The sequence below is a fragment of the Melanerpes formicivorus genome, unplaced genomic scaffold, assembly GCF_026170545.1.
Source record: "Melanerpes formicivorus ecotype bairdi unplaced genomic scaffold, bMelFor1.0.p_v2 SCAF_22, whole genome shotgun sequence".
Classification (NCBI taxonomy): domain Eukaryota; kingdom Metazoa; phylum Chordata; class Aves; order Piciformes; family Picidae; genus Melanerpes; species Melanerpes formicivorus.
This window is the reverse complement of record NW_027142374.1, coordinates 1,449,300-1,928,592: the sequence shown is the minus strand read 5'-3', so window position 1 is coordinate 1,928,592 and position 479,293 is coordinate 1,449,300. Positions and strand designations below refer to the sequence as shown.

The following is a 479,293-nucleotide window of genomic DNA, read 5'->3' as shown; positions in this document are numbered from 1 at the left end:
CCAGGTCTGAGGGGTTGAGCATGGCACAAGAAGAAATTTGTTCCGCTTCAGTGAACTTCTTTAAAGCCCCAGATTTCCCTTTGCTATCCAAGTGGTGGTGTTGGCCATTTAAAAAGCCAGAGTAGCATTTTCAAAGACTCCAGTATGGTTGGTGTTTCATCCTAAAGAGATGGCATGATTCCCTTGAAGATTCCCTTAATGGCATCCTGGCCTGCAACAAGAATAGTGAGGTCAGCAGGAGCAGGGAAGTCATTGTGCCCTTGTACTCAGCACTGGTTAGGTCACACCTTGAGTACTGTGTCCAGTTCTGGGCCTCTCAATTTAAGAAGGACATTGAGACACTTTGTGTCCAGAGAAGGGCAATGAGACTGAGGAGAGGCCTTGAGCACAGCCCTGTGAGGAGAGGCTGAGGGAGCTGGGGTTGTTTAGCCTGGAGAAGAGGAGGCTCAGGGGAGACCTTCTTGCTCTCTACAACTACCTGAAGGGAGGTTGTAGCCAGGAGGGGGTTGGTCTCTTCTCCCAGGCAAGCAGCACCAGAACAAGAGGACACAGTCTCAAGCTGCACCAGGGGAAGTTTAGGCTGGAGGTGAGGAGAAAGTTCTTCCCAGAGAGAGTTGTTAGCCATTGGGATGTGCTGCCCAGGGAGGTGGTGGAGTCCCTGTCCCTGGAAGTGTTCAAGAGGGGATTGGATGTGGCACTTGGTGCCATGGTTTAGTAGTCATGAAGTGTTGGGTGACAGGTTGGACTTGATGATCTTTGAGGTCTTTTTCAACCTTATTGATTCTATGATACTACAGATGATGTTTCTTCTTGAGGACCTGATGCCCTTGGAGCAAGGCTATGTCATACAGCACACTCTCATGCAGGTTATCTAATTAAAAACCTGGATGAAATGAGGTGAGACCATTGGCCCATCATCCAGATCTGCTGGGGCAAACCCTGGAAGCACATGGAGTTTCCTAGGCTCTGTACTGGAAGCCAGAAAAAGAAACTTTCTACTTGGTGGCTGGGACAGGAGGTTGGTGTATTAATGTGTTCATGAGCGTGCAGGCTCCTGGCCGCAGGGTAGCCTTTGTCAAGGGCACATTCAGAGGCTGCTCCTGGTGCACCCTGACCAAAGAGCAGACAGAAAGGAAGGGGTGATGAAGGAGATGGAAAAGGAAATAGAGCAGGTTTTCACAGAGAAAAGAAAGACTGGGGTTTTATATAATCTCATTCATATTTAATGGTGGGTTACTTACAACATTTAAACCCCAGTTCTTCCCTACTAACTTGCCCTTAATATGAAGAGCCATCTCTAAATGAGTAACTGCTCTTGGAAAAATACTGAATGTTGTAAAAAAACCTAAATGAAACATTCACTTCTGAAAAGGTCAAAACTCTTCTTCTCCCCCACTCCCTTCCTTGAGGAGCTGTAGGGAAAGTAGGCCAAAGTCATTCATCCCACTCTAAGGAGGGATGAATGGGCTTTCTGCCAACCACGTGCTCCTCAAAACCAGCTTCCCAGTTTCACAGAATCACACGATGATAGGGGTTGAAAGGGACCTCTGGAGACCATCTAGCTCAGCTTCCTTGCCAGAACAGGGTCACCCAGAGCAGGTTGCCCAGGAGCGTGGCCAGGTAGGTTTCAAATGATGCCAGAGAGGGAGAGTCCACTACTTCTTTAGGCAGCCCATTCCAGTACTCTACCACCTTCAATATAAAGGAATTCTTCCTCATGTTGAGATGGAACTTCCTATGTTCAAGTTTGTGTCCATTACCCCTTGTTGTCTGGTCACTGGGCACCGCTGATAAAAGACTCATCCCATCCTCCCTTTAAGCATTTATGAGATCACCTCTCAAGTGTTCTGCTCTCCAGGATAAAAAGCTCCAAGGCCCTCAGCCTTCCTTCACAAGAGAGAGTTCTAGTCCCCTAATCATCTTTGTAGCCCTTTGCTGTAGCCTCTTAAACTACCATCCTACTTCAAACGGGTTGCCCAGAACTGGGCAAGGTTTCTGCTTCTTCCCCTGCTCCCCCTGTGTGCTGGAATCCATTACTGCACCTATGCACATCTAGGGTTTGCAGTCCTCTGCCCAACTACAGAAAGGTTTGGGCCAGAGGTGTTTTAAAGCAGAACTCCATTTCTGGCTGTTTTCGGTGCTCTTGCTTTTTAGTATTGGTTTAGTTCTAATACTATGCTTTAGAAGAGCAGCAACTGGCTATCAGGCTCTGATGGCTTGTGGAAGCAGAAGAGCAAGAAGAGTGGAGCTGGCAGGTTTCACTAGTTCCCAGCAAAGCAAGATGGATATTTTGCTATTGTCAGTGCACAGGAACCCCACAAGGTGTTTCAGGGGGGTGCAAGTGCTCACAAGTAGGTCATAACCACCATCTGAGAGTCAGGGATGATTAGAGGACTGGAGCACCTCTCCTCTGAGGATAGACTGAGGGAGTTGGGGCTGTTCAGTCTGGAGAAGAGAAGGCTCCAAGAAGACCTTATTGTGGCCTTCCAGTATCTGAAGGGGGCTACAAGAAAGCTGAGGAGGGACTTTTTAGGGTGTCAGGGAGTGACAGGACTGGGGGGAATGTAGCAAAACTAGAAATGGATAGATTGAGATTGGATGTTAGGAAGAAGTTGTTCCCCATGAGGATGGTGAGACACTGGAAGAGGTTGACCAGGGAGGTGATGGAAGCCTCATCCCTGGAGGATTTTAAGGCCAGGCTGGATGTGGCTCTGGACAACCTGCTGTAGTGTGAGGTGTCCCTGCCTATGGAAGGGGGTTGGAACTGGCTGATCCTTGAAGTCCCTTCCAACCCTGACATTTCTCTAATTCTATGTGCTGGAGAGCTATTAGTTACTATGAGGATACAATAGCCTTTGGGTAGTTGCTAAAGCATTTGCTTGAGTGTATGAGCCATAAATTCTGTGCCCTCAGCCCAAGGAGATGAAAAATGCTCTTGTGTGCAGCAAATGGGAGATGATGTTTATGGTTGCATGGGTATTTGGAGTTACTTTTGTATGCAGAAAGGACCCATCAGCTGCAGGTAAACATGAGAGGCTGAGTGTGAATTACAGCCTTGTGAGACCTGTGTTGCCTAGGTGGAGGAAAAAAAAAAATAGAAAGAAATCCTTTTTTTCCCCCCTTTGTTGAGCAAACACAAGGTCCTAAACCCTATAATTCATCTTGCTGCTGCTTGCTCCATTTGAAATGATCTTTTATTCGTCACTGACAGTAGCTTTTGTTATCAAATTTCTGTGGTAGATAAATGAGTTAGGATGAGGTAATGTGCTGCTGATGTAAATTGAATGCAGAGTGAAAGAGGTAATGATCATCTCTCATTTTTCTGTGCATGAGGAAATGCAAATATGAGGAAATAAATTGAGCTGAAGTGCCGAAACAATACGTCTCCTATCAATAAAGAGGAGTGTAGAGAATGGCCTGCCATAACAAAGGATAATTAGAATCTCATTACTGTAAATATTTTACTTGAGAACGTAGGTCAGTCAAATTAGTTTTGGTTTATGGGGCAGATTTCACTTGTAATGGTGTTTGCAGCATCATTGCTAATTAATCTTTGCAGTAAGTGCCAACGTCATTAGAATAAACAAGGCTATTAATACAACTAATTTCTATTATTTGCCACTGTTGCTGTCAACTTGGGGGGAAGCAAAGTGTTTCTTTTTATTTAATTTGCAAACAAAGCTTCCCCAAATTGCAATCCCCACCACAGGTGCTTTGGAGCTGAAAGCTTTGCTGCTTAGGTGGATGACAGCAATGGGATCTGGGTACGTTTTGACTTGGTGTTCTACCTTCTCAAAGGGAGGCTGTTTGAAATCACAGAATCACTCAGGTTGGAAAAGACCCCTGGGGTCATGAGGTCCAACCATTAACCCCACCCTACAAAGTTCACCCCTAAGCCACATCCCCAAGCACCACATGTAAACAACCTTTAAACACGTCCAGCATTGGTGACTCAACCACCTCCCTGGGCATCCTGTTCCAATGACTGACCACCCTTTATGTGAAAAGATTTTTCCTAATGTCCAGTCTAAACCTACTCTGCTGCAGTTTCAGGGCATTCCTTCTTGTTCTGTCTCTAAAAGAGAATAGACTTAACCAGGTTGGAAAAGACCTTCAAGATCATCCAGTCCAACCTGTCACCCAACACCATCTAATCAGCTAAACCATGGCACCAAGTGCCTTATCCAGGCTCTTTATAAACACTTCCAGTGATGGTGACTCCACCACCTCCCTGGGCAGCACATTTCCATAGCCAATCTCTCTTTCTGGGAAGAACTTCTTCCTAACATCCAGCCCAAACCTCCCCTGGCACAGCTTGAGACTATGTCTTCTTGTTCTGGTGCTGGCTGCCTGGGAGAAGAGACCAACCCCCACCTGACTACAACCTCCCTTCAGGTAGTTGTAGAGAGCAATAAGGTCTCCCCTGAGCCTCCTCTTCTCCAGGCTAAGCAATCCCAGCTCCCTCAGCCTTTCCTCATAGGGCTTGTGCTCCAACCCCCTCACCAGCTTTGTTGCTATACACCCAGATGATGCTCCTTCCTATTTTAAAGGCTTTCTGGAGCAATTTGCTGATAGGAGACATAAATTCTGGTTTGAAGTATTGGCTTTGGAGACTTTTTTGGTTGAAATATCCCCACCCCCACCCTTTTCACCCCCCCTCTCTGTTGGAATATCAGGTTTTTTCCTCTTTCTTTTGGTTGGAACATCCCTTTTTTAGGTTGGGACAGAAATGATGCACACATGAGGCTGCTGGGTGGGTGTTTGCATCCCAAGCAGACGGAGCTGGCAGAGATGAAGGACCTTGCTTTCCTGGCAGAGCCACCACCTCAGACTTGGGGCCTGCCTGCTTGTCTGTCAGAGAAGCTTTCTGCTGCAAAACGAAACCAAGTTTCTGAGAAGTCAGAACATGAAAAGCCATTTCCATTTTAATCTGATGGATTGTTATTTTTTTCTTTAAATGTGCCCTAGCTGAACTGATCAATAACATTAAACAGCCTGATGGCACAGGGACCTTGTTAAAGGATTGTTCATAATCTCCCTTGTCTCAGATGCACTTTTTTAAGTGAAAAATCCTCACTCAAAACATTAAGCACGTTGCAATTTGCCCTCCCCCTCTAGACAGCTATGGAAAGTAATCTTCCCTTAACCAGCATCAAACAAGCTATTTCTGGGAAAAGATGGGGGGAAAAAAAGCAGACCACAGGGAGAGTAATTCTTGATATGTATGTATGTGTGTGTGTGTGTGTATATATATATATATTCCCCCCCTTCTTTATTTGATTACTTTGAAGTCCCTGTTTATTTTTTTCTGGAGCAGTGATGGTGGGAATTTGGCCAAATACAGAGGCAGCACAGCCATAGGGTGCTTTGCAGTGCCTATCATTCTGTTGTAGTCATTAGCATACTAGAATAGAATAGAGTAAACCAGGTTGGAAGAGACCTTCAAGATCATCATGTCCAACCTATCATCCAACACCATCTAATCAACTAACCCATGGCACCAAGCACCCCATCCAGTCTCCTCCTGAACACCTCCAGTGATGGTGACTCCACCACCTCCCTGGGCAGCCCACTCCAATGGGCAATCACTCTCTCTGTGTAGAATTTCTTCCTAACCTCCTGCCTAAACCTCAACTGGTGCAGCTTGAGACTGTGTTCTCTTGTTCTGGTGCTGGTTGTCTGAGAGAAGAGACCAACCTCCACCTGTCCACAACCTGCCTTCAGGTAGTTGTAGAGAGTGATAAGGTCTTCCCTGAGCCACCTCTTCTCCAGGCTAAGCAACCCCAGCTCCCTCAGCCTCTCCTCATAGGGCTTGTGTTCCAAACTCCTCCCCAACTTTGTTGTCCTTCTCTGGACATGTTCCAACAAGTCAACATCCTTCCTAAACTGAGGGGCCCAGAACTGGACACAGGACTCAAGGTGTGACCTAACCAGTGCAGTGTACAGGGCAGAATGACCTCCCTGCTCCTGCTGGCCACACTGTTCCTGAGACAGGTCAGGATGCCATTGGCCCTCCTGGCTGCCTGGGCACAGTGTAGGCTCATGTTCAACCTACCATTGACCAGTACCCCCAGGTCCCTTTCTGTTTGGCAGCTCTCAGCCACTCTGACCCCAGCCTGTAGCACTGCCTGGGGTTGCTGTGGCCAATGTGCAGAACCCGGCACTTGGATGTGTTAAATCTCATGCTGTTGGATTCTGCCCACCTGTCCAGCCTGTTGAAGTACTGCTTGTGGTAAAACTCCCAAAGCCCCTAGTGATGCTGAGGTGTATTTGGACATCAGTGGCATTACTGGCATAACCCAGGTGAGGAGATGCCCTCAGCTTTCACAGGTGGGAAGCAGAAGCCTCTGGGATGGTGGGATTGTGCTGTGGGATGGATGTTCAGCCAGACGGAGGTGCCTGGCTTGGATGATGTGAAATAGCAACCAGTACCAGTGACAGCAGCATGCAGTTTGTGCAGGAACAGTGTTGGCTCATAGAATCATAGAATGCACGAGGTTGGAAGACACTTCTAGAGATCATCTAGTCCAAACCCCCTGCAGTCAGCAGGGACATCCCCGACTAGATCAGGCTGCTCAGAGGCTCATCATGCCTGACCTTGAACATCCCCAGGGTAGAGTCCTCCACCCTGTTCCTAGGCAACTCGTTCCAGTGTTCCACCAGCCTTAGAGTAAAATTCTTTCTAATGTCCAACCTAAATGTACCCTACTCTAGTTTAAAACCACTGTGCTACATGCCTTTGTGAGTAGGGACTTTTTAGGGTGTTGGGTAATGACAGGACTAGGGGGAATGCAGGAAAAGTAGGAATGGGTAGATTCAGATTGGATGTTAGGAAGAAATTGTTCCCCATGAGGGTGGTGAGACACTGGGACAGGTTGCCCAGGGAGGCGGTAGAAGCCTCATCCCTGGAGGCTTTTAAGGCCAGGCTGGATGTGGCTGTGAGCAACCTGCTGTAGTGTGAGGTGTCCCTGGCCAAGGCGGGGGGGGTTGGAACTGGCTGATCCTTGAGATCCTTTCCAACCCTAACAATTCTATGATTCTATAATCCTTGACTGTAGCTCTCCTGTCCCTGAAAGCCTCTCCTCTACTCCCCTTGTCCATCTCTGGGCTGTCAGTTCTTGTGCTGGGCATTTTTCTTTTAGCTTCCAAGCAGAGGCTTCAGTGCTTGTGCCAAGGAGCAGGCTCCTCTGGCTGAATTCCCTCCAGACGCATCCACCGCAGTTAGCACTTAAGCTCCGTCCCTCCCATTTTATTCAGTTTTTAATTAGACTCCTGAAGAGGAGCACAGAGCAAACTCTGCTTTCATCTGGGAGATCCTGTGGCTGTGAAATATTTACAGGAAGTAAATAACTGTCAGAAAGTAAATAAGCCCCTGACTCCATGTGAGCGTGGCAGTCCTTTGAAAGAGCCCCATTCGAATAAAAGCTCCTCACGTTAAGTAGCAGGCAAGAACCAGCAACACAGGCCAAAAAGTAGAAGAAAAATTCCCAGTGCAGAAGGCAAACACAATTACTAATTCATGGAGCAGCGTGTTTCGCTGTGGCAGCTTTAATATCTCTCTTTGCAGTTTGACTTTAAAATAGGCCACATTAAAAGGGAAATCTGGATTTGGTTTGGTCATCATCTTTGGAGCAAGCAGGATACGAGCATGCAGGATGCCAGCACCAGCAGACACTCTGCTACCAAAGTGACTCTAAATTTAGATTTTAGTTTTTCTTTCTTTTCTTTTTTCTTTTTTTTTCTTGCCATCTCCACCTCAAAGGCTGGGTAAAACAATGAAACAAAGCTCAGAGAGGAGGCAGCAGCTCTTGCAGGTTCGGATGGGTCAGGTAGATCACCCGGCTCAAATATTGTCGTACAGGGCAAGGAGGAAATTAAATATAAACTCAGAAGCTGGCTTGCCACTGTGTCTTGGCACGAGATGACACAGCCTCTGGAACAGGCCAGGCGCTGTGTGCAACAGAGGCTTGTTCTGCCCCAGGCTTGCTGACGTGAATGAGGCTTCTGGAGATTGCTTTGAAACACATCTCTGAAAGATGTTCCTCTCTCCTCCAGCAAACTCGTTGCTCCCATCTGCTGACAACGTTATGGAATCATAGAACTGCTGCCTTTCACAATGACCTTTAAGATCATCAAGTCCAACCATCAAGCTAACACCCACCTGGACGCTAAACTATGTTTCAGGGTGCCATGTCTACATGGTTTTTGAATGCTCCAGGGGTGGTGAATTCACCACTTCTCTGGGCAGCTTATTCCAATGCCTGACCACTTTTTCAGTAAAGAAATTTTTCATGTTCAGTCTAAACGATCCCTGATGTAACTTGAGGATGTCTCCTCTCATCGTATCACTTGTTAATGGGGAGAAGAGACCAACCCCTATCTTGCTCCAACCTCCCTTCAGGGACTTGTAGAGAGTAATGAGCTTTCACCTCAGCCTTCTCTTCCCAGGCTGAACAACCCCAGCTCCCTTAGCTGCTCATCATAAGTCTTGTTCTCCAGACCTTAATAATAGTAGTAGTGTTCTTGATAAGTACTCCAGGACCAGGACTCTCTTAATAAACATCTTCAGTCCAACCAGTAGTGTCCAGCTAAGCAGAGAGATCTTGTTTTCTTCTTTTACATGTGGGAAGGGATTCATCTTACCTTGCTTGGATGCCTGCATGAGGGATATGGCTCTCTTGTTCTCTCAGATTCTGTTGATTAGAAAAGGGTTCTCAACTGGCAGCTCATGCTCTGTGTCAAACTTTCTTTGCATAGTTAAAACCAGGATGAACGAACACTTCCAAACTCACCATAGTCAAAGCCCTAGCACTGAACTCCATACTGAGATTAAAGTAAAAACATTCTGTGTTCTCCCTTGGACCATTTTCTATCTCAGCATCTGGGGCTATGCCCTTGTTAATTTTCTTTGCCTTAACTGTATTGCATCTGAAATTTCTGTCTTCTCTTTGTAGCATGGCATCCTTGTGCCCTGCTTGCCTTCTCCACTTCCCTTTCCTTCTACTGTCTGTATAAGGTGCCTTCTTGCCCTTTAGGGACAAAACTGTCTGTGGTGTTGACATTAAAATTTAAGGGGAGGATATGCAGAGAAGAGATAAGGGCATTTCTAATCTGTGTCTCCCTAATTGGTACCACCAGTCAGCTCCCTGAGTCATAGGTATTTGAAGCAGTTGCACTCAAAGCTTGTCCTCTGCTTAATGAATGTGGACTTAGAACACCTCTTCCACCTGACTGATTGGGAAGAGATCTGGAAAAGCTGAGAGCCCTCCCCATTGCTGTTGGACCTACTGCAAGAGGCAGTTGATTAGGTGGCACGCTTAGACATAGGGACCTCACAGTCAGCATTGTAGAATCATAGAATGCATTGGGTTGGAAGGAACCACTAAAGGTCATGTAGTCCAACCCCCCTATAGTAAGCAGGGATATTCCCAACTAGAGCAGGCTGTTCAGAGCCCCATTAAGCCTGATCTTGAATGTCTCCAGGGATGGAGCCTGCACAGCCTGCCTGGGCAGCGTGTTCTGGTGCTTGTATCTGCTTCTATCCATACGCAATAAAAGAAACTACCACATTGGTTCCAGGGGGAGACATTGCATTTTTCTCCTGAAATGTCAGGGCCATCAGAGGTGTATGATGTGATGAGTAGTTAAGACTGAATTGGTCTTCCTAGTGAGTTTGACCTACTTGGGTTTTCTCTTCTGTTCCCCTAACCTAGTGCCCTGGCATTCTTTTCCTTCTAAGAGCCTTCACTAATGGATGGTTGGATGCTCTGACTTGCCCGTTCTAGCAGAGCCAAGAGTGCACTGTTATGAAGGTTAATTTGCAGGCAAATTCACCAAGAGAGCTAGCCAAATTGTGCTACACTTCTTGGGCACTACTTTGAAAATGCAAGGAAGATGGTAGTTGTTTACCAGAGATTGCTTCAGAGGAGTGGTTTAGAATTACAGAATCATAGAATGGTTTTGATTGGAAAAGCCTTTGAGGATCATTGAGTCCAACCATTCTCTAACTCTACCAAGACTGGTGCTAAGCCATGGCCCTCAGCACCACATCTTCTAATGTCCAATCTAAAGCTCCCTTGGTGCAACCTGAGGCCGTTTCCTCTTGTCCTGTTGTTTATTACTAGGGAGAAGAAACCAACACCTCTGAGTGATGTCTAATATATGACACACTCTTTCTAAATTACACTCCTCTCTTTGAAAAAAATGCATGAGCTCTGCAGCTCAGGCTTAGATCATGATTTGAAACTGCAGAGAATCATCTTAGAAATCACAAAAAAACCTGCCTCCCAAGGGTTTTTGGTGGGTGCCTCTCCACATCGTCTTTTTATCTTGAAAGCTGTGCCAAACTCATGGAAACATGAAGAGTTTGTGCTGTGTGCTTCTTCAAAAAAGCATCACAGCTCCCAGCTATGAATCCTGATTTGACAGGTAAATGATTTATATGGTCTTCCTATAAGTGAATCTGGGCACTGTCCCTGGAGATGTTCCAAAAGCATGTGGCCATGGCACTTTGGATGTGGTTTAATGGTCACGGGGGTGTTGGACTTGACGATCTTAGAAGTCTTTTCCAACTGAAACAATTCTGTGATTCCATGATTCTCTTCAATTGTGGTGCAAACCAGCATCTGAACTAGCTTTTGTTCTCCCCCATAGCCACTACTCTGCCTCTCTTATGGAGGAGATCTGCTGGCTCTCTTTGTCTTCTCTTTGGGAGAGCGATGATGTCTCTTTCCCTTCCTTTCCCTTTCTCCCTTCTCTCCTCCTATATAATTCTGCTCTCCTGCATTTCTCTAAGGCTATTGTAGTACTTTTCAAGTCAGCTTAATCATAAGCAGTCCTTAATCACAAGCAATCCTTTTGGTATTAATGTAATAGAAAATTCAGATGATGCTTCTGGTTGTTATGGACATCTGTGCTAGTGCAAGGCCAGGGGACAAGACTGCTGCGTCAGCACAGGAAGAATTAACCACCCAGGGCTGAGGGCAAGCAGAGCTGAACCTCAGACCTCCCTATGGTCTGCTCTGGGTTTAAAATACTCCTGTGAGGTGACTCTGAGGAATGAAGCTCAATACTAGTAAATAATTTTGACCTGTAGTCTGGCTGTGGGTAATTTACAACGTGATTGAAAATCTGATCTGGGTTATGTCCAACCCACAGAAGTTTATTTCCAAGGCAGTTATTTATAGACTGCCTTCCTGGCTCTTGGCTTTCTTAAGGAAATGTCTGAACACCAGTGCTGAGCAATCACCATAAAATTAGGATTTTCAGTTTTAACAGTGAACAAACAGTTTAGGGAAAGTGAAATATTATCCCACAAATCCTTCTCCTCACTTAAAGCTTTTGAGTCTTTAAATATTTATTAGCAATGTCTCTGCTCTGCAGCCATGTGAAAAGGCTCAGCCCCATTCTGAGGAGGGAACCCAACCATCTGATTAAAAATGAAGAGCAAATGCCATTTCTAAAGAAGGCCTTCAAGTCAGATTACAGTGTTTGGCAAAATGATCAGCACTTTTGTCTTCTCTGTGCTGCAGCTACAAATGGGGTGGGATTTGATTTGGTTTTCTTCCTTAGGCCTCCTTTGCCATACAAATTTCTTGCTGCTTTGTCATGACTGACTTGACTCTGTAGAAGCAATGGTGATATTTCTCCAGGTAGATCCACCAAGTTGCCCTCCAGATTGAGTTCTTCTTGTGCTTTGTGCTTGTCTTTTGCAGACATGGGGCCCTCGAGTGCTTATTGCTCTATTTTAACTTCTGTTTTCCTCTTGCATTAACTATGTAGGAAACAACCTGCTGCAGTCTTGGAGGAAAACAATCATAGAATCATAGAACCAATAAGGTTGGAAAAGACCTCTAAGACCATCAAGTCCAACCTGTCACCCAACACCTCATGACCACTAAACCATGGCACCAAGTGCCACGTCCAATCCCCTCTTGAACACCTCCAGGGATGGTGACTCCACCACCTCCCTGGGCAGCACATTCCAATGGCTAACAACTCTGTCTTTGAAGAATTTTCTCCTCACCTCCTGCCTAAACCTCCCTTGGCACAGGTTGAGACTGTGTTCTCTTGTTCTGGTGCTGGTTGCCTGGGAGAAGAGACCAACCCCCTCCTGGCTACAACCTCCCTTCAGGTAGTTGTAGAAATAAGCTGAGATATGGGATATCTGAGGAAACTCTATCTCCCCATGCACTGACTGAACTATTAAAAAAGGATTCATAGAGTGGTGTGGGTTGAAAAAGACCTTAAAGATCATCCAGTTCCAACCCCTCTGCCAGTGTCAGGGACACCTCTCACTAGACCAGGATGCTCACGGCCTCATCCAACCTGCCCTTGAGCAACTCCAGGAAGAAGGCATCCACAACCTCTCTGGTCAGCTGCAATGGCTTTAAAAATCACAGAATTCCAGAATGCCAAGTTGGAAGGCACTCCAAGGATCATGTGGTCCAACCTCTCTAGGTGTTAATATAGTTGGAATGAACTGGCCCAGCACCCTGTCAAGCTGAGACTTAAAACTGCCCACTGTGGAAGACTCCACTGCTTCCCTTGAGAGATGATTCCAATGTCTGACTGTTCTCATGGGGAATTATTTTCTTCTGGAGTTCAATGTGAACCTCAACTGGGGTACTTTGTCCCCATCACCCCTTTTGAGCACTGCCTGTATCCCTCATGATATTACAAAAGATACATGTGGCTTAAATTAACTCCAAGTATAACAGGGGAGCATAGACCCAGCCATTCCCAGGATCTGAGGGAAATTCCCTCCGTTCTGTGTGCTGGGAAGCTGGAGTGCATGGACAGTGGCAGGGGATGTGGCTGTTGGACCCAAGCGTACCTAGTTAAGGACCTGTGAGAATCTAGTTCTGATGATGCAGATGAGGCAGGTACAGATGAGGCAGTGCAGAAAATCCACTCAGACTAGTGGCACTTATAGTTTCATAGTTTCATTCAGGGTTGGAAGGGACCACAAGGATCATCTAGTTCCAACCCCCCTGCCATGGGCAGGGACACCCTACACTAGATCAGGCTGGCCACAGCCTCATCCAGCCTGCTCTTAAACACCTTCAGGGACGGGGCCTCGACCACCTCCCTGGACAACACATTCCAGGGTTTCACCACTCTCATGGTGAAGAACTTGGCCATTTGGAGTCCATCTCATTTGCAACCTTTAAGATCATTCCCTACACAGTAGTGAATGTGATGAGGAAAGATGTGATTATTGTATAGGATTTCAAATTTAATCTGCATCAAGTTACCAACTGGAAAAGACCCCCCTGAGTCATGAGTGCATATGGAGCTGCTTTGCCTGGGGAGGTGCCTGGTACCTCTGGGGAAGAGGAGACTGCTGGAAAATCTTCATTTAAAATGTGAGTTCCCAAAGAAAAGTATCTCAAGGTAGAGAATGGCCTAATTTGATAATCTCTGCAGTTATCTGTACAGGTTGTTGGATTAACCATGGCTAGAAGGACCATGCTTGGTAATTTTAATCACTTAGTAGTGAATGTTTAAGTTATTCTTATGGGAAAGTCCTGACTCTGTGTGTGTGTGTGCACACAACCCATTAATGCACTCACGATTCTGTGGAAGTAAGGACTTCATGGTGGTCATTGGTACCAATGCACAAGGAAAGAAAACCTCTTCACCAAGAACCCACAGAGATGAAGCAAGGGAGATGGAACAGGAGAAGAGCCTACCCATTACAGTGCAATGAAAGAGTGCCAGAACTAGGACAGAGAGCTCTGGTTTTCTGGAGAGCTTCCTGACCCTTCCTTCAGGCTAAGCCTATTATGGTAAGACCAGCAGTGTCTCCGGAGGGTCTATAGGAGGCATGGTGTGTTCCTGCCTTTCATTAAAGCTGCCCTGTACACCTGTATTGTCAGTGAAATCCTCTGGCAGATGGAGCAGATAAAATCTTGATTAAAGGAAATATTATCCATTAAGTGAGGTAGGACTTTCTCACAAGTGTGTGATTTCACATAGAAGCAAATATAAAGCTAGGTAACACACCTGGAGGTGTTTAAGACCAGGCTGATCTAGTGTGGGGTGTCCCTGCCCATGGCAGGGGGGTTGGAACTAGATGATCCTTGTGGTCCCTTCCAAACCCTGACTGATACTATGATACTATGATAACTGAGCCCCTTGGCTTGGTTTGCAAAATGTATGTTCAGCCCTCCCTCTTAAGTCTTCTAGTTCAGCCTGAGAAGCCATCCCCTCTGTCTTGTCTTCTAAATGGCCCAGCTTCTCTCTCTGGTGCAGAAGGGAGTAGATTCTTGGTAGCTACAAGGGCTGCTGCAGTTAGGCTTCACTGCAAAAGATAAGGTGCCACCAAAACTCTTGCTGGCAGAATGAAGGAAAACAAATTATCATGCCTAAAATGAAATGAGTTTTAATTAATGCCTCTAATCTGTCTAGCTGAAGGTTCTCAAAGCCATTTGTGTCTTCATTGTTGCTCTAAACAGTGACAAACTCATCAGAGGCAAACAAATTGCAATGTGTGCCACTAAAGCTAAAACACAGCAGAGTGAAAGAAGCAGTCTGGGGAAGAAGTGCATTGGAGGGAAATCTGCTCAACCCTGAAGCTCATGCATGGTACCCCACCTCCAGGAGCTTTAAACATCAATTACCCATGTAGAATCAGGATGTCTACTGGTTTCCAATTAGAACTGCAGATACAATCCCCTTACTCTCAGTCCTTCCTCTCGGAAGATCTCTCCTTGTGTGCCCCAGCATGAAAAGATCCAGAGATAGACTCCTTCTGCAGGTGGCCTCCTGCAAAGCAAACACCACTGAGCAATGGTCCTGCCTGGAGAAAGGGGAAGCTTTCATTGTAGCCAGGGAAGAAATTTATTCATAACTAAATCTGAGTAACACTTCTTTTCCCCCAGCCCAGGTTCTGCAGAACCCTAAGCAAGCTGAGTTTGGTGCAGACATTTATTTTTCTTGTCTATACCAGTTTTCTCCTCTGTTTTCCTATCAAAAGGAAATGTACATCTCGCCAGTGTGCACATGGCTTGAGGGCTGTGGATGCTCTACAAGGCTGGGACAAGATCTCATTGAGGTTTTCTGTTGTTGTCTGCCTTTTTTTAATCTAAATTTTGTGAGGAAAGGAAGAGTGGTGTAAAAACAGAAGGGTAGAAAGCAGTCATAAAGAAACCTGACCTGGAATTTGGGGACAAGTCCTTGCCTCTGAGTAAGGAAAGAGTTTGGGAACCACTCAGCAGCAGTGGGGAAGGAGGGCAGGTGAGGACTAAGTGGTCAAAAACAGCTTTAAAACAAAATGTGTTAAAAGCAACTGGGTGGGACAGTAGGCAGCCTGGAACTGGGGTAGGAGGGGATACAACTTACGCTCATGATCACAAAATGTGAGGTTTATCTAGGCTTCTGCCCTCTGCTGATTAAAGGAAGAGTTTCTTGGGTAGAAAGACCCAAAGCCAGTTGCAGAAGTGGTCCAAGTCCCTCAAGATGGTGATCTGCAAAGAGAAATGGGGGCAGGGTGGGAACATATTTCTTTCATTTTCAGCTAGCCCCAGAGCCCCTCAGTCTTTTACTTCTGATCTTGCAGAGAAGCTGGCTGCATATCTTTGAGGCTTTTGGTCCTTAGCTGTAGAAATAAAACCACAGTGAGCTGTGCTGGTTGCTGATTCACCTCTATGAGTAGAAGCAGCATTCCAGCATGATCAAAGACTTATTCCAGAGGGGGTCTTCCTGCAGCATTTTTGCACACACCCAAAGAGATGTAAATGCTCTGCAGAGTATGACACATATGACTAACATTAAGCATAGCTCCTTGGTGAGGCATTCTTCCTAATAAAAGGAAGCCAAAACCTGAAACAAGCCCTTCTCAACTCTAAGCCTATGCTGAGCCACAAGTGAGCATCATTCCTCTTCACTGTTTTTACCTTCCTGTTTTCACCTTCCTCATTCTGCTGATGCTTGAATGTGGGAATAATCTGTCACGAGCCTCAGTTGTTTCTTCCTTTGCCATTCCACAGTCTGGTGTTGTGGCAGATCCCTGTAGTCTTCTATCCTATAGCCTCTGTGGTGCTCAGCGCTGGTTAGGTCACACCTCGAGTATTGTGTCCAGTTCTGGGCCTCTCAGTTTAAGAAGGACATCGAGACACTTGAACATGTCCAGAGAAGGGCAATGAGGCTGGGGAGAGGCCTCAAGCACAAGCCCTATAATGAAACTATGAAACTATGAGAGGCTGAGGGAGCTGGGATTGTTTAGCCTGGAGAAGAGGAAGCTCAGGGGAGGCATTATTGCTGTCTACAACTACCTGAAGGGTGGCCGTAGCCAGGAGGAGGTTGATCTCTTCTCCCAGGCAATCAGCATCAGAACAAGGGAACACAGTCTCAAGCTGCACCAGGGGAAGTTTAGGCTGGAGGTGAGGAGAAAGTTTATTCCAGAGAGAGTTGTTAGCCTTTGGAATGTGCTGCCCAAGGAGGTGGTGGAGTCACCATCCCTGGAGGTGTTCAAGAGCAGATTGGACATGGCACTTGGTGCCATGGTCTAGTAGTCATGAGGTGTTGGGTGACAGGATGGACTTGATGACCGTTGAGGTCTCTGTCAACCTGCTTGATTCTATGATTCTGTGATTTAATAGCAGAAAACAGCCAGTGCTTTGAAATACAAAATAATTTAAGCTTGCATGTTAGATGCAGAAGGAAAGAGTAATATTTCTCTGTTGTTGTTTTCATTTTATGCCTTTTTTTTTTTTACCTGCTCTGAATAGGGATGCTTTTAAGTCTGTGGTGTTTATGCTTCAAGCAAATGCAAATAAAAGGGTGAAGAAACTAGACGGATTCTGAATGTATGTAGAGAATCACAAATTTTATGGACTGTTGATGCCGTCTGAAAGGAATCTCAAAGAATTTGACTGAATAGTGAATTATAGGAGGAAAATTTTCCTCTGTTCCTACCCCTGTGTGCTAAGGGAAACATAATCTTTTTGAAGGAGCTTGATGTAGTGGGTTTTTTTTTAGGTGAGATTACAAGTTTGGTTGATGAAAAAATGTCTACATAAACCTCTCCAAGACAAGTGGTTTGGTACCACAGAGCTCTTTATGTTAAGGAATTAAAGAGTGGAAAAATGAATGTTGTGTATATTAAGTCGTTTCAGAACTGCCTAACTAATGATCCTCAAAATGATCACTGTCAGCTGCTGGCACTGTGGGTGAGCTCCAGCACTCATTTTTTGTTATTCCACTGCCATGGTGCTTACCAGCTGACTGGAAATGGCAATGAGATGTCAGCTCACAAGTTGGGACAGGGCCACAAGGAGAGGTGGTAAAGGATAGTCAGTGGACAAAAAAAAAAGATATGTTGACTATGAGTTCACCTATAGCTAAAATGTTAGTGCAGCTTTTTGAGCACATCTAGTCTGGGAAGGGGATTTTGCCTCTGTGTTAATGCAACTGCAAAATGAAGAGACTGTCTAGGTCAGCAGTTGAAAAAGGGTTGGGGTTAATCAGGGTCCCCTCTAAAACTTGCCAGAATCATGGATGAACATTTCTTATGGTGAGAAACCTGAGCAATTTGCTTAGCTGGTAGAGTAACCATGGATGAACATTTCTTATGGTGAGAAACCTGAGCAATTTGCTTAGCTGGTAGAGTAACCATGGATGAACGTTTCTTATGGTGAGAAACCCGAGCAATTTGCTTAGCTGGTAGAGTAACCATGGATGAACATTTCTTATGGTGAGAAACCCGAGCAATTTGCTTAGCTGGTAGAGTAACCATGGATGAACATTTCTCATGGTGAGAAACCTGAGCAATTTGCTTAGCTGGTAGAGTAACCATGGATGAACATTTCTTATGGTGAGAAACCCGAGCAATTTGCTTAGCTGGTAGAGTAACCATGGATGAACATTTCTTATGGTGAGAAACCCGAGCAATTTGCTTAGCTGTCAGAGTAACAGTTGCAGGCTAACCAAGGCAAGCCTTAACTTTCCACACCTGGAACAAAAGGTTGTAAGAGGAAACCTTTCAATGCAGCAAATAAAGCTCTACTGAGATCCTGGTGAGGCATCTTCACAGAAGAAACTGTAACAGGAACAATAACAGAGGTCATGGTCAAGCACCGTTGCTGGAGAATTCTAGGTGCGTTTGCACTGATGTGGACTTAAAAAAATTATGTATTGGGAAGAGCTGTGGCCTCAGATACAGAGTTTAGGCTGGAGAGTCAAAGCAATTTTTTCACCCTGTACCTGAAGAGGAGTCCCAAGAGCCCTAAGAATTCAGTCCCAGAGTTTAACTCGCTTCTTTATGAACACCTGAAATCTAGCAGCATGGGGGAAATTCTGTGGCTTCAGCAGCATCACGGAGACAGAACCCCATTCTACCCCATGGATCTCTGCAAAAGGCAGTGAGCATCTCCAGGAATCTGCAGGATCAAAGCTTAAGATTTACTTCATTTACTTATTTCTTTTCTATTTCCCATTGACTTTGCACAGATTGAAGAACCAAGTGTGGTTTTAAAATAGGAACTCCATTTCTTATTCAATATTCAGGCCTAAAAACTGATGGAAACAGGAGCAATTAGAGCAGGTGAAAGTAAGGAAGGTGCCTATTCCACTTCATTTAGTAAAGAAACCGAGTTGTCTCCCCTAGGCACTTGTCTTGCAGCTTATGTGACTGCAGATGGCTGCCACTTTGAAGGAAACCTGTAATTTAAAAGCAACTCTGAATCATCCTGCCTGCCTTTCTTGGCATAACACCACTTCACTTTGCTGCTCTGCAGAGGCTGGTGTTCGCAGGTTTATCTTCTTGACTGGCAACACAAGGCAAGCTGTGCATCCAGGACTAATGGCAGGTGCTTTGGGGAAGATAAGGTCAAGTATTTTGGTCTACTGCCTCTACAGCAGGCAGCCCAGTTAGCAGCTAGCACTACCTGGTGCCCAGTGCACCCACCTAAGCCTTCATTATTAACCATCAGGGAAAGCATCTGTCTTGTACTCATTCCCCTTGAGATCAAAGCTGTGATGTATTTAACTTGTAGGGGAAGGAAGCTGGATGTTTCTTGGGATTAAGGCAAATGGGAAGGCTCAATTCTGGCTTGATAGTTTGGAGTGATTCAAAGTAGGTTTCTTCATGCAATATGAAAAGCTGTTGTATTATTACACCTCCATAAAGAGCCACCAAAATCAGCCCTGAGGCCTCCAAAGAGGGTCCCAGGTGGACACATTACTATTTCAGTGATTTAGATCTCTTTTCCATGGCAAAAGCCATTGCCAGCATACCTAGCTGGCTTCCCCCAGTGCTGATGGAGATTCTGATGGGCATCTGTGCTGTTTTAAGCCTTAAATGGGATTTAAGAGCTCAGATGGGAGGCGGGGAAAGACTGAGAATCCCTTCCCCACTTCCCCCCCTGCCTTTCCCAGTCAAGAGAAAAAGGGAAAGAACAGGGAGAGATAAGGGAAGAAAAAAAAGGAAAGAAAGGGGGATAAGGAAAAAAAGAGGGAGGTAAATCTACTGAGAAATAATTTGGAGTGGATTTGGAAGTAGAGAGGTAAAATTTTCTTTAAACAGTATATATATATATACACACACACATATATAACAGGAAGGGTTCACAAGGGCAAGGAACAAGGATGGATAGGGAGAGTATGCAAAACCAACAGTCCTTTGAAGATGCAGCAGGGAGAAAGACCAGGCCCAACCACGTGGCAGAGAGTCAGGGAGCCAGCAGTGGCCCTTTTAGTCCTTTCGTCCCAGCAAGGTAGAAGCAAAAAAAGAGAGCAAATGGCTGCAGTGTCTTCCTTTTTATAGGCTTACTGGACAGGGAGGAGGAGTGGAGCAAACTCAGTTTCCCAGGGGGATAAACCCACCTCTAGGGAGAGCAGGGCTCTCACAACCCCTACCCCCCCTGCTTTCAGGATAGGCATAACCCATCACAGCATCAAGATGGGCTGCATCTGGCTTCTCAGGAGAAACAATTTGACCCAAAGTCATCCTGGATTGGAAGGGGGAGACGCCAAAGGCTTGGGCAGGTATGGCATGTCACAGGATCACAGGATGTCAGGGGCTGGAAGGGACCCAAAGAGATCATTGAGTCCAACCCTCCTGCCAGAGCAGGACTGTAAAATCTAGCTTGGGTCACACAGGAACACATTCAGATAGATCTTGGAAGTCTCCAGAGAAGGAGATTCCACAACCTCTCTGGGCAGCCTGTTCCAGTGCTCTGGGACCCTTACAGTACAGAAGTTCCCCTTGTGTTGAGGTAGAACCTCCAGTGCTGCAGCTGACGTCCATTGCTCCTTGTCCTATCACAGGGAGCAAGTGAGCAGAGCCTGTCCCCTCCCTCCTGACCCCCAGCCCTCAGCTATTTATAAACATTTATTAAATCCCCTCTCAATCTTCTCTTTTCCAGAATAAAAAGCCCCAGGTCCCTCAGCTTCTGCTCACCAGGCAGTACTCCAGTCCCCTAATCATCCTCAGAGCCCTCTGCTGGACCCTCTCCAGCAGATCCCTGTCCCTCTTGAACTGGGGAGCCCAGTGTCAATGCCCTGCAGTTTGGAAAGCTTTTTGAGTTGTCTTTTTTTCAGTCTAGCTACAAGGGGAAAAGGCTGTTCCATTGTAGGGTAGGTATTAGGTAGTTTGGAAGAGGTTAAACCACTGGAATAGGAAAATGGAAGCCCAAACTGCCCTGAAGGGTGCTGTATAAATTCGTCTCTTGGCTGCTGCTAAGCACAGAGGGAAATTGCCCCGACGTGTTTTGACCTCTTGTTTAATTATCTTCCCCCAAATTGTCCATTCCTGAGAGATAGCTGAGGTTTTGCCAAGCAAGCTGCTGCCAAGGTGCTCGAAAGAGATTATTTTACAGGAAAAGCATTTTCATGAACAGATTTAATGTTCACTTTTCTTTCTTCCCCCAAGGGCTCTCTACCTATTTTTATTCCTTGTGTTTCCTTATCACGCAGTAGAACCCAAGGCCCTGTTTGCTGAGAAATGGTTTGGAAAGCCTAAAAGTTTCTATTTCTATAAATATGTATCTGTACTGCTGGAGCCAGGAGCTTGGGTTTTGAGAGACCTTGCTTTGCTTGCAGCTGGATTGCTGGTTGACCTCCATTCTGTCTTAACGTGGGTGAATATTGGAATTAGGCTTGGCTTTCTTTTTTCTCTCCACATTGCAAATTCTGGTAGGCAATGAGATTTGCTTCCCTTTCTGCATCTCTCCACACATCTTGGTTGGTCATGAGAAGAGGAGCCTCAGGGGAGAGCTTATTACTGTCTACGACTACCTGAAAGGTGGTTGTGGCCAGGAGAGGGTTGGTCTCTTCTCCCAGTCAAGCAGTGCCAGAATGAGAGGACACAGTCTCAAGCTGCACCAGGGGAAGTTTAGGCTGGAGGTGAGGAGAAAGTTCTTCACTGAGAGAGTTGTTAGCCATTGGAATGTGCTACCCAGGGAGGTGGTGGAATCACCATCCCTGGAGGTGTTCAAGAGAGGATTGGACATGGCACTTGATGCCATGGTCTAGCAGTCATGAGGGGTGGGGTAACAGGTTGGACTTGATGATCTTCAAGGTCTTTTCCAACCTGCTTGATTCTATGGGGGAAGCAGATTATCTTCTCCAGGAAGATGCCTCTGATTCTGAATTACAAGGTTGACCATCAGACTGGACAGTGCCTCCATTGCTCTTAACATGAATCATAGAATGGTAGAGTTTGGAAGGCACCTCTGAAGATCATCTGTTACAAGGAGATCTTGGAGTACAAGGTTTCCATGGGTTCCTTGCACCTCCTACCATTCTGTGTGATTCTGTGGGAAGACAGCTGGACTGGACTGCAACAGGATTAGCCTTGCCTTGGTTTCTCAATAATTAAATACACTCCTTCTCAGCCAGCATCAGTCTATCTTGAAATTTACACTGAATCCCAGATGCTTCTTCATTTGCTGAGTATTATTTTCCATTTCCTTTTTTTTTGTTTTTTCTCTCTTGTGTCTGTAATGGAAGAGAAAGTTTTAGACTCCATTCTGTTTGGTGTCTTATGCAGAGTCTCATTGCCACATACTGAGGAGGTGTGTTGTTCCCTCTTGTCCTGGGATAGAATTGAATAGACCATGTTGGAAGAGACCTTCGAGATCATCAAGTCCAACCCATCATCCAACACCACCTAATCAACTAAACCATGCAACCAAGCACCACATCCAGTCTCCTCCTAAACACCTCCAGTGATGGTGACTCCACCACCTCCCTGGGCAGCACATCGCAATGGGCAATCACTCCCTCTATGAAGGATTTCTTCCTAACATCCAGCCTAAACCTCCCCTGGCACAGCTTGAGACTGTGTCCTCTTGTTCTGGTGCTGGTTACCTGGGAGGTCCATCCATCTCACCCTGGGAAAGCCCCTTCAGCTCCAAAGGGTACGGCTTGAGGCCTTCAGCCCTGTCACATCTAACAAAATGGCAACTGCTGTATGTATGGCTGTTAAGGAATGGTCTCTGCCATGCCTTGGGTAGAGAAGAGCATGATCTTGTGCCTGTTGGATCGATAAAAATACCCAGGGATGGTTGACATGGTATTAACTAGAGACCAGTTTTGCTGAGTGAGACTCAGGTCTACTGGGATGTTCAGAACAATCTCTTTTTCTCTACCTTCAAGTGGCTCAGTTGGTAGTGCATCAGACCCTTCATGGGAAGGATTGTGAGTTCAAAGCCTGCAGTGGGCAGTAGTGTCCTCCCTACTCTAGTCATGAGGTCTGGGGTGACAGGTTGGACTTGATGATCTTTAAGGTCCCTTCCAATCTTAAGAATACTGAATACTGAATATTTGTTGTATCAGAGAGAGATGAGGTTTCTTGGGGAGCTCAGTTGCTGCTTTTCTATGTCTTTATTCTCAACATTGTCCTTTCAAAACCCCAAGGAGACTCAGGCAGATGGCCTGAGCAGGATTCCTCTCTGCCCTTCCCTCCCAGCCTACCCAGAAGAGTAGCAGGTAAATCTGAGACCCCATCCTGGGGTTTTGTTCACAGCTTACCTGCTGGGAATGACTCATGTGAACATGGCAGCTCTTGGTCTTGCTCTTGGACCTTCAAGAGCAGTTGTGTAACTGTCCTCCTGTGTATCAGGCTCCTTGTTTTCCTGGCTCCTGATGTTAATTTAGGGTCTGCTGAGGGCAAAGTTTTGAGATTTGCAGGTTTGCCCAAGTTCATACCTAGACTGAGGAAAAACTACCTAGGGCTGGTGGGACAGCTACTCCTACACAAATAGGGTTTAGCTCAGAGCTATTAACACCACTGCAGTGTTTTGCTCTGGAGAAGAGAAGGCTGAAAGGAGATCTTAATCAGGCTTATGAATATTTAAAGGGTGGAGGTCAAGAGGATGGGGCTGGGCTCTTTTCAGTGGTGTCCAGCAACACAACAAGGGGCAATGGGCACAGACTGGAGCACAGAAGGCTCCATCTGACCATGAGGAAAAACTTCTTTCCTGTGCAAGTCCTGGAGCCCTCAACAGGCTGACAACAGAAGCTGTGGAACCTCTATTGCTGGAGAGATTCCAAACCCACCTGGACATGCAATCCTGGGAAGCAGCTCTAGATGAACCTTCTTTAGCAGGGGTGTTGGAGAAAATGATCTCCAGAGGTCCCTTCCAACCCCTACCATTCTGTGACTCTGTTCAAGGCTGTTATGGGAAGACTTTCAGGTGCTGGTATCAGCTCTTTTCCACCTGCCACTGCAGATTAAATAGATGTTTGTCCTCTATAACAGTGTTAGGTACTGTTGGGGAGAGCCACTCCTGCCTCAATCTACCCTCTGGGAGAAAAAAAAAAAAAACAAGAAAGAAAAAAAGAAGTCATTTGTGCATTCAGCAGCAGCATTTGAGGTGGAGAACACAGGCTTCTCAGAGACCTAGTCAGTACATAATGTGTGGCACACAAAATGAGCTAATGGTGTTTTTATGTAGGAGAGAGACAGGCAAATCATTCATCCACACTCAGTTTTACTGCCTGTTTTATTGTCTCTGATTCAAACCAGCCAGGTTCCAGCACCTTTTCCTCCAGCAGAGGAGCAGGCTTCCAAACTCATCTGCTTTTCTCATATTTGAAAGGGACTAATGTCTTGTCCCAGCAAATTCTCCAGGCAAATGTCTCCCTGCATCTCATTTCAACATCTCTGAATCTAGTTGCTCACCTCAATACTTCTAGAAGTAAAAAATCATGTAGTGAGAGGCACAAAGTAAGCCCTCACCTCCTCCAGCCACTGTGAATAGAAGGAAATGCAAGGCTCATTTAGTGTCTCCCAGAAAAAAAGCATGGAAAGTCCTCTAAGACAGCAGATGTGGTGGGGCTTCCAAAACCAAGGCTGAGGAGGAGGCTAATAAACTTAGGGGTCAGCTACTACAGAAGGGCTGATGTTGGGGGGAAAAAATCATCAAGGCAAAAATCTCCAATTTTTCCTACACTTCTCCCTGGAGTGGTAAAAATATTAAGCTGCAAGGAGAAGACTTCCCAAAGGGCTGTGATTGCAGGTAGTGTAAATAGCTGGAGCCTTCTGCTGGGTGGCTCTGGTCTCTCCACAGCTCTTCAGGTGCCCTAAACTGAGGACTCCTTTACTGGTTTCACTTGTGTGTGTGTGTGTATGTGAAATGGGAGTGCTGTTAATTAGGCTCCTAAACCACTTTTAGGATCTTCTGCCAAGCTCAGACTGGTCCCTGTGTGTATCTTGGATTCCTTCAGCTTTCCCCCACCCTTCTCCTTTCCCTATTTACAGAGATAGTGAAGCATCATCTTGTCCAACACCCCTGCTGAAGCAAGTTCACCTAGAGCTGGTTCCCAGGATTGTAATGTCCAGGTGGGGGTATCCAGTGACAGGACAAGGGGTGAATAGCATCAACTTGAACATAAGAAGTTCCATCTAAACTTAAGGAGGAATTGTTTTGCGTTGAGGGTGGTGGAGGGCTGGACCAAACTGCCCAGAGAGGTTATGAAGTCTCCATCTCTAGACTCATTCAAACCCTACCTGGACATGTTTCTGTGTGACCTTCTACAGGCAAACCTGACTTGGCATGGGGATTAGACTAGATCACAGGATCACACATGATCACAGGATGTTAGGGCTTGGAAGAGACCTTTGAAGACCATCAAGTCCAACCCCCCTGCCAGAGCAGGACCACAGAATCCAGCACAGATTGCACAGGGACACATCCAGATGGGTCTTGAATGTTTCCAGAGGAGACTCCCCAACCTCTCTGGGCAGCCTATTCCAGATGATCTCCAGAGATCCCCTCCATCCCCTACCATTCTGTGACTGGTTTAAAAATCAGGATCATACTTCAACAGGAAAATATTTATTAGACCACTGTAAAGTGCTTTCCTCACTCATTCTCTTGCGTCATACCTGGTGTCATTCCCTGCTTGGCATATGCAGACCACTGCTTTCAAAACTGCAGTGGAAGTTCTCCACACACAGATTATTAGCACCTACTTTTGCATTCTCCCTAATGTAACCTTCATGTCTTCAGCCCTTCAATTGTCACAGCTTTAAGGATGGGGAATCTGTAGCGTAGGGGAGACTCTTGATTTGATGGGAGCTGATGAATAGGCTAAGATAAGTGCCATAGAAATGTTTCTTTGAAATAATGCACTCTCTGGCAGAGGGAATCTGATGTCTGTGTGGCATGATGGAAGCTGTCACCTTATTAGTCTTCTTAATTCAGCATTGAAGCCATGCTTTACGGCCAGCTAGTCCTTCCCTACTTTGTAATTTGTCATCTGCAGCGTATCGATTGTGCACCTAAAATATTTGCACATCTTCTTGAACACAATTGGGAGTGGAAAGAAAAAAAGTCAGTTGGCAGAACAGCACTAGCAAAATGAAATCCCTCGGGTTCAGAGTGGGGCCAGTTTTGGTGGGTGGCAGTCAGGCAGCTTTTGGGTGGATCATATGATATTTATTTGGAGATCTGAGAGAAGAACCAGAGTGAAAATGTTGAGTTGCAGATGTTAAGTAGTTTTCAGCTCCTATGTGCTTTCAGAGCTTGAAGTGGCCTACAGAGGCTGCAGCTGGAGTATTGTGTCCAGTTCTGGGCTCCCCAGTTCAAGAGAGACAGGGAACTACTGGAGAGTCCAATGGAGTGCCACAAAGATGCACTCCCTTATGGGAAGAGGCTGAGGGACCTGGGGCTGTTTAGCCTGGAGAGGAGAAAGCTGAGAGGGGTTCTTCTCAGTGCTGATTAATAGCTAAAGGGTAAAGGTCAAGAGGATGGGGCTGGGCTCTTTTCAGTGGTGCCCAGTGACAGGACAAGGGGCAGTGGATGCAAGCTAGAACACAGGAGGTTTCATTTGAACTCAAGGAGAAAGTTCTTCACTGTGATGGTGCCAGAGCGCTGGAGCAGGCACCCAGAGAGGTGGAGTCTCCTTCCCTGGAGACTTTCCAAACCCACCCAGACTTGTTCCTGTGCAACTTGCTCTAGGTGACCCTGCTTAACCAATGGGGTCCCTTCCAGCCCCCACCATTCTGTGATTCTGTGAACATCATGAAGATAAGACTTAGTTATAGCCCCTAAAGGCGGTGAGAGTTCCTGTTTCATGGTGTTTTCAGGAGTTGGGTGTGGGTTTTAATGAGCAGAGGGTTAAGTTCTGGCATTTTCCAATGGGAAAAAAAATGAATCTGTGCACCCAGCCAAAGTTGGAGATTCAAAGTTATCAGACAAACTTAAATGAATGATAGCCTGACTCACCAGGATGAGTCAGGGCTTGTTCAAGAAGAACTGCTTTCTGCCTTTTTGTGAGTGTGTGGAGGACTAGGTATCACCAAAGTGTTGCTGGTACTTCTCAATGACAACAGAAGAGTAAAGCAGGAAGAAGTAATGAACTTGCTCCCACTTGAACAGGTGGGAAGAGTCACCCAGACGGGCTCCCCAGTTCAAGAGGGACAGGGATCTATTTGATGGACAAAGATGTATTTGAAAGAGTACAGCGGAGGGCTACAAGGCTGCTGAAGGGACTGGACCACTGCCTGATGAGGAAAGGCTGAGAGACCTGGGGCTGTTTAGTCTGAAAAGGAGAAGACTGAGAGGGGATCTAATCAATGTATACAAATATCTGAGGGTGTCAGGAAGGAAGGGACAGCCTCTTCTCACTTGTGCCCTGGGATAGGATGAGGGGCAATGGATGTAAAATACAGCACAGGAGGTTCCACCTCAACATGAGGAAGAACTTCTTTACTGTGAGCATCACAGAGCACCGGAAACAGGCTCCCCAGTCTCCTCTGGAGATTTTCAAGGCCCATCTGGATGTGCTCTTGTGCATTAGATTCCATGGTCCTGCTCTGGCACAGGGGTTGAACTCAAGGATCTCCAGAAGTCCCTTCCAACCCCAAACATCCTGAGATCTTGTGATCTACTTCATACTCTGCAAATTGCTCTAGGAATCTAGGAAGATGCAACTGCCTGTCTCTCCTCTGGAGCCTCTTTGTAGTAGTTCACTGCAGCAAAATCTCTTGAGAGACATCTTCTTGCACTCTCACTTGAACTGTGAAATGCTGGGATGTGTATTTGCAAAGAGTGAGTTTCCTAGGGCAATGTTCTCTCTGAGACAATACCAGCTTTTCCAAACACTCTTTTCTTTTGGTTTGCCCATTTTACTAGTTACTCTAGGCAACATTTCCTGGGCATTGTTTTAAAACTCTCTTTCAACCTGAGAAGCAAAATGAAATGGGAACTCTGCCTCCCCTTTAACATGGTCCCACGCAGCTCTTTATCATTCAGTTTCCATGTTGTACTACGATTGGCAGCTACCAGTGAGAGCTGCAGCAGTGCTATGGTCAGCCTCCTTCTGCTGGCCAAAGAGAGACATTTGTCTGGAACAGCCTTGAAAACCCTAAAAAATGCACTAAATAGATGCCACTTTAATTATTGAATTGAGTCCAAAATTTGGGGTTTGGGTTGCAGCTGCCAGCCCCTCACACTCCCCTGCCTGCCCCTTTGCTGATGGCTTTATTTATTGCCTGAGGAAGAGGGTGGCTGGGATGGCAAACAGATGGAGAAATGCAGCAGAGAGCTGCAAATCCTGAGCCCCTGAAACCTGGAACTCAAGAGTAATAATATCACAGTATTCAAAAAGATTAGTCTTTTGATCCTGTTGGCAAAAGCTGCTGTTTCCCAGCTGGTCAGCCAGTTCTGGCATCCTCTGGTCACAACTGCAATTGAGAAATGACTGGAGAGCTGCTCCTGTGCTCAAATCCTTGCTGCCAGATGTACAATTATTGCTCCTGAAGCAGCAAAAGAGCCTGGCTTGGGAACACGGCAGGCTCCAAGTAGCTTGACTTGCTTTTGACAGCTGTTGCATTGCATTTTATATCTTTACCTCTAATGCTTGACCATGGCTGACATACTTCACCTTCTGACCTGCACTGTCTTTGATCTGTCCTGTGGCTGTGATTTCCTCAAATGGCTAAAATATAACAGAGTGTTTGTAAGGTCATGTAGGACCTTGGCGGCGGGGAAAGGTGAAAGGGGCAAGTCTCCATTTCAGTGAGGAGATCTGTTTTTCCCTCTCGCAGATCTATGTCTTCCCTTCTTGCCTGCTCCCTAATTAGCATGAAAATGGACTAAATATTTTAAGCAAATCAGAATTTCAAGAAGCAGTTCCAGCAGGGCCTCGTGCTTAAGTGTGCACAGCGCCGAGCACGTCATCATTGAACAATGAATTAATAACTATCCGTGAAGGAATTTTTAGCCCAGAAAGCATGCACCAGTTTAGCTTCCAGTCAATTGCCCTATTTACTGTGGTCCTTTTTTAGCAATGCTATCAGCCCTGAAAGTAGCCTTGTCAATATTTTAGTTGCTTTGGTGTACAGAGCCACAGCATTCAGTTGAATTGTAATCCTTAAATTGGCAAGCAAACAGGTTTTCTCAGCTTGCCTGTTCCCTTTTTGGTAACAAAAGCTTGGAAACCCTTCTATACAGGGTAAGGATGAAGCTTTTTCTCCTTTTTTTTTTTCTTCTGACACAGCTGTGAGATTCTGTTGTCCATGCTTAAATCTCTCTCTGATGCTGCTGACTTGAAGGGTACAGAAAAAAATCCTGTCGTAGGTACATCTAACCCCTTCAAAAAACAAGAGGAGTTTAATATTTAAATCACTTCTGCCTGGGAGATAGTTCAGCTCCTCCTCCCCATTTTTAAAGGTGTTTATAGCCCACAGACCCAAACCCTGTTAGAAAGGAAGGGTATAGTATGATTTGGATGACAACCATTTGGATTATGCTGGACTCCCATGCACGGGTTGCATGGTGGGTGTGTCCTTCCTCGTGCTCCTTCTCCACATCCATATAGTTAAAGGAAGGATGCCAGAGGGGTCTACAAGAGGTGCAGGGGGGTGCTGCAGCCTTTCTCCTGTCCCCAACACTTGGCCCTGCCTGACGTTTCCTGGGCCAAGATAGAAGGAGGGACACTAAGCTGGAGGGAGGTTGTGGTGGCTGGGACTCTGCCTGCCATGCAGGTGGCATGATGCCCTGTCTTTAGTCCTCCTCCCCTTAGCACCATCCAGGATGGTGTACAGGCCCCCAGCATGACCAGTGACACTGCTTCCAGTTAGATGAGCAGCATGTCCACCCCAGGAGGTGTAAATGAATTGCAGATGTGACTGCAACTTCTATTCTGAGAGTATCTGCAAGTTTCATGTCCTTACAGCAGCGTGTTTCCAGTTCTTTTCTGTGCCTCCTGCTGCTGTGCAGGGACACACTGGTGACAGAAAAACCTGTCCCAGAGCACTGTCAGGTACAAATACCAGGACTCACCCTATCATGACACTGATGATGTATCAATGATCAACAAGTACATAAAGTAACTGGCCTGGCAAATAGTTTTCTCATTTTATAATAACCAGAGTTAGTGTTCCTTCTAGTAGAGGAGCTAAGAAGTTGGCTGGGGAACACCACTTCTAAAAGATTGAGTCCTATTAAGCTGCAAGTGAGACAGGATTTGGGCTGAGTGTTTGGGCTGTGTACTGTGGAGAGCAGTCAGCAGAGCTGGGCTACGGGCTGGAAGTAGGGTATCAGGTCACACAATTGTGTAAGATGAAACCAACATTTGTTCAGGCTGGGATTCAGCTTGGCTCTGAAGTATGTGTATTAAATCCCATTGACTTCAGTGGGACTATTTGTGTCCCTTTAGAGTCACACAAGGGCTTAAGTACTTCACCATGCTGAAGTCTCTCATTGAGACTTAAATTCATTCTTCCGTGTAACTTAAAAATATCCCAATGGCAATATTTAGTTCTAGCTAGGAAAAGCCAGAGAAAAGATGAATTACACTCCTCAATATTTACATAAATAGTTGCTGTGAGGCATTTTCTAGCCCAAATTACTTGTGCCCAATTTACTTAAACACATTCTGAGGTCTCCAGCTTTTAGCTTTGTTTCTCTTCAATATCTTTGCTGCATGAAACAACTAAACATGGTCTCTGAAGACTAGTCAATCATATAAATGTTATTATTAGCATTGATTAGCCTGACAGCATGGCACCTCCATTTGAATGTCATCAGAAGGTAAGTGGCAGCTGCAAGGGATCATAGGAGGAAAAGAAACACTCGGCATGGAGGACTGGACGTGGTTCTGAAGGCTTCATAAAGCAGGAAAGGACATAAGAAAGAGGAGAACAAAATGTAGTAACTCTAGGCTACTGCGTGAGAACTGGTGTGATAAAACCTCCTTCAAGGGGAAAAAAAAACCCCAAGGAAAACAGAGTGAAAACACAAAGCTTGCTAAGGCTTTGTGTAACCAACGCCCAACAAAGTAGCTCTTGTTAAAGTATGTGCTGAGTAACCCATCTCAGAAGTCCTCCAGTGGGGAGATGCCCAGAAGAACAGGTAGAGTAACATCCTGCAGCCCCATGCCCCTGGTTAGCTGATGTGTGCAAGAAGAGAGCTGTGGAGAACGCTCTCTCCATCTTAGCTTAGCCTCTACGTGTGTCTGCCTGCTTGGTCACAAGTAGGTCACGTTCTAAAAGTCTTGTAACATCAAGGAGGACCAAAATAACCCATTCACAGTGAACTGGCACTGGTGAGAACAGTGCCATTTAGGCTGCTCTAAGTTGTATTTATTACAGGCTACTACTACTACTACACACGACCAGCTTGTAGGATGTGAATTGGTAGTTTAAAACCAACTTACCAAAATAACTCACAGTCCCTGTGAGCATCTCTATGAGTAGAGGCTGCCTTTAGTAGCCAGGCTGGCAACACAAAGCTGTGGCTAATGTGAAGTCTTGGTGTAGCTTCCAGTGTATAATTTGGAGGCTCTCACAATTCACCCAGCTGATGCAGCTCAGTGAGTCTCTGGTCTGACCAGGCACCAGATGGAGAACCTTGACATAAACCTTGATCTAAACCTCCCTCTGCTTCTGCAGGGTGGACGTGATGCGCTCACAACTAGCCTTTCACTCCCTCTCATGATAAAAAGGGCCTCTTCCTAGGGCTAGGTTGGTAATCACACAATAATCTCTTCCTTGCAAAGATCCATCCTGTGTGGCTGTATGATTTGTTACAAACAGTTTGTAAAACCTGGTAGCAGCTTTGTGAATGCTGCCTCACCAGGGAGCTGTCAGGCTGGCTGTCTGCTGCAAGCAGGAGCCAAACACACCCTACCCCCCTCAGAGAGATCTTTAAGGGAAAATACTTTGACTGCAAACCCAACAGTTGGGATTTCAGGTGAAATTCATGCCTTTCTGTGATGGTGGCACCCAGCCTAGTAGGGGAGTCATTTGCCAGACTTCCCACCTCTGTCAGTCATCTGATATCCTGGGGAGTGCAGGTTAACAAGTTTGCCCTGAGGCAGCAATTGAGCCTCAGGGCCAGCAAGACCACTGGTATTCTCTGGTGCATTAAGGTGAGTGTGGCCAGCAGGTCTAGGGAGTCTCTCCTCCCCCTCTTCTCTGCCCTGGTGAGGCCACATCTGGAGAATTGTGTCCACTTCTGGGCTCCCCAGTTCAAGAGGGATAGGGAACTAAAGGAGAAAGTCCAACAGAGGGCTAGAAAGATGCTGAGGAGACTGGAGCATCTCTCTTAGAAGGAGAGGCTGAGAGATATGGGGCTGTTTAGTCTGGAGAAGAGCAGACTGAGAGGGGATCTTCTCAATCAATAGCTAAAGGGTGGAGGTCATGAGGGTGGGGCTGGGCTGATTTTTGGTGGTGCCCAGTGATAGGACAAGGGGCAGTGGATATGAAGTAGAACACAGAAGGTTTCACTTGAACTTAAGGAGAAAGTTCTTTGCTGTGATGGTGCCAGAGCACTGGATCAGGCACCCAGAGCGGTTGTAGAGTCTTTCTCTGGAGACTTTCCAAACCCACATGGATGTTCTCCTGTGCAACCTGCTCTAGGCAACCCTGCTCTAGCAGGGGGGTTGGACTGGACTATCTCCATAGGTTCTTTCCAACCCCTACCATTCTGTGATTCATGTTCAGCAAAGGCAGCATTTTTGCAGGGGTGGATTCACTGATATCTCGCCCCTTTGGCTTTTGGCAATTCAGTGCTGGAGATGCTTGTGGTCGTGCTGTTCAGGGACAGCTGACAGTACTAGGTGGAGAGCAGAGGTGTGATCAGGCCCAAGGAGCCTGTATGGATATTTCAGCCAAGAACTCTGTTTATTATTTTTTCCCCTCCCCATTTTAAATGGCCAAGATATATAAATCCTTGCCAATGGCAGTTGATAATGGAAATGCTGACTCATAGAATCATAGAATAAACCAAGTTGGAAAAGACCTCAGAGATCAAGTCCAACCTATCACCCAACACCTCATGACTAACTAAACCATGGCTTCAAGTGCCACGTCCAAGCCCTTTTGGAACACCTCCAGGGACAGGGACTTCACCACCTCCCTGGGCAACACATTCCAATGGCCAATTACTCTTTCTGTGAAGAACTTTCTCCTCACTTCCAGCCTAAACTTCCCCTGGCACAGCTTGAGATTTTGTCCTCTTGTTCTGGTGCTGGTTGCCTGGGAGAAGAGACCAACCCCCACCTGACTACAACCTCTCCTGAGCCTCCTCTTCTCCAGGCTAAACAACCCCAGCTCCCTCAGCCTCTCTTCACAGGGCTTGTGCTTGACTCAACCGTAGCTGTAGTTAGAGTGGCCCTGCTCTGGCTCTGTGAGGAGACCACAGGTTGTTATCAGCAGATGACTGCATTTTTCAACTTTAAGAGCAATTCTCTTGATGTGTTAACCTTATTTACAGGTGTTTCAGTACACTCATGTCTTTCTGATGAATGTCAAGGGTAGCTCAAGAATTAAACAGAGTTAATAAGTTCTTCCCATGTCTTCCACTGTAATGAAATTGCCTCAGCTCTGAAGCAGTCAGTGGGTGGTAGAAGGTTGTGGTATTGAACAGCAGTGTGTTGTTGTATGTGTGGTAGCCAGATTCTCATCTTGTACATGCTGGTGTGTGTGGAGACATGTCCTTTGGCCTCTAGAGAGTCATGGATTTGTCTGCTTGAATTTAGGATATAATATTATGTGTAATTCCAGGAATCAGTCATAGAATCATAGAATTGCCTGAGTTGGAAGGGACCTTGAAAAACCATCTAGTTACAGCACCCTGCCATGGGCAGGGACACCTTCTACTACACCAGGTTGCTCAAAGCCTGATCCAGCCTGGTCTTAAATAAGCCACCCATGTTCTTCTCTAGGTATCAGTTCAGATGGGTGGGTGGTGGATGAGGTCTCCAGAGAACATGGAAGGAGCTGGGCATATAGTGGTTTAACGATATAATCTCTTCAGGGTCACTGAAACTTTTGGGTATCATTCAAAGTCTTGGCCAAACTTTAAAAGGTGCTGCTGTCCAAGCACCTTCCAAGCCAAGTGTAATTTTCATGTGTCCTTATTAAAAGGCAGAGAAAGACAGTGGGGGAAGAAGCTTAGAGAGGAGGAGGATTAGAAAGAGAAAGGAAAAAAGAAGTGGCACAAACAAGCTGATACTGATAATGACATGAGCTGTAACAACCAACTTCTGTTTGGCCATTTTTTTTCCTTAGGAGTTTCAAGCACAGATTCAGGGGGCTAAATATAGGCAGTCTGATACCTATTATGTGAAATCTCAGTTTGAAATTATTCAACATTTTTCTGTTCTATTTGAATAATCAGCGGTTTATCACACTGTGAAACCGTCTGAACAAAACTCCTTTCAGGAAGGACTTCTTTGCTGTTAGCTGGATAACTCAGGAGAGATTTCCTGTATGAAAAACAGCTGTCAGATGCTCTTCAGGAGATGAACACGTTTGCAGACTCTAATGAGAAAGAGAGGGAGCCAGGATGTGAGATCTCACATGCCCTCTACCCCTCTACAACTTTTTCTTTTTGGGGAAGTTGGACTGGAAACTGTTTTCTCTTTCTGTAACAGCTAAAACCCGCTCCTTAGAAGCTTTGTGCTTTCATCCAGAGCCTGCCCAACAGGATTTCATTTGCCCAGATAACACGAGCAGCGTGGTGTGGAATATTCGCTGTGCAGTCGTATCATGCTCGAGATTAAACCCTAGCTGATGAATGAACCTTTCACTTCTCAATGTAATTTCTAACCATTAAAGCCTTAAACTGGCAACAGTCCTGTAGCACGCAGCCCATTGAAATGGGAAAGAGCTGTAATTGCAACCTGTGCTTTTTCAGAATCATTCCTGTCTTACTGTGCCATATATAGATTGACTGGTCTACCACGGTACTCTAACACGCTGTAGCACTGCTCATCCAGCCCAGCATGGGTCCTTGAAGCTGTAATCCATTGAACAAGGTCTTTGAAGGCTATAAATAGCCCAGTGTTGCTCCCTGTTTGTAAACGAGAGCAAGGGAAGCTAAATATATTGCTGAGCCTATTGTGACAGATCCTGAAAGCGATTCTGATTCATTTTCATTCTTGCCTAGAATATCTTCCTTGAAGTCCTACTTCTGAATCGTTGAAGAAAACAACACTGACATCTCAGCCCTGTGCTGCAGAGCTCAGCTAATTGCAATGTGAGATGGAAGATTGGTGATTTTCCTCCTTTCTGTACAGAACCTGGCCTGTCATTAAATGCCATGGCCAGGATCCTTAGCTGACAGAGGCTGGCACTTGGACATCGATGTCATCAGGTCTGTTTGGTGTTAACTGGCAAGAGGGTTCAGCCTTGTAGCTTCATTAGCCCAGCTGATGCTTTTGGGCTTCTCTGAATAGCACAATGGTGTCTGAAGCTGTGTTATTCTCCCACTCCGCTCTGCCCTGCTTAGGCTTCATCCTGCAGTGCTGTGCCCAGTTCTGGGCTCCCCAGTTCAAGAGGGACAGCGAACTGCTGGCGAGAAGGTACAGCAAAGGGCTACAAAGATGAATAGTGGTCTAGAACATCTCTTTAATGAAGAAAGGCTGAGGGACTTGGGGCTTTTTAGCCTGAAGAAGAGAAGACTGAAGGGGAGCTCGTAAATGCTTATCAGTAGTTAAAGGGTGAGTGCCAGGAGAATGGGGCCAGGCTTTTTTCAGTGGTGTCCAGTGACAGGACAAGAGGAAATGGGCACAAAATTGAACATAGGAAGTTCCATCTAAAAAGGAGGAAGAACCTCTTTACTTTGATTGTGGTTGGTGTACTGGGCCAGGCTGCCCAGAGGAGTTTGTGTAGACTCCATATCTGGAGTCATTCAAAACCTTCCTGGACATGAGCAACCTGCTTTGAGTGACTGTGCTTTGGTAGAAGGATTGGACTTGATGATCTCCTGAAGTCCCTTCCAACCCCTATCATTCTGTGGTCTGGTGATCTCTGCCATCCTCACCATGAATTCCCAGCTCAAAAGACAGCAAAATGGAAAACTGAGGCAGGTGTAGGAGGAGAGGGAAGTTTCTGAGGGGAAGGTGTGAAAGACATGGTAGGTGCCTGAGTGATCTTTCCTTATCAAGAAGTCAAATACTAACACTGCTGGGAGGAACTGGGTGGACAAGGATGAAAGTAAGGCTGATAATGATCTTTTCAGAGCCAGGAGTGCAAGAAGCTTCAAGGGGAAGGAAAGACACATCTAAGATAATTGTTTTTTCTGTGTCATACATGGTGTGCACAGCTCCCCAGGGAATACAACTGCATTTACACTTTAAGCTTAAAATCCAAAACAGTGGAGAAATGGAGGTGTTATTCCTGATGTGAAAACAGTGAAGGTTACAAGGGGGAAGAACACAGCAGAGACATGAAGAAATTCAGTTTGGTCCTTCAGGTGGTAATGACATCCCAAGAGCAACCTCACTCTCCCCTGTTTCCAGGCATGTTGGCAGTGTTGTAAAATCCCCAGGCCCCAGAAACTGCAAAATTATACCTGTGGGTTTTTGCTTCTCCAGTTCAGGAAAGGGAGTCAGGGGTGCAAAAACAGATGGGAGCTGTCAGCCAGCTCAGAAATGAGATGCCTCAGGAGGTGTTTTATTTATGGAGATGTTCAGATCAAACAATCACAGAAGATCCTTAATATCAATAGGAGAAGGGGAATTTGATTCCTGTGTCCCAGTTCTGCCTTCTTTCAAACATTTGCCTTAAGCTTGAGGGAGGATGAGAGGGCAGCAGGGCCACTCAAGCTCCTACTCCTTCCTAAGAAGCATGGGCTGATGGAAACCATCCTTGATGTCTGACCTTAACGTAAGGAAGGGATAAGGCGCTCTTCCCCTCCTTCCAGCATGAAGCCGAACGGGGTTAATGCAGAGATTTCAGGAGTGCATGCAAAAACGTTAATGTCAGATGCCCAAAATATTGTCAAACAGAAGAGATTTGCGCTTTAAAATATTACAAGCCTGCTATTTTTAGCGCGGAGCAACCTTTAGTCATTCCACATTTAGATGGCTTATCAGAATTAAATAAATAACAGCACTGGTTACTACTCAAATTAGGTCTGTCTCGGTTTCCATGGCATCCAATCTGTTATCTCCAATATTCTTGCCAGGATTTGTACTGGGGCTCTGGGACAGCAACATTTCTTATAAGGCTTATAAGGAATTATCCTGTAGCAATTTCAGCTATATGGTTTCTATGAAACCCTGGAATAAATGGATTTATTTAAGATGTGTTGGAGGGGGGTTTGCCTTTTTTTTCCTCCCTTTTTTTTTTTCCTCCTCTTTTTTTCTCTCTCTCCTTTTTTTTTTTCTTTTTTTTTTTTTTGAACTGTTGTCTATTTTTAGCCCTGCTGCCTGCTTTTTTTTTTTCTTTCTGTGGTGCTGCTTTAACTCTTTTGTGGATCTGTTGCTGCGGGGGTAGCTGTGCCTGTTGCGCTGCCCCGCGGGAGCGGAAGAGGAATCTGTTTCTTTGATGCCATCGGCAGAGCGTGTTTGAAAACCAGGGGTCGGGAACGTGACATGAGAGGAGTCTTGGCTGCTGCCTTTTGGGTGTCTTACAGTCTTTTGAAAGCAGTTACACAGGAGTGTTTCCACTTGTTCCGAGACACCAAGTGAAGCCATTCTAGGGAAAAAAAAAGATAGCAACACTTTGTCTGAGCCCAAGAACTCTTTTTCTGAGGCCGAGACAAACAAATGCTGCCTACCTTCGAGTTGCTGGCTTCAATGTAAAGGTAAAAGGGTGATATGCATACACTTGTGTTTAGTGGAAAGCCAGGCTGGGTGATTTCAGTGATTCCCTCTGACCTGAGACATTGTACATTTGAAAGGCAGTTATAATCCCAGCCCAGAAGAAGAACACAGTGAGCACAGCAAGCTGGAGAGCTGCAGAGAGGAGGAAAATATGTTTGTGCTGTAACAGCTGCACATTTCCCTGTAGACCTTCAATTAATACCCTTTACAGGTACATTTTTTGGTTCTTAGGCTGTTAGAATTTTCAAGTGAGGGCTTCATTAATCTTTTGGTTTGCAGCGTTACCTAGGATATAGATCCTGTTCCCTTTTCCCCTCTGGTAAGCACTAATTTGTTTTTGAGTTTATTTGCATCCCATTGTGAAGAAGTTTTGGATCCATGGCATTTTAAAAATCAATGGCTCACTGGGTTTCTAATTTCCAGGTAATATTCCTCAACAGAATGTACCATTACATACTACCAAGATTTATGGCAAGCCATAACTTGGTCTAAACAACACCTTTAATACTTGTACAAGAATGAACGATGGAGGAGAGGATAAGTACCTCTGCAGTGCCTTTCTTTTCAGCAGGTCTCAGGAGGGCAGTGAGGGCCATAGTGAATAATTTGATGTTCAATGTTTACTTACTTGTATCTCAGTCTTAATAGGATGATGCTAACGCTACCCTGCAGATCTTCAGCTGGCATAAATTGGCATCCTTTCCCCAGGCATAAATGGAGCTGTCCTGATTTATATGAGCTTAGGGTGCACCTCTGGTGCACACAACGTTTCTACCATACCTCACACTGAATGTGATTTACTCTGAATCATGATTGAAATATAGCTGTGTGTTTAAAGCAGGCAAGAAATGATAAAGTACTTACTATTTATAAAGCCGTAACTACTTTTCAGAGCCAGCTGAGAATTCCCAAATACAATCCCCACACAAAGACTTTAATATTTTAGTACTCTGTCACCCTGTGGTCACTATATATTTGCTGTGGCTGGGCATGCAGCCCCAGCACAAATCTCTTTGAAAAACACTTACTTAAGCACCTGCATTAATGCAGAGGCTGGCCACTCGTGCTTGCACGCACCTTCTCTTGACCCACTCTGCAAGGAGTGGAAAAGGGCTTAGCTGAACCAGTGAACCACTTCACAGCGCCAGGAGCTGGGTGAAATTGTGCTTACGGAACTCACAGCTGCTGGAGCACTTGTCTTAAGGTTTCCCTGTGTGGGGGAAAAGAGGTAATGGTTAACACATTAATGGTACATACAGTCACAGAATGATGGTGGTTGGAAGGGACCTGCAGAGAGCTTCTAGTCCACCCCCCCAGATAAAGCAGGATCACCTTGAGTTGAGTCATCGTCCCTGGAGTCATCGTCCCTGGAGGCGTTCAAGAAGAGATTGGACGTGGCACTTGGTGCCATGGTCTAGTCATGGGGTCTGTGTTGATAGGTTGGACTCGATGATCCTCGAGGTCCTTTCCAACCTAAGTTATACTGTGATACCTAGAACAGGTTGCAAAGAAACATATCCAGGCAGGCTTTGAAAGTCTCCAGAGAAAGAGCCTTCACAGCCTCTCTGAGCAGCATGGTCCAGTGACCTCAAAGTAAAGAAGTTTCTCCTTAAGTTTAGTTGAAACCTTCTGTCTTCTGGTTTGTGCCTGTTGCCCCTTGTCCTGGGAACCCAGCCCCATCCTCATGACCTCCACCCTTTAGCTATTGATCAGCATTGAGAAGCTCTGGTAGCAGCTGTTTCAAGATCCATGCCCCTGAAGCCATGGTGATTAAAGCACTGCAGGTTCTCCTTGTCTGTGCCCTAGCCACAGCTTCTTTTACTCCAGGGCTCCATATTTTAGTGTAATAGTTTACTTTTCTTTTTCAGTCACTTTTCCTTCTTAAGGTGTATTCTTACAGGAAAATGCCAAGGCTTGAAATGCTTTCTGTCCTACAGCTTCTCTAACTGCAAAGATGGCTTTGGCATGCAGCTGTGGCAGTGGGAACAGCAGGTAGGAAGCTTCTTGCCTCTTAAGGTGCATAGCAGTGGCTGTTCCTGCTCCTGTACTACTGGGGTTCAGATTCATTCAGTAAGTTCCCAAGGAAGGGTAAATAAAGCAGTTAGGGCATCTCTCTGTCCAGTCTCCTACCTCCCTGTGAACAGAGCAGTTTTCAGTTGGCTCTGGGTGCTCCTGTGGTTGCACCCAGGCAGCACCTCCCTAAGACGGTACTCTGAAAACTGAAAGAACATTTTCATGCAGCTGGGAGAACTTGTGCATAGCTACTGCAGAGCAGGACATGGTCCTATCTGTTCCGAGCCTCTCTGTGCTACACATTGGCTACAACAACCCCATACAGTGCTACAGGCTGGGGTCAGAGTGGATGGAGAGTGGCTAGGCAGAGAGGGACCTGGGAGTACTGGTTGATAGTAGGCTGAACATGAGCCAGCAGTGTGCCCAGGTGGCCAAGGCATCCTGGCCTGTATCAAGAAAAGTGTGACCAGAAGGAGCAGGGAATTCATTCTGCCCCTGTACACTGCACTGGTTAGACCACAGCTTGAGTCCTGTGTCCAGTTCTGGGCCCCTCAGTTTAGGAAGGAGGTTGACTTGCTGGAACGAATCCAGAGAAGGGCAACAAAGTTGGGTAGGGGTTTGGAGCACAGCCCTGTGAGGAGAGGCTGAGGGAGCTGGGGTTGCTTAGCCTGGAGAAGAGGAGGCTCAGGGGAGACCTTATTGCTGTCTACGACTACCTGAAGGGAGGTTGTAGCCAGGTGGGGGTTGGTCACTTCTCGCAAGCAACCAGCACCAGAACAAGAGGACACAGTCTCAAGCTGTGCCAGGGGAGGTTTAGGCTGGAGGTTAGGAAGAAATCCTACACAGAGAGAGTGATTGCCCATTGGGATGTGCTGCCCAGGGAGGTGGTGGAGTCGCCATCATTGGAGGAGACTGGATGAGGCACTTGGTGCCATGGTTTAGTTGATTGGATGGTGTTGGGTGATAAGTTGGACTCGATGATCTCAAAGGTCTCTTCTAACTTGGCTAATTCTGTTCTATTCTGTTCTATTCTACTAAATTTTCTTGAAGCTACTCTTGCCATGCCCTCAGGGATGCAACATATTGAGAGAAAGATATTGTGAAAGTTGTATAACACTGAGTGTGGTTTTTGGGTTCCTCTAAGCTGAATGGAAACACTGGGTAAGCCACTTCTGGAAAGGAAGTGCACTTGAAGCAGCTCATCCATTGCACGAAGCCCAAGGAACCAGGCTGTGCACCAAAAAGCTCTTAGGAAAGAGATGCCATACAGACATTTACTGCTGCCAGACCAGGACCAACAAGATGCTCCCAGCTTTGGAGACCCACGCATCATATAGGAGGCAAGTTATGCAGCGAGTTGCACTGTTCATTTTGAGGTTATAGACGCCCTGAGGATCAGAAGGAGTTAAACCTACTAGGTCATGTGTTGATAGCATGCCTCAACAGTCAGTTCTGTCTTAAGCAGAGCCCAAATGTACCACGAGAAGCTGTATGAGAGGAGCTGTATATTTAGATACCAAACCAGAGCATGTGGTGCAACTGGGAATGTTGTGGCTTCTTGCCACACAGAAATATTTGGAAGGGAGCTTTTTTTTTTTTTTTTTCCTGCTGGAAAACAAAAAGATCTTTTCTAGGGAGAGGACAAAACAGGTGGAAGAGTGTGTTTTGGATGATGGCCATCCCAAAGGCCAAGAGATTGAACCAGAGCTAAAAATAAGCAAAAAGCAATCTCAGAAAGGACCAAGGTGCTCTCATGGCTGGTCTTGAGGGGGAGCATGAAGTGATAAAACTCCATTAGCAGCTTTTTGAAGGAAACCCAAATTCTTTGCATATTTCCCCACCCAGACACAAGCCACCTGCTCTGCTCCCCTGGGAGGTTTTTGTTCCATTTAATGAAGAACTATTTGGTTCTGTTGGTATATATGAGGGAAGAAATAAATTACTGGTTTTGGCAAGGCACACACATTTTGTGTCCTCTGGTGCCACAGGTTTGTAAATGTGACTGAAGAACAGGTGTCCCATGTCAGATCAGAGAGTCATCTGCTCTGTGTCCTGTCCCCAACAGAGACCAAAAGCAATTCTGAGGAAGACTATTTGAGTGAGACAGAGGTGTGATGGTATGTACCTAGCTCCTGCCTAGCAGTCGCTCAAGGGTTTCCTGAGGGGAAGGCTTTTGTTTTTAATGGAATTTGCCTCCACAGATTTCTCCAATCACTTCTTAAATCCCTGTAAGCTATGAGCATCCACAAATCTGCAGAGCAAGGTGTTGCACAGCTCCACTGCTTGCTGCTGGCAATGACCTCTCTTCTTCTTGGATCTGAACTTTCTGTCCACTAGTTTCAGTTGATGCTCCGTGATTCTTGCACTGAGAGATAGCGAGGAAGTGTCATACAGCTACCAGATCAAGTGACAGCCCTTGCCCCTATGTGCCTACCATCCATCTTGTAGACCAGCTGTAAGAGGCACATGAAATAAGATGTGGGAAAAAGGATTTGGAAACCATGACCTCAGCATAATGCTGCAGAGGCTACAAGCCAGCTGTGTAGCTGTCAGTGAGGGAAGGAGGCTGCTTCCACATGGTAGGGATTACTCTGCTGTCCCTCTTCCCTCTCCCTTCTGGAATAGGTTGCTTTTTCCCCTCTGCTGGGAGCAGGTTCTTCTTTGTGAGCACTTTTTCTGTGGCAAATATCAGTATTGCTGCAGCACTTGGTGCTTTCCAGCTAATGTGCTGAGCACTGGCAGAGAAAGAATTGATGGGTGGATTATAAAGCCACCATCACATTTGTGTCTCGGAAGTAAAGGTGTTAACTATTTCTGACTTAATTCACTCAGGTTGAGAGGCACCAAGGGATTGAACTTGAAATACAGCAAATCAATAATATAAACTCTTTGAGCTTTGTGAGCTAAGAATAAACAGCAAGCACAGATCGAGTCAAATGAACCTGTGCAAAAGGCACGGGGGAGATGGAGCAGTGTTCTGTTGTTGCAGGTCAATAAAGGCTAGATAATGTTTGGCTTTCATTACTGATTAAAAAGATTTCCTTGCAAATGTTATGAGATTAACACTGAGCTGTCTGTGTGTGCGCTCAAAGGGTAATGTTTACAAATGAGCATCCTGCATTATCCCGGTGGAAACACGAATAACGGTGCTGCAAATATTGCTGCCCTGGCTGGAGTTGGAGTGGGTTCCTCTGCCTGAGTCATGGATGAAGTGGGCACATGCAGTGGGAGGACCTGTTCCTGGTGATGATGTTCAGCTTGTGTGACAGCCTGGTGTGTGGATGTTTGGAGGAGCCCCTGGGCTGATAATGCTCTGTGCCTGCCAACAGCAACAGGAGCCTTTCCCTGACTCAGAGGGCTGCAGGACTCCATCAGCTTTTGGGCAGACGTGTTCCATTATACCAGCAAAACTCCAGTTATGGCTGAGGAGGCAATTTCATTACATATGCCTATTTTTAGGTGCTTATAACTCAAAAACATTACCCTCTTGGAGGGAATTTATCACACTTGTTCTCAGCTCAAAGCTGATATAGAAGACTTGGCCAGCCTCCAGGTAGCTGAGGAACAGCTGCCTGGGATATTTCCCAACTGTGTTTTTCACCAATTAAGAAGTTTGTTTTCACACAATTTGGAGGATTTTTTCCCCTGCCTTTTAAGCTCTTACCTGGGTAGTATGCTATGTACAGAACAGTGCACTTTGCAGCTCCTACCTTTGGTCCTAAAGCATATTTATGCAAAGGTCTCAAAGGCATTTCTTCTCCTTGAGGAGCAATCAGAAGATATATTAGATCTATCAACATTTAGCCTATCTAAATCTAATGTATAGCTCTATAAAATCAGGAGCTGCACACCCTGAAATAAAAATTGCCTGCCTTTATTGCCATGACTGTACAGAGAAAGAAAGGCAGCACAGACTGTGCTGGGCAGTCAAGCTATGGCTGCTCTGATGCCAAAAAAACAACACTTTGTGCCTTGCTTTTTCAGAATCTCAGAATGGTAGGCGTTGGCAGGGACCTCTGGAGACCATCTGATTCAACCCTCCTGTTAAAGCAGGGTCACCCAGAGCAGGCTGCACAGAATGGCATGCAGATGGGTTTGGAATGTCTCCAGAGATGGAAACTCCACCATCTCTCTAGGCAGCCAGTTTGAGTTCTCTGCCACCCTCATATTTAGATGGGACTTCTTATGTTCAAGTTTGTGCCCACTATCTCTTGTCCTGTCACTGGGCACCACTGAAAAAAGCCTGGCCCCATCCTCCTGACACCCACCCTTTAAGAATCGATAAGTTTTGATAAGATCCCCCGCTCAGCCTTCTCTTCTCTCGACTAAAACCACCCCATATCCCTCAGCCTTTCTTTTTAAGAGTGATGTTCTAATCCCCTAATCAGCATCTTGATCCAGTCAAGCTGTCTTGACACAGTCTCAAGCTGCATCAGGGGAATTTTAGGCTCAAGGTGAGGAGAAAGTTGTTAACGGAGTAATTTGCCATTGCAATGTGCTGTCCAGGGAGGTGGTGGAGTCACCATCCCTGGAGGTGTTCAAAAAGGGATTGGATGTGGCACTTGAAGCCATGGTTTAGTAGCCAGGAGGTGTTGGGTGATAGGTTGGACTGGATGATCTCTGAGGTCTTTTCCAACCTTATTGATTCTATAATTCTATCTTTTGTGTCTTTCCCTTTCCCCACCAGCAGCGTGGTGGTTATACCAATACATCTCCAGTGTTGTTCTGCTGGGCTGGAGATTTCTTGCAGTGTTATGGCAAGTGAGGCTCCATCACCTTGAATGCCACAGCTGATTTACATCATTTTGCCCATATTTCTGTGACCAGGGGTATGTCTGCAAATGAGAGCTTCCAGCTGGCTGAAAGGTAGGAGAGCCTGTTTGTCAAATTGAGAGCCAAATATGTTTATTTTGAGATAAAAAGTCCCTCTGCATTGAGTTTACTGTGGCTCAGAGAAAAAGAAACCTTTCTTACCACTCAGCAGAAATCTGGGGCTTTTTGGCAACTGCCTAGACTCAGAATTTACATCCTTCTCTGCAGAGAGGTGGACAACCAAGGTATTCAACAGCAGAATATTTCCTTTGAACATTTTGTTTAAAACTGGTCTGATTTTTCTCTGGATGTTCTGAAGCAAAACCTGCAGGCTAGGAAATCCCTTGGCCAAGGCAGAGCAGCTAAGTCTCTAAGAACAGTGCTGGGTAGTTCTAAAACTGTTTTCCATTCAATGCTCTTGATGTGTTCTACCCTCTGTGCTGGTGAGATACTGACCCACTTCCTAGCTGTGATAAGATAGCTACGTGGCCAATGGCCCTGAGAGGATTTGTGATGGAAAAGGCATCAAGCAAGAGCCCTCTAAACACTTTTCTGTGGCCTTCCTGGAAATAGTGCTGAAGGAAAGGATGCTTAAAGGGATTTGTTCTGGCAGAAATTGGGCTTGTAAAGTGTGTTTCATGTTCCCCAAACACAGAAATATGTGCATGTTAAGGGTGCAGGCAGGTTTATCCAGCAATATAGAATAGAGTTGTTTCAGTTGGGAAAGACCTTGAAGATCATTGAGTCCAACCATCAACCCAGCACCACTATGGCTGTTAAACAATACACCCAAAATTCCATGTCTGCATGTTTGGTTTGTTTTTTCTTGACATCTCCAGGAATGGTGACTAAGGAGAGGATGTGGCTGTATGGAGAGGACTAGGCTAGGATGGGCAGCCACAATAGGGAAACAAGGACAAAGGAGGTGGGTTGGTTAGTGTTTTCTCCCCAGATTGCTTGTATGCTTTGGAGAGCAGAGGGACAAAAAGCTTCCAACAACTGTGGGGTGCATACTCTGGTGGTTTCTGGTCCAAATACAGTGACCTGCAAAAGAGTGACAAATGTCAGTTAATGCCCCCCAACCAGGCCAGGATGGCAGAGCAGGGAGCCTGGGCAGTACCTCCCCAGGTTTACTGCTAGCTTTCTTGTTTTCAGGTTGAGTCCAGCTGCTGGGAGGTCATTGCCACTTCCTGTAGCTGAGCCCCTGAATGGGAGATGAAGCATGTGCAAAGGACAGGGGAGGACAAATGCCTCTGGGAGAAGATCAGGACAGATAGTACAGATAAAACACACAGCTAAAGAAGAAAGTAGAATGCTTTTAGCAGGGAGGTGGTGGAGTCATCATACCTGGAGGTGTTAAAAAACTATGTAGGCATGGCACCTTGGAGCATGTTTTAGTAGGTTTTGGGGTGCTAGGTTAATGGTTAGACTCCCTGATCTTAGAGTTTTTTTCCAACCTTAGTGATTCCATGATTCTATGATCAATGTAACTATGGAAGTGCTCCCACTTGAGAAGAGCATGGGGTCAATGGTCTTCAAGAGGCAGATGCAAGAGTCATCCATGAATTAGAGGTGGGACCATATAGCATTTCAGCAGCAAAGAGCAAGAGAAGGTGAATCACAAAATCATTTCAGCTGGAAAAGACCTTCAAGACCCTTGAATCCAGCACTCAACACCACCATGCTAAATAAGCCATGTGCTGAAGTGCCTCTGAAGATCTCCTTCAGATCACCTCATAGTGCAGGCTGCCAGACACATTAGGGAGATGAAAGGATGGCACACTCCTCATCTTACCACCAGTGAGGAGAGGCACAGCCCTTGCTATCACCAGGTCATGCTATAGGCTTGATTTGCCTATTGTATTTTTAGTCTGGAGAGAGTCTTCTCTCTTATTTCCCTGTTAGTCATAACTTGTGCACGATCTCCAAATGCTACCTGTGGTCTTAAACCCCTTCAAACGATTCAGAAAGTTCTGGTAACTCAATAAAGCCCCTTCAAACGATCCAGAAAATTCTGATAACTCAATAAAGCCCCTTCAAACGATCCAGAAAGTTCTGATAACTCAATAAAGCCCCTTCAAACGATCCAGAAAGTTCTGGTAACTCAATAAAGCCCCTTCAAATGATCCAGAAAGTTCTGGTAAGTCAATAAAGCCCCTTCAAACAATCCAGAAAGTTCTGGTAAGTCAATAAAGCCCCTTCAAACAATCCAGAAAGTTCTGGTAACTCAATAAAGCCCCTTCAAACGATCCAGAAAGTTCTGGTAACTCAATAAAGCCCCTTCAAACGATCCAGAAAGTTCTGGTAACTCAATAAAACCCCTTCAAACGATCCAGAAAGTTCTGACCACCCTCCAGGCAGGTGCAGAACGGAGACCCAGAAAAGCAGGGTATTTTTCCCTTGTAAAGTCCCACTGTGAAACATATCTGAGAGTTTCCTCAGAAATAAGTATCCTGGGTTAGATTAAAAGGTCTTGCCAGTCTGTCAGATGTTTGCAAGTCTGTAAGAGTTTGTTGGGGCAGCCCACACACTGGCTTTCACTGTGAGAAGTTATTCCTTGCCAAGTGTTTTCTCACCGGTTAGGTGAGAAATTTAACCCATGGTGTCAAAATCCCAGCACATGAAAATGCTGGAGGGGAGCAAGAGGCTGAAGCAGTGTGGAATCACAGAGGTGTGGAGCCTCCACCTGAGAGATTTAGAATGCATCTGGCTCTTTTCGTTTGCTTTCAGTTGTGTCAGACTCAGGATTGAGTTGAAGCAGTTATCTCTGGGTATGAGGACCATGTGGTAATTTTCCATGGCATATCCATTTCCCTAGCTTTAAATTTTTTTTTCTTATTATTATTCTCTAATAAGCTGACACTGCTTATAATTTGGTATCAAATGGATGCAAATTTTCAGCTTGCATTTAGCATGAGCCAAGGCAGAACCAAAGATTTCTGATGTGGTAGGTTGTTTTTTTTTTTTTGCTACTGAATTTTCTGGGACCAAACCAACATATTTCTTGCTTTTAATCCTGCCCTGTCTTCCTTTGGCAATTGTGATTTCCCCACCTCCCAGGAATAGAACTTGAAGAAAAGATTTGTGTGGCTGCTTGCAGCAGGAATCAGTGCTTTTGCAGCACCACAGAAAAACCACCACAAATCTGCCTTTCCCTACTGGAAATGTCTCTTTGCAGATGGCTTGACTTTTATTATCTTTCTTCCCCCTTTCTCCCCTAGAAGATACCATTTGGGCCATCAGCCATCTCAGCATTTTCCATGCAGTTCTGCTAGGTATTTTTGTCAGTCTCAAATCAAACCAGTGCCAGATGGAAGCCCCATGCTCTTCAGAGATGATCATTTCCAGCATTCTTCTGCAAGGTTGTATAACATATGTCCACGAGAAATTAAAGTGCTGTTTGCTTGTATGAACTGTGCATGCTCCAAGGGCACAGAGAAGGTTAAGAAAATAACTCTTCTGTGGTTTTAAGAGTAATTAATTTCCCTACAGTGAAGTTATATTAACATTTAGATTGGTTGCTGATTTGTTGAGGATGGTTTTTATGGCTAAAAACACCTGTATCAGCCAAAGCAGTCAGAGAATCAGAGAATTGGTTTGATTGGGAGAGATCTCTAAGATCATTGAGTCCAACTGCCAACCTAACACCACCATGGCCGTTAAACCATGTCCCAAAGTGCCATCTCCACATGTCTCTTGAACACCTCCAGGGATGGTGGCTCTACCACCACACTGGGCAGCCTGTTTCAGTGCCTCCTGACCATTCTTGCAGTGAAGAAATTCTTCCTAATATCCAATCTAAACATCCCCTGGCACAATTTCAGGCCATTTCCTCTTGTTCTGACACCTGTCATGAAACACAGTAGAATAAGGAAAGACTTTGCTGTTCAAAATCATGGTCTTTACTGTCAGGAGGGTGCTGTGTGACTGGTTTGGTGAGTTTCTTGTTGTTGTGGGTTTTTTTGCTTTGTTTTGTTTTGTTTTCCCCCAAACATACTCAATGCTATTTTAATGCTATTCCCATCGAGCCCCATGGGAGCTGACTGCTCACTTCTTCCTGAGCTGGAAGAACTTCTGTGCTTTGGACTGGACTTTTAAAAGCATTTTCTATATGGGTGTAGTGAGCAGGCTGAGATTGCCAGTGCTGGCATTTGGATGCTCAGGTCTCATTAACTGAATAGGAACACAACATCCAAACCCCTGGACTACCTCTGAGAGGTCTGCTGGGGCCAGCTGCCCCAGGAGGCTGCTGTCCTTGCTAACCATGCTCTCTCCCGCTTCAGCACTCAGCCTCTCTGCCCTCTGCAAGCTTGTCTCCTTTCATTTCCATCCACACATTGGGTCATCTGCTATTTAAGTACAAATCTCTTTGCATTTGTTTGTGTGTTTATTGAGCAAAGTATTACATATGGTCATGAGAGCGATAGAAAAAAAACCACCAAGCCTAAAAAAAGCCCTAAACACCTAATATTTAAGCTACTGAAAGAAACAGGAACTGCAACTAGCTGCAATAAACTGCAAATAAAATGGGCAACCATCCCTGGTCTGTGAAAATGTGGGGCTGATCAGTTCAGAAAACCAAGGAGATTAACCATCAAGTGTTCATGCATGCACAGAAAGCATTTAACTTTGTTTATTGGGGGCATAAAGCATCTGATCTTGGTAAGCTTTCTCCACGGTAAGCTACAGACCTGGGGATGTGTGGTTGGAAAGCTGCATTTTGGAGAGGGATTGGTTGACAGTTGACAGAACATGAGTCAGCAGTGCGCCCAGGTGGGCAAGAAGGCCAATGACATTCTGGCTTGGATTAGAGATGTGGCCAGCAGGGACAGGGAGGTGATCATCCCCCTGTGCTCAGCATCAGGGAGGCCACACCTTGAGTGTTGTGTTCAGTTCTGGGCTCCTCACTACAGAAAGGATGTTGAGGTGCTGGAGCATATCCAGAGAAGGGCACAATCCCCAGAAGAAGAGTATGAGGGACCTGGGGTTGTTCAGTCTGGAGAAGAGGAGGCTGAGAGGAGACATCATTGCTCTCTGCAACTATCTGAAGGGAAGTAGGAGCCGAGAGGGGGCAGCTTCTTCTCCTTGATGACAAATGACAGCACCAGAGGAAATGGTTACAAGCTGCACCAGAGGAGGTTCAGGCTGGATGTTAGGAAATATGTCTTCAGTGAAAGGGCTCTCAAACATTGGAATGGTCTACTCAGGATAGAGGTGGAGTCCCTATCCCGGGGCGGGGAGGGGGGTCCAAGCAGCATGTGAACCGGACACTCAATGAAGTGGTTCAGCGTCAAGCCTTCAGTGCTGGGTCAAGGGTTGGACTGGGTGATCATTGAAGTCTCTTCCAATCAGATGTATTCTGTAATTCTGTGAAAACCAACATCTCTGTGCTAATATAAGTAAAATTATGGCTGTCTGCTTTCGGGGCAGGCAAGAGGAGCTCATGGCATCAATTACTTTGGGCTACCCAATGGGTGGTAGCTTGTTTGGGAGAGGTAATTAGGTTGCCTGCAGACATGCTATGCAAAACTTCAGGCTGCTTTCCTAAGGAAAAAAAAGTCTTGTTGTGATCCTGCTATCCTTCTTTGCTGAACTCTTTGGTCAGCTGCAACAAAACTGGAGAAAAGAGCAGAGGTTGCAAAATGTTGGCTTTCTCCTGGTTCACAAAAACAGATAGCTTGGCAGAAGGCAGAGGTTCCTGCAGGAGAGATGGCAATGGGAGCTCAAGTCATCTTAGACAGCTAAGTACAGAGACAACCACACCTGTCATCTTGGATCAGTCACCTCTACAGTGGACAGGTTTCTCACCTTGGGGGTGGGGTGATGCAACTTCAAGTCTCTGAACTAGAAAGGGACATAAATCTGGAAGGTTTCAGCATTGGGTGACCTTCTGATGTCTTAGGCTGGAGGTTAGGAGGAAGTTTTACACAGAGTGATTGCCCGTTGGAATGGGCTGCCCGAGGAGGTGGTGGAGTCACCATCACTGGAGGTGTTCAGGAGGAGACTTGATGGGGTGCTTGGTGCCATGGTTTAGTTGGTTGGGTGGTGTTGGATGATGGGTTGGACTTGATGATCTCGAAAGTCTCTTCCAACCTGGTCTATTCTATTCTATTCTATTCTATTCTATTCCATTCCATTCCGTTCCATTCCATTCCATTCCATTCCATTCCATTCCATTCTTCTTCACGATTGGTACATCCTCCTGGTGAAACCCTCCCAGGAGGACAATGTGAATTGAGAAAGGAGAGCAGCATGGTTTGTCTGCTCTGATTTCCCACTGATTGTTGGAGTTACCCTCATCTATTTTCAGACATTGTGCATGCTACCACTTGGGAAAGCGTCAAGAGTTTGGGGAGGAGGGAATTGCTTGGTTGGGAGGAGGGAATTGCTTGGTTGGGAAGAGGGAATTGCTTGCCTGGGAGGGCTGTTCTGCAAAGGTGGTTTATTTCAATACCCCTGTGCTTTCCAGGACTGTTTGCTGGGTCCTGAGCTGTCAAATGCTAGGTCAGGTGTTTTGAGGCTGTCAAATACCATGTGGAAAGGAATTGTGCGAAGACAACTGACGTTTTGCTGTGCATTTGGAAACTCCTTTGAGAAGCTGGGAGACTGGGGGCCCTCTGTGGATTCTCTGGAAATTAGCTTATTACTTGACTGTTAAGCGTATTGTATATGCCAAGTAATTAATTTTTACAGCAAACTTGTCTAGGACTTGGGCAAAGGAGCAATTAATTCTCTGGAAATAGATCCATTATCATAATTGCTAATGGATGCAAAACTCCCTCAGACACAGATGGACAGAAAAATTCTTTCATCTCTGTGATTAGGGCACCTGAAAGCCAGGTCCAGCCTGCGTGACAGATAGTTAGCCCATTAAAAATCCCCAGCTAACTGTGGCTGCTGAGCTCAAGTGTGTTAGGTGGAGGGTAGGTGAAGGAGGGAGCACCAACGACTCCTTCCTCTTCTCCTACAGCTAGCTCAGGAGCACTCACCCCATTGCCTTTTCCTCTCTGTGGGAATGTTCTTCTCAGGGGTATAACTGGGATTTTCCAGCTGACATCAAGAATCAGTGGATGTAATGCTGTGAGCAACTCAAACTAGAGAAGTCCTCAAATCCTTGCTGTTGTGCAGACCCAGCGTGTCCTGTGCTGAGAGGGAGGAGTGTGGTCTCTCCCACGAATACCAACCCACATCAGACAAAAGAGGGGTTTGTCTCCTTGCAGCCCAACAAATTGTGGTTAACCAAAGGAAGCAGAGCCTTGCACGGGACAGAATAAAACCTTTGCTCCCTTTGTCACTGGCTGACAGCTTTGCTGCATCATTCTGCAACAGATCTTATATCTTCAGCTTGATTTGTGGTTGAAAGGACATTTGGGAACTTGCAGAATCATAATTAATATTTCATACAACCCAACCCTTGAAAAGCAGCTAACAAAGAGCACTCAGTGCTGTGCAGCTGCCAAATGCTGCCCAGGGACTTTTGTGCTCCACAGGCACGAGTCTCTCCCTGTCTCCAGATAGCATCCTCAGGGCCCAGGCTCTGCTGCCCAGCAAACAGGAGTCGGCATCTGCAACTGGCTAATGCACTACTGGTGAAGGATGGGAAGGGGCAAAGGGAATAGAACAAGAGGCTTTTATGCAAGTTGATCTGTTGCTATTTAATCTACAGTGACAATAGCATTGTTAATAGAACATGGGGAGGATGATGAGATGGGCCAGACCTCAGGCCTGAGTGCTTGTGATGTCTGGGAACACAGACAGTGCTCTTCTGATCTGTTCAGCATTTCATGAGCACCAGCACTGTGCTTCTGGAGCATCTTCTTGCACAGCATTGGGTGACATGGCTGAATTTTTTAATTGAAAGCCTAATATGATGTAGACAAAGCACAGGTCCAACCCTGCTTTTCCTAGCACCTAGTTAACAGCATAGGAGAAACGAAACAGAGGGGACTGGAGCACCTCTCTTAGAAGGAGAGGCTGAGAGACTTTGGGCTCTTCAGGCTGGAGAAGAGCAAGCTGAGAGGGGATTTTCTCAATACTGATCAATAGCTAAAGGGTGGAGGTCATGAGGATGGGGATGAACTCTTTTCATTGATGCCCAGTGATAGGACAAGGGGCAATGGGTACAAACTGGAGCACAGGTTTCTCTTGAACATAAGGACAAACTTACTTCCTTTGTGGCTGTTGGAACACTAGCCCAGGCTGCCCAGAGCAGTCGTGGAGTCTTCTGCTCTGGAGACTTTCAAAATCCACCTGGACATGTTTCTATGCAGCCTGATCTAGGTGAACCTCCATTAGCAGGGGCATTGGACTGGATGATCTCCAAAGGTCTCTTCCAACTCCCACCATTCTGTGACTCTGTGAGAAAAGAAATGAATATCTGCAACTTGTAAAATACCAACGTTCTTGGATGGAAGCTTCTTTTCTTTGTGTTTATGTACAACAGCACATAACAGGGCAGTAGTCTGGAATGAAGATATCTAGTTTGGGTGAAGAACCATGAAAGCAGTCCATAAGCAGTGTTAACCACCGTAATGTGGCCCTCCCCTCCATCAGGAGGAATGGACCTGCAATTAGAGTTGGTGGGAGATGAACCAGTGAGGCTGCTTCACGCACAGGTAAGCGAGCAATGGGAACAGCTGTGCAAGTGCTGCAGGGTTTTGGTCCTGCATGACAAATGAGATGCAACCAAAACACCTCTCCAGAAGCTGATGTACAGCATCAGAGGCTGTCGTGTAATTAAAATGAATCCCAGCCCTGATGAAGGCATTTATGGTCTCCACTTGGTTAGAGCAAGCCAGAATATTCCAGTCCCAAGCAGAGAGCCAGCCATTTATATTGTAAATGGAGTTGCACCTCTTTCCAGAAACCACAACACAAGGATGAACTGGCCCAGAAATGCTCCCACAGAGGTTGGGCAGCCAGCAAAATATTGATTGAGCCACGTGATGGAATATGAAGAGTTACTTTCATTAATTTGGCATGGCCATGGAGGCTTAGGGGGCAGGAGAGCTTCATCCCAGCTTTCCTGGTGGAGGAAGCAGTTTCTCTGTGCTGCAGGATTGTAGCCCTTTGGGATATGGCAGCATTTGTCAGGAAGTAATGAAATACTAATTGCAAAATCACAGAATGGCAGTGGTTGGAAGGAACCTCTGGAGATATCCAGTTCACCCCCCTGTTAAAGCAGGGTCACCCACAACGGGTGGCAGAGGAATGCATCCAGGTGGGTGTTGAAAGTCTGCAGAGAAGGTGACTCCACAACCTCTCTGGGCAGCCTGCTCCACGGCTTAAGCACCCTCAAAATCAAGAAGTTTCTCCTTAAGTTCAAGTGAAACCTCCTGTGTTCCAATTTGTACCTGCTGCCCCTTGTCCTGTCACTGGGCACTACTGAAAACAGCCTGGCCCCTTTGGATGGATGGATGGAAGCATGGATGAAAAACAGATGGATGGAGAGGCTCTGATGCTTGGACACCCACCTGGGCACTCACCTGCTCCCCAGTTGATGCTGAAGGCTAAACTGCACCATCCAGCAGAAGTAACAATCCTGTAATTAGCTGTAATTAATATTCTGGAGTGTCATTACCAGATTCCACTTAAATATTAAGCAGTGGTGGAATGGAATGGAATGGAATGGAATGGAATGGAATGGAATGGAATGGAATGGAATGGAATGGAATGGAATGGAATGGAATGGAATGGAATGGAATAGAACCAGGTTGGAAGAGACCTTCAAGATCATCATGTCCAACCCATTATCCAACACCACCTAATCAATTAAACCATGGCACCAAGCACCCCATCAAGTCTCCTCCTGAACACCTCCAGCGATGGTGACTCCACCACCTCCCTGGGCAGCCCACTCCAATGGGCAATCACTCTCTCTGTGGAGAACGTCTTCCTAACCTCCAGCCTAAACCTCCCCTGGTGCAGCTTGAGACTGTGTCCTCTTGTTCTGGTGCTGGTTGCCTGGGAGAAGAGACCAACCCCCAGGTACAATTGCAGGTACTGGAGTCCTGCAATTGTGAATGCTATGAAGTAATTTTCTAGGGCATATTTCACGTGATTTAAAAGGATATCTTCTTTTCCTATAAAGCTGGGAAACCCATTTCTTGAATCCTGCTTAAGGTGAGTCCAAGCTCAGTATCTACACCATGTGAAATAAAGCAGCATGGTCAGGCAGGGAAGGTGGATTCTTTAAAAAGCATCCATTTAAAGCATTGCACATTAATTATGGATGCACCAAGTCTGAGCAAAGGCCACACACTGTAGCAAGCTGGGTTCAGTACATGTAGTGAAGCAAGAGAATTGACATGGTTTTCCTTGACTGTATGACCAAGTAGAGATGTACTGGCAGTATTTGGAAACAAAGATAGTTCAAAGGGGAATAGAATAGAATAGAATAGAGAATAAACCAGGGTGGAAGAGACCTTCAAGATCAAGTTCAACCCATCATCCAACACCATCTAATCAACTAAACCATGGCACCAAGCACCCCGTCCAGTCTCCTAAACACCTCCAGTGATGGCAACTCCACCACCTCCCTGGGCAGCACATTCTAATGGGCAATCACTCTATGAAGAATTTCTTCCTAACATCCAGTCTAAGCCTCCCCTGGCACAGCTTGAGACTGTGTCCTCTCGTTCTGGTGGTTGCCTGGGAGAAGAGACCAACCCCCTCCTGGCTACAACCTCTCTTCAGGTAGTTGTGGACAGCAATAATGTCTCCCCTGAGCCTCCTCTTCTCCAGACTAAGCAACCCCGGCTCCCTCAGCCTCTCCTCAGAGGGCTTGTGTTCCAAACCCCTCCCCAACTTTGTTGCCCATCTCTGGACATGTTCCAGCAAGTCAACATCTTTCCTAAACTAAGGGGCCCAGGACTGGACACAGGACTCAAGGTGTGGGCTTGAGGAACAGGCACTAGCCCCTCCTCTACAGGTAATCATACCACAGCCCCCTAGGGCTCTTAGTTCTTGGAATTTGTGCCACATGATGCTTCACAGTTATCAATGAAATTAGTCTGGGAGCTCTTTCTGGAGTGTGGGAAGCACATTGCCTGTTTAAGTGGGAACTAGCTTTATTAGAATTAGAATTAGAATAAACCAAACCAGGTTGGAAGAGACCTTCAAGATCATCGTGTCCAACCCATCAACCAATCCAACCCACCCAAACAGCTAACCCATGGCACCAAGCACCCTGTCAAGCCTCCTTCTGAACACCTTCAATGACGGTGACTCCACCACCTCCCCGGGCAGCCCATTCCATAGCGCAATCACTCTTTCTGTATAGAACTTCTTCCTAACATCCAACCTGAACCTCCCCTGGTGCAGCCTGAGACTGTGTCCTCTTGTTCTGGTACTGGGTGCCTGGGAGAAGAGACCATCATCCGCCTGTCTACAACCTCCCTTCAGGTAGTTGTAGAGAGTGATAAGGTCACCCCTGAGTCTCCTCCTCTCCAGGCTGAGCAACCCCAGCTCCCTCAGCCTCTCCTCATAGGGCTTGTGTTCCAAACCCCTCACCAACTTTGTTGCTCTTCTCTGGACTCAATCAGCTGAGAGTGTTATTGACCACAGGAAGCTATTTCACTACTTTGGGATAACAAGGAACCGTAGAAAAAGTCATAAAATGCTTTCTTCACACAGTGATGTTTTATGTTGCTTCCTGAATCACTCCGAGGAGAATGATTGAGTTGCACAACCCTTTCTTAGAATCATAGAATTGTTTCGGTTGGAAAAGACCTCTGAGATCATCTTGTATTTGTCCATGTGCATTTTCAGCACTTTCCAACTTTAGTTTCTTGCTGGTGGGTGCTGGCTTGATGTCATTGCTGACCTTCACAAATTCCTAGCAGTGCAGTTAAAGCAGCGAGCTTGGAGAACAAATATTTCTGCTAGAAATAACCTGGTTTTCCTGGGGAATAAAGCTACCCAGATACCATATTGGCATTTCAAAGTTCTGGCTAGGTCAGGAAAAGGAAAAACCCAAAAGTGTGTGCTGGGCATAGCTCAGAAGATGAAGGAGTAGGTGCTTCACCTGTGGAAGTGAACAGATCAGCGCTTCATTACGGTAGGCACTGAGGAACTGAATCGGAAGTCATTAGTGAAGAGCTCTCAGTTCATCCCTTCTTCAGGAAGAAGCAGCTCTTCTAGGTATCCTTAATGGAAATTATTCTTATAACATTGCTTCAGTGTCAGCAATAGAAACTGGGTTGTTTCTCAAGAAGTATTATCTTGCCACACGAGACATTTGTAGGTACAGGTGTACGTAACTCTGCTCAGAGAAGGGAGTTTGTACTTGATTCAATTCCCTTCCTTTCCCCCCTCCCAACTTATTGGCTGCTGCTGTCAGTTTTAATTATCTTTTAATGGAAAACCGAATATGACAATGTGCTGTACTGATTAACACAGTAAAAAGGTCCTTAAAGTCCTAATAGTCAAATGGGTTTAAATTTAGGGGGATGAAATCACTTGTAGTGTTGATCTCAGCCAGTTTTGCAAGTGAAGCAACTTCACTTGCAAGAACAAAGCATCTGTCCCTCCTGTGCACATTACTGATGTGTTTGGCTTCTTGCTGTAACAGTAACTGCTGTGATTAGTAATTGGGCCATTAACCACTCAAGGTTTTCATTTAAAACCCTGTGGCTTCGTGGTGCCTGGGCAGGAGACACAAGGGCAGGTAGCAGAGTGCCCGCTTGCTTTAGGTGAGCAGTGAGCCAGCACCTGTCTGGGTGGTTGCTGGGGTGATTTTATTCTATTGGGAGCAAAACTATTGCCCCAAGCTGGCCGGCTGCTGGGTGTTGGTGCTAGTCACTAGGTGGCAATGCTAGCTGCAGGCACACAGCAGCCTACAGAACTGCTCCCCAACCCGGGCAGGCTGCTCAGAGAATCCACATCCATCAGACCCTTGCTATTAGGGGACAGAGCTATTTCCTGGGGACAGGATGGTGAGGTTGAGCCTGAGAGCTCTCTACAGAAGGAGGTAGGTATGAAGAGGTATTCTGTGCCCCTGGCTCTGCCACTGATCTAGAGTCAGGCAGGGAAAAAAAAAACAGGGCCAAAAATCTGCTGCTGGTTGGGTGAGATGGGAGGTGGCAAATTCTCGTCTCCCTGTCCAAAAGCAAAGGGATCCTCAGGCACAAAACAAGCCTCTGTACCAACTGGTTCAGGACTTGTGGCTCCCTGACCTTTCCCTATAAAGACAACACTGTGACCTGTGGCTGTGGAGGAAATTTTGCTAAGGTTGGCTGATGGCAGGTGCACAGCAGATGCCTGAAAAAACTCCTGGTGCTGGGGAACCAGGCTTGAAAATGCTTCTCAGGAGAAGGAAGTGGTCTGAGGAACTCAAGCAGCACCTTCTCCGTGCTGTAGATAAGGGAGTTAGATGCCTCCAAAGTGTGTATTGCTGCATGTCAGCACCACTTTGGCAGCTCTCTGCCTGCTGGCACTCCTGCCTCGACAGGACGTTGCTGTCATTTGCTAATAGCAGCATTCAGTCTGTGCCTCCAACAACAATCTGGTTAGCTTTTGTCTTGAGAAGACAACAGTTAAGTTGCTTGCCTAGGAACATCTGTTTGCATGAAGGTCAGTGGAGTGTAGTTTTGGAACACAGGTTATTTCAGGACTGTGTGTTTAATTTGCAGCGATGTGGTAGCTGAATACTTCTCAGGAACCCTCTCTTCCCATTCAAAGCAACCTTTTGTTTAGGGCAAATGCAGCAATGACATCCAACTTCCCCTTTGATTTATTTTTTTTGCCCCCCACAGTCACTAACAAATTCTTGATTTTTGTGAGTGTCTTCACTCCAAGAAGGACGTTGAGGTGCTGGAGTGTGTCCACAGAAGGGCAAGGAAGATGGTGAAGGGTCTGGAGAACAGGGCTGGTGAGGAGCAGCTGAGGCAGCTGTGGTTTTTCAGTCTGGAGGAGGCTGAGGGGAGACCTTCTGGCTCTCTACAACTCCCTGAAAGGAAGTTGTAGCCGGGGGGGGACAGTCTCCTCTCCAGTAAAAGTGATAGGAAGAAACTAAATGGCCACAAGTGTCATCAGGGGAGGTTTAGGTTGGATACTAGGAAGAATTTCTGCACTGGAAGGGCTCTCAAATACTGAAACAGACTCCCTAGGGAGGTGGCTGAATCCCTACCCCTGGAGGCCTTGAAATGAGGCAGAGGTGTGGTGCTGAGGGACATGGTTTAGCACCAGCCTTGGCAGAGTTAGAGAATGGTTGGGCTCAATGATCTGAAAGGTCTTTTCCAACCAAAGCAATTCTGTGATTCTTCAGTTATCGCTGTCTGAGTTTTCCCACATCAGCTTTGCAATGACTCTACTCTGATGTTACACTCAGGAAGGAGCAGTCCCCCAGCAGGAATTATCTGTTTCTCTCCCTTTTGCATAGGGTTTAAATGCATGCATCCATGTTGATGTCCTGAGGTCATTAGTCACAGAAACATTGGTCTGGAGGGAGACCTTAGGACCCCAGACGCTGGGTGGATATGCTATGCTCTCCACTGGTTCCCTCCTCTCCCTCCTGACTTCCTTCTGATGGGTTTGAGAAGCTGGAGGAAATGGTAGGTGGGAATATAGCAGCATCATGTATGAGATGGGTGTTCAGGGTGTTCCTCTACCTCTAAAAGCCTTCTTGCTGGGGGAGGGAGGTCTCTGTATCACTACACTCCACAGGGAGGGTGACAGCTCCCACCAGCTGAAACCATTTGGGAGGTGGCATGGAATCTGCTTGGCTAATTATGAAAGCATCTTCTGTTGCACTACCGTGGTGACCTCAGCTCTATGTGCAAGCATACCATGGATGTCCTGGAAGTATCAAGTGCCACCAATAAGTAGAATTTTTTTGAAAGAGGTTTGGAAATCTCCTGGATTCCTCAAGCTACTTTTGGTGGTGGAGCACTTCCTGGCATCCCCAATGAAATCAGTCATTTTGCAGCCCTCTCCAGTTTGATGCACACACAGTCTTGTGGTGGCAGCTTTTAAAAGCTGTTTGTCTCATTAAAGTTCACTTAACTCACTTCTGAAGTTGGAAACTTTTATGATTAATGACTCGTGGTAGTTTGCTTTAAAGAAGATGCTTGCTAATCAGGTTTGGGTCGTTGGTTTGTGGGGTTTCCTCCTCCCCCCACCCCCCAGTCACTGCTGAGGCTTTGTATTACTGCCTTAGTTATGCCACAGCGACAGCGGTACTTGGTACCTCAGGAGAAATAATTGGTAATGATGCAATTGGTGCCTACAAGAGCTGTGTCTGAGGAGCAATTGAAAGCCACATGGCTGTAATAACAAAAGACAGGGAGAATGATGGTTGGTGAGTTTTTCAGCTTTAGCATTGAAACTCTTGTTCATTTTAATGGAGATCTGCCAGGCTAAAAAGCTTAAGATCAAGACTGCAAAGGATAAGTCACATTCATCTTGACTTGCTTGCTTTAACCTTTGTGAGCGCCTCTGAGCTGCACTGACATGTAAATAACACAGGCACTAACCTTGCCATCGTACATGGGCTCACAACTGGAATCATGAGCCAGAAATAGCAGTTTCTCAAACAATTATTTCCAGACACACACAAGTGAGCATGACAGCGCTGGGGATGTTATCACTGTGAAAGGGCATCACAATCGCAGCTCCCTGGGTTTTCACAGCACAGATGCTGGAGTGTGGATGCAGGGGTCAGAGCATGGTGACATCTTTTCTCCTCCCCGAGCCCAAGGAGAATGTGTAAGGAATTAATCCTGGGTCTCACAACATCTCATGCCAATTGTGAAATGCTGTGACCGATTCTGATGATGTCCCTGGATGGTCCATGGTCTATGGTTTCAGCTTCTATTTTCAGCTGAATTCAAGAGCTCTCATCCTGCACCTGGATCCTGCTGTGGTTTGGGGGAAGGTGCAGGAGCAGCTTCCCATGAAGGACAGTTGTTACTGCAGCCCGAGACCATGCCCCATGGACAAGACATGCCCCAAGGATCACCCCAGCTCCCTCCTTAGCCCTGCACCTGCTGAACCCCAAGGGGTTATTCCTCAGGGCCAAAACCTCCCAAATGCATCTCGTGGGTGAGAAGTTCTGTTCATCACTCTCTCAAACCTTAGAAGTGAGCAGCCAGGTCCTGTTTACCAAATCCATTTACATCTGTGTGAGACAGAGATTCCTTTGTTAAAATAATGAAAGACAAAATCCTGTCAGAGCCTGGTTCTCTAAAATCATAGAATCATAGAATTGATTAGGTTGGAAAAAGCCTCTAAGATCATTGTCCAGAGAAGGGCCACAAGGATGATCAGAGGGCTGGAGCACCTCTCCTATGAGGGCAGACTGAAGGAGTTGGGGCTGTTCAGTCTGCAGAAGAGAAGGCTCCGAGGTGACCTAATTGTGGCCTTCCAGTACCTGAAGGGGGCCTACAGGAAGGCTGGGGAAGGACTTCTCAGGATCTCAGGTAGTGATAGGACTAGAGGGAATGGAATGAAGCTGGAGGTGGGGAGACTCAGGCTAGATGTGAGGAGGAGGTTCTTCACCATGAGAGTGGTGAAACCCTGGAATGGGTTGTCCAGGGAGGTGGTTGAGGCCCCGTCCCTGGGGGTGTTTAAGAGCAGGCTGGATGAGGCTCTGTCCAGCCTGATGTAGTGTGGGGTGTCCCTGCCCATGGCAGGGGGGTTGGAACTAGATGATCCTTGTGGTCCCTTCCAACCCTGAATGAAACTATGAAACTATGAATCCAACAGATGACCTAACACTGCCAGGGCCATTAAAACATGGCTGACTGCCATGTCTACGCATTTTTTGTGCACCTCCAGGAATGGTGGTGTTCACCTCCACCACCTGCCTGGGCAGCCTGTTCCAATACCTGTCCACTCTTTCAGTAAAGACATTTTTCCTAATACCCAACCTAAACCTCCCCTGACACAGTTTTCATATGAGCTTGTTCTAAGAGGAAACCACTTTTACTCCCCCCTCCGCTCTTTTCATGCCTTTTCCTCCCCTTTTACAAATCTGCTGGTTTGTTGCTCCCCCCTCCACTCCTTTCATGCCTTTCCCCCCCCACACTTTCACAAATCTCCTGGCTCGTTGTGATTCCCTACTTCGAAGCTAGTTCTAGCAGGCTACTCCTCTTTGTGTATTTGCAGCGACACTTTCACGCAATACTTCACTTGGTTATCTTTCAAATGACAGGCTTGGCCCGTGCAGTCACACTCCACACCTCTCCTCTCCCTTGGAAAAGGAATCCTACGAGTGTACTAAAGTAAGAAGTGTTCAGAGAGTGACTCGGAGGAGTATAAATAGCTCGCCAGCGAAAGCAGCACCTGCCATCTTTGCTGTGTCTTGCACTTCCCACAAATCACTCGGGCGTGCTGGATCTGATCACAGCTATTGTTTGTGCTAAGCTTCCTCCTACTCCTATAATCCTCCTATTTAAATGGCTGGGATATTTTGCATATGGGAAGGATTTTTGGGGGATATAAATGGCAGCCAAGCATTTTGTGGACATGACATTGTACGTGCGCGTGCTCTGCCAAGGGCAGAGAAATGGAAACATCGACAAGCGCCACGCTTTAAATGGAAAGGATGTGGCTCTTTTGAAAGTGCCTCCAGTCACGTCCTTTGATGCTTATTGCTTCTTTTAAGGAGCTGCTGCTGCTTTCCAAATATAGTAGTTTCGGGTCCCTGTGTCGGTCTGACAGGATCTGTGGCTCTGGGTGGGCTGGTGGGTGCTAGGCTGTTGCCACGTTAAGCCTGGGGCAGTCTTGAGCATATCAGCCTCTCCGTGTCCCACTGCCTGACGCGCGCCTGCCCAAGGGACAGCAGTGTGCTTTGTCACCAACTCAGCTGTCCCCATATCCATTACTGAAAAGGCCAGCAGGGTTAGGGCTATGTGTCCCTCAGGGACTATACCACAGGCAGTTCAGTGCCAATTACACAGTGGTGGCCTTGCAAGAGGGATGCCTTCTGCCACTGGCTGCCTTCCCATGCATCTTTTCTTACACCATGGAGATGTTTTTTCCTACCATGCTTCCTGCAGGAGGGAGCTGAAGCACAGCACACCCCAGTCCTTTGTGCTTCAAATCAGGGGAGGGGATGCCCAATGATTACAATTGGTTGACACTGGAATGAGAGGGTACGCCAAAGGGCTACAAAGATGACTAGGAGACTGGAATAACTCTCTTGTGAAGAAAGGCTGAGGAACTTGGGGCTCTTTAGTTTGGAGACGACTGAAGTGGGATCTTATCAATGCTTATCAATACTTAAAGGGTGAGTCTCAGGAGGATGGAGACAGTCTTTTTTTCAATGGTGCCCAGTGACAGGACAAGAAGTTCGAACTCAGTTCGAACTCAGGAAGTTCCATCTAAACATTAGGAGGAGCTTCTTTACTTTGAGGGTTCTGGAGCACTGTAACAGGCTGCCTGGGGAAGTTGTGGAGTCTCTTTCTCTGGAATCAGGCAAAACCTACCTGTACATGCTCCTGTGCAACCTGCTTTGGGTAAGCCTGTTTTAGCAGAGCAGTTGGATTAGATGATCTCCAGAGCTCTCTTCCAGACCCTAGCATTTTGTGATCAGAGAAGAATGAGGGAAAAAACATACCACTTTTAAAATGAGAGCATCCAACAGCATGAGGCTGTGCAGAGCAGCTGTGGATAGTGAGAGCAGCAACCTGGCAGGTATCCCAGGAGGGGTGCCTGCTGCTAATGACGCCTCTTACTGATGGCCTCTCTGGGCTTTGCTGCAGAGAAAGTGCTGTAAAAGAGGGGTGCACAGCAGTCAGAAGTGTTGGAGCCAATGCTTTCTACACAGATCCTTATACACAGGACTGTGTGAGGCTGGCTCCCTTGGAGCAGCTCCCCTGCACTCAGGGATGACTTGAAGAGCAAAGCACAGAGCGGGGGTGGGAAGCCCCTGATGGCCAGAATATCCTAATTGCTCATCGCAAACATCTAGCTTCATATTTCCCTTTTTTTCCTCAAAGAAAGTTTTATAAAGTGGGAAGAAGGCCAAGAAGGCCAATGGTATCCTGGCATGCATCAAGAATATTGTGGCCAGCAGCAGCAGGGAAGTCATTGTGCCCTGTACTCATCACTGGTTAGGCCACACCTTGAGTCCTGTGTCCAGTTCTGGACCCCTCAGTTTAAGGACGTTGAGACTCTTGAACGTGTCCAGAGAAGGGCAACAAGGCTGGGGAGAGGCTTTGAGCACAAGCCCTATGAGGAGAGGCTGAGGGAGCTGGGGTTGTTTAGCCTGGAGAAGAGGAGGCTCAGGGGAGACCTTGCTCTCTCCAACTCCCTGAAGGGAGGTTGTAGCCAGGTGGGGGTTGGTCTCTTCTCCCAGGCAACCAGCACCAGAATGAGAGGACACAGTCTCAAGCTGTGCCAGGGGAGGTTTAGGCTGGAGGTGAGGAGAAAGTTCATCCCAGAGAGAGTTGTTAGCCATTGGAATGTGCTTCCCAGGGAGGTGGTGGAGTCCCTGGAAGTGTTCAAGAGGGGACTGGATGTGGCACTTGGTACTAAGGTTTAGTAGTCATGAAGTGTTGGGTGACAGGTTGGACTTGATGATCTTTGAGGTCTTTTCCAACCTTGTTGATTCTATGAAGTGGTAGAGTCTCCATCCCTGCAGGTGTTCAGAAAACATGTAGTCATGGCACTTCAGGACCTGGTTTAGTGGGCATGGTGGTATCGGGCTGATGGTTGGACTTAATGACCCTAGAGGTCTCTTGCAACAGCAATGATTCTGTGATTCTGTAAGTCAATAGCTGGCCCAAAAGGAAGATGCCTGGGTTTGCTATGCCTTTTGAAAAAGCTTTAGGTGTCTACTTGTAAGTATTTGTGTGCTTTGCAAAACAAAACAAAGGCCAAGTTGCTCCTTTAAGGTCTACAGAGACTTTAATTTAGCTCTTGACATGATGTATTCAGACCATTTGGCATTTGGTTGGCAGCCTGCTCTGAGGAGCATAGATTTTATTGAATGCACTGTTTGAGCAAACCACTGCTTCTCTGTTGCTGTGTTTTCCTTCAGACATGGACAAGGGAGATGTGTAGAGCTTACCTGTGCTAGTTACTGTTGTCTGCTGTATCAAGTATGGTTTAGTTCTACTTCAATCTTGAAACTGCACAGCCCAAGCCTCCTGAAGCACCACCATGAGGGGCTTCCTGGTCTTCCAATGTTTAATCAGACCCTGAAACCTACCCCTTTTGTTGGGACAATATTCCAGCTTACCAAGATTTTTCTTTCTGTTTCTGCAAGGTGCTAAGGAGTATCTGGATAGCTCCTCTAGCTGAAAATGTGCTGGATCATTTGTGGTGGTGTTGTTAGGCCGAGGAGCAGAGCTGTGGCATGCAGAGAAGTCATCTAGGGGGGTAGGCACTGGGGGCACCACTCCCTGCTGGGCACTGGCAGGGAAGGTAATGCTGGTTGCTATTTAAATCAGCAGCAGATGTGTTATTATGCCCATGACGTTCCTCAAGATGGCTTGGGGAGCCTGAAGTTTCTAAATGATTCTTCATCTGACTTCTGGTAATTTTAGCCTTGGAGTGTATACAAACAGAGAAGCATTTGTCTCTGCTCCTGATCCAGAAGGATTTCAGCCCCATCCCTGCTGGCATATTCCTTAGAGAAAAAAACAAACCAAAACAAAACATACCAAGGAGGGCTACAAAACAGCCATAGCTATTAAAAGATGCTTAGGGAGCATCCAGATTGGAGGCACAGAAAGCCAGATCTTGTGGCTATAAATAATGTATCTGTAGATATCATAGTGCCACCAGAAAGTAGGAAGGGTATCCACCTAGGAATAATTTTGGAGGGGAGAAATGGGGAATAGGGAAGTGAGCTTGAAACACTGCTTCTTAGTGCTGCTCCGAGGCAGTACCTAACAACAGCTCAGGAAAGCTGGCATGAGAAGAAAAGATCAAGTTGTAGCTACATTGGATAGCTGTTGCCAGCACCAAGTCTGGGTGCAGTCCTGCCTCAACCCGAATGCCACGGGTTGGTGTGTCCCAGTGCTGCATACAGCATGCCTGATCTGAATGCCCCATTTAGCTGCTGCTTTGAAATGAGGCAAGAGGAAAAAAGTAACAAAACCCTAAAACTCCATTATGTCAACACAGTTCATACGGACCATTAGAAAGAGGTTTTAAATACACACAAACCAGTTTAAACTTCTTGCCCTTTCAGAGCCATGACCTCCCAATGCAGTTCTTTGAACAGAGAACATCTCCTAAAGCATTTGTGGTTTTCTATAAAGGATGAGCAGGCAGAATCCTCTTGGGCTGGCATGGCAAGAACCTGCACTTGATGGCAGTTTGAAGGAGAAAGGCTGTAGTTACATACTCTTCCTTGAACAAATCCAAATCCCCAAACTTACCTGAAGTCTGCTTTGTAGAAATGTCTCCAGGTTGTGCAGTGCCTGACTTTCAGAGCTGAAGCTTTGCTTCTCCTTGAAGATCAAGCTGGCTACTGTCACAATCAGCCACCTCATGGAATGGGAATTTAATGGGTCATGAGGACTCAAGCAAATATAAAAACAAAAGGGAAAAGTCTTTCTCTATTCTTTGCTTCTGCTCACCCAGGGCACTGTGCATGTCATTCAGATCAAAACTTGGCTGACACATGAGAAATACCAGCTGCCATCTGATTAAGACATGTGAGAGGTTCATAAGGTAGCTACAAGTTCATCTCAGTTGGAAATGAAGGGGAAGTCTTAGAGCTGCATGGTGCCGTGACCACAGGAAACAGGAGAAATGGTGCAGAAGTGCTCAGTGCAATATAAGTGAGCTTCATTTTCTGAGCCAGGGCAAGCACTGAATCATGTCTCAGTGAAGGAAATGCTAGAAAAACTCCATCAGATGCAGCTTCAAAATGATGAAGTTAAAGAGAACTGAAGCACTTGGGATGAACTGCGTAGAGCTCTAAGGGGAAGGCAGCTTCACGAAGGAAAGGAACAGAAAGTATAGAGGAGTAATATGTTCATGACAGACAGAAAGCAGAAAGTATTCTGTGGCTGTAGAATTCCAGCACTGCTTGATGCATAGGAGTGTGTTCAAATGATCAGAAAATATCTTGCTTTATGCACTGCAGGCTTCTAGCAACGCTTAGAACTTTCTCTTAAGATGAGTTTCTTGGACTAATTTGCTGTCTCCATTTTCCCTCTAAGGATCCACTCTGAACTTTTAGGCATAACTGTGTTTTTAGATTTCTTTGAGCCCCAAAATAGGTCTGAAAAAACTGTTCATTACATCCCTCTCTGTCTTTCAAGCTTGTAAAAATCAAACACTGATTAATTTTTACCACGCTTAAGGAAAGTCAGACATGAAAAAATGTTATCCTGTGATGCCACTGCATATGTAAGCCTGCAATAATGTTAGAGCTCTACTTGGCAAGTTTCCATTCAAATATTGCTGTATGTTCTTTTTTTCCTGTTGTTGCTCTATTAGCTTGCTGTGTCTGAAACTCTGGTGTAATTCCAGGGAAGGTTCATATCGATCATGTAATGCTCATCACAGTCCTCGCCTGCCTATTAAAGAAGTGGTCCAAGGTTTCTAATGTCAGGTCTCCCTTTGCAGTGGGACTTTGTGTCCACTGGAGTTTACCTCTGCATTTGAAACCCAAGTTTGGTATCATAGTATCATAGTATCATTCAGGGTTGGAAGGGACCACAAGGATCATCTAGTTCCAACCCCCCTGACATGGGCAGGGACACCCCACACTAGATCACGCTGGACAGAGCCTCATCCAGCCTGGGCTTAAACACCTCCAGGCATGGGGCCTCGACCACCTCCCTGGACAACCCATTCCAGGGCTTCACCACTCTCATGGTGAAGAACCTCCTCCTCACATCTAGCCTGAATCTCCCCACCTCCAGCTTCATTCCATTCCCCCTAGTCCTATCACTACCTGAGATCCTGAGAAGTCCTTCCCCAGCCTTCCTGTAGGCCCCCTTCAGATACTGGAAGTACACACTTTGCCTCCCCAACCTCCTCTTCAAATGCTTGTAGCTCCATAAAGGCTGGAGTGAGATCAGCCACCACTGCCAGTCTGCAGCTTGACAGAGTCAAACATCAAAGCTCCTGTTCCAGCTCAACTTCAAAACTTTTCAAGTTTTAAGACTTGACCAAGTAGCAGGAAGAGTTGTAAAGGGAAAGCTGTAATGCACACGATGACAGGCTCTGTGAAGTAGTGCATATTCCTCTTTAAAAAGTAGGGAGTGATCGCTACAGCTTGGTTTGTGCTTCTTGTTAGTATGTTCATGAGGGGTGTGGGATCATATTTGCCCTTTGATTTGTGCCATGAAAAGCAGAAGAATCACTCCCTGGTCTTTCATATTTATGCTCTCTATTACAAACTTTTGGAAATGGGCAAAAATCTGTTTTGACATCAAGGTACATGGTTTCAGTTAGGGTTCCAAATGCTCCCCCTCTTTGTTTTCCATTCCACCTGCAAAAGTTCAGTCTGCAGGTATCTAACAAAAGCTTCTGAGTAAAATATTTGTTTCAGTTGATTATGCTCCCCACTGCCTTCCCTGAAAAGAAAATGAGCTGCCTGTCATTTTTGCAAGACCCTACTTGTGCCTGTGTACACATTTGTGCAAACTCTGGAAGAGGTGGATGAGGTGAAGGTAAAGAGTGCAGCTCCAGCTCTAATAGCTCAGCTGACATCTTTGGCTTGCAGCTTTCCTCACTACCTTCTGGCAGCAGTAATATGAAAAGACTTCACACAGAACCTCCCAGCTTTTGATTTACCTGTGGAAGCGTAAATGAGAACTAAGGAATCAGTTCAGGGGCACCTGCTTTTCAAGGCTATCACAGGTAGTGCTCCTACAATATGGTTTCCACCATGCGGTGCTTCAGGCTCTGCTGCCAGGGCTGGCTTCACATGAAAGTGCTGGAAAGCACTCAGGGGTCCTTTACTGCATCGTGACACTGCCACCTCATATACCTGCAAACCCATGCCCTTCATGTTTGCAGTGTTACTCAGTTTTAGTGTACTGGCCATAAACAGTTATTGGATGTACAGGGGCTGCGGTGTCAGATAGATGCTGGCTGGTGCAAAGGAGATGAGGTTTCTGAGACAGTTGCATCTCACCAAACTTGAGGATACCTCAAGGGTAACCTCAAAAAAAACCACCCCACACCAATATTGAAATGCAGGCTGCCAAGCAATCATCTACTAGAGCTAATCTGGGTAGGGTTTTGAGCAGTAGGGCTGCTTAGGCTCCCCAGGCTTAATAGGAATCATAGAATAATAGATTGATAGGCATTGTAAGGGACCTCTGGAGGTCATTAAAGTCCAATCTCTCTGCCCAAAGAAGGAACACCTAGGGCAAGCCACACAGGAGCACAAAGTCCAGACAGATTTTGAAAGGCTCCAGAGAAGGAGATTCCACAACTCTCTGAGCATCCTGGTCCAGTGCTCCAGCACCTTCACGGCAAATCTGTGTAAACATTTCCGCTAAATGAAGATTTCAAGTGATATTTCATAGATTGTTAAATGCTGCAGTGATTCCCATAAACATATTCCACTCACCATGTGCTGTTCGTGTAACCACCAGCATCCCCCAAAAAACATTTTGCCAAAAGTCACTTATTTCAGAGCCACCTCCCTGGACAACCCATTCCAGGGCTTCACCACTCTCATGGTGAACTTCTTCCTCATGTCCAGCCTGAATCTCCCCACCTCCACCTTCATTCCATTCCCCCTAGTCCTATCACTACCTGATATCCTAAGAAGTCCCTTCCCAGCCTTCTTTTAGGCCCCCCTCAGATACTGGAAGGCCACAATTAGGTCACCTCAGAGCCTTCTCTTCTCCAGACTGAACAGCCCCAACTCTTTCAGTCTGTCCTCATAGGAGAGGTGCTCCAGCCCTCTGATCATCCTTGTGGCCCTTCTCTGGACACCTTCCAACACATCCATATCCCTCTTGTAATAGGGGCTCCAGAACTGGACACAATACTCCAGGTGGGGTCTCACCAGGGCTGAGTAGAGGGGGAGGATCACCTCCCTTGCCCTGCTGGCCACACTTCTCCTGATGCAGCCCAGGCTCTGATTGGCTTTCTGGGCTGCAAGTGCACATTGAGAGCTCCTGTTGAGCTTCTCCTCTACCAGTACCCCCAAGTCTCTCTCCTCAGGGATGCTTTCCAGCCAGTCCCTGCCCAGCCTGTATTTTTGCCTGGGATTGCCTCGACCCAGATGCAGGACCCTGCACTTGCTCTTGTTGAACCTCATGAGGTTGGCTTGTGCCCACCTCTCCAGCCTGTCCACGTCCCTCAGAATTTTTCCAGAATGTTTTTGTTTCAGTACATCTAGGACTTAGAGCCAGCTGTGAGCTTTGCTAGCTGGGAGTGAAGCTCTCAGACTGCATGTGGGGTAGTCTTTGTGCATTAAACCACTACTTTGCAGGCTTTTCTAGAGTTGTAAGAACAGTATTTTTTAATTATTATTTTACCTTAGACACCAAACCCAATGCCAGCCTCTGTTACAGAAATGCATGCCTTCATAAGCTGTGCAAATGTACTGAAATACAGAGAGAAAAGGCCTTCAAGACTGGTCTATTTTAGACTTTCAGTAATCTGGAAGACTTTGATCTCCCAGTGCTAAAAGCCTTGCTCACATCAGTGTGGTGCTCGATCTGGCAGCCTTGATTAGGGTTTGGTTTGCATTTCACAAAGCTTTATCAGCCAGAGGGATCATTACATAGCAATGTGAGATGGATGCTCCACTTCTCAGGTGCTGAGCACATTCTCCAGCCCGAAGAAGCAATCCAGAGTGCCAGGGTCACAGCACAGAATGCTTGATGTCCATTAATTTTAATTGCTGTGATTCATAGTAAATAGGTGAGAGATTCACCATGTCAGTGTGATCATTATCCCTTATCACTAGCATCTGCTTAGGGCTTCTCTGTTGATCAGGTTGAATTATTTAAAGAAATTAAACTGCAATCTCCATGCTATCCATTAGCTGGAACTCTATTTGCATATAGCAGCTGGGTTTTGGCAATCAAAACCAGGAAGATTCTGCACAGTGAGGTGTCTGCCAAAAACAAATAATAAAGAAAAGATCCTCTGTGTAGCACTTAGGACTGTGCAGGAATAGGAAAGGTAAAAATAAGATGGGGACCAAATTAAACATCCATTAGAACAAAGACGAGCCTGCTACATAACAGCTGTGCTTTGGCCTGGTGTTTGGTGTTAATCCCAGCTGTAAGTCGTTGTGGGTTTTGTTAAAACACATGACTGGTAGCAGGGAACTTTGTCCTAGCATTCCATTAAAAACAGTGGCAGTAGGGAGAGGTGTGGTGGATTTGTTTGGACTGATTTTCTAGGCACATGATAAAAATGCAACAACAATACTTCAGACATAGCCACGTAGTTATTTACTTATCTTATCATACTGTACTCTTTTATCATAGTGCCATAGACACCTCTAGATGCCACTATGAATGTAAAAATATATTTTGAGATGAAGAGCAAGTACTTGTATTAGTGAGACTTTATCATGTCTGGAATCATAAATTGAAGGCCTAATGCAGGGAGTTTTCCTTCAGATGTAACTGGGAGCATACCAGGAACCATCACGACAACGCTAATTTAAACTGGCTGGACTGCTTTAAAGGCGTAATGTAAAACTCCTGATATATAAAAGAGCAGAGTTTGGACCTTTTACAAACCACTGCCTGCAGAAAAGAGAAAATTTCAACTTGAGAATCAGCCAAAGAACCTAGCAAAAAGAAAAAAAAGAAATGCACTGAGGAGCAGTGCTGCTACCATATCTGTGCGAGCTCCAGGATTCCTCAGGGGATCTATGTCTCTACAGATATTTTACAAGGGTAGGAAGAAAGATGTTCATGACTTGAGTATGTGCTTTATGGACAAACCATACTTCTATTGGACATTAAGCAGCAGTAGTTGTGCTGTATAAAGGCACTTAGAGTTTACAATTTCAGGTTGTAAATGATACCCGCCTTATCCAAGTCTGTGCCAAGTCAGAACCTTCTGGGAGATGTTTTGAGGGGAATAAATACTCTCAGCAGAGGCACAGCTCTGTGCAGCACGTCAGTCCTGCTGTGTCTGTTTCCAGAGAGCGACCCTGAGCTGCAATTATTCAGAGAGCCCAAGTATGACCTGCTGCCTGTCTCTCTCTATTGCAAAACCCTCGTGTTTCACTTCATGCTTGTAGCTTGTGAGACCTTGCTGTGCTTGGGGCGATTACCTTCGTCCCTCTGAGCAGAGGGGTTCAAGGTTACAGATGATGCTCTAGCTCTTTGTGCTGCCTTGCTGGTTTGTTGCTACTTTGTTTAGATGACTCCAACACAGTATCTTGGGAGGAGGAGCATGAAAGGTCTGTAATTAGAACAATTTAATACATTTGACTCGAAATTGCATTCTCCTCACCAAAGAGCCTTGAATATAAACCTTCCCTAACCACTCGGGTGGACAGGGGACACCTAAACATCATTTGCACAGGACACAGCAGATTTCTTGGTATTAAACATCACTAAACCTTCTCCTTCTGGATATCTTGAATTATTTGGATGTGCAGAAATCGTTTCTAATTCAGAAACTCAGTGAACACTGTCAGCAAGAGGTACAAGCTCTGTATCAGGGCTATGGTATCCTGATGCTTCCCAGCTTCCAATGTTAGAGCTGTAAAGCAACAAGGTGACACTTTGCCCTACTACAATTGGGAAAGTGATGTATAGAGCTACTAGGGCTCAGATTCCTGTTTAAATATTTGTTGAGCTAGTTAAAATTTTGTTGCAAAGCCAGACCTTGTGTGATACACCCCAAATCCAGAGATGCTCACATCAAAACAAGTAACTGATGAGGGCATCTGAAGACCCCAACCCCAGATACCATCTTCACTAGAACACATGAGCCATCAAGGCAGCTTTAAAGGTGAAAGTCATGCAAATCATACACAGGCTGCAAAACCCCTTCATGCAAATCCCCTTGTATCTGCATGTACAAAACTGTATTTCATTACTGTTTTAACTGACACTTCTAAGCCTTGTAAACTAGTAAGGGGAAAAATGAACTCATTTCAAAACAGCAGGGTAAGCTTTCTCTGCTCACCAGTAGGTACAGTTTCTCTCCTACCTGCTGAGCTGCTGCCTCCTTTCCATCTTTAGTTTGAGTGTATGGGCCTCATTTGGTCAATGAAATTACTGCTTCTGTAAAATTTAACAGATCTCCTGGCAAAGGTGAGGATGGCTAACATAAGGCAAGCTCATGGTCAGCACTAAGCACAGCTTTTATCGGTGGCCTCTGGTGCTGGAGAGACCTCAGAGCAGTACTGCAAATTGCTCAGAGCAGAAGTGCAAATTGTAAATGTAACACAAAGGCACTGCAAGTCCCTTTGAAATTCTGGGTCTAGGTTGTACTGGACATGTTGGGGGTCACTGGTTACTTCTAACATCACCAGGTCAGCTGAACCCTAGAATCCCTCCTCCACTCCTTCACTTCCAACTCTGGTTTCAGTGATGCAAGTTCTACTGGAGAGAGCCAAGAGAAAGTCCAGGGTTTTGATCTTCCTGCAGGTCTCTGAAGTATTAAAGGCTCAGGTAAAACAACCTTATAGTCCACTACCATCAAAGGGCTTACTGAATTATGGAATAATTGAGGTTGGAAAAGATCCTCAGGATGATCAGGTCTAACCATTAACCTAACCTTGCCAACTTCACCACTAAACCACACCCCTGAGTACATCTATGTCTCCTTCAAACACTTCCTGAGGTGGTAACTCAACCACTTCCTTGGGCAGCCTGAATCTCCCTGAAACAAATGTGACCCTGTCAGGGCAATTCTTTGGCTCCAGAAACAGAATAGAGGTTGTTCGTGATGCAGATAGATGCGTGGCAGTCTGGAGGAGCTCTGTTCAGAGACTTGGGGTTCAATTTTCTGCTTTGTCCATTACTCAGGGGAAAGTAATTCCAGAAGTGTAAGCATAGAGGTCTTCCAAGCAGCAGCGTTGATCCTGGCTCTTCATTCTTAGCTTAAACACCTGATTTTCCTAATCACACCCGAAATCCACCCACTTGTGTGAGGTGGGATGGGACTTTCCGCCAGGCTGTGGGCCAGCAGAGGTGCTGTCCTGCCTCCTGGCAGCACGACCACCTTTCGCGGGGGCAGGAGCACGGCTGGGAGCCCGCTGGCCACGGTAAGCTGATCTGCCTTCAGCTGTCCCCGGCGCTGGGCTGGAGCAAAGGGAGGGGGAAGGCAGGAGGAATTCGGCTCCGCTAAAAATAGCGGCCGCGCAGCCCTGGCCGCTGCCGCCTCTCTCGGGGACCGACTCTGGGGCTTCACTGAGCCTCCTTTGCCTGCCCGGTCGTGGGGCAGAAGAAGCGGAGAAGTGCCCAGAGACCACAGGGAGGGCTGTGCCCTGAGCATATCGCACTCCCCTGGGGGTACCCAGCCCTGCCTGTTTGTCGATGCTCTAGAAGTTCATGCTTGTTCCCTCTTCAAGCAGGCCACTCGGGGGAGCGGGTTGTGGGAGTCCTGCTGCCGTACCGAAGGGCTCCCCCAGGCACTTCGCGGCTCGCCCTTCCCAACGTTTTATTCCCGGCTCCCGAGCAGGGCCGGTATCCAAGAAGCACCAGCTGCATCGGGTTTCCCCCTCCCGTCCTCTCTCCCTCCGTGGCCCGGGGCGGGTCAGAGGATGGGTGCCCTCCAACCACGCTCCCTCCCCTGACGGCGGCCCCGCTGGTAGGAAGTTTTGCCCCCGCCGAGAAGGACGGGGTATGGGGGGGAGGGGTTTTGTCGTACAGGTGACAGGAGTTTGGGCTGCTCTTGGGGAGTTCCTTCCTCCTCCTCGAGGGGCGGGGAGGGCAGGGAGAGGGGAGTCAGTCCCGTTCCACACCCCGGGGCAGAGCAGCAGGGCTGGGAACAAGACGGCATAGGCTCTGCGTGTCCCCTGGTCAAAGGCAGTCTGATGTGACTCTTGCCCCCAGGTGTCCCCCCCACGCCATTCCCGTGTCGTCGTGCCCCCATCCCGCTCCCCCACCCCTGACACCCCGTGTCCCTCTGCTCTTCGCACTCCCGCGACGCCAGCAACAGGCTGCTGGGCTCGGGACCGGGCAGTGCCGGGCACAGTCCCGGGACCGGAGCCTCCTCTTAGGCAGGATGAGGGAGTGGGAGATGATTCCCAAGGGGAGGGCAGACTGGGGCTATGCCATCCCCAGCCCGGCGCTTGGGCACAGTCCCAGGGCTGGAGGGCCGCAAGGATTCGCGTTGTCCCCCTCGGTATCATTTCATGGAGGCCCGGCTGAGGAATGGGGAAGGGGATGCGCGGATCCGGGGGGTGCTGGTGGGGGCAGCTCTGGCTCTTTGCTACCGGCGAGCGTAAACCTGCCGCCTCTTCTGCAGTGCCGCGGACTCGCGTCCTCCTCCTCCCATCCGCGGCTGCAGCTCTGCTGCTCTATCCCATTATTCGGGGAGGAATCAAAAAGAAATAAACAAAACCCAACACACCCAAGCAAACAACCAAAGCCCACCCCCTCCGCCCCAACTCACGGTACCCCCCCTTTCCTCCCACCCCCGGTCGGTGTGACTTCCAGGACCGGCTGCGCTTCTCTGGCCCTGGGGAGGGGAAGCAGAGCTGGGGAGGCGGGGGGAAGGAGGGGGCCAGGGCCAGGCAGACACAGGGAAAATCGCTTTTGTCTCCGGCACGGCGAGCGGCGCAGGGGCTCGGTGCTGCGGCTGCCGGAGCCCCCCGCTCACCCGCCCGCTCCGCTCCCCTCCTGCAGGCTCCGCGGCTCCGCGCCGGGGAGCGGGTAGCTCTCAGGCTTCTGAATTTTTCTTTCTTTCTTCCTTCCCTCCCCTTCTGTTGGTGTTATTTCTGCCTTTTCGGCGTAGAGGATCCCCCCACACGCACGCACGCTGCCCCCCCTGCCTGAGGGTTCTTTGGGTCCAGCCGGAATCCGCGCCGCTGCCGGGGATTTTCCCACCCAAGCTGGGGTCTATGAGCGGGAAGGTGATCAAGCCCAAAGAAGAGAAAGATGCTTCCAAGGGTAAGGCAGGCGCAATCGCTCCGATAAACAGCATGGTCCCCGGCCCGACCGCGGGCAGCCCGACCTTACCGGGGCGGGGAATGGGGGGGCACCGCTCCGCCGAGAGTCCATAGCTCGGGGGACCCCTACCCCTAGGCATGGGTGGGGGGAAGCGGTGCCCGGCTGTGCCTTGTACACAGGGCACTGCACCGGCATCCCGGCACGGGGAGTGTGGGGGTGCTCAATGCGGCACCGGCAAAACTATTGCCCCCCACACCGTGGGAAGCCTGCTCCCCGCACCGCGGACCGAGCCGGGGCTCGGCGCTGCAGGCGGCCCCTGTGTGCCGGGGCGGTGGAGCGGGGGGAGCCATCGCCATGGAGACGCGGAGCCGGGGCACCGCCAGTGCCGAGGGGCGGGGGGCTACATGTGCCCCCTTCTCCACCCCCCAGCTGGGACTGGACTCGGTGGAGGGGGTGCTGCCCCAACCCGGCTGTCCCTCCGGGGCCGGCAGGACAGCTGGGGGCATGCAGACGAAGAGGCGCATGAATGGGGCGAGGGGATACGCATGTGGGGTATTCTTTCCCGGGGGTGCATGCCCCGGGGGGTGCGGGTGCATGCACTGCTCTGAGGGGGTCCACACCCCCGCGAAGCTCCTCTGCGGAGTTAGGCCCCCGGGGCTGTAGGAGCACATGCGAGAGGTGGCTGGTGGCTCTCCAGCACTAGTTGTGTGTGTAGGTAAAGCTGTGCATCTCCTCATCCTACACCTGTGCGGTAGGGCTGGCGCTGCGGGAGTGATACCCAGAGGAAGGGGATGCTCTGGGCCTCCCTGGAAGAGGCACAACCTGCTCCTTATTCACTAGTTCTATAAATCATAGCGGGCACTTTACTTTTTTGAGCAGCCTACGAGGCCAGACCAAACCAATTCTTCCCTTCTGTATATATATATATATATATATTTAAGAACTTCTTGGTTTCTTGATGTTGAAAGTTTGTGTTTAACACTGGGTTTCAGAGAACTGTTTTGTTTTGTTTTCCTTCCATGTTTCCTTTTTTTCCCCCTTCCCTCTCTTTACAGTTCTCGCTGTGTGTTACAGTCACAGCCTTAGCATTTTCATCAGATTTTTATTTCTCACAGCACCACACTGAAGTTTACCATTCAGAGGCACTGCAAAACCTTACCTTTTCTTAAACAAACAAACAAAAAAGGCTTTTTTTGGTTCTTTTTTTCTTTACATTGTTTTCTTTGATGTTGAATATATATATATATTTATGGTGGCTTTATGGATAAAAATGCTCTTTAAATAATTTATGAAGCAACACAGAACAAAAGATTCCCACCCTTTCTGAGGAATTATTTTGCACAATCTACAACTGTGTTATAATCCTGCACAAAAAGAGTTTGCCCTGTTGGTGCTGTAGTTCCTTGAAAGCTTGTGTTCTTCCTTCCTTTCTTTCTTTCTTTCTTTCTTTCTTCTTTTTCCCCCACATCAAACTCAGTCCATTTTGTGCTATGATTACAAGTTTCAGTGTTACATTAACTCCCGTTTGAAACCGCCTGTGCAGAGGTTTGGGGATATATGTGTATTTCAGAACACAGGGGGCAAAGGCATTTGTATCTTCTGGTAATGAGTCAGTAATGGCTTGAAGTGCAAGGCATGGATTCCTGTGGTGACAATGTACCAGAAGGTGTATGTTCTGAGGATCCCAAGAGAGACAGCTCATGCTGGTACTCTGCTACCAGGAGACGCTGGGACGCTCCTCGAGCTCCTGTACAAAAACTTTCTGCCTTATCACAAAGCAAAGAGGCAGTTTTAGATAAAGCAGGAGGAGCTGGTACGTGTGTGAGGTGGTTTGGCGCTGCTGCAGAAAAGTGAGTGATGGCTGTGGTCTGTGAAAATACACTTTCAAAAAGGGTCCAGGTACAGTGGCAAGGAGGTGGCATTTACCAGACAATGCATAGTGTGGCACTTAGCAGTTAATGTATAGGCTGCATGGCCTTCTTTAGCCTCATGTCAGAGACTAAAAGAGGAAATGTTTGTGGTTTGGTTTTGGTTTTGTTATTTTTCACCTCCCATCTACCTGAATTTTCTTTTGGTGATTGTGAGTATTCACTGCCCTTAAAGGGAATGTTTAATTTTGATCTAGGCATAGGAAAAGCATTCTGAGGTTTGGTTCTTTTTTTTGGTATTGTTTTTTATTTAATATAATGGAACTTCTTTTTATATATATATATACCATTTATTGCCTATTTCTGCAGCCATACTGTGACACTAGGTATACTTCAGTCCTGACAGAAGACTGACTGCATGTTCCAGAGTTAGTTAACCACTCCTTCAAATAAGAATGTAATCAGGTTCCATATGAGACTAGCTTGTTGCAGTGATATACCCATGTGCCCACGCTCTGTAAGCTGTATGATGTCACTTTAATACCTGCTGTAAATGCAGGTGTCCTGGGGCTACATTTGCATAATAGATGTGAAACACACTGTTAGTGAGAATAGTGTCAGCCTTTCTGACTCCTGATGTCTTACAGGGTGGTGCATGAGAAGGGATTTCACTGTATCTTTCTGCAGAACTTGGGGAGGGCTGTGTTCAGCCCTAATGTAAAGAGCTCCTTGGTCTAAGTTGTTGAGTGGCACTTTCCACAACCAGCTTTTAGGTGGGTCTTTGTGGGAAAACCTGATTTATAGAGCACCTTGAAAAGCCATGGATTTTGGCAGGATCAGCACAAGTAGTTACTGTCTTGGAGCAGGTGTTTTCAGTTGAATTACCCTCTCTTGCAAAGCCTGTGGTGGTCTCAGTGGAGCTGAGCAGGTGTAAAACAAGTACCAAACCCTATTTTTAAAGAAATATTGGTTGGTTGGGGTTTTTTTTTCCCCCCATAGCTTTTCTTAAGCTAAAGGTGAGAGTAACTGCTCTCTTCAGAGTTTGTTGTCCTGACTAGAAAAAACAGTGATGACTCTTTCCCTCAAAATTTGGCTGCTTTTAAAACTGGCTGTGGATGTTTGAGAGTTAACTGACACAGCCTAAGTAAATCTTATGAATTAGCCTAATGAAGTCAGAGATGTGCACCTTTGCTTTCTGCAAAATGCTACATTAGCTACATTAAACAATGTAGAAGCATAAGATTATGGCAGTGATTTTTATTTATTTAAATACTTTGCTCTGGGTCCTTTTTGTTTGTTTCTTTTGTTTAACTCTGTGAGTGTCAGAGAGCTGCAGGATGATGCAAGCCCAGGTAGCCTCCAAGCTGCCTTGTGAAGGTAGATTGGGCAGTTTCGTTGCTCCGGAGTAGGAGCTGTTTGTAGTAGCAAGCAGCTTGTTTCAGAGAGCAGCCTTGTCCCAGCTGGTGGTGGTGGCTTCAACCATGGGACAGGTTCTTGTGTCTCTTCTCACTCTGCAGTCTAGTGGTGGCTTCAACCATGGGGCAGGTTCCTGTGTCTCTTCTCAGTCTGCAGTCTCTCTGGGATTAGCAGGAGTATGAGAATCTGGGCAATAAGAGCTTGGCATGGTGCAGTGGTAGTCTGATGGCTGGTAAGAGGTTTTCTTCAGTGAAAGTTGGTTTTGTACTCAAGAAATGGCTATGTTCCCACTGGCAACAGCACTGCTCTGACTAGTCAGGTGGTCTTCTGCCACACAGCTGGTGTGTGGAGAGCTACTTGTGTGGCAGGACAGGTGCCTTTCCCCAACTCTCCCTCAAAAAGCTTTTGCTTTGCATTGTGAGAGCAGTATAGCCAGTGTCCTCGGTGGGCCTTGGGGCTGTATCAGCACAACTTATTTTGAATAAAATATTTGTTAACCTTTTTTTTGAGGGAGAGGCATGGGGCAGCAGAATATAGGGCATTAGGAAGCAAGCGAGACCTGCTGAAGTCCTTATTCTTTGGATGTGGGCCTTAAGGAGCTTGTGCTGTGTGCTGTTACAGGCAGACTCTTCCCAGAGGCTGCTTTGCAGTTTCTGTGGCTTCTCCACGGAAAGTCAAGAGACCAAGTAGAGAATCTGAACCTAAATCCAGGCAGTGGATTCATCAGCATTTATTCTTCTTTTTACCAGTTGGATTATGTACTGCTGCCTTCCCCTTGAAACAGATGCATGAAGGGTCTCTTCCTGTCACTGTGCTCTCACCACAGGAAACTTCGATAGCTTTGCCCAGAAGTCTGTAAGCAGTGAGAAAACGCGGAGTGTATTTCCTTCCACAGAAAGCAAATTAGGAGGAGTATTTTTGAAGCTGATAGCTTCTAATCTGAGAAGAGCATGTTGAAATAGTGACAGTAAGGGTGAAGGCTTCGGAAGTGTAGGTACTGTTCTAATTTAGTTACAGCAGAAAGCAAAGCACTTTTAAGAAAGCACTTGGCAGGAGAAATAGAAGTCAGAATTTTGAGGTATCTATTACTGCTTTCCCTGGCTTTATGGGAATATAATATAATGCAGCTTGTGATTGAAAGGTCTGTAGAAAAGCTGACAAAAATAAAGCAGCTGATCTCAACAGTTATATTTCCATAGTACTGAATCATGAGAAAGCAACTTACTTCAAGGACTGAAGAAGAACTGTGCAGAGGCAACATGTAAGCTGACCATGTCTTGGTCTGAGTCCACGGAATCAAAATTAGCAGCAAGCGCAGACCCATGAGAGAAGGGGGAAGGGAGCATGGTGCAGGTTCCCTTATCTGCTGCTTGGACAGTTCCTGGGGGAGACAAGGCATTTCTTTGTCTTTTTGTCAGGAGTTTGGATGCCAGTTCTTTTGCATCCCAGACAAAAAGTCCCACCACACTTCACCAGCAGCCACGGCTGGACTTATGAACTGTAGTTTCTGTTCAGACAAGTGTTTGCTGGCAGCAGACTGAGTCTTACTGTGGTCATTTGATGCAATTCACTTAGGCATCAGAACCTGTGTTTGTTTCCTAAATGTTTAATGACGCTAAAGGCGTAGTTAAACTCAATGCTTGTCTTTTCTTCACTTTACACTAGAAATCTCTGTGCCTCCTGTCTGAAATTTGAGATTGCAGATCCACTTTGAGTAGATGCCTGCATCGCCCACTGGAAAGTGACAGCCAAAATCTGAGGCACGACCCACCCCATCCTGGATATTAATGTTGCAGGTTACAATAGATACTCAGCTCTTGGCTGAGGTCCTGATCCATTCAAAATTCCCCATTGACACCAGTGGGAGTTCTCTGTGTCTGCCCATGGCATTGCCTCTGATTAGTGGGTGGTTGTTAATGTGCCCATGCTTGGAATATTTACAGTAACTACCTCCTGTTATGACTCATTATCTGTGACTGGTTTTGGTTCCACAAACTACAGTAACGCTTTACAAAAGATACATTTACAAAAGAAACAAACATCCTTCCTTCTAACCCCCCAGCTGGTGGCCTCTGGCATCTGTTGGTAAAACATCAGCAACTAAGTAACCTGAAGTTGTCTTTGAGATCCAGATGCCAGCATGTTTCTGCCCCTGCTCTGAAATGGCTTTCAGTGCTAGCTGGAGAAATCCCAAGATAGTACATCCAGGGACAAGCTCCAAACTCTGGGCTTTGTGATGCTTTTGGTCCTTGTATGACTGCTGTCCATGCCAAAGAACTTGTGCTGTATGGAAGGTAGTAAAAAATAGCATTTATTTCCCCTTTGCTTCTGGAAGAAAACTTACGAATCGTTGCTTTTTGGCAGACACTAAATCTCAACTTCAAAGGAGTAAGCCCCAGACAGACGAAGCCTGGAGGATGGGTAGCCCCACAAAGCATTGCTGGGCTCTGCAAAGAGATGAGTACCAGCATCCACAGCAGAGCATAAGAATCCGTATGGCTCAGGCTTCTGGCATCTCTGGTCTGTGGCCATCCACAGTATGCTAGAGCCTGGTCATTGCGTGGATTTGTCTCATTTACTGGGAGTTCTTGCAAGGCACTGGTCTCTCTACACTTTGGCAATTTTGTGTTGCCATGCAGTCTTGGGTCAAATTAATGTTAATTTTTCTTCCTCCATTGCTCATTGTGTGTGATTGTCGACAGCGTGCTTTGGAAAACAGACAGCTCCAGAGCTAGAGGAATTGCTTCCCCTGGAGCATGGACCTGGCAAATCCTGTTTCTCTTTCACTGCAAGCAGCGAATCCATGCTTTTATAAACCCCTCTGTGAATTCAGGTGTGGCCAGTCCTGCATGAACACAAAATACTTGTAAAGGTAGGAGGACAAGCTTCACATCCCAGAAGTCAGGTGTTTTTGGACCTGGCTGTTTGGGTTTGTCACTTATTGTATACTGGGAAGGAATTGCTTTGATTACTGGATGCTTTTACAGATTGGTGCCTTCAGGTCTCTTTTGTGGGACTGCAGCTTTCTAAGCCACTCTTAGCTGAGTCTGGCTTTAGAGTCTGCATGCCCCAAACATTGTTTTTCTTTCCTCAACTGTATCTCCTAGCCCAACAAAATTCCTTACTTTCCCTAGAGGATATCTTGGCTAAGCTTACATAAAAAGACATGTATTAAAAAAACGAAACAACCAGAGGACTATGCTTTTTAGGGGATACTTTAGTTTTGTTGTGGAGTAACTTGGGTAAAGGGTTTCCTTAAATGGTGTGGTCTAGTTTCCTGCTCAATATTTGTCTTATTTTGCTGAAAGACATGAAGATGAAAATAATTTGTTGCACCCTCAGGCAGGTAACAAATTCAGTCCTTTCCATGAAGGGAGTTCTGATACTGTTCTCCACTTAATTAGTTTTGTGAGAGCAATGTATAAGGCAAGGTCAGAGCTAAGGGAAGAAAGAGCTGGCATGGATTGAACGCTGCTTACGTTATTTGAATAATTAGAGCATCACTCCGAGGTGGGAGGGAGCAGAAGGACTGAAATGAAGTAAGAAGAAGAAATATTCCTGAAATAGCAGTGGGGTTGCCACTGGCCTGGGTTGCATCATGTGTACGCCATCCAGAACTGACTGAACCCACACTAGCAGTGGTTCATTACCTTTGATGCTGTGGCTGTGATTGTAGCTGAAATGAAGATGTATTTATACAGATTACTCTCTTCTGTGGCCCCAGCAATCTCTAGATGCTTTTCGGCTGAGGCTCGACATAATTGATACAAGGCTCTGTTAGTTGCTTTAAGAATAAGTTGTTTAATCAGTGTTTGATATTTTTTGATATGTCTGCTTTCAGTTACCACCCCATTTAGGACAAATTTCTTTTGTCTTAGTGGGATCAGCTCAAACTTGCACATTGTGTAACGCTCATCTGACCTGAGTGACTCTTCTCCCAAGTGACAGCATGAGAGGAAATGGCCTCAAGTTGTGCCAGGGGAAATTTAGCTTGGATAGTAGGAAAATTTTCTTTCCTGAAAGAGCGGTCAGGCATTGGAACTGGCTGGCCAGGGAGGTGGTAAAGTCACCATCCCTGGAGGTGTTAAAAAACTGTGTAGAGATGGCACTTTGGCACACGGTTTAGTGGGCATGGTGGTGTTGGGTTGATGGTTGGACTTAATGTTCTTAGAGATCTTTACCAACCTTAATGATTCTAGGAGCGGTCCTCAGACGTTTTGCTGGCTTTCTTAAAATGATGGCTTCATCTCTCTTCAGGCTCTCTGTTGCCTGATTATTGTTCTTTGGAACAAGCTTGATTTATTATAATTGTTTCAGAGTTGTTGGTTTTTGAAGATGCACGTTCTGGTGGGTTTCTGTCTCCCTGTTCATGTAAGCTTTAAGGACTGGGACTGGCAACACAGATCTGGGATTTCATCAGCAGTCATGTTAGCACCCATGTGATTATTTTTCTAATCTTCCTCCTCCATCCCTGTAAAACATCCTGTGCCAAGAGGGAAAATACTCATGTGGGTGGGTTGACCGTGGCCAGCTGCCAGACGCCCACCAGGCTCCTCTCTCTCTCTCACCCTTCTGAGTAGGACAGGGGGAGAAAATATGATGGAAAAGTTCCTGGTTTGAGCTGACAGAGACAGGCTGATCACTTACTAATCACAGACATGGGCAAAACAACCTTGACTTGGGAAAAGTTACATTATTGCCAATTAAAGTAGAGCTGAATGGTGAGAAGTAAAGGCAAAAATTAAAATACTTTTCCCACCACTCTCCCTTTACTCCAGGCTCAACTTCACTGCTTCATTCCCAGCTCCTGTACCTCCTCTCCATGCCACAGCAGGGATAGGGAATGGAGGTTGTCACTGCTGGGCTTCGTTGTAACCTCCATTTGTGCTGTTTGGGAACTGGCTGGAACTGGCCAGAGCTGGCTGGAACTAGCTGTGTCCAGTTTGGGGCATCTCTGAACTCACCTCGCAAAGCCCCAGCTGATGCAGTCAGGACATTGTGGAACTGGCCGGAACCAGCTGTGCCCAGCTTGGGGCAGCTCTGAACTCACCTGCAAAGCCCCTGCTGATGTGGTAGGGCTGTGGGGCTGTTGTGGAACTGCTTGGAACTGGCTGTGTCCCGCTTTGGGCAGCTCTGAATTCAACTTGCAAAGCCTTTGCTGATGCAATGGGGTCATTGCAGACCTTGTTGGAACTGGTTGTGTCCAGCTCGGGGCAGCTCTGAACTCACCTGCAGAAGCTCCTGCTGATGCAATGGGGCTGTGGGGCTATCGTGGAACTGGTTGGAACTGGCTGTGTCCAGTTCCAGGCAGCCTCAGCATTGCCTCGTAGAGGCTCCTACTGAAGACACCTGGACACAAACACATTGTGGCAGAAGGGGCTTTATGGCTTGGCTTCAGCTTCTGATGATGAAGGTGACCTGCTAATTGTATTTTCATTAGGCTGGGCCAAGTGAAAGAGATTGAACAAGAAATTCTTTCTTCCTTGTGGAAGAAGGTGTTCCTGGTGTGCCAGTGGTTTCACCTCTGACCTTAGCAACTCAAGCAGGAGGAGGAGGAGGTGATGTCCAGAGAGGCTGTGTAGTCTCCTCTGCAGACTTTCAAACCCACCTGGCTGAGATCCTGCACAATCTGCTCTGCTTTTAGCAGAGACATTGGACTAGCTGATCTCTAGAGGTCTATTCTGACCCTCACCATGTTGGGATTCTGTGACAGCCACAGGCTTTCTGCTTCTGGGAGGTTCATGGCAGTTTTATCCCACTCTTGGTTTAATTACAGAAGTTTAGGAGTTGTGAACAGTTTTCCCCTGCCTCCCATAGTCTGTGTTTGCAAATCCAGGGGCAGTTAGCAGTGATCTGGGATTGCTTTGACTTTTATTTACCTTTTTTCCCTGTTCTTTTTTGCGCATCGAATCCTCGGAGTTTTGCCTCTTCTGTTGGAGGTGACGTCTTTTTTTCCCCTCAAATGCTAGGAACATTTCTGATTGTTGCTAAATGAAGGGGGAAAGTGCAGGATGTGCTTTCACAAGAAAGATACCAATGAAAGAAAGTATGAAAGAACTGGAATGAAAAGTGTGACAGAAGAGGGAGTGGGAAGACAGCTGGTAGCAGGAAGGAGAATTGAAGACTGAGCTCCAAGTGACACTCTCTTAGCTGCCCAGCAGACACACAACTCGAGGATGATTAGGGGACTGGAGCACTGCCTTGTGAGGAGAGGCTGAGGGACCTGGAGCTTTTTAGTCTGGAGAAGAGAAGACTTAGAGGGGATTTAATAAATGTTTATAAATACCTGAGGGCTGGGTGTCAGGGGGGAGGGGACAGGCTCTGCTCACTTGCTCCCTGTGATAGGACAAGGAGCAATGGATGTCAGCCACAGCATGGGAGGTTCCACCTCAACACAAGGGGAACTTCTGTACTGTAAGGGTCCCAGAGCACTGGAACAGGCTGCCCAGAGAGGTTGTGGAGTCTCCTTCTCTGGAGACTTTCAAGGCCTGTCTGGATGCATTCCTCTGTGACCTGAGCTAGATTGTATGCTCCTGCTCTGGCAGGGGGTTGGATTCAATGATCTCCTTGGGTCCCTTCCAGCCCCTGACATCCTGTGAACTGGAGACAGAGCTTTCTTCTTTTTGTTTGTTTGTTTGTGGTTTTTTGTTACTGTTTTGCTTGGTTGCTTTGGTTTTTTTCCTGCCACTTTTTCAGGAGTTATCAAAATCTTTGAAGGTGGCAGGCACCTCTTTTTATTATTATTGTTTTTTGGTGTTTGTATTTTTTCTCCCCCCTTTCATCTCTGCATACTTCACTGCTTCATACTTGGCCACAATGTGTGCTCAAGTAGCTTAGGCTAGATTTTCTTCCACACGTTGTCAGCGTGCTCTCAAATTGCTTACGTAGTAACATTATTCCCCCACCCCCCCCGCTTTGGATCTTACATCTGCTGTGGATTTCTGTGCAGCTCACTTTTCTGTTCAACAGACAGATTTCTTGTGTTGCTGTTGTATCTCAGCCTGGCCAAGCTGTGCTACTCTGCTGCCCTGTGAATGTTGAATATTTTAATTGTAATTATACACAGCGTTCCCAACTGCTGTCACTTAGACTTTGTTCCTTTGAGTGCTGCGAGAGAGTAAGGAACTATGATGGAGCCAATTGCCACTGCAAGCCATTGTCACTTCTTATGGGGTGCAGAGCTGCACTACCTGAACCGTGAAAGTCTTTTCTAGTGAGACAAAGATGTGGTGGCATTTTGGGGAGTTGTAGGGTCAGTGGGAATTGCAGGTGTGTCCACTTCCTAGGGCAATCAGGATCTGTGGTTGCTGGAGACCATCATACAGTGCAGGTGCTCCTTCCTGCAGATGCTGAAGTCGAGTTTCTTCTGACTGTAAACAAGAGAAAGGTCTCTGCAGCCATACTGATGTACAATCAGTGCAGGTTTGTCATGTGCTCTGCTTTACGTTTGCTTCTCATCTTGCACACGAGTGGCTGAACATTCAGAGCCTGCCAAAAATAGCCAACTGTTTTCAAGTGATTGGGCAAGGAGAACTGGAACAACTTTCATTTGCTGCTCCCTTTCTTTCCTCCTCTTCCCTCTCCCTCCTTGCTTTCTGAAGAAAGGATGTTTGTTTGTGGTTTGGGTTTTTAATTTATTTAGGAGTTTAATTTATTTAGGAGAAGGTCAATAAGAGGTAGTAAAAGTGAGGTCCAAAGGGATCAATAACAAATCTCTTCTAGGAAGGCTTCAGGGCCAGAAAGACTGTGATGCCAATCCCAGAAGCTGAGAAAAGATTTCTGGGATGAAGTGAGACCTGTTTCTGTTCCTCTCCAGTGTCAAGATACCTCCTGGCCAGGGAGCCAAATAAAGCAGTAAATCTGTTTTAATGTTGGAGTTGTGGTGGTATCTGGCCTGTTGAATTTACAGGCTTCTGTTACTTGGCCATTGGGAAGCTGTGTCTTTAGGCTCTTTGGCTGGAACAGGGATTTGAGGTTCTTTGGGGTTGGGTTTTTTTCAGTTGGTAGGTTTGGGATTGGGGTTTTGTTGTGTGTTTGGTTTGTTGTGTTGGGTTTCTTTCTTGTGATTTTTTTGTTATTTGTCTGGTTGTTGTTATTCCCCCCCCCCCCCCCCCCCCCCCAAATACTATCAGTGCAGAAACCAGTTTTCAAATGTTGTTTGTGTAATTGTGACTTTGGGATTAGTTTCTGTCATGTGATTTCAGGGATGTTGTGAGAAACGAGCTGGAATAAATAACAGCCTTTTCATATAGAGTATCCAAGTAGTAGGTGCTGAAAGAGAGTGAGACTATTCATGTAGTTACTCAAACAGAAGGAGAAAACAGCACCAAAACCAGGAGGAAAGTAACTGCATTTAAGAGCAGCAGATGTTTTTGTTTAGGACACTTAAGTGGTATCAATGAACATAGAGGAGAGCAAAATTATGCAGAATTATGTGAAAATTGTCAGTTGTCTTTCATGGCAACTTTCAGGGTTTAAACATTTGTATTTCCCCCCCCCCCCCCCCCACTGGGACATAAGCAAAACTTCTTTGAAGCTACTCAGGGAAAAAAAAAAAGGCAGGCTAGAATTATTTAAGGAAAGAGACCTGTCAGGTGTTCCATCTGTGTCCTTGTTCCACCCTTGATCTGAGAAGCCCTCCAGTCAAAACTGGGATGTTTTTGCAAGACTGAATATGATCCGAAAAATTGGTTAGGCACTTCTGAGCGACATTAGGAGTAGATTGTGGAGTATAGGAGTTTCTTTTAAGAGTGAAAATAATACAAATTCAAGCCAGTGATGTGGAGGATGGCAGGGAGCTTTACAGTGAGGCAGAGAGGTTTGATATATGTGCCTTTTGGACTGGAAGTGCGGGGTGTGGGGTTTTTTTATTTCACTGCACATTGTATTGTGAAGGATGAAGTTCTGATTGCTTTGTGACTTGTGGAAGGAATAAAAGATTTTGGGATGAGAATGCAAGGGGGAGAGAGTGTGATGGAATGGCAGGAGGAAGTAAAACCCATGAAAATTTGAACAACGAAAATTAGCTTTGAAAAGGCTCTGGAGAGCACAGGGAGGCTGAAATATATAATGGAAGAGGGGACATTACAGGCAAAATTTGTCACTGTTTCGGAGATGGCAGTGATAGCCTGGCTATTCTCGCTGCAGTGTGTGGGTTTGTGAAGACCAGGAAAGAAGCATTTGGGGTAGGTGAGGCAGAAAGTGATCAGGGTAAAGGGTTCCAGTGGAAGCAGGAGTGGCTGGAGAGCTCCCAAACAGAGAGGGACCTGGGGGTGCTGATCAACAGCCACCTAAATATGAGCCAGCAGTGTGCCCAGGTGGCCAGGAGGGCCAATGGGATCCTGGCCTGCATTAGGAATAGTGTGGCCAGCAGGAGCAGGGAGGTCATTGTGCCCCTGTACTCTGCTTTGGTTAGGCCGCACCTTGAGTCCTGTGTCCAGTTCTGGGCCCCTCAGTTTAAGAAGGACATCGAAACACTTGAACGTGTCCAGAGAAGGGCAACAAGACTGGGGAGAGGCCTTGAACACAAGCCCTATGAGGAGAGGCTGAGGGAGCTGGGGTTGTTTAGCCTGGAGAAGAGGAGGCTCAGGGATGACCTTATTGCCCTCTACAACTACCTGAAAGGTGGTTGTAGCCAGGAAGGGGTTGGCCTCTTCTCCCAGGCAACCAGCACCAGAACAAGGGGACACAGTCTCAAGCTGCACCAGGGGAGGTTTAGACTCCAGGTGAGGAGGAAATTCTTCACTGAGCGAGTCATTCGTCATTGGAACGGGTTGCCCAGGGAGGTGGTTGAGTCATCGACCCTGGAGGCGTTCAAGGGGAGATTGGACGTGGCACTTGGTGCCATGGTCTAGTCATGGGGTCTGTGTTGATAGGTTGGACTCGATGATCCTCGAGGTCCTTTCCAACCTAAGTTATACTGTGATACTGTGAAGCAGGGTCAAGGGAGAGATGAAGTTAGCAGTGATACTGAGATTGAGATGAAGAGGCACAAGGAAGAAAAGGAAGGATCTTATGATTTTGCTGCAACTGCAGGACTTTTCATGAAGACCAAAGTTATGGGCTTATCATCACTGTTGGCAGGAGCTGGCAAGACCATTGGAATCTGAACCAGTGAAGCTGTTGCAAATACTGAGCATATAAAGAAAAATACCTTTGCATATCAGGTTAACTTGCTGAGCTGACTGCCTAAGCAGGTTTTCCATCAGTTGGATGTTCTACAGATTGTCAGAAAAGCACCCAGATTATAAAGTGGCAAGGGAGGCTGAAATTCTGATCAAGAGAGACAGAACTGGGCTTACAGGGTTAAAAATAAATAATAATAATAAAATGTTTAATAGCAGCATTGAAAATAGAAGAAGGGAGACACAGTGGTGTCAGTGTAGTGTGTAGTGGTCTGGTCAGTCACAGCTGAAGGATCCAAGAAAACCTCTGACATCTGATTTTTCACCTCTTCAGGCTACTAAACTGGAATTCTCTCTGCTCTTTGTCAAAATGTGCCCTATGTGTATTGGTCCAAATGTCCAGGACTGAAACTCTTGAAATTAACCTTTCAAATTATCTTCCTCTTGATCCCCATTTTTGTTTGTTTTTGTTTAAAGTTGGGAGAATTCTGTCACAGAGAGGATGAATACCTTCACTAGTCTATGGAAAGTAATGTGTGGGTGCATGCAAACTCCCATGGAATCCACAGTGTGCATTTCTATCTGAATAATTAACAGGTACAATGGTTTGGGGTTTGGAGGCCAAACTGATAGGGCACCTGGAAAGAAAATTTTAGGCACTTGTGTTTCCCAGCGGTGTAAAAGGGGTTAACTTCAGCGGTAGTACTGAAAGCAAAGAATCCTCAACAGCCATGGCCTTGAGACTCTGAGCAGTTACAGCAGGCTGTAGTGAAACCTCACAGATTTGACAGCCTAAAACCCTGCAGAAAAACCTTGACAACCTGTCCTGTGAGGAGCTCAGCAGCCCTACTTCTCATTTACCTGAAAACACTCAGTGCTCTGGTTTGGGCTTTCTATCAGTGAATGTCACATCTTCCTGTCATGTCATGTTCCCACTATCACAAATTCTTACATTAAATGTATTTTGGAGGGAGCAATTGAGTGTGTATGGGAAAGACTGAGTGAGTGACAAAAGGCTTATGAAAGAGATCAACAAAACACAGCACAATTTCATCCCTCATTCAGATGTGTTTGTGTGAGCTGTTTGTCAAGGCAGTGCCTTCCATCACTAAGAGGAGAAGATAACACGTCACTGTTTTTCCATAAACTTGTTAAAATTGTTGTTAATTTACCAGCAAATCATTACACTCACTGTGGAACAGAGTCACAACACAGAATCACAGAGTGGTGGGGGTTGGAAGGGACCTCTGGAGATCATCTAGTCCAACCCCTTTGCTGAAGCAGGATCACCTAGAGCAGGTTGCGCAGGAACGTGTCCAGGCGAGTTTTGAAAGTATCCAGAGAGACTCCACCACCTCTCTGGGCAGCCTGCTCCAGGGCTCTGGCACCCTCACAGCAAAGATTTGTCTCCTTAAATTTAAGTGAAACGTGATGTGTTCTAGTTTGTGCCCATTGCCCCTTGTCCTATCTCTGGGCACCACTGAAAAGAGCTCAGCCACATCCTCAAGACCTCCATCCTTTAGCTATTGATCAGCATTGAGAAGATCCTCTCTCAATCTGTTCTTCTCTAGGCTCAACAGCCTCAGGCTTCTCAGCCTCTTCTCATCACAGAGAGAGGCTTCAGTGCCCTCAGCATCTTCACGGCCTCTGTTGGACACATTTGCCCTGTTCTTTTGTGTGTCCTTTCTTAATACATTTTGGCCTCCTCAGTAGGATGGCTACTTAGAGTCTTTATTAATGCTTTAAACACCATCCCACTGTGCAGGGGACATGGGTTTGAATACCTCTACAGGTAAGAGACTTTGATAGCTCATCTGTAGTTGTTCGGGTAACACCTTATAGACAACAGAACTTGACAGTCTTGAGCTGCACCAGGGGAAGTTTATGCTCAAGGTGAGGAGAAAGTTCCTCACTGAGGGAGTCATTAGCCATTGGAATGTGCTGCCCAGGGAGGTGGTGGAATCAGCATCCCTGGAGGTGTTCAAGAGGGGACTGGATGTGGCATTTGGTGCCATGGTTTAGTCGTGAGGTCTGTGGTGACAGGTTGGACTTGATGATCTTTGAGGTCTCTTCCAACCTTGGTTATTCTGTGTGATTCTGTGAATTCAGGACTCTCTTGTCAGCTTAGATTGAAATAGAGTTTGTGCTGCTCAATATCAGTCTCGCTGAGTAATACCCTCCATGGGAGTGTGATGCGCTTTAGTTCTGACCGCTGTTGTGATGAGTATTTTAAATGTTTGGTCTCTTTGTCATCCTTTTCTTTAGGGAAAAAAAAAATAAATGGAATTTTTCTGTTGAATCAATGTAGTGTTTTAAAATAAGCCTGAAGATGCCTAGGGGGGGAAAAAAAATATAATGTAAATTTTGCACTGAGCCTTGGTTCTGCAGTCTGGGATTTGTGTGTGTAGGATGAATTGCCATGATAGTTCCAGCAATTTCAGTAGAGACTGAAGTATATAAGACAAATAGATTTGGCTCCTGAAATCTGATCCTACAAATCAGCAGAAAAACCTGTTGGTGACTAAGTGGTTACAGAATCATGTTGAGTTTTTCATCTTCAAAGATCGCCTAGAAGATGCTGCAAGTGGAACAGTACGGCGTGAAATTCTACCGTGCACTATGCTGGATGGCCTTGGAGGCAGCTGCTGCTTCCCCAGTTCCACTGTGTTATGCTAGTTTGTGCTTCAAAATTTGGCTTTGGGAGTCGTGGTATCAAAAGTGCATAATTCAGTCTCTTCCATCCTCCTCATCTTTAGCTCTTCCTTGTGTTTTACCTTGACTCGCAAGCACGAAGATTACTGAATCTTTTTCTCCTTCACAATAGAAGTCCTGAAAACTGGCCTGAAATTGTGCCAGGGAGGTTTAGATTGGATGTTAGGAAGAATTTCTTTCCTGAAAGAATGGTCAGGAATTGGAACAGGCTGTCCAGGGAAGTGGTAAAGTCACCATCCCTGGAGTGTTCAAGAAATGTGTGGACAAGACAGCTGGGGATGTGGTTTAATAGCCACAGCGGTGTTCGATTGGACTGAATGATCTTAGAGGTTTGTTTCAACTGAAACAATTCTAGGGTTTTTCCTTGAAGGATGATAAATACCTCGATACATGTGGTAGGAATGGAGGGTCTTTAAAAAGTGGTGGCATCATTTTTTGACCCTGCCTGCATGATACCACCACAAAGTGTGGAAATGTTAGTTTCATGTGAATGTGCTGCCCAGGGAGGTGGTGGAGTCACCGTCCCTGGAGGTGTTCAACAAGGGATTGGACGTGACACTTGAAGCCATGGTTTAGCTAATCATGAGGTGTTGGGTGACAGGTTGGACTTGATGATCTCTGAGGTCTTTTCCAACCTTACTGATTCTATGATTCTATGTGCATTTTCTAATCAGTATTCAGGTTTGCAATATGCCACAGGATGTGTCTCTGTTTTCCCATGCAGAGAGAATGGCTGCTGCTTTAGAAATCCATGCTAACGCTGCTTTGATTTGAGTAAGTTTATTGCCAGATAAACAATATCTCTATAGAGTACATGACTGTACTTGTAGGCTTAATGCCCCGGCTGCACTGATAGGAAAAGCCAGTGGGTTGGCTGTTGATCAGGGCCAGCTAACACAGCGCCTCAGAGCACCAGGCAGTTTGAAGCTTACGACTGAACTGTGGGATGAAACCAGATCTGCCTTTGTTTCAAACTTCTAAGTCGCACAGCAATGAAGCAGGATGCCCTAGTCTGCCCAGCTTTATTTTCCAAGATGTAATTATTCCTTGCTCACTGACTTGAGTAAATCAATTAAAACTCTGAGTGCGTGTAACAAGGCTTTGACGTAGGCTAATTGATCCGGATGTGCAGGCGTGTGAGAAAGGCATGGGATGGATTTTTAAAGCAGAAAACTGAAACTTCATGAGCTTGCTTTTGATGCAGGGTGGTGGTGGTGAAGCTCCCCGTTTGTTGTTTGGCTCTTGCCTCGTTGTTGTCTGTCAGTTTGGGATTTCTTTTAGATTTGGACTTCTCCATTCAAGGATGTTCAAAATAGCATCACGCTGTATGCTTATTTTATGTGTGTCCAGATTAATTGGTGGTCCAGGCTAGTTGTCTCAGTGCCCTGTGGCTTGATGTATCAGTGCTGTTGATGTGACTGACACACTACTCTCATTGCAAGGTATCCTGTAAAAGAAGCACACTGCCTTGGGCAAAATTAATTTCTTGATATCGATGTAGCTATTGCAGTCCCTCCTCCAGCCCCTTGTAAATATTGCTGTTGCCACACTAGTTACATTTTATTGTCATGGATGAAGCCAGCTGATGAGACTCTGTAATGTAGAACCATAAGATCATTTTGTTTGGAAAAGACCTTTAAGATCACTGACTCCAACCATTCTCTAGTTATACCGAGTCTGGTACAGAACCATGTCCCACAGCACCACATCTCCATATCTTTTAAACACCTCCAGGGATGGGGATTCAACCACCTCCCTGGTGACCCCTTTTCCAGCATTTGAGAACCCTTTCAGTGAAGGTGTTATCTTTAATGTCCAACATAAACCTCACTTGGTGCAACTTCAGTCTGTTTCCTCTTGCCCTATTGCTTATTACTAGGCAGAGAGAGACCAACACCTACCTGGCTCCAGTCTCCTTTCAGGGAGTTCTAGAGAGCACTAAGGTCTCCATTCAGCCTCCTCTTCTTCAGGCTAAGTAACCCCAGTTTCCTCAGCTGCTCTTCACCAGCCCTGTTCTCCAAACCCTTCCCCAGCTTTGCTGCTCTTCTCTGGACCCACTACAGCCCCCCAGTGCAGATAGCACTTAGATACGTAGGGTGTCTTTGGTACTCCTCCCATAGCTTGGTGTGGCACTTACCAGCCCAGTGGGATATTTCAGTTTGGTGTTGATGTTCCCAGCACACCTGCACTTGCTTTACATGAAACACCTGTAGTCTGCTGTGCAAGGGGCTTTTGTCATGTGCCCACTGAAAAAAAACAACATTTCTTCTGAAAAAGGTTTGGCTTAACCTGCTTTTTGTGACAATTCTTTATTGAGTTTGCATCTGTGCACAGGTGTGGGAAGTTTATGCAGATCCCGTACCTTCAGTGTGGACCAAGTTGTCTTGTCTTTACTCCTGTTGCTATTAATGCCTCCATCCATCCCTTCCAGCCCTTTCTGTTGTCATAATGACAGCTAAATTAGAAACCAACTGCAACTCTGCTCCAGCAGTGTTTTGCCTGAGGTGCTAACAATTGACAAAACCTGACTTGGATCATGATTTTAATTGGTTTGATTTCTGCCATTTGGCTTAGGGAAGAAACGAGCCATTTCAATCCTCCTGCATCCTTGGTCAATGCTATTAATCTGTCTGTGGGTTTACAAACCTCTAAGGCTTTCAGAGTGAAGAGGGAAATGTTTCAGGGGCAGGCTTACCCCAAAGTGCCAGTGCACAGGTGGGTTTTGGTTTCTAGTGGGCAACAATACTCCTGTTTGGTCATGCAGAATGTTGGCAGTTTAAGACACGTGACACAATCACCAAGGTTGGAGGAGACCTCAGAGATCATCAAGTCCAACCTGTCACCCAACACCTCATGACTACTAAACCATGGCACCAACTGCCACGTCTAATCCCCTCTTGAGCACCTCCAGGGATGGTGACTCCACCACCTCCCTGGGCAGCACATTCCAATTGCCAATCTCTCTCTCTATGAAGAATTTCATCCTAACATCCAGTCTTAAGCCTCCCCTGGCACAGCTTGAGACTGTGTCCTCTTGTTCTGGTGCTGCTTGCCTGGGAGAAGAGACCAACCCCCTCCTGGCCACAACCTCCCTCCAGGTATTGTCGACAGCAAGAAGGTCTCCCCTGAGCCTCCTCTTCTCCAGGCTAAACAACCCCAGCTCCCTCAGCCTCTTCTCACAGGGCTGTGCTCGAGGCCTCTCCCCAGCCTCGTTGCCCTTCTCTGGACACCTTCAAGTGTCTCAATGTCCTTCTTAAACTGAGAGGCCCAGAATGACTTCCCTACTCCTGCTGGCCACACTATTCTTGATGCATGCCAGGATGCCATTGGCCTTCTTAGCCACCTGGGCACACTGCTGGCTCATGTTCAGCCAGCTGTCAATCAGCACCCGAGGTCTGTTTTTCATATGAGATTGGAGGCATTTGAATACCATGGGTTTTTTACTTTTGTTTCAGTTATACTCCCTGTGACATTTTTCTCCTTGGACTGCTGGTCCTTGCTTTCAGAACCAATGGAGGGTTATTCAGCACCCCTAGCCACAAAGATCAGTGTTGACACATGTTTGTGCTGTTTTGCTGTGGGACAAGAGCAGTCAGTTTGCTTCAATTTTTATTGCCTTGATTCTTTGGCAGCCACCAGAGGTGTTGAAGCTACTCACTCATGCAGAAAATAAATTATGCATGCATACAGGTTTGGTGCCCGCAGGCATTTTCACAGGGTGTACCTTCAGGCACGCAGATTGCAGAGCCTAAACTCCTCACACACACACATTTATAGAGTGAAAAGACTCCAAGGGTCCATAGAGACTTTCCTCAGTCTGTTACCACCTCCTGCCACCCCAGCTGCAGCTCACTGTTCTTTCAGTTGGGCTGATACCACGAACTGTAGATAACTTGATACTCAACTCTCCCTGCTATTCAGTACAACACCAGTAGAGTAGACTAGAATAGAATAAACCAGGTTGGAAGAGACCTTCAAGATCATCACATCCAACACTACCTAATCAACTAAACCATGGCACCAAGCACCACATCCAGATTCCTCCTAAACACGTCCAGTGATGGTGACTGCACCACCTCCCTGGGTAGCACATTCCAATCACTCTCTCTATGAAGAATTTCTTCCTAACATCCAGCCTAAACCTCTCCTGGTGCAGCTTGAGACTGTGTCCTCTTGTTCTGGTGCTGGTTGCCTGGGAGAAGAGACCAGCCCCCGCCTGGCTACAACCTCCCTTCAGGTAGTTGTAGAAAGCAAGAAGGTCTCCCCTGAGTCGCCTCTTTTCCAGCTCCCTCAGCCTCCCTTCACAGGGCTGTGCTCCACACCCCTCCCCAGCTTTGTTGCCATTCTCTGGACATGTTCCAGTACCTTGATTGGTAGATTTTTGAATTAAAAACATGCAATCAGATGTTATCTTTTCGGCACTGAGGTCCTGTTGGGTGCCAGCTGTGGCTGCCTCATGTTTGATGGCTTAAATGTGTACCTGTAGCTCTCGGTTGAGTTTGTTGAGCTGAGGGGGTGTAAGCTGGTGTGATATGTGATCAACTACAAAGGCAATTCAGGCACTGGTTAATTTGAAGTTTTATGTCCTTCGTTTCCATGAGATCTATTTGTTCAGTTACATTACCTGCTAATTGTATTTCTGAATCATTTCTTGCAGAGCCCTGTAACCATGTGTTCCTGACATGAAAGCTGTGTTATTCTTTAGGGGAGATCATCAGTGGGTGACTTACTGAGCTCCGCTTTTGCTGTCTGCTCTTTGCCTCTGTGGCAAAACTTGAATTTTATTGGGCAGTGCAGAGCATTTGGGTAGTTTCTCTCCTTTGTGAAGGAGGTGCTTTCTAGGAGGCTTTTCCTTTCAAAGAGAAGAATTGGTTGTGATTTCCTCCCTCCCCTCCTCCCCCCAAGTTATTTAAACCCCGTAATTTGTCGAGTAATGTTTTTGTGCTATTTTAAACCCACAAAATGGTCATAGCTGTGATCCATTCAGTCCATTATTAGCAAGCTCTTCTGAGTCAGAAAATAATGCTTCTTTTCAAAATTTGTCACTTCTAAACATGGATCCTCCTGACAGGTGCAGGACTTGGGATTTTAGAGGCGGGGGAGCTTCCACTTTCCTGGCATGTGAAGAGCACCATCTCTCACAGCCTCCTCAGGGGGAGCAGCTTGTGGAGTGACTATGAGTCCCTTCCAGCAGTGGTGATAAAGCCAAAGAAGGCTCACAGAATCACCAAGGTTGGATGAGACTTCAAAGATCATCAAGTCCAACCTGTCACCACAGACCTCATGACTAGACCATGGCACCAAGTGCCATGTCCAGTCCCCTCTTGAACACCTCTAGGGATGGTGACTCCACCACCTCCCTGGGCAGCACATTCCAATGGCAAATGATTCTCTCAGTGAAGAACTTTCTCCTCACCTCCAGCTTAAACTTCCCCTTTTGCAGCTTGTGACTGTGTCCTCTTGTTGTGGTGTTGCTTGCCTGGGAGAAGAGACCAACCCCCACCTGGCTACAACCTCCCTTCAGGTAGTTGTAGAGAGCAATAAGGTCTCCCCTGAGCCTCCTCTTCTGCTGGCTAAACAATCCCAGCTCCCTCAGCCTCTCCTCACAGGGCTGTGTTCAAGGCCTCTCCCAAGCCTCGTTGCCCTTCTCTGGACATGTTCAAGAGTCTCAATGTCCTTCTTAAACTCAGGGGATCAGAACTCGACACAGGACTCAAGGTGTTGAGCACACAGGCACAATGATTTCCCTGCTCTTGCTGGCCACACTATTCTTGATGCATGCCAGGATGCCATTGGCTTTCTTGGCCACCTGGGCACACTGCTGGCTCATGTTCAGCCAGCTGTCAATCAGTACTCCCAGGTCCCTTTCTGTGTGGCAGCTCTGCAGCCACTCCGACCCCAGCCTGTAGCACTGCATGGGGTTGTTGTGGCCAAAGTGCAGCACCTGGCACTTGGATTTGTTAAATGTCATCTTGTTGGACTCTGCCCATCTGTCCAGTTGGTTGAGGTCCCTCTGCAGAGCCCTGCTACCCTCTAACAGATCAGCATCTGCTTCCAATGGACTGAAAGGGAGAATGGGAGTCCCTGAGAGCTGGTATAAAATCCAGCTTTTAAAGTATGATTTGACACCACAAAGTGCTGGCAGCACTGAGGCTTCTGGGACATCACAGGCAGGACCCACTCCTCCACTCAAAGTTTATTTCTTTTGCCTGCATCAATATTTATGAATCTTCCCCTGCCATGCTCCAGGCAGCAGCGACCCAGTTTAAGGGTGCTGGGTATTTATGGGAGGTGTGGGTGAGAATAACATTGGGGTATGAATATGATGTTCAAGGTAGCTCATAACTGCCACTGTCGTACACTGAATGTTTTCCTGGGGTACTGCTGAGGGTATTGGGTATTCTGGGTAATGTTATTCACATCAAATTGCATCGGGGGAGGTTTAGATTAAGAAGAAATTGTTCACCGAAAGGGTCATCAGGCACTGCAACAGGCTGCCCAGGGAAGTGGTGGAATAGAATAGACCAGACCAGGCTGGAAAAGACCTTCGGGATCATCACATCCAACCCATCATCCAACACCATCTAATCAACTAAACCATGGCACCAAGGACCATATCAAGTCTCCTCCTAAACGCCTCCAGTGATGGTGACTCCACCACCTCCCAAGACAGCCCATTCCAATTGCCAATCTCTCTTTCTGGGAAGAATTTCTGCCTAATATCCAGCCTTAAGCCTCCCCTGGCACAGCTTGAGACTGTGTCCTCTTGTTCTGGTGCTGGTTGTCTGGGAGAAGAGACCAGCCCCCGCCTGGCTACAACCTCCCTTCAGGTAGTTGTAGAGAGCAAGAAGGTCTCCCCTGAGATTCCTCTCCAAGCTAAACAACCCCAGCTCCCTCAGCCTCTCGCAGGGCTGTGCTCCAAACCCCTCATCAGCTTTGTTGCCCTTCTCTGGACACCTTCCAGCAAGTCAACATCTTTTCTAAACTGAGGAGCCCAGAACTGGACACAGTACTCAAGGTGTGGCCTAACCCATCCCTGGAGGTGTTTAAAAGGCATTTGGATGAAGATCTTAGGGACATAATCTAACAGTTGTGTACAGGGAGATGTTAAGTTATGGCTGAGCTTAATGATCTTAAGGTCTTGCCCAGCTAGGAGATTCTGTGATTCTTAATCACCAGGGGTTTGGTTACTGTCAGAGGAAGGACAAAGGGTGATAGTGAGTGGCCCTCTGTGGCTACAGCTTGGTCCAGATTTGTGCTGGCTCTGCCATCCCACATCAGAGGTGGTGTGGCCAATGTGTATGACAGAAGTCTTCCCTTCTGGGGAAGGAGTGCCATGCTTGGGTGCTGTTCAGTTGGTTTGGTGTGGCAAGTTTCATCTCCAGTCTTCTCTGGATTGTCCTTAATCCAGGTTAATGGGCTTCTTCAAGGAAGAACTGGGGAAAGAGGCAGTAATATACAGGGGGCGTGGTGAAGTGATTTGTTAGACCTCTCTGATCTGAAGTAGTAAAATAAAAAACCTTATGAAACTCTACATAACCTCTGAGAAATAACATTTTAAAGAGCACTTAACCAAAGCCCAAAAGATTATTGCACATTGTGGCCTCTGCCTCAGAACAACAGTTATGATGTAAAACTACCTGAAAGGAGGTTGTAGCCCGGTGGGGGTTGGTCTCTTCTCCCAGGCAATCAGCACCAGAACAAGAGGACACAGTCTCAAGCTGCACCAGGGGAGGTTTAGGCTGGAGTGAGGAGAAAGTTCTTCCCAGAAAGAGTTGTTGGCCTTTGGAATGTGCTGCCCAGGGAGGTGGTGGAGTCACCGTCCCTGGAGGTGTTCAAAAAGGATTGGATGTGGCACTTGGTGCCCTGGTTTAGTAGTCATGAGGTGTTGTGTGACAGGTTGGACTTGATGATCTCTGAGGTCTGTTCCACCTTGTTGATTCTGTGAAATGAAACCCTTCTGATCAAATTTCTTTTCAACATTTTATCTTCATAAAGGTGAGGAGCTGACCAGAATAGGTTTATTGTAATTTATTGTCATCCTAACTTCTAAGTTCCTAGCTTGTAAATGGCTACCAAAATGTACTTCTGAAGAGTTCTGTGCTTTTGGATTTTTTTGTTTGCTTGGTTTTGTTTTATTTTGGTTTGGTTTTAATCTGGGGATACACACATTTCTCTGGTCAGGATACTCCCTAAGTTGTTACATCCATATCTGGAATGGTCAAATAGTCTGTGCTCTGCCTGGGAGCAAGAGGGATGGTGGAGTGTATACCTGCACTTACAGAGCCACTAGATACTGATAGTTGTTTTCAAAACCATTAAGCCCTTTTTCAGTGACATAAATGTAAAGTGTGAAGCCCTTCCTTAACTGGTTAGGCCACACCTTGAGTACTGTGTTCAGTTCTGGGCCCCTCAGCTTAAGAAGGACATTGAGATACTTGAATGTGCCCAGAGAAGGGCAACGAGGCTGGGGAGAGGCCTTGAGCACAAGCCCTATGAGGAGAGGCTGAGGGAGCTGGAGTTGTTTAGCCTGGAGAAGAGGAGGCTCAGGGGAGACCTTCTTGCTCTCTACAACTCCCTGAAGGGAGGTTGTAGCCAGGTGGGGGTTGGTCTCTTCTCCCAGGCAACCAGCACTAGAACAAGAGGACACAGTCTCAAGCTGTGCCAGGGGAAGTTTAAGCTGGAGGTGAGGAGAAAGTGCTTCACTGAGAGAGTCGTTTGCCATTGGAATGTGTTGGCCAGGGAGGTGGTGGAGTCACCATCCCTAGAGGAGTTCAGGAGGAGATTGGACGTGGCACTTGGTGCCATGGTTTAGTCATGAGGTCTGTGGTGACAGGTTGGACTTGATGATCTTTGAAGTCTCTTCCAACCTTGGTGATTCTGTGAACAGCATCTGTTTAACGTTTCAGGGGTTGCTCCTTTGCTTCAGTGTGCAGGCTCCACTGCAGTGTTTTCACACTGAGAGCAGATCTATGAAAACTAGATTTTTCAGGCTTCTAGATAAGTCAGTTCTTCTCATTCTTAACAAGGTCTCCACAACGTGGTGCTTCTCATTTCAGTGGAAAGAATTCTCAATGGCCATAGGTGTCCTCAAACTGTCTTTATTCCTCATATTGGTGTTATGCAAGGAAATCTCTCTACATAGCACTCCAACTGTTCATTTCTCGTTTGTGTTTCCACGTAACAGTGTTGCTATTTAGATAGTGAGGGATTGATAAAACTTCTAAACAGAGCAGGGGAAGCTGAAACAGAATGTGTAGCTTGAGCACTGAGCAAGCATGGAATCTTGAAAGCAAAACGTCAGAATTATGCTTTTCCCTGCTGACATTGATGGACAATACTGACTCAGGATTGTACCCTTACTGCTCATCATTCACTCTTTTTTCCCCCCTTTTCTTTAATATTTCCCTTCCTTTGTCTTCTGAAAACACTTCTGGGCATCTTTCAACATAACATCTCCTGTCCCTGAATGTATTTAGATAGCTTGGGTGCTGAAGAACCTTGGCGTGGAATCTTAGCGCTACTGATTGGAAGGGAGAGATTAGTTTAGTATGACTTACAAAGGGCATTTAGTTTCTTTTCCAGTGCTCTCACACAGTCATTATATCCTTTTCTGGGAAATCAGTCTCTCTGTGAAGTTTGAAGAATGGTTGTGAGGTTTTCTTTTGTCCTTGGGCTTGAGTGATCTAGTGTGCTTTGCTTGTCTGAGCTTTTCTTTTTCTGTTTCACTGAATATGCTCAGGCTTAATCTACAAGTCCTCACTGAAGCCTCCAGTAAGGCAGTGGAGTTGCTTTGTAAATACACAGTGCTTACCTGGCTATCAGAAGTTTCTTGCACATTTGTAGTGCTTTTGAATGTTAGGTAGCTGCAAGGAAAACAAACAGAGGGGAAGGAGAGTGTCTGGAGATGAACTGCTCCTCAGCTTATGCCCTTGAGTTGTTAAATGACAGTGGTAAGACAGAAAACGAAGAAACACTAAAGACCTAGAGATGTATAAACTGTCATCTTTGACAGGAGAGCCTCCCATCACACACAGCTTGCTTGCTTGCTTTTTTTTTCCCTTAAGTACTTTTGCTGTTTTGCTCTTACTGCAAAATCACTTTTTTTTTTTTTTTTCATTTCCTTTTTCCCTTCCCCTGTCACTCTATACCAGTAAATTTGGATTTTGAAGAATGATCATGCTGGGAAAGGTCTGCAAAAGTACAGGACCTACCCAGCCCATGGGGTGCTGAAGTACCCTCTGTAGAAGAGAGAGGGAGCATCTGCAGTACGCACCAGCATCCTCCGTGTTTCTGACTCCAGCTGTGAATGGCCTGGCACATCTGCATGGCCAAACACAGCTCTGCACAGAGTCACTGCCTCAGGACTTGGAGGCTGTGTGTCTGGCAGCTGGCTGCTGTATGCTTTTACTGAGCCCTTCCTCTAACTGGAATATAGGGCTTCCAGTTTGAGAGGAGGTGGCACTTGCCTGCAGCGTTCTGCAGTGTGATGCATGGTGCAGTGCAGATATTACCCTTAAAGGTGCCGGGAAAACAAAACCACAGAGGTACTGTTGATCTCAACATTTCTACCCAAGCAAACCCTCATCCATGGACATATCAAGCTTTTAGCAGTGCATGAAACCTGCTGCTCAGCAAGGTTTCTGTGTGGCTGTGATATCACTTGATACAGGCACCAATGGGTTTCTTGTCCTGTGTAACGCGCTCTCTCCAGGCATTCAAAAGCCCAAGAAAACAGACCAAAAAGAGGCTTTTGGGCAAGGAGCTTTTACAGACTGGGAGAGGCATCAGGCACAAGAAGGGAAGTGGTGCCTTGGGAAGGAGTGTCTCCAGCTGTTCACTGCTTTATGGGTCCCATAGCAGCAGTGCCTGGAAGTTAATTTGAAGCTGGCTTTGCAGGCAGGCTACTGCATGGTGCATCAACACCAGCTTTCAGGTGGATTTGCACACCCCAACTTATCCCAGGATGTTTCTCTGGAATTTCTCAGGGATTTTCACACCATTTGTCTTCACACCTCCCGTTGAGAGGCTGTCCTGGGTGTGCTTGTCCTCAGTACACAGGAAAGCTCTAGAGCTGCAAGCTGACTGAACCCAGCCTTTCCCCCTGGATTTATTGGAGAGCCTCGACTCCTGGAGCCAGTGTGGCTGGAAACACTCCTGCCCTTGGTGTTTATGTGCTTTTGTGATCTATTATATTCTCATCTCACTCCATGCTGACCCTCTTGTCTTCCTCGGATCCTACCTCCTTCCTCCACAGCTGCCAACCTTTCATCTCACCCACTCAGTGCCCTTCTTTCCTTCACAGGTGATAACACTCCTTTCCCTAAAGTTGCCTAATTGAATAACACAATTAGGTTAATCATCAGCAATTGTCTCTAACCTGTATTTAGCTTGGATTTTGCTTCTGCTTTGTCAGACCTGATGCAGGGACTGTGTGCCAAAGGCTTGTCCAGTCTCTCTTAATATTATTAGTTGAATACATGACATAGTTCTTTTCTTCTGTCCTTACACCACCATGGCTGTAAGAGTGTTGCACTTCTAGGAATTAATTTATTTGTCTGGCTGTGCACAGAACAGATCCATGACTGATGCAATTCAGTGCTTTTTACTTAATTTCTTACAATTATGTTGGTTAATTGGAACTTTCGAGAGCTTTTAGCTGTTACAGAATCGCAGGTGCCTCACTCTTTGTCCGTAGTCCTGCGTTATAATAGCTTCAATCATCAGCCTGTAACGTCTGCATGCTAATTATTCCTTTTGTGAGATGAGGTTGGCAAATGAATCTTCATCAAGCAACAGATAAATACATCTGTGACTTAGTAATTTAAAACTAAGGTTAATAAGGCCAAGTCCTGGTGGGAATCAACTGGTGGTCTTTGCTGTAATGAGCCTGGCTTCCCAGTTTCTAAAGATGGGCTAAATTAGTGAGCAGAAGCAGATATGAAGGATATTATCCACTCTGTAGATGCTAATTGCATCTGTGTAGAATAAAGAAGCCACATTTCTTTAGAAACACAGGTGTGTATCTTCTGAAACAAAGCCTTATGAAGGCTCATTCTCTCTCCACTGATGCTGCCACGTGTGTTCCAAATGGGGTTGGTATTTCAGAGCTCTTTCTTGTCACTGCCTTGCTGTCTTCAGGCTCTCATCATACATTTTCTGTTCTCTGCTGTTGTGTTACCACTCATGGTTCACTTGAGCAGGCTTGTTTGGCATCTGAGCCTTGTGTTAATCTGTGCACAGATGTGACTGTGGCCAGCGGCTGTCAGGCAACTGCACAAGCCAGGGGAAACTGGAGTCACATGTGCTCTTGCTCTGTTTTTGCTTCAGAGAGGATTAAAAGGGTGCCTCTTTCATAATGGATCCTTCAAAATATTAGCCATTTGTATTCCACAGTGACTACAAAGGTAAACATGAAAGCTCAGGTGGGGTTGTGTGACTATCTGACTTCAGGGAGAACAGAAGAGACCTGGCTGATGGAGCAGCAGCCTGCAATGTTGCCCTTTTCTAGCTTTCTCTACTCAAATGTTGAGCTAAACCATGGTGGTGAGACCTGCACCCAGAGTGTGTTTCTCACAGAGAGTGTACTAGCCCTTGTGAAGAAGACAGTATGTTTCATGGTGGGCTTTGCATTTCATGCCTTGATTTAAGAACACCCCCTGCATTTCTTATGCCCTGCTTGTGGATGTTGAAGATCTCAAACCCAGTGGTGTTCAGATGGTGCTTCTTTGCATCAGAGAGATTAAAAGGCTGGCTAGAGCCAGCTCTGTGCCTGAGCTGATGGCTACTGATGCATTGTTACCCATGGCACTAACTTTTAAATCTGAGAGCTGGAACTACTTGATATGCTGGAACAGGTTTTTTAGCGCAGCAAATCACATTTTACTGTAACTTACAGGTTCCCTGTTAATGCAAGCTATAGATCTTCATTAACTTTGGACTAAATACTGAGTTTTACTCTTGCAATTACAAGGCAGAATGAGTATATCATTTTAATCAGTTTTAATGTGAAATGTTAAGAAAAAAATGAGCAGGGTTTTAAATGTAAACAGCACACATTTAAATGGTAATTATTACTCTGCATGTCCTGTGTGTTCTAGATTGCATGTGAATATGCCTAAGGGAGAAGTAATAGGAGGCAGAACATGTCTTAAAGGTAACAAACAAAAACTGATTCATTGCATTATTATATTAATGTTCAAAACCAGGTGAAGACTCTCAGAAATGTTTGCCAGAAAGAAAATGACTTGCAAAGAGATGGAGGGGAGGGGGGAAAGGAAAACCACTTGGGATTGTAGTGCAATAGCTAATAACATAAGGTCAATGTAAGGCACATCAGAAGAAAAATCTTCTATGTATAAAAAAGCTGAGGATATTTGTAAATCTGTTATAGCTCTGTTGCTTGTTATCCTTCCACTGTTCATTGCTCCAGCAGTTTGCTGGAGGTCCCATCTTACCTTTGAATGGGCAGGGGTTTGGGTTTTATCTGAGCAGTCTGCTGTGGTTGGTTTCAGGTCGGTGGCTCCATAGCTGATGTAGATTCCTGTGGTGTGGTACCTGCACAAGCAGGTTCTCTTGGACAGCACAGGATTTATGTAGGGCAGAACAGGTGGGAGTAGCTTTCCTGCCCCTCTCAAGCAGTCTGAAGCCTTTCTGATGAGCATGGCTGCAGTCTGCTGGCGATGTTGGCTCCATACTCATGCCACCATTGCAGCAGAGCAGTTGCAGCAGTCCAATCTCATGGTGATAAGAGACTGAGAGTCTATCTACCAGCATGGCCAGTAAATCTCACACAAGAGTGAAAAACAGCCAGTGTGTGAGAGAGTGCAAAAGGTATCTAAAGAGCTTTCTGAACCCTCCTATGTGGAAGCACAGTTTGGCAAAAGAACTCTCTAAAGCATAAGTAGAAACACCTGAGGTGAACAGTTTAGCCACAAAATGGTTTGTGTACCTCTGGTTCCTTAATGGCTTCAGATTGAAAGAAAGAGAAATCTTTTGGTTAAGTTCACATAGTTAAAATACAGGTTCTGTTTATAATTGAGTGACTAAGTGACTTGGTTGCTATTATCTTGTTATGTACAAGTAATAGAACTTCCAAGGAGTAGTATACAGAGACATCTGCCTTGCACTGAGAAATGTGTAAGGTTAATAGTTCAGATTGGTTTTCATATATGCCCATGGATTATTAGATTCTGGTACTTAGCATAATTATGAAGCTTAGCAGACAGTTCTTCAGAAGCTGTTTTGACAGGGCTGTAGATAGTGGGCTTTAAGACGAGGTGCTGAAAGACATCCATTAAAAGGGGAAATACTTTTGATGTGATCAGTAGCTTGTTACAAAGCAGTGGCAGTGACTTTTAAGTTGGTGGATAGACATGGGGAAAACAAAAATTCCAAGAAGCATATTTGGCACAATAAAAGGACAGGCAGGAACAAACCCACTGGCAGATGCTGACCAGTGGAAAGGGCTGAACAGTAGCTTTTGCGAGGAGAACACTGCCTTTTACAACACTTGGTCCAAAACACACAGTCTGTGGTTGCTGAAGAATATTTGCAATTAGCTTTTCAAGGTGCAAAAAATATCCATGAGGTTTAAGACTTTGGATTTATCTGATCAATAAGAAAGAGAAGAAAATGAAGCAGACAGATCCAAGTAGCGCTCTGCCTTTACAGCAGAGATTGTCTCCCTCGTTGGCTCACGCTGCTAAACATTCACCACAGCAGCAGTGCTTAGCAAATGCAAGGTGAAGTGTAAGTCCTTAGGCTTTTAGTTTTGTAGTTAGAACAAATCAGAGTCAACCTCTACGTTTCTATGACATCCTAGTTTGGTTTCTTAAAGACAGTGTCGTGCGTGGTGACGTGGCCTGTCAAACGTTTTCACCCGTGTAAAGCTTGAACTGGGCAAAGCCGGTGGGGCTCTAAACCACACAGTTTCTGCACATTTTGTGGCAAGGGTCGTTGTGTAAAGGAAAGGGATTCTAAGAAGCGCCTCATTTTTTTCCTTTCAGAGAGCTGATGCAATTGCATCCCTGAGTCAGCACCACGTAGCCAGCCAGCCAGCCCAGGAAACTGGGAGAAACTGGGAAAACACTGTGGGGTAGAAAGTGCACAGACACTGCAGGTGCTTGTAGGAGAGGGGTGTTGGGGGAAGATAGTGACAAAAATACAGTCATCATTCCTGTATAGAGAGGAATTTGTTTAGTAGCTGTGCTATTAGGCTTTGTTAATCTAGATAAACGCTCTAATCCCATTTAAATCCATTGCAAAGCTCCTGTGCTGACTTCAATGAGACTAGAGGCTGCTTCATCACTGGTTCAGAATGTTTATTCTTGGAGCATGTGAGGAGGGAATGGGGAGGTAAAGGAGACTATGTTTTGAATTGGGAGGCAAATGTGTAACAACTTTTCTGTAAGAATCAGAAACATTCTTATCTTTGCTATTGAGCAGCAGGAATATTTACCCATTTCCTTTGCCTGCACCTTTTAGGCTTTATCTGTACCTCAGCTGAGGAAAAAAAATGAGCTTGGCTGTTTTCTGGGTACTACAGGAACTGGGTACTCCATGCAGCTTTGGTTTGACCCCGTGTGGCTGTTACACTGAAAACAATATTTTAGTGTTAGCTGTGCTAGAGATTATTTCTCTCTTATAAGCACTGGCATGGGCACCCAAAATGGGGAGAGTTGGACAGCGGCTTAGGAGTTTCAGGTTTGTGCTAAAATGAGCTTCTAGGAGCTTTTGTTTCTTTTCTTTTTGCTTTTATTTTCTTTTTCTTTCTTTTTTTTTTTTTTTCCTCTCTGTAAAACAAAACAAACCCCTAAGCCTTCTGTAACTGGAGACTGCATAAATCATTGCATTTGATGGAATTAGGTCTATCTCTGTAATGATAAAGAAAGGCATTCCAGTGAAGACTTAGAAAGTGTTTCTCAAGAAGAAAATATTTCCTTGTGCACTTAATGCATCCTTCCCTTTCCTTTCCCTTCACCAGGAGGAGCAGGGAAGTCATTATGCCCCTGTACTCAGCACTGGTTTTGCCACACCTTGACTACTGTGTCCAATTCTGGGCCCCTCAATTTAAGAAGGACATTGAGATTCTTGAACGTGGCCAGAGAAGGGCCTCGAGCACAGGCCCTACGAGGAGAGGCTGAGGGAGCTGGGGTTGTTTAGCCTGGAGAAGAGGAGGCTCAGGGGAGACCTTAATGCTGTCTACAACTACCTGAAGGGAGGTTGTAGCCAGGAGGGGGTTGGTCTCTTCTGCCAGGCAGCCAACACCAGAATGAGAGGACACAGTCTCAAGCTGTGCCAGGGGAAGTTTAGGCTGGAGGTGAGGAAGAATGTTCTTCCCAGAGAGAGTTGTTAGCTGTTGGAATGTGCTGCCCAGGCAGGTGGTGGAGTCACTGTCCCTGGAGGTGTTCAGGAGGGGATTGGACGTGGCACTTGGTGCCATGGTTTAGTTAGTCATGAGGTCTGTGGTGACAGGTTGGACTTGATGATCTTTGAGGTCTTTTGCAACCTTGTGATTCTATGACTCTGTGATTATACCTGCTGAAAACTGTATGATACATCTCTAATCAGTGAGTTACATAGTTCTGTGTCTGCTGAGGATCACAGCAATGTGCATCTCCCTTCTGTTGTGGCAGTGAGTGTGGCCAGTTTGCCAAATAGATGGATGAGTAGACTCCCTGTGTGTCTTCCAAGCTTGGCAAGAGTTCGAGGCAGATTGTACCAGTACATTTGAGGGGCTGGCCTGCTGGAGAGTAAATCTTTGGAGAAGGACCTGGGAGTGCTGGTGGACAAGTTCCCCATGAGACAGCAATGGGCCCTTGTGAACAAGAAGGTCTATGGTGTTATGGGGTACGTTAAGAAGAGTGTGGCCAGCAGTTTGATGGATGGAGGTTCTCCTTCCTCTTTGCTCTGATGAGGCTGAGGCTACACTTGGAGTACTGTGTCTGGTTCTGGGCTCCCCAGTTCAAGAGGGACTGGGAACAACTGGTGTGAGTCCAACAGAGGGCCGTGGAGATGCCGAGGGTACTTGAGCTTCTCCCTTACAAGGAAAAATGGAGAGACCTGGGGCTGCTTAGCCTGGAGAAGAGCAGATTAAAGGAGGATGTCATTAATGTATATAAATATCTACAGGGTCAGGGTCAAGAGGATGGGGCTGGGCTCTTTTTGGTGGTGCCCAGTGATAGGAAAAAGGGCAAAGGCTGCCCAGAAATCTCTCTGGAGATTTTCAAAACCTGCCTGCACATTGCAATCCTGGGCAATCTGCTCTGGGTGACCCTACTTTAGCAGGTGGGTTGGACTAGATGATCTCCAAAGTTTCCTTCCAGCTCCCAGATTTTGTGATTCTGTGAGAAAATATCTTCAGTGTCTTGAAGGAGTAAAGCAGAACAGTGAATTTTAGTGGTTAGTAGTGACTATTCAGTAGTCTCACTGATGAAAATTAATGGTTTTCAGGCTTGACCTTTGACTGGCTGAGGGTACTTTTGTGTAGCAGTGATTTCAAACACTGAGCTTGTAGAAGACATCTTGTCGTGTAGCAGTGGGGCCAGTTCTGCAAGGTCAGTGCTGCTTCCTAGATGCTGAACACTCCCTGCTCCAAATTAAGCTGAGGCTTGGACTTTGAAACATTTTTATGTGTGCAGAGCAAGAAACAGCCACCTTAATTGACTGATTTGCTTTGTTTAATTTCTGATTTAGTGAGAATGCTGAAGTGATGATTCAGTGAGCCATGCTCAGATGTAATCTGGATATATCTTCTATAGGATGAGCAGTCGCTTCTGATATAGTCTGATCTGAGTATTAGATTTGTTTCGTAATTGATTTCCTCTGCAGGAAGAGCTACTCATGTCCAAAGTATTGTAATTAAAAAGACCAAAAAAAGAAAGTAGACTGTATAGCCTGTGGCTGTTGGTGGGCTGATGAGCTAAACAAGTGGTGTGATTTGCCTTTCTGGAGGGCTGTTGCAATTACAGGACAAGTGCAGCTGAGCAAGTGTGGCCTGCTTTAGAGCAGGCTGTGCCTCAGTGTGAAGTGCTGCCATGACTTAAAGATGGCAAGAAACCACAACGTTCATTTACTGGGTCAGTTCCACCTTGAGGAGCACCTGGGGGACTGCAATGCAGCTTTTGCACTTCAGAATAGTTTTTGCTTATTAGACTTCCGAAAATTCTGGGAGGGCTTTTGCGTGCTTGGAACCTGCCATGGAGAGGATTTTATATACATAGATATAGATATAAAAAGATAACAAAACCACCCCCAAACCCAACAACAAGAAAAACAAACCAAAATCAACAACAAACCCCCCACAAAAAAAAACCCTACCACCCAAACCAAAAAAAAAGACCCAAAACCCCCCAAAGAACCAAACCAACCAAGCAAAAAAATTAAAGCCAACAAAAAACCCCAACCACCAAAACTAACCAAAAATACAATCCCCAAACCAAACCCCAAACAACCTCCTGACACCCACCACCTGCAGTCCCCACTGCCTCAAATCTCTCCCTACCCACCAAGCCCCTGAAACCAAAGACTCAAAGTGTTTAAACGCAAGCAGTCACTTCAGCTGCATCTCTGAGACTGTGTAATTCAAATACACAAGGTACAAACCCTGCCATTCCTGCACAGACTGTTAGAACAGCACAGGCATATGTCATCTCTCCTGCTCTGGCTTTACTGGTCAAGCCTGCAGTTCTGTGTGTTGAGTGGATTTATGGTCTCAGATCTGTTTTGCACAAGCAGGATGTGCTGACACTGAACAATAACCATAGAATCATAGAGTGGTAGGGGTTGGAAGGCACCTCTGGAGATCATCTTGTCCAACCCAATACACTAGATTTCCAGGACTCTTCATTTCCAAGACTGTAACCCCTAAAGTTGGTCTAATGTGGGCAATTACAGCACTGTTATATCTAGATCTCTGTGTGTGTGTGCACAATTGGAATAGCAGTGGCAAGGGGGGAGCAGGTCCAGGGATCTGCTAATTATGGAATAACTTATAGAATCAGTCAGGGTTGGAAGGGACCACAAGGATCATCTAGTTCCAACCCCCCTGCCATGGGGTCCACAAGGATCATCTAGTTCCAACCCCTCTGCCCTCACACTAGATCAGACTGGCCAGAGCCTCATCCAGCCTGGTCATAAACACCGCCAGGGATGGGGCCTCAACCGCCTCCCTGGACAACCCATTCCAGGGCTTCACTGCTCTCATGGTGAAGAACTTCTTCCTCACATCCAGTCTGAATCTCCCCACCTCCAGCTTCATTCCATTCCCCTTAGTCCTATCACTACCTGAGATCCTGAGCAGTCCCTTCTTGTAGGCCCCCTTCAGATACTGGAAGGTCACCTGGGAGCCTTCCTTTTCTCCAGACTGAACAGCCCCAATTCTTTCAGTCTGTCCTCACAGGAGAGGTTCTTTCAGTCTGTCCTCATAGGAGAGGTAACTTAGGATGGTAATTGCAAAGAGGGGAACTGGTGGGACAGACTGGGGAGCTGCCGATACGTGGTGTACAGCAGCCAGTGCTGAGCTGCCAGCAAGGCTGGTGATGGAGGAACAGCTTCCCCGTGTGTTGTGGAGAGATTGTAGGCAGTGATGGGGTTGCTTACAAATGCAATGTGAAAATTTGTGTTGGGAGTGCATGGCTGCTGTAGCCCTTGAAGATGGAAGTGATTCACGAGCCAAGGAAAGCCAGTGAATCAGGCACTGTGCAGGCAGCACTGCTGTGGGTGTTGTTAGGGTGTGAAACTCAATGAATGGGACAAAAATGATTCAGAAGAACAAAGTTCTGATGGGGAAAGTATTGTTTTTCATGTATTAATCAGTCTTTGAGGAGCAAAAGAGTTAGTCAGCCTCTGTAGGACAATTTAGGCAGTTCAGGCTCACTTCTTGAGTCAGGAAGGGCAAAACAATTGGCATTTGGAGTAGCCCAAGTGGCAGCAGGACCATCTGTCTTACTCAGTGTGCTTTAAAAAGCACAAGGCCATGATGTGATGGAGTAGTTTATTGGCTTAGGCTGGAACATTATCTGACAAATAGTGCTGCTCCTCTTTGGTACAGCACCAGCACCACGCTTGGATCTGGCCGTCAGCACAAGAAGCTCTGTCATGAAGATCAGGCTATTGCTGGTGGCAAAATCATAGCTGTAGGAGAAGTCCTTTTGGTTGAAGCCAAAATTTTCTTAGCTTTGAACTTTTCCATTTTCTGTTTATTCTGAGAGAGAGAAATTTAAGGGACAGTTGCTGTGAGCGTAGTGAAATCAATGACAGCATACAAGGCAACAAACCATAAAGATGAAGTACAGTTGGTAATAATAATGATGTGCCACCATTTCTGCCTGGATTTCTTGACCAAGCTCTGTAATGACCGGATTATTTCTTTCTCCTATTATCACTGTACTGTAGTTGAAAGTTTCCCTTTCAGGGCTGCAGAAATTGTTCTTTTACTGTAGCCCTGTTTTCCCTTAACATCTGGGGGGTGGGGTGGGGAACCCCAGTCTTTTAAAATAGAATATAACAGAATTAACCAGGTTGGAAGAGACCTCAAAGATCATCAAGTCCAACCTATCATCCAACACCATCTAATCAACTAAACCATGGCATCAAGCACCCCATCCAATCTCTTCCTAAACACCTCCAGTGATGGTGACTCCACCACCTCCCTGGGCAGCGCATTCCAGTGGCTAACAACTCTCTCAGTGAAGAACTTTCTCCTCACCTCCAGACTAAATTTCCCCTGGCACAGCTTGAGACTGTGTCCTCTTGTTCTGGTGCTGGTTGCCTGGGAGAAGAGACCAACCCCCACCCTGCTACAACCTCCCTTCAGATAGTTGTAGACAGCAATGAGGTCTCCCCTGAGCCTCTTCTTCCCCAGCTCCCTCAGCCTCTCCTCATGGGGCTGTGTTCCAAACCCCTCCCCAGCTTTGTTGCCCTTCTCTGGACATGTTCCAGCAAGTCAACATCTTTGCTCCACTGAGGGGCCCAGAACCCAACAGGAATATGTGTTTGCTATGATAAATGAATTAGAAATAGAAAAATAGTCAGACTTACTTGGGTTCTCTGTGCATTCCAAATTAGGCTCAATTTCCTGATGTTTTTGCAGCTTGACAAGAAGTAATTGTTGCTCACAGATTTTCAGTACAAAGGTCTCAATCATTCTATATTTTTGCCAGCCTGCTACTATTTAAAAAAATAATGGAGCCATCTAATATTGGAGGCTCAAGTAGAGATGAAGGGTGATATTTCCTCTTGAGTGTGTTTTTGACTTGCCTAATGAGGTAACACAGGATGCCTTTATTCTGGTGTTTTCTCTTTTCAGTACTGTTCAGGAAATCTCTGTGTGTGGATGTGATGTATAATATATGAAAACCATAATGAGTGGAGATCAGTAATCTCTAGTCTCTGCTCAAGGCATCATTCACCATAGTATCTGAGCATCTAACAAATCAATTTGCTTACCATTCAGTCTGTTTGACTTCTCCACTACATCATAACCCCACTGAAGTTAATAGAGAGCCTCCTATTGATTTTGTCAGTGTTTGGATCTCATCCTTACTTAGTTTTTCTTTCCCCCTTACTCTTTCTGATCCCTCCTCTGAAAGGAATCAGAAAGCTTTATACACCTGGAGCAAGCCCAGCTGCATTTCAAAAGGTGCCTGAGCCAGCAGCACTTGGAGGGATCTTCAGCACAGGAGCCCACAGCATCTCAGATGGATTTGCTTCATGTCTTCATTTTCTGTCTCTCATAGGCTGAGAAAACAGTGGCTGGTGAGGTTTTATCAGAGACTCACAAGTCATGCCTGTAGAGGCTATATTGGAGCCCCCAACACAAGAAGAACATGGATCTGTTGGAATGTGTCTAGAGGAGGGTCATGAAGGTGATGGGAGGACTGGAGCACTTCTCCTTTGGGGACAGTCTGAGGGAATTGGATCTGTTCAGTCTGAAGAGGGGAAGGCTCTGGGGAGACTTTATAACAGCCTTCTAGTACCTGAAGGGGAACCTACAAGAAAGCTGGGGCATGTGGTGATAGGACAAGGGGCAATAGTTTTAAACTAAGGCAAGGCAGATTTAGACTGGATATTAGTAAGAAATTCTTTACAGTGAGGGTGCTGAGACACTGAAACAGGTTGCCCAGAGAAGCTGTGGATGCCTTATCCCTGGAAGTGTTTAAGCCAGCTTGAATGGGACTTTGAGCAACGTGACCTGTTAGGAGGTGTCCCTGTCCTTGGCAGTGGGGGTGAAACTAAAGGGTGATTAAGGTCCTTTCCAATTCAAGCCATTCTGATTCTGTGATTCTATGGAATTGGGGTCAGGGCTTTGGGACATGAAGCTACTTAGAAACAGAACCATGCAGGGTACAGTGGCATTCTCTGGGCACACAGCTGTTTTGTCAAGGGATGGTGCAGGACTGATGTGTTTGCTTGGAGCTGCCTTCAAATGATTGCGCCCAGATCATTTTCTCAGGCAGCTGAAGAAGTCACAGCTTTGTGTTGTGGGAGGTGGGTTGTAATAGCTTAGCAAGTGGTGGTTAAATGCCAGCCCTCTCTTGTGGTAGTCTGAATGAAATCCCCTGGCAAGACCCTCAGGTCTGAGCGCTTCCTTCACAGAGGAAAGGGTTATCCTAGCACATGCTGACTGTCTTGTAGTAAGTTTGAGACAGGAGGAATTCATTCTTTATCCCCCTGGAGAGCTATTGTAGACACACGAGGAGCTCAGTCTGTGATGATTGTAGGGATTTAGCTGGTGCTGAGCTCCTGAGAGTCCTAATCAGGAGGGTGAGTATGGTCTGCATAGCTCTCTGCTGCTACACTAGGGAACTTCATCCTCAGTCCCACAGGACTGATATTTCCTGTGCAGGACTTGCAGAACCAGAATGAAGCTGTCTCCTAGAAGCAGAGAAGCTGCAGTGAAAGGAGCTGCTCCTAAAGGGACAAAAGTTGAGTTATTCAGTTCATCTTTAGGTGGCTTGAAAGTTTGAACTGTGTTTTTTCACTATTACAAAAGTACCTGTACGAGGAAACCTTGCCAAAAAAAAAACAGTAGTGAGACTCTCTGGGGTTCTGAGTGAAGTCTTAGATCCTCAGAGGGGCTGCATGGAAGGCAATTAGAAGCCCCAGGTGAAATACAAGTGAAATCTCATATAGATGCCATTTGACAGCTTGTTGCTAGTTATGTCAATAGTCAGGGTGTACACGTATGAAATTCATGTTCTCAAACAAACACACCTCCCAGTAAAGCTCAATAAATGAAACAGCTTCCTTTTAGCTCAGTGCCTTCAAGGTCACATTTATGTAACAATGTTCAGCCCTTGCTTGCAGTCACACCGACTGCCGCTCTCCACAGAACAGTGAAAATTCACGTGGGGAAAATTGGTAAGAACTGAAAGAAAGTCCTTTGCATGCTAAGGTGTGAAAATTATGATTAGAAATAATTAGAGGAGAATGTCTGATGATGTGATAGCTATAATTATTGTACATGTATTGCTGCTTAATTAGTAAATCCACTGCTGGCATGTCTGCAACTGGATCCCACAGAAGTGCTGCTGCTCTGAGGACAGGTGGTTAATAATCCCCAGGAGGCTCCAGCACTAATTTTTGCCCTCATTTTATCTTCTGGAAAAGTGAAGCCGGTCCATTCCCCTTGTAGCCTCGTCTTCTTCCAACCCTAGAGGTGCCACATTTCACCCTTCTGTTATTAACTTTGGAAGAGTAGGATTCTGTTTGCCTTTTGGTGTTGAGTCTGTGATACGACCTGTGTGGTGTGGTATTGACTCAGTGTAGGATAACAGCTAGTTGCTAATGGCTTTAACAACGAGGTAGGAGAAAGGCCTTCTGGATGCTGAGCAGAGTAGCTTTTTGTCAAAGACACCACTCTGTAGTGCAGCAGGTGCTAAAAATAAGACACTGAGATTTACTTGAGTCCATAATAGCGGGTAGCATAACTGAGTTCAGCCAATTAGGGATGATTTCTTAAAAGCTTTTCCATTTATAAAACCTAGCTGACATTGCTTGCAGTGGGATATTGTCAAGTGAATAATTTTATTCAGTTAGGTGTCAGTTCTTAAAATCTCTACCCAACAAGGCCTCGTGTGTTTGAAGTCAGATTCTGTTGCTCTCACCTTCTTTTGTGAGAATAGTTTCAGGGTAAGTGATGGAACCACTTGCAGACCGAAGAGCTAGCCGACGTGATGGCAATCCAGATATTGAAGTGTACACGGGCAAGCAGTAAGGGAATATTGAAGATATGCTGCCAGATGTCACAGCAAAAGCAAAATGCCAAAACATGCTGTGGGAAACCACAAAGTCATGATATTAGCTGGAAACTGAAATACAGATGGACTTGAAGGAGGGTAATAAAAAAAGAGAGCTTTACTTCCTGGTCTAGGCCAGCCTGGTGACTTAAATAGCAAACCTCAAGTACTTGCTGGTTGCCATAAAATTGCTGCCTTGTGATAGCATATGCATCCAGCCTCTTACTTGAGTCATTTAATGCATACTCTTCACTAGAGACAACTCTTGCAGGCCTTAGTTGATATCAAGGCTGCATTGAACTAGGTATTGTGTGAATGTGATAATCTAAGGGATGGTCCTTGCCTTGAAAAGGTAAGATTAAATAGATGGGACAGAAGAAGGTAGAGGGTGGGAAGGGGAGGAGAAAAAAGGCCAAGCTAGTTGTAGCTGATCACAGCACTTGGTGGTAGGTAGCAGAACTGTTGGTGGCTGTTGAGAGATGATACAGAGCTGCTGAGGGAGATGATTAGCTGCTGATTGCTGGGCACTGGGAGGGTATCAGTTCATGCACACTCAGTACTCGTATTACTTCCCTGACACTTGTGGCTGCTGCTGCAAAATAAAGTGAACCTATGCCCTGACACAGGACATCTCTGTTGTTTGTTTGTGGCACACTGATATCAACATTATTTTTGAAAGGGGTGGATTAAACATGCATACTTATAAGGCAGGTGAAACCACTTTTAACTTGCAAAGCCCCAAGAAACTCATGAGAAAATATTTTGACATAAGAATTTTTTTAGTAACTGTAATTAGTGATTTGCTTCAGTTTGTTCCACTGAGATATCATTAAACTCAGCATGCGTTCAAAACCTACTTATGTAACAGGCAAGCATATATATGTTTTTAATCTCCTTTCATTTTCATAAACCTTTGGAATGTTTGCAGGAGCAAAACATCTCTCTAAGGATTTTTTTTTTTCTCAAAGACAACTTTGGCATCCAACCTCCACAGAAAATCAGCGGTGGTTGGGTACTTGCACTTACTTGTCACTTGGAAATTCTCTATGCAAACCCAAAAGTGAAGAGAGAGCCCAAAGATAGGATGTCTTCTGTACCTCTCATTGGAATGTGCTGCCCAGGGAGGTGGTGGAGTCACCCTCCCTGGAGGTGTTCGCAATGGGATTGGATGTAGCACTTGAAGCCATGCTTTAGTAGTCATGAAGTACTGGGTGACAGGTTGGACTTGATGATCTCTGAGGTCTTTTCCAACCTTATTGATTGTATGATTCTCTATACTGTTAGAGTAGCTTGTGTCTCAGGACATTAGGGAGACCTTTGCTCGCTTTGTTTATCTATTTGGAAAAAAAACCAAGCAGGACAAAAATTAATCAAAGAAATATATATGAGCCCTGCTATTGTCCCAGGGTTTTCATTTGGGAAAGTAGTAGCCTGAAGAAGAGCATGCTCAGAGGAAACCTTATTGGTCTCCACAGCTACCTGAATGGAGGCTGGGATGAGGCTGGTGTTGGCCGCTTCCTCCCAAGTAACTAACAATAGGACAAGGAATAATGGCCTCAAGCTTCACTAGAGGAGGTTTCAGTTGGATATTCGGAAGCTGGTGAGAGGCCTCGAGCACAAGCCCTACAAGGAGAGGCTGAGGGAGCTGGGGTTGTTTAGCCTGGAGAAGAGGAGGCACAGAGGAGACCTTATTGCATTGGAGGTTTCCAGGAGGAGACTTGATGGGGTGCTTGGTGCCATGGGTTAGCTGTTTGGGTGGGTTGGATTGGTTGATGGGTTGGACACGATGATCTTGAAGGTCTCTTCCAACCTGGTTTATTCTATGTAATTCTATGTGTTAACTACCTGCAGGGTGGTTGTAGCCAGGTGGGGATTGGTCTCTACTCCCAGGCAATCAGCACCAGAACAAGAGGACACAGTCTCAAGCTGTGCTAGGGGAAGTTTAGGCTGGAGGTGAGGAGAAAGTTCTTCACTGAGAGAGTCGTTCGTTGTTGGAATGTGCTGCCCAGGGAGGTGGTGGAGTCACCGTCCCTGGAGGTGTTCAAGAGGGGATTGGATGTGGCACTTGGTGCCACGGTTTAGTCGTGAGGCCTGTGGTGACAGGTTGGACTTGATGATCTTTGAGGTCTCTTCCAACCTTGGTGATTCTGTGATGCTGTGAATTTCTTCCCTGAAGGAGTGGTCAGGCATTGGAATAGGCTGCCCAGGAAGGTGGTGGAGTCACTGTCCCTGGATGTGTTAAAAAAATGAGTAAATGTGGCACTCTGGGACATGGTCTGGTGGTCAAGGAAGTGTTAGGTAGAAGGTTGGACTTGATGATCTTAGTGAGGTGTTTAAGAGGCGATTGGATGTGGCACTTGGTATTATGGTCTAGTAGTCATGAGGTCTGTGGTGACAGGTTGGACTTGCTCTTTGAGGTCTTTTCCAACCTTGGTGATTCTATGATTCTATGATCTTTTCCATCCTTACTGATTCTGTGATTCTATCCATGCAGTGAAGTGTAGCCATGCTGTGGGTTTGCTCACTCTAAACACTGAAGCAGCAAAAGACAATTTTAACTCTGGTGCTTAAAAACTTTTATGAGCCACAGTCGGCACTGTGCTGACACACAAATTAATATTAAAGCAACCTACCCTGTTTTCTCAGCTTGATCTGCAAATGGAGTGTGCTTAATAATGAATTGTCCAACTGCCCAGGCAAGCAGTCCTACAAAAACAAAAGTATTTGATTTGTCTGTGGCTCTGAATTTTTAATGCAAATTCAAGTCAGTCTCCTCTGTGGAACACACAGCCCCAGGACTTGTATTGGAATGGTATTTTCTTCACAGAGTTTCATACTTCTGTGGAGGAGAATGCTATGAATACCTCATGATTAAGTCACTTTGTATCTTGCCATACAAGACTGTAAGAGTATAAATTATTCAAGTCTAGTGGGTGTTAAGAGACTTCTGCATCAGTTGTGCTCTGAATATAGAAACTGGGAGGCCTATTCAGCAAAGAAAGGTGTTTGAAACAGCTATTGGCAACTTTGAGAAACCTTGGTTTGAAAAAGAATGAGAGGGTGTGACTAGTCAAAAAAGTCACTGACTGAGCATGTGGTTTATAACAAGTCATTTGCTTTTTGCAGCTCTTTGCCACCAGTGACAAAATCCCGAGGTTCAAGCTGAGTTTTGGGTTTCCCTCCAAGTTCTTTAAAAGACATTTTGGACAAAAGTACTTCTAGTTGTGAACTAGAACCAGACCCTGTCACTTCTTCTTGGTGTCATCATTATTTTTCCATGTCAAGGAGCTGCACTGCAGATAAAGGCAGCTTCTGCTGGTGTAGAAAAGTTCAGTCCATTATTTGTGCAGAAGATGATACATGGCTGGCTCAAATCAAGTGGATGTAATTTTGGCAAGGAAATGCCTAGAGGGTCGCTTATTTCCTTCACATCTGTGGTGAAGAAATAGTTGTGGTGAACATAGAATAATTTCATTTGGAAAAAAAAACACTTTAAGATGGAGTCCAACCATCATCCCAGCTCCACCATGTCCACTAAACCATCTCCTGGAGTGCCATGGCTACACATGTTTTTGAACACTTCCAGGGATGGTGACTCCAGCACCTCCCTGGGCAGCCTGTACCAGCCTCACCACTCTTTTAGGAAAGACATTTTTCCTGATATCCAACTTAAACCTCCTATGGTGCAACCTGAGGCCATTGTTCTAAATGAAACTCAAGAATTCTTGAGTGTGACTGGTTTTGTTTGTAAGCATAAGTCAGTGGAGTATTTCCCTTGAGAAACAGTGCTAATGCTCTCCTTGCTCATTGGAATCTACCTCCCTTGAGTTGCTGTGTGAGATGAATGCACCTTGGCCAGTGGGGTTTGGGTCAGGCCCTATACCCCTTGAGGACTGTGCAGGTATCATATTGGGCACCCACAAAATATTAGTGAAATATTATCCAAGGCTTAACTGGGTGGATGACAGCTGAAAATAGAGACAAGAATCACTGAATGAAAGATCTGCTCATTTGCAGGTTTCATAGTTCATTCTGTTTCAAGCCAGCACCATAGCCTGTGTGTTACACTCAAGGCCATATAATGCCTGTAATCATTCCTGAGAAGTTCTAGATCTCACATTTGACAATTAAAAATATCAAAAATATCCCAAACAACAAAAAACCACTTGTAGAAAAGTCCATGCCAATACAACACAGCTGCTTGCAGTCACCAAGTGAGGCCTGCTGTCTCCTTTCTGCAAGGAACTTCTTATCTGTGCACTTTGCCGAGGTGGTTGTTGCATTTACGTTGAAGACAGCTAAATAAAGTACGCTTCATAACCTGCTGAAGTTTTATATAGGCTGTCCCCATTTCTGTTAACTGTAACATGATTTACCTTTTACCTTCAGGTCCCTAAGGGGGTTTCCCCCTTTCAAAATGTTATTAGCCAGCTCTGTGATTGAATCAGGCACTTCATTCCCATCGGTAGGACCTCATCATTGTCCCTGTTTTCAAGTCAGCTCCTTATTTGTTGGTTGAAGGTGGCTCCTGTGTGTTTGTGTGCATTTTTCCTCTTCATTTAGGAAAGAATATCAAAATACACGAGATCTGATTGCTTCAGGACTAACACTCAGATCATACTTAGATTAGTGAATTTAAAATGCAAATCAAGGATAACTATTGTTCAGTGCAGAAAGCTGCTTTGTCTTCTTTGGTACATGAGGATCTCATTTGGTGCTTCAATAAAAGGGTATTGAATTGGGCTGATTGTTGCAAGACTGAGGTTTCACAGAAGGAGATCAGTAGAAGGATATTAAATTTTCCTGTTTGTTGCAAGATTTAGATTCCTGTGACATGAACAAACTTCTTCAGCTTCCATTTCATGGTTTCCAGTTTTATGAGAGTTTCTGCATGGAGATGGATCAGTGCCTTGCTTGTGCTGTTTCTGGATTTCTCTCCATGCTCTGTCATTTTAGTACTGCATTTACACAGCTGCTGTTGTGTCCAGGAAGACGTTTAGTGACCACAGAGGAGCTGATTTGTTTTTCAGGGTAAGACTAGTTTCTTTTCTAGGCTGGTCTTCATGGCCACCTGTCTGCTTTGGCTTTTCAGTCACGCCCTCAAAGCTATGCAAGTTACATATTTGGTTCACATTTACTCCTTTGTGGCTCATTTTTGTACGCAGTTGATCTCTTTTCCATATCCTGAATACGTGCTCTATGTGGCCATGATAATGCAGCAGTAAACAGATCCTGCTTATGATGAAAATGGATCCTTTTAATTAGTCTTACACTGCAATGTGTGTGGTTAAAAATAAGAAGGTCATACAATTCTAGTTACTTGTGGTCCTTTTGGCACTGCCAGCAGTAACTACAGCTTTTCCTTCTTCATCCACATGGCCTCGCTGACCCCTTTCCTTCCATTTACAGCAAACATCCTCCTCCTGCCATCTTGCTTTGTGGTGTTGAGACTAGATGTGTTCTGACCTGCCCTTCATATGCCCACCCTTGTTCCCATGGCTGTTTGTGACATTTCATAATAGTATTTTTGAAGATTTGGGGTTATTCTCTCTCCTGTGTTGACTAGGAGAAATTCCTTGCACATTTACTTCCTCATAGCTGTTGCCGCTCCAAATCGGCGAAACCTTCCTTTTTGAATGGTCTCCCTTTGAGGGACATAGCACAATCAAGCACTTGTAGGGATTAAATGCTTCCTTGCTTACTTTGTATGGCCCTGCAACCCTTTTGGACAAAAAAACATTACAAATGAGTAGCATGTTATGTACATGTACAGCACTGTGAGGTTGGGGGATCATGAGGGTGTTCCATAGCTATCAGGGTTGTCTATTTGTGGTTGTGGCGAAACTCACACTCTCCCTCCCAGCTCCTTTGTCCCTGGAGGACAAGGCAGAAATCAGTCTTCATTAGAAGACTCTTTCATGACATCCTGCATGGATTTTAATTCTTGGTGTGTGGAGCCCCACAGAGATCTGGATATGCTGTCTACAGGAGCCTAGGTGCTTCCAGCACCACACTCTGTGCTGCCCACTCTGACTTTATCTCTAGAAACTGAAATTATGCCCATGAACACCAGTGCCTTACCCCTGTCCACAACATGTTCCCCACCAGAGGATTAAATTTTCCTGGCTACATTCATTTCCACTTCAGGAATAATAGGATGCCTTCCTTTTATTTGGGAAGCTTGCAGTTTTGATCCATTCCTCAGGTGCTGAGGCATACAGTTGGGTGCATGCACCCACATAGTCTTTACTTTTTTAATATTTAAATCTGTTTGTGCATTTTGTGAGGCACAGCTTTAAAAACATAAAATGAAAACCAGCCCACTGACAGCCACTTCAAACAGTGGCTTCTCAAGTGGAGATTTGAATTACCCTACTAATAAATAAGTTACTGTCCGATTGATTTTTAGCTGGGGGAAGCACTTGAGTTGTCCCCATTTGACATGTTGCAGGGAGGCAGAGCTGCATTCATATTAGGTAAGTGTGATGCAAGGACAGATATGGTGGTGGTCCTGGAGCATCCCCAAATGGGGTCTCTTGGTGTGGCACCTCTTAGTGCCCCAGCTTGGATGAGGTGGCTGAGCTCCTGAGGTCCCTTGAGATAGGTTAGATACATAGCATGAAGGGCCAGTGGGGCATAGGATTTGCACTCTGCCTTCTCTGGAAGGTCAGCTGAGTGTCATGTTCCCTCTGGGGTCAGTTGATAGGCAAGAGCTGATCTGTGCATGCAGCTGAGGCAAGCAACCTGGCAGTGTGGCACCTTTTAAGCTCTACACACCCACAAACTGAATTCCAGTGCAGTTTGTGTTTGCAGCCTCCGTGCATCTGCAAGTGTAGCATCATTATCAACACACTTTGTGTGTGCTGCTGGAGTCTTTTTTGGAGCATTTGGCACCTGCTTATTGATTTGTTTTGGATTACACGTCCCCTCTGAGCTTATCAGACAACTGCTGTCCTCAAGGGCTTGAGATCCTATGCTTGCACACCAGTTCTGTGCTTTACTGCTGAAAGATGAGTTTTTTGGGATAGTCACTTCCCATCAAGTCTTTTGTCGCTGCTTGCTGCATGAGGGGGTTGTATCTTCCCAAGATCTTTCCCAGTGAACATCTCGATGAGTAAAAGTGTCATTTGGCAGACATCTGCCAGTGCACAAAGAGGCACTGTTTACAAGTGAAGAAAAGTTATTTGTTGACGTGGTAATTTTGCAGTATAATGTATACTGCAGCCTGAAAGAGCTCTCACACATTTAAAAATAGAAAGCCACAGAACATATGGATTGCTGTGGGAAATGCACTTGAAATCAGTTATTTGACATTGAAAGCTAAATTAAAATGTGTATTTTTTTAGGAAGGCAAGAGACTGCAGAAGGAGAGGGACGGGTCTTATTCTTGTATCAGCTTTGGCTGGGAAAGTAGGGGGAAGACCTAGGGAAGCTTTCACTTAGTGATTGTGACTGGTGGTATTTAATGTGAAACTTACTTTTCTCTGTCTGTCTGTTTTTTTTTGGCATATTTTGTTTTTCAAGTACCCTTTCAGTAGAAGGGTTCCTTGTCTTGCTTAGTTCCCTCCAGCCCTCTGTATTACTCCTGTCTGTTGGCCAAATGTAGCTGTTTCATTTTCAAAGTCTTTACTACCTGTTTTTCCTGAAGACACCTCAGCACCTGGTCTCATTTGAAGTAGGTTGTCACATTCCACAGTTTGGGTTTTTGGAAAGCCTTGCTACTCTTCAAAGATTTGTGGACAAAGACATGGAGGGGATCTCAGGGGAGATTTGACTGGGAATGCCATACTTGGACAGAAATTTTCTGTACTGGAAAGTATTCAGAAGGCATCACGTCACCTCCTCTCTTTGTCTCTAGCTTGTACAGAGATAAGTCTTTGTTCCTGGGCTCCTTATCCTAAAGCTAATGGCAGCCACAAATCTGTCTATCTCTCTCTTAAACTGGTAGTATATAATGATCTGCTTTTTAAAAATAGTGTATCTTGAAGACCCCTCTGGATTCAGCCCTTTTGTAGATAGGGCTCCCATTAGTCCTGCTTCTGCCGACTGTGACTGAAAAAGTTAAATGAGTACAGAACAGAGACTGTACAGCCTGGCAGGCTGGTTCTGTAACTTGTTCTTTTAACAAGAAGCAGAGACAGTTTATGCTCTTTTACAAGAGGCAGAGACAGTTTAGGAACTGCCATCTCTTTGTCTGTGGATGACAGAAGCAGCACAGAGTGGGTATGGCATGAGCACAGTTGCTCACATGAAATGCATGGCTGCCTTCTCCTCAAGGCACATGTCCAGTGAAGATGTTACAGCTTAGCCCCATGGCTGCAAATCTATGAGTTGGAGACCCATTGGTTGGTAAATAAGGGTGTTGCCTGTGCAAATTAACCAAGTGGGAAAAGTATGCTTTGAAGCACATCTTGAAACGTTATTAGTAGTGCAGCCAAGATTCCTGTAAATGCCTTACATAGAATCATAGAAACAGAACTGTCAAGGCTGGAAAAGACCTTTGAGATCATCACGTCCAACTGCTTGCCTAGGGCTTGCAATCCCATGTCTACTTCTAAGCCACTACAACTAAACCATGTCTCAAAGCACCACGTCCACGTGTCTCTTAAATACACCCAGGGATGGTTACTCCACTAGACATTGCCTAGAAATGACTCCTGCATCTGAGGAGAAGGGAACCCTCATGGTCCAGGCTGTGTCCTTGCTGCTGCCTTGTCTGTGTTTCTGTAAAAGACACCATGGTTGCCTTGCTGTGGTTGGTGGTCTTTTTGTCAGTCTGGGAAAAACTGGGATGCGGCTGTGTCATGCTGCAGTGCTCCCCAAAGTGGCCTTCAGAGATGGTATTACCATCCAGGCAAACCTGCTTTAGCAGAAGGGTTGGACTAGATGGTCTCCGGAGGTCTCTTCCAACCTCCACCATTGTGTGATTTTGAGATCCTGAGACTTTTGTGATTCTGGGATGGTGTAAGCTTTACTCTTGCAATACTTAAGGTTAAATGAGGTGGCACAGTTCAGTTGCTAGCCCTGCAATGTCCCTGTTCCACTCTGCTGTTTGTCAATAGTTGTCACTTTGACCCAAACTTTGGGCATGTTTGTGACAGGTAGTTTGCACAGGACAGAAAAAGGTAAAAAGCTGTTGGAGAAGGAAGAGTAAAACTATATAGACAAATAGGGCTGCCTTTGCCTTTTTTTTTTTCCCCCTTTGCTTTTTTAAGTCATTTAAAATTTCTTCTAAGGTATTTGGCAAGTAACTGGAGCAGTTCAACATGGTGTCAAGTGCTCTTACAGCCAGAGTTCACCGCTAATGAAGCGACCTTTTGTCAAGAGCCTGGAGAATGTGTTTAATAGATTAGTTAATAGAAAGATCCAAATTCACAGCTATTGAGATTAGAATGTAGCTAATTTTGATGACACTATATCTGTAAATGTATGCTAATTACAGAATGCTTCATCACAGACTTGTTTGTGTTTTTATTTGAAGGCTTAATTTAATTACCTGATAATAAACACACACATCCTATTTTTCACTTGTCTGGAAGCAGGTAAACAAAGATGAAGAAATGGTTTCAGAGAGATGCTGGGAGTGATCCAATTAAAATTGATAACCAGCTGTTTGTAGGTGTGATTAAGTGACATATAAAGTGCTTTGAGGTTCTGAAAAGTTGTTCTTGGGTTGGCACCAGTAACAGGTTGGCTTTACAGTGAATCTTCTCTCCCTTCCTTCTGTGCATTTATTCAGAGATGAGCTAAGAACTGGACAAATAATTGCATGTTTGGTAAAAGTAGGTTTCGTTTATCCACAGAGAAAATAAACTGCTGGAGGGGAAAATGTTGTACATCCCAAGTTATTAGCTACATTTGCATGGTGCATTTTTATTCTGTGTATTGCTTGTAACAACACATTTTCATAGAATGATAGAATCACAGTATCAGTCAGGGTCGGAAGGGACCACAAGGATCATCTAGTTCCAACCCCCCTGCCATGGGCAGGGACACCTCACGCTAGATCAGGCTGGCCAGAGCCTCATCCAGCCTGGGCTTAAACACCTCCAGGGACGGGGCCTCAACCACCTCCCTGGACAACCCATTCCAGGGCTTCACCACTCTCACGGTGAAGAACTTGCTCCTCACCTCCAGCCTGAATCTCCCCACCTCCAGCTTCATTCCATTCCCCCTAGTCCTATCACGACCTGATATCCTGAGAAGTCCCTCCCCAGCCTTCTTGTAGGCCCCCTTCAGGTACTGGATTTTCAAACACTGAGTAAATAAAATTTGAAGCAAATTGCCCTTTTTTTTCCCCCCAATAAGGTTTTATTCTAAAACTGAATCAGAGTAGTTGTGTTAGAGAGGTGTCTGTGCATATATTCTGTCAATTATATACAATTATATATATATATTTTTTTTTTTTTTCTCTCTAATATTTGGATGTGGTGGAATTCTGCACGTGTTTCCCCACAGATGATTTGACAAGTCAGGACACTTAAACATTAGAGGACTCTTGGAATTTTTGCTTAGAATAGAATGGAATAGAATAAACCAGGTTGGAAGAGACCTTCAAGATCATCAAGTCCAACCTATCACCCAACACCATCTAATCAACTTAAACCATTACACCAAACACCCCATCCAGTCTCTTCCTAAACGCCTCCAAAGATGGTGACTCCACCACCTCCCTGGGCAGCCAATTCCAATAGGAAATCACTCTCTCTATGAAGAATTTCTTCCTAACATCCAGTCTAAACCTCCCCTGGCACAGCTTGAGACTGTGTCCTCTTGTTCTGTTGCTAGTTGCCTGGGAGAAGAGACCAAACCCCCCCTGTCTACAACCTCCCTTCAGGTAGTTGTAGAGAGTGATAAGGTCTCCCCTGGTCTCCTCTTCTCCAGGCTAAGTAACCCCAGCTCCCTCAGCCTCTCCTCATGGTACTTGTGTTCCAACCCCCTCACCAACTTTGTTGCCCTTCTCTGGACACCTTCCAGCAAGTCAACATCTTCCCTAAACCGAGGGGCCCAGAACTGGACACAGGACTCAAGGTGAAGTTATTCGGTGAATTATCTGCTTTGCATGGCTTTGTTTTCTGGCTATGGAAATAGAGGTTTGTGGGTTTTTTGTTTTCAGAACTGTGGAACTGCTGAGCATAATAATAAGAAAAGTCAGCTGAACATTCTCAGTTTGATGGAAAAAAAAATGTGGCTTTTAAAACTAAAGCTTAAATTACAGCCTTTGTAAAAAATCTGAATGAAAGCTCAGCCAAATCCTGCTTTGACAGACCTTGCTCAAGTGAGATTTCACTCAGATTTCAGTTTTCACATTTCTTCTGTGCACACCTTTGTTTTAACGGATTTCACCAGTAATTAGTCGATTGGAAGTTAAGCAGTAGACTTGTTAACTCCTTGATGAGGGGGTATGTCAAGCAAGGTATGATTTATAGGTCTGCCAGTTTCTCTTAATTTAAATTCTTCCATGCAAAACTAACTTTAGAAGCGATGAAATACTTTGAAGAGAAGTAGATGTCGTGGAAACTGATATTTACTTGGCTGTTGGATTCTGCATATATATATATATATATTAATAAGAGAGAATTACACTGTGCTGTGCAAAATCCTACCTCCTGCCCTACTACCGGAAACTAGGGAGAGTTTATTGAATTTGATATTCCGTTCCTACTACTGAAGTCTCTTACAAGCTCATATGGTGTTCTCCTGATGTGATTAATTGGTTAGAGAAATAATGGCTTGACATTTTTTTTTCCCCATTGGAGACCTACAGCCTACTTTCCCCTTTTTATTTGGTAAATTCTTTAACCTTCATGACTTCATTTTTTTTCCCCCAAATATGAAGCAAAAATATGAGGGAGTATTAGCTTGGGGCTTATAGTTGTTTTAGTTTGATGCACTGAAACAAACTAAGCAATCGATATTGATATGCCAGTATTCACCTCTTATCATACTCTAGATTAAATTCTCGTTGGCTTCTCTTAAATCCTTTCTTTTTGAGGTTCTTGAGACAAACTGTGTCCAGTTGACAAAGCAAAGATGTGTCTCTTTAACTTGCTGCAACACAAGCAAAAGTGCTTTCACGTAGCAACTGGACCACTATTCCCCCTACTCCAGAACTTCGTTTGCTGTGTTTATAAAACAAGGAGATTCCAGACTTCCCTCTTATTTCTTTTCATCCTTTCACAAATTGTTTGTGTTGAGACAGATTACAGGTGCTCAAAAGCCACTTTATTTTTTTGTAGTCAGTCCACAAACACACCAAATCCTTTACTTCACAAGAATGACAAACTGGTGTACATTGTAGCTCCTTGAAGCTTTCCAAAGATCAGCCTGCTGCTGTCTGGCTTTGTTTTCAACACTTGAAGATACTTACAATAAAATGTGTGGGGGTTTTTAATAACAACCAAATCCCCATAACAAAACCAAATAACCCAGAACAACAACAACAAAACAAATACAAAAGCCCAAACTGTATCTGCAGCAGCTTTTCAAGTAGGCATGTGCTCCTCTTGATCAGGAGTGTTTGGACTTTGGGGCACTTCCCCTGAAGACCCACTGGTGCCGTTCCTGCTGCAGAGGTGGCTGTTCCTAGGAGGTGGGCTGCAGGCACTAGTGCTGTCTGAATGTCATGGATGAAATCCTGACACTTCTGCAGACAAGTGCTGTTGACTGTAAAAGTCTAGAATTACAGTCAAGGTCTTTTCTTTGGTCTGGCCTAAAATGACACGGCTGTCCCTTACAGTGTGCAGCTTCCTGGGCTCTGCGGGAAGAGGAGAAGCTGCTGGTGAGACTGCTTGTGATTACAGATGTGCTTGTGATTACAGATGTGCTTGTGTAACCCCCACCAGGAGCAGCTGCTCCTTGTCCCCTCTCATAGCTGGGCATCCAACAAGTGGTCCCAGGGCTGGTGAAGCAGAGTGATGTAAAATGTCACGGTGCTGGCACCAGCAAAGGTGTGAGATACCACTGCGGCACCTTTGGGGCTGCTGGAGGAGCCGTGGCACCAGACAGCACCAGCTGCAATGAGCTTGTGGCAGAACTACCCCCAAGAAAGCTCCCCCCTCTTCCTCGGGGTCCTTGCCAATCTAAACATGACATTTTTAGGGCAATGCTATTTGTCTGCTTTTGCTTTTAGCATTTGCTCATGTTGCTGAGTTCTGATGGTTTTGGTTGTGACAGTATTTTCATCTCCTCACCCTGGCGGCTTTCATGCTCCCCAGCAGTCTTATTCATCTGTGCCCAGGAGGCTGACTCACATTCTCTCTGTCCTTCGTTGCTTCATTTTCACATCCCTTCCACAGCCTTCCACGACAGGTGTCATTGTGCCAAGCTTCCCAAGCCATTGACATATTTGTTTGTTGAATTCTTCTGCTGATTTCATCGGCTACTTTTCCTTCTTTGTTCACGTTGCTATTAAGACAGCACTTTGTTCTGCTTGTGTTAAGCTGGGATGTTTTTCTGATCCTGTATGTTTTTTGCTCCCCAATGCATAGCTCTTCATTCTAAGTGATGAAAGTGTAGACTCTGTTGGGAAGCCTCATTTTTAGGGTTGGAAGGGACCTCAAGGATCATCTAGTTCCAGCCCCCCTGCCATGGGCTGGGATGTCTCACACTACATCAGGTTTTTCAGAGCCACATCCAGCCTGGCCTTAAAAACTTCCAGGGATGGTGCTTCTACCACCTCCCTGGGCAACCTGTTCCAGTGTCTCCCCACCCTCATGGTGAAGAACATCTTCATAACATCCAATCTGTATCTACCCATTTCAAGTTTTATTCCATTCCCCCCAGTCCTATCATTGCCTGGCACCCTAATAGTGGTGCATAGTAGTTCAAAAACATAATGCCCTGAAGTCCACTGACAAGTCACCAGTCCTGATAGAGCCAAGCAAGAGGAAGTTCATGTAACAAATACAACAATGTCCTGCATTGGCTTCCACTGTAATTCATTTATGGTGTAGTTCATGCAAAATGGATCAATTGAGTTTATTAATCTGAGTATTAGAACACAATCATTTTTTTTTCAGGCAGTACTTATTCTGGTTATACTTTTTTTTTTTCCTGCTGGGATTTTCTGGGGAGAAATATGCACACACCCTTGACTTTTACTTGCTTCTAAATATGTGTTGTGATATGCACAATGAATATGTCATGATTTTTTCCACACAGCCTGAAAGTCAATAACTCTTCCTTGGCACTCCAATATTTAGAAGTTCCCCAAAAGTCTATAAAATTTCTTCCCACACAGAACTTCCAAGACAATCTGCCTGGGCAAATGGAGACAGTGCTGCCGTTTCTTGTGTGCACCTTGGACACAAGTTAAGTTAATTGGTATTTCTGTGGCAGAGAGGAATAGTTGCAAGTGTTCCTAGCAGGTTGATTGTCTCGAGGTTGATTTAGGCTCGAGGTGAGGAGAATGTTCTTCACTGAGAGAGTCGTTCGCCATTGGAATGGGCTGCTCAGGGAGGTGGTGGAGTCACCATCCTTGGAGATGTTCAAGAGGGGATTGGATGTGGCACTTGGTGCCATGGTCTAGTCGTGAGGTCTGTGGTGACAGGTTGGACTTGATGATCTTTGAGGTCTCTTCCAACCTTGGTGATACTGTGACACTGTGTCTGTACTTGGCACTGGTGAGGGTGCACCTCAAATAGTAGGTTCAATTTTGGGACCCTCACTACAAGGACATTGAGTTGTCCTGTCTGTAGTATGTCCAGAGAAGGGCAACAGAGCTGGTGAAAGGCCTGATAAACAGGGCTTGTGAAGAGCAGCTGAAGGAACTGGCTTTGTTTAGCCTGGAGAAGGAGGCTGAGGATAGACCACATTGCTCTCTACAAGTCCCTGAAAGGAGGCTGCAGTGAGGTGGGGACTGGTCTTTTCTCCCAGGTAACAAATGATAGGACATGGTCTCAAGTTGCACCAGAGGAGTCCTAGTCAGATAAGGAAAGATTTCTTTACTTGAAGGAGCAGTCAGGCAAATGTCACTGAACAGTCATAACTTCTGCTACCACAGCAGGCACTTGCTTCCTCCTGAGATGAGATTGTGATTTTGACACGCACCAAACTGCTTGGCCTCAGCACTGTAGCAGTCACAGCATTTGGTTTTCAGTCTTCTCCTCAGTACAGTTTGGATGCTCTCAAAAACATCCTTATCCCCAGCTCATCACTTGTCTCAGCAACCTTAGTACTTTTCACTCCTTCAGTTTTTCATTAAGTTGCCAGAACAGCCTGACCGTGCTACCACTGGAGGTCTTGTTTAGCTCTGAATAAAAACCAACCCAACATCAAAAGCCCTCCTTTCAAACATACCTGGTAGTATTTTAGCCAAAAAGGGCACTGAAAGGCATTGAAATATGAGCTCATTTTTGTAAGCTGCATGACTGCATCTCAAAATGAACATATTCAGGGGCTGCAGGCAGGCTGATAGTGTCTAAGAGAGGGCAGCATTGGGGTCTTTTTTCTGTATAGTGGAGATTCAGAAGGGCTTGATTACTTCCTTTAGAGCTGTTCTCATCAAACAGCTCCAAAAAAAATCAAGGTAATATAGCCCTGAAGGAGGATGAATTCTCCTGTGGAGTACATATTAAAACTGACCCATTTGTAGTGCTTGGGGCTGCAAGATGCAAAGCTGTGTCCTGGGCTCAGCCAGGACAGTCAATTTTCACAAGAAGCTGGGAGAAGCTGACCCAGGTACCCAAGGAGCTATTCAATGCCATGTGACATCATGCCAGCAGGTCAAGGGAGATTCTTCTCCCCCTTTACTCTGCCCAGAGGGAGAGGGAACTACTGGGGAGAGTCCAACAGAGGACCAAGAGGATGCAGAGGAGACTGGAGGAGAGATCTCTCTCAAGAGGAGAGGCTGAGAGACTTGGAGGTGTTTAGCCTGGAGAAGAGCAGACTGAGGGGAGATCTTGTCAGTGCTGATCAATATCGAAAGGGTGGATGTCATGAGGATGGGGCTGGGCGCTACGCAGTGGTCGGATATGGAGCAGCAGGTACAAACTAGAACACAGGAGGTTTCACTTGAACTGAAGGAGAAAAGTCTTGAGTTTGAGGGTATTGGAGCACTGGAGCAGGCTGTACAGAGAAGTTGTGGAGTCTCCTTTGCTGGAGATTTTCAAAGCCCACCTGGAAGCATTCCTTTGCAACCTGCTCTGGGTGACCCTGCTTTAGCAGGGGGGTTGGACTAAGTGATCTCCAGAAGTCCCTTCTATTCCTTACCTGTCTGTGATTCTATGTTCAGTATATAACTGGGAGAGCTGATCAAGAGGGATGTGTGAGAGGCCTCGTGGTGCTTAGCTGCTGGCTTACCCTAAACTACATCAGGCTATCATGATAAAAGTGCTCTTATTCCTCCCACTATTAAAGCTTCCCACAGTTAGTTTATTGCTGCAGGTACTTGGATGTTAAAAACTAGAGAAATTTATTCTACCAACATAAGTGAATGTCTCCTTTCCAGGAGGTGCTGTGTGCTCAGCTGTGTCCTGTGCAGGCTATGCTGCAGGTGCATGCTGTGTCCTCTGATTTGCAAACTGGGAAGAACGAGGCTGTTTTAAATGCTTTCTCTGCTTCCCAAGCTCCCAGCGCTGCTTTGCTCGGGATTTGTTTTTTTGCACACTATATTTCAGTCCTGAGAAGCCTGAAACAGATTCTGTTGGCAAGGAAAACATTCTGCTCTGTCAAGTATTGCAGTCTTATTCTGGTATCAGCGAGTCATCTCGAGGAGGAGGCTAAAATTAATCCTAGCACTATTTCGTCCGACGTCTTCATCTGGAAACTCAAAGCCAATGCAAATTGCAGCGAGGAGGTCACATGAAGATATCAGATGATTACAAGCTATTTATCTTGGGTGCCTTCTCAGCTCCTCAGAGTATATAAGGAAAGTGGATAGTGGATCCAAACAAAGGCAGGCAGGCACAGGTTTCTCTGTGCACTTCAGAGGGCAGATAGCTTATGGTTTACTGACTTCTGTAAAAATAAGAAAAACCAAGGGGGGAAAGGGGTGTAGCTTTATCTGCAGCTGGTATAAATGCAGAATCATAGTTATGAATTCTCCCACCATCTCCACGGACCTGATTCTTTCTGTGCTCTTACTCCTGAATTCCTATGGAATGAGACCAGGATCTGTTCCAACATGTTACACAAGTTGATGCTGCTCCGGCCATGTGCGAGCTAACTGAGAGAGTGCTTCTTGAGCTGACACACATGAAATGGATTTTGTAGGTTGGTTTGTGCCAGACTGAAATTCAGGTGTTGGCTTTTAGAGGAGATGATGCTATGGGAAGAAATGCTACGTTTGGCAAACACAAGTAAAGGTTCTGATCTTTGTTTCTAGCATGGAAATGTGAAGAGGTCGTGGCTATAAGATCAGTCTCAGACAAGCTCTGTATGTGTGCACATCTGCACCAGGATCTCACAGTGTTCTTGAGCATAATCTGTGTGGACACTTTTGTCCCTGTGCTGCAGGAGCACCCTGTCAGAGCAGGCTCTGAGCACCTCAGGATGAGATGGAGTGTGGGAGGGCATGGGATGAGAGCAGAGGGTTTGGTGTGGATGAGGTAGTATCTGGCATTAATTCAGGGAACTATTTAAGCATATGTCCAGCTCAGCACTGAGTAGGGCCTCTGAAGTCAGTTGGACTGTGCACTAGCTAAAAATAGCACAGAGGGCAGACTTTCTTTCTTTCTTTTTTTTTTTCTTTTCCTTTTTTTGTGGTGTGGAACAGGGCCTTTGGGACTTCTGTGTGTGTAGTCAGGAGCAGAGCAGTCAGGACTGCAGTTGTGGGACTCAAAGTACTTCAGAGCAATGCGAAGCTTTGCCTGCAACCAGGAACTGCTCCTTTCATTGCCTTCCCAGGGCACCTGGGTGCTTTGTGCTGGTAATTGCCAAAACATATCTGACAGCTCCTGGAGCTGGCCATACCTGGGGCTGATGGTGCAGGAATTTTGAGGAAAGTTTGATGAAAAGTTGAATGTAAGCAGGAGCTACAGGATAGTTGTTCGTGCTTTATCTTGTGTGCAGTGGCTGAGGAGCAGATTACAATGGTTGTGAAGTCCACAGGGAACTTCTGGAATTCACAGCATCCACAGTGATCACTCAGCAGTTAACCTGACATAGTGATGCTCTCAGGATCTCTCCTTCAGGATTTTCAAGCCCTCAGTCTCTGCATTGTTAAATACCAAGATTCCAGTGAAGCAGCTTGCAGGAAAATGCTGAATTTTCATGCTCTCAAAATGCTTAATAAAAGAGAAATGGATGATCTTGAAAGTACTTTTTATACAGGGAAAAAATAATACCTAGAACTGTTATTAAAAAAAGTTATAACAAAATAAGAACAAGCAACCAGGCAGAAAGGGACCTAGGGGGACCTTGGGGTATTGGTTGATAGTAGGCTGAACATGAGCCAGCAGTGTGCCCAGGCAGCCAAGAGGGCCAATGGCATCCTGGCCTGTATCAGGAACAGTGTGGCCAGCAGGAGCAGGGAGGTCATTCTGCCCTGTGCTCAGCACTGGTCAGGCCACACCTTGAGTCCTGTGTCCAGTTCTGGGCCCCTCAGTTTAGGAAAGATGTTGAGTTGCTGGAAGGTGCCCAGAGAAGGGCAACAAAGCTGGGGAGGGGTTTGGAGCACAGCCCTGTGAGGAGAGGCTGAGGGAGCTGGGGTTGCTTAGCCTGGGGAAGAGGAGGCTCAGGGGAAACCTTATTGCTGTCTACAACTACCTGAAGGGAGGTTGTAGGCAGGTGGGGGTTGGTCTCTTCTCCCAGGCAAGCAGCACCAGAACAAGAGGACACAGTCTCAAGCTGTGCCAGGGGAAGTTTAGGCTGGATGTTAGGAAGAAGTTCTTGTGCAGATTATTTTTATGGTTAATGATAGTCAGACAATGGCTGGAGACCAACCAGCTCCTCCAGTATTCCATCCTCTCAAAGACCCCCATTAACTTTGAAGCTAAGAGTAACCTTCCTAGCTGTGATACTCAAATGTTTAGCTGTGTAAATCGTAGAGTGGTAGGGTGAGTGTCCTTAGTCCAGCTTGGGAAATAAAATTCTTTGGGGTTTTGTGTTGTTGGGGTTTTTGTGGGTTTTTTCCACCATATTTTGTTTTTATGGCTGGTTTTGTGGTTTGTTTTGTATAAAAAAGCAGCTGTGACTGAGACGAGCACGTTCATCTTGGGGAATTGCATTGGGTGGAAGCTTGCATGTTTACACCTGATTATCTTCATTTGGGATTAATGGTGAAGCTACAGTCTTGTCAAGTGTACTTAGAGGTAAATATTCACTAAGGGTTCTGCATATAGTGGAGATGTTATGTGATTATTTATGCTAATGCCTGATTTGTGTAAAATGTGACTGAAGTGATATTGCCCTTTCCCTTCTTCATATTAATGTCATCAAATCTAAAGCTACTGAAGTCCAGCCATCTCTGTAAGAACCTATTGCAGGCATGAATCTTTTTTTTTTCCCTTCCATGCCTTATTTGTACAACTCAAAGCTTCAAAATGGGTAATTAGAGGTAGTGATGGTAATGACCTTTGATTAAGACAGTGTATTGTTGAATGAAATCTTTCTAGCAGGCTTAGCTCTGTGCTCTGAAAATGCAGATTTAGCAGCAAAACATTCATGATCATTACAAAGCAGCTGTTAACAGGAGGCACAGGTACTAGCACCTGTATAAAGATGCAACATTTTACTGCCTCATTCTTCCAAATCTCTTTTTAATCATGTTTATTGGACTTGGAAGCGCTCGGATTGACATTCTCAGTGACTAAAGTTTCTTTTGAAACTCCTATGACACTGATGGGACAACACAGGCTTCCACTGCCCACATCCTTATTAGCAGAGTATGGGAGGGAGGATAATCCAGTTTCATTTTTCATTAGAGTCTGTGCCCTCCTTCCTGGGTTTCTGGTAGACATCCTTGTTAGCAGTGTGTTCTGGGCAGCTCGTATTTCTCATTTCTCCAGCCTAGCGATGTTTATCTCTCTTTGGGTCACACACTGAAGACATTGTGGACAAAGGCTTGCAGCACTGCAAGTGTAAGCTGCAGTGGAGCAGGTGACCAGCAGGCAGAGGGTTGGTGTCCCATTATCCAGGAGATGTTTAAACATTTATACACCTGTGATTTCAGTTGCAGATTATCTTCATCAGCCACTGTCCCTGAGACGTTCAAAGAACATGTAGACATGGCATTTTGGGACATGGTTTAGCAGGCATGGTTGATGATTGGACTTGCTAATCTTAGAGGTCTTTTCCAATCTCAATGATTCCATATTTTTTATTATTCCTATCTAATAATTTCATGGTTAGGTGTTTAGGAAGAGACTGGATGAGGCGCTTGGTGCCATGGTTTAGTTGATTAGATAGTGTTGGATGATAGGTTTGACTCCATGATCTCAAAGGTCTTTTCCAACCTGGTCTGGTCTGGTCTGGTCTATTCTATTCTATTCTATTCTATTCTATTGCCATGCCACGCCATGCCATGCCATAATAACCTCTGTGTAGCAGTTTGAAAGTACTGCCATATCAGCCAATCTGAGTGAATGAGTTCTGAGCTAATGTATTCCTCTGTTAAAAATTAGCCTTTATGCTGAACCTCCTTTACCTTCTCATTACTACTAATCCTGTGTTTGCTGGCCCTTCATTTGCCATTGGAATGGGCTGTACAGGGAGGTGATGGAGTCACCATCCCTGGAAGTGTTCAAGAGGGGATTGGACATGGCACTTGGTGCCATGGTTTAGTCATGAGGTCTGTGGTGACAGGTTGGACTTGATGATCTTTGAGGTCTCTTCCAACCTTGGTGATTCTGTATTCTTGCTTTGTAGCTGTATGAAGAAAAATATGGCAAATGAGGTCTGTGTGTCTGCAGATGGTATTACTCAACCAGCTTACTAGCGGTGCTCCATTTTTCTCCCTGTGGTAAACACTGTTACATGTGTAGGGTCTGGAGAACAGGTCTTCTAAGGAGTGGCTGAGGGAACTGTGGGTGTTCAGGGTGGAGATGAAGAGGTGGAGGGGAGACCTTCCCTCCTCCCCAAGTGGGAATAGAATAGAATAAACCAGGTTGGAAGAGACCTTCAAGATCATTGTGTCCAACCCATCATCCAACACCATCTAATCAACTAAACCATGCAACCAAGCACCCTATCAAGTCTCCTCCTAAATATCTCCAGTGATGGAAACTCCACCACCTCCCCTGGTAGCCCATTCCAAGGGGCAATCACTCTCTCTATGAAGAACTTCCTAACCTCCAGTCTAAACCTCCCCTGTTTCTTCTCCCTAGTATTAAGTGATAGAATGAAATAGCTTCAAATTGTACCAGGGGAGGTTTAGGTTGGATATTGGGAGAAACATATGTCCTGAAAGAGTGGTCAGGCGTTGGAACAGCCTGCCCAGGGAGGTGGTGGAGGTGTTAAAAAAAGTGTGGAAATGGCACACTGGGACATGGTTTAGTGGGCATAGTGATATTGGGCTGATGGTCGGACTTGCTCTTAAAGGACTTTTCCAACCAAAGCAATTCTGTGTGACATAGGCATAATTTAATGATGTGTTACTTTTAATTCACCTAGCTCATTTCATAACTTGATTTCTGTAGGCTTACTTAATGAATTTAATAGACTCATATCATGCTTTTCTTGCAGCATCACTGATGCACAGTCACCTTTGCTCTGAGCTGCAATAGCAAGTAAGCAGATTGGTAAGAATTATAGAATCAATAAGGTTGGAAAAGACCTCAAAGATCATCAAGTCCAACCTGTCACCCAACACCTTATGACTACTAAACCATGGCACCAAGTGCCACGTCCAATCCCCTCTTGAACACCTCCAGGGATGGTGGCTCCACCACCTCCCTGGGCAGCACATTCCAACGGCTAACAACTCTCTCTGTGAAGATCTTAATCCTGAACATAAATGGCACTTGTCCCTCCAGAGACCTCAAAGCAGACTGTGAAGGTGGTTATTTATTTGCTTCCTTATCTGTAAACAGAAGTGAGATTCAAAATGGGCAAATTGGCCAGAAATAGTATGTTATGCTAGGAAAACTATCAGAGTCTCTAGTCCCACTCACCTTTTATGGTTTCAGGAAAGACTGTGACTAGATTAACTGGAATCCTGGAAGAAATTTGATGTAGGATGCATTTTACAGCCTGTAGGACAGTGTATTGATAAATGCATTGGTATTAAATTGCTGTGAGACTTGCAAAGATCAGGGCTGTAGCTTTCTTTAATCCAAGGGTAACATTCAAATGAGTAACATTCCTGTTACATGACATTTCTGAGCCTGCTCTTTGATTGCTGATTGTGGCACAGTAATATTTTCTGCTTTTAATAATATGCTGAAGAAACAGATCTATGTTTTCTCAGAAAGGGGAATTCAATAGCTAACCCCAGTTGAATGCTGCAGTACTGCAGTAGTGCAGTGCCAAGCATAAATAGGTTGTAGACTTAGTGACTAAGTGGTGGCAGCTCTTATTATTGAGAGGGTCCTTTATTGTTTGTGGCTCTTCAGGACTGGGTTGGGTTGTGATCTTTGCTTGTTTCATCCTTTGCACCACTTAATCTTCTGAAAATATTTTGCTGTTGTGGATGATTTCCTTTGACAGCAGTGTGCTGAGCAGCAGCAGAGATTCTTTTTTGATTATTTTTTTTTCCCCCATATAGGCTTAGGAAGCAGAAGAGAGAGATGAGGATTTGAAATCTTTCATCTACATCGAGCCACTGTGAATTTAGGATCTAGGGCAGAGTGTTAAAAAGAATTAATCATTAATGAGCCAATAAAGAGTATTAAAAGACAAATTGGCTGAACCTTGTTGGCCTTTTCCATTTCCTTCTATGGAAACAAAGTATAGAGTGCCAGATGATAAATAGCTCCAGTCCAGCTATTCTTCTGGGATTAACATTGTAAAATCTCAAACAATAAAAGCATCCACTTTTTAGTGCATTAACCAAACAAAAGCCTTTTCTGTTGTGCCTGTTTTGTGTACACAGAAGCAATCTTGAATAAGCATCTGCCTTCAGAGCACTCTGCTGTGCTAACTCCTGCCTTTTCTTCCTCTTTGCCTGCTGTGCTTGCCAAGAAATGGGTTAGTGGACAAGTATTTCCAGGAGCAGTTTCTGCCACAGTGGTCAAGCACTTGTACCTTCAGCTCTGCCAGAGTGGACTTAATTCTCTCTTTATCCCCACAGCAGCATCTTTGCTGACATCCCTTGTCCCTCTTGCATGGAAGGCTGCCCTGCAGCTTTGCCAAGGAGCTCTCCAGCTTCTTGTACCTTGCCACTAGCCTGGCACTGCCATGCAAGGTTTACACTATTGGATTTTGATGCAGGTGGCTGCTAAGTACAGTGGTTGTTGGTAAGGGGAAGCAGAAGGCATTGCAGCCGGTATTCACCAGACAGAATTGAATTGAGGAGTGTGGCCTTTCATAGAACCAGGTATAATTTCCTCTGTTGGCTCGTGCTCTCGGCAGCAGTTCAGATCCGGTAGAGAGCAGTACCCACTCCTGTGAGTATTAACAAGCTGTGACTTCAGGTGTTAAAACTAGAAAAGAGACATTAAACTGATTGTGCCATTGAAATCTGAAGTGAATTCAGCACCATGTTCTGGTGAAAATCAAGGGATTGAATGCACTGTGTCTTTGTTTGAAAGTTTCAGGTTTGAAACTGGTAGCATTTTAAATACCCTTCTGGGTGATGCACCAAGCTTGGGTCAAGGTGCTTCAGTGTCTAGTTCTGTGAATTAACTGCTGAGTTTTCTAGATTAAAATGGTAGAGAACCTGCCATAGAGGTGTGTCCAGTGCCTGAACTGAAAGTGAAAAGCCTTTTAACCACAGCAATCAGAATATTTGGGTTGGGTTTCACCCTTGAGTTGCTTACCCAGGTTATGAAAATAGATCTGGTTCCTTTATTCCTTAGCTGAAAGAGAACCTGATGGATATATTCCTGTTGCAGGGCACAATAAGATTTTGCCAACATGGAGGTCAAGGGCAAGTGCAGAGTCCTTCACCTGAGGAGAAATAACTCCATGTACTAGTACAGGTGAGGGGTGAGAACAAGTTCCCCATGACCCAGCAATGTGCCCCTGGGGTCAAGAAGGCCAATGGGGTGCATTAAGAAGAGTGTGGCCAGCAGGTCAAAGGATTCTCTCCTTCCCCTCTGCTCTGCCCTGGTGAGGCCACACCTGGAGTATTGTGTCCTGTTCTGGGCTCCCCAGTTCAAGAGGGACAGGGATCTACTGGAGGGAGTTCGATGGAAAGTCACAAGAATGCTAAGGGGACTGGAGTATCTCTCTTAAGAGAAGAGGCTGAGCGCCTGGGGCTGTTTAGCCTGGAGAAGAGCAGACTGAGGGAGAATCGTATCGATGCATTTAAGTATTTAAAAGGTGGAGGTCAGGAGGACGGTGCTGGGCTCTTTTCAGTGGTGACCAGTGATAGGACAAGGTACAACAGGCACAAACTGGAACACTGGAACTTTCACTTGAACTTAAGGAAGAGCTTCTTTGCTGTGAGGATGCCGGAGCACTGGAGCAGGCTGACCAGAGAAGTTGTGGAGTGCCCTTCTCTGGAGATGTTAAAAAATCTGCTGGGTATGTTCCTGTGCAATCTGCTCTAACAGGGGGTTGGACTAGATGATGATTTCCAGAGGTCCCTTCCAACCTCTACCATCCTATAATTCATATTTTTTTGGCAACTCTATACAAGCTGAAGAGCTGTGTATGACCTATGTGTATCACAAAGCAGCTGCCAGTGATCTCTGCCTGCCTGTGGCATATAGGAGCAGCTTGTGGAGCTCACATGCCCCAGGCTGCAGTCAGAGGCAAAGAGAACTTTAAACTTGACATAAATGAATTCTCTGTGGGTCATTCAAGCATCATGAATTTGGGAGGTTCACGAACACCTATCTCAGAACATCACTTGACTGAGAGAATAAATTGGAATTCACGCTGGTTTACTTGGTAGCTAGCAACACTGGGGAGAAAAAAACCTAACAGTTTGTGGCTGTTGTCTTCCTCCTCCTCCTTTTCCCAGTCCACCTGATCCCCAGCACAATTGTCAGCAGGAGTCTTGTGCATTTCCCCATCTCTCAGGGGAAGAAAAGACAACATAGCTCTTTTCCTCCCTAATACCCCAGGTCCATCATTTTCTCCAAGAATCTAAAAGCTTCCTGCTTAGGAAGAAGACAGTTCTAACACTGTGATAAATCAGTGCCTCTGTGACGTGGGGAGCAGTTGCTGACTTGAAGTCTTGCATTTAGCTGTTTTGCTTTTCCACTTCTTTTTGGCTGGGCAGGTGTCTCCATGATCCTTAAAGCAGTTTGATGGGTCTTTGTAATAGCCATGTTCTAGAGCTCACCTAATTTAGTCAGCAGATGCTTATGATAAATTAGTGTCTCTGTGGCACATCATGTGCCCTTCCAGCAAAGGGCACTTTGTCTCCTTTGCATTTGATTGGGAGCATGGCTCTAGCAGGAGCTCAGTTGATTATGCTTGTAGAAGGCACATGCCTCCAAGGTGAATGGCTGCAGAGGCGGTGTCTGGTGCTCTCTGAGACTCAACCTGCTCAGGTGAAGAGCAATTTGGAAAGCTGAGAAGAGTTCAGTGAAACACTCTCTGGTTTCCAGTGATGCATGTCAGGGTGAATCAGCAAATCCTGATGTTCTTCTGAGTGCTGGGTATTCTTATCCAAGGTTTAGGAAGTGTGTTTCAGTGATCAAGCTTTGATGGCTGGAGTTGATCTTTAGCCATTGGAGGGGGCACGTGACATAAGGGATAGAGATATGGCTGTGGGAATAAGTTGAAACAAAAATTCACTTCTGAACCATCTTCAGCAGTGTTGTTGAATCAAAGAAAGGTGGAAGACATAGGCCTGCTATTGTGTTTGCTATTCCATTTCAGACGTGTGTTAATCCCTCCTTGTGTGACTGTTCACCCATTCAAATGATAAACCGAGCTCAATATTTCCAACATCATAATGATGCTAAGATATTGTCACGATCCAGCAGTGGATAATTGAGCAGAAGTTACAACCCCTTGCTTTCCAGCTTGTCCTGAAATTTTAGAGGGGCTGGCTGCGGCTCAGCTTAACTCCTGAGCAATGCCCACCTGGATCTTTAGTGTGACTAACTAAACATTCTCGGGAGCAGAATTAAGACTCACACAGAACTAAGCGCCAATCCACTTTATTTAACAAGCAACAGGTATGAGCACCGCTCCTGTCCCATTTGTGGGGAGCATGCGTCACGATCACGGGAGCGGGGATGACGCCAGCCGGGGGCGGCGTGCGGGGAGGCAGCTCTCGGTGGCATCGGCAACTCACCGCGGCCACAGATCGCCGCGGCGGCGGCAGCTCTTGTTCTGTGTCTGAGGCGGCGACAGCTCGCAGCAAGCTCTCCTAGCAGTTTTTCGGCTCAACCCCTCCAAGCCGTTGTAGCACCCCGCCGCAGCAGCAGTTCCTGACAGATTCGAACGGCAGGTTCCCCCCAGCAGTTTTTCTAGCAAAGTTCTTCCTGCCGATTCCCCTCCTGTAATCGATTCCCCAGCACCGCCCTACCGTAACGCCTTCTGTAGATTCACACTGCTGCTAAAAATAGCCACCCACCACGATTCGGCACTAGAAACCATGCCCGGTGCAGTCTCCAGGGTCCTCAAGTCCCTCGGTCGACCCTAGGGGGCCAAAGCCACACTCCCCGTATCTCCGAACAATGTGGAGCCACATCTATATAACAATTTTCGGTCCCTTACACATATAAAGGTAAGGATGAACAACAGTGATGCCAGAGACCGGTTTCTAGTGTACTGCTGCTTGTTACTGGTGGGACTGCCTCAAAGCAGGTTGGAGTGAGGTGGGAGTCAGCCTCATCTCATACGCGACAAGTGACAGGACAAAAGGCAAACAGCCTCAAGTTCTGCCAGGGGAGGTTCGAGTTGGGTATTTCTTCACAGAAAGGGTTCTCAAGCATTGGGCCAGGCTGCCCAGGGAGGCAGTGGACTCACCATCCCTGGAGGTGTTTTAAGGATGTGGTACTGAGGGATGCGGTGTAGTGGTAGTATCTTAGCAGCAGAGGTAGGACTGTGAGCTCTGAGTAAGCAGTTGGGCTTGAAGATCTCAAAGGTCTCTTCCAGCTTCAGCAGTTCTATGATTCTGTTGTTTTGTGAAAACTAGCTGCTAGTAGAATACGTGCTTCAAATCTGGGTGTTTCAGTTTTTATGGACTCTCGGGGCGAGGGGATGGATTCTGTGCTTATCTGCATGTGACATGGTTTTGGTGCTGTTTTATCTGCTATTTAAAAAGCAAAACACCAAAAATGCCCCCCCCCCCAAACAAACAAGCAGGCAGACTCGATCTCATGGAACCCATAAGTGTGGAAGGCATTTTAAAGCGATGCTGTGGTGTAAATCAGAGGCTAGGAAACAAAACAGAAAAGATGCAGTGCTCACAGTTGTGACTGCTTCAGGGAAGCGTTGCTTGGGATTTATGCAGCATGTCTGAAAACCCATGGGACTCGAGCGCTTGAGGGAGGCTTCGGTGTGAATAGCAGCTTCATGTCAATAGTCTGGAAAGTTGTGGCATGCACCACATCATCAAGCACAGCATTGCCTCTGTTCTGGTTTGGAAACCACCCATGAAACTGCTGTTTCATGAAGGCTCCTGGGCGAGTTGTCTAAGTGTCATTTTTTTTCTTGGAGATAACACTGTGTTACTACTGTGTGAGGAAGACACAAGCATGTTGTGTTAGGAAGTGGGAAAGATCCTGCTGAAGTGATGGGAACATGCCCAAGCTGGGGAGTTTGCTGTCCCACGTGCCTACTTTACTTAGATATTTTTTTTCTCCTGATTTTCTCTTGATATGAGGAGTTTCCAAGAAGGTACAATGGTATGTTTCCTACTAAGTTTTGTAACAGCTCTACAATTAAAGTTAATCCATGTATGCATACAATAAGCCTTCCAGTAATTCCTGTACAATATCTTTATTGATGATCTGGATGAGGGGATTGAGTCCATCATCAGTAAATTTGCAGATGACACCAAGTTGGGAGCAGGTGTTGATCTGTTAGATGGGCTCTGCAGAGGGACCTTGCCTGGCTGGACAGATGGGCAGAGGCCAACAGGATGGCATTCAACAAGTCCAAGTGCCAGGTGCTGCACTTTGGCCACAACAACCCCATGCAGTGCTACAGGTGGGGGTCGGAGTGGCTGGAGAGCTGCCAAACAGAGAGGGACCTGGGGGTACTGACTGATAGCTGGCTGAACATGAGCCAGCAGTGTGCCCAGGTGGCCAGGAGGGCCAATAGCATACTGGCATGCATCAGAAATAGTGTGGCCAACAGGAGCAGGGAAGTCATTGTGCCCCTGTACCCAGCGCTGGTTAGACCACACCTTGAATCCTGTGTCCAGTTCTGGGCCCCTCAATTTAAGAAGGACATTGAGACTCTTGAATGTGTCCAGAGAAGGGCAACAAGGCTTGGGAGAGGCCATGAGCACAGCCCTATGAGTAGAGGCTGAGGGAGCTGGGGTTGCTTATCCTGGAGAAGAGGAGGCTCAGGGGAGACCTTATTGCTGTCTACAACTACCTGAAGGGAGATTGTAGCCAGGTGGGGGTTGGTCTCTTCTCCCAGGCAAGCAGCACCAGAACAAGAGGACACAGTCTCAAACTGCAGCAGGGGAAGTTTAAGCTGGAGGTGAGAAGAAAGTTCTTCACAGAAAGAGAGTTGTTAGCCATTGGAATGTGCTGCCCAGGGAGGTGGTGGAGGTGTTCAAGAGGGGATTGGACGTGGCACTTGGTGCCGTGGTTTAGTAGTTGTGAGGTCTTGGGTGACAGGTTGGACTTGATCTCTGAGGTCTTTTTCCAGCCTTATTGATTCTATGATTCTATGAAATGTTGCTACAGTCTGGCCACATGCAGCACTCCAGATTAGCTCAGAACAGCATTTTGAACATTTCACCCCCCCCTTCATCTTCACTGGGGAATTTTCTGCAAAGCTATTAGTGACTTAAAGGAACTCGTTTGGCTTAGAAAAGATACGGTTTTCAAACCTTTAATTTCCATGTTCTTTACACTGGGAGACTGCAGAGGCAGACTGATAATACACTGCGGATCCACACTGGTGAATTAGGCCCTTTTGACTAAAGGAGGCAGAGGAAAAGGAAAGCATTTCTAGGTACCATTGTGTATTTCATCTCCTTCACAAATGTATTTGTCTGAGTGTGAGATTTGCTGATTCAACCCCCTTTTCTGGGTTGGAGACTGTGGGTGTGCTTGGAGCCCTGTCAGTGTGATATACCTCTGGGTACAGCGTGGCATGTGGAGTGCTCTGATCAAGGTCTTCTCAGCACCCATGTGGCTATTGTAACATGATTGATTTGTATTTAATTTAAAAGAGAAAATAGCAAGGGATTTAGAGGTTAATGTGTCTGGTTCTTCCCAGGAGATAAAACCTAGCTAAAGCTGACAGGGTGGAGGCTAGAACACCAGGAGCAGCAGTGCTTTGCAGCGTGACTTTTCTTGGCTCAAGCTGTTTGAAGCACAGACTATTTTCACTGAGCCCTTTTCTACAGTTATAGAATCACAGCCTCTAAGATGATCAGGTCCAACTGTTAATCCAGCACTGCCAGGTCACCATTAAACCACAGAGTCATTAAACAAGAGGACACAGTCTCAAGCTGCGCCAGGGGAGGTTTAGGCTCGAGGTGAGGAGGAAGTTCTTCACTGAGTGAGTCATTCGTCATTGGAACGGGTTGCCCAGGGAGGTGGTTGAGTCATCGACCCTGGAGGCGTTCAAGGGGAGATTGGACGTGGCACTTGGTGCCATGGTCTAGTCATGGGGTCTGTGTTGATAGGTTGGACTCGATGATCCTCGAGGTCCTTTCCAACCTAAGTGATACTGTGATACTGTGATTAAGGTTAGAGAAGACCTCTAAAATTGTCAAGTCCAACATCAACGTAGCCACTAAACCCATGTACCCAACTGCCATATCTGCATGTTATTTGAAAACCTCCAGTGGTGATGATTCAACCACCTTCACTGCCCTCCTCTGGACTCACTTCAGCACTTCAATGTCTTTCTTGTAGTGAGTGCCCCAAAACTGAACTTGATATTCAAGGAATGTATACAGGGTTCACTCCTTACTTTTATGCCAATCAAATTTCATTACTTTGCTCTTGCCACATCTGCCACACGGGAAGCACACATCAGGATTTGTGGTCTGCTTGGCACCTTCCTCACACAGAGATCTCAGTACCTGAAAATGTGTCATGAGGGATGACAGAGTGGGTTTAGGAGCTACTTGTCTGATGTATTCATAGAATGGTGGGGGTTGGAAGGGATCTCTGCCTAGCAGGGATCCCTGCCAAAGCAGGGTCACCTAGGGCAGGTCCCACAGGAATATATCCAGGTGGGTCTTGAAAGTCTCTGGAGAAAGAGACACTTTAACCTCTCTTGCCATGGTGTGTTTTGGGTCACATTGTGGAAAGAACAGCAGTTTGTAAGGGGTTAAGGGACTCCTGTGTTTGGTAATTTGGGGAACAGTGCAAGTAGAAAGGAAAGCTGAGTAAAAGCTAAGGAGAAAGGTGAGTCTCTTATGGCTGGCTGATGCTGGAAATGTCTACAGAGATTATAGCTGAATGGTTTTCAAGAGATTTGCTTTTGTTTTGTAACCATTTTGTGAATAATGCAGCAAGCTCTGAGGAAATGAGCTCGCTGCAAACTGATGCTGGGAGCTTTGCTCTCCTCCTTAGCTGGCTGAGCTGCCTGCCCATGTTACCTGCAGGCACCGCTCTGTCACCTCGTCCTGGAGCTGCATGTTGTCTCTTGCAGAAAAAGAACACAGCAAAATATGACACTTCTTCCATGCTGAAATGGCAAGAAGGTTATTTCTATATGGTGAGCCTGGCCAAGGGAGGAAATGACTTTAAATATGGTTGGCTTTTTCACCCCCGCCTCTCCTATTACGTTTGCGTTACTGTGAATGGAGCCTGCATTGTGTAAGCACTCAGCTGAGAAAAGCTTTGGCATCATGCGAGTCAGGTGCCTTTTGTTCAAAGGACTACGGTCTGCATACTCAACAAAAAGAATCTTCCTTCTGTTTGGAGAAGATCAGTGAAAACTTCTTGATTTTCCTCTTTCTCAGCTTTTTAACAATCTTTTCTTTAAAAAAAAAAAGAAAAAGAACATGTCAAACTACCAAGGGTAAAAAAACAACCCTGAACAGCGCAGCAGGTAGAGCATGCAACAAAATACAAAGAAGTGAAAAATAACTTCAAAAGCTGTGTGTGAAATTTTCAGTCTTTGAGCATCTTTTTCATTATTTATGTGATGGGAAGTTGTCTCTCCCCTCCCTCCCCCTCTATTTTTTTTTTTTCTCTCCCTCTCTCTCCTCCTCTCCTCAATGGATCTGTGGGGATAAAAACTTGCTCTGCAGAGTGAATTTTACATTGTGTTCCTTTTTGAACTTTGCATTACAGCAAAAAGAAAACTAAGTAAGAAAATAGAGGGTTCCTCCCCACCCCATTTTGGTTGGAAGAGGTCTGGGTAGAATTTCCCATTTCTGGTGGCACATAAGAAATGCAAACGTGTCCAAGGAATTTCTGTGAAAGTCTTCAAGAAAATAATTGTGCACTGGTAAGGTTTGCTTCCTTCAGGGGGATTGGACTAGATGACCTTGAGGTACCTTCCCACCCAGTACATTCTATGATTCCATGAATTTTGGGGTCCATCATTCAGGAAACCTTCTCAATGTAACTCCTACTAAAGACTCCAGTGACTCTACAAATAAGAGTAACTCTGTGATTAACCTCTTAGCTGGGATCTACTTTCTCATGATTTCCACAACAGCTGATTGTCAGGCACAAGTCCACAGCACCCCGGTGCTAATATTGTGGCTGGTTTGAGGAAGGGGAAGGCAATCATCTGCATGGAGCCAGGAGCACTGAAAAAGTGGGGAGGGTAGCTGAGCTGAATGGGTTTAGGATTTCCATCAGGTGGACAATGTGGGCATTTCAGCTTGCCTTTTTTTTCATCCTAAATGAAGATCTAGGGTTTGGAAGGACAAGACTAGACCTTGAGGTCTTAAGCTGATGCAACTGTCAAGCAATGCCTACTTCAGAAAGGTCAAGTAGCATCATTTTCTCTTGCTCCTTGGGTTGGTAACATACTCAAGCCTTCCCATCACCCAAAGGCAAGCTAGGGACACAACTGTAAGTGGGATGAAGAGGTTATTTTGAAATTCACATTCAATTTAGCCATTTTATAGTTTACAAAAGTTAAGATACCTCATCAATTCTGGAATTAAAGTGTTCTGTTTCAGTGCTTGGGTTGAGAAGAAGTTGTCTTACAATGGGAAACATGATTTGTGATGTAGTTATTTCTTTGCTGTAATTCAGGCTTCACAAAGGAGGGATTGGAGTTATAAGGTCTCAAGCTGCACCAGGGGAGGTTTAGGTTGGATGGTAGGAAGAAATTCTTCTCAGAAAGGGAGACTGGCTATTGGAATGTGCTGCCCAGGTTGGTGGTGGAGTCGCCATCACAGGAGGTGTTTAAGAAGAGCCTGGATGGGGTGCTTGGTGCCATGGTTTAGTTGATTAGGTGGTGTTGGGTGATAGGTTGGACTTGATGATCTCAAAGGTCTTTTCCAACCTGGTCCGGTCCATTCCATTCCATTCCATTCCATTCCATTCCATTCCATTCCATTCCATTCCATTCCATTCCATTCCATTCCATTCCATTCCATTCCATTCCATTCCACCTGATTTTTGTAATGCTCTGAAGTCAGGTAAATCCATATGATTTGGTCAGAGGAAAAGGTATGTACATGGTGACAGCTGAAGTGCCTGGAACGAGGGCAATAATGGTGGCTTAAACTTGATGCCATTCAGTAATATATTGACAGCAGTAAGAAAGCGATGTGACAGGAAGTGAATTGATTCAACCCAAAATGTCTTAGGGCTGTCAAAACGTATTCTGATGTAGAAGGAAATTATCCCAGCTGAAAAATTAGAAACTTGGGAGGGGTTAACAGGAAAATAATGGATCTTAGCCCTTTTTCCTCTCCTTCTCCCCAGTCTTTTATCTGACAAGACCTGCAGAATCTGGTATGGAAATATTTTAAACTGCTCTTCTTTGTCTAGAAATTGTCTTCTGGTCTTGTCTTCTGCTTTGATTCCTAAAGGACATGTTACCTTTGAGTAACTGGCATGTGGTTAAACTTGGAGCAGCCCCGAGAATAGGTGGGGAAGAAACACTTTTGCTTTCCTGTTCTGCTTGTATTGGGGTTAACTGAGCTTGAGGACTCTTTGAAGTTTAGTTTATGTAGCTCTCTGAATGAAATACTGGAGATACACTGGTGCCAGCAATCACGCTATATTATGTATGTGTTGTTACTTGGGATGAACAATTGCTTCTGATCAGGCTACTCAACATTGCCTGATCATTCATTGTCAGTACATCTGCTGGACAGAAATAAAAGCCATCCTGTATGGGTGGTTTTAAAAAGATATTCTCTCAAAATTGACTAACTATTCCTTCTGCTGCTTCCTGGTCTCAATTTCTTGCATCTTCTCTCATGATAGAAAAATCAGTTTCAATGTTGAAGTGCAATGCAAAAACTCCTTGGACAGAGTGAGAGTAGGAGTGTACTTGCAAATACTCTCAGAGAGTGTACTCGTGCATGAGTCACAGATGTGACTTGTCTGATGATGCAAAACAGTGGTAAGCAAAACACTGTTTTTATTTGGTAAGCTAAAAATTCCATCACTCCCTGAGCTGCCTGTGCCTGAAATCAGACAGTTAGTCAACTTTTCCCTAAAACACTCAAAATGGAAGATAAACTCTAAAGAGATGGATTAAAATTCCCTTCTCCTTGTTTTGATTCCAAAGGGTGTCATTGTTCATCCCATCCTTGCCTGTTTTGCCAGGCATCAGGAGGTTCAAAGGTGATTTAAATTCATTTCAGTTTTGCTGTTGGACTTTTGACACTTCCTGAATAATATAGTATTTGACAGGGGTTGAAGTGAAATCTTGTTCTAAAAATAACTTTCCAGTTATTAATGAAATGAAGGACAGAGTTTACAGGCTGCTGTGCCAAAAAGTTTGGCCTTGTCCCCTACCCTTCTGTCAACCCATGAACTGGCCATGCTCTGCAAAACAGATACTGTGGCAGCTTCGTGAGATGAAAAGAACTCACGTGATGAGCTTCACTTCTACCCTGGGCTGTGTATTTCCTTTCCTTCTGAATTATTTATAACCCAGAAATCTGCTGTGGCATGAACAGTTACCTCTAGACTCGGGGATCTTCCACTGAGAGAGTGAATTGTTCATGGGTGTGAAGATCTGCTGAAGTGAATCTTTATTTGCTTTTTGTTTCTCATCCTTGTGACACAAAGCAGCTGTGTTTTCATAAGAGGAAAATGTCAGGGGCCTGTTGTCAGTGATTTTTTTTCAGATAATGCAAGTACAGTCGTGCTCAGCCTGTGGAAATTTGCCATGCTCCCTACCAGGAGTAGGATTTGTTGGGTTGTTTTAAAATTCATTCTTGTTTTTCACTTGCCTTTGTTCTTATGTAGCCCTTGAGGACTTCACCAAGGGTACAGATGTGGCTATTCTAATTTGCTGTTTCCACTCTGGGCTTGCTCGGCAGGCAGGGGAACAGGCTGGCTGCGGCTTTGGTTTTGTCCTTGATAAAGGTTTTTGATCTGGTCAGTCCCAATTGTTCCCTCCTGGTACATCATTTCCTGTCCCCTTCAGTCTTTGCAACTTGGATCTGGTTTCCTTCCAGAATCCAGAGCATTCTTTTCCTCATCCTTCTGCACATCCATCATCAGCTGCTCCCTTACCTTTACGAAGCTGTTGCCACTTTGTGTTATTTATTGCTTGTTTGCTAAACAGCTGGAGTAGTGCTGAACTGTGAAATGATTTCTCCTGTCTCACAATCACAGTCTGCAACGTGTCACTTCTCTGAGACAGTTTCATGCTCCAGATCAGGGAATTTTTAATATTGTGTTCCTATCTGGAGTTTTGCTGGGAATAAATCTCAAATTCTCATGAAGATCATGTGTTAAAAGACCTCTGGTTTGGGGCATGAGGCAGTTGTGTTTGAAACAGTCTTAATGATGCTATACCAAGAAAGGTGTGGGTCACAGCATCTATAGAATCAGAATCATTTTTGTTGGAAGGGACCTCTAAGATCATTTAGACTGTCAGCCCAACACCACCATGCCCACTAAACATGCTTTTTTTGGCACCTCCAGGGATGGTGACTCCCCCACCTCTCTGAGCAGCCTGTTTCAATGCCTGACCACATTTATTTCCGGTATCCAAACTAAACCTCTGCTAGTGCAACTTGAGGCCATCTCTTCTCATCCTAGTGCTAGTTACCTGGGAGAAGAGACTAACCCCCACCTCATTCCAACCTCCTTTTAGGGAGTTGTTATCAATATGTTGTCAATGCTGACCAATATCTAAAGGGTGGGGGTCATGAGAATGGGGCTGGACTCTACTCAGTGATGCCTAGTGATGGGACAAGGGGCAGTGGGTACAAACTAGAACACAGGAGGTTTTGCTTGAACTCAGGGAGAAAATTGTTTACTTTGAGGGTGCTGGAGCAATGGAGCAGGCTGCCCAGAGATGTTGTGGAGCCTCCTTTTCTGGAGCCTTTCAAAACTCACCTAGACATAGTGATCCTGTGTAACCCTTCCAAGCCCCAGCATTCTGTGACTCTGTAAAAATGCAAAAGAATCTGAACAGAAAGGAAAATACTGCGTTTAACATAATACAGTAGAAACCCTGGGGTTATTTAAGACAGCTTTTGGTTATTGCAGCCAAAAGGCAGGGCAAAGGCTCAAAAGAATTCAGAGCGTGCAGCTCTTCCCTGACCTACAGGGCAGTGGAGTTTTTCTGCCTTGCCCTTTCCTGAACCTATGTAAAGAATTATGAGATAAATTAGTAAAGAGGCTGCTGACACCCCTTGGGTGCCTTTTGGTGCTTTTTATCCATGATGGGAGGGCACAAAGTATCACTGAGACATTGAGAAGACTGGTTAATTGGCTCATGTGGAGCCTGGGGAGTCTGCTGGGTCTTGAGGCAGCTTTAGAAAAGCCTTCTGCTGCCTGCTTTGGGGTGTCTGGAGGTCACTGAAATACAACTGAGAGATGAATAAGATGTTATAAGGTGAATGGACAGCCAAAAGGAGCAAGAATGTTTCCTGAAGTCTTCTGTGCTGTTTTGGAAGTTGCAAAGCTGATGTCTTGCTGGCATTCAGGAGCTCCATAAACTGAGGGTTGCTTTCTTCCACATGCCGAAAGGCCGGATGCTATTTCTCCCTGAGCGAAGCTTTGTCTTCTGTGCTTTTGGCTGCTCTGAAGCCATCTGGAGATGTCAGCTTGTACGTACTTGCTTGCCAAGCCCTGCTTCATGCAGAGACCAGGTAACACCTGTGAACCATTCTCTCTATAAACTATCAAATATTTTGCAGGTGGCACTTGAAGTGTTGACGTTCGCCTGCAATGGGCTAAACGGTTTGTGTCGTGCCTGCCCCAGGAGCTTGTCTTTCCAGGTTGCACGACAGCATACGCTGACTTTCACATCCTCTGGTCTTGGCACTTCAGACTCTTTGGGTCTGGCAGCCAGAGCTGCTTAGCAAATTGTCCCAAAGAAATGAATTCCAGATCACAGAGTTTGCTGGAGACCAGAGATGTTGTAATTTTGTGAGAGCAAGAAGCTACTTTTACTTTCTCAGTTCATAATTTAAGCATTTAACTTAACACTGTGGTTTTAAAGAGACAAAAGGACTGTTGAGAGAGCATGTGATAGTGATGGGGTTGTGTGCATGTATGGGTGAGTCTTTTCATAGAATCCTAGAATTGTTTGGGTTGGGAAAGACCTCTAAGGTCTAAGTCTAACCACTGACCTAATACCACCATTCCCAGTAAACAGTGCCTTGAAGTGCCATGTCTACATGTTTTTTCAGACACCTCTAGGGGTGGTGACTCCACCATTTCCCTGTCCAGCCTATTCTGATGCCTGACCACTCTTTCAGGAAAGAAATTTTCTCTAATATCCAATTTAAACCTCCCCTGGGGCAACTTGAGGCCATTTCTTCTTGTTCTGTTACCCAATACTTGAGTGAGTAGACCACTCCCCACCTCACTCCAACCTACTGTAGAGGGCAGTGAGGTCTCTACCCTCAGCCTCCTCTTGAGTAATCACTGTTTCACTTCTTATAGTTTCATGCATAGGTGATGTGCTTTGAGATGGGCCAAAGGAGAAGGCAAATGGAGAGCCATGGGATTTGGAATGTGTATGCCAGTATGGCATAAGAAAGTAACAAAACAGTGCCTGAGTTTTTATAGTAGTAGAAAATTTACTTTGTGTTTTGGTACCATATATGTGGCTTTCTAAGTCTCTTGAGGGAGGACAATCTTCCTACCATGGGTGGAATAAGAATGTTATGCTACCAGCATAATGGTACCAGAATAATGGTTGGGAAGATCATTATGAAAAGGATGTGGGAAAAAAATCTCAGCTCCAGCAATTTGATAGTCGTCTGAATCGGTCAAATGATTTCATGGAGCAATTGTCTCCTGTGGATGTTCATGCCCTCTTAGTGGGAGCTGGACTAACTGATACTGAACTTTCTGAATTTTCATAATACTCTGCTTATCCAAGGGCTTACTGACTAGCCTTGTTGTGCATAAGATAGCCTCTAGGCTTGATCTTGCAAAGGCTGTGGGCTTGAGAGGAAAACTGAGATCAGACAAAGTTACTTTCATTGACAGCTGCTCTGATCACCAGTTGATGTATGATAATTGTGCATGTCTTGCTCTCATCATGAAGAACTGTGTGTTTCACATCTCACATGAGCCACATTTTGTTCTTGTCCTTGGTTTGATGGAGTAGGCACTGCCCTAGAAAGTGGGATGCATTGGGAAAGAGAAACCTGATCACCTGCTCTTTGCTGTCACATAAAACATTGGAAATCTTTGGAATGCCGCTCTCAGCTTCTCGTGTTGTCAAGTCAATGTATCTGTTTGATGTGGCCTGTAGTGCAATCAAAGCTATCCACGCCTCTGAATACATTGGCTGGATTGAGCTCCTCAGAGGACTTCAGGGAAGAGGCTTCAAACCACTTCAGTTTTGAAGGTGCATGCCAATGTGCTCATGTTGCTCGGCAGCATGTCGGGGCTGTAGCACAGCTTAGCTATTTGGAATTTCATGCAAGATACACTTCTAAGTGTCCAAGTGCTTGCTGGAAATCTTGCCTTTAGATTTGCTGGCTGTTTAGAGGGGGGCTGTGAAACCTAGTAATTTATCTTAGGACCAAAAGTATTTTAATTATATTTAATATTAGTCCTGCATAGACACAAATGCCAGCATGATTGATTTCATTGAGCAGTATATTCTTCTCAACTGAATTATGTGTAATTGTGTAGACATGGTCACTTTAAATATTTTATGGGCTTGTGTAGTGTAAGACAGAGGGAAGCCTGTAGGGCCAGCTAGAAATATTGCTGTATAACTTTAATTTTATTTCAGCAGTTTAATAATTCATTTTAACTGGATTTGAACATCAGGACGAGCTCGTGGCTAGTGTGTAACCTGCTGCTGTAGTTCTTGAGTAGGCAAGTCAGAGTGAAGAGGAATCTTGAATAGCCAATAGAGATGGGCTATAAATATGTTTAGGTTGCCATCTGATAAGAAATCTCCAACTGGCCAGCAAATCTAGAGGTGAATCTGCCCCTCTTTACTCCACTCCGGTGAGACTGCACCTGGAATACTATCTCCAGCTCTGAGGCCCTTAACAAGGACATGGACCTGCTGGAATGGGTCCAGAGGAAGGGCCACGAGGATGATCAGAGGACTGGAGCACCTTTCCTACAAAGACAGACTGAGAGATTTGGTAATTTTCAGTCTGGAGAAGAGATGGCTCCAGGGAGCCCTTTATAGTATCCTTCCAATACCTGAAGGGGGTCTGTAAGAAAGCTGGGGAGGTACTGTTTACAAAGGCTTGTAGCACTAGGATGTAGGATAATGGCTCTAAACCAGAGCAGAGTACATTTAGATTGTACATTAGGAAGAAGCTCTTTCCTATGAGGGTGCTGAAACACTTGAACAGGTTGTCCAGGGAGGTGGTGGAGGCCCCATCCCTGGAAGCATTCAAGGTGAGGCTTGATGGGGCTCTGAGCAAGCTGATCTAGTTGGGGATGTTCTTGCTTAGTGCAAGGAGGTTGGACTAGGTGACCTCTAGGGGTCCCTTCAAACCCAAAACATTCTGTGATTCTGTGATGCGATTGCTGCTTCAGAGGCAAAGTGTGTTAAAGGCTTCAGCTGGCTGAAGCTTTCTAACAAGGGAGAGTTATGTCTTGTGGAAGACACAGGCTTGCCAAAATGAAAGGCATTTTGATGATCTATGTAGAGGTTCATTTGAACGCTTGTTTGCTGCTGTTTTGCCTGTAGTCAGGATTTTTGTTGCTGGATGTCCCCTGGGTGTAGGGAGAAAACTGAATGACTGCATTGTTTTCTCGGGCAGCACGGTACCCTAGTCCCAGACATGGCCACCATGAATCTTTTAGAGATGGAATGCAGCAGTTGGGTCTGTGCTGTTGGTACCCTGGGATGTCCTAGGATGGCTTTCTACCACCTGGGACAATTGTGGACCTCGCTGAATCTGGGCAAGATAAGACCTTACATGCTTTCTATGTTGTTTTTGAAAGGAGTCAAGAGGGACCAGCAACATGGTCATGTGTATCTTCTTCCTGCTTATCGTGGCACAGTGTGAAGCTCTCATGGGCAAAGCTGCTGTTTTGCAGTGGACACTGAATGCAGCTGACCCTGGTGGGTGTTAAATGTAAATGGTAAACTGCTCATTGTGAAAGGGGAGGAATTGTGCTGTATGATGGTGGCAGTTGTGCTCTAGACCATCTTCTTGTAACCAGTGATTCTAAGCTGGCTGGGAGGCCTGATTGAGTGAAGTACTGAACACTTTTACAGTGCATCAAGGATGTTCAGCACCTTTGCAGACTGCTGACTTCTAACTAACACAGTATGTGATCCGTAGCTCTCTTGGCTTGCATAGCCATTGGCCTTGTGAAAAAAAGTCTGCCATCTTTATCAGGAGAGAATATTTGCATTTATCTGCAGGATGAGTAACATTTAAGTCAGCTATCATCTTTTTCAGGTTATGCCACTGGTCCTGTCTTAGATTTGATTGTGACTTATTTGAGTAGGACATTTAATAACACAGCCAGCTTTAAACACAGCATCCACAACTGCTCCTCACTTCTGACTCATGGCAGTACAAAGATCTGTCACTAACATGCTTTTCATCTGGAACTGTCTGCCTAAGGATGTCTGATCTCTTCTGATTTTATCTGTTTAAAAATGTTTATTGGATCAGATAAATGGCTAGAAACTGAAGTGTAAAGCACTGTGTAAATAAAAAACTTTGTCCATCTAAGGAACTGTGTAAATAGATCACCAACCTTGGTGATTCTGTGATTCTGAAATCAAGCATTGATTTTTTTGCTTTGTGGGCTTATGAAAAAGGTTGGAAGGAAAGAAGGCAGATAGGGGAACTGGCTAGATAGGAGTGGTTTGGGGGCAGTTTCCAGCTAAGAACCAGTGAATTGAAGTAGTTATGAAAGGTTCAATGAGATGTTTTACATAGCTGAAATTATTTTTCGGGGGGGGGGGGGGGGGGAGGGAGGAAAACTAATTCTAAGCCAAATCTAGATAAACCTCAGAGTTGTTGCCTTTTTAAATCACCAGTCAAAATCTGCAATGCTGATGCTTTTTTTTTCTGGGTTAATTTTAATAGGTATTTCTCACAGAAAAAGTGCCTGAAAAAAGAATATCACCTACAACTTACGATGCCAGACAGCATATTTCATGAGACATTTGTGTTTTGACAAAGCAAGCTCTGTCATACAATTTGGTTTCACATATTTTTATACCAACACTTAAATGTTGGGTTTGAACTACTCAGCTGTAAGAAAATATATTTATAATCTCCTTCCAGTCACATATTCCTGCATGCTGAAAGAGCTGGTTAGAGTAATTTGTAACTCTTCCAGGGAATTTTAAAGCCATACGTGTTTCAGAACCAAAAAGGAACTGCAGACAGGAGCTCGGAAAGCAGCTTTGCGTCTGATCGTGTGAAAGGCAACTGCAGAGCTTCCAGTGAAGCTTGCCAGCGACTGAGTGTTGCTGTTGGAAGGATACCACGCTTGGATTTGAACACATTGGCCAAACATGTTGTATAGGTGGCCAAAAGAGTGAATTCTACTTTTAGAGGAAACACCTGTCCCAGCTGCCTCCGGTCCGCTGCCGCGCATTCCTCTTGGCAGTAGAAAGGGAGAGAACAAGTGTGCTCTATTTTGAACAGTATTTTTGGCACTGCAATAGTCTATTCTTACCTTCCAGAGAGATCTCTTAAATTTTTACCTATTTTTTTTTTGGTCTTACAGTCTCTCCATGAAGTCTGTGTGTGTATCTCCCACATGACCTCCAATATTTACCTCCTTGGACCAAATGCTGGTCAAAGGCAAGAGGGAGTTTTGTTAGAGCAGTGTTTATGTGACAGAGTTACTGAGGGAAGCACTTGGAAGCCATATCTTCCGTAGGTTAGGTATGGTAGAAACATCATCTGGGGGCTGTATTCTTGCATGAGATTGCATTGCTGTGCTTTCACATTCAGCTTTTGACACATGCAAGATGCCACCGCTGCATTGAGATGTGTGGTGCACTGTGAGTGCTGACTAAGACCTGGACAGACAGCTTGACTTCTAAGTTGGGCAGGGGTCTGTGCTGAGACTTTTTCTTGCAACAGGATTTAGGAAGTTGAAAACACTAAATTCTGTAGAGCACTCTTCTGTAGGAGAGCACATTTGACCTGTGCTGCTTGTTTATGATACAGCAAGAGCTGGCAAGTCTTGTGATTGTTTGAGCTGGACTCTTGTAATAACCACATTTCTGATAGAAATAGCCAGTGTTTCAGAAGAAAACCGTCAGCAGGCTTGGTTTAAATCCTTTGTTTGAGCAAATGTTTGTGACAGTCCCGTTGCCTCCAAGATTCACAGAACATAAATAGGAGCACAGCCAAAGCAGATGGAATAATTCATTTGAGCAAATATTCAGAGGAAAATGAACTGATATATCTGCATGGGACTAAAAACTTTCTTCATCACAGAGGCTGGCTGAAGATGTGAAGGTTCTAGCTGGAGCTGTCAAGGAAAGACATAGGGCAAATGAGCTTGCTTGCTTTGTTCCTTCTTTTCCAAGCCTCACATTAAGATCTTAAATTCCTTCCCTTTGCATATGAGTGCCAGGAGCAATGTAATTACCTGAGTGATAAGAATGTTGATGAATGCTGCCTGGGCTGTTGATAGCACCTATTTTAAAAGGTGAAAGCTTTCCTCTGTGTATGCTCCTGTGTATTATAATGGAACCTGGAGTCAAAAACTTCAACATTTTCCTCATGACTCCTGGTGCGTTGAGTCATCACACAAGCCTCAATTTGCTCCTCGTCATTCATTTCATTACCTATTTAAAACGACTTGGAAGAAAGGGTATCAAAAGCCTCTAGATTTTTGTGTGTGTTGTTATTATTCAGTATGTTCTGTTCTCCCCTCCCCCCCACCAAAAAAGAAGGTAAAAAAAAAAGGGAAGAAAAAGATAATGTTCTATTTACTAAGCAGCCAGCATCTGCACAGTGCCAGAGCTGAGCTGGAAATAGAACAGTGACTTCACCAGCTAGTTTTATAATGGGAAAACTGCAGTTAGCATATATTTTGCAATGCATGTCGTTGATAAAGCAGTGTGAACAGCCTTGCATATGACTGAAGCTTCATAATTATATCAACAGAGAGAATGAGCCAGTGTTTAGATGCAGAGGCAGTTCTTTGTTACTTTCTTCCTGGAAGTCTCAAGGCCATAGGAATTTAACAATCTGTGAATAAAATAACTGCTGTTTAGCTCATCAGAGATGGTGTTGCAGTTCTTATTGCCTCTGAGCATGCTTCAAGCTTCTAGATTTAATAGGAAAACTGCAACTGCAACTAGATAATTGTCTGGATGACTATTACTGCTTGTAATAACATTACTCACAGTTTAATACTCATGATATAATAGAGTATACTTGATTTTGGAGCAGAGCAGTCACATATAAAAGTACCCTCTTCAGTTAAATTCTAGGAGACAGCACATTTTTAGAAGGTTGGAGGGAGCTATTACATAAGGACAAATATTTACCTAATGTAATCAAACTCCTCTTTAAATCAGAACAATAGTGGGAGTGCAGTTACTATGGTTCTGTGTAATTTTGTGCTATATTTGGCAAAATTTGGCAGGGCTAAAGCCACAGCTGATCATCTGATTTTGAAAGGGAAGATAATGTGGCAGGTTTGCATTTCAGATCTGTCCTCAAGATGATGGCACAGGCTCCCTTGCTTACCCAGAGCAAGGAAAAATTATCCCAGGAAATATTTATCAAGAAAAACCTTGCAGCTCTGCAGAGCTCTGGTGGTGAGTGTGATTTTGAAAGATGATGTCTTTGGATACCTGTGCTCTCCTCCCTTTCAGTGCCTTGCACAGTGGCTTTCAAAGGACACCTACCTCAGATTCCATCCTCATCTCCCTGATCCTTTGGCCTGAGACCCCATTTCAGCCCAACCAAGAGCAACCAGTGTGCGACCCAGTAATGCTGTAGACATGTGCCTCCTGTTCTGCCACTGATCTGCCCATCTATGGGGCCTCTGTGAACTGGCCTTGATCTGTTTGTGACCTTCCAAAGTACTCCTTACTGTAAGCAGAACAAAGCCAATGGGCAAAGCATTCTCCAGATCATTCCCTTGAAATACTAATTTGCTGACCTCCAGTATGCGTTGGAGAAGGTTCTGTTCCCCTGAGCTTTTTTGGGATGCAGAATTGTGTCAAGTGATAGACACATGGAGACACTGAAATAGGGGTAAACTTGGCTGTGGTTTTGGGGTGATTTGGTTTTCTTTTTGAGTGGATCTCTTGCTTTTGGGCCAAATGTGAGTTCCATGTATTGCTTATGACTCTGAATGTGAGACTGCAGTAATTAGTAAGAGATAATTAGCACAATCACAGTAAATCAGCTGACAGCTTGAGCCATCTGATGTGACAGAGTCTTTGCATAGTTCAGAAGTAACCTTTCAGCATACTTCAAAAGTAACCTTTCAGTGTACTTCAGAAGTAACCTTTCTGAGAGTGTTTCGTGCTTCGGCAATGTGAAAAATAGCAGTGCGTGAGTGAAAACAATATCTTTTCTTGACAACAGATGATACATGTTTTTCCTTGTCTTTCACCTGTTTGTCATACCCTGTTTCCACTTGCACTAGAAAGACACTGAAGTTACTGGCAGCTTGAAGAGTGCGAGGAGTGCCCATATGGGCCAAGTACTGGGTGCTGCACTTGTGTTGCAACAAATCCATGAACACTCCAGGCTTGGGGCAGAGTGGCTGGAAAACTGCCCAGCAGAGAAACACCTGGGAGTGCTGGTTGACTGACAGCAACCTGATCATAAGCCATCATAGAATCAAAAAGGTTGGAAGAGACCTCAAAGATCATCAAGTCCAACCTGTCACCCAAAACCTCATGACTACTAGACCATGGCACCAAGTGCCACGTCCAAGCCCCTTTTGAACACCTCCATGTGCCCAGGTGGCCAAGGCAGCCACCAACATCCTGGTCTGGACCAGTGATAGTGTGGCCAGCAGGACCAAGGGCATTGTCCCCTTGTGCTCAGCACTGGTGAGGTCACACTTTGAGTAATGGGTTCAATTTTGGGCCCTCACTCCAAGAAGGACATTGAGGTGGTGGAGTGTGTCCAGAGAAGGGCAACAAAGCTGGTGAAGGGTCTGGAGAACAGGGCTGGTGAGGAGTGGCTGAGGGACCTGAGGTTGTTTAGTGTGGAAAAAAGGAGGCTGAACCTTCTGGCTCTCATCAACTCCCTGAAAGGAAATTGTAGTGATAGGGATGTTGGTGTCTTCTCCAAAGTAGCTAGAGACAGAATAAGAGGAAATGGCCTCAGGTTGCACCAGGAGAGGTTTAAATTGGCTATTAGAAGAAGCTTCTTCTCTGAAGAGGTTTTCAAGCACTAGAACAGGCTCCCCATCCCTGGAGGTGTTTAAAAAAGGCAGAGATGTGGTGCTGAGGTTAATGGTTTGGCACCAGAATTTATAGACTTGGATAATGGTTGGACTCTGTCGTCTTAAGGGTCTTTTCCAACTGAAATGATTCTGTGATTCTATAAGGTGAAACTGAGAATATGTTTATTTTTCATAGGTGGCATTAAATCTTTGAAATACCTGAAATACCTTGAGTCCTGTGTCCAGTTCTGGGCCCCTCAGTTTAGGAAAGATGTTGAGTTGCTGGAACGTGTCCAGAGAAGGGCAACAAAGCTGGGGAGGGGTCTGGAGCACAAACCCTGTGAGGAGAGACTGAGGGAGCTGGGGTTGCTTAGCCTGGAGAAGAGGAGGCTCAGGGGAGACCTTCTTGCTGTCTACAACTACCTGAAGGGAGGTTGTAGCTAGGTGGGGACTGGTCTCTTCTCCCAGGCACCCAGCACCAGAACAAGAGGACACAGTCTCAAGCTGCACCAGGTGAGGTTTAGGCTGGATGTTAGGAAGTAGTTCTTCCCAGAAAGAGAGATTGGCCATTGGGATGTGCTGCCCAGGGAGGTGGTGGAATCACCATCCCTGGAGGTGTTCAGGAAGAGACTGGATGAGGCACTTGGTGCCATGCTTTAGTTGATTAGATAGTGTTGGGTGATAGGTTGGACTTGATGATCTCAAAGGTCTCTTCCAACCTACTCTACTCTACTCTACTCTACTCTACTCTACATTTTTATGCTGAAAAGCACATTCCTAATTCACCACTGGAATAGAGAAGTTAGGTACTGTTAGTGCAGTGAACACCAGTGACCTTTGGATGGAGATTTGATAAAATCACCACAGATGAAATTGTCCTTTCAGAGTGGTCATGCCTTTAACTGATTTTTTTTTCTTCATTATATGTATATTTTTAACTGCTACATGTTTTTTTCTGTCACAGTGTTGTGGGAGTATTTTAACATAATGTTTAAAGTCTTTAAGCTTTGTCTGCCTAGAAAATAGGACCAGAGGTATTGAGAATATATGCAAAAGAGTTACATTAATACAATTGCAAATCTAATTCTCATTTGGCATAATTGCTTAGGGACTTTTTGTTTGTTTGTTTTGTTTTTATCATGAGCAGTGTTCCTTGTAGTTTCCTTTGCTGGATAGGCTGAGAGAGGTAATCACAGCATTGCTGGTCCAGTTTAATGATTTTTCAAGCTGAGCAGAAGTTTGGCCATAGAGACATGCTGTGAAGAATCATAAAGTACTGTGTTTTGAGGGATGTAAATCATGCTTGTGTTGCTTGTGTAATTCAGAGTAGATAGGATGTTTTATCTCCTGAGAAAGGAATCTCAAAACTGATCATTGATCAAACTAAACATTGAATGCAGAGCCAGGACATTCCAACAGTAAACCTTTCTTGGCAAAGTGCCCTGATAAGTTTGCTAACCCTTCTGTGTTGTAGTTTGTGGGAAGAGGCTGTTTTCAGATAGCTTTGGAAGACTATAGGGAAGCTTTGCCTTTGCTTGAATTAGAGAAAGCTATGTTTTGTCTTTGACTCTGAGGGTAATGCAAACACCTTGAAACTGAAGGCGAGAAACTAGGCAGAATTTGGTTGGATGGGTTAAAATGTTTTGTTACTTTGACCTACTGTGTGCCTTAATTACACGCATGCCAGTAGAAAATGACCAATTGAGATGTGACACATGTGCCTTCTGATAGACTAGATTACTGTATAATGTAAGAAATGTCTTCACCTGCTTACATCTTGTCCTGGAAGCATTGCTCTGGGTGATTGAAACATCTATCTAACAACAGTAGTTCTACCATTTTATTTGGGGGCAATCTCTAGCACTTCAAGGATGTATAATCCATACTCAAGGTGTAGATTTATCTAGCAATATTGAGGAGAAACTGACTCTGACCATCCTGAAAGCAAGCTCTGAAGACTAGAGCTTTGGATGTACATATAGATGCATCAGCCAGTCTTGGCACTTGGCCTCTCTTCCCCAATGCATGCTGTCCCTCCTTGGGGACATGTGGTCTTTCTCTGTCTGCTTTCTGCTTCCCCTCCATCCAGCCTACCTGCTCCTTTTGGTTTTCATTCTGTGAAGTTTAATTCTTCTTTGCTTAAAGGTGAAGTCTTAACAGAACGTTGTAAATCGCATTGCCCCTTTACATTAGGAGCAGAATGATTTGCTTGGTTTGCTACTATTTAGCCAGACTGAAACTAGCTTCTGGCACGTAATTACTTATTCTGGTCATTAAATCCCTGTTAATAATGTACTGAATTAGATGCCATCTGTCTATTCAGAGATACTCCTGTCTGCTGAGTCATAAGTCATTGTGTCAGATGCTGGGGTAGGTTCATGTGCATGTTATGGATGCCTCATTCCTGCCTGTCTTGAATCTGGGAAAAGAGAAGAGAGGCCACATATCATTACTTCTTTTACTCTGGAGAAGTAAATGGATCTTCAGTATGTCACAAGGGAAGCAGAGCATCCTTGAACAGGCAGGGTTGGTAGACAGCGAAATTCATGTCAATAGCAGAGCAATTTATGCAAGAAATAAGCTGAACATCTTTGTTATTATTATTTTTGGAAGACCTTAACTAGGAATGGTAGTGGATTCTTCATTAGCTGTTCTTTAAGATGAGATTCAGCCCTGAAGAAAAGGACTTGGGGGTGCTGCTAGATGAGAAGTTCAATGTGAGCTGCCAGTGTACACTTGCAGCCCAGAAAGCCAACCGTATTCTGGGTTGCATCAAGAGAAGTGTGGCCAGCAGGTCAGGGGAGGTGATTCTCCCCCTCTACACTGCTCTTGTGAGAACCCACCTGGAGCACTGTCCAGTTCTGGAGCCCCGATTGCAAGAAAGAGATGGATGTGCTGGAGCATGTCCAGAGAAGTGCCACAAGGATGATCAGAGGGCTGGAGCTCCTCCCCTATGAAGCCAGGCTGAGGAAGTTAGGGCTTAAAGGAGATGAGAAGGCTCCAAGGAGACTTTATTGTGGCCTTCCAATATCTGAAGGGGGCCTACAAGAAAGCAGGTGAGGGCCTTTTTAGGGTGTTGGGTGGTGATAGGACTAGGGGCAATGGATCCAAGCTAGGAGAGGGCAGATTTAGATTAGACATTAGGAAGAAGTTCTTCACCATGAGGGTGGAGAGACACTGGCACAGGTTGCCCAGGGAGGTGGTGGAAGCCTCATCCCTGGATGTGGCCCTGGGTAACCTGATCTAGTGTGAGGTGCCCATGGCAGGGGGCTTGGAACTAGATGATCCTCGAGGTCCCTTCCAACTCTGACAATTCTGTGATTTCTCTTTCTGAAGAAGATAGTGTAGAAGATCCAGGTGTTAAGCAAGACTCTCCCTGGGGCAATGGCAAAAAGATTGTGCCCATGAGCTGGATCTGCTTCACAGAACACAAAGCAGGAGATTGTCAGGGTCATGCTCAGGAGAAGACCAAGTACACCCAAAATATCGTGTTAAGAATAATTTATTTTTGTTCGTTGATGACCTGTGTTATGCAAAAAATCAACTCAAATTACCAGAACGTCTGGGTCTGGCTCAGCATTTGTGATGTTTCTGAAGAATTGAGGATTTATGAATGCAGCCTCCCACCACACAGGGACTCTTCAGTAACAAACCCCTGAGGCAGGATCATGTTTGTAAACATAAACTTTACCCTGGGCTCCCTCCAGGGCTTTTCTATGTGATTCTTCCTCCCTGTGGAAAGCAGAAGCAGTGCTTTGATATGAATTCTTCTCAACTGAAGATTGGGAACAAGTGTGCTTGAGCTGCTGAAAGAAATCAGTAAAATAAATTCATTTAGGTTCCTTAAAGCCTTTCCACTGATCTTTGATAAATGCCTGTTTTTCCACAGAGCTGTATTAGAGATTTGGGGTGAATTATGTGCTGATTTATGCCACTTGTCTCTAGTTCCTTCTAAAATAACATTTGTCTGGATATCTACAAGATATTATTGGTCCAGTCAGAACCTCTTCCAAAAAAGTTACCTTAAAATAACCAGTGAGATCCAAGAAGAAACCAGACTTATCAAGCAGAAACATTTCATTTTTATCTATCCATAAAGAATCCATTGGGAGATTTTTATTGAAGGACTTGTGCAATAACTTGTGCAGCGAGTGAAGGAGAATGCATCATTTCCTCTGGAAGACAGGCAAATTGAATAAAAGTTGTACCTCAAAGGTTAGGACAGCCTGGATAGCTCATCAGCGGGATAACCATGTGATAGACCCAGAGGCAACTTCTGAACTGTCATCTCAGCTGTTATCAGTGGAACTAGCCAAGGAGTCAGATGTTGAAGTTTGCAGGCTACTTTCTACATGGGCATCTGGTTCTTGCGGCAGGCAGTTGAATGCAGCCCATCTGTGCTGCCCCTCTTCACAGAATCACAGAATCAACCAGGTTGGAAGAGACCTCCAAGATCATCAAGTCCAACTCATCACCCAACCCTAACTAATCAGTTAAGCTATGGCACTAAGAAACTCATCCAGTCTTTTCTTAAACACCTCCAGGGATGTGAAGGTGTTTACAGAATAATAGAATAGAATAAACCAAACCAGGTTGGAAGAGACCTTCAAGATCATCGTGTCCAACCCATCAACCAATCCAACCCATCCAAACAGCTAACCCATGGCACCAAGCACCCCATCAAGTCTCCTTCTGAACACCTTCAATGACGGCAACTCCACCACCTCCCCGGGCAACCCATTCCATAGCGCAATCACTCTTTCTGTATAGAACTTCTTCCTAACATCCAACCTGAACCTCCCCTGGCGCAGCCTGAGACTGTGTCCTCTTGTTCTGGTACTGGGTGCCTGGGAGAAGAGACCATCATCCGCCTGTCTACAACCTCCCTTCAGGTAGTTGTAGAGAGTGATAAGGTCACCCCTGAGTCTCCTCTTCTCCAGGCTGAGCAACCCCAGCTCCCTCAGCCTCTCCTCATAGGGCTTGTGTTCCAAACCCCTCACCAACTTTGTTGCTCTTCTCTGGACTCGTTCCAGCAAGTCAACCTCCTTCCTAAACTGAGGGGCCCAGAACTGGACACAGTACTCGAGGTGTGGCCTAACCAGTGCAGTGTACATGGGCAGAATGACCTCCCTGCTCCTGCTGGCCACGCTGTTCTTGATGCAGGCCAGGATGCCATTGGCCTTCTTGGCTGCCTGGGCACACTGCAGGCTCATGTTTAGCCTACCATCAACCAGCACCCCCAGGTCCCTCTCTGCCTGGCTGCTCTCCAGCCACTCTGACCCCAGCCTGTAGCACTGTATGGGGTTGTTGTGGCCAATGTGCAGAACCCGGCACTTGGATGTGTTAAATCTCATGCTGTTGGACTCTGCCCATCTGTCCAGCCTGTCGAGGTCCCTCTGCAGAGCCTCTCTACCCTCCAGCAGATCAACTCTTGCCCCCAGCTTGGTGTCGTTGGCAAATTTACTGATGATGGACTCAATGCCCTCATCCAGATCATCAATAAAGATGTTAAAAAGCACAGGGCCCAGCACTGATCCTTGGGGCACACCACTAGTGCCTGGCTGCCAGCTGGCTGTGGCACCATTCACCACCACTCTCTGGGCTCGGCCCTCCAGCCAGTTCCTAACCCATCGCAATGTGCTCCCGTCCAAGCCATGGACTTCTTCCATGCGTGCCACCCAGGCAGGTAGTAAAGTAGAGGAGTCTTCTGTTTGGGGTATTACACTTTCAAAGGTGGGTGGATTTGCAAATGTAAGTAGCTGCTAGGCTGATGGTAACTCTGTAAGTGAAAAAACCTTTCCAGCCGAGTCACGGAAAGGGACTTAACTGCTTAAACTTCTTGGGAGCAACTTTCAGCTATTTTGCAGGTTTGTCCACTTAACATTCTCAGCAAGTGTTGGTAGATTCCTTGATAAAGAATGAAGACAAGAATAGCAGTACAAAAAGCAGACCCTTGTTAGCCTAGTGTGACTTCAAGAAGAGATACTGCAGGGCATGGGGTAACTGTGTGTCCCCTGAGTCACTGTAACTGGCTGGATGCCTGTTCTCAGCCATGTGGTGGACACAAGGTTAAATACCCTCTCTGAAGTATTCATGAAGATTTAACCAAGCATATTGGCAAGTCTGTTGCAGCAAGCTCGGTTTGCTTTGCATTTGTGGTGAGGACAGAGAGTGTGCCTAGCCAGGGACTGCTCCAGGGGTGGGTGGTAACTCAGTGGCACATAATGATTCGGCTGTGTGTCTGGCTTCTGAGAGATTTTTTTCTAGGTCTCTTCTCTCGATGGGGATGACCCTTTCCTAACAGTGCAATAATTCTTCTAACCTTTGGAAAGCTGCTTGAGTTAATTATAATTACCAAAAAAAAGCAGAGTTAAAGGAGTGAGATCAATCTCAAGCGTGTGTTCTGTATGCAGGGAGGGAACACAGAAACCTCTAAGCAAGAGGAAACATGATCACAACCTGAAGCTTTGATGATAATTTCTGTCTCCTTAAAAGGACACTTAGTCTGTATCAGATAGAAAAGGGGGGGGAGGGGCAGGTTTGTACCCTCTGCTGATAGACTTTCATACTCAGTTCATTTAGAATTATGGAATTGAATGATAAAATCGTTTCAGTTGAAAAAGGCTTCTGAGTCATCAAGTCCAACCATTGACCTAACACCACCATGTCCTAAAGTGAACTTGTGCTCTCCTTCACCCTTGCATCTCTCCCTTCTTTGTCTGGCAGGAGCCTCAGTCTCTCCTGAATGCAGGCTATCAAGGCAGCACAAATGGTGACTGCTGGGTGTCTGCTCTTGAAATGGTTTATGTGGCTTATGATTGCCTTTCCATCATCAAGATGTTATTTTGGATCACTTTTTGTTGCTGAAGTTTTGGGTTGAACTTTTACAAGCAGTATTTCTGAAGCTCGTGGCTTGGACAGCAGCACTCTGTGCTGGGTTAGGAAGTGGCTGGAGGGCTGTGCCAAGAGAGTGGTGGTGAATGGTGCCACATCCAGCTGGCAGCCAGGCACTAGTGGTGTCCCCCAGGGATCAGTGCTGGGCCCCATCCTGTTTAATATCTTGATTGATGATCTGGAGGAGGGGATTGAGTCCATCATCAGTAAATTTGCAGATGACACCAAGTTGGAAGCAGGTTTTGATCTGTTAGAAGGTAGAAGGGCTCTGCAGAGGGACCTTGATAGGCTGGACAGGTGGGCAGAGTCCAACAGGATGGCATTCAACAAGTCCAAGTGCCAGGTGCTGCATTTTGGTCACAGTAACCCCATGCAGTGCTACAGGATGGGGTCAGAGTGGCTGGAGAGCTGACAAACAGAGAGGGACCTGGGGGTACTGAATGACATCTGGCTGAACATGAGCCAGCAGTGTGCCCAGGTGACCAAGAAGGCCAATGGCATCCTGGCATGCATCAAGAATAGTGTGGCCAGCAGGAGCAGAGAAGTCATTGTGCCCCTGTACTCAGCAGTGGTTAGGCCACACCTTGAGTCCTTTGTCCAGTTCTGGGCCCCTCAGTTTAAGAAGGATATTGAGACACTTGAATGTGCCCAGAGAAGGGTAACAAGGCTGGGGAGAGGCCTTGAGCACAAGCCCTACAGGGAGAGGCTGAGGGAGCTGAGATCGTTTAACCTGGAGAAGAGGAGGCTCAGGGGAGACCTTATTGCTCTCTACAACTACCTGAAGGGTGGTTGTCTCAAGATGTGCCAGGGGAAGTTTAGGCTGGAGGTGAGGAGAAAGTTCTTCACAGAGAAAGTTGTTAGCCATTGGCATGTGCTGCCCAGGGAGGTGGTGGAGTCACCATCCCTGGAGGTGTTCAAGAGGGGATTGGACGTGGCACTTGGTGCCATGGTCTAGTAGTCATGAGGTCTGTGGTGCCAGGTTGGACTTGATGATCTTTGAGGTCTTTTCCAACCTTGTTGATTCTATGATTCTAAGACATGGCTGAAATGCGCAAGCAGCTTCAAAGGAGGGGTAAAGCAATAGAGGGATGGATAGCTGGGCAATGAAAGTGTCTCAAGAAACCAGGTTAAAAAAGAAAGAGCTGGTTCTTCTTCTGGGGGCCTTGCACTGACTGTTTGGACAGATCTCTGTGTTCTTGGATTAGTCAGGATAACCCCCTAGATAATATACAGGAAGAGCAGTGAGTTGTGAAATGCAAATTTTTTTTTCTGCAACAGGCCAATTAGTGTTTTGCTTCTGCATTATTTATAGAAGCTCAGTTGAACTTGATGGGTAAATATTCCTTCTGTAAAACCTTGCTTGTAACTCACTGCTTCCTTTGCAGATTGTGAAGGTCAGTTTAAAATCTGCCCTTCAGCAGGCACTCTGCTGCATATTCTCCATTCTGTTACACATGTATATTCGTTGTGCTGACTCTTTCCTTTGCCAGGCCCAGCCTTTGTCTTTCTGTAGATGAAATTATGTTTAATCAAGTTTAGAGCAATATCCTGCCTGCTGCTAGTTAGGTTTAAAAACAGGCTGACTCACCTGTGTAAAGATGAGATTCTCAATATCATCCATATGGGACAACCAGGCTTGCTTTAAATGATGGGACAGTGCCAGCATAGCCTTAATTGTGAATCAGAGGAGTGTGCTCAGGGGCTTTAAGTGAAGCAAGGTAAAATCAGTCTTAACTTTGTTAGACTTGCCAATTACAGGTTTATCACAGAATCACCAAGGTTGGAAGAGACCTCAGAGATCATCAAGTCCAACCTGTCACCACAGACCTCATGACTAAACCATGGCACCAAGTGCCATGTCCAATCCCCTTTTGAACACCTCCAGGGATGGTGACTCCACCAGCTTGCTGGGCACCCCATTCTGATGCAGTTTGCCCCATCTCACCACTATTACTATTCAAGTACTTTGTGCCCCCTTTCACTGTGTCTTAGGGTCTCCTATACGCAAATCTACCTTTTTGCTATCTCAGTGGTGCTTCAGGCATGATATCATCTCTTCTTGCAGCTTCAAGAGCTATATGGGATGACTTGTCTGAGGTCATCCCAAGGAGTCTTATTGGCACATGAGTATAGGATTATGAGTCACAATCCAGTGCCATTGCCACGTGGCCTCTCCTGGTGTTAGGATGGCTCATCTCTACATAGCTTTTATTTGGCAGTGAGAAGAGACTTCAGAATGGTTTTGATGAATTTATTTCTGCTGCCTGTCTTTTCATTCTGTAGGACTTCTGTGTCTATGCTGAATCTTAAGTTGTTAATGAAGTTAAGAAGCAGTGAGTGATTGGGAAGCAGGATGGGAATGATTAGCATTCTTCTGTAACAAAAGCTTGAGTGAAAATGTCACTTTAAGCTCATTTCCACAGTATTGTTATGCAAAACAATGGAAAGAGACTGTCTGCTTCTGGTTTTGGGATGGGGAACAGTTGTTTCCAGTTTGTCTACCAATAGGATAAATCCAGCCCCAGATGTCTAGATTAAAGTCTAACCTTTAATCCAAAACATGATCACAAAAGCCTTAGATTATAAAGATGTATTTTGAGAGTTTCCTTCCCCTGAAGCTTTTCTGTTGCTGGGGATTTTGTTTGTTCATGGTGTTGTTGGGGTTTTTTTTTGTACATGTGTGGGGGGCTTGGTGGTTTTTTTGGTGGGGTTTTTTTGTATAACAGATGCTCATTTGTGGGGAAAATTTTATATATGTGGCATCAGCTGACAGAGATTTTGGAAATGGCTGCTGTTTGTCAATGGCTTCTTTTTGCCAGTTGTACAAATTCATTGCTATGTGCATCTGAATACCCCTTTCAAGGTATTCTGGCTATTCCAGCTAAACGACAGGCCCTTGTTAGCCTTCCATACCTGAATAATCTGCCAGCTTTCTTCTGACCACTGCTAATGGTGTAATATTATGTATTATAATCTAAAATGCTGAACAGGTTGCCCAGGGAGGTTGTGGATGCTCCTTCCCTGGAGGTGTTCAAGGCCAAATTGGACAGGGCCTTGAGCAACCTGGTCTAGTGGAAGGTATCACAGTATAACTTAGGTTGGAAAGGACCTCGAGGATCATCGAGTCCAACCTATCAACACAGACCCCATGACTAGACCATGGCACCAAGTGCCACGTCCAATCTCCTCTTGAACGCCTCCAGGGACGATGACTCAACCACCTCCCTGGGCAACCCGTTCCAATGACGAATGACTCGCTTGGTGAAGAATTTCCTCCTTACCTCGAGTCTAAACCTCCCCTGGCGCAACTTGAGACTGTGTCCCCTTGTTCTGGTGCTGGTTGCCTGGGAGAAGAGGCCAACCCCTTCCTGGCTACAACCACCTTTCAGGTAGTTGTAGAGGGCAATGAGGTCACCCCTGAGCCATAGGTGTCCCTGCCTATGATGTGGGGGTTGGTACAAAACGGTCTTTGAGGTCCCTTCCAACCCAAACCATTCCATGATTTGGTCAGGATTTCTAAGATGTTTTCCAGAGAATCTTCAGTGTAGATACAGAGGAAGGAAACAGAAAGCATGGGAAGATCACTGAATGATAGGCTGACAGAGGGGACTTCATTTAAGTTGAAGTCTTGTCCTAAGCTCAACATTAGCATCACTTTGTTGCAGATAAGCACCGAGATGATGATATAAACCAAACCCAGGGTGCTTGTTAGGCAGATCTGCATTGATTTTAACACAAATCCAGTTATTTTATGCTACATGTGCTTGAAACTGTGGGAATGATAAGCAAGAAATATGTCTTCAGAACTGTTTTTAAGAAGGGCTGTGATCTGGATTGCAGAAGTGTGCCCGGGTGGCCAAGAAGGCCAATGGCATCCTGGTATGCATCAAGAATAGTGTGGCCAGCAGCAGCAGGGAAGTCATTGTGCCCTGTACTCAGCAGTGGTTAGGCCACACCTTGAGTCCTGTGTCCAGTTCTGGGCCCCTCAGTTTAGGAAAGATGTTGAGTTGCTGGAACGTATCCAGAGAAGAGCAACAAAGCTGGGGAGGGGTTTGGAGCACAGCCCTATGAGGAGAGGCTGAGGGAGCTGGGGTTGCTTAGCCTGGAGAAGAGGAGGCTCAGGGGAGACCTTATTGCCGTCTACAATTACCTGAAGGGTGGTTGTAGCCAGGTGGGGGTTGGTTTCTTCTCCCAGGCAACCAGCACCAGAACAAGAGGACACAGTCTCAAGCTGTACCAGGGGAGGTTTAGGTAGGTTGGATCTTAGGAAGAAAATCTTCCCAGAAAGAGAGATTGTCCACTGGAATGTGCTGCCCAGGGAGGTGGTAGTGTCACCATCACTGGAAGTGATGAGCCTGGATGAGGCACTCAGTGCCATGGTTTAGTTGGTTAGATGGTGTTGGATGGTAGGTTGGACTTGATGATCTCAAAGGTCTTTTCCAAGCTGTTTAATTCTGAATAAGGAAAACCCTTTTTTCCCCCTTATGTGGTGGTGACAGAACACTGGAACAGGCTGCCCAGAGAGGTTGTTCAGTCTCCTTCTCTAGAGGCATTTGAAAGCCACCTAGATGCATTGGTGTGTGACCTGCTCTAGGTGATCCTGCTATGGCAGGGGTTTGGATTAGATGATCTTTCAAGGTCCCTTCCAAAGCCTAACATTCTGTGATACTGTCAGTGTATATTGGCCTTACCCTTAGACTATTTCCTGAGTAGCCACCATTGGCCATGGCAAGAGACTAAACCCTTGGGGTTGGTGAGTTTTTCATGTAGCCAATTTGTTTGCTCTTGTGTTAAATTTGCCTTTGCCAGTGATTACAGATTTTTGACAGGAAGGAAAGTAATAGGATTTATTTTATTTATTTTTTTTTTTTTAACTTCTTGGAAATCTCTAACCTGGACTGAAATATTCCTGGCAGTTGTGCTGTTGAGTTGCTGGATATCCCCCTGTGGGTACTACAGCATTACCATGCTGACGTGCCCGGCAAGCGAAAGGGGAAAACGGGAACGGCATCTGAATACACGTGTATTTGCTGCTACAGCAGTTCTCTCTAATAAATGCTGCTGGCCAGACTGCAATACCCTATAGCAGATTTTAGCCAGCCGTGGAGTGTCTGTCTGCATGCAAGCTCCTCTGGATTGGTGCCCAAAAAGACCAGGAGCCTGCGATCTATGGCGCGCTGAAGGACAACAGCTCCTTTCTGGGATCCAAACCCAGCAGGACTTGAGAGCTATGAGCAGACTAGGCAGCCTCTGGACTCCTAAAGGCAGGAGAACAGCATGGGTTGCCCAAAAATTGAGAACTTGAAGCATCTGCTAAATCCAGTGCAGTAACCTGGCAGGCAGAGCTGCCTTGCAGCATAGCGAAAGCAGGCTGTGCCACTGCAGCTGTAAGTGACTGTTTCCTTTTCCGTTCCACTTGTTTTATTTCTCTGTCATAACCAGAGGTTAACCTAGTGGTTGTATTTAGTGTTTGGTTTACTGGGTTGTTTTTTTTGCAGGCTTTTTGTGGTGCCCAGGAGTATAATCCTTTCCCCATGCTGGGGTCTTGCTCTACAGCTGAGCCAGTCAAGTGGCGTTTGTTGCTGCTGGGAAGGGAGTAGCTGCTGAAGAAGCAGCTGAAAGATTATTTCAGAGTGATTTTTCTCCCTTGTCCGTTTTTCTTCTCCTAATATTGCCCAAAGACAGTAGTGATAGCATGTGGATGTGGATCAGCTCTGGCATACATTTGGCTTTGCTTCCCATGGCAGCTGTTGGGCCTCCCGTTGAGTTCAGCTTGACAAGAGCTTTCTGTGTGAGCAGGCTTTCATTGCACTGGAAGTTGTTTACCTCCCTGGCTTGTTGGAAGACGTCTTTGGAGGTTCTGAGCTGCTATGGGTCTCTGAGAGTCCATAAACACCCTGTTCCTTAGCACTTTTACTGAGCTAAAACCCATTTAATCAGATTTGAGACTGTTATTTGTGGATGACCTAATGGGGTGCTGTAATGAGAGCTGAGGGCTCATGTGTGCCTTTTGTAATGTCACAGCACCAGGATTCCATGGAATGGGAGAGACACCTTGGCACCCACATGAAAAATAATTATACTTGCCAAATTAATTAACACCTTGAAAAATGTCTCTGCCTGGAAGCACTGCCCTCCTTCCTTCCACCACATTTCTGCCAAAGCCTCCTAGCTGAGCAGGCTTAAACCAGGTCAAGGAAGTATGTGGAGACTTCATATTTATTGCCTTTTTTAGTATGACCCCATGAACTTCTTTAATCATTAATGGTCCTGTTAGCTGCTTGGAATTTGAAGCTGATTTGTTGTTTCTAATATTGTTGGTTTAAAAACAAAACAATACTCCCAGAGCTCAAAGTGAAATAAATGTTTATCTGAACCACTTTAGGCTCTTAAATGCCTTGGCAATTGAAGAGGGCTGTGGTGGTCTGGCAGCGTTACCCAATAGACCTTGCATGGTAATGATAATGCAGTAAGCATTGCATGTGTGGAGCACTGTGGGTCTTGGATTGCCAGGAACCAAAAGTTTACAAGCAGAGGCAGCCAGTGTCTTGGGCATGTGCTTAATTTGGTCTTCTCTTAAAATGAGATTTCCCCCCTCCCCTCAAAATCAGCTTAGGAAAGGTAAAGCCTGTTGAAAAAGTCAAACGTAGGACCTGCAAAATCAGAGCACCCTCGTGCTAGTGGGAATAAGGTCCAGGTGAGCTGGATTCCTGGAGGTGTTCTCTTCCTTAAAACTATTCTGAGAATAGTGATGGTGCAGGGTTTGTCTTTGTGGAATTGCATGATGGAGAGGTGCTGTAGCTGTCTACAGCTGCCTGAAGGGAGGTTGTAGCCAGGAGGGGATTGGTCTCCTTTCCCAGGCAACCAGCACCAGAACAAAAGGACACAGTCTCAAGCTGCACCAGGGGAAGTTTAGGCTGGAGGTGAGGAGAAAGTTCTTCACAGAGGGAGTTGTTAGCCATTGGAATGTGCTGCCCAGGGAGGTGGTGGAGTCCCTATCCCTGGAGGTGTTCAAGAGAGGATTGAACGTGGCACTTGGTGCCATGGTTTAGTAGTCATGAGGCCTGTGGTGACAGGTTGGACTTGATGATCTTTGAGGTCTCTTCCAACCTTATTGATGATTCTAGGATTCCATTCTATGATGATGTAAGTGTAAATAGAAAATAAATATTATCCTTGGATTTATTCTAAGTATGAGCTGTTTATTCTGCTGGAAATACTTTCCTCTGGGTTTTGTTTGGTTTATTTTGGACTTTTTTTTCTTATTATTAGATTGTTGGAGAAGTTGCATGAGAGCCTTCACTCAAAAGTCAGAATTCAATACTGAAGCAATAACATGCTCTCCACAGGGCAAATATTTTTTTTACCAACTATACTGTTTTGAAGATAAAGATATCTTAAGTATAAGCACCATGAAAACAGGCAAGGAAAACTGTGCTGGGCAATTTTTATCTAGCGTGTAACTGAAGAGATACAATTTAGATATCCCTGGCATAATAAAGCAAACCCCAAAGCATCTCAAGATGGTATTATTATTGCAGAAGTAAAAGATGTGACAGATACTCCAAAAGCTGCTCTCCATTTTTTCAGTGACAGGCAAAAAGCTTTCTATTTTGTGAGAGCAGGGACAATGCAAACCAGGGCAGTACCTTCTGTTTGTGTGCACTGGGCGTAGAGAAGATCGGAATAAGCATAGAATCAGTCAGGGTTGGAAGGGACCACGAGGATCATCTAGTTCCAACCCCCCTGCCATGGCCAGGGACACCCCACACTAGATCAGGCTGGCCACAGCCTCATCCAGCCTGGTCTTAAACACCTTCAGGGATGGATCCTCAAGCACCTTCCTGGACAACCCATGCCAGGGCTTCACCACTGTCATGGGGAAGAACTTCCTCCTCATGTCCAGCCTGAATCTCCCCACCTCCAGCTTCATTCCATTCCCCCTAGTCCTACCACTACCTGACACCATCAAAAGTCCCTCCCCAGCCTTCTTGTAGCCCCTTTCAGATACTGGAAGGCCACAATTAAGCCACCTCGGTGCCTTGTTTCCTCCATACTGAACAGCCCCAACTCTTTCAGTCTGTCCTCATAGGAGAGGTGTTCCAGCCCTCTGATCATAACAACAAACCCTCAACCTACTCAACTACATTTTGCTTTCATTTAATCATAGAACTGTTGAGTTTGGAAGAGTACTTTGAGGTCATCAAGTCCAACTGCTTGCCTAGAGCTCACAATCCCACCACTGCTGCTAAGCAGAGCTCAGCAAGATGATAAAACTATGAAGGCAACACAGAAATATAATTCTTTTCTGAAGTAACTTTGGTCACTCTGAGGTAATGAGGGAAATGGAAGGTGATGCTTGCCTTGCTGCCCCCACCCTCTTCTGCACCAGAAGACGATATCAAGCTATTTCATCTGTCTTCATTTTGTGGACTTAGGCCATTTACACCAATGAAAGGCCTGGATATCTTTTTTTATCACTGGGTTCTATTTTCAGTCTGATGTTTGTTCTGTGGTGCTGCACAAAGAGTGAGCCTGAAAAAGAAGTCATTGTGTACCAACACTAATTGCATGGCTTTGTGTGTAAAATAGCTTCACTTACACGGGAGGAAATGGAGAATACCATTCCCCCCCCCCCCCCAGCTGATAGATCCTCAGCTGCAAGACATTTTCAGTACTTCAAATCCAAATATTTTGTGACTTTACAGTATTCTCCTCGAGTTCTCATTTTATGTTGAATGTGTGCAATTATCTTTGCTAAGTGTTATCATTCTCCACTGAAAAATTTGCAGGTTTTATCTTCAATTTCATTTATTGGTGGCGGTTCTCCTGCACCCGGAGTACATTGTACCAAAAGTATTTGATTTTGAAGGAGAGTGCAATTTAGATTCCACTCTGTCAAATTAGTTTCAGGGGGGATTTTTTTTCTATTAAAATTGTGAAGGAAATTCCCTGTAGTGAGGCATTAGGAAGAGTATGTGAAATAAAGAACTAGAACCTAGTCTGGCTGCTTCTAAAGCAGCCAGGAACCACTGGCACGTGTGTGACCTTCTGGTGTCACCCATCTTCCTCTGCAGTGGCTTGTACTGACAAGGGATGGAATAAAAGGAGGAGAGGGGGGAGACAAAAATCCATCATCACCATTGTACACACTTAGGTGTTTGAGTAGCTATTGATTTCAGCTTATGAGGAGCTCAGTAAAAGCAGTTATGATACATCAAGTGTACCTTTCATAAGGTAGTTGAGACACCATCCCTGGAGATATTCAAGGTCAGGCTCGACAAGGCTCTGAGCAGCTTGATCTAGTGGAAGATGTCCCTGCTCACTGCAAGGGGGTTGGACCAGATGACCTTTGGAGATCCCTTCCAACCCAAATCATGCTATAATTATTAACTGTGCTAGATTATACAGTCGTGCTCTGTCAGGGGGGTTGCACTCATAGAATCATAGAATCTATAAGGTTGGAAAAGACCTCAAAGATCATCAAGTCCAACCTGTCACCCAAGACATGACTACTAAACCATGGCACCAAGTGCCATGTCCAATCCCCTCTTGAACACCTTCAGGGACGGTGATTCCACCACCTCTCTGGGCAGCCCATTCCAATGGCTAACAACTCTCTCTGTGAAGAACTTTCTCCTCACCTCGAGCCTCAAGGACCTCCAGAGGTCCCTTCAAATCCCTAGCACCCTGTGACCTGTGGGACTATTTTTTTTCTCCAATAGGGAAATGCTCTCCTAGCCTGTGATTTGCTTTCTCAAAAGGTTTTTGGGAAGTGTGAGCAACAGATGTGCCTTGTGAGGTGAACTGGTGTCCATTACAGAAAAAGTGCCTAAGCCCAGCTGGCATCCTCATACAAGCAGGGTTAATTCTTGAAGCAGAGGATTCAGGTGATATTACTGTCCAGTTTGTTGATTAGCAGCTTTAAAAATATTTGTGTAAGAAATTCAAGAAGCCTGAACCATTTTCTAGCTGGAGCCTAATCCCTTAATCAGTATGTGTCTGGGAGTTTCATGGAATGTTTAGAGGGTGATGTTTTAACAGCCGCAGTCAACAGCCACACTGAGCAAAACCTGCATCCTTGATTTCTCTAGTGATAGAGTATTTCTCTTGGGAATAGACATGAAGCTGATTTGTGTGCCCAGGTGGCCAAGAAGGCCAATGGCATCCTGGCATGCATGAAGAATAGTGTGGCCAGCAAGAGCAGGGAAGCCATTGTGCCCCTGTACTCAGCACTTGTTAGGCCACACCTTGAGTCCTGTGTCCAATTCTGGGGCCCTCAGTTTAGAAAAGATGTTGAGTTGCTGGAAGGAGTCCAGAAAAGGGCAGCAAAGCTGGGGAGGGGTTTGGAGCACAAGCCCTATGAAGAGAGGCTGAGGGAGCTAGGGTTGCTTAGCCTGGAGAAGAGGAGGCTCAGGGGAGACCTTACTGCTGTCTACAACTACCTGAAGGGAGATTGTAGGCAGGAGGGGGTTGGTCTCTTCTCCCAGCCAACCAGCACCAGAACAAGAGGACACAGTCTCAAGCTGTGCCAGGGAAGGTTTAGGCTGGAGGTGAGGAGAAAGTTCTTCACTGAGAGAGTTGTTAGCCATTGGAAAGGGCTGCCCAGGGAGGTGGTGGAGTCACCATCCCTGGAGGTGTTCAAGAGGGGATTGGATGTGGCACTTGGTGCCATGGTTTAGTAGTCATGAGGTGTTGGGTGACAGGTTGGACTTGATGATCTTTGAGGTCTCTTCCAACCTTGGTGATTCTGTGATTCTGTGACTAATTTCAGCTCCAGTGTTTTAGCTCTGTGGCAGTAATTACAAGCAATTTAGGTTTTTTTTTCTTTCTTTCTTTCTGGCTTTTTTTTTTGCTGGGCAGATAATTTCCATTTCATACACGTGATACTGTGCTTTAGAGGAGCTAATCTTTGTCTCATTCATTTTTAAATGAGTTTCCAAATGTTGTTCTGTGCTGATTTGGTCTAATTTTTAACTTGGCATTAGAACTGTTAATAATGACTGCTCTTGTAAGGGAATTTTAATTTTTAATATTGCAGTTATTTTGGACACGGAGGCACGGAGCAGGTCTCGCCTTTCATCTATTTATAGGCTCTTTTGGAGGGAGAAACTTTAATTCTTCCCTATTTAAACAGAGCTAAAGGTAACAACACCTGTAAAACCTGCGTAGGCTGAGCATGAGCCAGCAGTGTGCCCAGGTGGCCAAGAAAGCCAATGGCATCCTGGCCTGCATCAGGAACAGTGTGGCCAGCAGGAGCAGGGAGGTCATTGTGCCCTGTACTCAGCACTGGTTAGGTCACACCTTGAGTCCTGTGTCCAGCTCTGGGCCCCTCAGTTTAGGAAAGATGTTGAGTTGCTAGAAGGAGTCCGGAGAAGGGCAACAAAGCTGGGGAGGGGTTTGGAGCACAGCCCTGTGAGGAGAGGCTGAGGGAGCTGGGGTTGCTTAGCCTGGAGAAGAGGAGACTCAGGGGAGACCTTATTGCTGTCTGCAACTACCTGAAGGGAGGTTGTAGCCAGGTGGGGGCTGGTTTCTTCTCCCAGGCAACCAGCACTAGAACAAGAGGACACATTCTCAAGCTGTACCAGGGGAGGTTTAGGCTGGATATTAGGCAGAAATTCTTCCCAGAAAGAGAGATTGTCCATTGGTATGTGCTGCCCAGGGAGGTGGTGGAGTCACCATCCCTAGAGGTGTTTAGAAAGAGACTGTATGGGGTGCATGATTCCATGATTTAGTTGATTAGATGGTGTTGGATGATAGGTTGGACTTGATGATCTCAACGTCTTTTCCAGGCTAAGCAACCCCAGCTCCCTCTGCTTCTCCTCATAATGCTTGTTCTCCAAATCCCTCCCCAGCTTTGTTGCCATTCTTATGGACACTCTGGACATTCTTTTACTCCATGAAAAATAGAGAAAGTTTTTTTTCCTGCTTCTCCTTTCCAAGTTCTTTTTGAGCACAGCCTCTCAGCATGTTTCCTAACTCAATGTATAATTTGAGCTTCTCTTTCATTTTTTTCTTCCAAGGTTGCTCACATTTTTTTTTTGCTGCTTAGAGATAGCAGTTGAGTGCTGATCTCTTCAAGTTCCCTTCTCCATTTTTCCTTTTACACATATGCTTTGTGCCTGAAGTATTGCTCTGGTAACATAGTTTTATCTGGCTCTTTGAGGCAAGGCTTTCATTGTTTCTCCACTGTTTTTAAACAGTTGTGCCTATTTATAGTGGTTCTGCGAGTGATGCAAATACCTGTCAAAGAAATCACTTAGCAGCAAACTACCCACTCATCTTCAGCACACTCAGAGAAGGAAGAAATCATCTCACTTCTAACAAAAAATGGTAAAATTTGGGAATGCATCAAAATAATATTGCAGTCGTGGCAATACTTGTCGTGCTGAAAAGAATCACGCAGAATCACCAAGGTTGGAAGAGACCTCAAAGATCATCAAGCCCAACCTGTCACCACAGACCTCATGACTAAACCATGGCACCAAGTGCCATGTCCAATCCCCTCTTGAACACCTCCAGGGATAGTGACTCCACCACCTCCCTGGCCAGCCCTTTCCAATGGCTGACGACTCTCTCTGTGAAGAACTTTCTTCTCACCTCCAGCTTAAACTTACCCTGGCACAGCTTGAGACTGTGTCCTTTTGTTCTGGTGCTGATTGCCTGGGAGAAGATACCAACCCCTTCACGGCTGCAACCTCCCTTCAGGTAGTTGTAGACAGCAATAAGGTCTTCCCCTGAGCTTCCTCTTCTCCAGGCTAAACAACCCCAGCTCCCTCAGCCTCACCTTGTAGGGCTTGTGCTCGAAGCCTCTCCCCAGCCTCATTGCCCTTTTCTGGACACACTCATGAGTCTCAATGTCCTTCTTAAACTGAGGGCCCCAGAACTGGAGACAGGACTCAAGGTGTGGCCTGACCAGTGCTGAGTGCCGGGGCAATATTGCACCACGCTCAGCACCACAGATCGCCCTTGTTCTTGTAGCAGTTGTGTTTACAACCTATTGTAGCTTGAAGGATTTGTTGACTGGTCTGGTTTTTTTTTTTGATTTGCAGCTATTACAGTAACAAATTGATGGTGATGTCACCAAGCAGTTGAAAGTGCCTCTTCCCAATCTGGTACCGTCCCTGTAATAAAACTGACATTAAAGATTAACGTGCGCCTTTTTCTGATGAGCAGAAAGATGTAGCAGTGTATTACTTTGTAATTCCTGATTAAGGCTTTAAGAGGGTGCCTTGTTCTATTATCTATGCAAATTGGTGCCAATGATGGCTATAAATCAGAAGAGAGGGACTTAAAATAAACCGCATCAATCGACTTGACGCACGATTGATTTCTCGCGCTCATCAAATCCCTGGATACTTTGTGGTTTTTCTTGCTGTGACACAATTGCTTGCCTTGATCTATGATACTGAGTTGTCTGGATTTTTTGTTTATTTATTTATATATTTATTTATTTACCTTAGATGGTAAGTTTGCTCAGGACTAAAGCTGGATCCTTTCAAAATGAAATGAGTAACCACAGCATCACAGAATCACCAAGCTTGGAAGAGACCTCAAAGATCATCAAGTCCAACCTGTCCACAGACCTCATGACTAAACCATGGCACCAAGTGCCATGTGCAATCCTTTCTTGAACACCTGCCCTGGGAGGTGGTGGAGTCACCATCCCTGGAGGTGTTCAAAACAGGCTTGGGTGTGGCACTTGGAGCCATGGTTTAGTTGTCAGGAGGTGTTAGGTATTAGGTAATAGGTTGGACTTGGTGATCTCTGAGGTCTTTTCCAACCTGGTTGATTCTATGATTCCCTGCAATACTCTGCCTCTTTTTATTAGTTGGGCCAAGATGTGCATGCCTTGGAATGGAGCAAAATGTGAACACAAATTAAATTAAGTGGTGTAAGGAGTGACATCAGAGTGGTGACCAGTGTTAGGTTCTTAAGAAGGGAGATGACTGTTCTCTTAGTACCCACCTCTTCCTTCCCTGAGCTACTAGATCATTTGGAGAATAATGTGATATGTTTTGTAGTGACAGCAGAACTTGATATTCACTAATAAGTTGATGACATTGAAAAGAATCTATTAAGTGCAGAGACACATTTGTCTGCCATTAACATTGCTGGGAAGAGAATTAGGTTCATAATTCATAATATGGATTGAAGTCTTCATAATATATAAAGAAGAAAAGAAAAGATCTGTTAATATATTGCAAGTGAGTGAATGCAGATAATACCCAGAGCTAACTCACCATGTCACTGCTGCTCATATTTTATCTGGAGGCTAGACTTGCTTGTGCTTGTGATTTATCTTTTATCAATTGATCCACACTGGCTGTCAATATATGAACTAGGGACTCAGTAGATACAGGCTGCCTGCATCATTAAGAAGGGTTACCACCAGGTTGAGAGTGGTGAGTCTCCTTCTATTCCACTCTGGTGAGACTCCCACCCAGAGTACTTTGTTTGGTTCTGGCATCCTCAGCATGAGAAAGACAACAGCCTGTTGGAGTTGGTCAAGAGGAGTGCCATAAAAATGATCAGAGAACTGGAACACCCCTTCTAAGAAGAAAGGCTTGAGAGAGTTAGGGTTGTTCGGCCTGGAGAAGAGAAGGCTTCAGGGAGACCTTGTAGCAGCGTGCCAGTACTTAAAGGGAGCCTACAGGAAAGAGGGGGGAGGGATTTTTTACTTAGGTCATTTAGAGTGACAATACAAGGGGTAATGGCTTGAAACTGAAAGAGTGGTGATTTAGAAGAGATATTAGGAAGAAATTCTTCACTGTGAGAATGATGAGACACTGGAAGAGGTTGCTCAGAGAAGTGGTAGAACCCCCAAGCCTGGAAATAATAAAGGTAGGATAGAGCTTTGAGCAGCCTCATCTATTTTAAGATATCCCTGCCCATGGTGGGGGGTGGAACTAGATGATCTTTAGGGTCCCTTTCAACTGACACCATCCTGTGATTTTAAGGAGATGTAACTGGGCTCACTCCTCCTTTAGTCCTTCACTAAGAGAAATCAGTACCAGCAGCTAAGCTCCACTGATACTGCTGGTTTGCTGGTGCGTGGTAACCCATTAAACTGTGTGTCTGAGCACACCTACTGCTTGCAAAAACTGATGCCTAGTCTCTAAGGTTGTCTGTCTTTGTTCCACATTTCTAGAGAGTCCAAGGGAGCTGTGCAGAGTTCTCCTGTGCATGAGGTTGGGCTCATGCTGGATAAATGACATCCATATGAAGTGCCACTGAAGCATTTGTCTGAGGATTTGTCTGAACAGTTTTCAGTCGTACATGTTTTTTTTTTGAGCTCTTCACATAATGAATTCAGTTTTGGGTCTATTGAAAATTTTATCCAGTTCTGTAGAATTCTCTGTGGGATTAAAGATAAACTCATTCAGGTAAGAGCTGCGACATAACAAGCAGTGTGCTCATGTGGCCAGGAAGGCAAACAGCATCCCAGCCTGGATCAGCAATAGTGGGGCCACAAAAGTAATCACACTTCCGTACTCAGCACTGCTTGAATACTGTGTTCAGTTTTGGGGCTCTCACTCCAAGAAGGATGCTAAGATGATGGAGTGTGTCTGGAGAAGGGCAACAAAACTGGTGAAGGGTCTGGAGAACAGGGCTGGTGAGGAGCAGCTGAGGGAACTGGAGAAAAGGAGGCTGAGGGGAGCCCTCATTGTTCTCTACAACATCCTGAAAGGAGGTTGGAGTGAGGTGGGGGTCTCTGCTCCCAAGTAGTTAGCAATAGGATGAGAGGAAATAACAGGAAAATTTTCTTTAATGAAAGAGAGGTCAGGCATTGGAAGAGGCTGCCCAGGAAGATGGTGGAGTCACCATCCCTGGAGGTATTAAAAACAAAACCCAACATGGAGACATGGCACTTCGGGACATGGTTTAGTGTTCATGGTTGTGTTGGGTTGATGGTTGGACCTTAATAATTCTCTGATTCTAAGATGACTGTATTGGTTTGAACTCCATTTCCTGTGATTGACTGTAGGGTGTGTGTTACCTTGTCCTGACTTCTCAAAAGCAAAGAAGGAAATTTGTTTTACTGGATTGGTAAAAGAACCCAGAATGAGGCTTGGCTTGTTTTACATGGGTGCAGTAAAGAACTAACAGGAAGAAAAGAACAAAGAGATTTTGATGGACAAAAGAAAGGAGAATGGAGAAAAGCGCTGGGAGAGGATACTAACAGAGCTGGTGAGATAAGGTGGTTATGCAGAGCAGGTGATGTATTTCTTGCATGTTAATGATGGAATGAATTGCAGCACTACATTGAGCAGCCTCCAGGAGTGAGTGACTTAGCCTTGTTATTCATTTTTGTTTAATTTGACAGCCATTGAGTGAGTAGAAGTGTGCTCATGTGAGTGAGTCAAGGAGCTGAAGGAAGGAGAGAGAAAAAGAAATGAGCATGTGTATGCATACATTTAGGTGAGCAAGTGCTGACATGGGTGCAAAAAGGCAATGTTAGAAGCAATGTTCCCCCTGCCGTGGTTAGAAGAGCTCTGGCACAGAGGGAAGGGAATACGAAGTGGAACAGAGGCTCTGCAGACGCTCATGGGCTGTATTAGCTCAGTCCCTTTTCAGCAGGATCCCTACAGCTGCAAAGAGAGCAGGGAGACCTTATTGTGGCCTTCCAGTGCTTAGATGGGTTGATAAGAATGAATGTTTCCTAGGGCCTATTTTGACAGGACAAGGGGCAATGGCTTGAAACTAAAAGATTCAGACTGGAGAGAAGGAGGAAGGTTTTTACACTGAGAGCAGTGAGACCCTGGCCCAGGCTGCCCAGAGAGGCAGTAGATGCCCCATCCCTGGAAACATTACAGGTCAGATCATCTGGGGCTCTGAGCAACCTGCTCTAGTTGCAGATGTCCCTGCTGACTGCAGGTTGGGTGGACTAAATGACCTTGAAAGGTCCCTTCCAACCCAAACCAGCCTATGAGACTGTAATTACCATGTAAGGGGATTTACATTTAGAGAAGTTAACATCTTGTGCTAGCTGGGAGCTTGTACAGTCCAGTTTTCTTGTTCCTGATGTGCCTTCTAGCCTGAGTAGGAAAGCTGTGTGGAGAAACTGTGTCAGAGCATTGTAACCAGCAGTTATGACGTGCTCTATGCACTCTTTCAGTGACCAATAGCAATCTTACTGACTCAGAACAACACTCTTAATGGGACATCCAAGGACACCTTACAAATGCCTTTAACTATGCCCACTGACAGTAATATATGCAATTATGCACACTCAAATTCTTGGCACCTTTAAGGGAATGTGTGAATACTCTGAGGCTTGTGCTTTTTGTGCCCTGTGTCTGAAATATTGTCCCCCCTCCCCCCTCAAATGCATCTGGTGTGTCCAGCAGAATACTTCACAGAATCATAGAATCAATAAGGTTGGAAGAGATCTCAAAGATCATCAAGTCCAACCTGTCACCACAGACCTCATTACTAAACCATGGCACCAAGTGTCGTGTCCAATCCCCTCTTGAACACCTCCAGGGATGGTGACTCCACCACCTCCCTGGGCAGCCCATTCCAATGGCTAACAACTCTGTCTGGGAAGAACTTTCTCATTCCAGACCTTCTGGACATGAGCTTTGTCCCTGCATAATCCAGATGACCAGCTTCCCAGTGGAGGAAAAAATCCTGAGTTACTATTAAAATTAAGTTTCCTGTTACCCTCAATAACTGTAGGATTATGGTTTCCGTGCTGTAGGGGTTTTGAGGTTAACTGAGACGCTCTGCAAAGGAATCAGGTAGTGGTTTTTCCTCTGGGATGCCACAATGGAAGAAGCACAAGTTGCTTCTGAGCAACTGGAGCAATTGAAAAGAAAGAAGTCAAAAATTCAAGTCATGAAAGCTGAAATTGGTTCCTTCATTTAAATTGTTTCTTTAAAGTGATTTTAGTATTGAAAGTTATTGGACTGTAAAAGAGACCAACTGCTTTACTTGACTTCTCGGAAGTAATTACACACCACATGCTGTGCTTCCATAAAACCAGATCTGGTTTATGAGCACAAGGTGGGAAAGGACCCAGGTGCAAAGCAGAAGTTGCATTGCTGAATATGCAGAAAGTCTGCAGTGAGCTTTTACGATTTTTCAAGCAATCAGCTGGCCTAAATGAACAAAATGTTGACAAAGAGAGACTTAACAGATTAACACACAATGAATAAATTCTTTGGTCTGGCTGTTGGTTTTAGTTTGTTGTTGGTTGGGGGTTTTCATGTTGCTTTTTAAAAATGGATCAGTGCTGGGCCCTATCCTATTCAACATCTTTATTGATGATCTGGATGAGGAGATTGAGTCCATCATCAGTAAATTTGCAATGACACCATTGTTGGAAGCAGGTGTTGATTGGTTAGAGGGTAGAAGGGCTCTCCAGAGGGACCTTGACAGGCTGGACAGATGGGCAGAGGCCAACCGGATGGCATTCAACAAGTCCAAGTGCTGGGTGCTGCACTTTGGCCACAACAACCCCATGCAGTGCTACAGGCTGGGGTCGGAATGGCTGGAGAGCAGCCAAACAGAAAGGGACCTGGGGGTACTGGTTGACAGCTGGCTGAACATAAGCCAGCAGTGTGCCCAGGTGGCCAAGAAGGCCAATAGCATCCTGGCATGCATCCATCAAGAATAGGAGCAGGGAAGTCATTGTGCTCTTGTACTCATCACTGGTTAGACCACACCTCGAATACTGTGTCCAGTTCTGGGCCCTTCAATTTAAGAAGGACATTGAGACTGTTGAACATGTCCAGAGAAGGGCAACAAGGCTGTGGAGAGGCCTTGAGCACAAGCCCTACGAGGAGAGGCTGAGGGAGCTGAAGTTGCTTAGCCTGGAGAAGAGGAGGCTCAGGGGAAGACCTTATTGCTGTCTACAACTACCTGAAGGGAGGTTATAGCCAGGAGGGGGTTGGTCTCTTCTCCCAGGCAATCAGCACCAGAACAAAAGGACACAGTCTCAAACTGCACCGTGGGAGGTTTAGTCTGGAGATGAGGAGAAAGTTCTTCACAGAAAGAGAGTTGTTAGCCATTGGAATGTGCTGCCCAGGGAGGTGGTGGAGTCACCATCCCTGGAGGTGTTCAAGAGGGGATTGGACGTGGCACTTGATGCCATGGTTTGGTAGTCACGGGGTTTTAGGTGACAGGTTGGTAATCTTTGAGGTCTTTTTCCAGCCTTATTGATTCTATGATTTTGTTCCTTCTGGAGGTATCATTAAATTTGGATGGAGGAAAGACAAGTTTTCATTGTGTAAAAACAAACCCACAAAACAAAAAAACCCCAACAACCAAAACCAAAGCCACCACAACAGCAAAAACCTCAAAGCAAGCAAACAAAAAACAACCACAAAAAACCACCCAACCAACCAACCAAACACCCCCAACCAAACTAAACAAACGCCCCTCGGTTTAGGAAGGATGTTGACTTGCTGGAACAAGTCCAGAGAAGAGCAACAAAGTTGGTGAGGGGTTTGGAACACGAGCCCTATGAGGAGAGGCTGAGGTAGCTGGGGTTGATTAGCCTGGAGAAGAGGAGACTTAGGGGTGACCTTATCACTCTCTACAACTACCTGAAGGGAGGTTGTAGACAGGCTGATGATGGTCTCTTCTCCCAGGCACCCAGTACCAGAACAAGAGGACACAGTCTCAGGCTGTGCCAGGGGAGGTTCAGGTTGGATGTTAGGAAGAAGTTCTATACAGAGAGAGTGATTGCGCTATGGAATGGGTTGCCCGGGGAGGTGGTGGAGTTGCCGTCATTGAAGGTGTTCAGAAGGAGACTTGATGGGGTGCTTGGTGCCATGGGTTAGCTGTTTGGGTGGGTTGGATTGGTTGATGGGTTGGATGCGATGATCTTGAAGGTCTCTTCCAACCTGGTTTGGTTTATTCTAATAAAGGTTTATTCTAATAAAACCAAAACCCCAAGCCCCAACTCTGGAATCCACCTGCTGTTCCAAACAGAAAGATGATCTCATATTTTCACAGATATTTTCTTGCAAAGGTGACTCCTGGGTTTGGCTTTCCCCTCCCCTGCACGTCGCTGAAGCAGTGGGGTCACAGAAGTCACACACGGTGAGGTTGAGGCGGCTGTGCTGCCAGCCTCCCGTTTTATTTGTTGTGTGCCTTCAAATACATGGAAACCAAGCTGCTGCCTTTGTCTTCTGAGAAATGCAAGACGACAACTGAGTCGTTGGTTTGCTCTCATCAGAACTTTCTTGCCCGTGATGGGAATTTGAGGAAGGGCTGCAAAGGCAACAATAAAGCACAGAAAAGTGCCTGCTAAGCAGAGCTCTTGGATCTTTTACTCCACCACTTTACTGCTTTACCCCACTGTTGTCTGCTAATGCTTTTTCATTTTGACTTTAAATGAAACTTCAGCACAGAGATGAATAAATAATTTGATTTATTTAGGGTGTTTGTTTTTTTTTTTGCAGCTCTGCACTCGATCTAAAATAGCATAAAACCCCCAAAATAGATACAGTCTGGATCTAAAAGAAGATTTGTCAGTGTGTCTCACTGACAAGAATGTGCATTTTTAACTCTAACAAAAAGTACAAAGAATACTAAAAAAGACCACCTTTGAAGCATCTTTGTCTTCTTGCAAGGAGTTAATTGCCAGGGAAGCGTGATTCAGAAAGCAAGAACACATCAGGGATGTGCCACTTTTTCCCAGTGGCTCCTGGATGAGCTGATGAACCTCAGATTGGGGATTTGAAGTCATTTCCCTTTTCAGCCTCAGGGAATTTAAATGCCTTTTCCTTGCATCCCTGGAAAATATCTAGCTGTTGACCTGTGGAGTCAGTCTGGGCTCAGCTGAATGTTTAAGGAAATAAGGCAATGTCGAGAAGAGGGATTGAAACCTGTCCTGCTTGTGTCCCTCGTGGTGCAGTGTAATTGTGGCAACTTCCTGGGCAATAAACTGTGCGAGTTCAGGTCTGCTCAAGTGTAGGCAGGATATTGCATTACAGATGAGTGCTCCAGCTGATAGAGGATGAGAAGGGGGATGCTGACACCACTGCTCTCTAGCAGCCAGGCTGAACCTCTCTTATTTTTTTTCCCTACCTAAAGCTACTTGGCAGATTTAACCTAAATTACAGCTTGACCGAATCAGCTTTCTAAGCCACCAGTGTGTTAAGGAGACTTTTTTCTTTGCCCTGCCTTTTCTTGCTTGGGACAAAGTGGCTGGAAATCTGCCTGGCAGAAAAGTACCTGGGGGTGCTGATTGACACCCCACTGAACATGAACCAGTCTGTGCTCAGGTGGCCTGGAAGGCCAACAGCTTCTTGGCCTGGATTAACCATAGTGTGGCTAGCAGGAGCAGGGCAGTGATTGTCTCCCTGCACTCAGCACTGGTGAGGCCACACCTTGAGTACTGGGTTCAGTTTTGAGACCCCTACTCCAAGAAAGACATTGCGATGCTGAAGAGGGTCCAGAGAAGGACCCTTTGGAATCACCCTCAAGGAATCTGGTGAGGGGTCTGGAGAGCAGGTCTGGTGAGAAGCAGATGAGGTGACTGGAATTGTTTAGTGTGGAGAAGAGGAAGCTGAGGGGAGACATTCATGCTTTCTACAGCTACCTGAAAGAGGATTGGAGCCAGGTGGGCATTGGTCTCTTCTCTGTGTTAACAAGCGATAGGGCAAGAAAAAATAGCCTCAGGTTTAGGGAGGTTTAGGTTGGATAGAGGGAAAAATGTCTTTCCTGAAAGAATGGTCAGGTATTGGAACAGGCTGCCCAGGGAGGTGCTGGAGCCACCATCCCTGGAGGTGTTTAAAACATATGTAGATATGTCTCTTTGGGATGTGGTTTAGTGGGCATGGTAGTTTTGCATTGACAGTTGGACTTGGTGATCTTGGAGGTCTTTTCCAACTGAAACAATTCTATGATGATCAAGTGTATTCTGTCATTGTCAGGGTGTGTCTTGGCCAGCATATGCAGCAAACCCATCTCAAAGGAGTCATTACCAAGTGAGTAAATGTATTTTAAGACCTCCACTACAGAGCTTTCCTAGTTGGCCTTCCAGAGCATACTTCCCTTTTGCTTCCCCTTCAGCAGCATGCTCAGGAGTTGGATGTACTCTGCAGCTTTTCAGAGACAGCAGTGTCCAGTGTGAGGAGGTTTGTGGAGCACAAACAGCACTCAAGGACTTGTGGAGGAAACTGGAGTAGCAGTCATTTCACACAAAATTATACTTTTAAATGCTACCAGGCACAGAGCGTGAGCTGCCGTGGATTTTGATGAATGCCTTGCTATCAGTGGCACTGCTTGAGGGAGTACAAGCATTTGGCAGTGTAAGGAATATGATTTTAAATCATCTCCAGTAAGCAATTCTTTCTGCTCCCATGCAAGTGTTATGGACAGTTCCATAAAGGACTGTGTGGTCACACACACACACATGTGTAGGCTTAAGCTTGGCACCTTTATAGGGAATTTGGCTGCTTTTACCCAGTATGCCCAGGTTGGCAGATTTGGGGGTTTACAGTATGTAAAAGCTTACTTATGTTCTCACAAATCTGTAACATGAAGGACGCATTAGCCTTCAGATAAAGAGATCAGCTTCTGAGCTGCTGCCAGGACAACCCTCTGAAGGTCTCATGCAAAGCTGGAGCCCCAAGAGAGCACGGGTAGCTGAGGGTGCCCACTCTGTGTCTGAAGAATCCTTGATTTTCAGTCTGTGCAGAGCACAGTCAGAATATTTTGTCTTCTGAGCACTTGGAAGTTAATCCTGAGGAAACCAGTATTCAGTGGAGAAAAGTTGGAAAGTTCATAGAATCATTCGGGTTGGAAACAATCCCTGGGACCCAACCATTGACCCTACTCTACAAAGTTTACCCCTAAACTGTATCTCCAAGCACCATATCTAGATGACCTTTAAACACATCTGGGGTGGTGACTCAACCACCTCCCTGGGCAGCCTGTTCCAATGTCTGACCACTCTTGCTGTGGAAAAATTTCTTCCAAACATCCAGTCTAAACCTACCCTGTTGCAGTTTGAGCCCAATTCCTCTTGTTCTATGGCTAATTACCTGTGAGAATAGACCAGCACTAACCTCTCCACAGCATCCTTTCAGGTAGCTGTAGAGAGTAATGAGGTTCATATTTCCTGGGATTTAATAGTATTTAACAGATGATACTGAGGATGTTTAAGATGAAAAGGTTTTGAACTGGAGGAGAAAACTGAATCATAGGATTACAAAATCATAGAATCATTAAGGTTGGAAAATACCTCCCAGATCATCAAGTCCAACTGTAAATGCAACACCCCCATGACCACTAAACCATGTCCCAAAGTGCCATGTCCCCACACTCTTTGAACACCTCCAGGGATAGTGACTCCACCACTTCCCTGGGCAGCCTGTTCCAGCGCTTGACCACTCTCGCAGGAGAGACATTTTTCCTAATCTACACCTCCCTTGGTGCAATTCTAGTCCATTTCTTCTTGTCCTTCTCAGAGCTTCTCAGGAATGTGTGTTGGGATGAGAATTCATCCAACTTACAGGCATTTAGGAAAAAACCCTAAACCAAAAAAAAACAGTGGAGACTTGTTTTATTTCTGTTGCTTTTTTTTTTTTTTCTTGGATCTGTTTGTTGGTGGCTTTTTGTTTTGTTTTGCTTTTAAGAAGGAAAATGCATTATTTTAACTCTTATCTGGCAGTTTTTCATGTAGTTAATTTATTCATTAGTAAAGCATAATTTATATACAGTGATAATAGCTTTCCAGCTTGCTTGCTTCTCTTTCATTTTCACTGAAAGATAAAGCTGGATGGCTTTTATGTTGCCCCAGCTAAATCCTCTCTAATCAATAGATCCTGCAAATCACCTGACTAATTTTATCTGGGAGTCATTTGAGGGGGATCAACTACAAAGCCTGTGCTTTGAGATGAACCATCTCAGGAGTAATATTTCAAACAGGCCAAACGGATTGAAGGTTTTTACAGAGTTTGCTGCTTGTTTATTCAAAGTGCGACCTTCCTACTGCATGTTTTCCCCAAACCAGTTTTGTGCCTTCACCTCTAAAAACATCTGCCTGTGTAGTTTCATTAGGTCATAGGATTTTTGAGGTTGGAAAAGTCTTCCGAGCTCATCAAGTCCAACCCTCAAACCAACACCACCATGATCGCTGAACTCTGTCCCAAAGTGCCATGGCTACAGGTATTTTTGGACACCTCCAGGGATGGTGGCTCGACCACCTCCCTGGGCAGCCTGTTCCAATGCCTGGCCACTCTTGCAAGACAGTAATTTTCCCTAATATCCACTCTAAACCTCCCCTGGTGCAACTTGAGGCCACATCCTCTTGTCCTATTGCCTGCTACTTTGAAGAAGAGACCCACTTCACTACAACCTCCTCTCAAGGAGTGGTAGAGAGATCACCTGGGACATTTTTATATGTGTTTGGTCTTTTGTATTTGGAGGCTGTAAGTCTGTCTGCACCTCCCAAGCCATTGTGACAGCAGAGCAGCAACGGGCAGTGCTTTTGCTCTGGTAGAGCCTGAAGCTTATGGGGAAGTATTTCAGTACCCTGGAGCCTTGTGACACTTTGTGTTTAGTGGTTGATACTGCCACTCCATAAGCAGGCTAGATATTGCCTTCTTGAGGTGTCTGAGGGTTTTTTACCTCCTTTGCATTTTCCTGGAGCACTGACTGGGGCAGGCACTCAGGTAACTGTCTCCTTGTGTGTTTTGGAGATACTCAGAAGCTGTGAAACTGTGCAGCCAGTCAAGGTGATCCCTTTTTAATAAACCTCTGAGTTACTTCTGTTTAAATACACAGTGGTGCAACCGTGTGAAATCCAGCATAAATGCTGATGCCCCTCAATTTCTCTTTACTTTGTATTGGCTGTGGGCCAAGCAGGCAGGAATTAACTCTGTGGCTGTTCGTTCATTAAGTGTGACAAAGAACTCAATTTATAGTTAAGCTGGTGTGGGAATTTCCTAAGGTTAGATGTAGGGAGTTGAGAGCAAAGCCTAGAAGCAATCTTGTATAACTCCACAGCTCCTGAGTCTGAATGAATTCTTTATTACTTGGGTGAACATTACTGCTTGGGAGAGCACAGTTTTAGATTGAGGAAAGTCTATCTTGAAATGTTCTGTGTTAGAAGTGAAGTAGATGTTATGTTTTTTCCTTTGTCAGCATTATCTTGCTCTCTGGAAATGTGGAAACACAAAGAAATGTTTATATATTCAATGTCCAAGCAGTGCAGTGCCTGAACTGAATTTTTATGCCAGGTGAGGACTGTTTCACTCCCCGGGGTCCTATGCTTCACTTCCACATCTATAGAGTGAAGGTATCTTCACTTGCTGAACATGGACAGAAGACTCTTGCTAGGTGAATTATTAAGGCCTGGTAGCACTTTGGCTCTCTGTGTGCAGGGACTGCCTTTGTAATTCAAGAGTACATAGAATCATAGAATCAATAAGGCTGGAAAAGATCAAGTCACCCAAGACCTCATGACCACTAAACCATGGCCTCAAGTGCCACATCCAATCCCTTTCTGAACACCTCCAGGGTCGGTGACTCCACCACCTCCCTGGGCAGCACATTCCAATGGCCAACAACTCTTTCTGTGAAGAACTTTCTCTTCACCTCAAGTCTAAACTTCACCTGGCACATCTTGAGGCTGTGTCCTCTTGTTCTGGAGATGGTTGCTTGGGAGAAAAGACCAACCCCCTCCTGGCTACAATCTCCTTTCAGGTAGTTGTAGACAGCAAGAAGGTCTCCCCTGAGCCTCCTCTTCTCCAGGCTAAACAATCCCAGCTCCCTCAGCCTCTCCTTACAGGGCTTGTGCTCGAGGCCTCTCACACGTGCTCAGTTATGATGAAAGAAAATGAACATAATGATAATATGTTGAAGTTCAGGAGGAGCTTAGGTTTTTTTTAAACAGAAGAAACACTTGGAATGGTCTTAAATAATTTTGATGCAAGAAAACAAAACCCTAGCTGATGGCTGAGCACTGGAGCAGAAGGAAAGCCTGCAAAAGATTTTGTTGTTTTCTGTAGGCACTGCCATGAGATGATCTGTGTGGTTAGATTGAATGCGATGGCCAAACAGACTTGAACAGCACATGTAATCAGTGGCATAAGAAGGGATCTTGTCTTTACACTGGTATCTGTGATTGGGTGCTGCTGGCTCTCTGTGTACTTCTGCCTTCATCTGCTCAGTTCCAAAACTGCCTGATTATTGTCTTGGAGTTGATTTTGTAGCTTTCTGTTTGTCTCTGTTAAAGCTAAGTCGTTGAACAAAAAATTTTGGAGAGTTTTAGCTTTCTGTTGTTACATGTCTTCAACTTCTGACATCTAAAGCTTTATTTGTACCACTTCTAGTGTTTGGGGAGAGGGTGTTGTTTGGGGTTTTTGTTTGTTTGTTTTTCCTGTGGCAAATATTAAAACTGGACAGTCAGAACAAGAGATGAGACTCAGAGACTTGTGCTGGTACAAATCAATAGAACGTGAAAGCTAAACTCAAAAGATAGTTGCAAGCTGAACTGCATTGGCAGCTGATGGACAGAGCTTTCCTGTGCTGGTCTGGTTGAAGTTAGATTTGTCCTTTGCATAAGTTGAAAGAGAAAAAGGCTTAGAGTAGGTTTGTCTTTGGCTTTCATCTTCAGTTAATAGAAATCACCAGTGGTGCTTGGGCTGAATGTAAGGGTAGTAGCTTCTGAGATGCAAGAGGGAAATGCTGCAATTGTTTTGTCAGACTGTCACACTGCCTTTGATTTCTGTCATGCCATCTTCAATTGTGACTGCTAGGGTAGTTGCTAAAGCACATTCAGAAAGAGTCTGTGATCCTTAGCATGTTTCCAGTGCTACGTGGAAGTGTGTTGTTGCTATTTCCAAGGGGGCTGTTCACAAACTCTTAGATAAGTTTATGATTTGCTGATGCTAAACTGTGTGAAACTCGTCTCAGACAGCAGTCAGCACTGCAGTTTGCAATAACTTAATTTTCAGCACAGCCACAGAGCATTAGTTGCTCTTGATTTGGTGAATTACTTGAAACTTATGTTAATCTCGTAAGGGAAATCATGTGGAGGTTTAAATAGTACAAATACAGTTCAGAGTGGTATTGGTGCAGAATAGTTGAGATTAAAGACGTGCTCATCTGTGACCTTCTGGAAATGTCAAGGTGTGGTAAAGCAGCAAACACTGACTGTGTTTAATAATAGTACTTATTAAGCTCCCTCCTTGAAAGCACAGCCTTACAACAGCAACCTACTGAAACAGCACGTTCTGATGAGGTATTCAGTCTCTACACCCAAGCTGAATTTGAGCATATTCATCTCATTCTCTCAAGTCCTCCTCTGCCTCACATCTGCAAAATATTTCCCTGCTCTGTAACCCCCCCAGCAGACTGGTGTGCTGCAGAGACCTGACAGTGCACTAACACGTACATCCCTGCTGGCTCAAGGCCATCAGATAGCAGAGCCTCTTACCACCACGTTCCCGTCCCGCTGCCAGAGCACACTTTGTCACTGTCAAGAGATCTGCCTTATCAACAGCTGCTGTGAAGCTGGCACTTATAGTTCTACCTGCTCCTGAGTGGCTGTGCAGGTGGTGAGGCCTCCTAGGAAATCACAGAGGATCACAGAATATTAGGGGTTGGAAGGGACCTTGAGAGGTCATCCAGTCCAACCCCCCTGCCAGAGCAGGATCACCTAGAGCAGATCACACTGGGATGCATCCATCTGGGTTTTGAGTATCTCCAGAGAGGGAGACTCCACAATCACTCTGGGCAGCCTGCTCCAATGCTCTGTCACCTCACAGTGAAATAAATTTTCCTCATGTTTCCATGGAACTTCCTATGCCTCAACTTCCACCCATTGCTCCTTGTGCTGTCATCTTCTTGGCACTCACCCTTCACATATTTATAAAGATGAATGAGCTCACCCCTTAGTCTCCTCCTCTGCAAGCCCCAGCTCCATCAGTGTCTCCTCATAAGAAAGATGTTCCACTCCCTTGAGCATTTTTGTGGCTCTGCAGTCAGAATAACCCCTTGAGCCAGTACAGGTGAGAAGTTGAACTGCTGGAAAACAGCTCTGTGTAGAAGCACCTGGGAGTGCTGCTGGCCAAGTTCCTCATGAGCCAGCAATATGCCTTCATGGCCAAGAAGGCCAACAGTGTTCTGGGGTGCCTGAAGGACAGTGTGGCCAGCAGGTTGAGGGAGGTTCTCCTTCCTCTCTTCTCTGCCCTGCTGAGGCCACACCTGAACTATTTGGTCCAGTTCTGGGCTCCCCAGTTCGAGTGAGACAGGGAATTAACTGGAGAGAGTCCAGCAGAGGGCCATGATGATGAGGGGACTGGAGGACCTCTTTTGTGAGGAGAGGCTGAGAGACCTGGGGCTGTTTAGCCTGGAGAAGAGACCGAGAGGAAGTATTAATAATGCTGATCAATAGCTAAAGGGTGAGGGGCAAGAAGTTGGGCCAGACTCTTTTTGGTGGTGCCCCTTGACAAGGGACAACAGGAATAAATTAGAACACAGGAGGTTTCACTTGAACTGAAGGAGAAACTTCTTGGTTTTGAGTATGCTGCAGCCCTGAACCAGGCTGCCCAGGAGTGTTATGGAGTCTCCTTCTCTGTAGACTTTCAAAACTCACCTGGACATGTTCCTGTGCCACCTGCTCTAGGTGACACTGCTTTAGCAGGCAGGTTGCATTAGATGATCTCTCAAGGTAACTTTCATCTCTGGAGGTCCTGGTTCCAACTGCCACAGTTCTGTGATTCAGAAACAGGCTGTCTTACTATATAACAAAAGGAAAAGGTAGGATCAGGAACTTAAGGCATCTGTAAAATCCCCCTTACATGGGCAGTGTTTGTAAAAGAAATATCAACACAGTGCTGCCTGATGCTCCAGCTGAATACTTGTATTCTGCACCAGTTAGCAGCCCTGTGCTATGACGCAGCTTTAAACATCTTAATGGGGCAGAGTGTGGTTTCAAAAGAGAAATCAGGATTATCCACAGGGGAAATAGAAAAGCAGAAACAGTCAGAGAACCTGGCTGTTTCAAAATGAGCATTGTTGTATGATCAATACTCATTCTGAGAAGATGGTTTGCTTTACCCTCACTGGAGTCTTTTACTGGTGAATGATGCTTGTTTGTAAACATCCAGCCAGCCACATACCCTGTAGTCCAGTAGCCTCATCTGTCAGGTCTCTGGAAGGCTGTCAGTCTAGCATCCAGTAACATCCTCTACTCTGTAAAATCCAGTAACATCTTCTACTGTGTAACATCCAGTAGCATCTTCTAGTATCCAGTAACATCCTTTACTCTGCCCTAGTGCAACTTCACCTGGTATATTGCATCCAGTTCTGGGCTCCCCAGTTCAAGAGGGACAGGGATCTGCTGGAGAGAGTCCAATGGAGGGCTACAGGGATGATTAAGGGACTGGAGCAGTGCCTTATAAGGAAAGGCTGAGAGACCTGGGGTTATGTAGTATGGAGAAGAGAAGACTGAGAGGGGATTTAAGAAATGTTTATTAATATCTGAGGGCTGGGGGTCAAGAAGGAAGGCACAGCCTCTTCTCATTTGCATCCTGTGGTAGGCCAATGGATGTAAACTACAGCACAGGAAGTTCCACCTGAATATGAAGAAGAATTTCTGTACTGTAGGTGTCACAGAGCATGGAACAGACTCCCCAGAGTGTAGTCTCCCTCTCTGGAGACTTTCCAGACCTATCTGGATGTGTTTCTCTGTGACCTGCCCTAGATTCTATGGTCCTGCTCTGGCACAGAGGGATTGGACTTGATGATTTCTAGAGGTCCCTTCCAATCCCTAACATCCTGTGATCCTGTGAACACGCAGAAGCTGGTCCCAGCCACACAGCATCTATCTGCAGCAGACCTCACATGTGCCTTGTAGAGGACAATGGGCCCCTGGAGCCTCGGGCAAAGGAACAGCATTGCGTGGTGAAGGATTAGGGTTGAGCCCAGGATCTGGTGGAAGCTGTATGAGGGAAGCTAGAAGGGATCTCCAGAACACAGAATGGTACATTTCAGAATATTCAGTACTCCTGTCATCTGCTGTGGAAGCTCGAGGTGAGAGTAGGTGGAGTTGGTTGAGGACACAAATGATTGATGTACCAAATAAAGCATGGATGTAAAGAGCCCTGGAAAAGGGCCTACATTTCTCATGAAAGAGATTAAAGTACCAAGGTTCCTGAAATGCAAAGGAAAGAGAGATGGATGTGGACTCCTCTGCATTTCAGGTCTGTTTAAAGCAAACCAAGCAACCCTGCAGGATTTTTTTGCTTGCTGGGGTTTTGTTGGGTACTTTTGTTTCCTAGGTATAGTCAAGTGTCATTTTTGTCTGACCTGAACTGCTGTTTGGTTTTACACTTCTCAGACAGGTGATGGTTGTAGGGATGGTAGCTTTTCATCCCAAGACAGAAGGGAACATTCCTTCTGTGCTCTCAGGTATTTTCACAGAGCAGTTGTATCATTTTCTGCACAACTGTAACACAAGCCCCCCAGCACTCTTTGGAGGGCTTTTCTCCTCTTGCAATGTTGACACCACACACACACCCCCCCCCCCCCAGCCACATTTATTGCAGTTTAGCTCCATCATTGCTGGCATAGCTGGCTAGGGTTCAGGAAGGCAGTCCCTGGGAAGCATCTGATAGTGAAACAGCTGTTGACTGGAATGAGCAGTTTCAGGATATTGGTGAGCATGGAAGGACAGCCAATACCTCCCAGCCCTTTGAGATGAAAGGTGCACTGATGCAGCATGCTCTGTGGTTGTCTAATGGCTACTTATACCTCTTTTCTCCCCTGGTGTGAGGTTGCCAGGCTGTGTGGTAGATGACAGAGAAAGGTTTCTTTTACTGGAGAGCACATCCTTATCTTCTCTCTCCATGGATCACATGTCATAATGTCATAGTATCAATCAGGGTTGGAAGGGACCACAAGGATCATCTAGTTCCAACCCCCCTGCCATGGGCAGGGACACCCCACACTAGATCAGGCTGGACAGAGCCTCAGCCAGCCTGCTCTTAAACACCCCCAGGGATGGGGCCTCAAGCACCTCCCTGGACAACCCATTCCAGGGCTTCACCACTCTCATGGGGAAGAACTTCCTCCTCACATCTAGCCTGAATCTCCCCACCTCCAGCTTCATTCCATTCCCCCTAGTCTTATCACTACCTGAGATCCTGAGCAGTCCCTCCCCAGCCTTCTTGTAGGCCCCCTTCAGATACTGGAAGGCTACAATTAGGTCACCTGGGAGCCTTCTCTTCTGCAGACTGAACAGCCCCAACTCCTTCAGTCTGTCCTCATAGGAGAGGTGCTCCAGCCCTCTGCTCATCCTTGTGGCCCTTCTCTGGACACATTCCAGCACCTCCACATCCCTCTTATAATAGGGGCTCCAGAACTGGAGGCAGTACTCCAGGTGGGGTCTCATCAGAGCTCACTTCCCTCCGTATAGAAAGCAGCCTTTGAAAAATGTCTGTCCTTTTAACCATACGTAACCCTATGGCTGACATCACATCTGGCTAAAATGTGAGTCACTTTGTGGAACTGGTTAATTGCCAGCCTGATTTTTTTGGATATATTAAACAGGCTGAAGCCTGTTCCATGCCTAAAAGTCAGAAAGAGGTTGTGGCTGGGTTCCCAGACCATTGTGCATGCTTTAATCTCCACTGATGAGATATTTTCCACCTTTTAAACTGGAATAAAAGTTCTGAGAACTCAATGCAAACATCTGCTCTCTTATATTAACTCTTAAATAGATAATAGTGGGGCAGGAAGACAAGAGATTTGTCACTGTTTCCCTTTTACTTGTTCTGAGCTCAACTGAACTTGGCTGTATTGCTTGGTGAAGTTCTCCTGCTTGACAAGCACTAGTGGTTTGCAAGGGCCTGGTCTGATTGATGTTCTCCTGGTTGTGAAACAGGCACAGAGTAAAGGTGAGCTGAGACTTGAGAGAACAGGAGAAACAGTCCTAATTTAGAGCCTATTGTTCAGGTCAGCCACAAGTGAAACCTTTTTCTCCTTTCTTTTTTTTTCTTTCCTCCTTGAATGGAAGCTATGAATAAAAGGCTATTTGGGAGCATAGGAAGCATTATTGGTTTGATAAAGTAATGTCTCCTTTCTCCTTCATTTTTCACTGAGACTTGGGCCCCTGAGGATGTTCTCAGGGGTCTTGGGGCATGCTGCTTCCCCGGAATGCCAGTGGAGTGAGTGACATAGGTACCTTGCAGGGCTGCAGGCTGAATCTGCAGTAGGATCTATGAGAAGTTGCAGAAGTTCTACAGAGACAATTAGCTTAAGGGGAAAATCTATGATCTCCACAAAGATAATGCACTTAGCTGGTTAATAGGAGGCCTGCTGGTCTGCAGATGCCGAGTCATTTACTAATTGCCTCACTTGCATCATTGCATTAAATCCCAGATCTGATCTCTAGTCCTCTGCTATGCCACAGAGCGAAGGGAAATCATGTGCTGCCTCCCATCTGCTGATGCACGTCAACCTTCAGAGCCCAGGCACTGGGAGGACAAGAGCATTGCACCCTCTAGCTCTGCTGGGCCCAGCTCAGTTGCCCATGGAGAAACCCACAGGCTGGGCATGCTCTGGAAAACAAGCAAGGTCACGGCAGGGCAGCCTGTGCTGGAAACGCATCTCACCCGCTCCGTATTGTCATCCTTAAATAAAGAACGTTGAGATAGTGACGAAAGAGATTTCTGGAGCCTGGGGCTGTACTTGCAGTACAATGGACAGTGAAGCAAAAGCTGCTAAAAAATTAAATGTTCATATCCTTTGAAGTCAGGCTAGGGTACTGTGATTCTGTTTTGATTTGTGGCCGCTAGCAAAAATAAAGCAGGTTGTCACTGAAGAAAGGCTTTCTTTAAACCTATTTATTACAGCTCAAATATCCAGCCCACTGCTTGGTGGATTGGTGCTGGCCAACTGCTGCAAAATTAGTAATCCCTCAGAGCTGCCAGGATACAAAGCAATGGGCCCAGAGTGAAATGAGTCCCGTGGTGTTTGTTACTCCTGGAGTGATGTTGCATCATGTTGCAAAGGGCTGTAGAAACAGACATCACAGAACCATGCAATCATTCAGTTGGAAAAGACCTTTAAGATCACAAGGCTCAACCATTCTCTACTGAGGTTGGTGCTAGACCATGTCCCTCAGCACCACACCTCTGCCTCTTTTAAACACCTCCAGGGATGGAGATTTGACACCTCTCTAGGGAGCCTGGTCCACTGTTTGAGAACCCTTTCAATGAAGAAGTTTCTTCTAATATCCAGCCTAAATCTCCCTTGGTACAATTTGAGGCCATTTTCTCTTGCCCTCTCTTTACCAGGAAGAAGAGGTCAACTTCCACCACCTTCCAATCCCCTTTCAGGGAGCTGTGGAGAGCAATGAGGTTTCTCCTCTGCCTCCTCTCCTCCTGGCTACGCAACCCCAGATCCCTCAGCTATGCCTCCTAAGACATCAGATCAGTCGTAGGACTAACAGCATTGTGTCTTGTGGTTGAACTGTGGAGCATCCACTCAGACTTTCACTCCATGGATGAGTTACAATAGTGTAAAGCCCATTCTCTTTGACTACTCTAAGCAGACAGCTGCTTAAAGGAGGAAGGGACATGGCAGGTATGTGACAACACATGAGACACAACTGGTCCAAGTAACCAAGAGTTCTGACCATTCCTTGATGAGTGCAGGTGACACACTGTCACACAATGCCCTCTCTTACCAACTGGGGGGCTGACACTACACTTGGGAGAGCACTTGCTGCTTGCTGTGATGCAGTCATGTTCCCTGTGATGTTGGGAAGTCTCCAAAAGTCATGTATGCCCATTTCTGGTTGAGGTCTGCAAATAGATAAGTCACTGAAGATGCCTATGTGACATCAAGTTCAGAGAAACTAGGTGTGTTCCTCATTGCCCTCTACAACTACCTGAAGGATGGTTGTAGCCAGGTGAGGGTTGGTCTCTTCTCCCAGGCAACCAGCACCGGAACAAGGGGACACAGTCTCAAGCTGCGCCAGAGGAAGTTTAGGCTGGAGGTGAGGAGAAAGTTCTTCACCGAGAGAGTCATTGGTCATTGGAATGGGCTGCCCAGGGAGGTGGTGGAGTCACCATCCCTGGAGGTGTTCAAGAGGGGATTGGATGTGGCACTTGGTGCCATGGTCTAGTCATAAGGTCTGTGGTGACAGGTTGGACTTGATGATCCTCGAGGTCTCTTCCAACCTTGGCTATACTGTGATACTGTGATACAGATGTCCTCTTCAAGAGCTGTCTGAGATCTGGCTGTGCTCGCTGCACTGCTGGAGGCTCAGTTTGGGAAGCACTGGACATTTCACTGCCTTTATTAGAAGTTTCAGTCTGCACAGCCACACTTCCAGCATTTTCAAGAAATAAATCACAAACAGCTTGCTGTTACCTCCTGTGAAATGGTTTTCTCTAAGAGGAGTAGCTGAGGAGCTGAATGTATAAAATCTGTGTGACCTGATCTGCCTGGTCCTGCATGAGTGGGGTTTGTGCTAGACGGCCTCCAGAGGTCCATTCTGACTTCACTTGTTCTGGTGTTCTGTAAAATTGCTTTGAGTGTATTTCCTGCAGAAGCAGCTATTTTAAAAACAGGATGGGCTAGTTTAATTTGCTTCAATTCATTTGTTCATTTTTTAAACTGAAGTTACATATTTCTTTGTTGTATTTCTTAATGCAGTTTCCATTCTGAGGGTTGCTAGTAGCATGATGAGCTTTTCTTCTCCTTGAGTACTTTATGGGATGCCTATCTCCAGTTATACAGGCCACTGTCTCTTTTTTTGGGGAAAAAGGAGTTTATGGTCAAGCATTGAAACAGGCTGCCCAGGGAGGTGGTGGAATCACCATCCCTGGAGGTGTTCAAAGTGGACATGGCACCTTGGGACACGGTTTAGCAGTCACGGTGGTGTTGGGTTAAAGGTTGGACCTGAGGTCTTTTCCAACCTTAATGATAGAATCAATAAGGTTGGAAGAGACCTCAAAGATCATCAAGTCCAACCTGTCACCACAGACCTCATGACTACTAAACCATGGCACCAAGTGCCACGTCCAATCCCCTCTTGAACACCTCCAGGGATGGGGACTCCACCACCTCCCTGGGCAGCACATTCTAATGGCTAACAACTCTCTCTGTGAAGAATTTTCTCCTCACCTTCAGCCTAAACTTCCCCTGGAACAGTTTGAGACTGTGTCTTCTTGTTCTGGTTGCCTGGGAGAAGAGACCACCACCCTTCAGGGCTAAACAATCCCAGATACTATGGTTCTATGCTTAAACCCCATATCAGAAGTCAGGATGAATGTACCAATGCCTTACCTTGCTTCATCAACCCAAAATAAGGTATATGGGCTGAAGGCACCCAGGGAAGTGGACAGTGCTGCTTCCCTCGTGGCTGTTTTGCTTGGAGACTGGTTCTCCTTCTGCTTTGGCTGCTTTCATGGTGCTAAACTTAGCATCTGAGCCATGTACATACATAAATTCCCTTCTCACCTTTTCTAGCTCACGGTCTCTGTGTCTTCTACAGAGATTTCAGTGTAAACATTCACAACCCGAGCGCGTGGATACAGTGATGTGACAGCCAAGTGGTTAATTATAAATGAAAGAAAAACCCCTTTAAGCTGTGCCAGTCCATTCAAGTGATCCAGATTTGTCTGATAGCCTGTGTGATCATGCTTCAGTTAACTCTGTCACAGTGGATTTTCTTTGCTTTGCCGTCTCCCCAAAGTTCAGCTCTTGCTCATTGTTTTTGACACCAAATTTTGTTGTAAACCTTTGAAGTGGTCAGAAACGATGAGCTAAAAAAAAAAGGGGGGGGGGAGGGGGGGGGGGGAGGAAGGAAGCTTAAAAAAAGGACTTTAAAAGAAGTCTTTCCCTTAGATCTTTGTGACAAACCCTGTGTGGCATTGATGGAGAATGTATTTGGAATACGAAAAGTGTTTCCAGTGGCCATCCAAACAGAAACTGGCATGTAATTGTAATGAGCAGTGACATGCTGTAATTGGCTACCAGTGTCATCAAATTATTAGAAACTCAACAGATGTGAAGGGAATGGATGCTAAATGAGAGAAGGGCAGAACTCTAAACCAGATTTTGGTTTGATTAGTAGAAGTATTGGAGAATTCACAGTCCAGGAGGGAGCATGAGCTGGACGGGGATGTCCCTGCTTACTGCAGGGGGGTCAGACTAGATGACCTTTAAAGCTTATTTCCCATTCAATGCTTCCTATGAGATTTCTTTGGAGACAGGACTGACGGTCCAGAGAAAAATCTGTTGTGGAAAATGTCCATATCCCTGTAGCTGAGGAGCAGACACAGCTCTGAAATGCAGCCAGGACGCTTCTAGGACTAGTAGGACGCTTCGAGTGGAAGGGCTGAATGAAATTGTGCTGGTTTTTGCCTGCCTAGGACCATCCCTAGCTTGCCTTCTTGACAAGTGCCTTGGTGCTCTGCTCCCTGGCATCTCCCTGTGTGCCGCCTGCCGCAGCAGGAGGAACAGAGGCTGCTGTTTGTATTACAGCTCCCTAAATCACTCCAGCAGCCAGGGTTTTTATGCTGTGATTTGACTCTAGAGGAAACTGCTGCTGAAGACGTGACAAAGGATGGAGCAATGTGGAGGGCTTCTGCCAAGGAGTGCTGAGGATTTACACCCTCTTTATTTGACTCTTCATAGCGTAATGGTGGACGCTGCCGTATAAGTGTAGAGCCCTGTGCCCCTGGGCACATGGTACATGTGACATGGTACAGATAGGTGCAGCCCTGATCTGAGTGGGGAGGGGATAGATGCCTGACCCTCTGACATCAAATGCAACATGGGAGAGAACTAAGCACCCCTGGTGATAGCAGGGGTGCAGGATCCAGCTTTTTCTAATCTACTTCAGGAAAGTCCTTGCCTCGCAGGGAAGTGGATGGGGCTCATAACGTGGACTGCAGCTGCTTGACCCATCCCTGCGCCCAGGTGGGCAAAACCCTTCTTGCCCTCAGTTATTCTCACTGTAGCTGGTGTCCACCTTGCATCAGCTCCCCGCGTGAGGACCGTTTGTAGGCAGGCATTTGTTACTATCATCACCTTTCATAGCTGACTGGGGAGGGGAAAAAAATACAAAGACAAATTTTTTTAATATATTTTAATTTGTTCATCTTCTGTTATGCTGGAGCTAGAAATGTCTGGGAATGTAATTGGAGAAAATAGCAATTTCTGGGCTTGCTCATGCTCGTAGCCTCTCCCCATAGGTACAATTTGTTATCGCAGCGTGTCTAAGACATTATTTTAATTGGTCTGATGCAGACCTTCCCGAGATGAATGACTTGTCTTCGTTTTATTACTTCATTTCTACTTCATTACTTCATTTTCTACCTGTCATAAAAGTGGAGACAAGGAGGCCAGTGTCTGTAGGGAGGATGCTGAGGACTAGCACCTTTTGTAAATCATTCTGATGGCAGTGAACATTTTTACGTCTGTGATCTGAGCTGCGGAGGAAATTGCTGCTCAACTTCTGATGAAACAGAATGGAGCACAATAAAAGAGCAGGAAGGTACAGTCTCAATAATGGGGACAAAAGATGTGGCATGTCAGTGGCTTGTAGGAACATAGAAGAGAGGAAAAAAAAAACCCAACTTGTAACTCGTTCCTCTACTTTTTCATTTAGTGTAAACTCGTGCGCCCTAGGCAATGACAAATAATAAACCAGTAAATGCTCATGGCAGCAAACACTCAGCTGGCTTTCTAGTAAGCAGGAAGCGTTGCTCCTTACGTGGGTCTTCCTCTGTGGACTGTGTTTTTGCCTTGTGTGAAGCCTTGTGCCAGCCACTATTTTTCTGATGAGACAGCACAGCCATCCCAGACTCTCTGCACTTAATTGAAATTGCTGCTCAGAGGCAGAGAAACACAGGCTGAGGGTTACTTATGTGTCCAGGCTGAACCACATGCAGGTAGCTGTGACACTTTAGGCTCACCCACCCCTTGTCCAGGAGGGTATTTTGTCTGAGCATCTATGTCATGTCATGCTTTATCATTGTGTACACACAGAAGGGCAACGAGGCTGGTGAGAGGCCTTGAGCACAAGCCCTACGAGGAGAGGTTGAAGGAGATGGGTTTGTTTAGCATGAGGAAGAGGAGGCTCAGGGGAGATCTTATTGCTCTCTACAACTACCTGAAGGGAGGTTGTAGCCAGGTGGGGGTTGGTCTCTTCTCCCAGGCAACCAGCACCAGAGCAAGAGGACACAGTCTCTAGCTGCACCAGGGGAAGTTTAGGCTGGAGGTGGGGAGAAAGTTCTTCAATGAGAGAGTTGTTAGCTGATGGAATGGGATCCCCAGGGAGGTGGTGGAGTCCCCATCCCTGGAGATGTTTAAGAAGGGATTGGAAGTGGCACTTGGTGCCATGGTTTAGTCATGAGGTCTGTGGTGACAGGTTGGACTTGATGATTTTTGAGGTCTCTTCCAACCTTGGTGATTCTGTGATAGATTCTTTGAAGGTGTTTCCCCCTCCCACCCCCCTCAGTTCTGTGGCATCCTGTAGGCTGTATGATGTTTTAGTGGCTTTTCAAGAAATTAATGTTGCTTCTTTTCCTAAAAATCCATCCTCTGATCCTTGCTGTTCTCACAGGAACAGGGTCATGACAGCGTTCCGGAGGCTCTCATTATGTCGTGTGGCTCTATTTCTAATTCCTGCTCAAGTCTCTTTTCCTGAGAGCACTTTTGGCACTGCTTAATGAAGGTGAACTGGCAAATATGTAATGTCTTGAAAAAAAAATTAAAAGAACAAAATTGCCATTTTCTGTGTAGTAAACACCTTACTCAAAAGCATCTTGAAGCTCAATGTGCAGATGACATTGCATGACTAAAGGCCTTTGCTAGCTGACCTTTAGCATCCCTCTAAAAATAGATCCCTTTCAGCGCTGGCTCTCTTTCAGCAGCAGGTGGAGTTGTGCAATGGGTCTTCATTACCTCTGGCACTTTCTCAGTGAAGCATGCGAAAACTAGATGCTTTTTTCACTCTCTATTGTAGAGTAATATCCTGCATTTCACAGTGGAAAGACTTCCTGTTACCTAATGCTTTTAAATGTCTTTAAATAAATATTGAACACAAAGATCAGTGCCCATACACTTTAAAGATACACGCTGCCTTTTGATGCCATTTAATCTAGGTTTGACTATATTTGATTTGATTCAGCCTAATATTAACCAGAGCAGTTCAGAACTAATGTTTCACAATCATCAGGGCTCATGGATTGTAATGACAGGATTGAAAGCCCTTATTTTAAATTAAGGTATGGATTAACTAATTAATTGACCGAAGTACATGTTCAGCAGGAGCAGGGAGGTCATTCTGCCCTGTGCTCAGCACTGGTTAGGCCACACCTTGAGTCCTGTGTCCAGTTCTGGGCCCCTCAGTTTAGGAAAGATGTTGAGTTGCTGGAATGTGTCCAGGGAAGGGCAACAAAGTTGGTGAGGAGTTTGGAGCACAGGCCCTATAAGGAGAGGCTGAGGGAGCTGGGGTTGCTTAGCCTGGAGAAGAGGAGGCTCAGGGGAGATCTTATCGCTCTCTACAGCTACCTGAAGGGTGGTTGTAGCTAGGTGGGTGCTGGTCTCTTCTCCCAGGCAACCAATACCAGAACAAGAGGACACAGTCTCAAGGTGTGTCAGGGGAGGTTTAGGCTGGATGTTAGGAAGAAATTCTTCATATTGAGAGTGATTGCCTATTGGAACGTGCTGCCCAAGGAGGTGGTGGAATCACCATCACTGGAGGTGTTTAGGAGGAGACTGGATGGGGTGCTTGGTTGCATGGTTTAGTTGATTAGGTGGTGTTGGGTGATAGGTTGGACACGACGATCTTGAAGGCCTTTTCCAACCTGGTTTATTGTATTCTATTCTATACTCCTAAGTTGCATTTTAAAACTCAATGCATATAATAATTTCAGATATTACAAGAGAAATATTTGAATTAAAAATGCAGTGTGAGCCTCAGCCCCATAATTGCTGTTGCTGAGCACATACCACCATTACACTTAGGGTGATTCCCACTCGGTGACTGTAGTGCAAAAAATAAACAGGGAAGAATCCCCCTGAACAGTAAATCACAGCAAAAATAAGATATTTTGTAGGAAAATATGCTTCAGTGTCACTGCAGGATTGTGTGGTTTATCAGTCTTGCTGAGGAATTTTGGAAGGCACTATTAGGCTGGGACTTGGAGTCTGCAGCTGCTGTTCACATTCTGTCTCAGCAGCTGGAGATACTGTAATTGCCACTTCCATATTGTATCTGTTCAGACTCAATTAGAAGTGTTTTGTTGCATAGTGAAATATGAATAATTTTCCATTTCTTAATGGTAGTTAGAGGAGTGGGCAGGTCTAGAGTGGGCTATTTAAGAATGGGACATCCTACCTGCTTTGCTGTAAGGAGTTTGGGTTTTTTGACCTATCTTTCTGTATATCGTGTAGAGTGAAAACCTGGCTGGGCTGCGAGATACCAGCTGAGTCCTGCTAGATGGTGTCAAGTCATCTGGTCCACCAACTTTTCTTTTGCAGCATTCAGGCATGGACCCTGGATGTCATTGGTGGCGATGATCAGCGTGAGGATTTTGGTTTTTCTCTCAAGTGCATGCCATGTAGGTTGTTATTTTATTTCGTTATGCTCTAATATCACATTTCTCTCCAAGCTGCAGTGAAAGTGTTGCTCTTCCTTTACAGATCTATGGTTACTGTTTAGGTTTTCTGGAGCTCTGTTTGCACAGGGGAGATCCATGAAAGTCACTGGAGGGCCCATTTGTATCACCAGTTCAGAAATTGCAGTACAGGCACACCCTGTGCTTCCATCAGCAGCGTAGGTCAGAGAGGAGAATTTTGCCATTGTGCCTTTCAGTCCTTATGATTGTACCTATTTAATGTCATTTTCTCTAGTCTTTTATTGTTGCATTTGGGCTAATTCCATTGCTTTTCATGCACAGACCTCCTGATTAGGGAGGACCACTATTGGCCTGACTGGAAGATCAAGCTAATTAGAAGAGCAAATTAATGAGAAACTAATTATACCCTAGTGCTATTGATACTCTATGATACTTCCATGTTCTCTTTGTTTTTCATGGATTTCTGAGCATGGCACCCTAAAACAGCCTTCCAGTGGACTCAAACTTCTTTCATGAGTATGATACACTGATGCATGAAGAGGAGATGAAGAAATGCCAAGTAAAACCAAAGTGATAAATCACAGTGAAAAAGAAAAGCCAGTGCAGAATCCCTGAGTGTTCTGATGCAAAATTAACCCTTCCCATGATGCCTGCTCTCAAGTTATCCTTTTGGTCACATTTTCAAAGTATTGCAACTTTGCTACTCACACCCTTTTGAAGATGGTTGTTGCCTGTGTAACACTGAATTTCAGGCATGTCACAAATATGCCGAAAATAATCCAGTTGGAAATACAGATCACGGTCAGCTGGTGTCCTTCCAGAATCACCAGCATCTGATGTGGTCTGCTTTTTCACACTCCACAAGTCAGTGAGGCAAGGAAAGAAGCAGATGTCATTAGCAAGAGTGTGTGATAACAAATTCATGCAATTATATCATGCTGTGTTCACATTTCACTTTTCCCAGAATCAGGTCAGTTTTGCTTAGAAGTTTTTTTTTCTGTTGCCAATATTCCTTGTGCATCTTTTAGCTTCTCTCTAGTTGTCCTTGGAAATACCACTTTGGAATAGGCTTGGTAAAGAGCTGAAACCAGGTCAGCCATGCCAAATAGGGAAGATGCATCTATAAAGACTCTTTAAATTATACCAGAAAAACAAATAAATGTGTAGCATACTGGTTGTTCCAAAGTGCAGAATGCTTCTTTGTTTTATAAAATTAGATGATGGTTTGACCACTTTAAAGTAAACAGATGCTCATGCTTAAGCATTTCCCTCAAGCTGAAGCAAAGCCAAGAGCTGCACCACGCACACAGCAGTGAAGTATGTCTCCTAGTCAAGCATCTCCTATCTATCCCTCTGGAGTTTTAAGTTGTAATTGTCTACATTTTCTGTCAAGTTGCAGTTCTCTCATTTGTTATGCCCTCCTGGTAACATAATAGAGAACAATCTGGGCACTGCATAAAATAGTTTGTGGTGCTTGTTATCCCGTCTTCCCTTTACAGTAGCTGCCTAGGTTGGATGATTTAGCAGGTCTAAGCTGGTAGGCTTTTATGGTTTAGGTGCTTCAGGTTTATGATGAAAAACAATGTTTGTTGGATGATTTCTTCCTGTCCTAAAGAGAGAGCATTGAAAGAGCATTTCAAAACTTGTTTAAGTAGCAAGTGATGGTTACCTCCACATACGTGTGCCTGTGTTTCACCTCAGCCAGGCTTTGTTAGTCAAGAGGCAGTGGAAGGATCCAGAAAGAGCCTTGCTGACATATTGCTGATTTGCTTAGCTGATCTCACTTTACTGACACTCCCCTCTATGTCTGAGTGATTGCTTTTTCACTTCCAAGTCTTAAAATAACCTCTGCTGTTGCTAGAAGAGGTTTAATAAATAGAAATAAATGAATACGTAGCATTTATTAGCACAAGATGTGGATAGCTTCTGGCTGGTAAAACTGCTTTGTCAGGGAGAACATAAAAATGGAGCAGAATCAATCACCAGGAGAAACCTTTACACTGCTAGTTGGCAGTGAAGAAGGTTTCTCATGTTCACCCAAGAGGAACATCGGCTGCACTGCCCCCAGTGGGTTCTACCCTGGATGCTGCTGGCTGGCTTGGATGAGAGCAGTCACAGCACTTAGTTATTGCCTGGGTGTGTGCCAGTGAGCAGGTTGGCTCTGGGGAGCCTTGTCAGCTGCAGGTTTTCTACCAAAAATTGTTTCTCTCCCCCCTTGTCTTCTTGACCCTGCTCTGGGAGACCTACCTGAAGAGATTCAAAGTTTGTATTGTCTTACTGGAACACCCAGGTGAATGGCTTCTGGACTGACACTGCTGCAGAGGCACCATTGATGCTGGGGTCTGTGGACATCTGATGACACAGGTATTAGCTTGAGGTTTGCTAAGCTGTTTCTCTCCTGAAAAAGGCAAATTGTGAGGAGGATTGGACAGGGCATCACCCACCTCTGAGGTTTGTCTGCTGTTATTTTGTGCTCATTCTCAGGTTTATACAATGTCCTTCATGCAGAAATCCAAGGCAGCTTGAAAATGAGTTCCATATCACAAGTAATTCCCAGTAGTATCACTTAAAATAACCCCTTAAACAAATAACCTTTATGACAAGTGGCAGCGAGCCCAAAATTAACATAGTTCAAGGGCAACAAGGCTGGTGAGAGGCCTTGAGCACAGCCCTGTGAGGAGAGGCTGAGGGAGCTGGGGTTGCTTAGCCTGGAGAAGAGGAGGCTCAGGGGTGACCTCATTGCCCTCTACAACTACCTGAAGGGAGGTTGTAGCCAGGAGGGGGTTGGTCTCTTCTCCCAGGCAACCAGCACCAGAACAAGAGGACACAGTCCCAAGCTGTGCCAGGGGAAGTTTAGGCTCGGGGTGAGGAGAAAGTTCTTCACCGAGAGAGTCATTCGTCATTGGAATGTGCTGCCCGGGGAGGTGGTTGAGTCACCATCCCTTGAGGTGCTCAAGAGGAGATGGGACGTGGCACTTGGTGCCATGGTCTAGTCATGGGTCTGTGGTGACAGGTTGGAGTTGATGATCCTCGAGGTCTCTTCCAACCTTGGCGATACTGTGATACTGTGATAGTTCCCTCTAAATACGAGGAGGAACTTCTTTACTTTGGGAGTGGTGGAGCACTGGAGCAGGCTGCCCAGAGAGGTGGTGGAGTCTCTATCTCTGAAGTCATTCAAAACCCACCTGTACATGTTCTTGTGCAGCCTGCCTTAGGAGAACCTGCTCTGGCAGGGAAGTTGGACTAGATGATCTCCAGAGGTCCCTTCCAACCCCTATCACTCTGTGATTCTATGATTTAGTACTGCCATGTGTTCCATTGCTTAATTGGCAATATGTTTCTAAGCCAGAGAGAAATCTGACTTGACTCTTTCTGTGCTGTGATTTTTAGATGCTGTGATTTAGACACAGGAAAGGCTCCACAGATCTCCAGAAGGTCAGGGGCAAGAGCTACAGGTGTGGGTGTCTGCAGGGTAGGTGGGGTATGCCGGCTGGGTATGGCAGCTGGAGCTAAGACAGGGAACATGCAGTGGATGGGAGAGCATGCTGGTGTAAATAAGTCTGCAAACACCCTGCAAAGAGTGTAGCTCCTCAGCTGGAGGACTGGCAGTGGAGAGGAGCAGTGAGCACAGCACTGCACTGCTGCTGCGTTGCTGCATGCACAGTTCCCAGCACAGAGAGGCTTTCATGCTGGCACACAATGCCGTCTGCATTACAGACAAGTAGTGAAAGGGAAGCTAAGGAGAAATGATCTGTGTGTGAGTAGATAATGCTTCAAGTCTGGTAAATATTTTCTATTACATAGTCCACTGATTCTCTTGTCTAAGTGTTGCATGTTTCCACCCAGCCACACTTGCCTCATTCATTTGCTCTTTTCCCCCAATATGCCTACAATTGATTTTTACTTTCATGACTGTTTTGAAGAGAGATTTCCCTGTGTGGATGAGGGATATTCAGGATGGATCTATTTGTCTACCTTCTCTGTATTAGACTGTAATTATTAGAAGGCAGAACGATGTGTGGAAAGCGCATAAGAACAGCTGAAATGTCAATAAATCTAGATTAGACTTTGCTCTCCTTTTCAGCAGGGGCTTAACTCAGTTATTTTTTAAGTAAGGTGTCAGTGTATGTAGCTATTTAGGAGTATGTATGTGGAATGGATTTGGTAGACACCACAGCTGCAATTCCACGTTCCACTCCTGCAGGAAACACTGAGACTGCACAGCAGCTTTTCTCCCGAGGCTCCCTGTACATCACAGCTGTTGGATACATCACACCTCAGCTTAAACAGCTTGCTCAGAGAAGTGTCCCCTACTGTACCCAGAAGTTTTGCAGCTTTGTGGTACGGAAGAGGGTGGGAATCCTGGAGTGGTTTGGGTTGGAAGGGACCATGAAGATCATCTAGTTCCAAGTCTTCCCCGCCATAGGTAGGGACACCTTCCACTAGACCAGAATGCTCAAGGCCCTGTCCAACTTGGCCTTAAGCACATCTGACAAGGGGGCACCCACAATCCAGCTTAAATCCATTGCCCCTCATCCTGTCACTACAAGCCCTGGTAAAAATTCCCTCACCAGCTTTCCTGTAGCTCCCCTCAGGTCCTGGAAGATCTCTGTAAGATCTCTCCAAAGCCTTCTCTTTTCCAGGCTGTGCAGTCCCAGTTCTCACAACCTGTCCCCATAGGGGAAGTGCTGCATCCCTCTGATCATCTTCACGGCCTTCTCTGGACCCACTCCAACAGTTTGATGTCCTCCTTGTGTGGGGGGCACCAGAACTGGACGCAGTACTCCAGGTGGGATCTCACAAGAGCAGAGCAGAATCACCTTCCTCGTTCTGCTGGTCACATTGCTTTTGATGCAGCCCAGGACACAATTGGCCTTCTGAGTATGCCTTAACTTTATGCCTCTGAAACACAAATGTGATTTATGCCCTACTTCAAATCTTGGCTTATAAATTTCCAGTCAGAAGGCTAGATAAAAAAGAAAAAAACACAACTGCCTTTTATTTTTAAATGTATTTTTTGTACAGGACTTTTAAGACTGTGCATTACCTTATTCAATATTTGAATTCAGGACAAAGTGCTTTGTTTTATCTTCTCATCTTAACATCTTTCAGCACCGTGCATTCCATTGATGAGGAAAACAAAGAATGATTGCCATGGATGGGCAAGCCTGCATAATAATGCAAGACAGTGCCACAGAAGCTGAATAGGGACAGACATGAGGAAGACAATGTTTGATCCTGAACTGACATGGAGAATTTGCAAAACATCTCAGGGTCACAGAGCATTGTGAATAATGAAATGAGTGGCTGTACACAGAAATGATTATCTGCATGGCAGAGCACAATGGATGAAGGAAATGTTCTCTCTGCAGCACTGTTTTACTTTTCCAAGCTGTGTCGTAGCCTCTGCTAAATAACTTACTTTGGCCTGGAGAAGAGGAGGCTCAGAAGAGACCTTATTGCTCTCTACAACTATCTGAAGGGAGGCTGTAGACAAGTGGGGGCTGGTCTCTTCTCCCAGGCAACCAGCACCAGAACAAGAGGACACAGTCTCAAGCTGCACCAGGGGAGGTTTAGGCTGGAGGTTAGGAAGAAGCTCTTCATACAGAGAGTGATTGTCCATTGGAATGGGCTGCCCAGGGAGGTGGTGGAGCCACCATCACTGGAGGTGTTTAGGAGGAGACTGGATGGGGTGCTTGGTGCCATGGTTTAGTTGATTAGGTGGTGTTGGATGATAGGTTGGACTTGATGATCTTGAAGGTCTCTTCCTACCTGGTGTGGTCCGGTCCATTCCATTCCATTCCATTCCATTCCATTCCATTCCATTCCATTCCATTCCATTCCATTCCATTCCATTCCATTCCATTCCATTCCATTCCATTCCATTCCATTCCATTCCATTCCAGCATTCACACCTGCAGGGGAAAAAAAATAAATCTGAAAACCCAGTACCTGCAGGGGGCCTCCAAGAAAGCTGGAGAGGGACAGGTAGTGCTAGGACAAGGGACAGTGGTTCTCAGTGAGGGCAGAGTAGGTGTACATTGGGCATTAGGAAGACATTCTTTACTATGAAGGTGGTGGAACATTGGAACAGGTTGCCTGGGGTGGTGATGGAGGCCCCATCCCTGGAGACATTTAAGGTCAGGCTTGATGGGGCTCTGAATAGCCTGCTGTAGATGGGGGTGTCCCTGCTTACTGCAGCAGGGTTGGACTAGGTGACCTTTGAATGTCCCTTCCAACCCAATACATTGTATGGTTCCAACTCTTTTTTTTTTTTTCCTTCTTTTTTCTTCTCCTGTTCCTATTTAAAGGTTTTCCATAACTGACAGCAAGGGTAACATCCCAGGTCAAACAAACTTCAATTAAGCTCCTCTCTGATTTTTCTGAAGAAATGTTTTTCACAATGTCTCAGTGGCGCAGTAGGCAGTCTTGAACTCTTCAGTGTTTGAACTGTGTCAAGGCAGGGGAGGAGGAGAGGTTTCAGATGGAAAGATTTTCCACCTTCCTGGGAGTTTTTATTGAGAGCATTTGTCATTGGTCTGATTTTTATAGTTTAGGGGTAGGTTGCTTTGGTAGGGCTCAGTAAAAGACAGCAGAGCTAATGCCAGATGTGTTTCAGTGTGACGGTGAACTCCTGATGGCTTCTTCTAAGCATCCCTACTCATGTTTCAGGGCAGCATCACTGGGGCAGTTTTAACTTCTACAGATGCACAAATTTTGCCTCTGACAGGAGCTTCTTTGGTAGGTAATGTGTGTAGTTGTGTAACTTCAGTAGCAAAATGCCAGGGCTTTAGTGGTCAGATTAAAGAAGCACTGATTATCTCAGCTGTCATACAGATCCTGCTTGTCTTTTGATTAGATACTAAATGAACACACCACAAAGCTGCAAAGCTTCTGGGAACAGTGGGGGACACTTCACTGAGCAAGCTGTTTAAGTTGAGGTGTGAAGTATCCAAAAGCTGTGATGTACAGGGAGCCTCGGGAGGAAAGCTGCTGCGCAGTGTTAGTGTTTCCTGCAGGAGTGGAATGTGGAACTGCAGCTGTGATGCCTACCAAATCTCCTGCACAAAATTTACCCCAGAAGGCTCCAGGAGACCACTCTGAGGATATCTGCAGGCACAGGTGATGCTTTTGAACACTTTAGAAATGGACATCTTAGTCTGTCACTTTTTTTTAACGCAACATGTTTTATTAATAACTATTGGAGGGAGTCTAACAGAGGCCATGAGGGTGATGAGGGGACTGGAGCATCTATGTGAGGAGGAGAGGCTGAAAGACCTGGGGCTGTTTATGCTGGAGAAGAAGAGCAGACTGAGAGGGGATCTTCCCAGTGCTGATCAATAGCTAAAGGATGGAGGTCAAGAGGATTGGGCTGGGCTCTTTTCAGTGGTGCCCAGTGATAGGACAAGGGACAACAAAGCAGATTACACTTAAACTTTAAAGAGAAACTTCTTTATTATGAGGGTGCTGGAGCACTGGAGCAGGCTGCCCGGAGATGTTGTGGAATCTCCTTCTCTGGAGACTTTCAAACATCACCTAGGATGTGTTCCTGTGCAACCTGCTCTAGGTGATCCTGCTCAAGCAGGGGGCTTGTACTAGATGACCTCTGGAGGTCCCTTCTAGCCTCCACCATTCTCTGATACACACAAGAGCATGACCATGTGCTGTTCATATAGATGTGCTACCTTGAAGCATGATCTCCAGCTCCTGGCTCTCCAGTTGACTACATGTGTGTGGTGAAGAGCAAAGCAGAGAGAGTGTGGTGCAGCTGCTGATGGGAGGGAAAGTGAGGGAAATGTTTTGCAGTAATCATCTGTAACTGCCTGAAAGTTGATGCTGAGAAGCCTATCTAGGTATGGTGGGAGCATATGGTGGTCTCTTCTCCTGGGTGGCCAGCACCAGAACAAGAGGACACAGTCTCAAGCTGCACCAGGGGAGCTTTAGGCTGGATGTTAGGAAGAAGTTCTTCATAGTAAGAGTAATTGGCCATTGGAATGTGCTGCCCAGGGAGGTGGTGGAGTCACCATCACTGGAGGTGTTTAGGAAGAGACTGGATGGGTGCTTGGTGCCATGCTTTAGTTGATTAGATGGTGTTGGATGATAGGTTGGATGCGATGATCTCAAAGTTTTTTTCCAACGTGGGTAATTTCTATTCTATCCTATCCTATCCTATCCTATCCTATCCTATCCTATCCTATCCTATCCTATCCTATCCTATCCTATCCTATCCTATCCTATCCTTCTATTTTATTTCCACCAGCCTGCTTTTGTCAGTCCAATTTGGAAGTAGGTGAAGGGAAAAAAATTGCAAGCTACAATACACTGACATAAAAATATATCATGCGATGAGCAGCTTCATTTCCTAAATAGACTTTTAAATGGTAAGACAGAACTATATGTATGGGGCTCAACAGTGCAGTTCCTCTTGATGGCAGAACTTAGCAAACTGATCCCTGGCTGAAGCTGAAAAGGTATTTGCAAAGGATTCACAGAGGCATGGAGAAAACTGCTGGGTTGGCTGAGGCAAGAGGCAGAGGAGAAGAAAAAAAGCTGAACGTTCTGCTTGCAGAGCTTTAGTAGGAGGGGTTCCTGAAGCGCTGTAAGCTGGTGGTGGAGCTTCCTGCACCTCCTGTGGGAGGGAATCATGACAAATATTTTCTATTAGGAAAGTGGAAGTAATGACATATGTCGTGTGTGTACTTTGTGTCTGAGATGTGCATGACTGTAAAGAAACAGATGGCTCCTTTAATTGTAATCATGGGCATGTGGCTCCTCTGTTTCTGAGGCTTTTCCTCCTGTACAGATTATTTTTCAGAAATGCTTGTTTTTCAAGAGGGAAGGAAGTGAAATTGCCTTACATCAACTCATCACAAATTACCAGGAGCAGTAAAGATTATTAGGAAGGCTGTGTCCACTGAACCACAAATATGTTGCCTAGAGCAGACTGAGAGAAAAAAACAAAACCAACCAAACAAAACCCCAAAAAACACAAACCAAAAGCAAACCACAAACCAAATGTAAATGCTAATTCCCAGGGGATGCTTCTGTGTCCTTGTGTTCACACAGGGAGCTAAGGCAGCCTGGGCAGTTCTCCATCACACCCTGCTGAGGTTTCTCTCCCATCTGCAGATCCTGAGCTCCCACGCACCGTTGTGGGGTGCGCTCCTGCACCCTGTACCACATGCTGGCCCTCAGACATTTGCAGGACATGAGAGCATGACAACATGGCCAGCCTGACTTAAGCATATGCGTTTTTCATGGATTTTCCCACTCCAGAATTTCTCCAGTTGCTGCTTGAAGGTATTCTTGAGCACTCATTTTTGTCAAAACAAGATGGACATGTGGCTTGGACTGCAAGTTGGTCTTGGGTGATGTGTTTTTCCCATGGAGTAAGTCTGCCCAGGAGTGATTAAATGGAGAGAAGGTGGAAGTTCATAGGGCAAGGTAGGAGATGCGGTGCCTTTTCTTCTCCTCTTTCTAGGCTCGAGACTTGAACTCCTGAGACCAGGGTGATTTGGTTGCTCGACCACACTGTTTGCTTTGTCCTTCATGGTCCTGTTTTCCTTTGGCTTGTGCCTGCAGGGCTCTGCCTGCATCTTTTCCTGATACCTCAGTTAGTCTCTAACTACCACAAACAATGTGTGAGCACCAATCCTTGCTTAGAGGTCCCCTCAGCCCTTTCATTTATTCCCCATAATGATCTGCTATAATATTAAGAAGGTCCTTCTGTAAGTCCTGTAGCAGATCTATTGCTTTGAAACAGAGACCATTGAAAATCTGATAATTGCAGGACTCTCTTTCACTTTTTAAACACACAGTAAATAGGTTTATTCTTTTGCCATTAGCACTTCTCTGGTGAAGAGAAGCCTTGGTTCAACTACATTGTGTTGTCTTAGCATGCTAACTAACACTGTAATCAACCTCTTGGGAGTCTGATGGCACTCTGTCCCTCAGGTGTGATTCAGAGCAGTGCTAATTTCTTCAGTCTCACTGAAAAGTAAGGCAGATGGGAGTACATTCCTAAAGCTAGAAGCATAACGTTGCTGTGTTGCTTTAAGGTCCTTCTGAAGAAATGAAGATCTATCCCCTTTGCACTTTAAATAGATCCTAGCTTTTAATGCACACCTTTCACGGCCCTCTTATGATTTCAAAGGTGTGGTTGTATTGCACACGGTCTGTTGGTGTTTTGAACACTCTGTTCCATTTTTCCAGGAGTCTCCTTCACCCTCAGGGATTACGTAGGCAGGGAAAATTTCTCTTAAGAGTGAGGAATTGAATGCTTTTCTGTGCAGTAGTCTGGAGACAGATTGGCTTCTCTCTAACCTATTTTTCTAAAAGCATCTTAACAGCTATCAGTTCTTCACCACGGTGAATTTTTAGCCTTATACTTAATTATGCTGAAACTTTCTATCCACTGTGGCAAGTGATGAGGGTATGTGAAATTAAGAGTGTTAAAAACAAAGAGAGGAAGCTGGGAAGAGGCAGTTGTCCCTTTGAATTGTTTCAGTAGATGTGATAGCACAAATGCATGAAATAAAAGATAGCAGATGGAGCACAAGCCCTAAGAGAAGAGGCTGAGGGAACTGGGATTGTTTAGCCTGGAGAAGAAGAGGCTCAGGGGAGACGTTATTGCTCTCTACAGCTACCTGAAGGGTGGTTGTAGCCAGGAGGGGGTTGGTCTCTTCTCCCAGGCAAGCAGCACCAGAACAAGAGGACACAGTCCCAAGCTGTGTCAGGGGAAGTTTAGGCTAGAGGTGAGGAGAAAGTTCTTCACCGAGAGAGTCATTAGTCATTGGAATGTGCTGCCCAGGGAGGTGGTAGAGTCCCCATCCCTGGAGGTGTTCAAGAGGGGATTGGATGTGGCACTTGGTGCCATGGTTTAGTCATGAGGTCTGTGGTGACAAGTTGGACTTGATGACCTTTGCAGTCTCTTCCAACCTTGGTGATTCTGTGATTCTGTGAAAATGCTGCTTCTGTCCAACAGGCTGATTCTTGCAGTAGTGCACCTGGAAAATTAAGGGCGGAGCAAATGGGTTATATCCATCATCTTGGTGCATGGTTAAATACAGACTTCTTAGGGGTTCCGTGAACATGGCTAAGAGGTATCTCAATGGTGAAATTCAAAGAAACATGGGATCATTTAGACTGGAAATGACCTTTAAGGTTATCAAGTCCAATTGTTATCTCAACACTGCTAAGTCCACTACTAAACCTTGTCCCCTCGTGCCACATCTACACATCGTTTAAATACCTCCAGGGATGGGACCTCCACCACTTTCTTGGACAGCCTTTTGATGTTTCAAAGCCTCAAGCACTAAAATACCTCTTATTCTGCTTGTTCATTTCCAAATTACCGCAGAAACTGTGGAGATTTGTTCATTTGTTTCACTGAAATAAGGCCAAAGGTTTGTTAAGATAATGTACAATAGTTTTTCTTCACTGTTCTCCTTTTGATTTATCTCTTTTGGTATTTTAATGCCTACTAACATTGTCTACACAGGAAGAAAGCAGAAAACTAACCTAAATTGTATAGATTTTCTGAGAGAGAAAGTCAAAAGAAAATGGAGCCACAATTTTAAATGGCATAGACACTAAAACCTTTAAAAGTGAAAACTGAAATTTAGCAGCAAGTAGGAGCTACTTAAAAAAAGAAAAGCAAAAGGTTGAAGTGAAAACAAATCACCTTGATAACAGAGCAGTTATTAAATGGAAGGTGGGTTTTGAGAAGAGCATAAGCTGTATGTTCCAGAGCTTCAGTGTGGCCAGCAGGAGCAGGGAGGTCATTCTGCCCCTGTGCACTGCACTGGTTAGGCCACACCTTGAGTCCTGTGTCCAGTTCTGGGCCCCTCAGTTTAGGAAAGATGTTGAGTTGCTGGAAGGTGTCCAGAGAAGGGCAACAAAATTGGGGAGTCCTGTGAGGAGAGGCTGAAGGAGCTGGGGCTGCTTAGCCTGGAGATGAGGAGGTTCAGGGGAGACCTTATTGCTCTCTACAACTACCTGAAGGGAGGTTGTAGCTAGGTGGGGGCTGGTTTCTTCTCCCAGGCAACCAGTGACAGAACCAGAGGACATAGTCTCAAGCTGCACCAGGGGAGGTTTAGGTTGGATATTAAGAAGAAATTCTACACAGAGAGAGTGATTGCCCATTGGAATGTGCTGCCCAGGGAGGTGGTGGAGTTGCCATCAGTCGCCAAGGAGACTGGATGGGGTGCTTGGTGCCATGGTTTAGTTGATTAGATAGTGTTGGATGATAGATTGGATGCAATGATCTTGAAGATCTCTTCCAACCTGGTTTATTCTGTTCTATTCTATTTGTCACTGGTGCATTACTACAGCAAACATTTGGTAGTCTCTCAGATGATGCAGTTGAACTGTAAGGAGTAATTTGAAGAGTATAATCTGGAGATGCTTGTGATGCTTTGGGGCCTGTGCTCCTTTTGATCTATTGTGCTGCCTGTTCTGAGTTCAAGGATAGAAAGCTCTCAGAAGTAGCCAAGGTTGGCAAGTTCCTTGTGCTGTTTCCCGCTGTTGCCGTCACCTTGGTTCTATCTTATGTTCACCTTGAGACTCCAAAGCATCAGAAAAACTTGTTCAGAGTGTGTTAGGTTGGAAAAACCTTTGTACTGCCTTGTACTCTGCAGAGTATTGATGAGAGAGAAAAGCTGCAGAAATCATGACTGAATAAGGAGTGAAATCTTAAATGAATAAGGAGAGATGTCCAGACATCTCCCAGTTAAAAAGAGCTGGTTGCAGGCATATATTAAAGGGAAGGGTTGTGCAAGGCTTCTGGTCACAGACTTACAGAATGGTGGGGATTGGAAGGGACCTCCAGACATCATACAGTACAGCTCCTCTTCTAAAGCAGGTTCACCTGGATCAGATTGAACAGGAATGTGTTTATGTGGGTTTTGAAGGTCTCTGGAGAAGGAAACTCCTCAACCTCTCTGGCTAGCCTGTTCCAGTGCTCAGTGACCCTCAAAGTGAAGTTTTTCCTTAAGTTTATGTGAAACTGTTCCCAGGCAGCTGGTGCTGGAGCATTGTGCTGGGCTGACCCTTGCTCTGAAACAGTGCCACCATTCTCACATGAAATGCCATCTTCCCATCTCTCTGGGGACAATTTACTTGAATTTTGTTAAGCCTGTACTATTGCAACAATAGGCATCAAGATTACAAAGCTAGTGTTATAACAAATGTGGTTGGGAAGCGCAAAGATGCAGCAGTCTTCCACCATTTGCTGTCACAGGGTCATGGCTTTGGCGTAGAGGCTGATGACAAAGCCCATGGGAGGAGGCATGGTCCGTTCTGTGTGCAGCAGCGTGGACAGGCAAGGCTGGCAGGATACAATTTTAGGATGCATGGCAACAAGCACAGAAAAAAACAACAACAAACAGACCAGAAGGTTTCACAAAATATCTGACAGCACTAGACTGTGCATTTGGACCTTTGTGATGGGAACATGCAACTGGAAAGATGTGGTGATGGTAAAAGGGTTGTGAGTCACTCAGCCTTCCTTCTGCAGGTGCCTCCATGGAAGTGAGTAAATAGTCTTTAAAACCCCACTGCATCACTTCAGTCTCCTATAATAGACTAATTGCTAGGGAGCATATTAACTATTCACCTTATGGTAGCAGAATAAGAAAGAGAGATTAATTATTTATCAGGTTACTCAGGAGACCTAAATAAGAACCAAGAAAGAACTTCAGAAATGTTTTGAGAAATAAAGATAGTGGGTGAAATGTGCCTTAGATATCTCTGAGCAGTCCCTTTGAACCACCCAACCACTTGCTGTGCATGTATGGATGGACCTATCCTGGGTAGCAAAGGGAAGCAAAGATGAGCCTGAGGGACAGCCTTCCTGTCTAAGGCAGAGATTGGCCAGCCCACAGGATATGTTGTCACTTTGAGCTAAAGTGAGTTTTCTGTATTTCAAGTCAGAGGCATATGTTTTGGGGGCAGAAAGGCTCTGGTTCTAGTCCCAGATTCTTCTGTGTGCATGCCAGGCACTTCCACCAGCATGGTTGGCTCGGTTACATAAGGTGTAGTGGCTTGAAATAAAAATGACTAAGTGAATAAACAAAACATATTTAACAAACTTCCTCATCCAGTGTGAACCCTGAGGTAATGTACAGGAAGGTAGGGAGCACCAGAACAAGACAACACAGTCTCAAGCTGCACCAGGCTGGAGGTTAGGAAGAAATTCTACACAGAGAGAGTGACTGCCCATTGGAATGGGCTGCCTGGGGAGGTGGTGGAGTCACCATCATTGGAGGTATTTAGGAGGAGACTTGATGGGGTGATTGGTTGCATGATTTCGTTGATTAGGTGGTGTTGGATGATAGGTTGGACATGATGATCTCAAAGGTCTCCTCCAACCTGGTTTATCCTATTGTAATGCAGCCTGCTGAAAGCCTACAGTGTTATCTGTGCATTTGCAACATTATTGAGTATGAACTTCAGTTGCAGCAAAGTGGTTTTTATTTAGGGAAGATGAATTTAGCAGATACACACAGACTTCTGTTATATAATTTTTTTATCCTTAAGAAGTTGATGTTACTGCGTAGTAGAGGGTCAAAATTCTGCTGCACTTCTCTTCCCCTTTTGTTAGGTGAATAACTTAGCATTTGTTTGTTGTTTTTTTGTTAATAGAAGGCAAGTTGCTTTGTGTTAAGCTATTTAATGTAGAGTAGAGTAGAGTAGAGTAGAATAGAATAGAATAGAATAGAATAGAATAGAATAGAATAGAATAGAATAGAATAGACCAGACCAGGTTGGAAGATAACTTTGAGATCATAAAGTCCAAGCTATCACCCAACATCATCTAATCAACTAAAGCGTGGCACCAAGTACCCCATCCAGTCTCTTCCTAAACACCTCCAGTGATGGTGACTCTACCACCTCCCTGGGCAGCACATCCCAAATTTCTCTGACTGAGGACTCAGAATTAGTTTTTCTTAAGTATTTTGTACTTCACTTCCAGCTGCTGAAAGGGGTTGAGCTAATTCAAGAGCCAGGCTTAATTATGATCTTGAGAGTCTCTTCCAACCTGGTCTGGTCTGGTCTGGTCTGGTCTGGTCTGGTCTATTCTATTCTATTCTATTCTATTCTATTCTATTCTATTCCCAACTTTGTGACTGAAACACCTGTAAAGGTCCCTGCTTAAAGGCTAAAAGCTGCCTTATTGCCATTGTACCCTTTCTTGGTGTGTTCTTTTTATTTTATTAGACATAAAAAGGTTTTTCTCCCTGCCTCTGGGGGTCAGCCCCTCTGTCCACATGCTTTTTGTACCAGCAGGTTGCTTGGGCTGCGCACCAAGGTCACAGGTTGGTTCTTATTATTTCAACACGCATAATTTGCTATACACATCGTGTTTCTTTTCTTTGTTTTTCTTTCCTACACTCTTAAGTCCTCTTTTCCACCAAACATTGATGGTAGCTTATCAATTTGATCTATAAACTTACACCCTGTATGACTATCTTGGTAGTACTGCCTGTATTGTTGCAGACGTTCTTCTCTTAGCTAGGGAAAAAAACTTTTCTCTGGATGAAGAGGGTGACTCAAAATGTTATAATATTCTTCTGTGTGAATGGATTTTAAGCACTGAGCAAATCAGGATTTATCTATTTATTTATTTATTTATTTATTTATTTCCCCCCCATTTTGCTACTTCTCTGAAGCTTTCTTGAGACAGAAGAGGCATTTAGCACAGCAGGTCATCTCCAATGGTGTCTGCAAACAAGGCTGCCGTCATAGGAATATAGATGGAGGCCACTCTAATGAGTGCAGCTTACATCAAATTGCTTTAATGAGTCAGTGCAGTTGTGCTAGCCTTATTACATTTCTGAATTAATGGCTTGGAAGGAAGTTTGTTAGCCTGCTTTCCTTGAAACCAAATCAAACAGCAGCCTACCATATTGTAGAATGACACAAAATAGCAGAATTGGGATTTAAATTTGCCTCAGAGTCTGTGTGATTCTTTCTGTTAACAAAGCAGCCACAGAGGTGTTAAAGTGGCGATCCCCAATGGTCAAGGTGCCAGCTCTGCATCTACAACTGCAGGTGGCTTCTTAGAATAGAATTAGAATAGAATAGAATTAAGCAGGTTGGAAAAGACCTCTGAGATCATCAAGTCCAACCCATCATCCAACACTATCTAATCAACTAAACCATGGCACCAAGCACCCCATCCAGTCTCTTCCTAAACACCTCCTGTGATGGTGACTCCACCACCTCCCTGGGCAGCACATTCCAATGGTCAATTAGTCTTTCTATGATGAACTTCTTCCTAACATTCAGCCTAAACCTCTCATGGCCCAGCCTGAGACTGTGTCCTCTTGTTCTGCTGCTGGTTGCCTGGGAGAAGACGCCAGCCCCCACCTGGCTACAACCTCTCTTCAGGTAGTTGCAGACAGCAATAAGGTCTCCCCTGAGCCTCCTCTTCTCCAGGCTAAGCAGCCCCAGCTCCCTCAGCCTCTCTTCAGAGGGCTTGTGCTCCAAACCCCTCCCCAACATTGTTGCCCTTCTCTGGAAAGATGGGCACCACCTCTCTTCATATTCCATGGCAGGGGGGTTGGAACTAGATGGTCCTTGAGGTCCCTTCCAACCCTAACAATTCTTTGATTCTATGATTCTAATGACAGTGAGCTAAAGCTCCTGAACAAGCTCAGCCCTGCCTGTGGCCATGTCAGGCATCTGATCCCTCCTCTGTGTGTCAGGAGCCATGTGTCTGGTACCTGCATGGGACTGTCAGACTGAGGCCAGCCTGCCCTGGAGGGGAAAGCAGCATAGTTTTCACTGCACGCACAGCAACTGAGCGCAGCTGAAGCTTCAGTGTGGTTGGTCCTCTTCTTGGGGTGGTATAATGCAAGGTTGGGATCTTCCATCACAACAGCCTGACTTCTAGTTGATCAAGTGTCCGCTAACACAGGGCTCATCATTTGCCTGGTCAGTGCACAGCCTGGAACCCTTCAGCATTGCAAGCTCTCTATTTTTTCTTTCTTTCTCTCAGTTTAATGTGGGCTTCTTTGTTTTTCTTTAGGTGTGGTGTGAAGGGTCAATATAGAGAACTTTCCTTTCTCCATTTTTTTCATTTGTGGTTTATCTAGGGTAGTTTCTTCTTGGTTGTATGCAATGGCATAGAGGTTGCACTGGCTGCTATTAAAAATACCACGAGATACTAGAAATAGAGTAACTTGCAGTAGGGAAAAAGGAGAAAAGATGAAAGATGACAAAAGGCAGCAGTGGTTCTGAGAATGGAGTGCAGACTGAACAAATTGTGGTTACCTGGAGGGTGCCTGGTAACCCCATTTGTGAAGCTAAATGGACATCATGAGAATCACAGCGAGGAAGATGTATTTTTGTGAATAGTCCTGACCCTGAGACCTTAGAATTGTTTGACAGCATGCAGTTAGTGGGAAACCAAGCTATTATCTGACTATACATTGAGACTTAGAGAATAAAATCACTGCTGAAGTGATTGGAGTGTTGAAAAGCATCAACTAAAAAGAAAAAAAAACAACCAACCCAAACTTTCCAACCATCAAGAGATGCTTTGATTCTTCTGCATCAGATTTGATTTTGGTGCCCATGTAGGGTTCCTAACCCTAAATGAGATAATAATGGATATCAGAGTCTCAAAACTGAGGAGGCTAGTAGAAAAACATTGCTTAATGTGGTGGTGTTTTTTAAAGAGGCAATTTAATTCACCACCAAGCAGACTCTTCTTGAATCAGTCTATGGATTTAGTGGGGAAGCCAAGGCCATGAAGAGAAACTTCTGAGTCAAGGCATGCAGTGCTACAGGCTGGGGCCAGAGTGGCTGGGGAGCGGCCAGGCAGAAAGGGCCCTGGGGGTACTGGTCGATGGTAGGCTGAACATGAGCCTGCAGTGTGCCCAGGCAGCCAAGAGGGCCAATGGCATCCTGGCCTGGATCAGGAACAGTGTGGCCAGCAGGAGCAGAGAGGTCATTCTGCCCTGTACACTACACTGGTTAAGCCACACCTTGAGTCCTGTGTCCAGTTCTGGGCCCCTCAGTTTAGGAAAGATGTTGAGTTGCTGGAACATGTCCAGAGAAGGGCAACAAAGCTGGGGAGGGGTCTGGAGCACAGCCCTATGAGGAAAGGCTGAAGGAGCTGGGGTTGCTTAGCCTGGAGAAGAGGAGGCTCAGGGGAAACCTTTTTGCTCTCTACAACTACTTGAAGGGAGGTTGTAGCCAGGTGGGGGTTGGTCTCTTCTCCCAGGCAACCAGTGACAGAACAAGAGGACACAGTCTCAAGCTGCACCAGGGGAGGTTTAGGCTGGAGGTGAGGAAGAAATTCTACACAGAGAGATTGCCCATTGGAATGTGCTGCCCAGGGAGGTGGTTGAGTCACCGTCATTGGAGGTGTTTAGGAGGAGACTGGATGGAGTGCTTGGTTGCATGGCTTAGTTAATTAGGTGGTGCTGGGTGATAAGTTGGACGCAATGATCTTGAAGGTCTCTTCCAACCTGGTCTGGTCTATTCTATTCTATTCTATTCTATTCTATTCTATTCTATTCTATTCTATTCTATTCTATTCTACTCTACTCTGTTCTATTCTATTCTATTCTACTCTATTCTACTCTACTCTATTCTACTCTATTCTACTCTATTCTACTCTCTAGTCTCTGTGCAGAGCAGCTGGTGCGAGCATTGTTCCTTTGGGTGAGGGCATGTGAGACACTCCCTGATTGCTTTGGAGACTCATTCTGGAATTGTTCTGCCAAGGAGGGTGTCAGGTTTGGATTTGCAGGTGTCACACAGGAGAATGCATGGGGAGATTTTAAGTACTTTGCAGGAGAATCCAAATGAACAGATACATCTAGAGGTGGAGAAGGGAAATCTGCATTTCTACTAAATGCATAAAGCAGGCCAAATGAATGCATGAGATACCACCAAAGGGTTTTAATAATGAAAGGACAAGATGATGGAGGGGTGGGGAGAAGAATGTGACCAAAAAAGAAATCAGCACTTGCAATTTTGTGTGTGGAAATGAATGAGGAAACTTTAAAGTCATTTAGGTTCAACTTTGGAAAGATTAATTTGTGTATGCTGGAAAATTGCCTATCAATTCTTGGTTGTCATTGCTGCTACTGAATAGCTTTGTTGGAAAATACAAGTGCAAAGCCAGTAATCTCACATGTAAATCGATATTTGCTACCCATGATATATTGACTGAAAATGACATCTAATGAAGCACAATTCAGTTGTTTGGAATTTATACCTTTTTGCAAGAGGACATGGTTTAGACTGGGTAACTTTGAGCCTCCAGCTGAATGATCTTATGGAAAGGAATGCTGGAGAGGCTAGAGAATCAGATTTCCATCTACTGACTTTCAGGGCAGCATCATTGATCCTGGAATTATTCCTGGCTGAAACTGTATTTGAGAGATCTCTTTCACTTCTCCTGATGGAGAAAAATAGGAAATATGAGATACTATACTGGCTTTGAAACAGAGCATGTGGGGGTGATCACAACATCACAGAATGGTTTTGGTTGGAAAAGACCTTTAAAATCAGTGAGTCCAACTATACTCTAACTCTGGTTAGATCTAGTCTGGTGCTAGATCGTGTCCCCCAGCACTACATCTCTGTGTAGAGATAGATGTCTCACTACCAAAGAGAAGGCACCAGAAAGATGTAGAAGGGTAATGCAGAGATGGAAGTATGCATGGCTATAAGCAAACCAATGTGTATATATGAACCTTTCCATACACATTATTAATGGGAAGTATATTTGTCTGTTTGGGGCTCTGGTATAAAAGTGACATCTCAAGAGTATTCAGGTTAAAGTCAGATTTGTAAATTCAATCATGTCATTACTATTTCAAGAGAGGGAACATGCAGATTTCTCTTTTCATCTCCAGGTCTTTGGTCTCATGTTTGTTAGTTGATATGTTCTATTAAAGATTCAATTTAGAGATAAACTGTAACATGAGCTTCTCATTAACTCCAGGAACACTGTGGGCATCCCAGCTCAAAAAAACATTTCCACCCTTGAATGTCAGCAAAGATATTTCATCCCCCTCTCCCCCCAGTATGTTGCTTGATTTTGCTGCTGCACATGAAGTGATCTCTCATAGGGCCAGAGACAACAGTTGGTCACTGTATCAGCACATTGAGACACTTGAATGTGTCCAGAGAAGGGCAAGAAGGCTGGTGAGAGGCCTCAAGCACAAGCCCTTCAAGGAGAGACTGAGGGAGCTGGGGTTGCTGAGCCTGGAGAAGAGAAGGCTTAGGGGAGACCTTATTGCTCTCTACAACTACCTGAAGGGAGGTTGTAGCCAAGTGGGTCTTGGTGTCTTCTCCCAGGCAATCAGCACCAGAACAAGAGGACACAGTCTCAAGCTGCACCAGGGGAAGTTTAGGCTGGAGGTGAGGAGAAAGTTCTTCACAGAAAGAGAATTGGTAGGCTTTGGAATGGGCTGCCCAGGGAGGTGGTGGAGTCACCATTCCTAGAGGTGCTCAGGAGGGGATTGGAAGTGGCACTTGGTGCCATGGTTTAGTCATGAGGTGTTGGGTGACAGGTTTGACTTGATGATCTTTGAGGTCTCTTTCAACCTTGGTGATTCTGTGATAAGTTGTAATGGGTTGGGGCAGACCCCCTCCCCACCACGCGCAGAAATGACGACTCAGACAAACGGATTGCAAAAGTGATGGAAAGTTTAAATAGAGAACAGTGAGTGCGTGCAGAGAACTAGAAACACAGTGACAAGAGAGACCCCAAAACAGACCCAGAGAGATCCCATCCCCACCTGAGGGTGCACCCAAACCCCCAGGGCTCCTCCTTCCCCCCCCCCCCCCCGCTGCTAGGCTAGTCTCAGCTGGCCAGATCTGAGACTGCCCATCCCCCCGTGGCCTTGGGCCTAGACAGGCCCATGGTCGGGAGATCTCCTCCCCAGTTACCGGCTGGCGAGGAGGAAGGAAAGAGGAAGTGCCAGACCCCGCCGTGAAACTTATAGTGGTGCAAGGGATCATGGTAGGAAATAACCTAATTTCCTGTGACCACCCACTGGGCTGGACTTCTGGACACAGGAAACACCCCTGTAGCAGAGGGCACCCAGCCCAAACTACGACATAAGTTTTCACAACAAGCTCTTTACATCTCAACAGACTGTCATGTGTGCCCTAACATGAACTGTCTTATTTGATAACACCCAGTAGAGGGAGGGAGAAATAGCAGTACAAGAGTGGCAGCAAATTACTCGGGTGAAAGACACTGGGGGTTCAGCAGATCAGAAGGACACAAAGTTGGTTTGCACTCTGCGAGCATAAACCAAGCCTGTTATAAGAGATGAAGAGCATTCTAGTGACATTGTAGGGAGCTGAAAGATTCACAGCTCTTCAAAAAATCCTTCCCCTTTGTCTCTTGTTCTGCTCCAGAGCACCCCAGGTTTGCCACTAAGGAAATTCTTTGTGGTTGGTGTCTTGGTTTTGGGTTTTTTTTTGAAGACTTTAGTTAGAAAGAAAGGGAAAAAAAAGACAAAAAATTGAAAAGAGGAAGAATCTTGGGCTGGAAACTTTGCTTTTCTGGAGAAAAAGTTTACTTGGAATATTTTCATTCATCTGTCAAGTGCTTTCTCCCACTTATGTCCTTCCTGACAAGTTCTGCATCAGGTGCAGTGAAGAGGACTGAAAGGAGGAACAAAAAAAACCCAAACAGCAAACAAACAAAAAGTAAATCCATAGATGTCGAGAGTGCCGAGGACAGCAGTAGAAGTTTGCAAGTTTTAATTTTACTCAGCTGTGGGAGAACTGAAAACCCATTTAAGGAAGGAGCAAGTGGGTGCAAGGCTACTTCTGCCTTGCTTGCTGGCAGGCCATGTTAGCAGGGCTGCAGCCCATGGTGCAGGGCTGAAGACGGGGAGAAGATGGTGACGGGGCTCCTTGGGGGTGAAGGAGGAAACTGCATCTGGCATGAAAGCAGCTGAGAGAATGGGTGTTGGAGGTCCAACACACAAGAGTAAGGATAGAACTAGCTGGGCTTGGTTGTTTGTCTGAAGCAGACTGAAGTAACTGAGCAGCCAACAAAACTCTGCAAGTAACTTGTGACGCTTGTTTCTTCTGTGGCTTGTGAGGGGGATGTTCAAAGCAGGTCCAAACTCTCATTTCTTATGCATTACCAATCACCTGCTGAACAATAACTTTCTGTCAGTAACAACCTAAATTCACACCAGGATCTGCATCAATTCCCAGAGCTGTCACTTCTTTCTCTTAATAATTTATTTGCTTCTGTAATTGCTTTGCAGGGTTTTCATGACACACAGGGAGTGAGTCTCCAGCACAGAGCTTACTGTCTGAGCTGTGCCATGGATTGTGCTGCATGATGAAGCATGATGATAGTTATTAAATCTCACCATTCACCCAGGTGGCCAAAACAGGTGAAAAACAGGATGCAAATGTATTTGGGAGACAGATTACCAACCTGCTCCTGGCTGTGTCTTTAACTGGCTAACTGGATGTGACTTTCACCATGAGCCAGTAATGAGCCCTTGTGACCAAGAAGGCTGACAGTATCCTGGGAAGCATTGAGAAGAGCATGCCCATGAGGACTGGTGAGGTTCTCCTCCCCCTCTACTCAGTCCTGGTGAGGCCACACCTGGAGTATTGTGTCCAGTTGTGGGCTCCCCAGTTCAAGAGGATGAGAGAACTAGAGAGAGTCCTGTGGACAGACAGGAAGATGCTGAGGAGACTCCTGTGATCCAGTTTGTGTGCACTGCCCCTGGTCCTTTCACTGGACACTAGGTATGCTGTGTAAAAACTGGAAGGTTTGTCCTGCAGTTTGTCTGCCCTTGCTGTCTGATCCTTTTGCCTCTTCTTTTGCTGATTTACTCTCCTTCATTATTTTTAAGCTCTTCTAGAAGAGCGTTTCCCAGTTGTCATTCAAGATAATCCTAAATACAGCTTTCTACTGTGTGCTGATCTGTGCTGAATAGTTTTGAATGGATTTGATTTGAATATATTGCAAATGAGAAGCTATCCTACCATGGAAGTTTGTACATGGAGCTTCCCATTTTTTGCAGTCCCATTACAGAATTAAAAGGGCTGGTGATGTTCTACAGCTTCAACTGTTTAAAAGAATCCAGTAGGATATGTGTACCACAAGGCTGTTGATGCTGTTCTTACTCTGGTCACTCCAGCTCTCCTTCCCTGCCATTGATAATGCAGGAAGGACACATGTGAAACCATTTCTAATACAACTTGTCAAATACACTGCTTCGCATGTATGTGAGCACTTGTCTGTACAGCTCTGTGAACATCTGATGATGGTTTTTTGCTGCCTAGAAGTCTCAAGATTCAAGTAATAACTTCTTTCAAGTACACAAACCCCTCTTTTATTCACAAGTTATTGTTCAGCTGTCTGGCTACAACCTCCCTTCAGGTAGTTGTAGAGAGCAATAAGGTCTCCCCTGAGCCTCCTCTTCTCCAGGCTAAGAGAAGAGGAGGCTCAGGGGAGACCTTCGTGCTCTCTACAACTACCTGAAGGGAGGTTGTAGCCAGGAGGAGGTTGGTCTCTTCTCCCAGGCAAGCAGCACCAGAATGAGAGGACACAGTCTCAAACTGCACCAGGGGAAGTTTAGGCTAGAGGTGAGGAGAAAGTTCTTCACTGAGAGAGTCATTAGTCATTGGAATGTGCTGCCCAGGGAGGTGGTGGAGTCCCCATCCCCGAAGGTGTTCAAGAGGGGATTGGATGTGGCACTTGGTGCCATGGTTTAGTCATGAGGTCTGTGGTGACAAGTTGGACTTGATGACCTTTGCAGTCTCTTCCAACCTTGGTAATTCTGTGATTCTGTGAATGTGTACTCCCAAGAATAGATCTTGGACTTTTTCTTTTAGCCATAGTTGGTTAACAAGGTCGTGATTAAATTGGTAGATATAGACCACCAGTACTGTGCAAGAGCTCAAATTAACCTCCAAAATATTGTATTGAAAACTCAAGGAGATTAAAATGTGTTGTTCATAGAACTCTTTGTGGTAGGCAGTACAGCAGTCTGCTCTTCCTGCAGAAGCTGCTAGTTAAGTGTCAGAACAAGGCAAATGTTGTGAGTCTGTTATGCTACAGGATCCACAGTACAGGACAAAAATGTTGGTCCCAAAATAAAGCAGGAGTAGGGAAAAGGGACTCTTCAGGGGAAACAGTTGGAAGTATAGCAGGGAAGGACTGACAAGGAGTCCTGAGTTTTGTGTTGTTTAGGTAGCTCTTGTGGAAAATCATCTGAAGGAACTTTCTCCCAAGTAACAACTAGTAGGAGGAGAGAAAATGGCTTCAAACTGCACCAGGAGAGGTTTAGGTTGAATATTAGAAAAAATGTCTTCACTGTAAGGGTTCTCAAACACCTCAACAAGCTGCCCAGGGAGGTGGTTGAAGCCTCATCCCTGGAGGTGTTTAAAAGAGGCAGAGATGTCATTGTGAGTGACATAGTTTAATACCAACCTTGGTAGAGTCAGAGAATGGTTGGACTTTATGCTCTTAAAGGTCTCTTCCAACCAAAATCATGACAACAAACCAATTTTCTGCATCATCTTGCTCCTCTTCAAACTTTCTTTCTGCCACTTTTATTCTTTGCTGTCACCTTGTTCCTCCTGGCTTTTTGCAGGGATATGACCACCAGAGAGTGGGAAAGGTATAGCCAGGCAGAGGCTGGTGATGAGGTTGGGGGTCTGCTACCTTGGCTTCAGTCAATTCAGATGGAATTTCATCTGCTATGGTAGCATTTACACAATAGATATAGCCTTGCAGTAAAGTAAACAGGCTGTAGCTGGTCAAATAATAGCCATCTGCTGTCTGTGCCACTTTGTCTGCTAGGCTAAGCTGCCTGTGAGTGTTTTAAAAAGGACTCTGTGAATTGGGTGCTGTACAGTCCTTGAGTATTGGACAAGAGCTCATATTTGCTGGACAGTATGTGTCTCTTGCAGAAACACTCTTAGTATCACCTTACCTGTCTTTTCTGTATTGGCATTTCTTGCCTTTGATATTTTTGTTGGGAAAGGAATGAAAGCTATGAGTTCCAGCAACATTGTGTGGTTTCAGCAGAATGATTTTCTGTGACCCTTTTTCATTTGTTCTGAGTTTCCAAGTTTCTTAGGAAATAATGTAGGGGGTGGGAAATGCATTTTCTCTGCCTCATTAGGAAAAAGTTCTTCACTGTGAGAGTTGTTAGCTGCCCAGGGCTGCCCAGGGAGGTGGTGGAGTCCCCATCCCTGGAGGTGTTCAAGAGGGGATTGGACGTGGCACTTGGTGCCATGGTTTAGCAGTCATGAGGTGTTGGGTGACAGGTTGGACTTGATGATCTTTGAGGTCTCTTCCAACTTTATTGGTTCTATGATTCTAAGAAGATGAGGTTGGAGAAGCTGATGAGGTTGGAGAAGAAGATGAGAGTGCAGAAAGAGATGAGGATGCAGAAGAAGATGCTGCTCTGTGCTTTGGGTGCTCCTGCTGGAGATCCAGGAGGGAAGAGGAGGATTGCCCAGCAAAAGTAATTTCAGAGCAGCAAGTCGTTTCAGGGAAAGCATGCTGGCAGCTTGACCAGAATTTCTTGTTGCTGCTGTAATTAAATAAATAAGCAAGCAATTAAATGGAAACTGTGGCAGGCCGAGGAGGGAAGCAGTCCCCTGCCTGCCTGCCTCCCTCCCTCCTCCCCCTCTGTCGCTGGCGGCAGAGCAGCACTGCAGGCTGGCTGCGCTTCACGGGAGCTGGGGCTACGTTTCTCCAGAGAAAAATATCCAGAGGGACAAGATGTGATGCTCTCATTTCTGACATCTTAAGCTTGTCACAAACGCCGAGCCTGTTTCACCCAATGTGATTATCTCTCCCTCTGTCAAGGAGGCAGATGCCTCAGCTAGGAAAATATCATCCCTGGTCTGTCATCTGGATTCTATAAATGGAAATAGGCCTTTGCAAAGCCAAAAATTATATTTAGTTGCAATATGGGGGGAGGAAAAGGAGGGGGGAGAGAAAGGAATAAATAAAGTCCAAAACCCTTCAGAATTGCAACAGGAACAACAAAGCAGTTAGGTTAGCCCTAATCATCTGCAAATGTTGGTGCATTCATTAAATGTAGGCTGCATAAATAAAAGTTATTCTTCTGTCACTCCTTTTATCTCTACCTAAAGCATTCACTTGCCAGTCAGGTTTCTGTGTACAAGCCATAAATATTCAGCTTTCCCTGGAATAGTTTTCACCCTGTATTTGCTTGTTTTCATCTCAACTCTCCATGAGCCAGAAGCAGGAATAGCAAAACGCCATGAGCTGGAAGGAGATGTGCATTGAGGTGACTTAGCCTTGGATAGTTTTCAAAAGCCTTATCTGAGCAGGACTTATTAGCCCTGTGATAAAGAGTGAGGCAGAAATCAAATTAAAATCTTGCTGGTTTAGGTATGAAGAAAATCTAAACGTTGTCTGTGCTGCAGTCAGTGCTGGGAACAACTCTTAACGCTGGGTTACTGCTCTGTGGGATAGGTGTATGAGATGAGAGATTAGTTATTAAGGCTCAGGTTTTAATAGCTTTCCTAGTGTGGTGCTGACTAAGCAGCCTGGACTGCCAGTGTTTTAAAGGCCATTCAGGGGAAATCAGGGAGACATCTTACAGGTTGCTTCACTAAACACAGAGTTGGGTCAGCCAAAAAATGTGGGAAATGGAAAAGTGTTTTAGGAATGGGCAAGGAGTAGAGTATTCCTGCATCATGTGTTGGTGGTGGTACAGCAAGGTGTTCCCTCAGAGATGGAGAAGTAGGAAAAGAGAGAGTATGCACAGGTGGCCAAGAAGGCCAATGGCATCCTGGCATACATCAAGAATAGTGTGGCCAGCAGGAGCAGGGAAGTCATTGTGCCCCTGTACTCAGCACTGGTTAGGCCACACTTGGAGTACTGTGTCCAGTAGCCCCTCAATTTAAGAAGGACATTGAGACTCTTGAACGTGTCCAGAGAAGGGCAATGAGGCTGGGGAGAGGCCTCGAGCACAGCCCTGTGAGGAGAGGCTGAGGGAGCTGAGGTTGTTTAGCCTGGAGAAGAGGAGGCTCAGGGGAGACCTTCTTGCTGTCTACAGCTCCCTGAAGGGAGGTTGTAGCCAGGTGGGAGTTGGTCTCTTCTCCCAGGCAAGCAGCACCAGAATGAGAGGACACAGTCTCAAACTGCACCGGGGAAGTTTAGGCTGGAGGTGAGGAGAAAGTTCTTCACGGAGGGAGTCATTCGTCATTGGAATGTGCTGCCCAGGGAGGTGGTGGAGTCCCCATCCCTGGAGGTGTTTAAGAGAGGATTGGACGTGGCACTTGGTGCCATGGTCTAGTAGTCATGAGGTTTTGGGTGACAGGTTGGACTTGATGATCTTTGAGGTCTCTTCCAACCTTATTGATTCTATGATTCTATGAGTGTGGGGAAAACAAGGGCGTGCCTTAGTTCTTTCAAGTTGGATTGCAATGGAGAAGTTCATTGAAATATTTTAAACGTTCTCTTGTACTGGAACATCTATACTGAATCCCAGGAAGGGGGGAGGTTGTGCAGGCTCTTCTTGCTAGTTCATAGGGCACCCAGTTCTTCACCAAAGGGGTCTAACATTTTTTGTGGCTATAATCAGTTAGACTTCCTGAACTTGCACATGGGTTTTGAGATTTGATTAAAGTCCTGTTTCCTCTCATGGGGCTGTCACAACCTAGCAGAAGCTTACAGTGAAGTAGGGTTTTGTTGGTACTGTTGCTCATCAGGCTCAGTGGGATGGGGGTGATTACCAGAAGGAGATGAGCAAGGAAGTGTATGGAGTCAGCATCACTGGAGGTGTTTATGAAGAGACCGGATGGGGTGCTTGGTGCCATGGTTTAGTTGATCAGATGGTGTTGGGTGATAGGTTGGACTCGATGATCTCAAAGGTCTTTTCCAACCCGGTCTGTTCTGGTCTGGTCTGGTCTGGTCTATTCCATTCTATTCGACTCGACTCGACTCTACTCTACTCTACCCTACTCTACTCTACCCTACTCTACCCTATCCTACCCTATCCTACCCTATCCTATCCTATGGCATGGAAACTTGTGCAAAGGCAGGGAGAAGAGCACAGCAATGGGCACTTGCTGTAGCCTTTGAAATGTCAGTTCAGCCTGTTCAGATGTGCCCAGGGGTCTGCACAGAGCTCTCTGATACCAGAGGGCTCTTTGAGGGCACAGGTGAATTAATTGCAAAAGGCTTTGTTGCATTAAATCAACAGAGAGTGCTGTCTCTTCCAGAAGGGAAAAATGTGGAGATGCAATTAGTGATGAACCACACTTGGTATTTTGCCCTCCCTGTTCTAAAAACGTGTGGAGATCATTGATGGTCAGGACCTGCTTTTTAGTTCTTTTTACTGTGTCCCATTGCTCTTGAAGTTCCTTAGGCTGCTAGCTTCCAGTGTGGGTGTATTGATGCCAGCAGTGAGGATAAACTGTGTGTGTCATCCTACCACCCTCTCACACCCTCTCCCAACTCCTGAATTTATTGTCACAGACCCATGCAGACCTTTCTGTCCTTGCCTGGTGCAGAAGAGGGAGAAAACCTTTCTTGTGGTCCCTTTCTTACTACCTGACCTTGCTTCTACAGAGGGGAAGATAAAGAATCATACAATCAACCAGGTTGGAAGGGACCTCTAAAGGTCATCTAGTCTGACCCCCTTGCAGTGAGCAGGGACATCCTCAATTAGATCAGCTCACCCAGAGCCTTGTCAAGCTTCACCTTGAATTTCTCCAGGGATGGAGCCTCAAGTACCTCGCTAGGCAACCTGTTCCAGTACCCAACCATCCTCATTGTAAAGAACTTTTTCCTCACATCTAAAATCTAAATCTACTCTTCTTTATTCAAGGACTGTATTGCTTCTCCCTGAGCACTGGCTGTGCCCACACTGGGTTTGCAGGCACACTTCAAAGGAGGCAGAACTGGGGAGAGCTCTAGGACTTGAGGAGATGCCAAGCATATAGGTGATTCTAACCTCCTGCAGTTTCTGGGCAGGCTTACGGTTTTCTTGGATCTCTGAAACACTAACTAGGTCCATGGGAAACAGCCTGTGAAGCCCTTGAGAAATTAAGGGGGCAGCTGACTCTGGAAAGCTTTACTGAAAACTTACCTGAACTGTTAGCCTGTTATCCTAGCCTCCCTCCCCTTTCTCTTTCCTTCCCACCACTTGGATTGCCTGGCCTTCAGTGGCATCCAGTTGTCATTTGTTCCTTCAGTTCCCTAACCAGAAGCTGTCATTCTGAAGGGAGGGTGTAGCCAGGTGGGGGCTGGTCTCTTCTCCCGGGCAACCAGCACCAGAACGAGAGGACACAGTCTCAAGCTGCACCAGGGGAGGTTTAGGCTGGATGTTAGGAAGTTCTTCATAGAAAGAGAGATTGGCCATTGGAATGTGCTGCCCAGGGTGGTGGTGGAGTCACCATCACTGGAGGTGTTTAGGAAGAGACTGGATGGGGTGCTTGGTGCCATGGTTTAGTTGATTAGATGGTGTTGGGTGATAGGTTGGACTCGATGATCTCAGAGGTCTTTTCCAACCTGGTTAATTCTATTCTATTCTATTCTATTCTATTCTATTCTATTCTATTCTATTCTATTCTATTCTGTTCTGTTCTGTTCTGTTCTGTTCTGTTCTGTTCTGTTCTGTTCTAGTCTGTTCTATCCCTATTCCTGTTCTATCCTATTCTATTCCTATTTATTTTAGTATTCCAGTTTCTATTTTAGGATCAAAAAGAAAGCAATGTTGACCAAGAAGAAGAATAAGAGGCAATAACTTTTTTTTTTTTTGCAGGGAACTAAGCCTCTGAAAATGATTAGCATTTCTTTTTGTTCTGTTTAATTTCATGGGTGCACAATTTCTATGACACCAATTGGGTTGCAACAGCTGTACATAAAAACGTTTATTTTAAGTCTGGTAATGTGTTATTTATGAGTGCATTATGGTTGTAATGATTCACTTACAGGAGTATTGTGACAGCAGCACCTTATCTTAAACATGGCACCTCCCAATATGAAATAGATGATTAACAGTGAGAAAGGGAACAAATAAACGGAGAAGAGGCACAGAAATTGGCAGCATTAACAGAACAATAGCCAGACTTTTTAAATGGGCTTGAGTAGTGGAGAAACTGAGCAATGCTAATGGAGTGAATAATGGCTTAACTTCTGTAACACCTTGAAAGTCAGTCTGGTGTCTGCAAATCTCCTCTGTCCTAACACAATCATTGGAAAACTCCTTAGACTTTGCAAGCCTCAACTGCAGAGAATTGCAGGGATAAACTGAATGGGATCCATCACCACTCTGCAAAGAGCAGTGGATAACTTGATCCTGCATGGGACTTACTTGGGAGTATCAGAAAACGTTTACCAGATGTAAGATAGCGTCAAGTAAATATTTAGAGCTGTAATCATGCTGCAGCATGTTAGAGGATAATAAAAGGCACTGAAAGGGAACTAAATGTGTTCAGCTTAAATAGATCAGTTACAGCAAGCAAGGCAAGGGTGCAGTTTCCCACAGAATAACAGAATTTTATATCTAGATGCAGGGTTCACCTAACAAGAAATCTGGCAAGGGTGAGCAAAACTCCTGGGGTTGCTGAGAAGTGGTAGAAACTCTCTGATGGGATGTAAGCACCAGAACAAGAGGACACTGTCTCAGGCTGTGCCAGGGGAGGTTTAGGCTGGAGGTTTGGAAGAAATTCTGCGCAGAGAGAGTGATTGCCCATTGGAATGGGCTGCCCGGGGAGGTGGTGGAGTCATCATCATTGGAGATGTTTAGGAGGAGACTTGATAGGGTGCTTGGTGCCATGGTTTAGTTGATTAGGTGGGTTGGATAATAAGTTGGACACAATGATCTTGAAGGTCTATTCTATTCTATTCTATTCTATTCTATTCTATTCTATTCTATTCTATTCTATTCTATTCTATTCTATTCTATTCTATTCTACCCATTTGTGGGACCCTACCTAGTGTACTGCATTGAGTTCTGGTGCCCCCAACATAAGAAGGACATGGATCTGTTGGAGTAGGTCCAGAGGAGGCCACAAAGTTATCAGAGGGTTGGAGCATCTCCCCTATAGGAATAGGCTGCAAGAGTTAGGGCTGTTCAGCCTGGAGAAGGGAAGGCTCTGGGGAGACCTTAGAGCAGCCTTCCAGCACCTGAAGGGGCTACAGGAAATTTGGGGAAGGACTTTTTACAAGGGTTTATAAAGACAGGATGAGGGGCAATGGATTTAAGCTGGGAGAGTTTTATTTAGACTGGATGTTAAGAATAAATGCTTTACAGTGAGGGTGGTGAGACACTGGAACAGGTTGCCCAAGGAGGCTGTGGATGCCCTCTCCCTGGAGGTGTTCAAAGCCAGCTTGGACAGGACCTTAATCAACCTGGGCTAATGGGAGGTGTCCCTGCCCATGGCAGGGATTTTGGAATTAGATGATCTTGAAGGTCCCTTCCAGCTCAAACCATTCTATGGTTCTATTATTCTAGCATCAGACTAGTGTGACTTTGCAGTTGTGCTTTTATGCAGTCTGTTGATAGTCCCTTTTCCTGCATGGAGGATGTGATGCTGAGAGTTTCAATTAATGCTTGGTAAAAGTTGTATTGTCAGAATGCAACTGGGCACTGCTGAGTACATCTGGGCTTAGGAGAGAGCTGGCTCAGGAGAGCAATTTAGCACAGGAGACACTTGGTTATGAGACCTTGTTCATGCAGTTTGTGCCTGCTTACATTTTTAGCCTCAGAAAGCCTCTGTGGAACTTTTAATTACTTCTTGTCTTCGGGCTATTTCCTTTCTTCTAGGTGCTTGGGTGGTGGACAACTACTGAAAGGAATGAATACTAGGGCTTTGACCTCTTTCTGCCTCAAGCTCAGGCAGCTTCCCATTATTTCCACTTCTCTGAGAAAAAATAAATGAGATGCAGTGAACACACAACGTGTCAGCTCTCCACACAGTTTCTGTTTTGTTCACCCACAGCTGTTTCAAGTGCCCTTCCAGGCAACTGCCCACAGCAGGACACTTTGTCTAGACATGATGTGAAGCTAAAGCTGTTAGTCAGACTCTATTAATATATGATATGCAAAGCATTCCTGGAGAGAAACTTCAGCACAGATCTGTCAGATATAGCCAAGGGAAGCTCTCTTTCCTTGTCTTACCTGGTGGGAGAGAATGACTTCTGATGAGTTGAGGGCAAGGGCTGAGCCCCAGCGTCATAAGCAGCCTGACCCAGCATGGCTGTGGGAGCTCTCCAGTGGTTGAGTCAACCCTTGTGTCAGCTCCTCAGCTGTGAAACACAACAATTACAGCAATATTTCAAGCCAGAAAATTGACAGAACAATTTAATGTATGTGAGAGTGACAGTGAGTCATCTCTGATCGTTGTGTTTAGCAGCCCGGAGATCCACAGGCACCCAGGACAGCCTCAAATCCCACATCTGCATGACAGCTCAGGACAAGGAGAAGCAGCTCAAAGTCACTGTCTTCTTCCTTCCAGAGAGGGCTTCTTGCAGGTTTGACCCTAAAAGACCAAGGCAGGGAAAGGTAGGACCTGTTGCAGACAGGGGCTTGGCTGGGGTGGGGAGGGTGGTGATGGTGGTGGCGAGATAACATGTTGGGTGTCTGCAACCTTTGCCCCCCTTTCCCTTAGTGTGGTGGCAAGCTGGTGCATGCAACAGCGAGCCCATTAGTCCGTGCCACCTGTGTATCTGGTGTGAAATGAACAGTTAATGGCCAACTAAAATGCTAATAAAATTTTGCAGAAATGTCCTCAGGGTTTCAGTTCACGTGGAAGTTATGGATTAGTAGATCTCAGAGTAATAGGAGAGGTGGATTTGTTTTCAGCCTGCAAAGACCTCATTGCTTAAATGAATTCTGTGAGAGCCCGTTAGAAATGTGTGCTCTCCAGCAGGCACTCAAGGGGGGGAGTGGAGTCATGGGGGCTAGCAGTGAAAATGCTCTAAGTGCCTATGTGGGATACGGGGGAAGGAGCAGCAGAAAGCTTCTACCACTGGTGATTACGAGCTGTGCAAATACTGCTGAGCACAGGGCTTGCAAAACTGAGCTGTCCAGAGCAGCACAGTGCTCAGTAATGAGGGTCTGCAGGACCCACATGCTCAAGCACTTGGTTTGACAGTTGTGTGGGTCAAATATTCAGCTACTGAAAATTGCTCTGCAGCTTTGCTTGTTTTATTTCCATTGGACTGGAGTTGGTATGAATCCATGAGCCCCAGGCATTTGTAGCAACAAAAAGTCCTTTTGGTGGTTGAAAGTTTTGGAACCAAGTCCCAGAATAAATATCTTTATTTTGAGCTATGTATTTAAGCCAGCAGGCTTAAATATGCTGATGACATGAAACAGTGACTTGTCTCTGATATGGATGGTTTCAAAGCTGTGCAAAAAGGGGCTGTGGTAGCCCCAGAGCCAGGTCCTCAGCTTCAACCTGCAGTATGTAATGACCTTACTTGTATGAAGTATAACAAAGCCAAGTGCACTTGGGTCACAACAACCCCATGCAATGCTCCAGCTGGGGCAGAATCGCTGAGAAGTTGCCTGATGGAAAAGCACCTAGGGGTGCTGGTTGACAGCCATATGAACCTGAGCCAGAGTGTGCCTAGGTAGCCAAGAAGGACAACAGCATCCTGATCTGAATCAGAAACAGTGTGGCCAGCAGGAGTAGGGAAGTAATTGTGCCCCTGTACTCAATGCTGGTGAGGCCATGCCTCAAATACTGGGTTCAGCTTTAGCCCCTCACTCCACGAAGGACACTGAGGGGCTGGAGCATGTGTAGAGAAGGGCATAAAGCTGGTGAAGGGTCTGGAGAAAAGGGCTGGTGAGGAATGACTGAAGGAACTGGGATTGTTTAGTCTGGGAAGAGGAAGCTCAGAAGAGACCTCCTTGCTTTCTATAGCTATCTGAAACGAGGTTGCAGTGAGGTGGGGATCAGTCTCTTCTCCAAAGTAACTACAGATAGGATGACAGGCAAGGCCTCAGGTTGTCCTAGGGAAGGTTGGATATTAGGAAATACTTTTTCCTGCATTGAAACAGGCTGCCCAGAGAGGTGGTGGAGTCACCATAATTGTAGGCATTCAACAGTAGACATAGCTCTTTGGGACATGGTTTATTGGGCATGGTGGTGTTGGGTTGATGGTTGGACTCAATGATCCTAGAGGTTTTTTCCAACCTTAACAATTCTATGAAAAGAGTAGGTTCCCTCCTCCCTCCCCCACTAGTCAAATAAAGACCATTTACTACGTCATAAATACCAGAAGCTAATTTATGCTTCATTGTTGAAACAATGTCTTTTTCTCTAAGAAAGCCATTTGTCTTTGCTCACTTTGATAGACTGTTATAAGCTAGTGGACTTCAGTATTCACTTCATGCACTGCAGTGTGAAGTGTGCTGGTTTTTTTTTTCCTCAGAGCTCTGCTGTGCTTGCTGCCTTGGGTTATTTTTTATGTCATTTACAGTGCTGAACAGCAATGTGAGCACATTACACAATGTAGTGTAAAAAAAAAAATACTATGCAAAGGCAATAAACTCCACTGCTATTTCTGCTTTACCAGAGCAGCCTTTTGGTTTCTGGAAATGTGAATTCCAAATGATGTATTGCATCTTCATAGAATCATAGAATCAATAAGGTTGGAAAAGACCTCAAAGATCATCAAGTCCAACCTGTCACCACCGACCTCATGACTACAAAACCATGGTACCAAATGCCACATCCAGTCCCCTCTTGAACACCTCCAGGGATGGTGACTCCACCACCTCCCTGGGCAGCCCATTCCAATGGCTAACAACTCTGTCTGGGAAGAACTTTCTCATTCCAGACCTTCTGGACATGAGCTTTGTCCCTGCATAATCCAGATGACCAGCTTCCCAGTGGAGGAAAAAATCCTGAGTTACTATTAAAATTAAGTTTCCTGTTACCCTCAATAACTGTAGGATTATGGTTTCAGTGCTGTAGGGGTTTTGAGGTTAACTGAGACGCTCTGCAAAGGAATCAGGTAGTGGTTTTCCCTCTGGGATGCCACAATGGAAGAAGCACAAGTTGCTTCTGAGCAACTGGAGCAATTGAAAAGAAAGAAGTCAAAAATTCAAGTCATGAAAGCTGAAATTGGTTCCTTCATTTAAATTGTTTCTTTAAAGTGATTTTAGTATTGAAAGTTATTGGACTGTAAAAGAGACCAAGTGCCACATCCAATTCCCTCTTGAACACCTCCAGGGATGGGGACTCTACCACCTCCCTGGGCAGCCCATTCCAGTGGCTAACAATTCTCTCTCTGAGTTGTGCCAGGAAAGATTTAGGTTGAATATTAGGAAAGTTTTCCTTCCTGAAAGGCATTGGGGAGGTTTAGGCTGGATGTTAGGAAGAAGTTCTTCATAGAAAGAGTGTTGGCCATTGGAATGGGCTGCCCAGGGAGGTAGTGGAGTCACCATCACTGGAGGTGTTTAGAAAGAGACTGGATGGGGTGCTTGGTGCCATGCTTTAGTTGATTAGATGGTGTTGGGTGATAGGTTGGACTCAATGATCTCAAAGGTCTTTTCCAGCCTGGTCTGGTCTGGTCTGGTCTATTCTATTCTATTCTATCATGGCTCCTATTAGAGTGAAGGCAGCTCAAAACAGGAACAAGATCTTGTCCCACCCTTACATGGCTGGTCTCAGCCACCAGGCCATAAGTGTGTAGGGTAGGATGGCTTCTCCATTTTAGGGAAGCAGGAACATACTGTTCCAATAGCATCCTGGCCTGGATCAGCAGCAGTGTGAGCATCAGGAGTAGGGGAGTGATTGTCCCTTTGTAGTCTGCACTGCTGAAGATGTACCTTGAGTACTGGGTTCAGTTTTGGGGCCCTCATCACAAGAAGGACATTGGGGTGCTGGAGAATGTCCAGAGAAGAGCAACAAAGCTGGTGAAGGGTCTGAAGAACAGGTCTTGTGGTAGTGGCTGAGGGAATTCAGGTTATTTAGTTTGGAGAAGAGGAGGCTGAGGAGAGACCTTCTTGCTCTCTACAGTTCCCTGAAAGGTTGCAGTGAGGTGAGTGTTGGTCTGTTCTCCAAGGTAGCCAGTAATAGGTGGACGTGAAATGGCCTCAAGATGCACTAGGGGAGGTTTAGGTTGGATATTAGAAAAGAATTCTTTCCTGCAAAGAGTGGTCAGACATTGGAACAGGCTGCCCAGGGAGGTGGTAGAGTCACCATCCCTGGAAGTGTTAACAAACCGTGTAGACATGGCACTTTGGGATGTAGTTTATTGGACATGGTGGTGTTGGTTTGATAGTTGGACTTGATGATCTCTGAGATCTTTTCCATCTTAGTGATTCTGTGATGTCCTGCCCCACATGCAAGACAGGGAGAAGAGTGCTGCCAAGACATCTCCCTGCAGAGTCCTACTTGGCAGAGGGGGAGATGGTAGCTTCATGCTTGTTGAGGTGAAGTTAGCTCTGTTTTCTGAACTTCTGTCTATTCAAGCTAGTCTTAATGGGCAGTGAAAGGCCTCCTGGCGTCCTCCCTGATCTGTCAGGTCAGTGTCATTAGCCACATTACTGCATGTTGGCTGTTCACAGCAAGGTAGCAAAATCCTTCCTGCCCTCTGTGACCCAGCATTGGTCACCTCTCTCACCTTGTCTTTCATGTGGTCTAGCAACTGTCTCAGAAACTGCAAGACACCATTTAAAACAAAAAAATAACAATACAACACTGAAAGTCACACTGGATGACAGTTACTGTCCTTGTGGTGCAGTTAGGCTGCTGGTGCAAAGCTATGTGCTGCCCACCTGTGGAAGGAGCACCATGCTGTCCTAAAGGAAGTTGTGTAGTGGAGAATGATCTCAATGTACAGAAGACATAGAGCTAGGCTCTACAAGCATGATCACTGATGGGGCTAGTGAAAGGAAAACAGGTAGTTTGATCTTCTAAGTTGGCTTGGTGGTGATTGCATTGATTAACAATGAAAAGCAAAACCCTTCTGTGCACCTGCAGAGCTGGACTGGGATGATCTCCAGAGGTGCCTTCCAACCTTCTGGGTGAATGCAGGATTGTGGCATTGTTGCATCTTTTTCTCAATCTGTGGGACTTAATCTAGGATTTAACACCTAAGGGAGGGCAGGAGGCTGCCCAGCTGCCAAACTGTTGGAGGTGCATTGTTCAGTCACAGTGTTGGCTACCTCAATGTTCAAGAGTCAGTGGCTGGGGAAAGTTATTCCAGCAGTGGCTTCTGCAGTAGGTACTAGACATGGCAATTTGGGACATGGTTTAGTGCAAATGGTGGTGTTGGGTGGACAGTTGGACTTTATGATCTTAGAAGTTGTGTTTTTCCAGCCTTAATGGTTCTATGGTTCTATGCTAGTTGGTTTTTCTTTTCTAGAAGGGTTTTCCTGCAGTTCATCCAGCAGCTGTGTAGGTAGCTCTGGTCACAGCTGCTCCCCCCTATGGGGAACATACAGGGCTCTGCCTCTTCCCAGGGGACGCACTGCACACCGATGTTTTCTGCTCCTGCTGATTAGTTTTCTGTGCTTTGCTTTGAAAGATTTCCTCTGAGGCTGTTTCTGAGAACAGCTCTTTTGGTAATGAGTTTGAATTTTAAAGCACTCCAGTTCTTGCCTCCTACTTTTTGTTAATCTCCAGTAAATGAGGCAAATAACTGGGAGGTGTCACCTGTCTTTTCATGAATGGTGCTTCTCTTCTTCTCGTCTTCCAAGAAAAATGCCTAAGAGCTGCAGCAGTGGAGAGTCTCTGCAACAGTCCTAGACTATCACATTGCTGTAAATCTCCTGTTCCCCAGAGCCACAGCTGAGCTTTCTTTCAGACTTCCAGGAAGGATGCAGTCTTTTCTTTGATGATTTTCTTGCCTTTTGCAAGCTGCTGTTCCTTGTTTTGCTCTTCCAAGATGAATCTGTTAGGATTATTATTGGTGGCTTTGTCTTTTCCCCAGCACTAAGGAAGTTTATGTCTCCTTTTGTAGCCCTGCTGTTGTCAGTAGCTGCTCTATAAATAGGAAGAAAAAAAGCTACTTGCATTCCCCCTTCTCTTAACTTCCTGTGTCATTTGAAACTATTCTCCTAGCTTCAAATAGGGCTGGATTAATAATTAAATTCTTATTAAAGTGATGCACAAGAGCATTCTAATACTTCTTAAGTAGTGAACTCTAGATTGCCAAAACTCTCTCAAAAACTGTTGGCTTCCCCCTCATCTCTGGACCTTTCTAGCAGTTCTTTTGCCACCTCCTCCTCTGCTTGCCTGATTTTCACTGCTACAAGGATATTCTCTTAGAAACAGTGGCATTCCTGGCTTTCCCCCCCTCTGCTTTCTCAGTGGAGTGCAACATACATTCACTGTTGTGCATTGTGTGATTGAGACATTCTTCCATTGAGCTCGAATTTGTAGTAGAGAGGGGTGAGCAAGCTCTCATTTCCATCTGGGGTTGCCTTCCATCTCCTCAGAAGATGAAACAAGAGGAAATGACCTCAAGTTGTACCAGAGGAGCTTTAGATTGGATAGTAGGAAAAAATTCTGTACTGAAAATGTTGTCAAGCATTAGAATAGAATAGAATAGACCAGACCAGGTTGGAAGAGACCTTCAAGATCATCGTGTCCAACAGGGAGGTGGTGCAGTCCCCATCCCTAGAAGTGTTTGAAAAAAATATGTGTAGACATGGCACTTCAGGACATGGTTTAGTGGTTGCAGTGGTGTTGGGTTGATGGTTGGACTTGATGTTAGAGGTCTTTTCTAACCTTAATGATTCTATGATCAAGATTCCCTTTCCTTGCATCTTTGGAGCAGAAAGAAGAGAGGCTGGTCCACAACCTGCATGCTGATATTTTAGGTGTCAGCCACAACTAGATCCTAAGTTGCAACAGATTTGGCTGTGGACTGTCTTCTGAAGCTGGCCAAGAAAATCTTTCCATTTCTTTATATTGCCTTGAGGTGGCCCCTGCTTCTCCATGAAGCATAGCCTGGTGTGCTTAAAGCTCTGCCCCAAGTGGGTGTGCATGCCTGTTGCTCTCAATACACGTACTGCAGAAAAATGAATGGTGCACTGTAAATTACTATCCTGTCTGCTGTGGTGCATGCAGCAACCCACCTGTTTGGAGAGCAGCCAGCCTGTGTTTCTGTTAGCAGATGGGAAAAGCAGCAGGCCAGTGAAAACAGGCAGGGCAGCAACATATATTCGTTCAGTGGCAAGTGTGGTAAAGCAGTGGCCTGAGCTGCAGAGGGAAATTAGGGCGAGTGGCCACGCATCTTGTGCACCAAAACCACAGATCTGGGTGGCCCAGAAGGGAAAGGTACCAGGGCTGAGCTATGGAGAGTGAATTGTGGATGTTGCTTTGCTGTTGATGAGCAGGAATGTGGATCTTCTCTTTATCACAGCTCAGATGCACAAGGCTGGCAGCACTGTCTAGCAGCTTCTGGGGAGGAATCTGCATTGGAGTCATAAAATCATTTAGGTTGGAAAAGACCTTCAAGATCATCAAGTTGAACCATTAAGCCTGCTTTACCAAGTCTACCATTAAGACATATCTCCAAACACCACATCTACAAGGCACATTCAGGAATACACTCCACCTTCTCCCTGGGCAGCCTGCTCCAATGCCTGACCACTCTTTCAGTGAAAAGTTTTTTACCTGATGTCAAGTCTAAACCTCATCTGGTGCAGCTTAAGGACATTCCCTCTTGTTCTATCACTAGTTACCTGGGAGAAGAGACCAACACCCACCTTCCAACAACCTCCCCTCAGGTAGTTGTAGAGAGAATAATTCATGGTAGGACCGCAGAATTCATGCTCTGGCGGTGGGGTTGGACTAGATGATATTTTGAGGTTCCTTCCAGCCCCTAACATTCTGTGCATACCAGGTTGGAAGGGACCTCAAGGATCATCTGGTCCAAACTTTCCTGCAAAAGCACAAGATGACCCAGTACCGTGTCCAGCTGAATCTTCAGGTGCCCAGGTGGCCAAGAAGGCCAATGGCATCCTGGCCATGCATCAAGAACAGTGTGGCCAGCAGGAGCAGGGAAGTCATTGTGCCCCTGTACTCAGCACTGGTTAGGCCATACCTTGAGTCCTGTGTCCAGTTCTGGGCCCCTCAATTTAAGAAGGACATTGAGACTCTTGAACATGTCCAGAGAAGGGCAATGAAGCTGGGCAGAGGCCTCGAGCACAAGCCCTGTGAGGAGAGGCTGAGGGAGCTGGGGTTGTTTAGCCTGGAGAAGAGGAGGCTCAGGGGAGACCTTCTTGCTGTCTACAGCTACCTGAAGGGAGGTTGTAGCCAGGAGGGGGTTGGTCTCTTCTCCCAGGCAACCAACACCAGAACAATAGGACACAGTTTCCAGCTGTGCTAGGGGAGGTTTAGACTTGAGGTGAGGAGAAAGTTCTTCCCAGAGAGAGTTGTTAGCCATTGGAATGTGCTGCCAGGGAGGTGGTGGAGTCACCATCCCTGAAGATGTTCAAGAGGGGATTGGACGTGGCACTTGGTGCCATGGTTTAGCAGTCATGAGGGTGACAGGTTGGACTTGATGATCTTTGAGGTCTCTTCCAGCCTTATTGACTCTATGAATTTATCAACAAATTCTGCAAGTTGGATGTCATTGGCCTTATTATGCACAAGGATCTAAATGCAGCCTTATCTTGGCTAGTCATTTTAGAGGATAACAGCCTATTACTGCTAGCAGTTAATCCAATTACTCTTTTAGGTCAAGGGGGAATGATCTGTGCAAATATTTTTGGAAGATCTGAAAGCAATTACTCTGTGTGGCTGACCCAAAGAGAGCATCTTGGAGACTCTTACAGGGGATCAAAAAGTTTAGCAGTTGCTACATGCATGGAAAGAAACGTGCTCTGAAAGGCTGCAGGCTTCCAACTTTGAGTGCAAGACAGCAGCTGCTTCTTGTACAGATGACTGTGTTTCACAATGGAAGGTAGACTCACAACAGAAAACACAAACACTGTCTAAAATCATCAGTGAGATTCTCTGCTTTGGGAGGTGAAGGCAGGGCTGCACAAACCCCAAGAATTCATTCAGAATGAAGTGTTTTGCCTAAAGCAGGTTTTAACTGCATGATTTTTGCTCACTTTGGCCCTGCTTCTCTGATAAGGCTTTTATTGAGCGTATAGGAAGGGAATGTGCCATAACTACCAATGATCCCTCTAAAGTGAGGAGCAGCGTTGTCTTGGAGAGGAGAAATCTACCTGTGGATGAACTGGAACAGATGTCTGTGAAGTTTGTTGCTACATTACTGGGGGGGAAGGTGTCACACTTGATGAGCTGGATTGGATGTTCTGCTTTGCACATGCTTGCCCAAGCTCTGGGAGTAGGACTGCAGCACTCCGTCTCTTCCCACAGCCTTCTGCAGAGGAGATTTCTGTTCGATGCTTCAGTTCCATCTGGGAATGGATGGCCCCAAGTAGGCTTAGGATTTGGTAGAAATCTTTGGGTGTGCTTGGGCTGCGGTCTCTGCTGTGACTGCAGTCATTTGGGGCTGTTTGGATGAGAATCAAGCTAGTGTGGTTGGCTGCAGCTGCTGCTGAGACAAAAACCCGTACAACAGAGAAACCTGATAGTCGATGGGGGATGAGGAACCTTCCCCAGGGGCTGTGTAAACACTGAAGTCCAGGCTGTTGCTGCCTATATAAGTGTTTGGAAATCTCTGCCTTACATGGCAGTCACAGCAGGAGCAGGGTTGTTGGCTTTACCATAGGGATTATTACTTGGATATCAATGACGAATCTATGCCATAAATAGGCGTTTATTCTCCCTCTCTCACCAGACACAGAAAAGGGCTCTTAGCCCATATACTGTCAAATCCCCAAAGCCTCAACTCTTAATAACCAACTGCAGTCTAATTTAGAATAGAGCAGAATAGAATTAACCAGATTGGAAGAGACCTTTGAGATCATCAAATCCAACCTATCATCCAACACTAGCTAATCAACTAAACCATCAGCAGTTTCAAAAATCATTAGTTCAGGTAGTAAAAGTCCTCTCTTGGATAAGGAATTTGCTTTCCCAAGACTGTATCTGAGCTCTTAGAGACAGCCATTGCCCATCTCAACATTTATGATCTATTCATGCATGCTATAAAACTGTCCTTCTAATATCAGTTCAAAAATAAGCACAGAGCAATAGTTGTCATCGAGGAAATGTATAGTATTGCTTTGAGAACAAAAGGACAGGGGCTGCTTCCCACTCTGAGGGTTGACATAGTTGTGCTGCTGGCAGGCTGACAACCATCACGGGCCACATCCAGCAGCAGCCTTCAGATCCAACCAGAGTTTGTCTGGAGCAGAGTTTTCCTTTTGAAATCTCATCTGGAGAAAGTCAAGGTAATAATTGTGCCTCCCACAAGGCACTGCTGTTGGTTTGGTTTTCAACTTTGAATGAGGTAGTACCTGGTTTTGGTGGTGTGCTGATTTTGGGGAGAAAGGAGTGGGGCAAAAGGAGAGACCTCAGAAGCAGCTTGTTGGACAAAAACAGCTTGGATGGGGAAAAATAATAACAACTACGCACCAAAAAACCCAGAGAATTTGTCTGCCTGTGCTTCCTGTGGTATCTGTCTTCACTGTGGAAACTGTAAGTCAGTTTCAACCAGACTTCAAAGTTTCAAGGACAGATGTAAACTAAAAATAAGGTTTTATGGGTGGCCTGAAGTGCCAGGGCTGTTTGGTAAGGATAATTCATCAAGGTTTTGCTACAGCTGGACAGGGAAATACTATGGATAGGCTGTGTGCTCACTGAGAGGTCCTGAGTATGCCACAACTCCAGAATAGAATTTTTATTCTACTTTTTAATTAGCTTGTTAAGTATTTTTTTTGTGTCCTGAGTTCATTATCTTGTTCAGGTGGCTAACCACAAAATCACACCTCCAACTGGAATAAATTAGGGAGAAAATAAAGCAGTAATAAAAAGGAGGAGAGAGAATTGTTGCATGTATGCCTGTGAGCGTTTCCACAGCTGCTTCAACTGGGAAAATGTTATTGCAGAAAAATTCCCCTCTTCCCTATCTGTAGAATAGAATAGAATAGAATAGAATAGAATAGAATAGAATAGAATAGAATAGAATAGACCAGACCAGACCAGACCAGACCAGAAGAGACCTTCAAGGTCATTGAATCCAACACATCATCCAACACCACCTAATCAACTAAACCATGCAACCAAGCACCCTATCAAGTCTCCTCCTAAACACCTCCAGTGATGGTGACTCCACCACCTCCCTGGGCAGCCAGATGCGGGTTGGTCTCTTCTCCCAGGCAACCAGAACCAGAACAAGAGGACACAGTCTCAAGCTGCACCAGGGGAGGTTTAGGCTGGATGTTAGGAAGAGAGTGATTGCCCATTGGAATGTGCTGCCCAGGGAGGTGGTGGAGTCACCATCACTGGAGGTGTTTAAGAAGAGACTGGATGGGGCACTTGGTGCCATGGTTTAGTTGATTAGATGATGTTGGATGATAGGTTGGATGCGATGATCTCAAAGGTCTTTTCCAACCTATTCCATTCCATTCCATTCCATTCCATTCCATTCCATTCCATTCCATTCCATTCCATTCCATTCCATTCCATTCCATTCCATTCCACTCCACTCTACTCTACTCTACTCCACTCCACTCTACTCCACTCTACTCCACTCTACTCTACTCTACTCTACTCTACTCTACTCTACTCTACTCTACTCTACTCTATTCATACCCTATGATTGCTTACAGCCTTTAGCTGAACAGAGCTGAAGCCTCTCCATGTAAAACAAGGGGGGCAAAAAAAAAAAAGAGGCTTCCTTACAGCTTTGTTAAACTTGGAATTATATCAAAGATTACTCAGTTAGAACCTGAGCCAAGGCCTATGGACATGGTTGATGTTATAGTTTCTGGCAATTCTAGATGGGACTGAAATGTAGTGGGACATAAAAGTAAGACAGAAACCAGCAGTGTGTTCAGCTGATGTGTTGATATAAAGAAAACATGTTTGACTTTATCTTGAAAAACATCCCTGTGCCAGCAGTCATCCTAAAGATCATTTTCTCTCAGGAAGGCTTATGGTAAGAAGGAATTGTTTTCCTACTGGCTTCTTGACAGTAAGTTTTTATTATTGTAGGTTTTTAAACTTTATGGTGGGTCTTTTTTTAACTAAGGAATATGCTACAGGGTGATATTTAGCAGGTTGGATATTTCCATGTAGGAAACAATAGTTGCTGCAGCTATTTTGTGCTAGATGCTAAGCACATCCCTCTCGGGTATGCACAGTTGCTGTGGTTTCAGGCTCCATTGAATGTTGAGAGGGGATGGTGGGGGAAGAAAATATTGGGATTTTTTAAAGCCATAAAGTATCTTCACAGAGAAAGTTGTTAGCCATTGGAATGTGCTGCCCAGGAGGGGGTTGGACACGGCACTTGGTGCCGTGGTTTAGTAGTCATGAAGTCTTGGGTGACAGGTTGGATTTGATCTTTGAGGTCCCTTCCAACCCTGACTGATTCTATGATAGTCCAACTGAGAATGTATAGGCTCTTTGCTAGTTATCTTAGTGGCCTGCATCCATAACATGTGGTGTCTCATCTTTGTTTTACTCATGGGAAGAAAAAAAAATGCAGACTACTGAGGTGTTTTACCCACGAGGATGGGAAGTACATTAGGGTGGGCAGCTGCTGAATTATACAGAAGAGGCAAAACTGGATATTGGAGGCTGGTAGGATGACTACATGTCTGCCTTCAGGAACCTGGCCAAGGAAATGTAGCTGTGCCTCAGCAAAGGTTTCTTCCAACCACTCTTGAGAACAGTCAAGCTGCCAGGATTCTCGTGGGTCTTCTGCTCATCTTGTTGAGCTTGCTGCTGCCTGGTGATTGCTAACCAAAGCAGCTGATCTAAAGCTAGCTTGTGTTATCTATGCATTATACAGAGGAGTGTGGGTGTATCCTATGTTCTGCAATCAGCAGAGTCTGTACGGGAAGGGAACACTTGAGTAAAAGCCATGTCCTGTGCTCCACACAGCAGAGTGTATAAACATGGCTGTGGATTTTTGTGCCTAAGATTTCCTGTTTATCTCCTACACTCTGGTCTACGTGTGATCCCTTCCTAAGTGTGGGGTTTATCCCATTAGCAAAATCAGAAGAGATTCCTGTTGATACTTTTCCTTTCCCAAAGTGCTTGGTCACAGTTGTTTAATAATGATCCTTTCATGGTTGTGCACTGATGATTTTTACTTGTGAAAACTGGACATCAGTGGGGTTTAAAAGGTTTTTTACCTTAGATTCTGTGTCTTGGAAACTTCCCTGTACAGTGGTTCTTGGGACCCATCATTGAGGTCCTGTAGCTGTAATTTCAGTGGCTCCAGAAGGCTGTCTGGCTGTCATCATAGCAGGGAAAAGGAGGCACTGGGGTCAAGGAGTGTTCCTAGTTCTGTAATAAATTCTCAGCCTGACTTGAGGCCATTCATCATGTTAAGAAAAGGGTTTAGCTGTTCCCTTCAGAACACTGACATCAATTAAGTTATCCATACATCATTCCAGCATAAAGGCTTTATTAGAGCTGTGGTGCTCCAAACGTCAGTGTTATGATGGTACTCAAACCCAAGACTCATTTACACTTTCTGTCCTGGATTCTGGTAACTCAGTGTGATTTTGTTGATTTCATCATGTTCTTCACTTACTGAAAGTGTCGTTCTCTGTGGCTTACTCACACTTAAATATATCCATGTGTAGGTGATGATCGGACTGGTAAAGGACCAGTTATACCTTTGGTACCTGTCTTAGTTAATGACCTTGCCTGAGATAGGGTAGACCTACCTAGTGATGTCAAGCAGCTGTTTGCCAGACACTCAATGAATAGAATCAGTCTTTTGGAGCTTCTTACAGAAGCTGAGAAATCATAGCCCAGTGCCAAACAGCTCTTGTGGCCAGCATATGTCACAGAATGGTAGGTGTTGGAAGGGACTTCTGAAGATTATCTAGGCTAATCCCTCTGCTAAAGCAGAATCACCTAGATCAGATTGCACAGGAACGTGTCCAATAAGGTTTTGAAAGTCTCCAGAAAAGGAGACCCCACAATCTCTCTGGACAGCCTAGTCTTGTGCTCAAAAGCTCTTACGCCATACTTCTAAGTGATCACCAGTGCCTCCTTCTTCCCTGCAGACACTGCTTAGCAGCTACTAGCCTGATTTTTTTTGCCTTTTGTTTTTTTCCCACCAAAGTGACAGTCCAGCATCACAAAGCATTGAACCTTGGGGTAATGCTCTGAGCTCCCACAGTCAAAAGGGGCTTCTCAGGAAGGACTCTGTCTCTCAGAGGGTGAGCCCAGGGATGTACTTTTTGCCCAAAGCCAGCTTGCTGGCAGAAGGTAGCTGTGCATTTCACTCCTCTGCTGGCTCCTCATGTTCCACAGCACATGTTAGTTGTCCTTTATCCTTGCAAATGTCAGAAGGACAGGCTGTGGGGCTCCCACACCACTGACAGCAGCAGCACCGCACACAGCTCACTGGTGGCTTTGCACAGGCACCTGCAAGAGCAGCTTCTGCAGCAACGCCTCCTGCCCACTGCCTTTTAAAAGGAGTGACCTACCTGGGCTTGCTGGTCTTTGGCTTATCTTGGGTGTTGAGTCTTAGTAATTACTCCCAGCAGTTGCCCTCATTCCCAGGGCTGTCTGTGTTTCAGGAACACACAGGCACCCTTCCAACAAGACAAAGTAGAAGCAGTGTTGCTAAGGGAGCAATTATATTGCAGCCTGGACCTTGTGCTCCATTGACCCACTGCTCCTTTTTGAATCACTGTTGCTGTCCTATTAACTCCTGCATCCCTTTTAGTGACTCTTTCTATAGATTTCTATAGATTGTTCTGGGCCCCTCAGTTTAAGAAAGATGTTGAGATGCTGGAATGTGTCCAGAGAAGGGCAACAAAGCTGGGGAGGGGTCTGGAGCACAAGCCCTATGAGGAGAGGCTGAGGGAGCTGGGGTTGTTTAGCCTGGAGAAGAGGAGGCTTAGGGGAGACCTTATTGTCATCTACAACTACCTGAAGGGAGGTTGTAGCCAGGTGGGGGTTGGTCTCTTCTCCCAGGCAAGCAGCACCAGAACAAGAGGACACAGTCTCAAGCTGTGCCAGGGGAGGTTTAGGCTGAATGTTAGGAAGAAATACTTCATAGAAAGAGAGATTGGCCATTAGAATGTGCTGCCCAGGGAGGTGGTGGAGTCACCATCACTGGAGGTATTTAGGAAGAGACTGGATGAGGCACTTGGTTTAGTTGATTAGATGATGTTGGATGATAGGTTGGACTCAATGATCTCAAAGATCTTTTCCAACCTGGTTAATTTTGTACTCTATATTATTAGTCAGTGTTACTGGCACTGCCTGTAGCCTGATGAAGCAACAGCAGCAAGGTGCAAAGTGTCTGCTGTGGATTAATAAGGTCTTGGAAGAGGGGTGGCTGCCCACTGTGAAAAGAAAGGCAAGTTGAATCACTTACTTAATACCTAGATGGAACGGAATAGAATAGAATAGAATAGAATAGAATAGAATAGAATAGAATAGAATAGAATAGAATAGAATAGAATAGAATAGAATAGAATAGAATAGAATAGACCAGTTTGGAAAAGACCTTTGAGATCATCGAGTCCAACCTATCATCCAACACCATCTAATCAACAAAACCATGGCACCAAGCACCCCATCCAGCCTCTTCCTAAAGATGTGACTCTTAGTAGTACCATTCTTGATAGAAATAACAAAACAAAACAAATCATTTGCATATAAATGTAAGAGGATGGTAACTGTCTGAGGGGATCCATGTTTAAATCTGACTTTTTGGTTGGTTTGTTTTTCCTTTTCAATTCTTCCACACTGGCAGATATTTAGGAAACAGTTAAGTGAGAGTTGGAGAATCTCAGCTTGGATTTGGCTGCGGTTTTATATCTCTGCATCACCCTATAAATAACAGGTAGTGGTTAGAGACCGTCTTTTGTGAAAGTGTTTAATTTTTGTTCTTGAGAGACAATCTGTGCCTAAAGCTGTAAGCTGAGGGATCTCACTATCTCTGTTATTAAGGCTTCATTTTTTAGATAGCTGAAAAGTGTTTCAGTTCTTTCTGGTAATGCAATACTTTGAGGTGGCTGGAACTTTCTGTCTGCTATATACTTTATCTTTCCACCGTTTAATAGTCTGACCCCATTCAGAAAAAACATTTCAGGCTGCGTATCATTTATATTATTAATGGCACTATTGATTTATAAGATCAACTTCAAAAAAATGACTTGCTGTTTTACAAGGGAACCATCAGAAGGATTAATGTGCTTTCTCTTTGTACATCTACTCTTCTATCCATTAAAAACGACGATCCGGTCGAACGTCACTGGATTCTCATCCTTGCTCTCAGGAGCTGTGTGTAGTTGTGTATATCCTGAGAAAGGCATGTTCTCTCCCCGTGGGGAATAGATCCTCTGAGGTTGCATTACCTGCAGATGTGGAATGGTCACTCCCACTCCCTGAGATTGCCAGGGGATGGGCAATAAGAGCATGCTGTTTGCTTTTCCTTTCCCTTGAATTTGCATGCAGAATAGATAGAGGTGCTGGAGGAGAGTAAAGCAAAGCTGTAAGAGTGAACCGTGCTGCGTTTTGGAGCAGGGTATTCGTTCTACTTATTTATTAAAGCTGCATGAAACAATACAAAGTGTTGATGTTTATGAGAAGCCTTGTTTATGAAAGTAAATGTTCTCCCCACCCTTCTGCCACCATGACTGAGATACTTGACTCTTGCAATTTTATTTCCCTTCCTGTAAACATTTCTTCCCCCTCCTTTCTTTCCCCGCCCCCTACCCTGACATTGTGTAGTTGATTTACTTCTCTAGGTCGCTTTCCTCAAGCTCTAACTTGAGTTCATTTTGTTATGTGGTGACCACAGTTATGGATGACGCTCCCCCTGGCACACAGGAGTACATTATGTTACGGCAAGATTCCATCCAATCTGCGGAATTAAAGAAAAAAGAGTCCCCTTTTCGTGCTAAGTGTCACGAAATCTTCTGCTGCCCACTGAAGCAAGTGCACCTCAAAGAGAACACAGAGCCCGAAGGTTTGTGGCACTATGGATCCATGTTCTGTTTGTTTCTATGATTATTTTTCTTTTTCTTCTTTTCTCTCCATGTATGTCCCTAGAGTGTGCTGTGTGTTTTCCAGCCTGTGTCAGTGTAGCGCAACTGATGCAGGAAGCGTGATGCACTCCATGTCCCCCTTTGCTTGCCTGTTAGTGTCTGATTCAGCTAGCCCAGGACACTATGATAGAAGCCATGTACGGTATGGTTCTAGGCCAGAAGTGGCGCTGCTTTTTCTTGAATAAAGTTTGTTTGTTTCAGCTCTCATCATTACACACTGCCCTTTTTTTGGCTGCCAAAAGTTGCTTGCTACTGAAACGGCATCAATTCCTAGTCGGGTCTTTCCGGTAACCTTTCTGAAGCTGCACTCCGCTGAAAATGTGGCACTGTAGGCTCGGATTCGGCTTGTCCCCAACACCTTTCACTCCATAAGGCTTCTGCATAGCGCTAGAGAATGCTCATGACAGCTGTACTTCGGTCAAGCAGGATGAAGTTTGTGTGTAGTGCACGCCTGGTTGCATTTTGGGAAATGAAATGCATGCAGAGCAGAAAAAAAAACCCCACAACTAAATAAAAAATAAGTAGAATGTTTTCCTTTCCAGATAAAGCAAAGGTATGGTCTCTTCTACTGCTGTGTTTACTAATATCAACTTACTAATGAAGTATCTCTATCTTTTAACTTGTTCATCTACTGTGTGTCAGAGTAAGCTGTTGTCAAGTCTGTTTACCAGTATTTTCTCTGATTGTTCCATATGTATTTTGCATTACTGCCTGATATTCCACATGGTAAGCCTTCTACCCTCTGCATAAGCTCCAGTGTCTGCCAAGACAAATAACGGTGCTGCTAGTGTGATGCTTTTTAAGATGAAATATTCAGGGCTGGATTCTGCCACAGTTGAGAGTCTGCAGGACTGGCAAAGCGAACAGGTTGGAATCCTTCCTGACAAATCACTTGCATTATTCTCTCTGTAAGGGATGGGCATCAGGTGCTGAGCTATCACTATTAGCCCAAACTGTTTCAGTCAGTTGCTTCCTCCTGTGTGCATACCCAACTTCTGCATGACCCCCTCCTGGGAAATCTCTGTCTTTTAAAGTGAAAGTGTCTTATTAAAATAGCATGTCTTTCTTGTTTCACCAGAAATGTGAAGTCTGACACAAACACAGGTGCCAGAGTTGGGGAGAGAGGGTTTTTGTTTGTTTGTTTCAGCAATGTTATAACAAAGTCCAAGTCAGTTCTGGGGCTGACTTGACAGAGGTTGCAATTTCGTAATTCTGAACTGAATAAACATGAAGGAAAGGAAAGGTTAATCCTGTGGCACTCTTCTTGATTAGCAAATGTCATGAATTTCCTATCATCTCTCAGGCATTGTGTGGCGTTCATGAGTAAATTATGAGCCCAGAACTGTTCATGTCATGCTCTTCCAAGAAGATGATGACAGCTGAGCTCCTGGAGGTGCACAGTATCCTTGGCATGTGGTATTTGGTGAAATGAAAAATTCCATGTGAGCCATTAAAAAAAGGGCCCTAAGCTTGGCATCGACTCACAGGTATTCAGTTTTAGCTTGTGCTTGTGTGTAACCTCAGCAGCAGCTAATGGACGTTACAGTGGAACTTATACTGGGAGCTGCTGTTCCTACAGGGGACTAGCTCTCAGCTGAGTCTGATCATTTTCACTGAACAATTTACACACCTATGGCATGTTCTGGAGGAACAAGAGGAGTCAAGGTATGGTGGACCTGAGTCTCCTGGGACCATGGTTTCATTCAATGTGGAGGAATTCATGGTCTTCTGGCAGAAGCTTGCAAGGTGCAGGCACTAAGCACAGACCTGAGGAGCATCAATTCTGCCCTATTGTCACCTGGAAGCCTGCAGTAGGTTGTCTCAGATTCTCCCTAAATCTTCATTCTGTCTCTTTTCACCAACAACTGTGTTACTCCTTCCTCCATGGCATATGGTTTTGTTAATCATTCTTGCTGAAAATGTTCAGTTCTAAGAGGAAAGTTTTTCATCTTCTACTGCAGAATGCAAGGATGAATGTCTCTTCCTTTCCCCTTTTTTATCTCGCTTCCTTGTCCAATGATTTTACACTGCTAGACAGGGCAAAAGAAGCTATGGCCATACTGACTTGTCCCACCATCATATGAGTTGATTGGAATTCATAGGGGTATCAATTAGTATTGATGTGTGATTCTGTCAAAGTTGTTACCTCTAGTATGAGAAGGAAACCCAAATGTCTCAGAAGTCCTTCTAGCTTCTGTTGCAGCCTAAAGTGCCAGGGCTGCATTGGTCTTTTTCTTCAAAATCTGTGAATTGCCTGGCTATGGTTTCAAACCCACTGACCAGCAATCCTCAGTGGCTGGCTGGCACCCTGCTTGAAAAACGAAATGATCTGAGCTGTGCTTTCAGTGCAAACACCAGAACAGCCTTTGAAGTTAATGCAGTGGCTGAACCAAGCCCTACTTAAGTGCCTTCTGCTGTGAGCCCAGTAATTAACAGCTCAATGGTGCCCTGAGGACAGATGAAAATAACTGTTTAAACTTGTTACTATAGCATGAGTTACATGTTTTTCAAGGTACTGGAGGATATGGCAACTAAGAAGCTGTTAGGAAAGCTCTCCAAGTAAAATGTCTCAATGGAAGTTTTACAGAAAGTTGCAGACTTTGAAGACTGCCAATGTACTTTTTTCTTGGGTCTGCTGAGTAATGCCATAGGAACTCAGAGTAAATCCTGCATGCTTCTAGCTTTGCAGCTCTTTGCCTGTTTCACTGAGATGATGGAATTCTTCTTTGTCCAGCTCTGGGGCACTCAACAGAGGAAGGGTATGGACCTGATGGAGAGGGTCCAGAGGAAGGACACAAAAATGATCAAGTCCTATGAGGACAGACTGATAGAGTTGGAGTTGTTCAGTCTGGAGATCAGAAGACTCCAGGGAGACCTTAGAGCAGCCTTCCAGTACTGGAAAGAAGCCTACAAGAAAGTTCTGGAGGGGCTTTTTACAAAGGTATGTAGTACTAGGACAAGGGACAATGGTTCTAGACTAGAGCAGGGTAGATTTAGATTGGATATTAGGAAGACATTCTTTACTGTGAAGGTGGTGGAACACTGGAACAGGTTGCCCAGGGAGGTGGGGGAGGCCCTATCCCTGGAGACATTCAGGGTCAGGCTTCATGGGGCTGTGAGCAGCCTGCTGTAGTTAGAGATGTCCCTGCTGACTGAGGGGGTTTAGACTAGATTTCCCTTAAAGCCCCCTTCCAACCCAATGCATTCTGTGATCCTCTGCACTTTTAAAGAGTTAATGCTTGGGCAGCCTCATTTGTCACTTCAGGATTTGAACAACCACCCCTACCACCACCCCCCTCAGCTTGTGTGATGATGCCAGGTAAAAGATTTTCCTGGCTTTTTGGAGGGGTGTTTGGGGGATGTTCTGACATCTGCTGAATGAGTTAAATACCACCTCACTGTGGTATTTGGAGCAAGTGGCCCATCATTTCTTGTATCTCAGGCACCTTTCTAAAAGCAAGGGAAGGAATGAGAAAGTTAGATCCATGTTTCCTGAATTAACCTCTCTTGAGTTCCTGTTATTTTCCTGACACTCTGCTTGCAGTGTTGTTATTTTTCACAGCGCCCATCTGCCTCAGCAGAACAGAGCCAGGACCAATACATTTGATATCAACCTGGCGGGCACAAAGAAGGTCCTTGGTCCTTAAAACATAGCAATGACAGCCTTTTTTTCTTTTAGTTTTAAGTAGTAGATGTGGGAGGAAGTAGGGAAATAATAGAATGCCACAACAATATTAGTCTGGAGAAGTGGAGACTGAAGGGAGAGCTCATTGCTGTCTGCAACTCCCTGAAAGGAGATTGTAGTGATCTGGGGGCTGGTCTCTTCTTGCTAGTATCAGGTGATATAACAAGGGGAAATGGTCTGAAGGTGTGCCAGGGGAGGTTTAGATTGGGCATTAGGAAGAGGTTTTTTTTCTGAGAGTGTGGTCAGGCATTGGTGGCAGAGTCACCATCCCTGGAGTGTTCAAGTAATGTGTGGACTTGGCACTTCAGGACCTGGTTTACTTGCTGTGGTGGTCTTAGCTCGATGGTTGGACTCAATGACCTTAGAGGGCTTTGTCCAACCAGAATGATTCTCTGATTCTATGTCTGTCAGTCCAGATCACAGCTCTGGTAAGAAACTTCTTTTCCTCATTCTGAGGAAAACTTTGGACTAAGTTAAAAGATGCACTGCTGGCTTTGTTCTGCATCATTCCAGCTTTGTTTCGTCAATGTCATTCTACAGTGTACAATGTCATGGATCTCTCAAATGCAATAAAACAAGTGGACTTGACATCCTTACCTGGATGCTAGGTCCTGTGGGCATTGTGCACTGTTTACAACTACATCCAAGCAGCAGCAGCAAATTCCCTCAAGCCAGGAACACGCTGCTCACAGGAGAGAGGCCATCTGAAGTGCATTTTGCAGCTATTTGTTCTCTTAAATAGTTTAAACATAAGCTGCTGCTATCTGTATAAAACATGGTTACATAAAAGAAGTCTGCTCCTGGAAAGCTAATTTGAGTTGTATTATTACATCCAGAGGAGGCAACAGAATGAGAGAAATGGATTTTCAAAATATCCATTGGTTAGTCACAGTCACATAATCAAGAGTCTTGGCCTCTTGCCCACAGTGCTGTTGTCATGTGGGGTTGTGTTCCCCCTTCCCCCTCTCCCCCCCCCCTTTTTTTTTTGGTAACATTTATTCTCCCTCCAGGCATACATAACCTTTTTACACAGAAAAGCAGAGAAGCATGGCAAAATGTGTATTTGGGGATGGGGAGAGGGAAATCTGGGATAGCAGCTGGTAATGAGGAAAGGCAGCTCTCCTCAACCAACAGGAAATCTGATTAGAGAGAAAATGTTAAGGATGCTAATGTGAAACAAGCAGCTTTGTGGTTGCCCTTGACAATGGCTTGTTAGCTTCATCCCTAGCAGTGGGATGACTGGCAGAGCCAGTCCCGGGGGCGAGGAGAAGGTAGGGACATGTAAGCACATCCTATGGGAGGCTGTTTTTCCCACCTACTCCGTGTAGACACGTGGTTTTGCCACCAGCACAAATTCAGAGCCTTTATGTTGTCATGCCAAATGTCCCTTTGGAGCTCCAAGCATCATGTCACCATTGATAGTGGTGTTCCTTGGCACTCTAATTATACACTTCTCTTCTAGACCAAATCAGTCCTATTAGCCTAGCTCCCTCATTTAATTATGCATTTTAGAGGAGAAAAAGAAGAGGGAGGAGAATCTCTTTTTGAAATCATGGAGAGCTATGAGAGGTTTTGAAAGTTTACATATTGTTCAGAACTGAAGAAGACTTTGTATTGCAGTAGGGAACAATAGAGATGAGCCATGTGAAACACGACCTGTGCTGGTCGTGTCTGAGGTGTTCAGACTCAGCACATGTGGCTGTGAGACACTAGCAAGAGGGTTCAGCATCTGTGCTGTGGGTGCATTCAATCCCAGATTTAACCTGGAGCAAGAGCCACCTGAAAGCAATTCAGTGGTTCATTGGCTAGGGGCTCCTACTAAGTTTTATTACACTGTTTATGAGCTTTAGTAGGGTTATGGTCCCTTGATAGTAAATTAATCACATTTTGTAGTCTTCCAAGATGTTTTTCGTCATCTCTTCTGCTTTCAGTTGAAATGAAAAGTGAAGACTTGGTATCTTCTTTGCCAAGGCTCTTGTCAACAGGAGTGTTTAGCCCTTTTCTTCTGCAGCCTAACTATCTGGCCTGGAGACGTTCATCTCAGGAAGGGAAGAGGAAAGGCAGGAAGTCTGCTATTGCCTGGTGTTGGGCACTGCAGCCCTCAAACGGGTCTCACCATCACTGGAGGTGTTTAGGAAGAGACTGGATGGGGTGCTTGGTGCCATGGTTTAGTTGATTAGATGGTGTTGGATGATAGGTTGGACTTGATGATCTCAAAGGTCTTTTCCAACCTGGTCTGGTCTATTCCATTCCATTCCATTCCATGCCATTCCATTCCATTCCATTCCATGCCATGCCATGCCATGCCATTCCATTCCATTCCATTCCATTCCACTCCTACAACTCTTTCCCTCATCAAAACCTTGTTCCTGACTCTTCTTTTGCCTGTATCTCTCACGTGCTTCCGTGGAGAACATGAAGCTTTCACCTTGCCGGGCTCTCAAGTCTTGGCACTGGCAAGAAGCAGCAATGAGACTTGTCTGAGACTAAATGGAATAAGCTCTAAATCCTGTCTGTCTGGACACTCATGGGCTTGCTGCAACTGTGAGACCATGTCTGTAGTGAAGGATGATCTAAAGGTGCTGATACAGACCACAAAAGCCAAAGGTTTGAAGCTACCACTGTTGTAATAACCTTTTCCCCCCAAACAGAAACTGATTTTGACCTAAGTGATTAACTGATGACCTTGAGTTTCAGGGTACTGGAAGGCAGTAGTGACAACAGCACTCTTATTTTCTTTAGACTCTTAGTACATAAAGCAGAACAGCTCAGTCCTGAAAGTGGCTGAGCCCTCTTGCCCTGATCCTCCAAAGCCTTTAAGCACATGATTAACTTTAGGAACGTGAGTGCTCCCAGCAGAGCCAAAGGGGTTGGGTTGTATTTAATGAGCTTACCTGAGCACCGTCTGGGCCTGGCTTGGGTTCAGGCTCAGGCAGTGCAAATCCAGAGTGATTCCACCAAAATCCAAGATTTACCTAATATTTACTTGTCTGCAAATGAGATCAGAACCCCTTTACAGAGTTTACTTTGATTTTGTCTTTTCTAGCTCCCTTAGGAGTTTACATGGACCTAATGCCACAGTGATGCATAACTGAGCATGCATGTCACCCTGGCACTCCAGTGCAGCAGGAACTTTAGTGTTCCTCATTATAAAGAGAGAAGTGAAGGACTTGATTTTCAAAGCTGTTTGGGCATCTCATCAGCATCAGTAATAGTAACGCTGCCTGCTGAATCAGCTGAGCACTAGGTACTTAACTATTTTATCTCTGCTAGGTTCTGAGTTGTGGCACTTACAGGCATTCAGAAATGTAGCAGAGTAGCTCTCTGTCAGCTTAAAAGCATTCTTGCTTGTCCTATCACTAAGCACCCTTGTGAAAAGTCCCTCTCCAACTTTCCTGCAGGATCCCTTCAGATATTGGAAGGCATCTCTAAGGTCCCCCTGGAGTCATCTCTTCTCTAGACTGAACAACCCCAGCTCACTCAGCCTAAAATATAAGGAACAAAGGTAGCCCAGGCATTCTTATTCTGATAGAAGAAGGATTTCAAACTTAACAGTGCCACTGCTCTTCCTAGGCGGCTGCCCAGGCCAGCTCACAGAGTGGATTCAGGTGGTGTCTGGCATTGATGGACAAATGCTCACTCTGCAGTCAGTTCTTATCCAGCAACCTTTGTGGGGGCTGATATTTAAGTCATAGCTCCTGCAGACTGTCCTTTGATCAAGCCTACCATTATAAAGCACCTTTGTGCACACACCTGCTCCTAAACCCCCTGGTGCCTTTTGAACTATATTCTTGGGTTTTTTGCTAAAGGCTTTCTTTAGTACCCAGATGTCTCCTGACCTCTGTGAAGCATGGTCAGATTCTAACCTTCTGGCTGGTGCTGATTTTCCAGCACATGTATTCCTGCCTTTCTGGGTGACTGTCCTCACTGAGCCATCAAGTGGGTGGTCCCAAGTCTGTAGGTAATAGGTACATCAGAAGTGGCACTAAGAGTCCTCACAACACTTTTATCTGCTGCCTCACCTAGACACAAGTAACAAATTGGAAATCAAGTGGTTTGTTGAGATGGGTTTTCCTTTTGGAAAAATCATAAGAGACAGCTGTAACTGTGTCATTGTGAGCTGAATTTGCACTCTGTAGCATCACAGAAATTTAAGTAATGGCATTAGGAGCGGTTTTAGAGCTTTTATTTCAAGCTAATGGGGTTTAATTCTCAAGCTGGAGCTGGCCTCACCACTGAACAGGTTACAGCAACATCAAGCAAATTCATCTCTTCCCTTACCTGTGTGCAAAACTTTTATCTGTGCCTTTTGCTATTTCACTTTCATCTTAGAATAAATATTCACTATGGAGACAGTATCTGGCACTTAGCATATCTGAAGTAGGACATTTAGACCAAATGAGTCACACTGATGTTCTTATCACATCTGTAAAGGACTGTGAGAGCTTCAAAGAGTGTTCCTTGTATGGAGGAAGGCCTTTGTCTTGCCACTTTTTCATTCCAAAACTCTCTTGAGAAAGCATCTGACTTGACTCTCCAATCTGTCCTCATTTTAAATAAGCAGATGCAGTTCTTTGTTAATAATGAAAAGCCTTCTTTGTACCTCACTCAGCTACATGGCCCATCATAATTATTGCACGATCCTTTATCAGGGGTAACGTCTGTAGTATTTAAACACTGGCCTTTGGGTTGAGGGCACACCAAATTGTTCATTCCCTTCTAGGTTGGGACAACACCAGAGACAAGGAGTTATTGAACTTTCTAGCTGGCACTGCGAAGTAGTTTCCTTTCCCAAGACAATCACTTGCAAAAGCATTTAGACCTGCCTATGTAGAGCAGCAAAACAAAGTGCAGAGGTTCCCTAGCTAACATCCCACATCAGTGCAGCACAGCACTGTGAGGTGGGGTTAGTTCTCTTGGGTAATTTGCTTGAGTTAATTCACAGGATGATATTGTACCATGTCTATGGTTTCCAGTTCCAGGATTAGCTCAGCCCATATCTAACTCATGGATTTCTGCTCTTCATTTCATCAACAGTCTGGGCCTTCAGCAGCTGATATCTTTGAGGGCACAAAAATAAAGCCACCACCAACAGCAAGTCTAGAAGACTCCTTACCTCTAGGATTATCTAGAAAAGAAGAGTCTTCATGTGCTCCTTCAGCTCTGTGTTCTTCTCTGGATACTGCTCTGTGAGAGCTATGGATGCTTTTAGAACAAAGCTGAAGCATTTTCACAGCAATACGTTGTATTTCAAATGTGCGGTGAGCATGCGGTGCAGTACCATTGGGTTAGTGTTCTTCTGGGACTGCATAAACAGTTGTCTTTCATTGGTAGTACTTTTGTCTCTGTTTTTCATTCTCTTTTTAAGTGTCCTACCCTGAAAAGATAAAGAAACTGAAGAAGCGCTAACCAGGCCTCAGTGAGCACAACAGAACTACAGAATGGTAGGAATTGGAAGGGGGACCTCTGGAGATCATCTTGTCCAAATCCCTTGCTAACTGAGGTTGCACAGGAACACATCCAGCTGGGTTTTAAAAGTGTCCAGAAAAAGAGACTCCATAACCTCTCTGGGCAGCCTGGTCCAGCTCTCTAGCACCCTCAAGATTGCAAAAGGACACTTTTCCCATAACATCCAAAATCCCTGAATGTTTTTCCAGTAGTATCTTAGAGTTTGAGAAAACGTCAGTGCTCAGACTGTTTCATATTCAATTTTTTTTCCCTACTGGTGTCTATCTATAGACATTTCCCACTGTGTACAAGTACTTTGATTCTTCTTATCTGCTTTAAAAGAAAAAAAAAAAAAGACACACAGCTTTTGTAGGAGAGTGCAAAATGTCTGCATATCTCCTTTTGAGCCAGCCCTTGTCCTCCAGGACAGAAAGGTGGATTATCAAGAAGTGATGTTCAGGAAGACTTGAACAGATGATAGAGTAGAATAGAAAGGAAAGAATGGAATGGAATGGAATGGAATGGAATGGAATGGAATGGAATGGAATGGAATGGAATGGAATAGAATAGAATAGAATAGAATAGAATAGAATAGAATAGAATAGAATAGAATAGAATAGAATAGAATAGAATAGAATAGAATAGAATAGAATAGAATAGAATAGGAGGAGTGGAGTGGAGTGGAGTGGAGTGGAGTGGAGTGGAGTGGAGTGGAGTGGAGTGGAGTGGAGTGGAGTGGAGTGGAGTGGAGTGGAGTGGAAAAGACCTTGAAGATCATCGAGTCCAATCCATCATCCAACACCATCTAATCAACTAAACCATGGCACTAAGCACCCCATCAAGTCTCCTCCTAAACACCTCCAGTGATGGCCACTCCACCACCTCCCTGGGCAGCCCATTGCAATAGACAATCACTCTCTTTCTATGATGAATTTCTTCTTAACATCCAGTCTAAATCTCTCCTGGTGCAGCTTGAGACTGTGTCCTCTTGTTCTGGTCCTGGTTGCCTGGGAGAAGAGACCAGCTCCCGCCTGTCTCCAACCTCCCTTCAGGTAGTTGTAGAGAGCAATAAGGTCTTCCCTGAGCCTCCTCTTCTCCAGGCAGAGCAACCCCAGCTCCCTCAGCCTTTCCTCACAGGACTTGTGCTCCAAACCCCTCACCAACTTTGTTGCTGGGTATCCATCCCTATGTGCATGTTTCTTTCTTTCTACCATGTGCTTGAAAACACTGAGAGAGATAATTTTTTTTCTTTCCCTGAAAGACCGAGATTATGAAGAGATAGGTTAGATCCTAAGAATTACAAGGGACATCCACCTGCAAGAGTTCTGCCCTGCAGAGATGTATCCAGCATGTGGCTGTACATCTTCTTCAAGTGACACAGTGTTCCTTGGAGTCCTGCTGTAAAGAAAATGATGGTGCATTTTGGAAACAAGGAGAAATCCTTTCTCAGGTGTCTTGGATACTACTAATCTGAAGCTGTCTGCCACAGTTTTCAAGTGCATTAAAATCATAGAATCATAGAATGGCCTGGGTTAGAAGGGACCTTGGAAGGTCATCTAGTCCAACCGCCTCTGCAGTAACCAGGGGCATCCTCAACTACATCAGGCTACCCAGAGCAGCATGTTGATTTAGCAAGGAAAATAATGAAGATTGTGTACAACCTACTGCACAAGAAGTCTTCAGGTGCCAGCTGTCTTTCACGCCTGACATTTCTACATTACACAACAGTCCCATCTAGAAAGGTTACCTGGTGCAGCTGATTTAGTTCACACTATTCTAGTCAATCTGGTTAAATTTAGCTCACACAACAGGATCAGAATGTAGTGGTCACTCCAGATTTCTGACAGCATCATTAAGCCACATTTTAATGTGTTTTCTGTGGCCCTTGGCATAGAGGAGACAGAAGAGCAGGGACTCAATATAGTGGTACACAGATATCTAAGTGTCTTGATGGCTCTGCAGGAGCCCCATACAAAAGACAAATTAGATGGCCCAGCTCTGCTTCCTCTTAATTGCTCTGATTGCTCCATCCCTGAAAGCGTTCAAGGCCAGGCTGGATTGGGCTTTGAGAAATCTGAGCTAGTCCCTTCCCACGGTGGAGCACTAGATAGGAGTGAGAACTCAATGATCTTTAAGGTCCCTCCCAATCCAAGCCATTCTATGAGGTTTAGGTTTCTTGACAAGTATTTTCTAAATGACAGTTTCAGCTTTTTCCTTATGCATGGTTTTCTTTTTTTGTGACAATACACCTGTCTTGGGGATTTCTTTCTTTCTGGATGAGTCACATTTCATTCTTCAGCTATGTTTTTGCAACCTTTATGAGAAGGTTAAAGGCTTAGTTATCCCTAAAGCCTCACATCCTTACAGAATGAAACTAAAAAGGTTTACTGCAGAGGCTGAGGAAGGATCTATACCCCCAAATCAGCAGCACTTACTCCATACATACAGCAAGCTGGTGTTCCAGCATTAATTGAAGGTATATAAATAAGCTGTCATGAGACTTCTCAGGGTGTGGAGTGGTCTGATGACAGTAAACTGTGGGCTGGTGATTTCAGGAATAGGGGTGTTTTCATTCCTATCTCCTGCCTGCCACTGTGGACATCATTGCTCTGGAAGCTTTATGAACTTTGACTTCAATGTTGCGAAGACAGATGGGGCCGCAGGAAAAGAGCCAGCCACGAAGATCATGTGCAGGACAAGCATCAGTGAATGTGGCGCTAACCTCACTGTCTTTTGAAAAGGGTGTTAACAGAATAAACCACCTTTGTGGTGACATGGGCTGCACAGAGATGTTATGGAGGCTCCCTCTCTGGAGGCATTCAAAACCAGCCTGGCTGTGTTCCTGTTTGACCTCCTCTAGGTGATCCTGCCCTGGAAGGTGGATTGGCCTGGATGAGCTTTTGAGGTCACTTCCAACCCCAATGTTCCGTGATTCTGTGACTGCTGAGCAGACATTTAACTACCAACTATGACACTTAATTGCAAAAGCTGTTTAAAATGTAGAATTCATTCCAGTTGGGCAACTTCGCTTTTTTGGTGTCTGCTCCTGTTCCTCTTCCTCTGCAACCCTGGTTTGTTTGAATCAGTAGGTGAGGGCTGATCTTTGCTCTCTAGTTCCTCTTACCTCTGGTGAGTATAATCATTCTCTCATTTCAGACAAGTGGCAAAGGTGACATCAAATATTGCTAGAGTCTCTCAATTATTAGTAGTAGGAAATGTTTCAGCTTCACACAGTATGTTCTCTTCTAATGATGAGCCATCAGCATTAACACAGTCAGGTTCAGATTTAGATTAAATGCGCCATTAAAACAGTAGTAAGCAAAAATGTGACTGAGGACTTGAGCTGCCAAATGCAAGGAAGTGGTTTTTTAATCACTTGGATATTAAATGAGATCTGTAAAAATGGTGAGAAATTTGCTGGTCTTTGTACTGCTAATAAAGGAGGGTGGTTGGGAAATGCCTATTTTAACTGAAAAGAACTTCACAGAGTGCCTTTAATAATGTGTGATGAGATGTACAATCAGTATGATAGCTTCTAGAAATAGAAGAAAAATGCAGTGTTATCTGTTTCAGAGTTGAGGGAAGCTCTGAGTCAAAACAAGCTTTCCTGTTGGTGCTGAAGAACATATTCTTTATGACATGCTGTTGCTACTCAAAAGTCTCTAAAATTGAGGTGCTCTGCTTCAAAACATCCTTTGCCCCTTTATAGTTTCCCTCCTAAAAATGGACAGGAAGATTATTTTAAGCTACTGCTGAGCCAGCTGTCTTCAAGGCATGTTGATTAGTCTTGAGGAAGACTAAGCAGATTGCCAAAAGGTTCCTGAATTAATGCAATCTCCTCCTTCTTAAGAGTGATGACCTTCTAACCAAAAATTAGGATAGGATAGGATAGGATAGGATAGGATAGGATAGGATAGGATAGGATAGGATAGGATAGGATAGGATAGGATAGGATAGGATAGGATAGGATAGGATAGGATAGGATAGGATAGGATAGGATAGGAAAGAATAGTCCAGGTTGGAAAAGACCTTTGAGATCATCAAGTCCAGCCTATCATCCAATGCTATCTAATCAACTAAACCATGGCATTTTGTAGGGGAAGAAGTAGAGGAGAGAAGCTGAGCTTACTCAGACTTCAAAACTGGGTAAATCTTTTGTCTTGGCAGGCATGAGGTTGTAAAAGATGAGTGAGGAAGATCCACATCTGTGGATAAGATGCCTCTCAGGAAGCCAGTATGGAGAACCCAAATATTAAATAAATATTAGAGCTGCTCCATTTTAAAAACAAGCCATTCAGGCCTGGTATAAGCAAGCCTCCCTCACACCCAAGACTAGGAGGGGGGCTCTTTGGAACACTGAGGTACATGCTTTCCTGAAGATGCCTGTTCTTTGTGTGTATAATACTTCTTTCAACTTAAAAATACAGGAGAGCATTCTTCAGGATGCAATGGCAACAGATGCTCAGCTTGTGCAGGCTGGTACCACTGGGAACTCTTGAGAGCTCTGAGGAGTTGGTAGGCCACGTCCACTGAAGACACCTTTGAAGATAAATGTTCTTTTCATTAGCTGAAAAACACTTCTATTCCCCATTCCTGTTAATTTTCCTTTGAAGGCAAGTGGCAAGTAAGTGTGGATTAATCATCAGGAGGAAGGGTGGGTTGAATGGGGTGGCAAACAATGATAGGGGAATTAATATAAAGAGCAGCAAGGAGGAGAGGGCAGGTTTTGAGCCATAAAACATCATGGTACTGAGGAGAAGAGGTTGAAGAAGGACAAGGTGAGTGATGATGGGGAGGGAAAATCTGATAGGAGAGGGATTAAAAAGCTGGCAGCATGGACAGATGAGAAGGGTGCTTTCAAATGAGCTTGGCTGCAGGTGAGAATCAAAATTGAAAGAGAGATAGCTGAGCTTCAACTGAGTCAGAAGGTTACTGCACCAGCAAGGCACTGCAAGCCCCTTCTGGGCTCAGCTGCAACTTTGTGTTGAGTACCATCATCCTTGTTATGCAAACGCTGCCAAAGCAGCATGAGCAGTTCTCCTTGGGCTGTTCTACCTTACTCTGTGAAGACCACAGTTCATGACCTGACCAACCAGATCCACAACTCACAGAAGCTTCTTCTCAGACTGTCAGAGCTCTGTATGTACTGCCACATGCATGCAATTATTTAATACCCTGAGCAGGGGGTTCCAACCACACAAGTGGTCCTCCATAGCTTCAAATTATGTCTTTTTTCTAATGGAGTGCATTGGCTTCTGTAGAATGACACCAATTTATGTTTGAGCAGGTATATTTATGGGCAGGTTCTTTAATTTCCACATGCAAAGGAAGTGTGCACAACTGTCCATCTCCCAAACCCCAGGAAAGGCACAGGGCAGCACTCTTTGACAATTTGTTCTTGATGCAGTCTCTCCTGTAGCAGAATTAGTGCTGCTTCAACAGAATTGAAAAGGTGGCTGTAAAAAACTAATATCTGAAAAGGACATTGTAAGAAAAAAAGCAAACCCAGCACTCCTGCCAACTGTTTGGGGTTTGGTTTGGTGTTTAGGGTTGTTTGGTTTGGTTCTGGTTTGGGTTGGTTGGTTGTTGTTGTGGGTTTGGTTTTTTTGGTTGTTGTTTTGGGTTGTTTGTGTTTTTTTTTGGGGTGGTGGTGGTGGTGGTTTGTTTCTTCTATTTTGCTGTGTGTGTGTGTGTTAGTGGTTTGTTTTGAAGTTGGGAGTCTTGTTTTTAGGAGTTTTATTGCCAACTTTTAAAAGTCAGCTTGCTCCCAACGGAATGATGTGGAGATGGAGGCTTGCCCACATTTTCCTTTGTAAGCCCTTGGCCAGACTCTTATTTATGGGTAAAATTGGAATTCAGTTGTCCTGAGATGGATGCAGCAAGAGTGGTAGTTGGCTTCAAGTCAACTTGCTGTCTGAGATCCGTAATACATCCCCAAAGATCTCATCACATACCTTTGGAAGGCACCAGTGACTTAACGTGGTGTTGCAGAGGAGCTCTATATTTAGCTCTCCTCTTACAAGAGCTGTTTCTTATTCAGCTCTCTCTACCTTCATTCCCTGTTTTATTTCTAGCAATCTTTCTGTATTTCTGTGTTTCATGAGTCATTCTGTTTCCTTCTGAGTTGACGTGTGAGCTCAATCTGTTGTTGCTCCAAGGAATCTATCTTCCCTCTAGTCCTAAGCAAAGGATTCTCTCTGGGAGGCAGGAGAAGCTTTGGGAAGAAGCACTCTCTGAAGACTGTCAGCTTTTCAGTCTCCTGGAGTTGATATCTGTGATAAACACTTTTAAGGACACAAATCTCTAGGAATATATATTTTTTTTAATCCATAAGTCAAAGCTGATAAGGAAAAACATGATAAAGAGAAAGATGATAAGGAAGAACATGTAAATCTGAACTCAAGCCCCAGATTTCTCGGGAGGCTGCTGGTGCTGTGGGTTGGTTAGCAAGGAAATTTTAGTTAAAAGGTTCAGTTGTACTCCTTTGATTTAGGATGGGACTCCAGGGAAGGATCAAAACAGATTGGTTCTTGCAGTTGGTGCTTTGAGCAAATTCACAAGCTTCCTTATGGTCTTTAAAAGTCTAGTGGTGACAGTGTTAGAGTATGGGAGAGCTGATGTCTGATTTCTCCATCACCATAATAACAAGACTTGTTATTTCTTCTGTAACTTCCTCAAATTGGCATGGCTCCATTTGAAGTCAGTGGATCTTGAAGCTGTGAAGCAGAGGGATTGGAGGAGTGGAGTGAGTCTTGGCTGAGAACTGCCTCCTAATAATTTCTTCTAACTTCTTGAGACACTAAATACTCAAGGTTGGTTTTATGTGTAGTGCTGCCAAGTGTTCTAGGAATCTCTGCCACTCCATTAAGCTTAGCTGCAATGAAGGTCCTGTAAAGAACAAGTGATAATGGCTTTGCCTGCTTCAGCTACTAGCAGTAGTCCTCCTTCTCAGCAGTCTATTTAAACAAAACAGAAGAAGAAGAAATCCATATGCACGAAACTGAAAGATCTTATCTGAAATTACGTCTTCTGCAGCTTTTGAAAGTGTCTGTAATGTGAACCCTGAAGATTTACGAGAGGGGTTCTTTCAAAACTGCTTTTTGTTCAAGAGGAAATGTGCTTCACCAGAAAAAAGGGATGTGACTGTGCAAAGGTGCCATATAATTTCATGGGTCACATTTCATTAGCAACTTTGCACTGCAGAAACTGATTGCTCCCATTGGGGGTCTAAATTAAGCCAAGAAGAGGCTTTCTGGATTTGCTCAAAGTGTTGTTTTGTTTGCATTTTTGCATTGTTTTTTCTTTCTTAATGGTGTCATTGTATAGATTCTCTGCTCTGATTTCCAGCTTTAATACTGGAAGAATTGGGGTTAGGAACTAAGGGTTCCAAACTAAAGGTTAGGAAGTTAGGAACTTGAAACAATCCAAGACTAGACTGGGTTTAAAATCTGTGTTCTTCAATAGTGTCTGGCTATGAGGTGGATTGGGGATGTGCACTGTCTTTCAATGAATCATCTCTTCTCTGTTGAGGAAATTCCTGGTTCAGGGAACCTGTAGCTAGGAGAGTAGATGGCTACAGCCACCACCCATATTTAATGCTTAAGAAACTCTGGGAGCTGGTCAGTGTTCCTTTGCAGCCATGTGAAAGTCTTCTGAGCAGTTGCAGAGGTGTTTACTAGAGTCTTCCCATATGGACTTCTCCTTTCATGGTTTATAGAAGGTTCCATCTTCTGTCTTCTGTAATAGCAAGACTGGAAGCCAAGTTGAGAAATACTCACAGTCTCCTGTAAGATATCTGTCTTCAACAAGACTACTTAAACTAGTAAAAGATGTACAAGTTTTTCTGACATGGTGGAGAAAACTATTGGGATATTAGCAAAAAGAGTAGTTGGGATATGGGCCAAGGCTTTGCATATTGGGGACCTTCACATGTTAAAGAATTGAAATCCATGGGTTGTCTGTCCACCTCAATAAATGAGGCTGGTGAGAGGCCTCAAGCTCAAGCCCTACAGGGAGAGGCTGAGGGAGCTGGGGTTGTTTAGTCTGGAGAAGAGGAGGCTCAGGGGAGACCTTATTGCTCTCTACAACTACCTGAAGGGTGGTTGTGGCCAGGAGGGTGTTGGTCTCTTCTCCCAGGCAAACAGCACCAGAACAAGAAGACACAGTCTCAAGCTGCTCCAGGGGAAGTTTAGGCTGGAGGTGAGGAGAAAGTTCTTCACAGAGAGAGTTGTTAGCCATTGGTATGTGCTGCCCAGGGAGGTGGTGGAGTCCCCATCCCTGGAGGTGTTCAAGAGGGGATTGGACGTGGCACTTGGTGCCATGGTTTAGCAGTCATGAGGTGTTGGGTGACAGGTTGGACTTGATGATCTTTGTTTGAGGTCTCTTCCAAACTTGGTGATTCTGTGATTCTGTAGTAGCTCACAGAGCTCAGTCTCTTGTAACCCTGCGATGCCATTTAGCTCGTTGCTACTGCCTGCAGGGCAAGGAAGTGAAGTGCAATACATGTATTGCACTCAGTGTAAGCTGAATGGATCAGTCTGGTTTTCATGATCCTTCTGCATAGGAGGACCCCATCTGTGTTCTTTATCAAAGCTATTTATTATGTTAATAGTTGATGCAGAAATTTACTGTTTATTATTATTCTACTCTATCCAAAGATTTGGTGTTTTGTTTTGTTGGACTAAAAATGCTTTCCCTGAACAAAGATTCACATCTGTTTTTTCTCTTAAATTAAGTACTTCTGCCTGGAGACTAAAGTCAGAAACTCTTTTAATGCTAACAATGCTATCATCTCATAGGTAAAGGATGGCCAATTTTGTCTTATTTCCCTATGCATATCCATCAGTAATTTCAAGATACATTGCACATAAACAAATGCAGCTAAAGATCTTCTCAAAAGTCTCTTCTTCTCACAGCTCTCCAGAGTGTGTTCATTTTGCTTGGGTAAGAGAAGGACACCAATGAATTAACAGAGTTAGTAGTGCGAACTGTAAGCGAAGGAATGAGTAGAGTAGAGTAGAGTAGAATAGAATAGAATAGACCAGACCAGGTTGGAAGAGACCTTTGAGATCATGGATTCCAACCTATCATCCAAAACTCTCTATAAACTAAACCATGGCACCAAGCACCCCATCAAGTCTCCTCCTGAACACCTCCAGTGATGGTGACTCCACCACCTCCCCGGGCAGCCCATTCCAATGGCCAATCACTCTCTCTATGAAGAATGTCTTCCTAACATCCACCCTAAAATGGCTGGGGAATTAAAATATGTAGGAAAACCCAAAGAATCAGTGTAATTCTTGTCTTTTACAGTGGTCAGTTTTGTGGACTAGAAGTTACAAGATCAGTGAGCACAAAGCCCAGCCAACATCGTCTCCACGGAGAAGCGGCAGTGGTGCTTGCTGACTTGCACTGGCATCGTTTCAGCTTTAAAATATTTGAAGTTTATTGACTGGGTGAGCTGCCCAGCAGAGAAATACCTGGGGGTGTTGAAGGACAACTGGCTGAAGATGAGTCAGCATATGCTTAGGTGGCCAAGAAGGCCAACAGCATCCTGGACTGTATAAGCCATAGGATGGCCAGCAGGACCAGGGCAGTGATAGTCCCTTTGTACTTGGCACTGGAGAGGCCATACCTTGAGCACTGTGTCCAGTTTTGGGGCTCTCACTATAAAGGACATTGAGGTGCTGGAGCATATGCAGAGAAGGGCAACAAAGCTGGTGAAGGGTCTGGAGATTAGGTCTGGTGAGGAGCAGCTGAGGAAACAAAGGTGGTTTAGCCTGGAGAAGAGGAGGCTCAGTGAGACCTCATGGCTCTCTATCACTCCCTAAAAGGAGGTTGGAGTGAGTTTGAGATGGTCTCTTCTCCTTAGTATCAGGTGATAGAATGAGAGGAGATAGCCTGAGGTTTAGGTTGGAGAGTGGTCAGGCATTGGAACAGGCTGCCCAGGGGCATGGTGGAGTCACCATCTGTGGAGGTGCTCAAGAAACTTGTGGACATAGCATTTTGGGACATGGCTTATTTGGCATGGTGGTGTTGGATTGATGGCTGGGCTTCATAATCTTTGTCAACCAAAACAATTCTATGATTCTTTGATCAACTTCTGTTGTCCCAGGGCAGTGTATTTCCTCTTCAGGGTGCTATTTAATTAAAGTAATAGAGTTGAATCTTATTTGTATTAAGTCATTGAGACATTTTGATGGTTGGAAGGAGAGTTGCAGTGACCTGAAGTTATTCTTTTAAGTGTGTTACATCACCTTTTAGTTCCCTTTGCAGTAAGGGCAATTAAGTGAGGTGTAATTGAATTTTGTTCTTCCTTATAATTAACAAATATATAAAGTGGCTTAAGACAATCTTGGGATTTTTTTTTCTCCTGTAGCCTCTATACTATAATTAAGTCTATCAGTGCTGAATAATGGCAAAGCCAGGAGGATGTTCTCTTTTCTCCTGGTGAATAAAGGAAGATGTCAATGCAGAGACCAGATTAAATATTCTGCACAGGATATCGAATTGTTCTTCATGGCAAAATCACTTGATTAGGACAATTAAGGCAGAGGTGTTGTGACTAGGTGTAGCGAGTGCTGAATAGTGTCACGTTTCTACTAAGGGCTCTAAGTTCATGTCTCCTATTGAGCAAGGGGAGGCAGGGATTCAACGAAGAGGAAAGATCTCTCTCTGCCTGAATTGTACACGACTTGAGCAACCTTCTGTGACAGCAGGAAGTGTGGAGCTCACCTCACCCCACAAAGTGCAGTCTCCCGGTTGAATTTCAAGCCTGAGAGGATTAGGTTTGCCTGAATTGCAAGTGGGCTGCTGTGACTCAAGGCAGAAGTGACATTAGATCATTTGAATAATGGAGGCCTCAGTCTCTCTTCCAGAACATGGTATTAAGCTCAGCACTTTTACCCAAATACATCTCTCTGAAAGTCATCTCATCCTCAAGATTCCCAGTCTTCTTAGGGGTCTATTTTCCTTTCAAGAGAGAAAATTGTGCTGAAAAATGGTTGATGCAATCTTCTTCACTTACCGTAACATTTCCTTTGTCTTAACTATATGCACACCTCGGACACTACAAGAAGGACATTCAAGTGCTGGAACATGTCAAGAGAAGGGCAGTGAAGCTGACAAAGAATCCAGAGAAAAGTCTTGTGAGGAGAGACTGAGGGCCCTGGGGTTGCTTATTCTGAAGAAGAGCTGGCTACAGGGAGACCTTTTTGGTCTCTACAACTGCTTGAAGGGTGATTTAATTAGGTAATTAAGGAATGAACACTAATTAAAAATCAATAGTTTCAGCAACTGTTCTCCTCCCCTGCTGTTAACATACATATTTTTTTAAGGTCAAACTCTATAGCATAGAACTCTCATAATGCTTGTTGTAGTGAGGTGGGGGTTGGACTCTTCTCCCTAGTGTCAAGTGATAGAGCAAGAGGAAATGGCCTCAAGGTGCACCAGGGGAGGTTTAGGTTGGATATCAGGAAAAATGTGTTTCCTGAAAGAATAATCAGGCATTGGAACAGGCTTCCCATGGAGGTGGTGGAAGTGTTCATCCCTGGAAGTGTTCAAAAACTGTGTAGACATGGTACTCAGGGACATGGTTTAGTGTTCACAGTGGTTCGACAGTTGGACTTGGTGATCTTGAAGGTCTTTTCCTGCTGCAATAAATCCATGGTTCTATATTTTAACATTATTTCCAGACAGACTAGCTGTTGGTGTATTTAAAGAAAAGCCTGGGGTTTCATTAAAGCATACATAGAATGACTTGGGATGTTGACAGAAAATTGGTTTGTGTGGAGCTCTGGAGAAGGCAAGCTCCTCAACTGTGTTTGCAACAGCTGTAGAGCATCTGTCCACAGACAGTGTGTGTACACCAGCATTACATGGAGTAGGTGGGGACAGTGGGGGAATACCTGGCACTTCCCCACCCACAGGGAAGGCTTTGGGTCCACTCTGACAGTGCCCTTGGAGAGCTCCTTCGAGTACTTGTCTAGATTTAAGGTGGGTTTTTTCCAACAAAGGTTGCTCCAAAAACATTTCAGACCAAGTAGGGAATTATTTCTGGCTACTTTCTGAACCTACATTTGGACAGCTCTGGATTTCAAACCCATTCATTTGTCTGCAGAGGTCTGTTGGAAGCCACAGGAAACACCTAAGGGGTGGTGTGTTAGTGAGGGTCCTCCATGCCAAGGTATCCAGAGAAAGAGGCAGACCTGCCCTTCAGGCAGGGCTGCAGTGCTTTTTGATAACTGAGGGACTGAACAACCCAAGGCTGTTCCTTTCTGGAATGAAGCCATTCTTAAATTAAATTTCAAGTATGTGTCATTTTTTATTTCTCCTCTTTCCTTCTCCTCCACTTTCAAAGTGGATAAATACAGCAGAGGGAATGGGAATCATGGGTATTAGATTGATGCTCTGAAAACATTCCTGTAAGTTCTGGAGTCAGAGAGTGAAGGTAGCAGCAGGTTTTTCCCTAAAGTCTTCTCAAACTTGGGTCTTATCTCTTTCATAATTCTCAATTATCCTGTCTCCAAGGTCATAACTGTACTCTTTATGATCATGGACCACCAGGTGTGCAGGGAATGTTATCAGAATACTGTGGCCCTTGAAATCTCCTGAAGGCTTGCCCACAAGAGGTATTTCTTATCTCCTCCAAGCCTGCAGTCTTGCTACTCTCTGCATCTCTGGCGTGTCAACAAGACGCAGCCTTTGTGTTGCTCTTATTGCCCCTGGGGAGATCTCCTAAGCAGCAAAACTGCATTTAGAGCAGGGCTGTGTAGGATGTGAAGATGAGAAATTTGGGGAGAAGAGACTAAAGAGAGAAATTTCAGATTCAATGGTGTGGTGACTTAGGAGTAACTAATCAGAGTGGTGTAACTAAAGACAGTGAATCAAAGCAGGGAAAGATGCACATTTGCTAATGGATTACCTCTGTCTTTACTCTTATCAAATAGAATTCAAACACTGGCAGATTTTAAGGTGATTCATGATTCATTTTAAGATTACACAGATTTGAACCCCCAACTCCCTCCCCCCCCCCAATATGTATCAAAATCAAGTTAAAGAAATTGGCATAAATGAACATACATCTGTAAGGCTGGAGGAAGGCTGCTACAGCTAATGAGCAAGGAAGGAAATTGCCTTGTAAATCCAATAGCACCAGGAAATTGTTTTATCAGGGCTCCTAGAGCAGCTGCACATGGTATGATTGATGTGATCATGTAAAATATTGATCACTGAGAACCTTCAGCTATAAGAAGGTAGCACAGGTGAGAGAAATATGCATGAAATGCATGAAATTCAGGTTTCAAAAGGCTGATTACAGAGTGGGACTGCAGGAGGAAAGGAAAAGAAAAATAGGGAAACATTGAAATTTGGCTAGCAGAACTCTCTGACATTATTCACATGGGGACACAATGGCTCTTTGTCACCCAAAAAAACCCCAAACCCACACATAAAACAACCCCCAGCCTTGATTAATAACATGTAAAAGTAGGTTTCTGTTTTACAAATGGTGCTGGATTGAGAGTCAAGCAGATAATGGGAAACAATTTAATCTGATGCATGAGGAGGATTAATTTTGAGTACCTGGGTTGTACAGGGCAGCACAACTCAATGCAGATAAATGGAAGATAATAAGCTTAGGAGTAAAGAACCCATAGTAAATGACTGCTCAAATAGATGCTGCAGCAAGCTGACTAGGGGAAAAGAATGAGAAGTCACTGGACAAAAAATGTTTATTCAGCAGCAAAGCCAAAGAGAGGAAATGGAATATTGAACTGCTGCTGCTGAAAAGCTGGGAACTTAGAACACTGTAGTTAATGCTCACCAGTGCTCTCTAACATTGGTGGTAAAAGACAAAGTGTGGGTTCCAGGGGGAAATAAAGCTCCCACGAACAGAAAAGGTCCTCAAGGTTCAGAAAGCTTTGCAGAAAACCAAATGCCTGGTTTTGAGAGAAGCAGAGCACTTGTAGTTTTGTAGCCCTTTGGCAAAAGACATGGGGATTCTTTCAACCAAAGCCAGGTGGGAATTTGATTCCTGTAATTTAGGATTTGTATCTTCATAAAAATCAGAGCAAAAGCAGGGAAGCTGCCAAAGGAAACCACAGAGATCTGTGATGGTCAGAGGGAGAAGCCCACAGTGGGGAGCAGAGTGCTCTTGAGAAACTTACATCTTTAGTATCATGAGAGTGAGTCACCTTTAAAGCAATGTCTGACTGGGATGAAGGGTATGGCAGTATGATGGAAGGAATCAAGGTACAAGGCTCAGAAGAAAGGAAATTATAGTCTGTGCTATGATGAACTTGTAGGAGCCTTGCTTTTGCAACAAAAAAAAAAGTTCCTCTGCCTCTCTGCTTAAAGCTGTGATGCTCTTGCCTTCAGTGTTTTTATTTTTCCTCTTGTAGTAGAATGTATTGCTCTGCTGACTTTATCCAGCTTAGCTTTTCTGCTACATCTGTAGCATGGTATTAGTGCTGATTTAACCATAATGAGAAGTCAGGCATAGTTTGTAGGGAAAGGCAGTGTTTCTGGCTCATGCTACCAAAGATAGGATAGGATAGGATAGGATAGGATAGGATAGGATAGGATAGGATAGGATAGGATAGGATAGGATAGGATAGGATAGGATAGGATAGGATAGGATAGAATAGAATAGAATAGAATAGAATAGAATAGAATAGAATAGAATAGAATAGAATAGAATAGAATAATAAACCAGGTTGGAAGAGACCTTCAAGATCATCACATCCAACCCATCAATCAATCCAACCCACCTAAACAACTAAACCATGGCACCAAGCACCCCATCAAGTCTCCTCCTGAACACCTTCAATGATGGTGACTCCACCACTTCCCTGGGCAGTCCATTCCAATGGGCAATCACTCTCTCTGTATAGAACTTCTTCCTAACATCCAACCTAAACCTCCCCTGGTGCAGCTTGAGACTGTGTCCTCTTGTTCTGGTACTGGCTGCCTGGGAGAAGAGACCAACATCTGCCTGTCTACAACCTCCCTTCAGGTAGTTGTAGAGAGGAATAAAGTCATCCCTGAGTCTCCTCCTCTCCAGGCTAAGCAACCACAGCTCCCTCAGTCTCTCCTCATAGGGCTTCTGTTCCAAACCCCTCACCAACTTCATTGCCCTTCTTTGGACTCATTCCAGCAAGTCAACATCCTTCCTAAACTGAGGGGCCCCAGATGCTACTTCTCCTTAAAGCTGTTGCTCACTCTGTACCTCAAGAATACCATAAATGCTTCCTTTTATTCAGTATTTCCACCCCACCTGACAAGACTTCTCTCTCCTTTCCTGAAACCATTCAGTTCAGAGCTCAGGGTGGCTGTGAGGATCATTCTGTGTTTGCTTGTGGCAGAAATAAATAGCCCGTATCTCGTGCTTGCACATTGTGTAGCTGGTCTCCAACAGTTAGCACAGGTGGCAAAGCCTGCTCTGTGACTGATGTCACTAAAGAATATGTCCTTTTAGTTAAGATTGTATGTATTCTAAGCTAGACAGTAAAGCAAAAAGATGGAGATGGGGCCTATTACTTCTGTAGATGAATTATGGTAATACCTATCCATGGTTTGGTGTTATCTGTTGTAACAAAACCTGGTTTGTTCCCACCCAAGCCCATGACAATCTAATGAGATACTCAGAGGTGTTATTTCTCTGTCAAGTAATCATAGAATGGTTTGGGGTAGAAGGGACCTTCAAGATCATCTGGTTCCAGTCCTACCCCTGCCATGGGCAGGGACCCCTTCCACTAGCCCAGGTTGCTCAAGGCCATGTCCAAGTTGGCCTTGAACACCTCCAGGAAGGGGATATCCACAACCTCCCTGGACAGCCTGTTTCAGTGTCTCACCACCCTCACTGTAAAGAATTTCTTTCTAATATCCAGTCTAAATCTACCTTTCTCAAGGTTAAATCCATTCTTTCTTGTCCTATCACAACAAGTCATTATAAAGAGTCAGTTAAAGCACAGGACATTCTGTCCATTCTCAGGCTGCTGGTAGGAGGTCAATGACCCTTGTTTCAACATGTTGGAAAGAGACTTCTTAGCTCTGAGTGTGGTTGGCACAGCAACAATGTTTTGTGGTTTCCTGCAGTATACACCCACCAAAAATTCTGGGTCACATTCTGCAGTTTGTGTTCTAAAGATGCCAAATTTACCTTGAAGGGGAAAATATTGAAGGTAATAGACACATAGGGGCAACATACTAACCTCGAGGGATGCTCCAGCGTTCCAGCTTAACAGTGATTTAATTAGAAAGGCAGGTAATTAAAGAATGAACATTAATTAAGAATCAATAGTTTCAGCAACTGTTCTCCTCCCCTGCTGTTAACATACATATTTTTTTAAGGTCCAGCTCTATAGCATAGAACTCTCATAATGCTTGTTGTGGTGAGGTGGGGGTTGGACTCTTCTCCCTAGTATCAAGTGATAGAACAAGAAGAAATGGCCTCAAGGTGCACCAGGGGAGGTTTAGGTTGGATATCAGGAAAAATGTCTTTGCTAAAGAGTGGTCAGGCATTGGAACAGGCTTCCCATGGAGGTGGTGGAGTCACCATCCCTGGGGGTGTTCAAAAACCGTGTAGACATGGCACTTTGGAACGTGGTTTGATTGCCATGGTGGTGTTGGGTTGATGGTTGGACTCATTAATCTTACAGCTCTTTTCCAACAAAAACAATTCCATGATTCTATGTCTAAGCTTCGCCTACTGTCAGCACTGAAAATGCAAGCTTGTTTAAATGTATAGGCTGGGATTAGAGTCTAAGACCACTTGCATATCATTGTGGGAACAATGTGGAGTGGTGGCTTTTGTTCAGGCAGGCAAAGCTGCCCGTCCACAGAGAGAGGGTGGCCTTTGTACTTGCTTATTCCTTGCCAAGGTAGCCCTGTGCGTGCCTACAGCCAGGGCTGGACCTGGTCCTCCTCAAACCATTCAAGCTGAAAGGATCATTACTGGCAGACTCACTTTCCAGGGCCCGTTACAGCAACAGGATGGGTTTATGTGTGAAATTGAGGTAAATGGGCTGCCTGGGGAGGTGGTGGAGTCACCTTCATTGGAGGTGTTCAGGAGGAGACTTGATAGGGTACTTGGTGCCATGGTTTAGTTGATTAGATGGGTTGGATTGGGTGATGGGTTGGACGTGATGATCTTGAAGGTCTCTTCCAACCTGGTGTATTCTATTCTGTTCTCCTGTTCTGAATGTAAGTGCTGATGATCCACAACATAAAGCCTGGGTGTCCTTTGCAGTGCCCAAGCTGGGCAGAGCATCTTCATTGACTCTTTTGGCTCTCAGCACACACATCAGCTTGAATACATGAATGCCCAAGCAGGTTTGCGTATATCCTATTTTTCTGCTAATTATATTTTCATGGCTTCAGAATTCAAAAGCAAGCTTTATTTTTGCTATGCCTTGTGCATATCTAATGAGAGGCTTGACATGAAAGCTTTCTTCATCCACAGGTACCTTGGGAATCATGAGAGTTTAGGAGCCCTGCTGCTGTACTAGAGGACTCTTCAATTATACATTTTTTCGTCATGATCTTCTAAATCAGAGTAACCCAGAATGAGTTTAACATGGCCCTATAATTACCAAACCTTGTTCTGCCTATTCTCCTCTTGAATATACAGCTGTGAAGGCATTTTTAATAGAAGACTATATGGTAATGGGTTTGATCCCCTAAGTCAAAGTCTCTTAACTGCAGTTAAGTAATAGCCACAGGGGACAGAAAGAGGTGTGAACCAGCTCATGGACAGGGCAGTTTGAACTTTGTGAACTGATCTGGTGGTAAGACTGAGAGCAGTTCAAGAGCAGTTGTGCCTTCTCAGACGATTGTAGAATCATTAAGGCTGGAACAGACCTCTAATTTCATCAAGTCTGACCATCAACCCAACACCACCATGACCACTAAAACATGGCCCAAAGTGCCATGTCTACATGATTTTAAAGCACCTTCAGGGATGGTGACTCCATCACCTCCCTGGGCAGCCTGTTCCTGACCACTCTTGCAGGAAGGACATTTTTCCTAATACCCAACCTAAACCTCCCCTGGTGCAGCTGGAGGCCATTTCCTCTTGTATCACTTTTTACTTGAGAGATGAGACCAACTCCCACCTCACTGCAACCTCCTCTCAGGGAGTTGTAGAGAGCAATCAGGTCTCCCTTCAGCCTTCTCTTCTCCAGACTATACAACCTCAGTTCCCTCAGCTGCTCCTCACCAGACCTGTTCTCTTCACCGGCTTCATTGCCCTTCCCTGGACATGCTCCAGCACTTCAATATCATCGTAGTGGAGGCCCCCAAACTGAATATGGTAGTCAAGCTCTGTCCCCCAGTGCTGAGTACAGGGAAACAATCATTTCCTGGTCCTGCTTGTCACACATCCAGACCAGGATGCTCTTGGCCTTCTTGGCCACCTGGGCATATGCTGGCTCAAGTTCATCACCCAAACACCAATCCACTTCCCAATGCCCTGAAAGCTCATCATGCTGCCTATCTTGCCAGCATGAATATACTTTCCAAACAGTATGCCATGCTTTCTGCATCCTTGCTGATCTCTGCTAGTTCAGCAGAACTGATGCAGGTGCCACCACAGAGATGCTGAGCTGTGTGGCCTCAGTGCTATTCAGTAATTCTAATTACTAACCCAGTCTCATAGATCGAAATTCTGTAGTCTGCCATGAAGCCCTCTCAGTAGCCCACTGGACAGTGATTAACCTGCATACAGATTTTGCAGTGACACAGAAGGCCCCCTGATTCCCACAATCTGTGGAAGGTGACCACTGTAACTGGGAAGTAATGGGTGATAATGGTCTGTCAAACTGTGCTGGGTGGGTCATGCCAGTGCCCATGTGCTGCCGTGTCTGTGGCAGCTTCCCTTGCTGCAAGCTTTTTTCTGAGCTTTGCTCAGTAACAGTCCCTGATCCTAGCTCTTCTCTGGCCCTGCAGCACCAAACATGTAGTAATTATTCTAACATTGCATTATGCAGAGTCAGGAAAATTAGTGTTACCCAAGGCAACTTTATATACATTACCAACTTCTTTTCCAGTTATCACTTTAAATTAGGACAAAATGCTCTGAGATTCAGGACTTGATGCAAAGCTCCAGCCAAAGAAACAGAACTCTGTGCAAGGAGGGAGCTGGGTTTTTTCTGTGCTGTGCTTTTCACTTTCATGCAACTGAATAGAATAGAATAGACTAGAATAGAATAGAATAGACCTTCATGATCATCGAGTCCAACCTATCATCCAACACCATCTAATCAACTAAACCATGGCACCAAGCACCCCATTCAGTCTCTTCCTAAACAGCTCCAATGATGGTGACTCAACCACCTCCCCAGGCAGCATATTCCAATGGGCAATCACTCTGTGAAGAATTTCTTCCTAACATCCATTCTGAACCTCTTGTGTCCTCTTGTTCTGGTGCTGGGTGCCTGGGAGAGGAGACTAGCCCCTGTCTGTTTACAAGCTCCCTTCAGGTAGTTGAAGACAGCAATAAGGTCTCCTCTGAGCCTCCTCTTCTCCAGGCTAAGCAATGCCAGCTCCCTCAGCCTCTCCTCATAGGGCTTGTGTTCCAAACCCCTCACCAACTTTGTTGCCCTTCTCTGGACACCTTTCAGCAAGTCAACATCTTTCCTGAGCTGAGGGGCCCAGAACGAGACACAGGACTCAAGGTGTGGCCTAACCAGTGCAGTGTACAGGGGCAGAATGACCTCCCTGCTGCTGCTGGCCACACTGTTCCTGATACAGGCCAGGATGCCATTGGCCCTCTTGTCGCCTGGGCACACTGCAGGCTCATGTTCATCCTACCATCAACCATTACCCTCAGGTCCCTCTCTGCCTGGCTGCTCTCAGCCACTCTGACCCCAGCCTGTAGCACTGCATGGATTTGCTGTGGCCAATGTTATGCTATGTCCTAGAGTGAATACAGATTTTCCAAAGCATAGGTCGAGAGCTTCTCTGGCGTGTGATGTAGACAAGGAAGAAATAGGTGGAAAAATCCAGAAGGGACTGATCAAGAGTGGATTTTCAGGGTCTAAACTTGGAGCTCCAGCCATGGAGGCTTGGTGCCATTATTAGATTGATACAACAGGCCTGGGATAAATATTTCCGCTCATTGAGCTCCAGTTGAAATTTACTGCCATGAAGCCTTTCTCTCACTGCTCTTCTTGCAACATGCCTGCATTCAGACCCAGGTGAAAGCCTGAGAATCCAGCCTCACCTTTGCTCACTTCATTGCAGAGGTCTGTGTTTTTTAAAGCGCATTTTTGGTTTGAGGTTAATCCAATCAAAAAGGCACTTTAAACAACAAAATATTCAATGGTTTCTAAAGCCTCCTTCAATGGATTTGAGTGCAAGACTGGAAATGAACTGTTATCTTTTCAGTTATACTTACAGAATGCAGATTTGAATTGCAAAAAGGCCATTAAAAATAGCTTGTGCAATTTAAACCAGACTGAGTCAAACTGACAAAGCAGAAAATAACATGAACTAGAGATGCACTTGTGTGCTATATCATGTTAATGATGCTGTTTTCTAAGCTGGGAACAGCTCAATAATATATGCTGTTTCCAAACAAACATATATTTTATTAAAATAAATTAAGATAGAGGGGAGGAAAAAAAATACAGCAGCGTGGGATGGGAGGGAAAACAATTATTCAGGAAGATTAAACTTGCTATACACCAGAGGCTTGTGGTGTGGCCCCACTGGGATTTTGTGCATTGTTTGTAAATATTTTCTCTGCAAATGTAACATCTGGACTCAGTCATTTTGTATGCAAGGCCATGAGCATTACATGACAAAGAGACAGCACAGGAGGGAAAGCTGTCCAAATGTTGTACAGAGATACTTGCTTAAAAGCCCTTCTGCAGGTCCAGTAATCTAACCTTTGAGATTCAAGAGGACAGCAATAGGAGAGTAGGAAAAAGTGGGGTTTGCTTGTTCTGGCTTGGTCTAAAGGCCAAATCATTTGTGTCTTGAATTGGTCTCCTCCATGAGACTGGTTGGGTACTGGGTGTTTGACAGAAGAAGCGAAACCCCTTCTGGCAGCAGCTCTGCTACACTGTCAATCCAAGTAAGAGCATGTGCCTCTTGTGTCTGTGGCTAGACTGGTGACACTTCATCTCCAGGAGCCAGGCTGTGTTTGCATTCTTCATGGGGAAGCAACATGGGGGTTTGGTGCCACTGTCAAACAGGACAAAAACCTGTGGGGGTTGCTCTCTCCTCCCATGTAACTATGAAATGGCCTCAAATTATGCCACAGGAGGTTTAGGTTGGATGTCAGGAAAAATGTCTTTGCTGAAAGAGTGGTCAGGCATTGGAATAGGCTGCCCAGGGAGGTGGTGGGGTCACCATCTCTGAATGTGGTCAGAAAATGTAGGCATAGTGGTGTTGGGTTGATGGTTGGACTTGATGATCTTGGAAGGTCTTTTCCAACTGAAACGATCCTATGGTTCTATGACTTTGGCAGCCAAAGCAGTCTGCAGAGTTTATCCCTGCCTCTGACAAGCCCATAAAGGTTTATAATGCTGTTTTTCTTATGCAGGCTGATATCCATATGTTATGGGCAGACACAATGCTGCCTGGCACTGTGATATGATCATTCCTTACGTCTGCATTTTACTGTACATGATACTCCTGTGAGTGCTGGATGCCCAGAGATTTCCCCCCTCTGGCTAATCTGTCATATTCCCTTGACAGCTATTAAACAAGGATTTATCAACATGACTCAAAGGTACCTTTCTGGCACTTTTAATATGTATAAATTTCAATAAGGAAGCTCTCTAGCTACTTGCTGATGCAGACCATGCAGCAAAGTCAAAGCAGATGTCCTTAGGAGGGTTTTGATCCTGCATCTCTTGAAACAACAAAGCTGGATCTTTGCATGAACTCTTTGGATGAAAAGTATCTCCAAAAAATTATTCAGTGCATTGGGCCCCATGTTTTCTTTCTACCTGCTGTGGTGACTGTTAATTGGGCTGTAGCCCAAACCACCCAGGTTGTGGTTAGGAAGACCTAAATTTATAAGCACCTTCTGTGTGGCTGAGACATATCCTGCTCAGCTCCAGCCATGTCAACCTGTTCAGCCCACAGAGGTGGGACCTTAGGTCTCTCTTGAGATGTTCAGCACAACCAAGACTCCCAGAGGTGTGGGCAAAAGGTGCCAAAATGTTGGTGGGGCAAATCTGGTCTGGAGGTTGGCTTTCAGCTGGAAGTTAACTTTGAGCATGGATGTTCCATCATAGTCCCTCATCTGTAACTAGCTGTGGTCCCTTGCAGAGACTTCATCTGCAGGAGCATCCTCCCTACTCTAGTCATGAGGTCTGTGGTGACAGGTTGGACTCGATGATCTTTGAGGTCTCTTCCAACCTTAGTGATACTGAATACTGAACGGTGTTAATCTGGATGGCTGGGTGAGGTCTATCATTGCTGTGTTTCTGGGTCACTGACAAATGAATAGGTCTGTGGTTAAGGCTGGTGACTAAAATATGAATTCAGTTTCCCTCAGCCTCTGGCTTTCACATTGTGCTGGCCAAGGCTATTCGAGCCTGTTCAGTTTGGGCTGGGGCTGGGCAAGGCATTGGTTTTTGTAGCTTTTATGGAAAATTCTGTTATTTCTATAAATAATTAGAGCTAAAATCAATAAAATGGAGTCACCATCATTGGAAGTGTTCAGGAGGAGACTTGATGGGGTGCTTGGTGCCATGGTTCAGTTGTTTAGGTGGGTTGGATTGATTGATGGGTTGGACATGATGATCTTGAAAGTCTCTTCCAACATGGTATGGTCTATTCTATTCTATTCTATTCTATTCTAAAATAAATTTGATCTCGGTCCTCTATAAACTGAAGTTTGGGTGGGGATAGCTGGGAGGTGGTGCACTTGGGCTTATCCATGTGGCTGTCTGGTTGTAGATTAATTGCAGCTAGCTTTCAGCAGGGATTCATCTTCACATGCTCTTGAATTTAAACCACTCTCATAGTACCAAATAGAGTTGTCAGGGTAAAGAAGAGGAGGAATCAACTGCAAAGTGCATGTACTTTCCTTTTCAGTATTTAGTGTAGGTGGACCTCCATTTCTACCTGGTGTGGTAAATCCTTTATGTTGCTATTATATCTTAATGGTGATAAACCTTGCAGAAAGTCCATGATACTCAGTTGTTAGATGTTGTATCTATTATCCCACTGCAGGGAAATGAGGTTGTGCTTGAAGATTGAAGTCCTGATTAGTTTGAAAGTGCTTATGGTGCTGTATCATCGCCATCAATGAGCTATGGCCTGTGCTTTGAATCTTATGTTTCTCTCCTGTTCATTGTCCTTCCTCCGAAGTCTCTTCATCATAGTGTAGGTCTGAGAAGCATCACTCTCACCTTGAGTAATGCAGCCTTGCTGCTGTGTAGTGATAGCAATCAGAGTCAGGCAAGTGAGCTGCTTGGAGAGCTCTGCTCAGGTGTAGGATGATAGATATCCTCCACATATAGTAACACAGGCAAAACTGGTTAAAATTAATCTTGCCCAGATAAGTACATCAAGGACTGGGATTTAGGTGCAGTGCAGGTCCGAGCTGGGGAATGCATTGGGCTGTTCAGTATTTGGAACAAGAAATGAAGCTGTACTTCTGTTGTTAGGAGCCAGCCAAGAACCATCACTTACAATGCAGATAGAGCTCACATAGCTCTTTAGGTAATATTTAGGTTCTTAAATGTGTCTCTAAGCTGTTGTTTTCTTAAATTATCCTATTCATAACACTATTTGTAGACAGAGCCATCTATTTTGCTCTACTGGAGTTAATTCTGTAGCCTGTCATAAAGTACTGTGGTAAGCCTGCTCTATAATACAGCATTAAGCAAAGCTGAACCAAGAAAATACAAGTAAATGTGCATCATGGATTCCTGTATAAATTGTACTGAAATAAGGGGAAATTCAGGTATGAAGATACCCTCCAGTATATTGTAATACAATGGAAACAGGATGAACGTGTCCAGAGAAGGGCAACAAAGCTGGGGAGGGGTTTGGAGCACAGCCCTATGAGGAGTGGCTGAGGGAGCTGGGGTTGCTTAACCTGGAGAAGAGGAGGCTCAGGGGAGACTTTATTCCTCTCTACAGCTACCTGAAGGGAGGTTGCAGCCAGGTGGGGTCTGGTCTCTTCTCCCAGGCAAGCAGCACCAGAACAAGAGGACACAGTCTCAAGCTGTGCCAGGGGAAGTTTAGACTGGATGTTAGGAAGAAATTCTTCATAGAGAGTGAGATTAGCCATTGGAATGGGCTGCCCAGGGAGGTGGTGGAGTCACCATCACTGGAGGTGTTTAGAAGGAGACTTGATGGGGTGTTCGGTGCCATGGTTTAGTTGATTAGATGGTGTTGGATGATGGGTTGGATGCAATGATCTTGAAGGTCTCTTCCAACCTGATCTATTCTATTCTATTCTGTTCTGTTCTGTTCTGTTCTAATCCACTGCATGTTCTTTATTTTCTGGGAACAAAGATCAAGTGCAGTGAGGAACCTTGGATCTATGAGTTTATGGAAACTCATTACCTTGCCATGAATTGTTTGTAAACTCAGCTGTGAGTTTTATTCACTTCACTATCATGGGCATTGTGATGGAGCTGAAATTATTTTGGTTATAACCCTACATCAGAGCCTGTTGCTGTGGGCAGTTTGAAACTTGAAGATACTAACCATGGCAGTCTTCAAATGTTTCCCTTGTGGTTCCTTGGGTGGTAAAAGTCTTGTTGGCTGAAGAGCAAATCTGAGTTATCAAAGACTGGAGCAGGCTGTGCAGGGGAGTGGTTGAATAGCCACACCTAGATGTATTCAAAAGCTACCTAGATATGGTGCTCAAGGATTTGGTGTAGAAGTGGCCCTGGTTGAGTTAGGTAATGGTTGGACTTGATGATCTATACTCCAGAGGCTTGTGGTGTGGCCCCACTGGGATTTTGTGTACTGTTTGTAAATATTTTATCTGCAAATGTAACATCTGGACTCAGTCATTTTGTATGCAAGGCCATGAGCATTACATGACAAAGATACAGCACAGGAGGGAAAGCTGTCCAAATGTTGTACAGAGATACTTGCTTAAAAGCCCTTCTGCAGTTCCAGTAATCTAACCTTTGAGATTCAAGAGGACAGCAATAGGAGAGTAGGAAAAAGTGGGGTTTGCTTGTTCTGGCTTGGTCTAAAGGCCAAAACATTTGTATCTTGAATTGGTCTCTTTCATGTGACTGGTTGGGTACTGAGGCATTGACAGAAGAAGCAAAACCCCATCTAACATCAGCTCTGCTACACTGTCAATCCAAGTAAGAGCATGTGCCTCTTGTGTCTGTGGCTAGACTGGTGACACTTCATCTGCAGGAGCCAGGCTGTGTTTGCATTCTTCATGGGGAGGCAACATGGGGATTTGGTGCCACTGTCAAAGAGGACAAAAACCTGTGGGGGTTGTTCTCTTCTCCCATGTAACTATGAAATGGCCTCAAATTATGGCACAGGAGGTTTAGGTTGGCTATAAGGAAAAATGTCTTTGCTGAAAGAGTGGTCAGGCATTGGAATAGGCTGCCCAGGGAAGTGGTGGGGTCTTTTCTAGCCACAGTAATGCCATGATTCTGTGAAAACATTGTTTGATTTTGTTATAAAGATATACGGCTGGGCTGGCAATTAAATCAGTGCTTGAGTTAGTGAAAATAAAACAGTCGAAATAGTAGAAGATCAATATGAAGTGGAATGCATAGTGTGTGCTGCCTAGTGAATGCTGACAAGCATTGGAGAGCTGGAGGAAATCTGAAATAAACATAACAATTAGTTTAAACATCCCTCAGAAACAGACGAGGCTGAAACGTGCTCCCTGAGCTCCCTGTTCCGTGGGCTGTTGGTGAGCTCTGCTGGCTAAGAGAATGCGAGAGTCAGGGTGGTAGGTTGGCAAAGCATGAAGTGTCAGAGCGGTGTGTTGGTGAGGGCAGCAGCAGGCATCACGTTGCCCCAAGGCAGCAGTAATTTTATGAGTCAGCTTTGAAAGAAAAGAAAAAAAGAGGAAAGCAGAGCATGTTTTTGAACAGAGGAACTTGATGTGGGACCCAGCGAATCAAAGGTTGATGCTAATCAGTGATGTGGCAAATAAACATCGTTCCCCCTTCCCCCCTTACTTATCCCTAAGAATCCACAGTAAAATTATGCCATCCATGATGCAATGGGTTTCTTTTCCCATGTCAGATTTTCCCAGATGGGCATTTCTGATGGAGGCTTGAGGGGTAAGGAGGCAGGGGGAGGCTCTTCTTTCTTCCTCTGTTTCTTTTCGTTGCTTAGCAGCTGAGCTGCTGCTTGTACACTGAGCACGGCGAGCGCGGAGCGCAGTCGAAATGAAAGCTCTATTTGTCATCTTGATAAATCTTATTTGTAACACTTCTGTAAAGGATGTGACAGATTAGCTGAAGGAGAGATCTGGGGACATAGGGTAGCACACAAAATTTCATTCTGACTGATTGGATGTTGCAATGCAAATGAAGCCTGGTCTCACATGGCGTAGTAATTGCAGCTGTGCTGGCCGTTGCTTTGTATATTCTTTGCATTCTCTCTATTGATTAAAAAGATGTTGCTATAGTAGCTGGAAGAGAAGTTTTCTCAGTGTCTCTTCTCATGTTTTATTGATTTTTCCTGCTTAATAAAAATGACAGTCCTCCCTTACTTCTGAAAGGAGCCAGTTGTTTATAGCTTGTACATACCGATCAGCAGCTTTTGTAACAGCTTAAATTTCACAGCTGTGTGGGACTTGTTGACAGGGACAGGAAGAAGATACAGCATTCTGTATGAGGTGGGTTTTTCCTTGGTCCCTACCATGTGGAAAGTGGGCATTCTCTCTACAGAGAGCTGGGCAGTGATAGAATCATAGAACCATTAAGGCTGGAAGGGACCTCTAAGATCATCAAGTCATCAACCCAACACCACCATGCCTGCTAAACTGTGTCACAAAGTGCTATGTCTACACAATTTTTTAACAGCTCCAGGGCTGGTGACCACCTCCCTGGGCCCTGTTCCAATGCCTGACCACACTTTCAGCAAAGATGCTTTTCTTCATGGCCAACCTAAATCTCCTGTGGCGCAACTTAAGGACATTTCCTCTCATCCTACCTCTAGTTACTTGGATGTTCATCTCTTCTCCCACTTCGCTTTAACTTCCTTACAGGGAGTTGTAGAGAGCAAGGTGTCTCCCTCAGCCTCCTCTTCTCCAGACTAAACAACCCCAGCTCCTTCAGCTGCTCATCACACCTGCTCTCCAGAACCTTAACCAATGTCATTGCTCATCTCTGGCCTTGCTCCAGCACCTCGCTTCTTGTAGTGAGGGCCCCAAAACGGAATCCAGGACTCAAGCTGTGGCTTCAACACTGCTCAGTACAGTTAGTGTTGCCTCAGACTTACCACAAACTCATATTAAGTGCAGAAAAAAGTCTTAATTTGTTTTTACTGTGACATCTTTTGGGGCATAGGCTGAAGACTTGATAAAGCATTTCATGGGATCTGAGTGATATTGATAAAATATTAATTTAAAAAGAAATCTTGGGGAAAGAAAAAAATCTGTTACTGGCAACCTTCCATGTAGATGTAGCCTTTGAACATCATTTCCAGGTGCTGAAAATAGAAAATTAGCCTTTACAAAGAGCTTCATTTCACCCCACATTAAAATAGCAGCTACTCTAATTTGCCAGGAAAAAAGAAAAAAAAGAAAAGGAAAAAAGTGTTGTTGGTTTTTTTTAAAGAAGTTTCTTTTTGGTCTGTCCATGTTTTGAAATTGGCACATCACATCTTTGCCACTCTGCATACTCCAGTGAGGCTTAGAAGATGTAGAATAGGGAAAGGCTGCAAGAAACCACCAAATCCTCCTTCAGGTAAGATCAGGTAGAATAGAACAGAACAGAATACAATAGGAATGGAATGGAATGGAATGGAATGGAATGGAATGGAATGGAATGGAATGGAATAGAATAGAATAGAATAGAATAGAATAGAATAGAATAGAATAGAATAGAATAGAATAGAATAGAATAGAATAGAATAGAATTAACCTGGTTGGAAAAGACCTTTGAGATCATCGAGTCCAACCGATCATCCAACACCATCTAATCAACTAAACCATGGCACCAAGCACCCCATCCAGTCTCTTCCTAAACACCTCCAGGCATGGTGACTCCACCACCTCCCTGGGCAGCACATTCCAATGGCCAATCTCTCTTTCTATGAAGAACTTCTTCCTAACCTCCAGCCTAAACCTCCCCTGGCACAGCTTGAGACTGTGTCCTCTTGTTCTGGTGCTGGTTGCCTGGGAGAAAAGACCAAACCCCACCTGGCTGCAACCTCCCTTCAGGTAGTTGTAGACAGCAATAAGGTCTTCTCTGAGCCTCCTCTTCTCCAGGCTAAGCAACCCCAGCTCCCTCAGCCTCTCCTCACAGGGCTGTGCTCCAAACCCCTCCCCATCTTTGTTGCCCTTCTCTGGACTCGTTCCAGCAACTCAACATCTTTTCTAAAACTGAGGGGCCCAGGACTGGACACAGGACTCAAGGAGTGGCCTAACCAGTGCTGAGTACAGGGGCAGAACAACTTCCTGCTCCTGCTGGCCACACTGTCCTGATATAGGCCAAGTATATACCTGTTTCTTCCATTGGAGTGGATTAATTAATTATAAGACCCTAGCATGCAAAACCAGAACAGTCCTCAATACATCCAGATCTTTTGCTTTACTTATTTGTGTCTCTATCCAGAATTTAAGTCAATGTATTGGTGATAGAAACAATTACTTGTCAGTTTGCAATGCTAATTATCTGTTCAGAGCAGGATATGTCTCACTCCCTTCGCAGGTTCAGTTTGTGAACCTGATTGTGGCTTCTATGTGTTACCATATGACAAATACTGCATTATTTGATGATGAAGATCATTTCAAGCCCTTTGAAGCCTTGCTGTGAGGTTTGAAAACAAATGATTCTGTTTAGCTGAGAGTGCCTAGAAAGCTGTGGACAGATGTAGGAGGATTTATTTTGCAAAACTTCCACTGCTCTTCTTCCATCCTGTTATTTGTTTAGTGAAATGAGCAGATGAAACTGGAAATGATGAAGTGTGGGCCCTGGAGTTCTCTCCTCTAACCCGTCTCTTGGGCCACACAGATCACATTCCTGAACATTCTGTGTGTGGTAGCTGAGAGCATTTTGTTTTCCTTTCGAATGTATCGTGCTGGAGGTGACTTGTCCTGTCCATGGTAGGCATTACCAAGATGGTGAGTGGATTTTTCAGCTTGAAAAAAAGGTGGGCATTTAAATTTCTCATGGGCTGCTTCTCATGGCTGATCAGAAGCTGATAGTATCAGTAGCAGTGGGGAGAGCCTGTCGTGCAAACAGGAATGTGTTAGCTGCTGTCCAGAATACAGGGATTTTATTGTTGCCTTTGCAAACCAGAGCACTCATACCCAGGTTGACTTAGTTTTCTTCCCTCCATGGAGAAGCTGGTCACTTTTGATTAAGGATCCATGCAAACTAGCCTTTATTGAGGTGCCTAAAATTGTCATGAGGAAAAGGAATTTCCTGGCTGATCAACCTTAACGTTAGGAAGAAAATGGTACAAATCACTTGTCATGAAGAGATGCAGTGTGGAGATGAATGAGTGAGGTTCAGTAAGTTCATTGAGCTGTTGGATTGGGTCCAGAGGAGGGCTACAAAGATAAAAGGGCTGGAGCACCTTCCCTGTAGGGAGACAGGCTGAGAGAGTTAGGGCTGTTCAGGCTGGAGAAGAGGAGGTGCTGGGGAGACATTAGAGCAACCTTCCAGTACCTGAGGGGAGCTACAGGAAAGCTGGGGAGGGACTTTTCACAAGGGTTTGTAGTGACAGGATGAGGAGCAATGGCTTTGAGCTGGAAGGGGAGAGATTTAGATTGGAGATCAGGTTGCCCCAGGATGTTGTGGATGCCCCCTCCCTGGAGGTGTTCAAGGCCAGGTTGGATGAGGCCTTGAAGCAAACTGGTCTAGTGGAAGGCATCCCTGCCCATGGCAGGGGGGTTGGCACTAGATGGTCTTTAAGATCCTTTCCAACCCAAACCATTCTATGACTCTATGATACCAAGTAACTTTAGGCTGGTTAAAAGTTAAAAAAACAACCACAAGAGAAGTGTTGTAGGTCTTAAAAGCAAGGTGCTTGGGCTTTTTCATTTAAAATGAGATGCTGAAGTGCTGCAGATGAAAGGGTGGGAAAAAAATCTCATGTTAAAACAGAACTTATTATTTTTAGGAGAAAGAAGATGTTTCCATTTCTGTCAAACTGATAAAAACAACCCAAAAACAAAACCAAAAGAAAATCAATTGGTTGGAAAGCTGAACATGTTCTGTTACACATGGTATTGTGTTGAAGCAGGACAGAGGAAAAAGAAAGGGAATAGGAAGGTGTTGCATGTTCCTCACATCTTTGTGCGCTTGCTGAGGGTCAGCCACAATTTGGCTCTCGGCATAGCTGACATTGATTTCTAATCTAATCTTGCTGAGTGCTCTTGTAGGTAATTCTCTAGGTCTAACAACAGGTTTCTGCCTTCTATTTTGTAGCTGTGAGATTTGTAACTGGACTTTATAATGATAAAGGGCTGATTTTTATAGTTACCCTGCAACCAAGTTAATTTAGCATCCAGTTGCAGAGGTGTTGACTGATTTTGTTGTTCTTTTCTGTTTCTCTGGGTTCAGTTTGTGGACATACAGCCAGGGAAAACTTGAGAAGTCCTGCTTGTTTAGCCTTCAGCTATTTGGTCTTGTAAGTAAATGGTGGGGACACTGATGCTTGGCAGCCAGCCTAATATCCAGAAAATTGTAGTGACCTCCTTTGGTTTTTGGATGAAAATGGTAATAAAAGCCAGAGACTGTTTTACCCAGCAATAATCCTGTGAACTACATGCTAGAACTGATTTTGATGAGCAACTAGTTGCAAAGCTAGCTGTAAAGATAATGAAACCATGGTAATTAAAGAGTACATGCATATTTCAACAAGCAGTTCAGGTAGATGAGCTGAAGTAGACTTTGCAGCGTTGTAACAAGGCGTTATTTAAGGAGAGCAGATGAGATAAAGTAGCAAGACTTGAGTAAGGCAGTGATAGGTAACAGGCTGCCCTGCATGGTGCTGGTGGGTGGGAAACTTCCCTATGCTCTCTCTGTGGTGAATGACAGCCAGGCTCATTTTATTAATGAAGGAAAAGCCAACATTCTGATGTACCCTTGGCATGTGGAATAGTTTTATGGTTTTCTGTAGCAGTTTCTAAACCACAGTGTCTCGTGTTTATCTTACTGGTTTGTCTTACAATGCTTACTTGGCTCTAACTAATAAACATAATCTAAAGGAGCCCAGTAAAACATCTCTTGTTAGGCAGGGCTAGAAGTCCAAAGAATTTTATCTGTGCAGGATGTGTCTTCAAGCTCCAGCCAAAATGAAACTGATGTTTTGCTAAAGGTAGACATGAAATAGTGTCTTGAGAAGAAGGACTGTGCTAATAGGTTTGTTTAGCAGGCATATCGTGAAGAGCTGTCATGGCTGTCCCTAAGAAGCATACCACCCCTGGAGACATTCAGGGTCAGGCTTGGTGAGGCTCTGAGCAGCCTGAGCTAGTTGGAGATGACCCTGCCTACTGCAGGGGGGTTGGACTAGATGACCTTCAGAGGTGCCTTCCAACCCAGTGCATTCTGTGATTCGATAAACCATGTTGGAGGTGAGTACAACCCATGCAGAATTTGGTACTTTCTGGGTTTTCCTGGGTTCTGACAAACTGCACAGCAGCTAGCCACAGGCTCAAGGTGGTTCAGTCTTACAAGCTGCTTCTTTTCATAGGCTTTATGGTGCTTGTGTGGTTGAGGTTAAGCAGACCTGCTCTGAGGTGTCCTGGTGCTGTTAACCACTGCTCAAAATTCCTGAAGGAAATACTGCCCAGCTGAACCCAGCCTAGGTGTGCTTGGTGCACACAAACAAACAGATGTTGGATGTTCAGGTAGGCCAAATCTAAAAATCATAGACCACACTGAGTTGGAAGGGACTCCTAGAGGTCATCTAGTCCAACCCGTCCTGCAGTAAGCAGAGACATCTCAAACTAGATCAGGTTGTGATCTGGTGGGATAAATGATGTCTTTAGGAAGTGGCTACTAATCACAGAATCACCAAGGTTGAAAGAGACCTCAAAGATCATCAAGTCCAACCTGTCACCACAGACCTCATGACTAAACCATGGCACCAAGTGCCACATCAAATCCCCTCTTGAACACCTCCAGGGATGGTGACTCCACTGGCTAACAACTGTCTAAGTGAAGAACTTTCATGCAGTGCTACAGGCTGGGGTCAGAGTGGCTGGAGAGCTCCCAAACAGAAAGGGACCTGGGGGTGCTGATTGACAGCTGGCTGAACATGAGCCAGCAATGTGCCTAGGTTGCCAAGAAGGCTAATGGCATCCTGGCATGCATCAAGAATAGTGTGGCCAGCAGGAGCAGGGAAGTCATTGTGCCCCTGCAATCAGCACTGGTTAGGCCACACCTTAAGTGCTGTGTCCAGTCCTGGGCCCCTCAGTTTAAGAAGGACACTGAGACACTTGAACGTGTCCAGTGAAGGGCAATGAGGCTGGGGAGAGGCCTCGAGCACAAGCCCTGTGAGGAAAGGCTGAGGGAGCTGGGATTGCATAGCCTGGAGAAGAGGAGGCTCAGGGGAGACCTTCTTGCTCTCCACAACTACCTGAAAGGAGGTTGTAGCCAGGAGGCAACCAGCCTTCTCCCAGGCAACCAGCACCAGAAGAAGAGGACACAGTCTCAAGCTCCACCAGGGGAAGTTTAGTTTCACTCACCTGAATGTCCAGGTTTGCCAGGTTTATTTTAAAAAACCTATTTTAAATGTTCAAATATCCCCCAGAGAAAGGATTGTCAGCTGTAGAGCAAAGCAGCAATCTGTCCTCTTGTCGCAGCGCACTGGCTCCAGTGCCTGTGCCCTACGGTAGAGCTGCAAAAGTGCTGATGACTAGAGATTGAGTCTTCTAATTGCATTTAGCTATTTGAGCATTACAGAGCATTACAGATCTTAGCATCCCTCACTCAATTCTCTGGGTGTTTTTCTTCTCATTTCAGCCACCAAGTATAATTAACAGTATTACTGCGAGGTGTTCATCTTAGTCCTGCTCTGTGGAAAAAATTGATGCTGGTGTCATTTAGCTGTTTTATCTAGTTGTTAGTCAGTGGCTTAAAGAGTAATACTCCCCATGGGAAGGTTAGGTTTACATGTTTCCTGTAGGTTTAATTGCAGCCAAAGATAAAAACAGACACTGGTTGCTGCATCGATTGATTGGGAAAGCACAGCAGAATATGGAGTGGAGCATAAAAAAGAATGTTGTGTTCATCTTATCTCCCAAATTATATCAAATAGCTGCAGCATGGTTGTTAAAAACACTGTCTTAGCAGCAGCAGAGGGGGGAAAACAAATGTTTAGTGCTCTTGGAGCAGCATAGGAAATCCTCCTGGAATGGTGGTGCCCAGAGCTGGCCCACAGCTGGTGAGAAAGGATGAAGGATGTGCTGCTGGGTATGGGGTCCCAGTTCCCCTGTGGCACCTGGGAGCTGCAGTGTGCAGTGCTGGGATCTATGCAGCATGCACAGCCTCCTCTGGTCACCCTGGGTAGTCATGGGGAGTGAACCAGCTCTTCCTCCTCTCCTCCAGAATACTTTTTCCTCTGTTGAATTAAATGAATGTGCACTGTAGGCACAGCCTCCTGCTTGAGCAGCTGGTATCACAGTATCACAGTATAACTTAGGTTGGAAAGGACCTCGAGGATCATCGAGTCCAACCTATCAACACAGACCCCATGACTAAACCATGGCAGCAAGTGCCACGTCCAATCTCCTCTTGAACGCCTCCAGGGATGGTGACTCCACCACCTCCCTGGGCAACCTGTTCCAATGATGAATGACTCGCTCGGTGAAGAACTTCCTCCTCACCTCTTTTCTTGACATTCATTGAGTAGAAGAGTGTTAATCTTGACATAATGAAAGCTAAAGAGTAGTTTACCTTTCACCTTTATTTTCATCAGTTCTCTGGCTTAAAGTGGAAGAGAGTTGGGAAAAACTTGTCAGCAATGAGTGTTGAGTCAAATATACAGAGGTGCTCGTGGGTAAGACACTGTGATTAGTGCCTGGTTTCTCCATACCAGCCACTCTTCTTCCTCACTGTGGGGTGAAATATTTGTGCACATCTCAGTGGCACTTAGCTGGTTTTAGTGCTTTAAGTAGGTGATCAAATTCCCTATTGACTCCTTTGGCTGGATTGCCAAAAAAGGAGTTGTTACTGTACATTGGTCATGTGTTCAAGTGGCCACTTTTGTGAGTTATAGCTGCACTGATGCACAGAATATGCTCTTGTGTATTTTAAACTAAGGAAACAGATGATAAAAATCATCATCCCCCACAATTTCCTCATATGACCTCTCCTCTTTGGCGTTACCTTGTTTTATCCAGCTCAGGCAGTGTTGTTTATCCCGTGTATAGGTTTGTAGCAGCCTAAAAATAGCAGAAAGTGCATAACCCCATCAGTCTAAGTGATGTGTCATCAGCACTGGGAGAACATGCAGAGAAGAGTAAGATTGCACTATCCCCTGCCCTCTGTCTAGGGCAGTTAAAACTTGAGTTAACAGAATGAACTTTGAAGTGTTTCCAGTTTGAAGAAAATCCTGCGCTCTTAGAACTTGGAAGGCAGCAAACTCCCCAGTAAATTCCTTGTGCCATTGCTGCCTTGACCATGCCAGGTTGAGTTCTGAATGGGGGCAGAATGGCAGCGTGTTGGGGTGGAGGGGCTATCAGATAGTTGTGCTTAGAGTGGCCTAAGGCACTTGGTAATGGAAGAGCAGTTCCCATCCATTTCAGAGTTACTCAGGGCCCAAACCAAAAGTAATTCTTTGAAGTGACATATATAGAATCACAGAATCGTTTAGGTTGGAAAAGATCCTGAAGACCATCAATCGATAGATAGCTGTGCCCAGGTGGCCAAGAAGGCTAACAGCATCCTAGCCTGGACCAGAAATAGCATGGCCAGAAAGATCAGGGATGTGATTGTCACTCCGTACTCAGCACTGGTGAGGCCACAACTTGAGTCCTGGGTTCAGTTCCAGGGGCCTCACTGCAAGAAGGACATTGAGGTGCTGAAGTAGGTCCAGAGAAGGGCAGCAAAGCTGGTGGACAGTCTGGATAACAGGTCTGGTGAGGACCAGCTGAGGGAATTAGGGTTGTTCAGTCAGGAGAAGAGGGGAGACTTTATATCTTTCTACAACTTTCTGAAAGGAGGTTGGGGTGAGGAGGGGGTTGGTCTCTTCTCTGAAGTATCAAGTGATAGGAGGAGAGGAAAGAGCCTCAAGTTGTATCAGGAGAGGTTTAGGTTGGATATTAGGAAAAATGTCTTTCCTGAAAGAGTGGTCAGGCATTGGGAGCAGGCTGCCCAGAGAGGTGGTGGAGTCACCATGCCTGGAGGTGTTCAAGAAATGTGTAGACATGGCACTTTGGGCCGTGGTTTCATGGGCATGACAGTTTTGGGTTGACAGTTGAACTTGATGACCATAGAGTTCTTTCACAACCTCACAGACTCTATCTGTAAGTATGAAAATGAGTCATAGCTCTGGACCATAACTCTATCTTGGGTTGCCATGTTTAAAATGAAGATCAGGAAAATGCCAGAAACCTGTGCATCTCTGAAATGCATATTTCAGGGTGTGTGGCAAGCTGTTGTCTTTCTAAACTACTTGTAAGACAGCATGGGGCTAGAGGCTTCCCAAAACAGCCTCATGGGCTGGGCAGCGATTTAGTGCCATGCAATCTGCAGTTTGTTTAAGATCCTGACGTTAGGAATGAGATGTACTTGTCACTAAGCTCTTAGAAACCAATCTTTGTTCATCTGTTCTTAGAATCTCTAGACTGGAAATTCTCACTGAAATTTAGCTCCCTTCTGCATTGTGCTGACATTTCTGATATTTGGGATTACTTTAACAACCAAGTTAGGATAGGGTAGGATAGGGTAGGGCAGGGCAGGGTAGGGTAGGGTAGAATAGCATAGCATAGCATAGCATAGCATAGCATAGCATAGCATAGAATAGCATAGAATAGCATAGCATAGAATAGAATAGAATAGAATAGAATAGAATAGAATAGAATAGAATAGAATAGAATAGAATAGAATAGAATAGAATAGAATAGAATAGAATTAACCAGGTTGGAAAAGACCTTTGAGATCGTCAAGTCCAACCTATCACCCAACACCATCTAATCAACTAAACCATGGCACCAAACACCCCATCAAGTCTCTTCCTAAACACCTCCAGGCATGGTGACTCCACCACCTCCCTGGGCAGCACATTCCAATGGCTAATCTCTCTCTATGAAGAATTTCTTCCTAACATCCAGTCTAAACCTTCCCTGGTGCAGCTTGAGACTGTGTCCTATTATTCCGGTTCTGGTTGCCTGGGAGAAGAGACCAGCCCTCACCTGGCTGCAACCTCCCTTCAGGTAGTTGTAGAGAGCAACAAGGTCTCCTCTGAGCCTCCTTTTCTCCAGGCTAAGCAACCCCAGCTCCCTCAGCCTCTCCTCATAGGACATGTTTCCAAACCCCTCCCCAGCTTTGTTGCCCTTCTCTGGATCTGTGTGCTCAAGATGAGAGATGCAGATGAGACCTAATGTTTCTGAAAAACAGACACCTTTAAGTCCAGGAAACTTCCATACCTATAAAGATCTCTGGACTGTTGTCCTGGACCCTTGAAAATGGGGCTGGGTTTACACTCTGGAGTCACAGGATCCCAGAATGGTAGGCTTTGAAAGAGACCTTTGAAGATCAAATCCACAGCAGGTTCACCTGAAGAAGTATTGGCAGCTGTCCTGGTGGCAGCTATCTGGTGTGCTGTGTTCCTTCCAGAGCAGGTTTGTGTAGTTCTTTCAGCCTGTGGCTTTTGCTTCTCCTGGTGCTGGTGAGCTATGAAGCTGTGATGGCATGAGGCTCACCTGTCTCTGTGTTATTAGTTTTAGATGCCTGACTTTGAGCACTTTATTTTTCATCAGGGCCACAGCTATTTGACAAACCTCTGGGTGATGGCAGCTTCTAGGCACTGACGATCGTGACTGGGCTTAAATGGGAGCTAGGGAAAGGAGGCTCTGTTTCCCATTTCAAATCCCCTAATCATTTCAAATCCCCTAAATCATTCCTCACAAATCCTTCTGTTGGTTATAAGCAGCCTGTTCTCAGAGGATTCAAAAAAAACACAGGCTTCTGTCCTGCACAGAGACCATCTCTTCTCGTCCTTTCATTGTCCCTCTTGGTCTGAGTGGATTTTCCCAGTGTCCCAAACAGAAGGTGAAAATAGCTGTGCTTTTCACTCTTCCTCAGATTAACTTGGTTCTGTTTTCTCTCAGCATATTATTTGGTGCTCAGAGGAGCTGTTCAGTTGCTGGGATCTCAGGAGCTTGAGGCTTGTGCCTTCTTCAGAATTCAGAGCTCAGTGAGCTTGTACAGTCCTCATCGGAGATGGTTTGTTCTGGTTGTTGTTGCTGATGTTGTTTTAAAACTGATTTTAAGAAGGCATTCTTGCCCTGTTATTAACTGCAGAGCCACCTGCATATTCATGGGGTCCAGAACAGGTTTTGGGGAATGGTTTATTAACTGTGTCCCATTACCTCCTCTGACTGGGTGTGGAGCACTGCAAAATGTGAGACCATCTCCAGGGTATGTAAAGGTAAAATTAAAAGTACTCAGGGTCAGACTGGTAAATAATGCTGAAATTAATGTTTCCAAGGATCATAGAATGAACTGGGGCGGAAGGGACCTCTAAAGGTCATCTAGTCCAACCCTTCTGCAGTAAGCAGGGACATCCCCCACTAGAGCAGGTTGCTTAAAACCCTTTCAAGCCTGACCTTCCTGGGCTGTTCAGTCTAAGCCTTGAAGTTAAGATCTGGTCCATATTTTGGAATGTGCAGCAGTCTTTATTGCCTGATGACGTTTGTGCAGACAAGGCAGTGGCAAACAGTTGTGGTCGTGTTATTAAACTGCCTGCAGCAGTTGTCCAGGTACACCCCACCATCTCTGTAAAGAAAAAGGTAACATGACTCACTCTGCAATGCATAGGTAGGGCATGACTGGATGGTCTCCTCTCAGACTGTCTCCTTTCTTTGCCTCTGTTGATGTAATACTTAGGAACATGATGTCACTGGGGTCATCTGCCCTTTTATTTATGGGTGTCTGTACCTGGCAGTCATTACCATAATAGTCACAAACTAGAGATAGGTGACTCCTATCTGCCTGCCCATATCAGGTGGATTTTTCCAAGCCCATCCCAAGCTAGCTACTTGTGAGGGTGATAAATCCTTTTGGATCTCCAGAGTCACTGAACCTGAGTATCTGTGTAAATCCTCTTCTAGGTACTGCATCTCAGAGCAGGGTTCCTTAGAGCCGGAATGCTAATGCTTGACATGAGGAGAGGGACCAGATTTTTATGCTGCTATGGGTCCACTGCAGAGCATGAAATATGTTCCTAGGTTTTCTCTTGTTCATTTTCCTAGCGCTGCTGACTGAATGGTGGGATACTGTTCCCTAAAGCCACGGTTCCAACTTCCCTCCTTGTCTGTAAAGAAAATTAGATGGCAGCAGGACTCCCTCTAATGCTGAGATGTGGAATTAGATCTCCCACCACTGTCATTGAGCACTTAGATACATAGCTGCTTAGTTGAAAAACTGTCATTAAATTAAATTACCTTGTTTTGCAACTTCCTTTTTGCAAAGGAAATGGGGGTGGGAATGTTTAATGGTGCAGAGTCAGATTTGGTGTTTATGAATTGAAAGCCAGAGGAACAGCACAGAAGATATTACTAAATAGCTAGATTGCAGGCTCTGCCCCCTCCCCCCCCCCCCCCCCCCCCCCCCCCCCCGATGAACCTGATTGCTTCCTCCTGAAGTGGATAGGATAGGATAGGATAGGATAGGATAGGATAGGATAGGATAGGATAGGATAGGATAGGATAGGATAGGATAGGATAGGATAGGATAGGATAGGATAGGATAGGGTAAGGTGGACTGGACTGGACTGGACTAGACTAGACTAGACCAGGTTGGAAAAGACCTTTGAGATCATTGAGTCCAACCTATCACCCAACACTATCTAATCAACTAAACCATGGCACCAAGCACCCCATCCAGTCTTTTCCTAACACCTCCAGTGATGGTGACTCCACCACCTTCCTGGGCAACACATCCCAATGGCCAACCTCTCTTTCTGTGAAGAACTTCTTCCTAACATCCATCCTAAACCTCTCCTGGTGCAGCTTGAGACTGTGTCTTCTTGTTCTGGTGCTGGTTGCACAGAATTCCACATTCCATTTCCCTTAATATCTGTTTATACCTGGACCTGGCTGGAAAGGGCAAATCTGTTTGATAGAAGACTAGGAAGGTTTAAAATTTGGTTCTTTTCAGATCTGGAACAAAATATGAGACAACACAATTCTCCAGGAGGACAGGCCCTTGGTTTGGGGGCACAGTGTCTGATGGTCTAAGGCTGAAGGTATCTGGAATATTAATTTGGGTCCAGGTGCTCTTTAAAAAACAAACCAACCAACCCCAAACAACACAAAAAGTGGGGGGAATAGAGAGAAAACCTTGCTTGATAGTAAGCCTTCATTGGTTATTCATCCTGCTGAAGTTTCTCTGATGAGGATTACTATATTTACAGCTCAGTGAAGTCCCTGAAAGCTCCTGCTTTGTTCCCCAACATCTTCCCTTTGGCAGCCCTACAGGCAGGGAAATGTGCCACCAGACTGAAGGAGATAGAAATGATCCAGGTTGTCAACTCTGTGAGCTTTGTGGATTTATTTTTCCTTTGGCTCAAGATGAAGTACAAATACAGGTACTGAGAAATGTGCTGATTTCAGAACTAATTTCTAGGAGGAGCTGGAAAACTGTAGTGGTGCTTTTGCAGAAACTCACCACTGAAATTTTTCTGGTACAGATGGACCAAAAAAAAATGATGATGACATAGCCTCCTCTAGTGGCAAATACTTGGTTGAGATGCTGAGTGCTTGAGTTAGGCTTCTTGTCCCTAAGGAGAAAAACAGACCAGCATGATGCCTGTAAAAACGAGTGGTGAGAGCTTTTTCTGTCTGATAGAGCTTCATGCTTGTACATCTGGTAAACACCAGACAAACTTGTGTCCAGTAGATAATGGTTGGACTTGATGATTTCTTCATTAGTGATTTAGATACTGGAATTAAGAGCACCCTAATGAAGTTTGCTGATGACACAAAAATAAGCACCCTGGAAGGGAGAGCCACCCTCCAGGAGGATCTTGATGGGCTGGTCAAGTGGGAAAGAATGAATTTAATGAAGGTTAGTGGGGCCAAGTGTAGGGTCTTGCACCTGGGAACACATGACCCAGGAATGCCGCTCATATTGGGAGCCACCGGGCTTGAGAGCAGCACCATGGAGAGGGACCTCGGCATCTTGGTGGACAAAAGGCTTGCCGCAAGTGAACAGTGTGCTGTGGTGGCAAAGACAGCCAAGAGGATACTGAGTTGCATTAATAAGGGTATCACAAGCGGGGATAAAGATGTCATACTCTCACTCTGCTCAGCATTGGTGTACAGTTTTGGTTCCCAATATATAAAGAGGATGCAGACAGGCTGGAAAGGGTCCAGAGAAGGATCACAGAAAGGATCAGAGGACTGGCAGACCTGTCATGTGAGGGAATGCTCAGATGACTGGATTTGTTCAGCCTTGAGAAGAAAAGGCTAAGGGAAGACCTCGTAACCATGTACAAGGACACAAAGGGCTGCTGTCATGAGGAGGGAGACTCCCTTGTTACAAATAGTCCCATGGTAAAGACAAGGGGTAATGGGTATAGGTTGCTACTGATTCAGACTGGATGGCAGAATTTTCTTTTTCACCATTAGGCAGGGGAATAAACTCCCAAGGGAGGTGATAGATTCCCCTGCATTAGACAGTTTCAAGACCCAGCTTCAAGGGTGTTGGGCCAGCTCATTTAAGCTATATTCTTACCCTGAAAATTTGGACTAGGTGATCCTCAAGGTCCCTTCCAACCTGGTATTCTGTGAATCTATGAATCTCAAAAGGTTTTTTGCCAACCAAAATTATTTTATGACTCTGTGATCACTTCCCATGAGCAGCACAAATCTGGATGTAAGCATAGGGATGGGATAGAATCATAGAATCAACAAGGTTGGAAAAGACCTCAAAGATCATCAAGTCCAACCTGTCACCCAACGCCCCATGACTACTAGACTATGGCACCAACTGCCACATCCAATCCCCTCTTGAACACCTCCAAGGATGGTGACTCCACCACCTCCCTGGACAGCACATTCCCATGGCTAACAACTCTCTCTGTGAAGAACTTTCTCCTCACCTTGAGCCTAAACTTCCCGTGGTGCAGCTTGAGACTGTGTCCTCCTGTTCTGGTGCTGGTTGCCTGGGAGAAGAGACCAACCCCCTCCTGGCTGGGATGGGTGATACTGGCACACAACAGCCTATTTAATCTGTTCATGTTTTTCACTCATGTTTTTCTAGTAGTGTTTGGTGCAGCATCTTGTCTGTGGAATGGAACTTTGGACAAAAAACTATTCTGTGCTTAGATCAGACTTCTTCAAGGCATCATCTTCAGTGGCTGGTGCTGCAGTTGGGATGGTGTGGCAAGGATGGAGATTTCCATCTCATTTGTGCATGTGCAAGTACAGTGCAACTTCTGTGTCTTCACCTCAGGATCTGCTAGGTGGCCTGAACCCATTTGCAAAGTGCTTTACTTTTTTTTACGTGTATGGAAGGAACTTGAAGCTGACTTTCCAAACAGTACAGGATGCTTCTCCATCCAACTCGTGTTCAGGGATGTCTGCTCAGCCTTTTCTGTCCAGGGCTTAGGCCAATATTTTCAGAAGTTGATTTGGGTATGCTATTGCAGGAAAATGAAGTAATGATGTGTGGTGGGTTGGAAGGCTGATCCTTCCTTCCCTCCCACCAGGGCAGAAAAAAACGAGACTCAGACAAATGGATTGCAGAAGTGGTGGAAAGTTTAAATGGAAAAGCAGTGAATGTTTTACAGAGAACCACAAGCACAGTGACAAAAGGAGATCCCAAAGCATACCCAGAAGCATCCCAACACTCCCTTTTTTCCCCACCTGAGGGTACACCCAAAACCCCCAGGGCTCTTTCTTCCCCCCCCCCCCCCCCCCCCCACCTTCCAATGTTAGACTAATCTCAGCTGGCCAGATCTGAGATCACCCTTCCCCCTTCTCCTCCTGGCATTAGGCCTAGTGAGGCTCAAGAGGCCGAGATGACTCCTGACTCCCCCTCCATTACCAGATAGGGACCATTTCCATAGGAGCAGTGAGGGAAGAAAGAGGAAGTGTAGGACAAGCTGTCAGCTCATGGCTTGGACAGCAACACTCTATGCTGGGTTAGGAACTGGCTGAAGGGCTGAGCCCAGAGGATGGTGGTGAATGGCGCCACATCCAGCTGGCATCCAGGCACTAGTGGTGTCCCACAGACATCAGTGCTGGGCTCCATGCTCTTCAATATCTTCATTGATGATCTGGATGAAAGGATTGAGTCAGTCATCAGCAAATTTGCAGATGGCACCAAGCTGGGAGCAGATGTTGGTCAGTTAGAGGGCAGAAGGGCTCTGCAGAGGGACCTCGACCGACTGGACAGATGGGCAGAGTCCAACAGGATGGCATTCAACAAGTCCAAGTGCCAGGGGCTGCACTTTGGCCACAACAACCCCAGGCAGGGCTACAGGCTGGGGTTGGAGTGGCTGGAGAGCTACCAAACAGAAAGGGACCTGGGAGTACTGATTGACAGCTGCCTGAACATGAGCCAGCAGTGCGCCCACGTGGCCAAGAAGGCCAATGGCATCCTGGCCTGTATCAGGAACAGTGTGGCCAGCAGGAGCAGGGAAGTCATTGTGCCCTGTACTCAGCACTGGTTAGGCCACACCTTGAGTCCCTAGTCCCCAGTTCTGGGCCCCTCAATTTAAGAAGGACATTGAGACTCTTGAAAGTGTCCAGAGAAGGACAACAAGGATGGGGAGAGGCCTTGAGCACAAACCATGTGAGGAGAGGCTGAGGGAGCTGGGATTGTTTAGCCTGGAGAAGAGGAGGCTCAGGGGAGACCTTCTTGCTGTCTACAACTACCTGAAGGGAGGTTGTAGCCAGGAAGGGGTTGGTCTCATCTCTCAAGCAATCAGCACCAGAACAAGAGGACACAGTCTCAAGCTGCACCAGGGGAAGTTTAAGCTTGAGGTGAGGAGAAAGTTCTTCCCAGAGAGAGTTGTTAGCCATTGGAATGTGTTGCTCAGGGAGGTGGTGGACTCACCCTCCCTGGAGGTGTTCAAGAGGAGATTGGATGTGGCACTTGGTGCCATGGTTTAGTCATGAGGTCTGTGGTGACAGGTTGGACTTGATGATCTTTGAGGTCTCTTCCAAGCTCTGTGATTCTGTGACTTTGCAGGTGGCTTTATAGGGAGCAGGACATTATGGGATGAAATACACAGCTTCTTGTGTCCACCCACTGGGCTGCACCCTCAGGACACCTGGAGTGTGTCTTATGTGGCAGCAGCAGGGGGGGCACCCAACCCAAACTGCTCCACACAACGTTATAAAATATCAGCAGTCATGAAGAATAAAATCTGAGGAATTAGACCCAACCCCAAGTTTGTATCAAATTAAGGGGCTTTCAACCCATTATTTTCCTTTGGTAAACAGTGAAATCAGTATTCTATTAGAGCTAATTTATTTAATCACCATAAATGAAATGACTTTTAGGAGCACTAATGTGCGTATTGATTTTGGCTGTCGGTGCTTGGAAGCTGCTGAGGGAAGGGCTTTCCTCATGAGCTGTGTTTGCACAGAGCGTTTGCAGATGGCATGGGGAATGCAGAAACAGAGGAGCCATTAAGGCTGGAAGAGACCTCTAAGATCATCTGGTCCAACCATCAACCCAGCACCACCGTGCCCACTGTAGCATGTCTAGATGTATTTTGAACACCTCCAGGGATGGTGACTCCACCATCTCCCTGAGCAGCCTGTTCCAATGCCCAACCACTGTTTCAAGAAAGCTGTTTTTCCTGATATCCAACCTAAACCTCCCTGGGAGCAATTTGAGACCAATTCTTCTTCTTCGGAACAGTTGGAATTGGTTGGACTTGGCAAGAGGCACCATCATTTGAAAACCATCTGCTCATTCCTGAATGCTGCAGCCACTGTGGCTGGGCTGCCTGCCATCTGTCCAGGACAGGGCTTTGGATACTTTAGACTCATAGAATCAGTCAGGGTTGGAAGGGACCACAAGGATCATCTAGTTCCAACCCCCCTGCCATGGGCAGGGACACCCCACACTAGATCAGGCTGGCCAGAGCCTCATCCAGCCTGGGCTTAAACACCTCCAGGGATGGAGCCTCAACCACCTCCCTGGACAACCCATTCCAGGGCTTCACCACTCTCATGGGGAAGAACTTCCTCCTCACATCCAGTCTGACTCTCCCCACCTCCAGCTTCATTCCATCCCCCCTAGTCCTATCACTCCCTGAGATCCTGAGAAGTCCTTCCCCAGCCTTCTTGTAGGCCCCCTTCAGATACTGGAAGGCCACAATTAGGTCACCTCAGAGCCTTCTCTTCTCCAGACTGAACAGCCCCAACTCCTTCAGTCTGTCCTCATAGGAGAGGTGCTCCAGCCCTCTGCTCATCCTCGTGGCCCTTCTCTGGACACCTTGCAGCACCTCCAGATCCCTCTTGTAATAGGGGCTCCAGAACTGGAGGCAGTACTCCAGGTGGGGTCTCACCAGAGCTGAGTAGAGGGGGAGAATCACCTCCCTTGACCTGTTGGCCACAGTTCTCTTGCTGCCGCCCAGGATCTGATTGGCTTTCTGGGCTGCAAGAGCACACTGAGAGCTCCTGTTGAGCTTCTCCTCCCCCAGCACCCCCAAGTCTCTCTCCTCAGGGCTGCTTTCCAGCCAGTCCCTGCCCAGCCTGTATTTGTGCCTGGGATTGCCTCAACCCAGATGCAGGACCCTGCACTTGGTCTTGTTGAACCTCATGGGCTGCCTGGGGAGGTGGTGGAGTCACCATCACTGGAGGTGTTCAGGAGGAGACTTGATGGGGTGCTTGGTGCCATGGTTTAGTTGTTTAGGTGGGTTGGATTGGTTGATGGGTTGGACGTGATGATCTTGAAGGTCTCTTCCAACCTGGTTTATTCTATGTATTCTCATGAGGTTGGCTTGTGCCCACCTCTCCAGCCTGTCAGGGTCCCTCTGGATGGCCTCCCTTCCCTCCAGCGTGTCTGCTTTACCACACGGCTTGGTGTCATCAGCAAACTTGCTGAGGGTGCACTCAAAGCCACTGTCATGATAACTCTCACGTGGACCAAGATCTTCAGGATTTTCTCAGGTAGGGAGATAGCCACCATCAGAGTCAATTAACCTGGGCTGCTGGAGCCTCAGGTCAGGGGATGGAGATTGAGTCTGCTGATCTCCTCAGCTCTGGCATCTGCCTGCTGTTTCCTTGCAGTTGTTTCAATGTGATCTTCAGGGAAGTTTTTCAAAAGCACTTTAGGGAGTTTGAAATTTGTGTCAGGGAAGTGTAGTGGGTTTCATCCACCCTGTGTTCTCAAGTGGTTTTGCAAAACCAATCACAATAATGTGTGTGACACCCAGCTCTCCTCTCTCAACAGGCAAGCTAGTGAAGGGTTAGTCTTAGTTTTGGTCTGTAACAGAAAATAGAGAATACATTCCTTTTAGCTTTAAGAGCTGGTCTCCAGCACCTAGAGTACCAGACAAGACTAGGATCATGCTCTTGAGAGGGCTTGGATTGAAAGTGTACTGAGTTCTTTTCTATGTTTGGTGAGGAAAAACTGTTCAAGTTAGAAGTTTGCCAGTGTGATGGACATCTGCTTTAAGGCATCAGAAGAGCCTGTCACCCAAGACTTCATGACTACTAAACCATGGCACCAAGTGCCACATCCAGTCCCCTCTTGAATACCTCCAGGGATGGTGACTCCACCACCTCCCTGGGCAGCACATTCCAATGGCTAACAACTCTCTCTGGGAAGAATTTTCTCCTCACTTCGAGCCTAAACGTCCCCTGGCACATCTTGAGACTGTGTCCTCTTGTTCTGGTGCTGGTTACCTGGGAGAAGAGACCAACCCCCTCCTGGCTACAACCACCCTTCAGGTAGTTGTAGACAGCAAGAAGGTCTCCCCTGAGCCTCCTCTTCTCCAGGCTAAACAACCCCAGCTCCCTCAGCCTCTCCTTATAGGGCTTGTGCTCGAGGCTTCTCACTAGCCTCATTGTAGCTTAAAAGGTTTAGACAGGTACCTGTTCTGTCCATCCTGATTGATTCTCATGGCATACCAGCAGGACATTGCAAGCTGTTTGCAGGCAGGTTAACATAGTGGCTCTCACACTTTCCCCTTTTCAATCCTACATCTGACTTTGAGTCCTGCTTTTCCATCTGAGCTTGCTTTGGGCTCAGGAACTTGTCACAAGTGTTATAAATTGTTGTGACCGGTTTCTGACACTTGGAAGTTTTCAACTGTTTAGTTTCATTTGCTGAAGAAAAATCTGAATTTCAATGTTTCCCTTTGTGTTAAAGCAACATTTACATTGAAGAGTACTTTTTTGGTAGTGTTGCATTGTGCGTGTGCTGTAGTCTAGATGTTCTGGTTACCTCGAGCACGCTTTCGGGACAAGAACCGCTCTGACGGTTTGCCACTGGAGGGCTGCTCGTTGCTTTTTACAGCCTTGCAATCAACACTGCACCTCACGTTCCTCTTGCAACACGCAGGATCCTTCCCAAAAAAATGCTGTTCTCTGCTCTCTGGGACTATACCACCAGGTGGCAGATGAAGCTAAGGAAAGAAAGTGCTAGAGCTGGGCTGACTTCACAGAGCTTCGCATTAGTAAGTAGAAACGGAAGCATTCCCAGCATCAGGATGCTTAATAGTTTCACTCTTTAAATGATCTTGTTCCTTGCTGTGGATTGCATGACAGGGTACTGCAATCAGGTCAAAAAGAAAGAGAAAAAGAATGGAATAACAGATTCTCTCATGCAAATATTCAAATATATGACATTTTTTATTAATCTGGAATACACAGAACATAGGATGAATTTGTGTCACTTTATTTTGGGACTCACATTTAAACAGCTGAATGGCTCTGTGCAAAGATCAGAATCACTACTACAAAAATAGTCTGTGTAGACCAGCAGGCTCTAGAACCTCAAATGGGAGTCCTGGTGGACAACATGATGACCATGAGCCAGTAATGTGCTGTTGTGGCCAAGAAGGCAAATGCCATCCTGGAGTGCATCAAGAAGAGTGTGGCAAGGTGGTCGAGGGAGGCTCTCTTCCTGCTCTTGCTCATCTCTGGTGCATCCTCATCTGGAGTAGTGAGTCCAGCTCTGGGCTCCTTGGTTCAAGGAGACTTGATAGGATGCTTGGTTGCATGGTTTAGTTGACTAGGTGGTGTTGGATGATAGGTTGGATACGATGACCTTGAAGGTCTCTTCCAATCTGGTCTATTCTATTCTATTCTATTCTATTCTATTCTATTCTATTCTATTCTATTCTAAAAAGGACAGGGACTTGCTGGAGAGGGTACAGAAAAGAGCTATAAAGATGATTAGGGAACTAGAACATCCTTCTTATGAGGAAAGACTGAAAGAATTGGTCCCTTTTAATCTGGAAAAGAGAAGACTGGGTGGGGATCTCAGAAATGCTAGTCAATATTTAAAGGGTGGGTGTCAAGAAGAGGAGGCCAGTTTCCTTGTGACTGCTGCCCAGTGGTGAGGAGCAAGAGACACAAACTGGAAAACAGGAAGTGCCACCTCAATATGAGGGAAAACTTCTTTGCTGTGAGGGTGCTGGATCCCTGGACCAGGTTGCCCAGAGAGGTGGTGGTTTCCATCCCTGAAAGCATCCAAAACCTACCTGGACATATACTTGTGTGACCTTCTTTAGGTGAACCAGGGGGGGACTCAATGGTCTCCAGAGTCCCTTCCAACACCTACCATTCTGTGGTTCCTGGCTACACAGCAATTCAGAGCTCTCACTTCTCCTTATTCTCCTTCTCCAAGAAGGCAGGAACCTTCTTACAGCCATCATGTGTGTTTCTTTGGGAGGTTTCTGTTGCAGCTACTGTTCAGTGCTGCGTGCTGTTGCTGCAGGACTGCTGAGGCAGCAGTGCTGTACTGGCTCATCTGTATTTTCCATTTGGGATTCTTTGGTCATAGCAGCAGCAGCAGAAGTGAAGCTTGAGCTCTCAGCCTCTTCCTGCTAGACAAATCAGCTGGGGATTTTGTTGTTTGTTTCCAAGGAATAAGGTCATGCCTGACTGTCATGGCTTCTTTCTCTACCAGATCAGTTCAAAACTGCAAGGTAGGATTAAATTAAATAAGAATGCTTACAAGTTTGCAAGATTATGAATCTGATGCCCTGTTTCAGTCATGGAAAAGAGCTGTTCTTCTGCCACAGCAGAGCATTAAATGTGTGCCATTTCACTTGTGGCCACTCTAGTTTCTTTGGATGGACCCTTATTTAAGCCTGCCTTTGTCTAGGTAGACTGGACAAGCTGTGCCAGGGGAAGTTTAGACTCGAGGTGAGGAGAAAGTTCTTCACAGAGAGAGTTGTTAGCCATTGGAATGTGCTGCACAGGGAGGTGGTGGAGTCACCCTCCCTGGAGGTGTTCAAGAGGGGATTGGACATGGCACTTGGTGCCATGGTCTAGTGGTCATGAGGTCTTGGGTGATAGGCTGGCCTTAATGATCTTTGAGGTCTTTTCCAACTTTATTGATTCTATGATTCTATGACAAAGTTTACCTGCTGTGGAGAACATGCACAGAAAGCAAAGCATCATGCTGGTAGTGTAGCCACATTTTCTGGGAGATGAGTGCTTGATACAGTCTTTGTTGTACTATCCCCATACCAACCAGCAAGAAGGTAATGTGGGGCTTCAAATCCTGCTGGGACTTGCCAAGTTATCTGTTCTGGTTACTTGTAAACCAAATAGGTTTGCCACTTTAAACCATGGGTATATTGATCAGATTGTGCCTTAAAGGGACTGAGTTTGACTCACCACTGTCTCTTTTGGAGGGCTAGGTTGTGCTTTCCTCCTTGGATGGATAGGAATGTAAATTTCCTCTCCAAGACCATCTTATCTTCACTTCTGTTAGATGTTTAGTCATCAGTCATTCACTAGTTATAACATGGCAATCTCTAGGGAGTACTTGACAGCAAACGGCAACTTGATATTTATTGGTACCAAAGGCTGGTTTATTACAAATTCTACCTGTAGTCCTTTTGGTGCAAGTCCTACAACACACTATGGAGCTGCAGGGAGGTAACTGGTAGTCTAGCAGAGGTAAGGTCTTAGCTGGAATCTCAGAGGAGCTGTGCTCCTTTAGGCCAAGTGGTTGTAGTCATGTGCTGAGGGCACATAACAGACATAAAATGATTAGAGAAGTTCTTTCCTCTGAGGGTGGTGGACCAGTGGAACAGGTTGCCCAGGGAAGTTGTGGGGTCCCCATCTGTGGAGACATTCAAGGGCAGGACTGATGGGGCTCTGAGCAACCTGATCTAATTGGGGATGTCCCTACTTACTGCAGGGAGTCTGGACCTCTAGAGGTCACTTCCAACTCATTGCATTCTGTGATCCTGTGAAAGCAAAACTGAGGTTTGACTGGGCTGTGTTTTCCTCTAATTAATGAAAACAACAGAACAGTTAATATGCAATGAACATCTAGATAGTAATAAGGATTAGCTGGACACAGGTGATGTTTTCCATGTATAACTCCAATTTTCTCGTAAAACCCTAAGAGCCATGCTGAATCACTTAAACCATTTCTTGAGGTAGCTGAAGAGGACAGAATACTGAAATTTTAATAAGAACTGTGCAAATTTTAGGGAGTTGTCATTACAAATTCATGGAGGCTTTGGGAAAAGGAGTTAAATGTACTGGTGGTTGTGGGAAAAGAACTACATTTAGAAGCAGATTAACCTTGTTTGTAATTGCAAGGCAGTACACAATGCCACTGCTGGCTTTTGACTGCCTGTCAATAATTGACATGGGTGACATAAACCCTATTGACTCAAGGTCAGTTGTTTGAAATCGATAGAACTCAGCAGGCAATTAGAGATGGGCTGAGGAATGTTCTTCCACAGGGCTTTGTGACTCCTGGTGAGAAGGGTGCCCATTTTTGAGTGAAGATATCTCAAAAGCAACCTCAGTGTTTTGCCCCACTGCAGTTTTCATGGTGTGGTGCTGCTTGTTCCTGGCAGCAGTAACTGAGGTTGGTTTTAAGTGTGTTTGGATATCAGCAATACTCTCGGCTTGATTATAAGCAACAGCGGCATAACACACAGTGAATATTCTAGGAGCTGTGCAATTCACAGCATGGTTTGCTTTTGCATACCCATTACTGTGAATCCCAACTACAGAAGCAGTAATGTGTATTGGTAAACACTGGGATATTGTTTGGGGAACTTTGTTTACTGGTAATAAACTGGCATGCTTCACTTTGCAAGTCTCCACTCAGCAAAACATAAATGCTTAAACATGTTAAAATGCTTGAGTGATTTCAGCTGCTAGATCTCTTTTAGCACCTAAAACTCAGGGATGTGGAGGTGCTGGAACGTGTCCAGAGAAGGGCCACAAGGATGATCAGAGGGCTGGAGCACCTCTCCTATGAGGACAGACTGAAGGAGTTGGGGCTGTCCAGTCTGCCGAAGAGAAGGCTCTGAGGTGACCTAATTGTGGCCTTCCAGTATCTGAAGGGGGCTACAGGAATGCTGGAGAAGGACTTCTCAGGATCTCAGGTAGTGACAGGACTAGGGGGAATGGAATGAAGCTGGAAGTGGGGAGATTCAGGCTAGATGTGAGGAGGAGGTTCTTCACCATGAGAGTGGTGAAACCCTGGAATGGGTTGTCCAGGGAGGTGGTCGAGGCCCCGTCCCTGGGGGTGTTTAAGAGCAGGCTGGATGAGGCTCTGTCCAGCCTGATGTAGTGTGGGGTGTCCCTGCCCATGGCAGGGGGGTTGGAACTAGATGATCCTTGTGGTCCCTTCCAACCCTGACTGATACTATGATGCTATGATGTTTACTTGCCTGGGACTTTAAGGGTCTGATCCTTAGCTTGTCTCATGTATTTGCAAGTGCTTTTGGTAAACAGATGAAGAAGTTAGAGCTCCTCAACTGAAGTTTGATGCTTTTCCTACTGAAGCACACATTGGTTTGTGTTCACTGCTGGTCCATTACACTGCAAAATAACCAAGATCTTGCACAAGCGACTTGCAGATGTGTCTTAGAGGGAGTAGTAATTCCTGGTGAAGAGACAGAGCCTTTTTAAATAGCTCTTCTCTACTATGTGCAATCATATGACTTCATAATGAACAAATCACACTCAGACAGTGCTTGACCTCGTAATCTGACTCGGGTTCTAAATTGGCTAAATCTCATTACATAGGATATGAGCATGAGCTTAGCTTGCTGTGCTGACAAAGGATGAGTTAAACAAGGTCTTAGTCAAGTTCAGCAACGGAAAATTCAAATTCAGCCCTTGATTAAGACAAATAAAGAATAATTGTGGTAATTTTTTTGGACTACAGTCTCTGCAGTACTGCACACCTTCAAAACCACATCTTAGTCTTTTCTGTTAGAGGGTAGGAGAGCTCTGCAGAGGGACCTTGACAGGCTGGACAGATGGGCAGAGTCCAACAGCATGAGATTTAACACATCTAAGTGCTGGGTTCTACACATTGGCCACAACAACCCCATGTAGTGCTACAAGCTGGGGTCAGAGTAGCTGGAGAGCAGCCAGGCAGAAAGGAACCTAGGAGTACTGGTTGATAGTAGGCTGAACATGAGCCAGCAGTGTTCCCAGGTGGCTAAGAAGGCCAATGGTATCCTGGCCTGTATCAGGAACAGTGTGGCCAGCAGGAGCAGGGAAGTAATTGTGCCCTGTACTCAGCACTGGTTAGGCCACACCTTGAGTCCTGTGTCCCCAGTTCCGGGCTCCTCAGTTTAGGAAAGATGTTGAGTTGCTGGAACATGTCCAGAGAAGGGCAACAAAGCTGGAGAGGAGTCTGGAGCACAGACCTGTGAGGAGAGGCTGAGGGAGCTGGGGTTGCTTAGCCTGGAGAAGAGGAGGCTTAGGGGAGACCTTCTTGCTCTCTCCAACTCCCTGAAGGGAGGTTGTAGCCAGGAGGGGGAGGGGGTTGGTCTTTTCTCCCAGGCAACCAGCACCAGAACAAGAGGACACAGTCTCAAGCTGTGCCAGGGGAGGTTTAGGCTGGATGTTAGGAAGAAGTTCTTCATAGAAAGAGAGCACCTTGAGTACTGTGTCCAGTTCTGGGCTCCTCAGTTTAAGAAGGACATTGAGACACTTGAGCGTGTCCAGAGAAGGGCAACAAGGCTGGTGAGAGGCCTTGAACACAAGCCCTATGAGGAGAGGCTGAGGGAGCTGGGATTGTTTAGCCTGGAGAAGAGGAGGCTCAGGGGTGACCTTATTGCCCTCTACAACTACCTGAAGGGTGGTTGTAGCCAGGAGGGAGTTGGCCTCTTCTCCCAGGCAACCAGCACCAGAACAAGGGGACACAGTCTCAAGCTGCGCCAGGGGAGGTTCAGACTCGAGGTGAGGAGGAAGTTCTTCACCGAGCGAGTCATTCGGCATTGGAATGGGTTGCCCAGGGAGGTGGTTGAGTCATCGACCCTGGAGGCGTTCAAGGGGAGATTGGACGTGGCACTTGGTGCCATGGTCTAGTCATGGGGTCTGCGGTGTCAGGTTGGACTCGATGATCCTCGAGGTCCTTTCCAACCTAAGTGATACTGTGATACTGTGATTGGCCATTAGAATGGGCTGCCCAGGGAGGTGGTAGAGACAGCATCCCTGGAGGTATTTAGGAAGAGACTGGATGGGGTGCTTGGTGCCATGGTTTAGTTGATTAGGTAGTGTTGATTGATAGGATGGACTCAAAGGTCTATTCCAACCTGATCTATTCTATCCTATCCTATCCTATCCTATCCTATCCTATCCTATCCTATCCTATCCTATCCTATCCTATCCTATCCTATCCTATCCTATCCTATCCTATCCTATCTTTCACTCGTCAAAAGTGCAGTAGAAGTAGCTGTCTTGGTTGACCCCAAATAAAATCTCTTCAATATTTTTCCCTAAATTCAAATGTAAATAAAAAAGGAAAAAGGTTTTCTGAAGCTCCAAAGTAAAGATTAAACATTTCAAAGGGTAACCATTTCACAATTGTTAACAACTGCACTTCTGCTGTGTGCTTGTATTTTTTCACTTGTAACATTTGCAGGGTATCAATAATGTGGCTTTTTTAGGGAAGAAAGGAAGCATGGTACGTATTCTGCCTCATGAATGTGTTTGAGCTATTTGTGCTGCAGAATGCCTTCCAATGAAGGGTATCAGCTAAACCAAGCGCCAGGCTCCAGTGGCTGCCGTAATGTACCGCAGTATCCCGTTACAGGCGTTCTTTGTAATTCTAGGAGGCAGCAAACAAAATTTGACACTCAAAAATAATAAGTTTAAGTAAATCATGTAGGAGAAATGTACATTTATGTCCAAGAAATGGTTAGACATTGCCAGAACAGTACAGCTACATTATGAATCTTTAATGACCTCTGAAAGTCATAATGGTCTGTCACTAATGCCCATTAATGATCTCTCTATACCGCGGCTATGGGCTTGATGTTTCTGGCCAGTACCTTAGAGAATACTTTAAATATGCCTTAAACTTTGTCTGATCTACGCCCTGTGTGGCTGCTCCAAATGTAGACTGCAACTGTCTGGGTAGGAGCAGCTTGCAAAGCAGCATGGCTTTGGGGTTAAGAAAGTCTTATTCAGGTAAGACGTATTTAACCAATATTTTTACAGGGGAAATGAACTAACAAGGTATTTCCTGGCAGCTAATCCTCTGTAGAGATGTTAAACTCTATAGAGAAGTTAAAGCTTAATATTTCTTAATATTAAGAATGGGGTAGCTCTTTGACTTCCTGAATTTTCTTTGGTAACTCTACGAATGTAAGATTTAATAAGGAAGAGGCAAGCATTGATGTTAATTCCTACCGATTGGAACTATGAACGTACTGCTGAATGGGCAAATTCATCTTGCTTGACTACACATTACAAATGTACAGGTTGCTTCTATGGCCTCTTTAAACACCCATACCATGTATTTAGTTAACTTTGTACCCAAGGTTTATTTTCCTTGTCAGGGAGAAAGCTTGCTTTGAGGAAAATAAACCCAGTGTTTCTAGTTAGGTTCTAATTGCCTTCCGTGAGAGCACTGTGCCTAACCTTAAACTGGGGACAATCTTGTTACGCCGTTAACAACTTGAAAACCTTTTCCATACAGAAGCATCATCATCTCTCTATTCTTTTGCAAGTGTTTTAGCTGAAGGATTTTGATGGTGTAATTTGCTTTCCTTTAATAATGGAAAAGCATGTTCTGTGCATTTGGTACGTGAAATGATCAGATTACTGTAAGAACCAACGCCCTGTGGCTAGAAGAGAAAAACAAATCTAAGGGCTCTTGGATAACGCCCCAGTATCAAACAGTAATCAGTGTGTACTCACTTAGATATTAACAGTGGGAGTTAGTTATATTAATTCGCTGGACCATATATTTATTTCTTATTTTTTCCTTTTTTTGTTTCTTTTTTTCTCTTTTTTTAATTTTTTTTTTATTTCCCCCTTTTTTTCTTTTTTCTTTTCTATTTTTTCTTTTTTCTTTTTTTTTTTTATTAGAAATTACTCAGAATGGTTAGCAAACAGCTTTTATGCCATTTCATGCAGTGTCCGCATTCTCTTTTATTCTCTTTGCAATTCATACAGTCAGCCTAAGTGTAGAGAAGTGTGGAATGTGGACTAAGCAGCTTACAACGTTTGGGGGCATGTTAAAAATGCATTATACAAAGCATAGTCACTCAATATGCCGTCTAGATGATTAACTGCTGAATGCCTTGCTCCTTGATGGAAGTGTAGGATTTTCTAACCCAGGTAGTGGGACAGATGAAGCAGGTCTGGAACTATCACCAGATTTTGCTGTAGGTCAGATTTTGGGAAGCCCGTTGCTTGGTCACGATACACAAACAAAAGGCTGGTGGCTGATTATGGACCTCGATGTTTGGTTGTAACCTTGGTGTGAAGGTTCCGCGGAGCAGAAGCGAGGTGGGAGGTTGTGTGGGGCCGGGGCGCGGCTGGCAGCCGGGATCAGCACCGCGGACAGCGACCGCTCCCCGGGGTCCTTTCTCCCTGCGGTGGGTACATCGACTGGGCTGCACCCAGTTCCGGGTACACCTCAAATAGTCTGAAACCGGGATAACACAGTCTGAAATCGGGAAACAGCCTGAAATGGGAAACAAACACAGCCTTAAACGGGAGTCACCGCAGCCTCTCCCCGCCCCACGCTTCCCAGTTTACTCTTAATTACAGCCGGAGGCACCGCGTACATTGGTTGTAATTAACTGTCACCAGTGACCGAAAGAAGACTGGGAAAGAAAGTGAATGACCTTGCTAGGGCGCTAACAAGAACTAACTCTAGGTGTCCCTCTTGGTTTTTGTTTAAGCAGCAATTTTGCACATTTTGGTTTTTACTGGAAGTACTGGAAATTTGTCTGGTTGGTTTGGGATGTGACTGTGAATTAACAGCATGCTTCCTCTGCAGAAGACCCTATAGTTTGCTTAAAGCCTCCCAAAAGAAGTTTACATCACCACTTTTATAAGTAGGCTAAAATTTATGGCAGTAATGGTTTAAAAATATAGTTACTGAGAAAGGCATTTCATGTATCACAGAGCTGGGGGAAAAAAAGAAAGGGCTGGGGGAGGTGGGAGTTTCTGATTCCCTGGTGCTTGTGCATCTCAGCATTGTTGAAACATGTTAGGTTTGATCATATTGGCAAGTCAGGAAGAAGAAAGGCAGGAGAAAAAAAAAAAGATAACAAAAGGTAAAAAAACCCCAACTGTGTATTTAAGTGTCCACATTATAAATGTAGAACCAGTGACAGTCCAGAGGAAACTTGACTCCATTGCTCCCAGCAACTTCTGGGAGCCATGCTCCAGTCATGCGAGAGGGAGCTGCCTGGGAATCCCTGCAGGTCTCAAAGAGTGCTGCAGAGTCTTGTGTGTTCTGTGTACCTACTTGCTTCACCTTAGCTGATGTACATGTGGGTGTCTTTTTGCAATCAGACTCTTTAACTCCTTGTAACTGACCCTACATGGAAGACAAGAAAAGGCATGGAGATATTCCTTCATTAAGGTTACGTGGAATGGGCTGAGTGGAATCGACCGCATGATAACATTAAAACATCAGTCAAGATAACTTCTTACAATCCATCAGGCTCAGTTCTGTGCCTTAGGATCTATTTCTGTCCTTTCTTCCCCAGCAACAGCTCCCAGACCTTGGAATGTTGTGTTGTAGAGGAAGCTAAACTAAGTTTATTTGTTGGTAAACAAGATTAAGTTGACCTCAGCTGAAGCATTAAGGCATGAAGATACCGAGGGGGTTTGTAACCACTGCTCATCAGAAGCATGTTATAGTTTTTAATGAAAAGGAAACAGGAAGGCTGGGGAAGGACTTCTCAGGATCTCAGGTAGTGATAGGACTAGGGGGAATGGAATGAAGCTGGAGGTGGGGAGATTGAGGCTAGATGTGAGGAGGAGGTTCTTCACCATGAGAGTGGTGAAACCCTGGAATGGGTTGTCCAGGGAGGTGGTCGAGGCCCCATCCCTGGAGGTGTTTAAGACCAGGCTGGATGAGGCTCTGGCCAGCCTGATCTAGTGTGGGGTGTCCCTGCCCATGGCAGGGGGGTTGGAACTACATGATCCTTGTGGTCCCTTCCAACCCTGACTGATACTATGATACTGTGATACTATGAGATCCTGGTAGGAAGAGGTGGACAATAAGAACAATAAACAAAGGGATGAGGGTCGAATGGAGAGGGCAGAGATCCTGATGATGTATCAGCATCTGCTAAACTTGGTGTCTCTCTGCTGTGAGTTTGGCTCAGCATGATTTAGCAGTATGACTGGGGAGTTGCAAAGGCCATGCACGTGGACTTGGAATGTAATTAAAATCATGGCATTGTATTTGTATCTACTGGTACAGCTTAATCTACTAGTTGTTGGTGCTGGTGGTTTTAGATAGAAATGTAGCTACAAGCTGGACAGTTATCCAGACTCTGTACAAGCAGATGTGTCCCTGTTGTAGTTCAGCTGGGCTTCAGTGTGGCATAAGAGTGCTCAGCTCAGGCTTCCTATCTGCTTCTCTGCTTTCTGAGCATTGTTTCTGTGCATAACAACAAACCCTTTCTGATGAGATATGAGTCCTCAGAAATGTACCCAGCTGCCTAATGTGAATATTGGGAGCAGCAGCAGCAGATGTTCTGCTATTAGCCTCCTTCTCTGAATTGACTTCTCTGAATTTCTTCTAAGTTGCTTATGCAGAATTTGCATACACTTTTTTTTCCAGTCTCCAGGCCTATTTAAACCCAATACAGCACATGCTGGCTTGTGCTTCTCGTCCGTTTTGCCAGCCAGTGTTGCTTGTGAGTGCTGCTTGCAGAAAGAGTACATCTAGCTCCTGCTAATGAATTCCCTTCTGCTTACTTATGATGTCTTGTATTTTTCACCTCAAAATCCCTGTATGATTTACAGATGTCACCTTTGCTCTGCTCTTGCCAGCAGCAGCTCCTGCTAAGCCTGGAGTTGCCATGAGGCCAATTGCTGGAAGGTATGTGAGTGGGGGAAGTGTGCTGTGCCACTGCTTGGGCTGGGTTGATATTCACATGTATTCCTGAGCACTGCCAGAAGCAAGACACTGAGTTACATGGGCCTTCATTAAGTGATTATTTAGTTTTGATGCTGATAAATATTATTTATTCTAAATATACTTGAGGTAGATTATGGTCTGAATCACTCAGCAATCGCAGTTCAGCAAGGCAGAGGTAGTGTTTTCTATCATGCAGCTGTGAAAATAATGGTGATTTATTTGGATGGGATTGACTTGCCATCTGAAGGTGCCTTTGTCTCTTTCTTGGTTGTACAGCCCAGATATTCGGTCAGATGGTCTTAGATAAACCTGACTTTTACATAACTGAACTTAGGGCAGGTGTCTGCCATGTCGCAATTGACACCATGATCATAGAATCAACAAGGTTGGAAAAGACCTCAGAGATCATCAAGTCCAACCTATCACCCAACACCTCATGACTACTAAACCATGGCTTCAAGTGCCACATCCAAGCCTTTTTTGAACACCTTCAGGGACGGGGACTCCACCACCTCCCTGGGCAGCACATTCCAGTGTCTCATTACTCTCTGGGAAGAACTTTCTCCTCACCTTGAGCCTAAACCTCCCCCTGCACAGCTTGAGACTGTGTCCTCTTGTTCTGGTGCTGGTTGCCTGGGAGAAGAAACCAACCCCCATTTGTCTACAACCTCCTTTCAGGTAGAAACAAGGTACATGGTGACCTGAGACAGAATGCAGAAATCTGGGCTCATGGCCCTTTTCCTAACCCTCAGGGATATACCTTCCTCTGGTTACTGAAACTGAGACCAGCATTTTTGCTCAGGTAAACTTCTTCTAGTTTCACAACAGCAAGTGGATCAAGGGCTCACTTGCATCTTTACAGAAGTATAGACCTAGTGTGGGGTCTAACTCCAACTCCTGGAGAGCCCTGCTTCCATCCAAGACATGACACTTTTTGTTCAAAGGCCTTTTCATTCGTGTCCAACTCTCTTCACATTCTCATCTGTCTGTGTGAACTTGTTGCCATGGTCTTGGCAGTCAGGTGGAAGTCACAGAAAATCATTGCCAGGCTCTTCTTATTCCAATAATTTGGTTTGATTATGAGAAAACAGATGTGTCTTACATCATTAACAAAGCCACAGGAAGCAGCAGGCTTGGCATCCAGCACACAACTGCATTGAATTGGGCTCTCTAGTTATGTGAACTCAAGCTGTGGGGCAGAAGTTAACTTTGGAGCAAAGAAAGGACCATAACTGGAAAAGGCTGGTAGAAATGTTTGGGTGCAGGTGGGAGGGGGAGAACTTGCAGAGGCTTCAACTCACTGGAAACCAAATCACTCTGGTTTTTATCAAGTTCTTGTCAAAGGATGAACCATCAGATCTATGAAAACAGAATCATAGAATTATTAGGTTTAGAAAAGGCCTGCAAGGTCATCAAGTCCAGCTTTCTGCCCAACACCTCTATGAGCACTAGCCCATGTCCCAAAGTGCCACATCTAATCCTTTTTTTTAACACCTCCAGGGATGGTGACTCCACCACTTCCCTGGGCAACCTGTTCTGACATCTGGCCACTCTTCCAGGAAATAAATTCTTTCTAATATCCAACCAAACCTCCTCTGGTGCAGATTGAGGCCATTATGTCTTGTTCTGTTGTTAGTTCTGGGAGAAAAAGCCAACACTCACCTCACTCCAACCTCCTTTCAGGTAGCCATAGAGAGCAATAAGATCTCTTCTCAGCCTCCTCTCCTTCAGGCTAAACAACCAGGTGGAAAAAGATCCATTTGAGTAATAAGGCAAATCTCTGGGCAACTTGCTTCAGGTCTGTGAAGGACTATTTCCAGTGTTTTGTCATGTGTAAAGTGGCCTTATGTTAAATTTGACAGTGGCATATAGCCCACTTCTTGTGTGTCCCATGCTGAGATGTAAATATTTCAGGGATGATATGCTGTCATTTACACTGATGTTTCCAAGAGTCATCATGCTGAGAGGTGAATGAGCAGATACTTCTGTGCATGCTGATGTGGGAGGATTTTGTGCTTTGGCTTTGTGGTGGGCACAGAGAAGTTGGTTGGTCACAGCTGCAAGTTCCTGGCTCAGTTTGCCCCCCACCCCCCCCCCCCCCCCCCGCCCCGCCCCAAGACACCAGAATAACGTGTTCCCAATTTGGGAGCCTGCAAAGCTGTGGGAGCTGATCTCTGCTGTTTGTTCTGTGACCTTTCCCAGCTGATTGGCACTGATCTTTTATGCACCGGATAGACGATCTTTTGTGGTTGACATTTTGGGATGACTGAATATGGATTAACCTAGGCAAAAATATTTCCATCTTCCTACCTTCAGAAAATACCCTCCTTTCCCAAAACTGCCTGCGCCACCACGACAGATCACATCCCGTTTTGACTGAGTGCTATAAAGGGAAATGGAATTCACGGCTGGGAAGGGGCACAACTGGGATCTCTCTCATTAGTATTTTCTCTGAGAGGCTAAGAAGAAAGTGATGTTCTTGATGTGAGATCTCATGGCTATCCTGAGCACTTAGTAGGTCATGTCAATCGTGAAGAAAAGGCCCAAATTCTCCCCGGAGCCAGCGAGGATCCCTTCCAACCCAATGCAGTCTGTGAATCTGTCAGCCTTGTCCTAGCAAACTTACGTAGATCTGATAAGAGAACAGGATGAGGATGTGAGAACCTTTTGTAATGCATCAGGCACATAATTATTTTTTAAATATCTTAGTGAGATGACTCACATGTGGAAGGCAGGGACATGTTTCTCTGATTTGCTGGATGAGGGCCAGTTTCAGCACATCCAGTCCTGTGCACCAGTTGTTGTACTGAGGTCTCTTCTGGTTTTGAAGATTCATGATGCTGTACTCTTGAGAAGATAAAAAATCATCTAGACAACTAATCCCTTGAACAATGAGTATCCAACAGAGAGCCACGAGGATGATTAGGGGACTTGAGTACCTCCCATGTGAAGAGAGACTGAGAGCCCTGGGGCTGTTGAGTCTTGAGAAGACTGAGAGGGGATCTCATCAGTGTCTATAAATATCTGAGGGGTGGGTGTCAAGTGGATGGGGTTAATCGCTTTTTGGTGGTACACAATAATAAGACAAGGAACAACGGGTACAAGCTTGTACACAGAAGATTTCACTTCAACATGAAGAGAAACTTTTTTACAGTGAGGGCAACAGAGTACTGGAACAGGCTGCCCAGAGAGGTTGTGGAGTCTTTTTCTCTGGATGAATTCAAAACTTATCTGGATGCATTCCTGTGCAGACTACGCTAGGTGATCCTGCTTCGGCAGGGGGGTTGGACTCAATGATCTCTGGAGGTCCCTTCCAACCTCTAATGTACTGTGATACTGTGGAAGTAGGTTGAGGTGACATGTCTACACTGGTGTCACAGGAACTTAGTTTGATTTTTGTCTTTTTCCTGTGGCTGAGCAGGGCTGCATGGTGCATTTTTGCAGAGGTCCATGGCACATACATGTACAGGAACAACCATCTTCTCTATTTACAAGTGCCCTTATGCTCTCGATGTAAATATACTGTTCCACAGCAATACACAGAATCACAGAATGGTGGGGGTTGGAAGGGACCTCTAGGGATCATCTAGTTCACCCCTGCTGCCAGAGCAGGTTCTCCTGGAGCAGTGTCCAGGACAGTGCACAGGGCAGTGTCCAGGAGGGTTTTGAATTACTCCAGAGATGGAAACTCCACCACCTCTCTGGGCTGCCTGCTCCAGTGCTGTGCCACCCTCAACATAAAGAAGTTCCTCCTCATGTTCAGGCAGAATATCCTATGCTCAAGTTTGTGCCTGTTACCTCTTGTCCTGTCACTGGCCTCATCCTCCTGACACCCACCCTTTAAGAATTTATAAGCATTGATAAGATTCTCCCTCAGTCTGCTCTTCTCTGTGCTAAAAAGCCCCAGGTCCCTCAAGCCTTTCTTCATAAGATGTGGCTAATATAAAGGTCTACAGCTTATTATTATATCCTGATATTTAATATTAAAGTTAATTTCAAGGTGGCCCAGCCTATTGACTAAAATATCCTCAAGTTAGAGCTCTTGGTCTGGACCTTCCTGAAGGCCCAGCTCTTCCACCTTGCACTCAGATATAAAGCTTTAGCTGACTCTTAATTTAGCTCCTATCTAGGGGAAGGCTGAGGCTTTCAGGGGTAGTGAACTGGAGAGCAAGGCGTGCTCATGCCCCGAGCAGCAAGCACCCAGCCGCGCGCCGCTCTGCAGCACCCGTGTCCAGCCGCGGAGCTGGCTGCAGAGGAAAGGCTGAGTCATTTCCATGGGATGTTTCACGGAGGAGCTAAGTGATGCGGGGCTTGGGTCTGAACAGCTCTGCTTCCTGGTGAATAGTAATTCTGTTTACTTAGGAGAGGAGGGAAAAAAATAAAACAAAACTCACTGGGGGCCTCAGTGCTGCTGTGTCATACCCGGCTGGATGAGGACTTGTTTATCTCAACCTGCAGAGGGAGGGAAGCGCTTCTGGTGGCACTTTTCAGACAACGATGATCTACTTTTGGGGAGTGTAGGCAGTGAAAATAGTCCATATCATTTGAATCCTGAAGCTTTTTTTTTTTTCTCTCTCTCTTTTTTTCCCTCCTGCTTGTTCTGCATGTTACCCCAGCAAGGCGGGGGAAAAAAGCCTGGGGAGGGACTCCTGCCATCCCACACTTGGCCAGATTTGATTCTGTTACACCAAATCAGTTTCAGGCTCATATAAGTAGAGGGATGGTTTAGGGTTTGTGTTGGGCTGAGTGAGGTGTGGAGCTGGCTGGTGATTTTTCCTCTGGTCTTGATTTTCATGCAACATTTGTTTTGCTCAGCATCTACCTGTTTATTAGGACCTACTATAAATCTTTTGGTGCTTGTTTATAGGGGAACAGGAGAAAACTGGCCATGCTGTTTAATCTGAGGATGGGATATATTGACTCAGGGTGCTGGTAATAAGTTCCTGCTTTATGGCAACATGTCATGAGAATTGTTAATGCTTCTACAAGGCACAGAGGAGGTTGGGCCCCTCAGCAAGTCACACATTCGGCTCATGTGCCAATCACTTGAACAGGCAGCTGGAAAGTGCCATCTCTTCTCCACCCGTTCCCTCCTCTGACACCAGTGCTGCACTGATACGTCGCTCTGTGCTCCATCACATCTGTTGACATTCAAGTGCTGAAATAACACAGGCAACCAGCAGTGGGGGAGAGGTGCTACTCTGCACATGGGCCACCACAGCTTGGCAGAACATGCAGCTTGCTTCATGGCAGTGAGGGCTGGAGCTGGCATCTGGTTGTGTCTCTGCTCTCAGGTTTTGTGCAGTGTTTTGGGTTTTTTGCTCAGCAACTACCTAGAATCATAGAATTGATTTGCTTGGAAGAGACCTCTGAGATCATCAAGTCCAACCACAAACCTGAGACAACTATGGCCCTAAAACCATGTCCAGAAGTGCCATGTCCACACATTTATTGAACACCTCCAGGGATGATGACTCTACAACCTCCCTGAGCAACCTAACCCAATGCCTGGCACTTTTATACAGGACCTACTAGAAATCTTGTGCGATCAGTGTAGGAAACAGCAGTGGTCAGTGACCTGCCACAGTGCAAGCAGTTCAAGGGGAGCAAAACCCACAAGTTTGCACTTTCCTCTAGTTTGGTGAAGGAGCCACCACTGCCTGCAGTTTGGGACAGGGATGGGGGGTTATGCCTTTTCTTGTGGGAGACAGGCAGTGAGGGCAGCACACTCTGAGTTGGATGAAAACCATGTCATGTGTTAGTCCTGCTTTGGGGAAATGTGGTGCCCAATAGCAAGCTTTACTTTTAGCCATAACAGGCAACTTCTGGAGGTTCAAGTAGGTTTCAGTGATCAGAATAATGGAAATAATCATAGAATCATAAAAGACCTCTAAGTTCATCAAGTCCAGCAGTCAACCCAACACCACCATGCCTCCTAAACCATTCATGTGTTGGTGCTGGTTGATGGTAGGCTGAACATGAGCCTGCAGTGTGCCCAGGTGGCCAGGAGGGCCAATGGCATCCTGGCCTGCATCAAGAACAATGTGGTCAGCCGGAGCAGGGAGGTCATTCTGCCCCTGTACACTGCACTGGTTAGGCCACACCTCGAGTACTGTGTCCAGTTCTGGGCCCCTCAGTTTAGGAAGGAGGTTGACTTGCTGGAGCGTGTCCAGAGAAGGGCAACAAAGTTGGTGAGGGGCTTGGAACACAAGCCCTATGAGGAGAGACTGAGGGAGCTGGGGCTGCTTAGCCTGGAGAAGAGGAGACTCAGGGGTGACCTTATTGCTGTCTACAACTACCTGAAGGGAGATTGTAGACGGGCAAAGGTTGGTCTCTTCTCCCAGGCAGCCAGTACCAGAACAAGAGGACACAGTCTCAGGCTGCACCAGGGGGGATTCAGGCTGGAGGTCAGGAGGAAGTTTTACACAGAGAGAGTGATTGCCCATTGGAATGTGCTGCCCAGGGAGGTGGTGGAATCGCCATCACTGGAGATGTTCAGGAGGAGACTTGACAGGATGCTTGGTTACATGGGTTAGTTGATTAGGTGGTGTTGGATGATAGGTTGGACATGATGATCTTGAAGGTCTCTTCCAACCTGGTTTATTCTATTCTATTCCATCAGCATAAACTTAAGAGATGACTGGATGGATGAATTCGAACTGAAAAGCAGGTTATGTCTTTGTCTACTTCAAAAGAATGGAATCACTGCTGGGTCAGATCCCAGCTTTGGGTGTATCCTGGTGCTGTCTCTGACAGTAACTCTCTGTCTCACGCTGATTTTGTAAGAGATGCTTAATTATTGATTGAAAAGAGGCTGGCATTTTACTGTTTAGCTCTAAGTATACCCCTTACAATAATCACACACAGAGAAGGAGGACATCTGTTCAAGGAGTGTCTGGTTGTCTTCTACAGAATCACAGAATCACCAAGGTTGGAAGAGACCTCAAAGATCATCAAGTCAAACCTGTCACCACATACCTCATGACTAAACCATGGCACCAAGTGCCACGTCCAATCCCCTCTTGAACGCCTCCAGGGATGGGGACTCCACCACCTCCCTGGGCAGCACATTCCAGTGGCTAACTATATTCAAGAAGTTGCTTGGAGTGTTATTTGGGTTTTTTTTTACCTTTTTGGCATGGTGGGGAGTGAACAGCTCTCGCTGCTCAAAGTAAACAAAGCTGCTCCTTGTGATTGTCATGTTCGTAATGCTGAAGCAGTCCAAAGACTGGTCCTGCACCGAAGACGTTTTCCCAACAAGATCTTCATTCTTGTGTGCCATTTATAGTAAATGAAGACATGTTTGTAGGAGTACTGAAAGACGAAGAGGCTGATCATGCAAAAAAAACCCAAAACCTGGAGGACTGGGGTGGGTTTTTTTTTTTTTTGAAACTTAAATCTAATTATGCATATGTGCTATTTTTATTCCTCCCTTTAGTTATCTGTCAAGGAATATTTGTGCAAATGAATTTTCATTATGGATTTGAAGCATGCAGGCTGGGATGCTGGCAGAAAGATATCCTAAATGCTTCTTTTATATACTGCTTCCCCCCAGGATTTTCAAGCTGGGGTGATTCCTGAGTTCCAGGCAGTCGTTGCGAAAATGAAATGCCATCTGACCTGCAGGACAGATAACAATGAGGCAGCTTCACTTTGATCCGAAGATCAAACGCTGCTTTCCAAACTGGGAATGCTCATAAAGTAATGGGTGAGTCCCAGGCAAAGCAATTTCCACTCCTAACTGTATTGGAAGTGGAAAGATGGCAAAATTCATAGTACGATACCGGTGAGATGAGTAGGATGAGTTATTACTAATAATATCCAGCTGGCTGTCTCTTGGGTTGCTTTTCACATGTCTTATGTGGACTGGCAGATGAGGGGAGTGGTGGAACTTGTGAATTAGTTATTTTTACCCAACTGCTTTACCCAAATTAAAAAGAATAATAGTATTTATTTAAAATGGGTATGTGGATAGCATAAACAAAGGTGAATGTGTGTGTGAGCTGTATGTGTAGGTGTGAGGAAGGAGTTCTTCACTACGAGAGTGGTGATGCCCTGGAATGGCTTGTCCAGGGAGGTGGTTGAGGGCCCATCCCTGGAGGTGTTTAAGACCAGGTTGGATGAGGCTCTGGCCAGCCTGATCTAGTGTGGGGTGTCCCTGCCCATGTCAGGGCGGTTGGAACTGGATGATCCTTGTGGTCCCTTCCAACCCTGACTGATTCTATGACTCTATGATTCTACTTCTTGCAGATAAGAAGTATTGTGGATGGGCTGCCAAACCCAGTATGCCATGTCAGCTGTTTGAGGTGCCAGGCTGTGATGGCACACGTTGTATTTGCACTCAGACATCGTCTGGACATTACTCTCTGGACATTAATGATATTAAGATCTGGCCAAGCAATGTGTTTTATTGTGACAGGAATTCCTAGTTGAGGGAGACAGATTTGGACCCATCGTGAGCTGTTTCTTGTTCAGAGGAGTGCAGTGTTTGCAGAGATAAAGTGGACTGCTTTTGGATTAAGGTGTTTGAAGGGAAGATAGTGGGTGGCATGGTTTCTGCTTGCACTTGCCTGGGACCGCATCATGCAACCCAAGGGAAGGAGAAGAGGACCTCATGGCTTTGCTGAGGACATTTGCAGGAGAGGAAGAAGGGGCAGGTAGCCTGAGAAATCTGGATGAGTCTGAAAGCACATCAGAAATCTGTCACACCAACCCACCTGTATCCATTCTGCCTCAGTAGCCTCAGGGGAGCCCTGGGACTGGCCTGTGACATGCAGGATGCTGCTCCCAGGCTTGGATGATTGAAACTTGTTGCCATCATGGTCCCCACTAAGCTCAGCCCTGTGCCTCCCCCTCTCTTGCTCACAGGACATCCCTCCTTACCTCAGTGCCTGCCAGGTGACTGCCAGTCCCCTCTGTCTCAGGGATAAATTATTTCAATAGCTGTTTGCCTTCAGGGCTGCAAACCTCTGTTTTGTTCCTAGCTTGAATCCGAGCCTATATCAGATTCCAACTGCTAAAAGTGTGCTGAAGAGCAATAGGTTAGGGGGTGCTTGCAAAGAGACACCCAGGACCTCCTACTTCCTATGTCCTGGGTCATGCTCCACTGTAGTTCCATGTGGTTCCATGTCCACTGTACAGGGCACTGACCACAGTGCTCTGACAACAGATTCTGCTCCCAGCATCTCCCTGATTTGGTACCACCACATAGCCTGGGGTGAATAAACCCAGCTAGCATCAGAGCTTGGCCTCCAGGGACACAGGGGCTCTGCTAGGGGAACAAAGGAAAGAGGGAGAACATGGAAATTACAAGGAAATTGATCTCCCTCAGGATTTTCTTGTCTCTGCTAGAAAACTGGAGCTGATAGCGTGTGGAGGAGGGAAAGAAAGGCAAGAGAGGCAAAAAGCCTCCAGTAAGTCAGTGTGGCAGGGAGGGGACCGTTCTGGGTGGGTGAGGGGAAGGCAGGGGAGCTCTCCTGCCTGGCTGGAGCTCCCCTGCCTGGCCCCCTCCCCAACTCACCTCCCCGTTTCTGGCCAGGTGTCCTCACCCGCTGCCGAGAACCTAGTGCCAGCTATTTGCTCATCGCAGTCACGTTTGTTTGGGTGTCTGCGGCTCCCCAGGAGGCGGCTCTGGCAGAAGCAGGTACCCACAGCCCGGGGGGGCCGCCAAGGGTGGGCTGCCTACCCTGAACCCCTGCCTGCTCTCTTGCCTGCACCTCCAGCTCTTCCTGCCTCCTCGCTGCCGGCACCCCAGGGACCCTTCTGCAAGTGGCCACACAAAGAGCCACCAGGCAGATCTCCCGCTCGCTGTCTTGTCTGGGAGAGGAGGAGGAGGAGAAAGAGGAGGAGGAGGAGGAGGGTGGTGATATGGGGCTTGCTGCGTTGCCTCATTTCTGTGCCCAGCGCAGAGCTGGTGGGGTGTGCGCGGGTGCGCGCATCGCTGCCTAAAGACCGCGGCTGCTGCTGCCGCTGCTCCTGCTCCTTATCCTGCTCCTTATCCTGCTGTTTCTGATCCTGCTGCTGCTGCTTCTACTGCTGCAGTCCCGGCGCTGAGCTGCCGGCGGGCGGGTGCCAGGGGAACCCTGGCTGTTTCCTGCCTGGTGACAAGGGCAACGCTGCAAGAGCCGAACGGGTCCCTGGAGAGGAGGCTGCGCTGACAGCGGCACCTGTGAGGAGAGGAGGGGAAGCGGCTGCCCGAGGCATTCAGCAGCAGCAGGCAGCCCAGGCTCCAGGCATCAGCACCTCTGCGCAAGTGTCTTCACCACCCCTTGCTTCGGATCTTTTCTTAAGGAAGAAGAGGAAAAGGGATACAGAAAACCCCTGCAAGTGGGCAGCCCCTGCTGGAGTCTAACAGGTGTTTGCTGGGATTTGAATGGGGAGGGGACGGGTGGGAAGAAAAGTTAACTGGAGAAATTGGGGCTAGGAGAGATGCAATGATCTTGCACCAAGTGGATGTGCCATGTCTGCGTGTGAATAGCGCGCCTGGAGAAGCTCAGAGGGATGTCTGGCAAGTGATCTGCCTGATCTCCGTAGAAACGCTCACCTCTGCCTGCAAACTTTGCCCTGACAGAAGTTGGGAGAAATAAAAAGGCATCAGAAAAGTCAAAGGGGAAGATCTCATCTGACAACAACAAAAAAAGCCCACCAAACACTTGAGCTAAACTCTTGCATCCTGCCCCAGGGCTCTGGTGCAAGCATCCCACCGGTCATCTCCTGGGCTCCCAAGCCAGTTGGCGGTGGGTGGCAGTGGCCACAGTGCCCGGCGGCGTCCCCAGCATTGGGGACGGGCCGAGCAGCATGCTGGCTGCGGTGCCCGCGGCCGGCAACCAAACCCCGCGTGCCTGACCCGCCGGTGGTGCCGGGGCGGTGGCGGCCATGGCTGCAGCCATCGCCAGCTCCCTGATCCGCCAGAAGAGACAAGCCAGGGAGCGGGAGAAGTCCAATGCCTGTAAGTGTGTCAACAGCCCCAGCAAGAGCAAGGGAAGCTGCGACAAGAACAAGTTGAATGTGTTTTCCAGGGTCAAACTCTTTGGCTCCAAGAAAAGGCGAAGGCGGCGACCAGGTTGGCAAGGCTTATGTCTTTGGGGGGTTTGGTTTGGTTAATTTTCATAAAAGCTGAGGTGTGCTTTAGGCCATGGGGAAAGGGGGACCGGTGCCTCAGGGCTGGTAAAACCAGTGTGCTTGTATTGCCACTCCTGGCTTGTATGATCTGATAGCCATGGGTACCCCATGGTGGTTTCCCTTTTGTATTCATCTGATTTATTTGGTTAAGACACACCAAGACTGATTGCCTCACTTGCACACCCATGTGCATCCACATACCAATGCTTCAGTAGTCTGTCTCTCTGTTACACCTACACATACACAAACACACGTGTTTTATTTGTAAGGGAGATCTCAGCAGGGGAAGTCCCCACACATACCCCTCCTTTGGTTGTGTGTTAAATGGCTTACTGGTATAGAAGGGATCCCTTTTTGTCTTTCTGCTTCACAGAGTGGATGTGCCATGCTTTATTTGCTGATTGCAGATGAGACTTTTTGTTTTAGCTGGCATCTTCCAGAGTTTTGCTTGGGTGCCCGGTTCCTTTCTAGGAATCCCATCCATGCAGCTGCCCTGCAAACGCGACGCTCTCTGTCAGAGGTGCGAAAGATCAGGCATGGAGACTGAGTCCCTGATCTCAGTGGGGTTTTTAGTACATGGGAGGAGCAAAACCCCCTGCTAACATTGCTACTGCTTTGCTGTGCTGAAACATTGATGCTGTTAGCCACTTAACCTATCTGCCTTTCTCAGCAGCCGCCGAAGAGGTGCCTCACTTGCAGTTTGCAAATGGTTTTGGGATGTGTTATGGCTAAAAAGCCAAAGTGAGGCTTGTATTAATTACTTATCAGAAAAGTTGGTAGACAAGAATTGGACATAGGACCTAATACACTTAGGCAAAACTAGTGTGAGCTCTTGCCTTCAGCTTCTACTAAATGCAGCAGAGCTCCCTAACATCTGTGATTACATACAGAAGGAGTCTTATCCAGACCTTGGCTGTGGGAAATGACACATCATATCTTCACAGTATGTTTATCTCTGAATTAAGTTGTTGTGGAGCGAGCTGCAGAGATGCATCACCTCCTGACAAGCATAATTGTGTGAAGTGACTACAATGCAGATGTCATTGGGATTCAGTGGAAGTAGTCCTTTTTGGGTTTGTGCAATTACTCTTGGTGCATTACCTAGTAGGTATCTGAACCAAGAGACTTGATGGCAGATCCTGTTGCTGTGTACTTTTTGGTTTAGAATGATTTGAAACTCTGTGAGATGTCTCACTTCCTAACTGTGAATCTGAGGATGGTTATGGGGGAAAAAAAATATGTATCTATCCAAAGTCTGCGTTGTTTTGATCTTTCTTCCTCTAGCTGATGAGGTAATTACCTCAACCCTTATGGTAATATTTATTTTGCAGTTCCACACATTGCTGGATTTCAAGGTTCCCCTCTCCATTTTCCATATGTTCATTGAGTAGTTTATCACTCGGGATGCTCTGTACTCTCCAAAGCAGTGAGGAACGGGGGTTTGTTTATTAGAGCTGCAGCAGTTCCTGTGCTAAACGTTTGCTGCTATATATTTAGGCTTTCAACTGTCACTATGGCTCTTATTAGCGCTATCGTAGTAGTCCTCTTTTTCCTCTCCATTTAAGAACTCACACCTTTTTAAAAGGCAGAATATGCTCTTTGCCAGCTCATTTCTAATCTTAAACGAGATAGGGCTGAGCTCCTGAGGCCAAGCAGCACGCTGTCGGAATTTGTATTCACTGGGAGTAGATTTCACTGTGCTACCTCCATGCGATCGGAAGTGGCATTTAATCATTGTGGCAATTGATTTCATAGACATAAATCTGATCTCAGCCTAAATTAAAAGTGTTGCAAAGCCGGTTGCCCTGCTTTTGTTCTGAGTCTTTCCCCCATAGCTCAGCCTTGGAGAAGAAGCCCAGAGCTGTGTTTCTAGCATCCTGCTCGCTTGGAACGGCACATCAGGATTTCCCACATTAATCTCACTATTGTTTCTTTACAGAGCCTCAGCTTAAAGGTATAGTAACAAAGCTATACAGCAGGCAAGGATACCACTTGCAGTTGCAAGCAGATGGAACAATTGATGGAACAAAAGAGGAGGACAGTAGTTATAGTAAGTGACACGAGACTTAAATGGTGTGTTTGTGAATTGTGGTGTCTCATTCTTCCCACTTAGGTCCATTCAGAATTGTTGTCCTGGGATGTCTGAGTGAGTGGAAAGCGGCGTTAACACCGCGCTCCCAGCGCAGAAGTCTTTCAGGCTTCCTGGGGCTGAGGGAGATGCAAATAAAAAAGAAATCACTTATAGAAATAATGAACTAGAGGAAGGTGATGATGACACATATGACAAACAAAGCAAATGTTATCTCCATGGCAATCTAGAGGAGTTCATTGCTGTCCTTTGGATTTTATTAGGGTTTTTTTTTTTTCCCCCTTTTAATTTTTTTTCCCCAGCAGGGACAATTTGCTCGCCTACTCAGAGTGCCTGAAATAGAAGAACGCTATCTCCCCTCTGAAACAGGGGCTCCTTCAAACAGAGACGTAATCTTTCACACAATAAGAGTTCCTCAGCATTTCAAAGTTCACATTTCCCTGTTATTGTTATTATTACGTTTCTCTTTTACCCCTCCTAAACCCTAATTATACCTTCAGCTTTCAAACAGCTTTCCCTCAGCCTTTCTGTGGAAAGGGAAAAAAAAATAGGCTTTGGATGTTTTGGGGCTGAGTTCTTTATGTTATTTTTAGGGTTTTTTCCCAACTTTAAGAATTGATAGCAAAGAGGAAAAGATGGCTGGGTCTGATGCCTGTAAATAAAATATTTAGGCATTTCATGTAGTTGCACTGTTTAGCTTAAACTGCATTTCTGTTCTGAGGAGAGAGTTAGGAAGTGCAAGGAGTCTGAGAAGGTATTTCAGGCCACTTAGACAACAAACTGGAAAATCAACAGGCAGAGCTTCCTTCTTAATTATTAAAACCCACTGATTTAAGTGCTATCCTTTCCATATGAAAGCATTTCCAGGTGAAACATGGTTTCATTTTGCAGAGTAAGCCCTAGGTGCAGTAGGCAGTATCGTGTCTTCTTCAGTCCCTTGCTCCTACCCTTTCCCCACACCCTCTTTAATCCATTTTGCTTTATCAGGGATACACCACCCTGCACCCCACCAGCCCTGCTTTCTTGTGTTAACTTCTAAGTGATAAGAGGGAAGAGCTTATGCTGCTGGAGGAGGTCTCCTTTAGTCTGGTGGGATCTGGAGGGACACCGGGTCCTGTCCTCACCCACAGTGAAGGTGGCACAAAGACCAGATCAGCGCAGTGATGAGCGGCCGCTGCCATCTTACAGAGTTCTCCTCAGTGCAGCCACAAAATTAACTCTAAGAATGACCCTTGTGGACCTTAAACGTTGCCAAGTGAATGACCTAGTGTTTATCATTTTAAGAGTCAGTGCAGAACACTCAGGATTTCAGGGTAATTCTGTTAATTACCTTAAAGAAGAAGTAAGCAAACCTCACTTTTTACATCAAAGGCTGACATTGTTATCAACCTTTAATGTACTAAAGCAAGCATCTGAAATGCCATGGGTTGGGGTTTTTTTCCCTCTTTTTTTTCATGCACCTATTTTGCTTGGAATCCCTCTAATAGGGATGCTGAGATTTGAAACATGATGAAATTTATGGAAATCTAAATGTGTTTGTTTCTGAGGCATCCTTGCTTTCACCAGGTCCCCAAATTTACCACAACTTGATGGATTACAAAGGAAATCATAAAAGATTCCTTACGGTTGGACAGCAGCCTTCCAAAATGATGAATACTTAAAAGTAAAGGAAATTATTGCAGCTGGGATGCAGAACAGAGGAGGGTTTTATCCTAAAAAAATCAGGGGGGGTGTGGTGTGTTATATATTCATCTTTTATGTAAGCCAAGTGTAGGGTTCTGGATGTCCTGCAGTCCTGAATTGAATTTAATGGCAACGTTTTTAACGGTGCTAGTGAGACAGGCTGCTTGCTGCTGTGAATCAAAGTCTGTGTGAAGGGCTTCCCCCAAAGTCTTGCTCACATCAGTGTCAGGTGGGTCAGGCTCTCTAAAATCCTTTCTTCCTGTGTCTGCAGAGACATCTCTTATTTGGTTTCTATTTGTGCACTGTGGGAAAGCCACAGGACTTGTAGCCCCCTCCAAATGCCAGAGGACTCCTTCTCCAGGCCCTATTCTCCTCCTCTGCACCCCTTGAGGGATATCATTGCTGTTCCCTTTTTTGTCACCTTCACTGCACATTTGCTCTAAGGCCATTTGCAGTGCAATGAAATAATTTAAACTCCCCTTTAATAATAAGTGGATGCCCCACCCCCAAAATGCAGTTGTAGTTGCACAGCACTAGGACTCTGCAACTGCATCTGTCAGAGCAAACCATAGCCATGGTCCATCTGGTTTGCAGACAGAGTGTTGGTCAGCCTTGTTAGAATCTCCCTGCCCTTTTTCATTTGGTAGGGATGGAGATAGCTTGCAGTCCCTGAAAAACAAAGCTGCTGATTTGCGCTCCTGACAGCAGCCTGGATGTAGGAGTTCCACCTTCCCCATCATTTGCTACCTAGAGCTGGATAGGAAGTTTGCCTGAAGATCCCCTTCAGCTCCTGACTTGGGAGCAATTATTTCAAGCTCTGCAGATCTGCTGCTACACCCAGGGCTCACAAATACAAGGATGCATCCTCAATTGCAGGGAGTTTAAAAGAGTGCCGAGGTTTTGGAGCAGAATTTAGTCAGGAAGTGACATGGATTTGTGGAGCCATAGCACCCAACAGACCTAGGGTTTAGCCAAGAATCCATGTAATTTGAGGAAGTGCCTCAGGGAGAGGATTTCCTGGCTGAGAAACAGATTTTGCCTTGTTAAATGATTTAAATAGGACAAGGTTTTAAATCAAGGCAGAATTTGTTCCCCAGTTTTGGCAGGGCAAAAGTGATTTCCAGACTGATAAAATAAGGAAATATAGGAAACTATATCCTGCAGCAAGGGTACGAAGGTGCAAGTGGCCAAGGCAAGGATGGTACAGACCTCACAGTAATGTCTAGATTCATAAATCCAGCTGTGGCATGCTGCCTCTTCTTCTGCATCTCTAATCCTCTGTCAGCTTGCACTGCACAAGGGCCATAGAAAAGATCAACTTTCTCAAAGACATTGCCAAATTGTTCATTGCAGTCGCCTTTGTATCCTTCCTTTAAACAGCACAAATGGAAGAGGGAAAGGCTAGGATGCAAACAACTTTGCATTATTTTATGCTAATATAAACTGACCACAGGAGCAAGCAATTATTTTCCTGTGGCTCTTTTGCCACCCTACCTGTCATATCTGCCCACATGAGGGTCTACTCCTAGAAACACAAACAGCATTCAAATCTATTGGCCATGGCATTGGGGCCTTGAAGAGAAGGGGGCTGCATGGCTCTGCTGTTGGCCCCATCAGCACTTGCTGGTCATGGACAGGCCACTCACCGTTGCAGAAGCCAGGCTTGAACATGCTGCTGTGCAGCTGTTGGGACACTGCTGTGCAGGGTTGATGGGACACTGCTATGCAGGGATGATGATAGGATACTGCTGTGCAGGGATGGAGGGACATTGCTGTGCAGCAGCTGCCACTACACAGGAGAGTCACCCTTTTTTCTGCAGTGCCTGCATCCCCACACTCTGGAGGTGGCAGCTGGGGCAGCCTGGCTGTGTGTCTGGCTATGCTGGCAGAGGACAGATTGACTGTGCACCCCTCCACATTCTGCAGAGGCAGCAGCAGCAGAGCCAGAGTTACTCCCCCACAGCCTTTTTGTAGCTTCCGATCGTCTGTGCCACAGCAGCTGCTAATCCCACCCATGTCTCAACCAGCTTCTGAGTGTGCTCAACCCTCCTCATGCCTCAAAATAGAGCATGTACATTTATGACAGGAAAAGATGCTTGACTGCTGAGGGAAGCAGCTGAGCACCCATTGCATTGGGTGCCCCAATCCTGCTCTGGCAGCAGGTGCTCAGCCTCCTATCTCTGCTTGCTTTGCCAAGCACAGCACAGCCAGGAATTGCTCACTAGAGCCTATCTCTGGGGCTTGTGGCAGTGAGCTGTATCTTCTCAACTGTCCCATGCTTTGCCCTGTCCTCAGCTGATCTACTGACAGGTTCATAGCACTATTTACAGTGGAGCCCCTACTCATACCCTCGTGCTGAAAATACCCCTAGCTTGCCCTACTCATGAATGTGCCATCAAGAAAGCACCTTTTGGAAGAGAAGTCCAGGTTCTGCCTGGATACTGAGCTTTAAATTATGCTCTCCTCCCTACACAAAGATCAAATGCTGCTTGAAGGGGTTGAATTGCAAAAAAAAAGGGTTCTCCAAGGAGAGATTTACTGAGTCAGATAGGGAATATTTCTCCCCCAAATAAATTCAAGCGTTTGATAGAATGAATGAGAAATCCATTTCTCTAGCCGAAAATCTTAGTTTTGTCTGCTAAAATCTGCACAGAACAGGAGGATTTTGGTTTAGTGAAGAAAAAAACCATTTCAATTGATCTCTTGTGCTGGAGGCAAGTGTGAGGAGGAGCTGTACGTATGTGCTTGTACATGTTTGTGTCTGCATGTACGCTCGTGTATGTGAGAGGGAAAGAAAAACACAGGTACGACTTTATGACTTCCTCTATTTATTTATTAGTTCTGGATATTTCCCCCTGCACTGCTATATTCAACCATTATAGGAACTTCAGCGCTCAAAGGTGTTCCAACATCACAACAGAGCAGCTAACACTGGTGGTGTGCCAGCCCTGAGCGTGGTCCTCAGCTGCCGGCCCCCCGCAAGCCTGTTGCAACCCCTCTGAGTTGCTCAGGTTAACTCACGCAGAGCTGAAGGTCCAGCTTCCAGCTGGAAGAGGGTCTGTTTTGACCAACATGTAGTCCTTCACCCCCTGTGCACAGGGTTGCCTTCTGGCCATGCCTCTGGTGAAGCAGGACGTGCATAGGTTTGCTCTTTCCACACTCTTTGACAACCCTACACCCAGAATTTAGGATCTGTATTAGATGTTGGCGCACTGCAAATTTCCCTTTAATCAACTATGATCATTTGGGGATTGTCAGGCTGAAAATAAAAAAAAAAAAAGAATTTATTGTGGGACATAAATCTTAGCTTCTGCTATTGAAAACAATAAAAATATTTCAAATCCACAATTCAGTTTCAAATTGGCTTCAGCCAGCGACCATAAATACAAAACTTCAGGCTGAAGCAGACCAGAGTTTTCCAGCCAAGTAATAAACCGCTGGGAATAAGAGCCTAGTTTGGCATTGCTTCACCTTATCCTTGCATTTACACAACAGCCTGCAGGGGGATGCTTTGGGTTATAATAACAGGTTTTGAACCTTTTCAACCCTTTTTTTGTTAGTTATCCTATGCATTGAGCACAGACTACAGCTTTCAGCTCCTTACTTGTGTTCAGTTTAAATTTAACCATGGATCTAAGCTATGGCAGGACTTTGCTGCTTCTTTTTTGTTGTTGGTTTTTTTTTTTCCTTCTTGCTATTATTTATTTTTTATTTGCTACTTTACAAACCAGAATCTTCTCCTTTTTCTCTGAAGGGGTGTTTCTCTTCTTATGAAACCTGCCACTTTTAAGCATGTGTACAAGCACAAACGCAAAGCCGAGCGTTGGAAGCAGCTCGGTTTTGAAAGCACAGATTTGAGGCTTGATCCAAAGAATATGCTGTCATTTAGTCTCATTTTGAAGTTATTTAGCTCTGCTGGTTTTTTTTTTGTTTTCAAACCCATTCTCCTGTCAAAAAGTGAAAAGGAAGAAAAAATCAACAACACAAATACCCCAGCGAGTTTTGAGTGGAAACATTTTGAGATGTTAATGAAAGGGGCTTAACTCATCTGAATGTCATCTTGTTCCTTCCTTTTGGTCCAAAAAAGATATTTCCACAATTTGCCCTGAATTTGAAAAATAATTAAAAGAAAAAAAGTTCTGATGATCTTGAAAAAGTATTTTTGGGGAGGTTTTTCACCGAATCACAGAATCACCAAGGTTGGAAGAGACCTCAAAGTCCATCATCAAGTCCAACCTGTCACCACAGAGCTTATGACTAAACCATGGCACTAAGTGCCACGTCCAATCCGCTCTTGAACACCTTCAGAGATGGTGACTCCACCACCTCCCTGGGCAGCACATTCCAATGGCTAACAACTCCTTTTTTCTTTTTTCTTTTTTGCATTTACTGTCAGGATTAAAAAAAAAACAAAACAGAACAAAACAAAACAACAACAGCAAACCAAACCAGAAAAAAACCCAAAACACACCAAACCAAAAAAACCCTAAACCAAACCAAACCACATTTTGTGCATTGAGCACAGAATCACAGATTCACCAAGGTTGGAAGAGACCTCAAAGATCATCAAGTCCAACCTGTCACCACAGACCTCATGACTAAACCATGGCACCAAGTGCCACGTCCAGTCCCCCCTTGAACACCTCCAGGGATGGTGACTCCACCACCTCCCTGAGCTCTACTCAATAGAGACCCTGGATCCTGCTCATGAAGCATGTAAGTCCTTTTAGCTCTCAGTGCCTCCAATTTTCCACCTTCAGGAAGTGGGAGATGGGTTGATAACCTCTGCAGATAATTTCTGTGCTGTTGGTGGAAATTGCTGTGGAAGAACATGATTGTAGCAGTGTTGCCCTGTAGCACCCACAGAAATTCATCTATGCATGAATGGGCATTTTGAATTTGTTCTGATAATGGTGGTTTAATTCTCTGTCTGATCTGCATACTCTGAAGGATTAATTTTGCACTCCATCTCCTTTCTCTCCTAGCTTTGTTTAACCTCATACCTGTGGGTTTACGAGTGGTGGCGATACAGGGAGTTCAAACAAAATTGTATCTGGCAATGAACAGTGAAGGATACCTATATACATCAGTAAGTAAACCTTTTTCTGGTTTATTCTCACTGGAATTATAGTAAGAAGCTAGTAAATGAATAATTTACTGTTCCAAGGAATCTGCTTATAACCTGTAGACATGAGATTTGACAGCAAATTCCGTCGAGTGGTGACAGCCCCTTTTAAGCTTATTACTCTGTTTCCATTATGAATACCTATGGATGTGTTACAGCCCCAACCTGTGGTGTCTTGGATGCAAGCTAATGATCCTGAAGTGGAAAACAAACAAAAAAACCCTTACAGCCAAAACCCCAATCAGGAAGGGTGCTCTCCCTTGGTCACCGTGAACCGATGGGGCTAAAGGGTGCGAGGTGCAGAGGGACAACTTTTGTGATTCACAGGCGTGCCTGAACACATTTTATGTCTTCCCATATAATCTCTGCTATTAAAAGGGATTAGAGAAAGCATTTTTTTCTCTCTTTTTTTTTTTTTTTTCTTGGCCAAGACTTTCAAAGTAGAATTAGAAATAGAAGTGGAAAAGTCAGTAGAAAAAGAAGTAGAATTAAGAGCTAAAATCATGTGGCTTCAGGTTGCTGAGTGAGTTACAGACCTGTTTTATTAGCAGTTTTGAGGAAGGATGTCAGTTAATTTGTGATGGGATTTCTCAAGAGGCCAAACAGTGTTTTTATGAAAAGAAGGAAAAACAAAAGGCTTTTTATTTGGTTTTTGTGTGGGTTTTTTTTTTAATAGACCAACATTTAGTTAAACTATGTTCAGGAGTTTTCATTATAAAGTCTTAATACATTTTTCCCAAGGAAGAAAATAGAGGAAAATGCAATTTGCTACCTACTACAAATTATTCTCTTCTGTAAATGGTTCCCTTCAGGTGCCTTGAACACTGCTAACAATTAAGTAAACTTGCTCAGATCTCTCATTTGTTTTACAATCCTGACAGCTGGGACAAAGGGCAGCTTTGCATATTTTTTTCCTTCTCTGTCTGCCAGAGCAAAAGCAAATTAGAAGTGGTTATGCTGTGGGACAAGGTGAAATTTCAGTGAAGAGCATGGAACTCTGCTTTTCTTTTTCGCTCTGGCTATTTGCTCAGCGCGGTTAATCCACCGCTGTGTTTGCAGGGCTGTAGCCACCCAGCCAGCTTGTGCAAAGTCCCCTTAATCCTGTGTAGTCATGCTCCTCTGACAGCATTGTGTCATTTACATTTGCTCTGCAAACCTACCTTTGACTGCAGGGTGCGTTTCCATTTCCATTAGCATCCTCAGCTGCTCTCCTTTCTGGCTGCCTGCTCGCCCGGAGCGCTGCACGGTGCCGGTTTCAGCGGGCTCGGTTCTACCTCAGCAAGCTTGGTGGGATAGGCAGGTTGATACATCAAGAGAAAAGCCCATCGGCTTGCACAGAGAATGTGCTTGGTATGACTAGGTCACTTCTTTTATTGTATGTGTTCTGGGAGAATCAGACCTAATTTTACAAAGGTGCAGGAAATAGGGTGGGGACAGCGTCTAGCACTGCTGGTCTGCAGTAGCTTCTCATGGTAAGATAAAGTCCTGAAATCAAAGGTATCACTGAGAGCATGAAGTATCATTACAAGTATCTCTCAATGTGAGGACAGCAGCAGAGTAGAACACTTACTGAGAGTAAGTCCAGCTTGTGGTCTCATTGGTATTTCTACATCTTAGGCAGAGCTCAGATAGAATCATAGTATCAGTCAGGGTTAGAAGGGACCACAAGGATCATCTAGTTCCAACCCCCCTGCCATGGGCAGGGACACCCCACACTAGATCAGCCTGGCCAGAGCCTCATCCAGCCTGGTCTTAAACACCTCCAGGGACAGGGCCTCAACCACCTCCCTGGACAACCCATTCCAGAGCTTCACCACTCTCATGGTGAAGAACCTCCTCCTCACATCTAGCCTGAATCTTCCCACCTCCAGTTTCATTGCATTCCCCCTAGTCCTATCACTACCTAATCATAGAATCCTAATCATACCTAATCATAGAATCACTATCTGATCATAGAATCATTTTGGTTGGAAAAGACCTGTAAGGTCATCAAGACCAACCATTCTCTAACTCTGCCAAGCCTGGTGCTATAACATGTCCCTCAGCACCACATCTCTGCCTCTCTGAAGCACCTTCAGGGATGGGGATTCAACCAGCTCCCTGGGCAGCCTGTTGTAGTCTTTGAGAACCCTTGCAGTGAAGAAGTTTCTTGTACTATTCACTTCAGTTATAATTTTTGGTATTTTCATTGCTTAGGGATAGTTCTTCATATGGTCTTATATGTTAACAAGGAAAGTGTCTTCTTTGAATCTTTTAGTGTCTGTGAATGTAATACTTTATGCCAAAAGTAACTTGTGACATCCCTCTACTTTGCCCTTAGTGACAATGGTCATTTTAAATAGAATAGAATAGAATAGAATAGAATAGAATAGAATAGAATAGAATAGAATAGAATAGAATAGAATAGAATAGAATAGAATAGAATAGAATAGAATAGAATAGAATAGAATAGAATAGAATAGAATCAACAATGTTGGAAAAGACCTCAAGGATCATCAAGTCCAACCTGTCACCCAAGACCTCATGACTACTAGACCCTCCACGTTCTCAATAATCTCGGGTTTATCACCTGATGTCTTCTGGTTTGGTTGTTTTGTAGATTACAGTGATTGCAAAAAGCTGCTCTTGATAGGCAACACGTAGTTCATGCCTCTGTTACTGCACCCAGGGAATGGAGAAGGTCTGGGTGAGGAGCTTCTACCCCTACTTCCCCTGCTATACAAAAAGGTTGCCAGAACTGCAGTTCCAGCCCCATTTTTAAACTGTTTCTAGCGCTTCTTCTGCTGATAATGGTCCTGTCAGCAAGGGATACAGTCTGACAGTCTGATGCATGGGAAATTAGCTCTGTATTTTGGACTGGATTCTTCACTGATGTAAATGAGTCCCAAGAGAGCTCAACTGATTTATTCCAGCTGAACACTCACCTGTTCAAGGAATGCCGACAGGGAGTTCAGGAAACAGATCAACCCAAGGAAATGACATCCATCTACACATCCTGAGGGTTTCCAAGCCCTTACAGGGATGTGTTCCTGAATGGGATTTGTCAGGACCAGACAGATGGCAACAGGGGGATTGATCAGGAGCAAACACCTCACAAAACCCTGTCAAATTCCTGAAGCAAGAATATAGGGGGAAATAGAAATGTACTCGAATTGTAGATAACTGTAACAGAGAGTTGCACCATTCCCCCAGAGAAATGAAATTAGCATTGGCAATGCCATGTACTAGGGAGAGGGACTATCGTGACTGATGTCATGATTGCTTGCTTTCAGCTTTATTGTGACTCTTAACACTTCAGTCATGCTTGTGTCTGTGCAGAACTGTTTCCCTCAGGTTGCACTGCTGAGGGTTATAGATTCCTTTGGTAAATGGTGGGAAAAACACCCTACTAACGTGTTGTCACCGGTTCTCACCCCGTCCTACTGCCTGTGCCTTGCACCTGATAGCATCTTCTAGCCTGAAACACTTCCAAAACACTGTGCCTGATAAAGAGCCCATTAAGTCCACAGCAATTACCCCACTGGTAAATAGGTAAATAAGACATCTGGCTTCCAGGAGGATAAATGGAGGCTCAGCTATGTGCTTTCCCACACTTGCATAGAAAAGGATATTAGGGCTAAAGCACCAGGTGTCCCATTCCCATGGATCTTGGACTAAACTGCATCATTAAATCACAGTTCTTTTGCCTTTTAGAGGCTGTGGTGAGTTCTTGTGATTTGTTCCTTATGCTGTGTTTTATTTAGGTTTGGACTGTGCAGAAAGTAAATGGACTTAGATAACTCTGAGCATCCTGCATATGTAGACAAATATGTCCTGGCCAGAACCAATTACAGCTGTTAGCAGATGGAGAATGTCTGCAGATCCACTTTGGTAATTTGTTGAGATCTAGCTTTGGCCCTTCCCTTGCAGACAGCAGTAATAGCAAAGTGATTGTTGCCCTCTGCTTAGCACTGGTGAGGCCACACCTCGAATACTTGGTACAGTTTTGGACATCTCACTCCCAAAAAAGGCACTGAAGTGCTGGAACATATCCAGAGAAGGGCAACAAAGATGGTGAAGGGTCTTGAAAGCAGGTCTGGTGAGAGGTGGCTGAAGGAACTGGAGTAGTTTAATCTGGAGGCAGGGAGGCTGAGGGGAGACCACCTGCCTTTCTACAGCTCCCTGAAGTGAGGTTGCAGCGAGGTGGGTGTTGGTCTCTCTTCCCTAGTAACAAGTCATAGGATGAGAGAAAATGGCCTCAAGTAGCACAAGGGGAGGTTTAGGTTGAATATTAGGAAAAAGGTCTTTCCTGAAAGAGTGGTCAAGCATTGGAAGAGGCTGCCCAGGGAGGTGGTGGAGTCACCATCCCTGGGGGTGTTCAAGTAATGTGTGGACATGGCACTTTGGGACATGGTTTAGGGGGAATGGTGGTGTTGGGTTGACAGTTGGACTTGATCTTAGAAGCCTTTTTCAACCTTAATGATTCTATGATTCAGCTGCCCTCTGCAGCATCCTTGCAGGGTATACTTAAAACCTGCCTCCTTTGGAAAGTACCCAAGTAACAAGTGATAACATGAGAGGAAATGGCCTCAAGTTGCACCAGGAGAGGTTTAGATTGGATGTAAGGAAAAATTTCTTCCCCAAAAGGCTTGTCAAGCCCTGGAACAGGCTGCTCAGGGAGGTTGTGGAGTCACCACCCCCAGAGGTATCTAAAGAACAAATAGATGTGGTGCTGTTGGACATAGTTTAGTGGTGACCTGGTAGTACTGCAGTTGCATTTACTCTTAAAGGTCTCTTGCAGCCAAAAGGATTCTATGACCATAGAATCATAGAATCATAGAATAAATAAGTTTGGAAAAGACCTCAAAGATCATCAAGTCCAACCTGTCACCCAAGACCTCATGACTACTAACCCATGGCACCAAGTGATTCTTCCCCCCTTGAAAGTACCTGCTCTCAAAGCTAGTCTGCATTGTGGTTTGCTTCTGATGCAGTGACTGCTTAAGAATGAGGTGAATTTGCTGTTAGGGAACCAGTGTGCAGCCCAGAAGGCAAATAGTATCCTATGCTGCCTCAAGAGCGTGGCCAGCAGGTCAAGGGAGGTGATTCTTCCCCTTTCTCTGTTCTTGTGAGACCCCACCTCAAGTGCTGCTTCCAGTGTCTCCATCATAAGAAGAACACAGAGTTATTGGGGCAAGTCTGTAGGAGAGCCACAAAGTTGATCCAAGGGTGGAACACCTCTGCTATGAGGACAGGCTGAGAGAGCTGGGGTTATTCAGCCTGGAGAAGAGAATACTCCAGGGAGACCTTAGAACTGCCTTCCAGTACCTGAAGGCATCCTACAGGGAGGCTGCAGAGGGACTTCTCATGAGAGTGTCTAGCAATAGAACAAGGGGAAATAGTTTTGAGCTGAGGGAAAGGAGGTTTAGCCTGGTTCTTAGGGAGAAGTTCTTCAGTATGAGGGTGATAAGACACTGAAATAGGCTGTCCAGGGGCATCGTGGATGCCTTCTCCCTGGGGGTGTTCCAGTCTAGGCTGGCTGAAGCCATGTGCAGCTGAGTCACCCTCCATGGCAATGAGGTTGGAGCAGATGATCTCTAAGGTCCCTTCCAACCTAAGCCATTCTATGAGTAAATGTGCAAAGAGCAGATATCTGTAGTTGTCACTGCTAGAGTTTATAGGTAATTTGGGACATCTGTCAGTTAGAACAAAAAAAATAAGATCTTTAATGTAATGATAGAAGCTCCTTGGGGACAAAGCAGAAATTCAGCTAAGAAAAGAACAAAGCAAAGCAAAAGAAACACCAAACAAACAAAACACATACACACAAAAGAGACAAAAGGGAAAAAAACCACCCACAAACAAACAAAAACAAAGCAAGATATGATGTTAAAATAAATATTTAAGTACTTTTGTTATAGAAATACCTTAGACATACTGGGCTGTGGAGAAGGGAAGTGACCTTAGTCCTCCCCACAGGCAGCCATGCTGCTAGTTCTCACCCACCCTGAGCAGTGTGGACTTCCCCTCCACACCAGCTGCAAAAATGTGTCTTCATTGTCCTTGGAAGTGTTCATAAAAAGTGTAGACATGGCACTTTGAGGCATGCTTTAGTGATGGTTGTGTCATTCTAATTGAGTTCTTACAATAGTTACAGCTCAATTGGTTTGAGGCAGGACAGGCCAAGTCCTATTTCATAGAATCATAGAATCAATAAGGGTGGAAAAGACCTCAAAGATCATCAAGTCCAACCTGTCACCCAACACCTCTTGACCACTAAACCATGGTACCAAGTGCCACGTCCAATCCCCTCTTGAACACCTCCAGGGATGGGGACTCCACCACCTCCCTGGGCAGCACATTTCAATGGCTAACAACTCTCTCTGGGAAGAACTTTATCTTGAGCCTAAACCTCCCCTGGTGCAGCTTGAGACTGTGTCCTCTTGTTCTGGTGCTTGTTGCCTGGGAGAAGAGACCAACCCCCACCTGGCTACAACCTCCCTTCAGGTAGTTGTAGATAGCAATAAGGTCACCCCTGAGCCTCCTCTTCTCCAGGCTAAACAATCCCAGCTCCCTCAGCCTCTCCTCACAGGGCTGTGTTCGAGGCCTCTCCCCATCCTTGCTGTCTTTCTCTGGACACATTCAAGAGTCTCAATGTCCTTCTTAAACTGAGGAGCCCAGACCTGGACACAGGACTCAAGGTGTGGCCTAACCACTGCTGAGTGCTGCTATTTGAAGCTGTATCTCTTCCTGCTGTCTGCTGCTTGAGTATCCATTTCAAATGCAAAGACAGAGTTTGTTTCATCCCCTCTTAGACCAGGGCCATGCTGCTGCAGGATGACAAAAGCAGTGTTATGGCACTGCTGCCTTACGTAACCACATAATGAATCATGCCCTCTTGTGTTTTAGGTGGCTTTGCTTTGTCTTATTTTCCTTTCCATGAACAAGTGGATCTCTGAGATCACCACCACTGCCACACTTGAGTTTTGTCAGTTTTCATACCCTCGGAATGCATAGTGTTCCTTTGTTTTCTTGAACAAAGGAGTGAAAGATATGTTAAGGATCTGTTTGTCAGACATGTAGTCCTAGAGCTTTTTTTTTCCTTCTTCTTCTCATTAAAGTGATTATGGTGTGACAGAAGAGGCTCACAATGACACAGAGCAGCAGCTGAGTGAAGTTCATTAAAGGGAAGGCATGTATGTAGGTGAAGAGAACTGGGTGTACTGCTTGAATTCTCCATGGGCTGAAACATAACCCAAAATACAGCAATTTTATTAAAACAAAACAAGTCTGAGAGTATCCAGCCATGTATTTGCTGTGAACCATCATCACAGGGTCACAGGATATTAGGGGTTGGAAGAGACCTCAGAATATCATTGAGTCCAACTCTCCTGCCAGAGCAGGATCATAGAATCCAGCACAGGTCACACGGGAATGCATCCAGGTGGGTCTTGAAAGTCTGCAGAGAAGGAGACTCCACAACTTCTCTGGGCAGCCTCTTCCAGAGCTCTGGGACACTGAAAGTGAAGAAGTTCCTCCTCATGTTGAGGTGGAACCTCCTGTGTTGGGAGTTTATATCCATTCCCCCTTGTCCTATCACAGGGCACAAGTGAGCAGAGCCTGTCCCTTCCCTCTTGACACCCATGTCAGAGTTCTTTAAATCATTCAGTGATTGTCAATGATTTGCATATTTCTCCTGCAGAGCATTTCAGCCAGGTTACTTGTGTGCTTGTTGAGCCAGGACACATCACTAGAAACAGTAAAATGAAATATGTGCTGCTCATTGCATCCTTGTGGCCAGTCTCAGGAGCCACACAACTCAGCTTGTGAAGCATGCTTGTTTTCCATCTTGCCTTGTTCTGGGTTCCTGCTATTTGTCAAAGCACTTGATTTAGTAGTGGCATATGTGAGTAAGCCTAGAGCTTCTCCCAGGTTGGATAGAGCCTTTACTGAGGAGCAGTCCTTTGCCCTGCCTGTGTGTGATAGGGCCCAGTCTGTCCCTCCCCCCTGCAGCTTTTCAACTCAGTTATTGGAAATTCATGGCGTGCAGCCTTTTGTAGGATGGATATTTGGGAGGGTGCTCCATGGCAGAGTTGTTTATGCTTGCTTTGTTTGCTATCCTGAGATGTCAAACATTTTTTGAGTTAACAGAGCCACTGTACACAGCTTAATTTTGCCATTTCTTGCTTGGTGCACTCAGTACAGTCAGCGCGAGGCAAAGGAGAGCTTTGATACAAAACCCTATGCAGAATTTTATCTCTAATTTACCCTAAGAGAGCATTCAGCTACCACTGCCCTCTGCATATAACACAGATTGTCACAGCCAAGTTTGGTACCTGCCCAGAAAGTAAATATGGTGTGAAGCATGCACGTTGATTATAGCCAAGAGAACTGAAATGTGATTAAATTCTCCAAGTGATTCAAAAATTGGTTTGGGTGAGTTGGAGAGAAGAGAAGTTTGTGCATATTTTAATACTGAGCAGTGCAGTGGAGAACTGCTGTAGCTAATGGGAATGGCTGGGGCATTTATAATGAATTACTGGCAAAGAGCATTTTTCCACCTCAGGGAAATAGCACAAAGCGAGAGGTAGGGGGAATAATCAAAAACTTCATCTAGTTAAATTTGCATGTCAGTGTAAATCATTTTTTCACCATGAATGCTCAAGTGCACACTATACCTTAAAATAGTTTCTTCTCTTCAGTGATAGGCTTTCAGATACAGCTGCAGCATGTTCTTTCCATCGCAATACCTTGCTCTGTGCTGCTTAAATGTGCAACCTCCTCACAGCCAGGAGAGGTGTCCTGACCCTGACACGACCCAGACTCATGCTGACAGCCCTGACTTCTCCCCACTGCCCTCCAGCAAAGGTGGAAGAGGGGGCAGGCAAGGTGTGGGATCATTGCTGGGACAGGAGCATGCTCTGAGGAGCTTCCCAGGCATCACAGGACCTGCTCAAATGGATGTTTTCTCACACCTTCAGCCATGGACGCTGCTGTACATTCTGCCAGCAGCTAAGCTCAGCAGATGCAAGCACTGGTACTTTGGTTTGGTATTGCAGTGGTGTTGCAGCACAGGAGTGGGTGCTGGCTGGTGCCTGGCAGAGGAGAAGCCTGGTAGTTCTCTGTGCAGCATTACAGGCTCCTGATTAGTGTGGGGTGTCCCTGCCAGTGGCAGGGGGGTTGGAACTAGATGATCCTTGTGGTCCCTTCCAACCCTGAATGAAACTATGAAACTATGATAAGGCTGCCCAAATGGGCACTCCCTGGCTCAGCCCGGGCTTGCAGGCTCAGCCTATCATCAGGGAATCTGGCTGTGGGGTTTTGTGGTTAGCTGTGAGCTGGAATATGCTGAGCATTGAGAGGAGGAGCATGGAGAAGAGGAAGCTCCAGAGAGGTGATTCTGCCACTTTGCCCTGCTCTGGTGAGACTTGCACTTTGGTGCCATGGTCTAGTTAGGAGATCTGTGGTGACAGGTTGGATTTGATGATCTTTGAGGTCTCTTCCAGCCTTGGTATTTCTATGATTCTAAGCTGAAGGGAGATCTCATTGCTCTCTCCAGCCCCTTGAAATGAAGTCATAGTGAGGTGTGGGTTGGTCTGTTCTCCCAAATGACAAGTGACAGGAAAAGAGGAAATGGCCTCGAGTACCACCAGGGGAGGTTTAGGATGGATCTAAGGAAGAATTTATTTACTGGAAGAGTAGTCAGGCTTTGGAACAGGCTGCCCAGGGATGTTGTGGAGTCACCATCCCTGGAGGTGTTCCAAAATGTGTAGACATGGCACTTCAGGACATGGTTTAGTGGTCATGGTGGTGTTGGGCTGCTGGTTGGACCTGATGATCTTAGAAGTCTTTTCCAATCTTGATGATCCTATGATTCTAGCCATGTAGCTGCAGAGTCAGCTGCTCACAGACTTCTCTCCCACTCACTGAAGGGAGCAGCAGCCTGTGACTGAGTTTGTTGTGCCTCCCTGTCCCCACTCTGCTGGGGAACACTGCTGAGGGTCAGGTTCCTTTTTCTGCAGCAGGTCTTTGTTAATGAGATACTCGCTGGTAGTAGTGATATGTGCTGCTCCTGCGTGGTGAGGCAGAGAGATGGATGCTGCTTGGTTCAGGTGCTTGTCTCTGCTGGGATCAGTGTGATTCCAGGTTTCAGGAGACAGATTGCCTGCTGTCTTCAGCAGAGAAGTGGTGAGGACATCACCCTCCCATGGGAGAATTATTAGAAGACTCAGCAAGCTGAAGCTCTTGGAACTATTATGCAGCTTTTCTCTACAAGTCATCCCCCAGGCATCTGAAACCCACAGAGATGCCACTTTGCATCCATCCCCCACTGCCAGTGGTGGAGCTGAGGATACTCAGCACCTTCTAAGACGAAGCTGCCCAAGCATGAGAAAGTGATGTGCCTCAGGACTCTGCTCTGCACAGATCCCAACAGACCTGCAGTAAAACACCTGTGCAGTGGTTTCCTAACAGAATGGCTGTTAAAAAAAAGCAGTGAAATTACTCTTTGTGCAAGAACAGTTTCAATGTCCTATGAGATAAATAAAACAACGCACATGTGAAGCACATAAAAGACTAAAAGTGCATGGACTCACTCCCTTTGTTAGCAATTTGCTAAACAATGCCCAAGTCATTGGGGAGAAAGACAGAAAGTCTTCATAAGCTCAGACTTCAGCTGTTGCTCAGAGAAGAAGTTTGGGACTCAGCAAGGTCAGGAGTGTGGCTGAAATTGCAATGCAGCTCATAAGGGCCCAGTTTTTATGTCTGTTGTGCTGCTCATTGGGGTCAGAGTGACACAAAACCATCCTGATGCCAAGAAAAACAAAAACAAGGAAACAAAAAAACCCCACCCAACACACAAACAAAAAAAAAAATCTTGGCAGAATTTGGAGCTGGATCTGAGCTTGCTAGTTTGGCACCTGGATCACACACTGCTTGCTCCCAGCGTCGCCTTTCGGCCCTGTGCCCAGTAAACCAGGAATACGGAGTTCCAGGACTTCCAGGCTGCTCACAACTCTTCACCAGCACATTGCAAAGCACGTTTGGCAAGAGGGAGTTGTAAGCAGATAAGGACTCGAGCAGACAGGGGGAGTTGCAGAGTGTGAGAATACGAGCACTGCCAGGTTGTCGGTGCGCTGGGTTGGGATTGTGCACTCGGATCGCCAGAGCCCAAGTGGAGTTGCTGTGATTCAGCACAGCCAACGAGGAATGTGCCTCTTTTCTCTCCTAAATTTGCTGTGTTTCTACAAATTGTGACCAGTGGGCTGGGTGCCTGCAGGGTGACACATGAGCCTGCTCCCTGTAGAGCTGGGCTCTTCTGCTGTTTGCTAAGGGAAGATGTACGGCAGTATTTACATGGATGTTTGAGTTGCCTTTTGGGGGTTTGGCCTGATAGGTACGAAATATCTTCATGACCAGAGGAAAATAACTTCCCAATTTTAGTAGAATCAGCTAGGTTGGAAAAGACCTCAGAGATCATCAAGTCCAACATAATACCTGACACCTCCTGACAACTAAACCGTAGCTTCAAGCGCCACATCAAATCCTTTTTTGAACACCTCCAGGGACAGGTACTCCACCACCTCTCTGGGCAGCACATCTCAATGGCCAATTACTCTTTCTGGGAAGATCTTTCTCCTCACCTCGAGCCTAAACTTCCCCTGGTGCAGCTGGAGACTGTGTCCTCTCATTCTGTTGCTGGTTGCCTGGGAGAAGAGACCAACCCCCACCTGTCTACAACCTCCTTTCAGGAAGCTGTAGAGAGCAATAAGGTCTCCCCTGAGCCTCCTCTTCTCCAGGTTAAACAACCCCAGCTGGCCTGGTTTGTGAGGTTTGGGGGTTTCGTTTGGGTTTGGTTGGTTGGTTTGGTTTGTTTGTTTGGAGTGTAGTGGAGTTTTGTTTGGTTGTTTTGGGTCGTTGTTGTGTGTTTGGTTTGGGGTTTTTTGGGGTGTGGATTAATTAAAAGAAAATACCATCCTGAAACCTCAGCTTCTTTCCCAAGCCTGCCTCTCCTTCCAGAAAGCTGCCTGCCTTCCCTACTTCTGCCCAGAAGGGCTTCCCCTCCCTCTCGTGCTGCAGGTTGAGCTAATGAGCAGCTCTTGTCACAGTGACTCAGCAGAGCTTCTGCCTCGTTACATTTGCTCCATAACCTGCTGAGATGGCTTCACCCCGCCGGCACTCGCAGCCTGCTGCTGCCTCTGAGTGCCCATGCGAAGCCAAACGCCTAAACAAGGCTGCTAGAGCAATCCAAGGCAGTCTCCAAGGGCTCCCCCAAACCAACAGCAGTGGGTTGGTATTGGAAAACACACTTCAAACTTGAGCAGCAGCTAACCCAAGCTGACACTGAAACAGAAGGATTCATCACAGTTATTAAAGCCGCAGGAAATGTTTTTCCATGCAGTGCTTCGTTCAGCTGGGGAGCTTGTTGCACTGGGATGCTGAGGATGTCATCATTTTTGTGGGCTCAAATATCACTTAGGGGAGTTCTTGAAAGATAACACTGCAAAATACAATGATGTCATGTTTGGTTACAGGCTTTGGGGAGACTGGCTGGAAAGCTGCCCAGCAGGAAAGGACCTGGAGGTGTTGGTTGACAGCTGGATGAACATGAGCCAGTGTGTGTGCCCAGGTGGCCAAGAAGGCCACCATTATCCTGGCCTGGATCAGCAATTGTGCGACCAGCAGGACCAGGGCAGTGATTGTTCTCCTGTACTCAGCACTGATGAGGCCATACCTTGAGTACTGGGTTCAGTTTTGGTCCCTTCAGTCTGAAAAAGGACATAGAGGTGCTGGAACAGGTTTGGAGAAGGGCAACAAAGCTGGGGAAGGGTCTGGAGAGGGGAGGCTGAGGGAACTGGGATTGTTTAGTCTGGAGAAGAGGAGGCTGAGGGGAGACCTTATGGCTCCCTATTATTAGCTAAAATGAGGTTGGAGCCAGGTGGTTGTTGGTCTGTTCTCCCTAGTATCCAGTAACAGGTTAAGAGGAAATGTTCTCAAGTTGTACCAGGGCAGGTTTAGGTTGGATATGAGGAACGCTTTCTTCCCTGAAAGAGTGGTCAGGCATTGGAGCAGGCTGCCCAGGGAGGTGGGTCAGCATATCTGGAGGCACACAAAAACCATGTAGATATGGCACTTTGGGAGATGGTTTGGTGGGCATGATGGTGTTGGTTTGATGGTTGGACTTGGTGATCTTAGAGGTCTTTTCCAACCAAAACAGTTTTGTAGTTCTGTGTCCTCCAATCATGGCTCATCAGAGGGTGGGGAAATGTCCTAGGAAAATATTGGGATAAAATTCCCATAGGCAATGAGCCAACAACAAACCAACAGCGTGGGGAAGATGTGCCCTCACTGCTCAGTCCGGTGGCTGCATCCCATTGATGTTTTCCTTGTGGGTTAGTTTTCAGGAGGCTGTTGCTGCTCTGATGAGAAATCCCCCCAAAGTGATCGTTAACCTGGGTTAAAGCTATGCAAGGAAAAAGTGGTTGTGGTGAAAGCATGGGAATGGCATGAGAATGGGTTGCAGGGCAAGCTAAATGAGGAGGCAGAAGTGTCCTTTATATCCACATTCCTGTGCCTGGTTTTGTGCGTGATTGCTGCTGCAGGGCAGGACCCTCCAGTGGGAGGTATCTCTGCCCATGGCAGCCTGGTTGGAACCAAATGATGTTTAGGGTCCCTTCCAACTCAAGCCATGCTATGATTCTATGGCCTGGAGCTTCAGCTCTTGTAGCAGTGCTAGGGCAAACAAAATCTGCCAGCTCCTATTCTTAAAGTAAGCAAAACTATCCATCAATCCAGGCTGGCATCCTCAACAGATCTGTCACGTGGGGGTATTCAAGTGACTTTAGTAAACACATTGTGGTGTCTTTTTTTATCTTCCTGTAGCTCTGCAGTTGTGACAGTGCTAAGAAGCAGTTAACTCAGTGCTGTGCCTACTTGGCAGCCTCAGGAGAAATGTTTACTGCTTTCTGGCCATTTGTGTCCTTGCAAACCCACGAAAGCATCCTCTTCCTGGCAGAACTTCTCCTGCACGTGATGAGGTGCAAAAACTGAGAATCCAGCCTGACTGGAGAAGCTCACATTGCTTTACCAGTGCTGCCAGTCAAAAGGCATCTTTTTGAAAAGCCTATCCAGGAAAACCAGCAAGGAGTCAGTAGGCAAGGAAAATGAGTTGTTATTCCCAAGATCCTGAGTTTTAAGGTGGCTTTGGGGAATACTAGAATCATAGAATTGTGAGGGTTGGAAGGGACCTCAAGGATCATCAGTTCCAATGACCCTGCCATGGGCAGGAAGACCTCACACTACATCACGTTGCTCTCAGCCACATCCAGCCTGGTCTCTAAAAACCTCCAGGGATGAGGTTTCTACAACCTCCCTGGGCGACCTGTTCCAGTCTCTCACCACCCTCATGGGGAAGAATTTCTTCCTAACATCCAGTCTCAATCTACCCATTTGTAGTTTTGCTCCATTCTCTTAGTCCTATCACTCCCTGACACCCTAAAAAGTCCCTCCCCAGCTTTCTTGTAGCCCCCTTCAGATACTGGAAGGCCACAATTAGGTCTCCTTGGAGCCTTCTCTTCTCCAGACTGAATAGCCCCAGCTCCCTAAGTCTGTCCTCATAGGAGGGGTGGTGCAGCACAGGTGAAGGAGGTTTCCAAAAGAAACTGCTGCTTCAGTCAACCAGGGAGGTGGTGGAAGCCTCATCCCTGGAGGCTTTTAGGGCCAGGCTGGATGTGGCTGTGAGCAACCTGCTGTAGTGTGAGGTGTCCCTCGCCATGGCAGGGGGGTTGGAACTGGATGATCCTTGAGGTCCTTTCCAACCCTAACAATTCTATGATTCTATGATTCAGTCACAGAGAGCCTGAATGCCATCCTCTTGGTTTGACTTCTTGCTGCTGAAACCAGAGTCCTTGAAAGCAGGGTAACTGTGGTATGTGGTCCAGAAGATGGGCAGGGACGAAGGGAACAAAACAAAGTTGTCATATTTAAGTTGTGCCCTTGAAGCCTTAGTTTCAGATATTAACTTTTCCATAGATGAGCTCAGTTTTGGAGGTAGACCTGCTGAATTTCTGGATGGCAAGTCTGTGAAGGATCTGGGAGTGAAAATAAGTCCATTGGGGTGGGGGAAATGTATCCAGAAACTTGCATTTGCATCCTGAACTGCTTTTGGTAGGCAATCTAGGAATGACAAAGGAATCCAACATGTGGATTAGGGACTCTTTGGATATAATGCCAAGATAATAGATTTTCCCAACAGGTTGGATGGTTTTAATAGTTGAACAGGTGAGATCTTTCCTATTTTACCTTGTGTGGATGCTACAGGTGCCATGACATTGTTTTTCATTTTGGTAGTTTTACCCAACCAGCAGTGGAGCAGCACAGTTCTTCTCAAGCTAAATCCACTGGGGAGCTAAGCAAAACAGGCAGCACAGCTCTGTTTATTTAAAGTCTCAGGAGGTATCTAAAAATCAGAGAGCTACTTTCAGAAACACAGCACAAGAGGCTGGCTGCTTTATAAAGCAGTCCTCCCCTTTCCTTACCCTGGTGGCTTTGAATGCACGTTAATGAGGAGGCACTTTAGACCCTCCATCCTCATCCCCAGAGCATTTCCCCGTGTTTAACAGTCCTACTACAAGATAGCAGTGTTTGGATTGAATCTGAGTGTTGGTGGGACCTTGCACTGGAGCTGACTGGGAATGGGCAAGCACCAAAGAACTTGTGAGGGCACATTTCCTCAAAAAGAACCCCGGAACCTAATGTTTTAACAAGCTGGGTGTAGAAACCTGGGAAGTGTGGGCTGTTCCTCACCCTGCCGGTGCTCACAGCCTTTAACCTGCTGTATTTTCTAAATGAAGGTAACTTGTGGAGCTGGTACACAAACTAGAAGGAGTTTGATAAATATGAAGGTCTCAGTTCAGGCTTCAGGCAAAAGCTGACATCAAGTCTTATTCCATTCTTGCTGTTTCACACCAGTGTGCTCAGGTCTAGAGGGGCATCTGCTGCCAGCTGAGCCATACTGACACTGACAGAAGGCACAATAAGCTCAGAGTAACAAAGTGAATGATCTGAAACAGAACAAAAAGCCAGAGAAATTCCAGTAAGTGGAAGAGACACAGTTTGAAGTGCAGATCTGTTCCCTCCACCTGACAAACTAAGAGTTTAATGGCCTTGATATTGTAAACTCTTTCTCACGTAAGTAATCTTTACTTCAGTGGCAGTTCCAACTCACTGCCTGCCAGAGGAAGGATTTATTTATCTGAGTAAGATTTTCAGGACCTGGACAAGATAGCCACTGATTTGCAATATGAAAATTGTCTGATTGAGAAATGAACAGAGTATTTAGGAGCCCAGTGAAGCTTAATGACTGAAATAAGTCCCTACCTGCCTAGAGACAGCTGCCAAAGACTCAAATGGTCATGAAGAAAAGGCAGAGGAGCAGACCTCAGTCCTGAGGGTTTGTTTGGTATCATAGAATTGTTTTGGCTGCAAAAGACCTCTAAGATCATCAAGTCCAACTGTCAAGACCACCATGGCCATTAAACCATATCCTGAAATGCCATATCTACATGTTATCATGGCGCAAGTCTTGAGCCCTTGGCTTGGAGCCTTCTCTGGAACTGAATGTCTAGGGTTTTATTTTGACTAATTTGGACTAATGCTTCAGCAAAGAACTTAAGGAAAAAAATTTTGACTTTGAGGGTGCCAGAGAACTGGAACAGGCTGCCCAGAGAGGTTGTGGAGTCTCTTTTGGAGACTTTCAAAATGCACCTGAATGTGCACCTCCTGTGCATCCTGCTTTGGGTGCCCCTGATTTAACTGAGCGGGTTGGACTAGATGATCTTTAGAGCTCCCTTCCAACCCTCACCATTCTGTGATTCTGCAAAGTGCAGAAGCAGGTGTTGTGCTGTTCACAACTAATCCCTCTCTTCAAATGCCTTGGACTTCCAGACATCTGCTTGTAGGACTTAACACTTTCGGTATGCAGATCTCTAGATCTCCAGGTGCATTAGCAGTAGGCTCTGTCTGCCATGCTGTCACAGCACCAGGAGTGTGATGATAAGGTTCACCAGTTAGCACAGAGTCCTTTCTTCTGACCCCTCGCTGGGAGAGGCAGTGGATGCTGGGTGTCACGGAGCAGCAAGGGTGGCTGAGATTGTCTTGCCACCATTAGGCATCATGAAACTGGAGCCAGCTTCAGCTTCACTCACCTATTTTTTAAAACCTTGCCTTTAATTTATACTTTAGCTGCCTCTATGTGAACCAAAGATGGAATGTGTATTCTAGACACAGAGACTGGGAGCTTGCTCCATGGGCAGTAGAGCTCACAGGCTTCCCTAGGCTTTTTCTTGAGGAAAATATTGCAGCTAGGATAGGATAGGATAGGATAGGATAGGATAGGATAGGATAGGATAGGATAGGATAGGATAGGATAGGATAGGATAGGATAGGAGTAGAATAAATATAATAGAGTAGAATAGAACTGAATAGTAATAGAACAAAACAGAGTTGAGTTGAGTTGAATTGAATTGAATTGAATTGAATTGACCAGGTTGGAAAAGACCTTTGAGACCTGAAAGAGATTTATGCAAATTGTTGATGTCTACCACCTTAGTTAATTGTTTCCCAGATTTGCACTTCTAATCAGTGAGATGCCAAACCCCACATTTAGTCTCTTAAATGTGGCACTAATAGTTTATATTTCCTTTAACCATGCTTGTAGAAGCCAGAGCAGAATGGCAAGCATTTACTAGAAATAATTTGTAGCTCTTACAACTAAACTATAAATAACATTTTTCTTCATAAAATTGTGTCCTGCAGCAGTGGCAGGGAGAGGGGGAGAGGGTATGCCCTGCTCATCAGCCAATAGCTATTGCATGCTGTGCCAGGGGAGATTTAGGTGGGATATTAGGAGAAAAATTTCTTTCCTGAAGGAGTATTGGAATAGGCTGCCCAGGGAGGTTCTGGATTCAGCATCCATGTAGATGTGGAACTTAGAGACATGATTTTGTAGGCATGGTGGTGGTGGATTGATCATTGAACTCAATAATCTTAGGAGTCTTTTCCAACCTTAGTGGTTCTGTTCTGATCAGCCTTGATTTGCCAGCACTAACAGCACATGTTTGTGCACCCTCTCTATCACGGAGCCCAGGCAGTGCTCTGTTTAGAGGCCAGACAGTAATTTCCCCACAGCAAGTCCCTGAAGATCTTGACATTTTCAGCTGGGAAGGAGGCAGTCTTGATCTGTAAGTGGCTTGGGAATATCTTCACTAAGGTAACCAGCCTTCTTTCGTGTTGTTAACATGAGGAGATGAGCACAGTCACCCTGGCTTGGCTGTGAATCATCTGATGAAGCTTCATTTTCTCCCCAATGGCAAACCCTCTGCTCTCGCAGCCCTTCATTTTATTATCAGAGGAATGACAGTAAAAGAAGACAAGTGGGTTTCTTTTTTTCCCCTCTCTCCTTTATTATCAGGCTTTCTGTTGTTAATGCTGCTTTGTTTCCCTCTGGCTCTGAAAGTCTTCTAAACAGCAGTTGCTTCTCTTATGAAACAACTGCAGTTAATGTGGGTAATTGTGATAGTTATGGCCCTTAGGTTTTGATGTAGCAATTATCCAATCTGTACTCTTTCACTGAGTCAAGCAGTGTTGGTAAAATTAAATTGTCATTAGGCTGATCTCTCTGGAGACTGCCAAACAGCAAGGCCGAATCGGAACGTCTCTACTCTTCCTCAAAACAAATGTTGAGTAACCTAGAATTGAAAGTTCCCTCTGCCTCAGACCCACTCAGGTCGTAGCTTCCACATCCCCACACCACTGTGTCAGCTGCAGCAAGGTCACTCACATTGTGAAAAGAAGGGTTTGGTCCTTGGACTGCTGGTTTGGCATTTTTAATGCTCTGTTGGGAGAGAGCTCTGTGAGGCTTTACAGGTCATGCAGCTCTTAGACTGAAATCAAAGCACTTCAAGCTAGAGATGGAAGTTTCCATTTGCTGTCCACAGGACAGCAATAAATACAGGAGGTAGGTAAATTACTCTTCTAAGTAGAGAGTTTGGTGAGCTCATATTGATTACTTCAAAAACGGATGTTTTCCTTCCAACTTCTTGAGAAGTGGGTGCACAGAGCTACAGGGAATTGTATTTATCCCTGATCCTCGAGGTTCTGAAAGCTGATCAAATTTTACTTCCTTGGAAAAGGTCTTCTGGAATAATATATTGGCATCTCTGCCAACCTGATACTACAACCATTTAGTTTTGTAATATAATGATAAAGAACACACCTGTTACACAGAAAATATGGATAACATAGAACCCTTAAGGTTGGAAAAGACCTCAAAGATCATCAAGTCCAACTGTCAACCCAATACCACCATGCCCACTACACCATGTCCTGAAGTGCCATGTCTACACATTTGTGTGAACACCACCACCTCCCTGGGCAGCCTGTTCCAGTGCCTTACCACTCTTGCAGGAAATGAAACTTCTGTAAACCTTTATTTGGAATAAACCTTTATTTAGAATAAACCAAACCAGGTTGGAAGAGACCTTCAAGATCATCGTGTCCAACCCATCAACCAATCCAACCCACCCAAACAGCTAACCCATGGCACCAAGTACCCCATCAAGTCTGTCCAACCTAAGTAATATCCAACCAAGTAATGTCCAACCTAAACCTCCCCTGATGCAGCTTGAGGCCATCTTCTCTCATCCTATCACTTGTCACTTGAGAGAAGAGACCAGCACCCACCTCACTCCAACCTCTATTCAGGGTCTCCCCTCAGCCCCATATAAATCCATGTATAGAGAATAAGCAGAGATGGAGAACAGCCAAACCTTTTAGAAGGGCTGTGGAGCACTGCGTAGATATATCCTGGAACCTGGAATGAAACAACCGAGACTGGGGAGCTGTGGGGGTGGGGTGTGTGCAGAGAAGCTTCCAACAAAAGAGTAGAAATAGAGATGTGCCAGAACTTGAAGTTTTTCTCCTAATTGTAGTCTCTCAATGCAAAACTTGTGGCTGAGGCTCACCATGGATTTAAGGCAGCTTTACTTACTGATTCTTTTTCTCTTCCTTTTCCGAATCAAAATCACCACAAAGCTAGCTCTGGGTTTTAACTTAATTGCATTAATTTCATTTCACTTCATGATTTATTTGTTCTTACTGACTCATTCAACCCTTCCTCGATGCATTCTACTCATGAGGAGTCTGTTGCTCACAATGCCCTGTAAGATTTTTGAGGAAGCAATCATACCCCTAAGGCTAATTGCATTATCTCTGAAAGACTGCCTGTGAATAATGCTTTGCTGTGGATGCCTAGAAGTGGAGCATTCTGCTTGAAAAGCTCTCTGCATGCAGGCCAGGAGTCACCTGATAACACCCATACATCCCCTGAAGGCTTCTTCCAGTCCTTCACATCTGAGAAGCTACCATGCCTGGTCAGTAGATGTTCTTAGGAGAAAGCTGGTTTTAAGATAGCATAGCATAAAATAGAATAGAATAAACCAGGTTGGAAGAGACCTCTGAGATCATGGAGACCAACCTATCACCCAACACCATCTAATCAACTAAACCATGGCACCAAGTGCTTCATCCAGTCTCTTCCTAAACACCTCCAGTGATGGTGACTCCACCACCTCCCTGGGCAGCACATTCCAATAGCCAATCACTCTTTCAATGAAGAACTTCTTCCTAACATCCAGCCTAAACCTCCCCTGGCATGGCTCAAGACTATGTCTCTTGTTCTGGTGCTGGTTGCCTGGGAGAGGAGACCAACCCCCTCCCCCTCCTGGCTACAACCTTCCTTCAGGGAGTTGGAGAGCGCAAGAAGGTCTCCCCTGTGCCTCCTCTTCTCCAGGCTAAGCAACCCCAGATCCCTCAGCCTCTCCTCACAGGGCTGTGCTCCAGACCCCTCCCCAGCTTTGTTGCCCTTCTCTGGACACCTTTCAGCATCTCAACATCTTTCCTAAACTGAGGGGCCCAGAACTGGGGACACAGGACTCAAGGTGTGGCCTAACCAGTGATGAGCACAGGGCACAATGACTTCCCTGCTCCTGCTGGCCACACTGTTCCTGATACAGGCCAGGATGCCATTGGCCTTCTTGGCCACCTGGGCACACTGCTGGCTCATGTTCAGCCTACTATCAACCAGTACTCCTAGGTCCCTTTCTGCCTGGCTGCTCTCCAGCCACTCCGACCCCAGCCTGTAGCACTGCATGGGGTTGTTGTGGCCAATGTGTAGAACCTGGCACTTAGATGTATTAAATCTTATGCTGTTGGACTCTGCCTATTAGGCTGTATTTGTTAATTGTGATAGTAGGAGTAAAGAATTGTATTTCTGCTTATAAAAATGAGGGGGTTTGTGATTGACAGTCACTGGGATCATTCATGTCCACATCCAAAATCCATGAACTCGATTCCAAAGCTGTAACTTTTCCTGCCAAGTCCCTCCCACCAACAGTTTGTTTAATGGTCAAGTAAATAAATTACAAAGTCTTGTAGTTGAAATAATGATGGCCAGACACTCAGCAGCCTGTTTCTAATACCAGCAACTCCTGGAAGGCCTCCTGATTAGAGCAGTGTCCTTGGTCAGGCATCAGAACACGCTGTTGGTGCAGGAAGGCTGACACCAGAATGTGCAAATAGCAAATGGGAAACCCAAGCAGTGCTGCAGGCTTGGAACAGAGTGGCTTGAAAGCTGCCTGGCAGAAAAAGCCCTGGAGGTGCTGGTTGACAGCCAACTGAACATGAGCCTGTCTGTGCCCAGGTGGCCAAGAAGGCCACCAGCATCCTGGCCTGGATCAGCAACAGTGTGGCCATCAAGATCAAAGCAGGGATTGTCCCCCTGTACTCAGTACTGGTGAAGCCACACCTTGAGTACTGGATTCTTTGGGACCCTTACTCCAGTAAGGTCACTGAGGTGCTGGAGGAGGTCCAGAGAAGAGCAGCAAAGCTGGTGAAAGGTCTGGAGAAGAGGGCTGGCAAGGAGAGGCTGGGGGAACTGAAGTTGTTTAGTGTGGAGGAGGCTGAGGGGAGACCTCATTGCTCTCTACAGCTTTCTGAAAGGAGGCTGGAGCCAGGTGGTTGTTTGTCTTGTTGCCCTAGTATCAGGTGATAGAACAAGAGAAAATGGCCTCAAAGTAGGAAAAATGTCTTCCTTGAAAGAGTGGTCAGGCATTAGAACAGACTGCCCAGGCTGGTGTCAGAGTCACTGTCCCTGAAGATGATCAAAAAACGAGTAGACATGGCATTCTGGGACATGGTTTAATGACCATGGTGGATTGGGGTCAGTGGTTGGACTTCATCTTCAAGGTCTTTTCCAAACAAAACAATTCTATGATTCCATTAAAGGGAACATGTGGAATGGCTCATTTCAGACAGTCCTGGTATCCTCCTGTCCAAGCACTTGTTTTGCACACCTTGCCTTCTCTCCTGATAAGGCACATCAGCATTTATCACTCCTGATGTCACTGTCACTTAGGAAGTATTTTATCAGTACATGGTATTGTCTGACACCCTGTATTGCAGCAAGCACAACACAAAGAACACTCCACAAAGTGATGGTTCAGCTCAAGAGAGCTCATTTCATTTCTCAGTATGGTTGCTATCCGCTACTGATTTTGCTGATCCATACCTGCTCTTAAGCAAGAGTAAACTGCCCCTTGTGAAGTGTTTGACCACTCTCACAGAACCTCCTCCCTGAGCCCTGACTTTGAGCAGCAAAGACTGCTGTGCTGAGAAGGCTGTAGCTGCACCACATACAGACAGATCAGAGATTGGCTTGCATCAAAACCTGACATCTGAACAGCTCAGGCATCATTGAGGAGGTGGGGAAAGAGCTGAGATTGAACTGGGAGCTAATTGCTGCAGCTGGGCAATCTTCTCTTTGCTGAGCCAAAGCAAGCCCCAATGTCCATGGGCCAGCTCTGTTCTCATGCACTTCAGTCCATGTTGGTCTTTTAGGAGAGGGAAACTGGCCAAAAGTAGCTGAATGGTTCCTGTTTGGTTTGGTTGCATCCTGAGGAAAGGATAAGAGCAGGAGTAATACTTTCATGTCCCCTTCTTTTTAAATCTCTGAACTTGAATCCCAGAGATTGCAGGACACAAAAGGATGAAATGCCAGTGCTTGGCCAAGCTGTGCCCCATCAGTGTCAAATCCATAGCTAACTTCAGCTAGGTCAGGTTTTCCTGCTGATATTTTCATTTTAGGGCTGTGTTTGTCAGCTTTTGGAAGGAGAAGAGGCATGCCCTCCTCCATCACCTCCTTTCCTCTATCCCTTCATCTCCTTTTCTTTCTATGAGTCTCTGTGAGCATGTCACAAACTAGGGAAGCAACCACTCAAAAATTCTATTACTCTTCAAGCTGACCTTTTCTGAGATGATATTATGATCCTTTTGTCCTTAGTGGGCTGCTGGTATCCCACTTAGCTAACAAATTGACGTGCAAACATGTGGACAGTTCAAAGAACAGTTATCTAAGCTAGGAAAAAACTCTTTGGGAATCAGTAATCGATGCACAGCAGAGCTGTTAGCACCGTGGGGTGGAGCAAGATGCTGGCTATTCTGTAGGGATTTTCACAGAATCACAGAATTAACCAGGTTGGAAAAGACCTTCAGGATCATCAAGTTCAACCTATTACCCAACACTGTCTGATCAACTAAACCATGGCACTAAGTGCCTCATCCAGTCTTCTTTTAAACACCTCCAGTGATGATGACTCCACCACCTCCCCGGGCAGCACATCCCAATGGCCAGTCTCTCTTTCTGGGAAGAATTTCTTCCTAACATCCAGACTAAACTTCAAAATTGGTTTAGAATCATAGAATTGTTGGGGTTGGAAGGGACCTCAAGCATCATCCAGTTCCAACTCCCCTGCCATGGGCAGGGACACCTCACACTACAGCAGGTTGCTCACAGACACATCCAGCCTGGCTGCAAAAACTCTCAGGGATGAGGTTTCCACCACCTCCCTGGGCAACCTGTGCCAGTCTCTCACCACCCTCATGGGGAAGAACTTCTTCCTGACATCCAATCTGAATCTACCCATTTCTATTTATTTTCCATTCCCTCTGGTCCTATCACTATCTGACACCCTAGAGGTCCCTCACCAGCCCTTTTTCCCCCTCAAATCCCAGAGCACCTGGGCTCTGTTGGAGTCTCCTTCCACCCCAGCTGTGGCCACTTGGCCCTCCCCACCCACTCCCCTATTTAATCCCCTCCAGGAAAGGCAGAAGCCCTAAGCTGAGCCCATCTGGTTTGGAGGATTCTCCTCTCATCTTTGGTGAGAACCTATGGTGAACACTGGGTGGTGGTGACAACAAAGGCTGGGGGGCCTGGTGGCCCCCCGGTTAGCTAGGGCAATGATTGATGACTACTCCAATATCATCCATGGGTGCTGGCTGTGCCTCCTTGCTGGGGCTGAGCTCCTCTGGGTGGTATCTTGGCTGGTGAGGGTTCTGCCCCCAGCTCTGGGATGGGTGCAGGAATGGTGGTGGTGGAGCAGGAGCTGTTCAGTCAGATGATGTTATGCTGAGTACCCTGTTTGTACCTGGAGGCCCCTTGAGTCTGCTCTCCTCATTCAATGAATCTCTGCTTTTGTGCCTCATTTACAGACCATGTCTCCCCCCTCACTGCTTCTTTTCAGAAATAAGGAAGGAAAGGAGGAAAAAAACCCAATAAAGCATATCTGGAAAATGCATTTGCTTATAAATCAACTCTGAAGAGGAAGGCTTCAGGAAGAGGGGCAGGTTGGGAAGTGAGAATCACTTCTTGTGAATCACCACACAAAAGTTCATAAAGAACAGACAGGGCAAGTCTGCATCTTCTCCACTGTGGTTCTGTTTCATGGTGGTAAATGCAGAGGAAAACAAAGTTCAAGCTGGCTTGGAAATCTACTCACATTTCTCCCCAAAAAGAACCACTGAGACAAGGACATTGTGACAAGTGAATCCCCATCCTTCATACAGAAATACAGAATTTTCCTCCTGCCTGTGTGCATTACAGTGAGTGGAAGCAAAGTAAGGCTCTGAGTTTAGCCTTCTGCGTGCATGGGGGGATGGATCCAAATGATCTTTAAAGTCTCTTGCAAGCCAAACCATTCTATGATTCAGTGATGTGTGTTTCTCTGGCATAGTCAAGGAGGCAGGTTGAGATCAGGCATGTAGGGGTGAGGGGAGACTGGAGACCCATGTCCAGTGCTCCAAACTGCCCATGCAAAGGGGATGGGTGTTAGCTGAAAACCTGCAGGTGGTTTTTGTGCCTCATAAAAATTGTTCAGGCTTGGTTTGGCTATGAAAGCTTCTCTACTGCTTCAGTTGCCTCTCCTCCAAATTCTGTGTAATAATCCCAGGCAGATTTGACTGGCAGCAAGCAGTGGCTATTTACATTTCTGAAATCATTGCTTTTATTTTTATCAGTGGGGCTGGTGATAGGACCTCCAGGATATCTGGTGGGATGTGAGTTTAGATTCACCTGTTCTTGTCCTTTTCTATTAAATAAGGCAATTTGCCTATCAAGCTCTTCATAAGGAAAACCTTTGGGACTCTATCTGGAGCGTACAACATTTCAGTTGTATTGAGTCCTCTTACAAACAGATGAGGTAGCCTGATATATTTTTCTTTTCCTTTTCACTGCAGCGCAACAGGGAAGTGCATTTTGTAGGGGCTTGGAGAGTGCATGTATTTAATAATCACAGAATCACCAAGGTTGGAAGAGACCTCAAAGATCATCAAGTCTAAGCCATCACCGCAGACCTCATGACTAAACCATGGCACCAAGTACCACGTCCAGTTCTCCCCTCTTGAACACCTCCAGGGATGGTGACTCCACCACCTCCCTGGGCAGCACATTTCAATGGCTAACAACTCTCTCTGAGAGGAACTTTCTCCTCACCTCCAGCCTAAACTTCCCCTGGCACAGCTTGAGACTCTGTCTTCTTGTTCTGATGCTGATTGCCTGGGAGGAGAGACCAACCCCTACCTGTTTACAACCTCCATTCAAGTAGTTGTAGACAGCAAGGTCTCCCCTGAGCCTCCTCTTCTCCAGGATAAGCAACCCCAGCTCCCTCAGCCTCTCCTCATAGGGCTTGTGCTCAAGGCCTCTCCCCAGCCTCGTTGCCCTTCTCTGGACACATTCAAGTGTCTCAATATCCTTCTTAAATTGAGGGGCGCCCAGAACTGGACACAGGACTCAAGGTGTGGCCTAACCAGTGCTGAGTACAGGGGCATAATGACTTCCCTGCTCCTCTGGCCACACTATTCTTGATGCATGGCCAGGACGCCATTGGCCACTTGGGCACACAGCTGGCTCATGTTCAGCCAGCTGTCAATCAGCACCCCCAGGTCCCTTTCTGTCTGGCAGCTCTCCAGCCACTCCGACCCCAGCCTGTAGCTCTGCATAGAAGGAAATTGTGGATGATTTGGAAACCACAGTGGCTGCAAAGTTGTGGTTTTATTTAGCACAGATAGCAGCTGGTTAAACAAATTTCACATCCTCTTTCCATCTTTTTCTTTTCTTGATTTCTTCTTTCTTTTTCCCTGGAAGTTAATCAAGCTGCTGCAACATAATGTGGGGTTGTTGAAAAGCAAATAAGGTATTTGGGAGGATTTTATTTAAATTTGTTTCTATGCAAAATTTATCAGAGGGGAAGCACATCAGAACGAGGCTGCCTGGTTTCCTTAAGTGTAGCTACTGCGGGTGCCTGCTTGGTCAGCTGATGAGATATCTGACTCTGCTCTTAATTACATTAAAAGCCATTAACCAGCTCTGACAAAATAGAGCAGCTTGAGTGCAGTTTTCAGAGCTATTACCTTCATGTAGCTTTTATGAATTCATAGAGGCTTTTAGTTAGTAAAGACCTTCAAGACCAACAAGTCCAACCATGAAATAAAGCAACTGGATAAGGAAGAGGCAACCTGCTCATGGCCAGAAGGAAAAAACATTGCAGCATAGCTGTACCCTTATCCAACCCAAGAGTACATTGCAGTATAACTTTGAGTACTGTGTCCAGTTCTGGGCCCCTCAGTTTGGGAAAGATGTTGACTTGCAGGAACATGTCCAGAGAAGGGCAACAAAGCTGGGGAGGGGTTTGGAGCACAAGTCCTATGAGGAGAGGCTGAGGGAGCTGGGGTTGCTTAGCCTGGAGAAGAGGAGGCTCAGGGCAGACCTTATTGCTCTCTACCTGAAGGGAGGTTGTAGACAGGCAGGGGCTGGTCTCTTCCCAGGCAACCTCCAACAGAACTAGAGGATACAGTCTCAAGCTGCACCAGGGGAGGTTTAGGCTGGGTATTAGGAAGAAGTTCTTTACAGAAAGAGAGATTGGCCACTGGAATGTGCTGCCCAGGGAGGTGGTGGATTCACCATCACTGGAGGTGTTTAGGAAGAGACTGGATGAAGCGCTTGGTGCCATGGTTTAGTTGGTTAGGTGGTGTTGGTTGATAGGTTGGACTCGATGATCTCAAAGGTCTTTTCCAACCTGGTTTGGTTCTATTCTATTCTAAATTGTACCCTTATCCAGCCCACTGGGGAAGCAGGAGTGCCCTCAGCTTGGGAACATCAATGCTTATGCTTTACTAGACACTAGAGAATCCAGATCCCTGGCAAATGAGCCTCCCTTCCAGGGACTGCTTGTGAAGCTGCCAGTCTTTGTGGTCCAGCTCTGCAGTTGTGAGGGCTGTTGGTCATCTCTGGTGTACTGGATGCTGCTGAGCATATAACCAAAAGCAGTGCCCATAGCGCATCCACCGTGCTCCAGCTCCCATGGGAAGAAGGGTCAAAGTTAAAGAAGTCTCATTGAAATGCTGAGATTGTCCAGAGGCCAGGAGGGCAGGCAGGCAGGCAGGCAGTGTTCTTGGCTTCATTACCTACTATACAATGGTATTTAATAGCAATCTGCATCCAGCAAGCTGATATTTTGGAAGTTGCTCCCTCCATTGGCTGTGTGCCATGCCAGAGGTTTATTTATCTGTATTGGTGCTTGTGACAGGTAAAGGTGACTAAAACTCAGAGTTAGGGCAATGTCTGTAATCAAAGACTGTAGGAATACATCACCCTTACTGCAAAGGCTAAATGCCAGTCACGAGCAAAGGTTTGTTTCAAGCAAGGTGAGGATTTTAGTTGTCAAAACTTTCCTGACTCATGTTATGTGCTTTGTCTTTCTAGCTGTGGCCCTGGTCCTGCAAGCACAGAGCTAATAGGACAACATCAGCCTTCAGCATTTCTGTTTCCAGGGTTGGAAAGTGGGAAAGCTTGTATTTTAAATGCTTAGCTTTTCCTTAAAACCCAGCAGCTCAATCAAAGTATCATAGTCCTTTGTAAAAGGAAAGGCTTCTCATTAATTTTCATTCCCCCACATGCAGCTTATTGCATTATACTGAAAAATCTCATCTGTGAAATCCTTTCATAATGCAATATGTTGCAGGGTGAAAAATGGGACCATTTACCCCATGTGTACTTTGTCTTTCAGGGGATTTGGAGGATGCCATTAGTCTGTTGGTTATAGTAAGTGTTTCTTTGCTAACCCAATGCAGTAATGTAATTCTTCCAAGGTGCGCAAACACCGCTTGTTCAGCAATGGCTTTACGTGCTGGGGAGCATGTGTCAGCTCTGAAAGCCCTCCAAGGGAAATTTGTGACATCTGCAGAGGGATCTGGACAGGCTGGATCGAGGGGCTGGGGTCAGTTTTATGAGATTTAACAAGGACCAGTGCTCAGTCCTGCACTTGAGTCACAATAACAAGAGGACGCAGTCTCAAGCTGTGCCAGGGGAGGTTTAGGCTGGATGGTAGGAAGAAATTCTTCATAGAAAGAGTGACTGGCCATTGGGATGTGCTGCCCAGGGAGGTGGTGGAGTCACCATCCCTGGAGGTGTTTAGGAAGAGACTGGATGGGGTGCTTGGTGCCATGGTTTAGTTGATTAGATGGTATTGGGTGATAGGTTGGACTTGATGAGCTCAAAGGTCTCTTCCAACCTAGTCTAGTCTAGTCTAGTGTTGGGGCTGAGAGGCTGGAAGGCTACCCAGCAGAGAAAAATGTGTGGCCAGGAAGGCACAGAGCATCCTGGCCTGGATCAGCAACAGCATGCTCAGGGCAATGATTGTTCCCCTGTACTTAGCACTTCTGAGGCCACACCTTGAGTCCTGAGGTTAGTTTTGGAACCTTTACTACAAGAAGGACATTGTGGTGCTGGAGTGTGCCCAGAGAAGGGCAATGAAGCTGGTGAAAGGTCTGGAGAACAGGGCTGGTGAGGAGCAGCTGAGGGAACTGGGGTGATTTAGTCTGGAGAAGAGGAGAAGGCTGAGGGGAAACCTTCTGGCTCTCTACAACTCCCTGAAAGGAGGTTGGAGCGAGGTAGGTGTTGGTCTTTTCTCCCTGGTATTGGGTGACAGAACCAAAGGAAAAGGCCTGAAATTGTGGCAGGGGATGTTTAGGTTGGCTGTCAGGAAAAATGTTTTTAATTGAAAGAGTGGTCAAGCATTGGAGCCGGCTGCCCAGGGAGGTGGTGGAGTCACCATCCCTGGAAGTGTTCCAAAAATGTGCAAATATGGCAGTTTTGGACATGGTTTAGTGGGCATGGTGGTGTTGAGTTGGCAGTTGGACTCAGTGATCTTAGAGGTCTTTGCCAACCTGAATTATTCTGTGATTTTATGATTCATCTGCCCTCTCCAGTACCCTTGCTGGGTATGCTCCACACCTGCCTCCTTTGGAAAATGCCTGCAAATTTGGGTGCTCAGCAGTGTCTGGCAGTTAAGTAAATGAGCCTATCAAAGTAGTAGGTTCCATTTAAGGGTTGGGTGTGTCTGTTAGACACACTTTGCCTTCAGTGCTTGATACCTCTGCCTGAAGATCCAAGCATACACTTGTGTGTGTCCTCATTCCTTGTAGTACAGGAATCCCCCATGTCCTTGAGTTCAGTACAGCAGTAAATACAACTCCCCAGCTCTTAGTGTGCAACTTGTTGGGTCCTGTGGTGTTGGATGATAAGCTGGACTTGATGACCTTGAAGGTCTCTTCCAACCTGGTCTGGTCTGGTCTGGTCTATTCTATTCTATTCTATTCCCCACCCCAGTAAGCTGCTGGACCTCAAGGCAGAGCCCAGGCAGCCTCCTTTACTGAGAACACTCAGACACTCCCAAATCCCCACTCTTCCTCCTCAAGTGCTTTTTAAGCTTTTTGGGCATGAGTAATTCTCCACAGAGTTGTTATCTGGGTAAGAGATTAAAAGATTCCCTCTGCTGTTGACTGCTGTCGTTGACCAGTCAGCAACACAAGCGTTTCTGTCTGCAGAGGGTCCCCTCCCCTGAGATGACAAAAGACAATCTAATTCATAGCAGGGCAAGGTTTATTAACAGGAATCCTTACTGATGAAAAAAGAAAAGGTTAGCTGAGAGGGAATTCTAACCTGCACTGCCTAATCTTATCTTTTTAGTCTCTTTTTTTTTGTTTCCCTGATGCCTTCTGCTCCAAGAGTGCAAACTTTCATGTAAGCCCTACATTTTTGCAGGCATGCATATTCAGGGTTGTAAATGAAAGGAGAGTGACAGTTTTGCATTTAGTAACTTCACACCCACACACCTCTCTTCTTTCTGCTGCTGACACTTCAGCCTTTGAAACAGCTCCCAAGAGCAGTCCTCAGATGCAGGCAAGTGAGATCTAAAGAGGGAACCTGGATCTGCTACTGTTTGTGCATGGCACAGGGAAAGGCCTTTGAAGAAGGGCACTTCTCTAGAGAAGTAGTTCAGAAATTGTTTCTCATTAATGCAGGAAAATGCCTAAAGCCCACTGAAAGAAAAGACCAAGTGTGTGCAGTGGTCCAAGGGCCTGTTAAGACTGGGGAGAGAAGCCAAAATCCTGTACCAGCAATTAAAGATGAACTGGCCTCTCCTTCTGCCCACAGGACAGGACACTGATTTTGGTGGATCTCCAGGCAGGTTTTCAAATCACAGGGGCTTCTGATGGCTTTTGACTATCAGTTTGCATGGGTGTGAGGTAGATTTATGGGTACACCCTGCCCTGCATCATCCTGCATCCTTAGCAGTGAGGCAGGACACTGGTGTGGCTGGCTGTTGCTGTGGCTGTTGGTTGCAGCCAAAGCCACTCTTGGGGTTGGGAGGAAAGGGTGAGTTACTACCTCTCAAGCTGTTGGTCAGGGTGATACCAGAGACTGCACTTATTTTTCATTCATTTCTGTGGCTTCCCCTTCTCCTTACTTCTTTTTTTAAATATAAGCAGCTTGTTAATTTTTACTACATCTTACTTCACTTTTCTTTTCTTCCTTTCACTTCCCCCCTTCTCATGTCCACTTTTCTCAAGAGTTTATTAATTACATTTCTCCTCCTTTATTGCAACACTCTCTTTGCCAGCAGAGAGGACAGATTTCCTTCCCATCAACCCTTCCCTTCTGACCCCAGAATGGTTGTAGGTCTGGTTCAAAGCTTGATGGAGACATTGGCAAAGGTGTGTCCATAAAAATAACAAACTACATTTCATGTTTTGGAACAAAATGAGTGGTTTGAAACCCTGTTTCTTCTCCCACTTGCTGCAGGGGACACCCTGGCCTGGAAGGACTTTTCCAAACACTCTGCTCAAAATAGGCATTTCTTAGGAAGAAAGTGGGGGTTAATTTGGAGTGGAAATGGCAAGCATACATATTCAACTCAAATCCTGTGTATTTTGGGTAATTTTATATTACCATAGCTAGGGTGTAAACCCTAATGATGCATAGCCATTGATAGCAGAGCCCACAATATCACAAGCTCTGTTTAACTTAGCATGAGACACTTGAACATGCCCAGAGAAGGGCAATGAGGCTGGGGAGAGGCCTCAAGCACAGCCCTGTGAGGAGAGGCTGAGGGAGCTGGGGTTGCTTAGCCTGGAGAAGAGGAGGCTCAGGGGAGACCTTATTGCTGTCTACAACTACCTGAAGGGTGGTTGTAGCCAGGAGGGGGTTGGTCTCTTCTCCCAAGCAATCAGCACCAGAACAAGGGGACACAGTCTCAAGCTGCACCAGGGGAAGTTAAGGCTGGAGGTGAGGAGAAAGTTCTTCCCAGAGAGAGTTGTTAGCTGTTGGAATGTGCTGCCCATGGAGGTGGTGGAGTCCCCATCCCTGGAGGTGTTCAAGAGGGGATTGGACGTGGCACTTGGTGCCATGGTTTAGTCATGAGGTCTGTGGTGACAGGTTGGACTTGATGATCTTTGAGGTCTCTTCCAAGCTTGGTGATTCTGTGTTTGCCCCTGGGAAATAACAATCCCTTGCTCCCAGGTAAGAAGGATGTGCTTGAATTGCCTTTGCAAAGCCTTTGGATGAACTGCTTAGGACTGTAAGCATCCCTGTGAAAAGGCAGCTGCTTCATTTAAGCACCATCAGTTTTATTCAAAAGTCAGCTTGGTGAAAAAAGGAAGAAGTAGAAATGAGCAAAAAGTGTGCAGGCATCTCGTGTGTGTGCAGGCATCTCACATGCCTTCCTGGCCTGTTTGGTCCTTCCTTTGGGCTGAGGACAGCTCTCAATATTGCCAGCAACATCTCACCTGTGTGCGGTCATCTCATGTGTGTGCAGTCTTCTTGTGCCTTCCTGGCCTATTTGGTCCTTCCTTTGGGCTGAGGACAGCTCTCAGTATTGCCAGCAACATCTCACCTGTGTGTGGTCATCTCATGTGTGTGCAGTCATCTTGTGCCTTCCTGGCCTGTTTGGTCCTTCCTTTGGGTTGAGGACAGCTCTCAATATTGCCAGCAACATCTTGTGTGTGTGCGGTCATCTTGCATGTGTGCGGTCATCATGTGCCTTCCTGGCCTGTTTGGTCCTTCCTTTGGGTTGAGGACAGCTCTCAATATTGCCAGCAACATCTTGTGTGTGTGCGGTCATCTTGCATGTGTGCGGTCATCATGTGCCTTCCTGGCATATTTGGTCCCTCCATTGGGCTGAGGACAGCTGTCAACATTGCCAGCAGCAGCTCCATGAATGTGGGTCCTGAGACCTTCCAAAAAGAAAAAAATAATCACAGAACCATAAAATGGTTTCAGCTGGAGAAGCCCTTTAGGATCATCAAGTGCAAGCACTCTCTGCCTCTGCCAAGTCTGGCACTAAACCATCGCGCTCAGCACCACATCTCTGCCCCTTGTCTGCACCTCCAGGGATGGGCATTCAACCACCTCCCGTGGGAGCCTGTTCCGCTCTCTGAGAATCCTTTCAGGGAAGAAACTGTTTTTTGCTATCCAACCTAAACCTCCCCACAGCCTCCTTCCCCTTTTTCCTTTTTTTTTTTTTGGAGGGGTAGAAAACTGCTCTCAGGGTGGCACTTGGAAATAGAGGAGTTCTGAGATGCCAGATCCTAGAAGCTATCACTGGCAAACAAAGTTCATCCCACTTGATGATTTCTTTTTTACCAAGGTAAAAGTAGGTGTTCACTGAAGTGTCCAGCCTTGCTTTGGCTGCAGAAGCAGTGACAGATATTTGGAGGGAAGGGGGTAGGTGGTTTGGGAGTTGTTTTTTTTTTGGTGGGAAAATGCACAATTTGCAGATTTCTTTTTGTCAGCTTGAGGATGATGTGAAGCAGCAGATTTGTTGGAGTTTTTCACATGGAGCTTGACACTAAGGAGAGAAAATATCAGCATGATACAAAAGTATCCTCATGGTATCAGCATCATCATTAAGCTTGTCACAGTGGTGTGAAATATGAGGGGAGAGGGTTAGCACAAGCTAAATTAGGTACACAGTCAGGTTTTTTTCCCTTGAACCAAGTCACCCTTGGTGGTAAGGATCTGTTTACAACTGGTCTACAAAGGGTTGGTCCATGGTAGCCCAGGGTATGGATTTATATTATTTTTGTGTGTGATTTTAGCTGCATTATTAGGAAAACTGCTACTGTTTATCTGGTGGGAAAGGGCAAGCATAGAGCCAGGTGTAGCGATGCTGCTGTCGACTCTTGGTGCCCCAGAATGCCCAAGGTCAGCTTCTCCTTGATTAAACCTTGCAGTGAAGGCAGGCACTGTGTCTCCAAGTCTGTTGCTTGATTTTTCACAGCTCTGGACACCCAAATCTTCTCATCCCACAAAGGTGAAGAGATAACATAAGCAGGCAGAAGTGGACAAGCCCCAGAGCTTTTCTCCATTGGAGTGTCAGACACAGGCTGTCCCCAGCACGTCCCAGCCATCACATACATTGTGCCATTGGTGACAGCAAAGCTGACCCTGATAAAGGTTTCTGTGGGTAACATCCCTCTAGTCCTTGGCATGACCAAAGAAATTATGATCCAGCAGCTTAGAATCATAGAATCAACCAGGTTGGAAAAGACCTCAGAGATCATCAACTCCAATCTATTACCTAACACCCAACACCTCCTGACAACTAAACCATGGCTCCAAGTGCCGCATCCAAGCCTTTTTTGAACACCTCCAGGGGTGGTGTCTCCACCACCTCCCTGGGCAGCACATTCCAATGGCCAATTACTCTCTCTGGGAAGAACTTTCTCCTCACCTGAAGGCTAAACCTCCCCTGGTGCAGCTTGAGACTGTGACCTCTTGTTCTGGGGCTGGTTACCTGGGAGAAGAGACCAACTCCCACCTGGCTACAACCTCCTCTCAGGTAGTTGTAGAGGGCAAGAAGGTCTCCCCTGAGCCTTCTCTTCTCCAGGCTAAGCAACCCCAGCTCCCTCAGCCCCTCCTCAACAGGGCTTGTGCTTGAGCTTGCAGAAGGAAAGCTACTTTCAGAGCCCAAAATTCTGCTGTGACACTTCTGGTCTGACCTATTGAGCTGTAGCCTGGTCCTTAAATCAAGGATGATGAAGATGTAGCTAGATTCAATACAAATCTTTAAGTGCTTTTTGCTCTGTATGATTGTTTTTATGAGACTTTCAAGTACTTTCATCTCCCTCCCAGAATTACTTTTTCATATCAACTGATGAGTTTACCTGAATCTGTGCTTTTTGTACTCAGAGATGGATTTTCTGAGTCACTGCTGCCTAGGATGGGGGTTGTCTAAGCTCTCTCCTTATCTCTCTTTCAGGAAATGGTGGCACCTGCAACATCTTATCAGAGACTTGATTTTCTGAGAGCAGCAGTTGCTTTTGCACCTCACAAAAATGGGGGCCAGGTAGCAGATTACACAAAACCATTATGTTAGGATTTCTCAGCTGTCTGTGAGAATCCCAGTCCTACATCCATTCTCTTTCCATAGCAGTGCCTTCAGCTTTGCTGCAGGTTAGACTAGTTCATCTCCGTCTAAAGTGGTCATTTGATAGTGATGATTTACTCATTTAAATGAGGAAATCTAATTTTTTCTTCTGTGGAAGGCTGGAGATCTTCAGAGTCCATTTTGGTAGGGCTCTGAGCAACCTGATCTAGTGGAGGATGTCCCTGCTCACTGTAAGGGGCTTAGACTGGATGACCTTTGGAAGTCCCTTCCAACTCATACCACTTCATGATTCTTCTTCTTTGTTTCTGTGTTCTGCTCTTCATTCAGCCCATTTGTTCCATAGTAACAACCACTCTGGAGCTGGAGTCCCATTTCCATCCACACTTTTACCCAAGCTTTGCATTTCTTACAAACACTCCCAAGAAGGAAAAATTGCATTTCTATTGCAGGGAAGGATGTAAGAAGGTTGTTGATACTTAAACTAGAGCAAGCATCATGTTTATGACTAGGTTGGTTCATGGAGTGGTAGTGTTGACTCAGGTCTCACTTGCCATGTGTGATGGGTTATGCCCATCCTGAAAGCAGCAGGGGGAAGGCTTATGAGGGCATTGCCCTGCCTGGAGGGGGTTTTCCCCCTGAGAAACTGAATTAGTTTGTTCTACTCCCCCTCCCTGCCCAGCAAGCCTATAAAAAGGAGGATACTGCAGCCATTAGATCTCTTGGCCCCTGCCTTTGCCTGGATGAGGACTGATGCTGGCTCCCTACTTCTCTGCCACATGGTCAGGCCTGATCCTTCTCCCTGCTGCATCCATGCTTCTGCAAAGGACTGGTTTAGTATTCATATCTTTCCCCCCACCCATCCTTGTTCCTTACCCTTATAAACCCTTCCTGTTATTGTTACATATATACATAAAAGAAAATTCTTTACCTCTCTACTTCCAAGCCAACTCCAAATTATTTCTTGGTGGATTTGCTCCTTCCCATTCTTTTTCCTCTCTATTGGGATAGAGGAGGGGGTAGCAGGGGAGGGATTCTCAGCCTTGCCCCCATCTAAGCTCCTAAATTGCAGTTAAGGCTCAAACCACCACACCATGAGAACTGATTTTGATGACAGACTTTGCTTCCTGCATATGGTTTGTACCTAATAGTAACCTTGACCACCTATTTGAGTCAGAAATATGAAATGTAGCTGGAGAAAGGTCTTGTGTTGTGACCAGACAGCCTAGGGGTGGCTATTGCTGCCTCCTGCTATAATCTCCCTATGCTTGCTTATGTGTGTGGTCACAGGAAGGGTGCCATGAGGTTCTGCTGTAGGAAGGTTTTGTTTGCTTCAGTTGCAGCCCACAAACAAGGTCTTTTTAGGCCCTGCTTAGGATGAGACCTTCATGAAAGGCAAAGAAATCTATCTGGTGTTGAAGTCCTGAAGTCTGTCTCATGGACATGTTGCTCCTTGGAAAGGAGCAGTGGCAGGAGGAGTAAGGCACAACTTCCCTCCTTTTTCCAGACTTGCACAGGAAGGATTTTGAAATGCTGATGGCTGATTCATTGTCCTTGTACCAAGAAAGCCACCTGGATGGCAGCACTTCTCTTCCAATCTCAGCCATTCCACAGAACAACTGACTGTCAGTCTGCAGCATGTTCAGATCTCTGAATATTGATAACACATGGCTGATCCTACAGAGCAATAAACAGTTAGTGTGAGGCCAGAACAAAGCTGCCTTTCCAAACCTCACTGCTAACCAGATGACCTTAGTCCTAAATACTCAGAGAGTGCATTGAGCATTGCATTTGATATGGCCTCATGCTGGGCCTGGGAGGCTGAATGGTTTACATGTGGAAGGTGGAGAAAGGAAGATCTCAGCAATGTTTTGCAGCATGGGATGGGATGGACAGTGGGAAGAAAGCTGAGGTGAGATTACAGCTGGTGCTGGATGGGACACAGCAAGGCACCCCAAGGGTGCAGGGTCCCCACGGTGTTATGCTTTCGCCTTGGAAACGGTGTGGTCTATTTAGCACTAGATCATGCTTTATTCAAAACAACATATGCTTATCAGGCATCTCATTTTCTGTCTCACTGCTCCTGGGGCCGTTGTTGTGGTTACAGTAACCAGTTGTGCACTTTTCTGAACCATTAGCTGGTAAAAGCATTTTCTTTTAATGTCGGGAAGTGATAAGGGCTGAGTTACAGCTCCCCAAAAGTGTTTTCCTGTGGGAAGGAGCCTTCTGCATATCAGACAAAGCACTCACTCTTCCAGGTCACTCTCTTAATAACTCATTATATGAATCTGCCCTGGTGATGATCAGAAATGGCTCAGGTTTTGTACACAGAGCCTCTGGACACATCTTACAACCTTCTGGTGGTGTACTATGGGTGGGGCTGACACAAGACATACCCAGGATGGAGCTCATCTGGGAAACTGCTCTTATGAGTTAAGGTTTTGCTTTTTCTTACCAAGATTGAATTTTGCAATGAGTAAGTTAATCAAGCCCTGAAGATGCTTCCTGACAACTGAGTTGCAGCAGTTACTGCAAATCTTCCACTTCCCTACAACAAGAACCACCCCACTCTTAACTGGGAAATGTGCTCTACGTGCATAAGGGGCAACATTTCAAACTTGCAGGGATCTGATTAGCACCAGTAGAAAACATTAAATGAAACAGATGTTTTCCATCTGACAGACAATCCAAGGATAGTGGTTAGACCCTTTAATGGAACTTAATGAGACACTTAGCAGTCCATTTCCTACTGCTCCTGGCTTTTACTTACAGCATCATCCCATCAGCATGCAACATCTTGCAGGCATAAGTGAGAAGGTCATAAAGCTTGTCTGGATATGGCAGTGGTTTAAGCCCAATGCCTGCACACAGCAGCATTTCCACACTGGGTTAAAAGGGTCTTCTCCCCTCAACACAGTTCTTCTGACCGGCAATAATGTTTTCTCTTCAAAGTCCTTGGAATCTATCCCCAGTGCCACAAAGCGGCATCTCCTGATGTCAGTGAAAGGAAGTTTCTTCCTTTAGTAATCAAATTTACAACCCCACCTTGCACTCCTCCTAGGGTGATAATGCTGGGAGCAGAGTTGAGGTTCATCCCACACCAGCAGAGACGATGCAAGAGTAGATGGCAAAGCCAGGGAGCAGCACTGGGAGCCAGCCCAGCCCTAGCAAGGCTGTACCTGGAGTATTGTGTCCAGTCCTGGGCTCCTCAGTTCAAGAGAGGCAGGGAGCTACTGGAGAGAGTCCAGTGGAGGCTATGAAGATGATTAAGGCAATAGAACATCTCTCTTATGAAGAAAGGCTGAGAGACCAGGGATTGTTTAGACTGGAGAAGAGAAGGCTGAGTGTGAATCTGTTCAGTGTTTTATAAATCCCTTAAGGGTGAGTGTTAAGAAGGGGCTGGTGTCTTTTCACTGGTGCCCAGCGTTAGGGTGAGGTGCAGTGGGTGCAAAGTGGATCACAGGAAGTTCCACCTCAACATGAGGAAAAGCTTCTTTACTGTGAGGGTGGTGGAGCACTGGAGCAGGCTGCCCAGAGAGGTTGTGGAGTTTCTTTCTCTGGAGACTTTCAAAACCCATCTGAACATGTTCCATCTGCAGCCTGCTCTAAGTGCCCCTGCTCTAGCAGCAGGGTTGGACTAGGAAGATTCCCAGAAGTCCCTTCCAACCCATCCAATTCTGTGGTTCTGTGATCGCCACATGGGAGCAGGTCGGCAGAAGGGTGCCAGGTTATGTGAGTTGAGGAGAAAGGGGTCACTAAAATCAGTCCTGGTAATACTGGGACTGACAATTAGTCCAGCAGAGAGAGGAGGGAAATTCTCAGTCACAATTGCATGTAACTAGAAAGGCAGGGAGACAAAAAGGAAAATGTTGTGCAGATTAATGGCAAGTATGCCTGCTCTTGGGTTCATCATAGCTTTGGGATCACAGAAAACACTGATGCTTTGCCTTCTTGGTCATAAAAAAAAAGCCTTTTTATTTTTTTCCTTACAAAAGGCCAAGCAGGAAAGCAGAGAGAATCAAGAAGTATTACAGTTCACTCTTAGCCAGGAAGGAAGAGCTGAGACTAATCAGCTTTCATGCAAAAAATATGGCATCCCCACTAAGCTCTTGTTGCTGCTGGGTTTATGTTCTTACTCCTATTAATCACTGATATTATGAATTTGAATGGATGGCAGCTTTAGGAAGATACTGAGGGAACCAGGATGAAGGATCTTCTCTATGAGGTACTGTATAAAGACATTTACAAAACAGGGCTCTTTATCCATAAGGATGAACAAAGAGTGGCCAGGTATTGGAATAGGTTGCTCAGGGAAGTGGTTGAGTCACCATCCCTGGAGATGTTCAAGAAGTGTGTGGACGTGGCACTTCAGGACATGGTTTAATGGCCATGGTGGCCTTAGATTGATGGTTGGACTTAATGATCTTAGAGGGCTTTTTTCCAGCTGAAGCAATTCTGTGATTCTGATTCAAGAAAATTAATTCAGGACAGAAAGCCTGGGAGAAAGATAAGTGAAGGCAGAAGAGAAGCTGGAAGTTGTGATTTCCAAACTTCATGGGGGAAGCTTACAAAAATAGGGTATTATGGCTAAGAAGGATTTCAATTTCCACATTGTCTAACAGCCTCAAGAAAACATTTTAAGATTATCCAGAGGTTATTTCTGATAGATTGTTTTGTGAAAAGATACAAGAGTTTGCTCTTTTTATGTTGATTCAAAATAATGGATTCTGTAGTCCTGGCAGTATCCCATGGGGACAAATGTGTTTATAGTGACTGTAATGATACCTTATAATTCGGTAGAGACATTGCAAAAGTAACTGTTTGACTGTTTGAAGGGCACTTGGGCTTCAGAGAAGCCTGTGAAGAGGTTTGAAGTTTTCATTGCAGCTCAGGTTTGCAGCTCAGGTTTGCAGCTCAGGCTGGGGACGGCTCAGCAGGCAGAAAGCCATGTACTAAATGGGTGCAACATACTGGATAAAGCAGAACTTGGATAAGGTTGGTCAGTGCTTTTATGTGGGATGTAGGAGAGATATGGACAAATTATATTTCCCAAGATCTGTTAGATAGTGCTTTCAATAGCAGCTATCTTTGGCCATCCTCAGGAGATGGACTGGATTTCTTGGGAAATAATAATAGTGTGATTTGCTCATGGAGAGCACTCCAGATAAAGCTGTGTCATTACATAACTTTCCCGTGGTTCAGAGAAGACAACATGCTCTTAAAAAAGGTAATTCACCACTTAGTGGCCAGTGGAAGCCTGTTTGAAAGACTAGGAAGATGCTAGAACACGACATTGCCCTGCACACCAAAGTATTTCACATGATGAGTTAAACAAAGGTAATCTATCTTATTTTAAAAGGAATTGATTCAATTGCTGAGATGGATAGAAATATGTATTTGGCACAATTGCTCTATTGATTCCATGGTCAGCCCATTAGGGATGAAGATAAGGAGTATGAACTTCATAAGAATCACAGAATCACCAAGGTTGGAAGAGACCTCAAAGATCATCAAGTCCAACCTGTCACCACAGACCTCATGACTAAACCATGGCACTAAGTGCCACGTCCAATCCCCTCTTGAACACCTCCAGGGATGGGGACTCCACCACCTCCCTGGGCAGCACATTCCAATGGCTAACAACTCTCTCTGGGAAGAACTTTCTCCTCACCTCCAGCCTAAACTTCCCCTGGCACAGCTTAAGACTCTGTCCTCTTGTTCTGGTGCTGATTGCTTGGGAGAAGAGACTAACCCCCACCTGGCTACAACCTCCCTTCAGGTAGTTGTAGAGGTCAATAAGGTCTCCCCTGAGCCTCCTCTTCTCCAGGCTAACCAATCCCAGCTCCCTCAGCCTCTCCTTGTAGGGCTTGTGCTCAAGGCCTCTCCCCAGCCTTGTTGCCCTTGTCTGGACACCTTCAAGTGTCTCAATGTCCTTCTTAAACTGAGGTGCCCAGAACTGGACACAATACTCGAGGTGTTGTCCTAGGTCTTCACATTAACAGTCCATGAAAAGATCTTGCCATCCATGCAAACACCTGAAAATTCAGGGCAGATCAAGGAGTCTTTATTTTGTGAGCAGCCCTCAGAAGGACATTCCTGAAACTCGTTGTCACTTTTTGCTTTGGAACAGCAGTCAGGGATTTTTACTAGCTATCCCTGTTCTTTTCAAATCTAAAGCAGGACTGAGGTTGAGCTTAGTTGAGTTTGTAACTAAGTTTGTGAAAGTGATTGCTGGAAAAGATGAAGTAGATCTCATTTTGAACTCCTAGGCAGAAGCTAGTTCACAGTAAAAGAAATCAGACCAGAAACAGGGCATAGAATAGAATAAACCAGGTTGGAAGAGACCTTCAAGATCATCACATCCAACCCATCATCCAACACCATCTAATCAACTAAACCATGGCACCAAGCACCCCATCAAGTCTCCTTCTAAATACCTCCACCACCTCCCCAGGCAGCCCATTCCAATGGGCAATCACTCTCTCTGTGAAGAATTTCTTCCTAACATCCAGCCTAAACCTCCCCTGGCACAGCTTGAGACTGTGTCCTCTTGTCCTGGTGCTGCATGCCTAGGAGAACAGACCAGCCCCCACCTGTCTACAACCTCCCTTCAGATAGTTGTAGAGAGCAATAAGGTCTCCCCGTAGCCGCCTCTTCTCCAGGCTAAGCAACCCCAGCTCCCTCAGTCTCTCCTCACAGAGCTGTGTTCCAAACCCCTCCCCAGCTTTGTTGCCCTTCTCTGGACACATTCCATCAAGTCAACATCTTTCCTAAACTGAGGGGCCCAGAACTGAACACAGGACTCAAGGTGTGGCCTAACCAGTGCAGTGTACAGGGGCAGAATGACCTCCCTGCTCCTGCTGGCCACACTGTTCCTGATACAGGCCAGGTTGCCATTGGCCTTCTTGGCTGCCTGGGCACACTGGTTCTTCAGTTTTGAAAGAGGAGACCTGAAAAAGCCACATCATTCATCCCCAATATATCTTTACCAGGCTGAAGAGGAGATGAAAAGGGGAATGTTGCCTTTTCTCTTTTTTAGCTCCCACAATGCAATAAAAATGGGTCATGCCATTTAGGATGAACAGGCCACAGCTGGGAGACATCAGTGCTTCTAATTTGTGTATTTCTGGGGGTTTTATCACTCAACACCTACGTTGCCTAATTATATACACCTCAAATCAAGACTTAAGAATAGCTTGCTGATTAAAATCTGTCATTGCTGTTACAAAACATGTCACTGCTACATACAAGTTGTTTCTGGCTTCCCTTGTCACTGCCATTGCCACCTTAAAACCCCACTTGGCCCCAGTTACCCGTGAGTTATCTAGCTGGGTTGAAATGGGAGAGCTCAGCAGGTTTCTTCCAGAGAAGGGGACCTACTTGAATCAGCTTTGCAAGGTGTTTAGCAAAACTAAATGGGGAAGACCTATTTAACAGCTCCACAGAGAAGGATGTGGGAGAGCTGGTGGATGACGAGTTCACCATGAGTCAGCATTGTGCCCTTATGTCCAAGAAGGCCAATGCTGTCCTGGGGTGCATTAAGAAGAGTGTGGGCAGCAGGTTGAGGGAGAGTGTCTTTCCTCTCTTCTCTGCCATGGTGAGACCTCACCTGAAGTAATTCTGGCCTCCCCAGGTCACAGAGCACAGGGAACTACTGGAGGGATTCCATCAGATGGCCACAAATATGATGAGGGGAACGGAGCATCTCTCTGCGGAGGAGGTGCTGAAGGATCTGAGTTTTTTGTCCTGGAGAGGAGCAGACTGAGAGGGGATCTTATCAGTGCTCCAGGTCATGAGGATGAGGCTGGGCTCTTTTCAGTGGTGGTCAGTGATAGGACAAGGGGCAATGAGTGCAAACTAGAACACAGGAGGTTTTGCTCAAACTTAAGGAGGAATGTCTTTACTTTGAGTGTTCTGAAGCAGTGGACCAAGCTGCCCAGGGAGGTTGTAGAGTCTTCTTCTCTGGACACTTTGAAAACCTGCCTGGATGTATTTTAGAGGACACAGTCTCAAGCTGCACCATGGGAAATTTAGGCTGGAGGTGAGGAGAAAGTTCTTCCCAGAGAGAGTTATTAGCCATTGGAATGTGCTGCCCAGGGAGGTGGTGGAGTCCCCATCCCTGGTGGTGTTCAAGAGAGGATTGGACGTGGCACTTGGTGCCATGGTTTAGTCATGAGGTCTGTGGTGACAGGTTGGACTTGATGATCTTTGAGGCCTCTTCCGACCTTAGTGATTCTGTGATTCCTGTGCAACCTGATCTGGGTGAACCTGTGTTAGGAGAAGGGTTGGACTAGATGATCTCCAGAGGTCCTTTCCAACCGCTGCCATACTGTGACCCAAAGGGTATGTTTCATAGTTTCATAGTTTCATTCAGGGTTGGAAGGGACCACAAGGATCATCTAGTTCCAACCCCCCTGCCATGGCCAGGGACACCCCACACTAGATCAGGCTGGACAGAGCCTCATCCAGCCTGCTCTTAAACACCCCCAGGGACGGGGCCTCGACCACCTCCCTCGACAACACATTCCAGGGTTTCACCACTCTCATGGTGAAGAACCTCCTCCTCACATCTAGCCTCAATCTCCCCACCTCCAGCTTCATTCCATTCCCCCTAGTCCTATCACTACCTGAGATCCTGAGAAGTCCTTCCCCAGCCTTCCTGTAGCCCCCTTCAGATACTGGAAGGCCACAATTAGGTCACCTCGGAGCCTTCTCTTCTGCAGACTGAACAGCCCCAACTCCTTCAGTCTGTCCTCACAGGAGAGGTGCTCCAGCCCTCTGATCATCCTCCTGGCCCTTCTCTGGACACGTTCCAGCACCTCCACATCCCTCTTGCAATAGGGGCTCCAGAACTGGAGGCAGTACTCCAGGTGGGGTCTCACCAGGGCTGAGTAGAGGGGGAGGATCACCTCCCTTGACCTGCTGGCCACACTTCTCCTGATGCAGCCCAGGATCTGATTGGCTTTGCGGGCTGCAAGTGCACATTGAGAGCTCATGTTGAGCTTTTTGTCCACCAGCACCCCCAAGTCTCTCTCCTCAGGGCTACTCTCCAGCCAGTCCCTGCCCAGCCTGTATTTGTGCCTGGGATTGCCGCAACCCAGATGCAGGACCCTGCACTTGCTCTTATTGAACTTCTTGAGGTTGGCTTGTGCCCACCTCTCCAGCCTGTCCAGGTCCCTCTGGATGGCCTCCCTTCCCTCCAGCTGTCTGCTGCACCACACAGCTTGGTGTCATCAGCAAACTTGCTGAGGGTGCACTCAATGCCACTGTCCATGTCCCCCACAAAGATGTTGAATAAGACAGGTCCCAGGACTGATCCCTGAGGGACTCTGCTTGTCCCTGGCCTCCACTGGGACATGGAGCCATTGACAGCCACTCTTTGGGTGCGGCCATCAAGCCAGTTCCTTATCCATCTAGTGGTCCACCCATCAAACCCATGTGTCACCAGTTTGGAGACCAGGATGTGGTGCGGGACAGTGTCGAAGGCTTTGCTCAGGTCCAGGTAAATGACATCAGTTGCTCACCCCTCATCTATTAATTTTGTCACCTGCTCATAGAAGGCCACCAGGTTGGTCAGGCAGGATTTGCCCTTGGCAAAGCCATGCTGACTGTTCCCAATCACCTCTTCACTATTCTTTTGAGCGAGCAGTGACTCCAGGAGGATCTGCTCCATGATCTTTCCAGGCACAGAGGTGAGACTGACTGGCCTGTAGTTCCCTGGTTCCTCCTTCTTGCCCTTTTTGAAGATGGGGGCAATGTTTCCCCTTTTCCAGTCCGTGGGGACTTCAACAGATTGCCAGGACTTTTGAAATATAATAGAGAGGGGTTTAGCAACCTCATCTGCCAGTTCTCTCAGCACCCGTGGGTGTATCCCGTCGGGTCCCATGTTGCTGAGATCCATATCTGTGCAAGTTTCCCAAGTGTTCTGATCTTCTTTAGAGGCATTAATTACCTGTTAGCTCACTTTTCAACAGCTGCTTGTTTGGGGTTTTTCCCTTTAACTGATACAATCTTTCATCTTTTCCCCTTGTTCTTATGCAAACCCTTTCATACTTGTCACGGAGGAATATTGGGATGGAAAACTTTTATCTTTTCCAATATTGGATTTTGCTTCACGATGTTATTGCTGTGTCTGCAGCAACCCAATTTCCTCCCCCTCTCTATAAGCCCTTTATTGCTGAGTTATTACCCAGGTAAATTTTTTGCTCTTGTCACTCTGCCATTTGACACAAGGTGATTAATTTAACAACAGAGGTTGTTTTTCAGAAGCTCCCTGGAAAGGCTGCACATTCCAGTGATGGACAAAGTTGTCTACCACGTGCAGGGCAACGTAGCTGTATTTTAAGGGCTTTGTTTTAACTGCATTGCTACAGTTCAGCAATTTGGGATGTATTCCTAACATTCGGATTGGATGTTAGGAAGTAGTTCTTCCCCATGAGGGTGGGCAGACACTGGAATGGGTTGCCCAGGGAGGTGGTGGAAGCCTCATCCCTGGAGGTTTTTAAGGCCAGGATGGATGTGGCTGTGAGCAACCTGATGTAGTGTGAGGTGTCCCTGCCCATGGCAGGAGGCTTGGGACTAGATGATCCTTGAGGTCCCTTCCAAACCTAACAACAGTACTGTGTCTAGTTCTGGGCCCCTCAGTTTAGGAAAAATGTTGACTTGCTGGAAGGTGTCCAGAGAAGGGCAACAAAGCTGGGGAGGTGTCTGGAGCACAGCCCTGTGAGGAGAGACTGAGGGAGCTGGGGTTGCTTAGCCTGGAGAAGAGGAGGCTCAGGGGAGACCTTCTTGCTCTCTACAACTACCTGAAGGGAGGTTGTGGCCAGGTGGGGGTTGGTCTGTTCTCCCAGGCAAGCTGCACCAGAACAAGAGGACACAGTCTCAAGCTGCACCAGGAGAGGTTCAGACTGGATGTTAGGAAGAAATTCTTCACAGAGAGAGTGATTGCCCATTGGAATGTGCTGCCCAGGGAGCTGGTGGAGTCACCATCCCTGGAGGTGTTTAAGAGAAGACTTGATAGGGTGCTTGGTGCCATGGTTTAGTTGATTAGATGGTATTGGATGATGGGTTGGATGCGATGATCTTGAAGGTCTCTTCCAACCTGGTCTGGTCTGTTCTCTATTCTATTCCATTCCATTCGTTTCCATTCCATTCCATTCCATTCCATATTCTATTCCATTCTATTCTATATTCTATTCTATTCTACGATTCTGTGTATTGCCCAAGATGGAAGATGGCAATGAAGAGGTAAAGAAACTATTCATTAAAGCTGAGCAAATACAGGGGGTGGGGTGAGGAAATGTGAATATTCACTTGATTTAAAAAATAAATTAGCTTTAGCTGTGTTCCCATCCCCTTTGGCATTTATTTTCCAGAACTCTGCCTCCCATCAGATTATACTAGTGTAAATGTTCTCAGAAAGCTCCTTTTTTAGCTGGTGTGCTGAATTATTTGTATCGCCCCCAGGGACAGTTCCTTATAATTACACAAATCAAGTACTTGACTTACTTGTAGCTGCATACTGTAACTGGTGCAGTGGGCAACTGTTGATCAGCATTAACCATGTTTTACTGGCGTACAGTGATTACCAGCAGATCCTCCCACTGATTTCCTTTCCACCACCACCATGGACTGATTCTGTCAAGGGATGGAAAAGCTGTATAGCCTGCAATGTCTAATTCATTGCTAAACCCATGCTAGACCCTTACTGCTGGTGTAGCCCAGCTTACTTTTGATGCGTCCTGGTGCCAACAGTTTGCCAGTGCCAGGAGGTTAGTAGTGTGTTGCCAGCCTCAGGATGAAACAAGCTTTCTCAGGTAACAATACCCCCAAAAGTTCACTGCCTTCTAGGCCTCTGCAGTTGGACAGTGCATGTCGAATCTCAGAATCATAGAATTAACCAGGTTGGAAAAGACCTTAAACATCATCAAGTCCAACCTGTCACCCAAGGCCTCATGACCACTAAACCATGGCACCAAGTGTCATGTCCAATCCCCTCTTGAACACCTCCAGGGATGGTGACTCCACCATGAGATCATCAGGGTGTTGTCACAGGAAACTCTTGCTCCAGAAAGCAATGAAGTTGCAGAAGAGTCAGTCTCAAGATGCCCCTGCATTCCTTGGTTTGTACCTCTTCTAAGAGCAGGCTTTGAAACAGGTTGCCCAGGGCAGTGGTGCTGTCACCATCCCTGGAGGTATTCAAAAAGCACCTAGACATGGCACTTTGAGACATGGATCAGTGGGCATGGGGGTGTTGGGTTGACAATTAGACTTGATGACCTTAAAGGTCTTTTCCAACCTAGATGATTCTAAGAGGTCAGAGGACAATGCAGCTGCTTCAAGGTCTAGAATATAATAGAATAGAATAGAATAGAATAGAATAGAATAGAATAGAATAGAATAGAATAGAATAGAATAGAATAGACCAGACCAGACCAGACCAGACCAGGTTGGAAGAGACCTTCGAGATCATCGCATCCAACCTGTCATCCAACACCATCTAATCAACTACAGTTGTAAATGGATGATACTGAAGTAAAGAGAAATGTAATGCAAGTGCAGCAGGTGTCACCTCTTTGCTGGGAAGAGAGTTGCTTTTCTGCAGGCTTGGACCTTCATTAGCAGCTGCTCCTGCACCTCTTAGCTTTGTAAAAGGGACATGTGGCCATACCCTTTGGACTGGATGCTCTTCCACTAGTCCTGGCTAAAGCCCACATGCATCTTCTGAGAGTGAAAAGATTTAGAGGAAAGGACAAAAGCCAGATTTAGCAATGTGGCAATATACCACCAACACTGGCACCATTCCAGGACCTTTTAAAGGTTTTAAACCAAATAAACTAAGAGACTCCAAACTTATCTTGACCTTAATGTGCAAGAGAGCTCAGTGGAGTCAGAGGAGGCAGGAGAAGTCTGTACTGAAAGCAGCAGTGGTGCGGGGTCCTGGGGCTTTAATCTACACTGAGAGATAAATTCCTCATTAGCCTTGGGCAAAACATGTGAGAAGTTGGTTTCCATTTCCTCCTCTGTAAAATTACTCATGTGGGAATATCATCCAAGCATTAGGAGGTGTTGCTGGTGCACTAGTCCTGTTTCCAAGAGCAAAACACAGGGAGCCAAGCTTCATGGAAAAACCAGGAGAAGTATTTAAATAGGTGTCCCCCAAGTGCTGAAGTTGCTACCGAAATGACAGCGCAGCTCAGCTCTAAGTATTTTTAGTTGGGATTTTGGTGGTTTTTTTTAAGTTCTTGAACATTGCATTGCTGCTTGTCTCTGAGAACTCTTCTTTCCTGCTGTGCCTAATGGTTGTTTTTCATCTTTATTGTTTTCTCTGGAGTTTCTTAGGGCAGGTTGGTCCTTCTCGCATCCTTGGGGGATATGCCCAGCGCATCCGGTAAACTAAGAGAGTAAATGAACTAGAGCAAGGGCTATGATAATGAAAGACTAATTTATTTATGAGCTGAGGAAGAAGACAGCTCACTAATGGATTAACACTTATGAAGGGATAGTGGGGGGAAAAAAATTAATAGTAATGCTGTTCTTTTTTAGCTGTGAGAATGAGAACTGAGGATTCAAACCTGTTGTGCTTTGTGCTCTGTTGTTAGTAAGTCACTGAACCACAAACAATTGAATTTTAGAGGTATCATATGAAAGTCCCAGTAGTGAGGGACCCCCACACATCATTTGATGGCTAGGTCAGAAGCTTTTTTCATACAATTCACATGACATACTGTTTTAAACCATATAAATCCTTGGTTTGCACAAACAATTCAGCCCTCTGCATTCTTGTCTGGTGCCACTGCTGGCTGCAGCTGCTGGGAGTAGGAAAGGTGACTCTTGAAAGATGACTGTTTTTCCCCAAGCATACTTCAGCTATGTAAATGTGATTACATTCTGATATTATTTAGTCTTCATTTTCACAATGGAGTGCAAACATTAATTACCTCTCACTGTTGTGATCACTGCTGGTTTACAAAACAGGGAATTGGGTGTAGTGCTTTGCTCAGTTCAGTCTGTGCAGCTCCACAAAGTGTGTCCCTGAGAAATTGAGCCTGTTGGGAAGAGACTTGTCCCAGGCCATGCCTGGCCACCCTTGCAGGAAAGGCTTTTTTCCTAATATCCAACCTAAAGCTCCCCTGGTGCAACTCAAGGCCATTTTCTTTTGTCTTAATTGTGCTAACTGATTTGAAAGGTCAGATGAGGTTGTGTCCACTCTAGAAGACAACATCTATACCATCACTTGCACACCTCTTTTGTCTTGTTCTGTAATGATAAGGATTCAGTGACAACAATACATGAAAGATGGGCTCTGCTGCAAAGACACAGCGTCTTGTTTTCTGTATAATTACCTCTCTGTCTAGACAATCAGAATGCTGGGTCAGCAGCTGGTTGGTTTAAGCTAGACTTTTATAATTCACTCTGGGCTGAGTTTGGCAAGCTTGCTTTTAAAAGTAGTGCTGTAGGCTGGCAACTCCTGCGTTGTCTCATCTGAGAACACTGTGAGAGACGACCATGCTGCTTCATGGGATGATGTATATGTCAGGAGCAGAGGCCACCTCACTACCAGACTGTGCCCACCAGAATAGAATAGAATAGAATAGAATAGAATAGACCAGACCAGACCAGACCAGATTGGAAGAGACCTTCAAGATCATCATGTCCAACCCATCATCCAACGCCACCTAATCAACTAAACCATGCAACCAAGAACCCTATCAAGTCTCCTCCTGAACACCTCCAGTGATGGTGACTCCACCACCTCCTCGGGCAGCACATTCCAATGGGCAATCACCCTTTCTTTGTAGAACTTCTTCCTAACCAGATTAAACCTCTCCTGGCACAGCCCAAGACTGTGTCCTCTTGTTCTGGTGTCCACCCACGGTACAGGCAGGCAGAGGAGTGTCTCTGGCTGCTGTTTGTGATGATTTCTGCATGGAACATGGGAGGAGGAGGTCACAGGATCACAGGACGTTAGGGGTTGGAAGGAACGTCTGGAGATCATAGAGTCCAACCCCCCTGCCAGAGCAGGACTATAGAATCCAGCACAGGTCACACAGGAACACATCCAGACAGGTCTTGAAAGTCTCCAGAGAAGGAGACTCCACAGCCTCTCTGGGGAGCCTGTTCCAGTGCTCTGTGATGACAGGGCAATCTCAGCCCTCTTGACACAAGCACCAGGACTGGAGCCATGGGACAACTTGGAAGGGAGTTGATTTCTCCCTCAGGGAGAAATCATTTGCATTTGGAGCCAGCAAAGCTCCTCCTGTATTTGAGCCCTTTTGTGTTTAGAGAAACAGGACTTCATACACTCTGCATGTCTGAAGAATAAGAGGCTTCGTTATCACATTGCCTGCCAGAGAAATAGTCTCTGGAGTGCAGCAGTTAGACTAGCCAAGCTGACCATAAACACAAAGTGCTGCAGCCCTGGATGATTTCAATAGCTGTTGTGTATGCCTGTTGCCCTAGGGTGACCTGCTCACAGCTACGCCATAAAGCTTCACAGAGCTCCTTCAGGCTTTTTGCAGAAGCTGGTGGCATTCTGCTCATGCAAAGTGTTATTTAATGGATGGGATTTCATGCCAGCGCTGTCTGAAATGTTTTCTAGTCCAAGCCTAATTAAATTTCCACAGGAACCCCACTGCCAATCAAACATCTCTGGTTTGCTCAGACCTCTGATGCTTGGGTTTGTTTGAGACAGTCATGTGAAAGACCAGCAGCAGGCTCAGGTAACAACCCCTATTAGTAAATTGGCTGCACTCCCCATTACCAGAGCCTATTTTCAGCTGCTCTCTACTTTGTCAGAACTTAAGATTTAAAAATCTATGAGTTTTCCATTTCAGGCTGAAGTTTGTGGGGAAATTTCAGCTTCATCACTGCAATTATTTCCAAGAATCAGGCTTGGAAAACAATTTCTGAGGTTTGGTGGGGTTTTTTTTTTGGTCTATTTATATTCAGTCAGAGCCTTGGCATGGGACTTTTTTTATGTCTCCATAATATCTGTGACAAGAAGTTTTCATTTGCTGTGAGTTCAGTATGTACCTTTCTCCCTTGCTGTGGGGGGAAAAAAAAAGGAAAGAAAGAAAGAAAGAAGCAGCTACTGTTTGACTTTGGCATGAGCTTCTGTAAATCTCTCTTTGCAGATATCAAACAAAAATATATTAGGGCTTGGCAGATAAGTTTTTCCCCAGCTGGGTTTGCCTTGAGCAAAGAACTAGGCAGGATTGCAGTTTTTAATTGTGGGGTGTTTTTTTTTTTAACCCTGGGACACTTGGGGAAAAGATAAGAGAGGGGAATGACAGCAGTGGGACAGAAGACAGGGACAAGAGTGACAACAAGGACTGGAAAAAGAAGGTAGAGAGAGGCTAGTGGAGCAGGAGGCTTGCACCTGAAAAAGTATTCTCCTCCCTTCCTAGTCATGTCTGGATGTGTTCCTGTGTGACCTGCCCCAGATGATCCTGCCCTGGCAGGGGAGTGGGGTGGATGCATCAAGAATAGTGTGGCCAGCAGGAGCAGGGAAGTCATTGTGCCCCTGTACTCAGCACTAGTTAGGCCACACCTTGAGTCCTGTGTCCAGTTCTGGGCCCCTCAGTTTAAGAAGGACATTGAGACACTTGAACGTGTCCAAAGAAGGGCAACAAGGCTGGGGAGAGGTCTCTAGTACAAGCCCTCTGAGGAGAGGCTGAGGGAACTGGGGTTGTTTAGCCTGGAGAAGAGGAGGCTCAGGGGAGATCTTCTTGCTGTCTACAACTACCTGAAGGGAGGTTGTAGCCAGGTGGGGGTTGGTCTCTTCTCCCAGGCAAACAGCAGCAGAACAAGAGGACACAGTCTCAAGCTGCACCAGGGGAAGTTTAGGCTGGAGGTGAGGAGAAAGTTCTTCATAGAGAGAGTTGTTAGTGATTGGAATGTGCTGCCCAGGGAGGTGGTGGAGTCACCATCCCTGGAGGTGTTCAAGAGGGGATTGGATGTGGCACTTGGTGCCATGGTTTAGTCATGAGGTCTGTGGTGACAGGTTGGACTTGTTGATTTTTGAGGTCTCTTCCAACCTTGGTGATTCTGTGATCTCCAGCAGTCTCTTCCATCCCCTACCATTCTATGATTCCACACCAGCTTTCCTCAGTTCAGATGTGACCTTTTTTTTTCCAGAAACCCACTGATCAGAGAAATCTTTACTGCTTTTTATTAGTTTGCATAGAGGACGAGATGTACCCCTGGTTGCTGGCTGCTCCTCTCACTGCGTACCCAGCAGCAATGATGAATCATAGAATCACAGCATCACGGAATGGTGGGGGTTGGAAGGGACCTCTGGTGATCATGGAGTCACAGCATCACCAAGGCTGGAAGAGATCTCAAAGATCATCCAGTCCAACCTGTCACCACAGACCTCATGACTAAACCATGGCATCAAGTGCCATGTCCAATCCCCTCTTGAACACCTCCAGGGATGGAGTTCAATCCCCTACCAAAGCAGGATTGCCCAGGGCAGGTCACACAGGAACACATCCAGATGAATCTGCGGAGAAGACTCCACAACCTCTCTGGGCAGCCTGCCCCAGTGCTCTGGCACCGTCCCAGTAAAGATTTTTTTCCTCATGTTGAGGTGGAACTTCCTGTGTTCCAGTTTGTGCCCACTGCCCTTTGTCCTATCACAGGTTCAACCCAAGCAGCTTTAAAGCAGCTTTTAGTCATGAGGTCTGTGGTGGCAGGTTGGACTTGATTATCTTTGAGGTCTCTTCCAACCTTGGTGATTCTGTGAAAACCAGAAGAGTTGAAGCCCACAGAAGAGGACCCAGCGTAAGGCAAGGGTGAAGGGGGCAAGGATTGTATCTGAGTGTGGCAGTAGAGTGTTTCCCCTCCGTTCACAGTGTGAATATTTTGGCTGTCTAGTTAAGCTCCCAGAGAATGCAAATTTGTCAGCAGCAGCAGCTGGAGGAGCTTGATGGTGGAAGAACAAAGTAGGAATTTCTAATGTGCACATAACTGTAAAGGGAAGGATTTTTTAGTGAGGCATCAGCAGTAGCGCAGAGTAATAATCATCTTAAAGGGTGACTCTCTAGAATTGGTTGTTATTTTGTTTGAGGCCTTTGAAATCCTTTCCATACTCTATAATTATCTTAAATTTTAAGTGCTTCCTGCAGTGATAATGTGTGCATTTCTGCATTCTTATGGAAATGCTTTAGCACTTCCCAGTGCCGAATTGGAAACGTCACTCAAAATCCAGGTAATGGCTTGGCAAAAATCTAGGGGAAGAGATTCATCTTTTCCTTCCACATCCTTCTGCAGTCTGTGTTTTGTCCTTCTGTGGCTCTGTGCAGCTCTGGCAAAGCTGGCTTGCCGTAACAAACACCCAGTAGTGGGATACCTGGAAGGAAAGAGCTGGATTTCACCAATCTGAGCTCGCAAAAGGCAATAGGCCAGCATCCAAACTGCTCTGTCCTTCAGAAAGAGGAAAAACTAGTCTGTATACTCAGTTAATCTGCACTCAGACATCCTAGGCAGAGCCAATTAGGAGTAATTATCAATCAAAACATTCTGCTGTAATGGAGGTGTAGGAATCCCTGACAAGATGATCATTTTTGTGTGCTGTTGCTGAATTCAGTAAACATGAGTAGCTGGTCCCTCTGAGCACCCGAACCTGTGAAGGGCTGAGGGTGGCATTAAAAGCCTAAAAGTGTCACTCATGGAAGTTTCCTGGAAGTCAGGTACCCCAGCCTCTGCCAGCCCCAGCCTGATTTACATGGCTTCCAGTTCAACATAACACAACCACTTCACCTGGCTCTGCAGGTGGATGACTCCCAGACCAGGAAAGAGTTCATAACCCTTTGAGCTAGAGATGCTGGTGTACCTATGGCCCATGAGCCAGCAGGGTGCTCTTCTGGCTAAGAAAGCCAAAGGTGTTCTGGTGTGCCTTAAGAAGAATGTGAACAGCAGGTCAAATGAGGTTCTCCTCCTGCCTCTACTCTACCCTGATGAGGGAACACCTGGACTATTGTGTCCAGTTCTGGGCTCCGCAGGTCAAGAAGAGGGAACTACTGAAGAGAGTCAACAGTGGGTCTCAAAGATGATGAGGCTGGAGCATCTCTCCAGACCTGGGCCTCTTTAGCCTGGAGAAGAGCAGCCTGAGAGGGCATCATATCACTGCTAGCAGATCAATAGCTAACAGGCAGAGGGCAAAAAGATGGGAGCAGACTCTCTTCAGTGGTGCCCAGTGGCAGGACAAGAGGCAGTAAGCACAAACTGGAGCACTGGAAGTTCTACCTGAACATAAGGAAAAAATTCTTTCCTGTGAGGGTGCTGGAGAAGGCTGCCCAGAGAGGTTGTGGAGACTCTGGAATCTCCTGCTCCTTCTGTAATTTTTTTGCCTGCCAAATGCAGACTCAGTGCCTGAAGCAATTTTTGATCCCTGGAAGGCTCTGTGTAGGAACAAGAAGCTCTATTGACAGGTTGCTCTGGGAAAGTCCATTTGCCTGTTCTGACAGTAAATTATTTTGCAAGGGGGAGAAAAGGAACAAGCTTCCCTATGAGGAAAGCAGCAGCTTGTGATGCAGGGGGCTCACTTACACTGTAAAGCTGGAGCTGGTGATGGCTGTGGTTGAACCGAAGCAACAAGGCAAGAGCTCTGCGTTGTGCAGCAGTAGGATGATTAAAATATGAGGTGTAAAAGGCACTGCATTTTGCTAAAAAGCTGGAGATGAGATTTCAAAGCAGGCTGGGAGTTCAGCCACATATGTTCTGCTAGTTTCAAAGGGGGATTTTTGCCTACCTTTGCTGAGCTGGTTTGAAAATTGACATAAATTCTTACGTATAATTCCCGGTTAATAATTTAGAGCTCAGTCCTGGAGCACTAACTCGGGCAAAGTCGTGATTCATTTCAGTGGGAGCTTTGCCAAAACAAGGCTGTGAGGTCTGGGGGCTGTTCCAGTGGAGGGGAAAAGAAATCCCTGCAAATATCACAGAGCAAGAAGTATACCTTGGATGTACCCAAAGTAGTTTCTCTCAGTTTCGGCAGTCAGGCAGCTGATGCCAAGGCTGATCTGAGGCAGGCTTGGACAAGAGCAGAAGTGAAATCCTCTTCTATACAACACACAGTACTAAAGCTCACTTAACCAATCTCGTGTTGTAACAGGGAGCAGCAACTTGGGGCCGCCTGGGGACAGCCTGTGCTGCTCTGCTAAGCTGCAACATCCTGGAATGGACCAGTTCTGCCAAGGCTTCCAGCAGAGCTCACAGTCTGGCCTCACACCCCTCAATAACACTGGAGGAGGAGCAGAGCCAGCACCTCCACAGCTCACTTTGCATTTTGGTAGGAAGAGCCTGGCTCCCTGCTTGCTTTATCCACCATACTTGGGAACAACCCCCCCTGCACCAGTACAGCTGAGAAGGTGATCTGCTGGAAAGCAGATCTGGGAAGGACCTAGGAGTGCTGGTGGACACTTGACCAGGCTTCCCAGAGAGGTTGTGGAGGCTCCTTCTCTGGAGACTTTAAAAACCTGCCTGGATACATTCCTGTGCAGCCTACTCTGGATGACCCTGCTTTAGCTGGGGGCTTGGACTTGATGATCTCCAGAGGTCACTTCCAACCCCCACATTTTGTGATTCTGTGATTAATACCTCTCACTCCTCTCTTCTTCCTTTGTTCCTGCCTGAGTCTTATGTCTGCTCATTCCTGGCTCCTCCACCCAAGCCCTCACCTTCCTGTAGCTTCACTGCTTGCCTTTCCCCACCTGCCCCCAGCTGAGCACTGGCTGTCCAAGCCTTGCTTGGTCTACTGCTGTCTCCAAGCCTCAGACACTGGGCATGGCAGCGCTTCCCTGGGAGGTTGCACCTTTTCTTTCCATGCTCAGAAAGGACCAGAGGCTTTAGCAGAGCTGTACCTGTGGTGTAGGAGGCAAACACAGCAGATCAATGTTCCCTTGTCCACTCCAGGGGTGATTTATCCCAGCTATACTTACTGAGCTTGCTTACTTACTTACCCAGCTCCTAACTTTGGTGTTTCTTTTAAGTGTCTGAAGGTAGATGAGATGAATCAAAGCTTGGACTTGTACATATGGGTTCAGATTTGGACTCAGAACCTCAGGGATATTAGATGAATTTCACCCCTTTCACCACTTCATTTCAATGGCAGAATTTAAATGAAATTTAGTTACTCTTTCATGTACACAGATAGAAATAATTATCCCATTTGGTCTCCACAGGCTTAGCCTCAAGATCCTCAAAGCCCCAAAATGTCCTAGGAGTCTTGTTTGCAGGACAAGGGCATTTCTGAACTAAGCAGCCCGTATTCCCAGGCGTAGACTTCAGCAGACAGGGGACAGCATTCATCAGCATTTCCCCTGAATCCTCGGCCTGCTGTACCTTCTTCCCCCAGCCTTTCTTGCTGCTGGACAGTGAAATGGAAGCTCCAGCAGTGGATAAATTGAAAGATGATCACCTTTTCTGATGGACAAGCTGACCTTTGTACTTGCCAGTACAGAGTGATTTAGCTCTCTGCTCTCTACTTGGCTGGCTACAGCCAGCTGTTATTTGCTAACTTGGAAACAGATAACTAGATTGTAGAGGCAGAACTGATCCAAGGCAGTTTAGAGTCTCAATTAAAGAAATAACCACGGCAGACTTTTTCAAACTAAGCCTTGGACTCCCCTTTCAGATTCCTCCTTGCAATACAACCCATGGCAGTTGTTCATCTGGCATCAGCAGCTCTGTTTTAACGCTGCTTAAAAGGACTTTCCTGTAGCAGAGACAGAAGATTTGTTTTTGAATTCAAAGTGCTCTCACCATTCAATCTGTTCTGTGATTCAGGGATAAAGATTCCTCTGCACTAGAACCCTTCTAAATCCTTTTGGGAAGCTCTCTGACAATGGGTAGCACTAAGAGGGAAGCTGAGATTGAGATTCAAAGTGTTCCTGGACTCAGATTCTCAGGAAGTCTGAGAGCCTTGCAGGTGCAAGTGTGCAAATTAGGGATAAGTCATTACCTATAGTTGAATTTAGTGTTTGGCTACTTATTTTTTTCTCTGTGAGAAGGCCAGTGGCATCCTGGCCTGCATCAGGAACAGTGTGGCCAGCAGGAGCAGGGAGGTCATTCTGCCCTGTGCTCATCACTGGTTAGGCCACACCTTAAGTACTGTGTCCACTTCTGGGCCCCTCAGTTTAGGAAAGATGTTGAGATGCTGGAAGGTGTCCAGAAAAGGGTAACAAAGCTGGGGAGGGCTCTGGAGCACAGCCCTGTGAGGAGAGGCTGAGGGAGCTGGGGTTGCTTAGCCTGGAGAAGAGGAGGCTCAGGGGAGACCTTCTTGCTCTCTCCAGCTCCCTGAAGGGAGGTTGTAGCCAGGTGGGAGTTGGTCTCTTCTCCCAGACAACCAGCACCAGAACAAGAGGACACAGTCTCAAGCTGCACCAGGGGAGGTTTAGGCTGGATGTTAGGAAGAAGTTCTTCACAGAAAGAGAGCTTGGCCATTGGAATGTGCTGCCCAGAGAGGAGGTGGAGTCACCATCCCTGGAGGTGTTTAAGAAGAGACTGGATGGGGTGCTTGGTGCCATGGTTTAGTTGATTAGATGGTGTTGGATGATAGGTTGGACTCGATGACCTCAAAGGTCTTTTCCAACCTGGTCTGGTCTGGTCTATTCTATTCTATTCTATTCTATTCTATTCTATTCTATTCTATTCTATTCTATTCTATTCTATTCTATTCTATTCTATCTCTGAGTAGCAACAGGTCTCCTATTGGAATATTCTAACACAGAGATCTGCAGCCTTTGGCTCATGCAGCAACTGTTCCACACCGTTCCCAGAAATCCGTGATTGCAGTCCAGGCTATCTTAGGATAGGGTTTTAGATTGCACCTCCCAGAGACATTTGGGTGTCTTCCAAGTTTAAATTAGCTTTGCAAGTGTTTTACCAGGGACTTGCATCTCCTCTGCTGCTCAGACAAAAGCAGGACGGTGTCTCCCAAAAGTCTGGCTCCAGAGTAATCACTTGCACAGCCCAGGGGCAGCAGGGAGCCATAAACCAGCCAAATGACAGACCCTCACAAATTGCCTATCACTGTGTGGGAAAGAAAACAGAGCTTTATAAGCTTATCTCAGTGCTCAGGCTCTCTCTTGGACGGGCTGGGATTCCTACTGGACTCTGGTTGTGGTATAGGGAAAATTTACCAAGAACCACTGAAAAAAGAAAGTGTGTGTTCTTTGCTTCTTCAGGACAAGTGTTGGAGGACTGTTAAGAGGATGCATAATATTCAGCCCAGACTCTAAATGTTCCTGGCATAGCATGGAGGTGTTGGATAGAAGGTTGGACTTGATGCTCTTAGAGGTCTTTTCCAACCTTAATGATTGGAATGATGGCTTAGCTTGGGCTGGTGTCTAAGGGCCTGGTGAGATGTGGAAGTGGCTCTTTGCTGCCCTAGCTGAGCCATTCCTAGGAGTGTATTCAGGCTCTGCTGGAGACAGCCCTGTGGTTTAACTGCTGACTGTAACATGAAGCCTTTCATTTCTCAAGCTACATGGTGCCAATGTGCTTGTTAGAGCCATGCAATGTTTTAAATGCTGGTGCATGGCGTCCCCTCAATTTAAGAAGGACATTGAGACTCTTGAACATGTCCAGAGAACAGCAGTGAGGCTGGGGAGGGGTCTGGAGCACAGCCCTATGAGGAGAGGCTGAGGGAGCTGGGGTTGCTTAGCCTGGAGAAGAGGAGGCTCAGGGGAGACCTTATTGCTGTCGACAATACCTGAAGGGTGGTTGTAGCCAGGTGGGGGTTGGTCTCTCCTCCCAGGCAACCAGCACTGGAACAAGAGGACACAGTCTCAAGCTGTGCCAGGGGAAGTTTAGGCTGGAGGTGAGGAGAAAGTTCTTCCCAGAGAGTTGTTAGGCATTGGAATGTGCTGCCCAGGGAGGTGGTGGAGTCCCCATCCCTGGAGGTGTTCAAGAGGGGATTGGACGTGGCACTTGGTGCCATGATTTAGTCATGAGGTCTGTGGTGACAGGTTGGACTTGATGATCTTTGAGGTCTCTTCCAACCTTATTAATTCTGTGATTCTGTGAAAACCCACAGAGGTGTCTGTGTGCTCTTGTTACTTCTGCTTGTTGCAGGCTCTGCTCTGGTGCATAGTTTTTCATATGCAAGGTGCTGGAAAACTTCCTCAAACTTGAATTTCCATTAATTTGACCCTCAAAAATGCTGCTTATAAGAAATGCATGTGTGTCATTCACAGAGAGAAATTTAGCTTGTCGCCCGCATGTGTGTCCCTTCTCAGGTGGGGTCCTTACCTTCTGAAACAAATGTTTCCCGCCAGTCAGCATCTTCCTTGTCTGATCCTTTCTTATCTTGTTATTAAAACATTTTTTGCCATCTGATATTTCTGAAATCCCACAATTAGCCTGCCATCTAATGCAAACATCCCTCTGAGAGCCTCTCAGCAGCATATGTTCAATAGCATAATTCAGGGAGCTGTGAGGGCAGAAGAATTCCGAAGAGCATCTCTGCTCTACATCAAGAAGCAAGGATCGGCTGCCAGTAATACCCTGGCACTGTCAAACAACCAAGGTTTGGAAAGCATCTGTCCATGGCATTAATGAGTACATGGATTGCAGTAAATCAAGCTCTTTTGAAAAGGTCTCGTTACCATTTGGTCATAGGGAGATGCAGGCTTGATGAGGGTGGAGAGAAGGCTCTGAGGAGACCTTCCAGTACTTGAAGGGGGCTACAGGAAAGCTGGGGACAGACTTTTTACAAGGGCTTGTAGTGCTAGGATGAGGGGCAATGGCTTTGTATCATAGAATCAGTCAGGGTTGGAAGGGACCACAAGAATCATCTAGTTCCCATCCCCCTGCCATGGGCAGGGACACCTCACACTAGATCAGGCTGGCCAGCTTCCAGAGCTGGAAGAGAGGAGATTGAGACATTGAACTTGTGACATTCCCATCATTATTAAGCTTAATCTTTATTTGTTTGCACCTCACAGTAGGCAAGTAAGCTGATTAATGGTGACAAATATCAAATAGCCTCAATTTCTTAAGTCAAGACTCTCTTTGCAGCCTACCTGAAAGTTAGGAAGCTAACCAAAGTGTGATAAGATCATGAGTAGTATTTCCCTTGGTCATCGCACATTTGGGGCCAGGTCATAGAATCATAGAACAGTTTGGAAGGGACTTTTAAGCTCACCCAGTTCCAACACCCCTGCCATGGACAGGGACACCTTCCACAGGACCAGTTTGCTCAAGGCCCCATCCAAGCTGTCGTTGAACACCTCCAGGGAGGGGGCATACACAATGTCTTTGGGCAACCTGTTGCAGTGTCTCACCAGCCTCACTGTCAAGAATTTCTTCCTAATCTCCAGTCTCAATCTCCCCTCTTCCAGCTCAAAGCCATTGCCCCTCATCCTAGCACTACAAGCCCTTGTAAAAAGTCCCTCCCCAGCTTTCCTGTAGCCCCTTTCAGGTACTGGAAGGTCTCCTCAGAGCCTTCTTTCCCCAGCTCTCTCAGTCTGCACCCTCAGGGAAGGTTCTTCAGCCCTCTGATCACCTTTGAGGCCTCCTCTGGACCCACTCCAGCAGTTCCATGTCCTTCTCGTGTTGGGACACTAAAACTGGACACAGTATTGCAGGTAGGATCACACCAGAGCAGAGGGGCAGAATCACCTCCCTTGTCCTGCTGGTCACACTGCTTTTGATGTAGCCTAGCACATGGCTGCCTTCAGGGCTGCAAAAGCACATTGCTAACTTGTCGTGTGGAGTTTTTCATCAACTGACACCCCCAAGTCCTCCTCCTCAAGCCACTCCTCAGCCAGCCTGTGTTTATTCTTGGTCCTGAAAAAGCCACTGCTTTGTTAGGTGTAATTACCTGCTTAACTTTCTCAACACTGGAATCTTAAAGATCCATGTTAAAGATTAAGCATGTGATCTAGTGCTTTGCAGCATCAAAATGTAGTTGATAGCCTAGTAGCGTGGCATTAGGATTTAGACTAGACTGGAATGGACTAGGCTAGACTAGAATAGAATTAACCAGGTTGCAAGAGACCTTTGAGATCACCAACCTATCATCCAACACCATCTAACCAACTAAACCATGGCACCAAGCACCCCATCCAGGCTCTTCCTAAACACCTCCTGTGATGGTGACTCCACCACCTCCCTGGGCAGCACATTCCAATGGCCAAGCTCTCTTTCTGTGAAGAACTTCTTCCTAACATTCAGCCTAAACCTCCCCTGGTGCAACTTGAGACTCTGTCCTCTTGTTCTGGTGCTGGTTGTCTGGGAGAAGAGACCAACCCCCACCAGGCTACAACCTCCCCTCAGGTAGTATATAATTCAGGATTATACTGCATTTAGTGTATTACAGAGGCTTGCAGTAGTTTCCCAATCCATGTTTGGGAGGCAGATGAAGTACCCCTATGGCAGCAATTCCAGCCCATGTCTGGGCAGAGGACAGCAGCCAGCTAAGAGCATTGCACATGAGGGACAGCAGCAGACAGGACAAATGTCTTTGCCGAGAACTCCAGTGTCAAAGGAGGGTATTGAACACCAAAGCCTCAGCTAATCCATAGCACCATAAATATGCATCCACATTAATAAAATATACAGGCCAAATGGCAGGGCTGGCCTTCCATGCAGAGCAGGCTCTAAGCTGACAGTGAAGCAAGGTCCTGCTTGATGTAACGTGGCGTTATTTCTTCTCCTGCAGCTTGTGCTGTTACTTATCTTCCACTTGCAGCTTCTCACAGTCAGTGAGCAGCAGCAATTGTGTGCAGAAAAAAGAGCTCCTTCAGCAGCATCTGTTTGCAAGCCCTTCCTCTGAGGCAGACCCCATCTTTCTCCTTTAGTGTCAGTGAAGTGGCTGCTGGTAGTGTGGGGAGAGCTGAGCTAAGCTGAAGCTGTATTTGGGAAAGCCCCCTGCCCAGCCTTTGGGTGGAAGAGCATTGCCTCCAGCAGTTTCCCATAGGAACCATAGGATCTCTCTTAGGAAGAAAGGCTGAGGGACTTGGGGCTTTTTAGTCTGGAGAAGGGAAGACTGAGAGGGGATCATATCAATGCTTATCATTGCTCTCTACAACTACCTGAAGGGTGGTTGTAGTCAGGAGGAAGTTGGTTCTCTTCTCTCAGGCAACCCGCACCAGAACAAGAGGGCACAGTCTCAAGCTGCACCAGGGGAAGTTTAGGCTGGAGGTGAGGAGAAAGTTCTTCCCAGAGAGAGTTGTTAGTCATTGGAATGTGCTGCCCAGGGAGGTGGTGGAGTCCCCATCCCTGAATGTGTTCAAGATGGGATTGGATGTGGCACTTGGTGCCATGGTCTAGTCATGAGGTCTGTGGTGACAGGTTGGACTTGATGATCTTTGAGGTCTCTTCCAACCTTGGTGATACTGTGATACTGTGCTTACAATTACTTAAAGGGTGGGTGTCAGAAGGATGGGGGGCAGTATTTTTTTCAGTGGTGCCCAGTGACAAGACAAGAGGTAATGGGCACAAACTTGAACATAGTTCCATCTAAACAGGAGGAGAAACTTCCTTAATTTGAGGCTGGTGTAGCACTGAACCAGCCTGCCCAGAGAGGTTGTGGAGTCTCCATCCCCAGAGTCATTCAACCCCTGCCTGGAAATTGTGATCCTGAGCAATCTACTCTGGGTGACCCTGCTGTAGCAGGGGAGTTGGTCTAAGTGATCTCCAGAGATCCCCCACCATTCTGTGGTGGCACCTCACCAGAGCAGCAGAGGACAAGGAGGTCACTTCCACATTGTAACTCTCAGTGGCTGCACAGAGAGAGGTTTTCAGCCAGGTTGCAGGTTACCACAGAAACAGCACTCCCTGTTATCAACTATTCCCACAGGAAGGCTCTAGCACTTGTTCTGACTGTTGTTCATTCAGCTACTCTTTTCACTCGAAAGAGAAACCTTTGTGTGCTTCCCTTTCTTCCACAGAACTTTAGAATCATCCACTGCTAAAAGGGTCATGTCCCTGCTTGGTAATTAAACAGACAGATTTATAGCTTGCTGCAAACCCTGATTAGATTATTGTTTTTCAGCCCTTTAAGATAAATCTGCATGAATTCATGGATGACAGTCTGAAGGAGATCTCTTCCATCTCCTTACCCCAGGGCTGATGTCCTGTATCTAGGATACAGCAGTAAGTCCCACTCTCTTCTAATTAGCCCTGCTGCTTCTGCAGAGCCTGTCTGGGATGCTCCTTGGGGCCAGATCTGTGACCACCAAAGCATCAGGGGAGCATTTGGTGATGCAGTGCTCCACCATCACTGCCCAGCCAACCACTCTGCTGGCGTACCCCAGTGTGGCAGTTGCTGCCTACTGAACTCCATCCCAGGTGACCTCCAATGGCCCACAGAGCAGCAAGCAGCATTTCATAGAATCATAGAATGGTTTGTGCTGGTGGTTTGTGTTGGAAGGGACCTTCTAGATCATCTAGTTCCAACACCCCTGCCATGGGCAGGGACACCTTCCACTAGAGCAGGTTGCTCAAGGCCCCTTTCAACCCCAACCTACCTGGGCAAGCAGTTCCAGTGTCTCACCACCCTCACAGGTAAGAATCTCTTCCTAATACCCTTTATTGTAGCCAGGAGGGGGTTGGTCTCTTTTCCCAGACAATCAGTACCAGAACAAGAGGACATAATCTCAAGCTGTGCCAGAGGAAGTTTAGGCTCAAGGTGAGCCTAAGGAGAAAGTTCTTCACAGAGAGAGTTGTTAGCCGTTGGAATGTGCTGCTCAGGGAGGTGGTGGAGTCCCCATCCCTGGAGGTGTTCAGGAGGGGATTGGATGTGGCACTTGGTGCTGTGGTTTAGTAGTCATGAAGTGTTGGGTGACAGGTTGGACTTGATGATCTTTGAGGTCTTTTCCAACCTTATTGATTCTATGATTCTGATTCTATGATTCTATTTTGAGGTGCTGCAGCCAAGGCACTCGAAGTGGCAGAAGAAAGATTGTGCTGCTCTTATTGCCCTTTGCTCCCAGCTGATGCATAGCAAATGCTGGCCAGTTCACCTTGTTCCAGGGGCAAATTAACCCATGGCTGTCACCCTGTAGTCAGGAGCCCCAGCAGCAGCAGGACAGACTTGCCTTATTGAGAGTAATCACGTAGAGGAATACAAGAGTAATTGTGTAAAAGGGCTACTGGGACAGGAGTGTGTTTTCTTTCTCAGCTGCTCTTGCCAGCTTGCAGATATGGAATCACAGAATCATAGAATGGTCTGGGTTGGAAGGGACCTCCAAAGGTCATCCAGTCCAACCCCCTCTGCAGTCAGCAGGGACATCCTCAACTAGATCAGGTTGCCCAGAGCTCTGTCAAGCCTCACCTTGAATATCTCCAGGGATGGGGCCCCAAACATCTCCCTGGGCAACCTGTTCCAGTGTTCCACTGCTCTCATGGTAAAGAACTTGTTCGTAACATCCAATCTAAATCTTCTCTTCCCTAGTTTGAAGCCATTGCCTCCTCACAGTGGCTAGGCTATGACAAAGTGATATCTCTTTATGCCACGCTCATCTGCTAATGGAGCAGCTTTTCTTTGGCAGGTTCTTGTTATAGGTCGTTGCTGCTGGGTAGAAGGTTCCAGGCTCTGTGGGGTTCTGTGTCTCCATGTTCCGCTGAGGTGGTGGCATGCAAAACCAAAGGGAGAACTGGCTCAGAAGAACAAACCTCAAGCAGTTCACTCAAAATAAGGCAGTTGTGGTGTCCCCTAAGTTTCAGGGTCCTCTTTGTCCTTCAGTATCTCAGGCCACTGACCATGCTGAGCGAACGGCAGTGGGCTCAGGGTTCAGCCATAAAAACAAGTGGGATGCAGAGCTGTCTGCAGCTGAGAGCAGAACATGAGTTCCATGCTTTAAAAGGAGTTTTTCAACTTAGGTTATTTACTTTTTTATTTAAGTAATGCATGGCACACTTAAGCTGAGGTCATTGTGCACAACAACTGTGTCAGAGAGATTTGACAATGCGGTGACTTATGTCAATTATAACTGCTAGAAATCTGATGGCAGTGGCTGGCAGGTTATCTACGTGATAATGGCTGTGTTATAAAACAGGCTGCTTAGCATCTTTGGAGCTCTGCTCTAGTTCTGAGGAAGAAAGATGCCCCTCTCTGCTTTTGGCTTCCTTCTCCCTCCCTTTCATATTTAAGCTTGGGTACACTGACTGCTAAGAGGGTCGGGAATACCATAAAATTGGGCCATATTTATCAGAGACACCACTTAAAAGACAGAGAACTTTTGTGGGAGCACACAATAGTGAGGCTGAATGGCAGAGAGCACTTTACTTTGTCACGAGGCAAGGGGACCGAAAATATCTTGCCTCCTTTTACACAACCCAGTGGTGCAGCCTCGGTTTGAACGTTGTATTTCGGGTCTGGAAATGATGGAGAGCAGGAAGGAGAAAAAAAAAAAAAAAGAGAAAACATTGAAAGGACTCAGTGAAGGGTAATGAAAATGATTAGAGGCACAGAGAACCTTTCATATGAGGAGAGATTTAAAAAGATTAAGCCCGCTTAGTTAAGACGAGCGATGAATAAGCAGAGACACGATAGAGAGATGTGGGGTAATGAGCGGCTCAGAAGAGGGATGCTGGGTGCATTTATGTGCTGTTTTCCAGAATTAAAAGCTGAGAGAAGAAAGCTGTAAAAAGAGAAATAGATTAATAAATAAATAAATAAATAAAGGAATGAATTGGCTTCTGGTAAAAAGCCAGCAAGGGACACATTTTCAGTGTGTTTTCCGCAGGGCCGGCCTCACCTGAGGAAGCCACTGCTGCAGGGAAGAGGGATAATGAGCTTAGGGAAATGATGGAAAGGGCTGGCTGCTCTGGGGAGAATTGTGAGCCTACAGGGAGGACAAGGCAGTTCTCTTGGAGCTTTGAATGGGAGCAGGATTCTCCAGCTGGCGTGATCCCATGGCTGCTGAAAGAACCGTCAGCCTGGGTGGGCTCTGGGTATTGACACACTGCACACAGCTACCTCTGCACTAGGTAGAGAGAGATTCCCACCTCAACTGCCTTCAGTGATGGAAGATGACTTTATTTATCATCCATCATCCAGGGATCAGTGCTGGGCCCTGTCCTCTTCAACATCTTCATTGATGATCTGGATGAGGGGGTCGATTCAGTCATCAGCAAGTTTGCAGATGACACCAAGTTAGGGGCAGATGTTAGTCAGTTAGAGGGTAGAAAGGCTCTGCAGAGGGACCTCGACCGACTGGACAGATGGGCAGAGTCCAACAGGATGGCATTCAACAAGTCCAAGTGCCAGGTGCTGCACTTTGGCTACGGCAATCCCATGCAGAGCTACAGGCTGGGGTCGGAGTGGCTGGAGAGCTCCCAAACAGAGAGGGAGCTGGGGTTGCTGATCGACAGCCACCTGAATATGAGCCAGCAGTGTGCCCAGGTGGCCAAGAGGGCCAATGGCATCCTGGCCTGCATTAGGAATAGTGTGGCCAGCAGGAGCAGGGAAGTCATTGTGCCCTGTACTCTGCATTGGTTAGGCCGCACCTTGAGTACTGTGTCCAGTTCTGGGCCCCTCACTTTATGAAGGACATTGAAACACTTGAACGTGTCCAGAGAAGGGCAACAAGGCTGGGGAGGGGCCTTGAACACAAGCCCTATGAGGAGAGGCTGAGGGAGCTGGGATTGTTTAGCCTGGAGAAGAGGAGGCTCAGGGGTGACCTCATTGCCCTCTACAACTACCTGAAAGGTGGTTGTAGCCAGGAAGGGGTTGGTCTCTTCTCCCAGGCAAGCAGCACCAGAACAAGGGGACACAGTCTCAAGCTGTGCCAGGGGAGGTTTAGACTCGAGGTGAGGAGGAAGTTCTTCACCGAGCGAGTCATTCGTCATTGGAACGGGCTGCCCAGGGAGGTGGTTGAGTCATTGACCCTGGAGGCATTCAAGAGGGGATTGGACGTGGCACTTGGTGCCATGGTCTAGTCATAGGGTCTGTGTTGATAGGTTGGACTCGATGATCCTCAAGGTCCTTTCCAACCTAAGTGATACTGTGATACTGTGATCGAGCTCCCACACAGGAGCTCCCCCAGTTTCTTTTCAGGAAACACATCTCTTCCACCATTCCTGTTTTCTCTAATGCCCATGCAGGTCATGTATTGTGTCAGTGTTAGCTTTGCAGTTGACCTACTTGGAGGGTAGCTCTTGGTGCCTTGCCAGGAAGCTAGGAAGGTTTGGTCCCTCTGCCTAACTCAGCCTTGTGGGAGGGAGTATCATGAAAAGCTATAGCAGCAAGTCCACCACCCAAAGACAATCAGTGGCACATACCTAGAGAAGAATATTTAATCAGAGTGGGGAAGAAAACAGATAAAATATGCAGGACACTTCAGTGTTCTTCAGTGTTCAGTATTTCAGATGAGGATTACCTTAGCCAGTGGTGTTAACCAGCCCTTGACCTAACCTGGGAGTACCTGTGTCCACGAATGATATGGCTTTATAGAATCACAGAATCATTACACTTGGAAAGGACCTCTAAGATCATCAAGACCAACTGTCTACCCAACAACACCATGCCCAGAGAAGAGTAGCAAAGGTGGCGAAGGGTCTGGAGAAAAGGTCTTGTGAAGAGCAGCTAAAGAGACTGGGGTTGTTTAGTCTGGAGGAGAGAAGGCTGAGACCATCTTGCTCTACAACTCCGTGAAAGGAGGTTGCAGTGAGATAGGTGTTGGTCTCTTCTCCCAAAAAACAAGTGATAGGACAAGAGGAAATGGCTTCAAGTTGTGCCACGGGAGGTTTAGGTTGGATATTAGGAATTTTTTCTTTCCTGCAAGAGTGGTCAGGCATTGGAACAGGCTGCCCAGGGAGGTGGTGGAGTCACCATCCCTGGAGGTGTTCAAAAAGTGTGTGGACATGGCGCTTTGGGACAGGGTTTAATGGCCATGGTGGTGTTGGCCTTGATGATCTTAAAGGTCTTTTCCCACCAAAATGATTCTATGATGTCTCTGTGAGAACTGAGCCTGTATTCAAGAGCCCACACACCTTTTTGATGCTATGATCATTGAGGTGATTACAGAGGCTTCCCTCTATCATGCTTCCACAATCAGCAGAGGGGCACATGATGTATAAGCACTAACAAGGATGAGAAGCATTTGAGGACAAAGTGGATTTAAGTCTTTCTTATTCATGCCAAGTTAATTACATCTTGTGGGATGGATTAGGAAAGGGACCTGTGTTTGACATCTGTGAGGTGTTCTCCTGGGCATCTTGCAGAACCTTCAAACCACATTATAGGCTTTCTCTAACAGGATTAATTTCCTTTGCAGCAATCAGAAGAGCATCTTCAGTCTATATGTATCATGCATTAGTTCTCTTGGCCCAATTAAGGAGTGCTTTGGATAATCAACCCAGTTGTAGAAGTGAAGCATCACCCAAAGACAGGGGAACAATAATATTATTATTTATAGTCCATCAATTAGATTCCAGCACTGTTTACAGTCAGTGAGTATTTTTCCCAGGGGTCATGAGGCAGTACATTCCATGCCCATTCCATGGGCAGAGCGTGCCGAGAAGTGACGCACCCAGCTTTAAATAGGTGCCTCCTGATGTGCCTAAATGCCACCTCAGGATCTGGGCAAAGATGACTTGGACAAGTTTTCACAACTGAGTCACTGACAAGGCTAGAAAAAGAATAATGAGCAAAACTTAAACCTCTGCATCTCTCTGTTTCTAATTAGTATGTTTTCTGCTTCGGTTCATGGTACTTTTTTTTCCCCCTGACTTTCTGCATTCCATTTGTTGTGCAAAGGAACAACATCAAGGGAATAGGAGGAGACTTGATAGGGTGCTTGGTGCCATGGTTTAGTTGATTAGATGATGTTGGATGATGGGTTGGACATGATGGGTTGTACACAATGATCTTGAAGGTCTCTTCCAACCTGCTCCATTCCATTCCATTCCATTCCATTCCATTCCATTCCATTCCATTCCATTCCATTCCATTCCATTCCATTCTCTTTTCAGTGCTTTGCTCATGGATTGAGAGAATACCTAGTGACAACCTGAAATCTTACCCCTGGGGATGGTGGATGTCCAGCTGCCTCCCTGGGCTCCATTTTACTCTTTCTGGAAGCTTGGCCCTAAGTAAATTTACACACCTCTGACAGCTCATGTTTCACTTGATGAATTCCAGCTTATTGTACCATCCCAGGCAATTCCATGCCATGGAGTTGTTTGGGATCATCTTCCAGTAACCCTGTGCCTTTCTGTAATACCTGTCAATAAGTAGGTTTCCTGATGAAAAACAATGTATTATACATTATATATTCTCTAGAGTTTTGAATTTCATTTTCTTCCTTGCATGCTTCCATGGCTGGTGCACATGCCTTCAGATTCTAGTGATGGCAAGAGGAAATACAGCCTTCCAGAAACTCCCCTTCAGTTCTTCCCTTAAGTTCTTCATGGAGAGAATCATTAGCCATTGGAATGTGCTGCCCAGGGAGGTGGTGGAGTCCCCATCCCTGGAGGTGTTCAAGAGAGGATTGGATGCGGGACTTGGTGCCATGGTTTAGTCATGAGGTCTGTGGTGACAGGTTGGACTTGATGATCTTTGAGGTCTCTTCCAACCTTATTAATTCTGTGATTCTGATTCATCAGTAGTTAATTGTTCTAGCAGCAGTTAGTTCAGCTGTAAGGCACCTCTTGAGAATTTTGTACTATGCTGAAGAAGAGGAGGCTGAGGGAAGACCTTTTCCTTCTCCTCAGCTCCTTAAAGGACTTTAGAGTGAGGTGAGTGTTGGTCTCTTCTTCCAAGTAACAAGTAATAGGACAAGAGGAAATGGCTTCAAGTTGCACCAAGGGAGGTTTAGGTTGGATATTAGGAAAAATGGCTTTCCTGGAAGAGTGGTCAGGCATTGGGATAGGTTGCTCAGGGAGGTGGCAAAGTCACCATCATTGTCAAAAAAACATGTAGACATGGTTTAGTGGGCACAGTGGTGTTGGGTTGACATTTGGACTTGATCCTAGAGGTCTTTTCCAGCTTTAATGACTCTCTGATTCTGTGGTGTCTATGAGAACTGAGCCTGTCTTCAAAAGCCCACACAGCTTTTTGAGGAGCACATCTTTTGCTGTGACTGGCAGCTGTTGTACACAGTCACCATTCTGTTTAGTGGTGGACTAGGCAGTGCTGGGGTAACAGCTGGACTTGATGATCTTCAAAGTCTTTTCCAACCTAAAGATTTCTATGATTTTCATGGTCAAACAGTCGTCCTGATTACAGTCCTATGAGACCTTTACATACCTATTGTGGGTTGCTCCCACTGAAAACACTGAGATTCCTCAAAATGGATAAATCTCATCAAAAGGGACAATATTGTAGGAGTGGAACCTATCTGGGGGAACTGTAATTTGTCCAACCCAGAATAAAAAGCTTCAAGATAATGTTAAGTTTCCATTCCAATGGCAAAGAGCTTTTGGTGGCTTCACAAACTACTGGTTTCTGTAGAGAGCCTTCTCACAAGTGGTGATCTAAAAGCTGTTATTTCTGACAGTGTTGATGTTGAAGTATTCAAGTCTTGTGCTGTTGATATCGCTGCACATTACAGGCAGATGATCCAGAGGATGCACCCTGAAACTTCACATGCCAAGATGAAGAAAATCAATCTCTGTTAATAAAAAAAGGCAGGCTCAGTGACGCAGAAAATCACTACTCTGGAGTCTTATAGGGGGCTCCTTCAAACAGTCATGATTAAAGGCTGGAATCCTGAGCTACATTATAGCCCTGAAAGAAATCAGGATATGGAGGGGGGAAGCAAAAATCCAATTTTCATTAGGTGGAGAAAACAGAGAACAAATCCCACAAGATAAGACATTGATCACATCCAACATAATTATATGCTCAATATATGAGAACATTTTCCAAGTTTCCCAAGCACTCCATACTTTTCCCAAATACTTTGAAAAGTTCTCTCTTTTATTCCTTCTTGTTTGCTTATTCATGCCCCTGGCACTAAATAAAATTTCTTATTATTGTGGCCAACTGCATCAGGTTAACTGCAGGTTATTTAGCCTGTAATGATATATGGACATTAACAAACTCAGGACTGACCTAATCATAGAATTGTTAGGGTTGGAAGGGACCTCAAGGATCATCTAGTCCCAACTCCCCCTGCTGTGAGCAGGGACACCTCACACTACAGCAGGTTGCTCACAGCCACATCCAGCCTGGCTGCAAAAACCTCCAGGGATGAGGCTTCCACCACCTCCCTAGGCAACCTGTTCCAGGGTCTCACCACTTTCATGGGGAAGAACTTCTTCCTAACATCCAATCTGAGTCTAACCATTTCTAGTTATTTTCCATCCCCCCCAGCCCTATCATTACCTGACACCCTAAAAAGTCCCTCCCCAGCCTTCTTGTAGCCTCCTTCAGATACTGAAAGGCCACAAGAGGGGGTCTCTTCTCCAGACTGAACAGCCCCTCTCAGTCTGTCCTCGTAGGAGAGGTGCTCCAGCCCTCTGATCACCCTTGTGGCCCTTCTCTGGACACAATTACTTCAAATTGCTACTCTGTGAAGTATAGCCCCTGCTGATGGTATCCATGATGCAAACAGAGTATGGAATAAATAGAAAGCAAACCCCTTTGTCCTCCTTATGTGTGCTGTGCCTGAAGCTGTCCTGATGAGAGGCATCTGTAAAGACAGAAACTTGAAGACCAAGTCCTAAATATTTTCCTTAAAAGCCAATTTCCCATTTTCTATGTGGAGTGTGGATTTCTATCTCTCAGTCATTTGGGGGGTAATTAATCACAGAATCATAGAGTGTTAGGGGCTGGAAGGGACCTCGAAAGCTCATCCAGTCCAACCCCCCTGCCAGAGCAGGATCATCTATACCAGGTCACAAAGGAATGCATCCAGGTGGGTTGTGAATGTCTCCAGAGAGGGAGACTCCCCAACCCCTCTGAGCAGCCTGTTCCAGCCCTGTGTATATTCAGTCCTGTAGTGTAGGTGGGGGTGATGGCTGATAATTTCATAGAATCATTGAATCAGTAGGGTTGGAAAAGACCTCAAAGATCATCAAGTCCAACCTGTCACCCAAGACCTCATGATTACTAAACCATGGCATCAAATGCCACATCCAATCCCCTCTTGAACACCTCCAGGGACAGTGACATAGAATCATAGAATCAATAAGGTTGGAAAAGACTTCAAACATCATCAAGTCCAACCTGTCACCCAAGACCTCATGATTACTAAACCATGGCATCAAGTGCCACATCCAGTCCCCTCTTGAACACCTCCAGGGATGGTGACATAGAATCAATAAGGTTGGAAAAGACCTCAAAGATCATTATGTCCAACCTGTCACCCCAGACCTCATGACTACTAAACCATGGCAACAAGTGCCACGTCCAATCCCCCCTTGAACACCTCCAGGGACGGTGACGTAGAATCATAAAATCAATAAGGTTGGAAATGACCTCAAAGATCATCAGGTCCAATGGACTTAAGCTTGAAACACAACTTTTGGACAGTTAGAGCAGAGAGCATTGCAGCTTTTACATTAGCATAGCCTTCATCCTTGGCATACCTGTAATGCAGTATCTGAATGGAGGAGACCGGATTATTTTAGATATAATCCAGTCAGCTGCCTGGAAATACAGCTACTCCAAGTGCATGCTTCAAGGCCTTTTTACCCTATTAGCATACATCAAATTATTATCTTCTGTATAAAAAAAAATTATTTTCCACATCTTTAATGCAGCTGCAGATCTATTCATGAAGGAACATTTCAGTACTTCAGCTGATCAGCTCAAAACCAAGCAGCAGCTTCTGACAGTTCATCTTCTTGCTTACTTAAGCATGGCTGAGTCATGACTACACGAATCCAGCGTTGCCTTTAAGTCTTATATATTCATTCATTCATTCTTTGTGAGGAGCTTAGGTGAGTGCAGTTCACTGTCATGTAGCTGCCATCATCCCTGACTTCTGAGGCGGGCTGAGGCTGAGATAGTTTCACACAAATACCTCTTTTTCATCTGGTTTGTGTAGCAATATATTTGCAACATTGGATTTCTTCAAACCCATTTGAATTATTTTCATGGAATGGAATGGAATGGAATGGAATGGAATGGAATGGAATGGAATGGAATGGAATGGAATGGAATGGAATGGAATGGATAGAATAGAATAGAATAGAATAGAATAGGTTGGAAGAGACTTCAAGATCATTGAGTCCAATTTATCACCCAACACCATCTAATCAACTGAACCATGGCACCAAGCACCCCATCCAGTCTCTTGCTAAACACCACCAGTGATGGTGACTCCACCACCTCCCTAGGCAGCTCATTCCAATGGCCAATCTCTCTTTCTATGAAGAACTTCTTCCTGACATCCAGCCTAAACCTCCCCTGGTGCAGCTTGAGACTGTGTCCTCTTGTTCTGGTGCTGGTGGACCAGATGGACAAAGAGGATGTCTGGGAGGCAGGGGGGAAACTCAACACTTAATTATATATATCCATTTTCAGTAGGATTGATTCTATGAGCTGGAAAAGATCAGTTTTAATTGGGGGACTCCACCCTCTCCAAACTTTACCTTGGCATTCCTTGGTAAATTACTAAAGAATTTGCCAGCAAAGATAATAATGACCAATTTGTACTTGCTGCTCTGCACTGTACTTTGAACTGATGTGCTAATAGAAGTCCTGTCCATACCCAGCTGGGTTGGCACATGGACTTACCAATCTCAGAAAAGTACATTTTAATTGCAGTGCCCCCAGATCAGGAGCACATGTGCTAGCATTCCTCATTCAGAGCTTCCCTCTGCAGTTCTCCTTGGGTTGGTTTATTTTTGAGTGAGTAGGTAAGACACATATGGGTTAAACTAAAGGCAAGTGATGGATGGCTACAGGCTCTTGCAAAAGGTAAGCAGCTGTTTAGCATTCAGGAGTAAGCAGAGCACTTCAAGATTCTGCAAACAGCTCATGTGGGATCTACTTTTATTTGGCAAAGAGGATGCTTTTCCCACTGTGCAGCACCTTCTGAAGCTGCAGCTGTAGCCAAGGAATTGAGCAGATGTCAGTCGAGATAGTGGGGCATGATCCTATGCCAAGCCAGGCAGGTGAATGAGGTGGTTGCTTTTGTGCTGGAGTTTGTTGTTGCAACTGAGTAAGTTCTAGAGAGGTGTGCTTTGTTTCTGTGTCCTGCTGTTTGTGGTGAGAAATCCACCACTGTTGTACTTACTGCTGAATCACAGCTCCAGGGAGGCGATCACTGTCTGTGATGCTCATGGGGATGGCTGTCAGGCTGGGGTGCACCACCAGGCCAGTGTCTGCATGGGCTCAGCTGCCAATTCAGAGAGTAAAATCAGAGGTGAAGAAGCTTTTCAGTGTCTTTCTGTCTCCTCACTGTTCCTGCCCCTCTCTTTCAAGGAAATCTGCAGGCTGTTGGCTCCTGCTGCTCATTCAGAGGTTAACTTGCTTCCTAAGAGAGCCAGAGTAAATGTTATGGTTCTGTTTGCAATCTGACCCTCTGTCTCTGTGTACAAGCAAGCCTTTTGTACCCAAACCAGCTCCAAATTACTGTACATAACCCAAAATCTTCCGATGGGAGCACTGTGGCTTTCCATTTTCCTGCTAATTGGCTGATGCACTTGCAGTGGTCTTTGTTATCGTGGCTGGTGCTAGGCAGGGAACAGTGATGGAAGGCTTTTATTTAGGAGTTTTGCAAAAATGCAGTGGCTGTCCCAATTTGACAGCAATTGAAACCAATTGTCAATTTACTAAATAGCAGCCAATTAGCTTGAAGAAGAAAAAAAAATGGGGGGGGGGGGGAAGAAAATTGCTTGCTTCACATTCTGTACTGAAGCAAACACCAGCTAGAAGATGGGAGCTGTTTTCTTTCTCTCCCACAAGAAGACAAAGTGGCAAAAGATGTGCAGAAAATGTGCAGTTGGCTTGGTTGGGTTTTTTGTGTTTTTTTTTAATACCATCTTTTGCTTGCCCAAGAATGCTCAAGAAATGAGATAAGAACATCTTCAGCTCCTGAGACATTTAATTTCCTTTCACTTTTAGTGGGGTTTTTTTTCAATAGAGATTACAATCATTATGCAAGCACAAATTTTCCTCCTTTCTCTCATGCTGCCATAGGATGCTTGAAACACAAAGGCAGCTGCTCTGAAGCTGGCTGCCTTCACAAGGCAAGACCAGCAGACAGTTTGCTGCTGCATGCTGTGATTAGAAAGGATTGAGATATTAACACCACCAAGCCAAGCCCTCCCTCTCTCATATTTTGTGGGCTTTTACAGGTTCAGAGGTGAGATGTTGTCAGAAATTGTAGTGTTAGAAAACCTGAAGCACAGAGAGGCCTTAGGAAGCAGCTCAGTCAGGACCTCCAAGATCCATGCTTCATGTCTCTATCCTTTTTTGAGCCTGGGCAATAGTGCCCAAAAGGTTTTAGAATCATAGAATCGTTTTGGTTGGAAAACACCTCCAAAGTCATGGAGTGCAACCACCATGACCACTAAGCCATCTCCCAAAGGGCCATGACTACATGCTTTTTAAACACCTCCAGGGATGGATTCCACCACTTCCCTGAGCAGCCTGTTCAATGCCTGACCAATCTTTCAGGAAACAGTTTTCCTAAGATCCAACCTAAATCTTCCATGCTGCAACGTGAGGTCATTTCCTCTCATTCTATCACTTGTTACTAGGGAGAAGAAACCAACACTGACCTGGTTCCAACCTCCTTTCAGGTAGCTGTAGAGAGCAGTGAGGTCTCCCCTCAGCTTCTTCTTCTCCAGACTAAACAACCCCAGTTCCCTCAGCTGCTTCTCACCAGCCCTGCTCTCCCGGCCCTTCACCAGCTTTATTGCCCTTCTCTGGATATACTCCAGAACCTCAATGTCTTGCTTGTAGTGTGGGGCCCAAAACTGAACCCAGTATTCAAGATGCAGCCTCACCAGTGTTGAGTATGGGGATCATTTCCCTGGTCCTGCTGGTCACACTGTTCTTGATCCCAGCCAGGATGCTGTTGGCCTTCTTGGCTGCTTAAGCACATTACTGGCTCGTGTTCAATCGTCTTTCAACCTGCAGTCTCAGGTCCTGTCCTTGATTCAGTCAAGACCACTGCACAGGGAAAGCCAGCCACACTGATGGCAAGAGGAAATATGCCCCATCCTGGTCTTTGCTCTTTGTTTTCACTGTTAGCTCAATGCCATCTCCCCAAAAGAAGCTGTGCAATTGCACATGAAGACTACAGCCCCATCCTCTAGGCTCTCAGCTATGCTACAGTCCTAGAGCAGAGGCTAATGTCTGCAGTGAGCCTCTGACAGCTGCACTTTCAGGGAATGATACACTGGGCAGAGAAAGAGCATGGATTAGACCAAAAGGGCAGCTGTCACAGGCTAAGTTAATGTTGCTGGCTTAGTAAGACACAACCATTTACTCCTGGCATCTTGGCTTTGAATTTTGATTGCACTTTCCACATAAACAGTTAAGGCCAGGAGTGAATGCACACAGGCATTATGTGGCCTCACTTCTCACCCGTGGGGCTGGACCACAGCTGGTCCCTCGGGTTTGGCACCAGGGCTGCCTCTGCCTAATATCCATTAGTTGCACTGATCAATAATTCTTCATTTAGTCTTTCAACTCGTCTTTCAGAACAATTTGCTTGTGCTGCTCTGAGCTGCTCCCAGCATCATTTCACAGCTTCCCAACTGTTACTAGAATGGAATGGAATGGAATGGAATGGAATGGAATGGAATGGAATGGAATGGAATGGATAGAATAGAATAGACCAGACCAGGTTGGAAGAGACCTTTGAGATCGAGTCCAACCTATCATCCAATACTATCTAACCAACTATACCATCCAAGCACCCAGCACCCCATGAAGTCTCTTCCTAAACACCTCCAGTGATGGTGACTCCACCACCTCCCTGGGCAGCACATTCCAATGGCCAACCTCTCTTTCTGGGAAGAGCTTTCTCCTCACCTCCAGCCTAAACCTCCCCTGGCACAGCTTGAGACTGTGTCCCCTTGTTCTGGTGCTGGTTGCCTGGGAGAAGAGATCAGCCCCCACCTGGCTACAACCTCCCTTCAGGGAGTTTGTAGACAGCAAGAAGGTCTCCCCTGAGCCTCCTCTTCTCCAGGCTAAGCAACGCCAGCTCCCTCGGGCTCTCCTCATAGGGCTGTGCTCCAGACCCCTCCCCAGCTTTGTTGTCCTTCTCTGGACACCTTCCAGCAACTCAACATCTTTCCTAAACTGAGGGGCCCAGAACTGGACACAGGACTCAAGGTGTGGCCTAACCAGTGCTGAGTACAGGGCAGAATGACCTCCCTGCTCCTGCTGGCCACACTATTCCTGATGCAGGCCAGGATGCCATTGGCCTTCTTGGCCACCTGGGCACACTGCAGGCTCATGTTCAGCCTACTATCACCCAGTACCCCCAGGTCCCTTTCTGCCTGCCTGCTCTCCAGCCACTCCGACCCCAGCCTGTAGCACTTCATGGGCTTGTTGTGGCCAATGTGTAGAACCTGGCACTTAGATTCAGTATTCAGTATTCAGTATCACTAAGGTTGGAAGAGATCTCAAAGATCATCGAGCCCAACCTGTCACCACAGACCTCATGACTAGAATAGGGAGGACACTACTGCCCACTGCAGGCTTGAACTCGTATTAAATCACATGCCCTTGGACTCTGCCCATCTGTCCAGCCTGTCAAGGTCCCTCTGCAGAGCTCTCCAACTCTCTAACAGATCAACTCCTGCCCCCAGCTTGGTGTCATCTGCAAACTTACTGATGATGGACTCAATCCCCTCATCCAGGTCATCAATAAAGATATTAAAGAGCATGGGCCCCTGTTCCCTAGTGGGACAGTGGAGGGTGAGAGGTTTGTCTTGTATGTGTGGGGAAAGCAATGAATATTGGATGCTTTTTTTTTTTTTCCTTCCTCCATTAACTGATGTGAGATTCAGCACTGCACCCTATTGATCTGTTCTTACAGGAACATTTTACACCTGAATGCAAGTTCAAAGAATCAGTATTTGAAAACTACTATGTGACGTATTCTTCCATGATCTACAGACAGCAGCAGTCGGGCCGGGGTTGGTATTTGGGTCTTAACAAAGAAGGAGAGATAATGAAAGGAAACCACGTCAAGAAAAATAAACCTGCAGCACACTTTCTTCCCAAACCATTAAAAGGTAATTTCTTGGCTTTGCTCCATCTATCTGAGCTGCTATTATCTCATGGCAGAGGGGTTTAATTGCTCTGCATGCATATTTGAAGGGTTCAGCTACTTTCAGAGCAGGAGGACAATGTTCTGTAGCGCACCTTGAATCTTAACCAGAGCTGCTTTTTTTAAGGTTTCTTTCTTCTAACCTTACCTCTGTATTTCTCTGATCTAGTCAAACACATATATTGGGTTCTTTGTGCCCAAAGGCCACAGTGCCTCCATAACAGGTAACTAAGGCTCTGCCTGGAATGGCCCAAACATCTGCTCACAGGCCATTAGTGACTTGCTGTACAGCATGTCAGTCTGTGCTTTGGGTCACTGGATGTTTGTCTGGTTTTGCCTGGGATTAGAGCTCTGATGGGCCATGCTTATTAAACCACAATTAATGTGGCATCAGCATATGACATTGAATGTATTAATACATTGGCACAGCCATGCTGCTGAGTATGAAAAGCCAGGATGTACACTCAGCCCAGTTAACTGCAAGATCTGAATCAGGGCTGTGGTCAAACTTGGCTCCCTCTTTGGTCAGTGCAGAAAGAGTTGATGTACGGAGCTGCTCCTTTTCTTCAGAAGAACTAGCTTCTACATGCACCTTCCTTAAGAGGTTATGCTCTTAGGTAGCCTCCTAATGCACCTTCCATAAGAGGTTATGCTCTTAGGCAGCCTCATAGGGCAGTGTCACTCTGAAATCAGGTATTTCAAAGGTGCATAGCCCCAGGTAGATGCTAGACTAGTTTGGCAGTCTACATTTAGGACAAGGTGTTAGGCAACTGATGTCAAGGCTGATCCTCAGTAAACTGTGTGAAAACAAAGAAATCAGAAGACTGAAAATGCATTTTTGCACCCCACCTACTCAGGGTGCATATACAGGTGAGAGGTCAGATCACAGCTGTTAAGAGGGCTGCTTCAGCACCAATAAGCAAGTGTTGGTTAATAGCAGCCTAGGTCTGTCTTGCAGACTTTTGGAAGTACAGTGAGTAGGTGGGAGAGGGGAGGGAGCTGTGGTTTTTCCCTTCTCTAAAATGTCATTCCCTTTAAGAGGACCTCAGAGGCTCTTAGGGAGTGTTGGAAATGGAAGGGGTCTCCTTGCCATGTTTCTGCCATTCACTCCTTGCACTGCCTGTTGCTGAATGGCAAATCCCAGCACCAACAGACTGAGTAACTCCCAATGCCTGCTGACTGTGCTGCCTCTCTTTTGCTTTGCAGTGGCCATGTACAAAGAGCCTTCTCTCCACGATCTCACAGAGTTCTCAAGATCTGGAAGCGGGACCCCAACAAAGAGCAGAAGTGTTTCAGGAGTGCTAAATGGGGGTAAATCCATGAGCCAAAATGAGTCAACGTAGCCAGGTTCAGGCAAGCCAAGTGCTCTCTAAACAGAACCTTACCTCTGGATGCAGTTGAATTCTTACTAGCAGTCTTTCATCCAAACGTTCAATTGCCCAGGACAAGCCAACCGAACTTGCATAGGTCACTCGTTTATCAACCATTAGATCTTCTGGGTGTCAAAGGATATACCCCAATAATGTAGAATATGCTTGTGCATATCACAAGGCACTTGGATAGCCAACAACCATTAACTGTGGAATAAATCTTGGAGAAGAAATGTCCAGCTCTTTCTCTCTCTCTCTCTCTCTCCTTCTCTCTCTCTCTTTCTCTCTCTCTCTCTCCTCTATGCTTTGTGGAATACGAAACAAACAAACAAAACAAAAACCATTTCACAGCATTCACTGCTGATAAGAATTTTGCTTTCCAACTCAGAAAGAAACAAAACAAACAAAAAAAAACCCCAAAAAAAGACCACTTTTGCTCTTCAAAGGAAATTTTAATGCTTGTAATGTTTTATAGGGGCAAACAAACACAGGAAAACCAAACAAACAGATGCGTAAACTCTGTTGTTTCCTTGGCTTAACAGTTTTATATCTAAGGCTTGGTTGAAAAAAAAACCAACCAAATGTATCCTTTAATTTGGAACAGTGCGACTTTCTTTTGATTTCTGAACTCCAATGGGTCTTTGAAAGCTATGTCTTTAACACAAATAATGGGAAGAGATAAAAAAAAAAAAAAAGACAAGAAAAGACATAAAAATCAGGGTTGGAACTGAGAGTTGGTGTCTCAGGCTCAAGCAAAACAGTGTTCTTGTGGTTTTAAACACAACAAAATAGAAATTTTTATAGATTTGTAGCTTCTGGTAACGTTCTTGTGCTAAACCCTTCCCCCCTCTCCTCCTCTCCCCTCCCCACCCCCCACCCCCCCCCCCCCCCCCCCAGTCTGTAGGAACTGAGTTGTTTTGTTATCCCGAGCGGACGTGAGCGGGAAGGGATGAAATTATCCTCCAGTGGTAGAATTTTCTCTTAATTCCATTTTGTGTGTCATGTTCAACTTCTTGTTGTGGCTTCTTTATTTTTATTGGTTTTTTTTTTTTTTTCTAAAGACAGAAAACTGTGGAATTAAGGTGACTTCCTTTTTTTTTATAAGAAATGAAATGTCTTCTTTGTAAAAGTCCTTCTCTCACTGTACCGGGCACGTGAATATTGTGTAGGAGGAAGCGTTAGGACGGGTTACCCCTAAACCAACACATACTTAATACATGCTATTGGAAGCGATTGTTTCGAGCAAACAAACCAAACCAAACCAACCAACAACAAATAATAATGTAGTTAGGTTTCCATTTAGGTCATCATGTCTGTTGCATGGGAGAAAGTTGGAATCTTGGCCTAGAGTTGCATGATGTGTTTAAAGATTTTGTGCATTAATCATCGTTGGATTCTGTGCTCCAAAACTGACAGCGTTCCACGCGGGGCGGTTCCCTGCCCCGTGCAAGGCACACAAAGCAAAACAAAGCGAAGCAAAACAAAAGAGTTGGTTATTATTTGTTGTGTACACGACCATGCACTGAATAAACTCTTTATATTAAGATGTAATTTTTATTACTTATTTTCATGTTAAGAAGCTCATTTGGTGACCCCCTGATGGGTTTCAAAGGGAAAGGGCTGGCAGTTCAGTTATCAAGGTGTACAGCGCCGCTGTAATGAATGTTGCAAGCCTTTCTGTGTGATGGGGTTGTTCCCCTGTAATGCCATCCATGCTGTACAAATGACATGTGCTTTCTTTTGGATCTCTTTAGAACTGGTCTCACACCCCCCCCCAGCTGAGATACTCAAAACACACTGGCGATTCGGTGCCACAAAGTCTTGGGAATGGCCTCTCTGCCCAGCGCGCCAGGAGCCCCAGTGGATTGCGCTCCTCTGCTTTGAGCTTCTCCAGCCTCTCAGTGTCTGTCCTCCCTGTTAGGCTTTCCTTAGTGCAGCCATGCAGGCAGCACACCTTCCCCAGAGCCCTCGCTACAGGGGGGGGCCCAAACTGGGTCGGGAAGTCAAGCCCTGCTCGTGCCTAGGTGGCACCTTGAGGATGCTCAGCATTGCTGTGCACTTTAGGGGCCAGCGTTGTCTGGTCTTGAGGAAAGATCTCCCTCCTGTCTTTGTGTACACGCTCTGGAGAGAAAACATCCCCCTCTCCTGCCTTTGCTCTCTGAAAATATCAGTGAGAACTTTCCTCATCAACAACATCCAGGCAGCTCTGACAGGTGAGCTTCACTCATCAAAGTATTTCAGTAAGTACTAGGAGGAAAAAGTTTTAATTGTGAGTGGCTGAAGATCCAGCTCTGAAAGGAAACAATGGAAATGGAGGCAAAAGCTACTATCAGTGTTGGCCTGAAGTTAAAATTAGGTGCTCTGCTGTCTGCTCTGTGTGTCTCCTGCTTGAGCAAGCTGGAATTAGACCTCAGAGCAGGTTGGGACAATGTGGAGGTATTTAAGGTTGGAGCTGAGAAAGAAGGGGAGGAGATAGTATTTCAGATGAGTCCCCCCAGTCTGAGGTTTTGTGGCAAGCAGCAGGCAAAGAGCTTTGAGTTGCTGATCTCCCATATGGGAGAAGAGTGTTGTCTTCTCCAAGTATCACCCTTTTGTTGTCCTATAGAGGATTTGGGGGTCCTCAGCTCTCCCCTTTCCAAGGGTGAAGAGGCTGGGAGCACAACCAATGCCACAGAAACCCTTAAAGGTTGAAGATACAGCCAGGATTTCTCCAGAGGTTTTGATAATTGTTAGTCTGGAGCATCTATTTCACTTCAACCAAGTGTGGTGTGTCCTTGTGGAGCACCTCTCTTAAACCTCCCAACCCCAAACATCAAACTTATTGAGTGTATGTTCCAAAAAAAGGAGTCTGAGTGCCTTTGGAAGATAAAAGCTGATTAGAAGATAGGCCTATTTGTGGCACAGCTAGTTCAATCCTGAGTGTTTGCTATCCTAAAGGTACCTGGAGGTCTGCTGCTTTGCTTTATAGCTACAGTCTGGTATTCCCCATCCCCACTACCTCCAAACATGAAGGTCAGCTGCAGTGAAAGAAAAATGCTCATCTCACAAATGGTCCCTTCTGAGGTCTGTAGTCTGACCCATTTGGTATTGACACTGGCATCAGCTGTGACTATTCATTGCCAAGTCCCTGCTTTCAAGGGCTTCTTGGTACACCAGGCTAACAAAGGCCACTCTTGGATTGAGATGAGGAAATTACTGATGAGCCATAACAAGGCTGTTCCTGACAATTCTGTTACATTTCTGACAAACCTGTTCCAATAATATATTTTCCTTTGGACTATCATGGACTGAAAGGGCAATAGATAGAGTCCCAATAGTAGACAACTGCTCCTGGACAATATGAGCAAAGAGGGGAATTATGCCCAGGGTCTCTGGAGCCATAGACTGGGATTTAAGAAGCAGAGAGTGAGTTAAATATGCCTTTGCAGATAGTGAAGGTGATATCCTGAGCCAGCCAGCAAAGTCCCATGGGTAGACAGAAGGTGGCTTCAGCAGAGAACCATCCTAAGGAGCCAGGCTCCAGAATATTTATTTATCCTTCAGCACCCATCAATGAGAAAGTTAAACAGATGAGTCCTGGAGAACACCTCCCTTTCAGAAACCTGCTAGATGCTGGGGAAATGTCCATGTGGATGGTTTTCTATCAAGAGAAAACTGATAGCCCCTGGACTTGGCATTGCCACATGTACAGTGGTAGGGTACAGTAAGATGCACACCTGCAATACAGACAAAGCCCAGGGGCTGGTAAGAAACCAAGCCTTAAGTTAGCTGTGAGCCACAAAGCATCTGCAGAGGCTTGGTCTCAGCCCCTTCTGTTATTGCCAGTCTGATGGCTGATGCTTTTCATCAGCCATTTCACATGTCCCTGCATCTCCAGCAGTGCTGCACACTCTGCAGTGCACCATGGGGCTGGAGTTGGCTCAGGAGGTGCAAAACCAGTGCTAGCAGCATTCTGGTGCACCTGGGCTTCACTTGGCAAAGCCCTGAGCCACCCTCAGGGGCTGTGCAGAGCCCTTGTGAAATGCTACCTGCCAACCCAAAATCAAACAGGTCAGCCTTGAAATTGGGAGGAATAGTGCTAGGAGCACATCTGTTCTGAGGCAAAACTGCTGCCTTTTCGTCATCCACCTGTCAGAGCTGCTTTCTCAGAGGTCTCTGCAGAGGGTTCAGGCAATGCCTGTTTGCTGAGGGGGTGAGAGGGGTGGGAAGAGCTCTTCTCTGTATCACAGAGATCTTTCTTTTTCCTTTTCCTTGTTTTCTCTTTCATTATTTTCTTTTTCCCTTTAATTTACCTCATGCTACCTCATAGCATGGTTGTATCTCCGTAGCCACTTGCTCAGCCATGTTCATCGCTGGCCCGATGGAAGACAATTCCCTTCTTGGGGAAAATATTCCCCCCCCCCAGGTTAATTCCAGGGAAGAACAGTGCCCCTTCTGCAGCACCGTCTGCTGTCCCCACCGCTGGTTCCCAGCCGACGGGCTGAGGTTTCCAGTGGGATAAAGACAGTGCAACGAGCTCAGGGATGCTGTGTTATGCCAGGCCTCTCCCCAGCTGAGCACCAGCACGAGAGCCAGGTCTGGCAGAGCTCTGCTGTGTCTTGAGTATCTCTGCGTGGAGACCAGAGCCAGCTCTAAAGGTTTAAATGTCTCCCTGACGTATCTGTGACCAGGACACTTTTGCAGGACAGAATCTGTACGTAACAACCTCCTGTCTTCTAATAAAGAATTCCCTCTAAAACAGACTCCCTCTTGTCTGGGCTCTCATTTTTGTCACTTTATTGTTTAACTGCTTTCCACCAGTGCACAACACCATTGCTTCATTTTCCTTGCGACATAGATCTTCCTGGGTTAACATGGGCTTTTATCTATGTCTTTCTAAAGCAGAGTGGGGCCATGTGAGTGGTCAAGCCAAGACCCTCACAGGTGGAGCCTTCCTATTAATTGAGTGGTCAAGGCAAGACCATCACAGGTGGAGCCTTCCTATTAATTGAGTGGTCAAGCCAAGACCATTACAGGTGCAGCCTTCCTATTAATTGAGTGGTCAAGCCAAGACCATCACAAGTGGAGCCTTCCTATTAATTGAGTGGTCAAGCCAAGACCATTACAAGTGGAGCCTTCCTATTAATTGAGTGGTCAAGCCAAGACCATCACAGGTGGAGCCTTCCTATTAATTGAGTGGTCAAGGCAAGACCATCACAGGTGGAGCCTTCCTATTAATTGAGTGGTCAAGCCAAGACCATCACAGGTGGAGCCTTCCTATTAATTGAGTGGTCAAGGCAAGACCATTACAGGTGGAGCCTTCCTATTAATTGAGTGGTCAAGGCAAGACCATCACAGGTGGAGCCTTCCTATTAATTGAGTGGTCAAGACAAGACCATCACAGGTGGAGCCTTCCTATTAATTGAGTGGTCAAGCCAAGACCATTACAGGCGCAGCCTTCCTATTAATTGAGTGGTCAAGCCAAGACCATCACAGGTGGAGCCTTCCTATTAATTGAGTGGTCAAGCCAAGACCATCACAGATGAAGCCTTCATTTTAATTGAGTGGTCAAGCCAAGACCATCACAGGTGGAGCCTTCCTATTAATTGAGTGGTCAAGCCAAGACCATCACAGATGAAACCTTCATTTTAATTGAGTGGTCAAGCCAAGACCATCTCAGGTGGAGCCTTTAATTTCTTGTAGCCCCCACAGGCTCCATGGAGGAGACAGATTCCCACCTGAGGGAATGGCTACTCTGAATATTGGAGCTCACTTTCCTGTCTGGTCCAAGATTAAGACGCTAGCCACCATGGTTTTGTCTGACTAATTCCACACAAATGCTGTAAAGGAATAGTAAAAAGCTTATTTTATTTTTTCTTCTTATTATTATTTCTTAGGGGAAAGCCCTGCCATGTCACTTACGTGAGTAACACCAGCTCTGGGCCTTTTTTCTGCTCATTTTGGGGAGGGGAGATGCTCCTGACAATGTAAAATTGTCAATTCACAGGGTAGATTTTTAAGAAGCTCTCTTCCCTGGCATGAGTGAGCAGAGCTGCCCTTTCCCTGCAGCCTGGCATTGAGGTACACCCCTTCTGGAGAGCAGGGAGCTGAAACAAGCTGGTGTTTGATGGGTTTTATTGCAGATCAGCTCTGCTAGCACAGCTTACTCTGCTCTGGGATCCTGCCACCTCAGTGTGGAGGGGGGATACTCAGTCACCTTGGCCTCCTTGCAGCTCTTCTCATGGGGAAGTTTAAATATTAAAGTAAAACCCAAATTTGAAACAAGTGCTACATTAATCAGAGAAATTGAAGTAATAAATTATTCCATCTCATCAGGAACTGGAAGAGAGCTTATAGGGTTCCCTTCAATGGTCATTAGTAACAATTTGGAGCTTAAGATCCTTAAATACCCCACATGGAAAATTACTTTCAGGCACCCATGGACCTCATTTTTGCCTCACATATGTTTGCAGTTTCTCAGCTAAATTCACCTCCCATGGGTTTCTCAGCATCACACATTGTCACTCACACTCCTAAGCTTGTCCAGGGACAGTGTCACAGATCCGCCCTCCACTAATCATAGAATCATAGAATTGTTAAGGTTGGAAAACACCTCCAGAATTGTCAGATCCAACTGTCAAGCCAACATCACCATGACCACTAAGCCATCTCCCAAACAGCCATGTCTACATGGTTTTTGAACACCTCCAGGGATGCATTCCACCCTCTTCCTTGGGCAACCTATTCCAATGCTTGACCACTCCTTCAGGAAAGAAAGTTCTCCTAATATCCAACCTAAGCCTCCCATGGTGCAACTTAAAGCCATTTTTCTATCATGCTATCCCTTTTTAGGGAGAAGAGACCAACTCCTACCTCACTCCAACATCATTTCAGAGAGCTATAGAGAGCAATGAGGTCTTCCCTCAGCTGCTCCTCACCAGCCCTGTTCTCCAGACTCATCAGCATCTTTGTTGCTCTTCTCTGGACCTGTTCAGCACCTCAATGTCCTTCTTGGAGTGAGGGGCCCAAAACAGACCCCAATATTCAAGATACAGCTTCACCAATGCTGAGTACAGGGGCATGATCATTTCCCTGCTCCTGCTTCTTACACTGTTCCTGTTTGAGGCCAGGATACTGTAGAATAGAATAGAATAGAATAGAATAGAATAGAATAGAATAGAATAGAATAGAATAGAACAGAACAGAACAGAACAGAACAGAACAGAACAGGTTGGAAGAGACCTTTGAGATCATTGAGTCCAACCTATCACCCAACACTATCTAATCAACTAAACCATGCAACCAAGCACCCTATAAAGTCTCCTCCTGAACACCTCCAGTGATGATGACTCCACCACCTCCTCAGGCAGCCCATTCCAATGGGCAATCACTCCCTCTGTGTAAAACATCCTCCTAACCTCCAGCCTAAACCTCCCCTGGCACAGCCTGAGATTGTGTCCTCTTGTTCTGGTGCTGGTTGCCTGGGAGAAGAGACCAACCTCTGCCTGTCTACAACCCCCCTTAAGGTAGTTGTAGAGAGCAGTAAGGTCACTCCTGAGTCTCCTGTTCTCCAGGCTAAGCAACCCCAGCCTTTTTGGCCACCTGGGCACAGAGTAGCTCATGACATGGCTAAGGGCCATGCCACACATTTGTATATGAAAGGAGACTTTTCCATCTCCCAGTGTTTGCAGTCCTTGATTTGATGAGAAGTCGACTAGGGCTGATCTGAGTTGTCAATGTCATATTTTGGGGGATGCACAAGCAGGCTGTTAGCTCTTTTACACTCTGTCTATGCTCCTACCTGGAAACTCTCAGCTCAGAGAATGCTCCCAGGGGAGCCTAGGGTGAATTTGGAGGGCTTTGCAATTAAAAGACCTGCTCAGGCAGTGATAGCCGTGGCAGCAGCAGCACTGGGAGGACCATGGCTGTTCAGATTAATTCATTACTGAATAGGCTGCAAAGCTCTGAAAAGTAATTTGTCTTGATCCATCACCCACACCTGAAAGAAAACCAAGGCACAAGAAAAAGCCCTATCCAGCTGCAGGAGCATATCACTGCTGCCCTTCCCTTCCATGTTGATTTCACTCAGCTATTGTACTTGGTGATACAAAGAAATTGGAGCAGGGGCTCCATATTGTCCAACTCTTTGCAGCAGGGAAATTTCATATAGATGAGATTTGAGCTCTTTTAGTGTTTTCAGAGGTCTGAGCCAAAATCAGTGAATATCTTCTTTTGTAGGATCATCCCTACAAACAAAACCTCAGGGAGAAAGATCCATGGAAGGAAAGGGTTTCAGCCACCCTCTCAAGGGGAACGGCGGGGGGGGGGGGGGGGGGGGGGGGAAGGCAGCAATTTAAGAATTAGTGAAGGACTTAGAAACTCTCCAAATGACACTTGGAAAATCCAGAATAGAATAGAATAGAATAGAATAGAATAGAATAGAATAGAATAGAATAGAATAGAATAGAATAGAATAGAATAGAATAGAATAGAATAGAATAAACCAGGTTGGAAAAGACCTTTGAGATCATTGAGTCCAACCTATCACCCAACACTATCTAATCAACTAAACCATGGCACTAAGCACCCCATCCAGTCTCTTCCTAAACACCTCCAGTGATGGTGACTCCACCACCTCCCTGGGCAGCCCATTCCAATGGCCAATCACTCTCTCTGTGTAGAACTTCTTCCTAACATCCAGCCTAAACCTCCCCTGGCGCAGCCTGAGGCCGTGTCCTCTTGTTCTGGTGCTGCTTGCCTGGGAGAAGAGACCAACCCCCGCCTGGCTACGACCTTCCTTCAGGGAGTTGTAGAGAGCAATAAGGTCTTCCCTGAGCCTCCTCTTCTCCAGGCTAAGCAGCCCCAGCTCCCTCAGCCTCTCCTCATAGGGTTTGTGCTCCAGACCCCTGCACACAAGCTCCAGGGAAGAGGGCATGGGAATGCAACATCAGTAGGAAAATTACTCCTGTTCAGGGGCATTTCTGGTGACAGTGGCTTCATCCCATGTTCCTCCAGGGGACTGTTTAGCTCTAGGAAGGATGTTTAAAGGAAAAGAAGTTTCACTTGGATGAAAAGGACAAGGCCAATAAGGGGCGGTGAAGGGAGGGATGGACTCTGTGGATTAGAGAATGAGACGCATTCAGCATGAGAGGCAACAAAACCACTGCCACTCATTGAGTTTTGCAGGCCTCAGCTCACACCCTGACACAGTTCAGGCTCCTCTGCTGCAGCTATTTCAAGGCCTGATCCCAGTCTGGTGTGCAGAATGCACCACAGGCTCCAGTAAGTCTGGAGTCCCCTGTTGTTCTGAAGTACCTTTATCTACAGCAGCAATTCACCCTCTTGCTGCAGGACCTCAGACATTACCTCATTCCTAAGTATGTTACAGTGTTAATCTATGAAATATTCTCAGATAATAAAATTAACCAGTTCAAAACTTAATTAATCCTATTTCCTTCCCAAATGGTTTTCTTCCAAATGGCACTTCAAATAGTTTTGCTTTCCCCCATTGTCTCTCTAATGCACTTAATGAACTTTTCCTTCTGAGCTTCTCCTTCTTTTAATTGTCTGCTCATCCAACCATGCCTTCTGATAATTAAGCCAGTTAATATCTTTAAAAATTAAACTTCTTTTCTTGTTAGGCAAAAAACAGAACTTTTGTTGTGGTTTAAAGGGGGGGGGATTAACTTTCTTCGTTTAAAAGGAGAGTTACTGCCTTTGGAAGTAGTGGCAATATTTGGGACCCCACCTGCTACAGGGATGTTGGTGGAAATACTGCTTTGCATTCAATAATGAGTTAGATAACATAATAAGGGTTTCTAGGGAGAGTCATTCAGCAGATTTTATAATCACTTAATCAGGGCAGACAGAGCAAAACAAAGAGAAGGCAAAGGAAATCAGACAGCAATCAGGAATATGGATACTGCTTTTACCAGCTAGTGTCCTCTTCTTGGATGATTCCTCAGGCTCAACTTATGGACACATCACCATTCTCACCTTCTTGGCCACTGATGCTTGGTCCTGTTGTATCCTTTTCTGCACATTTACTCAACACTCAAGATGGGTGATGGGGAGCCCAGGCATATGTCAGCCTCCCATGGCAGGTCTATGACTTCCCTGCTGTCAAGCAAAGCCAGCACCTCATAGGTGTTTCCCCACTGGAGGTCACTTGCTGAAGGCCTTTCTTCCCCTCAGTGCAGCCCCTCACAACATGCACAGTGCAGAGCAGGGGACTAGACTTACCCAGTTACATATCTGGCTGAAGGAGAGCTTTGCCAGATGGAGGTATTCAAAAACTGTGTAGCCATGGCACTTTGGGACATGGTTTAGTGGGCACGGTGGTGTTGGGGTGACATTTGGACCAGATGACCTCAGAGGTCTTTTCCAACCTTAATGATTCTATGATTCACCCACTGCAGAGCTGGCCCCTGGCACACCTCTCTGTGGCATATTACTGAGCCAACTCTATGTCATTTCCATTTTCAATGAAGACAAAAGCAGAATTCTTTCATCATGCTCCACATCAGACAGAGAGCAGCCTACTTGGAGTTCAAATTCTGCCAAGGAGGAAAATATCCTCACACAAGCACAGAACCACAGAATGCTCAGGGTTGGATGGACACTCTGGAGATCATCGAGTCCAACCCCATTGAAATGTGTCACATATATACACACAAACACATAGGAGAGGTACATAAACATACACAGACATGAATAAACAAGTACAGGTATTTTAGATATGTTTTGTAGAGCTAGAGATACAGAGCTGAAGTGAGAGAGACAGAGAGAGGGATGGAGATAGAGACCGAGATGGTAGAGACAGATGATAGGGATAGGGATAGAGATGGAAAGAGAGAGATGAGAGGGAGATGATAGAGACAGAGAGAGAGAGAGAGATGATAGATAGGTAGAGATAGAGATGCTAGAATAGAATAGAATAGAATAGAGTAGAATAGAATAGAATAGAATAGAGCAGGTTGGAAGAGACCTTCAAGATCATCGTGTCCAACCTATCATCCAATACCACCTAAACAACTAAACCATGCAACCAAGCACCCTATCAAGTCTCCTCCTGAACACCTCCAGTGATGATGACTCCACCACCTCCTCGGACAGCCCATTCCAATGGGCAATCACTCTCTCTGTATAGAACTTCTTCCTAACCTCCAGCCTAAACCTCCCCTGGCACAGCCTGAGGCTGTGTCCTCTTGTTCTGGTACTGGTTGCCTGGGAAAAGAGATCAACCTCTGCCTGTCTACAACCCCTCTTAAGGTAGTTGTAGGCAGCAATAAGGTCACCCCTGAGTCTCCTCTTCTCCAGGCTAAGCAACCCCAGGTCCCTCAGCCTCTCCTCATAGGGCTTGTGTTCCAAGCCCCTCACCAACTTCGTTGCCCTTCTCTGGACTCATTCCAGCAAGTCAACATCCTTCCTAAACTGAGGAGCCCAGAACTGGACACAGTACTCGAGATGTGACCTAACCAGTGCAGTGTACAGGGGCAGAATGACCTCCCTGTTTCTGAGATAGAGAGAGATAGAGATGATAGAGATAGAGATAGAGATAGAGATAGAGATAGAGATAGAGATAGAGATGAGAGAGAGAGAGAGAGAGAGAGAGAGAGAGAGAGAGAGAGAGAGAGAGAGAGAGAGAGAGAGAGAGAGAGATGGATGATAGAGATAGAGATAGATGATAGAGATAGAGATAGAGATGAGATAGAGATAGATGATAGAGATAGATGATAGAGAGATGAGATAAAGAGAGAGAGAGAGAAGTAGAGATGATAGAGATAGAGGTAGAGATAGAGATACAGATAGAGATAGAGATAATAGAGCTGATAGAGAGAAAGATAGAGATGATAGAGAGATGATAGAGAGAGAGAGAGATAGAGGTAGAGGTAGAGAGAGAGAGAGAGATAGAGCTAAAGAGAGAGAAAGATACATAAACTGTATTTTTAAATATAATTATAAATGTATTTATAGCAGAAAGGAGCCTGAACTGGTGAGAGTGAGGTTGACACCAGCAAGTTCAGGGAATTCCTCATGCTGCAAAGTGGGCTTCGAGCACATAGTAATCTACCTGGCCAAGGCATCAAAGTGGAAAATGTTTCGGAGATGAAAACCCTGCAGCCTTGTTCTTGCAAGCATTTTCACGAGCCTTGGTATTCCCCTTGGTACTGGCTGACCCACCTTGTACAGTGAGCAGGAAGAGACCAAAGCTTTGCTGGAAGCCTTTCACTACTTAATCAAAGTTTGCAGTGGGAAAGGGCTTTGATCAATCAGGGTGAAGCACAACGGTGAGGAATCACTCAGCAGTGGCATGAAAGAGGAAAGCAGATTCTAGTTGCTCGACCAACACAGCAACAGGGAGGGGAAGCAGCTGCTAAAACTTCCCAAAAAAGCTGCACAAAGCTCTGAAGTCTTTGAAAACTAAAATGGAAGTGCAGCTGATGAAGATTATAGAGCTGGATGGAGCTTTCCAGGCAGGAGTGGGGGAAAAGTTTAATCACCAGCAGGATTAGAGGAAATTTAAAGTACATGTGCAAAAAAAAATGCTGGGAAGAGAGAGTAGGCCCAGGGGGAAAAAAAATGCTGAGTGGGTTGGCATTAATGATGACTCAAAAGTGGAGAAAAAGTTATTGAAAGTTGGGCTGCCTACAGATCCAGGCACTTGCCTTAATGCCAAAAGTTTGTGTTAAATGCCAGTAAAGCCTCCAGCCATCTGGTTCTGAACCACCGAAGCCAATCTCTCCTCTGATTGCCCAGAGCTCAGGGTAAGTCACCTCCTCACCCTTCTGAAAGTGCCTCTGAGAGGAAAAATCACTGTAGTTGTAGAAAAGTCAACCAAAATGGATGAGCTCATCAAGCCCAAGTGTACTTCATCTTGGAACAAACAGGCCCAGGGCAAGCAGTTGATCAGTAGTGGCTTTAACTGTTTTATTTGTTGTCCAAACCCTGGGCTACAGCCACATTATTGCTCTACAACCAGAAGGAAATAATTGATTTGTAAGCCAAATGTGTAATCAGATGTTTTGTGTTAGCTCACATATGCAATGGATAACACTGCTCTGCCAAATGCCTCATCCATGTCCAAGTGGGCTTCAGGCTATCACTGTGAATTTATCAGTAAAATCAGCTACAAGTTAGGCAGCAAACAGGGACATTCCCTGTCCTGTAACTACCCTTAGAACAAAACCATCCAAAGCCAAATAGCTCAAGTACCCCCTGTCCCTTTTAAAAGTGAGTGCTGTGCCATCAAATAAAGGGGTGCATGCCTAGAAGTGCATTAAAAAGTGAGTGTAGAATCATAGGCTTGTTTTCATAGAATCATAGAATCAATAAGGTTGGACAAGACCTCAAAGATCATCAAGTCCAGCCTGTCACCCAATACTTCATGACAACTGAACCATGACTCCAAGTGCCACATCCAATCCTCTGTTGAACACCTCCAGGGTCGGGGACTCCACCACCTCCCTGGGCAGCACATTCCAATGGCCAACAACTCCCTCTGGGAAGAACTTTCTCCTCACCTTTAGCCTAAACCTCCCCCGGCACAGCTTGAGACTGTGTCCTCTTGTTCTGTTGCTGGCCACACTATTCTTGATTCAGGCCAGGATGCCATTGGCCTTCTTGTCCACCTGGACACACTGCTGGCTCATGTTCAGCCAGCTGTCAATCAGTAGCCCCAGGTCCCTTTATTCCTGGCTGCTTTCCAGCCACTCTGATCCATTTAGAATAATAATAAACCAAACCAGGTTGGAAGAGACTTTCAAGATCATCGTGTCCAACCCATCAACCAATCCAACCCACCCAAACAGCTAACCCATGGCACCAAGCACCCGATCAAGTCTCCTTCTGAACACCTTCAATGACGGCGACTCCACCACCTCCCCGGGCAACCCATTCCATAGCGCAATCACTCTCTCTGTATAGAACTTCTTCCTAACATCCAACCTGAACCTCCCCTGGCGCAGCCTGAGACTGTGTCCTCTTGTTCTGGTACTGGGTGCCTGGGAGAAGAGACCATCATCAGCCTGTCTACAACCTCCCTTCAGGTAGTTGTAGAGAGTGATAAGATCACCCCTGAGTCTCCTCTTCTCCAGGCTAAGCAGCCCCAGCTCCCTCAGCCTCTCCTCATAGGGCTTGTGTTCCAAGCCCCTCACCAACTTTGTTGCTCTTCTCTGGACACCTTCCAGCAAGTCAACATCCTTCCTAAACTGAGGGGCCCAGAACTGGACACAGTACTCGAGGTGTGGCCTAACCAGTGCAGTGTACAGGGGCAGAATGACCTCCCTGCTCCTGCTGGCCACACTGTTCCTGATGCAGGCCAGGATGCCATTGGCCCTCTTGGCTGCCTGGGCACACTGCAGGCTCATGTTCATCCTACCATCAACCAGCACCTCCAGGTCCCTCTCTGCCTGGCTGCTCTCTAGCCACTCTGACCCCAGCCTGTAGCACTGCATGGGGTTGTTGTGGCCAATGTGCAGAACCCGGCATTTGGATGTGTTAAATCTCATGCCGTTGGACTCTGCCCATCTCTCCAGCCTGTCGAGGTCCCTCTGCAGAGCCTCTCTACCCTCCAGCAGATCAACTCTTGCCCCCAGCTTGGTGTCGTCAGCAAATTTACTGATGATGGACTCAATGCCCTCATCCAGATCATCAATAAAGATGTTAAAGAGCACAGGGCCCAGCCTATAGAGCTGCATGGGGTTGTTGTAACCAAAGTGCAGCACCTGGCACTTGGACTTCTTGAATGGCATCCTGTTGGACTCTGCCCATCTGTCCAGCCTGTCAAGGTCCCTCTGCAGAGCCCTTCTACCCTCTTGTCCTCTAACTTGAACTTGCAGCATGCAGCAGTAATACAGATGGTGCCTGGCACCACACAGGAAAGCATGGAACCCAGCTGTAGGTCCATGTGGAGCTCACCAACCTCCTTGGCTTTCTTTAGACCCTGATTTGCCAGCTCCTAAACCATAAATGAGAGATCTGAGAATGACTGCAGGACCTTTCACTTGTCCAAGTGCCAAAAGTATTTATCCAACTTAATCAATCAATTGCATTGATTGATCTGCACTAAGTAACTCCTTGGGATCTGGATAATAACTATGGGTGTGCATGGTGCTGTGCAAACACATCCTAAATAAATGGAGCTTGCAAATCAATTGCCAGGTATCAGTGATTAATCTCCTCATAAGAAAATGATGTGATGGCTGTCCCAGTATGGATTCTCCACAAAACCTGACCTAAGAGGTTTCAGAGTCATTTATTTCAGGAAGGCTGCCCTTTAAGCCACATCTTACACTCTTTAAAAGGTCCTGGGGTTTAAATAGCAATGGATGCTTAGGAAGCACGGCTCCCTGAGTGCTTTGGCAGCTGTCTTCATCAGAACAAATCAAGGTACTGTTCAAAGAAGTGCTCAGCCATGAAGGCTGAAGCCTGGGTCCTTGTGCAGAGTTTCACACTGCTGCCTTCTTTGGCTGCTGGTGTTGAATATAGTAAGTGTTGTAAAGAATAGAATAAACCAGGTTGGAAGAGACCTTCAAGATCATCGTGTCCAACCCATCAACCAATCCAACACACCCAAACAACTAAACCATGGCACCAAGCACCCTATCAAGTCTCCTCCTGGACACCTCCAATGATGGTGACTCCACCACCACCCCAGGCAGCCCATTCCAATGGGCAATCACTCTCTCTGTATAGAACTTCTTCCTAACATCTAACCTAAACCTCCCCTGGCGCAGCCCGAGACTGTGTCCTCTTGTTCTGGTGCTGGTTGCCTGGGAGAAGAGACCAACATCCACCTGTCTACAACTTCCGTTCAGGTAGTTGTAGAGAGCAATAAGGTCACCCCTGAGTCTCCTCCTCTCCAGGCTAAGCAACCCCAGCTCCCTCAGTCTCTCCTCATAGGGCTTGTGTTCCAAACCCCTCACCAACTTCATTGTCCTTAAAGGTTACCCCAGAGCCCTGGGCACATGAAGACGAGAGGGGAGCAGCACAGACATGTTTGCTTCATCAAGTCATTGGCTGGTTCATTTGCTGACATTTGTGAGAGAGCTGAGAGCAGTACAATGTGATGGTTTACTGCACCACATTTCATGCTAGCTTTAGACAGGCAAAAGAGGAATATCTCTGACTAGAGTTAGGTGCAATTCCAGGTATGTTTAGCCAAATAAAGCCCTTTCTCAGGCAGTCAAGACAGATTAGGCAGTGGCTGTCACATCCATTGCCCAACCTTGGTCCTCGCAAGCTGTGCTCAGTCGAACTGACTTCCAGTCTCATCCCGCTCTATGGTGTATTTGACTCATAGAATTGTTTTGGTTGGAAGAGATCTCTAACATCCTTGAGCCCAACCTTCAACCTAAAACCACCATGGCCATTGATCCATGTCCCAAAGTGCCATGTCCATGGGTTTCTTGAACACCTCCAGGGACAGTGACGCCATAACATCCTTGGGCAGCCTCTTCCAGTGCTCTCTTTCTCTCTCTTACAGTAGAGAAATGTTTCCTAATATCAAATCTAAACCTCCCCTGGCACAATTCCAGTCCTTTTCCTGTCCATTGCTATATAGAAAGGAGAACAATGCTTATTCTATAGCTCTTCATCAGGCTTTCCCAAAAAGGACCAATTTCCTTGTCTCTCTATCTTCCTCACCCTCTTTTAGCACATGCAGCGCAGCAAAGCAGGGCCACCTAGTCCAGACTTTGTCATCTGCAGTTCAAATGTTCCACATGGTAGTCCACTTTTTATTTTAAACAGGAAACAAGGGCTTTTAATGTAATTTCTGTGCAATTGCTTTTCACAACTACAACACCTTTCTCAGTCTCTTTTGTCATTATTTATTTACTGGGAAGATTTCTTTACTGAAAGAGTGGTCAGGCATTGGAATAGGCTGTCCAGGGAAGTGGTGGAGTCACCATCCCTGGAGGTGTACAGGAAACTTGTGGTCATGGAACTCTGGGACATGGTTTAGTGGCCATGTTTGTGTTGGGTTGATGGTTGGAGGTGATGACCTTAGAGGGCTTTTCCAAGTGCTGGGTGATGCACTTTGACCACAGCAACCCCATGCAGAGCTACAGGCTTGATGACCTTTGAATGCCCCTTCCAACCCCAACTATTCTGCAATGTTATGGTTCTGCAATACCTGCCCAGCATGCTGGACTCCTTTAGTGAACAGTAACAGCCTGCAGTCCGTGCCTGAAGAGATACAGAGCAAAGAGATGGCAAGAAAGCACCCACAAAGTCACAGCACTGTTTTACTTCAGCCTCTTGCTTTAAAATTCTCCTTGTCATCAAGCTGTGCAATTCGTGGCCAAGAAGACATTGCAGGGATCCTGCCATCTCATAGAATTATACAGTCATTAAGGTTGGAAAAGACCTCTAAGATCATCAAGTCCAACTGTCAACCCAACACCACCATGCCCACTAAACCATGTCCCAAAGTGCCATGTTCACAAGTTTCCTGAACACCTCCAGGTGTCTCCACCACCTCCCTGGGCAGCCTGTTCCAATGCCTGACCACTCTTCCAGTAACACTTCTTCCCTTCTGCTCCATCTGGCTGGTGCCTCTTGGTTTGTGCACTGGAAATGCTTTGGGCAGTTGCTCCTCTTGGGCATCAGCTGCCCGCTGCAGACCTGCCCTGCCCATGCCTAAAGACACAGCAGCACTAAAACAAGCCCAAAATTCACGTGTGGAAGGAGCTATCCTGAGCATCCCCAGTGAAACATCACAAATTAATTGATATTCTTGACAGAACCCTTCTGTGTCTCTGTTCCTTATCTATAAAGCGAGAATGTTTCTTCTTTGCCTTCCTGGGCTTCACAGAGACAAATTAATTAATAGAGTGCATGTGAAATAAACAAACATGACTGGAGTAATGAGTGTCATGGAAAAAAATGAAAAGTAAACCCAGCAGAAACAGTATTTCATCTTTATAGCCAGGCTGAGCAGCATGCAGTAAACAAGGGCTGGGGCCACACACGCTAAATGATGGGAAGAAAGCAGGGTTTTGAATCGCTGCCCACTGATTTGCATCAGGCAGCTGCTCAGTGGCTGTGGCAGAGCCCCCATGGAACAACCAGCATTTGATCATATAATGAAGCAGTGCTGGAAGCCTGGGAAAGGGGCTGCACTTCATAGAACCACAGAATCACAGACTCAGAGAATGCACTTGGGCTGGAAGGGACCTTGAAAGGTTGTCTGTAGTCTAAACCCCATGCAGTAAGCAGAGACATCCCCAGCTAGAGCAGGTTGCTTAGAGCCCCATCAAGCCTGACATTTCATGTCTCCGGGGATGTGGCCTCCATCACCTCCCTGGGCAACCTGTTGGAGTGTTCCACAATGCTAACAGTAAAGAACTTGCTCCTAATCTAGGCTTGAGGTGAGGAGAAAGTTCTTCATAGAGAGAGTTATTGGCCACTGGAACGTGCTGCCAAGGGAGGTGGTGGAGTAATCATCCCTGGAGCTGTTCGGACAGCTGGGATCAGATGTGGCACTTGAAGCCATGGTTTAGTTAGTCATGAGGTGTTGGGTGACAGGTTGGACTTGATGATCTCTGAGGTCTTTTCCAACCTTATTGATTCTATGATAATTTCCAATCTGAATCTACCCTGTTCTAGTTTCAAACCATTGTCCCTTGTCCTAGTGCTATGAACCCTTCCAAACAGTCCCTCTCCAGCTTTCCTGTAGGATCTTCAGGTACTGGAAGGCTGCCACAAGGTCTCCCTGGAATCAAGTCTTCTCCGGACTGAACAACTCCAAGTCTCTCAGCCTCTCTTTGTAGAAGAGGTGCTCCAACCCACTGATCATCTTTGTGGCCCTTCTATGGACCCACTCCAGTAGGTCCGTGACCTTCTTGTGTTGAGGGCCCTGGAGGCAGACATGATACTCTGAGTGAGGTCTCAACAGAGCAGAGCAGAGCAGAGCAGAGCAGAGCAGAGCAGAGCAGAGCAGAGCAGCAGAATCACCTTTCTTAATCTGCTGGCCATGCCTCTTTTGGTGCAGGTCAGGATGCAATCTACCTTCTGAATTGCAAGAGCACATTGAACAACAGGACACAGTCTCAAGCTGCACCAGGGGAGGTTTAGGCTGGATGTCAGGAAGAAGTTCTTCATAGAAAGAGAGATTGGCCATTGGAATGTGCTGCCCAGGGAGGTGGTGGAGTCACCATCACTGGAGGTGTTTAGGAAGAGGCTGGATGGGGTTCTTGGTGTCATGGTTTAGTTGATTAGATGGTGTTGGGTGATAGGTTGGACTCAATGATCTCAAAGGTCTTTTCCAACCTGGTTAATTCTATTCTATTCTATTCTATTCTATTCTATTCTATTCTATTCTATTCTATTCTATTCTATTCTATTCTATTCCATTGATTCCATTCCATTCCATTTCATTCCATTCCATTCTTGACATTGTTGGCTCTGGTTCATTTCAGGAGAAGCCTTTCCTTGCTCCTCACACGCTTGACTTTGCAGTTTGAGCACTGTCATATAAACTTGTCTGTTAGCTTATATAATTTAGCAGAGGTTTAATAAGGTTCATGAAACTTATCAGTACTGTCACAGCTGCGTGCAGGACCAGGCCCTTTGAAAGCTGCATCCCCGAATCTGTGCAGCGGTGCAAATTATCCTGCCGCACACAAAACAAAGACCTTACATAATTCGCTGCATCTGGCAGAGAGAGAATCTTCCATGTCATAACAACACAGATCAAGAGAATTATGTAAAACTCACCCATAATTTAAAATGTCACTGGAATCACTTCATAATTAGGGCAAAGTCTGTCAAAGGCTCCTGGTAGAAGCTGAAGCCTCTGTGACAGAGACTCCGTTGAATGTGTAGAGGTCTGGAGGACAGGTCTGGAGAACAGGTCTCATGAGGAATGGCTGAGGGAGCTGGGATGGTTCCATCTGCAGAAGAGGAGGCTGAGGGGAGACCTCATTGCTCTCTACAACTCCCTGAAAGGAGGCTGGAGTGAGGAGGTTGTTGGTCTCTTCTCTCTATTATCAGGTGATAGAATGCTGGAATGTGTCCAGAGAAGGACAACAAAGCTGGAGAGGGGTCTGGAGCACAGCCTTGTGAGGAGAGGCTGAGGGAGCTGGGGTTGCTTAGCCTGGAGAAGAGAAGGCTCAGGGGAGACCTTATTGCTCTCTACAACTCCCTGAAGGGAGGTTGTAGCCAGATGGGGGTTGGTCTCTTCTCCTAGGCAACCAGCACCAGAACAAGAGGCCACAGTCTCAAGCTGTGCCAGGGGAGGTTTAGGCTGGAAGTTAGAAAGAAATTCTACACAGAGAGAGTGATTGCCCATTGGAATGTGCTGCCCAGGGAGGTGGTGGAGTCACCATCACTGGAGGTGTTCAGGAGGAGACTTGATAGGGTGCTTGGTTGAATGGTTTAGGTGGTGTTGGATAATAGGTTGGACATGATGATCTTGAAGGTCTCTTCCAACCTGGTTTATTCTATTCTCTTCTATTCTAATGAGAGCAAATGGCCTGAAATTGTGCCAGGGGAGGGTTACATTGGTGATTACAAAAAAATTCCTTTCCTGCAGAGTGGTCATGCACATGGTGGTCTTAGTTTGACATTTGGACTAGGTGATCATGGAGGTCTTATTCAACCAAAACAATTCTATGATTCTGTGATTCCATGAAAACACAGATGTGAGCACTTTAAAGTGCATTGCATGGTGGACTTGGAAGCACCAATGGCTTTAACACAGACCAGCCGCTCCAGGTGAGCTGGAGGTCACCTCCATACCCAGCAGAGATACTCCTGCTAAATTCCTGGGCACACCCTGTAGGTTGTGGCTTCTTTAAAGGCTTATTAGGTTTGAGCACTGCACACTGCAGCTTAAAAACAAGCTTGGGCTGCGCTGTGACTTCACAGGACATCGTGGTCTTTTCAGCATGTCCCCCATGCCAAGCCAATGCAGCAGGTCACAGTGGGGAGGTGCCACATGCTACAGAGGCTGGTGGGACCTAGAAATGTCTTATCCTTCATTAACTTGTGTGTTCAGCAGGTTTTTGCAGGAACTGAAGGAATGAAAAGTGGATGGCAGGGAACAACTTAGTGACATCTAACATCAAAGAGCAGAGAGAGTTATTATTTAGACCTGCCAAGTCTCTGCTGTACCCAAGGGGAGAGAGCAGGCATGACCTACTTGCAGAACTAAGAATTCACCAGGAAATGGGTTTTAGGATTCAGGAGACTGTCCACCCTGTGAATCCAAATGTCTGTTGTGAAAAAACAGCACTGGCTTATGACTAGTCTTCAAATGCTGCCTCATTACTCCAGATAAAAACACTTCTCTCTGCCCTGACTTCTGGCAGCTCTCCAGTTACACCTGGTCACATCACAGTGAGCTGCAGATGATGCCAAGCTGCGGCAAAAGCCTCTCATGTAAGTAGGGACTCTGGCCCCAGACCAGTAGCTCACACAGGGCTCAGGGCAGCTGATGGACCTTACCAAAAAAACTGGGAAAAGACCCACGTCTGCCTTCCAGAGCACAGTGAGCAGTGGTGTGCTGTACACAGCAAGAAACAGGGCTGAGATGTAAGGAGCTGGATCAGGGATAGAACTTCCTTGCAAGGAAAGGCTGAGACCTGTGTCCATTTAGCCTGGAGAAGACTGAGATCATATCAATGCTCCTCATGTTGAGGTGAACCTCCTGTGCTGTAGTTTCCATCCATTACCCCTTGTCCTAACACAGGGTGCAACTGAGCAGAGCCTGTCCCCTCCCTCTTGAGGGGAACCTGTCCCCTCCCAGCCCTCAGATATTTATAAACATTTATTAAATCCCCTCTCAGTCTTCACCTCTCTAGACTAAAAAGCCCTAGGTGTCTCAGCCCTTCCTCATCAGGCAGTGCTTCAGTCCCTTAATCATCCTGGTAGCCCTCCATTGGACTCTCTCAAGTAGATCCCTGTCCTTCTTGAACTGGGGAGCCCAAAACTGGACACAATATTCCAGGTGAGGTCTCACCAGGGCAGAGCAGAAAGGGAGGAGACCTTCTGTCGATCTGCTGGACACACTCCTCTGAATGCACCCCAGGTAAATTCTTCCATATCATACCTGCAGAATGCAACATCCCTTGGAGGCCCACCACAGCTGGAGAGCAACAGCTCTGTAGGACTGTCTTTCTTAGAACTTTCTTTCATTATATTCCTTCCTCTCTGTGCAAAGGAACAAGGGAATATTCATCTGTCTGTGAAGAAGACCTGACCCCGAGCACCTGAACAGCACTTGTCTGGGGTGAACAAAGGATGAAGTCATTTCCACAGCCCAATTTTTTCTCTCTCCTCTTGGGAGAGTGCAGATTTGCAGGACTGAGCTTTCTCTGGGCTGGAGAACAAAGCAAGGCAGCATTACTGATAGCATCGAGCCCAGAGGGACTCCTGAGGAAAAAGAAAGCTTGAAGCAAAAGAAGAGAACAAAAGGGGAATGTCTCACTGTGGAAGGGCACTGGGACTAACCACAGCCAGTGGAGAACTGCCCATTGGAGCAGAGAAAAGACAGCTCTGGTGCTAATGAGGAAAGAGCATCCTGGATACCAAAGAGGCTTTGGAAAGATTGCTCAGGAGTGGTCCATGAGGAAAGGGGTGGGGAGGATGTTCCACCTAGTCATGTATACTTGTGCCCTAGTTAACCAGAGATAGCACATTTGGAGATCTTTTGCCAGATCTGAATATGTTTGCTTCATTTAGGTTAACTCAACCTGAAAACCTGGGTTGGAGCCCAGTGTTGGAAAGTGGGGGGGGAAAAGTGGAAAAAAGGAATAGGGGGTGGTGAAAAGTTGTGTCTAAAGAACTGGCAGTCTAGAGCTGGTAGTGCCTGTCTCAGACCTCAATGGCTGTAACATCAGAGCTCTCCTCAGATGCAGATGTTAAAAACATCTGTGCATCACAGGCTGCCCAGAAACTGGGCAGGGGAAATTTCCACTTATTGCTCTGTTTCCCAAAAGCTTGCCAAGGCCAGGAGCCAAACACACCAGCCTAACGACAACCTGCTAAGCTTGATTTCTGGCTGCTGCCAGTCCTGCTGTGTTCCCGGCTCTCCTGCAGTCTCCTCACAGCTCCTGGATCCCCACCCTCCTCAATTCTGTGGCACTGGAATAAAAAGAAAACAGGAAAACAAGAAGCAGCAAAGCAGCAGCTAAAATCCCAGCTCTCCAGACTGAGGAGAAAAGCTGAGCAGGACACTAATAAATGCACCACAAAATCCAAGCAGATCCTAATTTTCTTATTTTTAAGCTTCTGACATTTAAGCTTATTTGGCTGACCTGATGGCTTGGGATTTTTAAAGCCCGAGTATATTAGTATCCTGGTTTCAGCTAACAGGTCACCAAGTTTATTGCACCACTGCATGTGGCCGTGGAAAGCCATCCTCTAACTGCAGGCACCATGGGCATCACAACTGAAAACAAGCAAATGCTCATTACAAGCCCCACGGCTCACAGCTAGGCAGAACTGAGCCTCTCCAAAAGATGCCAACACAGGGGCTGGGGACTAGGGGGTTGGAGGGACAAGGGAAGAGTGCTTGTTCGTGTTGCTGCAAGTATTTATGGAGAAATAAGAAGTAAGCCCTACGGGAATCAGTAGGGATTTTCTCCAGCAGCTTCAGCAGCCTTTGTAGCTATGGCATTCCCTTTGGTTTCAGCCTCCCTCAGGTCTGCTGCCCTCTGCAGACCCACACCCCTGCGGGTTGCACAGCCTCTTTCTTCCCTGAGGCACCAAAGAAAAGCTTCTCCCGTGCCTTTTCTACAGCCTCTTCCAGCCAGCTGTCACCAGTCATGTCCTGGAGACACTGGGAAAGGAGGGTTTGTGTGCTTCCCGTTGAACTGCTGAAGCCTGTATTTCCTTTGTGCCCGTGCTGTATCTCCAGGCAGGATGCATGCAGCGGAGGACCGGGCTGGGTGAGTCAGCTGCTCGGAGAGCTGGGGATGGTGGTTTCCCCAGCAACGGGAGATGGGAGAAGAAGAAGAAGAAAAAGCCTTTGGAAGAGCTTTCTCCCTGTAAACAGGTTCTTGCTCTTGCTCCTGTTGTGTGCAGCGTGTGTGCAAACCTGCACTCACACACACACTCCACTCCAGAAGGAAGGTTTGGGTTGCTTATCTGTTTGCTGCTTTGCTGAAGGTTTTTGTTGGTTTGGTTGGGGTGGGGGTTTTGTTATTGTTGAAGGTGAAATGCAAAGAAGGAACTGGAAGGTGAAATGCAAAGAAGGAACTGACATGATCAAACCCAAGCAATCTGAGACCTCCACATACGTCCTTAAAGCAGAGCAAGTAAGAGGCATTGCCATTATTTGTAAATCAAAAGGTAACTATTAGCAATCCCTGATAAATGTATTCCCCATCAATACAAAGCTGCATTTAATCACAGGACCCGACTCTGGGCTGTGACAGAGGAGTGAGCTATGCAAAAGGCAACCAGGAGAAGCGTAAGGAGAGTGATCAGATGCCTCATGAATTTTGTATTTGGGGAACATCCCTCTCTAGCCTCAAGGGCTTCGTGACCTAGCTCCATTCCAGGAGACTCAGAAAGGCTGGTGGAGATTGCCTTGTTTTTCCTCCTTCTGCTCTTCTCCCCTGCCCCAAGAGGAAAACTGCATCTGAAACTCCTTTCTGTCTGCATTAGAATCGACATCCCTCGGTTATCCTCGCCGCATCTAAAAATAGCAGAGGGAAATCCGCCTGAGATCAAAGCGATTCATTTACAAAGCGCTGTGTGAGGACAGAGCTACACCATTCTCATTCCCATCACATCCACACTAGTAGGAAGGCAGGAATCACACCAGAGCTCTGGAAATGCGGGGATGGCTCCCTGCCTCTCCTCCACCCCACCCTGCTGGCTCCGAGGGAAAACAAGTGGGAGGAAAATTGATGTGATCGAGGCAGGGGGGGCTGGTGCAGACTAGAGGTTTCTCTCCATGTGTTGCAGATGCTGCTCCCCTTCAAGCTGGGCTTCAGCAGCCCTGCTGTGCGAGGTGGAACAGGAGGGAAAAGACCACAAAAAGAAGAACAGTCTCAGCAGCCAGAGAAAAGGGCATCCTGCCACCTCGAAACGTGCCAAAGGAGCTGATATTGTTGAGTGAGTGAAATTAGGAATAAGAGGTGAGGCTGCTCCTTCTCCAGCAGCCATCTTGTCCTGGGAAGTGTTGCAGGACCCATCCATGCTGCAGGAGGATGCTGCAAAGCATTCCCCCGAGGTCTAGCCAGACATTGGAACAGGCTGCCCAGGGAGGTGATGGAGGCACCTTCACTGGAGGTGTTAAAAAATCATCTAGACATGGCACTTTGGGACATGGGTGAGTGGGGACAGGGGTGTTGACAGTTGGAATTGATGATCTTAGAGGTCTTTTATAGAATAGAATAGAATAGAATAGAATAGAATAGAATAGAATAGAATAGAATAGAATAGAAATAATAGAATTAACCAGGTTGGAAAAGACCTTTGAGATCATCAAGTCCAACCTATCATCCAACGCCATCTAATCAACTAAACCACGGCACCAAGCACCCCATCCAGTCTCTTCCTAAACACCTCCAGTGATGGTGACTAATGATTCTGTGATTCTCTGCTCATGGAGACCCCCCACTCTGAAGGCTTAATTGTGGTTGCTGATTAATTGAGCAACACCTAAAGAAGGGAGTTAGAGAATGATGTCTTTGGGCTAGCTAACCCTGTGCTTTTTAAAGCAAACCTCAGGATGTTTTGGTAATTCACCCAGGAGATCCTGACACTGAGATAACACCCAGGAAAAGTTCTGCTTTGTTGGTTCTCTTTTTTTTTTTCTTTCTCTTTTTTTCCTTTTCACTAAAAAGATTTATTATCAATAAAGTTGTACATTAAAAAGGTGCTAATTAGAGTGAGACAGTCACTTTTAGAGGCTCAGGGGGTAGAAGCTGCAGTAGAACAGCTGCTGTTCCTTCTCATAGTAAATAAAATAGTAATAATAACCCTTTTAAAATAAAAATAATCATAATAATTTTAAAACAATTACAATGTAATAATAATAATAATAATAATAATAATAATAATAATAATAATAATAATAATAATAATAATAATAATAATAATAAAGTAAAGTAAAGGTATAATTTTTACCCAGTTCCATCATTTCTGAGCACTCAGGGGTATCATTACCTGAAGGCCTGTAATTCTCACACTTGTGTGTTGCAGGGCTTTGACCCATGCAGGGATTCTACTCCTGAGGAGTGGCAGAGATGGCTTCATGCAGCTCTGGCTCAGGGCATGTGGCATGGTTGCCCTCCAGCCTGGAGTGCTACCCAGTTGTCATTTGGTAAGCATCACCATGGCAGGCAAGGCAGGCAAAGGGCACAAAGTAGAACACAGCAGGTTTCACCAGAACTTATGAAGGCAAAACTTCATTCCTGTGAGGGTGCTGCAGCCCTGGAGCAGGCTGCCAAAGGAGGTGGTGGAGTCTCCTTCTCTGGAGGCTTTCAAAACCCACCTGGACATATTCCTGTGCAACCTGCTCCAGGTGACACTGATTTAGCAGGGGGTTGCACTTCATGACCTCCAGAGGTCTTTATGAAGGCCTCATGAGGCCTTTCAGTGGGATTCTGTGAAGGACTGGATAAGAACAAGTGAGATCCTGTGCTTAGAAGTCAGGACATGGACATGATGCATCTCCAGTGACAGAGGAAATAACCACATCCATGCAGCTCCCACCCACCCCCAGCCTTACTCTCCCATTGCTTTTCATAGTTTAACCATGCAGCTGCCACCCCCCCAGCCTTACTCATGGTTTAACACATATTTGTGTGGATTTACTTTCTATGTGTTTGGGACATATGAGACATCCTATTTAGGAATCCCCTCTAAGTAAATGCTTTCTTCTATGCAATTTCCATGGCAATGAGGCAGATAGTCCAACTAATTAAATGGAAATGTGAGGTTTATTTTTGAGACAGCCTAAGCTGGTATTGGTTTGTAGTTAGTACATCAATGAAGACCTGTGGGAAGGAACTTCTTCACTGTGAGGGTGCCAGAGCACTGGTACAGGCTCCCCGGAGAGGTTGTGGAGTCGCCTTCTCTGCAGACTTTCAAGCCCCATCTGGACGTGTTCCTGTGTGACCTGTGCTGGATTCTATGCTCCTGCTCTGGCAGCGGGGTTGGTCTCCATGATCTCTGGAGGTCCCTTCCAAACCCTTAACATCCTGTGATCCTGTGACTGATGGCCAAGTCATTGCTTAAAAGGTCTGAAGAAAGTTTAGGCTTTTTTTTCAGCTCCTTCTCTATTAGCACTGCAAATGCCACATGCTTCCATACCTTTGGCAGTGAGATTTTAGCTTGTCCCAGAGTAGACCTTAGGGGCACTGGTTGCAAACTGCATTTCATTTGCAAAGAGTCTGTGCAAACAAGCCGTAATTTAGAATGTCAGAGACTCCCAACTGGCTTCAGTAAAAAAACCTCATCAGGCTGGAAACTCAGCATGCTCCTCAACTGCCTGTATGGCACAGGATCACTTCTGCTGAGGTGAACCACAGTCACAGCGTCAGGCATACACTCCCAAGGTCTTTGTTAGGTGTTGGAAGGAATCACAGAATGGTTTGGTTTGGAAGCAACCTTAAAGATCATCTAGTTCCAACATGTCCCTGTCATGGGCAGGGACACCTCCCACCAGCCCAGGTTGCTCAAGGCCTCATCCAACCTGACTTTGAACACCTCTTGTGAGGGGGCATCCATGGCCTCCCTGGGCAACCTGTTGCAGTATCTCACCACTGTCACTCTAAAGAATTTCTTCCTAATCTTCAGTCTAAATCTCCTCTCTTCCATCTTAAATCTATTCCCCCTTGTCCTGTCATTACAAGTCCTTGTCAGAAGTCCCTCCCCAGCTTTCTTGTAGCTCCCTTCAGGTACTGGAAGGCTGCTCTAAGGTTTCCCTGGAGCCTTCTCCAACTGTCCCAGCCTGTCCCCTTCTCCAACTGTCCCAGCCTGTCCCCACAGGGGAGGTTTTCCAGCCCTCTGGTCACCTTTGTGGCTTCCTCTGGATCCACTCCAACAGTTCCATGTCCTTCTTGTGTTTGGAGCCCCAGAACTGGGGCTCCAGCTGGGCTCTTACAAGAGCAGAAGTGGAGAATGCCCTCCTCCATCGTGCTGCTCACACTGCTCTTCATGCAGCCCAGCACACAGCTGCCTTCTGGGCCGTGAGAGCACATTGCTGGCTCACGTTGAGTTTCTCATCAACCAACACCCCCAAGTCTTTCCCCTCAAGGCTGCTCTTAAGCCGCAGAAGGGATGCTTTGCTCAGCAGCTGGTGGGCTGGATGGAGTGGGATTTGTGTGTGTTCCACATGCCAGGTGATTATTTCACATATCAGGTGACTCCTGGCTTCTCCTGTCCCACGTAGGGATGGAGATGGGGACGCAATGTGTTTGCCACGTGACTGTGGAGGAAATGTGCACCAGCCAAGGGATAGCCTTTGCAGAAATGCAGTAGAGGTTTCCCACCAACACATCAGTGAGCAGAAGAATGGTCTCTTTTGTTGCTCCAACATTCTTATTTATTGCTACACTTCATTATGTTGCCTTTCATAAAGAGGATGTTAAGACTTGGGGAAAATCAATGCCAATAAGAACTGAACTATATGAACACTGAGCTGGAGCAAAGGGGTATTTTGCTTTTGATTAAGTCATTACCAACCCCCCTCCAGTATCAAACATTTCCATCTTAAGTTATTCATGAGCATCAGTGTGGCTTGAAATGCATGGAGTGAAAACACTGTACCCTCAACAAAGGGATTGGGTCCAGAACTGATCCCTGGGGCACACCACTGGTGCCTGGCTGCCCGCTGAATGTGACACCATTCACCACCACTCTCTGGGCTCAGCCCTCCAGCCAGTTCCTAACCCAGCACAGAGTGCTGCTGTCCAAGGCTGACAGCTTGGCCAGGAGTTTGCTGTGGGGAACGATGTCAATATGATCCAATATGATCAATATTATCCTGTGAATCTAATCTCCATTAGAAAAACCTAAATGAAACCAGACTTTACAACCTGAGTCTGGCAGCAGAAGCAGTGTTTTGACCCTACATTGCCCTTAGTTGCTGGGGACAAAGAATGAGCCCTCTAATGTCCACTCACAGGGCAAGGAGAGAGATGTGCTCCTGTCTCACATTGCTGCTGGTAGAGGGCTAGAGGAGTATCAGGTCTGATCTTGTCAGAGCCATGTCTTCTTTTGCTTTCAAGAATTAATGTACCAATAAAGAAGGAAATTAGGTCTTGGCCCTGGCAGCACTCTGTGGTGCCAAACAGGATCTTTGTGCTGGCATAGCTTTCATCCAGCAATTAACCAAGGCTCTAGTGACCCTCCTGTGCATGGGCATGAACCACTGAGATAGAGACCTTCAGAGAGAGTGGTCACATTTCAAATACATCAGGAATACCTGATGGGAAATGACTGCCCCACCACGCATTGTTAAAGCAGTTCCCTTCTCTATGAAATGAAGATCAGCCAGGCACACATTATTAAAAGCTTGTTTCCTCCAAACCCACTCTACAGATGCCAGAGCTACATCACTACTTGCCTTTCCAGCTGGAACAGGCACATCCTGAACAGAGGAGGACAACTTGCACACAACAGAGCCACTTTGGTGCCTTGCCACGTCACTGCAACACTTCCACTCCTGAGGTAGATTTGGAGTGGGTAGATTGAAACTGGATATTAGGAAGAAATTATTTAGCATGAGTGTGGAGAGACACTGGGACAGGTTGCCCAGGGAAGTTGTGGATGCCCCCTCCCTGGAGGTGTTCAAGGCCAGGTTAGACAGGGTCTTGAGCAGTCTGGGCCAGTGGGAGGTGTCCCTGCCTGTGTTGGGGGGGCTTGGAACTAGCTGATCTTTAGGGTCCTTTCCAATCCAAACCATTCTATGAACCACTTCCAGCCAGCCAGTTCCTTGCACTCTTTGGTGACTCTGGGGGAACAGGGGGAAATTTTCCACAGAAAATTGGGATATGCAGCAATGCCCCTGGCTACCAGCATCTGCTAGAGGCAGGGCTCTCTAGGTTCAGAGCTTAAAAATGTATGAACTGTACTCATGCATTGTGGAAAAAGACTGTCAATACCTGTGTCCAAAGGCATTGCAGCAAAGAACCCACCTGGAAAGGTCTGGCCTGCTGTATAAATATTTCTTGCCACTGTGCAGCCAGCACAAGAAGAGAGGACTCAGCTGCTGCCACTTTTCCTCCCACCGTGCCATCCCTGCTGATGGCTCCAGCTGCTCCCAGCCACCCTCCGCACATAGAGAGGGATATGCCAGGACCTTCTGCATGCTGCAGATGGTCCCCAAGGGCTTGGCAGCCCTTCCAGGGCTCCAGAGTGGGATTTTTTGGCAGTTCTGTTCCTTATAGCCATTAGTGTGAGAGAACAGACTCCAGCTTCTGTGCACCCCTCGTCCTTCCTCGCCCTCCACCCACACACTCCCATGACAGATCCATTACACGCTCCTGCTCACGCCTGCATTTTGCAGAGCTCCCTGGAAAAAGAGGCAGCTTTTCACAGGACTGCTTGCTGCCAGTAGCATTCTATAGCAAGAGGATAAACACCACATGCAGACGTTTTGTGGGTAAACTGCAGAAGAAAATTATCAGCATTATCTTCACGTAATTGTGGTTCCTGAATTTAGCCAGCTCCAGTTTAAGGGGAAAAAAAAACCAAAACCAACACAGGATCAAAATGAAATTTAGCAACAAGTCTGGGCTAAAAATTGGTATTTTGAAATGGAGGAGGTTATTGCCCTTTGCTAAGAAAAGAGTTGAAAATACAGGAGCAGCAGTGAGCTGCAGAGCCCAGTACCCAGCACACAGACACGCTGGTGGTGATGGCTGTGCCTGCCCAGGCTGGGTGGGCAGCACTGCTCCTCCTTGAGCCTGTTTGAGAGCTCTGAAAGGCTCCCCCAGAGAGGTGTTTGAATCCCCATCCCTGGAGGTGTTTCAAAGAGGCAGAGATGTGGTACTGAGAGACGTGCACCAGAGTTGGTAGCATTAGAGAATAGTTGGACTCGATGATCTTAAAGATCTTTTCCAACCGAAGTGATTCTATGATCAAATGACCCCCACTAACATCAAAAGATTGCCTCTGAGAGCAGTCAGAGCTCAGCTGTGACCACCAGTATGTGTAAATACAGAATATTTGTGTACAAAATGATACATTTTGATTTAAACCAGGAAGAATCTTCACTGGTTCTAAACAGATCGTGGGTGTGCTTTGCACACCTGGCTTTAACCGGAGCAGCATCTTGATTAACCATTCCTCTCCCTGGTCATTCTCTGGTCCTTAACAGGCCTGAGGGGACGGCAGCCAAGTGAAAATTCACACTCCTAAGTGCTCTGCCCCACTTAAAATTGCCTGGTGGCAATGCCAGCCAGTCCCTGTAGGTGTCAAAACCGCCTGTCCAATTATAACTCCCAACAACCACGGCAAGGCACAGGCAGATGGCTATCATATGCTTAAAGTAGCATTTCTCCAGTAAAACACCATTTGTTTGCCCTGTCAAATTCAATATTTCCCCATTTGATTTTTGTGTGTAAGAAAGAGTGGCTTAGGGAAACCTGCCGGTGCTGCAGAAACATTCTGCGGTGCCTTGGCAGGGGCCCCGGCGCCGCAGCCGGAGCGGCTCGGGGCGGAGCGGGGGAGTGGGGAGGGGTCCTGCCACCCAGATGGTGATTAACAGCATCTGGCCTTTTGGCAACCCCGTTTGGGCACCCCGGCTGGCAGCTGTGAATTTGCCAGAGGGGAGATCACGGTGCTGAATGTGTGAGTGGGATTGTCTTGACCTCCTGCATGACATCTCCGTTTGACTGAGCAGCCTTGCGAGCAGGGGATTATTTCCTTCCCAGCGCCAGGGCTCATGCAGCTTCAGTCTGCCACCTCCACAAAGGGAGCTTAAAATAAAGCCGTAGTAGATACTCCTTTATGATTAGAGCTAAAATTGTGAGTCCAGATTGAAGCAGGTTTGCCTGGGGATTCAGAACAGCTCTTCCTTCCTCTCTATCAACTGATAGCAGAAATCTCATAATTAGAGAGAGGTGGGGGTAGAAATTCCAAATCTGAACTCAGCTGGAACATATAAGCCCTGGCCAAAGCCTGGCCAAAAAGTAGCTTGTTTAGGGATAGTTCCTAAATCACTGCCTTGGAGTTAATGGAGTTGTTTAGTCTGGAGAAGAATAGAATAGAATAGAATAGAATAGAATAGAATAGAATAGAATAGAATAGAATAGAATAGAATAGAATAGAATAGAATAGAATAGAATAGAATAGAATAGAATAGAATAGAATAGAAGAGTTGGAAGAGACATTCAAGATCATCAAGTCCAACCTATCATCTAACACCATCTAATCAACTAAACCATGGCACCAAGCACCCCATCAAGTCTCCTCCTAAACACCTCCAGTCATGGGTGACTCCACCACCTCCCTGGGCAGCACATTCCAATGGCCAATCACTCTCTATGAAGAATTTCTTCCTAACATCCAGCCTAAACCTCCCCTGGTGCAGCTGGAGACTGTGTCCTCTTGTTCTGGTGCTGGTTGTCTGGGAGAAGAGACCTGTGTTTCAGCTTGTATCCACTGTTCTTTGTCCTGTCACTAGACACCAGCTGGAGCCTGACCCCTTCATTGTGACACCCACCCCTCAGATATTTATAGATGTTGATAAGGTCCCCTCTCAGCCTTCTCTTCTCAAGACTTAACAGCCCCAGATCTCTCAGTCTTTCCTCATGGGAGAGATGTTCAAATCCCTTAATCACAGAATCACAGAACAGTTTGAGTTGGAAGGGAGAGACTGGATGGGGTGCTTAGTGCCATGGTTCAGTTGATTAGATAGTGTTGGATGATAGGTTGGACTCGGTGATCTCAAAGGTCTCTTCCAACCTGGTCTATTCTATTCTATTCTATTCTATTCTATTCTATTCTATTCTATTCTATTCTATTCTATTCTATTCTATTCTATTCTATTCTTCCTCTAGTCCAACCCCCTCTGCAGTAAGCAGGGACATCCTCAACTAGATCAGGTTGTCCAGAGCCCTCCTCATAGCTCTCTGTTGGACTCTCTCTTAAATTAGGGAGCCCAAAAGTGGGTACATGAAACCATGCTGTGGTCTCTTCCTTTGAATGTCCTCACATATTAATCTCTTTTCTTTTTTTTTCCTTCTACTTCTAATCAGATGAGCAGTTGACAAGTGTTAAAGAAAGATCTAAAGCAGCTAAGTATAGGATATGATCACTCCTATTAGTGTAGCTCCTCTTGAACCAGGACTTATCTCAGGGCAGATGAAATACAGAGGCAGTATCGAAATCTAATCAAGAGAAGCACATTTTGCCTGATAAAGAAAATGCCCTCCCCCCAGTGCCAAGGCTCAGTCAGTGGAGGATTTCCAATCAGGGTTCACCTTAGTGATATTTGTGCACTCAAACCACAATCACACTTTCATGAAGACTTTTTCTTTCCCTCGTTCAAAGGCTCCCGTTTAAGCACGTGCTTATCACAGAATCACCGAATCACCGAGGTTGGAAGAGACTTCAAAGATCATCAAGTCCAACCTGTCACCACAGACCTCATGACTAGACCATGGCACCAAGTGCCACGTCCAATCCCCTCTTGAACACCTCCAGGGATGGGGACTCCACCACCTCCCTGGGCAGCACATTCCAATGGCTAACAACTCTCTCTGGGAAGAACTTTCTCCTCACCTCCAGCCTAAACTTCTCCTGCCACAGCTTGAGACTGTGTCCTCTTGTTCTGGTGCTGCTTGCCTGGAAGAAGAGACCAACCCCCTCCTGGCTACAACCTCCCTTCAGGCCCCTCAGCCTCCTCTTCTCTAGGCTAAACAACCCCAGCTCCCTCAGCCTCTCCTCACAGGGCTGTGCTCAAGGCCTCTCCCCAGCCTCGTTGCCCTTCTCTGGACATGTTCAAGAGTCTTAATGTCCTTCTTAAATTGAGGAGCCCAGAACTGGACACAGGACTCAAGATGTGGCCTAACCACTGCTGAGTACAGGGGCACAATGACTTCCCTGCTCCTGCTGGCCACAATATTCTTGATGCAGGCCAGGATGCCATTGGCCTTCTTGGCCACTTGGGCACACTGCTGGCTCATGTTCAGCTGGCTGTTAATCAGCACCCGCAGGTCCCTTTCTGCCTGGCTGCTCTCCAGCCACTCTGACCCCAGCCTGTAGCTCTGCATGGGGTTGTTGTGGCCAAAGTGCAGCACCTGGCACTTGGACTTGTTAAATCTCTAAAAAAATGGGGAAAGAGATCAACAGGATGCAGCAATTAAGAGAGAGAGAACTGCAGGCTTACACTTCAAGTCTCTATCAGGAAATGGGAGACTAAAGGCAAAATTAACTGAATAATTCCTCCAGCTCAATATACATTAGATAATTATATCCAATACAGAGACTTATCCACTGATTTTTCACTCAACATCAAGAAACTGGAAAGTCATTAGAGGGAAGAGACTTGAGATAATCAGCTAAAAGCCTTTAGTTGGCTTTCGGAAGTTTAGATGAGGAAGTATGCTAATTTTTATAATTTTTTTTGTTGTTTTTGAACCTTCAGAAGATCTTCAGAGTCCTCTCCTACCAGCCAGAGCTGCCAAATGAAGGCAGAAAACCCACCCATGCAAACCAGAGAACAAAGAGGCACTAAAGCCCTCCTGAAATGGCTGCGAACCAGAGGTGTCTCATCTGAGGCTTTGAACACAAAGCTCCCATGATGCCTCTCCCTGTACCTGTGTCTCCCATGATAGTGTGTTGGATTTGTCCCTGCTGGAATGTTGGTATTGGGGAAAGGGTTACATGAGTGGCCCCAGTAGAAGCTCCCCTTCCTCCAAGTTGGACCTGCCTCTGGTCAAGGTTGCGTCAATCAGTGCCTCTGTGGCAGCATATAAAGGAGAAAAATCTGCTGGGTAACTTCTTGGAGAGGAGTGGGATGTGAAAGAAACAAACTGTGGACACCAGGGTCAGCAAAAATGAGGGAAGGAGGTGTGCTGGAGAAGAGACTTCCCTGCAGCCCATGGTGAAGGCCACGATGAGGCAGGCTGTGACCTTGCAGTCCTTGAAGGATAATGGTTGAGCAAATAGCCATCTGTAGCCCATGCAGGACTCCACATCAGAGTAGGTGACTGCCCTCAGAGAAGGCCATGACTCCAAGGGGAGCCCACACTGAAGCAGTCTGCTCCTGAAGGACTACACCCCATGGGAGGGACCCACAGTTCTTAGAATCACAGAATCATAGAATCAAGAAGGTTGGAAAAGACCTCAGAGATCAAGTCCAACCTGTCAGTTCTTCATATAGAACCACTGCCCATGAGAAGGATTCACATTGGAGACATTTGTAGTTGGATTTGTGTTGGATGTTAGGAAAAGTTTCTTTCTGTAAAGAGTAGTCAGGGATTGGAAGAGGCTGCCCAGGGAGGTGGTGGAGTCACCATCCCTGGAGGTGTTCAAAAATCCTGTGCACATGGCACTGTGGGACATGGTTTAATAGCCATGGTGGTGTTAAGTCAATGGTTGGACTCAATAATCCTAAAGACCTTTTCCAACAAAAACAATTCTATGATTCTACAACTGCACAGCACTGCTAGGACTCTATCTTCACATCACAGGCTCACAGGATGTTAAGGGTTGGAAGAGACCTCCAGAAATCATGGAATCCAACCCCCCTGCCAGAGCAGAACCATAGAATCCAGCACAGGTCACACAGGAAGACATCCAGATGGGTCTTGAAAGTCTCCAGAGAGGGTGACTCCACAACCTCTCTGGGCAGCCTTCTCCAGTGCTCTGGGACCCTCACAGTGAAGAAGTTCCTCCTCATGTTGAGGTGGAACCTCCTGTGCTGGAGTTTATATCCATTGCCCCTTGTCCTATCCCAGGGTGCAAATGAGCAGAGCCTGTTCCCTCCCTCCTGACCCCAACCCTCAGATATTTATAACCATTTATGAAATCCCCTCTCAGTCTTCTCTTCTCCAGACTAAACAGCCCCAGGTCCCTCAGCCTCTCCTCACCAGGCAGTGTTGTAGTCCCTTCAGCATCCTTGTAGCCCTCCCTTGGACTCTATCCAGCAGATCCCTGTCCCTTCTGAACTGGGGAGCCCAGAACTGGATGCAATATTCCAGGTGAGGTGTGACCAGGGCAGAGTAGAGGGGGAGGAGAACCTCCCTGGATCTGCTGGACACACTCCTCTGAATGCCCCCAGGATCCCATTGGCCTTCTTGGCCACCAGGGCACATCGCTGTCCCATGCAGAACTTGTTGTTTACCAGCACTCCCAGGTCTTTCTCCACAGGGCTGCTCTCTAGCAGACCACCTCCTAACCTGTACTGCTGCAGTTTATTCTTCCTTCCCAGATGCAGGGCTCTGCCCTTATCTTTGTTGAACCTCATTAGGTTCCTCTCTGCCCAGCTCTCAGTCTGTCCAAGTCTCACTGATGGTCTCACAGCCTTCAGGCATCTCAGCCAAGCCTCCCAGTTTGGTATCATCAGCAAACTTGCTGAGCAGATACTCCAGTGGTTGAGGTCTGCCCTTTCCACAGAGCAGCCCTTGTTTGGGTTTGATGAAAAGCACTTCTCTAGCAGTGGACAATGACACCAACACCAGCTCAGCCATTTGCAAAAGATGGATGAGAGCACCAAGTGCTGTGATAAAGCTCATTAATTCCACTCACTCAGTCAGATGCATTTAAAGATTGGTATTTGGTTAACAAGGAACACCAGCCTGGCTCAGCTGCTGTCCTCTGGGGGGGCAGCTGCAAAATTTACTGCTGCTTAAGTCACCTTTCATTAAAGATCTCAATTAGCTGATTTGTGAGAACAATTACAGTACAACTGCTGAAATCAATAAGTACATTTCAGAGCAGACAGATAAATTGTATTTTCTTGCCTAGCCTCCACTTACAGAGGCCAAATAAGGCTCTTGCTGGAAAATCTTATAAAGCCTCTTAGTCTGAATCTAGTTAGAAGCAAAAATTCCTCCCCCCTCCCCCTGTCTTTAGCCTCTTGACTTGCCAGGGTGAGACTGTGGCACATGCCTTAGAACCTTCTAAAGGGTTACCATCAAATGAAGTGGGTTTAAGAGATTCTGATTAAACCCATTCATTTCAGGTGACGTGGACCAGAATCCAAATCAAATCCTGGGAAGCTGTGGAAGGCAAAGTATATCAGGCAGAAAATTGGGATCCATACACAGCAGCCTGCAAAGCTTAGGGACATACCTGGCAATTGGCCAGCTTCTGTTGGGTTTAATACATTACAGCAGGGAGACAAAAAAGCAAGGGACCTGTCAGTACACTGATGAAAACCTTCCTCATCCTCCTCAGACCATGAGGGATACATGCTAATTCAGGGATTAATCTCATATCAGTTGAACTTCTCCACTCATGATGAGACCTTTCTTTCCTGAAATCCCCTGAGTAGCTCCCCAGGCATCAGGGAGGACTCAGCCCTACAATTGGTAGCCTTATGGTAGGCTCATGAGGTGACTGTGACGTGCTTGCATTGCAGCCCTGTGCTGCCAGGACCCTGTATAGAAGAATAGAATAGAATAGAATAGAATAGAATAGAATAGAATAGAATAGAATAGAATAGAATAGAATAGAATAGAATAGAATAGAATAGAATAGAATAGAATAGAATAGAATAGAATAGACCAGGTTGGGAGAGACCTTCAAGATCATCTCATCCAACCCATCAACCAATCCAACCCACCTAAACAACTAACCCATGGCACCAAGCACCCCATCAAGTCTCCTCCTGAACACCTCCAATGATGGTGACTCCACCACCTCCCCAGGCAGCCCATTCCAATGGGCAATCACTCTCTCTGTATAGAACTTCTTCCTGACATCCAGCCTAAACCTCCCCTGGCGCAGCCTGAGACTGTGTCCTCTTGTTCTGGTACTGGTATCATCCCTGTTGGCCACTCTGTTGGCCTCCCTTACCCCAACCCTGTATCCCAGGTTCAGAATCATCCTCAAGTGACTGCAGTTCATCAAGTCACCCTTGGCCTTTTTATACCCTAGCTAGGCAGGGAGGGGGGGGGGGGGGGGGGGGGAAACGCCTTGCAGGGAGGGCAAAGCACTTGCAAGCCCTCCCCGCCCTGCTTCCAGGATGGGCATTAACCATCACACCTATTAAGCATCTCAGCTTTTCATGAGCATGAAGGGAGGCAAAGGGAGGCATTGGGACTTCTCTTGGCTGACTATGGCATGGAGGTTAAACTAAGTTTTAATAACTTGAATTTTCAGGGCTAAAATGGTGGGATCAGACAATTACTACAGGTGGGAAGATGTGCACAACTTGGGTTTTACTTCTAAACCTTAATAATCACAATGAAGGAGGTGAATACAGTACTCACAAAGTCCATCAAGGAGTGGGGTCCTCACTGGTTAGTCCCCATGTGAATGTAGTATCTGGACAGAATCTCAAGACTGACTTCTCCTGATTCCTTTTCATCCTCTGTTTACATGTGAAGCACTGTACTTGTAAATATAATGCACAGGACTGCAGAATGGTGGGGGTCAGAAGGGACCTCTGAAGATCATTCAGCCCAACCTCCCTGCTGAAGCACAGTCCCCTAGAGCAGGTTGCACAGGAACACAAAGTCCAGGTGGGTTTTGAATGTCTCCAGAGAAGGAGACCCCACAGACACTCTGGGAAGCCTGCTCCAGTACTCTGACATCCTCACAGGAAAGAAGTTTTGCCTTCATAAATTCAAGTGAAACCTCCTGTGTTCTGGTTTGTGCCTGTTGCCCCTTGTCCTATCACTGCACACTACTGAAAGGTGCCCAGCCCCATCCTCTTCACCTCCAACCTTTATCTACTATTCAGCATTGACCAGATCCCCTCTCACACCGCTCTTCTCCAGGCTAAACAGCCCTTGCTCTCAGTCTCTCCTCATAGGAGAGACATTCCAGTCCCCTGGCCATTTTTGTGACTCTCCATTGGACTTTCTCCAGTATTTCCCTGTCCCTTTTGAACTGGGGAGCCCAGACCTGCACACAATACCCCAGATGCAGCCTCACCAGGGCAGAAGAGGGTGCATTCCACTCAATGCACCCCAGAACACCATCGACCTTCTTGGCCTCAAGGGCCCATTGCTGGCTCATGGTGAACTTGTCTGCCAGCACTCCCATGTCCTTCTCTGCAGAGCTGTTTTGCAGCAGGCAAACCCCTTACCTACACTGGTGCAGGAGGTTATTCCTTACATTTGGAATAATGGCATTCATTCTAGCCAGGCAGCTGAGGTGGGGGTACTCACAGCCATTGCAATGCTGCTTCAGGCTGAGCATTTTGCAGCCCAAGTGCATGGTTGTATATAGCACTTTTCCTAGAGAAGTTGCCTTGGCTTCTGCATTGTCAGAAGATGGGGGGATAGGAACAGGCCTGCAAGGCAGAAAGATCATTCTAACTACAAGTGTTCAACAGCAACAAAATGAATTCAAGAATGAAATGTCATTCCCTAACCAGGGCTGTATTTCCAGGCAGTCATCCTCTAGCATAGTTCTTAGCCAGCTTCTTGGACAAATTCTGACCTCCAGGTTTGCTCACCCACAGCACCACTTATGGGCTTCATCCAGGAATAAACTGACACAGTCTGACCTGTAACAAGTGAGGCTGAAATTGTGACCTGAAGGACATGAGATTTTGTGTCATGGGCTGGAAATGACATAGAGGGAGAAAAACCTCAGTGTGTAGTCACTGAACAAAGGATGATTAAGAGACAGCAGTGTAATTTCAGCGCATTAAGCACAGTCATCTGCTCATCCCACCACATACAAGGTGGCAAAACTTCTCCTGAAAAGCCTTGCAGCCCTTCAACCCTACTCTGCCAGGCTCTGACTTTTGTTTTGCAGAGCCCTGCAGCAGTGTGTTGATGCACAAAGTGCTTTTGTCATTGTCACAGCCTGATCCACATCTAAATGTAGTCAACGTTTGCATGGCCTTTATGAGGCCTTCTGGTGCACACCTCAAGGGTCTGGAGAACCAGTGTAGAATAGAATAGAATAGAATAGAATAGAATAGAATAGAATAGAATAGAATAGAATAGAATAGAATAGAATAGAATAGAATAGAATAGAATAGAATAGAATAGAATAGAATAGAATAGAATGGAATAGGAATAGGAATTGGAATTGAATTGAATAAGGTTGTAAAAGATCTTTGAGATCATTGGGTCCAACCTATCACCTAACACCATCTAATCAACTAAACCATGGCACCAAGCACCCCATCCAGTGTCTTCCTAAACACCTCCAGTGATGGTGACTCCACCACCTCCCTGGGCAGCACATTCAATGGGCAATCTCTCTTTCTATGAAGAACTTCTTCCTAACCTCCACCCTAAACTTCCCCTGGCACAGCTTGAGACTGTGTCCTCTTGTTCTGGTGCTGCTTGTCTGGGAGAAGAGACCAACCCCCATCTGGCTACAACCTCCCTTCAGGTAGTTGTAGAGAGCAATAAGGTCTCCCCTGAGCCTCCTCTTCTGCAGGCTAAGCAACCCCAGCTCCCTCAGCCTCTCCTCACAGGGCTGTGCTCCAGACCCCTCCCCAGCTTTGTTGCCCTTCTCTGGACACCTTCCAGCATCTCAACATCTTTCCTAAACTGAGGGGCCCAGAACCGGACAATACCCACCTCCCAGGTCAGGAAAGTCTGAATCCAGTCCAAGTTGCATTCACTGATGCCAGGCACACCAAATCCTCCTCTTTTCCAGGCTGAAAGGTATTTCTTTTCCTTGGTTCTGTTCTTCATCTGCCCCTGAGGTAATCAATACATGTTCTGAAAAGGAGTTTCATTTGCTTGTACACAGCCCTGTGCACGAGCATGCACACGTGGTATGGCATTTCCTTGCACAACAGAAATGAGGAACCAAATGATGATCTATTTTTACCTAGTCAGCCAGGCATCTGTAGAGCACTAAGACAGCTAAACCTATCTATACATCCCTTTTTATACATGGCAAGGCAAGCTCTCTCCTGCAAGCTGCAAGATCCTATTTTTATTCCCCAGGTTTTCATGGAATCAGTAGACTCAAAGGACGCCAGGTTGGAAGGGACCTCAAGGATCATCTGGTCCAACCTTCCTAAGTAATAGTAAAGTTGAAACGAGGTGGCTCTGTCAAGCTGAGGCTTACAACTGTGCATGTGGGGGAATCCACTGTTTCAATAAAGACATTTTTCCTCATGTACAAACTAAATCTCCCCTGGTGCGACTTGCAGTCATTTTCTTTTGTATCTAGCTATGCCAGGTAGAAGAGAACAACTGACACCTCACTCCAGCCTCCTTTTAGAAACTTGTAGAGAGGGAGAAGGTTGCCCTCAGCCTCCTCTTCTCCAGACTAAACAATCCCAGATCCCTCAGCTGCTCCTCATAAGACTTCTTTTCAAGGCCCTTCACCAGCTTAGTTCTTTGGACACACTCCAGCACCTCAATGTCCTTCTTGGAGTGAGGGGCCCACAATTCAATAGTTTTCTCACCATTGTCAAATAGGGAGAGGCAATCACATCCCTAGACCTGCTGGCCACACTTCCTGATGCAAGCCAGGATGCCATTGGTCTCCTTGGCCACCTGAAAACACTGCTGGCTCATATTCAGCTGGCCATCAATCAACAAAACCAGGTCCTTCTCCACTAAGCAGCAGCTCTCCAGAAGGGCAACGAGGCTGGGGAGAGGCCTTGAGTACAAGCCCTATGAGGAGAGGCTGAGGGAGCTGGGGGTGTTTAGCCTAGAGAAGAGGAGGCTCGGGGGAGACCTTATTGCTGTCTACAACTACCTGAAGGGAGGTTGTAGCCAGGTGGGGCTTGGTCTCTTCTCCCAGGCAATCAGCACCAGAACAAGAGGACATAGTCTCCAGCTGTGCCATGGGAGGTCTAGGCTCAAGGTGAGGAGAAAGTTCTTCCCAGAGAGAGCTGTTAGCTGTAGGAATGGGCTGCCCAGGGAGGTGGTGGAGTCCCCATCCCTGGAGGTGCTCAAGAGGGGACTGGACATGGCACTTAGTGCCATGGTTTAGTAGTCGTGAGGTTTTGGTGACAGGTTGGACTTGATGATCTTTGAGGTCTTTTCCAACCTCATTGATTCTATGATTCTATACTCTTCCCCAAGCCTGAGCAAGACAAAGCAATGGTTTTCTAAGTAAGTGGGAACTAAAAAAAAATGCTGGTTTCTTAGTACATGCCAAGAGATGAGTGGGGGAAAAAAAGCAAGAAGACATTTCACTCATTAGATAGACACATCCATTTCTTCATCCTCAGACAGGACTCCTCTAGTTTTGTTCTAGACCTAATTAGATTTTAAATGAGATTCCAGCACCTATAATAACTCATTCTGATTGTTCTTTTTATATCGTGCAGGCACTGAATATTCATTGTGTTCATATGATTAAGCACCAAATCAATAGATATGACTAGTGGACCTGTTAGAATTTATGCTTTGCCTTATAAATCCACAGAATGAAGTCATATCTGATGTGGAGTTCAGCCTCCCTCTTTGAAGCGCCGCTCTGACTGACATGGCTGCAGAGCACCTGGGAAATAGGGGGGAGAATGAGCAATTCAATGACATCTCTGCATCTAGGATTGAAGTAACCAAAAGGGACTGTTAAAATGGCATGCATCAAGAATAGTGTGGCCAGCAGGAGCAGGGAAGTCATTGTGCCCCTGGACGCAGCACTGGTTAGGCCACACCTTGAGTCCTGTGTCCAATTCTGGGCCCCTCAGTTTAAGAAGGACATTGAGACTCTTGAACGTGTCCAGAGAAGGACAACGAGGCTGGGGAGAAGCCTTCAGCACAGCCCTGTGAGGAGAGGCTGAGGGAGCTGGGGTTGTTTAGCCTGGAGAAGAGGAGGCTGAGGGGAGACCTTCTTGCTGTCTACAACTACCTGGAAGGAGGTTGTAGCCAGGTGGGGGTTAGTCGCTTCTCCCAGGCATTCAGCATCAGAACAAGAGGACACAGTCTCAAGCTGCACCAGGGAAGTTTAGGCTGGAGGTGAGGAGAAAGCTCTTCACAGAGAGAGTTGTTAGCCATTGGAATGTGCTGCCCAGGGAGGTGGTGGAGTCCCCATCCCTGGAGGTGTTCAAGAGGGGATTGGACGTGGCACTTGGTGCCATGGTTTAGTCATGAGGTCTGTGGTGATAGGTTGGACTTGATGATCTTTGAGGTCTCTTCCAACCTTGATGATTGTGTGATTCTGTGAACGTGGGATGAGCTTCCAAGCTTTTATCATAGAAAAAAGAACAACCCAACTTGAAACAAAGGCAAAGGGTGACTGCTCCCAGAGCAGCCAACAGTTGGTGCTTGCCACTCAAGAGGCCAATGGCATCCTGGGCTGCATCAAAAGAAGTGTGGACAGCAGATTGAGAGAAGTGATTCTGCCACTTTGGTCTGGTGAGGCCTCACCTAGAGTACTATGTCCAGTTCTGGGGCCCTCAACACAGGAAGGACAGGGACCTGTGGAAGCAGATCCAGAGAAGGTCCACAAAAATGATCAGAGGTGCTGGAGCACTTCTACAAAGACATGCTGGGACACTTAAGGCTGTTCAGCCTGCAGAAGAGAAGGCTCTGGGGAGATCTTATAGCTGCATTTCAATAACTGAAGGGAACCTACAGGAAGGCTGGGGGAGGGACTGTTTAGAAGGACATGTAGCAGAGGTGATTTAGGCTAGACCTAAGAAGAAAGCTCTTCACAGTGAGGGTGGTGGAACACTGGAAGAGGCTGTCCAAAGATGTGGTGGAGGCTCCATCCCTGGATCTCTACCCTGGCAATGGGCACCCAGGTAACAGCATGGAGAGGACCATAGCTGTTAGCTTGATACAGCCCTGAGTGCATGGTGCTTACATAAAACAATTAAAGGAAGGCTTGCCAAGAGCAAATCACATGTCCTCACCTATGTAAGGCAAAGCAAAGCTGAATGTGTCTTCACAGGTCCAGACAAGGCCAATGAAGCTGGTGAAGGGTCTGAAGAACAGGTTTTGTGAGGAACAACTGAGGGACCTGCTGTTGTTCGAGCCTGGAGAAAAGGAGGCTGAAGGAAGACCTTTTGGTTCCCTTCAACTCCCTCAAAGGAGGTTGGAGCCAGGTAAGGCTGTATCTACCTGTGCTGTATCTACATCTTGGGTTTCCAGTACTTCATTCTGCAAGGAAGGCAGAGGAAAATGTCATCCCTGATTTCTTGTGGTCTAAAGTCAAGACAATGCTGGAAGTTCCATTACTCCTTGGGAAGCTGCTGCCCCTGCAGAGCATCACCCTGATGATGCTGCAAGATCCACTAGATGCTGCAGTGAACCAGTCTCACCCCAAGACCCCTGTGCAGAATTAAACAGCTTGCTTCAAAATCAAGAGCAGAACTTATTAACAAGCTTCCAAGGAGTCCTGCATACCTGTGGTGTGGTTTATAGCCAAGCTTATGTGGCTGGCTGCCTGCCTGCCTATATTTCAAACCATCTATACATGCTATAAAAATCTCCCTGGAGCACCACTGCCAACTTCTCTGATAACACTTCTTCATGCCCATGCAGGGAAGTCTGTTTGCTGAGACTCCAGCTGGTCAGCAGCGTGTTCTTCTGACCTCACCCACCAACACACACTCTCTAGGATGTCTCAAAAGCTCAGATGTATAAAACTTTGCCTTAACATTGCTTCATCTCTTCCCTTTCCACAGACCTCAAGAGCCATCACAGAATTCATAAGAAAGAAGGGGGGAAAGGGGATTTCTTCCAGCAGGCAGTGATAGAAGACAAGTATGTAACAGATTTTTATAGAACATGAAGACCAGCTCCAATTCTGTTCTGTTGTTGAAGGAGGTCTCATCCTATGAAACCCCAAAATCCCAGGTTTTCTGTGGGGAAGCTAACCCTCTTCTAAAGGGCAGAACCAGGACAGCCCAAAAAATGCAGGCAGTCCTGCAGTACCCCAAACAACACATTAAACCAGGGATTCCCAAATATACTCTACTCCTACACTGCTGTTATCTGTAGCAGCAACAGCCTTGCTCATGCTCTGGATGACAAGTCATTAGGCATCTCCCCCAGCATCCTCCCCCTCTTCACTGGGGCATGCCAGAAGAGGCAGCCCTCATTTAAGCAGAAATGCCACTGCCATCAGGACCCACACACATGCTCACCATCCAGGGCTGATTGGGACTCAGTTTCCTCCAGAAGACAGAAATGTGAATGGAAAAGTTGCACCTCCTTAACGCCCAGTGACTTGTGGTTTTGGTTACTCCCTGGGGGGCAACGCTCTGTTGTTGCAGGGTGATGAAAGATGCCCTCTTTAGCTCCAGGTCCTTGATCAGAGAATAATTAAAGTTGGAAAAGACCTCTAAGACCACCAAGTCCAAATTTCTACCCTACACTTTCATGACTACTAGACCATGTCCCACCCTCATGTCTCACTTCTTGAAGATCACCAGGAATGGTGACTCCACCACCACCACCCTGGGCAGCTGATCTTACAACACTGGTCTACAACATTGCTGCTCTCTGCAAAAGCTGTTTGAAATGCTCTGGGAAACAAACAATCAAACAGAAAAAATCCTAGAATCAATAAGGTTGGAAAAGACCTCAAAGATCATCAAGTCCAACCTGTCACCCAAAACCTCATGACTACTAAACCATGGCTTTGAGTGCCATGTCCAATCCCTTCTTGAACACCTCCAGGGACAGTGACTCCACCACCTCAGCACTGGTTAGGCCACACCTTGAGTACTGTGTCCAGTTCTGGGCTCCTCACTTTAAGAAGGATATTGAGACTCTTGAATGTGTCCAGAGAAGGGCAACGAGGCTGGGGAGAGACCTTGAGCACAGCCCTCTGAGGAGAGGCTGAGGGAGCTGTGATTGTTTAGCCTGGAGAAGAGGAGGCCCAGGGGAGACCTTATTGCTGTCTACAACTACCTGAAGGGAAGTTGTGGCCACGTGGGGGTTGGTCTCTTCTCCCAGGCAACCAGTACCAGAACAAGAGGACATAGTCTCAAGCTGTTCCAGGGTAAGTTTAGGCTGGAGGTGAGGAGAAAGTTCTTCCCAGAGAGAGTTGTTAGCCATTGGAATGTGAAGAAACAACCAAACAAAAACCCCCAAACAAAACAAAACCCCCAAAGAAACCAACTAACCAAACAAATAAAAGCCCAAGCCCTGAAAATCTTACTGGATCAGTCTGGCTCTTGCCACAAGCCTGGAAGTTGTCCTTCCCTTTCCTTTTGCAGCCCACTCATTCCTAGAACCTTTCTGTTTGATTGTTGTCCACGAATCTCATGTGGCTTTTCACAGCACACAGAATCCTGCTGTCTCCTCTGTCAGCCCAATATCATCTCTGGACTGTTCCTCAAATGCACTGCCTCTTCCAAATGGAGTTTTGATTAATCTGGGATTGAGCAACCCTGGCCATCTGCTGCTGTCAGAAGAAGGATGAGGCACCACACCACAAGCAATCGTTTCCCTGGCGGCCCCTAAGGAAAGAGGAAGGGCCAAAGCACGCAGTCCTCACTCAGACATGCCCTACAGGTTTCACCCCTCCATCTGGAAACTTTCCACTCTTTCAGTGTTCCTGCAAAATGCCCAGGCCAGGCAATTAGTGCAGAATGTGGAGTCTGGCTCTGTTTAACATGTTCCAACACAATAGGAAAAGATTTGCTTTTATTGATGGATCTGACACCTCAGGCAGGATAGTAATTACATTAAAAACCCTGTTCCAGCTCCCACTGATGCAGCTATTTCAGGAAGATGCTTAGTCTTGTTGTTTAAATCCCCCATCTGCAGATAAGCTAGAGTGTGAAATTATAACTACAGCAGCTGCTTTTACCTAGATATCTACACTGTGCCTCTCTTCAACTGGTGCAAATCAGTGCAAGTTCATTTTCTCCTCAGTCTGTATCAGCTGAGAATCTGGCCTCTTAATACCCTGTTAAATTATGCTCTCTCATCAGCTATTAACTTCCATGCCATATTCAGGTTGTTCCTGCTGTTAAACACCTTGGAGATGCTGATACAACTGGAAATCTGTGGGTCACCTCTGCTGCAAGGAATGAAAAGCAGACACCAGTTGGAGGAAGGTCATGCAAGGAGAGGGGGAAAGTGCAGAAGAAGAGGGGGTGAGGTGACAATATTGTTGGAACAAACAGACAAACAAACAAACAAGAAGACAAAGAACACTGCCAGCTACCCTAAGAATTATCAAGAGTGGCTGAGGTGGGAATAGATTCAATTCAACCTGGTCTGGTTATTACTACTAAATACATCAAGCTTGTGGGTCAGCTTTGGGATCAGTTCAGGCTCCCTTGCCAGTAAAAGGGAATAAACACATGCTGAGTGCCCCTCCAGAAGAGGGGCTGATTTCTTCCTAGACACCACCAAGGAAAATGAAATTTGAGCTAAATTTGGACTAGAGGAACCCCAACCCATTAGCTTAATTCATTCTTGCTGGATCAGAGTGACTTTTAACTCAGGTTTGTTCTTGGCCTGCATGTGCACGTGAAGAGTGTGGTGGCAGAAAGTACATTGCCTGGAGAGAGTGACAGCTCCTAAACTACTGCTTTATCTGCTTTGACCTTTGCTTCCTGGGAATCTTCTTTTGGGGCTGCAGAACAGACCTGCCGCTGAGCCATGCCCAGAAATAGGACACTTATCTCAACAGAGCTGCTCTCACCTTCTGGAGGTGAGCCATGGGGCCAGCACAGCCTCTCCCTTTCCATAGGCAAGGTTTGTTATCAAAATAATGCTTTGCCCTAAGAAGTTCCAGAAATTTCCTTCCAATTTGCTTTAGATACAGCACTGTCTCCTTTTTGAAAGTGCAAAGCCTGACAGGGGTTTTGTGATGGTCATCTTCATCTGAGCTGTGTTGTAGAGGGAGAAAATAAATAAGCCCTGTCTAGAAAAACATGTTGAGCTCACTGTCCTCCTGTTATGGGTCTTCAGCAAGCAGCTGGGTGCAAAGAGTACTGCAGATTACAGCACAAGGGGTGAGTGAGAGACCCTCCAGTGGTCAATATTTGTTTACATGTTTGCAGCCCTTCTCTTGGGTTTCATCACTGTGTTTCCTCTGCTTCCCTCAGCAAAGGGAGCTAAGAGCACTGCTTCTCTCAATTTCCTTATCTCATGAAAGTCCCCCGTTCCTTTGCTGAACAAGTTCTCCCTCAGCTGGCTTCAGACTTGCAGAGGGGGAAGGGGAAGGGGTGAGCATTTGCTAGGCAGAGGGGCTGGGCTCTGCCTTCCCTCTGAACTCATCGCTATATTTTCCCCAGTTATGGAAAACAGGTTATTGTTTGGGGGTTTTTCCACTTTCAGTGCTTAGAATCATAGAACTGTTGAGGTTGGAAGAGACCTTTGACATCAAGTCCAACCACTCACCTAGAGCTTGCAATCCCTCCACTACTGCCAAGACACTATCAGTAAACCTTCTCCCTCAGTACCACATCCATGTGTCTTTTAAACACCCGAAGGGATGGAACTCCACCACCTCCCTGAGCAGCCTGTGCCAGTGCCTGAGAACCCTTTCTGTGAAGAAATTTTTCCCAACACCCTGCCTGAAACCCCCTCTGGCACAATCTGAAGCCAGTTCCTCCCTTCCCATCACTTAACTACATGAGAGAAGCGTCCAAGCCCCACCTGCCTCCAACCTCCTTTCAGGGAGTTGTAGAGTGCAGTGAAGTCTCCCCTCAGTCTCTTCTCCAGGCTGGACAACCCAAGTTCCCTCAGCTGCTCCTCACCAGCCCTGTTCTCCAGACCCTTCACCAGCTTTTCATTGCCCTTCTCTGGACACACTCCACCACCTCCATGTCCTTCTTGGAGTGAGGGCCCCAAAACTGAACCCAGTATCCGAGATGTAGCCTCACTAGTGCTGAGTAAAAAGGGACAATCATAGAATCATAGAATCAATAAGGTTGGAAGAGACCTCAAAGATCATCAAGTCCAACCTGTCACCCAAAACCTCATGACTACTAGACCGTGGCATCAAGTGCCACGTCCAATCCCCTCTTAAACACCTCCACCTAGACATGCTTGCCACACTATTCCTGATGGAAGCCAGGATGCCATTGGCCTCCTGAGCACACTGCTGGCTCCTGTTCAGCCAGACATCAATCAACATCCCACCAAGCAGCTTTCCAGCCACTATTCACCTAGAGCTAACCTGGTTATTATAAGGCTTTGAATATTAATTTGCTCCATCAGTAGATGTGTGTCTGTGTTGGGGGGGTCACAAGCCGAGTCCCTGTTCTGTGAGCCGCACTCCACTGCACAAGCTGCGATCTGCTCTCTGTGCAGTGAAAATGCCTTTTTGGGTTTTTTTTTTCCTTTTCCTTTTTTTTTTTTAAGCTGAGATGTGAAATTAATTTATTTGTTGGTAGAAACCCACACAGACCACTTTGAAGTGGAAATATTCCTGTGCCCTTTAGATTTTTACTTTGATGGAGCCTGCAATGCCACTCCTGTTGGCCATCTGTTTCAATCTTAATTGAATGGTGTTTCCATATGAAAAAGCAACCACACCATCCTCTATCCTACAAAGTTCTGTGATTGTTCCAAACCAGGAATTCAAAGCATCAAAAAAATCTCTGCCTCCTCTCTATCCACAGGCTTTGTGGTAGGTTGTAAGTTATTTTTAGCTTTATTTGAGTCCCAGCAAGGAAGCACAAATTGGAACGTGTTTGTTAGCAGAGATTTCCATGCTGCAGAGAGATCTGCAAATATGAATTGTTCTTGCTTTATGAGTGGGTGATTTCAAGCCATTCTTTTTTTTTTTTTATCCCTTTTAAGGCTTCCCAGAAGCAGAAGTGATGCTTAGGAATAGGAGCACTTCCTTCAGCTTTTCCCAAAACACTGGTCTGATGATCTACGGTGAAGTGTCCCTGCCCGTGGCAGATCCTTGAGGTCCCTTTCAACCCTGACAATTCTAGGATAGGATAGGATAGGATAGGATAGGATAGGATAGGATAGGATGGGATGGGATGGGATGGGATGGGATGGGATGGGATGGGATGGGATGGGATGGGATAGGATAGGATAGGATAGGATAGGATAGGATAGGATAGGATAGGATAGGATAGGATAGGATAGGATAGGATAGGATAGAATAAACCAGGTTGGAAGAGACCTTCAAGATCATCGCGTCCAACCTATCATCCAACACCACCTAATCAACTAACCCATGTAACCAAGCACCCTGTCAAGTCTCCTCCTGAACACCTCCAGTGACGGCGACTCCACCACCTCCCCGGGCAGCCCATTCCAATAGAATAGAATAGAATAGAATAGAATAGAATAGAATAGAATAGAATAGAATAGAATAGAATAGAATAGAATAGAATTAACCCAGTTGGGAGAGACCTTTGAGATCACCAACCTATCATCCAACACCATCTAATCAACTAAACCATGGCACCAGGCACCCCATCCAGTCTCCTCCTAAACACCTCCAGTCATGGTGACTCCACCACTCCCCTGGGCAGCACATTCCAATGGGCAATCACTCTCTCTATGAAGAATTTCTTCCTAATATCCAGTCTAAACCTCCCCTGGTGCAGCTTCAGACTGTGTCCTCTTGTTCTGGTGCTGCTTACCTGGGCAAAGAGACCAACCCCCACCTGTCTTAAACCTCCCTTCAGGTAGTTGTAGAGAGCCGTAAGATCTCCCCTGAGCTTCCCCTTCTCCAGGCTAAGCAACCCCAGCTCCCTCAGCCTTTCCTCATAGGGCTTGTGTTCCAAACCCCTCTCCAGCTTTGTTGCCCTTCTCTGGACACATTCCAGAAACTCAACATCTTTCCTAAAGTGAGTGGCCCAGAACTGGACGCAGGACTCAAGGTGTGGCCTAACCAGTGCAGTGTACAGGGGAAGAATGACTTCCCTGCTCCTGCTGGCCACACTGTTCCTGATGCAGGCCAGGATGTCATTGGCCCTCTTGGCTGCCTGGGCAAGATCCTATGACAGAGCAGCTCTCTCCATCCCAGCACACTTGTGTGAACAGCTGGCCATCAGAGAAGGACTCTGGAAGTTTTCATCCAGCATGACAATGCTTTTGAATTGCTGGAGCATGTCCAGAGAAGGGCAACAAAGCTGGGGAGGGGCAAACCCCCTTCCCACCACAGGCAGAAACAACGACTCAGACAAAGGGATTGCAAAAGTGATGGAAAGTTTAAATAGAAAAACAATTTAAAAACAAACACCAATGAAAGCTTTACAGAGAACCACAAGCACCGTGACAAAGAGAGAAATCCCAGAACATGCCCAAGAACATCCCATCCCCACATGGGGGTACACCCAACCCCCCCCAGGGCTCTTTCCTACCCCCCCCAACCCAGCCTCGGGCCTGGGCAGGCCCAAGGGAGGCGGCTCACACCATTTCACCTAGGCAGCAGCTGGGGACAAAAGAAGTGAAGACCCCACATGGACATTTTATAGGGGAGCAGGGCATTATGGGATTGAAATACCTGCCTGTGACCACTCCCTGGGCTGGGCCCATCCCTTGGGACCTCCCAGGTGTGGTCTATGCAGTGGCATCTGGGCCAGCATCCAGCCTAAACCACCACAGTTGGGGAACAAGGCTGGTGAGAAGCAGCAGAAGGAACTGGGGTTGTTTAGTGTGGAGAAAAGGAGGCTGAGGGGAGACCTCATTGCTCTCTACAACTCCCTGAACGGAGGTCTCTTCTCCCTAGTAACATGACAAGACAAAATGGCCTTCGAGTTGCACCAGGAGAGGTTTAGGTTGGATATTAGGAAAAATGTCTTTGCTGCAAGAGTGGTCAGGGATTGGAAGAGGCTGCCCAGGGAAGTGGTGGAGTCCCCATCCCTGGAGGTGTGCAAATAATGTGTAGACATGGAACTTTGGGACATGGTTTAATGGTCATGGTGGTGTTGGGTTGATGGTTGGAGGTGATGACCTTGGAGGTCTTTTCCAACCTTAGTGACTTTATTATTCTACAGCTAATTCAAGTCCTCTTAATTCATCTACTTAAGTGCCTCCCTCAGTCAAGGAGTCAAATATTCAGAAGCCTCTCCAGCAGAGGAAGCATTTTGGTTCACTTAACACAGGTTTGCATCTCTGGAAGCAATTAGATGAGGGGTGACCTCACTCATGTTTATATGAATGGCTAGTGTTGGGAGGACAGAGCCAGGCTCTTCTCAGTGGCATCCAGTGATAGGACAAGGGAGACAGGCAAGATGGAGAACAGGAGGTTACATCTAAACATAAGGAAAAACTTTTTCAGTATGAGAATGGCAGAGCCCTGGAACAGGCTGTCCCAGAGATGTTGTGGAGCCTCCTTCTCTGGAGACTTTCAAAAGCCACCTGGATGCATCTCTGTGTGACCTACTCTAGGTGATCCTGCTCTGGCACCTTCTGTGATTCTGTGTAAATTCAGTCTGGCCTTTCCCTCTGAAACTACAGCAGCACAGAAATCTGAAGGGAACTTGAAGACAAAGCTTGTCAATGAAAATATTTCTGACTGCAGGTTTTGTCTAGTTTTCTAGAAGTACCCTCAAGGTTACTCCTTTATTCCATGGTACAAGAAACAACGTGACATTACCCTACCCTTCATTTGTTCCCTGGAAATACCTTGTGCCAGTGAGTCACCTCCTTTGAGCTAAAGATAATCACACACATATGCCAGATTCCCTTTTCCAAATGAGACTCACAGGATCACAGGATGTTAGGGGTTGGAAGGGACCCAAAGGGGTCATTGAATCCACCCCCCCTGCCAGAGCAGGACCATACAATCTAGCTCAGGTCACAGATACATCCAGATGGGCCTTGAAAGCCTCCAGAGAAGGAGACTCCACAACCTCTCTGGGCAGCCTGCTCCAGGGCTCTGTGACCCTTACAGTAAAGAAGTCCCCCCTTGTGTTGAGGTGGAACCTCCTGTGCTGCAGCTTACATCCATTGCTCCTTGTCCTATCACAGGGAGTAAGTGAGCACAGCCTGTCCCCTCCCCCCTGACCCCCAGCCCTCAGGTATCTATAAACATTTTTAAATCCTCTCTAAGTCTTCTCTTTCCCCGACTAAAGAGCCCCAGGTGCCTCAGCCTCTCCTCACCAGGCAGTGCTCCAGTGCCCTAATCATTCTCATAGCCCTCTGCTGGACCCTCTCCAGCAGATCCCTGTCCCTCTTGAACTGGGGAGCCCAAAACTGAATGCAGTACTCAAGATGAGGTCTCACCAGGGCAGAGTAGAGGGGAAACTCAACTTTGTGTGACAACAAATTCAGTCAAGGATCCTGCAAAACTGATTTGTGCAGAACTGATAGATCCAGCCCAGGATTTTCCCAACAAGGACTCTGATGGCTGCTGGGGAGCAGCTGCTCTCTGTGTGCAGAAAGCAAATTCCTAGACATGGCACTGTGACATTTCCCATTCCCTGCATGGGGACAGCGGCACCAGCAGGGAGCAGTTGCCATGGCAATGTGATCAGTAACATATCCCCAAGGAGGAGGTCCCTCTGCAGCATCCCAAGGTTTCCCTTTCGCCTCCTGCTACTGGAAGAGCTGCTCTTGAGTGCAACTACTATAGCTGTTGCATAGCTATAGTCAAAACAGGAGGCACCTGTGGGACATGAGTGTGGATTGTGCTCAGAGCAAAGCACAGCCAGCAAGGAGGTGAGGAGCTGCCATACGTTTGGGGAAGTGAGAACTGAGTCTGGCACAGTGGTGACAGGGCTGAGACACTTGGGTACTGCTTGTGGCAGAGCCATGGCTGTCACACTGCCCTGCTCTCCCCATTGCAGCCTGTGTCAGGACTCTGTCACTTTCTGGATGCTGGGATTTTGAGGCTGGTGGCTAGTTCATGAAAGACGGTGCTAAAACCTTTGGCTGCCTACTTTCCCTAGGGTTAAAGGTGCACTTCAGGCTTGAATCTTTAAGCAATGCCTTGAGGGGAGGGTTTTCTTTAGACATCAATATGAGTTTTGGATTTGTTTCGCTTATTCCAAGTACTACCAAGGCTGGGAAATCAGTCTTGCAAGCAAGGAGAGCTGAGACAGAGCTGTGGTTGCCTGGCTGTAGGACCAGCTCTTGGTGGAGTGGACGCTCTTCCCTAGCCTGGCTTATGTGTGACACTTCGGAAGTTGTGCCAGACCAGCTTGAACGAGCTGGTGTGCATGGGCCCAGGGCTGCTGAAGTGGTGAAGTCAGCATCTTTGGTGGTGTTGAAAAACCAAACCAGTGTAAACATGGTGCTTTGAGACATATTTTAGTGGGTGTGGTAGCACTGGGTTGCTGGTTGGACTTGATGAGCTTAGAAGTCTTTTCCAAGCTTAATGATTCCATGATAAATAAAGGCTGAAGCAAGCTGAGTGATTCAAGAGCTTTATAGCAAGAAAAAAACCCCTGCATTTGCTGAAAGCTGAACTCTGTCACATTTAGGCAAGGAGTTTAAAGCAGAGTTTCAGTATTTTTCTGCGTGACTAGATGAGTACTTGATTGTTATGAGCTGGACTGGGCCAGTATCATTAGCAGATGTGCAGCCCTGGATACTGGCTTGACCTCAAACAAGACTAATTCATTTCAAGAGGCCAAGTGTTGCTTTCATTGTAGGCTCCAAATCATCACTTTTCCTTTCCTCAGTGCATGGATCTGAGCCTGCCATTGTGTAATTCCAGTGACTAAGATGGCTTTATATTGTCACTGTTGTCAGCAGTTCCAGTTTGCATCAAACAGCTACTTCTTGGTGTGGGAAATGTAGCATGCACATTGTCATGCTGCCTGCAAACTTCCAGCTTAAAATATATCTTTATGTAGCAAAAGCTCTTCCAGCTCTCCCCCTCCCCCCAGGTTGTCTCCAACACAAATGCAAAGAGAGCATTAAAAGCACTCTAGGGATTCCTTCAGCTCCTACATATCTGCTACCTCAAGAGATGCCTGTCCTGGCTGCAGGTTTAGAGCAAACAAAGGAAATGACATTTGACTGTAATTAAATCATGGAACTTTTTGCTACAGGGTACTGTAACAGCCAAAACCCATGAATAAACTCACAGAGAACTGAGGGAAAATCATGGAGTGCATTCCCACTGCACCACCACACACTAGCCTGTGGGCAAAGGGCATCCCAGGGATACCTGAGCCAAAAGAGCTGGTGGCTGGAGCCCAAGGAGACAAAAAGCCAGGAAGGGTCTGCTCTAAGAACACCATGTTTGGATGCTGTTTCCCAAGCACTGGTACTGGCAGGGACAGGGTGGATGAGCTCTGAGCCCAGACCAGACTTTGCATTTCCCAGCTCTGGCAAAGATCACAGTATCACCAAGGTTGGAAGAGACCTCAAAGATCATCGAGTCCAACCTGTCACCACAGACCTCATGACTAAACCATGGCACCAAGTGCCACATCCAATCCCCTCTTGAACACCTCCAGGGATGGGGACTCCACCACCTCCCTGGGCAGCACATTCCAACGACGAATGACTCTCTCCGTGAAGAATTTTCTCCTCACCTCAAGCCTAAAGATCCATGAGTCCTGTGTCC

The 479,293-nt window shown here is 45.9% G+C and overlaps 1 protein-coding gene across 6 annotated transcripts; it reads left to right on the top strand.

Annotated features, from left to right (window-relative positions):
- The first annotated feature begins 73,986 nt into the window (after positions 1-73,986).
- FGF13 (fibroblast growth factor 13) lies at positions 73,987-428,624 on the top strand. 6 transcript variants are annotated; one of them, XM_068151800.1, is made up of 7 exons: positions 73,987-74,001; positions 75,151-75,305; positions 257,054-257,221; positions 337,327-337,437; positions 344,145-344,248; positions 422,286-422,484; positions 423,726-428,624. In XM_068151800.1, exons 2-7 carry the CDS (start codon positions 75,257-75,259, stop codon positions 423,860-423,862), a joined length of 768 nt encoding a protein of 255 aa, XP_068007901.1. In that variant the 5' UTR covers positions 73,987-74,001; positions 75,151-75,256; the 3' UTR covers positions 423,863-428,624. The 6 variants fall into 6 exon arrangements, with proteins under 6 accessions (XP_068007901.1, XP_068007899.1, XP_068007904.1 ...); XM_068151798.1 differs by lacking the exon at positions 73,987-74,001 and having other exon boundaries at positions 74,933-75,305; XM_068151801.1 differs by lacking the exons at positions 73,987-74,001; positions 75,151-75,305 and adding an exon at positions 217,343-217,659.
- Positions 428,625-479,293: the final 50,669 nt, after the last annotated feature.

Excerpts from the sequence above, each read along its gene's own strand:
- FGF13 (XM_068151800.1), top strand. The coding sequence starts at position 75,257 with ATGAGCGGGAAGGTGATCAAGCCCAAAGAAGAGAAAGATGCTTCCAAG. Across the intron at positions 75,306-257,053 it reads AGAGAAAGATGCTTCCAAGG|TTATGGATGACGCTCCCCCT; the intron begins GTAAGGCAGGCG and ends TGGTGACCACAG. Across the intron at positions 422,485-423,725 it reads TCTTCCCAAACCATTAAAAG|TGGCCATGTACAAAGAGCCT; the intron begins GTAATTTCTTGG and ends TTTGCTTTGCAG.